The following is a 487166-nucleotide window of genomic DNA, read 5'->3' as shown; positions in this document are numbered from 1 at the left end:
CGACCATCCTTGAGCAAGCTTCAGGGACTGCCCTGTGGACTGGGTGGAAACCCCAGAAACCCGGGGGCAAATCTCCTCCGACGTTCGCCCGACCGCTCGGGGCCTGGGAGCTGCCCGCTGGTGCCCACCTGGTGGGCCGCACTACCCCTCATCTCTGGCCCCAACCTGGCCCGGCTTTTGTAAACAGTCCTTCCAGTAAGTTCTCCTTAAATTACTGGGCCCCCGCATCGCCATGGGCTTCTTGGAGAGGCCCCTCCTGAATCAGAAGTATGTATAAAACATACCGAATCAATAAGAAAAAGACAATCCAGAGCACAGGCAGGAAATTCGCAAAGGACAAAACCTGCTGGCCGATGACAGGAAAAGATGCTTAACCTGGAAGAGTCTCAAAGCTACATGTCCCACCACACAGAGGAGCTGAACAGAGGAGAGCTCAAAACGGCCTGACCTGGGGCCCCAGCTGGCTCAGGTGGAGGAGTGCACGAGTCTTGATCTTGAGGTTGTGAGTTCAAGCCCCACACTGGGTGTAGAGATTACCCAAATAAATAAATAAACTTAAAGGAATTCAAAAAATTTAAAAAAAGACTGGCTGACCTGGAAACTGCAGTCATTTGGGAGCACGATTCAGCAGTACCGTGTCGAGCTGAAGAGGAGCACGCCTTTGTTTGTTTTATATATATATATATATATATATATATATATATATAAATTTATTTTTTATTGGTGCTCAATTTGCCAACATATAGAATAACACCCAGTGCTCATCCCATCAAGTGCCCACCTCAGTGCCTGCCACCCAGTCACCCCCACCCCCCGCCCACCTCCCCTTCCACCACCCCTAGTTCGTTTCCCAGAGTTAGGAGTCTCTCATGTTCTGTCTCCCTTTCTGATATTTCCCACACATTTTCTCTCCTTTCCCTTTATTCCCTTTCACTATTTTTTATATTCCCCAAATGAATGAGACCATATAATGTTTGTCCTTCTCTGATTGACTTACTTCACTCAGCATAATACCCTCCAGTTCCATCCACGTTGAAGCCAATGGTGGGTATTTGTCGTTTCTAATGGCTGAGGAATATTCCATTGTATCCATAGACCACAGCTTCTTTATCCATTCATCTTTCAATGGACACTGAGGCTCCTTCCACAGTTTGGCTATTGTGGACATGGCTGCTAGAAACATCGGGATGCAGGTGTCCCGGCGTTTCACTGCATCTGTATCTTTGGGGTAAATCCCCAACAGTGCAATTGCTGGGTCGTAGGGCAGGTCTATTTTTAACTCTTTGAGGAACCTCCACCCAGTTTTCCAGAGTGGCTGCACCAGTTCCCATTCCCACCAACAGTGCAGGAGGGTTCCCCTTTCTCCACATCCTCTCCAACATTTGTGGTTTCCTGCCTTGTTAATGTTCCCCATTCTCACTGGTGTGAGGTGGGATCTCATTGTTTTTTTTAAAGATTTATTTATTTATGATAGACACACACACAGAGAGAGAGAGAGGCAGAGACACAGGCCGAGGGAGAAGCAGGCTCCATGCAAGGAGCCCGATGTGGGACTCGATCCGGGTCTCCAGGATCGCACCCTGGGCCAAAGGCAGGCACCAAACCGCTGAGCCACCCAGGGATCCCCTCATTGTGGTTTTGATTCGTATTTCCCTGATGGCAAGTGATGCAGAGCATTTTCTCATGTGCATGTTGGCCATGTCTATGTCTTCCTCTGTGAGATTTCTCTTCACGTCCTTTGCCCATTTCATGATTGGATTGTTTGTTTCTTTGGTGTTGAGTTTAATAAGTTCTTTCTAGACCTTGGATACCAGCCCTTTATCTGATACGTCATTTGCAAATATCTTCTCCCATTCTGTAGGTTGTCTTTGAGTTTTGTTGACTGTATCCTTTGCTGTGCAAAAGCTTCTTATGTTGATGAAGTCCCAATAATTCATTTTTGCTTTTGTTTCTCTTGCCTTCATGGATGTATCTTGCAAGAAGTTACTGTGGCCAAGTTCAAAAAGGGGGTTGCCTGTGTTCTCCTCTAGGATTTTGATGGAATCTTGTCTAGGAGCACCCCTTTGAACCGGCCCTTCTTGGAATGCCAAACTCCTCAGTTTGGTTTCTTCGAGCCTTCTAGGCCCCTAGAGGAACACCTGTGCACCTGCCCCATCCCCGAAGCAGCCATCCTCAATTATTAGAAACAACTTAAAGGCTTATCAATAGGGAAACATGTGAATTAATTCTATTTATAAATGGTAATATCTTAGAGCAGTTAAAATGAACTGGGTCTATATTTAGATGAGTAAATTTCAAAATCATGCTAAGTGAATAAAGTAAATGCCCTCATGATTACGTTTTATGTGCAAAATTTTAAAACTCAGAACAGTACTATGTTGTTTATGAAACATAACTTCTGTAATTGAAGCGTAAGATCAAGGACTGGAAAAATAAACACCAACTTCACGTTTGAAGTGACTGTTGGGATGGAAGGATAAAAATTTACCGGGCAGGGGAACCTTCAACTCTACCTGTAAACTTTTCTTTCTTAGCAATATCTGAAGCCGGGGCCCTCGGCTGCTCAGTCTGTGGAGCATGAGACTCTTGATCTCACAGTTGTGAGTTCGAGCTCCATGTTGGACATAGAGATTACTTAAAATGAAATGTTCAAAAATATATCTGGAGCAAAGATAGCAAAAATGAACAAGTCTCAGTTTTGGGCAGTGACTCATTGGGTGACGGTTCTTTTTCCATGTATATTTTGTACATAGGAGATCTTTTTTAATTTAAAGATGGTTAAAACATGGGGATCTCTGGGTGGCTCAGCGGTTTAGCGCCTGCCTTCGGTCCAGGGTGTGATCCTGGAGTCCCAGGATCAATCAAGTCCCACATCAGGCTCCCTGCGTGGAGCCTGCTTCTCCCTCTGCCTGTGTCTCTGCCTCTCTCTCTCTTTCTCTCTCAGTGTCTCTCATGAATAAATAAATGAAATATTAAAAAAATAATAAAGATGGTTAAAACAGCCTAAATGGCCAGTTTAAGTCAGTCAAATAAGGCACAATGTGTCCACAAGCTGGAACACCATGCAACCTTTCACAAGCACCATATCAAAGATTTTCGAGGAATCGGGAGATGCTCAAGAGACATTTGATGTGAAAGGGAGAGATCACAGAACAATTGCATGGGTCGCATTTTATTTAAAAACCGGTATCTATTTGCTTCGATGTGGATGGACCTGGAGGGTATTGTGCTGAGTGAAGTAAGTCAATCGGAGAAGGACAAACATTATATGGTCTCATTCATTTGGGGAATATAAAAATTAATGAAAGGGAATAAAGGGAAAGGAGAGAAAATGAGTGAAAATATCAGTGAGGGTGACAAACCAGGAGAGACCCCTAACCTTGGGAAACGAACTAGGGGTGGTGGAAGGGGAGGTGGGCAGGGGGTGGGGGTGAATTGGTGACTGGCACTGAGGGGGGCACTTGGGGGGGATGAGCACTGGGTGTTATGCTCTATGTTGGCAAATTGAACTCAAATAAATAAATAAATAAATAACCGGTATCACTGGGTGTTATGCTCTATGTTGGCAAATTGAACTTAAACAAACAAACAAACAAACCGGTATCTTCCTCTTTTCATCACACATCTATAAACATGAAGCTAAGTGTCAGATCGTCAAATCGGGCTGTATCTGAGGAGTGTGACTATGGATGACTTGCGTTTTCTCCCAGATATCAGTTTTTACAGTGACTACGTAGTTTTAGCATACAAATAAACAATTAAAAAAACAAATAAACAATTTTATGAACAATTTGTGCAAGTAACACATCGAAATGCACAACTGAGCAATTAACAGCTGCGTTCAACTTCAGACCACCTTGAAAGCACCTTTGCTATTTGGCGTGCCTATGCCGCCCTCTGGTGGAGAAATGGAAGAACGCTTATGAAGGTAGATTAACTGCCAAAAATCCCAAAGCGTTCTTTACGTAGTAATAAACTCTATATGACTTTATTATTAAGCATTGATACACGCTCATTACAGAAAATTTAGAGCACCCAGAAAACTACAAAGAAAGGGAAAACAATCACACAGAATCTCGCTTCACCATTGGCTCAGGATTCTGAATCCCCAGGCAGGGGGCATTCAAAGATCAGGGCGCTCTAAGTCTCTCAGTATAAAGTCTACTTTCCTGCTACTCGGGTGCTCAACCTTGAACTTGATTTTGGTATTTGATTCTTGGTCTGTTTACCTATCATCAGGCCTCTCCGTTTTTACAAATATTTAGTCATTTGACCCCCGTTCAGATACTTTGGTAGCTTCAAGTTCTGTTTTTGTTTTGGGTTTTTTTACTATAATAAATGGTGCCATAAATATCATATATGTGTAATCTTGGTGAGATAACGTAAATATTTCTATAGTGTAAATTCCAAACAGGGTCTTGTTCGATGGCTACATGCATTTATCATTTTCATCGATAATGTCAAATCGTCCTTCAGAAAGATGCATCCCTTTGGGCTTTTCAACAAGGTGTGCGTACTCATTTCCCCAGTCGGCCATCTCCACACCACCTGGTATCACTCAACATCTTCCATTAACTTCTGGCAATTTGCAAGGTAAGAAATTCTATTCCATTATCGTTTTGGTTCGCATGTCTTTTATTACCATGTCTTTTATTATTATGACTGTAGAAGTACAAACGTTTTTTCCCCGTTGCTTGGTGGCTTAGGTTTCTTTGTACCCTTTTGTTTACTTCATCTTTTTTTTTCTATTGGGTTTTTCATCTGCTTTTCTTCATCTTTCTTTCTTTGACTTTTGATTCCAAGCTCTGCATAAAATAGGTAAATCAGCTCTTTGTCATGTACTGCGCAAATCTATTTTTCTCAAATGTCATTTTATAATTCTTTCCTTTCCCTTCCTTCCTTCTGTCCTTCCTTCCTTTCCTGTGCTGGGATTTTATATCATTTCCTAGAAAAATTTATAAATTCTTCCTTTTAGTTTCTGGACAAAGATCATTTAAAATAAGACATTGTAGGGGTGCTTGGCTGGACTAGTCGGTAGAGCATGCAACTCTTGATCTTGGGGTTGTAAGTTCAGCCCCACATAGGGTGTGGAGATTACTTAAAAACAAAATCTTTTTAATTTTTTTAATTTATTTATGATAGTCACACACACACACTGAGAGAGAGAGAGAGAGAGAGAGAGAGAGAGGGAGGCAGAGACACAGGCAGAGGGAGAAGCAGGCTCCATGCACCGGGAGCCCGACGTGGGATTCGATCCCGGGTCTCCAGGATCACGCCCTGGGTCAAAGGCAGGCGCCAAACCGCTGCGCCACCCAGGGATCCCTAAAAACAAAATCTTAAAAAAAAAAGACATTTTAAATAACTGACAAAATAAATAAATTAATTAAATAACTGACAAAAACCATAGGAAGTGAGACACCTGGGTAGCTCAGCGGTTTGGCGCCTGTATTCAGCCCAGGGTGTGACCCCAGGGTCTTGGGATCAAGTCCCACATTGGGCTCCCCGCAGGGAACCTGCTTCTCCCTCTGCCTCTGTCTCTGCCTCTCTCTGTGTGTGTGTCTCTCATGAATAAATAAATTTTTTAAGGATTTTATTTATTCATTCATGAGAGAGAGAGAGAGAGAGAGAGAGAGAGGCAGAGATCCCGGAGATCCCGGATCGAGTCCACATCAGGCTCCCTGCATGGAGCCTGCTTCTCCCTCTGCCTGTCTCTCTGCCTCTGTCTTTCTCTGTGTCTCTATGAATAAATAAATAAAATGTAAAAAAAAAAACAAAACTATTCCATGTATTTAAAAAAAATAAAACTGGACTCAGGGGCAGCCATGGTGGCTCGGTGGTTTGGTGCCTCCTTCAGCCCAGGGTGTGATCCTGGGGACCCAGGATCAAGTCCCGCGTCGGGCTCCCTGCATGGAGCCTGCTTCTCCCTCTGTCTGTGTCTCTGCCTCTCAGTCTCTCTCTCTCTGTATCTGTCATGAATAAATAAATAAAATCTTTTAATAAATAAAACTGGACTCATACTATGTATGCTTTCTGGGTTTTATTATCCTTTACTCTGTATTTCCCCCAACGTTTTATTGTGAACATTTCCAAATATTCAACAAGGTTGAAAAAAGTTTACAGCTGACACGTGAATCCTTACCACCTAGATGCTACCATTGCCATTTTACCAGGTTTCCTTTCTCACATATGTGTCCATCCCTGTATCCACCAATCAATCCATCTTCTTCTTTGACGCGTTTCGCAGTAAATTGCACACCTCTGTGAGCACGTCGCTAAGTATGTCGCCAAGCGTGCCACTAACTAGTGATCCGTATTTGTTAATGGTGGTTTTCTTTGCAATAAACTTGACGCACAGTAAACTGCATCAATCTTCGTATGTGTGGATTTTAGCTATTTTTTTTCTCGTTCACTATTTATCATAAGTATTTTGCTTGGAATCACAGCAAGCCAACAAATTAATCCAGGAAGGCTGAACAACTTTGCGAGATGCGGTCTCCCCCTCCGGGAGCTGGGCACATCTCATGTCTTCTTGTTGGCTCTTGGGAAAGCTAAGGAATTTTCAGACAGGCTCCTGCACTTTTTACATCAAGCTTATTGCTAGATATTTGAGAGTTTGTTGCTTTTGTGAAAGGACTTTGTTTCAATTCTAATTTCCAAAGGACTACTGTAGGTACATAGAAAGGTGGCTGATTTCTGTGTATTTAGTATCCAGCAGTGTAATGGAAGTTTCTGCTGGGTTGGAATAGCTTTTTCGGGTGTTCTTTGGGCTTTTTTAGGTCTAGAAATCAGGCTAGCCAAACAATGATTCACACACCCCTCTAGAATAATTATACCTCATTTCTCTGCCTCTGATTTATGTCACCCTGGCTAGACCTTCCAGAACAATCTTACAGAACAATGGTAACGATGAGTTTTTGGGTCTGGTCCCTCATTATCAGGGAATTTGTCCAGGGCAGCGATTCACAACTGGGGGGACTCCAGGGTCAGTGGAGGGGTGCTTTGCTGGGGCCGAGTTGGGGCATGGGTGGTTTGAAAAGTCTCCACAGGCGATTCTGAAAAGTGCCACCTCTCCGGGGTTAGATAAAACCACAGTCATGTTTCACCAAAGATTTAAGTTTTCATTTAAAATAGCTGTCATCATGGGGCGCCTGGGTGGCACAGCGGTTTGGCGCCTGCCTTTGGCCCAGGGCGCGATCCTGGAGACCTGGGATCGAATCCCACGTCGGGCTCCTGGTGCATGGAGCCTGCTTCTCCCTCTGCCTGTGTCTCTGCCTCTCTCTCTCTCACTGTGTGCCTATCATAAATAAATAAAAATTAAAAAAAAATTTAAAAAAAAATAAAATAAAATAGCTGTCATCATGGGGCGCCTGGGTGGCTTGGTCGGTTAGGCAGCTGCCTTCGGCTGGGGTTATGATCCTGGAGTCCTAGGATCGAGCCCCTCGTCCGGCTCCGTGTTCAGTGGGGAGCCTGCTTCTCCCCCTCCTGCTGCTTGTGCTCTCTCTCGCTTACTCTTTGTCTCAAATAAAATAAAATGGGTATCGTCAAGCGAAGTGTCTTTTGTTTCTTAGTTTATACAGTGTTTATCAGAACTTGATGCTGTAATGGTGTGAATCTGTCAGCTAAAGGGATAGAACCATTTTATGGAGCTATTATCCACATACCATACAGTTCACCCATGTGAAGTGTTCAAGTCAGTGATTTTTAGTATATGCCCGGGGTTAACCATCACCAGAGTGGTTCGAGAATATTTCCACCTCCGCGGAAAGAAGCCCCGGTCCCTGCCAGCAGTCCTTGGGCCTCCTGCTTCCAGTCCCTGGCAGCCACCAGCGTCTCCCTGTCTCCTCGCCGGCTCTCTGGATGTTTCATGCAAACGCACTCAGATCACTTATGGTCTTTTGTATGTGGCTTCTTTCACTTGACATCATGTTTCTTTTTCTTTTTTAAGATTTTATTTATTTACTAGAGACACAGGCGGAGGGAGAAGCAGGCTCCCCACGGCAGCCCAAGACGGGACTCGATCCCAGGACCCCGGGATCACGCCCTGAGCCGAAGGCAGACGCGCAACCACGGAGCCCCCAGGCGCTCCAACATCATGTTTTCCAGGTTCATCCGCGTAGTAGTAGGAGAAAAGTCATTTCCTGATTTCTTTCTATCGAGGTCGCCTGGCTCAGCGCGGGCGGGCACCGCGGAGCTGGAGGGCGTGGCCGCCGCGTCCGGGGGCGGGTCCGGGCCCGAGCGGCCCCAATCACGGCCCGGGCTCAGCGCCTTCGCGGGACCTCTCCCCACACCTTCGCCCGGAATCTGTAAGCCCATCCTGTGCGCTGTGCGGCGGACCCCCGGCCCCGGCCCCCTCTCCCTGGGCCCCGCTGTACCCACCGGTCCCCGCCCTCGGTCCCGCCCCCGGGCCCGGCTGTACTCACCGGCCCCGCCCGCCCCGGCCCCGCCCCGGCCCCGCCCCCGCCTCCGCCGGCCTCCGGCCCCGGCCCCGCCCCGGTCCCGCCCCCGCCTCCGGCCCGGCTGTACTCACCGGCCCCGGCCCCGCCCCCCGCCTCCGGCCCGGCTGTACTCACCGGCCCCGGCCCCGCCCCCGCCTCCGGCCCGGCTGTACTCACCGGCCCCGCCCCCGACCCGGCCCCGCCCCGGCCCCGCCCCCGCCTCCGGCCCGGCTGTACTCACCGGCCCCGGCCCCGCCCCCCGCCTCCGGCCCGGCTGTACTCACCGGCCCCGCCCCCGGCCCCGCCCCGGCCCCGCCCCCGCCTCCGGCCCGGCTGTACTCACCGGCCCCGGCCCCGCCCCCGCCTCCGGCCCGGCTGTACTCACCGGCCCCGCCCCCGACCCGGCCCCGCCCCGGCCCCGCCCCCGCCTCCGGCCCGGCTGTACTCACCGGCCCCGCCCCCGCCCCCGCCTCCGGCCCGGCTGTACTCACCGGCCCCGCCCCGCCCCGGCCCCGCCCCGGTCCCCGCCCCCGCCTCCGGCCCGGCTGTACTCACCGGCCCCGCCCCGACCCCGGCCCCGCCCCGGCCCCGCCCCGCCTCGGCCCGGCTGTACTCACCGGCCCCGCCCCCGACCCCGGCCCGGCTGTACTCACCGGCCCCGCCCCCGACCCCGGCCCCGCCCCGGCCCCGCCCCCGCCTCCGCCCGGCTGTACTCACCGGCCCCGGCCCCGCCCCGCCTCCGGCCCGGCTGTACTCACCGGCCCCGCCCCCGCCTCCGGCCCGGCTGTACTCACCGGCCCCGCCCCCGACCCCGGCCCCGCCCCGGCCCCGCCCCCGCCTCCGGCCCGGCTGTACTCACCGGCCCCGGCCCCGCCCCCGCCTCCGGCCCGGCTGTACTCACCGGCCCCGCCCCCGACCCCGGCCCCGGCCCGGTCCCGCCCCCGCCTCCGGCCCCGCTGTACTCACCGGCCCCCGCCCCCGGCCCCGGCCCCGCCCCGGGCCCGTCCCCGGGCTCGGCTGTACTCACCGGCCCGTCTCCGGTGGGCGGCCTCCGAATGCCTCTGCTGCCCGAGGCCACGCGCGGTGTCACCGCCAGTCCGCACACGCGCCGGGCCTCTGTCGCCCAGCAAGCCCCCGGTCCCCGCGCTGCTGCGTCTCGTCGCTCTGCCCTGCGATCCCGCGGCCCCCCCCCCCCCCCGGCGCGCCTCCTCTCCGGGCTCTGCCGTTCCCGCTGGGCGCCCACTCTGTCTCCCCCTGGTGGCCCCCGTCGGGCTGCACGCCCTGGCTGAGCCGCACAGCCCTCCCGCGCCCACGACCCCGACCCGGAAGCGGGCGCTCGGTGGCTTCTCAGGAAATATTTCTTTAGTCCGGGTCGCTCGACCTTGCGCTGGTGACATGGGGGGCCAGGTGATTCTCCCGGTGGGGACGCAGCGAGGAGTGCTGTCCCTCGTGCCCCCGGCTTCTACCGACCAAAGGCGCGGTAGCACCCTGGGGGCGCGACAAGCCGAAATGGCCCCAGGCATCGCGACTGTCCCCTTAGGGCCAAATCCTTGCCAGGCTGAGATTCCCTGTGAGACATCAGTGACAGAAGGAAGCAGTGCTGGTGAGATGGGCTGTGTGGGGGCACCGACTGCCCCAGGACGCCCCTGTCCTCGACTCCCTCCGGCTGAGTCCGAGCAGAATGAGACCACAAGCAGGGCAGGGGGGGGACAAGCTTTCCTTGTCCCCAGCGCATCCCCTTCCCCGGCTCTCTAAAGCCAAACCCAGCCCATGCCGCCAACTCGGGCGACCTGCTGTCCTGTGCCCCGCCGCTCCCACACACCTGTTCCCTGCCTTGATTATGGCTCTCCTAGGCTGCCTGCACCCGCGCTGTGCTCCCCCAACCTGGGGACCCCCATCCCGTCCCTCCCCGGCTTCTCTGCCACAGGCTCTCCAGCCCGCTCACGTGGGGCCCCGGGCCCAGGCCCATGAGCCCGAGGACAGCAGGTGCCGCAGCCCCCGGGCCGGGCGCGGTGCAGTAGCACACCTACCTGGGGCCATTCTGCCCCAGCCCCCTGGGGGCAGCCGCCCCCGGGAGGCTGAGCAATTTGCCCCAGGTCCCCTCACTCCTAAGTGGCAGGAGCAGAATGCAGACCCAGCCCCTCCGACTCCAGGCCTGGGCCCTTCCAAGGCTCGATGGCCTGCGGCTCTGAGACAGCGGCTCTCACTGGGGCACCTTTGCTCAGGACAGCTTGGAGGTGAGGAAGCTTCTGGCATGTGGGGGGAGTACCGGGCTGTGCTCCCCTGTTCACACCTCCTCACCCCAGGCGGTTGCATCCCTCACCACCAGAAGCTTGTAACAAAAGCCCCTTCTCAACTGCGGCCAGAAGGACCTTCCCGCAATGCTAAGCCCGCCAGGAGCCTCCCTCCCCCGCATCAAGTCCTGAAGTCCGGGAAGGGTCCTTTTCTGTTCCATCCCCGGCTCCCTCTGCCCGCCACCTGCCACCCAGGGCCAAAGCCTTCATGTCTCTATCCTTGCTTCAGTGGTACCCTGGGTCAGTGTCCTCTGACCTCAAATCTTGACCGTATTTGTCTTCTCAGAATCTAGAACAGCACCTGGAACGCCGGAAGTCCTCAACAAATGCTAACAGCTGGAATGTATGAGTGGTTGGAATGCTTCGGTGGGAATTTTTGTTTTGATTTTTAAAGAAGATTCATTTATTTACATGAGGAGGGGCAGAGGGAGAGAAAATCCTGAAGCAGACGCCTCGCCTGCCGCGGGGCTTGATCCCAGAACCCCGAGACCAGGAACCAAGCTGAAATCAAGAGCAGGCCGCTTTACCAACTGAGTAGTGGGGATTTAAATAGTGAACACAATCCTTTAAAATGATTGGGCCTTGGGCAGCCCCGGTGGCGCAGCGGTTTGGCGCCGCCTGCAGCCCAGGGCGTGATCTGGAGACCCTGGATCGAGTCCCACGTCAGGCTCTCTGCATGGAGCCTGCTTCTCCCTCTGCCTGTGTCTCTGCCTCTCTCTCTCTTTCTGCATCTCTATGAATAAATAAATAAAATCTTTAAAAAATAAAAAAATAAAATGATTAGGCCTTATTTAACAGCACTTCTTTCCATTGGCTTCGTGGCTTTCAAAGAGACACAGCTGTGCCTATTGTTACATGCATCTCTCCCTCCTCTTAAAAACAACTAGTGTAATGGAAGGGCAATTGCTTGGAACATTGGGCCAACACAGTTGCAGGTTATGATTCACTCTTACAGTCTCTGCCACCTTTGAAATATGAGAATGGGATGCTTGGGGGGCTCAGTGGTTGAGCATCTGCCTTCCTCTCGGGTCCTGGGATCCAGTCCCACATCGGGCCTCCCGCAGGGAGCTGCTGCTCCCTCTGCCTGTGTTGTGTCTCTGCCTCTCTCTGTGTGTCTCTCATGAATAAATAAAATCTTAGTTTAAAAAAAGAAATATGAGGAACAGAGTTTGAATCCTACCTCCACACTTGTCTTTTTTTAAAAATTCATTTGAGGGGCAGCCCCGGTGGCTCAGTGGTTTAGCGCTGCCTTCAACCCAGGGTGTGATCCTGGGGACCCGGGATCGAGTCCCACGTCAGGCTCCCTGCATGGAGCCTGCTTCTCCCTCTGCCTGTGTCTCTGCCTCTCTCTCTCTCTGTGTCTCTCAAGAATTAATAAATAAATAAATTCATTTGAGAGAGAGAGTGTGTGTGCACACAAATGGAGGAGACTGGCAGAGGCAGAGGGAGAAGCAGACACCCCCGCACCCCCGCTGAGCAGGGAGCTCCATGCCAGGCGATCCACGGACCCTGAGATCATGACCTGAGCTGAAGGCAGATGATTAACCAACTGAGCCACCCAGGCGCCCCTCCACTGGTCCCTGGGTGGCTCAGCCAATTAAGCTTGTCTGCCTTCAACTCGAGTGGTGATCTCAGGGCCCTGAGTCCCAGCTCTGCCTCAGTCTCTGTGCTTGGGGTGGGGGGGAGTCTGCTTCTCCCTCTCCCTCCGCCCCTCCCCCACTCTTGCATGCTCTCTCACTCTCACAAATAGATAAATAAAATCTTAAAAAAATACTTTTGTGTGTCTCTGAATATAAATGCCAACCCTATTCAAAACCTCTTGAGCAATAATTAAGCCGCGTGTGTCCTTCTGGCTTACGTGCAGCAACCTGCGGAGATTGCCGCAAAGGAAGGAGTGGGCCCCAACTTGAGCTTGCCAAACACAGTCTCGGGGAAGAAGAAAGCAGGAAAGCTGGAGAAGAGCCCAAATGTGTGAGGCCTACACACTGGCTGACACCAAAGCCACCTGACAAGAATAACTGCCAAGGTCCTTCGTTCCTGATCAGAGCGTCTCCCATCTCTGAATCTGGATTTGTTTCAGGTTAATACTGGGGCAGAAAGAAAACTGAGCTCCTGCCTACAGGGCTCTGTCTAGGGAGCAGCATTCCTGTCCAGAAATATCCTCGACCCGAAGTAGGTGTGTGAAAAATCTCACCACTCTTATTCAATGTAGCACTAGAAGACAGAGAGCCACAGCAGTCAGACAACAAAAAGAGATAAAAGGCATCCAAGTTGGTAAGGAAGAAGTAAAACTTGCACTACTTACAAGATGACATGATACTATATATAGGAAACTTGAAAGACTTCACCAAAAAACTACTAGAACTCATAAATGAATTCAGTAAGGTTGCAGGGTATGAAATCAATGTACAGAAATCTGTTGCATTTCTATTCACTAATAATGAAGTAGCAGAAAGAGAAATTAAGAAAATAATCCCAATTTACAATTGCACCAAAAATAAGAAAATATCTAGGAATAAACTTAACCAAGGAAGTGAAAGACCTGTACTCTGAAAACTATAAAATATGAAAGAAGTTAAAGATGACATAAACACATGGAAAGATATTCCATGCTCATGGATTAGAAGAACAAATATTGTTAAAACGTCCATACTACCCATTTAAATGTACACATTTAAATGAAATCTCTATGAAAATATCAACAGCATTTTCTACAAAACTAGAACAAACAATCCTACATTTTTTTAAGGATTTTATTTATTCATGAGAGACACACACACAGAGAGAGAGAGGCAGAGACACAGGGAGAGGGAGAAGCAGGCTCCACGCAGGGAGCCCCCAGTGGGACTCGACCCCGGGTCTCCAGGATCATGCCCTGGACTGAAGGCGGCGGTAAACTGCCAAGCCACCCAGGCTGCCCCAATCCTAAAATTTGGTTGGAACCACACAAGACCCCAAATAGCCAAAGCAATCCTGAAAAAGAAAAACAAAACTGGAGATAGCACAATTCCAGACTTGAAGATATACTACAAAGCTATAGTCATCAAAACAGTATGGTAGAGGCACAAAAATAGACCCAAAAATCAATAGAACAGCATAGAAAATCCAGAAATAAAGCCACGATTATATGGTCGATTAATCAGCAACAAAGGAGGAAAGAATATCCGATGGGAAAAAGTCTCTTCCAAAAAATGGTGTTGGGAAAACTGGACAGCCGCATGCAGAAGAATGGAATGGGACTACTTTCTTACACCACACACAAAAATAAACTCAGAATGGATGAAAGATCTAAACGTGAGACCTGGGACGCCCAGGTGGCTCAGCGGTTAGGCGTCTGCCTTCGGCCCAGGACATGATCCTGGAGTCCCGGGATTGAGTCCCACGAGGGGCTCCCCGCATGGAGCCTGCTTCTCCCTCTGCCTGTGTCTCTGCCTCTCTCTGTGTGTCTCTCATGAATAAATAAAATCTTAAAAAAAAAGTTAAACATAGAGCTACCCTATGATGCAGCAATTGCACTCCTAGGGATCTACCCAAAGAATACAGAAACACTAATTCAAAGAGCTACATGTATCCCTAAGTTTACTGCAGCATTATCTACAAGAGCCAAATTACGGAGGCAGCCCAAATGTCCCTTGATAGATGAACAGGTAAAGAAGATGTAGAACACACACACACACACACACCACACACACACACACACATATATATATATATAGGAATATTATTCGGCCATAAAAAAGAATGAAATTTTGCCATTTGCAACAACATGAATGCATCTAGATAGTAAAATGCTAAGTGAAATACATCAGGGAAAGACAAAATACCATATGATTTGACTCATAGGTGGAATTTAAGAAACAAAGAAAAAAGAGATAAACCAAAAAACTGCTGAGGCACCTGGGTGCTCAGTGGTTGAGCATCTGCCTTTGGCTCAGGTCGTGAACCTGGAGTCCCAGGATCGAGTCCCACATTGGGCTCCCTGCATGGAGCCTGCTTCTCCCTCTGCCTGTGTCTCTGCCTCTCTCTCTGTGTGTCTCAAATAAATGAATGAATGAATGAATGAACACACTGCAAGCCACCAGGGGGGAATCAGGTGCTGGCAATGGAGGAACACACTTGTACTTGTCATGATGAGCAGGGGGTGACATATGGCAGGGCTGAATCACTAGACTGTACACCTGAAACTAATGCAATCCTGTATGTTAACTAACTGGAATTAAGATAAAAACTTAGTAAAAAGGAAAACAAAAAAGATTCTAAAAATTAAAGAAAGAGTCCTTTGGGGCGAGAGACATGGGCAGCTGGAGACGTGCAGGTGTTTGCTGCTCTGCCCCAGCAGTGCACGTCCCAGGGGTGGAGGGGAGGCATCGTTGAGCCATCGGCGCTGCAGGCCCATTAGCTCATGGATGCTGTTGTCACCAGTCATGCGGCCATTTGGGCTACACCTGTGTCGATACGGTTTTCTCTAGAAGCTGATTCATTCTCGTTAAGAGGCGAGCACGGGTGTGTTTGAAGTCCTTGCAGCAGCTCTCAAAAGCCAGGGCTCCTTCAGATCTGCCCCGTGTGAGTGAGAGCCAGTGTGAGATGCAGGGCTCCATAAAACCATTGGATACAAATGTCAAAGTAGGGGATTTATTTATTTATTTATTTATTTATTTATTTATTTATTTAAAAGATTTTATTTATTTATTCATGATAGACATAGAGAGAGGGAGAGGCAGAGACACAGGCAGAGGGAGAAGCAGGCTCCATGCAGGGAGCCCGATGCGGGACCTGATCCCAGGACTCCAGGATCACGCCCTGGGCCAAAGGCAGGCACCAAATCACTGAGCCACCCAGGGATCCCCAAAATAGAAGATTTAAATCTGGGAACGCACCCTAACGTAACAGGCTCTGACCCTGTTTGGGGTTCACCAGAATTGGCCTTCATTGGAGTGAAAGATCAGGGCATCCCCACAAGTCACAGATACAAGTGTACCTTGTGCGCCCTTGGCTGTGGGTGACCATCCTCTGGATGGTACCTGGAAGCTAGGAATGGGGACTGGCTGTGGGATCATTGTACCCTCTCTAGGGTGAGATGCTCTTCCTCCTAACAGGTCAAGTTCTCTTCTTCCCTTCCTTTCATTTCTCATAGAAAACTGTGTGTGTGTGTGTGTGTGTGTGTGTGTGTGTGTGTGTGTGTGTGGTATTCCTTCAAGGGCTCATTCTAGAAGTGGGAGAAACAGAGAGATCCTTGATTCCTGGTTAACACTGACTAACAGGGCAGCCCCGGTGGTGCAGTGGTTTGGCACCGCCTGCAGCCTGGAGTGTGATCCTGGAGTCCCGGGATTGAGTGCCACATCGGGCTCCCTGCGTGGAGCCTGCTTCTCCCTCTGCCTGTGTCTCTGCCTCTCTCTCTCTGTGTCTATGAATAAATAAATAAAATGTTAAAAAAAAAACACTAACGGATGAGCTGACTGTGCTTCTACGTTTTCTTAGATTTCTCATAGCCCCGTATCTCAAACTGGGCCAAAGACAGTAGGATTTGGAGGGTGGGTTTGTCTTCCATTTGACAAACATCTGTGACAACAGAAATGAGGGTGGAGCATTCCAAGAGAAAATGGTGTGTACCCAAGCCCCAAAGGAGGAGAATTTGGGAATCCAAGGGGTTTGGCTAGTGCAGATGAACTGCATGGAGAGGCGAGTACAGGGAACTTCCTGAAGAAAGGGGCACTGGGACGGGCTTCATGAAGAAGCCTCCGTGGCAGGCTGAGCGACCCAAGCATTACTTTGGACCCAGCAGAGAGACGGGTGGTTCTCCTTTATCAGTGGTCATGATGCAATTGGGAGATGGGGTGACAGATAAGAGTCTCTCACTCTCTCTTTTTTAATAGGCTTTCTTTTTTCGAGCAGTTTTAGGGTCACAGCAAAATTAAGGGGAAGGTATAGAGATTTCCCTTATACTCCCTGCCCTCACACACCATAGCCTCCCTCGCTGTAAATATCTGGCGCCAGAGCACTATGTTTGTGACAATTGATGAACCTACATTGACACGTTGTTACCACTTTACGTTACGGTTCCCTCTCGACGGCGTACATTCTGTGGGTTTTGGTCAAGTATCCACCATCATAATACCATACAGAGCAGTTTCACTGCCCTAAAAATCCTCTGTGCTCTGCCTTCCTGTCCCTACTCCCAGCAACCACTCACTGATCTCTTTACTGACTCTGTAGCACTGCCTTTTCCAGAATGTGTGTGGTTGGAATCGTAGAGCATGCAGCCTTCTCAGACTGGCTTCTCTCACTAAGTAACATGCATTTAAGGTCCCCCCATGTCTTCTCACGCCTGGATGGCTCCCTTGCTTTCAGCGCTGAGTGATATCCCATGTCTGGAGGGACCACAGTTGACTCATCCGCTTGCCTTCTGAGGGTCATCTTGGTTGCCTCTAAGTTTTGGCCATGATAATAAAACCGCTGCAGGATTTTGTGTGGACATGAGCTTTCAGCTTCTTTGGGCAGATACCAAGGAGCGCCGTTGCTGGTCCATAAGTCTTTCCTAATTCAGGAAGATCCCAATCTCCTGTTTTAATGGAAGGTGTGGGTAATTATTATTATTTTTATTTTTATTTTTAAGGTGTGGGTAATTAGAGGCTTACTGTTTAGGAAGACAGGTTTGGGATTGATGGAACTGGATACCAAACCTTGGAAAAGAGTACGACGGAGACTTTAAGATAGTTAAAAATGATGAAATAGTCCTTAAAAAAAAAAAAAAACTTGATTGGTGGTTCCAATGCTTAATAACTCCAGTCCAAACCATCTGCTTTTTGACAATAAAATGGCTAAAATGAATACTTTGCCACCTGGGAAGAGTTCTCCCAAGTAGGTATACATGTCCCGGCCTGCCCGTGCTTGCCCTCAGCCTGGATTGGCCGCAGCTTTTCTATCGGGTCCATTGTCATGGTAGGTACTCAGCTGCATTTTTTTTAAAAGATTTTATTTATTCATGAGAGACACGGAGAGAGAGGCAGAGACACAGGCAGAGGGAGAAGCAGGCTCCCCGCAGGGAACCCGATGACAGAACTCGATCCCCAAACTGGGATCACACCCTGGGCCGAAGGCAGATGCTCAACTGCTGAGCCACCCAGACGTCCCCCCGCCTTTTTTTTAATTAAAAAAAAGTTTTTCAGCTACATTAATTAGGGGTGAACAACAAAGAGCAGCCCGGTCACGGACGTGCCTGGTGTCAGAAGCCCCTGCCTTCTGATGGGCTCGCGGGCGAGGCAACTCCCGTCGGCAGGCAGGCCTTCGGGGACCCCCATCCGACGAGGTGGCCCTGTTGTCACCAGGGGCACAGTCTCCCCTGCACACCTGGGCCTGGCCAGCAAGAGGACGAGGGGGGTTCTTGGGCTCTGAGGCTGGCCAGCCTGTTCCCTGGCGACCCTCCCCATGCCTCAGAGGCTGCCTCTCTCCTCGGGGTTACTTGAGAGCGAGAGGTCCACGCCGGGCCTGTGGGAAACGTGTGAGACCCGAGACACGGGTGAAATTTTTTGAAATTGAGGTATCAGGAGTTCCCCTTATCTCTCTCCTTCCTCCTTCTCGCTCCCTCCGTCTTTGTTTTCCCGCAGTGGAGTGACTTAGCTGGAACCTGTTGCTGCTCATTATTAAATAGCAGCTGAAAAAGTGTCCCCGGGTGGGCAGATTTAGAGCCCACTTCCCCACTTCAAAGTCATCTCTCTCTCCCCGGGAGCAGTGAGCGCCTGGAAGAGCTCGCATGCTCCCAGCCAGGCGGGCTCGAAACCGGGGCCACCAGCACAGCACCGGGAAAAGGAGGGCACAACGTACAGTAACAGTCATGTCGGATTTGCAGCGGTGGACGCAGACCCCAGCAAAGCAATCACTGAAGAGTTCGGTTTTAAGTATCCCAGTAATTCAGGGCTCAGTCGGTGGAGCGTGCGACTCTTGATGTCGGGGTCGTGAGCTCGAGCCCCACGCTGGGTGTAGAGATTACTTAAAAAATGAAATCTTAAAAAATAAAATTCCTAATAATTCAGCCAGCTGTTCAAATGAGTGAACTTTGGGTGGGAGTAGGAAGGCTCTGGTTGGCAATGTTTCCCGGCAGGGGGTCTAGACCTACGGTGTCAACTTTTGGTGGGACTTGTTAGAAATCCAGAGTCTGGGGATCCCTGGGTGGCTCAGCAGTTTAGCACCTGTCTTCGGCCTGGGGTGTGATCCTGGAGACCTGGGATCAAGTCCCGCGTCGGGCTCCCTGTATGGAGCCTGCTTTTTCCTCTGCCTATGTCTCTGCCTCTGTGTGTGTGTGTGTCTCATGAATACATAAATAAAATCTTAAAAACACACACACACACAAAATTAAAAAAGAAAGAAAGATAGAAAGAAAGAAAGAAAGAAAGAAAGAAAGAAAGAAAGAAAGAAAGAAAAAGAAACGCAAAGTCTGAAGTCCCAAGTCCCGACCTACTGAACCAGAAATGCTGGGGTGGGGGGTTGGGAAAATGTTGTCCGGGCCTTCTAGGGATCTTCTGAGGCACCATCAAGATGGAGCTGGGGGACGGTGTTCAGAGACCTCAGGCCTGGCGGGAAGCAGGAAGACCCCTGGTGTCCAAGGTTGCCTTCAGCGAGGCTACCAGCCAAGGGGTCATTAAATGTGTGGTGAGAAGTGTGCTGGAAACCATTTCTGGCTACATTGGTCCGTTTTAGTCAGGAAGATTCTAGATGTTTCCAACAGGAAGGATTTTTTTTTTAAAGATGTTATTTATTTATTCATGAGAGACACAGAATGAGAGAGAGAGAGAGAGGCAGGGACACAGGCAGAGGGAGACGCAGGCTCCCCGCAGGGGGACCCGATGCGGGACTGGATCCCAGGACCCCGGGGTCACGGCCTGGGCCGAAGGCACGCGCTCCACCGCGGAGCCCCCCGGGGATCCCCAGGAAGGACTGAACCCATGAAATCAGGTATTGGAAGCACGGGGCAGGCGGGGCAGCAAGGTCAAGGAGTATCAGGAGGTCAGGAGGTCAGGTGGCAGAGGGGGGGCGGAAGCGGGGCATTTCCGGGACACCCGGAAATTTGCAGAGAGTCTTCACATCCCTCATATGCCCCAACATCCCGGGAAGACACGATTCTCTTACTCGAGGGACCTCAAAATTGGATGAGCAATGACTTCTACACCTGTAAGATGCCGGCCATATTTAGATGGCTTCCGGTCTGAGAGTGACAGTCATACCAGTTCCTGTCAAGATCCAAAGGGCCATCATTCTCAAGGTAGGACAAGGGCTGCTGCCCTGAAATGGGAATGCGGTCCTGATACGGGAAGACTTACAGTGGCAGCTTCTCTCCGTAGCCAGTAGGGTCTAGAATCAGTCCTGCAGCCATGAATGTCCATTTCCTGGCCTTCATCACACTGCCCTATAGGACTGACAGGGCTTCCTCCCTGGAGCTCCTTTTCTGGGCCAGCTGTAGACCTGGTTTGTAGGGTGAAGAGTGACCTCATGGAACTATGTTGGCCCAACTGAAGCCACCCTTTGTGACCTTACCCATACTTTCCTAGCCCTTGCTCTACCGGGCTGGACTTTCTTCCTTCTCTCATGGGTTTGATCACTCAAGTGCCAGAGTGCCTTGCAGCCCATTCTGTCTGCAAAGCCAATCTGAGTTGCACCTGACATGAGGGAAAGTAGAAATCAGGGCAGCCCCGGTGGCTCAGCGGTTTAGCGCCACCTGCAGCTCAGGGCATGATCCTGGGGACTGGGGATCGAGTCCCACGTCGGGCTCCCTGCATGGAGCCTGCTTCTCCCTCTGCCTGTGTCTCTGCCTCTCTCTCTCTTCTCTGTGTATTCTCATGAATAAATAAATAAGATCTTTAAAAAAAAAAAAAGAAAGTAGAAACCAGATTAGCTAGATTGTTCCTAGATAATTCATGCTGGCCACCCATGATCGCCCTCATTCTAGGAGTTCATAAATTGTGCACCTACTACCATATTGTACTTTTATGGATTATTGAATTCAAGTTTGTCAGTTACCAGATGCCAGGGATTGCTTCTTTATCTTTTGGAAAATCAACTCATACTTCTCTGCCTTCAGTTGGCACTTAGACATTTTCTTAAAAATTACAAAAAGAGGTATTTTGATCCATGCCTTGGGTTGTAACTCAGTTGGACCTGTGGAATAAGTCCTGTGGAGTAGGAAGTCACTTATGAGTCAGCCGAGGTGCGAATAACAAGATGCTTACGTACTATTGTTCATAACAGGGAACAAGTCGAAACGATGGTTCCGAACAAAAAATTCACAACAGCTGTGTTTCAGTTTCGAAAAGGGAAGGCAGCTTTATTATTATTATAGAAACCTCATAGAAACAGAAGAGGAAAGGAACCTACACATAGATGAAGGTAATAGGAGGCAATAAATGAGAATAAGGCAAAGCGACATCATACGGAGACTTAACAACATCCAACATCAGCAGCCGGGGAAGCCAGGTGGAGCCAGCCAGGCTGCTGTCCCCACTGAGAGGCCTCCCCGCGGGAGACACTTCCACCCTCCATCCCCACCAGGGCCGCGTGGCTTTGAAATAACAAATAACAGGCTTTGAAATTAAACGTTTGTTCGCGTGCGTGCAGTCGGAGGAAGCTGCATTTCCACGTTTCCATGTTTCTGTATCTTCAGGGAGCCTGGGCTGGGGTGTCTGCCTCCCCTCCCAGATTCCATTCTGGGGGGCCCGCCCCCCTGGAGCAGGAAGGGATGTGGGACAAGACGCGTAGCTCTTGGCGTCCAGGGCAGAGGGGCCGGTGCTGAGCCGGAGGCCAGATGATAGAGCTCCAGCCGCCAGGCTCCCGAGGTTATTCGCACAGCCCGGGCCTCACGAACCGCATTGCCCAGCCTGCCCGCGAACCTGCAGGTCCAGGTGGTCGGTTACGGGACACATCACAGAAACCTCCACCCATACAGAACAACCAAATACCGATGGGGATTCGCCTGTCAGTTACAGTAACATGGGGCGCCCGGTGGCTCAGCGGTGCCTTCGGCCCAGGGTGTGACCCCGGGGTCCCGGGATCGAGTCCCACTCGGGCTCCCTGCAGGGAGCCTGCTTCTCCCTCTGCCTGTGTCTTTGCCTCTCTCTCTGTGTCTCTCATGAATAAATAAATAAAATCTTTTAAAAAAAAAAAGCTTTAGGCCTAATTATTCTACACACTATCTGTGAACTCCGTAATATTGACATTTAAAAATTATAATCAGTGCTGGTTTAGACATGCTTACCAATTTCTTGATCATTGCTTCTGGATACAAATCCTTCCTTCTGGGCCCAGTTCTTTTCTTCCCAAAGTGCTCCTTTTTGTAAGTTCTTATTTGAAAATGTCTTCATTTAAAAAAAAAAAGTCTTCATATTGTCCTTATTCTTTTTTTTTTTCACTTTGTCCTTATTCTTGTGAGGTAGGTTAGTAGACCTAGAATTACCGTTTTGACTATCACTTTCTTTCAGCACTTTGCAGGTATTATTTTATTGGTTTTCCTCTGGCTGGTGTTTGTTGCTCTAATTGTAGGTCCTTTATCATTTAATCTCTGTGTTCTCTCTGGTCTCCTTTAAGAATTTCTCCTTCTGGGATACCTGGCTGGCTCAGCTGTTGGCCATCAGCCTTCGGCTCAGGGCGTGATCCTGGGGTCCTGGGATTGAGTCCTGCATCAAGCTCTTTGTGGGGAGCCTGCTTCTCCCTCTGCCTGTGTCTCTGGTTCTCTCTGTGTGTCTCTCATAAATAAATAAATAAAATCTTAAAAAAAAAGAATTTCTCCTTGTATCTGAAGTTTCTGCATTTTCCCTGTGATAGGTGTGGATCCTATTTTATTTATCCTACTCAAGACGCAATGTACTTTCTCCATCTGAGGATTCAGATCTTTCACTAATTCTGGAAAAATTTATTTTTTAAAAAAAGTATTTATTTATTTATTTATTTATTTATTTATTTATTCATGAAAAACAGAGACATAGGCAGAGGGAGAAGCAGCCTCCCTGTGGGGAGCCTGATGCGGGACTCAGTCCCGGGACCCTGGGATTATGCTCTGAGCCTAAGGCAGATGTTCAACCACTGAGCCACCCAGGCATCCCTAATGCCGGAAAATTTTCAACCTCATTTCAAATATCGCTTTTTTCACAATCCATTTCTATTCCACTGCAATGCCTGGACACAGACATACATCAGGCCTTCTCACTCTATGTTCCATGCTCTCAAGCGCTCTTTCATGTTTTCAATGTCTTTGTCTTCTAGGTTGTGTTTCAGGCAATCTCTTCAGATTTACACCTCCTCCCCCATATTTCCCAATTCTCTCATCAGCTATACCTATCCAGCTACCTAACCCTACCATAGAGTTTTATACTTCAAAGATTACATTTTGGGGGGCACTAGGGTGGTTCGGCTGGTTGAGAGTCCATCTTTTGATCTTGGCTCAGGTCTTGATCTCACAGTTGTGAGTTTGAGCCCTGTGTTGGGCTCTATGCTGGACAAGGAGCCTGTTTAAAAAATAAAAAAAAAGAAAGAAAATTACATTTTTTAAAGATTTTATTTATTCATGACAGACAGAGAGAGAAAGAGAGAGAGGCAGAGACACAGGCAGAAGAGAAGCAGGCTCCATTCAGGGAGCCTGATGTGGGACTTGATTCTGGGTCTCTAGGATCACACCCCGGGCCGAAGACGGTGTTAAACCGCTGGGCCACTGGGGCTGCCCCAAAATTACATTTGTTATTGATATTGCCAAATGTCCCCTGGAGGAGGGAAGCAAAATCACCCCCACTAGACCCTTGAGTTAAAAGTAACCAAAGACCTAGGCAAATGGATGCTGTGATATATTGAGCCAATGAAGTTTTATTCCGTGGTTTTCCTCAAAATCTTCTCAAGATGCCATAGCGCTCGTTAGCCAAGGGCATTGGCTACCTAGAACCCAGAGGTTCTCAATGAAGAGCAATTTTGCCCCCCAGAGGACATTGGGAAATGTCTGGAGACATTTTTTGGTCTCAATAGGGCAGTGAGAGGGAGTGCCTTTGACATCTAGTGGGCAAAGGCAACAGATGCTGATGAACATCCTACAATGTACAGCAGCCCCCCAGCCCCAATGAACCTAGTCCAAGATGGCAACAGTGCTGAGGTTGAGAAAGCCTGTTCCAACCCAACCAATTATAACATCCTATAGGTCTCTAAGAGCCTGGGTGGCTCAGTCAGTTAAGCATCCAACTCTTGATCTCAGCTCAGGTCTTGATCTCGGGGTCATGAGTTCAAGCTCTATAAAAAATTATTGGGGCTCCTGGCTGGCTCAGGCCCTAGATCTTGGGGTTTTGAGTTTGAGTCCCACGCTGGATGTAGAGATTACTTAAATAAATAAAATTTTTTAAAAAGAGAGATCTCAAAAAAAAGAGAGAGAGAGAGATCTCTAAGCTCTAAACATGATTATTTTCCTGTATGTATATGTGAGCTTATTTATAACCTCTGATTCAGCTTCGAGTTGGTTGTGTGCATTGATGCTTGCACCTGTGTGCTTGTATCACATGAGTATTTTTTTCCTACCTTTGAGTTTTGACAGTGTATGCACGCACTATGTTCGTCTACGGGTTCAGGAAGTAAAAAACCCCAAACAAAGGAAGATGTTTGCAGAATAGAGCAGAATAGGAGAATAAAAACTCCAGACACACCCTGAAAAACCAACATTTTAAAAAATATATTTTATTTATTTATTAGAGACACACATACACACAGAGGCAGAGACACAGGCAGAGGGAGAAGCAGGCTCCCTACAAGGAGCCTGATGCGGGACTTGATCCCAGGACCCCGGGATCATACCGTAAGCTGAAGGCAGACGCTCAACCACTGAGCCATCCAGACACCCCCAAATATGTTTTCTTTTAAATGAGTAGATGATTACAACAATATGATATGTAGGTAGGAGATTTTTTCAAGAAAACCATGGTCAGTCATTCTGAAGAGTAGGCCCTTCGTTCAGACCTTGTGTTTGGGACACTTGCCCACAACCTTGGGTTTCATTGACTCCACTGTTCTACAGAAAATATTTCACAGAAGAACACGGCGGCAGTTATTAGCGAGAGGGTGGCAGCCGTGAGTCCTAGTGGGAACATGTAGAAGCATTTCCTTCTGAGCATTTCTTTCCTAGTGGGAAAACTAAGTGGGAAGTCAGGGGTGGTTTGGCCATAAAAATCCACAGCAAAATTCCAGCTCACTGTAATTGCAGTGTAACTACAGCTGAAGACAAGAAAGAAGGCAGAGACGTTGTAACACAATCAAAGGAAATCTGGGCACGGGGCATGGATCCTGCAGAACAAAAGTGCCACCGAGCCAAAAATCAGGACTACTGACTTGATAAAATTTGCTCGCAATATCAGGTCCTGCCCATACCAGATTTTATGTGAAATGACCCAGTTCCCATTGATCCTGCAACTCAACAATGGAGCCAGAGCTTTCAATTTTTGAAACTGGAGAGCTTCCCAAAGTCCAACGATGTTGCTCTTCAACTCCCACCTGCATTAGGATGGGCTGCCGGCTAGGCTGATGCCAGGAGCCCAGGCCAAATAACTGAAAAAGAGGCTGGTCAGTTTGAGAAAATAGTGCTTCACTTCGGGTTGACTAAAGACAAGGTAGAGTCATCGTGAAGTTAAGCCGGGAACACCAAAGAGAAAAAATAAAATGAGCCAGCCACAATTTAGAAAGTGCTAACTAGGGGCAGCCCCAGTGGCGCAGCGGTTTAGCGCCACCTGCAGTCTGGGGCGTGATCCTGGAGACCCAGGATCGAGTCCCGTGTCGGGCTCCCGGCATGGAGCCTGCTTCTACCTCTGCCTGTACCTCTGCCTCTCTCTCCCTCTCTGTCTCTCTCATGAATAAATAAATAAAATCTTAAAAAAAAAAAAAAGAAAGTGCTAACTATCTATGGCTTGTCCTTGTCTGAAAGTTATATTTAAGTGTCCTATGTATGTATTGGCTTCCATTAGTGTTCTAAATAGTTTATGGAAGGATAAAAGGACCATGGTGACAGTATTAATTTGCAAGGCATTTTTGAAACACAAGGTGACATGTCTCCCAAAGGCAGAACTGTTCATGCCTGTTGTCCATCAAGTCCAATTCCAGGAGTTATATACCGAGGGATTGCTAAGAGTTTGCAAAAATATACAGAGAGAGATGTCAGTTTCAGCACCATTTATCAGAGAGAAAAATCGGAAATACAGTAATAAATAAATGTCTAGTAACAGAGGAATGGTTATGGGCGCCTGGGGGGCTCAGTGTGGAGCATCTGCCTTGGGCTCAGGGCATGATCTCGGGGTCCCGGGCTTGAGTCCTGCATCAGGCTCCTTGTGGGGAGCATGCTTCTCCCTCTGCCTGTGTCTCTGCCTCTGTGTGTGTCTCTCATGAATAAATAAATAAAAATCTTTTTAAAAGAGAGGAATGGTTAACTACATTGTGGTACATCCACAGGGTGTAATGAAATATGACATGGCCATTACCAAGGATGAGTGAATCCACATGAACTGTCTGAAGAAACTTCTGTAGTACACCAAAAAAAAAAAAAAGGAAAATGAATAATTATACATATGGTATGACCATTTGTGTCAAAGAAAACACATATAATTTTCTTTACATATCTACAAATAGATAGATGTATGCATACATTTTTGAAAATTGAGGAGGATGGGGCACCTGGGTGGCTCTGTGTGTTAAGCGTCTGCCTCTGGCTCCCTGCTCAGTGAGGAGTCTGCTTTTCCCTCTGCTCATGCTCTCTCTCACTTTCATAAATAAATAAATAAATAAATAAATAAATAAATAAATAAATAAATAAAATCTTAACAGAAACATCGAGGAGGATGCACACAAAAAGAGTAACCCCGATTAATTGAGGGAGACCTGGGTAGCTCAGCTGTTGAGCATCTGGCTTTGGCTCAGGCCGTGATCCCAGGGTCCCGGGATTGAGTCCTGCATTGATCTCCCTGCATGGAGCCTGCTTCTCCCTCTGCCTGAGTCTTTGCCTCTCTCTGTGTGTCTCTCATGAATAAATAAATAAAATCTTTTTTTAAAAAAAGAGTAACCCTGATTAATTAAGGGGGACAGAGACTCTTATTTTCACGTTTCTATACTTTGTGTGGTTTACATACATACTTTAAGTTAAAAACAGAATAAACATGACCCTGTCGATCTCTAGCGTGCTGCACACAGTCATGCCGACATGCTGATTTACCTTTTCTACCCATCACTGGCTCAAACTGCACCTGTAGAGGTTGGCTTCTCTTGGGAACAAATTAGAAATAGCTTGCTGTCTTTTTTTTTTTTTTAGCTTGCTGTCTTTTGCACAAAACAAGTATCTTCCTTCTATGAAGAAAAATCTAGATCGGAGACCAACTTCCTTGGATCTTTTTCCATTTGGCTCCTTGGGAGCTCGTGGCAGGGGTCATCAGGAAACGAGACTCCTAGGGCTTCCCCCTCGGCTGATTAGAAGGGAACGAGGAGGGTCTGCTCAGAGGGCCTGGCGCATGGGTACCGCACGCCGGAAGGCTCAAGGGCCTTGAGGCCCGTCTCCTCGCTCCCAAGCCTGGGATTCCCGACACTGTAGCCCGCGGTTTCCGGGGCACGTGCTTTCTAATGGCACGAAGGCAGCAGTTTCCGTTACGTTAGCAAAATGAGTTGGGGATGGACTGCCAAGTTGATTACCTCCCTCTCCGGGAATAAGCTTTCCCTACTCATGGAGGTCAGAAGGGAATGGACCACGGGCCCGGTGACCTTTGACAGCATGAAGGAATTAGGGAGAAGATCCCAAATGCAGGAAAACATGCCAGTTCAGGGAAGTTCTGGTGCATCTGTGTCTGAAATCGGTGGGGTGGGAACCTGTTTCTCCTGAAGACCAAATCCAAAAGACTCCCTCTATCTTTATCTATCTTTATCTATCTAAAAATTTCCCCATGGGTCACATGGACTCAGGCATTCGGAAGACTGGAGGATGGCAAATCTTTCTCGTGGTGGTAGGAAGTTTCAAACAGGAAGGGGAAAAGGTGCAGCCAGCATGAAAAGGTCCACGAAGACAGATGAACCACTTATCGTAAAAGAGGTACGGTTAGGTAGACTTGGGGGCTCTGAGCAAAGCCCAATGCATCCTGCCTCTTACCGAATGCTTATTGCACGTATCTTGTGTTCTGTGTAGGCCATGCCCTATTGCAAATAGTTTATGAATATTAACACATTCAATCTTCATGACAGTCCAATGATAGATGTACAGTTGCGATCCCATTTTCTAGATGAGGAGACTGAGCACAGAGAAGCTAAGTAACTTACTCAGGGTCACATAGATATAAATGGCAAAGCCGGGCTCCAGAGCCCTTGCTGTTGACACAGTGCTTCCTCGCCCTTCTCGTAGCGAATGGCATTTATTCACATCGAAAGAGCATCAAAAGTAGACAAACTCTGTGTCGATTATAATAATGGCCATCTGTGACCTTCTCAATGTCCCATAAAGAATAAAACTGAATCTTGAAGGACAGCAACATATGGGAAAATATAAATATCTGCCTCCTTGTCTCCTTTATCTTATTGTAACTAAAGACCCTTTTTTTTTTTTTTTTTTTTAAAGACCCTTTCAAAGTCAACACTTGGGCAGCCCTGGTGGCGCAGCGGTTTAGCACCACCTACAGCTCAGGGCGTGATCCTGGAGACCCAGGATCGAGTCCCACATCAGGCTCCCTGCATGGAGCCCGCCTCTCTCTCTGCCTCTCTCTCTTTCTCTCTCTCTCTCTCTCTGAATGAATAAATAAATAAATCTTTAAAAAAATAAAAATAAAAAAAATAAAAGTCAACACTTATAGGGGTGCCTGGGTGGCTCAGTTGGTTAAGTGTCTGCTTTTGGCTCAGGTCGTGATCCCGGGGTCCTGGATCAAGACCCAAGTTGGGCTCCTTGCTCAGCGTGGAGCCTGCTTCTCCATCTGCCGCTCCTCCTGTTCATGTGTTCTCTCTCTCAGATAAATAAATAAAATCTTTTAAAACAACCCAATATTTTTATTAAAAAATAAAAATTGCAAGTGTTGTCAAGGATGTGGAGAAACTGGGATCATTGTGCATTGCTCACGGGATTGTAAAATGGTACAGCCGCTGTGGAACACACTACAGAGATTCCTCAAAATTTTATTTATTTTTTTCCCTTTTTAAAATTTTTTAATCTTTTTTTAATTTTTTAATTTTTTCCTCAAAAATTTAAACGTAGAATTACCATACGGCACAGGAACTCCACTTCTGGATAAATATATAAGCAGAAGAAGAGAAAGCAGGGACTCAAACAGGTATTTGCACAGTCGAGTTCATGGCAGCATAATTCACAACAGTCCCGAAGTGGAAGCAACCTGAATGCCCATCTGCAGGTGAACAGATAAACAAAATGTGGTCCATCCACACAGCGGAATAATATTCAGCCTGAAAAAGGAAGGGAATCCTGACACCTGCTACCACACGGATGAACCTTGGGACATTATGCTGAGTAAAAGAAGCCAGACACCAAAGGACAAATACTGTGTGGTTCTACTTATATGAGACCTAGAATAGTCAAACTCATAGAGAAAGAAAGTGGAATAGTGGGTGCCAGGGGCTGGGGAGGGAGGATGGGGAGTTAGTGTTCATTGGGTACCAAGGTTCAGCTTTGGAAGGAGAAAAAAAGTTCTGGAGCTGGATGGTTGTGATGATTGCGCAACAATGAGAATGTCTTTAAAGCTGCCGAACTGTATGCTTCAAAATGGTTAAAATGGTCGATTTTTAAAAAAGATTTCATTTATTTATTTGAGAGAGAGTGTGCACGAGCAAGGGGGAGGGGTGGAGGGAGAGGGAGAAGCAGACTCCCCACTGAGCAGGGTGCGGAACTCGATCCCAGGACCCTGGGGTCATGACCTGAGCCGAAGGCAGATGCTTAACTGACTGAGTCACCCAGGGGCCTCTAAAATGGTGTTTTATGTGATATATATTTTGTTACAATAAAAAAGTATCACAAAAAAGCAGATATTTCGTAAAGAGCAAAGGTGTGCATTTTTTGAAGGCATGGCACCCTGTGGTTTGGCCACACCATCACTTCTATTACTTTTTTTCTTTTTTTAATTTAAATTCACTTGGCCAACATATGGTACATCACTAGTTTCAGAGGTAGAGGTCAGTGATTCCTCAGTTGCACGTCACACCCAGGCTCATCACATCATGTGTCCTCCTTCATGCCCATCCCCCAATTACCCCACCCCCCACCTACCTCCCCTCCAGCAATCCTCAGGTTGTTCCCTAGAGTTCAGAGTCTCTCATACTTTGTCTCCCTCTCTGATGACTTCCCATTCAGTTTTCTCTCCTTCCCCTATGATCCTCTGCGCTGCTCCTTATATTCCACATATAAGTCATCGCTTCCATTTCTAAGTCACAAGCCAGCCATTTGCTTCCCCACGCACACTCAGTCATGTCACTGTGGTACGTGAAGAGAGATGTGATGGTGGAGGCGACATTACCCAGTGCTGGGACCTGTACTTCACATTCCAAGTGATGCTCAAATAAACTCAGTTAAAAAAAAGCCAACAGCATAAAGGCTGGTGACCATGCCAGGAATGTGACGATGCGTGTTTCTGTCAAAATGCAGGGGCCCAGGCTTCCCTCCTTCGTAGGACTAGCCAGCGACATTTAACCTCTTCACAGAGAAGATGAAATGATTCAACGAAAGTGATCCTAAGACATCTCAAGGTTCCCCTTAACCAGGGCAAAAAGTAAACCACGGGAGTTTACTTTGACAATAAAAGCAAGACTTTTAAAGTAAATAAAATAAATAAAAAGAAGACTTTCTCAGAACTACAAATAGTAGTAGCCGCCAGGTTGTCAGGAAAATAAGTAAATCAAAACATCCTTAGGGTCCCTGATGGCTCAGTGGGTAGGGCATGTGACTCTCGATCTCGGGGCTGTGAGTTCAAGCCCCACACCGGGCCTAGAGATGACTTGAAAAAAAAATTCCTGCGTTTCCATAACTACCAAGGCTGGTCTGTGAATTCTGAGTAGTGGGTCTATGACAAGAGATGCTAGAAAGCACCAGAGCAAATTGCCTTTGAAGAGCTGAGAAGACTTTCTAGAGTAGAAACTTCTTTTTTGATGCCCTAGAGCAAATAAATAGTCGCTGTCATTCATGAGAGTCCTGAGGAGGAAGACAGTAAGAAGGTCCACAATGGATTGAGAGAAAGATGTGTCATGATTGGAGCCAAGGTCAGGGCCATCGGGATGTACCTTCCCTAAGTTTCCGTGGACAAGGATCCACGCATAGGTATTGACATAGGCCCTCATGTGAAGTCTCTTTGTTCTGTTTCGTTTGCAAAGGTCGATGCCCTTCTTTCCTCTCCGTCTTCCACCTTAACTGCGGTCGTCGCCTATTCTTAGGGTTGTGAATCTATATGATTTTAAGACTTGTTATGCTCAAAATTCTAGACACTCACACACGCTAAGCATGCTGTTAAAGTGAACCAAGGTCAGGACTGTACGGAGAGGAGAGAAGAGGGCAGAAGGGTGATCGCCAGTAGGGAAAGGCGGGAGAAACTTGTGTTTTTATTTGTAGTTTTTACTTCTTTTTGGTTCATGCTTTCGTTGAGGCACCACTTACAAAGACTAAAACATACTCACCTTACATGTGCAGCTCAAGGGATTTTTATACGGGTTCCCCTGGAACCTCCACTCAGATAAAAAGACAGACCATTGTGACCTCTTGCTGGTCAATGGCCACGTAGGCCTGCCCATCACCCACGTGTAACCGCTATTCTGGTGTCCCCCACCATAAAGTATGTTTGCATATTCTCGAACCTCACATATATGGAAACACACAGAACGTAATGTGTCTTTAGTGTCTGCTTTCTTTTGCTCGACAAAATGTTTTAGAGCTTCACCTGCGTTGTTGAAAATGCCATCACCTCGGCCATGTTCATGGTGGAATAGCGTTCACTGTATGGGCGCACCCGGTTTGGGGAGCCATTCTTCCATGGGTGACCATTTGGGTTGTCTCCAGTTTGGAGCTACTATGTGTGTGTGTGGGGGATTTATTGATATTTTAAAAATAAGGCATCTGTTTTCTCATTGATTAGATGCGCACGCTCATGCGGCAGTAGGACAAGTGTGGCCGGTCAGGAGTCTAGGGGGACTTCCGACATCCCACAGGGAACCCCCCACACTATTTGCTGCTCCCCTGATTTCTCTGTTGGAGGAGTCTCTCTCTTAGAGGACGAGACAAGAGAACTCCAGGAAAGACGGATGGAACCTTCTAGGCTCCAGAGGTCGCCCCCGTTCTTCTTAAGGAGAATATGCTGCGGCCCTTGGGTGGCGTGGGAGTGTCCGGTGAGACGCCCCAGTCAGCTGGGCCCGGAGCTTGTGGAGCAGGAAAACAGCCCCCCAGCAGGTGGTTCTGTTGGTTGCTGGGTCTACTACGTCGGGGGACTGTGGTCAAACCGTCGCCCACGCTGCCCCGGGACGCGCCCCTCGTGGCGGGTGGGAGCCAGGGGCCGCACCCGTGCCCTGCCACGGGCCCCGGGGCTGCCAGGGAGGGAGGCGACAGCGACTCAAGAGCCGAGGCCGTCCACTCATTGGGCCTTAGGCCGGCTGCCGCCTCGGGGAGGGGGGCAGGATGACCGAGTGGCCGCCCCCTCGGGCTGGGAGAGCTGTCACCCTTATCCCGTGTCAACAACAAACGTTCTGGCACTTTCAATTGTGTCTCCAGCCCAGATGCCATGTGGCATCTCTCTGCCCTGGTTACCTTGGAAGGACCTCTGTGGGAGAGGAAGTGGGAGAAGCAGCCCAGCCCCACAGCATCCTCTAGAACCCACTGGAAACACACAGGCTCCATTCTCTCTGCTTGTTCCTGTAAAAAAGAATCTTTCCGAAAGGTACTTCAGAAGGTCTCGAAACTCATTTTTGCCCCATTTCTTCCTCCCCCCCCCCCCCAGCAGACCTGGCCCTGGCGATCCCCTCACCTTCCGTGTCTGAAGTCTTTAGGACCCAGGGGCTTGCTCTGTGTTGAGACTGAAGGCCCGAGGGGCACTTCCCTCTGTGGCCAACAGGTGGCAGATGTGGCCCCTCTGCGGGGTCACCGGCCCCCCTCCGGGAGCCACGGCCAGCCACCCTTCCTCGCAAACGCGTCTTCTACAAGCCCCCATTTTCCGAGTAACCCGTGGTCTTGATCCACTTAAACCACGCACACCCGCTTTCAAAGCCCCTGTCCGCAAAGGTGGCCTTAACGAGACCGGTTGCAGGGCAAGAGCTGGGGGTGGGGGTGGGGGTGGGGGGACAGGAGGTTTGCCCAGGGACCCTTCTACGGGCCTTTCTCGCAGCTGCGTGGAGAGAGCACGGGACTCGGTCCAAGGCCAGCCCCGAAGGTCCAATGGGCCTCGGCCTTGCCATCCAGCTCCTTTCAAAGACTTGGGAAGAAAGCCAGGAACTGTAGCTAAAGGCAAAGGGCGTCATTTCCTCCCTCTTCCCAGCGCTCGAGAGCAAGGGCATTATGCAAATAATGGTCGCGGAGAAAGGACATTTCCCCAGGAAAGCTATTAAAGTCCTACAGAACCTCCAGCGGAGAGGAAGGCCCCGCTGCCCACAGGCTCTGCTTAACATTCTAGGGGAGCACCCAGCCCACTTGGGGCCGCAGGCAATGTTTTTGGAACTTGTTTTTAAATAGCGAGAGACTTCTGTCACAGTGGGAAAAAATTTTTCCGACACTGTGCTCCCAAAGACTTAAATATTCTTTAAAAAGGAGGACATTCCGCGCTAGTCCTTCGAATTCTCTCCTGTGAACTCGAGGCGACCCTCAGCCTGTCGCTCTAGGTTACAGTGAGTACGTCTAATTTTTGACCATCAATAGCTTATTTCTTAGGTCATTTATTTGGCTTGATTGGGGCCATTTCCACATCTGAAGAGCTGTGAAAAGTGGGGGCAGTCAAGCAGCACAGAGAGAATGTGCGTGTTTTGTATACACTGGATCCCGAAAGCTCTTGCTTAAACGTTTTGGTGGCATCTCTCACGTGAAAGCCAATGAATGTTTGGTGAAAAGAATTCGTCAGTGAGTGAATGAGCTGAAGTTGTTGTCTCTCCTCGGCTTGTAATCAAATAGGGCGGTAGGAGGCCTTAGGAGTTACCCTGGGGGCTGACTGGGCCACATGCGAAGTTTGAGCCCCACGTTGGGTGTAGAGGTTACTTAAATAAATTAATGATTTTTATTTTATTTTTATTTTAAAAATATTTTATTTATTCACGAGAGACACACACAGAGAGAGGCAGAGACACAGGCAGAGGGAGAAGCCAGGCTCCATGCAGGGACTCGATCCCAAGACCCTGGGGTCATGCCCTGGGCCGAAGGCAGGTGCTAAACCACTGAGCCACCCAGGGATCCCCAAATTAATAATTTAAAAAAATGTTATGCTATATAGGATGCTTCTTCTCCCCCCTCCTTAGAATAGTTGTTTCTGCTTATTTTTCAATATGAATTTCATAATCAACTTGTGTTACTCCAAACTGGAAAAAAAATGTTAGTATTTTTATTAGAATCGTGCTAAGTTTATAAATTAAACTAGGACTTATTTACATATTTATAATATTGAATCTCCTTAGTCAAGAACATGGCATGTCTTTCCCTCTGTTCGAGTCTACTTTTGTTTTTTGAGGAATGTTTCAGGTAGTTTTTTTGCATTGGGTTGTTGCCAGAATGAGGCACTTATGAAAAAAGGTGCTATTCACATTCACATTTGGATTTATGGATGAATACATTTTTATTTCTCTTGGATAGATATCTTGGAGTAGGATTGCTGGGGTGTATGCTTAGACTTTCGACCCATATTTACTTTTTCCATTCAGCACTTCAGTTGTGTGTATGTGCGTGTGTGTGTGTGTGTTATAAGGGTCATAAATATTTCTTCTCTTTTGGGGATATTAATACAACTCTTCAGATTAGGAAAGGTATTATAAGTGAAGGGGTGGAGGGCAAAGGGCATATGTACTTACTATATTAAGATCTCCTAAGCATCAAGCCTATCAACAACTCAGTAGAAGAGTGGGCTAGAAATAGGAGTAGCTTGGTGGGAGGCACCTTGTGACATGGACTCCAGGGAGCCCCACCTTCCTCATATTCATGCCCTTGATCTTATCTTGACTGTGAGCTGAACCCAGCAACTTGCTTCTAAGAATCCCAAATGGCAAAAGTGATGGGATGTGACTTCTGTGATTAGCTTGTAACAGAAACCATGACTTCCACCCTGTTGGCACTCTCTCTCGCTCTCTCCTTTCCCTGCTATGATGAAGCCAGCTGCCATGTTTTGAGAAGCTCTACCAAGAGGCCCATCTGGCAAGCAATGGAAGACCATGGCCAATAGCTTACGAGGAGCCAAGGAAATGAATCCTGCCTTGGGGCGCCGGAGTGGCTTAGTTGGCCCCTGCCTTCGGTTCAGCTCAAGATCCTGGGGGCCTGGAATCGAGCCCCGAGTAGGGCTCTCTGCTCAGTGGGGAGTCTGCATCTCCTTCTCCCTCTGCCACTCCCCCTGCTCGTGTTTTCTCTCTCTCTGTCAAATAAAATCTTTTAAAAAAAATAATGATTAAAAAAAGAAATGAATCCTGCCAACAACAATGTAAGTAAACTCTGAGATGGGTTCCCCACTGCGCCTTCCAATGAGAGAAGGGGGCTGGTTGGCATTTTGCGGCTTTGGGAGAGACCACGAAGCAGAGGACCTAGCTAAGCTGTTCTCAAACTACTGATTCAGAGAAGCTGTAAGATAATGTGTGTTGCTTTAAGCCACTAAGTTTCGGGGTAACTTGCGACACAGCTGTAGATAACTGACATTATCACTGCAGAAATGAAAAATAGCCTTAAAACATTTGAAAAAATGCTCATCCTCACCAGCAAGAGAAATACACACTGGCAATGATATGGAGATACCATTTCTCACCCATCATACTGAAGAAAATGCTCAAGTTTTACAGAGCTTTTCTTTTTCTTTTCTTTTTTTCTGGACAAGGTTATGAGGAAGCAGGTATTCTCATAGATTGCTCAGGGTATCTCTGAGTACTCACCCAGAGTGGTCTGCAGGAATTTATTGTCAGGTGAAAAAGCCTGATATATATATATCTGGTATATATATATATATATCAGATAAAATATATATTATGGTTGCATTTTGAAAAAGATGGAATAAATATGAGTATACAACATCCATAGTTACAAAAGAAAATTGGAAAATAAACCAAAAATTTTAAGTTATCTAAGATGGGAAAGAATAGAATGGGGATAGGAACAGATGTTTCTTGAGACTGTTTAAGTAACTTTGACTTAAAAATAATTTTTTTAAAATAATTTTTTTAAGATTTTATTTATTTATTCATGATGGGGGGGGGCGCAGAGACACAGGCAGAGGGAGAAGCAGGCTCCATTCAGGGAGCCCGACGTAGGACTCGATCCCAGGATCCCGGGATCATGCCCTGGACTGAAGGCAGGAGCTAAATCGCCGAGCCACCCAGGGATCCCCGAAAATAAGTTATTTAAGGGGCACCTGGGTGGCACAGTCAGTTAAGCATCTGACTCTTGGTTTCAGCTCAAGTCCTGCTCTCAGGGTCATGGGATTGAGCCCCATGTCCAACTCTTAAGCTCAGCGTGGAGTCTGCTTGAGATTTTCTCTCCTCCTGCCTCTGCACACTCTAAAATAAATGTCTTTAACAAAATAAGTATTTCACATATTCAAAAACTGAACTATGTCAAAACACAAAACTAAAAATAGAAAACAAGATAAAATGAATAAACTTAATTGCTTACCAACTTGGTAATATAACCATCCTCATGTTAACAAGTTTTACAATGCTGTATTTTGACATATACACCTAATACAATGCATTTTAGAGACAAACAGGGCTTAAAAGAAACCTTATGTTTTTTTCAGTAGTCTTATGGCTAATAGTGATATTAGTAACAATTAAAATATTTTATATATCACAGAATAAATAAGTATGTTAATATTGTTGGGTTGTGCCTGGGTGGCTCACCTGGTTAAGCCTCTGACTCTGGATTTAGGCCCAGGTCGTGATCTCAGGGTAGTGAGATCGAGCCCTGTGTTGGGGGCTCCATGCTCAGCGGGCAGTCAGCTTTCTCTCTCTCTCTTTCCCTCTGCCCCTGCACCCATTCTCGTATGTGCTCTCTCTCTCTCTCTCTCTCAAATAAGTAAATAGGGCAGCCCCGGTGGCGCAGCGGTTTAGTGCCGCCTGCAGCCCGGGGTGTGATCCTGGAGACCCTGGATCGAGTCCCACATTGGGCTCCCTGCATGGAGCCTGCTTCTCCCTCTGCCTGTGTCTCTGCCTCTCTCTCGCTCTCTCTGAATGAATAAATAAATAAATCTTAAAAAAAATAAATAAAATCTTTAAAATAAATAAAGCTGGTGAATTTTAAAAAAATAAAATAAAATAAAATAAGTAAATAAATCTTTAAAAAAATATCGGTGGGTTTTCAACCTGGGAGAAAGAAATATAATATAAAATTGCAGCTAAAGAACAAGGTTGAATTGAAAAAAGTTTTATAATGTTTTTTTTTTCTTCTTAACAATTTATATATCCTAATTCCGTCCACTAAAATACCAAGATATAAAGACAACCAAAGAATAAGCACCACCAGTGCCTAAATACCATCTCCATGTCTCAGGCTCACTGAAGGAACAGCATGCTGGGTCAAGGTCTCGGGCCTGAGATGTACACGATGCACCTGGGACACCCGCTGAGGCTCAAAAAACCCTCAAAGACTAATGGGGAGTGCTAGTGCGGTTTCTTTTTGGACTGATGAAATGGTCCGTAGTCATAGAAGTGGTGCTGTGAATATACTAAAAACCACTCGCTTATACATGTGATTTTATATGGTATGTGAATTATACTTCAGTAAATTGTTATTAAAATGTTATTTAAATAAAATATTTTTAATAACAGTTGGATGGAATCACCATCACTACCACTGTGCAGGCCACAGGAATCATGACTGGCTGTAAGTCGTAGGAAGTATCTCTCACTTGATGGGGATAGTCCGAGAATTCATCAGCTAGTTAAGAGTTTCATTAAATGGTGCAACTCTCAGGCAGCCTGGGTGGCTCAGTGGTTTAGCGCCACCTTCAGCCCAGGGCGTGATCCTGGAGACCTGGGATCGAGTCCCCTGTCGGGCTCCCTGCATGGAGCCTGCTTCTCCCTCTGCCTGTGTCTCTGCCTCTGTCTGTGTCTCTCATGAATAAATAAAATCTTTAAAAAATAAAAGGTGCAACTCTGGATTCTGGAGGAGGGCTATGACTAATACCAACGTGTACTGAGCACACTGTCACAATGGATTTTCAATGGGCAAAACCGTGCTGGTATATAATGTAAATCTTAGAGAATTGGAAAAGTATAATAAAAAAAAAATCACTAAGACCTAAGAATGTAGCATAGTCGAAGAACATGAAAAAAAAATGCTGAAAAAAAAGCAGATCATTCGGGATCCCTGGGTGGCGCAGCGGTTTGGTGCCTGCCTTTGGCCCGGGGCGCGATCCTGGAGACCCGGGATCGAATCCCACGTCGGGCTCCCGGTGCATGGAGCCTGCTTCTCCCTCTGCCTGTGTCTCTGCCTCTCTCTCTCTCTCTGTGACTATCATAAATAAATAAAAATATTTTTTTTAAAAAAAAGCAGATCATTCAAGCAAAACTAGTATGGAAGAAATAGTCAAGAATCCAGTGTTTTTGCAAAAGTATTACAGTATCATCCAAACAGGCATGAGCCATAAAAGAGCTACATACTCTGGGAAAAGAGTTTTTCTTCCAACATACTGAAAAGCATGCTGGAAAAACTGAGATGAAAACAATATTATGTCCATGAACCTCAGCAACCTTCATCAAAATGATGGCAAGCTCTCAGAAATGGAGACAGTTCAAGAAACAGGCATGCACATAGATGGTGGGCATGCACATTATTGACAGGCTAATGTCTCAAAATTCTCGAGACTGTAATCAGGCAGTTGCACGATTACTGCTTTTATAATTTGCTTTTCTCCTGGGACGTCTGGGTGGCTCAGCAGCTGAGCGTCCACCTTCGGCCCAGGGCGTGATCCTAGTGTCCTGGGATCGAGTCCCGCATCGGGCTCCCTGTAGGGAGCCTGCTTCTCCCTCTGCCTCTGTCTCTGGGTCTCTCATGAATAAATAAAATCTTTTAAAAAATGTTTTTCTGGGGCATCTGGGTGGCTCAGTTGGTTGAGCATTGGACTCTTGGTTTTGGGTTAGGTCATGATCTCAGGATGGTGAGATTGAGCCCTGCATCAGGCTCCGGGCTCAGCGGGGACTCTGCTTGAGATTTTCCCCCCTCTCCCTCTGCCTCTCTCCCCTGCTCATGTGCTTTCTCTCTAAAATAAATAAATGTATCTTTTTAAAAAATGCTTTTTTCTCCTGGGGCACCTTGCTGGCTCAGCCACTAGAGCATGCAACTCTTCATCTTCGGGTCATGAGTTCAAGCTTTGTGTTAGGTGCAGAGATTACTTAAAAAAAAAACCTTTTCTTAAACTTTAAACATAGGAATCATCACTGAAAAATATTTAATAAAATTATTTTAAGCAGCGTGTATCTGTACTCATTAATATTGTAGGTAGGTGTTTAGCTGGTAAAGTTAATTTGTTTAAAAAAATAAGCTGAAAACTATGAGAGTTTCTAGCAAGTCCATAAAACAAATCAATTTTTGGAAAACTCACTTATTTTGAAAATGAGATCCATGAATAGGTTTCAAGAGATCTGTGAAATGGTGCAAAATTTTGTGTGTATGGGAATTAGTCTGTGGAGAATTTCCATGAAGTCAAGAACCTCTGGTATTAAAAGTTATTAGACGCAAAGTAAATAAATATACGCAAAGTAAATAAATATACTTTAATTTCAACATCTCTCTAACATTTGATGAATGTAGTTGCTAACTCTATTATTGATATGGCTTTCTCTCTACTATTTTGTTCTTTAGGAAAATCATTTTCATATAGTGAATTTTGTTGATAAAGTAGTTTGAGGTAACAGTAGGTTATGATGGTCTTGAATAAAGTTTTTTTAATCTTAAAATTATACTGATAGAGACACGTCAAAGGACACATGTCCCTGCGGCTCTATAGCCAAAGATGGGACAGTTTGATCATAAAAGGAATACTGAATGCAATTGAGTGAAACACTTTGAATATATAGATACCCACAAGTTACTGTTAAACACATTGATGAGACAATTAGGGAAATCTGAATATTGACTATGTATTTGATTACATTAGGAAATTCGCTTTTCTTGGTGTGATAATGACAATGTGGTTCTGTTAAGAAAAAGGCATCCTTATCTTTTAGAGATATGTATTGAGGTATTCATGAATAAAGTAATATACTGCCAGGGACTTATTACAAAATAATCCAAGGCTGGGGTTGGTGGGAGTGAGGATAGGGATGAAACACTACTGGGCACATAATGAGGATTCCTGAAGCTGAGATAATCGTCTGTCTACCTTTGAATGCATCAGAAAATTTCCATAAGAAGAACATGGAGACAATCTCACGAGTTCATACTCAAGCGTTGAGGTGATACTCAGAAAAAAGACAAAAATGAAAACGGAGAGTGAAAACAATTTAAAAACTACATTGGTCAACACCAAGATAATTAATGCAATCTTCCCCCTTCCTCTAGACATTTAACAATTAAAGGGGGAAAAATGAAGCATTTACCTTGCCTTTTTGGTAAGAGCTGAATTTTGGAGAACCCAACTAGCCATACTTGATGAGGGAAAGGTCTTCATTACAAAAGCATCCCAGCTAATAAATCTGATAGGAATGTTCACATTAGAGGGATGCCTGGGTGGCTCAGCGGTTGGGTGTCTGTCTTTGGCTCAGGGCATGATCCTGCAGGATCGAGTTCCCCATTGGGCTCCCCGCAGGGAGCCTGCTTCTCCCTCTGCCTATGTCTCTGCCTGTCCCTCTCCTTGTGTCTCTCATGAATAAATAAAATCTTAAAAAAAAAAAAAAACGGGAGAAGAAAGGAGATATAAAGCTGATATGACAGTATCTTGATAGGTGTTGAGTCTGATAATGGGTGTGGGGTGATTCCTTATATTATTCTACTGCATATTTTGGAAAATTTTATATGATAGAGTGATGTTATCACCATACCACAGGAAATAAGGTTGGTAGTCTGTAGCAGACATTTAGGAGGGAAATGTGAGAATCACAGAAAATCTCATTTCCATACACTAGGTTTATGCATTGATTATTTATTCAGCAATAGTTAAAATTCAGATCCAAGAAGACCAACTGGCTGGTGAGAAAGATTTTTTTTTTAAATGAAATTTCTCCAATCAATGAACTGGTGCGTCAGTAAAACAAAGACACAGAAGATAAAGGAAGGAAATAGATGGCCACTTCCTGCCTAAAACTACCTTTGCCATGGTCTTGAATCTTTGGAAATATTTAATAGAACATTCTGCTAATACTTCTTTTTTTTTGTTTTGTTTTTTTGCTAATACTTCTCATAAACTCTTGGTCATGTTGGATTCGCAAAGCCAAGGCAAGCAGGAATTCTACATCTCTGAAGTCTCAGGATGTATTTGTCTGGCCGGGGGGCGCTTGTAGGAGAGGAAAAGCAGCCCACTTAACAGCATCATGAAGGCAGCCAGACATGCCACCAGAAGGGCACTGCCAATTTCCTGAGTATCTGGCTTGAAGGGTATATAGAGAGATGGTGGGAAGGTGATACCCTCTTCGTTTATCACGGAGTAAAAATTCCAGACCACAGTGATTGAGATACAGACGCCAGCAACCACGTTCAGAATCCCTGAAACAAAAAATGGGTTGAAGGTGGCGTCCTGATGAATTCCCATGTACACATTCCTAAGTGCAAAAATGATGGCGGCTCTTCCCAAAAGGCCCAGAATGGTGGCGACCAGCAGGAGATTTTGAGAAATACGGATATCAAGAGGCAGGTAAGTATCGTGGTAGGTATAGCGATGACACAACGTGGCTCTGTTGAAGTTGGTGATATATTGGTAAATGCAGACCTTCCACATTCCCACACAGACCAGGCCAGAGGGAAAGAGAGAGTTGTTGTTCATGTACCACACTCGCCACTCCACGAGGCCCATGGACGTGGTGGTGAGGATCCATCCCACAGTGGCTATGGTGAAGCCCGCCATCTGGCGATTGGTGCTGTTGATGAGCAATAGCATGGTGGCTGCATACCCTGGAGGCCTGCAAACAAGCACAGAGCATCGTGAGGGTGGGTAAGCAGTGTGCTGGAGAATGGAGACATTTGACATTCACGCTCTGCTGGTGGGAGCACAGAGCAAGCCAACTTTGGGAAGGGCGCTCTGGCACTATTTTCATCACCACCACCTACTTTCTAACAGGCAGTTCCATGTCTAGTTATTTGTCCAAAGAAATAATTAAGACCGGTCACAAATACTTAGTCATAACGTGGTCGTCGCGGCACTGTTCATAATACTGACAAGTGGGAACCAGGTTCGAGTCCAATGCAGACCTTGGTTAAATAATTTATGCCATATCCATGCAACGGGGCTATGTGCCAACACCAAACACATAAGTGGAATTGAACAAGGTGTAGGATTTTTTTGTTTGGCTCTGTTCACTTGCATAACGTTTTCCAGTTTCCCCCATGTCGTGACATGTTTGAATAGTTGGTTTCTTTGTATTGCTGGGTCCTATTCAATTGTAGGGATAGGCCACAGTTGAAGTTTTTGGACACTGGGATTGGCTGCAAGTTTGGGTTATTATGAACAGTGCGCTCTAAACATTTCTGTGCAATATTTTGTATGGGAAGATGTTTTCATTTCTCTTGCACAGATACCTAGAGTGGGGCTAGTGGAGTGTATGGTAAGTGTACGTTGGATGTTTTAGGAAGTGCTCAACCACTTCCCCAAGTGGCCACACCATTGTACATTCCCACCAGCACTGCATGAAGGTTCCAGTTTCTCCATCTCTTCCAACAGTTGATATGCTTAGTCTTTTTGATCACATCCATTCTAATTGCCATTAAAACAGAATGGAGCCAAAAGGAAGATGCCCAGAAGCTAGCAGGTACGAATAAGAAGTTACAAAAATAGTACATATAATATAATCATGGACAGAAGTAGAACTGGAAGTCTATATGCTAAGTTAGTAAGAGACATTTTTATTTGGGTTAGAGGGATTCTGAGTTCTTAAAGCTGTTTGTATTGTGAAGAATCACACACATATATTTTAAAAAGCACACAAAATCTAAGTGTACAGCTCAATGAATTATCCCAGGGCAAATAACCACATAGACACCACTTGGTTTAAGACGCATAACATTATCACTTCTTTTCTTTATCGTTTTGTGCCTCAGCATGTACCCCCACGCATCTTGATTCAGTCCTGCCTGTTTTTCAAAACAGGGATCATGCGGTAGGCATTCCTCTGTGACTGGCTTCTTTCACTCAACACTGTGTTTATGATCTTGGGCTGTGATTTTTTTAAATGATGTCTGGGCTATTCAATACCTTTTTAGGAACTTCTGTCATGAGCATGATTTTTAAAAAGAAAAACAATAACAAAGACTTCATTAAAGTGAAGCAATGGAGGAAGAATTATGTCTGGCACACAAGTACGCTGTAGGAGGTACTACAGCCATTCATTTGCCGTAAGACATAGCAGACATAAAAATTCATAACGTGGGGGATCCCTGGGTGGCGCAGCGGTTTGGCGCCTGCCTTTGGCCCAGGGCGCGATCCTGGAGACCCTGGATCGAATCCCACGTCGGGCTCCGGGTGCATGGAGCCTGCTTCTCCCTCTGCCTGTGTCTCTGCCTCTCTCTCTCTCTCTGTGACTATCATAAATAAATAAAAAAAATTAAAAAAAATTCATAACGTGGGAAAACACCTGTGGAGGGTTGAATTTAAAACACAGATAATAAAACCACAACTTTGTAGTGTGATCTTATTTTTTGCCCATCATGAAATAAGCTGGAAAAATGCAAAACAAGATGCCTCTGACTATTGGGATCACTAGTGATTTTTTTTTTCATGTTTTACAGCAAAAGTCTATTACGTTTTCTTTTTTCTAAAGATTTTATTTATTCATGAGAGACCCACAGAGAGGGGCAGACACAGGCAGAGGGAGAAGCAGGCTCCCTGTGGGGACCCCGACACGGGACTTGATCCCAGGACCCCGGGATCATTACCTGAGCCAAAGGCAGATGCTCAACCACTGAGCCAGCCAAGCGTCCCTATTACTTTTTCAACTGGGGAAAAATGGGGCACAGTGATACAAGCATAGAAAGGACAAGGCAGGAGCAGGCATGGATAGCATTGAGGGGTCTGGAATTTATTAGGGGGCATCCCAGATGGGAGGGAGGGACAAGGTGAGGGTATTTTCCAAATTCCTACCAGAAATTCCTTCTCCTGGCCAGAACATTACTGGCAGATGTCATATTTATAAAGATTATTTCTTTTTGGCCAGGTAATGCTGAGCATATTATTTCAAAGGAGCAATTTTATTTATCTTTTTTTTTCAGATTTTATTTATTTATTCATGAGAGACCCAGAGAGAGAGGCAGAGGGAGAGGCAGGCTCCCTGCGGGGAGCCCGACGGGACTCGATCCCGGGTCTCCAGGATCAGGTCCTGGACCGAAGGCGGCGCTAAACCACTGAGCCACCGGGGCTGCCCAAGCATCTGCCTTTAGCTAAAGTCCTTGCCCCAGGGTCCTGGGATGGAGCCCCGCTTTGGGCTCCCTGCTCAATGGGGAGTCTCTCTCTCTCTCTCTGCTGCTGCTCCCACTGCTTCTCTCTCTCTCTCAAATAAAATCTTAAAAAAAAAAAATTTTTAAAAAAAGGGAAATGGTTTCATTTCAGTGAAAATTAGGGCAAACATAATACATATTTATATATGTATAAACACAATATATGCAAATATGCAGAACGTGTTTGTATATGAATAGGGAATTTCTGGGTGCAGGAAATGGTTAACAGTTGTCACCTCTGGGCAGCAGGCCTGGGGTAAGAGCCCCGGAGGTACAACTTTCCCTCCATGGTTTTAATGTTTTGCCAGAAATCTGTAATGCTCTTAAAAGTTAACTGATCAGGGATCCCTGGGTGGCGCAGCGGTTTGGCGCCTGCCTTTGGCCCAGGGCGCGATCCTGGAGACCCGGGATCGAATCCCACGTCAGGCTCCCGGTGCATGGAGCCTGCTTCTCCCTCTGCCTGTGTCTCTGCCTCTCTCTCTCTCGCTCTCTGTGTGACTATCATAAATAAATAAAAATTAAAAAAAAAAAAAAAGTTAACTGATCAGTTAATTGAGAAGAGGGAGAGAAGCAGAACAGAGGCAGGTCACAACGCCTCTGAGCGAGGTGAGTGGGGGGGGGGTGGCCTTCGAGGGTAGCAGCCCAGCCTCCCGCAGCACTTCTGAGGCCCTGGCTCTGTGCCAAGACAGCACTTCCTAAGCTTTGCAGTCTCAGGACTGAAAAGGTCTCTGCCCTTTGCGCTTAGAAACTGGAGGTGGCAGTTACTGGGTAGTGGAGTTTCAGTTTGGGAAGCTGAAAAAAGTCCTGGAGGCAAGGTACTGGAGGGAGGTGATGGTTGCCAACTTAATGCCACTGAACTGTACCCTTAAAAATGGTTAAAATGGTCAACAACGTTATGTATACTTGACTGCACTATGAAATAAAAACAAAACATTTGTTGATGACCCCAAATGGTTGCATCCACTGATATTTACCATATTAGGAATTAAAAATGAGAAATTTAATTATTATTATTTCTTGAAATTTAAATTATTAATTCATGTAATAAACATCATATATTAACAAGGATTTTTATGAAAAGTGACTATTATCCAAACAAAATTTAGAGGATACTGTTTTTGCAATCTACAAACAGCTTTAACATCAGGCTTTAATGGGAGGGGGCTGGAGTCATGTGTACTTCTGCTTTCCGGGTTTTTTTAGATCAAATGGCATAGAGCCTCTCAAAAACTCCACTGTATGCTTGTGAGAAAGGAGAATGAAAAAGGCAGCCAACATTTTCATATTGTGAAAATAGTTTTGGCCTTGTGGATGGCACCCCACATCCAGCACCTGAAAGAGTCCCCAGACCACATTTTCAGAACCACCCTGCTATTGGCTTTCTATTTATCAACTCCATTTAATCCATTCAACCACTTAATCCATGAATCCCCCCCAAACAACGCTTGTAGGTGGGCAGTAGTTTGATCTTCATTTTCTAAGCAAGAGGGCTAAGGAGGACAGAGAGGTTGAAAAACTTGCCTGAAGTCTACGCAGGAAGAAGTAAGCAGTGGAGACAGGTTGGCTGCAGATTTCATCCTCTTACCACCCTCATTTGGGGGAAGGTGGTAGCAAGTACATTTAAGTCCAAGGTAGGAGAGTCATCTAGGGAAGGGAGGGGGACCTCTTCCACTGAACGGAGAGGCGAGGACCTTGAACAGATATCCACACAGCCAGGGGCATTAATAGCTTTGTTCATGAAAGCTAAAAGGTGGACCCAGTTTTCCATCCATATGTGACTGGATCAACAATACATCGTATATATGTACAATGAAATAGTATTTGGCCTGAAGATGGAAGGAAATTCTCTCACACACTATAGTATCGATGCACCCTGAAGACTAATCTATGCTGAACGAAATAAGCCAGCCATGAAGGATAGATACCATGTGATTCTACTTACATGAAATTCTTAAATCGTCAAAATGGTGGTTGCCAGGGGCAGGGGCAAGGGAGCAGGGAGTTAGCATCCAATGGGGCGTGTTCGAGTTTGGGAAGGTGACCAAGCTCTTAAGATGGATGGTGGTGATGGTTGTGCAATGAGAATGGGCTTTATGCCCCTGAAATGTGTATTTCAAGTGATGAAAATGGTAAACTTTGTGTTGTGACTCTTTTACCACCATGAAAACAAAAAGATCTCTGGGGTTTGATTTCTTCCTTTCCCCCCGGACCCCCTGGGACTGTCCCTTCCTTCCACACTGCTCACAAGCTCACTCTGGGACTCACATGAGGCCAGAGCTTGATTGGTCTTCAGATATCCATGATGCACCTGGCCCTCCACATGCTCAAGGATATTAGAATGTCTTCTGTGGGACTGTCCAAAGACCAAAGTTTTGGCAGAACCCCCAACCCTCTCGATGACTCCAGTTGGAAATACCACCAAGACCACGACAGCATCGGCAAGCAGAAGTGGACAGAAGGCCTATTCCTCGGAAGATCTGTATGTTCATGGACAAAGAGGGCCTCCAGAAAAGTCATCTCTGCTCATCCCAATCCCTCAGAGTCCAAGTGTGCAACTCCAACTGACGATCTATACCTTGGGTGTGCACTGGGTCTGAGACTAGAAGAAATTCCCTCATAATTCATATTCCTAAACTAATATATCATTTCTAAATGCAAACACTGATAGTATAAACAGAGGCATAAAGCGAGATCGAATTGATGCTAAAAATGCCATTAGTGGGGCACCTGGGTGGCTCAGTTGGTTAAATGTCTGCCTTCAGTTCAGGTCATGACCCCAGGGGCCTGAGATCAAGCCTTGTGTTGGGCTCTCTGTTCAGCGGGTAATCTGCTTCTCCCTTTCTCTCTCTCCCTCTGCCTCTCTCCCAGCTTGTGCTGGTGCATGCACACACACACATACACACACTCTCTCTCTCTCTCTCAAAAAAAATGGATAAAATCTTTTTAAAAAATGCCATTATTGTACACACTTAATGACAGTAGAGTATGGAGTCATTTTTCAAAATAAAAGAATCTCAGCAACCCAAATGTCCATCAGCCAGGTGAATGGATGAAAGGTGGTCTATCCATACAATAGAATATTATTTGGGTCTAAAAAGAAAGTTCTGACACCTGCTGCTACATGGATGAATCTTGAGAATGTTATGCTGAAAGAATCCAGACACAGATAGACAAATATTGTATGATTCCACATATACGAGAGACCTAGAGAGATCCGTAAGAACAGAAAAGGGGATGGTGGTTGCCAGGGGATGGGGAAGAGGGTGAGGAGTCATTTAACGGGGACAGTATTTCAGTTTTGCAAGATGGAGAAGTTCTGGAGGTTGGTTGCACAATGTGAATACTGCATGCTTAACACTGTCAAATTGTACATTTTAAAATGGTAAACATAGTAAATTTTGTTATACTTTTTTTTTTTCTTTTACCTCAATTAAACCTTTTAGGAGCACCTGGGTGGCTCAGTGGTTGAGCGTCTGCCTTCAGCTCAGGTCGTGATCCCTGGGTCCTGGGATCGAGTCCCACATCGGGCCCCCCGCAGGGAGCCTGCTTCTCCCTCTGCCTGTGTCTCTGCCTCTGTCTGTGTCTCTCATGAATAAATAATCTTAAATAAAAACTTTTAAAAATAAGATTTACTTAAATACTTTGGAGTTCTTACCTCATGGACATTGAACTCTCTCCGGAGTATGTAAAAGGAATAGGATATTGCACTATTTTAAAGTTTATGGAGTAGACATGAGGCCAAGTTCTATGCTGCTCTAAGGGTAATGCAGGGGAGGTGTGGTGAGCTATAGTAGAGGTGGGGGAGAGGGGGCGGTGCATACTGCAAGGCTTTCAGGATCCTATTAATGGAATCGAATTTCATTCCCAGTCCAAGAAAGCAATCCAAAGGAGCCAACTACTGCTGCAGGCAACAGCAGAGATGAATTTCAGAGGCATTATACAAAGTGAAAGAATCCAGAGTCAGAAGGTTACATGCTCTATGATTCCATTTATAGGACAATCTGGAAAACCCCAAAAGCAAAACTGTAGGGCCAGGAGACATACAGGATATTGTGTGGTGTAGGGAAAGGATCAGCAAGAAGGAATTTGGGGGGTGATGGAGCTGTTATCTTGATCATACTGGTGGATACACTATGTACCTAGTGCATGTTTGTCTAAACTCTCAAAATTGAACACAGGAAAGACAAATATTTATTGTGTGTAAATTACACATTAAATTCTGAAAATGGAAGGGAAGAGTCAAACTATCAACAGAAGCATGGTTCATGGGATCCCTGGGTGGCGCAGCGGTTTGGCGCCTGCCTTTGGCCCAGGGCACGATCCTGGAGACCCGGGATCGAATTCCATGTCAGGCTCCCGGTGCATGGAGCCTGCTTCTCCCTCTGCCTGTGTCTCTGCCTCTCTCTCTCTCTGTGTGTGACTATCATAAATTAAAAAAAAGAAGCATGGTTCATGATAGAGCTGGAGAAAACCCAAATATCCATCTACAGTAGAACGGACAAAGGAATTATGGGTTTTTTATATGATGGAATACTATACATCTTGCACAAATGGTTATGATAGCATTTGTGGTATTTATTGTAAGTATTTATTGACATACTCCTTCCAGCTGGGCATAAATGGTGTTTCACTTATTCATAATTCACTTAGCATGATGTCAGTACCCAACAGGCACGGGAAGTTTTTTGAATGGGCCAAATGTGTCCCTGGATGCCTGCTTCAAAACTCCTCAAACCTGAATTAATCTGTAGGATGGAGACCCAGCCCAGCGCTGATGGCCTGTTGAGTAGGAAACTCCTAATGGAACTCTAGAGTCTCTGTAATCCATGGCATGAGGTCAAGAGGAACATGACCAAGGAGCATTCTTGCTCTAAAATACATGTTATATATATAAAAAATAAAAATAAAAATAAAATACATGTTATAAGGCTTCATGATCTGATGGGAAAAGCAGAGAAATTTACCTGTCTGTTTTTGGCTCCAAGGGGGATCCACTTTCAGCCACTCCACTGGAGTTCTCCACCTCCGAAACTTGGTAATCCTTTTGTCTTTGGGTAGTTGGCATCTTCTTTCCTATTGGGCCAATGCCAGCCCACTGTCAGATGAGAGCAATGAGACTTTGAAGGATGCTGTTACTATAGTCTGGGTCTCAGCAAAGTGTTCTGGCTCACTGTGTACCACTTACAAACTTATGTACTTATCCCACTTATCCCCCTTTAAAGATAAAAGGCTTTTATCTTTAAAAGCCTTCAAAGAAAATTTTGTAATAATGGGGCCACTGTGACACGGGAGCTGAGCGGCAAGTATGGCCATTGTGACACTGTGATAGCTGAGTGGCAAGTATAGCCATCTTATGGTTTGTGTACTGTTTGCTAAAAGGAAGGACCATCTAGGAGAATCATAAAAGCCATGCTGCACTCCTTAAGAGTTACTCCCGATTCCCCTGTCCCCCTGGTCCTTGGTTCTCTGTGTTTATAGATTTGCCTATTCTGGGTATCTCCTATAAACAGAGTCCTACCACATGTGGCCTTTGGCCCGGCTTCTTCCACTAAGAATGATGTTTTGGGGGTTCATCCATAGATGTGTCAGTACTTTGTCCCTTTTTGTGGCCCACTAATACTCCACTGTATACAACAGTTTACTTAGTGGGTGATGGACACTTGGGTTGTTTTCTCTTTTGGGCTATTGTGAATGATGCTGCCATAGTAATGTGTGAGTCTCTGTATAGATAGATTTTCATTTCTCTTGGGTAGGTACCTAGGAGTGTAATTGCTGGGTCACAAGGTAACTCTATGTCTAACATTTTAAGGGACCACCAAATTGTTTTCTCAAGTGGCCACACTATTTGATAACCCCAAAAGCAACGTATAAGGGCTCTGATTCCTCCACCTCCTGGTAAAACTAGTTATTGCTTGCCTATTTGGGTTTGATGACTGTGTATATGGAGTCACTATGTGTGCTCAGTGTAAAGGACCTTTAGGAAGAAGGGGTACTTTGAGGTTAATTGTAGTTTTCTGGTTATTTTCTGGCTTTGTGAAGTTTGAAACATAAATATTCTTACCAGACTCTGGCTCATCACCTGAATGGAATTTCCATCCTCTGAATTGAACAGAGCTTTGTGAACCCTGAAATGCTTTCTCCAAGATGGGAGACCTTTCAATGGAGTGTTCTAGTAGGTGTTAGCTTTCATTAACACTTGCAATGTACACCTCACACTTTGCCTGTGTTCTGATGGGTCTTTGGTTCAGATGGGAAAGTCTCCATTCCTAAGGATGGAACGATGGCATATGGCTGTCTCTTCCCAGGGTCAGAGTATTATTGTTTTTCCCTAGCCAGGAGACCAAACTTGAGGGCTACACATGTCAGGTAACTGGAGAATGAAGAGGAGAAAAGGGGAAGTAGATGGTGAGGACTCGGGTAGAGAAACAGGCTCAGGAGCGGCGGGCCTTGTGGAGTGTGAAAGATAGACTTGAACAGGGCAATGAAATACCAACAAAATCAACAGCAATAACGTAAAGAGCCCCTAGTGAGGCTGCCTCATGATGGCATTGCTGCAGTGTCACAGTGCAAAGGCCGCAGAACAAAGAGAGAACTGCTGAGGTCCTAAGTGGGATGAGGTGGCCTGAGGTGGTGCCTCTCGAGTCCATATCAGAAGAGACCAGGAATGGGCATCTGAATGTGAAAGCAAGGAACAGCCAATTCAATCATTGAGAGCGAGTGAAATAAATACTCCTGTGGCCAAGGAGTCAGAACACAATGAAGGGGCACAGAAAACACAACAAACGTTCAAAAAATGAAATGTGGCATGACCCCATGATGCAGCAATCCCAGCTCTTGGCATATACGCAACAGAGGAGCAAGCAGCCAGCTCCCCCCCCCCCCCATTCACCGAAGCATCCTTCACAACAGCCCAAGTGCCTATTCACAGATGAATGGATGCATGAAGTGTGGTCTCTACACACAGTGGAGTATTTATCGGCCTTCCTTAAAGAGGAAGGAAACTCTGACACCTGCTCTGCCCTGGATGCACCTTGAGGCATCCCAGTGAAATAAGCCAGTCCCCAAGAGACCAAGAGAGTGATCCCACTTATATGCAGCACTTAGAAGCAGTCAGGGTCAGGGACAGCAAGTATGACAGCTGTTGCCAGGGGCTGGAGGACAAGGGAACGTGGGTTAGGGTTCAGCGAAGACAAGGCTTCTGTTTGGGGAAAAGGAAAACACATGCTGGACATGGACGGTGCTGCTCGTTGGACATTATAAATGTCCACTGAACCACGTGCTTAAAGTATGGCAAAACGAGCGACTGTGTGCTCTCTTTTACCACGGTGACACACACATGACAAAGGCCATACCTTCGCTAATCAGTGATGTAGTCTTCAAGGGAATCACCCCCTGGGGGAGGAGGGCCACTGACAGCGGGGGCCCGCCGCACAGAAGCCCACGCCCCTCTTCTCAGGACACCTCCTTCCTTCTTCAAGTGCTCCTCAGCAGGCCGGACACAAGTCCTCAGCCGCAATGCCAGCCAGCTGCCCTGTCCTCAGCTTTCTGCTGTCCCCACATTCTGTTACCCATTGTCCTCACCTTCTAAGTTCTCGGTTGCTAGGTCCTGGGGGGCGCCCTGTCCGTTAGATGGCTGACTCTTGATTTCAGCTCAGGTCTTGGTCTCAGGGTCTTGAATTCGGGCCCATGTTGGGCTGCACTTAAAAAAAAATAAGATAAAACAAAAACAAAAAGGTAAAACAAACAAACCCCTTGGTTGTTAAGTCCTGAGCGCCAGGACAATATCCATTCTTTCACTGATCAGCGCGTCCCTTTGGTTTCTTTCCTTCATCATGTATCCTCTATCAGGTTTTTTTAGGGGGTGGGTCATGTTTATTCCTGGACCATCCAGAATCCACTTTGAGGATGTGACTGATCACAGAAGTCCTCACTGATTCTGTTGGCCGTCAGAAACGGTCTCTAAGCCACATCATCAGGAAGTAAGCTGTGGCAAGGTGCGCATGCACGTGTTAGCAGAAGTGGCACCCACAAGGGCGAGATTTAGTTGTGAAAGACCACAGGCAACTAACACACTAGGGAAGATACTCTTCATTCATACGAAAGGGCCTCCTTGTAGCTGAGGCTTGGATTCCCGGCTTGTTGACACATAATACACATGGATAAGACAGTACGGTACGTGCAACAACTCCTAACTTGTGAGAAATTGACCTAAGACTGGGAAGAGGGATCCCTGGGTGGTGCAGCGGTTTGGCGTCTGCCTTTGGCCCAGGGCGTGATCCTGGAGACCCGGGGTCGAATCCCACATCGGGCTCCCGGTGCATGGAGCCTGCTTCTCCCTCTGCCTATGTCTCTGCCTCTCTCTCTCTCTGTGACTATCATAAATAAATTTAAAAAAAAAAAAGACTGGGAAGACTTCAAATGTGGCTTTTGTAGACAGGAGACTACTGGAAGGTCACATGATGTCACCTAGCCAGCACTTAGGACTAGATTTTATACAGAAGCCAAAGCTCCATCAAAATTGCTTAGTATTTCCATAATAAGGAATTTATCCCAAGAAAATGAGTGGAGAGATGTACAAAGATGTAAGTGAAACACATACTCAATGACCTTTATAACCGAGGTTACAGCCGGGAAGACAAACAGAAAAAAAGTCCATTTAAAGAATATCTAAAAAAAAAAAAAAAAAAAAAAAAATCTAGTGAACCTTTCTATGCCCTTATAGTGAAATTTTACACACTCAACACTATGTCAACAAATAATTAATGTTCCCAACTTTAAAAAAAAAAAGATTTTACTTATTTGAGAGTAAGCGAGAGAGAGCATGAGTAGTGGGAGGAGTAGAGGGAGAGGGAGAAGCAGGCTCCCCAAGGAGCAGGGAGCCTGATATGGGGTTTGATCCCAGGTGAGCTGAAGGCAGACGCCCAACCTACTGAGCCACCTAAGTACCCCCCACAACGTTATTAAATAAAAAAAATTCAAAAACATAATTAGCATAATCCTGTTTCATAGAAAAAAAACGGGGGAAAGAAAAGGAGAGAGAGAGGAGGGAAGGAGATGTGTGAATATATGGCCTCAGATGGCAATAGGTCTCCGGCAGCTCTGGCAGCTCTATCTGCACAGGAAGGAAGACGACCATTCTAGGCGTGAAAGGGGATCGAGCACGCGGAGGGCCTACCCGACCTGCAGTCTCCTGAGAGTAAAGGAGAGGAAATCTCACGTTGCTCGCCGATGCACGCTGCATGGTCTGTTTCATTTACTCGTTCGCTCAAAGCTTGCGTATATATGAAGCGCTCACTTGTGCCAGGCACCGAGCAGATGAGCACAAATACACAGTTTCCCACCTTGAGCTTTGAGGGCTTAAGATTTGGCGGGCAAGGGCAGCCCGGGTGGCTCAGAGGTTTGGCACCTGCCTGTGGCCCAGGGTGTGATCCTGGAGACCCGGGATCGAGTCCCACGTCGGGCTCCCTGCATGGAGCCTGCTTCTCCCTCTGCCTCTCTCTCTGTGTCTCTCATGAATGAATGGATAAAATATTCAAAAAAAAGAAAAAAAAGATTTGGTGGGCAAGAGTCTCACAGAAACTCACACTGGATGACGTGGGACAGGCGCAGGGGTTAGGAGCACGTGCAAGCATGAGCCGCATTGGGCCGTGCGGCCTCGGGACCCTGGGTCCTGCTCGTGACGACACACGGCAGCTCCACGTGCCAGGAGCCCCTCCCGCCATGGGACTGGAGACTAGACAGTTACAGACCTACGAGCAAGGGGTCTTTGGATGAGCAGAAGGAAAACCTCGGAAACGGAGAAAACACTTTGGAACTTCTCCACTGTGAAATCGTCTCCGACCTCCGAGAGGTGGCCAGCAGCACGGACCCCTGCAGCCTCCACCCCGACCCCCGAACGGAAACAGCTTACGCGACCATGCCGCGGCGACCGGAATCCAGGACTTACCAGCCGCACCGGGCTGCGATCCAGGGCCCCGGTCCAACTTCGCCGGTCACCCGGCGCACGTCCTTTCGCTGCCCCGGGCCGCGTTCTAGGGTCGTGCGGCGCGTTCCCTTGCCAGGTGGCCTTTTTGGAATCGCTGCTCTACCTTGCATCGCCTTGGCCCTTTTAAGAAAACTGGTCGGGCTTGGTTTTGTTTTTAAAGAATTTCCCTCACTTTGGGTCTGATGTATTTTCAGCAAGCACACCTCAGAAAGCAAACTGCGTCCTTAGAGTGCGCTCCGGATGACATCGTGTCCCCTCCTGGTGCCGTCAGCTGCGTGAACACCGCTCGCTGCCGTCTTCCCAGGCTGGTTGATGCTATCCGGCAGGCCTCGCCTTTGAACTTGATAACCAGGTTTACGCTGGCGCAGCCCTGTGCTTTGGTGAAATTTGCCAAAGACACCGTCGTTGCACTCGGTTATGTCCACCCCCTTTCCTCTCCGCCTGCTGGTCTCAGGTGGTGCTGTAAGGGACGCGAGCATTTGGGGGACCTGGTGGACAGGCAGGAGGGTGCGCCTATATAGCTTGGGTTTAGGGGGATGTTTACGTAGCTCGATGATGAGTGAGCAATCTTGTGTGATCTTGACTCAAGATGCCTCACATACAAGAATACACACACCGCGTGTTGCTTTTCTTCTCTTAACGGGAGATGCAAAAAACACGCTTCCAGAATGCCTGCCTTGTAGTGCACAGGCCTGTGGCAGTACAGCAGCTAGGTCTGAAGATGGAACGAATGTCTGGTGTCCCCCTGTCCCAGTGTCTCAGGGTACCCACTGTAGAGCTCCTCTTGAAGAAGTCTGATGGGCCCATACCAAAGATCAAACTGACACCAGTGGGGCTCGCCGGCCTGGCGAGGGCTTGGGGACAAACGCCCCGCACATTGTCATCAGTGGGTCATGGAACACGCCATAAGGACCACAGCCCTAGCACTACAGTGGCCACCTATGACTGCATTTGCATCATTCCCATTTATTCATCTCTTGACTGTTTCAGAACTCAAATGAGACAAGTTGAAGTAGCCTGGTCAGAAGCCAGAAATAAAAGCAAAATGTGTGGTGTCCATCCACTTTTAAAAGTCTAACTTGGGCAGCCTGGGTGGCTCAGTGGTTTAGCATAGCCTTAATCTCAGGGCGTGATCCTGGGGTCCTGGGATCGAGTCCCGCGTCAGGCTCCCTGCATGGAGCCTGCTTCTCCCTCTGCCTGTGCCTCTCTTTCTGTCTGTGTCTCTCATGAATAAATAAAATATTTATTTATTTATTTACTTACTTAAATAAAATCTTAAAAAAAAAGTCTAACTTGTGAATATCTTCCTATTTTCAGTAAATATTCACTCTAGTTTGGAATAACTTATTAAAGAGACTTCCGCGTTGCCCCCCCCGTCTAGCCTTCAGGTCCCACAAACCTACCCTGGAACAGAAACCTTTCTCAAAAAAAGAAAAAGAAACCTTTCTCATCCTCCCAAGCAAAAGAAATCCCCATCTCCCTGGTGGCTCTGGCAGATTCGTTCAGGGAAGGCATTTCCCTCCAGGAGCAGATGGAATGAGGAAACCACAAGAGCGTACACTTATGGAGGACTTTTCTGAACCAGGCATGGCCTCGAAGCACATGAATAGCAGTGAGCTCACTTGAGCTCTGGAGCTCTTCTCCAGTTACAGAGCAAAACCTCACAGGCTCAGGGAGGCCAAGTATGTTGCTCACGGCCGTAAGGCTAGGGGGCGGCAGAGGTGCCCTTGCTCCAGGAGCGTGGCTTTAGTGTCCTTCCGGATTAGGAGACGTGGGTGTGGGAGGACAGAGCCCGTCAGTGGCCCCAATTCTTCGCACCCTGCATTCATTCACACTCTGCCACATGACTCCATGGCTTCTGCCCCCGAAGAGGTAGGACACATCCCACAACCTGAGCTCAGCTGTGGGACTTGCTCTGACAATGGAAGGGGAGCAGTGTGATGTAACCAGGTATGTGGAAGATGCCTTCGTGTCTGGGTTTGCTCTCTCACGCACCTGCCACTGACATGCCCAGGCCAGATTGCTGGTCCCGGGAGGAAGAGGAGAGGCACACGGAGCGGAGACTATCAGGATCTACAAATTCACGAGCTAAAGAAACACTCTATGGCACACTGAAGTTTTATAGTTGCTTGTTAAACAGCATAACTGTGGCAACAGCGAATGGATACACTCTGTGTCCCTGACTCTCTCCTGACTGCAAACTCATCAGCCTTGGCTCGACTGGCATAACGTTATGCGTATACAAGTAATCAGTCCCACAACTCATCAGTAGTTTCAGAATTGGGCATATGGTGAGAACAGTCTAACTATTTAAAAACAAACAAACAAAACAAAAACTAACCTAGGTAAATCAGAGACATGCTCCATTCACTCAGAGACACTATTTATTTTGTTAAAGTCAAGCAGGATGATGTGTTGAGAGGTAAGCGGTGAGTGTCAAGCATGAAATATGTACACATTTTCCACAGTGGACGGCAGGATAAAAGCCACAGGCAATGCCCCTGACTGAAACCTTGCTATATAGAGCATTCCAGAGCTGAGTTATGACAGAGGAGGGGAGTCAGCCACCACCTAAGAATGCCAAGGGCAGAACATTAGCACCAGATCGTTGTCGTATGCAATAATATAGCTATATACAAAGTTATGTACATTGACTCACTGAAATCTTTGGGTCCCCGCTAACCAGACGTTTAAGAGGCAAATGGGATGGGCACAGGACACGTATGATGACATGTGCTTTGCTGAGAGGGTAAATAGAGCACTGTATATTGCTATGTGTAAGAGAAAGTCCTCAATAGCCCTCAAAAGGCTGGATCCAGACACATAAATTCTATTATTCACATTTTACATATTGATCATCAAAATGATTCACAATACTGTATTTGAGGGGAAAGAATCACAGATAAAAGCTTTGTCTAAATTAAAAGCAAACTACACTCAAACTACTGTGGTTGTCCCCCTGAGGGAGAACGATGGAGGTCCGTGGACAGCCAGCTTCACCTTTTCTGAAGTGACCAGTTTTCACAGCAAGGGACTGCACCAGGAGGGAAGGAGGACACTTCATTGGCAGGAAGGGGAATTTTTCAAGTCAGATAGAAATAGCTTAATTTAAGAGGAATGAAAACCTGTGAAAAGGCATTTATCTTTTTGGCATGGCTGGGTTGCCAAAAAGAGTGTTTATTGCCTGCATTACTGAAGCTTGCCAGTTGGGACCCCTCCCCCGGGTGCACAGACATCCATGCTGTGGCTCAGGAGTCCAGCTCACCCTCTCTGGCTCAGGAAGTATAGACATCAGTCAGTTAAGACATTCATGTGCACGTGTGTTTTGGTAAGGCAATGGTCACTGCTGACAAAGGGACATACATCTCCCTACCTGTTGGCAGACTTTTGTGGGAATAGGGGGCAATGAGGATCTAAACGATCCTTCCATCAAACAAATGTCTGGATATCAGCTCAATACGAATTCACCCAAGGGGTTCTCCTGCCATTTACCAGGCATTGAATCAGATGAGCATCTGTGAACGAGCACACATTAGGTCTGCAACGACGTAGATAAAAAATGAGTCATAACCAAGCCACTGGTGGTTGAACATCTTCCCACATGCTTGTTTGCCATGCACATATCCTCTTTGGTGAAGTGCCAAGGTAAGTCTCTTGCCCACGTTTCTAACTGGGCTGTTTGTTCTCTTACTGTTGAGTTCTCAAAGTTCTTTATGTGCTCTGGATCTAGATCCTTTGTCACATACATGATTGGCAAGTCTTTTCTCCCAGTCTGTGACTTGTCCACTGGAAACCGACAGCACGACAGTGTTTTCCTACTGCACAGACTCTCTTTAGAATCTTGCAATTTCAACCAATAAAATGGGCAGAAAAAGATCAACTTTAGGGGTTGTCTAGTTCATAGGACCTCTGAAAAGCCAGAGGAAAGGTTCTTATAAGCAAATACATAGGACCCTTATAGCAAGGTAGCAGATTTAAGGAGGCAAAAAGAGACAAGTAGCCGATTATCGTTAACAACCATATGCAACAAAAGAATTGTTTTGGGGAAAAAGTAATTTCGGAAACACACTATTGGTCTCATGAAACGAATGTCTAGCAAGCACATAACACTACTGGACCTACGATTAACCAAGCAATTTCACTCTGCAGAAAAAAACATCCCTTGGGCCATAACGTCAGTACTAAAGCTATTTGTTCTGTGGGTGTGTTTTAAAGCATGCAGACTGTTTCTTTCAGTGGCGGTTTTAGAATGAGTGAACCCAACATGCAGGTTATTCATTTCACAGCTGGGTTTTTAACTACTCGGAAACTATTCACTTTTCCTAAATGTTAATAAATTACCATCCTATCATCATGATTTTTGCTGGTGGACAATGAATGAGGGACAACAAACACTCCACACCATTGGACGAAGAGGGATAAAACATGGCAGCCCATGCTTTGGACGAATCACAGAGTAAGATGTGCACCAGGGCTTCCCGTCTCACGCACCCCACCCAGCGGGGCCGCTTCCCGAGTGGATGGGAGGAAGGGCAGACCTAGCAGTGACTATAACCACTCGCATGCATGGCGTGAGTGGAGCCCACAGTCTAGACTGTGGAGAGTTGCCGTCCACCGGAGCCTGGTGCCACGTGTGCTAACTTGCAAAGGAGAATGGCTACCAGTGAGACATTCTGCTCAGCATTCAAAAGGAAAACTAAAAAATTAAATAAATCATTGCAAACATACATGGAAGTTATTGCTTTCCTAAGAGCCATTTTGCTACCAGAGGATTTGCCCTACAGGAGATAAATACAGGCTGAGGTTTCTACTTGCATCCTCAGGAACGGAGCTCCGAGGGCCAGTTCCTGTCTGCTGCCAGGGACGGGCCTCCTATTTGCCTCTTTCGGGCTGAAGGCTGTCGAACAAGCACTTCAGCTGCTCTTCACCCAGGTGTATCTTATCTTCCAGCTCCCGCTGCTCGATGATGAGGGCGGACTTCATCTTCACAAAATGCTCATAGTCCGCCAGGCTCTCCTCGCTGAGATAGCTGGCCAGGATGTCGAACACGATGCGCTCCCGGCGGTCCAGGTTCTCCTTCAGTTCCTTGGCATCCTCGTGCTGTTGGATGAGAACCCGTTGCTTCTCGAGCAGCGATTGCTGTGGAGAGAGAGACAAGCCCGTTGAGGACCAGGCCTAGAGCAGGGGCTGCAGCCAACGCCTTGACAATGCCAGCAGTTGTGGGGGCTGGTTCAGTGGAGGCCCTGACACCAAAGGCAGGGACCAGAGACCTGATGACATGTACGTGGGAAGACTTGGGGTGTGGGCAGACTCCAGCCCCAGCACCCCTGTAAGCACTAACGGCTTGGGACACCCTCGCTTCTTCCTAACGCTGTGATGAGAAGACTGGGCCAGGGACAGACAACTAGAGTTCGGAGAGGCTCAAGAGGTGTAAAGGACCTGGGGATCCCAGGCAGGCCAGAGGCCTGTGGCAAGACATGGGGTAAAGTAGGCAAAAGAAATAGAGTCTAAAGAACTTATAGAGCTGGGTCTCTAAACCATTGGGGCAGGAGGAAGAGCCTCTGGGCAGCCTTGCAGAAGGACGCGGGTCAGGGGGCCAGGGCAGGCAGAAGGGATACAGGGCTGGGGGCAGATACCTGGGATCCTTACAAGGGTCCTGCTAGGGGGGACACAGACGACCCCGTCCCCAAAACATGGCACTCATAGTTGCAAAATACACACTTAGCTGTCCCTACCATCCCCAAGTTTAATGAAAACTAAGAAGGAAGAGACGAATGCATTAAATGCCTTCCAATGTCAACTGGGGGAGGCCAGGGGTCATCTCGGTGTGATTTGCACTCGGGCACCAGGACAGCCACTCTGTTATTCTGCTACTTTGCAACCTGGCCACGGACACTGATCCACAGCCACACGGGAGCGGTCTAGGACGCAGCGGCGCTCTGTAAAACAGGCACACTCAGGAAGAGCACTCTCGACGCGAGGCTTCCAGGAAGCACCTGCAAACCCTATCGCCTTGTAGGGCACCCTGCCCGCTCCTGAGGGACACCTCTAGCTTCACGTCAAACACACATACAGTGAATTTTCACGGAAAGAGGGGAGGCAAAGCAAATTAATTCCAACCCAAAGGGAAGCCGATGTTAACGGATTCTAGAAGTCTGCTTCGGGCTATTGAAATCAGTTGGGCTGAGTGGGGACAGGAAGCTGCAGAGATTGTGAGGAGGATCTGATGTGTCTGCATCAACTCACGTGTTCATTTTCTATCTGGAAAGATGAAGGGAGCCTTATAAAACCTCCCTCCATGGCTTTTAACTGGTTACGATGTCTGTCTCTGAAAAGTTTAGCTTCCCTGAGATTTGGCTGCCCAAATGGATTCCCCTCCAATGCCAGCTATGCTGGAGACTGGACCACTGCACTGCATCTGGCCGTGGCCATGAAACACTGCATTCGGAGGGACCCCCAGGGACGGAGTGAGGGCTGCAGAGTCTGGTACCCAGGAGGACCATGCATGTGGTACTTAGTGTTGTGATTCCTTCTATCATCCTGAAATTCTAAATAAAGTCTCTGTTCTTCCACATACACAGAAAGAAAGATGAATCAAAGGTGAGCTGAGTTGCAAAGGCCATACTATTTTTTCACTTATTTTAATGCTTGAGAATATTCCAATTAGGTAAAAATAAATCTCTTTCCTGTTTGTGTTATTTTCCTCTTTTTTTTTTAAATTTATTTTTATTTATTTATTTATTCATGAGAGACACAAAGAGAGAGAGAGAGAGGCAGGGACACAGGCAGAGGGAGAAGCAAGCTCCCTGTAGGGAGCTTGATGCTGGACTCGATCCCAGGACCCCAGCCAGGATCATGCCCTGAGCTGAAGGTGGACGCTCAACCACTGAACCACCCGGGCGCCCCTAACTCTTTTTAGATACACCTGGTAAGGATGGGAAAAACAGCAATATGGAATCTGAAATCACCCAAGGGTCTCAGTTATTTTTTAAATGCTTATATAGTATGTTGAAATGGTAGTAACTAATGACTTAGCTAAGCGCAGAACAACAATGATCTGAAAGCCACGCTTGAGAAGATTTATGTGGACGACACCACTCTCACCTGGAATAAGGGAGAAGGATGCTTCTTCTGCCCGCCCCTTCAGAGAAGTTAAGAAGTCTTATTAATAATTAAGATGATCATTTGACAGCCTACTCAAAGAATCAAACTCAATCTTTTGCTGATATTTGACCTGGAAGAAAAGCCAACGAGGCAGGTATTACTTCCCGTATTTTGTGCGTGAAACACTGAAACTATGAGACATGTTCCAAGCTGCACACCTATAGGAAGGAGAAAAGGCTGGCAAGTCGTTTGCCTCTTTCCAGACTGCTATGTGCACTCCTGTTAAAAGCAGCAACATCACGTTGTATTATCACTGAGTGTTTACAGTTTGTCAGAGTAGGTGAGCTCCACTTACACGTAGTCAAGAAAAGTGAAAAGGACTCTTTCCTAGGAAGAGACAGTTATTAGTAACGATCCATGGGGACAGATGAAAAGATGTCACAAAGCAGCCACGGCTCCTCCCAAGGATCACAGCAGCCCACGGTCCAGTGATGACGGCGCTCCGGCCCCTGTACACCGCGGCAGCACCTGTCTCAGTTACCAGAAAGAGAGGGAGAGCCCGGGATGGGCTGCTAGAGAACTGTGTGTGGCTTCACGGCGTGACCTCATGACACCTTGTGCACAACTGCCCACAGGCCGCGCTGACGTCCAGATCAGACACGAGGTACCTACCCGATCACCAGGAGAAGTACTGTCGTCCAAATTATTGAGGGCATTCTCCACTCGGGCCAGGCGGCCGGACAGCGACAGCAGAAGGTTGACCACTTTCTCCAGGTCCCCAATGAACATGCGGAACTTGTCGAACTCGTTGGGTTTGCAGACATCTTTGGCAATGGCCTCCACCTCGTCCCCAAGGGCGCTGTTGGCTTGGATGTCTTCCAGCAGGCTCTCCCGGGCTTCCCGAAGCACTTGCAGCTTGCGACTGATGCTCTCAATGAGTTCCTGCTGTGGGGACACAGGGTGGCATGCAAACAGCCATGAGGACGGCCCCAAGCTGGCATCTGCAGCCGTGGTCACCGCTCCCATGCTCTGAGATAAGTGACCTGTGTGGAATTCAGCTGAATGGGGTAAAGGTTTACTTTGCATCAAACAACAGAGGACTTATAAGACCAGGGGAAGGATAACAGCTCCGGGTTAAGTCACTGGCATTTAGAAATATATATATATTTCTAAATTAATTAATTATACATATATTATATAATATATATTATGTAATATATAAATATAATTATATAACATATTATATTAACATAAATATATAATTAATATATTAATATATTAACAATACATTCCTATGTGATATATTAATATTCATATATTATATATTTATATTATAATTAACATATTAATACGATATATTAATATGTATTTCTAAATTAAATATATTTTTAAATTAAATACATATATTATTTATATATATTATTTATTTAGAATATATATAACACAATTGATCATTTTACCCATTTTTAAGTGCAACACTCTGTGACATTAAGTATATGTGCTTGTATGACCGTCATCATTACTAGTCTCTGGAACTTTCTCACGATCCCCAACTGAAGCTCTGGCCGTTAAATACGAACTCCCCATTCTCCTTTGCCACTCTTCCTTTAAATGATTATTTTTTTAATTTATTTAATTTAATTTATTTTTTTTAAATGATTATTTTTGAGGTGCTTGGGTGGCTCAGTGGGTTAAGCATCAGTCTTTGGCTCATATCATGATCCTGGGGACCTGGGATCAGGCCCTGTGTTGGGCTACCTGCTCAGCAGGGAGTCTGCTTCTCCCTCTCCCTGCCAGTCCCCCTGCTTGTGCTCTCCCTGTGTGTCAAATAAATAAAATCTTTTAAAAGATTATTTTTTTAAAGGGCAAAAATAAAAAATAAAACCTATAAATTGTCCACCCTCATGAAGTGAAGCAGTGCCATATGATCTGACTTGAGTGGCAAGATTAGCTGCCTCCTTTGTTATATTTGGGAAGAGTTATAGGGATGGCTCTAAAGAAGTACAATGTGTGAACCCCGCCCTGGAAAAAATTACTTTCTTATGATCACGGACATGTTTCTGCTATTAGGTCCACCCATGGCGGCCTGCAGGAAGGACACACTGAACCGCTAGCGCAGCAGTGCACACTTGGCATGAGCTGATCACACGGCAGTTTTGTCTCAGGATGAAGCATTGACAGAGAATCTCCATCCAGCATCTGTGTGTGCATACACATATATAAAAATAACCCCCCAGACCTCAAAGGCACAGGCTTTTATCAGGGCACTGCCTCTTCTTGGCTCAATGTGCCTCAGGCTTATCAGCGCCCCTAGACAGCCGGCAGATTACAATGGGAAGCGGTTTTATTTTTTCAAAAGATTTTATTTATTTATTCATGAGAGATACAGATAGAGAGGCAGAGACACAGGCAGAGGGAGAGGCAAGGAGCCCGACGTGGGACTCGACCCCGGGACCGCGGGATCAGGACCTGAGCCAAAGGCAGGCGCTCAACCACTAAGCCACCCAGGCGTCCCAATGGGAAGCCGTTTTAAAGGACAGCTGTCCTCACTGCTGATCAGTCAGCATGGTTTTTCTCTTAAGACAGAGCACATGGAATTTATAAATTGCTTTAGGCTTTTTTTTTTTTTTATAAAGATTTTATTTTGTTTGAGGTAACGAGAGAGGGAGAGACAGCTGGGGAGTGGGGTGGGGAGAAGCAGACTGCCCACTGAGCAGGGAGCCTGACATGGGGCTTGAACTCAGGGCCCTGAGATCATGATCTGAGCTGAAGGCAGATGCTTTCCCTGACTCAGTGGTTTTTTCGGGTCAGCTCCTAGCTGCTCGGGATGCGAAGACATTTTCTTCCTCAGTCACTTAAAACTGTATGCATCTACATTTCTTTGATGTTTTGTCTCCGAGCGTGGGAATCTGAGTGTGCCTGTGCTTGCCTGTGTGTCTGTGTATCCAACTTATCTGGCGAGATGGTTTAAATCAACTTTGAATGCCACAGCTAAGATGGCTCTTTTACAGATATTCATTACTTATGGAAAAGCACAAAACAGATTATAGGGATGGAGAACTTTCCAAGTTCTTGCCTGAAGCCAACCCTAAGCTGAATGAATACCTCAAGTAATTCAGAGGATTGTGGATGTATGAGGAGCCCTAGCCAGTGTTCCTGGTAATTCTTCAGCGTCATTATTCTTTAGCAATTACCATAACAACCATTTCATGCCAATGCATGAAAATGTGCCTTCAAACCTGTAGTATCAGCTGAGCTAACTTGAAACTGGGTGTTCTGGAAGGAGCCCAAATTCCTTTGATTCCTTTATATGCCTTACATAAGTTTTTATTAGAAACACCCTCCCCTTCTTCCTTAAAGGGCCATTATAAGCAGCACAGATGTGGACTTGCAAAGATCTTGGGACAAGGCCTGACCCAGGAGGCACACGCATCAATCCTTCTCAGCAGCAGCCCGGGTGCAGGAGGCCTAGCCCACCACAGAGGAACCTCAGGCAAGCTCATCTGCGCCTGTTCTGCAGCACGTGGCATTCGGGGAGGCCTGGGTTATAAGGGCGAGTGGTGGCAGAGGCCAGCCCCCGGGTCTCGCCGCAGCTGCACTGTTGCCTCTCACCTCTGTTCTGCTGGTCCCCACATACCTAACTTCTGTCCCACTCCGTGGGGGAAATGAAGTCTTTTCTCTCTGGGCCTTCTTTGCCCACCTCTTGGCTCTAGGGAGAAATCATAACCCTCCCAGATTCCATACTTTGACCAATGAGTGTGTTTGGTCTGGTTCTCCTGAAGAGTCCCACGCCTCAACCAGGGCGCCTTCTGAGCAGTGTGCCTCGGCCGCCCCAGGTATAAAAATACATTCAGCCTTCCCAGTGTGATGCTTTCAACAGACACCAGAATTCCCTCCCTGCTTCCCTGTGCGGGGCCCTTCATTCTCTTGCCTATGTCCTTAGTCTTCCCCTAGGGCATGGGGTCACTCGATTCAGCAACGTGAGCACGCAGCGATAACTGTGATCATGACAGCCCAGGTCAACGTGGAATGTCTGGTACACTTGCTGTTCTAGACCCCAAATCCCACGGTGTCTAAGAAGGTACACCTGGCCCATCAGGTACACCTTCACAGCACTCACTTCCTCTTCTGCCCCTGTGCACACTTTCGCCCAAGCACAGGGCACAGTGTATTTGTGGGTAGTGGGAAGAAGAGTAGCAGTCGCCTTTGTCAAATCAAGCCAAAAACCAGGATTCCTGAGTCACTGACACTGCACAGAACTGTGATTTATAGCATTTGCCATTTATGGTGAAATTGTTCAACAGGTGCATTTTGAACAAAATGTGTCGGTCGGCTTAAGAGCTTAATCATGGAGGGTGGGGCGGGGGCAGGCTGTCAGGCAGTAAATTCAATTCAGAGGGACTCCTCTCAATCCCGAAGCAGCCACAGGAAAGGAGGTGGTGGCCCAGCATCTCGTGCCTCCCAAAAGCAAAACAAGAAAGTGCCACATAACAGCCCGGGTGGCTCAGTGGTTTAGCGCCGCCTTCAGCCCAGGGCCTGACCCTGGAGTCCCAGGATCGAGTCCCCGTCGGGCTCCCTGCATGGAGCCTGCTTCTCCCTCTGCCTGTGTCTCTGCCTTTCTCTGTTTCTCATGAATAAATAAAATCTTAAAAAAAAAAGAAAGAAAGAAAGAAAGTGCCACATAGGGCATGCTGTGCCCCAAATTCATTACAGCAGGAGAAACAAGGGCATGTTGGGAAGAGCACAGTCACCTATATCTAGGGTGAGGATGGAATTAGAAATGTACCAAAATGTACCAATGTACATTTCTTCTACTTTTATGAGAATAAGTAAACATTTTTGATTCTTTATTAAACAAACAAACAAACAAATAAAGAAACAAAAAAATGCAACCCTAAGCCAGACACAAGGCCTCTAGAAGTCCCAGGACCAAAATGCTAATCATTTCCTTCGATTCCTTGAATCAAAAAGCTACTGTTGGGCAGCCCGGGTGGCTCAGCTGTTTAGTGCCACCTGCAGCCCAGGGCCTGACCCTGGAGACTCGGGATCGAGTCCCGCGTCAGGCTCCCTGCATAGAGCCTGCTTCTCCCTCTGCCTGTGTCTCTGCCTCTCTCATGAATAAATAAAATCTAAAAAAAAAAAAAAAAAAAAAAGGTACTGTTTCCCAAAACACTGAAAGTAATTTTCGTTTCAGCACGAGTCACGGTATTTCTTCTATTATATCTGAAATCAACCAGTGGCATTTTTAAACCACTAATGACCAGCATAATTTTTTGCAAAGATTTTTGTTAAAAAAAAAAAAGTATTTTTTAATGAAAGCTCTTTTCCAAAGTACTAAGCATATGAAAACATTCACAAAATGCTGGTTCCCTCTTTTTGTCTTCCTGGTAGCATTTAAACCGGCTCCAGGCCCTGGGAATAAACAGTATGTGGTGTCCTCCGGGACAGACCTTCTTTGGCAATTTCTTCATTCCTTTAATGCTGAGGGTTTCCTATTAAAAAAAAACAGGTGAGCAGCACCTAGCTGGCACAGATCTGGCGTGCTGACACATCATGAAGGTTTCAAGCTAACATAGTAGTGATGACACTGACACAGATAGCGGTAATTCTGTCCCTACTATGACCTCATGACTACTCACTGGTCCCCGACCTCATTCTGACTTCATCTCCAATGCTCCATTCCTCTTCCACACAGCTCCAGCCCCTGGCCCCTGCTGCTTCTTCAACACATTGTGAGGCTCCTACGTCAGGACCTTAGCACGGGCTGGTCCCTGTCCCCACAGCACCCCTAAGCACCCTCAGGGCTTACCCCTCACACAGCACCCCAGGTCACCGTTTGGTAATCAGCTCATTGGGGCCCTTTCTGTAATCACATTCCTTTGTTTCACTCCACTCCTCACTCTGTTTTCATTCTCTTACCATCCAATGTACTATGTTAAGGGCTGGCAAAGTCTTTCCATAAAGGGCCGGACAGTAAAGATTTTTGACTTTACAGGCCACACGGTCAGGTGCAAACACTCACCTCTGCTGCTGTGGTGTGAAAGCCACCAGAGAGCATACAGAAATGGATCTATGTGGCTGTATTTCAATATTTACAAAAGCAGGTGGTGGGCCACATTTGGCTCACAGTCCATAGCGTGCTGACCCTGTATTGTACGGGTGTTTTTATGTTGGCTGAACACACGCTTCCCCTCGGGTCAGGGAGGGCTCTATTCTGTTTTGTCTCCTGTTATGCCCCCAAATGCCTAAGGAGTTCTTTGAGTTAACAAATGATGCTTTTTGGTTGACAAAGCACTTTATAACCACTGTTGGGATTATGATCATCTGGTTACAGGTACTGGAACTTGATATTCAAAGAGAACATGTGACTTGGTGGAGGGCACACAATTAAGTCCCTAGATTTTATTTTTACTTATTTTTTTAAAAGATTTTATTTATTTGAGAGAGAGAGAGAGAGAGAGAAAGAGAAAGCAAGAGGATGAACATGGGGGAGGGGCAGAGGGAGAACCAGGCTCCCCGCTGAGCAGGGAGCCTGTTGCAGGACTCCCATCCCAGAACCCTGAGATCATGACCTGAGCTGAAGGCAGATGTTTCACTGACAGTCACCCAGGCGCCCCAAGTCCCTAGATTTTAAATGGGATACAAGGGAATCCCTGGGTGGCTCAGCGGTTTGGCGCCTGCCTTTGGCCCAGGGCATGATCCTGGGGTCCTGGGATCGAGTCCCGTGTCGGGCTCCAGGCATGGAGCCTGCTTCGCCCTCCTCCTGTGTGTCTCTGCCTCTCTCTCTTTCTATGTCTATCAAGAATGAATGAATGAATGAATGAATAAATAAATAAATCTTAAAAAAATTAAATGGGATACAAGGGTCATATCAAGTTGAAGTTTGAATGAGACTAGTACCCACTTAATATGACCTTGGATCTTATTTATTTAAAAAAAATTTTTTTTTTAAATTTATTTATGATAGTCACAGAGAGAGAGAGAGAGAGAGGCAGAGGGAGAAGCAGGCTCCATGCAGCGGGAGCCCGACGTGGGATTCGATCCCGGGTCTCCAGGATCGCGCCCTGGGGCAAAGGCAGGCACCAAACTGCTGCGCTACCCAGGGATCCCCTGACCTTGGATCTCATTATACAAAGATGGCAAATCAGGAAAAGGCCCAGTTTTGGAATAGTAGGCTTAACTACAAAGGACTTAACGCTATTGCCCCAAACATCATCATCCTGCACAAAGGCTAAATGCACATGCCCCTGGACATGTGGAGCAGGGCCCACGCTGGGAGCAGAGATACGAGCTCGAGCTCCCCCTGCCTACCTATGAACGTGCAGTCATTGACAGTGGGCTTTCCTACCTTCTTCACCGATAAGTCATGGTCCAAGTCGCTCCCCGAATCCTCTTCTGGCTCCTGCTGTTGCTGTAGGTCCTTCATCTTAATCAGCAACTCAGCCTTGGGGGCCGATGTACTGTAATAGGTGGAACTGGTAGCAAGGGACAAGGCCACTGGCACGCTTGGCTCCTCTTTCCTGGGGAAAAACTCAGCACTTCAATCAGCTGAGACGATAGGTACAGAGGCCCCCTTCCAACCCACAGCCTGCCCTGTGACATGCTAACAGTGGTGCTAACCAAAAGACGACAGCCAGGGGCATGAGACAGCCAAAGGGGGCAGGGGAGTAGGTGACAATGTTACAACTAGAAAATATTTGCCAAATGGACACTCCTAAAGTCTACAGAATGCAGCTTTTTAAAAAGGGGAAAAAGTCAAATAAGCAGAGATGTCTAAAAATCTCCCCGCAGGAGGGAAGAGAGCAGAGGGATGGTTTTCGCCAGAAGCCTCACATCTACAAGGACTAGATGTGCACAGTTCTGTGTAAGTGGGGCCATGGGACCCCAAGTGCAATATGCTCCTTTTTACTTGCAGCCATGTCCGCTCCCTTTGTACTTCTGTGCTGCATTTCACCGGCACTCTCACATATTGTCAGGTAAGGGTGCTGATGGACAGGACGTACACAAGCAGGACAGACATAACCACACACACACTGGTGTGGGCAGCTGTGAATGAGACAGTCTGCAAAGGACATGCCTACCAAACCAGCGGCCACGTAATCCACTCACTGCGCTCCATCACCAGGAACAGAAATCCTCCATCATCATCATCATCATCAATCTTTATTATTAACATTTGAGGCTGAGTGCTTCAAATGTGTTGACAGCCTCCCTGGTCTCCTCCCACAGGATGCCAGGACTACCTCCCAGATATGACAACTAAAAACGCATCAGAAAATCGCCAGCTGTCCCCTGGAGGGACACGATGTCCCAGCTAAGAAGCGCTGTCTTCTGAGAAAGGAGCCTGTGGGCATCACTCCGAATCACAGTGGCCTTGAGCCAAGACAGCACTGGAGCTGTGGTGTTTTCACATCTTTGCCAGGCCCCAAAGCTGGCAACCCCAGGAAGGGGCCTTAGTGGCTCCTTTGGGAGGGTCACAAAACAACCAAAATGTGCCAGAAAGCACCGGGCAGGGCTTATGGAAATCTTCCCCGCAAAAGTTATCATGAAAAGAAATCTACAGATAAGCCTCTTGCCCTTTTAAGCCTAAGAGGGCAGAAGCACGCACGGGCAAGCTGCAGAACTGAAGACACGTGTACTTACTTCTCCTCTGTGGTTTTAGGAGAGGGGATTTTGGGGAGCAGCTTCCTCCGCTGCTGGGCTTCCTCCAGGAGGTGCTCGTCTTTGGGGAAGATCCCCTCCATCAGGTCCATGGTGGTTCTGATCTTCACACTGGGGTCCAGGATATCGGCCAGGGACTTATCCTTCCCCACAATCTCCCGGGCCAGCTCTTCTGACTTGAGGTCTTCAGCTGTCCTCTCTTTGGCCTTCACGTAGCTGAGCCCCGAAGGAGAGGCCCCGCTGTCCTTGGTGGGGGGCACTGGGGTGCTGGGCGGCTGCGGCTCGGGCTCAGTGCCCTGGCGGCTGTACACGCAGAAGCGTGAGTAGGACTGCTCCGACGTGCTGAGCGTCTTGATCTGGTCTCTCTCCAGCCCGCTGGGCAGCGCGGGCAGCTCGGCGGTGCGGGCCAGGCCCTGGCGGCTCTCCTTCTCAGGCTGGCTCTCCGAGTGCACAATCTTGATGGGCACCATCTTCACCGTGGTATTGTTATCGATCACCCGCTCAATTCTGGGAAGAGAAGGAAGAGCCATCTGCTGAAAACACACAGTGAGCCCCGCACAGGGTGCTACCAGGGATGGCAATCGGCTGGTCCCTCGCCTCCCTGGACAGCTGGAGAACGTGCTGGAAGGAGCCTCTAGGATCACACGGCCCAGGACAGGGAATGGAGGTGGAAGAGGCCCTGTTTCCGGACCCAGATTCCATTTTCAAAGTCACCCCCACACCCACCTACCTAGAGAAGCCTAAGGGTGTATCCCTGGGCTCACTGAGAGGCAATGGTTTAAAACTCATTTTCTTGCTGATAATAGTGCAAATGCTAACAAGTTACATTTTCTACTTAGTTATGCTTTGTTTGGTTGGGAAGCCTGCAACACTTAAGAGGATTCTTTCACGAACTATCCTCACAGCCTTCTGTAATGCTCAAAGCAGGGCTGGCGCACACCCACGGGGGCCTGCGTGGGTCTGGGCCACGGGAAGATTTCTAGAAAGAGTGGTCGTGTTTTGAGTAGACAATGAGCTCCACCCATCCCCCGGCCCCAATCTGAAGCTTCCTCCTGTGGTGTGTGCCCTGGGTGTCACCCTCCACCTGCCTGCCTCCACTCAGCACTGCCAGCCACGCTTCACACGCCTTTTCACACCAGCCACATATGGATCTGGCGGCAAAGACAGGACACTTTGCTTTCATTAGTATTTAAGTGATTCACTAAGGACACACTTTTCCTGTAAAAAAAAAAGGGGGGTGGTGGTGGTGGTGGCAGCTCATTCAGGTCTTGGTCTCAGGGTTGTGAGATTGAGCCCCACATGGAGCCCTGCACTGGGTGTGGAGTCTGCTTAACATTCCCTCTCTCCCTCTCCCCCTCCTCAATCCTGCTCACACATACTTTGCTTCAAAAGAAAGAAAGAAAGATTAATAAAAAACATTTCCCAGTGAGAGTAGCTGGGGTGCACCCCACAGGAGAGAGAGAACACAGAACTGGTCAGTGTGATGGGGCTTCATCCAGGAACCCTGCACACTGTGGATGCCCTCAGCTATACCTCGTTGGACTGCACCCCAGGGACCTTGTGGACCAGGGCCACTGGGACAAAAATCTGTTTCAAGTATTTAAAATTTTTTTAAAGATTTCATTTAGGGATCCCTGGGTGGCACAGCGGTTTAGCGCCTGCCTTTGGCCCAGGGCGCGATCCTGGAGACCCGGGATCGAATCCCACGTCGGGCTTCCGGTGCATGGAACCTGCTTCTCCCTCTGCCTGTGTCTCTGCCTCTCTCTCTGTGTGACTATCATAAATAAATAAAAATTAAAAAAAAATAAAAAAAAATAAAGATTTCATTTATTTGACACAGATGGAGAGAATAAGTAGGCAGAGAGGCACGCAGAGGTAGGGGCAGAGGGCAGAGGGCGAAGTAGACTCCCCGCTGAACAGGGAGCCTGATGCAAGACTTGATGCCAGGACCCAGGGATTGTGACCTGAGCAGAAGGTAGACACTTCACCGATTGAGCCACGCAGGTGCCCTCCGTTTCAAGTACTTTTAAAGGACCGATTAGATAAAGAGAGCCACCTGCTGGTGCCCAGAAGTGAAGGAAAAAACAAGTGAAACCACAAAGCCAAAACTCCAAACTTGTTTCTAATTTAGTGGGCCTAACATCACTTCTACAGGAGCATCTGCCTTTGGCTCAGGGCATGATCCCGGGGTCCTGGGATCGAGTCCCACGTCGGGCTCCCTGTGTGGAGTCTGCTTCTCCCTCTGCCTGTGTCTTTGCCTCCCTCTCTGTCTCTCATGAATAAATAAGTAAAATCTTAAAAAAAAAAATCACTCTACAGTGTGATGCTAACAGACCAAATTCTGCATAGCACAAGGAACGTTCCAGTGCTCTATATTAAATGCTCCCCCCCCCCACCTCCTGCCCTTTAACTGGTGGCTGGGAACACAGTGTGTTTTTTCCCGTTTACTGCAGTGTACAGGCTAAAATAATTTCATATTGTCTTCTCTCCTCCAGTAGAAATTACTAGGTGTTTTATCTAAGTATTCACGTACAGTCCCCCCCCCCCAATGCCTTCTTTGTGAAGAAATTTTAAAAGGCCAGCTTGGTGGAAAATACCATTTAGATGTGCTAAACTTCAGAAGGAAACTTTTGGCATTTTATTTAAGCAAAGACAGAGAAACAAGAACCCTTCTTCATTCCTTTCATTCCACACTTAGAAACCTGGACCACCTATTACTTATTTCTTTTTTTTTTTAAGATTTTATTTATTGGAGAGAGAGAGAGAGAATGGGGCAGGGGTTGGAGCAGAGGGAGAAAGAGGGAGAAGCAGACTCCCCTCTAAGCAAGGAGTCCAACATGGGGCTCAATCCGAGGACCCCAGGATCATCACCTGAGTGAAAGGCAGACACTTTAGTGACTGAGCCACCCAGGCACCCTGATTTTTTTTTTTTTTTAAGTCAGCTGTACACCCAGTGTGGGGCTTGAACTCATTACCCTGAGATCAAGAATCCCATGATCTGGGACACCTGGGTGGCTCAGAGGTTGAGCGTCTGCCTTCAGCCCAGGGCACGATCCTGGAGTCCCTGGATCGAGTCCCACATCTGGCTCCCTGTGTGGAGCCTGCTTCTCTCTCTGCCTATGTCTTTACCTCTCTGTGTCTTTCATGAATTAAAAAAAAAAAAAAAAAAAAAAAGAATCCCATGATCTCCCAACTGAGCCAGCCAGGCTCTATTACTGACTTCTAAGTCTGCCCGTATTTATTTTCCCGCACTTGTGGAGAAATGATTTCCAGGGCAGGAAGACATGGAAAAAAGAACGCAACGAGAACAAGTCCTTCACACACCAACATATACTTTCCAACAAAGCATCTCTTCCTGGTCCTTTCTAAGCATAAATGCTCTCTCCTCTAGAAAAGTGTCCAGACTTCTACACCGGAAAAGTTGGATGAATGTTTACTTCAAAATCAGGGGCAAAACACAGCAGATGAGACCTTACCACAACTGGATTGTATCAATTCCTAATCCAGGGCCGCCCGGGTGGCCCAGCAGTTTAGCGCTGCCTTCAGCCCAGGGCCTGATCCTGGAGACCCGGGATCGAGTCCCACATCAGGCTCCCTGCATGGGGCCTGCTTCTCCCTCTGCCTGTGGCTCTGCCTCTCTTTCTCTGCGTGTGTGTCATAAATAAAATCTTAAAAAAAAAAAAAAAAAGTAAGCTACCTAGATTTAGGACAGGAGTTGATGCCCCCGCCCCCTTTTTGGGCATGAATGCCTGTTCTGGAATTCCTGAGTGAGGAGGGCAGCAGCATGCACCTCCTTTGCTCTGCATTCCGGCTACAGCTCTCAGCACCTGGCACGCAGGAATTGCTCAAAAGGTGAGCGAAGGCGGGAGTCTGCCCTGCACCCTGGCCCGAGCTCCAGCAGGCAGCCGGCACACGCGCACCATGATCCAGGGGTAACTGGAAGAAGGGGAGACCAGAGAAGGAGAGAAGGGGAGCAGCTCGTACTTGGGAAATTAAAGTCCGCAGAGGGCCAGGCAAGAACAGTATATTGGAGCTGAGCTCAAACGACAGGCAGGGGAGGAAGGCCAGGCCCAGGCACGCTTTCCTTACCGACTGTCGGTGGGGGGAGTGTGGACACACAGCAGGGCCGGGCCCGTGGGGCCCTGGGATTCCACGCTCTCGCACCACGGTGCAGCGGCAGGCAACACCCGGGCGAACGGGGAGTAATTCAGAGCACTACGGGCGATCTCCTGGGGAGGAACTTTTCGAAGGTGGCACAGCCACCATCTGCCTCACCGCACTTCTAGGGCAGAACAGGGAGGGCAAATTTGGCAATGGGTCCAGAATCCGACCAGAATCTAGCTGAGGACTTTTTTTTTTTTTTTTAAGATTTTTAAAAAATTTATTTAATCATGAAAGAAAGAGAGAGAGAGGAGAAGCAGGCCCCATGCAGGCAGTCCAACGTGGGACTCGATCCTAGGTCTCCAGGATCACACCCTAGGCTGAGGGCAGCACTAAACTGCTGAGCCACCTGGGCTGCCCCCCCCCCCTTTTTTTTTAAATTTATTTAATCATGAAAGAGAGAGGGAGAGAGACAGAGGAGAATGAGCACTTCTACCACCAGGGACATGGCCCAAGTGATGTGGTGGGAAAACCAGGTAATACGGGTCCCCAAAGACTCTCTGCCCTCAGTATCTCCAATAAGTATCATCGCTGCTCACTGAAATCTCTCTCGAGCTCAGCAAAGGCACACGGAGAACATCCACACTTGCTTCAGGTGAGAAGAGATGAAACCCACTCCCTAGTTCTAGAGCCATGGCTCACGAGCACGGCGGGAGCACGCAGGTGTGTTCTTGGGGGAGCCCATGCTGCTCACGCTGGCGTCCAGACCTGAGTGGCCTCTGTTGGCTTCCTGGCAAGAGCATCGCACACTTGACCTACCACAACCATGTCAGTGCTTTTCCTTCCTTTCACAACTTACAATGTTACCTCCCACCGGAGGGATGTTTAGCTGATATCCACACTGCAGCTTGAGACTCTAGAATAGGAAGGTCCAACAGAACTTTCTGGGAATGATGGAAGTGAACAGTATCTGTGCCACTAGCCACCTGTGGTACAAGTGAGCCGCAGGATTTATTTTATGTTTCACTAACTTACATTCACATGGCCACGTGTGACTGACAGCACAGGACATCCGGGACCAGAGAATTCCTTGCTGCGGGACTGACCTGGGGACTGCAGGAGGCTGAGCAGCCTCCCTGGCCTCTGCCCACTAGATGCCGGGAGCAACACTCCCTCTTCTGTGACATCTAAAACATCTCCACAAAGCCCGATGTCCCTGGAGGTGAAACTGAAACTGCCTTCCCCCAGGCTGAGAAGCACCGGTCTAGAGAGCAAGAGGAAAATTCTCCACCTCTTCCATTTCTCAGCTCTTCAAAGGCACTCAGGGAGGAGGAAAAAAGTAAACAGTCAGTGCTCTTGACTGGCCAGTCCCTGTTGGATGACACTTATCACTGTCTCAATGGGCACGATAGACAATCCCATGCTTGCACTTCTAACAGCAGCACCATGCAATATAACACATGTTTCATCTGCTCTAACTAAAGGTGTGTACCAGCTTGGCTCTTCACATAAGGTAAAGAACAGCGTGGGGGCGCCTGGGTGGCTCATCGATTGAGCATCTGCCCTCAGCTCCTGGGATCAAGCCCTGCATCAGGCTCCCTGCTCAGCAGAGTCTGCTTCTTCCTCATCCTCTGCTGCTCCCCCTGCTTATGCTCTTGCTCTAATAATTAAATAAAAATCTTTTAATAAAATAAATAAAAATGCAATAAAAAAAACAACAAAACCAGTGTGGAGGGGTGCCTGGGTGGCATAATTGGTTAAATGGCTGACTCTTGGGGTTTCAGCTCAGGTCAAGATCTCAGGGTCCTGGCACTGACCCCCGAGTTGGGCTCTATGCTCATCACGGAGTCTGCTTGAGACTCTCTCTCTTTCTCCCCCTCCCTCTGCCCCTTTCTACCCTATGCTCCCTCTCTCTCATACAAATAAAGAAAATCTTTAAAAAAAAGAAGAAGAAAGAAAAAAATAAACAGAGTGGAAATACTGGACATTATGAAAAACATCAATTTCTCCTGCAGGTCTCATGCTTAGTTTAAAATGGATTCTGGGGATCCCTGGATGGCTCAGTGGGTTAGAGCCTGCCTTAGGCCCAGGGCGTGATCCTGGAGTCCTGGGATTGAGTCCCACATTGGGCTCCCTGCATGGAGCCTGCTTCTGCTCTCTCTCTCTCTCTCTCTCTCTCTCTCTCTCTCTCTCTCTCTCTCGGTGTGTCTCTCATGAATAAATAAATAAAGTCTTTAAAAAGTAAAATAAAATAAAAAAATAAAATAAAATAAAATAAAATAAAATAAAATAAAATGGATTCTGATTACAAACAGGTGCTTGGGGAAAACATAGCCCTTGTGCACAGATGCCTGTGGGTGCTGCGTATCTAAATGCTGGCCCTGGGTGAAAGGGACAGGGGATAGTCACCACCTCCATCACATCCCCCTTGCTCCTGTGAACAGAACAGCCCTCCACCAAGTTCAAAATCCAACTGACCACTAGAACTGTGGATTCTCTCCCCACCCCGGACTTAGTCCCCAGGAGCAAGTGAAAATCCACTGTGTGGAGCTGAAGCAAGGTACCCATCGGATACCACCCAGGAAAGACACACCAAAAACCTCCCGCCGGAGCTCATGAAAGGGGAAGGGCACAGGGCCACCGTCCCAGTGTGGTACCTTGTGGAATTCTCATCCTGGATGAGCAGGGGAGGTTTGTCTGTCAGCTTCTGGGGAGCGAACTGAGGAGAAGGTGAGCGTGAGGTCTCCATGGTGGACATGTGCAGGGGCCGGAATCTGGAGGGGAGCAGGGCTTCACGCTTAGGACAGGCTGTGTGCTCATCTACATGTTGCCTGCTGTGCTCACCAGCGGCCCTCAAACTGTCTTCAGGCTGGGTGCTGCTCAGCTTCTCCACCGAGGCACAGGGGATGTGGGAGAGAGACAAGCGGTCCACACACGCCTCCAGGGCCTCTGGGGACGGTGGTGGAAGGGACTTGCTGGGGGCTCCTAGGTGAGTGGCCACAGGTGTGCCACCAGCCAGGCCCCTGAATGGCCTGGGTTCACGTTTGGGCGGTGGCGGCCTCTGTGGGGCTGGCTTCTTGGTGAGTGGTGTAGTGTTCACAGGCCTTGGGTCCTGCCCTCGAGTGTGGAGGGCTGAGGGGGCACTCTGTACTTGTGGTCCTGGGCGGAGCGTCTCCTCTGGGTATCTGTAATCTCGAGGTAGAGTCCCCGCTCGGCTGCGGGCCTCCTGGGGCACCTTTGGAGCTTCCCAGGCGGGAGATGGCTTAGGGGGCTGGGATGGCTTCTGGAAGTCCTGCTGTGCTGTTGTACTGTCTTCTGGACACTGGGCATCTGCTTGTCTAGAGGAAGAAAGTATAAAAATGAGCAAATGATTCCAAGTAACATCTTTTCTGCAAACAGGACTAGAACCAGATCTTGATAACCTTCTTAAATTAGTTTAAGGAATTAAATCGATATACGTTTTCTGACACCCGTCTCCACTGCAATTTGTAATGCAAGATACCCAATCCAAACAGCCAGTGGACAACATCAGGTTGTATGTTGGCATGTCATATCACAGGACGGGAAGTATTAAAAACACATGCACACATGTAAGATATACACACACATACATGTACATGCAAGTTGCATTCTGGGGCAAAAAAACTTACACAAAGATTTTTAAAAACAATGTTGGTGGGCAGCCCGGGTGGCTCAGCGGTTTAGCACTGCCTTCAGTCCAGGGCCTGATCCTGGAGACCCAGGATCAAGTCCCACATCGGGCTCCCTGCATGGAGCCTGCTTCTCCCTCTGCCTCTCTCTCTCTCCTCTCTGTGTATCTCTCATAAATAAATAAAATCTTTAAAAACAAAACAAAACAAAAACAATGTTGGTGAAAATTCTCATATGGCTATATTCAAAAATACTTATTTTGTGTTGCAACAGTATTTTTATGTGGCTTATGTTGGAAAATTGCCATATGCAAAGAGATAGACCCTTCTAACATGAGCTACAAATCCACTTTTTTCTTTTTTTAAAGATTTCATTTATTCATGAGAGACACAGAGACAGAGAGGCAGAGACACAGGCGGAGGGAGGAGCAGGCTCCATGCAGGCACCCTGATGTGGGACTCCAGGATCACGCCCTGTGCCGAAGGCAGACGCTCAACCGTTGAGCCGCACAGGCGTCCCTACAAATCCACTTATTGATCAAACCTTTAAAATCAGTAGCATATTATTAAAAATGAGAAAAACAAAGACTTTCAGGCACTGCCAGTGGTTCACTGATCTTTCCATACTGTTCTGTTTCTAGTTCTATGTTCACTTTTTATGCACATATGCAAGTATTTAATATGCACAGACACAGACACAGAAAGGTCCCCACAAAACACTCCCACAGGCGTGCTCATGCGTGTGGTTATCTGTGCTATAGCCAACGCTCAGGAGCTAACAAGTACCAAACTTGCAATAAAGCAGCAGGCCATGCCTTTGCCAACCCACGGTTCCACCTGACCTGACAAAGTCCTAAAATGAGCTTCTGATGGAATCTTCTGTTCAGGAAGGGGCAGTTTTGCACTGGGAGACAACTGTGCAGTTGCTAAAGGGAACTCTAAGATGGGCGGCAACCAGAGAACCAGCAGGTGGAGCACCAGCACCCATGAGAGATAAAGCTCCCCCCCCCCCCAACACTAGGGAAGGAGCCTCATTCCAGTATCCTCTTTGAGACCCAGGAGCATGCCTGTGTCCTGGGACATAGTGATGCCAGGCCTGGGTGCTACAGATGTCCCAAGCCCACCCAGGTTGCTGGCCTGCAGGTGCACTGCCCTGTGCATGTCCCTCTGATCATGTCCTCAGAAGAATGGGCCCCTCTGGGTTCAGGGGATGCTGGAGAGCAGAACCCAGACCATACCCAGTTCCCTTCCCTTTCCCCACTGTCAGCCAGCTGGGGCCCAGCCCCCCACCCTGGGCCACACAGAGCTGGACCCTGCCCCACCTAGAAGCTGGAAGCCCTCCGTATCTGGGGGAGGGCAGGGGAGTTCCAGTCCCAGCGGGACCCAGAGAGAAGGCAGCTTTGGTTTCTGCTTCTAAGATGCTGAACACACTGCCTCAGCTTAGGAAACACATGGTGGCAAAATGGCCAAGTATAAGAACTTAAAATATTAACCCCATTCCAGGAAGCTAGGCATTTAAGAAAAAAAAAATATGTATCAGGTGCACACTAAGAGAAACTAGAAGTTTTCAAAATAACCTGAACATAACAATGGATGCTTAGAGAACACAGTCAAGCAGCCATGTGGTTACTGAATGGCTATTAAACACGCTGACAACGCATTCTGAGAAGCAGAACTCAGGGCTCCGGTGTCCCACCTCCACCTCGCAGTAACAGCTTTGTCCTGCTGTGACGGAATGGCCACTGTGCCTTGTAAGACTGTAAAACCTCATTCATGACCATTCACAAGTGCCTCCCCAATACTTCAGTTCAAAGAGCTGAGCCACGCTTGAATGTTTTCTCCTCTCCTACAAAACGCTTGAAATACAGTATCCACAGATCCTCACGAGGGCACCTGGTACCACTTATTTCGAAAATATCCACCACCTCATAGAAACAGATAATTAAATTAGCTATAATTTATTGCTTAACTCTAAGTGCTTTTGGCCATCTGGATGCACATTTAATATGTTAACTAAAAAAGAGCTCTATTTGCAGAGTTTTAGGCAGGATGTGCTGAGATCTGCCCAGAAACAGAAGAGAACTCACATATGTGAAAGGAGGGCTTGGAGCAAAAGACCGGCCGCAGAGTCTGCCCAAGGGGTAGGTCCCGGCTTCTCTCAGGTAGAAGGTCCCACGGGCTCCTTCCTGTCTTCCTGATGGGGCATCTTTGCAGGACCGCAGGGCACTAAGTTCCCTCAGGGAGGTGTGCACACTGCTCAGTCTCTCCTTGTTCTAGAATGGAGTTCACTGTGCTCCACCTTGATGCCGCACTCCAGTTAGATTTACATTAGCACAGCACTTTCTGCGACACGTTTGTTTCCATCCCCTTATTTTTTCTTTCCTTTTCCCAGCCACCAAACTTACAAAGCCAAAGCCATAAAACCACTAATTGGTTTTTATTACCCCAGTGAGGAAATCAGGGTCACAAGGAGGACCACAAGTGGGAATCTGGGGTCCTGCAAGGGTCATGTTCTGATCTGTTTCTAATAGGTTCCAAGTGACGACGCAGTACCTGTGTGTATGTATGTGTGCACCGCGTATGCTGCATGTCTATGCTCTGCATGTCTTTGATGTGTATCTGCTGGTCTCTGTGTATGCATATGCCCCCATTAAAAAAAAAAACTTTTTGGCAGGACAGCCTGGGTGGCTCAGTAGTTTAGCGCTGCCTTCAGCCCGGGGCGTGATCCTGGAGATCCAGGATCAAGTCCCACGCCTGGCTCCCTGCATGGAGCCTGCTTCTCCCTCTGCCCGTGTCTCTGCTTTCCTCTAAATAAATAAAATAAATAAAATCTTTTAAAAAATAAAATAAATAAAACTTTTTCAAGTATAAAGTCAATGGTGAAATAAAGAAAATAAGATGTCTTAAGGATGTGCTAGCAACAGCATCCAAGGATTTGCTCCTAGGTATACACTGGAGCAGCTGAGTCAAGCCATACAAAGGAAAATTGAAAAGGCAGCTGCATTCCAGAGTCCCAGCAATTGATATGCAGCTTAGGCTTCTCATTGTCACGCAGAACATGCTAATCACATGTTACCAAGGAGAACAGAGCAGCTCCAGCGCAGCTCCAGGAGGAGGGAGGCCTGGCTGCAGCTCTGCGGCTCTAGGCTCTATGTAAGCAGCGGCAACACTCCCGGGAGCCCTGCAACCCCTTCTGGGGCTGGAGCCCAGCACCGTGCTGTTCGTTCCTATTGGCCTGGCTGGGGTGGGGGCAATGGGAGGTGAAAGGTCTCCAACAGGGCAGCGAAGCAAAGCAAAACAAATCTGAAGAGGAAAACCCACCCTGGTGAATGCTGCTCAGTGGCCCAAACAGCCTGTGACAGGGCAGAAAGGACCAAAGGGCCAAAAGGAAAAAGATTACACACATACACATACAGACACGGAATGCTCTGGATATCCCACCAACACTGTTCTAAGTCACATCTACATTTTTGATCTGGGTATGGAGCCGGCCAGGCCTGTGTCTAAATCGGTTTCCATATCTGAGAGGTGGCGGTTTTATTTCCAGATTCCATCTGTTCAAGAGGAGTCCTGTGGCAGCACTGGATTTCCCTCTCTGGGTAGCAATTTTCTGCTCCCGATCACACAGGCCCTGGGCTCCTGGAGGTCGCCCCCAGCACAGGCCTCGTGTCGCTCTCCAGTGACTGCGGGTTCGTGGTCTCCGCTCTCCTCACTGGGCTGTGAGCGCCTCCACAGAGGGCAGGGCACCAGGCTCTCTTCTCCGGGGCCTCAGGAGTGAAGCTTACACGTGTCACACCATCACCTGAAAGCCCAGTAAACCTCCAGGTGCATTTGTGGCTTTTGGTCCCTAGGCAGAATGGTAAGGAGCAAAGCTGCAGGCTGTTAGGTTCTCAGTGAAATAACTTTGCACGTGAACGTTCCCAACACAACTAAACATTTTTAGACTACTCTGTAATCAGTAATTCACTGCTGCTTTGCAAACAGGGTTAACGATCATCTTCACCGAGGAAAAGAAAAACATGTCCATCTCGTGGATGACCTAAGTAACACGTATACAGGGTCCTTCTTTCCAAAGTACATCAGGCAACAAACAGTGTGCCAAAAAGCTTCATTTCCTCACCTGTTAAGGTGAATCACAGGCCACACCACGCGAGGGGTGGGGGTGGGGGTTGTCGCCATGTGAGGCAGAGGCAGATGGAAGCCCCCAGGATGGTAGCTCCGTGCGCTGGTCCCTACCAGTCAGATGCTGCACTGGGCACCCAAGAGGAAAGGGCCAGCTGTGGTGGAGCAGATCTGAGCGCAGGTCCCTAGGACACCAACACCACCCAAACTCCCTTCCCATCACACTACACACACCACTGTGCCGCACAGCTGGTGCAGGGCTGCCCTGACCTCCATGTAGGGAAGGGCATCACCGTGGCAGGCTGCTGCAGGGCACTGTGCTACAACCGTACCACCAGAATTCTGCGCCGTGGAACTGACTCAACAACAGAGAGATGAAGAGCAAGCTTCCAGTGGAGGGTGATACTCAGGTGTTTCCTCCTGTCATTTCAATATTATGGCTCCTGGGTGGCTTAAGCGTCTACTTTGGCTCTGGTCATAACCCCGGGGTCCTGGGATCGAGCCCCATACCGGGCTCTCTGGTGAGCTGGGAGCCTGCTTCTCTCTCTCCCTCTGCCTGCCACTCCTCCTGTTTGTGCTCTGTCTTGCTCACTCTCTGAAAATCTTAAAAAAAAAAAAAAATCACAAACAATACTAACTCATGCCATTCACAAAACCAGCCTATGTTGACATTAGCAATGGATAGGGTGGCTGATGTACTGGAGACGGTGTAGAATGGTACTTGTGAGTGGAGGTTGCAAAGCCAGACCCAGAGCCCACTTTTGCACAGAGCAAAACTGCCTCCAAGGACAACTGGGGAGAACGCAGAGGAGTTGCCTTCCAAATGGAGCCAGGTTGCCATGAAGGACTGTGGAGGCCAGTGTTTACAGTTTGAGAGAGCACACATCCATCGCTGATGGGCGTCGACAGCAGTGATGTTGTGAAGTGTAGAATCGTCTGCTAGAAAGCACGGCGGGGCAGCCCGGGGGCGCCCAGCGGTTTAGTGCCTCCTTCAATCCAGGGTGTGATCCTGGAGACCCGAGATCGAGTCCCACATCGAGCTCCCTGCGTGGGGCTTGCTTCTCCCTCTGCCTGTGTCTCTGCCTCTCTCTTCCTCTCTGTGTGTGTCTCATGAATAAATAATTCTTAAAAAAAAAAAAAAAGAAAGCATGGCGTACGCACCAGCACCAGCTGGGCAGTCCAAAGAGCAGCCACGGGAGTAGGCATTCAGACGACCCTGGTGGCCGGGAATGCACGGGACACTCGCACCACAACAAACACGAGTGTCCTGGACAAGTCCCTGGCGTCTCCACTGCTCTTCTCGTCCCCCAGGGAATCCCCAACAGACACACATCACCTTGGCGAGGTACAGGCAGAAAGCTCTTCTATCTACACAGCCTCCCCCACAAAAGCCAAATGAGGTGGGAAAAGGAGATGATGGGCGAGGCATGAGAGCGCAACAGACGTAATCGACCGATCAACTGACCCATTCGCTAATGAGTGGACAGAAACACTCAGGAAACATTTCAAACAGCAGGAACACCAGGAATAATGGCATCGCCCACTCTTTCCCGGGAGGTGCCAGATTACCAAGGGACTTCCTAGACGGTGAACCCCTGTAGGTTAGCAGCTGTCTGGTTGTCCTATCCCAGTTTCTAAGCATGCAAACAACATCGACCGAACAAATAAGCAGACGCACCAGGGATGATGCAGAGAGCTGTTCCACTTTTGTGTCTTGCAGAATCACCTCGGGGAGGGTAGGAGGCCTGAACCATTTTCAATTCAGTCATCTCCTTACTGCAACATCTCCACGGAAGCTTTTCTTTCTGTGCCAAGCCCAAATAGGCTCTCTCTTCTGTGATTATTCTTTTTTTTTTCTTTTAACATTTTACTTATTTATTCATGAGAGACACAGAGAGAGGGGCAGAGACACAGACAGATGCAGAAACAGGCTCCCTGTGGGGAGCCCGATGTGGGACCTGATCCCAGGATCCTGGGATCACACTCTGAGCTGAAGGCAGACACTCAACCATTGAGCCACCCAGGTGTTTCTCTTCTGTGATTCTAATGCCACGTGGGGAAAGCAACTACTTTAGAAAATCAGATGAACGTTATTTCTTCATTGTCTTAACAGATGGATAAAAAGATTTGCTTCCTTTGGGTTTTATTTTTGCTTGTAGGTACTTGGACGGTAACAGCAATGAACTCAAATTAGACAGCCTGATAAGTCATTCTATGTAGAGAACAGATTAATAGGCTCCACTCACAGATGATCCAAAACCAAATATACGAGCACAGACTTCTGAAAGGGCTAGTGTGCAGTCACAGAAAACACCTAGATTCAGAGATTATAATCTGTGAGGGTCCTTAAGTATCCAACTCTGTTGTCAGAACACATGTTTTGAATCTATTCCAGGCTAGAGACCCTCATTCCTGGTTCCAGATGTGATATTTTTAAAAAAAAAATTTTTTTTCTTGAACAAAATCAGCCAAATTCCCTCTGCCAATCAGAGCTCCAAGCCAGTTAGAATCAGAGGCACAGATAAATGGAATATAAATGACATTTGCATGTGATTTATTAGCAGTTTTGTCCCGGCGTTCTTTGTTTTTGGGTTTCCTAAAAACATGTTTTACGCAGTTCAAAGAACAGGCAAGCCTATACCAACTGCAAATTTTTAGAAGTGGCTGAACGATCAAATCAAGATTTTAGGGGCAAGTGGGGGTGGCCATGGATGTTGCTCAGCTCCTGGTCACAAAGTACACTCAGCGTGCTCTGCAAGTCTGACCAGGTGACTCAACGGGGACCCCGCTCGTCTTCTGAAGCTGCAGGACACAAGAGTGCCCTCAGGAATGCCACCAGTCACCCCACAGTGCTGGTGGAGACCTGCTATCTCTTCTGATAGGCATTTGGGTGCCCAAGTTCAGCTAACGTAGAGCCAGCCAGGACCCCGCTGTCAGCATGGGTCAACGAATGTCGGACCAGAGAAGAAGTGAAGCAGGACACAAAATGCAAACCACAAGAGACACATGGAAAAGTTCCCTTGCCTCCTGACCCCCTGACAGCTCCTTTCACAGTGCATGGGAAGCTATTACCAATTGGAAGCCAATCTAAAGAAAACAGGGAAAGTGTAATAATTACTAGAGGTTTTTCGCCCCTCCCAGGCATGAGGTCATCCTTCTATATTTCCTTCTGAGGTTTGTAAAAAGCAGAGTAATGCTGCAGATACACACAGCCTCCTTAGACTCTGTCCTGACCCCAACCCCTCACCTCTCTCCCACCTAGAATAAACCCCTGCCCTGATGGACAAGAGCAGGGCCATGTTTTTGTCTGAAGTTTTGGTTTTAAAGCTTTTATAAGGAAGATGATTTCCAGCAAAATATATGAGGGAATACACAACCTCCAGGTATCCATGCCTTAGAATCAACCACTTTGTATTCCTGGTGCATCTTGTTTTGGAACCTCCCCCTCTAATTCTCAAGAGTATTCTGAAGGAATGTAAGGGATGACTTCAGATGTACAAATCCATGCTCTCTTCAAAACTTACCGCATCAGAAGCCAGGCCTGGGCAGAGGTAGGGGCTGATGAGGACATGCATGCCTGCATGTCTGTATCGGAGCAAAAGCAGAAGTAATGTGGAAGTCAAGCCAGTGCTGAGAATCTCTACCTTATGGGACCCTTCCCTCCCAAATTCCTTATCTCCCATTTTCCTAACCCCTTGATCGGAATATTAAAAACAACTCCTAAAGCTTTTTAATCCTTGGCTTGGCACGTCCCTCCAGAACTAGATTATTATCATCCAAAAAAAATCTCAGTGAGATTAAGTACCCCTTGGTATCACCCTTGGAGGGACCAATCCTTATCCTTAATCCTTCACCCAGAAAGGCTTCTCAGCCCCTGGGCCCAGGGGATTCAGCCCCCGGGCTGTAGTCTGCCCAACCCTGGGCTAGAAGGCAAGGCAGATATTAAGTCTTTAAAAATTCAAGCTCAAAAAAATAATAATAAAAAATAAATAAATAATAAATAAATAAAAACTCAAGCTCATTTTGAAAAGTACTAAGAGGAATGTTTGAGGAGAATGCCAACGGGGTGACGAGGGGAGACTTTACACAGAGGAAGGCCTGCTGAGTTCTTTTAAAGCTATGATTTTTTTTTAAAGATTTTATTTATTTATTCATAGACACAGAGAGAGGCAGAGACACAGACAGAGGGAGAAGCAGGCTCCATGCAGGGAGCCCGATGTGGGACTCGATCCCAGGTCTCCAGGATCACACCCTGGGCTGAAGGCAGCGCCAAACCGCTGTGCCACCAGGGCTGCCCTAAAGCTATGATTTTTATAACTTTTATGGCTGTTTTTTAGCTACTCGTGGGAGCAACAGTCTCTTGTGACCAACCTCATGTGAACCACAAACTGTCACTTGAAATTGTTAGATGCAGCTAGAAGGAAAAATCGGATCAGATAAATATTTTATTATGGCAGACATTTCATTCATCTAAATGATAGTTTCAGGAACATCTAGGCTAAGTAAGCTTTTATTAGGTATGATCTATCATTGATAAAAACTTAAAAGCTAGAAGCATTAGGGCATGGGTTAACAAGTGACAAATGAATTTGGGTTTACCTTCAATCATGCCCTCTACACCTACCTGCTTTTCTTCTGAGCCACTTAAGCTTTTTTTTTTTTTTTTTTTTTTTTTTCCCACTTAAGCTTTTAAAACCACGTGTTTGAATTCCCAGAACTCTAGCTACAGATCTGGGAGGTCTTCACATCACAACACATTTTCACCTCTCATCTTTCCCACACCCCACAATTTTATCAAGGTATTGTTTACACATCATAAAACTCAAGCGACTGGAGGTTTGGGTAAAAGGGCAGAGTTGTATCTTCACTACCACAATCAAGTTAATTGCACAATTGCACTGCCCCAGAAAGTTCCCTCTTGCTCTAGGGCAGTCATTGTAACCCTGCTTGAAACCCCTGTAATTTACTCCTACTCCGTGCTCTTTATCTGCAAGGAGAGCCAACTTTAAGCAGATGTAGAAGATTAAAATTTAATAGAACACAGGGAAACACATTTCAACAAATTTGAGGGTGAATCTGTTCACAACTTTTGCAAGTTAAATTTTCTGAAAGCAGAACCATCTTGCCATAACTTTTCCAGATTGTTAAATGAAGTATTCCGCGTGATGGATCACCTGTGATGGGCATTTCCAATCTTCTCTCCTCCACTTACTGCATTTTACAAACATGTACACATTTTTGTTCCAATTAGCATGAAAAGTAGATATGTTTGATCCTCTCCTCCGGAAACTTCTAGCCTCTCGTCCCACCACCACCAAATTAAGGGCAGACTGCACACTTGGTGTTCCAGGCTCCCTGCGTCATCCTTCCCGAGCCACCTGCCACTCCACAGGGACCTCTGTTCCTGCAATAGGCATTTTAGCCAGAGGCCGTTCCCTGCCATCCATGCCTGGTGGTTTCCCTATCTCCACTCGGATCCACTCTTCAGGATGTGCCCCACAGACACCATTCCTGTTTTCTTTAAGATCCACATGAACTGCAACCTTTTCCACGAAGTGTTTCCTGGACCTGTTGACAAAGATAAGCCTTTCTTCTGCTGAACCTCTGTACGGATGTAATCTCCACCTGCGTATTCACAAATTGTTCTCAATTCACTTGTGTTATTTTCATTTGGTATCGCTTCTCCTGGGTACACTCATAGCACCCATTTCTGTCCCTGGGCCTCACACAGTCCCTGGCACAAAGCAAGGCTTCAGCAAAGACTCAGTGGGGTAAGGGGAAGAAACAGAGGAGGCAGGAAGGCAGGCAGGGAGGGAGAGGAAGGCAAGGCTGGCGGGCTGATTTTCTTGGGCTTTCTGACTACCCTGCAGCACAGCATTTACATTCATTTCTGTGTCCTTCCAAATTCATGTGTAAGATCGTAACCCCCAATGGGAAGGTGTTAGGTGGTGGGACCTATAGGAGGTAATTAGATCATGAGGATTGATCCCCCAGTGGAGGGACAGTGCCCTTAGAAGAGAGACATAAAAGAAAAAAAAAAAAGAAGAAGAAGAGAGACACAAGAGATGCCTGAGTGGCTCAGTGGTTGAGCGCCTGCCTTTGGCTCAGGGTGTGATGATTCTGGGGTCCAGGATTGAGTCCCACATCCGGCTCTCTGCATGGATCCTGCTTCTCCCTCTGCCTGCGTCTCTGCCTCCCTCTCTGTGTCTCTCATGAATAAATAAAATTTTTTAAAAAAGATAAGAAAGACATAAGAGAGCTTGCTGCCCTGCTGTGTGGTCTCCAGTACGTAAGGACACAACAAGAACAAGAACACAGCCATCTGCAAACCAGGAAATGGGTCTCACCAGCAACCAAAATAGTTGACTTCGATCCTGGACTTCCAGCCTCTGGAGCTGGGAGAAATGTCTGTTGTTTAAACACCTAGTCTATGGTAATCTGTTATGTATTATTTTCCCCAATAATAGATGAGAAGATCCCTCAAGGGAGATTCTCTCTGAACCTGAATCAACCTTAAAGGCTTGCTGGCACGTAACCACACAAATACAGGTAACTAGAGACATACCTGTCATTGGAAGACCATTGAGACTGTGGTTCTGCTGATCTAGTGGAAATTAAAACATAGGGGCGCACCTGCACACGCTCACACACACACACACAACTATATGCTGGAGCTGGATGGCCTGGGAGATGATCTCATGTTCTCACCTGGTCATAAATGAGCTGGACACTGTCAGCTCTGGTCCGTAGCAGTCTGCTGACTCTCTCCTTCCATTTTCACATACATTGCTATGGATGCTCTAGAAACAACTCACAGATTCAATGATGTCTACTTGCCCATGAAAGGCTATGTGAAGTAACTCAATTTTTCAACAAAGCAGTGACCATAATTAAAATACTAACTGGTGATCGAGCCCTTTACTCTTTTGAATGTTTACATCTATAGTTATATGGCTTCTACTTATTTTATTTTGACATACTTAAACTGAGTGATCAAACGTTTTGAGGTGGTGTATCAAAGGAAAACACACAAAAGGAACATGAAAATACACACACAAAAAACATCCCAATGAAAGAAAACAACGAGGACAAAGGGACAAGCATGGACAAGTGCTCACATGAGCAGACCCTAGAATATAAGGAAGTCTGACAGTTGTGCCTCAGATGGACCCTGGGAGTCCTGTCAACCAGAGCAGTAAGGGTGGCAGGATGCTAGGGGGATACTGGGAAGCCAAGCACTTCTCAATTCTGCGGCAGAGGCAACTGTATCATTAACCTCCATTTGCAGAGAGCAAGCATGACCGACAAAACGTAGCACTTGCAGGACACTGCAGCCCCAAGAGCCTAAGTAATGTGCCTAATAACCTAAGCTCAGGTGTAATGTTCGTTTCTCCCTGCTGCTTTCTCTTTGCCACACCACATTAAAACATTCTTCTAAAACACCTGGGTTCTGGGTGGCTCAGTAGGTAAAGTGTCTGCATTCGGCTCAGGTCACAATCTCAGGGTTCTGGGATCCACCCTGCTCAGTGAGGAGTCTGCTTCTCCCTCTCATTCTGTGCTCTCTCCCTCTCTCTCTCAATAAATAAATAAAATGTTTAAAAACCAAAACCAAAACACCTGGGTTCTTCTCGTGAAAATACTGGAGAATATTTCAGGTGGCAGGCTACAAATAATAGGAAATTTCACACCCACAGAGCCCCAGGTGGTTATACTTTCTAGGTACTAATGCAAAGGCCAGCACACAATAGTCAGGAGCCAGCAAAATAGGAATGGACTGTGCAAAGCCGCCAGGAAGGGATAATGACATCATTAACACTAGTTAGTACATTAAAAAGGAAAAAACTAACTGGAACCAAACATAAAGGTTTCAAAAGTACACATCAAATGCACTTCAGCCATCTATTTGGAACCTAAGTAACAATGATCAAGAAAGAAAGGCCCCATCCCCAACAGGAAAATGAACATAAAATGTGAGCGGTAACAAACAAAAGAAAAGAAAACCAAATGGCTAGATAAGTCACAAAGTTCAACTTTACTTTGCTAGTTACTGAGAAAAAGTAAGTTACAAATGGAGTTTCTCTGCAACTGTGCCTGGGTGGCTCAGTTGGTTGAGTATCTCTTCATCTTGGCTCAGGTCTTGATCTCAGGGTCATGAGTTCTAGTCCCGTGTTGGACTCCACACCATGCAGCCTACTTGAAAGAAAGAACTTTTTTGCCTATTGAGTCCCAGAATTATTGATATGGACCAAGTTTTGGGAAAAGCAAGACTGTCCTAGGCTGTTGGGGGGGCAGGTAGGACATAAATAGTACACATTTTATGGACGGCACCTTGAGCATACTTCCCAAAAGCCTGCCTTGCAATTCCACATCTAGAATTTCATCCTAAGGAAATTAGCGTGCCACAACATGAATATTTCACTACAAGATGTTTGCTACAGTACTGCTTATAACTATGAAAGACAGGAGATAACACTAAAAGTCCACAGGACCTCTACTGGGCATTCGGATCTTAGAATGCCGTGCATTGCTCACAGAACTTCCTTATTTAGTAAGAATATTTTAATTAGTAAAACAGATTTTAAAATAACATATACACAGCCTAGGAGGCTGTATCCTCAAATTAGTAAAAATCCCGACTCTCAAAAACATATGTCAAGCTTATGAAATAAGGAGCCGTCTTGAATGTGGGTAATTATGCAATAAAAGATTAAAATAGTTAGAATACTATATTCTCCCTATAATTTAAAAGAAAATTTTTTGCTTTCGTTGTCTTCTTCCTACTGCATATGATCCAAAATTCTGAAAATCCCACATTTGAGATGGTCTAATTATTATTACTCAGCTGAACCGTATTTGGAAATGGATTATTTATCTAATAGGCTTTAGATATTTTTATTGTACATAAAAATTTACCTTATATAGTTAATTACTCTATAAAACGTCTACTAGGGATGCCTGGGTGGCTCAGTGGTTGAGCGCCGCCTTCAGTCCAGGGCCTGATCCTGGAGTCCTGGGACCGAGTCCCACGTCAGGCTCCCTGTATGGAGCCTGCTTCTCCCTCTGCCTGTGTCTCTGCCTCTCTCTCTCTCTCTCTCTCTCTCTCATGAATAAGTAAATAAAATCTTTAAAAAAAATAAAATAAAACGTCTATGCGAGTGCGTGTATGCTGTCCATATATACACATGTATGTACACATGCATGCATGTGTATATAAATGTTAAACACCTTCCTAGAATTTCTAGTTATTCTACCTTTAATGGCCTCTGAGTATGTTTAAGGGCCCACTGGCTAGAGTTTATAACAGTCATTCAATAACAAACTTTATGTGAGTGACATCCCAGAGCACTTCATTTGTTAGTCACTGACTTTATGGAGTGATAGCACACAACACCTAAGCAGGTGTAGCTGTCAAGGGCACTGCCACTGCTTCAGCAAAGCCTACCGGCAGAAGACGGACTCTGCTGCAGGAGCTCCTTTTATCTCTAAGTGGATCTCAGAGATATTACACACGTGCCTGTGTGTGTGTGTGTATGTCTCCTATATATTTCTATGTCTTCTTACACATGAATGTTGGTGGCACAGGAGTAAGATAATATGACCTATGAGCCTGGAAGGGTGATCTTAAGGGGAATTCGAGTCCCTGGCTTCTTTCTCTGACAATGAAAAACTATTATGTCTAATAGGGACCTTAGAAATCAGTAACTCTGAACTCCTGTTTTAATGGATAGATGGAAGGTCAGAAAGGTTGAGCAACCTGCAAATTATACCCACACAGGTTTGGGACACGTGTCTCCAGTCTCTCCATCTGGTGAGGGGTTCTCTGTACCACACACTCCCTGGGAGTCTATCCTAGGAGTCCGTCTCACTGTACCATGAGCACACTGGGGATGGGACAGGAAAGTTAGTAAGACACTAGGTTTGGCAATGTGTACCACCATCTCACTCGCCCATACTTACCTGGAGGACTCTCTTAATCACAGAGGTGGGAGGTATGAGTCAGCAAGAACCCACCACATTACAAAGCAGCCATACCGCAGGCAAGGCTTCTCTGTGAACTGGCTGTGTGAATCCAGTCACTTCAGCCCCAGTTTGTTTATTATAGAATGAGCATAGCATGCAATATAATAAGGCCCAACTTACATGCGTGTGCGAGCGTGCATGTGCGTATGTGTGTGTAAGAGAGATAAAAATATGTAATGCTTTGTCAACTTTAAGAATAAACACAAGGGATTCTGAAAAAAAATTTTTTTAAGGCAAAAAACTAAATAACTCTAGCATCTCTTCAGACATCCAGCTATGTCTACAAGCCTCTCAGAAAGGACCTGATTATCTAGAAAAAGCCAGGTAGAAAACACGAGTGTCCACTGATCCAGTGGACACACAACAGCAGCCCTTGTTTCTACTACTTCTCCACTTTAATCTTCTTAAATTTTAATGCACACAAGAGGCAAAGAATTAAAGGCATGAAAAATGAAACAAATGCATTCTAAAAGCCACATGAGATGTTAACTTCCTAATATACCTCTGAAATTCAAAGGTGGACTTTGGGAAAGCAGCCAGTCCATGCAGAATAAGGGGCAGCAAGCATACACTTACCAGGGTCATGTCACTCCAGTTGGGCAAGAGATGCCTAATACAACCTATACTATTCATACCAACATGTATGGTATTCCTAGCACTCTTCTAAAAGAATTGCTTCTGTGTGTATTCTGTTCATGTATCTAGGAGAATACCCTGCAAATTTTTTAAGGGGTGTGTGTGAGTGTGTGTGTGTGTGTGTGTCTGTGAGAGAGAGAGAGACAGAGAATGTTGTTTTCATCATGCATGACAAAAAGCAACTGTAGAGATGCACCTCTTTCTACCATCCGTGGAATACTTTTCTGCAACATAGCCATAAAGAATATTTATAGAATATCCTCTCAAGGACTCTGCTTCCCAAGGAAAATCTTGCAGTCAGCCAGCAAATCTGTACCAAATTTTCAGACATTTTACATAACATGTTTCATTCATTCATTCTGTAAGTCTCCAATATGTAAGGCTATTTAATGATTTAATTATAAACGCTGCCAGGTAGATTTCCAAAAATCTTTCTTCAAACTCCTTTTTCTCTTCTCAATAGCATGACCGCTAAAACATGCATTTAAAAATAACTCCTTCCTATGTGAGTCAGTAAATGCAGACCCAAACAGTAGATGCATGTGCGTGCATGTGTATGCACACACACACATATATGCAGCAATTTCTCTGAAAATGGCATCCTCCCTCCACACACAAAAGCATCCGGTAGTAAAGCAAAGGCATTTCAATCATCTAGAAATAACGCCCACGGATGTTTCTTTTACAATATATAAGGTAAAAAAGGATCCACAGCACACGTACGGTAAAACCTGTAAAGAAATGGCATGCCATGCCTCTTAACTGTCACATCCCACCAGAGAGCAAAATCTAAGAGCTGGAAAATACTCAGAACCGCACTGATTCCATTTTCTCCTTTTAGATGCTGTCGCTGCAATTAGCAAGCAGGCTATGTGTGAATTCACCCACAGAGCATTTTTTCATGACTAAACATGCACACCTGATTTTGCTTTTTTCCCTCCACTTCCATGTGGCTGACTCACCATTTTCTTTCAGTGTCCACATTCAGCGTCTCAGTCATGAAAATGCTAATTTCTTGCTGGTATGGAAAAATGAAAAGGCGAGACAAGGCACACGGGTCTTCGTGCAATGCTGGCCTCCCGCGGGGCAGGCAGGTCTGCAGCTCTCCGGCGGAGCAGGGCTCCCCGCGCGCCAAGGCTACCGGGCACTATGGCTCGCAGCCCGACCCCGGCGCTGGAAGGCACTGCCTCCTAGTTTCAGTGCGCTTTCAGCCAAGCGCAAAAACCAAAGCTGCAAACTCTGCAGGCACCTATGGGCACACATGCAGCACACGCGTAGTGTGCCCACACGCATACGTGCACGCATGCAGAGCTGAGCTGGAATCTGCAGCCCACCTGGCAGGAGTTTTCATTTTCAGGCAGAACAATAAACAAGACAAATGTGTGCAGATCTCCCCAGATCTTACTCACCGCGCCGTGAGCTGACAACCTGCTTTTAAAGACAGGAGAACAAAAGAAACACTCGTAACTGCAGACGCTAAGGACGTCAGGCAAGCAGTCCCGTGCGGGCTGAGCTGCCTGAGGACAAATGCGGGGCGTCTGGGGGCGCAGCGCTCGCCGCCTCCCGCGGGACCAGCCTCAGAGCCCCGCGCCCAGCAGCTGGCCTGTCGGTGCCTGCTGCCTCGTGATGGGCAAGTTCCCGCAGGCTCCGGCGGCTCTAACCTCGGGACTCAGACTACTCCTCCTGACCTCAGGGCCAACGTTCCCCAGGCTCCTAACGCTTAGCCACCACCCCCACCCCGGCCCCCCAACCCTGCCAGAAGACTTGCCCGTTTAAAACCCCAAAACGCTTGGCTGTCTTCCTCCTTATAATCTAAAAGGGGGAGGTACAGGAAAGCCTGCTGAACATATTTTTACTCAGCTTTATCTATTTAACTATGCTAATCACATAGTATGTGCGATACACTATTCAACTCCACAAGCACAGTAATATCAGATGGAACAATGAAAGGAAAAAAATCCCGCTGAATAGCCTAATTTATGTCTCTCTGTATTCTATTTGTACTCTTAGGTTTATTACACACTCATTAGGAACGTGATCCAGCAAACAACTAACAAAGTACTTCCGGAAGTTTTACTGTGTGCAAAGCATTCAGGGGAGAAGACAAAGTCCCAGCCTGACCGCGACTTACCAGTCTGTCATCTCACAATGATCCGCATTGAAAGCCCCTGCCCTCCACCTCCCTCCCGAAGCAGCCCGAGACCTCAGAGTCACCCCCACACGGAAGGCACCCCCCCAACGCTGTCCTGGACAGCCCCTTCCCAGACTGAGCTCCAAGGCCTCTCCAGTCTCATGCTTACCCTTCAGAATGGGTTTTCTCTTTTCAACCTGCTTCCGTCAGCCCTTTCTGAATTCATGGCAATTATTTCTGAGTCTTGCCCATTTGGCCAATGACACATGCTACTCTGCAGCATCTCCCAGATTACTGCTATATTTGTAAGAGTGACTTTTCCCTTTTTTCCACACCTTCTTGATCCTAAGCACCAGTGCTGATGCATGCATGTTATAGCCAGTCAGCATTTAAATAGGTCTGCAAGGAACGTTGCTATGAGACCTCATCATCCGGGAACACGAGGTTATTAACTTAGGTGGCCTGATGCATGCACACTGAAAAGGAGAATGAGAATTTGAACCTGTGTCTTCAACCCCAAAGCTTACATTCTTTCTACAACTTCTCATCACCACCTATTATTTTACCGAGTACATGATCCCGTTCCTAAGAGAGGGTAACATCTGCCCCAGACTATATCCTCAACACTCAGTGCAAGGATGCACAGCCATCCACATAATACATATCTACTAAGAATCTGGTAGCTGATTGGATATTTCACCACACTTACTGCTCAAAAGGTGTGTTCCTAATATTTACAAGCTGAATAATACAAAATACATTATTTTAGAGGCACTTGGCTGGGTCAGTTGCTGAAGGATATAACTTCTGATCTTGGGTTCTCAGCTCGAGCCTCATGTTGGGTATAAAGATTACTTAAAAATAAAATCTCAAGGGACACCTGAGTGGCTCATGGTTGAGTGTCTGCTTCCGGCTCAGGGTGTGATCCTGGGATTGAGTCTTGTATCTGGCTCCCCGCAGGGAGCCTGCTTCTCCCTCTGCCTGTGTCTCTCATGAATAAATAAATTATTTTAAAATAATAAATTAAAAAAATATTTAATAAAATTACTCTTTTAAATAAGCACTTCATTTTAGAATGCTTTTAGATTTACAGAAAAATTATGACAATAAGAGAGTTCCCATATACCCACTGCCTGGTCTACCCAACAGTTAACATCTTACTTAGTATGGTAACGTGTTATAATTAATGTGGTAATCTTGGGATATGAATATTAACTGAAGTCCATCCTTGATTCAGATTTCTTTTTTACTTAACGTCCTTCTTCTGTGCCAGGACCCTGTTCAGGGTACCACATTACATTCAGTTGTCACGTCTCCTCAGCTTCTCCCAAGCAACGGCTTCCCAGAATTTCCTTGTTCTTGATGCCGTTGACAGTTTTAAGGAGTATTGTTCAGGCATTTTGTAGAATGTTTCCCAACTGAAATTTGCCTGATGTTTTGGTCATGGTTATGGTTATGGATTTTAGGGAAGATCACAAAGGTAGCAAGTGCCATTCTCATCACATGACAGCAAGGGTCATGCTGTCAACGCAACTTGTCTCTGTGCATCGCCTGGCAGGGGTTAGCGTATGCCAATTTCTCCATCGTGAGCTCCTTCTCTGCCTCCACCTTTTCATCCTGCCTTCTTTGGAAGGATGTGAGCCATACACAGCCCATATTTAAGGAGCCAGGAGTTGTATTCCACTTGCCTCAGGGCAGAAGATCTACACAGATTACTTGGAATTTTTCTGCTTGGGAAATTTGTCTTTTCTCTCTCCACTTACTTGTTCAATCATTAATGCAAGTCAGTTATGAACTCAGGAATAAACTTTATACACTGGGTTACAGTCTAACACTACTTTGTCTTGTTTAAATTATTCTAGCTATAGGAAGCTATTTCAGTTGGCTCCTGTGTCCCTCTGACACATTATTGGGCTTTCTGGTTTGGTATTTCCTTACTTTTTTTGGCACTACAAGATATTCCAGTCTCATTTTGTTATATTCCCTGCCCTGGTCACTTTGACTACAGAAGGGTAGTGGAAAACAAGATCTGGATGCTGGTTGTACTTGAGGAGTTTTTAAAGAAATGACCTCCATGAATTATTTCCAAAGAGAGAGCACTTTTGTAATATCAAGATTCATAATCTGGGTTCTCATACATCCATGTTTACTAGAGAGAGGCATAATTATCAGGGTGTCTAGGCCACTCACGTCTTTTCAGAGCTTGCGCTATGTTAACACTAATAAGCCTTTACGTTATAAATACTTGTAATAAATTGCATACACACCCTGTCTTTGACCCAGAACATTTGTGCTCTTGAAGAATTCCACAAATAAAAAGGGAACAGAACAAGATAAGCAGCCTAGCACTTACATTCGAGAACTCTTCCCCCCAGCCTCTCGGGCAGTCCTGGTGAACCCTTAAGCCCTTCTGGAGTCACTTCACCTAATGTAGCATGCCAGTCTTTAGGGTCTGACGGTGCCCTCCCCACCCCATGCCATCACTCCAATGCAGAACACATCACAAAGGAGCCCATGGGGGATCCCTGGGTGGCACAGTAGTTTGGCGCCTGTCTTTGGCCCGGGGCGCGATCCTGGAGACCCAGGATCGAATCCCACGTCAGGCTCCTGGTGCATGGAGCCTGCTTCTTCCTCTGCCTGTGTCTCTGCCTCTCTCTCTCTCTGTGACTGTCATAAATAAATAAAAATTAAAAAACAAACAAACAAACAAAGGAGCCCATGGTTAGCACATCCTGCACTCTCCTCTACTCCTGCTCTGTGAAGGCATCACAGCCACCTCTACCTGGGGGGACAGTGTAAACTCCTGAAGTTCAACCACCACCCACGAGACAAGTAAGATGAAGATGACAAAAGAAATGGATTTCGTTCTTGCAAGAGAATCATAAACAAAGTCTCTCTTTAAAGATTTTATTTATTTATTCATGAGATATACACAGAGAGAGAGGCAGAGACATAGGCAGAGGGAGAAGCAGGCTCCATGCAAGGAGCCCGATGTGGGATCCGATCCCGGGTCTCCAGGATCATGCCCTGGGCCAAAGGTGGCGCTAAACCACTGAGCCACCTGGGCTGCTCACAAAGTCTCTTTGAAATATCTAGACAGACTGCCATCTATGTCCCATGTTCCCATTCCTGAAAGTACACTCACAGATGGCCATCCCTTGACCAAACCCAAGGGCTGGCAAACCTTTCAAGTTTTGCTGGAGCACAGCTACACATACTCTTGTATGTACTATTCATGGCTGCTTCTATGCTACAAGAGTTGAGTCATCACAACATGAACAGTTTCTCCCCTGAAGCCAAGAATATTTCCTGTGTGACCCTTTACAAATTCTGTCGACCTCAGAGCGGCAGCCACATTTCTCAGACTTGAGTAATGCACAGACTCATTTTATTTATTTGACAGAGAGAGAAAGAGAGAGAGAAGAGAGAGAGAGAGAGAGAGAGAGAGAGAACAAGCAGGCAGAGCGGGAGACAGAGGGAGAGGAAGAAGCAGGCTCCCCGCTGAACAGGGAGCCCGATGTGGGGCTCAACCCTAGGACCCCAGGGTCATGACCTGAGCTGAAGACAGATGTGCAACTGATAGAGCTACCCAGGCACCTGAGATTTATATTAACTTTTTCCCCTGTGGCATCCCAATGTTGACAGATTTTAAAAAATTAAGATAAAGTCCACATACCATAAAATTTACCCTATGAAAGTATACAATTCAGTAGTTTTTAGTATATTTATGGAGTTGTGCAACCATCATTATTATCTGATTCCAGAACATTTTCATCACCCCCAAAAGAAAATCCACACCTACTACAGCAGTCATTCCCATTCCCCTCAACGTTTAATTCCTGGCAAATGAATCTACTTTCTGTCTACAGGTTGTGCCTACATATGAAACCATGCAGTTTATGGCTTTATTTTTTACTGCATTGTGAAATATGTCTAAACACAAAACATTGTCTTTTCCTTATTTTCATAGCTCTTTGGCTATAAATTACAAAACAAATTTGCAAGTTATAGGAGAGCAAAACTATAAAGCAAATGTTTAATGCAAAGGGTGATGAGGCTTTGCGGAGAATGAGCTGTTTCTCCTGTGGCCCAGCTTTTTCTTTTGGGTTCAGCTACCACAGTTTCCCTGCTGTCACAGAAGGACTCATTTCACTCACTGTTTTTCTTTTGACTGATAGGACACAGAGCTCTGAGGGCCTGGCGCTTTGATGTCTTTTCCCTGATCTAGAGAGAGCTTGGTTTGCATGTGAATGTGACAGATCTTTCCTCTCAGCCAGGAACAGTTACGTTCTTAGGCACTGGCAATGAGACAACTCTCACACACACAAGGTGTGGTCATGCACATCATCCAGAATATCCTGTTATGAATTTAAGGATTAATATGGAAACAAAGACAGAAAATGACACAATGAGAACATGTATATCGCCAAGAATATGCTCCAAATGGTGTCTGAGAAAACTTGAGGAAGATGTACTTTTCTGGCTACCACATTGTCACTATCCATGCTTGTCCACCCTCCTCCTTCACCTTCTCTTTGTCTGAATTCTGGTGGGGGTGGTAAGGATTACTGTGGGAGGTGAGGATTACTGTATTGGGAGTGGGAGGAAGGAGGGCTGCTAGGGATGGGGTTGGGGTCAGACATAAAGCATTATCCTGGCTCTGTGTTGTCTTCTACGAGTTCTTGGGGGATATGTGGATTTAACACATACACTCAGAAATATCTGGATTCATTTTAGATTGCTTAAGAGAAATAGGTGACTTGCAGAACTGTCTTTTTTTAATTTCAAATTTATGAGTTAAACTGGTTAGAGACCAGCTTCAAGAATTTGACAAGCACTTAACACACTGAGTCTGTGGGAAATGAGTTTTGACAGCCAAGTACTCATCTCACGTCCAAATGATGGCAACTGTTTTTGAGTAAGACATACTCTTACTGCACAGAGTGGATCATTTCAATTTATCTTTCAAGTTAAAAAAAAAGTAAACCCAGTTCAGGAGTAACTGCTCAATGACAAAGTGGTTTTCTTTTGGGGTGACAAAACTTCTGGAACTAGATAGTGGTGATGGCTGCGTAACATGAACTAAATGTCACTGAATGGTACACGTTCAAGCAGCATGTTTTAGGTTATGTGGATCTTTCAATTGAATACATCTTTATGACCCCATTAAAAAAAAAAGGGCAAGTGACTGAGAGTAACCTCAGAGACAAAGACCAGTCACTGTGGCTCTATGGAGAGATACCTATGAGCCTATGGGTTCCAAGGGGAAGAAGGTAGACAGAGAACCAGATGGCTGTACAGCTCTCACAGTCATCTTGTAAGGGAGATCTGTATTGATGGGCCTGACGTTCCCCAATGGTCCTTTGCACACGCCATGATTTCAGAGTTCTAATATAAGAATAAATGCTAGCAAAGGAAAAATTTGCTGTAACTAAGCTACCTTACGCTGGCCTCAAACAAAGTGGCTGTCTGCATTTGGTGCCTACTTTCTGAAGTCTCTAATACTGAATGCTACTGGAGGTGGCCTCAGGGGTAGGCGGGTGTAGAAGGAATGCACCTACTGGGTCACCCCCTATGACCTTGCTCCCTAATCTTGCTCATGTCTGTGAAGCAAGTTTCAGTTTACCATTGTTTTAGAATGTCCACTTTTTAAAAACTTATTTTAAAGACTTCTCTTTTTTATTTGATAGAGATAGCAAGAGAGAGCATGAGCAGGTGCAGGGGAGGGGGAAGCAGGCTCCCCGCTGAGCAGGGAGCCTGATGTGGGATTCAATTCCAGGACCTTGAGATCATGACCTGAGCAGAAGGCAGATGCCCAACTGACTGAGCCACCCAGGCACCCCTAGAATGTTGACTTTTGCACGACACTTAGTCACATTAGAACACCAGCATGCCCTCTCACAGGCTGTACTTTCTGCAAGGGAGAAACTAAAAGCCGATGTTCACAGTTCATGGATGAGATATGTATATACTTCTTTTCTATTCTTTTCAAGATTTACTTATGTATTTGAGCAAGAGGAAGAGAGCATTTATAAGTGGGGGTGGGGTGGGCAGCAGGAGAGCGGGAGAGAGAATCTCAAGCAGAGTCCACACTGAGCTGAGCCCAGGAGGGTCTAGATCTCAGGGCCCTAAGGTCACACCCTAAACCGAAATCGAGAATCCGAAACCAATCGTGCCAGTCAAGCACCCAAAGATGTGTGTTCATTGATTCAATCATTCATTCATTTTTTTCTTTTTTTCTCTTTTTCAAGATTTTATTTATTCATGAGAGGCATAGAGAGAGAGAAAGAAACACAGGCAGAGGGAGAAGCAGGATCCATGCAGGGAGCCCGACATGGGACTCGATCCCGGGACCCTAGGATCATGCCCTGGGCCAAAGGCAGGGGCTCAACTGCTGAGCCACCCAGGGATCTCCGGATGTGCATACATTTCTTTTTTTTTTTTATATATATTTTATTTATTAATGAAAGACGCAGAGAGAGAGCAGGCAGGCAGAGGGAGAAACAGGCTCCATGCAGGGAGCCGGATGTGGGACTCGATCCCAAGAGCCCGGGATCACGCCCTGGGCCGAAGGCAGATGCTCAACCACTGAGCCACCCAGGCGCCCTGTGCGTACATTTCTAACATGGATTCATCATTTAGGTTCGATGAGGACATGTGACTTCACCCAGTACTGTTAGGAAAGCCAACTTCATGTGGATTCCGTAGCGTGTCACGCTAGTTCCCATCAGAAGAAACTCGAGCTGGAGGCCCGATACTTCACAGCCTGGTTCTGGAGTCAAGACAGCAAGCGCCTGACCTAGGCAATCAACCAACCGGAAGAGCCTACACATGTCAAGGGCAACTAAGATGATCTCCCAAGGCGGCAGAGCCGGCTTCGCCAGCACCTTTGACAATACGCAACAGCGTTAATGTGCGGAGCAACGAAACCTGTGGGACCGTCTGGATGGGGGCTTCCCGGCCACCTGAGCCCTAAAACACAGGCGACGAGAGAAACACGGCTGGAAAGCCTGAGGGATGGGTCTCGGCGTGTTTACGTGGATTTCTGGAGAAAGGCAAGCACGTCGATGAGAGCCTTTCCGTGCCAGCCAAGCAAGGCCAGCCGACGAGGGTGTGAGCTCTGAAGAGAGCGGTCAGGGGACAGGAGAGACCAGAGGGCTACTGCATCCGGAGAGCTGTGCAGGTGGCGCCGTCCGGGGAGGGGACGCCGCCGCGCGGGCAGGTCGCGGGGCCGAGCAGCCGGCTCGCGCGGCCACCTGGGGCGCAGGCGCAGCTCCCGACCCGGAGGAAGGTCTCCCGGAAGAGCACCGGAAGTCACGTGACCGCCGCGGTTCCGGCCGCCGTCACGCGGCAGCGCCGCCCGCTCCCCCGCGCCCCCCCCCCCCCCCCCCCCCCCCCGTCTCCGCACCCCGCGCACGCAGTGCCGCCGGCCCTCCTTCGGCAGCCGCTCCCTCCCCCCGCCAGCCCCACGCCGCGGCCTCGCCACGCTTCCTCCCAGATAACGTGCAGTCCGCAAGCCAGACCGGCATGGGAGCCACCGTGGGGCCGCAGCCGGCGGCTGAAGCCACGTGGCTGCAAACGTCGGGGAGGACCGGGAGTGACGACCCCCCCCCCCACCCCCCACCGCCGCCTCCAGGATTTTCCCTGCGGCACCCTTTGTGCGCTCCAGGAGGGAGGACAGAAGCGAGCCTGCAAGCGCTCCACGCACAAACACCACCGCCCTGGGACGGAGTTGCGCCCGTGCCGGCTGCGCCCGTCCCCGTGCTGGCTGTCCCCGTGCCGGCTGCGCCCGTGCCCGTGCTGGCTGCGCCCGTCCTCGTGCTGGCTGTCCCCGTGCCGGCTGCGCCCGTCCCCGTGCTGGCTGTCCCCGTGCCGGCTGCGCCCGTGCCCGTGCTGGCTGCGCCCGTGCTGGCTGCGCCCGTCCCCGTGCTGGCTGTCCCCGTGCCGGCTGCGCCCGTGCCCGTGCTGGCTGCGCCCGTCCCCGTGCTGGCTGCGCCCGTGCCGTGCAGGCTGTGCTCGTGCTAGCTGTGCCCGTGCCCATGCTGGCTACGCCCGTCCCCGTGCCGGCTGTGCTCGTGCCCGTGCTGGCTGTGCCCGTGTCCATGCTGGCTGCGTCCGTCCCCGCGCTGGCTGTGCCCGTGCCGTGCAGGCTGTGCTCGTGCTAGCTGTGCCCGTGCCGGCTGTGCTCATGCCTGTGCTGGCTGTGCCCGTGCCCCTGCTGGCTACGCCCGACCCGGTGCTGGCTGTGCTCGTGCCGGCTGTGCTCGTGCCCGTGCTGGCTGTGCCCGTGCCCGTGCTGGCTGTGCTTGTGCTAGCTGTGCCCGTGCCGGCTGTGCTCATGCCCGTGCTGGCTGTGCCCGTGCCTTGCAGGCTGTGCTCATGCCCGTGCTGGCTGTGCCCGTGCCCAAGCTGGCTACGCCCGACCCCGTGCCGGCTGTGCTCGTGCCGGCTGTGCTCGTGCCCGTGCTGGCTGTGCCCGTGCCCGTGCCGGCTGCGCCCGTGCTTGTGCCGGCTCTGCCCGTGCTGGCTCCGCCCTGGAAGGCATCCAAGCTGGAGTGTCGCCTTGTTATCCCAGCACGGGCTTCAGCTTCAGGCTTCGTAATTACCAGGCGGAGCAGTACAGGATGTAAAGCTTCAATTGCCCCTTAGCTAATTGAGGGCCAGGAAAAGCAAATGTCTTCCCTAAAGCAACAAACGAGGCGCAGACTTTGGCTGAGTTCTCTCTCTTACTTTGAAACTGATTTGTAAGAGGCTTGTTTAGTAAATGAAAAAATCAGTCTTTGCATTAACCTCTGTGCACCAAGTCACCTCTCAGGGAAAACGTACAGGAAGGTGATCCCCTGGTGGGTTTACCTTGTTTATGAATTTTATAGTAAAGCACATTTTCCCTAACGAGCTTGATTTCATACGGATTCAATTTTACGGCTGTTGTTGGGAATTCAGAATATAATCTCATTCTCCTCCTCCTCCCTCATCTGTCCCAACAAGATAGCAGCCTGCAGGTCAGTGCCAGCCCACAGGCAGCAGCTCCTAAATGTGGGGGTGGAAATGGCTGGAAGGCAGCTATGAAGACGGAACCCGCCAGCACCCACAGCCACCGTGCTCCACCCCCAGATCTCCTTTTGCCTTTGGTCTCTGGAGCCTCCCTGAACACAGTACTCCTTGAACTCTCAAATTTGAAAGCAATAATTGACCCCAGCACAACTTAGCTTTTATTTTGAGATGTTTATGTCCTGATTCTCAATGTTATGTCAGGATAGAAAGACAAGCCCCATTTCACTTACTATTGTGTAAACTAAAATCTTAAAATTTCAGCACACAGAATGTTTCAATATGGATCATTATTTGCCATAACCAAGGACTGAGTCAAGGGCTGTTAGGCCGGTGCCCATCCATTCATCTACCAATCCACCCTGTTTACCCATCTACCTACCCATCTATTTATCTACCCACCACCCACCCATATCTCCATCCACTGGACAACTGGCCCATCCATTTTCCAGCCACTGGGCTTACATAAAGTCCCCTCCTGAAACTGAGCATGAACTCCCAATTGCCATTTGCCAGGCAGATGTCCTCAGGTGGGCTTGTTGTATTCCAAGAACAGCCTTTTAATAAACATCAAAGCCCTGAGGGAGAAATGAGCTGGCTTATTCAAGGGATAAAAGGTGGCAATGAGTCAATGAGTCTGGAGCTTGGATGAGAAAGAAGAATGAGAAAGGGTGCCCCCCCCCCAAAAGAGAGGGTCATACAGGGCCTTGCAGGGCAAGGTCAGGAGCTTGCATTTTATGCCGAGTGCAACCAAAAGCCATTGAATGGTTTGGGGATGGGGACTATTATAATTTAATTTATATTCCAAGACCAGCAAGGAGACAGCAGCCATGGTCCAGGCTGGAGATGATGAAAGCTGGAACAAAGAAGGGGAGAACTTGATCCCAGAGTTGAAGCAGAGCTCCTCAGAGAGCAATATGCTGTATGGGGGAAGTGGGCTTTGGCTTGTGCAGCAAGGTGACCAAGCTGACTGTGGCTCAGATGGGAGCCCCTGCAAGCAGGGTGCTGGAGTGGCAAAGACAGGCTTTCCATCGCTGCTCTGTTCAGAGGCACTACCAGCCAGTCACAGGGAGACCAGCAGGCAGCATGGGAGTGGCTCCATGAGAACTAGGAAAGAGTGCACAAACACATATCCAGGTCCCCTTCCTCCCCACCCAGCCTCTGTGGAGAATGCCTTTGTGCAGCCATACACTCGGAAGGTCAACTCTTAAAAGTGGAATCACTGAATCAGAACGTGCCTGCAATTGCAAGGCACTGCTGGCAGTGCTAATGCCACTCCCTCTTCCTTTCATTTCATTTTGTTTTTTAAAAGACCTTATCTATTTATTCATGAGAGACACACAGAGAGAGGCAGAGACATAGGCAGAGGGGAGCCCAACATGGCACTTGATCCAGGGACTCCGAGATCACACCCTGAGCTGAAGGCAGATGCTCAACCACTGAGCCACCCAGGGGTCCCTCTTCCTTTCATTTTAAATGCTCCCATATCAGGGGTGGCCTCATTAGCTCAAAGGTGGGATGACACTTCCCAAGAGCACTGATGCAGCCGACAGCACTGGTTAAAATGTATAAGGCAGAAAGGACATTTCTTCCGGTGTTCTGGACTAATTGTATCCGCCCCCCCCCCCCCCCAATTTGGAAGCTGAAGTCCTAAGCCCCAGGACCTCAGAATGTGACTAGAGATGGGGTAATTAAAGAGGTAAGTACAGTAAAATGAGGTCATCCAATCTAAATGGTGTTCTTACAAGAGATGGGGCAGAGACACACAAAGGGAAGAGCACAGGAGGACGCGGTGACCTGCAAGTCATGAGGAGGAGCGCCCCCCCCCCCCCAGAAGCCAAACCTGCTGACACCCTGACCTTGGGGTTCTGGGCGACATCAACAGCAGAAATTTACTCTCTCAGTCTGTGGTGGGGGGTTATGACAGTCCCCAGCAAGCTGCTACATCCAGCTTACAGGTACCCCAGTCAGGAGCCTGGGGGGGGGGGGAGTACTTGCAGAGCCTCTGGGAACAATGGAAGTTGGCCTTAAGTTTAAGCCAGTCGGAGTGGGGAAAGGGGGTGCTGTTCACCACAGGAAGTGCTAGAAGTAAGCAAATGCAATTGGATTTGCTCTCTTGGCTTTGGGTTTCTTTAGGCTCCAACACCTCCGGTCTTCCCCCAGGACTCAGTCAGGATTCACCTCATGCTCCTTCCAAGATCATGAAGGACCACATAACTTTCTACAAAAATTCTAATTATATGCCATCACTTCAGTGTACATACTGGTGTCTCTCCTTCCCTCCTACACTGTGAGGTCCTTTGGGAACAGAACCTTTGTCCTACTTATCTTTACATGGAACAGAATCTTGAACCTCACAAAAATGTTCTCAATGTGGTTTGAATGAACAAGTAACTCTTATCTTGATGTTATTGTGTTGTCTCAACAGAATACAATGAAAAACATTCATTATCCTGTACTGGTTATCAGATCAGTAATTTTTTTTTTTAAGATTTTTAAGTAATCTCTATGCTCTACGTGGGGCTCGAACTCCCAACCTTGAGATCAAGAGTCACACACTGTACTGACTGAGTCAGTCTGGTGCCCCAAGTAATTCATATTTCTTATACAGACATTGTTATAAGTTTACGCAAAACATTAGGTGTCTTGAAATCTCTGCATTATAGGATTTTGTTTTTGGTGAGCAAGACAGTCCTCTACAAGACTTTTCTTTTTTTGTCCCCCAGATTTAATGTTTTAAGTACACTATTTCTTACTGATCCTTTAGAAAATAAACATTCTCTGAAAAAAGCGGGAAATGGCTTTTCAATGTTCCTGTTCTAGATTTTGAATCTCGCCATCCTTTGAGAATGCACAAAGTTCTGAAAATTGCTGGGTCTACAGCTCCAAAGCAGAAGGCTCTGGAACTAATTTCTTCGGAGTGGTTATGCAGTCTGCTGGAAGACATGGCCATGATAAATGACGCATGTGGTCCCTCCTGCCATTCCTCTTGACCCTCTCACTATCGATAGTGCCATTTACAACACACAGACACACAGTGTACACTATAGCCACTCATTAGGACTCCGTTCACAGCAGAGCCCACTCCAACCACCACGTGAACTCTCTGCAGCGCAAGTGCAATGCCTATGGCAGGGGCACAGGAGCAAAGCCAGAGCCTGCAGGTCCACCGTGCACTGAACATCTTCACAACTGCAGCAGAGTCAAGGGGAGGGCTGGGAAAGATTACAGCTGGTGCTGGGCACGTGACGTACTCAGAATCTGTAGTAATAAAGCTATAATTGTGTTTCTCAGAAACTACTGAATTCTGTAGGTGTATTATTCATCAGCCATTCTTTCTTACACAGGGATTCTTGGTTTGAGCCATGCAGACTGTTAATTGCAGGGACTTCCTACACAAAATGCAGCTCTTGTCCTCGCAGAGCCATGTAAAGATTGGTTGCTCTCGTATAAGGCTAACAGCACTCACGTTTAAGGCCAAATGCAATAAAACCCTGTTATAGAAGGCCCTTAAAAAAAAAAAAAAAAAAAAAAAGAAGGCCCTTAAAAGCAAACACTTAAATCAGTTATTTCTGCAACGGTACCTTATGAGGTCGAGTGTTTAAATCTGAGTATCACAAATCACCAGAGATTCTCAAAGCAACAGAAAAATCTGTATTCACTGACCCAATTGTGTAGGTTTATTTCTGTGCTTCTTTCAGCCCTTTTAAAATAAGGTGATACCACAGATCCTACAGCAATCTATGTTTTCCTCTCCCTCCATCCTCGTGCATATTAAGGGCAAGAGGACTCTACCTACTTACCTACCTATGTATTTGATCTAAACTATATCTAAACAGCTACACTGGCCACATTTAAGAATTATGGGATACAAAACGGTAATATGCTACTGCCATGCAGAATTCTTTCAGATGCTCTGATCCTCTTGAGGAGCCAGCAGACTTAATTCTGTTTTCATGCTCAAAATAAGCCCAATTTAGAAAGGCTGGCTCTATTCCTTCCTAATTGACAATCCTGGGCAACTCTGATTTGGAGACCATGCCCCAGCAACCCAGCTGTGTACTCGATCATTAAAGCATCCCTTCAATCGAGCAACTGGATAAAGCATTTCATTCAAGCACATTACACTGGATTTCTCATTCTATCAACATAAAGAACCTTACTGTACAGAGAACACAGCAGCCATTTTAAGAACCAAAAAATGCCACGAAGGCATTAGAGGGTGTCAGCGCCCTGGAGATGCTTCTCCTGGCAGTAGGGCAGGGCTGCAGGCTCCGTTCGAAACGCACCGCGGCATCTCCCCCCAGGCACGCTGGAAACTGCATCCAGTTAGCAGCCACTCTCGGTTTGGCAAAAAATGGATGCCCAATCATGTTCACTTGGGATTCACCCACCGGAAAGAAGGCCACCCCCAAAATGTTTTCTTAGTAACCCCAGATCCAAACTTCACCTACCTCAGACTGGGATGTCCCTCCTCGGCCCAGACTGTGGAGGAAAGTTCTCTGCGCTCACCAGGGTCCCCCACTTGCTGTTGTGGTTCGATGGCAGCTTCCTGCCAAGAGCAGCACAGTAAGACACCAAGTCATCAAGCTGCCTTCTTTAAGACATCTATTATTATGAACCCCGTCATTGTGGGTTTGTCCTGTGAGCCTGTACCACGGAGGCAGTGACGCAGCCTGCTGTCTTGTACTGCCACTTGGCCACGGGGCTGGCAAGCTCAGTTCTCCAAACTTATCAAAACAAATGAACTAGACTGTAAGTCCACTTCTGTTCTAGGGCAGTTAGCAGAAGGCCTGTGTGAGGCCTATAGAACCGTGTGGCACAACTGGTCCAAGCAAAAACAAAAGCACAAATCATCTCACATACAGCTGGTTACAACTGACTACAGCGAAGCCTCCAGCCCTCGGACCTGCCAGAGTCTGGATTCTTCTCTCCTGACAGAACAGCGTGGAATTCTCAGAGGTCACGCTGTGCAGGCCACAGGTTGACACAGCCACGGCAGAAAGCCACACCCATGGCATCTGTAGGCCCACTGGCACCAGGACATCACAAAGAAACAGGCAGCTCTCTACACGCACCTACAGACTATGGTGCACTGAACTCACTACTGGTTATTTTTAAGAGAAGCTGCACCTCTTGCTATAAAAATTTTCTTTGAAATATATGAATGTAGGTTTAAGAGGCAGCAGAGGCCAAGAGAGGGAGAGCCAGCCTGGCAATCAACTTTGAGTATGCCTACGAATACTCTGCTTTTCTAGAAAGCTTAAATTCAACTTCTACCATCAAAGCACTTACCTTATAAAAAGTGCAGTAGTTTAATGCATTGCATATTTCATTACATTTGCCCTGGAGCAATCTCTAAAAATATTTGAAGAAAAAAAAACACAAAAAAACTAAAAGAACAAATACTCAAAATTTTAAAAAACGGCTTCAAGGTTTTAAGACTGGTTATCGCACATTGTCCTGGGTCTTCTTTACATGGGTACCCCTTTCCATTTCAGAGGAGAACCTACCAATTTGTAGAGTCCTCCTCAAATTCTTTGCTTGGGTTGGGGAAGCTAATCATGGGGAAAGACAGCTGAAGCAAGAGGGGAGGAGGAGGAGGCTGGGGACTCGAGATAGGCACTCAAAGATGGCACTTAAACTACCACGAACATACGGATTCTGTCCCCAGGTACCTTTCACACAAGTTGACATGAGAAGAGCTGGCGCATAGACATGCTCAAACAGTTGGACACAGGTCACACGGACCCCGGGCCGTTATATTCTGGGGTGCATCCTGTATGTGCTGTACAACAGCAGTCAGGGGGCAGCTCTGTCCCTAATCAGGTGCCAGGCTTACCTGTTTGTAGAGGTCTGTGGATGGTGATGACCGGGACCTCCCGTGAATGTACTGCGGCCTCTCGTGTTGATCCAGGCCCGCGTCCAAGATGTCATCTGCTGAGTGATACCTCCCGGAACTCCTGGCTTCTAGGGCTCTCCTCTGTTCCCTCCAAGAGGCTTGATATTCAGCAAAGGTTCCAAGTCGCTGAGGCGGTTCCAGTTTTCCCACCTTCCCCGCTCTTCTGGGACCACTGGGGTTTTCTCCAAAGGAGGTAGTACGGGGCCTCTTCTGGAATGAAGGCTCTGCACCCTCGTACCCATGGCCTGCTGTCTGCGGCCTCTCCAGCCTCTCTTTCGGGAAGCCACACAGCGCCTGCCTCTGCCCAGGTCTCTGGTGAATGGGTCGGCTTGTTTCCTCAAAAAACTTCCACCTGTCGGCGAATGTGCCCACCACGGTCTCCTCGGATGCATCAGGGTGCTGGTGAGGGCGATAATCCCCTGAGAGCCCCACCTCGTTCATTTTCTCTGGTTCAGAGTAGGATTTCAGTTTCTGCTCCACTGTGAACCGTTTCCGGCCTCCAATGCGGAGAACGTGCGGCATGCCACCTCCGGATGGGGGCAGCTTGGCCAGGCCCCCCTCCCAGAAGTGGGGGGCGGTGTCTGGATCTGCGCTGTGCTCCTCAGCCCGGTGCTCTGGTGACCCTGCATGATGATCAGCTGGGCTGGGGTCCAAGTCACGGCGCTTAAACGACGTGGCCCTCAGGACCCGGGCCTGGGCCTCCTTCAGGTGGTCTTTATACGTGCCCGTGAAGGAACCTTCTGGGGTGGCACTGGTGGCCCCTCCCCGCTCCGCCCTCCAGCTGCCGGCCTCCTCAGCCGCATCACCGCTTCCAGTCAGCGTCACCGTGCTTTTGCTTTTCTGAAGCTTGGCTCGTCGCATCTGGATCTCGTTCCTCAGAGTGGTGGCGAACCGGTCACTTCTCCGTGTCGGTTTGCCCACCTGGGCATCAAATGGTGGCGGCCTTTCCGTACCACCGTCTTGGCCATTCTCGGGCCGGCACGTCCCCTCCTGGGCCAGCGAGTGCAACATAGGGGTCTTCTGACGAGAGATTTTGCTGCTTTCTCCGTCAGCCCACATGAAGTCATCTGCAGTTTTCTTCAGACAGGCTTTCTCGCTGTGGCTGGCTCTTTGCGGTTCTTCACTTCCAGTGGAGCGGCCCTCTGCTGCTCTGTCCACCGGGTCACCCCTGTCTCTCTCATGGGCGTCCAGGGCCTCCTCGTGCTGAGGCAGGTAACACCGGGCTTTCTGGCCCATCGGGTGTGTGGTAGGGTGTTCAGGGGCACCTGGTGCCACGTCAGGATGCCAGTAATCCTCGTGGAGCTGCGCTGCCTGTGTGCTTCCCTGAAGGCACTGTCTGGTGGTCACACAGTAGTAGCGGCTCTGCCCACCACTGTCCCCCTTCTGGTTGGTGGCACTGGGCCATCTGACCTGAGTGGGGCTGTCATCCTGGAAAGGGTTAGCAGAAGGCTCCTGGCGGCCCCCAGGGATGGCGACACGGGGCTGCTCCCTCAGCAACGTGCCGGCCCTGGGGACCTCGTGACAAAAGGGACTCTCGTCACTGTACTGGCGTGGGTGCTGGCAGCCATAGGACTGCAGGAAACGTACATCTGTGCTGGACAGAGAGGACTGGAGCCGGCCGGGGACCCCTGGGAGGCCGCCTGTCCTGTGGTCAGAGGGCAGCACTCCACAGTCCAGGGGGACATCTGGTGCACAGCCCGAGCTCCCAGCTCTTTTCCCGTTGCTGGGACGCACCAACCTCCACTGCTGATCGGTGGGTTCAGGTCTCCAGTCACTGCGGGGCTGGGCACGGGTCATGCCTGGAAAGTGCTGCACGTTGGTCATCTCTGAGAATGGAGGGCCCTGGGCCTTCTCGTGGCTCTTGGTGGCAGCGAAGCTGTCGCTACGGAGAGGGGGAGGAGGAGGAGGAGGGGATGAAGGTGCTTTTTTCTTATCAGGGATATACCAGACTGGCCCAAAATTTGACCTCCCAGAAGCAGCCAGCTTGGCCTCAGGACTGTCCTCTGGCCTGGGGCTTTTGCTGCTCTCACAGGGCACCCGGGGTGGGAAATACCCAAGCCTCTCCTCCAGGCCCTGAGGATCGCTGGCAGCCTGGCCCTGCCGGCTGCCGGCTGGCTTAGAGGCCTCCCAAAGGCCCACTTTGTAGAGGATGTTCTCTGCAGAGGAGGCATCAGCCTTGGGCAAGGTGTGGTCAGGCGTGCTGGAGCTGGTGGAGAATGAGCCGTAAGCCGAGTCCCGCTTGCTCTGGCTGCCCAGGTGGTCAATGCTGCTGTTGGACTTGGCGGCAGAGAGGCGTCCGGAGGGGTAGGTCTGGGAAGGCTGGTCCAGGCTGTCGACACTCCCAAGGGAGCTAAAATGGTCAGAGGTACGCTGCAGATTCGTGTGCTCCCACGTGCCAGACAGGTCATGAGAGGAAGAGCTAGGAAGGAGGGACCAGAGGGAAGGCTTTGCTTTAGAATGGAGTAACAGCAAGGGGGAAATGAGGACAGCAGCATTGTGAATGCAGCTGGCCCTGCGCAGAAACATCCAGATGCCCAGAACTCTTCCCAAAACATGGCTGCAGGACCTGAGATGTGACATTTTAAAGAGCAACTCTGACAACAGGCCGCAAGGACCTAGCCCGATGCACTTGATGCTCCTTCTCTAAACAGACGCCTTCACGCTCTAGCTCTACATGCCTGCCCTCAGGCTGTGAAGTCCACAGCGCTCAGCGGCACGCAACACCCACGTGAATACCTTCTTCCTGAGTATGGCAGCTGGCGGGCTCTGGCCCACGAGAACGGCTTTTAGACAGTTAAATGGTTGGGGAGACTGGGATCAAAGACCATTTTGTGTCCCATGAAAATGCCAGGACATTCAAATCTCAGTGCTCACAGATAAAGCGTGATTGGGATCCAATCGTGGCCATTGGTGTACACGCCATTTGTGACTGCTTCTCAGCTGGGTACCTGCAGCAGACACGGGCCCATGGAGCCTAAAATATTTCCTACATGGCCCTTTATACGGCAGGTTTGTGGACCATGGGGTCGAGCGTATGAGCAACACATCGTTTGGATGACTAACACAAAAGAAGCAACCGAATGACAATTTTCACATTAAAAGGGAAGTCCTAGGAAAATGTGACTTTTCCACACTTAAATATTAGAGTACCAATAGCTCCTTTCACCTCTCAGTTGATGGCATATGTGAGAGAGAACTCCAGCAACAGGCTTTCTCAGCAAAACCAAACCCTGCTGTGCACAGGGGCTTGACAGAGCTCATTGGAGCTGTACCCGAATGCCAAAAAAAAAAACAGGTCCATAAGTGCGATGGGGTCTAAGAGGAGGAAATACAAAATCAGGTTTAGTGGGTAATATGTTCATTAAGGAATTAATTATTCCACGAGGTCGTAATAGTGTCTATATGAGGCTAATGACTCTCAATGGTAGGACTTTGTCCAGGCATGTTGAAAATGCTTTCATTAAAGTTCAACAAAGCTGGAGCCTTCATGCTTGAAGGTAAAAAAAAAAAAAAGAAAAAGAAAAAGAACAAAACTCACTACCACAACTGTTGCTACTTTAGGTTTAGAGAGAACCAGGAGAAGAAAGAAAATCGTGTCACCAGCAAGGACACAGGACACTGAACTGGGTAAATCACTCCGACAAATGAAAACAGAGGGAAAAGGCTATACCTATAAGCTCTCAAGATCTCATGGCTACTGCAGACTGTGAGATTTTCTTGGGAGGTAGTGGACTGTTTGGGTTTTATACCCTTTCCCGTAGGACAGAGCAGGTGGCCTTCTGAGAAATGGAGCATGTTCTGCTCTATCCTCCCACCCATGCTCTGGAGGTGATTTATCCATGCAGTCTTAAGTCCAAGGAGATATAAATAATGCTACACACTATTTCCACACAGATGTGGGCAGCTTATGTGCGTCTTTCATCAAGAAACCATCAAATGGGCTTAATGGAAAACCTATTACATTAAGTCATTTCAGTAATGAAATAAAAGGCCTACTTTTCACCTAAGTTTTACCACTCAGCTGAGAATCTGTGGTTTCTCAAAAATACCCTGGACTCCAAACACCACCATCTCTTGTCACTTTATTTTTTATTTTTTTTTAGATTTTATGTATTTATTCATGAGAGACACAAACACACACACAGAGAAAGAGAGAGAGAGAGAGAGAGAGAGAGAGAGAGAGAGAGGCAGAGACACAGGCAGAGGGAGAAGCAGGCTCCATGCAGGGAGCCCGACGTGGGACCCGATCCCGAGTTTCCAGGATCACGGCCTGGGCTGAAGGTGGCGCTAAACCGCTGAGCCACCGGGCTGCCCTCTTGTCACTTTAAATAGGTAGTGTATTTGAGATACATTTCCTTCACAGAAGTACTACATAATTTTACAGCAGGTAGTGTTTTACACTACAATTTTGATTTTACAATCAAAAACTGATTTTGAGGGGTGCTTGGGTGGCTCAGTGGGTTAACCATCTGCCTTTGGCTGAGGTCATGATCTCAGGGTCCCAGGATTAAGCCCTGTGTTGGGGGAGCCTGCTCAGCAGGGAGTTTGTTTCTTCCTCTGACCCTCTCCATGCCTGTGCTCTCTCTCTCTCTCTCTCAAATAAATAAAAATCTTTAAAAAAGAGAGAGAGATTTTGAGATGGTTATGTTAGTTACACACACACAGGCACAAACGCACTCTCAGAATAGATACGCATGTCACTCACATACATACCACACATGCATTTAAGTGTATGCACACACACATGCATTCACATATGTACATGCACACACACAAATGTGCACAGATAGACCAGCACATACAAATATATATACTCATACATGTGTTCCCATACACCTAAAGCCACCTACCTGTTGCTACCGTCATCCTTTTAATAGAAGACTTGTGAGGACACTGGCCACTAACCCAAGGTGGTCTATGACAAACCAACCATCCCATAGTGCTACCACATGCTTCCCTAACACACCAGCCCTTCTGACCCTGAAATGTGGATGTGAGGTCGACCAGAACTCCCCCTCCTTCTGCTGACGTACAGTTCCCACCATCTCGATCTGATGGTCAGTGGGAAACCACTACTAGGCCATCAAGGCTGGATGACACCCTAGCATATGGCTGTGAAGCCCTCTCTACGCAGAGAGACCTCTCTATGCCCTCTCCATAGGAGAGGCCTGAGGGGTGGGGGGGAAGCTCCTGATGGTAACAGAACTGTCTGGGAGCCTTTGTGAAATACACCTGCTGAACCCTTAAGGAGCTCCTGCCTTCCAATCTGTGTATCAAAATCTCAAAAGAATGATGGTGGCTGTGGGCACATGGGTAGCATGGTAGCCGTCCCAGTCAGGTCAGACCCCTCAAATCACCTGGCCCAAAGGGATTTGGCCCAAAAAGCTAAGTCCCCAGGCTTCTGATTTATTAAGCAACATAAATGGGAAAGCACACCTGTTCGTCTTCATTCTTGGCATTTCAGTGTTTGTTTTCAAAGGTTGGACACCTACCGGGTCAGTGAAAAAGTCCGAGTTTTACCAGTAATGGTGTGTTAGTGGCTTTTCCTCATCAGAAAAACAAAATCATTCTGCAGTGGAGAAAGGTGCCATCATGGCAGGCCTAGGAAGTTCTGAATGCTGTCAAACACTGTCCATCCTAGTGGGGAACCGGTGCCTACCTTGTGAGCTGTCGGCTGTGCCAAGAAGGGCAGGCGCTGGCAGAGGGGAACGGAGACGCTGACGTTTCTGGGTGGCTATCGGAGAACTTGGTGGCATGCCAGGAGTGAGGCCTCCAGCTCACCTCATTCTTCCTGAAAAAGAACGTAGATGGCTCAGGGACTTTGAACAAAGGGCGACCCCGTGCCAAGACGGGAGTGAAACATGGAAGTAAGTCACAGCAACTTCTGTATGATTTGTAGGCTTCACTGCCAGGTGCTTCCCACGGTCTCTGGACATGAATACAGTTCTTCCATTTTTATTGACGCAAAACTCACCCTAATGCAGAGTGAGAATCACGGGCTCCAAAATGTGAATGAACCCTTATTCTTCAAAATGTATTCAAAGGTAAATAACCTTGTCTTTGTCTTAGCCACCAGTAGGGCCCAGACCAACTCTTGAATCTTTATGGTTTCAGCGTACCTGTGCATACAGCCCTCGGCCTCCTTGGGGAAAAGAGCTGGCACTGGAGAAGAGCCCAGAGCACCCCCAGCTCAGCCAGGTCAACACACACTTTAGGCCACTTCTATTCACTCACTTAACTAAGCAAACACAGATATCTGGACACGAACTAAGACTGGTAGATGTATATCCATTCCTTGGAGCCACGTGGAGGGTTTGTGAAGTCAGCCCAGGGTCCTCATTATGGGAAGATGATGCCCTGGACCAACAGGCTCTGGATGTGGTATGCGGCACCTGCCTGCACTACTACTGCAGGGCCCCCACCATCCCACGGGTGGCTCATTAGTTGTTTGGCTGCACTGCCTGGGTGTGAGATGGGAAGTTTGGTGGGAAATCTATACAGCTGCCATGTAAATGTAACAGAGCCTTCAAGAAAAGGCTGCTACATGAGGAGGAGACCCACTCACACTTGGTTCTCCCACTCTCTACTTCTCCAATTTGGGATAGAGCTCGCTTGCTCTGGATAGCTTCCTGTCCCATCAAGGACACAGAAAGAGCTCAAAATGATCCTCGCTCGTTTGGTACCTGACAGCAAACATTCTTCCAAGTGGGCAAAAACATTAAAGGATATGACACGGTAAAGGATATCAAGGAAATCTGAAAAGCATTTGTAACATAAACCTGACAACTCATAATTCATGAAGAAAAATATCTGGATGGCAAATTGTGGAAAGCGTTGACTTCAGGAGTTTCCCCGTGAACGAAAGCATGAAGCAGACAAATTCATCACACTGCAGAAGTAAAACCCAACCGTACCTCATAGAGTTTCTCAAAATCCTCGTAAGGAAGGTTCTGGCCACGTGAATTTCATTTTCAGATGGCTTTTTCTGTGCTATCATGTCCACAATTTCTTTCATCTTCCTTTATGGTTAATCAGTGAAGGAAAGAAACTAGACTGAGAGCAGAGGCAAAGGCAGACAGATAAAAAAAGGAGGCTAGGAAAGGAAAAGGCCTCCTACTTTGTGGCCACATCTTTCCATTCTGCAGCTGGCAAGACTAGGCCACGGGCTGGCTCACTGGGGCAGGCAGCGGCGCTCCAAGAGTAAAAGCCTTTCCTCCTTGTGAAGATAACACAGATACACGTCTCTTTCAAGAAGACATAGTCAACAATTATAGTACGAATTAGGGGCTTTAAAAAAAAGAAGAAGAAATGGTAACACAGTGGAAAGGTCACCCCTGGAATGAGGACGTAATGACTACTGGGCACACTGATGTTTTCTTTAAAACATACGAGCTCTCGCCAGGTCCTCTGAATTTCCTAGCGCATAATGAACGTATTTGGCAAGGTTCCAGCTACTTGGTCAGCCCCTCTGATTGCCTAAAACGGCTGGATTCGCGTTGATAAGGGAGAGGAGGACGTTCATGGTCACAGTCCTGGGATGCTGGACAGGCGGGCTCTGGGGACGAGCGCTCTGGCGCCACCTAGTGTGCCCACACAGTCACTGTCCCTCTGGAACAGACACAGGAGCAGCTTTCCGGGCCTCACTGTCACTAGATTGGGGGGTTTCTTTTCATACAAGACACACACTCAGGTGGCTTTAAATCATCCAGTTGCTGCAAATGTGGGGGCCACAGGTCACACGGTGTGCCAGCACAGAGGAACACAAGGCCCCAGGGTGAGGGCCCGGGGGGACCCACGCCACGCTCGGTTCTTGGCTGTACCCACCCTGGCCACCTAGCAGAGCCAAGGGCATTACAAGTGCGTAAATGCACGACGGGCGGGTAGCAAACCACTCCCAAATCATTCCTTCCCCCTGGATGTCTGCGACAGTCCAGATGGCCCGGCGGTGGCAAATATCAAACAGGAATGAACCAGGAAGCGCCAATCGCATGTTTCCTCCTTGGGCACAGTCAGATGTAAGCTGACTGGGGAGACCAGTCAGGAAGGCCCTTCGGGGAAGGAAACCCACACAGGGTGATCTCCGGCCTTGGAAATATCCAGGAGGGGCGGATGCGAGCCCAGCTCACTACCGCCGCGAAGGCCTATACAGCGCACCCCAGATGCCCAAGGTCCTGCGTCTCTGCAGGGCGGCATGGGCGGGGATGTCATAGACTAAGACCAACAACGTCCCACACTGTGCATGGAGCCCCAGAATCCCAGGGGCAATGGAAGTCGGTCCACAGTCACACCAAACTACAGTCATCCCAGTGTATAGGAAAGAAATCTTTATTCAAATGGCTATTGATGTTCGGAATCCTTAAAATACATGCTTATTGTAGAAAATATGGAACACGGGACGCCTGCGTGCCTCAGTCAGTTCAGCATCTGCCTTCGGCTCAGGTCATGATCCCGGGGTTCTGGGATCGAGCCCCACATTGGGCTCTCTGCTCTGCTGGGAGTCTGCTTCTCCCTTTCCCTCTGCTCTGCTTATATTCTGGCTCTTGCTCTATGTCAAATAAATAAGTAAAATCTTAAAAAATATGGAACATTTGAAAATTAAGGGCAGCCCCGGTGGCGCAGCGGTTTAGTGCTGCCTGCAGCCTGGGGTATGATCCTGGAGCCTGAAGCCCGGGATTGAGTCCCATGTCGGGCTTCCTGCATGAGCCTGCTTCTCCCTCTGCCTGTGTCTCTGCCTCTCTCTCTCTCTCTCTCTCTCTGAATAAATAAATAAATAAATCTTAAAAAAAAAAAAAGAAAATTAAGAAGCCACCAAGAAGACAAAGGAAAATAAGCCATGACTTAAAGATAATCACAGGTAATCTCTGTGCATGTCCTCCCATCTGTTTCTAGACAAGTCAGAGAATCTGCAGAGTCAGCAGGCTCACTGCTTTCTGCAGCCGGCCGGGTTCTGTGAGCATTCCCTCATGCCCTGGCACTCTTCCGACATGTAATCTCTAATCAGTGCTTAATATTCCTTTCATACAAATACTGAAAAGCCACAGTACTATGAACACTGTCTGGTACTCCAGATAAAATTATTCATCCTAATGACGGTTCCCCTGAAGCCTTTCCCACAAATTACATACCACAATTAATTGATATTTACTTCAATTTTGAAAAAAAAAAAAGTTTTATATGCTAGGTAGTCCTTGTGGGATTTTTGGAAGGACACGGTTTAGATCACAAATATGAAAAATGCTAAGCTATCACTGAAAATTAAGAACAAATCCAGACATCAGAAATCATTTTAAAAAAGGAATTATTAAAATAAATGCTTCAATGCAATAAAATGTTTATCACTCTCATAAAGAACAGAATCCCTTCCTTCCCCCACCCCGCCCCCCAAAAGTCACATGAGTGTTGAGTTATTTTCATGACCTTTTAGAATGAAGCCAGCAGGCAAGCCTCACACAACACACACAGTCTGTGCCTGGTCACCACGAGCTCGGCCTGACGGTACCAGCCCCGCGGGGAGGGGAGAAGGGGCCTTGGCTTTGCGTGCACACTGATGCCGTGTGCATGGTGTGTGGGGGCCTCCAGGCCATACTGGGGGCAGAGAACACTCCTGGAGGGGAATCAATAGTGACGCACTGGGGGCCCCCCAGGGGGAAAAGGCCTGGATTTGGGGTAGCGGGTGAGCTGGACAGTACGGTGATGCTCCTCAGTGAGCCCTTGAGTGAACGGGGCCAGCCCTACACAGGGGACCACAGGATTCAAGGACCGGAGGCCAGCATGGGAGGTGGGGTGGGGACGGGAGTCTGTGCCAGAGGAGGGGCAACCGCAAGCTCTCTTCTTATTCCTTCAAAAGGAGACAAAGAAAATGCACCACTCCACAAACACAAAATGAACCTTGCTCTGACCCTACAACTCCCAGTTCCTGCCAAGCCCAGGGAAGCCTATGTCCTGACAGGCCTCTCCCTCTGCTGGTCTATCTACCTCCTGCCAGATCAATCTCCTTGCAGCTCTGCTCTGGACAGCTCTTGCTCTCACTCCAGAACCTTCAGCTACTCCCAGCTGCCACAGAAGGAAGGCCAAGCTTCCGCGTTCTCAAGGCATAAGCTTGAGAACTTGAGCTAAGCTATTTTGTGGAGTGTTCCCCGGGGCCAGCAGCATGGACATCTGCTGGGGACAGACCTGGCCAGGCTGATGCAATTGCACTGGCCTTCCTGGCCATTCATATGCAAGCTCAGGTCCTGCACTGCCCGCCCCCAGCTACCTAGTCATCCCTCCCCCTGGGCTCCTTTTGGTTGCATCCCCTCTGCCATTCTCTTTGGGAGGCCCTGGTACCACTGATGTAGGACCAGATATGTAGCTCAAATCTGGCTCAACCTTCCAAGGAAAGATCAATGGCCTATCCTTAAGAAAAACTCTGCTGAGATCTGCTTCCATTCCTCTTGACATCTGTTGGCTCACCACTTGTTAGAGCTTTCCCGGCCCATGCCTCTGAGCACACTCAGCAGCCAGCCAGCTCCTGGAAGGCAGGACGTAGCGGTATGATCTTCACCATTTGCCTGCAGTGCTTCTCACACGTTACATGAATGTACAAAAACATAGGTCAGAGCACTCTATAAATGGCAGAGAGTTCTTTTCCTGAGCAGTGATCAGACGACACAATGCAGTGGAAGGGGAGGTCATGCTTGATGGAATCTCTAGTCCTATGGGATAAGAGTCAGACAGTTCCTGCTTTTATACATGAGAATTCAGATAAAAATTCCCTAATGGCCTCAGCAGCTGCAACTGATACAAGACATCAAAGCTGCATTTTCAACAGATGCCAGGCTGAGAAGCAGCATTCACACAGGATGAAAGCACCGGGGTTCCTGTCCATGAGGCCAGGGCACCCCTCATCCTTCCCCTTGCAAGGGTGCTTCAGCAGAGAAAGCTGTGTGGAAATGTCATGTAATGAACACATGCAGAACTGGAACGGACCCAAATGACTTGCTTTTTCTATTTCCTTTTATAATCCACAAACGTCAGAAAAAAGGGAAAAAAAACCTCAGACTGTCCCACCCACCTGTGTTCTCAGTGTATTTCCCCAGCTGACTAACACACCAGTAAGTTCAACCCATGGTTTTAAAAGGGCGACGACCCAACTTCCTTGCTACAGTTCAAGAGAATGGATTTTTTTTTGGCAAAGAAACTCAGGACATTCAAATGTGAAACCATTAATAAAACTAATTATAAATAGCTCTAAGGATTAGCAACAGGGCTGATGAGTCATATACAAAAGAAACGAAGATAAGTAAAACATTCTCTGTGTGTCTTAACATACTGGAAACCATTGATGTCGCCACACTAAGTTTTATAAACATCACTAACGTGCTTTGCAACGAAAACACAATCTTAACTTTTTACCACTCTCTACTTGACTTAGAAAATGAAATGTCTCACATCATTGGAAATTCATCTGATTAAATTGCTCAAGCCATACACTAAGCCTAAATTTGAACAGAAGTAACTTTTCTTTTTTTCTCTTGATTTTATTTAATAAAAACAACAATGGAAAACAGCCTGAAGAAGTCAGGGTGTCTGTCCCTCATAAATCTCTGGGTCTACTCTGTTTAACAATAAGCGTGTAGCAAACAGCCATAATCCCAGAAATGCTTGCAATAGAAACTCTACCCCAGAAGTTGAGCAAATGACTGCAGACCACCCTCCCAAAGCACAAAATCTCACGGAGACCTGCCAACATCCCCACTGAGGCACAGCACGCGCGCACGCGCACACACACACCACACACACACACACACACACACACACACAGTTTCTGTCCTAGGGAGAACTCTTGAGAGGGAAAGGTAAGAGGGACACAACCTGCCGACGTCCTAGCCAGCCCTGCACTCTTGCTGCATCGTTGTATGAAGCTGCTTCCAAGAATCTCTGTGCTCATCGGGGTCAGGGCGGCACGCAGAACCACCTGCTAAGGACAGCTCCAAGGAGCCAGGAGCAGAGGGGAGCACAGCCCAATATGGGCTTGGAGCAAAATTTGTTGCAACTTAGTGACATCTGGAAAATGATGTGTGTGGCAAGAGATTTGCTCCAAGCAAGCATGGCTGTGGCCACTAGATTTGAAACTCCCTTTCTTCAAATATGTAACTATGCCCATAGCCAGGCCAACCCTTACAGCTTCCTGCAAAGAACCTCTATCTGTCCATGGGTGCTAATCTGCTTCTGAATGCAAGCTTAGTGGACGTAATTAGAGTCACAAAGAATTTAAGGCTGCCAGCAAAAGAGGCAGAAAAACACATGAATCAACCCTACTGATAATTTGGCCTTGGCAAAACTGCTTGCAACAGTTTTGTTTGAGTCTCGGTTGAGAGTAAGATGAATGAAGAGGTGGGCAGGTGTACTTCATTGTAAGCAATACTAGTATTACCATGCAAATTTGAAAGAAAAGCCAAAAGAGCAACTGCAAGCTTTCCCAAATAAGGCATGATATTTAAAAGAAATTCCCCATAGGATATTTGAAATTATACATACTTTTAAGGAGCTGAACCTATGATAATTTGCCTCTCAAGTGAGAAGGAAGGAGGACTCTGTCCCAGCACTCCTCACACAGAGCTTTCAGTGCACATTTTACAGAATCAGACACAACAGCCTTAACCCCAGCTCTGAGCAAGATGCTCTCCTTCCCCAACACACCGAGTGCATCAGGCATCAGGCATCAGGCGTCAGATGTTCAGCACCTCTCCAACAGCAAAGGCTCATCTACTCGGCTACTTGGATCAGGAAAACACAAGTGACCCGGTTTTTGGTCTTAACCTTTTCCAAGCACATCTGCTTAAGCCGCTATGGCTGCCCAGCAGAACAGCCTATGGCGCTCTGTGAAAATAGCAGCACAGGATCCGCTGCAGGCCATCAACACTCCTAGGGTGGAGCCTGGACACCGAGGAGAAAGTGCAGAAGACAACCATAGGGACACACAAGGAAAGGTTACCACATCCGCCCTGAACTTTCCCATGAGTAGCACGTCCGTGGCCAAGCAAAGCTGGAACCCCAGAGTACCCAGGAGGAAAGGACAAGGCAAGAACTTTCCGCTCAGCCTCTCCTCATGGTACAACAGTTCCTCTGACTCCTGGGCAGACGCCCCCCACCGCCACCCCTCCCGACTCCCCTCCACGTCTCACTGGCAGCGGATACCACCTGGGCATCGCAGAAGAGAACATATGTGCACCTGGCAGGGATCAAAGTTACAGTTCTTTGTTTCCAACTGATACTGTGCTCTGGGAGAAAGGAAGTGCCTGCTCTCATTTGTCTGGGAAAGAAACTTTGCTGGGGAGAGATAATGATCTGCACATATCTCCTGCTGCGTCACCTTCCCAAGCCCCAGCTTCTAAGCGATGACAAGATATGCGCCACCCATGCCTCATGAAACAAGATGCCATGGCTTTGTCGGATTGGTCCACCGTGATCCTTTCCTGGCTGCTTGATCCCCACACACTCTGAAATAAAACCAGCCTACAAAGAAAAGATAGATAGCAGGGGGGGGTGCCTGGGTGGCGCAGTTGGTTGGGTGTCTGCCTCTTGGTTTTGGCTCAGGTCAGGGTCTTGGGGTTGTGGCATCAAGCCCTATGTCGGGCTCCACACCCAGTGGCAGTCTGTTTGGGACTCCATGCTGGCTCTCCTCTTGCCTCTCCCCATCAAATCAATAAACACATCTTTAAAAAAAAAAAAAAGGTAGCAGCTATCAGTAGCAGGAAGGAGTCAGTGTGTGAACCACTACTTCATTTTATTTATTTTATTTTTTTTTAAGATTTTATTTATTCATTCATGAGAGACACAGAGAGTGAGAGAGGCAGAGACACAGGCAGAGGGAGAAGCAGGCTCCATACAAGGAGCCCAACGTGGGACTCGATCCGGGGACCTCAGGATCACGCCCTGGGCTGAAGGTGGTGCTAAACTGCTGAGCCAACCGGGCTGCCCACTACTTCATTTTATTAATAAAAGTACGAGTAGGGAGAGGCACCTGGGTGGCTCAGTTGGTAATACGCATCTGACTCTTGGTCTCAGCTCAGGTCTTGATCTCAGCGTCCTGAGTTCAAGCCTCATGTCGGGCTCCGTAATGAGTGTAGGGCCTACTTAAAACAAAAACAAAACAAAAAAAAAACAAAAATCCCAAAAACTATGGGTATGGATTTTACAATAAAGTGCATACCCCCTTGTCCCCACAACCTTCCAGAACCACCAAACCTGTACTGGCCACTTGCAGTCTTCATCATAAATGTGACCCTTTTTGGGGTACCTAAAGACGGGGCAGGTATCAGAATCAAGTTAAACAAGAGCTAAACAAGCTAGTTTATCATTGGCTACCCTCCTGGGTAGGGCAACATAGGGTATTTATGTGTCTGTGGCTCTGTCTATGAATAATTTACAGAGTAGAGTGCCTTTTTTAAACTGGCCACTTTTTTTTTTTTTTTTGGACGAGTGCATGATCTATTTTGGAGCTCTACAGAAAATGCTAGAGAATGCTAACTGATGTGTGAGACAGAAGTCTGATTAGTGGTTGCCTGGGGATGGAGAAAGAGAATGGCAGAGTTTAAGCAGAAATTTAAATTTAGATGAAGAATACATGTTACCAGTTTCAGAGAAAATTGTTTTATTTTTGTTAAGATTTTATTTGTTTGAGACAGAGAGAGAAAGTATAAGTGAGGTGAAGGGCAGAGGGAGAAGCAGACCCCCCACTGAGCAGGGAGACTGATGCAGGATTCCATCCCAGGACCCCAGGATCATGACCTGAGCTGAAGGTAGACGCTCACCAACTGAGCCACCCAGGCATCCCTGTCAAATACATTTAAAAAAAATAACATAAAGAAAAGTATGTCTGCAAAAAAAAAAAAAAAAGTGAACAAACTGCATGGGTTTGCTTTTATATCTTGCTTTATATATTCCTTAAAACATTAATTCCCATCTAAACTAGGTAATTATTATGCACACCCCTCATTTAAAGAAAACTGGAGGGCTCCTGGTGGTTCAGTCGGTGAAGCATCTGCGTTCGGCCTAGGTCATGATCCTTGGGTTCAAGTCCTGTATCAGGCTCCCTGCTCAGCATGGAGTCTACTTCTCCCTCTGCCTCTGTGCACTTGCTCTGTTTCTCTCTTGTGCACATTCTCTCTCTCAAGTAAATAAATAAATCTTTGCAAAAAAGGAAAGAGAAAATGGCATATACAAATGCAAAAGCAGGGTTCTACATAGTGGCTCCCATAAATCCTTTGGGGCAAAAGTCTGATCCCTCTCCCCAAGAGTCTTTTACATAACTCCACCAGATGACAGGCCCCAAAGGCCTTCCTGAACTCTCTAGTGACAAGATCTCTGTGGCAGAGATGCTTTGCTTTCAACAGAATTTAGTTTATTTTTTATATCCTTAAAGATGTTCCTCTAGGTCAAAAAAAGTTTCTATACATAAGGAATGATGCCCAACTTCACTCGTAGTGAAAAATGCCCACTTAAACACTGAAGCCATTTTTCACCTGTCACATTCAAAAAGAGAACAGAAACAAACTGAAAACGCTTCTGCTAGAGTGGATCTGAGTCTGAAAAGTGATCTGAGAAACGTGGAGGTAGCTGTAATGGTTCATGCTGCACAAACCCTCTGATTCAAGTACCCCGGGGCTGGAAATGCACTGTAACGCTCTCTACGTAGGACAGGGACGCACAGTGGGGTTCAAGGACACCACATGGCAGCTCTGTGTGTTACATGTACCCACCAGAAGCACCACAGCTGTTCACTGAACAACAGCAGACGATCCAGACTGTGCAGCACCACGGGGTTGTTCAGAGAAATCACGAGTCAGACTTTACTGCACACAACATAGAACAATCTCCGCAGATACATATGTAAATACACAAGCACATATGTAACTCCAAGAAGCTGGGGCACCCAGCTTCTCCCTCTGCCTATGTCTCTGCTTCTCTCTCTGTGGGTTTCTCATGAATAAATAAATAAATAATCTTAAAAAAAAAAAAAAAAAAAGAACTCCAAGAAGCCCAAGAGATCAGTAGTGACAACACTGCTCTCCGGAGAGGCAAAACAGGGGTGCGCGAGTGACCTATTCCACCCCACGTGTTCCTCTGAAAATGGGTACTCTACTAACTATGCCCAGGTATTGCTTTAAAAACTAAGTAAATGAAGAATAAACAGCCTTCGAGTATACTGTAGCCAGCATTCAAACACCCACCCTTCGTACAGTCATTCCTTCTGTCTTCATCACAGAGTAATAAATCAACCTCCTCTGGGGCCCTGCCTTGTACAGAACATGATGCCACAGCTGACGGTTTCCTGGGGATCCCACTTTCTGCTGAGTCCTGTGAATAGAGGCACACAGAATCCCAAAGGCTTCTCCTCTTTAAAAATGCAACAATCTCAAGAGTTCTTATTGTGATAAAACTCATATAGTACTTAGTATATGTGCTGCCGACGTGAGCACCCATATAGAACTTAAATGTATACTTAAATATGGTTAAGATGGTCAATTTTATGCTATGTGTGTTGTACCACAATATTTTTAAAAATTAAAACTAAGAATTAAGAATAGGGGGTGCCTGGGGGACCCAGGTGGTTGGGTGTTCGACTCTTGATTTTGTCTCAGGTCATGGTCTCACAATCCTGGATCGAGCCCCGTCTTGTGCTCCCCGCTCAGCAGGGAGTCTGAGGCTCGTCTCTCTCTCTCTCCCTCTGCTCCCTCGACCCCGTTCATTCTCTCAAAGAAGTAAATAAATCTTAAAGAAACTGTAAGGATGGACATACACAGTTCTCTAACTACCTTTATGTGCTCCACTCAACTGGACTTTGTGGAGCATCTTCTCACGGCAGCAATTGCTAACATCACTTGTAACAGCAGTACTTCATAGTCTGGATGGTCTCTAATTCATTTCAGTAATTTCCCTTTGCTGAGTATCTGGGATCCCAGAAACAAAATCTGTGGGTGCAAGAGACACCTTCTGAAACATGTTGCCAAACTACCCACCACAAAGTCTGTTTACTCTGTTTTCTAACTGGCATTAGAGCAAATACATGCTTATTCCCCCACATTCTCACCAAGAATGGGTCCTGCTACTGGTAATCTCTGTCAAAACCTAGCATCTTGTTTTCAAGTCAACCTGCAGATTCCTATGGGAGACAAAGGAGAGCAGCAGGTCCAATGAGCCTGGAGACTGGTGAGGACACCTGGAGATAGCTTGGTAAAGCCTAGCTCACCTCTGTGCACCAAGTGTCCCTTCCCGTCATCATCACTGCACCAAGTCCCATAGAGTGCTGTGAGAACACACATCCTGCCTTAGAAAGACCATTAATGTGACCACAAAGGAATAGCCATACAGTATAACAGCATCTCTCCCACCTCATCCTCTCCAAAGGGTTCCCAAACTTTGCTGATTTACAAAGAGGATAGTCCGCACCACTTAGGAATGAGGTTGCTAATTCAGTGAGGCAACGAACGAGTTTTTCCTTCGTTGTTTCTGAGGCTCCTCCTTGGATAGGGGGAGTCCATAACAAAAAACAACAAAAAAGACTAAAGTCCTTTGGGAATATACCTTCAGGTCTGTATTAAAAATTGAAGTAAATAGGACACCTGGGTGGCTCAGCAGTTGAACGTCTGCCTTCAGCTCAGGGTGTGATCCCAGGGTTCTGGGATCAAGTCCTACATTGGGTTCCCTGCGTGGAGCATGTTTCTCCCTCTGCCTGTGTCTCTACCTCTCTCTCTCTGTGTGTGTGTGTCTCTCAGGAGTAAATAAATAAAATCGTTATAAATAAATAAGTAAGTAAATGCTTGAGCCCATTTATTTAAAAAAATTTACAACCAAGCTTGGAAGGACTGCACTAATTCTGAAAAAAAAAAAAAAAAAAAGAGGGGGGTCGGGGGGACACGCAAACACTTTACTATAATTACCCATCTACGAAACGCAAGGTGGAACATTTGTTCTATATGAAGATAACCAATCATAAGTAATTTCATGGCAGGGGTCCAGGAGAACTGTTGTAGCTCCTGTGTGTAAAAGCATCACATCCCTAATTCCACTTTCCTAATCGTTTCAAGTCCTCCAGACTTGCACCGGCAATCTGGTTTGTAGGAACAAGCAGCTGAATCCCCCCTGACCCCAGCACAGCACTGCAAACTCCTGGTAGCTGACTTCCCTCTTGGTGCAATTAATTGTCGATTCTGGCATGAAAACCAAAAACGCAGTAGCCTGCCACCTTGTGGAAATAACAGGCAACAACACCTCATGTGGAGGATGAGCATAGTTCTCTTAAGAGAATAATCTAGGTATTGCTGAAGAAAAGAGTATTCAAATTTACTTCATAAATCAATCGGTACTAATAAAAGAAGGCATCTTTTAAGTTTTTGGCACTGGATTCATCCTTTGTCAAGAGACATAATTCTATGTGTGCATACACGCTTCATCCTTGGCCAAGAAATATAATTTTATGTGCACGTACGCATGAACACACTCAAGTCCAAATGGGACATCGCTTGCTGCGATACCATAATCAGCCAACCTGGCTTCACATTTTGCTATTTCACTCACTTCTGTTTGCAAAGATGGCACAAGGCACGGGTCTTACCGTTTCACTACCAGCTTTAGGGTTTTATGAGACCCCTTCACCAGGCAAATCGCTTCCTGTCTAAACCCTGAGAGTCCGATGTCGTTGATGCCGACGATCTCATCCCCAGCCAGTAACTTGTCCACCGCCGCAGCTTTACTTCCTTCTTCAATCTGCAACAAAGAGGCATGTCCCATGAGCTTCCAAACGAGCAAAGCAAGTGCCCAGAACTCAGCCAGAAACAACACGCCTGTGACATGTGTTGCCCACAGGTTCTAGGACCACCTGCAGGATCAGCCAGGACCCTTCCTGGGCTCTGAGGCCGCATGATTCCTATTTGGGAACAAGGGGCCTCACCCGGGGCCACCTCTGCACGAACGAGGGCTACTATTCACCGAGGGAATAGGGAAGAGCATGAGCACTCACAAACAACACAACCCTAAACAGTGGAGCCAAAGGCACAGGTTGGTTTTCTCCATCTCCTTTATCCAAACAGTAATGATACATTTTTTTGTTAAATTACTATTTCTCATACATGAATCCCATAACTAGGTTTTTGCAATTGCTTTATTGAGATAGAATTCAAATACCACAAAACTCATCCATCTAAATATACAAGGGAATGGCTATTTAGTATATTCGCAGAACTGTGCAAGCACGACATCCCATTTCAGGACACTTCCCCGAGCCTAGAAGAAACCCAGTAGCCATGGGTGGTCATTTCCTGATCCCTTCCATCCCGGCACCCACTAACCTACTCCCTTCGCTATGCATTTGCCTCTACTGTACGGCTCATATAAAAAGAATCCTATGATACACAGCATTTGTGACTGGCTTCCTTCAATCAGCATAATGTTTCAAGGCTCAACCGTGTTGCGGCACCTGTCAGTACATTATTCCTTTTTATGGCTGAACGATACTCCGTTGTATGGAATACCACGTTTTATTGATCCACTCCTCCATTGCTAGATACTGGAGTTTTTACTGTCCAGCTATTATGCTGCTATGAACCCTGGTGCTCAAGTTTCTGTGTGACATATGTCTTTATTTCCCGTGGGTATGCACCTAGGAATGACCGTGCTGGGTCATATGGCAACTGCGGTGAACACCTGGAGGAGGCGCTGGGCGGTTTGCTAGCGTCCTGTGTGTGAAGGTTCTAAATCCTCCACATCCCTGCCTAACACTTAGCAATTTCTTTGATTAAAGTCCTACTTAGGGATCCCTGGGTGGCGCAGTGGTTTAGCGCCTGCCTTTGGCCCAGGGCGCGATCCTGGAGACCTGGGATCGAATCCCACATCGGGCTCCCGGTGCATGGAGCCTGCTTCTCCCTCTGCCTGTGTCTCTGCCTCTCTCTCTCTCTCTCACTGTGTGCCTATCATAAATAAATAAAAAAATAAAAATTTAAAAAAAAAAAAAAAAAAAGTCCTACTTAGATTATGCCACACTGTGCCTATTAAGGTATTCACGACTCCGTGCCAAACACAGATGTATGTAAAGCTTGTTTGTATATGACCCATTTGATGATAACTTTAATCCTGGGACATCTTGAACTTTAATCCTAGTTTTTCCTGTATAGTAATAATCAACTCGGCAGCAACTAACCCAGCCTTTCTGTACTAGTGCCTGGCAACCTATGGCCCATGAGCAGCCAGCTGTGCCTTTTTTTTTTTTTTTTTTGGTAAATAAAATTTTACTGGAATATAACCACACCCACTTGTTTACATACATACTGCTACAGGACAGAATTGAGTATTTTGGCCCACAAAACCAAAAATATTTACTACTTGGCTTGTTACAAAAAAAAGTTTGCCAACCCCAGTTTTATACCAGGAAGCTATTATCTTTACTAACTGCTAGGAAAACTAGTGAAAAAAGTTAACAGTTCTGAGCTGTGTACAGTCTGAAAGTTCACAGCTCGACTGTTTGCCATGACTAACTTGAGAATGACTTCTAAAGTCCTCACAAAGCGCTAGAGCAGTACGTTTTTCCTATGTAGCTAAAGAGCTGGGTACTAAGCAATGACCATGGCTCAGTTCTGCAAGTGCCTGGTATTTTCCTAAAACCTCCACCTAGATTCACGGACAGCCAAACTCTTCGGTTGACAAGGCAATTACTCATTGCAAGTCAACACCATAAACAAAATTAAACAACTACTCCTAACGGAATGGACTGCTTCATGGTTTTGTTAATAACTGGTTTCAAAAGTCTAGACAATTTTATCCCAACATAATAACAGAGAGATTGCAAGTAAGTTTCCACCCGCCCAAGATGACAGCCTCAGCCATGTACAGTCAAGGTGCATGTTACATGCACTGGAGAGACATGCCCCATGGGAGAGGCCCAGAGGCTGTGCCAGTGGACGGTGCAAGGAGGGGAGGCTCTCGGGGAAAGGAAAGATCCCCCCATCCCAGCAGGAGGTATTTAAGGACTAAGGGGTGGGGAGATGTCAGGAGGCAGCCAAGACCGAAGACAGACCCATTGGCAGATAACCACAGAGAATACAACCTTGGGTCCCCAGTGATTCAAGCTTTGGTAGAAGAGGGACCAGGTGAAAGGGCAGGAGATAGAAGAGGAAGAGTGAGTATCGCAGAGGCCACCAGCACCAAAGTACACACCGCCAAGGATGGTGGGTGAGACTGGTGGTATGGGGAAGGCTCCCAGGGAAAGCTTATCAGCGCCCCAGCTGGGGTGACTACCTGAGCCAGCAGCATCGTGGTGGCTGGGCTCAAGAGCAGCACTTGCCTCCCCTCCTGCCCCCCCCAACCCCGACCCACGGGCTGCCAACTCTCCAGGCACGTGGCAGTCCTCCAAGGAGTGCCTGGATCTGTTTCATCTCCTCCCAGCCCACCTCTCAAGCACCAGGTATACAATTTTAAGGGCAAAATCTAGAATACAGAAAGACTATATGCAGATAGTACCTTGGGTCTGTACCTCGTAACTCCTGCCTAAATACTAGTCGTTAAATGCTTCGGTGGTGTTGAGTACAAAAAAGCCGCCACGTGGTGAGATTAGAGTTTGTATTTACTCTCTTAATAAGTATCTACTAAATAACTACTATGCACAAAACCTGCTAGATATTGTGAGGGGGGAAGGTGGGTCTTGCAAGATATAGTTCCTGCCTTGAAGACATTTCTAGGCTTGATGAACCAACACTTCTCAAACTGTAATGTGCAGACAAGTCTCCCAGGATTTAAAATGCAGATCTGATTCAGCAGTCCCATAGTTGGGCCCGAGCTTCTGCATTTAAAAAAAAGATTTAATTAATTAATTAATTTTAATTAATTAATGGATTTTCAATTAATTAATTAGAGACAGAGAGCGCATGTGTGCAAGGAGCAGAGGGAGAAGGAGAAGCAAGGCTCCCTGATGAGGAGGGAAGCTCAATCCCAGGACCCTGAGGTCATGACCGGAGCTGAAGACAGACACTTCACCGACTGTGCCACCCAGGCGCCCCTCAGCTTCTGCATTCCTGAGACATCTTTAAAAAGCTCCCAGGAGATCAGACTGTGCTTTGCAATGTAGAGATATGAGGGATGTAGAAATGAAGTACAAGATGAGTAAGAACTATGTTTGCCCTCTTTGGGTATGGATGCTCTAAAAAGATTTTCAGAGCCCGAGGCCTTTGGTATAGCCTTAAAGGAATGCAGGCTCTGGAGACACATCAGAATATATAAGGGACACGTATGGCAAATGAAGCAACAGAATACGAAAGGGCCCCCAAACGGACAGGCACGGGGTACTTGATCCCGAGTGCTGTGTGGGCTAAAGGAGCCCTGGCATGTTTGTGCAGAGGAAGGGCTCATTTCAGGCGGTGCCCTCTGGAGGACAGAGGGCAGGGAAGTGCTGCATCCAACATGCCACCGCTCAGTGCTGCATCGGCAAGTATCCACGCACATGGGTGCACCGCTGCTAGAAAGCGTAACCACCGACGAGGTGGACTTTGCTCATTTCTGATCGCAAACTGCATCGGAGAAGACATCTAGGTAATGTGGGAAAGCCTAGGAGTTCCAAGACATGGAAAATCGGGATGCAGATGAGGAGGCAAGGTACAGATGGAGGCTTTTCACAACTCTGGAGGGCCCAGGGACTCCAGAGCCTTCCAGCTTCCTGACATCTAGGGGCAGGTCTTTTCCTTCCAGACTCCCTGTCTTCAGTAACTTTTCTAGACTCTCAGACATCCCACCTGCTTCAAAGTCCACAGAAGTCTTTTCTATCTGTATGTATTCCACGGCCACAAACCCTTAACAATTCTGTTTCCTTATTTGCTGATATTTACAAGGAAAACAAAACTTAACCCGGAACACACATGCCACTGATTTCAGCCAACAACGTACTTTTTAAGTCTAACGTCACAAACTTCCAAATTCAAAGCTTAGGTGAAGCGTAATAAATCTGTTCTCAACAATTTCTAGCTCAAACTGCCTGCTGTGCACCTTATTCATAATGGAAGATCAGTGCTTTCTCCCTGAAGAGACACTCTCATGACTGAACATAAACATACAACTTATTCACGTTAAAGAGTTGATGAGATGGACCTCTTAAGTACACGTTGATAAAAGAGGTTTCTCCCTTAAGCGTATACGTGCTCCATGTTATCATTTTGAGAAATCTGCTGCAGAATAAAGCAGCAAAGGAAAACCACGCACATGGGTATATACGCTTATCTCATTTAAGACATTTAAATGTCCACCTCTATGAATGTAGCTGATTTTCTGGGATTTTCAGCTCTACCACCAATGGAAACATGGTGGTAAATGGGAGTCCAAGTCCCACGATGACTGAATGAGGAGGAAGACATGGGACAGGACCACAAGCTGATAGGGCGTCTAACTTAGAAATATACTCTGGCCTGCATTTTGAATGGTGTTCAGAAATGCACATTTACAAAGTACGATTCATTCTGTCACTGATTTCTCAGGATAGAATTTTGTTTTTGCCTTTAAACAGTTGCATATTCCAAGTGGAAACAACTCAAATGTCCATCAAGAAGTAACATGGACAATGAAATGTGGTCCACCCACACAATGGAATGTTAGCCTTAAAAAGGAAGGACTTTCTGACACCTGCTACCACATGGATGGATCCTTAGGATGTGATGCGCTGTGAAATACGCCATCACGGGAAGTGGGACTGTAGGATTCTGCTCGCATGGGAGGCAAGTAGAAGAGGCAACTTCATAGACACAGGACATAAAATAAAGGTTAGGAGGGGTTGGGGGTAGGGGAGGAATCATAGTTTCGTGGGTACAGAGTTTAGGTTTGGGAAGATGAAAAGTTCTGGCAACGGTTAAGTGTTGGTAGTCAATACCACCAAGTCACACGCTCTAAAGTGGCTAAAGTGGGAAGTTTCATGTTATGTATGGTTAGCATAATCACACACTCCGGAGCATCTGACAAGAAAAGGATTCTGACCCACTAGAAGAGTGAGGGGGGTGTCTTCCCTACAGTGACTGCCTCTGAATTTGAGTATTACAAGACAGTCTTGAGGCAAAATCTCTATGAGGAACGCCCTGCAGGGTCTTGGGACAGTTGCTGAGGGCAGCAGGTCCCAGAGGGGACCCATGACCAGTGTCTGGCTCAGCTACTACTTGCTGGGTTTTTCAGCCTCATTCCCACAAGCCCTTCAGTGAACAAGTTCTGTGAGGCTCTGGTGAAGCAACATCATCTACTCTGGCTGCACCACGGACATGCACATCGTGTTCCTTCTCATCTGCAAAGACTCCCGAAGTTCGTCATCTCTAAATGAAGACTGCATTGCAGAGCATCCTTTGGCCTTGTCCTAGCCACACTGCACCTACGCTTCCCAGAAACAACAGGTCTGTGTTTGGGAGATAAAGTAGCTGGGGGCAGCCCGGGGGGCTTGGTGGTTTGGCGCTGCCTTCGGCCCAGGGTGTGATCCCGGGGACCCGGGGTCGAGTCCTGCATCGGGCTCCCCACAGGGAGTCTGCTTCTCCCTCTGCCTGTGTCTCTGCCTCTCTCTCTCTCTCTGTCTCTCATGAATAAATAAAATCTTAAAAAAAAAATTGGCTGGGTTTTTAGGCCCCCCACCCCTTGGCTTCCTTGCCAAGAGAAAATTTCTCTCTGATATTCATTGAGCTTATGCGGAGAGTAGCTCTAAAGCCAAAAAGCAGCTCTGAAAACTTCCACTCTACTTGCCACCCCCGACGGCCCCCGACGGCTCCCATGGGGCAGGACTAATCAGGCTTGGAGTGGGCAAAGGAGAAACCCGAAGCCTGCACTGGCGGAGGCAAGCGTGCTGCCCGCCCACATCTCACAGCTTCCAGCACAGGCGACGTGGATGATCACTCCGGCGTGGGCCTTCGCCCTGCTCAGCCACAGTCACAGCTGCCGACGTCTGCAGATCGTGGGGGCCACCAACAGGGCGCGGCTGCCCGACAGCAGGCGGGGAACATTCCCGATGTCACCGCTCACCTCGGAGGAGTCCCTGTGCGAAGTGGCTGGCGGGCAGGGACAAATCCTTCCACGCCCACGGGGCACGCCCTCGTGCCACGCTGTTCACGCGTACAGACCGAGAGCCCCAGGTGCCCAGGCCAGTCCACGGGCCCCGCCTTGTCAACTCAGGCCCTCCACACGGGCTCATGCCTGCAGCCCCAGCGAGAGCCAGATGTCCCGCGCTGCGCAGAACGTCTCACTGTCGTCGTGGAAATGTTTTGGATGGAAACAGCAGGGAGGGGCACAGGTAATGAGTCTTTTTGGAACGAAGGTGTCCTACTTCAGTGAACGACGTTACAGCTGATCAAGAATGAGGGCCCAGGAAGGCAAAAGGATCTTGTCCGGTAGCGGATCGAAAGGGATCTCCTCCAGCCCAGCGGGAACGTGAGCGGCAACGTTCACCTCTGTGTCCAGGGAGGAAATGAGGTCTCCCGATTAGGAAGGGCCCCGAACACAGCTTGAAAGGAGGAGCGTGGATGGGGGAGGACATTCCTGACGTGAAGTCAGGGGCAGAGGCAGGAAGCCCGGGCACGTCAAAGGAATGTCCACCGGGCAGGGTGCAGAGCTCTCACGGGGAGTGTTTGAAGATAAGGGCAGAAAGGGGAAGATGAGGAACTTGACCATGAATCAGAATCTGCACAATATCCTGGAGGCAGTGGGGGCCCAGGGAAGGTAGGCATGGAAGCAGGGAAGTGACATTATTCAAGCAAATACTTCTGTAAGACTCTTCTTGCAGGTAGAGGCAAAATGAATTTCTCCTAAGAACAAAGTGGCAAGGAAGGAGATCCTGAACTCCATCTTGACACTGGACCGAAACGAGGGCTCAAAGCAACACAGGGCAGAGAAAGGACCAAATGCAAGGACTCCAGAGGCTGTGAGGGAAGACTTAACAATGTGGTCAGAGATGAACACGATGCACCAAAAGATAGAGGCTGGTGGTGCCGAGCTGTTGAGCTCCAGTGATTCAGAAAATCACAAAGGCCAGGGATCAAAATGAAAGAGCATTAAGCCCAAGGTCCTATTTCAAAGGCCATGAATCACACCTGCCATTTATCAGTTCTATCTCAAGAAGGCTTCACTGTCCAGACAAGAGGCACTCCGTGACAAAGTGTGCGTGTTGTTAGACAGGAAAATCCCTGAAGTTACCACTTCAGTCGGCTTCATTTGACTGTTTTACTCATTCTCCTCGAGCCCTGTTCCTTCAGAAAGGAAAGCTGACTCAGTCAGGGGAAGTTTCAAGTTGTGAAATAATCTGCGTGTGTATCTTTGGTGACAGAGAAGTCCACTGAAAACTGGAAACTTCCACCTACAGGTGTTGAGACTTTACCAAGGAATAATTCCTGGCCCCCCGTGGCAGGAGGAGCTACACCAGCCAGGCAGCACAGCTTCCAGAAGGCTCTTTCTTTCCAGCATCCCAGCACCGACTGGCACCCTCTCCATTGCCAAGATATGTAACAGAAGGTCAACTCAGGTGGAGGGGCTATGAGGGAGCCCCAGAGGAGAGCCACAAGTGGTTGGCTAAAACCTGCTCCTGCAGAAGTGGAAAGGAAGCAGGAAGTCATCAAACAAAACAGTGCAAACAGAAGGGAAAACACGGTGAAGGGGCTAATGGAGAACCTGAAGATTTACCTGCAGAAAATGGAGAAACTAAAGACTGAGCAGAGTCCAGCCTCTCGAGAAGCAGAGGAGAAGGAAGCCTAGTTCTAAGATCACATGCCGTGTCTTACTGTTGGGCCCTGTCTCCTAGCACAATCCATAGGAAGATTTCATCACTGTTTTGGAAATGTAAGCTTTTCAGTAGCTCCAGAAATATTTTTTTTTAAGGATTTCTTTATTGAGAGAGGAAGAGAGAGATTGAGAGCACAAGCAGGGGGAGCTGCAGGCAGAGGGAGAGGGAGAAGCAGACTCCTCATTGAGCAGGGAGCCCGATGTGAGACTCGATCCCAGGCCCTTGAGATCAGGACTTGATCCAAAAGTAGATGTTTAATCTACTGAGCCACCCAGATGCCCCCTGCCCTTTTTGCAAGAGGTAAAATAATTTGCTGGTTATTTTTTGATACAACCAGAAAAGTGTGGGATATTGAATTCCAGGAGGCTCTGGTTGTCTGGGGGTTAGCTTGACATTCCATGGGTGGGGGGAGCAATTTTTATAGCCAATACAAGGCATGCTACATGGCACTTTGGAGTCATGGCCTTGTCGTTAACGTGCCTTGAATATTGAAAGTTACCTCCGTCCCCACATTTCTTAAAGAAAGCAGTTCCTTGATCCTAGCTCTCATAGTCCCTGAGCATGCTAGTCCCATTTCCCTAAATATTTTTTTAAATTTTATTTATTTATTTATTCATGAAAGACAGAGAGAGAGAGAGACAGAGAGAGAGACAGAGAGGCAGAGACACAGGCAGAGGGAGAAGCAGACTCCATGCAGGGAGCCCAGCGTGGGACTCGATCCAGGGTCTCCAGGATCACGCCCTGGGCTGAAGGCAGGCGCTAAACCGCTGAGCCACCCGGGCTGCCCTCCCTAAATATTTTGTGATAGTGCCTTGAAAACCTGAAAATCTAAACAATGTTTAGATTGTGAATTGTGAATAAGTGGGATCTGTGATTGAACAGATCATCAACACAGAAGACACTGGTACTTATATCCTCTTAAGGAAAATTTGCTCCACGTTTTAAGCTGGAAAGTCACCAGAATAACAGTTTAGAAAAGAATCAGACTCCATCTTTCTAGATTTTTTTTTAAGATTTATTTATTTATTTATTTATGATAAACACACGGGGGGGGGGGGCAGAGACACAGGAGGAGGGAGAAGCAGGCTCCATGCTGAGAGCCCGATGTGGGACTTGGTCCCGGGACTCCAGGATTGTGCCCTGGACCAAAGGCTAAACCACTGAGCCACCCAGGGACCCCCGATTTTTCTAGATCTTTGGTATCTATGTTAAAAACTATACAAAATGAAGTGTCTGTGTACAGATGGAAACCACCAATAAGGGGCACCTGGGTGGCTCAGTTGGTTAAGCATCTGCCTTGAGCTCAGGTCATGATCCAGGGTCCTGAGATCAAGCCCCACACTGGGCTCCCAGCTCAGCAGGGGATCTGCTTCTCCCTCTCCCTCAGCCTGCTGCTTCCCCTGCTTGTTCTCTGTCAAATAAATAAATACATTCTTTAAAAAAAAAAAAAAGGAAACCACCAATAAAATCTCACTGGTAGGGCAGCCTGGGTGGCTCGGCGGTTTGGTGCTGAGTGAAGAGACTAAATGATGCCCCCCCAAAACTAATCAAATAATCCACAATCCTCCTCATAGTTCACCAAACCTCATAGCTTTGGACTCTGGTGAGCAAGTTGGTGTCTAGTCCAAGGCTTTAAGGAACAGGAGAGTCTGCTCTGAAGATTCTCACACACTCCTTTCAGCCTAAGAGGAGTGTTTATCACACGAGGCCCTATAACAAAGAAAGGCAGATGCAGCCTGGAGAAAGAGACCATGGCAGCTTAATGGACAGAACCAGGCCAATGAGATGTATGGAAGGAAGAGACAACTGGGTGACGTGCTCATGTGCAAAAGGGGGCAAATGGCCAACAAAAATGTCAAGGGAGAAGTCAACCAGAAGAGGAAGACAAGATTTGGAGGCTGCGGAGGCTGCAATTGGCAGCTAGAGGTCTAAACAGAAGAAGGGAGGACAGCTCAAGGAGGAACAGGGAAGGGGGGTGTTTGCATCAGGCAGTCGGGAGTGGCAGCTCAGAAGCCAGGCCAGCTGGATGAGGGACCAACGGAGAAGCATTCATTCTGAGTCAAGGCATAGCTGTCTGCCTAGTGCAGGATAAGGCCTGAGGTATGTGCCCCCCTCCAGATGAGGCAAAGGTCTAGGGCGCCAGGGCTGCCAAGCCCTGATCACCATATCATCACTGCACCCCAGGGCACACAGGCCAACCCATGAAAGGGATGGTTTCTGGAAAGCAACATTCAGGGAGCATTTTCTTGGTCTCTTTTCTTACTTACTTACTTACTTACTTACTTATTTATTTATTTATTTATTTATTTATTTATTTAATAAAATATTTTATCCATTCATTCATGAGAGACACAGGGAGGGAGGCAGAGAGAAAAGCAGGCTCCCTGCAGGGAGCCCGAAGCGAGACTCGATCCCAGGACCCTGGGATCACGCCCTAAGCCGAAGGCAGCCGCTCAACCGCTGAGCCCCCCAGGCGCCCTGGGAGCATTTTCTAACCCGCACTGTACATCAGGGAGGTCGCAAGCCAGGAGACACAGGGTTTGTCTACGATGGATCCCAACAGTATGCCAGTGAGCGATGTATGCTACGTGCCCTCCCCGGCCCCATGGGGAGGTACTGTGGTGGGACCCTGAGAACATCCCTCCTTTGCTGCCTGGCACCGCGGCCAAGCCCTGGCAGTGGAGGGAGAGGAGGCAGGGGCGCGAGGACAGGCCTGCTCCCGTGGATGGGGCCGGCAGCGTGGTGGCTTCCTGGCAAGCGCCCCCGGCCCAGGCCAGCGGGCAGCTTCGGGGGATGTTGGCAGCAGCGCCTGCGCCCCTTCCCGGGGGCCCCTGCACCCTGCCAGCTCCCTGGGGCGCGTCCTGCTCCGTAGCTCCCAGTCTTGGGGTGGCCGCTGCCCCAGGTCCTCCTTCCTTAGCTCATCTGCCTCAGTCCTGGGAGCGGGGCCGCTCCTTAGAGCCGCTACCATGCCTGCTTGCTTGCTTTCACAGATTGTATTCGCTTATTTGAGAGAGAGAGAGAGAGAGAGAGAGAGAGAGAGAGAGAGAGAGAGGAAGAATACAAGTAGGGGGTGCAGCAGGCAGAGGCAAGCTCCTATAGAGCAGGGAGCCCGACATGGGACTCGATCCCAGGACCCTGAGATCATGACTTGAGCCCAAGGCAGATGCTTCACCGACTGCGGCCCTCAGGCGCCCCAACTGTGCATTCCTCAGAGTTCTCCTCACCTGTGACAGTTAGGAATAATTATTTGTCAATTTGAGTAATTATCTGTTAATTATGTTTTATGTTGGGGGCCAGCAAACCTTTCTATAAAGAACCATACAATAATAAGTGTTTTGGGCTTTCTGGGCCTTACAGTCTATGGCGAGTGCCCAACCTTACCCAACCGACAAAACATAGAATGCTCTCTTGGTATCTGGCCAGTGTGCTGAACGCTGCTTTATATTGTTTCCTGCTCAAATTACTGTATGGTTTGTCTCCTAACCAGACCTTGACAGACAGAAAATCCAGGGGTCAAGTGCAGTAAGAGACATGCACGGGGTCCTAGCAGCAAATTATATAATGGTGTGGGTGGGGAGTGGGGGAGATGATGAACATTAGGGAAGGCTTCAAACAGGTGAGGGGCACCTTGCTGGCTCACTTGGTGGAGTATGACTTTTGATCTCAGGGTTGTGAGTCTGAGTCCCACACTGCATGTAGAGATTACTTAAAAATTAAATCTTAGGGGCTCCTGGGTGGCTCAGTTGGTTGGGTGTGATCATGAGATCGGGGTCCTGGGATTGAGCCCCACATCAGGCTCCCTGCTCAGAAGGGAGTCAGCTTCTCCCTCTCCCTCTCCTCCTCCTCCCTTCACTGGTGCTCTCTCTCTCTCAACTAAATAAATAAAATCTTTTAAAAAAATAATCTTAAGAATTTTTTTTAAAAGATGAGGTGTGAGATCTAGTACTTAAGACTTGCCTCCACCACTTACTTAACTACTTGATTTAGAGAAGGTCCCTTATTTTTGTCTGTTCTGTCACCTAAAACTTTTTTCAAAATATTTTACAAACTCTAAAGTATTAAGCAAGCATATTCACAAATTATATCAATTTATAATTTGTTGGTGTACAAGGTGGGACTACGGGGCTAGGCTTCCAGACTCAAGTTCAGTGACAAATGATCCCCTTCTGGATTTTAACTGGAGGAAGCAAGGCTGACATGGTGGCTGTGGCTGGGGAGAAAGCTTCATTTACAATGCTCCAAGCTATTTACTTAGGTAGAATGGTTTCTAAATCCTTTTACAAGGCTGTTTAGAAAAAAAAAAAATAATAATGAAGCTCAGTTAACCTAGACGCTATTGTTTAAAGTTTCCTCTTTTCCCGGTTTAGCTACTATAGCATTACAGAAAACTTTTGAAGTAGACAAAGTCACAATATATAAATGGGGTATTTTACAAGAATTTAGCCTAAGTGGATTATGCAGAACCCAGGCCACATCTCCCCCATTTAAAAAAGCCTGATTTAAGTGGTAGTGAAATTCTAAGGGTAAGACACAAACACCTCTCGAAACTACTCATGGTTTAAATACTGGAGATTTGTAATCAAGCAAAGGAGGAAAAAAAGGAACATGAGTTTCCCCAGGTGGCCCTTTGAATGTACGAAGTAAAAATCTGGTGTTTGAAGCTTAGGCATCAGTAGTGGGTCCTCTTGGTTAAAATGTGAACTGTATTTTCTAGAATCTCCATCTTCACTAGAAAGAACCTGCCCAAGACTGGGAGGCAGAAGCAATACAGCACCACTACTCTGTACTAGCAACAAGGGTCTCTAGAAGCTCACACTCAGCAAGGCAGGGACGTTGAGGGGCCCAGCAGGATCCAGCGTGTCTTCACATTCCATCACTGCACATGCCCTCCTTCACACTGTGGCCACGGGACCCACGCCCACAGGGCAATGCCAGGCTCAGGTCCACGGAGGGCTGGCCACACAGAGGGTCCTGCCTCTCTTGGGCTCCCCAGGCTGGATGCGCATGGATGCTCAGGGGCCCTCCGCGTCCCCAACCTGCCCTTGCAGACCTTCTCCCACAATTACAGAAGCTCTACCTCCTTCGGTGTATCTTCTTAGTCTGTGATACTCATGGAGTCTCTGTTCCTGGGTGCACCCTGTTTAGAAAGGAAGGGCCAGTGCTAGTGTGCATCACTGCTCTGAGCAGCCCATGACATGGACGGGAGCACAGCACCGCCCCACCAGCACTTCCTTTCAGTGCCCGAAAGGAAATGGGGGCCACCCGCACCTGTGTCACTGTGCTTACACACTCACAGTCTACCCTCTTAACTATGTTTAAGGTGTACAGTTCAGTAGTGTTAAGCATAACCACATTGTGAATAACAGATCTCTATAACTTCTTTATCCTGCACAACTGACACTATAGCTAAACAACGCCCCATTCCCCTTCTCCTCCAGTCCCTGGCAACCATCATTCTTTCTTTCCTTCCATGAATCTGACTACTCTAGACACCTTGTAGAAGTGGAATCATACAGCATTTGTCCTTTTGTCTGGTCCTAGCACTCAAGCTTCATCTGTGTCATAGCGCATGATTGGCTCAGCAGCCTTCCTTTCTAAGGCGGCATGATCATCCATTGCACATATGTGCCACCTTCTCTTTATTTTTCCATCTGTCACTAGACACGTGGGCTGCTTCCAGTACCCGCAACTCCTATAACCTAGGTGGATGTATAAATCGAGAGCACCACTTGGGAAGCCAGACTGCATAAGCTGTAAGTCAGAAATGTGCCTGTATGTTAACCAAATGACACATACGAGAATGTCCCTATCAGCATCATCTATAGCTCCAGCTCAAACTCTGGAACAACTCAGATGTCCAAAAAAGTAAAACATGGGACAGCCAAACACAGAATCTCATGTCACATTTGTCCACCTCAGCACTGCTGACATTTGGGGCTGGATGATTCTTTGTTACAGGGGGTTGTATTGGGCACAAAATGTTTGTTAGTAGCATTGCTGCTGTCCACCTACTAGATGCCAGTAGCATCCAGCATCCCAAGCTGTAACAACTAATAATGTGTCCAGATATTACTCAATGTCCCCTAAGGGACACATGCCAAAAAAAAAAAAATCATCTTTAGTTGAGAACCACTGGTCCAGAGAAAGTATTATCTGAGAAAAGCATTACAGCTCTCGTGAGCACACCCACACAAAGCAGGACACCTCCAAAATCTCATTTTTTAAAAAAGATTTTATTTATTCATGAAAGACACACACACACACAGAGGCAGAGACCCAGGCAGAGGGAGAAGCAGGCTTCATGCAGGGAGCCCGATGCAGGACTCGATCCCAGGACTCCAGGATCACGCCCTGGGCCGAAGGCAGACGCTTAACCTCTGAGCCATCCAGGCTGCCCCCTAAATCTCATTTTAACCTCCGGCCACGCAAAACACATCCACCAAGTCAAGAAGCAGGCAGCCTCACACAGAGAAGTCTGCGGTTGCTGGCAGCTATGTAGAAGGCCAACAGGGCCAGGTGGAGCCACTGTTTAATATAGCCCAGCATTATCATGCAAAACAGGCCTCGTTGTTCTGGGCACCATGAGGCCTGTCCCAACATCACACACCCCCAACTAAGAAGCCTTTGTTCTTTCTCTCCAGAGAAAATGGTCCTTGTCTGCAGGCTGTGTTGGCTGGGTCCCCTGCATTCACACCCCCAACCCCATCACTGACATGCACACATTGTACCTGGCTCGACACCACACAAGGCCCCTACTTCCTCTACCACAGGACCAGATGTGCTCCTCCTGGCCTCCCCAACATCCTGGGTGCACTGTTGACCACTGCTCTGGACCCTGTTTATGGTTCCCTGCTTGTGCTTCTAGCCCCACGGCAAGATTAGCACATCTTTGAGGACAAAGTCCAGGTGGTACCTTTGCTTAGTCCCTCCTGTACCAATGTCTCTTGCAAGGCAGTAGGTGACATTTCTGGAAAGGGTGAACAAAGAGGAAGAGAATCATCAAAGACCACAAGGTTTTTGTCTAAAGCCCTGCCTTTATCCTAGGACCATGGGAGGAAAACCCCAGCACTGTCTTGGTCTTTCAAGTCCGTCTTAGAAATCACAAGAGTGGTGTGGGACAAAAGCACCCCAAGCAGGCTCCCCATCAAGCCGCTCGGGCTCTGACCCTTCTCTCACAGATTCAGAAAACCAACGGTGGGAGCACTGCTGCACCGGTTACACAGCGATGACTGCAATGACTTAGTTTTGCCATTTTCAAAGTAGAAAAGCAATCTGAAAGAGCTGATAGGCAGTCACGAAACAGGAAAAGGAACTGCTGGACATCAGAACAAAGTGTCCCTGCTTTTCAGAACACACGGCTGTTTATTTTTAATGGACGTCCCCAGCCTACTGCCATTTCAAAGAAACAGTGCTTGTTCCTTGAGATAACGCTGCCGCTGTGCAATACAAGACAGGCGCTGCTCAGAGGGAACTTGGCCAAAGTTACATTCACCTTTCCTTTGAGTAAACTCACGGTTCCCCTCAAGCCTCCGTCTTTTTACACAGTAAAATATGGATGATCTCATCCATCACAAGGAGTGTCTGTCTTTCTGAAAAACTCTTCTCAGTGTCTGTGTCTGTGTCCTCCCCAAATTCATATGTGGAGACGTAATCCCCAGTGGGATATTTCACGGTGGGGCCTTTGGAGAGGATGAGATCATGAGGGCGCAGCTCTCAGGCCTGGGATTAGGGCTCTTCCACAAGAGACCCCATAGTGCTACCTCAGCCCTTTATACACCAGGAAGGGGGATCTCACCACACACAGGAGTTGCCACCACGTGGATCTTAGACTTCTGGCCTCCAGAACTGCGAGACATAACTATTGGCTTATCACCTGCCCAGTCTGGGTATCTTTGGTACAGGAGCCCGGAAAAAAATGACAACAGCGGTCAGAGGTTCAGCCCAGAGCCTCGCTGAGCAAGGTGGGGAGAACATGCAGCTCTGGGTTGCACACCAAGTGCCCATTAGGCTGAGAAGGGGCCGTGCGTACAGAAGATGCAGCTCTTACGATGGTGCCAGTAGGGAAGTGGCAGGTGCTCCCTCCGAAGATGCACCTGCTACCCAGAGTTAACCATGGGCAGCTCTGACAAAATCAGCACTCAATGGGAGCAGATCTGGTTTTTTTCCCCTAAAGCTGACCATCTGGATTTTTATGAGTACTTTCCTTAGGTCTTCAAAGGCTGGCAGTCCTTGGCTTTTAAAAACAATATAAAAAAAAAAAATCATGCCAGAAGGTCACATACACGTAAGCTCCAATGGCAGCTTCCGGTTTGGGTAATTCCTGTCCTACTCTGTCACACACACCTCCTCCTCTGTGTCAGAATCCGTGGCAATCACGCAGGAGCCCTACACACTCAGGCAGTCTTCTGAACATCTCTGCACCAGGGACTGTGCTGGTGTGCCTACCTGTGTGTCCTCTTTCAGCCTCTCTCAAGTCCCAAGTTCTACAGGTGTGATTGCATCTTTTAGGTGATGTTGTCCCATCATTGCTAACCTAAGACAGTCTCTGATGGCCAGTAGCCCTGCTCTCCCCAGAGTTGGAATCTGCCCCAGGAGGGGACAGCCACAGTCCCCGCAGGGAGGACGGTCGTGCAGCAGTTCTGACAGAGGGTATGGAAGCAGGTGTCAGCTGGAGGCTGCAACAGAGGGCAGAAACATCTGGTGCCTCTGAGAATGCACACACGTGCCCACAGATGTTGTGCAAGCACAGAGAAAGACCTAGAGTCTCGGAGCCCAGGAAGTGGACAGCCATGGGCCAGAGCCAGCTATACACCAGAGCTGAGTGTCCAGCACAGCAAACTCAACCATCTAGGTTGTCTGTGCTCCCTTGAAGTGCCTGGGGTGAAGTCCTTAGAAAACCAGGACAATTCACCCAGCAGACATGGATGCTTTCGAATGAGTCACAATTCTTTACAAATCCAGATCATTTTCCTTTGTTGTAACTTGAAAATCAACAAATGGAATAGGTCTAAAGAACAAAACATTTTTTTAAAAATCACAATAGCTAACGGTATTGAGGGGCATAATTTATTATGTCTGAGAAACAGGCTAAGAAAACCTATAATGTCTTGGTTATTGATGTTTGCATTTAAGAGTAAGACATACTGCATCTGCCCTAAAAAAAGAAAAAAAAATCTAGCAGGTATGAGGAGTCATTACAGTTCTCTTCATCTAAAGCTTGTACTCCTTGCTGGCAAAGAATAATGATATAAAGCACTGTAAAAAAATTAATAATCAGCACACACACAGACATATATAAAAACCCTTGGAGCAGAAGAGGGGTTGATATTTATAAAATCTAATTGTTTAAATGCAATGGGACTGCATGAAAACAGGTTTTTATTACACTAAACACATTCCTCATCTCATTAGTAATATTACTTCTCCACAGTGAACTGAAGTTAGAATCAAACCAAAATAGCCAAACTATTATCTAACTTGGAACTCTTCTTGGTCACGAAAAAGAAAAACACTGAAGATTGAAGTTCCTCCAATCATAACGAGACTGCACAAAAATCAGAAAGCCTTTGCTGACTTTTTCCAGCAGCCAATTTGTGCAGGCTAAGTCTTCAATCCCTAATGTTGTTTATTTCTCCTGAGTTCATTCACAGCTTTGGGGGAAAAAAATGGAAATATTCTTAGGTCTTAAGAAAAAAAAATAGAGTCAATGTAAAAAGATGTAATTCTTCTAATCCAGCAGTGCCACAGCCAAGGAAGAGCAAACTCAGAGCGAGTTGGTTGTGGTGGTGGCAGGGGGTAGGAGGGCGTGGGGGCATGCAACCTTTCACCAGATGTCAGAATTTGCTTAGGCTGCCCACCTCTACTTTGTCCCAGGTTAAAGAGTGAATTATTTGCCATTTAATAAAACACACTGAGTTAATTTTATGTGCTTAGTTTATGATACGCAAAAGTGTGCAGAGGCAAGGCACAGAGAGGACAAGAGCCCACCACCCCCCTGGGGGTTGTGCACATGAAGGATGGATGGAGTCACCATTTCTTCTTGGGTCTGGGTGGTTTAACACAACATGGTACAGCTCAGCAAAGTCATGTTTTAAATCTGGCTGCAGCCTGGCTTCATTCTGTCTCTCGTGCTTCACCCAGTCCTTTAAGGATAAAATCTGTTGTAAAATATGTATTTGTTGGGCAGCCCTGGTGGTGCAGTGGTTTAGTGCCGCCTGCAGCCTGGGGTGTGATCCTGGAGACCCGGGATCGAGTTCTGCGTCGGGCTCCCTGCATGGAGCCTGCTTCTCCCTCTGCCTTTGTCTCTGCCTGTGTCTCTATGAATAAATAGATGAAATCTTTAAAAAAATATGTATTTGTCTATTAGGACTGATATAGGACTACTTGGGATTTTTAAATCACTGTTCAGAAAAGCAGGAAGGCAGCTTTCACCCATGACAAACTATAAAAAAGTTCCGCCCAAGGATCTGGAAAATAAAGTTAGCATAAGTAACACCACAGGTTGCAAATACAGTTAAAATATCCAATGGATGGGCAAAGTTCTTCTCACCGTACTTGACATTTAGGACAGAAGACAGAAATGCTGTTTTTTTCTCTTTATGAAAGAGTGACAGATTACAATTATGATTTTAAAATATCAAAATTTAAAACACAAGTAACAAAAAATAAAAAATAAAAAAAAATAAAAAAATAAAACACAAGTAACGGAAACATGGGGTATATTGGTGGCTCAGTCGGTGAAGCACCTGCCTTTGACTCGGGTCATGATCTCAGGGTCCTGGGATCGAGCCCCATGTCGGGCTCCCTGCTCAGGGGGTTCTTTGCTTCTCCCTCTCCCTCTGCCTTGTGCTGTCTTGCTCTCTGTCAAATATACAGATAAAGTCTTAAAAAAAAAAAGAAAAAGAAAAAGAAAAAATGAACAATGGAATGGGTCCTATCTGAAATTTAATAAAAGAATTTTCCCCGGAATCTCTAACCTAAATATGATGATTGCCACTAAGACTGCCATTTGTTTTATACCTATTCTTTACCACAGAGTTCTCAGTACACCACTGGAGACAAAGAGTGAAATGGTTCAGTATGAGGTTTTTCTAAATAAAAACAAACATATAAATATACCTAAGACTGAAGCATCATGTGAACACCTTCCTAACACCTATCATCAGGTTTTTTATTACAATATACAGGGCCTGAAGTGTCAACAACAGACAAGATTCAAAAGCACAAACCAAATTAAAGAGCCTGGGGGAGGAGGGGGAGGAGAGCTGTAGGGAGCCTTCCTAGGGAGACTTTCCTTAAAGCAGAGTCTGTGGGGTTAAAAAAAAAAAAAAGACACCTGTCTCTCTCTCTCTCTCTCTCTTTCTCTTTACATTTATTTATTCATAAGAGACACATAGAGAGAGGCAGAGACACAGGCAGAGGGAGAAGCAGGCTGCTCGCAGGGAGTCCGATGTGGGGCTCGATCCCGGGACTCCAGGACCAGGCCCTGAGCCAAAGGCGGACACTCAACCACTGAGCCACCCAGGTGTCCCGATACCTGTCTCTTCTATTCCTTCATCTGGATTACATGTGTGATTTGCCATGTGAAATTCATCAAAGCCTATGCTTATAATGTGAGCACTTTTCTGTATGTAGGTTGTAACTGAAGTTTTATCACTCTCTTTAGGGCGGAGTTGTGTTCCTCCAAGAGACATGCCAAAGTCCTCTCAGAACCTGTGAATGTCAGTTTATTTGGAAACAGGGACTTTGTAGATGGAATCAAGTTAAGAGAAGATCATACTGGATGAAGGTGGATCCTAATGCAATGGCTGGTGTCCTTGTAAGAGTGAAATTTGGACACAGATATACAGGATAGAAGACCATGTGAAGACAGAGGCCAAGACCGAGTGATGCATCAGTAAAGCCAAGGAACACCAAGGAAGATCTATACCAGCAGAAGTTGGAAGAAAGCAAGGAAGGATCCTCCCCAGAGCCTTCAGGGAAGCATGGCCTTGCTGACACCTTGGTTTCTGGCATCCAGCTTTCAGAACCATGAGACAATAAACCTAAGCAACCTGTTTGCAGTACTTGGTTATGACAGCACTAGGAATTTTAGAACTTTTGTCACAGGAAAAGGCTATGATGCAGATGGACCCAAAGGCATTTCAGCACAGAAAGTTCCAGAATAAGACCAGGCTGTCCCAAGCATGTGCTTTCCGAAGGATCCACAGTAGCCCCCCTACTGGCTACCTGCCTTCTGGAGTACTGGCAGGAAAATCGGTATACCCTGCCCCTCCGTGGGATGATGAGTCTTCCCCTCCCCAACCAAGGAAAGACTGGGGGGCTCCCTCATGAGCTGGTGGTGTCAGGTCGCTGAGCACCCAAGAAATATCCATATTCAAATAGGCTTTCCTTTTCTTGTAAAGGAAATAACCGGCAAAGCTCAAGAGGTATGTTCTCAATGCTTTAAAGATGGCTTCCAGATTGTTTTAAATTGTATGTAGTGGGGGTGGGCGGTGGAGAGCAGGAGGGGTGCAGGGTCAGGCATCATCCACTGTGGAAAACTCACAGGCTGGGTGCCAGGGACTGAAGAAAGAGCTTAAATGTCCAATTTTCCCCAGAAGTACACACACACACACACACACACACACACAGGTCAAATCACTGGTCTCTGGGCCTTTGTTTCTTAACTCATCAAAATCAGCAATTCAATCCTGACTATATTTTCTTTCAGCTTTATGATCTCAAAACTCCAGTTTTATTTTTTGTGTATTTTTTAAAAAAGATTTTATTTATTTAATCATGAAAGACACACACAGAGAGAGAGAGAGAGAGAGACAGAGAGAGAGAGAGACACAGAGAGAGAGACAGAGAGAGGCACAGGCAGAGGAAGAAGCAGGCTCCATGCAGGGAGCCCGATGTGGGACTCGATCCCGGGTCTCCAGGATCACGCCCTGGGCTGAAGGCAGTGCTAAACCACTGAGCCACCCAGGCTGCCCTATTTTTTGTGTATTTTTTTTATTGGAGTTCAAAAACTCCAGTTTTACAATGATTCTTCTTGTGGGTCTAATTCAACAGTCTTGAAAACTGCTGTTGACAAAGATTTGTGCAATGTCTCAGGGGAGACAGGGTATGAGAGAAAGCATGTCTCTGACAGACCCAGCTCCAACAGAAATCAAAGGTGGTGGTCCTAAGAATGAAGCCCCAGACGTTACGAAAAGCCAGCAAGGAGCGAGACAGATTCTTAGCTGAAGAACTCGTGCAGCTGGTTGAGGCATCAGAAGGGAATACGTTTGGGACCACCGGTGCTGCCAAGGCAGAGAGGAGTGTGGGGGAGGGTCCTTCTGAAAAGCAGAGCCTGGAAAAAAGCCCAGTTAAGTGAATATTCCAGTCCATCATCCTCAGTGGAATGTGTCGTCGGGAGGCAATGTTGGTTTTTTGCCGACCACCACATAGCCTTTTTATGGACACGAACCTCCCAAAAGGTCTGAATGGCTCAGCCGGCTGCTAGTCATGCCCGGCATTCCAACAGATCTCTATCTTCACGAGAGACTGCCTTCAACAAGCAGGCTCTTTCTATGGGGCCATAACTCTTTAAAGCAGCACAAGGAGGCAGTGAAGGGCCCCTTCTCAAATGCAGAGAACTCCTGTTAATTCAAAACTAGACACTGAAGGGATGAAACAGGCTCCAGCCACTTGGGGAACATCTCTGGCTCTAATTCCAGGCTAAACAGTCAATCATTCACAGAGCGTTACTACAGAAAGAGATTTTCAACTTTTTATCCTTACAAAGGCAGGACACAGGCAGCCCGGCAGCCCACAGAGCAGAAGCTAAAAGAATGCAGTGTCACCAAAGAGCCAAAGTAGCAGTGTTTTGACAGAGTACACGGAAATTCTGTACCTTCCCACATTTCTACACATGTACCTGAAGGACAGCACTGTCTTCACACAGACCTCGTAAGAAGATTCTGTACCAACAGGCAAGGAACTGAAACATCGGAGTGCCAAGCGTGGGCCAGCCTGCTGGAGGCCAGTTAGCACAAGCGCCACTGATCTGACCCGGTCGTCCCCACACACTCCATCATTTTGGGCTCTGAAGGAAACACCCTCTTTCTCAATAGCAAAGTGGGATCTCTTACAAGGATATAGGTAATCACGGACACCAGAGGACTGGGAACTGCCCCAGAAGGTTCTAGACAGTGAAGAGGAGGAAAGCAGGAAGTCAGCAATGGCCTCAGGGCAGAAACCTACTGGTCAGGATGCAATACATGAATACGTATTATGTAGATGAATGAATATGTATTGTTTGCATTAAGTAGCATGGACTACTATTCAGCAATCCGATGAACTCTTGATCCAGTAGCCTGGGTCAATCTCCAGAGAATGATGCTCAGTGAAAACAGCCAATCCCGAGGTTAGAGACTGTAGGATTGCATAAAGGTAATATTCTTAAAACACAACTTACAGAAACAGTGGCTAGGACTTAAGGGTGGGATGTGGCTGGATTAAAACCAGTGTGGGTCCTCATGGTGATGGAAAGGTGTATCTTGATTATCCACATCAATATCCCACTTGGGATATTGTTACTAGAGTTTTGCAAGGTGTTACCACCAGGGAAACATCTTTTTTTTTTTTTTTTTTAGATTTTATTTATTTATTCATGAGAGACAGAAAGAGAGAGAGAGAGAGAGAGAGAGAGAGAGAGAGAGAGAGAGAGAGAGAGGCAGAGACACAGGCAGAAGGAGAAGCAGGCTCCATGCAGGGAGCCTGATGCGGGACTCGATCCCAGGTCTCCAGGATCATGCCCTGGGTTGAAGGCGGAGCTAAACCGCTGAGCCACCTGGGCTGCCCAACATCTATCTTTTTACATTGGCAATTGAACCTACAGTTATTGCAGAATAAGTGTTTAAATTGGGGAAGGAGGAGGAGAGACTGGCAAAGAGATCATAAGGCTACCAGGGCTCTACCAGGGGCAAGAAGCAGAGATTTGGTTGGCACTTAGAAGGTAATGGTGACAGCAGTGGGTCTTCCTTTTTTTTTTTTTTTAAGATTTTATTTATTTATTCATGAGAGACACACAGAGGCAGAGATACAGGCAGAGGGAAAAGCAGGCTTCATGCAGGGAGCCCAACGTGGGACTGGATCCTGGGACCCCAGGATCACACCCTGGGCCAAAGGCAAGCGCTAAACCGCTGAGCCACCAGGGCGTCCCAGTAGGGGGTCCTTCTGACAAAATCTAACAGTGGGGACATTTTCATAAGGAAATAGGAGCGCTATGAGGAATGGTGAACATGAGCCAGGAAAAACACCACTGACGTCCACTGTATGCTCTGAGGACATGGTGAACTCTCTGTAGTGGAGAAGCAGGTTACTAACTCACTTTAAAAAAGTAGTCCCAAAAAGATTCTACCAAACTTCTATCATGCAGCCTGCCATTTATCGTCACAGACACTCAGGAGGCTGTTAGCAAGTAGGCCACGGGAAAAAAAACTAACTGGAAGTCACAGAGATCAAAAGAACCCCAAAGGGTGATCAATATTGCAAATCGCATGCAGCCCCTCCTGTCATTTTAGGCAAACATAGCATTAAGTTTTACCAGCATTAGGCAATCAGGTTATTTTTAAGATTTTTTTTAAAGATTTATTTATTCATGAGAGAGAGAGAGAGAGAGACGCAGAGACAGTGATATAGGCAGAAGGAGAAGCAGGCTCCCCACAGAAAGCCCGATGCAGGATTCGATCCTGGATCCCGGGATCATGCCCTGAGCCAAAGGCAGACGCTCAACCACTGACCACTCAGGCATTCCAAAGGCACTCGGTTTTTATAATAAACAAGGGTATTTTCCAATTGACAGCTACACACTAGTATCAATAATGTTTCACTAAGGTGAATGTATCTAATTCAATGAAACATAAAACCCTAAGATTTAGATGTGATGTCTCTCTGAGCTTAAAAAGGTCTTTGTAGTAATAGATTTTTTTTCTTTTCCTTTTTTCTTTCTTCTTTTCTTTTCTTTTCTTTTCTTTTCTTTTCTTTTCTTTTCTTTTCTTTTCTTTTCTTTTCTTTTCTTTTCTTTTTTTTTCTTTCTGTGTAAAGTAGGCTCCAATTCAGGGCTTGAACTCAGAACCCAGAGATCAAGACCTGAGCTGAGATCAAGAGTCAGATAGTTGGGATCCCTGGGTGGCGCAGCGGTTTAGCGCCTGCCTTTGGCCCAGGGCGCGATCCTGGAGACCCAGGATCGAATCCCACGTCGGGCTCCCGGTGCATGGAGCCTGCTTCTCGCTCTGCCTGTGTCTCTGCCTCTCTCTCTCTCTCTCTCTCTCTCTCTCTCTCTGTGTGTGTGTGTGACTATCATAAATAAATAAAAAAATTTAAAAAAAAAAAAAAAAGAGTCAGATAGTTAACCAACTGAGCCACGCAGGTGACCCTTTAGTAAGAGATTTTTTAAAGACTGTTTATTTGACAGAGAGAGCAAAAGAGAGACAGCAGAAGGGGGAGCAGCAGGGAAAGGGAGAAGCAGGCTCTCTGTTGAGCAGGGAGCCAGACACAAGGCTCTATCCCAGGGCCCTGGGATCATGACCTAAGCCGAAGTCAGATGCTTCCCTGGCATCTCCATCCAGGCATCCTTAGTATGAGATTTTTAACCACATGCTTATTTAAGTACATAATGGGCAGTTTTTAAATGAACAGTCCTTGAAAGTTGATAAGTTTGTCCTGCCTTATTTGACTGCTAGAAAGACTTGTGAATAGGTGATCTTAAAACTGAGATAATGACATACTGTTGGAGTTTGGGACAATTATGAAAATATTATGTGATAAATCTAAATCAGAAACAACTCCTTTTCCTAGAAGTCTTCATGTAGTATGCTGCCTACTACAGAGCCTGGCTGATGGTAAGCTCTCAGATACTTTCTGGACAAACAAATGCATGAAAATAATCCAAATCTTGTGTAACGAGAGGTCCCTTGTCATTTACCCTCAACTTAATAAAAACCCAATGACTAACACACCTGTAAAGCATTAACAAATGTATTGAAAATCTTTTTTTAAAGATTATTTATTTGAGAAGAGGGGCAGGGGCAGAGGGAGAGTCTCAAGCAGACTCTGCACTGAGCGTGAGCCCCACAAGAGGCTTGATCTCACAACCCTGAGATCCAGACCTGAGCCAAAGTCAAGAGTCGGAGACCTAACTGTGCATGTCATAGAGGGAACAAGATGAAGGAGAGACGGTGAGTGAGTAGTAGCCTCCATCGGGACCACTCCTGCCATGGGCACCTCCAGGCTCTGCTTTGGCACACACGCTTAAGTACAGAGGGCATTCCCTGCTTCCCCGGCCCTCAGATATGCTTGGCTTGCAGCATTCCTGCCCTAGCTGTCAAAGTCACCCTGAGATGGTTTAGAGCTGCAGATGACCATGCTTGGGAGGGGGGCAGGGAGAAAAGGCTACATGGTACTCCCATGCTCTGCATTTAATACACACACACACACACACACACACACACACGGATGGACGAGTCTGGCTGTATTGTTAGCTGAATTATTGGGTAAATGTTTCTGTGCTAAAGACATTCCTGTCTAAGTGGATGCTCATTTGCTCTGGCCCTTTATTTTTATTTTTTAAAAGATTTTATTTATTTATCCATGAGAGACACAGAGAGAGAGGCAGAGACACAGGCAGAGGGAGAAGCAGGCTCCATGCAGGGAGCCCAACGCGGGACTCGATCCCGGGTCTTGATCCCGGGTCTTGATCCCGGGTCTTCACGCCTGGGCTGAAGGCGGCACTAAACTGCTGGGCCACCAGGGCGGCCCTGCTCTGGCCCTTTAGGTGATCATGGCAGATGAATGGAACAGAATCTGTGTGTTCCAGGAATAATAACAAAAGACCCTCAGTGAATGGCTCACTCAGTGACAATGCGCTGGGCTCTTGGCATGCACTGTTAAACCTGCCCGCAGCATGGGAAATGTACCTGAACACCGCTATCTTGGAGATAAACAGATTTATGAGTCTAAGAAGTTGACCAATGGACAGTTTATTCAGCTCAGAGATATGAAGAACTCCTTCAAGGTCATATGTCTAATTAGTGGTGAAAGATAAAACATATCGTATAATCTCCCTCTCCTTATAACCTTGTAGCAAAAGATTTTATCTCCTAGAAGTTACCTTTCAATAGACACCTGACTTAACTTCACTAAGACATCCAACAGCCATGAAGAACACACAAATTTGGGGTCCCTGGTGACCTGGCAATGCACTGGTGAATTCCTGAATGTGGGTTTGTAATCTACACCACAGGTTCCTATTTGAATCCTCACGTGTGCTCCATGGAATAGGTGGTATTAACTCCCCAATAACATGCTTTGCAAATCCATAAGAGAGTCCTTCTTCTGCCCCTCTCCTGTATTAGGAGTAAGAAGAAATGCAGCCACAGATGCAAAGGTTTCAAGAAAAACCATTTTAAAAGTTAACTGCATTGGGACATGATTAAATTAAAGGGAAGAAATCCTTAGAAAGAACCAGCCACCACTGAATGAGACTGGGGAATGCTGTATGGAGAAGCTAGCACAAGCATTTTGGCAGGATGTGAGAACACAGACTCCAAAATCACTGGTGAGGACAATATTGAATAAATCAAATCCCAAGTATCACTCATATTTCCGGACTGGCCAAGGCTTACCCCATAGACTTCTTAGGAACAGCACACTTTATACCACTGGATGTCGGTCATTCATTCTCCCTCCATCTACCTGGTTACTCCACTAGCTACTCTCTTCCACCTTTTATCACACTTCAACTTATCTGGACACCCCCACAATACTGCATCTCTTGTGCTCATCTGTGAATACCTTTGTATGCTGGTATTTTGCAATCATATCTGGATTCATGCAGCTTTTAGGACAAAATATATAAATAAACCCTATTTTCCTTTGATGAACACTGCATTCCAACACACTGTGGTCACTCACTGCAAGAGACTCTGTGAAACAGCATTTCATTCAGAGACCTGGACATGCCCTCAAAGGCCCTAAGATGAACATCATTCCCTGAGCACTTTATCTTATACATGAAAATGAAGCTCCAACCAGTGAAGGGCCTAATTCCTTGCCCTTGGGTTTGATGGGTATCATCCTGGCATGCTAGGCTTATTCCACAAGGAGACTTGCCTGGTTTCATGAATACTGAGCTGAAGCCAAGACAAGCACAGAACAGTAAGAACAGTTAACAGCTTTAAGAAACCAAAAACACAAAACCCAGCAGATCAAAGGCAATATTCTAGCAGTTGGATTACCCTCTTAAAAGTGGGAAGTTGATGTGCCTTGGAGTCCAGATTCCTTATATAAAATTCCATGAAAGGAAATGAAACCCAGAAGCAGCTAGCATGAATCTCAAAGCTCTACGAACTAGTTACAAAGTGTCTGGGACAACAGTGAATTTTCTGGAAGGCAGACCCCAAACACAGAGCAACCAGGGATGGGCTCCGAGGTAACAGATGTCAAATCTGTGTTCAAGATGGCTAATCTCTGGGGAAGGATGAAAAGGGACCACAGGGAGGTCAAAGCCACTACGAATTTTCAAAAGTACCCTTAAACAGACACACACATGCACACACACACACACACACACACACACACACACCCCTGCGGTTCAGCAGAGAAACTGATGAGCTACTAGAGCTACAAGCCATAATATGTGCGCATCTCTTACACAGAAGAGTGAAAGAGCTAGACCCAAATAAATACATTTATTCCATTTATATAAAGGTCAAATAGAGGCTAAACTAACCTGTGGTGTGAAAATGTAAGACACAGTATCTTTAGGGGCAAGGCTCAATGGCAGCTCGGGGACCTAGAACATGTAGACAGGAACGTTCTGTTTCTTGACCTGGATCATGAGCGACACTGCTGTGTTCGCTCCGTGAAAACTTGGCCAGCGGTTCCGGCCATTTTGTCACTTTTCTAGAATGCAAGTTGCACTTCGTTACCAAAATATATATATTAGCAAATAAAAGGTACCCAGCATTTCAAACAAATAAAACAGCAACGGCATTCAGAGAACATGCAGCAGCACCTCCCTGAAAGTTCTAGAGGGAATCAGCTCCTTCTTGGGGTGTGGCGTGGCACCTCCATATACTAGGGTTAGGTGGTTTTACATCACTACCATCACAACACTGGAGTCTCAGAGCTACAGGTGAAGAACTGTATCCAATGGCAGGCCAGCTCCTTCCCTGGTAAGAGGCCTTGGGCCCCTGCAGTCAAGGTTATGTTGATTGATAAAAGGCATCTCAGCAGAAGCATCAGGAAACCAGGATGCCAATCCCCTCGCACTCTGTACCCCCCTCCAGTTTTGGCAGTGGTGGGATCTGAGACATTATGCCCAGGGGAGCTAAAGGAGAGTGCCACAAGAGAATATTCACAGCGAGGGCTGCAGGGAAGCAGAAACGGGACAAAGTGAGACACCCACTATCATTACAATGCCTTCCAGAGGCCTGGAGAAATGGATAGCTACACAGGATAAGGTTCCTGGTGTAAATGCAATTTCCAGCTTACGGTGAGGCATCAAATTCAACTCGCATTACTGTTTCCCTAAAAGTAACCTGAAAACATCACGGAGTCTTTAAGAAATGGACATACATATCATCCACTGCCTTTTACGATGCAAGTCACTAAGTAAAACGTGCTAGGAAATTCTTATACAGTTAAACCCCTGAAGAGCTTCAAGGGCTCAATGATAAGTCCAATTCTTATAAGGTTTTCTAATTTCCTGGATGAACCCTGAAAATGAGAAAGTGAGGCCCCCACTCCTGAACACGGCCAGTAGGAGGCTAGGAGCTCCCTGGTCAGTATGCCCTCCACCAAGGGGTCTGCGAGGATCACCCTTTGTTCTGGGTTTGACCCCACACATGATGGGGCATCTTTTCCCTGAAGCGCCCTCCAGAGCTCTCCACCCACTGTACTGGCCAGAACAGAAACGTGTACCCACTACCAATACATAACAACAGCAACAACAAGCCCACTGGAAAGACAAATGGGGACTTCCCCAGACTAGTGTGGCCCACCCCCAAAGCTGGAGGACACAGCCCCAGGAAGGGTGGGTCTGAAGTGGGTATGTAAGGAGGGAACAGATGCCACACTGGCAGCCAGTGACCCCCATGGATTCACCTGTACATGGAAACAAAGTACTAGGCCATATGAGGTCACAAAACAAGGCTCCAAGTGGAATCACGGGGAGAGGACTTTCTCTATTTGGAAGGAATACTGAAAGCTCTAGGGGGTGCACGTGTTTAAGGGAGTGGGTTGTTAAGACAGAGTGAAGGGTGGGATGCTTGTGTGGCAGGCAATTCTGGGCAGGGGCCACCATGTGAAATAGAGGTGGAAGGTAGTGGCAGATGGCTCATAAAAGGGAAGAATGCAGAGGCTTTCTCAGGGTGCCCAGGCTGGGAGAGCTGGTAGGGGCTTAAGTGGTTTGCCAAGATTCTTCTTAAAAGTCAGTAGTCCTGGGCAGCCCAGGTGGCTCAGTGGTTTAGCGCCGCCTTCGGCCTAGGGTGGGATCCTGGAGGCCCGGGATCGAGTCCCACGTCGGGCTCCCTGCATGGAGCCTGCTTCTCCCTCTGCCTGTGTCTCTGCCTCTCTCTCTCTCTCTCTCTCTGTCTCTCATGAATAAATAAATAATATCTTTAAATAAATACATAAAATACATAGATAGATGGGTAGATAGATAGATAAAAATCAGTAATCCATGAAGAAGCTGTTACAGTATTTAGAGCAGGGAACTTGCATGAACAGAGCTGGGCTCACAAATGTGCTTACAGTGCCTGGAGGAGTGACGAAGAGCAGGGCAGTTAGGAGGGGGAGCCAAGTGGAAAGACACAGAACAGATCTCAGACACACCTGAGATTGTGCTGCAACATGGAATGGGAAGGGAAGGGGCGAGGATAGAAGCAGAAGGTAGGTCTCTGGGAGGGGAAAAAAGTGGAGCCCAGCTCCACATGGCACAGGGACTGCCCAGGCATCCTCTGGCAACTGTGTAAGGCACAAGGTCTAGACAGAAGCCCTGGTCATCCCCCTTCCTAGGCCTGGAATGCAGCCACAGGGATGACATTTAATTCACCAGGAAGTGAGTCTGCAGCAGAGGCAGAGATGGAGGGAGGCTGAGGAGGGGTAGAGACAGGTAGAAAGGAGAGCGACCAGGAGCCAGGAAGGGCTGACATCCACACAAAGTCCAGCCCCTGGTTCTGAGCCCTTTCAACTCTGGAGGCTTATAGCACACCCCCCTGAGCCCCCCACCCCCATCATCCTTCCCTTCCCGACAAATAGAGACAATAAAAGCCTTTGTTTTCAAGAAAAAAAAAAAAAACATCTGGGAGGAGGGAATGCTAGCCTGAAACGACTCCCCTACAGTTCCAAAAGCAGGGTCAGGGGGAGATGCTTTGGAGAACTGTGACCCAGCCTGGTTGCTCAGGCTCGATTTTCAATTAGAATTCATGGGTTACTCTAGGTCTCCAAAAACACTCTGTAGCCATATAGTACTCAGTAAGCAGTTTTGCAAACTAGGTGCCCAGGAAACACTTGCCAGATGAACAAATGAGACTGTTACCCAGGGATGGACTCACCTAGACAAAAAGCAATGAAATGCTTGCAAAAACAAACAAAAGCCACAAGGAAGAGTCACGGTTCTACATACTTTGGCAACAGTGCAAGGGTCGGTAAACAGTAGCACTGAGTAGCTGCCACAGCAACCATGAGGCCCACCAAACCTGAAACGGCACAGTCTGGCCCTTAGAGATCACTTGCCAGCTCCCACACGACAGAAAGAGATTCATTCATCAACTCAACATAATGAGATCTGCCTTGACCACAGACAACTCTGCTGAAGGGGGAAAAAGATGTAGCCAACAGCCTATCAATTCAAGCAATCCCCACACTATTTTTTTTTAAGATTTTATTTATTTATTCATGAGAGACACACAGAGAGAGAGAGAGAGAGAGAGAGAGAGAGGGAGGGAGAGAGGGAGAGAGGCAGAGACACAGGCAGAGGGAGAAGCAGGCTCCACGCAGGGAGCCCGACGTGGGACTCGATCCTGGGATGCCAGGATCATGCCCTGGGCCGAAGGCAGGCGCCAAACCGCGGAGCCACCCAGGGATCCCCTCCACACTATTTTGAAACCTAAACTATTTTTAGTGTACAGAATGGAAAGAATAAATAACATAAATATAAGACATGCTTAGCAGGGTTTCCTGCCCCAAACAATCACCTCTATATACACACAAACAGTGCAGCAACATTGATTGCGGATTCCCCCCATGCCCCCTAATATTAGTCAGCTCAGGCTGCCAGAACAAATTCTACAGATGGGGTGGCTTAAACAATAGAAAAAAAAATTTTTTTTTTTTTGCACAGTTCTGGAGACTGGACATCCAAGATAAAGGGGTCAGCAAGTCTGGTTTCTCTTGAAGCCGCTCTCCTTGGCTTGCAGACAGCCACTTTTCGGCTATGTTCTCACATGGCCTTTCCTCTGTGTGCAGAATCCTTGGTACCTCCTCCTCTTCGTACCAGGATACCAATCAGATTGGAATAGAGCCTAATTTAATTTTGTCATCCCTTTAATAAGAGGCCCTATCTCCAAATATGGCTACATTTTCAGGGGCAAAATTCAGCCCCTGTCACCCTACCTGGATAATTCCACTAGGAAAAGTTTCTTTGCCAAAAGGTCTGAGAAGGAAATTCATTGATTTTCCTTCCCTAAAAGTGTCCAAATTTCCAAAGTACAGAAATTGTGAAAAATCTTACCTTCTAGAATTAAGAAAACGTGGACAATCAAGAAACACCATATGTAATAAGAATGGTGATTTACCTCTGTGGTTTTCCTCCCAAAAAACCAGAACAATGGTCTAACCATGAAAAAACTATCACATAAATCCCGGTAGCAGAGCACTCTACAAACAGCCTATCAGCCCTGCTCAAAACGGTCAGGGTCAGCAAAATGAAGATCTGGAAAATGGTCACTGTCAAGAGAAGCCCAAGGCAACGAGAGGACAAACATAATATGGCACTCTGGAGGAAATCCTGGAACAGAAAAGGACATCAAAGGGGAAACTAAGAATATGTGAGTATAAAGTATGAGCTTATTGGTCATGTATCAATATTAACTCACTGACTGGGAAAAAACACTTGTCATAATGCAAAATGCTACCAACAGGGAAGCAGGGTGTAGGGTATATGGGAATGGTCTGTGCCAGTTCTGAAACTTCTCTGTAAATCAAAAACTCTTCCCCAAATACCAATTTTATTAAAAACAGCAACAATGTACTGTGAACCTCATAAGTGACCAGCACTATTGTCCTGTTTGCAGACCCCAGGAGCTCCTGTGTTCCTGAGACACGGGGACAACAGGCTACTGGTATTCAGGGCACACTGGGTTATGAGACCCCACCAGGCGGATGGATGGTACTCTGCATCTCTGACAGACAGGACAGGATCAAAAAAGGTCATAGAAGCACTGGGGACAGTTTTCAGCTTTCCCTCCCGCCCAAGACAAGCCCCAGTCCACTCCCAGAAAAGGTGAGGGAGGGACAAGAGGATGCCACCAAACTCCACACTCAGCACGACAGGGAATGAAGACAGCATTCCTGAGGCCAGGCAGATTCATTCAACCAGAGGGCCAGACTGAAATGTGTCACCTCCCTCTGCCTTCATTTGGTGGGAGGGGAAGTAGAGGAGATCCCTTAGGAAACTCTGCACCAGGGCAGCCGGGGTGGCTCGCAGTTTAGCGTTGCCTTCAGGCCAGGGCCTGATCCTGGAGACCTGGGATAGAGTCCCACGTCAGGCTCCCTGCATGGAGCCTGCTTCTCCCTCTGCCAGTGTCTCTGCTTCTCTCTGTGTGTGTCTCTCATGAATAAATAAATAAAATAAAAAAAAAAAAAGGAAACTGCACCACAGGCATTTGGCCATCAGATGACACACTCCTTTTAGATTCAAAGAGAGTAGGTGTGGAGGGGACCTTATGATTCACTCTAAAGAACCCACTGTGCAGATGTAGTGAAACCCCGAGACACCTGCACCCCAATGTTCATAGCAACAATGTCCCCAATAGCCAAACTGTGGAAGGAGCCTCGGTGTCCTTCGACAGATGAATGGATAAAGATGTGGTCTATACAGAACATGAAAGACTCCTAACTCCGGGAAACGAACTAGGGGTGGTGGAAGGGGAGGGGGGGCAGGGGGTGGGGGTGACTGGGTGGCAGGCACTGAGGTGGGCACTTGATGGGATGAGCACTGGGTGTTACTCTGTATGTTGACAAATTGAACACCAATAAAAAATAAATTTATTAAAAAAAAAGATGTGGTCTATATACACATTGGAATATGACTCAGCCATCAGAAAGGACGAATGCCCACCATTTGCTTCAACGTGGATGGAGCAGGAGGGATTATGCTGAGTGATCCATCGGAGGAGGACAATCCATCGGAGGAGGACAATCATTATATGGTTTCACTCATATGGGGAATACAAGAAATAGTGAAAGGGATTATAGGGGAACGGAGGGGAACTGGGTAGGAAAAATTAGAGAGGAAGACAAACCATGAGACTCCTAACTCTGGGAAATGAACAAGGGGTAGTGGAAGGGGAGGTGGGCAGGGGGATGGGGTGACTGGGTGATGGGTACTGAGGAGGGCACCTGATGGGACGATGGGATGAGCACTGGGTATTATACTATATGCTGGCAAATTGAACTTCAATAAAAACAAAACTAAACTAAACTAAACAATAAAGAGCCTACTGTGTTTATGATTTGGTTCAAAATCATCCAGCCACCATGTACCAGGTAGAGTGAATTCTCTCACAAGGACCCTAGGAGAGGCCTGTGCCTACCACAGTTCAAAGGAAAAATAAGAATACTTCAGAGAAATCCCTCCAAGTCCCACATGGACCTTCAGAAATTTCTTTCAATAAAAAATGTATCACTAAGTATAATAGGTTAAAAGGGAAACGGTCCAAAATCCCTAAATTTACATAACTTTAAGAGGCACTGAAAGAAAGAAATCTCAGGAAGTCATAAATAAGAGAAACTTACAACACAGAACGCTCACGCTGGCAGATCGCTGACGCACAGACACACGCACCCCACACGGCATCAGAATATTTGAACATAAAGATCCAATTCTGTGGCCCCTTAGAGAAAACTGATCATGTTTGCACATAACTTATTGTGAGTGATTGCTGGAGAGTGCCCAGCAGTGCTGGAAAGAAAGACTCCAACAGCGCAGACTCAACTGGTCTGGCCACCCAGGATAGGGAGCAGGGAATTCGGAGCAGGAGTCCTCAGGGTGAGGAATGATGCAGCCAGCACCTCGGGTCTGGCACACAGCAAACCAAAGAAATAACACACTACTGTTCTTCAACCATCACCTCCAGGACACTCTCTGCTGTCCTCTCCCCTCTTGCTCTTCCTAGGGATTCAAGATGGCCCAAGTCAACAACGCCATCGGTCATCACATAAGCCAGAGGCACAAGGCATGAAACGCACCAGAAGGCATGTATGATAACTTATAAGCTATTCCATGCATCATAAAAACCCTTGCATACATACAATTTTACCATATTGACTGCAATAGATGCTGTAAAGAATTTTTAAAACCAATAAATCTTTCCATCTTCAAAGAACCCTATTGGAAAAGCCAAGTTCTGCAAAGCTGTATACAACATTCATTTGCTTTCTTTATTCAGTACAAGAGTTTTAAGTTACATAAAAGTATAAAGAAGTGTGTGTGGGGGGTGGTGGAAAAACATTCACCCACATTCCCTAACTAAAGAACATTTAACATCTCGATATCCTCAGGGTTTTTTTTTTCTATGTTGTATATGCAACTTTAAATAATAAGCATTTGCCCTCCTATAAACTCTTCAAATAGCAGCTTGAATTGCTGTAGGATATTCAGTTTGAATAATTTCATAGAATTCGGACTTTTCCATTAGCAACTGTGAAAACAGCAGCGACACATTTTAACCATGAAGTTAAACTTTTTGCATTTCACAGTATTTTCTGTATAAGACATACAGCTTTTCTTTTAAAAAAAAAAAGAGCAATATACATTCTTTCAGCTCTTAAAAGATTATCATGGCAAGGGGGTTTAGGAAATGGTATGTGGAAGCAAAGATGTGCAAGGCATCGTGGAGAATGGAGTTCTCTTTCCAAATTGACATCATATCCCATAATCCCGTCACCTTCCTCTGTCCTCCTGCTGGTGATAAAACCAAGGCTTCCAAGGACCTCACATCGGACACACAGTAGGTCTTATTTCAACTGGACGAGTCAAATTGGAGGGTGAAGTTAGAGTCCAGTGGCATTTGATGTGAAAGCAGGACTCAGAAAAGGCACCAGCCTCCTGCTTCCATAAGCCTAGAGAGAGGTATGTTCGCAGACAAGGAAAAGGCTGTTCTCCTGTTGGCTCTCCTCTCACTTATTTCCTGAAAATTAGCTGATGGTAAAAGGAAGAAGAAGAAACCGCCAACATCTAACACATGACCTGCCAATGGAACACTACTCAGTGAAACAGAGGAGTGAACACCAGCGAGCAGCAGAACAGTCATTCTGAGTGGCAGACACCAGCCAGATGCAATCACCCCCCTGCCAAGACTCCATTCCCAGGGGATTCCAGAGCATGCACACAGTCCCAGAGTGACAGCAGGTCAGGGTCAGGGGTGGGGAGGGGGTGGGCAGGCTGAAAGGGGAGATTACAGAGCAGCAGAAGGATACTTCTGGGGTGATGGCTGTTGTTCCTCCTTTGATCATGGTGGGTTCACAATTGTATACATAGGTCAAAACCTCCACTGAACCATTCAACTAAACTCTATTCCTTAATGGCTTAAAAAAAATCCCATCAAAGGACTTTGCAAGGCCTCATAGTTGGGTTCTAAGCAGTTAAGAATCACATAAGGCGGGGTGCCTGGGTGGTGCGGTCAGCTGAGCATACAGACTCTTGGTTTCGGCTCAGGTCTTGATCTCAGGGTCATGGGATCGAGCCCCGCATTGGGCTCCACGCTCAGCAATGTGTTTGTTTGAGATTCTCTCTCCCTCTCCTGTTCATGCTCTCTCTCAAATAAATAAATCTTTTTTAAAAAAAGTCATATAAGGCTGCTACAAAGAGTTTCAGTTGTAGTTTTCAAAAACTCTCAGTCATTTGTTGTTTTCTGGAGGGCTGGGAATGCCAAGAAGCACTTAAACTTTAGAACAAGCCATATTAATAATAAATAAAGTTTCTCCCAGGCTGGGTAAGGATACGTGGGTGACAATCAGAGTATGCCACAGCCAAAGCACAGGTGAGCAGTGGAAACCATCCTCCTTCCTGTTGATATGGAAACCCAATACCTCTTGGCACACATGACACATGGCACACATGGTGCACATGGCACGCACATAGGTTAGTGGGGACCAGGACAGCAGTTAAGAAGGGACAAATAATATTCGACGTAACTGGATACTGCTCAATGATGTCTATCAACATCAAGAGCCCCCTGGTGAAATTTCAGTCAAGAAAAGGATGCCACTGTTTTATCGCATCCAGTGCTGTTGTTTGGTTTCTGACTTCCTTCCATGGAAGGCTAATCATTGCATGTTCCTGGAGGATCGCTCTGGCACCCAAGTGACAAAGCGGAGGCTGCTTCTGGACAAAGTGCCAGCCTGCTTTGATCACTGCATGCCAATGTTTTCCAAATTAAGTTGGGGCATCAACTAAAGGTTATCTCAAAATTCTCATAAGGTTTTTTGTTTGTTTGTTTGTTTCTGGCTTGTTTGACTCTGGAGGGCTTCTGGTTACATTCTAAGTTTGAGATGAAACAAAGGATCAAGGTGATGCACGGCTTGCCATTACAGATGCTTTTGCGCAATTACTTCAACTCCTTCCTCAGTAGTCAAGACTTGATCTATACTGTGGGGTTTATAAATCCCTAGCTCCCCCTGAGATGTGCAGACCGTAGGAAGATCTGCTAGTAGCTGCAAGGTGCTTCTATGGTGCCCGCCATCACAGGGATCTGCAAGAAGCCCAGGGCGCTTACATCCTGCCCTTACCCAACACCCTACTCTCCAAGGTGTGTGGGACTGGTCAACTCTGGCTGTCGCACTGATGCACGGTGATCCCCCCTCACCCAACGGCCTTGTGAAGACCAAATGCTGAGCCCTATGCAAAGTGCCCCCCTGCTCTGGGCCCAGGATGACTTGGGGGTCCTGCCGTACCTGGGCCCCACGAAGGGGGAGCTGGAGCCCCAGGGGTACAGGGTGGCAAGAGTCTGACCACCACATGCCGGCTCCACGCCACAAACAGCTGTGTCTCAGAGTGCAGCCCACTATCACACAGACACTCGAAGCTTGCCTCTACCGAAACAGGGCTTTTCTTGCTAAGTTCATTACACATTCCACACTTCGAGGAGGGCAAGACGAGACATGTGCACACCACACATTTAAAGAAAAAAGTACATAGAGAATATGCCTCCTGAAGCCGCTCTCCATTTAGCTGTCACTTTGACGAAGCTGGGGATTTTTCTCCACACTACAAGAATTTAGAGTTACTTCCTGAGGTCAGAGAGAAACGACATGAGACACATTTTTCAAATATTTGGTTTATTAGATTTTCTAACAATCCTATGATATATTACGAGAAAAACCCCCATCCTTGCTTACGAGTGATAGAATGGCTATTCCAAGGACTTATGTGACCTGTCCCCCCGCCACCCCAGCCGCAGAGCCCGGCCACCTCCCCGGGGTGCCTGGAGATGGGGCAGAGAACCACATGCGTGGAGACGTCAAGGCAGCATGGGGGAGCAAGGAGCGCACCCACCAGCGGGTGAACACACACAGACATCGTCTGTGCACACGACGGAACGTTGCAAGGAGACTGAGACACATGACAGCAGGGATGAACCTTAACAAGGTGTTCTTGAGTGAATGAAGCCAGACACAGAAGGCCAGAGGAGGGTAGGACTTCTGTGCGTGGGAAATGCCCAGAATAGGCAAATCTATTCCAGACAAAAGATTTGATGGTGCTTGAGGCTGAGGTGGAAAGAGAGAGAGAGAGAGAGAGGGAGGGAGAGAGAGAGAACAAAGGATCTTTCAGGGGTGATGGAGATGGTCCAAACAATTGGACTGTGGTGGTAGATGCACAGAGAATGGGTGAAGTTTCTAGCAGGGAAAATTTTTTTTTAAGATTTTATTTATTTAGGGACACCTGGGTGGCTCCCTAATAGTGGTTTAGTACCTGCCTTTGGCCCAGAACAAGATCCTGGGGTCCCGGGATCGAGTCCCGTGTTGGGCTCCCTGCATGGAGTCTGCTTCTCCCTCTGCCTGTGTCTCTGCCTCTCTCTCTCTCTCTCTCTCTATCATGAATAAATAAATCTTTAAAAAAAAAGCTTAAAAAAAAGAAAAGAAAAAAAGATTTATTTATTTATGAGAGACACACAGATAGAGGTAGAGACACAGAGAGAGGGAGAAGCAGGCTCTTTGTAGAGAGCCTGATGCAGGACCCAATCCCAAGAGCCAAAGGCAGATGCTCAACCACTGAGTCACCCAGGTGCCCCTCCAGCAGGGAAATCCTATATGTGATGAAGGTGGTCTAAAGAAACAGCAGAAGGGAGGGCAGGGAGGACAGGGAGGATGAGAGGGAGAAAGGGAGCTCACAGAGGTGAGGAGGAAGGTGAGGGCAGATAGACCTAAAGGAGGAAGGCAAGGGGAGGGCAGGTGGACCCAGAGGAGCATCGATGCTCAGTCATCTCTAGCCCCACTCAGCTGAGCACTGTCCAACTGTCAGGCAGCAGGCACAAGGCCCTCAGATTCCTGAAGCAGTGCTGCAACATACAGCTTTCAACCCCCCTTACAGACAAGGAATCGCAGGCCCACAATGGTTGGATTTTACCTGAACTCACCAGCCAAGAAACAGAAGGGGCGGAAGAACAGGACCCAAGGAGAGGGGGCGGGAGCAGGATGGGGAACGCAGGACTCCCAGAAACCATAGGCCACACACATCGACATGAGCGTGTACACAGCCCACCTCTTGTTCCTAAGGGCTTCTGATCCTGCCCTCCAAGCAACCGCCAAACACAGGTTATAGGTCAAGAAAAAAAAAGTGGCAGTTCAAGTCAAATTTCCTGACTCCCAGTTCTAAAACAAAACTATGAGGTCACCATATTTACAGTAAATATTGCTATTGTGTTTCTCCCCATCAGCAAGCTGATTCCAGGGTTAACAGGATAAAACCTACTTTCTGAGCAGAGACGACCTTGACCGGCCAATGAGGACACAGGAGCACCTCGCCTGCTAATACAGCCACCTGGTTCTTCGTGCTGGCAGGTGCTGTTTAAAGTTTCAGAACAAATCCGGTTTGAAGCTACCTGCCCCGTGAGCTCTGCACCACTGAGGAGGCACAGGTAGTGCTTGCTCCCCGACCTCACCAGGCTGTGGGGCAGGAAACCCAGAGACGGGTTTGCTGCAGTCTGCAGGTGCTTGGGACCCCCACTTGTCTCTAGTGAGAAAGCCTCCAGCCTCCCTGCCCACCTGTGGCCCGGGGCTCTCTTTCCTTCCTGGGTGATGCCCATCCTAACCCCTCCCAAAGAGGCTCCTAAGGCAGTTTGAGGCAAACCACCCACATCACCTGGATATTTGCAGGGCAGGGGAATCAGAGGGAAGGCAAGGCAGAAGTATCCCAGCAGCACACAAGCGCTAGCCCGCGGTCCGTCCTTCGTCTACTTTCACTCTCCTTTGGCTGCTTCTCTAGTCTTCATTACCTGCTCCTCTCCTATGTTTTGCCTTCGTCCCTCGCCACCTCCCCTCCCTTCCCCTCCTCTCTCCAGGGTGTCCACCACCTTCTCTAATCCAGGTTGTTTAAGTAGCAAAGGACCCCCAGCCCTTGCTCTCCCCCCATCCTGACACCTCCTAGGCAGGTGTTTACAGCTACCTCCTGAACATCTTCCAGGAACAAAGAAAAAAAAAAAAACAGGCAATGTAGTATGTATGGATGCAAAGCATTTGACCACAGCTAAGTCCACACCCCCCTCCATGGTACAGTGTGTGGGCAGAAAGCAGAGGGAAATTGCAGAACAGGTGACACTGAGGGGCAGGAGTGCCTGGCAGGTGCCTAGAAACCAGACAGGGCAGGATGCACAGAAGAGAAGGTTCCAAGGGACAGAAGATAAAGGCAGAAAACAAGGGACAAAGGTCAACCAGCGAGGACAAGGGGACAAACCCAGAGAGGAGGAGGAGGTGTCACAGAATGGAGCTGACAGCTGTGCTTCAAGGCGGGGTGATTTTAGTGAACACGCAAAACAATGCACTGGACCAAAAGAACGGGAACAGACTTTGCAAGCTCAGGTAGAAATATATTTGGCTACAACCCCTAATGAATTTTTAGAGTATTTTCTGGAGTGACCCTTGTTCCATCCTGACAGCAACTCTCAAGATGGTTTTGAAAGTGGTCCAGGGGTGCCTGGGCGGCTCAGTCAGTGAAGCATCTGCCCCCTGCTCAGGTCATGATCCCAGGGTCCTGGGATGGAGACCTGCATCGGGCCAGCTGGAATACGCGACTCACTGCAGAATTCCAAGTCTAGGACTTTCTGGAAAAGGCAAAACTATGAAGCCAGTAAAAAGATCAGTGGTTGCCAGGGAAGGTGGGAGACAAAGCACAGACAGAGTGCTCTGTACAGTACCACCAACGATGGATACTGGTCATGATGTGTTGGTCCAAGTGCACAGAATGAACCACACAAGAGTGAACCCTAAGGTAAACTAGGTATCTGGGGTGATGAGGAGGGGTCTCTGTAGGTTCATCCATTCTAACAAACGTCCCACTGCAGGAGGTGCTGGCGATAGCAGGGGACGCTACGCATGTGGGGGTACAGAAAGTATGGGAAATCACTCAACTTTTCTCTCCGTTTCATTAGAAACCTAAAACTGCTCTTAAAAAAGTCTTAAAAGAAAAAAAAAAACTTGCTCCTGTAATTTCACATGGTCAGCCCACCAAATTTCTAATTGGAAAAAAATACGTGATGAGGAGGCAAATCTGCATTTATTTTGCATTCATCTCTGAAAGTCTGGCTGGAATGATTTTAAAAGTATCTACTGACCTTGTTTTTATGACTCTTTTGAAGTCATAATTTTATAATCATTCATATTAGTTGCTTTTAAAGACCCAGCCCAGGGCAGCCCGGGTGGCTCAGCGGTTTAGCGCTGACTTCAGCCTGGGGAGTGATCCTGGAGACCCAGGATTGAGTCCCATGTCGGGCTCCCTGCATGGAGCCGGCTTCTCCCTCTGCCTGTGTCTCTGCCTCTCTCTTCTCTCTCCCCTCTCTGTGTATTCTCATGAATAAATAAATAAAATCTTAAAAAAAAAAAAAAGACCCAGCCCAAAACAGACTTGAAGTCACTGCAGTTCAGTTAGACACTAATCCTGCCCTAAACCAGCAGTGAGACCCTGGGGAATGTCCCCCATCTCTGGATTTGAGCATGTTCTTTGTCGCACGAGGGCGTGTAAGCAGAAGTCCCTGCTTGCTCTGAGGTCATCGGGTCTGCAGAGGACATGAGGACATGTGGGGGGGGGGGGGTGACTGTAAGAAAGGAGACCTAGCAGGTAGGGAAAGAGAATGACTGCCAAGACAGGGACAGAGGAATGGAGAAGGTTCACATAAAGAGAAGGCGGCTGAGAAAGGGGCTTGGAGGAGCGTCCCGGAGCAGAGAGGAGCAACAACAGGACTTCAGGAAGCACTCAGCTCTTCTAAGTTCCAGCAACGCACAGCACTGACCACAGCAAGAAATGGTGGGCGATCCAGCCCTGCCTTAAACCAGATGCCTTGAGGGATCACAAACATGTTAGCAAGCATCGAAGGAACATCTATTGCAACTATTCTGGAGAGAAGACACGAAGTGCCTCCAGGGGCCCACACCTAGTGTCTAATTCCCAGACTCCTAGTCTGCCAGCATTCCTTCCTCCTGAGGAAACCTGCTCTCCCCTACGGGTTTTCCCATCCCTCTCCTGCCTCCTCTGCCTGGCTCCCAAAACCCAGTACCCCCAGACGTGTCCCACTCCCAACACCCAGGGCACACCACTAAACCTGTGCTAAGGACCACAGTCCCTTCAGAAAGTGACAGTTCCAGGACCACAGTACAGTTGTCTACTCAGCACTACTGACATGTTGGGAAGGATCTTTTTCTGTGCTGGGGTGTCCTGTCTGCTGTAGGGTGCTGAGCGGCCTCCCTGGTCTCCACCCACTAGTGCCAGCAGCCACCTTCCCCTCAAGCTACAGCAACCAAAATGCCTGCAGACAGGGATCCCTGGGTGGCTGAGCGGTTTGGCACCTGCCTTTGGCCCAGGGCACGATCCTGCAGTTCCAGGATCGAGTCCCGCGTGGGGCTCCTGGCATGGAGCCTGCTTCTTCCTCCTCCTGTGTGTCTCTGCCTCTCTCTATCATAAATAATAAATATTTTTAAAAAAATATTTGAGAGAGAGAGAGCACATGCACAGAGGCAGAGGGAGAAGCAGGCTCCCAGATGAGCAGGGAGCCCAACTCGGAGCTCCATCCCAGGACCCCGGGATCATGACTGGAGCTGCAGACAGATGCTTCACCCACTGACCCCCCAGGGGCGCCGAGATGTGTCCGTTCTCAGTACACAGAGTCTAGGGATTGCTTGAGGGCTTCTTTCATCGAACGATACCAGAACACATTTGTTAGTAAGTAGAAAGCAAGCAGCCCCCGTGGTACTGGCCACTCCCTCCTCTTCTTCCCTCTGCAAATGCACACCCCATGAAGGCCCTTGCATCTGGCCACCTGCTGCTGCAGGAACTAGGACAAGTAGGTCACCACACTCCCTCTGTCCCATGAGGAGGTGGCTTTCTACTAGGGCCTGGATACAAGAGACATCAAGTATCTGACGTCTGGACCTTTGCGGGGGAACACCCGAGAAATCAGCATGCCAGGGTGAAGTCAGCCATGCCAGGTGACCAGGCTCCCAGTGCTACACGCACGTTAGTGTCTGACAAGCTGCAGAGCCTGATTATTCACGGCCCCTCCACACACCAATCCATACAGTTTATGGCACCACATCTGCTTCACACTCGGGCTCCTGCTGGCTCTTCCAGCTTACTACAGAGGGCCCATTGGCTCGAGCTGCGCCCCCACTTCCGAATACAGGGCTCCCTCACTACTGAACCCACCTCCACCACCAGCTCTAATGGCTTGCACATGCAGTCTCATTAAAGGCAACTGGCGAGTTCTGAAAGACCCCTCGGAGAGATGTAGGCCGGCACAGCATTCCTAATCCTGGGATTGGAGATTCTCTTTCCGTTCATTTTCTGCCAACTGGATCCTGCTCACTTGACAAGGTGCAGAGAGTGGCTACCTTGCCTCTTCCAGATCCAAACCCACAGAAGCACCTGGACATGCCCCTGGGAAAATATTTCATTTTTTTCTGAAGCCATGAACTAGTGATCTTCAAGAACACTGGGTTGGAATGTTCTCCCAACTGAACCTGACACCTGAATCATATTGCATGAAGTCTGGGTCTCTGGGCAACCCAGTGGCTCAGTCGTTTAGCGCTGCCTTCAGCCCAGGGCATGATCCTGGAGACTCGAGATCGACTCCCATGTCGGGCTCCCGGCATGGAGCCTCCTTTTCCCTCTCCCTCTGCCTGTGTCTCTGCCTCTCTATGTATATTTATTTATTCTCATGAGTAAATAAATAAAATCTTTTTTTTTTTTAAGTCTGAGTCTTTGGTTTTCTCATTCTGAAAACATTCACAATAACTAACCTACCCCAATTAGAATGTCGCAATAAGCACATTCAGGTAACTAGGCTGGGACCGGTGTACACTTTTTCCAACCTGAATCATACTTTCTATCTCAGATGCTAAACTCAGAATATACCTTTATGACTCATTTCCGCCAGTGGCAGTTTCTCAAATCTGAGATTTTTGGTCCTGGTTTTCATGTATGAAAAAGGTTTCTTGGGCAGCCCGGGTGGCTCAGTGGTTTAGCGCTGCCTTCAGCCTAGGGAATGATCCTGGAGACCCGGGATCGAGTCCCACGTCAGGCTCCCTGCCTGGAGCCTGCTTCTCCCTTTGCCTGGGTCTCTGCCTCTCTCTCTCTGTCCGTCTCTTATGAATAAATAAATAAAATTTTTAAAAAAGGTTTCTTGTACTAAGACTGGCTCCCAAAGGAGCAGCCCCATGTTCCAGAGCCTACCCCCAGAACTGCAGGGGTAGTTCACAGCTCTGCCATTCACCAACTTTGCAATGCTGAACTTATATTGTTGCACTTCAGTTTCCAACAGCTAAAATATGTGAAAGAATGACTTCCTCAGCTGTTAACATGTAAAAAGTTGTAAGTGCTTCCTTACAGAAGATATAAGTAAGATATAGCACGGAAAGCTGAGGTTCCCCAAAGCCAGCCTACAATCAGGATAGTATGGAGGGCCTTAGAAAACAGCTCGTTTTAAGCCCCTACGCACAGATTTTGATGCTGCCAGTCTGGGGTCAGGGCCTGACAGTCTGCATTGTGACAAGCCCCTGGAGGAGGCTGATGCTACATTCAGAGATCCCACTTAGAGAATCCTTGTAACAAAGCATTTAGCCTAGTGCCTGGCAAGTCCACAACTGGTAGTTGGTACCCCATAAAACACAGCTCATCAACCAAAATCTTTTTCTGTTGTAAAACCCCTCAGCTCCAGCCTCAGCAAAGTCTGCCCCCTTACACGTCTTCTGATCTCTTGGCCACAAGAGCTCAGCCACAGCTTGACCCTGCTTCCCTGCCCTGGCCCAAAGAGAACCAACATGGTTTCCTGTGACTCAGGAAACACACCTGTGCGGGGCAGTCAGCGAGCCCTCTGGCCAGGTGGACTGAATTTTCTTCTTGAGCTTCGCAGAGAACTCTTGGTCTCTGGTTGTAAACCTGCCAATACGAGTTAAGGAAAAAAGGTAAGACTGTGATTCTCCACCTTGACTACACATTTGAATCTCTTGGTGAGCTTTAAAATCACTGATACCTGGGCCCACCCTGTGACCCTGGTCTGGGGTGTACCCGGGGAATCAATAGTTATCAAAGCTCCCTGGGTGATTCAAATACGCAGCTCAGGTTTCAATACATTGTGTTCGAGGAATCATGAAGTCATCCCTCTTCCTCTATCTACCCAAAACCTGCTGTAACATTTCTAAGAATCAGTTTTCACTAGAGTTTTAAGGCCCAAGAGCAGCCTTAAGGCTCAGTAGGCTTCACAACTGAACACCTTTCAAAAAGCATTTGAGCCTCTAGGGAAGTTTCCTCAAATCTTGCTCATCTGGTGCAAGGTGAGAATGTATAGTGATTTTTCTTGTTGTTAATACTGTTTTTAAGTAATCAAAAGCTGAAAATAAAGTTATTCTTACAAACAGGTGTTTTAAAATAATTTTTTTAAAGATTTTATTCATTTATTCATGAGAGACACAGGCAGAGGGAGACGCAGGCTCTATGCAGGGAGCCTGATGTGGGACTCCATCCCGGGTCTCCAGGATCAGGCCCTGGGCTGAAGGTGGCGCTAAACCGCTGAGCCACCAGGGCTGCCCTAAAAATGTTTTTAAAAATGACAGCTATAAAAAAAAAAAAAAAAAAAAAAAAAGACAGCTATCCAAGAAGTTATGTGGAATACCACTTAGAGGTTACAATGAACTTGTCTTATCCCTAAGTCTATTTCCTCTGGGTCACCCAAGTTCAGCACTGATGCCTAAGGCTAGCTTACTCATGAAAGACATGGCTTTGATGACCATGTCGAAAACCCAACCTGCCAAAAGGAAAAGAAAGTACCCCTGAACTTGACAAAGGTTGCTGCATTACACGTTCACTGAGTGCCTACAATCCATCAGTGCTGGGTCATGCAGTAGGATGCTGATCCCAGAGGAACCCAGGCCCACGCTGTCAAGCCCTGGAGTTGCTAGTGGGAAAAGCTTGCACTAAGGAGAAGAGTGCAACTTCAAGGGGCCAAAGGTCAAGGTGGAATCACCTGGGGAGTTTAAAATACAACCAGGGGTTGGGATGGAACTACAGCCTGAGCACTGCCCTCCCCCCAACCCTTCCCCCCCACCATCCCCCCCAAAGGATCATGTTCTTTCTCTTAAATAAATAAATAAAGTCTTAGAAAAGGAATGTTACAGAATGCTTGTTTCCCAAGGGCTATGCAGACTGTCCTTTCACTGCAGTTCCTGAAGAATGAGCTGGGCCAGGTAGCATTTTATCAGTGTGGCCATAAACACAGTAAGAGTTCTGAAAGTTAACAAGCGTAACCTTCTCTAAAATACCAGCTCATTAATGTTCTTATCCCCAGTCCACTTTATGGGAACAGAACACTGAAAGATTCTCATCATTCTGTGACAACCAAAAAACCTTTAAGAGTTAAATTAAAATTTCATGCTGTCATGGGATTATTTGTACAAATACTGTTTTCTCGATGCAAGGATTGATTATACTACAAACATGGTCTCTACGAGGGAGAAAGCGCCATGGGGCAATTACCCTAGCGAACAATGTGGGCTTAAAATACATCCCTAGCAATTCCTTTCCTTTTTAAAATACAAAGAGAATTGTTTCAAAACCTGCAATTTTCTAGAGTCCTTTAAATCTATCCCAAGCACACATTATTCCATAGCCGTTGTATTTTGATATTTAGGGCTTTTCCAAAGTTCCCAATGTAAGAATAGTGACCTTTCCTCCAGGAGAAATCTTTCCTGCCATGACTGCATCCCAGCTGAAAAAGAGCTCCTTCTCTAAAAGTGAAACGCTCCTTCCAGGAAAGCAAGCCTGAGAATTTCGGGGAGGCAGTGGTCCCAGCGAGCGTCTGCCCAAGCTGTGTGCGCCGCACGGGAGACCTCTGGGAACGTTTGGCTTGGAACAGCTCGGCCTACCCTTCCCAGGTTCTGAACGATAACGCAGGCGGCCTAATCGGGGAAACCAGCCACACTGGCTGGGCCAGCCCAGTTAGACCCTGCAACAGTTCAAAAGGGCAGAATTCTTGTGTGCTGGGATCACAGAAGCACAGCAGGGGTATTGATCCACACTCGCTGGCATTCCAATACCCAGAATGTTCCTCCGGCTTTGGCTTTCCATCATTGTTCCCCAGCTTGGGGCTCTGAATTCCCGCAGCTAGCTACAAAAGGGCTCATGCAATTACTTTTGTCCAAGTGCATTATTCCTGGGGGGGTGGGGTAGGGGAATCGGCGGAAGATTTCTGGGCTTATGTATCCCAACTTAGATGCTCCCCTCTTAGTAGAAATCAACAACCCTTTAAGATTTTAAACAGTTGAACTAAAAAGATTAGAGGGAAAACTCACAATGTAACTAGCCTCATTAAAATCTGACATGATGTCAAAAGTAGTAATCATGTAACCAGTACATGGGGGGGGGGGAGGGAAGATGTGGAACCAAATCTTAGTAGGAAATGAGCAGAGTCCAGGAGTCATGGTAGCGGTCCACACCCTTCCCACCTGGCTCATTACAAGTTGTGCTCCCCTTATACCCTCTGCTGTACAGATCCTGCATCTGAAAAAAGTACCTAATGAAATTGTTAGGGCACACTGCATATACCTACACTAACTGAAGTGTTATGGAACACTGTATACATGAACTAAAGCCATAACAAATAGAAAATCTCATTATTATGAGGACAATTCAAATACAATCTTATGATGATCAAGAATAACACTTTTTTAAAAAAAATATTTTATTTGAGAGACAGAACACGAGCAGCAGAGGGGCAGAAGAAGAGGGAGAAGCAGCTTCGGCTCCTCCGTGAGCAAGGAGCCTGACCCCAGGATCATGACTTGAGGAGAAGGCAGATGCTAAACCGACTGAGCCACCCAGGCACTCCAAGAACAACACATTTTTAATATAAAACATTGTCCCCTCCCCCATACTCCTGCTCTGTCTCTGGCTCTCTAATAAACAAATAACATCTTTATATATATATTTAAAAAAAACACATTGAGAAGACTTATTCAATCAATCTATTTTTACTCTAGAGTACAATTAATTTGGCAGTAGTCACATAACCAGAACAGTAATCTGTGCAAAATTAGACAAATGATTTATTTGATGAGCTACAGTTCTGTGGTGATTAATACTACTTATTAATAGCTACAGCTTGGGGCTGAGTAACAAGGGCAGGTCTGGCTTTAAATGCTACTACTGAAATTGGGTCCTCAAAGTTAGACAGCTCAGCCCAGAGCTCTGTTTTTGTGTTTGAAAGAGACAGAGGGAACACATGTGGGGAGGGGCGAGGGTTGTGTTTAAAGCACTCAAGGCTCCATCCATGACCCCGAGATGATGACCTGAGCTAAAATTAAGAGTCAGACACTTTAATTGAATGAGCCACTAAGGTTCCCCCAAAGCTGTTTGATATTCGGTATACCTCCCAATGAGACTTAACTTATAAAATACCTCCTCCTCAGGGCACCCAACAAGAATGGCTCAGTGGGTTAAGTGTCTGCCTTTGGCTCAGGTCATGATCTTCAGAGTCCTGGGGTCAAGCCCCACATCAGGCTCCCTGCTCAGCGGGGAACCTGCTTCTCTCTCCCTCTGCCCTCCTTCTTGGTGCTGTTTCTATTTCTCTCTCTCAAATAGAGAAAACCTTAAAACAAACAAACAAAAAACAACCAACACACCTTCTTCTCTATTCAACACAAAGGACATTTCTACACATGATGGGTAATCCCTTAAAACCGTGAACATACTTCTATATAGAGACATTCTCCACCCATACGTTGTTAGTGATAGGGGCAACTGATCCTTCACTTGTCAAGCTTGTCAATCATAATTATACATTCCATCCCCCAACAGGAAATTGCTATATGCACATTAAAAAAAAAAAAAAAGAAGAAGGGGATCCCTGTGTGGCTCAGTGGTTGAGCACCTGCCTTTGGCCCAGGGCGTGATCCTGGAGTCCTGGGATCAAGTCCCACATCGGGCTCCCTGCATGGAGCCTGCTTCTCCCTCTGCCTGTGTCTCTGCCTCTCTCTCTCTCTCTCTCTCTCCTCTCTCTCTCTGTGTGACTATCATAAATAAATAAAAATTTAAAAAAATATTTATAAAAAAAAAATTTTATTTATTCATGAGAGAGACAGAGAGGCAGAGACACAGGCAGAGGGAGAAGCAGGCTCCATGCAGGGAGCCCGATGTGGGACTTGATCCCAGGACTCCAGGATCACGCCCTGGGCCAAAGGCAGGTGCTCAACCACTGAGCCACACAGGGATCCCAATGACATACTTATTTGGATTCATGTCTCATAAAACAGACAAAATTTGAGTTAAAGTAACTCATATGATTTAGCTAGATGACATTTTAATAATTCTTCTTCTTAAAAGGGAATTTTTTCCCAACCAGTTGCTCGTTTCCTCCAGAAGCAGTTAGAGCAGAGCATGGAAAATGCACTTAGGAGCAAAGCAAGCTAAATGTTAGTCAGAAGTGCTGGGAAGGGACAGAAGCCTGTGGGGGAGGTGCCCGAGTGCACCTGTTCCATGTAGCCTCGAGCCAGCGTGCTGAGACAGTGCCTGCTCCAAAGAGAAGGGCCAGGTCTACCCTGGACTCACCTGTTTGCTCATGGAGCTTTCTGGAAGCCTCCCACTTCTAGAAGCTGGGACTCTCATCCCTGCTCAGCCCTAGCCGCCACTAAATGGGATGGGAAGAGGGGGGATCACCTGTACCCACACTTTTAGCTCAGGTGCTATCTCTAGCATCCTCCCTCCAAGCACTGGCACCACTAGGCAGGCTCCCTTGTGCCTTGGAGGTACCACTCAGATTCCCAGACTTTCCCTATCACCACCAGTAGCTGGAGGATTCTCAGTTCCTCCCCATGTACCTGAACCCACTTGCCCTTCTGCTGCCAGAGTGACCCCTGCCACCACCAGCTGCTCTCATACCTTCCATGGCTCCCAGTGCTCTTGAAGAAAGGCCTGGGCTCCTGTAGCCTCCCCTACTTCCTTTAACCTGCAGAAAGAGGCTCTCTCAACCCAGGGGCCTCCCGACTCTCAGGAGTGATTCTCCCAAAAGAACACACATACTGTCTCTCTCCCCAGGCCACGGGAGGGAGGCGGGAAGAGGTGCCCATGGCCAGACCCAGTACCAACAGAGGAACCCGGAGATGAGCACAATGGGAACTGCCCAGATGATGGGACTTTCCCAGTAAGTCTTTGCAATTCAAGAATGAGCCGGAATGCCTCAACCCATTTCCTTTTATTCAATAACAGCTTTATTGAGCTGTAACTCACATTCCATAAAATCCACCTTTCTAAAGTTTACAATTCAGTGGTTTTTACTACACTCAGTATACTTGTGTGATTATCACCACTCTGTAATTCCAAAACATTTCATCACTCCCCAAAAGAAACCTCGAGCCCGACAGCAACCACCCCCATCCGCTCTGAGTCTATGCACTGGCCTATGCCGGACACTTGTATCAATGGGATCAGACAATATGTTCTCAACTCGCTTTTATTGCAGATATGAAATACCCATGTGTATAAATGTGGTTGGGTGTGCAGCAGTTCTGCACAGAAGGCCTGAATCTCAGTTCCAGAAACTCCTGGCTCAGGGATGCACATGAGGTATCAGAAATAAATGTACTTTCTGTTCCCTGACCTCTCCCTCCCTCATCTTCTCTACTGATCCAGAGAAGCGCTGTTTTAGAAGCATTCTTATTTCAGCGCACAGAGGACAATCTGGGCTCACTGTTAAAATTCAGATTTCTGGGCCCCAGCAAGGCAATTTCAGCAGACAGTAGCTGACTCTAATGCAAACCACAGGTGGGCCACAGCTCCCAAAAGCAGTTCTCAAGCACTAGCCAACACCAACATGGCCTGTAGGATTCCTGACTGCCTCCCCAGTTTGGGGTTTAGTAGGTTCAGAGTGAGGGCCAAGACTGCATTTTTAACAGGTCTCCAGGTGATACTGATACAGCTGGTCTGAGGGCCACACTTTGAAAACCACTGCTTGCTGGGGGGTGGCAATCCCTCCACCAGCATCCCAAATCCTGAGCACTACCTGCTTCTGTAAATAAAGTTGTACTGGCACCCAGCCCTTCCATTTATGTATTGCCTATGGCTGTTTTCATGCTGGAAGTGCAGAGGGCAGCAGTTTGGGCCACAAAACCAAAAATAATGACTCTGGTCCCGTGCAGAAAAAGTCTGCTGATCTCTAATCTATGGAGAAAGATCTAAATATCAGAAATATCACAAACAGGTCTATTGTCAAGGTGAGATTTATAACACTTGATATGGATTTCAGAGAACGTAGGACATGTCATTTTATAAAATCCTGAGGATTCCTACACTTTAAAAATTAACTTCAGGGCACCTGGGTGGCTCAGTCAGTTAAGCGTCCAGGTTTTTTTGTGTTTTTTTTTTTTGTTTTGTTTTTTTAAGATTGTATTTATTTGAGAGACAGCATAAGAACACAGGAGGGGAGGGAAGGGCAGAGGGAGAAGCAGGCTCAAAGCAGGGAGCCCAAGGAGGCGGGGCCCACATCCAGTCCCACTCTGGATTTCAGCTCTGGTCCTGATCTCAGGGTCATGGCTCTGTGCTTGGAGTGTGGTGGTGGTTTCCCTCTCCTTTTCCCTCGGCCTCCTGCCTCCCTTGCCCCACTCATGTGCACATGCACTCTCTCAAATAAAAATAAAAAAGTCTTCAAAAAAGAATTCTCAAGAAAGATTTTTTTAAAAAATTCACACAGAAAGGGGCACTGGGGTGGCTTGACCGGTTAAAGGTCTCTGACTTGGTTTGGGCTCAAGTCATGAGTCTCTCTGAGATTCTTGCCCTCTCCCTCTGCCCCTTCCCCCTGTTGGTGTTTTCTCTAATGAATAAATAAAATCTTTAAAAAAAAAAAGTGAAGTAAAAAATAGAAAACTTTCTAAACCCTACAATGCTGTATGAATATTGTACCAATGTCCCCAACCCTGGAAAGGTGAGGTTTATTGAGAGATTCTCCTATAGTCTGGGTTCAAGACATGGAAGTTTCCGTTTTTCTTTAAAGCTGTGTTACTGGAAAGAAGAGAGGGAGGGAGGCGGGAAGAGGAGCTCATTTCCCACAGGAGTGATGCCTCGCTGATCCATTACTGCCCTTAGGCGCGGAATGACCCTTCTGGGTGTCTGCACTAGAGAACCACCCCGGCAGGAAAGCAAAGAGCATCCTCTAACGATGCCAATAGAAGAACGGAGGTGGACACGGTGCCATGTTCTCCTTCCAAGAAGGTCTGTGTGCATCTGCCAAGCACCTAGCAACACAGGCCAAAGCTTCCCTCTCCTCTGAGGACAGCCCTGCGGGATGCAGCACACCCAGGCAGTGGCTCCCAACACAGCTGCCGGGACAGGGGGTGCAGTCCTTGCTTTAGGCAAACCTCTACCCTCCTCTGCAAAATGGTACATAACAGTGTTTACATTACAGGGTTGTTGAGACTTTCCATGCTCACGCTCACAGAGCAAACAGCAGCAGCCAACAGAAAGGCTTTAGCAACTGTGAGCTGCAATTGTCAGCACGGAGAGGACGCCGGGAACCCAGGCACGTTGTATCCAGGGTGTTTTAAGGGCCCAAGTGAGACCATGTGTGTCAGAGCAGGGGTCCACACTCCATCTCATGTCATTAAGACACAAGTCCATCATGAGTTTCCAAAACTGTTCATCTGAAGTTTTTTCTAAATTTTAAGATTTAGGGGCACCTGGGTGGCTCAGTCGGTTAAGCATCTGACTTCTTTTTTTTTAAGATTTTATTTTTTTTATTCGAGAGAGAGAGAGAGAGGGAGGGAGGAATAGAGGGAGAGAGAGAGAGAAAGAGTCAGAGACACAGGCAGAGGGAGAAGCAGGCTCCATGCAGGGAGCCCAACGTGGGACTTGATCCTGGGACTCCAGGATCAGACTCTGGGCTGAAGGCAGCACTAAACCGCTGAGCCCCCCAGGCTGCCCAAGCATCTGACTCTTAATTTCACCTCAGGTCATGATCTCAGGGTCTTGATCAAGCCCCAAGTCAGGTTCCTTGCTCAGCGTGGAGTCTGCTTCTCTCTCCTCCTCTGCCCATCCTCCCACACTTGCATGCACACACACACTCTCCCTCTAAATAAATCTTTAAACAATAAATGTTATGACTTAAAGACTGTTAGTTTTAATCTTGTTTAAACAACCTCCAAGCCAGAGTGACCAACACTACTCCTTTAATTTATCAGAGGTATGATCCCCCTGTGCCCAGAAAACACAGGTACCACGCTTGTGTGTGTCCACCTCAAAATGCAAGGAAATACCCCAGAACTGAAAACATAGGTCTACACAAATACAACTGTGTGAATGGCACCATTTGCTTCAACGTGGATGGAACTGGAGGGTATTATGCTGAGTGAAGTAAGTCAATCGGAGAAGGACAAACAGTGTATGTTCTCATTCATTTGGGGAATATGAAAAATAGTGAAAGGGAATATAAGGGAAGGGAGAAGAAATGTGTGGGAAATATCAGAAAGGGAGACAGAACATAAAGACTCCTAACGCTGGGAAACGAACTGGGGGTGGTGGAAGGGGAGGAGGGCGGGGGGTGGGGGTGAATGGGTGACGGGCAGTGAGGGGGACACTTGACGGGATGAGCACTGGGTGTTATTCTGTATGTTGGTAAATTGAACACCAATAAAAATTAATTTATTAAAAAAAAAAAAAAAACAACTGTGTGAATGGGTGACTACCCATGGCAGCATTGTCCATGATAGCCAAAAAATAGAAACAACCTGATGTCCATCAACGGATAAACCAAATGTGTTCTGTCCCCATACAACAGAACACTATTCAGTCCTGAAAAGGAACGAACCATGTACACACGCTACAACATAGATGAGTCTTGAAAACATGCTGAGTGGGGCAGCCCCAGGGGTGCAGCGGTTTAGAGCCACCTGCAGCCCGGGGTGTGATCCTGGAGACCTGGGATCAAGTCCCACATCAGGCTTCCTGTATGGAGCCTGCTTCCCCCTCTGTCTATGTCTCTGCCTCTCTCTCTGTGTGTCTCCCATGAATAAATAAAATCTTTAAAAAAAAAAAAACCAAAACATGCTGAGTGCAAGAAGGCAGGCGCAAAAGGCTACATATCACGACACACTTCTCTGAAATACCAGAACAGGCAACCACAGAAACACAAAGTAGGGATTGTTAGGGGTTGGGGGCCAGCAGGAGACAGGGAGTGACTGCTAATGGGTGTGGCACTTCTCTTTGGGGCGATGGAAATGTTCTGGAATCAGAGAGAGTGCTGGCTGTACAACTAAGTGAATATATTAAAATACAGTGAATCGTTCAGTCTAAAAGGGTAAAGTTTATGGTATGTGAGTTACATCTCAGGTTTTAAAAATTTATAAAAACTAAAAAAAAAAAAAAATCTAAAAACTCAAGGGAGAAGAAATGCAGACTGGCCTCCCCCCTCCCCCACCACCCCATAAATGCATCAGGCTTCCTTAAACACTGCACAGCACACCTTTAATCTGACAATGCAGTGTAGTTCTCTAGTTCTCTACCAGATTTACTAGAAGACAGTCTCAAAGATCCAGAGATCAGGATACTCTCAGAGCCACAAGGACTAGAAGGAGGTTAGTCTGTGGCCACCACATGAATCCAATTTTGGTATATGTGCTGCCGAAGCGAGCACGCCCCACATGAATCCACGGGACAACCCTTCCCGTAACGTAAGGCTTGGGCTGGTTCAGGTCAACAGCCAGGGGCCATGGGTGTTCGTGTATGCTGTCACTCACGCTGGTCTCGAGTCAGGCTCGTGTCTCGTCTTCACTTGCTGGGCGACCCCCTCTCCGACCTCCTGGTAACAATGGGAGTCAGAAGCAGTTAAGATAGGGAAATGGAGCCCAGGAGGGCAGGGGAAGGAAACTCAGGGCAGGGCTTCCTTTAAACGCCGTGAGCATGGCTTCCAGGACAAAGCAGCACCCGCCATGTCATAAGCAATCTGGAGGAGAGGAAAGAACAGGTCACTGTCAGCTCAACATTCTAACGCTACCTTTGTCATCTGCCTGCTTTTACTTCTTTTGGTGGCGTGGGGACATCTTTACTGTTGAGACCAGTACCTACAATTGTGTATGCTGGCTTTGTTTCCTCTGTTTTCCATGATCCGGGTTATAGCACTTTGCTAGGAGGCCAAGGAGGCATCATTCTGCAGCGCCCTAGACACACTGAGGCCTCTTCATTACCATCTCCTGCAGACCTGCAGCCTCCTCACAGGCCCTGCAGCCCTGGCTCAGGGAATCAGTGCCCTGTATGACTTGTCTCGTGCTGGGCATACTCTGACCTTCACCCCCAAGACCCACACCAGAAGCAAAGCAGTAGCACAATGCTGGCCCTGCTAGAGGCACCAGTCCTTGACGAGGGCCTTCATACTGCATGTTAGCCACATCCTGGTCACTGGGCCTCACGGACGCTGTCAGGTCCTGACTACAGGGCCCATGGAAGGTACCATGAGCATACTATGCCTGGGTGGGAGGAAGAGCCCTGAGCCACTTTGCCTGGGATGTGCAACAGGAGCAGAGCCTTGCACATAACCACGAATGTCTCAGAGAGAAACCAAGAGAAAGAACCCTGCAAAGCATCACACACCACAGGATGTTGGGAGCCAGGTAATAGCTCTCCAAAGCACTATATGGCAATCCTGAGCATGCTTCTCAATCACCCAAAGACTCTGTTAAAATGCAGATTCTGATTCAGCAGGTCTGGGGTAGGGCATTTCACACAAGCTCCCAGGGGATGCTATTTGGTCCAAGGACCATAGCTTGCCTAACAAGAGTCTAAAGAGCTGTCTATAGAAATATCAGAGCCACATACATAACTTTCGCTTTTGTAGGAGCTGCATTTTAGGAAGCAAAAAAATATATGAAGTTTATTTTAATGATATATTTAACTTATTTAACCAAACGGAGCCAAAATATCATTTTAACAGGTATACAATATAAAGGAATTATTAATAAGCTATAGTATTTTTTTTAAACCAGATCAAGTCGGGATCCCTGGGTGGTGCAGCAGTTTGGCGCCTGCCTTTGGCCCAGGGCGCGATCCTGGAGACCCGGGATCGAATCCCACGTCGGGCTCCCAGTGCACGGAGCCTGCTTCTCCCTCTGCCTGTGTCTCTGCCTCTCTCTCTCTCTCTCTGTGTGTGACTATCATAAATAAATAAATAAATAAATAACCTTTAAACCAGATCAAGTCTAAAATCCAATGTTATTTTAACTTACATGTCAGCTTGACCTAGCCACATTTCAAGTGTTCAACAGCCACATATGACAAGCAGCCACCACCTGGGACAGTGCAGGCTAAAGTGTCAAGGCAGGAGAAGGACAGCAGATGAGGCTGGGAAATAGGCAGCCACCACAAGGTAAAGAATTTTCTATACCTAGCTAAGGTGTAATACAAGGAGTTACTGAGGCCTTTCCAGCAAGAACTTGAGACACCACTTAGCGTGTTGGCACATCCACTGCTGGTGTTCTAGAAGAGTCTGACGCACGCAGAATCCAGAATCTGTCACGATACTGGAAGCAGTGACATTGTGTTTGAAAAACAAACACTAGTCATTTAGGCTCCAAAGGACTTGGTGATCAACTGTCTGTGGAAGGAGGGCAAGACATGAAGGGTGACTCCTAGATGTGGGGATAAAGATGGACAAGACTGGAAATGCAGGAGGGTAAAGGAAGATGAGTGAGCTCCACTTGGATCAAGGAGTCCATCTGGGGCAGCCCGGGTGGCTCAGCGGTTTAGTGCCGCCTTCAGCCCACGGCATGATCCTGGAGACCCGGGATCGAGTCCCATGTCAGGCTCCCTGCATGGAGCTTGCTTCTCCCTCTGCCTTTGTCTCTGCCTCTCTCTTCCTCTGTGTGTGTGTCTCTCTCATGAATAAATAAAATCTTTAAAAAGGAGTCCATCTGGCCGTTGCACAAGTCCACATTCCACCTGCAGATGGCAGAGGCATCTGCACACACAGGCTCTGCCAAGGAAGCACTTGAGAGCACCTAAACACGAGAGGACACGTAAGCAAAGGCAGAACCTTCCAGAGAAACCAACATTGCAGCAGATGGCAAAGGAAACAAGAGCTGTCAAAGCTATCTGTACAATGGTCACAAAGAAAGGCAGACAATGCAGTTTTTTGTAAGACATCTTTTTCAGACAACAACTGCAGCCATGGGTATTTTGAGACCAGAACTCTGGAAAAACAGACCCAGTTTCCAGGACACAAGAAGGAGCATCCTTAGTTACTAGCAGAGAATGGAGAATGTACCTTTGTGGTGTCAGGTTGTCATTCCTTTCTCCTAAACACCTGTCACTGCAGATGGGGAAGGAGGATGGAAATAGTACTCCCTCCCACACCAACCTTATAAACCCTAGAGGATCAGCTGGGAGATCTTGTGGAAGTTAAACTGACACAAAATAAATATGATTGGAGCAGCAGGAGTGGAGCAGCAGGAGGCCTATCTATCCTAGTCCAGATGTTTCCTTCCCAAACTTCATTCAAGGTACAGGGCATCTAGGGGTGCCTGGATGCTCTTGATCTCAGAGCTCAGGTCCTGATCTCAGGATCATGAGTTCAAGCCCCACATCGGGTCCCACGCTGGGTCAGGGTGGAGCCTACTCAAAAAAAAAGCGGGGGGGGGGGGTTTCAGGTACATGTAAACACGAGGGAAAATTAAAAGAAAAGCTAAACATACCAAAAAAAGCACACAGTTGTATTAAAGAGTGACATATTTGACCAATACAGTCAGTTTCCCAGAAGTTAAGGGCTTTTGAAAAAAATATACCTAAAAAAAACTTAATATATTCCACAATAACAAAACATGTCATTTAAAAAAAGAGAGAGATTTTATTTATTTATTCATGCGAGAGAGAGAGAGAGAGAGAGAGACAGACAGACAGAGACAGAGACATAGGGAGAGGGAGAAGCAGGGTCCCTGCAGGAACCCGAGGTGGGACTCGATCCCCAGACCTGGGATCATGCCCTGAGCCAAAAGCAGACGTTCAACCGCCGAGCCACCCATGCGTCCCCAAAACAGGTCATTTAAAAATTTCAGCGGCATACATAAGGCTTAGCTTCCTCTAAGCTTAATCTGATTCCAAAGACTAACAATACAATTCTTAGGAGAATTACCTTCAAGGAATGTATAATTAGATCTATATGGTACAAAGCAAAGAATTCTAGAGATGGGGAAAATGAATCAATATAGCTATACCACAGAAACAAGATTACCATATGTTTTGGGCTACTGATCAATCATTTCCTTTATTTTCAAGGAAAATAATGTTTTAAATGTTTCTGCGCCAAGAATAACCACTACGCTTAAAAATTTATAAAGCATATGTACAATTAGCACTGATAAATATCTCTGTGCTAAAAAAAAAATCTCTGTGCTTACAAATTTACAAACATATGCACGGTCATCATAAACAGATGCAGCTTGAGCATGTGCAAGCCACAGGCAAAGAGCCACCTTCACCTCCCCGTAAAGTCAGGAGGGCTACATGGAGGGCTAGCAGCCGCGAGGCCTACCTTGCCCACCACCGCACCAGGCTTTCCGGCCCGGAAGTAGGAGAGATCCTCCTCCTCTCCCTCAGATCCCTACGGCAGATGCCCCTTCCTCCCGAGAGCACTCGGACTGCGCCCTCATCTCTGCCTCCCTTTCTTCCACGCTCTAACCCAGGAGTCGGAGTCCTGCTCCCCAGAGGGGAAACGTCTGCCATACACGGTTAGAATTCATTACTCTGATAGAGGCAGCCGTGTCCCTGGGCCTGGAATGTGGAACCCTCTAGGCAGCATCTTCTGCACTTTAACCGTGGTGGCGAAGGAAAGGAGGAGTGTCCGTTGGGGACCTCGGGGACCTCGGAGCAGCAGCTGGCCACCCACACCCCTCAGGCCCAGCCCTGCTGACAGCTCAGGACCCAGGCTGCAGGCTCCCCTCCTCCGCCCTACCTCTCCATAGCTTCCAGGCAATCCTCTGCAGCGAGGAGAAGGCAAACCAAGACAGGGTGAAAATTAAATTATTGTCTGAGACAAGAAGCTAAGGTGGAAGGAAGCCAAAACGATGGCACACAGGTCCCATTCTCTATAATCAGAGTGTGGGGAATAAGCTACGTGCTAATTGGACACCCACAGTGATTCCTTCTACAAAGCAAATAATCATTCCCTCCTGGATGCATGTAAGTTAAGTGCCATATATCCGGGATCCCTGGGTGGCGCCGCGGTTTAGCGCCTGCCTTTGGCCCAGGGCGCGATCCTGGAGACCCGGGATCAAGTCCCACGTCGGGCTCCTGGTGCATGGAGCCTGCTTCTCCCTCTGCCTGTGTCTCTGCCTCTCTCTCTCTCTCTCTCTGTGTGTGTGTGACTATCACAAATAAATAAATAAAATCTTTTAAAAAAAAAAGTGCCATATATCCGATCTCTTAAAGCCGGGTATACATGTGTTAAAAGGAGAACTTTGATTTCTCTCTGGATTTCATTTGTTAGAACGGTCTCTTAGAGCAAGTAATCCAAGAAATGTGTAATGAACGGCTCGGACACAGCAGAAGCTTGCTTTCTGCGCCGTACTGGTGTTACTGGAGGGTAATCCTGCTGCGGGCAGCCCCCTCCTCTCTCACGTATTCGGGGATCCATGCTGACAGGGCTCTGCTTCTTTCCAGACAAGCAGAAGAGGAAGGAGGACAGGCTGAAATGGCAGACATCACCCCCCTTGCATCTGTCAGGGCAGAACGGTCACAAGGTCACAGACAGCTGTGGCAAGCTGTGAAATGTAGTCCAGCAGTGCGTCCAGGAGGAGACCTGGACGATTCCAGTGAACTGATAGCACGGCTGATAAGCCTGGCCTCCAGCCCCATGCCCTGAAACACCTGCTACTGCCACAGACTGAAGCAGTCACCAAACAGAACCTCTTGTCACAGGGGTAGTCAGCTTTCATCTCTCCTACTTATTTTCACTTCCCAGGGTCACTCTTCTAAAATCCTATTCTTCTGAATATCACATTGATCTGAAAGAGCTATTGTTACTATTATAAAATCCAGGAACATTATTATTAAAAAAACTGACAGATGGGGTGCCTGGCTGGCTCAGTCACTGGAATGTGTGACTCAATCTCAGGTTTGTGAATCTGTGTCTCTGCCTCTCTCTATATCTCATGAATAAATAAAATCTCTACAAAAATCAAAACAAATCAAATCTGTAGGAGACAATTAAAATGTTGCCATGCAAAATCTAGCTAAAAGTCTTTTCATGGGGATCCCTGGGTGGCGCAGCAGTTTCGCGCCTGCCTTTGGCCCAGGCCGCGATCCTGGAGTCCCGGGATCGAGTCCCACATCAGGCTCCTGGCGTGGAGCCTGCTTCTCCCTCTGCCTGTGTCTCTGCCTCTCTCTCTATCATAAATAAATAAAAATAAATCTTTAAAAAAAAATAAAAAAGTAAAAAAAATAAAAGTCTTTTCATAGTGAGTTGGTGGTTCAACACATTATTTTTTGTAGTTTCCAAAATTTTTAAAGATTTTATTTTCAAGTAATCTCTACACCCAACGTGGGGCTCAAATTCAAAACCCCGAGATCGAGAATTACATGCTTTACTGACTGAGCCAGCCAGGCTCCCCTGTTTTCCAATTCTTTTTTTTTTTTTATAAATTTATTCTTTATTGGTGTTCAATTTGCCAACATATAGAATAACACCCAGTGCTCATCCCATTAAGTGCCCCCCTCAGTGCCTGTCACCCAGTCACCCCCACACCCCTGTTTTCCAATTCTTAATAAAACAGAATTGAATAGTACAAGGGGAAGGGGAGGAGATAAGGAATTTAAATTCCCTACAGCTAGCTTTATTTATCATACCTCATTTAATTCTCATGATATTATAATAGAATAGGAATGACTCTAGTTTGACAGTCAGAGGATGGAAGATTAAAAGGGTTAAGGACAGAGTAAAGATCTAGCCTCAAACATACCACTGCCACTTAACACTGGTAACAATTTTCCCAACAAACTGGAACCACTGTGGCCACACAGGGGGCAGAAGTGACCACTCTTACCTTGCTGATCAAAGCTGGGGTCCCCTAAACTGGTATACCTCACATCACCATTCAAATCTGCCCTATAGGGATCCCTGGGTGGCGCAGCGGTTTAGCGCCTGCCTTTGGCCCAGGGCGCGATACTGGAGACCCTGGATCGAATCCCACATCGGGCTCCCGGTGCATGGAGCCTGCTTCTCCCTCTGCCTGTGTCTCTGCCTCTCTCTCTCTCTCTCTCTGTGTGACTATCATAAATAAACAAAAATTAAAAAAAAAACAAATCTGCCCTATACTGGAAATTTATTTTCAGTAGAGGTAAGAATTACCATTTGACAAGGACAGGATCGACCCAAAAGAACCAACTAAAGCTATGCCCTTAAAGGACTCCCTAGGGAAACAACCTCACAAGATCTCTAAGCCACAAGCACACAGCTTCCAAAGAATATTTTGGTCACCTACTGTTAAGTACCTGCAGACAGCAAGGATCGCTAAACATTGGAAGGGAGCCTTTAATAGGGAAGAGAAAAGCCAAAACAAAAAAGCAACAGAGGTGTGGCCAGGTGGTTCAGTGGTTGAGCGTCTGCCTGTCTGCCTTGGGCTCAGGTCGTGATCCCGGAGTTCTGGGATTGAATCCCACATTGGGCTCCCCACAGGGAGCCTGCTTCTCCCTCTGCCTATGTCTCTGCCTCTCTCATGAATAAATAAATAAAATCTTAAAAATTAAAAAAAAAGAACAAAAATATAATGAAAAACAAGTCAGAAAGAATCAGCACCACTCCAAAGAGCAAGAAACACAAAGGTCTGCTCTCTCTCCAGCAATACTGAGCACCAGTGGAGAATGAACTGCATCTGCAAAGTGCTGAAGGAGAACCATCTCCAATGGAGACCTCTAGACCAAACAATTCTTCGCTGTTGAGATAAAATGACATTTTCAGACAGGGAAGGTCTTCAAAGACTACCCCCTGTGTGTTCGAATATATTAAAAGATTTTTCACAATTAGGGAAGATTTGGAGGCTTAATCAATGAGTGTGCAGGCAATGAAGCAAAGAAACAAAAACTACCATTAACCTTAGTGATTATGAAAACTTGCACAGGAAAAATAATAATAGTTTTCTACCACCAGATTAGCACTGGGGCCATAAAAAAATGCAAACATTGAATATTGCTAACTCAGTCCTTCTCTAAGAGGGTGACTTTGCACCCCCTCCAAGAGACATTTGGCAATGTCTGGAGACATGTTTGGTTGTCACAACTGGGGTGAGGGGTGCTACTGCCATATAATGGGTACAGGCCAGGTATACTTCTCGTCTTACAGTGCATAGGGCAGTCCCCCCACAACAAACTATTACACTCGACCCTTGAACAAGGGGGTTAGGGATACTGATGCCCCACACAGTGGAAAATAAGTACAGAACTTCTGACTTCCCCAAAACATAACTACTAACAGCCTACCTACTACTGACTAGTAGTCTGGCCCATAACGTGATCTTTGTATGTTTCACGTATTCTCTACATTGTATGTATCATATATTGTATTCTTACAACGAATAAAGCTAGGAAAAAGAAAATGTGATTAAGAAAATCGTAAGCAGGGGCACCTGGCTGACTCAGTCAGTAGAGCACATGACTCTTGATCTCGGGGTTGTAAGTTTGAGCCCTGTGCTGTGTTGAGATTACTTAAAAATAAAATCTTAGGGGCACCTGGGTTACTCAGTCAAGATCTGCCTTCAGCTCAGGTCATGATCCCAGGGTTCTGAGATCAAGTCCTACATGGGGGGGCGGCGGGGAGGGGGGGTTGTCTGCTGCTCAGCAGGGAGCCTGCTTCTCCCTCTCCTGCTTTCTCTCTCAAATAAATAAGTAAAATCTTCAAACAGGGATCCCTGGGTGGCGCAGCGGTTTGGCGCCTGCCTTTGGCCCAGGGCGCGATCCTGGAGACTCGGGATCGAATCCCACGTCGGGCTCCCAGTGCATGGAGCCTGCTTCTCCCTCTGCCTATGTCTCTGCCTCTCTCTCTCTCTCTCTCTCTAACTATCATAAATAAAAATAAAAAAAAATCTTCAAACAAATAAAATGAAATATTTAAAAAAATTAAGGACAACACATTTACAGTGCTGTATTGTATTTATTGGGGAAAAAAAAATACAGGGGCAGCCCGGGTGGCTCAGCGGTTTAGCACTGCCTTCAGCCCAGGGCCTGATCCTGGAGACCGGGGATTGAGTCCCGTGTCGGGCTCCCTGCATGGAGCTTGCTTCTCCCTCTGCCTGTGTCTGTCTCTCTCTGTGTGTCTCTCATGAATAAATAAATAAAATCTTTAAAAAAAATAAATACATACATAAGTGGACCCGCATTGTTCAAATCCATGTCATTCAAGGCTAAACTGTATTTGACACAAAATGTCAATAGTGTTTAGCACTATTCAACCTTAGGTTGAAAAACTCTCTTCTTAACCAAATGGTGATGTAATCAAACTAGGAGGGTGGGAAGAAATGTGCTGGGTATACAGTGGGAAGGAGGTGTGTGGAGAAAAGGCTCATTCCAAATTTTCTATATACTAGAAAGTCAACAGTTAGGAACAGAAGTAGCAGCAATGGAGAATGTAAGCAGATGCCAAAAGCAGCTAGAAAGTTTCAATCGTTGACTCTAGGGAAGGGGAAATGGCAGTGGGGAACTGTTGGTATGATAACAGTCCCCAAAGAACTATTTGATTATTTAAACTGTGCCAGAACCACTTTGATATAAATGAAAACAAAACTCAAAAAAGATACACTAACATTTGTCCCTTTCCTTCCATTAATAAGTAAAAATGTTGCCTTTAAAGCACACAGAATCTACCAGGCCTGGAATATTATTTGCTTTTGATCTGAACATCTTAGTCACCTCTGGCCAAAAGAAAGATAATCCCAACCATGCCCAGCAGATCGAGAGCTCAGTTCTTCCTTCTCCCATCCCAACAGGGCTAATGGTCCCTAACAATACCCTGGCCATTTAACAAAACAACCCCGGTTAAAAAATGTTACTTTTGCATTACATTTCAGAAAAATCCTGCCTTGTCAGAACCACCTATTTGTTTGAACCTAAAACAAGGTTAGTATGATTATTTTTTTGATGATAGCCTACTGTCCTCCTACTAAGATACATTCCCCAAAGACAAGCCTTAACATTCACACCAGCAAACGGAAAGGCTCCATCTACTAGAAGGCAACGCAAATATTTGATCCAACAGGGTGACAGAAAAACAATCTGTCCAGAATATCCCAGTGTTAGACACTGCCAATGTTTTAAAAAGACCAGAGGAAAAAATAATAATAAAAAAATAATAAAAAGACCCGAGAGAGTAACATGGAACCCTCAGCTGTTTAAAAATCCTTTATGTGAGTGAAAGTTTGTAGCTTAGAAGAGCCGTGGCTTGCAGAATTTCTCCTCTAAACATCGCCCGACTCCTGACCATGGTGTTTGAAAGTAAAAGTGAGACCTGAATAAAAAGTCTATTCAGCTTTTTAGTCCTTAAATTATCTTGTCGAATGTTTACAGTGTTCCAAGTGTACAAGAAAAGCTCCACAGAGGCCCTAAGAAATCCACAAATCCAGGTTTATTTGCATGCTGACACAAAACTACTTTGGCAAGAGGACAAAACCAAGCTGCTTTCCAAATAGAAAAACCAGCCCTTTCCAAGCACGGAGCCCAGTTTCTGTGGCCATGAAATAGAAAGGTAAGTTAAGAGTTCCCAGCTCACTGGGACAAGGTGCAAATGACCTTTTTTTTTTTTTTTCAAATGACGATTTTTAAGAGCGTTTCAGTATCATGCTATTTTACATTTAGCTCTCTGGGCAAACTAGCTTTCTTTTTTCAAAACACAAACATCAGAACATGTTAAAGAAATACTTAAAACTGCATCAGGAAGTCCAAATGCAACACGGTGCAGAAGTGTGATGCACAGCTTAAGTTTACAGCTCTTTATACCACAGAAGTCTCTTGATTCATACATGTGAGTCAAGCTCAATTAATGGCAAAGGAAGAATCCTCCACCCCTGAACCTCGCAGCCACCAGACCCTGGGATATGATGTTACACTACCTGACTTCCCACTCTGCACCCAACCCACCTCTGGAGGCCTAAGGACAAGATGAAAAGCGGGTCAAATGCGTGAGGCAGAGACTGGGACAGGGTAACACAGACACGTGCGAGTGCCAGCTGCCAAGCAGGTCTACCTGCACACCGAAGAAAACTCACTTTTTTTTTTTTAACCATATCTACTAATGATTCTTAAAATACAAATGAACCTTTAGAATTACACTCATGCTAACAACTCAGAAGTGGGCGGCTGGCCTCAGAAAGCGTCTGGGATCTCCCAACAGAGGAGCTGCTGCAGCCAGCACAGTACCCAGGGCCCAGGGAGCCCAGCCTTCGGCCACCAACCACCCTCAGATGTTCAGGGTCTTGTCAACGCACGTACGGACCTGGGTGTGCTTTCACACAGAGATCGAGCAAGATGCACAAAAAAGTCTACATTTGACAGTTCCTAATCCCCTGCTGAATTCATCAGATTCTTCATTTTCAAGACTTTTACTGATGTCTGACAAAGAACTTGGCTCTTGGGGGCAAATATAAAGACATGTGGACAGCAATGTGTCCTGACCAAGGCTGCCACTAGCTCCAACCTCTCTGGTCACCAATGACAGTGACTCAGCCAGGTTCAAGAAAATAGAGCCCTTTTTCTTCTTCTTTAAAAAAGAAGCTGTCTGAGGGAGAGATAGTTCTCTCATTTATTTGAGAGAGAGAGAGAAAGGGAGCACATGCATGCGCTTGTGCACAGGAGAGAGCAGAGAGCAGAAGGGGGGGAGGGCAGAGGAAGAGGGAAAAGCTGACTGCTGATGAGCAGGGGGTTGACATGAGGCTCTATCCCAGAACCTTGGGATCATGACTAGAGTCAAAGGCAGATGCTTAACCTACTGAGCCACCCAGGTGCCTCAAAATGGAGTCCCTTTCAAACCACTAAAGAACATACCTCAGGTGCTCAGTGTCCCCCACCCCCACCCACCACCCACGGTCTGTTTTTGCCCTGAGTCTTCTGCTACCGGGAGCTCTGGCTAATGGTTTACATAGGACATTTGCCACCTGGCTGTGTGACCTCCATCCAAAATATGTGCCCTGATTCCCTCCCATCCCACCCTCAGTATGTATTCAAACTAGAAAGGACATTGAAGGACTTTGTCTTACATCCAGAGAAACGTTTTAACGGTATGAGATATGAAGCCCCAGAGAGATGAGTCAGGCTGGGGGCATCCCAAGCCACAGCTCTCCCGCCCTGCTCCACCGTGGCAGTGCTCCCCAGAGGCAACCCAAAAGTCAGCGGCTTCCCAAAGGAGCCACCCTTGGGACCACACCAGGACCAAAGTACCGTCTTCTTTGGTGCTCCTTGGCTAGGGCTCTGGGATTCTTCAGGGAGGGACTCAAACAAACGGCGAAAAGGAGGGGCTAGAGCTTCATTCCTTCCCCCTTTAAGAAACATTCCTGAGACTGCAGGGGGCCTCCTGACACCCAGCTGGTGCACAGAATGCTCCCTACAGAATCCTCAACCACCCATTTGAAATTCTAGGCCCTCCAGGGACATTTTAGAAGTCAGCTCCCCCCACCCCCACTGATATTTTACATTTGCTGAATCAATGGAGAAAGGAACACACAAAAACAGGGGACCACCTACATCCATCATATCTGTTTGAACAAGTCCCCAGATAACCCACATCAGGACGTGGCCTTGGAAATACTAACAAATCAAAATCTTTGTGGTTTTTTAGGACACAGACATCACTTCTGATCCCTCTCAGGAGCATGGAAAAACAGCAGGATTGTGAATTTTGTAGCCCTAGTAAAATGTCAAGCTATAAGCCAGCGTAAATGGCCTGAGTGGATACAAATCTGGTGGTCACCTTTCAGCAGAGGTCTGGTGGGACTTTACACATGCACTTCAAATTCCAAGAATGCCACTCCTGGGAAGTTAACTATCCCTCTGACTTCTAACTAGACCCAAAGAAAAGACTGTCCTTACACAGTAGCCCCACTGAAGGCTCATAAAACACAGCACTCAGGAGTTCCAGCTTCACTTCCTTTCTCCAGCTACAAAAATGCAGATGAAGCAAGTATTTGTTTGAGTTTTACTATGTAAATAAAGCCTATTATCAGGGCCAGCACTTGGGAAGAAAACAGCCCCTCCAGTAAACCTTTCAAAAGGCCAATGTCTTCACAAAGAAAAGTTAACTTAAACTTTAAAAGCTGAAATCCTTTTAAAAACAAAAGTAGTGATGCTGTTAATCTAAATAGGGCAATTCTGCCCCCAGGTAACATTTGACAGTGTCTGCAGACTTTTGTTGGTTATCACACCTGGAGTGGGGGTACCAGTGGCATAGAGTGAGTGGGGACCGGGAACGCTTCTGAACATTCTATAGAACAGTCCCCACAACAGAAAATGATGTAGACCAAAATACCAGTAGTGGCAGGGTTGAGAAATCCTCATCTGATGTGACAAAGTTATTTAATATGGCATTGCAAGTGTTTCCAGGCAAGAGCAGATGGAACTGACTAGAGAGGAAGTGGGGACATGTAGGATCAAGAGTTGGTCCTTGGGGGCCTTCTCATGACTTAACAGGTTTGGGACCTCAGGGCATGCCATTTAACTTCCCCTTGCCTTAGCTGGGGCATCTATAAAATGGGCTGATAAAATTTCTCGATCTGAAGATCACGGATTGAACTAGCCTTGTTCTGGGCACTCCTTCCAGTTCTAAGATGTGCACTCCTATGAGGCTTTCAAATCAGACTTCTATTATTATTAAAAGAGTGTGTCATCTCATACTTGCTCAAGCTTCCCCTACATTATATTCTGTTATACAGAAAATGAGTTGTATAGGGGCACCTGGGTGGCTTAGCCAGTGAAGCGTCTACCTTTGGCTCAGGTCATGATACCAGGGTCTTGGGATCGAGCCCCCCTGTCTGGCTCCCTGCTTGGTGGGGAGTCTGCTTCTGTTTCTGCTTCTCCTTCTGTCTCTCTCTGTCTCAAATGAATAAATGAAATCTTAAAAAAATGAATTGTATAATATCCTAGGGATCTTACATGTAAAATATTTAACTATGAGATTTTTTTAAAAGCCAAAAAAAAGGGGGGGGGATGCCTGGGTGGCTCAGTGGTCGAGTGCCTGCCTTCAGCTCAGGGCGTGATCCTGGAGTCCCAGGATAGAGTCCCTACATTGGGCTCCCTGCATGGAGCCTGCTTCTCCCTCTGCCTGTGTCTCTGGCTCTCCCTCTCTGTGTCTCTCATGAATAAATAAATAAAATCTTAAAAAAAAAAGCAAAAATCCTACTAGAACATTATAATTTGGGCCCCAAATAACAATTGTTATAATACGCCCCACAGATTTTTCAGTAGCTACTGAGAGAAAGAGTCAAAACTTGGATTAATCCAAATTCTGCAGGTGGAACCATTTTCCCAAGTCTCTATCACAATAGCTTCCTCTTGCTTTAAGTGATTCTTCTAAATGGACACACTTTCCTTCATCCTTTTCTAATAAAGTGACAGTTAATTACCAGCTGTTGGAGTGTAAGCAAGCATAATTGATGACTTAATCCAAGAGAAAAGACAAGCATGTGAAATAAGCGCCAATACCATGCAACATGTAATTGAAAATATATAATACACGCGTGTGTGAGCATGCACCTCTGCATGTACATACAAGTGTACAGGGAAACTCAGTACGGAAGTCCCAAACTCTCCTGAATCCCAAACTCTAGAGTCCCAAACTCTATCCTAAGCAAAGGAACCACCAATTTTCAGTCACATTGGAGCATCTATAAGAACTAAGTAGCAATTTAAGGGAGGGATGGATGAGCCTCTCAGAGAAGAACCACAAACATTTTTATTCCTGCAAAATTCTGAAACACCACCAGGAAAAGCCCAGCAAGTACACGGTACTAGCCTACCCACAAAAACTTCCAAAAGAAAACAAAAACACCTTAGCAAGTACTGTGAAAGCTAACCAGCAGGCCAAATCGGGAGCAAAGGGCCCCACGTGCCCCCAAAGGTCTTGGTGTGTGTTTATTGGTTTTACTGCCCACCTCCTAGTCTAGAATGGGGCCTCTTGGAGAGAGAACAAGAGGCCACTGAGAATACACCAGGGTTTTTATTTTTCGTACCTGGAGGAGCGTAGAAAGGAAGAGGTGCTCTGGGGATCCCCATCCCCTTCTCCAGCTGCTGGTTAAACAACTGAATTTCTGAGTTTAAAGTGCCTTCCAACTCCCTTAGACTATGTAAGGCCAAAAGGCAAGAGTTCACCTTCACTAATGTGTTACAGCTTATTCCCCCAATTATAATGGTAAGTCTGAAAAAGATACATTGAATTGCCTGTGTACCTCTTTTTTAAAAGAAATACATGAAACAAAAATACAGGTGTCAGTAGTTAACCTGATCTTTTTAACTTTTACCATCAGAAAGGGCCTGTAAAATCTTTATTAAAAAGGCACAGGGGGGATGCCTGGTTGGCTCAGCGGTTGAGGGCGTGGTCCCGGGATCGAGTCCCAAGCCGGCTACCTGCGGGGAGCCTACTTCACCCTCTGCCTGTGTCTCTGCCTCTGTGTGTGTCTCTCATGAATAAATAAATAAAATCTTTAAAGAAAAAAAAAAAGGCACAGGGGAATATGCTTTAACATGCATATATGCAGGAAAGTGCCCTCGCAGGGCAAGCTGTACACACTTTGCTCACCATCTTTTCAAAGAACCCAATTCGTTAATGGGTTACACATTAAATTTATAACAACGGCAGCCTCTTTCCCCAGCTGAACGTAAATTCAGGGCACATCAAACAAGCCTCCCCTCGGAGTCTCTGGTTTTGTAAATACAAAAATGAGAGAAAATACAGAACAGAGAAGTTTGGTGTCCCATTTGCTACCTGAACAACAAAGCTACACCATTTCTGAAAATTCAGCACGGGTGGGGTGGGGGTGACGATACCTTCCTGCTGTGGTGAAGCAGGAAAGTAGGGAAAAAACCCAGCAAGTCACCTTCAAACCCGCGTAGCCAAGAATTTTTTGCATTTTAAAGGGAACTTTGTCCCCAGGAAAGGCCGGACCCAACCCTCCCCAGGGAAACTGACACTTTTAATCAGAGGAAAACGGGGTGATAGGTGGTTGTTTGCGTTTTCACGGGTCTATACAAGTTCAGCCGGTAAATTTCAAGATCGATTTCTGTTTTGAGACAAGAGAATTCAAAGTGCTAGAGCAGCCTCCTCGCCCCACCACACACACACACACACACACACACAGAAAACGGGAAACACATTCCTGATGAGACACATTAGAAACACTGGAGCTCAAATCCCACTTTTAAAAAGGATCCTCAAAGTTTCGGTACGTTTCTGCAGCTCCCAGGGCGCCGTGGGGCTAGGGCTGGAAGCTGAAAGTCAGTAAATATTGATGGGCTGATGGGAATCGAGCTGGGCTGGCGACAGCTGCTAGTCTGGGTTTCCTAGTGACAAGGGGTACAGGTTCACGGGGTGCAGAACCAGAGGCCTTCGGTGACAAGCACAGGTGGGGACGGTTCTGTCCACCCCCGCCCCCGGCACGTGGGACAGTTCACCCCAACCCCTGGGCGGCCCCACGGCTGCAGGCCGCCGCTGGCGACGCCGGGAGTGACAGGGGACCCAGCCGGGCCCCTTCTCGAAGGGGGAGGGGAGGGGAGGGCACCCGGAACAGGAGCCATTTAAACCCTGAGCGGCGCTGGGAGTCAGCGGGGCAGGGCGCCGCCGCCAAGCGGCCGGGACCGCGCACCTTCGCGCGTCCCGGTGCCCGGGTCCCCGCAGGTGACCCAGCGGGCGAGCGCCCCCGGCTGGAGGGCACGGTCGGCCCGCCCCTGCGGCGCCCCCACCCCCGATCACTTTCCCCGCCCCGCGGCCACCCCTGGGCTGTCACCGTGAGGGTCCCGCGGCCGCCTCACCTTGGTGATGACCAGCGGCTCGCCGTGCTCCCGGCCGCCCTTCAGGGTGAAGCCCCACGGGGCGCCGCCGCTCAGCTGCACCTCCACCAAGCGCCCGCCGTCGGGCGCCCGCGCCTCGGCCTCGGCCAGGCGCTCGGGCCGCGCGCGGGGCTCAGCGCCCTCCATGGCGCGGGGCTCGGGGCGCGGAGGCGGCGCGGCCGCTCAGCCCCCGGGGCCCGCCCGGCCCGCGCCCATGCACTCGGGGGAGCCCCGGCCGGCCGAGGGCGAGGGGGGCGGGGGGTCGGGCGCTTCTGCCGCCGCCGCCGCCGCCGGCCACTGGCGAACTTGCGCGGCAACTTGGGAGGAAAGTGCCGGCCGCCGCCGGGGAGGGAGCCGGGCGCGGGCGGCGCGGCGCGCGGGGGAGGGCGGGCCGCGCGGGGGGCGGGGCCGGCGCGCTCCGGGGCCCGGGCCGCTCGGCGGGCAGGGGGCGGGGCGCGCGCTGGGCTGCGGGGGCTGCCCGCGGGCGGGAGGGGCGGGCGGAGGCGCGCGCTCCGGGACCCGCGCCGCCGCGGGGGAGGCAGAGGCCCGGCCGGCGCTCGGGGCCGGGGCGCGCGCGCGGAGCGTGGGAGGGGCCGAGGGCCGGCACGCACCCGGCCGGGGTGCGAGGCGTGCGCGCTCGGGGCTCCCCGGCTAGTGACCGGGAGGGTGGGAGGGGGCGCGGGCCGGCGGGCGCGGAGCCTGTGCCGCCGGCCGGTGCAGGAGCGCGCCCCGCTCCGCGCTGTTGCCCGGAGGGTGGGAGGGGGCGGAGCGCGCGCCCGGGACCTCGCGCTGCACCGCGGGGCCGGGGGCCGCGGGGGGCCCCGACGCGAAGTCGGGCTCTTGCTCGGGGGCGAGCGCCGGGCGGCCCTCGTAGGCTCGGGGCGCGCCAGCCGTCTGCCCCGGAGGCCGAGCGGCGGCAGGTGAGGCGGCGGAAGCGCCCGCGCGGGGCGGGCCGGGGCGGGGCTGGCGGGCGGCGGTCCGAGTCCCCGGCGCCCTCCATCTTGGAGCGCGCGGCCGGCCCGGCGCCCCCGCCTTTGTTCGCGCGGACCGCGGGCTGGCGGCGGCCGCCCAGGTGAGGCGGGGAGACGGGGGGCGCGGCGGGCGGCCAGCCGGTCCCCGCACGGACGCGCTTTGCCCGCAGGCCCGGGCTTGGAGCCGGGGCCCGTCCACGCACGCACACTGCCCCGGCCCTCCTGGGGAGCCCCCGCCGCCCCGCCGCGCTCCGGGCGCGCCCTTGAAGTCGGGGCCGAGGAGAGGGCGCCGGACCTGCTCCCGCGCGGTCCCCGCCGCGGCGCCCGGCCGCACAGGCAGTCCTGTTCCTGTCTCGTCCTAGCTCTTTCTAGCTCTTCCTAGGGTGCAGTCCAGGAAGTCTTTGCCTTCAGATCCTGTTCTCCCTTGGGTAGAGCAGTGCCACGAGGTCTTAATGTCCCACGTCGGGGTTGCCAACAAAGGAGACGAGGTGGTCCGAAATCACTGAAAGGGTGTGCCACCTATTTCTGCTCCCTTTGTAATTTACATAAAAGCTCGGTGTAAATATATATCTGCACTAGATATTTGCGTGCTTTGCCAAAAAAAGAATCTTTTCATCTCGTTTGTAGTCACGTAGCTGACCGCTGGTGGTTCCCTGTTTCTTCAGAGCAGCTCCGTGCAGATTCTTTGAACAGGTGAGGATGGGATAGGTAGCAAGAACCGGCCTGGAGACCACTGGATGGAAAGAGGGAGGGGTTCCAGCAGGGACAAGGAATCTCAGCTCTTGTCTCTGCTTTTTCAGTGGTCACGTGAGGGATTTCCATTCTATGGTCTGCTTTGTGTGGCTGTTCGCTTTGTGTCGCATCCAGCCAATTGAAGTAAGAGTGCAAACTTCACTGGGCGCTTGGCGTGCCTCTGGGGATGAAACTGCCCCCATAAGTAGCTAACAAGCTACAGTGTCCAGAGTGTCTCCAGTTGGAGGAATGATTTTTTTCTTTCTAAGTGGAGGCTTAAGGAGTGTGCCTGTTAGAATCTACCTTGACCATAGTGGTCACACAGATCTGATTAAATTGCACAAATTGATTAAATTGCACAGAACTAAATACAGGAGTGGGTGTAAGATGAGGAAATCAGTAAGCTTGGTAGATTGTGTCACTATTGACGTTTCTGATTGTGGGATGCAGGGTGCAGAGGATGTCCCTAGAGTGTTTTTCTTACAACCACATGTGAATCTATAATTACCTTTGGATAAAAAGTTTAATTTAGAAACTGGTGAGATATGAGAAATGAAAAGATAAAGGACCACATAAGTGCCCCAAGTATTTTTGAGAGTTCTTTGGTCTCCGAACAGCCCACATATCCCATAGTATTAACTGAAATCTCAGCTATTAACTAGGGCTGAAATTCAGAGCTCACTAAAGCAGAAAGATTTCATGATCTCCATAAATGACAGCCAAAGTCATCTTTAACATTTTATGTTGATCGTATAATGAGGTTACCTATCTGCCACTTTTTTTTTTTTTAACATCTTATTTATTCATGAGAGACACCAAGAAGAGAGGCAGAGACACAGGCAGAAGGAGAAGCAGGCTCCATGCAGGGAGCCCGATGTGGGACTCGATCCCAGGACTCCAGGATCACGCCCTGGTCGGAAGGTAGGCACTAAACCGCTGAGCCACCCAGGGATTCCCCCTATCTGCCACTTGACAGGGTTACACTGTCATTCCTTCAACATAGGCGCAGGTTTACAATTATCCTGACTAAATTACCATTTTGTGGAGTTTTTTCTTAATCTTCATGTTAGGCGTCTCTCCCAGCTTAGCATTATTTGAATATTTCTAAGGCAACTGTCTATATAGACATTAATAAATACATGAAAAGGGACTGGACCCAGTCTGTGTGGCCTGCTTTGAGAAAGATACCCTCTTCTCAGACCCTCATAAATCTTTTCATTAACACTCTTGGGATTCTATAGGTGAGCATATCTATCATCCCATCTATATTTCTGTTTTATGTCCATTATATCCTTACTAGCTAGGCACTATCACATATCTTGGAAAATATCTTGTGACTGAGAGTCATTGCCCCAATTTTTTTACCTCTGCACCCCTTTTGGAAGAGTTTAGTAAGACATTGAACCAGTATAATAATGGCTTTCTTTTCTAAGAGCTCGACTCAGCCAGATTTTCCAAGGACAGTGTATGTTTGTCAACGTTTAGCTTTATCTTTTGGAAAGCTGGGGACAAATATCTTCTGTGTAGCTTTTCACTTCTTGGACATAGCTTCGTTGCTCAGAAGATTTGAGGGTGAGCATGACCCTATGACATCCAGGCATTCAGTAGCCTGACTTTGCCAGTTTTTCAGATATGAGGCTTATTTCCTTGATAGGATATACGAGAAATTAAAGGTAGTTCTTTCAGGCACCTGGCTGGCTCAGTCTGTAGAGCATGTGACTCTTAATCTCTGGGTTATAAATTCAAGCCCCACATTGGGTGTGAAATTACTGAAAAATAAAGGTAGTTCTTCCACTTTATCAGCAGTGCATGAATCGATCAATGAATGAAAGGCAAATTGAACCAACTTTCAGATTTAATCAACAGCTATTTTTTATGAAATAGAGTTCAAATTATTTTAGTTTTTTTTTTTTTTTTCTAACAGGATAAGAGGTTTATTTATTTATTTGACAGAGAGAGATTGCATGAGCACAAGCAGGGGGAGTGGTAGGGACCGGGAGAGGGAGAAGTACGCTTCCTGCTGAGCAGAGCACTGGAGGGCTTGGGCTTGATCCCCAGGACTCTAGGATCATTAGCTGAGCCTAAGGCAGATGCTTAACCGACTGAGCCACCCAGGCGCCCCGAGAAAAGAGAATTATAAAATGTAGTGGAGGATGGAGTTCCAAAATTTGCCTTTAAAAGTAGTAGTTCGGTAAGGTCAACCTTTCCAGAACACCTGTAGCAATTTTTTAAAAGGCAGTTTTAGCCATTTTCCACTTAAGCCACTGTGTACTGAGTTAGGGTCCCTATGAATTTAGACGGTGGAGAGTCCGTCTAGATCAGAGAACAGAAGTGTGAGAACAGCTAAAGGAAAACATTCATGCAATGACTTTGCCCTTCATCACCAGTGTTTATCGTCTTATTCTTGATTTCTACAAGCAATCATTAGAAACATTGTAATTTAGCTTAGCTGCAGATCTTGGCCAAGTGACAAGCTGAATGCCCCACAACTGTACCCCCATCACCTCCCCCTCTCACCTCAGAAGGATTTTACCCTGGATCTTGTCAGGGTATTTACAGATCTCTAGGGGAGAGACTTACTCTTTTTGTGCAGAGATGGGAGGGAGACTGTGGGTGTCTGCTTAAGACTCCACATTGGGAGGGATGCCTGGGTGGCTCAGTGGTTGAGCGTCTGCCTTCGGATCAGGGCATGATCCTGGAGTCCCGGGATCAAGTCCCACATCAGGCTCCCTACGTGGAGCCTGCTTCTCCCTCTGCCTGTGTCTCTGCCTCTCTCTCTGTGTCTCTCATGAATAAATAAATAAAATCTTTAAAAAAAAAAAAAGGCTGCACATTGGGAATTTGCATCCTAGCACCCAGTGCCTTTAGTTGAGGAAGCAAGCAGTAGCAACTAAGTAGTAACCACCATTCACAGGGAACCTATGTTGTACCAAGCACATTACATAAATGGACTCCGGTACAAAGCTTCTGACAGCATGCATCACCCCATCTTATAGAGGAAGAAACTGAGCCCCAGAGGGGCTTAATACCCTCCTTGAGGTTGCCGAGCCCAGCACCAAGAAGGACTCCTGCTCTTCCACTTGCAGGGATCAGTGCCAGATTGGGTATGGCAGCAGAGCAGTTTTCACTGAGCTGGTGAGCTGGCTCTGCTCTGTAAGACATTTAGATCCAGAGCCACCTTTTGAGGTTCCCTTGATCTCCATACAAGAAAGAGGCTGAAGCCTCCTATGTGGAAACTTTGCCTATAAAACTGGGTGCTAATTTAGGTTTGGGTTGAGTTCCAATCCCGTTTCCTTGGAGACATGTCCTTTAAAGTGTTATATGTAGGAGTGCTTGGGAAGCCCAATAGGTTGAGTTTCTGACTCTTGATCTTGGTTTAGGTCTTGATTTCAGGTCTTAATCATTAAGAAATATACTATATATTTAAAATAGTACTTAATTTTTCAAGTTGGGAGTAATTAGAAAGCTATTTTAAAAGTATTTATGTTTTCGAATGCAGTTTTAGGAGTGCTTGGGTGACTTAGTTGGTTAAGCATCTGACTCTTTGATTTTGGCTGAGGTCAAAATCCGGGTGGGGCTCTGCTCAGCCTGAGTCTGCTTGAGATGCTGTCTCTCCTCCTCTCACACTGCCTCCTCCCCCCCACCCCTGCATTGTGCTCTCCAATAAATAAGTAAAATTTTTAAAGTGCTGTTTTAGGAAACCATTGGCAATTTTTTAAATAAAGTAGCCAATGATTCTTTTCTTTCCTTTTCTTTTTCTTTTTTCTTTTCTTTTCTTTTCTTTTCTTTTCTTTTCTCTTTTCTTTTCTTTTCTTTTCTTTTCTTTTCTTTTCTTTTCTTTTCTTTTCTTTTCTTTTCTTTTCTTTTCTTTTCTTTTCTTATTTATTCATGAGAGACACACACAGAGAGAGAGGCAGGCTCCATGCAGGGAGCCCGATGTGAGACTTCATCCCGGGTCTCTAGGATCAAGACCTGAGCCAAAGGCAGAAGCTCAACCGCTGAGCCACCCAGGCGCCTGCCAAGGATTATTTCTTGAGCACTTTTAACATGCCCAGTACTGGGGAGTGGTCGCTAAGGAATGTAAAAGATGCAGGAAATATGACGCATTAACTCTAGCTGATGAAGAAAATATAATAGGAAAAAAACCCAGCACAATTATGTGCAAAACAACTTTAACTGCAAAAGTTTCAGCAGCAGGAGAGGAGCCAAAAGTAGAGAAGGAAAAAAAAAAGTGCATACAACTGTAGGTGAAATTTCTAAATTTTTCTCCTTTTATTGTGGAAGCTTCAAATGGACACAAAAATGTGGTTTCATTCCTGCCCACTTTTTTCTCAAGAGAATTACAAAACACATCCAGGATAAAATGGCTAATGGCTAAGCTATCTTGGAGGCTGAGAGGAAGTGGAGCCCAGAGTTCACTGGGTGGGGACCCTGTGAACAGAGGAGTGTTCTTTACAGGGAAGTTGGAAGCATCAGAACTAAAAGGCTGAAATCTTGTTAATGAGTCCTAGAAGTGCCCCCATCCTGCTCCTGAATCTGTGCTGAGCCTCCACTCCCCCATCCCAGGGAGCATGTGCACAGTAGGGGTGGGGAAGTCTGAACAATCATTTCCTGTCTCCCCCCCCCTCCAGCTACCTGGAGATTGTGGCTGGAGAAAACAGCTGGTGGGGAGGCAGTCATAAGTTCCTGTGGACAGACTAAAAAGTGAAGTGCCCCTGGAACACCGTGTGGATTTTCTAAGGTTATTTTAACAAATTAACATAAGCTGCTTAAGACCAAATTTTTCCTTCCTGGAGGCCAGAAGTCTGGAATCAAGGTGTCAGCAGGGCTGTACCCTCTCTGGAGGCTCTAGGGGAGAGCTGATCCCTATCCCTTCCAGGGTCTGTTGGCTGATGGCATTCCTGGGTTTGTGACCATATCAGTCCACCCTTTGCCTCCGTGGTCACCTGGCCTTCTCTTCCACCTGGGTCTGTCACTTTCTTATAAGGTCACTATGGTTGCCTTGTAGGGCGCACCTGAAAATCAAGGATGCTCTCTCCATCTCAGAATCCTTCATCTAATCCTGTGTACAAAGACCCTTTTCCTAAATAAGTTTACATTTGCAGGTTCCAGGGATTAGGACCTGTTATCTTTAGTCATTTTACTACAGCTATCCAAGGGGAAATAGCTGGGGTGTTGCAAGACCATGAATGGAAATTTTCTTCTTACTTTGTAAGCCTTGGGGCCTGAGCCTCACTGATCATGCTGATAGTTCCAAGTTCTTACAGTAGTGAGCTGCAGAGCAGGCCAGTTATCTGCCTACCCCCAGCTGGGGCTTGGGGGTGGGGGGAGGCTTGTCCCACCCTCTAGCTAAGTGAGAACTGCTCACAAAGAATCCCTCATCAAGATTTGGGATATCTACAAGACAGATTGATATCTCCTTCTCGGGTTGCTTTTCTAGAATTGCAGCTGATTGTTGATCAGCCCCTCTCTATGAACATTAGCAGAAGGCATCAGTGGCTCAGCGGTGGGTGGGTGGGCTCCAAGTACACCTGAGAATGTCGCCGCATATCCAATTATCCTCAAATTTACCAGCTTGAAACTGCAAACTCAGGCCTGACCCAGGACTGCTACTCAGGTTAACAGATCCCATCTGCCCAGATCCAGGCAAGGATTTTGAATGCTGGTGACGTCTTTGCAAGGGACCAAACAGTTTCGCTTAAGGAATGGATAGTGAGGGGTATAAATCCTCTTTTTCCTGGTAGTTCTTGAGATGTAATTAAGGTCTCAAGATCTAAGTGGCTTCCTTAGTCATGCAAATGTGTAGGCTGCCAAGTGTAAGATTCCTCCTGTCTCCCTGGGGCCCCAGCATGAGGGGGGCATTTTGCTTTATGTAGAAGCCAGGGGTTTCTGGGAGGGCAGAGACCAACAGTTTAACTTCTGTTTCAAAACTCAAAATTAGGGGGACTTGATAAGAGGAGGAAAAGAAGGGTAAAAAAGTAGCCATGTGGATGGGCCACGTCCGCCATCCTCCTTGTGACCCTCAGTTGAGGTCAAAGGCATAGACTTGGAGGTCACAGATCAGAGCTCAGTGCAAGGCCTGGAGTACCTGAACTCCAGAGGATGGGAGTTTTGCCACCAGCATGGCAACCTTACCACTTATGTGGGGAAGATTTTTTTCAAATCCCAACTTGCTTGTAATTTGCCAACTAAATCACACTATAGAAATACGATACCTGAGTCCCAAATACCATCTAGGTGGTTCTAGTGAAAGTCAACACAAGCAGTTTCCAAGCAGCCAGAAATAATTGTGTATTGTCAGATTTCAGACATCCTTAAACATCCTATTTTTCCCAAACACGAATACGGCATGAATCTTGTTCCTTTGCTATGATACCGTTTGTGTGACTGTGGAGTGCCTTTTTACTTTATCCTTCACATTTTAAGGGAGAAAAACCAAGAGTTACTTATATGAGGCTCTCAGAGAAGGCACAGTGACATTTGTTTGGAGCTTTTTTTTTTTTTTTTAATCCATTTGGGAGAGAAAGCGTGCACAAGTATGCAGAGGGGCAGAGGGCAAAGGAGGATGGTCCCAGAGGCTCCATCCCAGGACGCTGAAATCATGCATGACCTGAGCCCAAGGCAGGTGCATCACCAACTGAGCAACCTGGGCACCCCAGGAGCTTGCATTTGTAGCAAACTCCTACCTAGCTTTGAAGCCACCCCTCCAGGAGCACACTCTGAGAACCATAAAATAAAATAACCTAGCCACGAGAGTTGGCACACTGCAGAGCTCAATATATGTTATTTCATTCCTTCCCTCTCACCTCCCAACATGAGCGCAACCACATAGACGTGGAGAAAGGGGCCGTCTGTACTCCCTTAGAGCTGAAATAACTCAGGTGCCTCGTGGGAAGGAGGGGCCCTGGAAACGGAAGCCACTGCTGCTTTGGTGGAAGCCACTGCTGCTTTGGTGTCCCAGGGACTGTTGATTTGGATGCGGGAAATTCCTTTGTTGGCCACTGGCCAAAATACTTGTTTCAATTGAATCTTTTCACCTGAACTGCAAGGAATGTATTTGACTAGCAGTAGAAATAACAGGAAGTCACAAAGGATGGCTGTCTGGAGGGTGGTCGTATTTTTATTACAATGGACAGATGTCTTCCAGGCAGACGTAGGAAGTTTCTGAAAATTTAGTTGGTGATGATAATTCCTTACTTTTGTGTAATTATACACATGGAAGGGCCACAGGAAATATGGTGTGATTAACTTTTTAAAAAATACATTCTTCTGGGAGCGCCTGGGTGGCTCAGTTGGTTAAGTGTCTGCCTTTGTTTCAGGTCACGATTTCGGGGTGGGATTGAGCCCCACATTGGGCTCCCTGCTCCGGAAGGAATCTGCTTCTCCCTCTTCCTCTGCCTGTCGCTCCCCCTGCTTTTGTGTACACGCACTCTTGGTCTGTCAAATAAATCTTTAAAAAAATAAGAAATTTTTCTGTTGGAACAATTTGAGATTTACAGAAAACTTGCAAAGGTAATATAGGGAGCATGTGCATGCCCTTTATGCAGTACAGTCCTAGTTACTGAAGTCCTATGTGGATTCCCCCACTTGGCACACTACTGTCGTCTTTCTGTCCCCAGGACCCCACTTTGCATTGAGTTGTCACGTTCACTTTGGTCTCCATCTTTCGTTTGTTTTCATGATCCTGAGAGTTTTGAAGAGGACTGGTCAGGTATTTTGTAGAATGTTCCCCAATTTAAGCTTCTCTCATGTTTTCTCATGACCAGACTGGCTTATGGATTTGGGGAAAAAACACATACGTAGATGATGTGGCTTCTCCGCCCACCGCATCAGGGAATACTTGCCTTCTACGTGGCTTGTCACTTGTGACTGTCACCTTATTACATGGATAAGGAGGTGGCTGCCAGATTTCTCACTGTCAAGTTATGGGGAGAATTGTCCCTTTCCTGATTAACTCTTTTAACAACTTGGGTTTTATAATGCAAAGGTGTTCTGTGAGAAATCACTTTGATTCCGTTGTAGCCACCAAGTCCGTAACTGGACAGGCTCTCCTTAAGACCAAATCTGGGGGATCCCTGGGTGGCTTAGCGGTTTAGCGCCTGCCTTTGGCCCAGGGCGTGGTCCTGGAGTCCCGGGATCCAGTCTCACGTCGGGCTCCCTGCATGGAACCTGCTTCTCCATCTGCCTGTGTCTCTGTCTCTCATGAATAAATAAGTAAAATCTTTTAAAAAGACCAAATCAAAATGCTTGAATCACACCATTGATTAAGTCGACTTGAGAGAAATAACTGGGAGAGAGACCTTGTAGCTTGCAAAGGCAAAAATATGTATGATTTGGCCCCTTAAGAATAAATTTCTGACTCCTGTGATAGACTAAAGAAATGTCAGGAGTTTGAGAAACTTGGATTATACACGTGGTTTATTTAGATGTTCAACCAAGTGCAGTGCAATGAGACCCAAAAGATTTGTGGGGCAGTAGGGTGGGGAGCCATTGCACTGAAATTATCAGACTCCCTTCAGAGGACTGATTTAGCCACATTTTCTTTATCAATATCATTCAGTCCTTCTGATACTGAGATATGTGCTCTGGCACATATCAGACAAATGTTTCAGCACTGTGCACAACCGGGTGTGGTAAGTTTGTACCGTCTCCTAACACACTGTGTTTCTAACCACAAGCCAAACCCTTGAGGTTAATGTGGGTTTCCTATTTCTTCCTCATGGCCACTTGAGTGCCAGTGAAGCAGTCATTTCAAAATTAGCCAAAGTCTGAGTGTATTTAGTCCTTTCTGTTAGATAATATGAGATTTGACAGTTTCCTGTAGATGGAAACTGCAGAGGGTATAGTCCTCCCGGAAATAATGGTCACCTCATTTCACTATATTAGTACAGCGTGCTACAAAAGAAACATAAAATTTGAACAAAGTTTGAAATACGTGGTGTGTATATACATATGCATCCTCACCCCCTCACCCCGCCTCCCCACATATCTCCTTGAAAGTACAGTTAGGGTCACACGGCTCCGAAATTGGCCATCTGTGGACCTGCCTCCAACTTCTCCAATGTGGACTCCTTGTTGCTTCAATATGGTGCGGTGGGAAGGTGCATGTTGGTGGCCTCACTAGTTTGTAGACATCCATGGTGACAGGAAATGAATCTCCCATCCCCTCTGGAGGAAGTGCTTGTGGTATAATCTGCCTGAGTTTGATTCTCACCACTTCCATGACCTTGGACAAGTTTTCTCACCTCCTCTGATGGCTCCTGTGTAAAAACTGGAGATAAAAGGACGAGACACAGGGTGGAGATGAGAGTTAAGCAAGACATTGAGTATTTAATGTTGCCAGCTCATGGAAGGCAGTCAGGTAATACTAATGGGGTGACTTTTCTTCTCAGAACACAAACCCCACCCCTCTGTCCCTCCCGTGGCATGGTCTGGTCTCATCTCTTCTCAGGCTGAGCCGATTTAGCTCAAAGACTCATAGTCTGCTTGTTGTGGAACTGAAGATGTACTCTTAGGCACCATTTCTCAATTCGTAAATTTGTGCTTTTGTCAGAGGAAAGGGCAAGCTTCCTTCAAGCCAAGACTCTCATTACTCTCTTAATGCGTCCTGGCCAACCCTGAGCATTTTTGTCTGTTCTACAGGGTCAGACCAAGCAAATTTAATTCTTGATGGAGAGGATCATCATCCTTCCATCCCCTTCACCTATTCCTTGAGCTCTGGCAGGCAACCTTGCACCTCTCTGAAGAAGGATGCCCTCAGGTGGCAGAAGCTCCCTCTGCCAATGCTCTCAGAGACCCTGGGCAACCAGAAGGTCCTGGGATTTGAAGTGCCCACCCCAAAGGCCGCCCTTCCTGGTTGACTAACATGGGTACTCCAGCATTCTTGTGCCATCAGACAACCCTGAGGGGTAGCTGTGCCATATAGAAATTAAGATGACCTCTTCCATGCACCCCACCTGCTGGTGTTCACACTCCTTATTCCTTCCATCCGGTGTGAGCAGGACCCATGACTCATCCTAACCAACATAATGTGGCAAAGGTGAACGGATGTCACTTTTGTGATTATGTTACAGAAGATTGTGGCTTTTGCTTGGTGGACTGTTCTTGTTGGCTTTGATGAATGAGGCTGCCTTATTGGAATCTGCCATGTGCCAAGGAACTGAAGGTGGCCTCTAGCCAATAGCCCATAACGAATGAAAACTTGTCATTAAACATGTAAGCAAATGCCTGGGAGCAAATGTTTCCCCACTCGAGCCTTTAGGTGAGATCGGCTAGTCAACAACATTTAACTGCAGCCATCGAGAGACCCCGAGATGGGAGACCCAGCTAAAGCATGCCTGGACTCTTAAGCCACAGAAACTGTGAGAAAATACATGTGTGTTGCTGATTTGTAGTCTGGCTTGTAAGGAGCTTAGTGGTCAGCACTTCATCCTAATAAGCAAAAAGCTGAACAAGCTGAAAAATCAACTCTTAGATCTGTCAGAAAAGTGAGGTCACAGGACAGACTGCTGCCCTGCAAATTGAAAAGACAGGCAGATGCAGAGAACAACTCAAGCCGAAACCCTTTAGCAGAAACTTCCACAGGAAGCAGCGCCAGGGTAGGAAAATTGGAACCGTAATTGAATTGCAGGAGGCTCCATGTAGAGGAGTCTAAGTTACAGACTGCAGGGGTCCTCATGCTTCTGTGAGTTTTACCTCCCGGAGGTCGACCGGGTTCCCACAGTGAAAATGAGAAAAATTGCTTGCGCTTCCTGCAGAGACAGGGGGGACATGGCTATTTTTAAATATGCTGCATCATTCTGTTCTTCCGAACAATACCCTCAAGAGAAACTTGAACCTGACCGTCCTGGGGCACTATCCAACTCCCACCAGCTCCAGCCATCCTTTCCCACCTAAGGCCCTGGGAGGGTAGGGGGGATGGACACACAATTAAGAGTCATTTAGGAAGTTCACAGGCAAGGGTACAGGCTAAGTACAAGACAGACCCAGTCGTAGAACTGCATCTCCTCCCATCAGTCTCCCCACCACGCCACAAACCACCTATTTATCTTGATTTTTTTCCCCAGCACATTGTGACTCATGTCAAGCTTGTTTTTAAGGGGGAGGGGCAGAGGGAGAGAGAATCTTAAGCAGGCTCCATACCCAAGGCGGCTCCATCTCACAACCCTGAGATCATGACCTGAGGCAAAATCAGGAGTCGGCTGCTTAACCGACTGAGGCACCCCCATGTCCAGCTTTATTTTTTTATTTATTTTTTTAAAGAGAATTTTTTTTTAAGCTTTTATTTATTTATGATAGTCACACAGATAGAGAGAGAGAGACAGAGACATAGGCAGAGGGAGAAGCAGGCTCCATGCACCGGGAGCCCGATGTGGGATTTGATCCCGGGTCTCCAGGATCGTGCCCTGGGCCAAAGGCAGGCGCTAAACTGCTGCACCACCCAGGGATCCCCCATGTCCAGCTTTAAACAAAGAACTACAAGACGTACTAAGGCAGTAAACAGTTTGTAAAGACAGAGTAAGCATCCGCTCTGTACTCCAGGAGGTTGGAATAAACGTGTGTTGCTTTAGGCTGCTAAATTTGGGTAGTTCGTTATGTATTGCAGATTGCTTCAATGGCCTACCCATCTGCAGCTCCTGTGGGATGAAACCCAAGTCCCCCGTCATGGGACTGGACACCGAATCTACGCTCGGCCTCCCTTTCAGGATCACACGGTTCCGCTGCTTCTGCCTTCCCCAGAAACCCATCCAGACAGACCCTTCCACGTGCGTCCTCACCTCAGGTCCTGCGTGAGAGGCCTCCAGCCACTTACAGTCAGGCTGCCTTCTTCGTGTGTGTGGTGTGATTTCAAATCTTTCTTTACATCTTGCATCTTTAGTCATGAAGACTGTGTGTGTAACTTCAGAAAATGCCCCACCTGGTTTCTAACCAGCTAGGCTTTAGACTTTGGCCTTCTTTCCAGTCGTTGTTTTGTTTGATCTTAAGATTTTATTTTTAAGTAATCTCTATACTCTATGTAGAGTTCAAATTTACAACCCCGAGATCAAGAGGAAATACAGTCCTCTGATGGGAGCCAGCCAGGAGTTGCTAACAGCCATCAGCATACCTGTTCCTTTCGATTCCTCAGAGATACAAGCGATTCTCTGTGCTGCCTGTCACCTCTTTTCCCACCAAAAACTTGTGATGGCATCGATGTGTTTTGACATTAGTGGGAGATAAGACATTCAAGAACATCTCTACAGTCAGGACATAACTTCAAATTGGAATGGATTCACCAACTTTTCATTGAATAAATCCTTTTCATCATTTATGATTTTAAAAGCAGCACAGATACAACTTTTTTGGAGTCCAATTTGGCTGTCAATTAAGGATGGGTAATTTTTTTTAAAGATTATTTATTCATGAGAGACACAGAGAGAGCGAGACAGAGGGAGAAGCAGGCTTCCTGTGGGGGTCCTGATGTGGGACTCAATCCCAGGACCCCGGGACCATGACCTGAGCTGAAGGCAGACGCCTAACCACTGAGCCCCCGAGGTGCCCCAAGGGTGAGCAATTAAGAGATAATTTTGTATGTACATTTTGTACATTTTTTTGTGTGTGTGTTTGTGTGTACTTTGAAGCCACTCAGCAGATTTATGTAAAGCCAGCAGATTTATTTATTTTTAAATAAATTTATTTTTTATTGGTGTTCAATTTGCCAACATATAGAATAGCACCCAGTGCTCATCCTATCAAGTGCCCCCCTCAGTGCCCGTCACCCAGTCACCCCCACCCCCCGCCACCTCCCCTTCCACCACCCCTAGTTCGTTTCCCAGAGTTAGGAGTCTCTCATGTTCTGTCTCCCTTTCTGATATTTCCCACTCATTTTTTCTCCTTTCCCCTTTATTCCCTTTCACTATTTTTTATATTCCCCAAATGAATGAGACCATATAATGTTTGTCCTTCTCCGATTAACTTACTTCACTCAGCATAATACCCTCCAGTTCCATCCACGTCTAAGCAAATGGTGGGTATTTGTCATTTCTGATGGCTGAGGAATATTCCATTGTATACATAGACCACATCTTCTTTATCTATTCATCTGTCGATGGACACCGAGGCTCCTTCCACAGTTTGGCTATTGTGGACATTGCTGCTAGAAACATCAGGGTACAGGTGTCCCGGCGTTTCATTGCATCTGTATCTTTGGGGTAAATCCCCAGCAGGCCAGCAGATTTATGTAAAATAATTTGCCTTTAGTGGTCCTTGAGTGTCATTTGACTCGAATACAAACTGAGCATTGGGCCTCAAAATCATTACATTCCTTTTTGGGCATTAGAAATAGTCATTAAAAATAAAACGTTTTTCTCTCTTTGAGCAGAAAGGTCCAAATGTCAGTATACAGAACGAGGTGAATTGAACTGAAAAGCTGGCACTCGTCATTATCAAGACTGCTGTCAGTGTGTCTTGGGACGCCTGGGTGGCTCAGCGGTTGAGCATCTGCCTTTGGCCCAGGGCGTGATCCTGGAATCCCAGGATCGAGTTCCACATTGGGCTTCCTGCATGGAGCCTGCTTCTCCCTCTGCCTGTGTCTCTGCCTCTCTCTGTGTCTCTTATGAAAAAATAAAATATTTTTAAAAATAAAGAATGATAGATGTCTTTAGATATGGAAATGGAAAAATTATTGTTTCTTATCACAAAGGATTGTAGAATTCTGCTTGCACACACATGTCGAAAAAGCACAAAATGCAGATTTAGATGGAAAACATTGCCCTTGACTTAACTCACCACTGAACTATCCTTAATAGTTCATGCCTGCCCATTTATTTGTGGCTGCATTCTCTTAGTTACTAAACATTTATTTTATGTATTTTTTATTTTTTAAAACTTTTATTTATTTATTCATGAGAGACAACGAGAGAGAGACAGACACACAGGCAGAGGGAGAAGCAGGCTCCATGCAAGGAGCCCGATGTGGGACTCGATCCTGGATCCGGGGATCACGCCCTGAGCCAAAGCAGACGCTCAACCGCTGAGCCACCCAGGTGTCCCTAAACATTTTTTAAAATAATAGTATTCGCTATTCATAATCACAAGTCAGCTTTGAATATATTCTTGCTTTCTTTTTCCTTGGTTTTTATTCCATCACTAATGTCCATTGCAACTTTCTCTACTATTACTTTTGGTACGTTTACTGTATCACAGTGCTTTGTTTTACTTTTTAAGATTTTATTTATTTGTGAGAGACACACAGAGAGAGGCAGAGACCTAGGCAGAGAGAGAAGCAGGCTCCCTGCGGGAAGCCTGATGTGGGACTCAATCCCAGGACCCTGGGGTCATGGGATCACGACCTGAGCTGAGCTCAGCTCAACCACTGAGCTACCCAGGTGCCCAGACTGCATCACAGTAACTAACGGTTTTTATTTTGTGGAATGGCTGTGCTCCAGCATATTAGCTGTGAATTGAAAAGTCCAATCTCTGTGAAGCAAATCCTGTTTTGCCTTCTATTTGAGCTCTACTTATTTAACAGCTGGTTAGTTGGCCTTCAGGAAGAAAGCATTTTAAGTGGTATATAAGGAGGTGGGGTCGTTTGGGATTAGATAGGTCCATCTGAGCTCACTGAACCGCTCAGCTGTGCAAAAAGAGCCTCCATAGGAGTCTCTCATAGCATAGCCCGGGTGTCTTTTATCTAGACCAGGGTGAAAGTAGTAAAGTTTCTACCTGAGAACCTCATCAGGCCATTCTCCCTTTCTCAACTCAAAATCACTTTCCTTTGTCACTTTCAGTTCTTATCCTCCTTCCTCTCCTATTGGCCTCTGTCTTCCCCCTGCAGCATCCTGACTTCTGTTCCAGATTAGTGCCAAACATTTCTCCCCCACTGGGGCTTTCAGTACCTGGAGGAAGGATGTTGCTCATCAAGGCTAACCTCCTGCTTCCAGCCCTAACTCATCATTTGCATTTGGAATGGTCTTTGGCTTAGTTGGATGTTGATCAGTTTTTCTGCCATTTAGAAGGAAGCCCTCCCCACCTTTAAATGTGGGCTGGTTGTTCCCTTTTTTTAGGTTGAGATACAAGCTCTAGGATCTTGCTACTCAAAGTAGGAGCCATTGATCGGCAACAACAACATTCCTAGAAGCTTGCTAGAAATGCAGAGTTTCATGAAGTGCAGGGCCTCACTCAAACATCCCAACAAGCAGAATCAGAATCTGCTTTTCTTTTTTTTTTTTTAAAGATTTTATTTATTTATTCATGAGACACACACAGAGCGAGAGACAGGCAGAGACACAGGCAGAGGGAGAAGCAGGCTCCATGCAGGGAGCCCAACGTGGGACTCCATCCAGGGTCTCCAGTATCACACCCTGGGCCAAAGGCGGCGCTAAACCACTGAGCCACCCAGGCTGCCCAGAATCTGCTTTTCAATGAGATCTGCAATGGGATGCACATTACACTTTATGACTTTTATTCTCAAGTCTGATATCATTTCAATGTTTTCTTTAAAGTGCGATTTCAGGGGATCCCTGGGTGGCTCAGCAGTTTAGCGCCTGCCTTTGGTCCAGGGCGTGATCCTGGAGTCTTGGGATCGAGTCCCACGTGGGGCTCCCTGCATGGAGCCGGCTTCTTCCTCTGCCTGTGTCTCTGCCTCTCTCTGTCTTTCATGAATAAATAAATGGACTCTTAAAAAAAATAAAGTACGATTTCACTTTTAAAGTATTTTATTTATTTATTCATGAGAGACAGAGAGAGGCAGAGACACAGGCAGAGAGAGAAGAAGCAGGCTCCCCTTAGGGAGCTTGATGCAGGACTTGATACCAGGACCCCAGGATCACAACCTGAGCCGGAGGCAGATGCTCAGTCACTGAGCCACCCAGGTGCCCTACAATTTGATTTTAAATCATACTCAGTGTCTATCTATTTCTACTTTTCTCCATTTATATCTATGATTAATTAGTTTACTTGGCACTGACAGTGCCTTTGTCCTTTATATATTCTTCTTATTAAGGCCTGGTAACACTCCTGTTTACTGGACACAGCCTGTATCTTCATCTTTTCAATCAATTTATACCTGGTACTCGATAAATTTCTGTTGAAATGAATTGAAAGGCCAAGATAATACTGATACATCTGATGATGGACGCCCATCAGGGCTGTGGCTGCCCCAGCTGAAATCCTTGATCAGGAGGGCAGAGTCTTAGCCTGGGTTCCCTAGAAAGCAGAGCCTATAGCAAATTGTGCACTGAAGCTTTTCCCGGGGAACATCATTGCATCCCTGGACAAAAGGTACGTAGAGGAGGGAATTTCGGAGGAAGAGCAAATTAAAAGTGGTACATTTATATAGAGACCATAAATTCCTAAGAAACACAGCTGGTTGCTCAGGGCTGTATCCAGCCTTTCCTCAAACTTCCAGAGGAAGGGAGGATGTAAGACCAATTTCTGTGCCAGCAGCTTCTTGTTGCCCATCCTTCATTGTCCTGTTTGCCTGCCCCACTACCTGTTAACCTCTGTGCATTTTGGCCTTAGGCACCCAGCCTTTTGGGGCAGCTGCCAGAACCTGCAGGGCCAAAATGTCTAGGTCTCCACCAGTTTTGTAAATAAAGTTTTTCTGGAACATAGCCATGCCTGTTAACTTGCATACTGTCCACCTCAGTTTAAGGATTAGTAAAGCTCACCTGGAAGGTTCATTCTGTGTTTTAAATAAGACAATGAATGTAAAATGCAAAGTGTAGTGCCTGCCCACTGGTGCACCGTGAACACGCTACTGTTTTTGTGAATCGTGCTCTCACTTATGCTGCCAGTACATCTCAACAGACACCCCCCCCCACTACCTCCTTCACTGCATTCTGTGGCATACCTGAGGTTCTCCCCAGGAGCTCGGTCCTTTCCATGAAGACCTCTGGGTGTCAGGGACCTCACTGGGAAAAGAAAGTTGTCTGTAAGAGAAACGCCAGCAGTTAGTGTATCTGATCAAGTGGGATGGTGCAAGTTATGAATTGTGGAGCAAAGGAAAGCCAAGACAACAGAGTGTTTCCTGGACAGCCCAGACTGAAAATGCAAGGTGGGATCCAGGGAGGGAGGAAAGGAGGAAGAGTGGGTGCAAAAATGAGCATCATACACTTCAAGGCCCTGATGATTACAGCACAGATATCTCAGTGTTCGGGTTCAGCTGACTGGCTTGGGCAGTATCAACTTTGCATTTCTCACATCTACATACTTCCAGATGTTTCCACCTGCCGTGTGTGTGCTCGACCTGTCTACTTTTTCATATTATAGTTGCATTCTTGTATGAAAAGTTTTTTTCTTTTATAATTTTTATTTAAAATCAATTATAGTGTATTATTAGTTTCAGAGGTAGAGTTCAGTGATTCATCAGTAGCACATAAAATCCAGCGCTCATTCCATCAAGTGCCCTCCTTAATGCCCATCACCCAGTTACTCCGTCCCCCACCCATCTCCCCTCCAGCAACCCTCAGTTTGTTTCCTAGAGTTAAGAGTTTCTTGTGGTTAGTTTCCCTCTTATTTCCCCCTCCCTCCCCTATGTTCATCTGTTTTTTTTTTTTTCCATGAAATCACATACTTGTTTTTCTTTGACTTATTTCACTTAGCATAACACCCTCTAGTTCCATCCATTTCGTTTTATTTCTTACACTAATTTCAAGTTCTTTCTGACAGTTAAAAAGTTTAATCTCCTATCCATCCTTCCACAGGTTTGCTCTGAGGCCCATCTGTAGCTTAATCATGTGAGCCGATCTGGCCTAGGACTCTTTGTTTGTAATAATTTCCCTCTTTTTACTACTGACCCTCCTGAGAGCCTTATCCTTGAATACTTGGCACCTGAATCTTCAGAGCCCTCAGGTTTGCATGTGGGAAGCAGAGAGGTGGGCTATGTGCAGCTTGGGCACAAAGCAGAGATTGAAATGCGGTAGCACTTTTGCAAGGATTGACCACGCAAATCCTGGGCATTAGGGCAAAGATACAGATGCTCCTTTGTCATTTTTATCTTTTGAAGTCCATTCCGCACACTGACCTCCAGAGGCAATCTCTGCTTTCTGGGAGCAAAGGAAGGAGGAGATCAGTGGTCCAAAATAGCCCGATTCACGCTTTCTAAGGGACTGGGAAATCCACGTGTGGGGAATACTTCTGTGATGTTTTCTGCTATTTTTACAAGCAAGAGTATAATGCCCAAGAGCGGTTGCGGTTTCGACAATGTTGGTCTGTTCCAGAATTCTCTCAAAGCATCTGCCCCTGCTAATAGACGTGTCAGGTCAGATCCTTTTGAAGTGCTGGCATTCACAGCCCTTTGTTAAAGGCTCTGCTTCCCATCTGGCAGTGCAGCCTCCTGTCTGCCTACCATGAATTCCAGCAGGGCAGCCCCGTCCTGCGGTCTTCCAGGAAGAAGGCCTAGGAGCTGAGCCCAAACTTTGCCTTACTTAAAGTTGCAAAGCTGGCGGTGGAAATGCAGATGAACAGCTGGGTGGGAGTGCATGTGTTTGCATTTAGGTGTTTAATAAGTGAGGGGAGGGAGGAACAGTGGGGATGCCTTCTCTTCGGCTGATTTGGAGAAAACCTGGAGAGGGGCCCATTTATTGGGGACAGAGATCAAAGGGTGGCTGCTTGGGCTTTTTTTTTTTAATTACTCTTGAAAGCTAATTGAGAATACCAAAACCTATAAGGAAACAGTGAAAACGGAACACTGAACAATGAAGTGCAAAATGTCAGTGTGGACGTGTCTCCTTAGGCCAAGTGCCTCTGTCTTTGTCTAAGATTTGATTTTCTCCGAAAAGCCTACGTCTGGGGATCCCTGGGTGGCGCAGCGGTTTGGCGCCTGCCTTTGGCCCAGGGCGTGATCCTGGAGACCCGGGATCGAGTCCCGCGTCGGGCTCCCGGTGCATGGAGCCTGCTTCTCCCTCTGCCTGGGTCTCTCTCTCTCTCTCTCTCTCTCTCTCTCTCTCTCTCTCTCTCTCTCTCTCTTTCTCTGTGTGACTATCATAAATAAATTTAAAAAAATTAAAAAAAAAAAAAAGCCTACGTCTGCGGGTGTTTCCGAGGCGGAGTGGGGGCGTGAAAGAGCACCATTTTAACACCCGCCGCCTCGGGGGTTATGAACTTGTTGGGGTGCCTGTAACGCATCAGAATTAGGGACTCCGGGCCCCAGGTAGGACAGAGCTGGCAAACGGGGCGTGCGTTCGTGGTCAGATCGGTGACGGCGACATGGCAGTTTGGGGGCTGGCTCGGCGCGAGTGGGGAAGGCTGACCTGCGCGCCTGGGCGCTTCCCCTCCCCGCACCCCTCCTCCCCCGGACCCAGCCTCACCCTCGTGAGCCCTCGTGGCCTTAGCAGAGGGCGCAGCCCCCCCCCCCCCCGCCCGCCGAGGCAGCGCCTTCTCCGCACGCGCGGGCCCGGGGCGGGGGTGCGGCGACGGCCCGGGCACATGATCTCCCACCCCGCGGGCACCTGACCCAGACGGGCCGCTGGGACCCGGCAGCACGGCCCATGGCCTCCCCGCGCCTCGGGACCTACTGCTGCCCCACGCGGGACGCCGCCACGCAGCTGGTGCTGAGCTTCCAGCCGCGGGCGTTCCACGCGCTGTGCCTGGGCAGCGGCGCCTGCAGTGTGGCGCTCGGCCTGCTGCAGCTGCTGCCCCGCCGCCGGCCCGCGGGCCCCGGGAGCCCCGCCGCCCCGCCCGCCTCGCCGCGCGCCCCGGCCTCCGTGCGCATCCTGCGCGCCGCCGCCGCCTGCGACCTGCTCGGGTGCCTGGGTGAGGCGCGCGGCCGCGGGGTGGGACCTGCTCGGTGCACGGGGAGGGATGGTGGCCCTCGGGATGGGACCTGCTGGGTGCCCGGGGAGGGAGTGTGGCCTGCAGGTTGGGACCTGCTGGGTGCCCGGGGAGGGCGCGCGGCCCGCGGGGGTGGGACCTGCTCGGTGCCCGGGGTGGGAGCGCGGCCCGCGGAGTGGGACCTGCTAGGTGCCCGGGGAGGGAGCGTAGCCCTCGGGATGGGACCTGCTGGGTGCCCTGGGAGGGAGTGTGGCCTCCTGCTTAGGACCTGCCGGGTGCCCGGGGAAGGATGGTGGCCCACAGGTTGGGACCTGCTAGGTACCTGGGGAGGGAGCTTGGCCGGCCGGGTGGGACCTGCTGGGTTGCACCGTGCTCGGTGCACGGGGCCGGAGCACTGCCCCTGGGTTGGGCGGGTTGTCTGCATAGTCCTAGCCTAGAGGATGAAATCAAAGGAGGCTCCCTAGGTACCAGACAGGACGGCCAGGGGACTCCGCATACAAGGTAGGCAGTAAACATATGCGTTGGGGACATTTGTTGGAGGAAAAAAAGTTTGTTATTGCAAGCTTACTAGGAGAAACTTTAGATGGGGAGGTTAGCAAAACACAGATACTACAATGGATCTATAATTCTGCCAGAGACTAACATTATTTTGTGTATATACACACCTAGAGTCATTTCCAAAATGATTTAGCAGAATCAGGAAGAAAACTTGGTGTATGTATCCCTAATATATATAAATTGTCAGGCTTGAGTTTTTTGTTTTTTTTTAGGAATGAATTTATTTATTTATCTATTCATTCATTAATTAATTCATTCATTCATTCATGAGAGAGGCAGAGACACAGGCAGAGGGAGAAGCAGACTTCCTGCAGGAAGCTGGATGTGGGACTCCATCCCAGGACCCCCCAGATCACACCCTGGGCTGAAGGCAGACGCTCAACCACGGAGCCACCCAGGCGTCCTCAGGCTTGGGTTTTGTACCACAGGTGGCCAAACTGTAGCCCCCATGACAAATCCTGCCTGCTTCCTCTTTTCTGTGGCCCTAAAGTCTTTTTTTTTTTTTTAATCAAAAGAAAGATATTTCCTGGCATACAAAATACTCAATAAAATTTAAATGTCTATGTTCTTCAGTACAGTTTTATGGAAACAGGGCCATGTCATACTGTTTTATTTTTTAAAGATTTTATTTATTTATTCATGAGAGACAGAGAGAGAGAGAGACAGAGACACAGGCAGAGGGAGAAGCAGGCCACATGCAGGGAGCCCTATGTGGGACTCAATCCCAGGTGTCTAGGATCATGCCCTGGGCTGAAGTTGGCGCTAAACCTCTGAGCCACCCGGGCTGCCCCATGCCAGACACTTGTGCATTGACTCCTGCCATGTCTGCCCTAGAAGGACAGAGGTGGATGTTGGCAGAGAATTATGGCCTATAAAGCCTAAAATATTTTCTATCCATCCTCTGCAAAAACTTTGCCACCCCCTGCATTAAACTTACATGGCACTTTTTACAGATCTCTTAACTAAATATTGCTGACCATTTGTTTAAGGTTTTATTTTGAAAACTTTCTAACAAAAATCACAAAGACTGTTTAATGAACCCCTGGACCCATGACCTCACTCTGTCTACACCCCATCCTGGTATCACACTCTCCACTGGCTTAATCTGAAGCAAATCCCAGAATGTGTGTACTTTGATCCATACAGATCTCAGTATACAGTTCTGGAAGTTAAGAATTAAATATACAAATATATATGTTTATCACACTAGTATTATCACCTTAAAATAATGAAAATCAGTTCTTTAATGTCACTACTATGTGTTCAGTTGTCTCATAAATGCTATTTTACAGTTGGTTTGAATCGAGATCCAGATACAGTCCACACTTTGCAGTTGGCTGACAGGTGCTAACCATTTTGGAATTGTATTTTTTGGTAATTTTGCTTTTGAAGCAAAGGCTGTTGATAGTACTGGTTCTGAGCCCTGAGGAGATGGCTGCAGCTCCTACCCTGCCTTGGGCAGGTAGCAGTAGAGATGACCATGTGTCTTAAGGCCCCCTTCTCCCGGTCTGTGTTCTTGTGGTTGGAGACCCTCAAGGACCTTGACTTCCAGGAAATGCTGTGGAACCTGTAGTCACTTTCTCAGATTTGAAGAATCAGACAGGAAGCAGTACTTCCTTTCTCTTAGGGATGAAATCATCTTGGTGTGGGTTAATTAAATCAGAAGTTTGTTTTCTTCCTGATTCTGCTAAAACATTTTGGAAAAGCATCTTTTTTTTTTTTTTTTAAGTTTATTAAGTAATCTCTACACTTCATGTGGGGCTTGAACCCATGATTCCTGGATAAGACTGTATGACTCTTATCCAGGCACCCCTGGAAAAGCATCTTTTTAAAAAAAAAACATTTTATTTATTTATGCATGAGAGACATAGAGACAGAGAGAGAGGCAGAGAGAGAGGCAGAGACACAAGCAGGCTCCATGCAGAGAGCCCGACAACGTGGGACTGGATCCTGGGTCTCCAGGATCACGCCCTGGGCTGAAGGCGGCGCTAAACTGCAGAGCCACCGGGGCTGCCCTGGAAAAGCATCTTAATAGCAATTTCGTTTCTGTAGCTTGGATATGTGGAAATAAAGATGCACTCAAATATCTTTTAAGGATCAGTGGAAAAATATTTGTATATGTTCTTGCTTTTGGAAAGGGAGCTGCATGATCTTGACAAGTGAACGGAGGCAGAATTAAAGGGAAAGCTTGATGACTGACCCCTCTCTGAAAAGTGAATACTTAAGATGCCTACCTCATAGGGCAGAAGTTTTTTTTCAGTTTTATTGAGATATAATTGACATACAGTAGAGTAAAAATTTAAGAGCTACAGAATAATGACTTAACATACACATATTGTGAAATGTTTACCAAAGTAAGTTGACATTCATCAACTTATATCAATACAAAAATATGTAGGGCATTTATAGGGCTTAGAGGAGTGCTAGATGCTGAAAATGATAAGGCATTCTATAGAAGAAAAGCATTATTTTTGTGAGCAGTGCTTGATAAGGAGAAGATCTATCTTAAGCTTTTATTGGTGTCCATAGTTTCTCTTCAGTGGTGTGTTATGTAATGTAAATTTAGTATTGTATTACCTAGTGTATATTATGTAGCGTATCACATACTGTATTTTTATTTTTTATTTTTTTAAAGATTTTTTATTTATTCATGAGACACACACACACACACACAGAGAGAGAGAGAGAGAGAGAGAGAGGCAGAGGCACAGGCAGAGGGAGAAGAAGGCTCCATGCAAGGAACCTGACATGGAACTTGATCCTGGGTCTCCAGGACCACGCCCTGGGCCAAAGGCAGGCACTAAACCACTGAGCCACCCAGGGATACCCCACACTGTATTTTTAGAGTGCATTTTTAAAAAAGATTTTATTTGTTTCTTAGAGAGCAAGCACAAGCAAGGGGGGAGGGGGAGAAGCAGACTCCACTGAGCAGGGAGCCCTACGTGGGGCTCAGTCCCAGGACCCTGAGATCATCATGACCTGAGCCGAAGGCTGATGCTTATCCCACTGAGCCCCCAGGTGACCCTATATTTAGAGTATATTACACAGTTTACGTTTGGTGATGTACTGTATAATATATATTTGGTAGTGAAGTATGCAGTGTGAGTTTGATGGTATATGAGTGTCTATTTAGTAAGTATTATGCATTGTATATGTAATAATATATTACACACTAATTAGTGTATTTCAGTGCTTAGTGTATAACTTTGTACTGTTTACAGTTACCGTTTAGTATCATATTACATAGTATATGCTTAAAGGGTGTCACATTACCTACCAAGGAGCCTTAATATATATATATCTTAAGGGCGTATACTGTTTTGAGGAGAATTAGATATTTAGGTCTAGTAACAAAGAAAACTTACAAATAATAAAAGTCAAGAGCAAATCATCGAGAGTTAATTTGTGAAAATATTAAATGCATTTTTTTCTTAAAGCTATCTTTTTGCATTTCGGAATTGTGCTTTTTCAATCATTTATTTCATCTGTGAGGAATAGTTGACACGGACATTGAAAATATAGCCAAGAAATACAGATCTTTTTTTAAAAAAATTATTTTATTTATTTATTCATGAGAGACACAGAGAGAGAAGCAAAGACGCAGGGAGAGGGAGAAGCAGGCTCCATGCAGGAAGCCCAATGTGGAACTCGATCCTGGGATCCCAGGATCACGCCCTGGGCCAAAGGCAGACACTCAACCACTGAGCCATCCAGGCGTCCTGAAATATAGATTGTTATTCAAATAATTGCTTCTTCATATCAAGTAAACAAATAAGGATATTAAGGATATGACTGGGGGTAGTGATGGTTTCGGATGAAATCAAAATGCCTGTGCTGGCTTTGTGACCGAAATCATTACTCCCTGGATCTTCCTTGTTTCTCTGTCTCTCTGCACACACCCTTGTGTGTTTCTTTCCTCCCTCATTTCTTTCTCTGTGCATTCCTATCTACTCATCCATTCATTTACTTATTCTTAGAGAGCAACGAGCTTTCGATCTGAATTAGGAGCGTCACAGTGTGCACTAGTTTACACTTAGCCATAGCCTTGGTTTCATGGTTGTGGGTACCCTGCAGTGCACTGTGGTCTGGGAGCAGGTGCTCCTCAGAAGGTGCTGTCAGAGGGTCTGTGGTAGCCTAACATTACATCACCCTGCCCTGCGTCCTTCACCGGGCTTCATCTCATCACCCAGTCATCGTATCCTCTCACATAGCACGAGAAGAAGGAGGAGTAGAATCCGGTAAGAGAGGTTGAGAGCCACTACATTCATATCACTTCCGGGACCGTATATTGTTATAATTGTTCTATTGGATTATTAGTTGTTAAACTGTTGTACCTAATTTATAAATAGAGTTTTATCACAGGAATGCATGTGACAGAAAAAAACATAGAATATATAGGATTCAGGACAGTCTGCAGTTTCTATATCCACTGGAGGGGGGCTTGGAATGCATCCCCCGCGGGATGATAGTGTCATCTGATTCTCTTTCAGGTATCTTGTTCCGATCTGCGGTGTGGTTAGGATTCCCAGATCTCGTCGAAAACATCTCCAGTGTGAATGGGACAGATGTTTGGCCCGCTGTGTACTGTGTGGGGAGTGCAGTAAGTACACCGCCTTTTGGTCACCCTCTTCTGTACACTGTGCTCCTCTTAGGCTGTGGTCCCCAAAGAGTGGTGTCACCCCATGGGGGTTTGTCCGAAATGCAGATTCTCTGAGCCTGCTGATCAAGAGCCGGGGCTGGGGGCCGTCTACGAGTGACAAACCCTCCAGGGGCTCCTGACTGCCAGCTCAGTTTAGCACATGTATACAGTCCTTACCTTAGGTTGAGCTGCAGTTAAAACCAGCTGGCCAAAAAGAGAGAGAAAGAAGAAAGTTACTGATTTATCGGATGTATTCTACTTAATGAAACCTGTATTTGAATACACGTATCTGTATTGCTGTGCAGAACCGTCCGCCTCTCTCCCCTCTGCCCGCATTACTTCCCAGCTGTGTGCAGTGGAGCATCTGGCTCAGCCCACCCCGGGAGGCACACCAGGCCCCTGTTGCCTGTAGCATATGGAGCCCCTTCCTGCCCCTCTTCTGGGAAGCCCTTTCCCGCCCAAAGTCCATCCTTGTCAGCAGAGAGCTGCCCCTTCCCAGGCGCCCTGAGCCCTGACCCTGGTGCACGGTGCGCACATGAGGCCAGTGAGGCCTTCATCTCCCCCACCTGCAGGTGTCCAGGGAGGCAGGGCCCGCAGGCCAGTCCCACTGAGCACACCAGGACACACACCGCCCTGGGGCACATTCTACCCTTGCTTTCCCAGACTGAGCACCATCTCCTGAGGCCTTTCATGTCCTGCTTCCTGACTCAGGCCAGCTCATTTCACGGGTGGGGCAGTCTGGTGCCTGTTTCCAGGAGCTTTGATGCCAGGCTCTTCCTGATTACAGATGTGGATCGAGCTGCTGTACAGCGCCTGCTTCTGGTGGCTGTTTTGCTATGCAGTGGATGCCTACCTGGTAGTCCGGAGATCAGCAGGACAGAGGTATTCAGAGGAAGCCCGTAGAACCGGGTTGTGTCATATGATGGAGGGCTGGGGGTACCACTGAAGGCTCCTAAATATTCGTCAGTATGGCAGGCACAGGATGTCAGCCAGCCCCTCTCCAAGAAACCTCTCTGGCAGCTTAGTTTTATAAAAGGCTGAAGGCAGATTTAAAATGAGGCTTTTTAAACCATGATAAGTGATCCATAGATTAAATACTTGCATTTTGGACACATACTAAAAAAGAATTGGCATGAATATAGACAGTATTTGACTGTATCTAAAGGTTTGAGGACAAAGTTCTTTCAAGTGTGTATTGACACATTATGCCAAGTATAAAACACTGGAGCTGCAGGTGGCCGCCTGGTGAAGGATGGCCCAGTGGGTATGGCCCCATGCAGTAGTCACCAGCTGTGGAACTGTCGGCAAGCTGCTTAATCTCTCTGGACTTCTGTTTTCCTGGGTGTAAAATAGGACTCCCTCATCAGGTCACAGGACAGTCAACACAATACTACACGTAAATGCTTGAGATTCCTGCTTGGCACGTAGTAGGCTCTCAGGAACTGTGCATTGGGATTGCAGCTGGGATGTGCGTGTGCATTAGGGCAACAGAAATACAGAGAGCCTAAGTGACAAAGGGAAGCTGGATGGCGGGGGGTGGGGAGGTGGGTGAGTGCCTAGCTCCCCTGACTCCTGCTCCAGGAAGCATGTGCCCCCCCATTTTGGATGGAACCCTTGTTTGCTTTTTTTAAAAAAAACAGTTTCATAAAGTTTACCCATTTAACTGTATCCATTGTATTCAGTACATTTACAAAATTGTGCAACCGTCACACCAACTAGTTTTAGGACATTAATCATCACCCCTCCCCCCAATCTCTTTACCATTGATTAATTCCTCTCTACCCTCCCCTATCCTCCAGCCCCTGGCAACTACTAACCTATTTTCTGTCTCTAGGTTTCCCTACTCTGGGCACTGCGTCATGAATTGAATTATTGAATAATTGAATTATTCAATATGTGACTTTTTGTGTCTGGCTTCTTAAACTTAGCATGACATTTTCAAGCTTTCCTCATGTTGCAGCAGCATCAGTACTTGCTTCTCATTCGTTTGTGAATAGTATTCTGTTTTATGGATGTACTACATTTTATTTATTTATTTATTTGTTTGTTTATTTATTTATTTATTTATTTATTTATTTTAGAGAGATAGCATGCATACACACAAGCGGGGCAGTGGAGGGAGAGAGAAAGAGAAAGAATCTCAAGCAGACTCTGCATTCAGCACAGAGCATGATGTAAGGCTCAATCTCATCTAAGATTGTGACCTGAGTTGAAATCAAGACTCAAATAGATGCTTAACCAACTGAGCCACCCAGGCACCCCTGGATGTACTATATTTTAAGTATATTTTAAAAATTTTTATTTTATTTTAAAGATTTATTTGTTAGAAAGCATGCACACACACTCTCTCAAAGAGGGAGCGAATCTCAAGCAAACTCCCCACAGAGCTGGCCTTGAAGCCTGACATGGAGTACGATTCTATGACCCTGAGATCATGACCTGAGTCGAAACCAAGAGTTGGTTGCTTAACCAACTGAGCCACTCAGGTGTCTCTAATGTGCTTTGTTCCAAAAGGTATTTGAAATATCTCACCAAAAAATAGTTGAAGTAGAATAATTTCCGTGATGGATTGTACATAGTTGCTAACAGCAAAGACACTTAGAAATTGCATTATTTCCAGAGTAACCAGGATGAGGAAAATGAGCAAGATGAGGCTTAAAACTCATTTATGTGGAATATTTTGTATGAGTTCTTGAATAAAACTTGGGAACAACAACGACAAAAAAGTTTGAACACTAATTTAGGTCTGTTACCCATTTTAAAGATTTTTTAATTTTCTCTTTTTATTTTTTTAAGAAAAACTGCTCTGCTTTTTTTTTTAGATTTTATTTATTTATTCATGGGGGGCAGGGGCAGAGACACAGGCAGAGGGAGAAGCAGGCTCCATGCAGGGAGCCCGACGACATGGGACTGGATCCCAGGTCTCCAGGATCATGCCCTGGGCTAAAGGCGGAGCTAAACTGCTGAGCCACCCGGGCTGCCTAAGATTTTTCTTTATAACTAATCTTGACAACCAGTGTGGGGCTTGAACTCACAACCCAGAATCAAGAGTCACGTGCTCTACTGACTAAGCCAGCCAGGTGCCCTGGTCTATGATTCATTTTATTTATTAATTTTAATTTTATTTAAAAAAAGACTATGTTTTATTCATGAGAGACACAGAGAGAGAGAGAGAGAGAGAGAGAGAGAGACGGAGAAACAGGCCTCACGCAGGGAGCCCGATGTGGGACCCGATCCTGTGTCTCCAGGATCACGCCCTGGGCCGAAGGCGGCGCTAAACCACCGAGCCACAGGGGCTGCCCTTATTAATTTTTTAAAAAGGTTTTATTTATTTATTTTATTGGGGGGAAGGGGCAGAATTCTCATGAGAGAATTTTTTTTAAATTTTTATTTATTTATGATAGTCACAGAGAGAGAGAGAGAGAGGCAGAGACACAGGCAGAGGGAGAAGCAGGCTCCATGCACCGGGAGCCCGACGTGGGATTCGATCCTGGGTCTCCAGGATCGCGCCCTGGGCCAAAGGCAGGCGCCAAACTTCTGCGCCACCCAGGGACCCCGTCATGAGAGAATTTAAAGCAGAAAAGTATTGAGTGTGGAGCCTGATCCAGGGCTTGATCTCAGGCCCCTGAGATCATGACCTGAGCCCAAACTAAAAGTTAGATGCTTAACTGACTGAGCCACCTAGGCTCCCAGGTCCCCCCTCTGAAGCATTTAAAATTAATTTTTGTGTGTAGGTGAAGAAGAAAAGGTCCATATTTATTCTTTTACATGTGGATGTCTAGTTGTCCCAGTACCATTTGTTGAATAAATTCATTTTTTGTTATTATTTTTAAAAGATTTTATTTTATTTTTTTAAAAGATTTTATTTATTTACTAGAGAATAAGCAGGGGGAATGTCAGATGAAGAGGGAAGCAAACTCCCCACTGAGCAGGGAGCCCAAAGGGGGGCTCCATTCAGGACCCTGGGATTGTGACCTGAGCCAAAGGCAGACGCTTAACCAACTGACCTACCCAGATTTTAAGTAATCTCTACACCCAGTGTGGAGCTTGAACTCACAACCCCGAGATGAAGAGTTGCATGCTCCGCCAACTGAACCAGCCAAGCACCCTTGAGTAAATACACTTTTAAAGCCAATATCAGTAAACAAAGGTCCCATTCAGACTGTAGAATATGCCGGGCAATCCTTGCTCTAAAATCATTGGTATTCCTCATGTGTCCTTATCATTAACCTTGGGCTCTGTGGCCTGAAGTTTAGTGTTTATTTTTTATTTTATTTTATTATTTTTTTAAAGATTTATTTATTTATTTATTCATAGAGACACACACACACACACACACAGAGAGAGAGAGAGAGAGAGAGAGAGGCAGAGACACAGGCAGAGGGAGAAGCAGGCACCATGCGGGGAGCCCAACGTGGGACTCCATCCCAGGACTCCAGGATCATGCCCTGGGCAGCAGGCAACGCTAAACTGCTGTGCCACCGGGTTGCCCAAGTTTAGTGTTTATTTTTGTGCTTCTTCCTTCCATCTTTTTACCTTTGTTCCTAAACTTTTATTTATTTTTTTTTAATTTTTTTTTAATTTTTTTTTTATTTATTTATGATAGTCACACACAGAGAGAGAGAGAGAGCAGAGACACAGGCAGAGGGAGAAGCAGGCTCCATGCACCGGGAGCCTGACGTGGGATTTGATCCGGGGTCTCCAGGATCGCGCCCTGGGCGAAAGGCAGGCGCCAAACCGCTGCGCCACCCAGGGATCCCTGTTCCTAAACTTTTATACATCCATACAGAACCTATATATTTTTGGTTTTGAAAATTCTCTAGGGAAGCCAGTGAAGGTCGAAGGCGGACCAGCAGGTATACCAGTGAGGATTAGGTTTGGCTACATAAAATACATAAAATAATAGTGACTTAAACAAGATAATTTTCCTTTCATGCTAAAAAAGGCCAGAGGTAGGCAATCCAGAGCCCTAATGATGGGCATCAGGGACCTAAGCTCCTATCTTCTTGCTCCATCATCCAGTTGTAGGACTTCCAACTTCAAGGTATAGTGGCCCAATAAAGCTGCTGGAACTCTTGCCATCACATTTGCATTCCAGGGAACAGGAAGGAGTAGAGGGAGCAATGATGCATAAGAGGCCTGTTTTCCCCTGAGCCAGCTCCCTTTAAGCAGCCTCCCTGGGGATCTTACTTACACAATTGCATTTTCATATTATTGACCAGAATTCAGTTTCATGGCCACAGTTCACTGTAAGAGGAGGTTGGAAGTACAGTCTGTTAGCCAAGCATACTGCTACTTGGCATGACATCTAGGTTATGTTACTAAGGACAAAGGAAAATGGCTTTGGGTTGCCAACTAGCAGCAATGAGAGGTCTTCGACCTGGACACCCAGTGCAAGTGTGTGTTCCTGTCTGATACCTTTCTCAGTTTTAGAGGGATTGGAGTTACGACACACTAGAGGTCTCACAGGCAGCCAGTTGTAAAGAGAAGAGGAGCCTCGGGGCACCAAAAGGAAGCTGGAAGAAGAGTGTATCTCTTGCTGTAACAGGAGAGTGCACTGCTTCACCCCCACCCTTTGGATGACTGTGGTCAGATGGGGCCGCCTGAGTGCTTTCTGGATGTAGAAGACAGGCAGAGCCCCAGGACGCCCTCCTCATGCTCAGAGGAGTGTTTGGAACTCACTTGGAGCAGTGATGGAACTCACTTATAGCAGGATGCAGGGGGTGTGCGGAGATTAGGGGATGCTGACAGAGCATAGCTTCTGAGGACCTGCCAGGCATGCAGGAGGCAAACGTCCAAACATGTGAAGCGTCCAGATGCCTTGTAAGGACAAGAGTAAGGGTGGGGGTCCAGCGCTAGGAAGACCATTGAGAGTGAAGCGAGCTCTCCCATCAAAAGGGAGTAGTAGGGTTGGAGCGCCTGGGTGGTACAGTTGGTTAAGCATTGACTCTTGGTTTCAGCTTAGGTCCTGATCTCAGGGTCATGGGGTCAAGCCCCGCACCGGGCTCAACCAGGAGTCTGCTTGGGTTTCTCTCTCCCTTTGCCTCTGCTCGTCCACCCCAATGCTCGCTTTTGCATTTTCTCTCAAATAAATAAATCTTAAAAAAAAAAAAAAAAAAAGAGTAGAGAGCACAGCAGAAAAATAAGGTGTTCTGGAGCCACAGAGATCCAGCCCTTAATCTCCCCTGGCAGAAGGCCTGCTGCCTGGTGTGAGGGCATCTCGGAGCTGGCACAGGGTGTTGGAGCCAGAGCTGGAGATGTGGGTGCAGAAATGCCTGGAGCTCCTCTCTTCAGAGCCAGCTTGCTCCAGAGCCCGGAGCGCAGCTGATTGTGCAGGTGACAGTTGAGATGGGAGCTGCCTGGGATGGGTCCTGAGCAACTCCAGGGCAGGGGCAAGGCGTTGCAGGTAGGGCTGGGTGAAACTCCATGTTCCTTTCTAGATCCTGCTGGTACTAAGCTATTTTCTTTGGCATGGGAGAACCTTTTTTAAAATCTTAATTCTAAGAAAGGTCATTAAGACAGATTTAAAGTTAAAATTTAAACTGCTCCTTCTGTTCCAGATGTGGGATGGTAAAGGTTTTAAATAATAACAGAGGAGAAGGGGCCCCTGGGTGGCTCAGTCGGTTACATGCCTGCCTTCGGCGCAGGTCATGATCCTGGGGTCCTGGGATTGAGCCCCAAGTCGGGCTCCCTGCTCAGCGGGGGCCGGCTTCTCCCTCTGCCCCTTCCCCTTTCTTGTGTGCTGTCTCTCTCTCAAATAAGCAAAATTTGTTTTAAAAAAGGTGCATGAGACTGTGGGAAAAGCCCTTAATCGAAGTCACTACTTGCCCTGTGAGCACGAGTGTGAGAGAAAGGGGGTCTGGGGAGGGCCCCCGAGTGCCCAGACCTGAAAGCTGTCCAGTGGTCAGATAGAGGGAGGAGGCCCTTCAGCCGCCTGCTGCTCCTCGTGGCTGCGTCGTTCTCCCAGGTCCCTTGGCCTGGGCTAGGGTCTGGCCTGCAGACATTCTGCACTATTCAGCCACCCAGACCCTTGCAGAAAGCTGCTCCTGTATTCCTTTGTTTCATGCAAAGCCTCTGGCTTCTGAGCAAGACACACCCCACCAGCTCCCAAACCCCAAGAGATGGGGCAGGGCCTGGGGCAGGGCCGGGCAGGACGGCTTCCAGGACCAGTTCCAATGTGGGAGGGAAAACCTGCTGGAGTCCTTTCCTCGGGGCCTTCCAGAGGGCGGGCTACGAAACGTTTCTTCTTCCTGCACCTCTTTCCTGTGTGCTGTCTCCCTGTCCTCTTGTCTCCTTGTACAGGGCATCCCTTCGCTCAGATCCCTGACCATTCCCTTGTCTACACAGCTGAACTTCAGAGTTAAAATCCCCGTGGGTTGGGGGTTGCACTATTTCCCAGGCGTCTGGTAGGGTCTTGGGTTGTGGCCAGCGCATCCAGTGGAGCCCTGGGCCGTCATCCTGCGGCACAGAAGAGGCGGCTTTGGAAGGGACAGATGGCTGTGCCTCTGCCTTCTGACCCCAGCTGCAGGGCTGGCTGCCTGCATCCTCAGGGGAAAAGGCGGGGTGTGTGGGCCTAGAATGGGAAGGGTAGAGATGGTCCAGGAATGCTAAGTATGCAGGGGATGATGGGAAGCAGGGGGAGGGAGGCAGGGAAGGAAAGCCCCCCACTGTCCTGGAACATCCCCGGAGCACACGTTTATTCCAAGACCTTGGTTTGGGCTGAGCACCAAGACCCTTGGACTTTTAGGTACAGAAGTGCCTTTGGGAAGGTTGGTGGATAGGAGCTCCTTACTTTGTGGGAAAGCCGGGTACCGAGGGGGGACTGATGAGGCGCCCATGCCTTGGTCTGCCCAACCTTGAAAGCCTCATGTTGAGTGAAAGGAGCCAGACTCGGAGGGCCACATACAGTGTGACTCCATTTGCAAGAATTGTGCAGAAGAGGAAAAAGCCATAGAGACACAAGGGAAGCTGGTGGCTGCTGGCAGCTGCTGGTGGCTAGGAGCAGGAGGAAGGGGGAGTGCCGTGCCTTCGGGCTTTCCTTTGGGGTGATGCCTGTGTCAGAACTGGAGAGAGGAGGTGATGGCACAACATTGTGGATTTACTGGACGCTACTGAGTTGCTCACTTGAAAATGGTTACTTTTGCATTATATGAATTTCATCTTAACTTAAAAATAAACAGAGGGATAGGCTTTGCCAAGGGTTTGCTCAGTGTACGTTTTCCTGACTGGGGGCCCAGGAGTGGGTCTGGTACTTTCTGTTGCTGGACGTCTCCATCACTGTTCTCAGGCAAGACACACACACACGCACATACACACCCCTGTCCTGCTTCTCTTCCAGCACCGTCGTCCTTTACCACATCATGGCCTGGGGCCTGGCCACCCTGCTCTGCGTGGAGGGAGTGATCATGCTCTACTACCCTTCTGTGTCCAGGTAAGCCAGGACTCCCAGCTCCCTGACCCATTGTGTTCTCTTGCAGCAAATGCATGGGCACTGGCCCAGAGTGAGCGCCTTGCAGGTCAGGCTATTGTCCACAGACCTGCCCAGCTGATCCCCTGGGAGGGGCTCACTACCTTGTACTCCCGAGTTCATTTCCCTGCCTCTGCTCTTCACATTTGTGCAGGTACCTGTATACACAAGTATGTGTGCAGAGCTTTAGGTGTGTCTCCTCCATGTAAGGATGTGCACACAGCTTTAGGTGCATCCTCCATATTGATGGAGCTTTCTCGGGCACACCTTTTCTTTAATTTTTATTCTTCAAGCCAGCTTCCTCTGGATGAGCAGGGGACTTAACATCCTAAGGATGAATTCAAATGGCCTAGAAGAATCAGAGCATTGCTCCTAGAAGAGCTAGTTCTGGGATCCTTGGGTGGCTCGGCGGTTTCGTGCCTGCCTTTGGCCCAGGGCGCGATTCTGGAGTCCCGGGATCGGGTCCTGCGTCGGGCTCTGGGCATGGAGCCTGCTTCTCTCTCTGCCTGTGTCTCTGCCTCTCTCTCTCTGTGTCTATCATAAATAAATAAAAATAAATCTTTAAAAAAATAAAAAAAAATTAGTTCTGAGCCTCTGCTTGCTATACTTTGTCACTTCTCTTCCATCTTTCAGCTCTCCTGAACACAGATGTAGGGAGATAGACACCTGAAATTGTCTCAGGTTTTTCTTCAATCTTAAAAATCTCATCAATGCAAATCATTTGTAGGTCTCACAGTCCCTCCAAGGATGTATATTCTTTTTTTTTTTTTTTTTTTTTATCCATGAGAGACACACAGAGAGAGGCAGAGACACAGGCAGAGGGAGAGGCAGGCTCCATGCAGGGAGCTCGATGTGGGACTCGATCCTGGGTCTCCAGGATCACACCCTGGGCTGCAGGTGGCGCTAAACCATTGCGCCACCGGGGCTGCCCAAGGATGTATATTCTAACATGCAATGGAAAACTGAAAAATAGGTGTCTCTTTGTGATTTTAGGGCAGTGTAGACAAGCATCAACACAGCACAGCCCTGAGGACGAATCTGGCCCTCTGTTTGGTTTTATAAATAAAGTTTTATTGGAACACAGTCATGCCCATTTGTTTATGCACAGTTTATGGCTGCTTTCACCTGGCAGTGTCAGTTTTGACAGGCTGTATGGTCCATGGAGCATAAAATACTTACTGTAAATGTTCCCTTACAGAAAAAGTTTGCTGACCCATGATTAGACTACTTCTTCCCCCCTTTTTTTGACTTCTTGCAGCTACTCAGACAGCTCCAAATTGGTAAGGTTGCCTAGTTGATGGTGAATACTTCCAAGCTCTGTGTAGATCCATCCATACAGTTGCTCTCCTGAGGAACTTTAAAAGGACAAGTGTGGGGTCCATGGCTGTTGCAATGGAATGCACTTCATTGGGAAGGGAGTTTTTTTTTTTTTATCACTCGCTTTCACCTGTGGGCTCCTGGAAATATTGCATCTGAGCATGAGGGAGCCATGGCTGCAGGGCTTGTGAGGAGCGCCATCGTGGACCTTACAAGGCCACTCCTGGGCCTGCATCAGGCTCCCATCCTCACCCTCTCACCCATTGCTCACTTTTTGTCCTTCTGTGAGATCCTGGCCCTTCTACTTGTTTCTCTCCTCAAGTCTTCCCAGACCACATTTCAGCCTTCACAGCTGCAAATGAAAACTTCTGTTAGAAGGAAGGTAGTATTTATAGGTGATATTGCGTTCCTTGTGATGGCGAGAAAAGGGGGCATTGTGTTTTTCTTTCCTGACTTTTTTTTTTTTGGCATTTTCTATCATTTCCCCCTTCAGGGGGCAGCCCGGGTGGCTCAGCAGTTTAGCGCCTGCCTTCAGCCAGGGATGTGATCCTGGAGTTCCAGGATCGAGTCCCACATCAGGCTCCCTGCATGGAACCTGCTTCTCCCTCTGCCTGTGTCTCTGCCACTCTCTCTCTCTCTCTCTGTGTGTGTCTCATGAATAAATAAATAAAATCTTAAAAAAAAAAAAAACCCAGAAGGTTTTTCTGGTTGACCAGCCCATGCGTATTAAAACGAGAGTGGTTGCATTATTATCTTTCTACCTTCTGCAGCCACAGGGGGTGCTCCCTTGTCTGCTTTTCCACCTGAGTAGTCCTCTCTCCCCTCTGCCTTCGATTCTGTCTTCCTCTTCGCCCTTTTTCTGATACAGGATACATTTCTGAGCTGATAGTCCCTACCTTGGCGAACCCACACCTGTGTGTGGCACTTTTTCACTGCATCACATGATTCCCATGATCCTTCAATAGAATTTCTGGTCCTTGGGGTGCATGGACGGCTCAGTCGGTTATGTGTCTGCCTTTGGTTCAGGTCATGATCCTGGGGTCCTAGGGTCGAGTCCCACATTGGGCTCCCCGCAGGGAGCCTACTTCTCCCTCTGTCTATGTCTCTGGCTCCCCCTCCCCACCTGTCTCTCATGAATAAAAAATCTTTTTTTTTATATTTTTTAAAATTTTTATTTATTTATGATAGTCACACACACACAGAGAGAGAGAGAGAGAGAGAGAGGCAGAGTCACAGGCAGAGGGAGAAGCAGGCTCCATGCACCGGGAGCCCGACATGGGATTCGACCCGGGGTCTCCAGGATCACGCCCTGGGCCAAAGGCAGGCGCTAAACCGCTGCACCACCCAGGGATCCCATGAATAAAAAATCTTAAAAAAAAATTTTTTTTTTAAATAAAACCTTACTACTTCAGTGAGCGCCTCTTTCTCTACTTGAATTGTGTCTTTTTCTCCTTGAAGAGACACAGTGCGAGGACTCCCCCATTCCAGACTGTCTGTTTCTATCTTTTCCTTTCCCCAGCAGGGACCTTTTTAAACCTCCCACAGTGGAATGCCTTCAAGGTCCTCCCAGTTAGAAGACAAATAGAAACATGATTGATCTTCCTTATTCTTCAGTGATTTATTGCCTTTTCACAGACATAAGCTCTGAGTCAGATTTCCTTTGGGTAGACTGAGAAGTGGATTTATGCATTTCCCTTTTCACTCTCCTCCTCTTATCTCAGCTTCCAGATAAGTCTGTGTATTTTAGGCAAAGCCTTGTTTTCAAGAATGACTTGGTTTTCCTCCCCCAGGTGTGAGCGGGATCTGGAACATGCCATTCCCCACTACGTCACCACATACTTGCCGCTGCTGCTGGTCCTTGTGGCCAACCCCGTCCTGTTCCAGAAGACCGTGACTGCAGGTGAGCAACAAACAAGGAAGCACTCTGGGTGCATGGCCATGGGTATGCCTCCATGCCTGGGGCTCAGGTAATGCCCTGTGTGGTCCTTTCTGGAATCCTGGGACAACCGACCTCATTTGTCATCCTCCAGAGACAGAGGTACACAGTATGCTTGGAGAAAGCAAGCAGGTTGAATTAATAAAGTGAGCAAGCCTGTGTAATTACAGGCTACACCAGTTCTTTGCCCAAGGTGAATAGCTCCAGGACTGAGGGACTTTACATTTCCATCTGGGCTCACTGTGGGTCTGCCCTGCGTGTGCCCAACGGGCCCCAGGAGTGCCCTTGGAAAGTCGTGGAGGTCAGAGGAGTGGAAGGAGAGGAATGAGGAGCAGGGTGGGAGGGATGGAGTCTGGCCTGGATTGTGGAGAGCCTGGCTCCTCCTGTGATGTGCTTGGCCTGTCTTTTCTCAGTCGGGCAGGAAACAGGAAGTGGAGCACAGGAAATGAGTCAAAGGCAATGGTAAGAACTGGATAAGGAGGATGTTGTGAGCCAGCAGAAAGCGCTGGAAAGACCGCTAGGCTGAGGACGGGGACTTCCCGGTCCTCACTGCATCCTCAGGGAAACATGATGGGGAGCAAGCCTCCAACCTCAAGCCCCGTGGATCTCTCAAGTGCAGAATGAGAAGATGACAATGAAGAAATGCATCTTTTTTTTTTATCCCTAAGATTCTATTTATTTGACAGAGTGAGCACAAGCAGGGAAAGCAGGAGGGGGAGAGGCAGACTCCCCACGGAGCAGGGAGCCCAATGCAGAGCTTGATCCCAGGACCCTGGGATCATGACCTGAGCTGAAGGCCGACGCTTAACAAACCGAGCCATGCGGGTGCCCCCAGTGTGCATTATATTTATAATAAAAAATATAAACCTTTGAATACAGTTCTTGAACTTGTAAGATCCAAATAAAATCTGGAACTTAATTAATAGTGAAGCGCCATTGCTAATCTCTTTGTGACAAATGTGAGCCTACGTGTGTTAAGAGGTTGACATTGGAAGAATGTGGGTTCAGGTCCATAGAAAGTCTCTGTGCTATCTTTGCAGCTCTTGTGGAAGTCCACAGTGACTTGAAAGTGAAAGTTTGAAAACCTGCATCCTCAGCTTGGAAGCTGGGAAGAAGGAATGGCAACACCTTGCTGTGCCTCATGCCCTGCTGCCTTTGTTTACGGGCTTCTATCCTCATGGACTCCCTTCCCTGTCACTCAGGAAATATAAATAATGAACATTCCATGCACTTCTCCTTTTTTCCCCACAGTGGCCTCTTTACTTAAAGGAAGACAAGGCATTTACACAGAGAACGAGAGACGGATGGGAGCCACAATCAAGATCCGATTTTTCAAAATAATGCTGGTTTTCATTATTTGGTAACCTTCTATTTTATTTTATTTTACTTTACATTACTTTACTATTTATTTATTTATTTATTTATTTATTTATTTATTTATTTTTGAAGATTTTATTTATTCATGAGAGACACAGAGAGGCAGAGACATAGGCAGAGGGAGAAGCAGGCTCCCCATAGGGAGCCCAATGCGGGACTTGATCCTAAGACCCTGGCATCATGCCCTGAGCCGAAGGCACTGAGCCACCCAAGCGTCCCTATTTTATTTTTTGTTAATTGCCACTGGGAAGGGATGTGCAGTCACCTTGGCATTTCGCTTTTCCGATTGTGACCTGAAAGTTGCAAAGAGAAGAGTCTTTGAAAGGAAATCTTTGTAAGGATGCCAGGGGCCCTTTGAGGAAGTACACATGAGACAGGAAGGCAGGTCCACAGTGTATGAAGTCCTGGAAAGATATTTCCATCTACTCAGATTATATACAAAGCCCTTGGCACAAAAAATCTCAGGTTTGCTTTTGTTACATCCCAGATGTGCACCCCGTGTTTAGTCCCACTGCTAAGGTGAACTCCGAAATAAAGCGCTGGACCAAGCTTTTAACATTTACCCATTTCTATCAGTCTTGACCCCAGGATTCCTGTATTTGACAAGACATAAGCGCCAGAGCATGTTTTTTGGTGTGATGACTCAGGGTGTGGTCAAGAAGCAGAGAGAGTCAATTTTTCTCTCCTCACTTTGCCTCACAATTGCCCGGCATTCTGCCCAAAGTTTCAGGTGGATGCTTTCAGATGGATCGGTAACCAATGCAAAACAGATGGGAATCAGAACACCTTTTGCTAGGGTGAATCAATACTTTTCCAAACAAGGTGTGCCTTTGTGGTGTTAATAACTTACCTGATAGGAGGAGGTTTGTTTGGATATCCTCCTAGGAGAGACGGAAATTATTTCCCTCTAAAAATACACTCAGCTCATCATTTTAAATTTCGTTGGTCTACCAACAATAACATCCAAAAATTCAAACCTTAAGATAGCAAGAGTTGTTGGGGTCTCCCTCAAAATGTTACATTACTCTTCAAATGAAAAACGAATTTTGGGTTGTTTGACAGAGTGCTAGACGTACCTTACACCTGATGGGGTGTTGAGTGTCAGTCACCCTTGGACAGATTTGTTGATCTCTGCTTTAGACTTGAGACACAAGGAGTTACATCTCCTAAATTGAATTCTGGGTGCGCTGGTTCTTCCTTGCTGCTGAAGTGGATCTTCCTCGTCCCCCAGGATTTGTTGGTCTTGGAAGACACATTCCTTGACCCCTAGCATTTAAAAATGAATTGTATCCCATCGTCTCTTTACCCTGGGTTGTTTTCTTTCTGACAGTTGGTTGCCGAACATCATCAATGAAAGCCTTTTATTCTATCTTGAATTGCAACCAGATGTCAGTGGAAGCTCTCTGAAACCTGTCCGAAATGCAGCCAAGACCACGTGGTTTATTATGGTAGGTCACTCTTGATCTTTAATTTTTTTCTTGGAAAGTAGAGGTCGAAAGGAAAAGAACTGCTCTGAAGTATGATGTATGAGTTTAATAGGTTCCTTGGTACCTCCATCAGGTTTGGAAATACTAGCTAGCTAGTCCTAATCGTTGTTGGGATCATTATTAAACCGGCATAACTCCCGGTACATCAGTTTGGCACATCGTATCAGACCTTTCAGGCAGACTCAAAATATCAGGGAATTTAACTCGAGGAAATATTTCAGGCACCCTGGAAGGTACAGCACCTGAAGCCGATCTTGGTCTTGCCCCAGACCAGCCAACCAGGTCACTTCCCAGCAAGTCAGCCCAGTGGGCGTCCCAGTGGACTTTGTGCTCTTATTCCCACCATATCGCACTGAGTGACCCATGTCGTTTTGTCCCGCCTCCCAGGGAATACTGAATCCAGCCCAAGGATTTCTCTTGTCCTTGGCCTTCTATGGCTGGACAGGATGTAGCCTGGATTCTCAGTGCCCCAGGAAGGAGATTCAGTGGGAATCAGTGACCACCTCTGCTGCCGAGCAGACCTCCCTGTCCCCAGAGGGCTCCCGCAAATGTCCCCCCTCTGGCAAGGTGGCGCGTGTCGGCGGGCACAATTCCGACGAGGCGCTCAGCATGTTGTCTGAAGGTAAGCCCTGTCTGCCGAGGCAGGTAAATTGCGGAGTCCCAGGGCATGCCGGTAGGCCATTATCGAACCAAGGAGGTGACGTGGTGTGGGACAGGTGTCATCACACCTATGGGAGTTACGGTCGCTGACATGGAGGCTAGTCTGGCATGTTGTCACCCACCTCTCTTTTTAATATTTTCATGGCATCTGCCGGTCAGTTACTGAGCACCGTAGCCTTGTGTGATTGTTAAGCGGTGTCCGCCTTGGCTGAGTGGCTTCATGCATAGGAGATCGGTGGTCACTCCAAACCGGTTCCAGGTACAGTTCCGTTTGCCCAGCTCATGTGGGGCCTTTGCAGGTAAAAAGCCAGTCCGCCGGTGCTGACTCTGCGGATCTGTCCTTTTCATTTAACGACTCCAGTCCTGTGCTTTTCAGACTGCTCTGTGGTCATCAAATTGGGTTCCCGGGAACCCTGATGTGGTCCTTTAGACATCTAGGAAATTATTCAATTCCAAAATTTGCATGAAAATCCGTGGGAGAAATTGTACATAGTGAAATGTGTTGGTAGCCAAATACTAACCCACCCAGGCCCAGCAACCTGTTAACTCGTCCCACCAGTTAGCTGACGTGTGCATGGAGCTTGGAGTAACATTCACCTTTGTTGAAGTGAGGGCTAACCTGAGGTGGGAAGATGAGCTAGCTAAAAACCCTACATTTTCAGCTCCTTAGCCATGTGAAACTGAATTTCCTGGATAAGGTGCTATCAGATCAAAGCACAGGAAAGGTTAGCTGTTCAAGTGGTGGCTATAATTTTATGGTAGTCCATTGGTTGTGGGTTTTTTTTTTTTAAAGATTATTTTAAATTTATTTGTGCGTGAGAGACACAGAGAGTGAGAGAGGCAGAGACACAGGCAGAGGGAGAAGCAGCTCCCTGCAGGGAGCCCGATGCGGTACTCGATGCTGGGACCCCAGGAATCACGCCCTGAGCCAAAGACAGACACTCAACCGCTGAACCACCCAGGCGCCCCTCCATTGGTTGTTTAAAAAGGAGCCGGAGTTAGGTGAAGGGAGAATGTTGAAGAATGTTGACTGAGTATGTTCTGGGACATAGAAGCTTCTCCACGTTTCCTCCTGCTGACATCAGGACTAGCAGCAATGCTCGTCTCCTCTGTCAGCCTCTTGCCCCCTCTACTGTGTGTCTTCTGAGCAGGTCTCTCCTTCTCAGCACTGTTGGCATTTGGGGCTGGGGGATGCCTTGTCCTGAGGGCCGGCCTGGGCCCTGTAGGATATGGGGCAGCCTCTAGTCCCTGCCCACTCGGTGCCCGTAGTACCTTCCTGATTGAGACACCAGCTCTGTTTCTAGACATCAACAAATATCCCCTGGAGGCACAGTGAACCCAGTTTGGAACCAACGTCTCAGGATAATTAGGTGGTCTGAAAGCTTGGATCCAAACATTGGCTTCCCCAGCGTGTTGTTTGAGCTAAATGCACACACACACATACACACCCACACACATGTGTGAAGCCAAAGACAAACACCACACAATCCAGACAACTTTGTACGGAAATAATGCTGGAATTTGAGAGCAGGGAAAATACACAAAGGCTAATTGCAAGTGACTTTAGAGGGGGTTTTTTGGTTTGGTTTTCCATTCCTTCAATTCAGAATACATTAAAGCGGGGTTTGTTTTCAGGTGACCAGCTTGGTCTATTCTTGGGGCCAAAAAATATAGTGATGAATCGATGGATTAAATCCCTGAGATGAGTATTGTCTGGTTGTAATTGGAAGCCTCGAAGAAAAACAGTCGGTGAAAGCTAAAAGACAGGGACTGTGCATTTATCGGCCTTCTATCTGGTCTATCTAGACTTTCTATCTAGCAAATCATTCATCAAGGATGAGAGAACCACCAAGTGGAGTTGCTGTTAGCCTGCTACCACCTGGGGAATGAGCCAAAGAATTTTCCCTTCATCTATTCGGTTTTGCTTGATTCCCAGCCTGGTGTTTCCAAGTGGTTGGGCCCATCTTTGGAAGTCAAGTTAAATGTTAGAAATGACAATAAGAACCATCCCAGTGTGTCCCTGCCCCGGTCGCCACCAATGACCGAGATCAGTGAGTGTCTCTCTGCTTTCGTGCCCTCAGCTCGCTGTCGCGCAGATCTGCCCCCAAGGTAGAAGCCACAGGGCTTCTCAAGAAAGCAAAGGCAGCCTGTAGAAAGCTGGGCCTGGATTCCTCACGGCTGCTCTCTCTCAAACTTTCCTTCTGTTTCCCCTCCCTCGTGCCAGCCCTCAGCAAGGCTGACGTAAGGGAGGAGTTCGTGGCCCTGCTGGGGTGCCCAGGGGCTCAGGCGGTGAAGAGTCTGCCTTCACTCAAGCTCATGATCCCAGAGTCCTGGGATCGAGCCCGCCCCCCCCCCTCAGGCTCCCAGCAGGGAGCCTGCTTCTCCCTCTCCCTCCGCCCCTTCCTCTGCTTCTGCACACTCTCTGTGTCAAATAAATAAAATCTCTTTTTTTTAAATTTTTATTTATTTATGATAGTCACACACACAGAGAGAGAGAGGCAGAGACATAGGCAGAGGGAGAAGCAGGCTCCGTGCACCAGGAGCCCGACGTGGGATTCGATCCCGGGTCTCCAGGATTGCGCCCTGGGCCAAAGGCAGGCGCCAAACCGCTGCACCACCCAGGGATTCCAAATAAATAATATCTTAAAAAAAAAAAATCTACAGCTGTGCTGTCGTGTGACAAAGAGTTTGTCTTTGAAACTTTACTCCATTTGGTTAGTTAATGTATATTCAGGAAAATAGTGCAATAAGGAAATCTTTTAAAAATCCTCTTGTTGGGGCAGCCCGGGTGGCTCAGTGGTTTAGCGCCACCTTCAGCCCAGGGTGTGATCCTGGAGACCTGGGATCGAGTCCCACGTCGGGTTCCCTGCATGGAGCCTGCTTCTCCCTCTGCCTGTGTCTCTGCCTCTCTCTCTCTTTCTCTCTCTCTCTCTCTGTGTCTTTCATGAATAAGTAAATACAATCTTAAAAAAACAAACAAACTTCGCGTTGGGGCAGCTGCACAGGTGCGGATGTTGGCATTCCCTAGTGAGGTGCCTCACACTTGTAGCTGGAGAGAAGATCGGCCCTAGTCACATGTAGGTATTGCCTCCCTCCTATGCTTTTTGTCTGTTTGTTTGTTTTTAATTGAGACATAATTCACATACTATAAAATTTATCCTCCTAAAGTGTACTTTAAACTTCACTGGGTTTTAGTATATTCACAAAGTTGTGCAGCTAATTCCAGAACATTGTCATCACTCTGAAAACATGCCCTGTACCTGTTTTCAATGCCTTCCCATCCCTACCTCCCCTCAATCACTAATCTGCTTTCTTTGTAGATTTGCCTCTTCTAGAGATTTCATCTAAATGGACAAATATTTGTCTGGCTTCTTTCACTTAGCATCGTGTTTCAGGGTTCATCCACGTTGTAGCTTGAATCAGAACTTCCATCTTTTTTTTTTTTTTTTTGACATTTTATTCATGAGAAACACAGAGAGGCAGAGACACAGGCAGAGAGAGAAGCAGGCTCCCTGCGGGAAGCCCAATGTGGGACTCGATCCTAGGACCCCAGGATCACAACCTGAGCTGAAGATAGATGCTCAAAGCTGAGCCACCCAGGTGCCCCCAGAAGTTTGATCTTTTTATGTCTGAATAATAGTGCATTATATGGATAGAGCCATAGTTGGTTCTGGTAATAGTGACCAGTGACCTCTCACAACCCTGCCAAGCCTTGTGCTGGGAGCCGTGTGGAGTGTGGGGACCAGAGCCTGCAAACCTGGGTCTCAAGGGTCTCACAGTCTGTTGGACAAAAGAAAATAGCTAGGAATAGGGGCACCTGGGTGACTCACTCAGTTGAGTGTCTGACTCTTGATCTGGGTTCAGGTCATGATGTCGGGGTTGTGGGTCAAGCCTTGTATATGGCTCTGTGGTAAGCAGGGAGCCTGCTTGGGATTCTCTCTGTCTCCCTGTGTCTCTCCTTGCTCATGTTCACTCTATCACTCTAAAAAAACAAAACAAAACAAAACAAAACAAAACTAGGAATAGAATAAGCTATGGAAATGCCAGTTTGAGAAAAATTTGGAGGAAAAAGAAAGCATATAAGGAACACTTCTGGAGAAAAACAAGGAATACAGTCAGTATTTTTGATTGTGGAAAGAATATCTATAATAATAGGAGCTATTGATTTAGAGCCATAGTGATGTATATCAGGCTTTTTGAGGAATTTTGAAGCTCAGAGTAACTTTGCAAACTTAACCCCTGTCATCTGCAAAAGCATACGGTTGAGGTGCAAGTGAGGTGGCAGTTAGGCTCTTTGGTTTGTATCTGGTCATCCTTGGAATCTTTTAAAATTGGTCCTTAGATCCAGTCTGGGACTTTATATAGTAATCCTGTGCAGGACTTTGCTAAGAAGAACAAAGAGGAACTTCATTCAGAATTAAATCACTTCAATGTATTGCTGCCCAGGACACTTTAGCATGTTTGTGAAGGTCTTCACATCAGACTTTTGGCTGGCTGTCACTACCACTGCCTTCTGGGGACAATTTCAGGATTCTCTCTAAGTCTTAAGTGGTCTGTGTCTCTGGGCCCCCTCCTCCCCACTTGTGTTTTCTTTCTTGCTATCTCAAGTAAATAAAAGCTTTTTTCCCCCTTTCTTTTAAGGAGTTCTCAATCTGGATCCTTCAGTGCATATATTGAAACCCGATGTAGAGTTTACTTTTAACCTTTCACCATGCAGGTGCAAATGAAGCCCTTAGTCTTTTTTTTTTTTTCTTACTTATTACAACTCCAATACAGTTAACATACAGTGTTCTGTGTCAGGTGTACAATATAGGATTCAACAATTCCACTCATTACTCAGTGCTCACCATGATAAGTGTGCTCTTCATCCCCATCACCTATTGCACCCATTCCTCCACCAGCCTCTCCTCTGGTATCACCAGTTTGTTCCCTGTAGTTAAGAGTGTTTTTTGGTTTGTTTCTTGTTTGTTTGCTTGTTTTGTGTCTTAAATTTCACATATGAATGAAATCATAGGGTATTTGTCCTTCTCTCACCGACTCACTTTACTTAGGACACTATACTCTCTAGCTCCATCAGTGTTGTTGCAAATGGCAAGATTTCATTCTTTTTTATGGCTGAGGAATAATTTGGTTGTGTGTGTATGTGGGTGTATACACACCACATCTTTATCCATTCATCTGTCAATGGACACTTGAGCTCCTTCCATAATTTGACTATGATAAATAATGCTGCAGTAAACATAGGGGTGCATATGTCTTTATGAGTTAGTGTTTTCCTAATCTTTGGGTAAATACTCAGTAATGGAATTACTGGATCATATGGTGATTCTGTTTCGATTTTTATTTTTTTATTTTTTTTTATTCATGAGAGACACCGAGAGGCAGAGACATAGACAGAGGGAGAGTTAGGATCTTTGCAGGGAGCCCGATGTGGGACTCAATCCCGGGACCAGCATCACTCCCTGAGCCAAAGGCAAACACTCAACTGCTGAGCCACCCAGGTGTCCCTATTTCGCAGTTTTTGAGGAACTTCCATACTGCTTTCTCGAGTGGCTCCACAGTTTGCATTCCTGCCAAGAGTTTGCATGCGGATTCCTTTTTCTCTATATACTTACAACACTTGTTTCTGTGTTTTTTATTTTAGCCACTCTGACCAGTGTAAGGTGGCATCTCCTTGTGGTTTTGATTTTCATTTCCTTGATGATGAGTGATGTTGAGCATCTTTTCATGTGTCTATTGGCCCTCTGGATGTCTTCTTTGGAAAAATGTCTGTTTATGTCTTCTGTCCATTTGTTTAGTTGGATTATTTGTGGTTTTGGTGATGGTTTATAAGTTTTTTATATATTTTGGATACTCCTTATTGGATATGTCCTGTGCAAATATCTTCTCTCATTCAGTAGGGTTGTTTTTTATTTTATTTTTATTTTTTTAATATTTTATTTATTCATGAGATACACAGAGAAAGGGAGAGAGAGGCAGAGACATAGGCAGAGGGAGAAGCAGGCTCCATGCACCGGGAGCCCGACGTGGGATTCGATCCCGGGTCTCCAGGATCGTGCCCTGGGCCAAAGGCAGGCGCCAAACCGCTGCGCCACCCAGGGATCCCAGTAGGGTTGTTTTTCAGTTTTGTTGATTGTTTCTGTCACTCTGCAGAAAATTTTTTTTAAATTTTTATTTATTTATGACAGTCACACACACACACAGAGAGAGAGAGAGAGAGAGAGAGAGAGAGGCAGAGACACAGGCAGAGGGAGAAGCAGGCTCCATGCACCGGGAGCCCGACGTGGGATTTGATCCCGGGTCTCCAGGATTGCGCCCTGGGCCAAAGGCAGGCACTAAACCGCTGCGCCACCCAGGGATCCCTGCAGAAAATTTTTTTTTAAGATTTTTCATTTATTCATGAGAGACCAGAGAGAGCGAGAGAGAGGCAAAGACACAGGCAGAGGGAGAAGCAGGCTCCATGCAGGGAGCCCAATGTGGGACTCAATCCTGGGTCTCTAGGATCACACCCTGGGCTGAAGGCGGCACTAAACTGCTGAGCCACCTGGGCTGCCCTGCAGAAAGTTTTTATTCTAATGTAGTCCCAATAGTTTATTTTTGCTTTTGTTTCCCTTGCCTCTTGACACATATCCAGAAAAATGGTGCTGGGCACCTTTAGCTTGGATCATGATCCCAGGGTTCTGGGATCGAGTCTTGTATCAGGCTCCTAGCAGGGAGCCTACTTCTCCCTCTGCCTCTGTGTGTCTCTCATGAATAAATAAATACAATCTTTAAAAAAAAAAAAAAGAAAGAAAGAAAAATGGTGCTATGGCCAATGTCAGAGAAATTACTGCCTGTTGCTCTCTTGTTGGATTGTTATGGTTTCAGGTCTCACATTTAGGTCTTTAATCCATTTTGAGTTTATTTTTGTGTTTGGTATAAGAAAGTGGTCCAGTTTCATTCTTCTACATATTGCTGTCCAGTTTTCCCAGCACCATTTGTGGAAGAGACTGTCTCTTGCTCATTGTATATTTTTTCTTCTTTGTCGAAGATTAATTGACCTTATAGTCAATGGGTTTATTTCCGGGCTCTCTATTCAGTTCTGTGGATCTGTGTTTCTGTTTTTGTGCCAGTATCATATTGTTTTGATACTATTAGTATATCTTGACATCTGGGATTGTGATAGCTCCAGTTTTGTTCTTTTTCAAGATTGCTTTGGCTATTCTTGTGTAGTTTCATACTAATTTTAGGATTATTTGTTTTAGTTCTGTGAAAAAAGCTGTTGGTATTTTGATAGGCATTGCTTTAAATGGGGTAGTAAGGACATTTTAGCAATATTTGGTCTTTCAATCCATAAACATGGAGCATCTTTCCATTTGTTTGTGTCATCTTTAATTTCTTTCATCAGTGTTTTATAGTTTTCGAAGTACAAGTCTTTCACCTCTTCGGTTAAGCTTATTTCTAGGTATTTTATTATTCTTGGTGTAATTGTAAATGGGATTGTTTTCTTAATTTCTCTTTCTGCTGCTTCATTATTAGTATATAGAAATGCAATGGATTTCTGTGTATTGATTTTGTAGCCTACAACCTTACTGAATTCATTATCAGTTCTAGTAGTTTTTTGGTGGAGTCTTTTGGGTTTCTACATATAGTATCTGCACATTATGAAAGTTTTACTTCTTCCTTACTAATGTGGATACCTTTTATTTCTTATGTGATTGCTGTGTCCTAGGACTTCTGGTATTATTTTGAGTAACAGTGGTGGGAGTGGACATCCTTGTTTTGCTCCTGATTTTCAGGGAAAAGCTCTCAATTTTTCACCATGGAGTAATAGAGTGTTAGCTCTGGGTTTTTCATATATAGACTTTATTATGTTGAGGTATGTTCCCTCTAAACCTACTTTGGTGAGGACTTTTATCATGAATGTTTGGCTTTGTCAGATGCTTTTTCTGCATCTGTTGAAATGATCATATGGTTTTTATCCTTTTTTGTTGTTGTTTTTGAAGTGATATATCCCATTGATTGATTTGCAAATATTGAACCATCCTCGCATGCCAGCAATAAATCGTATTTGGTCATGGTGAATGATTTTTCTAATATATTGTTGGATTCTGTTTGCTAGTATTTTTTTTAGGATTTTTGTATCTATGTTATTTAGAGATGTTGGCCTGTAGTTCTTTCTTTTTGTGGTGTCTTTATCTGGTTTTCATATCAGGGTAATTCTGGCCTCAGAGAATGAATTTGGAAGCTTTCCTTTCTCTTCTATGTTATTCTTCAGAAGAGTAGCTATTAACTCTTCTTTAAATGTTTGGTAGGTAGATTTTGCCTGTGAAATCTAGTACTAGACTTTTGTTTTTTGGGGAATTGGTTAATGACTCATTTGCATTATTGGTAATTGGTCTGTTAAATTTTCTGTTTCTTTCTGATTCAGTTTCAGGAGGTTATATGTTTCTAAGAATTTGTCCATTGCTGCTAGGTTGTTCAGTTTGTTGGCATACAGTTTTTAATAATAACCTTTAACCTTTATATTTCTGTGGTGTTGGTTGTTACTTCACCTCTTTCATTTCTGATTTTGTTTACTTGAGCCCTCTTTTTTTTTTTTTTTATGAGTCAGGCTAAAAGTTTTTTATCAGTTATTTGTTGATCTTTTCAAAGAACCAGCTCCTGGTTTCATTGACCTGTTCTTTTTGTTTGTTTCTATTTTTGTTTATTTCTGCTCTAAATATTTGTTATTTTCTTCCTTTTGAATTTGGGGTTTGTTTGTTCTTTTTGTAGCTCCTTTAGGTTTATTTTTTATTCTTTTAAAATATTTTTATTTGTTTATTCATAGACACAGAGAGAGAGGCAGAGACACAGGCAGAGGGAGAAGCAGGCTCCATGCGGGGAGCCCGATGTGGGACTCGGTCCCGGGTCCCCAGGATCACACCCCAGGCTGCAGGCGGCACCAAACCGCTGCACCACCAGGGCTGCCCGCTCCTTTAGGTTTAAGTTTAGGTTGTTTATTGGAGATTTTTCTTGCTTCTTGAGGTAGGCCTGTATTATTATAAATTTGCCTTCAGAGTAACTTTTGGTGCATCCAAAAGATTTGGTACCAATGTGTTTTCATTTTTGTCTCCATGTATTTTTGATTTTTTTTCTTTGATTTCTTGGTTGCCCCATTCGTTGTTTAGTAGCATGTTATTTAATCTCCATGTATTTGTGCTCTTTTCAGATTTTCTCTTGTGGTTGATTTCTAGTTTTATAGTGTTGTGGTCGCAAAAGATGCATGATACAATTTGAGTTCTTTTTAAATTTGTTGAGGCTTGGTCTGTGGCCTAAGATATGGTCTCTTCTAGAGAATGTTCCATGTGCATTTGTAAAGAATGTGTATTCCACTGTTTTAGGATGGAATATTCTGAACATATCTCTTAGTTCCACCTGGTCCAGTGTGTCATTCAAAGCCACTGTTTCCTTATTGATTTTCTTTGGATGGTTTATGACTCTTTTCCCTTTGTAAAAGTTGACTTTTAAATCACGGCATTTTGGCTGTTCAGGGCTCTTATGAAGCTTTCTCCCAGTACCCCAACCTGTCTTTATACATTTTTTTTTTTTTAGGATTTTATTCATTTATTCATGAGAGACACAGAAAGAGAGAGGCATAGACATAGGCTGAGGGAGAAGCAGGCTCCATGTAGGGAGCCCAATGTGGGACTCGATCCCAGGACCCCAGGATCACACCCTGGGCCAAAGGCAGATGCACTTAATGGCTGAGCCACCCAGGTGTCCCTATACATTTTCCTTACATTTCTTTTTCTTTTTTTTTTTTTTTTTAAAGATTTTATTTATTTATTCATAGACACAGAGAGAGAGAGGGGCAGAGACACAGACAGAGGGAGAAGCAGGCTCAATGCAGGGAGCCCGATGTGAGACTAGATCCGCAGTCTCCAGGATCACATCCCAGGCTGCAGGCAGTGCCAAACCACTGGCTGTGCCACCGGGGCTGCCCTACATTTCTTTTTTTTAAACTCCTGTTCTTATTTGGGCTTATACCCATTAACCCAACTGATAAGGAAGAAGAAAGTAGTAGTTAAGGCCAAAATAATGTTTATCTAAAGAATGCCACTTAATAAATCTATTACATATGTTTTATCACTACATATTCATGTATATCTATTAATCTGTCACATATGTTTTCCATTAAGTGTATTTTATCATTTGTTCTAATTGTGAATTTACTCTTACCCTAAGCTCATTTATATTTTAATCAGTGTAATGAGAAAGAATAGTAACCAGACCTGTGATCTTTACTTCTAATCTAATCTCAGTTACTGTCCTTGTTATGATAACAATATCACCCTCTCCTACTCACATTCTAACCCCTCAGAAGATGCTTCTTAAGTAAACCTGTTGCTGTTAACATGGAGTAACAAGATAGAACGTTCTTTACAAGCAGAGACGACATGTTCAGAGCACTTTCTTCTTGGGAACAGCAAGTGGATTCCACAAATGCTGTTTGGGGAGGAGGCCACCTCACCTCTCCTGTGTCTCCACTGAGGCCCTGAAGCTCCTCCCACTTCCCACTGTATGACATTGAGATTGTCTGAAAGCACCTTTGACCAGAGTGTGTATACTGCCAGTATTGCTATGCATTCCATTCTCCATCTGGCATTCATACCTGATGTTTGAGCCCTTGCACCTGATAAGTGACCATTGGTCACTTGTAACAATGTTAAATTACAGATTTTTAATGGAAAATTGGTGGCAGCTCATGGCTAACTGAAGGCCTAAACTGAAAAATAAGAGTAATTAGTTATAAGATTTAAAGAATTCTTAGTAATGTAAGAATTGGGAGCTATGTCAGTGATATCTCAGTTAAAGTTGGGAAAAAGAAGAGTTTGGATCATCGGCATTTTTTTGTTTAAGATTGTGTAATGAATTATGCTCCCTGTCTTTGAATCATAGCAGCACTTGTTAAGGTTATCAGAAGCTAGGTGACATATGAGCTAAGTATAAGGAATGGATGAGCCATGTGGAGCTGTCACAGTGACCTCAAGGAAGGTTTAGCGCAGCTGGCCTCAGAACTGTTCAGTTAGCCTCGCCCAAGTGAGCTGACAACAAGGCCTTCTAGCAAATCTCACTTAGTATTTGTCTACCTCTAATAGGGTGCTAATGATGGTCCTTTTTCCTAAGATTGAATAGATCTGTATGCTGTGTACTTAAGTAGTGCTAACATTCAATCAGTGCTAACTCTAGTAATAACACACCATCTTACGTGGTTGTAGTTTGAGGGGAGAATGGGGAAATATTTGTGAGGAGTGGAATTCAGAAGCAAAACATGAGAATGAAAATTTCTAATCTGCATCTAAAATATCAAGGCAGTTTAGTCTGGGCTAAAGGGAAAGAGCCCAGGGCAGAGTGATCCCTTGCAGCAGACTCTGGTTATTTTACCCCAGGCGATGTGCTGCTGCCTCCTCTAATGTGGTAATTTTAGGATTGAGCTCTGCCTTAGTCTTGGGCTGTCTCCTTCCTCCTCCCCCGGCCTCCCAGCTCCTTTGATACTGGTGTTTTTAGGAACCAAGAGCTATGCGTAACGCAGAATATACTGTTGGGGAGAAAAGACCCAGAGATAGAATTCAAAGCAGTCAACAACACAGTTAGCTTCTGTGTTTGTGCTGTTGTGGTGAATTGACTTATTCATCATGTTCTGAAGCATCTATGACTTTAGGATTCACTCCAAGGCCAGTAGGCTCACCTTAAACCTCCATTAGTATCTGATGTGGTGTTGGGCACTTACTAGGAACTTAACTTCTAGAAGTTAACTGAATTTGATCTTCAACAAAGGTTTTTTGGTTTGTTTGTTTTTTTAAGATTTATTTCTTTCTTCATGGGAGACAGAGACAGAGAGAGAGAGAGGCAGAGACACTGGCAGAGGGAGAAGCAGGCTCCATGCAGGGAGCCTGACATGGGACTCATCCCAGGACCCTGGGATCACGCCCTGGGCCAAAGGCAGGTGCTCAACCGCTGAGCCACCCGGGCGTCCCACTAGTTAAGGTTTTTAAGGGAGACTTGGAGTTGCTTAAAGGACTCCTACCCAGTGCATCAGTGTGGGAGAATTGGTTTGTTGATCGTCCTTTGTGGCTCTGGCAAGCTTCCACTGAGGGGATCTGTATGTCATCTCCTAGGACAGTGTTATGTAAGATACCATCTTCATAAGGAATTGGAATTTCCCTCAGAACTAAAAGTCAAGAAAAACTTGGTTTTTATCTTATGAACTCCAGAAAAACTTAAAATACTTTCTCTTAACGTGAGTATTAAATGGTTTTAGTGAAATGGTCAAGTCTCTCTGGGCCTCTTTTAACCAGGACAGGTTTCTCAGAAGGTATGAGTTTCTTTTTTTTTTTTTAAGGGATGAGTTTTTAAGTCTGTTACTACCATGGGCATTGGGGGGGGGGGCAGAAGGCGGTGTGTGTTTTTCAGGAGCTCGCTTCACCAATGCCTCCGAGGTCGGCCTGGATCAGGTGCCCCTGTGCTGTAGGAGAGGGGCCAGGAGTGTTTCTGGTGGGAGGGGCGGGTGCCTGGGCAGAGCAGGAGGGGCGTGGCCAGAGCGGAGCTCAGGGGTGGGGCCCTGGTGGGAGGGGCGGGGCTCTCAGGGGAGGGGCGTGGCCAGAGCGGAGCTCAGGGGTGGGGCCCTGGTGGGAGGGGAGGGGCTCTCAGGGGAGGGGCGTGGCCAGAGTGGAGCTCAGGGGTGGGGCCCTGGTCGGAGGGGCGGGGCGTGGCCAGAGCGGAGCTCAGGGGTGGGGCCCTGGTGGGAGGGGCGGGGCTCTCAGGGAGGGGCGTGGCCAGAGCGGAGCTCAGGGGTGGGGCCCTGGTGGGAGGGGCGGGGCTCTCGTGGGGGGGCGTGGCCAGCGCGGAGCTCAGGGGTGGGGCCCTGGTGGGAAGGGCAGGGCTCTCAGGGGTGGGGCCCTGGTCGGAGGGGCGGGGCTCTCAGGGAGGGGCGTGGCCAGAGCGGAGCTCAGGGGTGGGGCCCTGGTGGGAGGGGCGGGGCTCTCGTGGGGGCGTGGCCAGAGCGGAGCTCAGGGGTGGGGCCCTGGTCGGAGGGGCGGGGCTCTCAGGGAGGGGCGTGGCCAGAGCGGAGCTCAGGGGTGGGGCCCTGGTCGGAGGGGCGGGGCTCTCAGGGAGGGGCGTGGCCAGAGCGGAGCTCAGCGGAGCTCATCTGCCATGCCACTGTACGTCCCACAATCCCATCTTATGGCCGCCATGTCCCCGTGTGTCCCACAATTCAGTGTTTCAGTCAGCCTGGGCAAAGTGTCCCAAAATCCTGGTGGAAGTGTCCTTCCCTGGTGGAAGGGGCGGGGCTCTTATGGGAGGGGCATGGCCAGAATGGAGCTCAGGGGTGGGGCCCTGGTGGGAGGGGCGGGGTCAGAGCGGAGCTCAGGGGTGGGGCTAACAAGGAGGTCAGATATAGGGCCCTGGCAGGAGGGGCGTGGCCAGAATGAAGCTCGTGGGTGTGGCTGGGGCAGGATGGTAGGGGTGTAGCCCAGGTGGGAGGGGCGTGGTCCTGGTGTAGAGGTGGGGCCCAGGCTGGGCAGGAGAGGCGTGGCTAGAACACCCTTCCCACAATACATTGCTTCCCCTACTATTCCCCACCCCTTCCACAATCCACTGCCTCTTCCACAATATTTTGCCTCTCTCACCATCTCACCTTTCCCATAATCCCATTTGGCTTTTGCCATTCCCTGCGGCTCCCATGTCCTTGCTTTTCTCACAGTCCATTATTTCTCTGCCATTACCCATCTCTCCCACAGTGCATTGCTTCTGACACCTTTCCCACAATCCAATCATCTCTTGCCACAATGCGCCATCTTTCCTATAATCCCTTGCTTTTCTCCCAACATGCCCCAATGCTCCCAAAATTCAGTTTTCCGGCAGTCATGTTCCATCTTTCCCACAATCCATTGGTTCTCTCAACATGGTCCTAGGTCACACAATCCATCTCTCACCCACCATACACAACTTTCCCACAATCCATTGCTTCTCCGAGCATGCTTCTCAGCTCCCACAATCCACTCTTTCAGCCGCCATGTGCCATCTTTCCCACGAGCCAATTCTCGGCCATCATGTGCCAGCTTTCCAACAACCCTTTGCTTCTCCAGCAAGCCCCTGTGGTCTCACAGTCCATTTAGTAACCATGCACCATCTTTCCCACAATCCCTTGCTTTGCCCAGCATGCCTTTTAGCTCCCAAAATCCAATTATCCACAGTCATGTTCAATCTTTCCCACAGTCCATTGCTTCTCATAGCATGCCCTTTAGTTTGCATAATACTAGGGCGGCCGTGCTGCATGTTTCTCACAATCCATTGCTTCTCCCAGCATGCCCCGCCGCTCCCACAAACATGGCCACCATGCCACTGTACATCCCACAATCCCATCTTATGGCTGCCATGTCCCCGTGTGTCCCACAATTCAGTGTTTCAGCCAGCCTGGGCAAAGTGTCCTACAATCCTGTGCTTCTCCCAGCATGCCCCACAGCCCCCACAATCCTATAATTCACCGGCCATGTGTCACCTTTTCCACAATCCCTTGCTTCGCTCAGCATGCCCCATAGCTCCCACAAACATGGCCGCCATGCTCCATGTTTCCCACAATCCATTGCTCCCCCCAGCATGCTCCTCTGCCCCCACAATATATCCTTTTGGCCGCCATGCACTTGTACGTCTCACAGTCCTATCTTTCAGCCGACATGCCCCTTTGTGTCCCACAATCCCTTGCTTCGCCCACCATGCCCCATAGCTCCCACAAACATGGCCGCCATGCCTCTGTGCATCCCACAATTCAGTTTTTCAGCCAGCTTGGGCCTTGTATACCACAATGCATTGCATCTCCCCGGTTGCCCCACAGCTCCCACAAACATGGCCACCATGCCACTGTACGTCCCACAATCCCTTCTTATGGCCGCCATGCCCCCGTGTGTCCCACAATTCAGTGTTTCAGCCAGCCTGAGCAAAGTGTCCTACAATCCTGTGCTTCTCCCAGCATGCCCCATAGTTCCCACAATCCTATAATTCATCGGCCAAATGTCATTTTTTCCACAATCCCTTGCTTCACCCAACATGCCCCATAGCTCCCACAAACATGGCCGCCATGCCCCCGTGAGTCCCACAATTCAGTTTTTCAGCCAGCTTGGGCCTTGTTTCCCACAATGCATTGCATTTCCCAGGTTGCTCCACAGTTTCCGCAAATATGGCCGCCATGCCCCCGTGTGTCCCACAATTCAGTCTTTCATCCAGAATGGGCAATGTATCCCACAATGCATTGCTTCTCCCCGCAGGCCCCACATTTCCCACAATCCTGTATTTCAGCGGCTATGCTTCATCTTTCCTACAATTCCTTGCTTCTCCCAACATGCCCCTCAGTTCCCAAAAACATGGCCACCATGCCACTGTACATCACATAATCCCATCTTATGGCCGCCATGCTTCTGTGTGTCCCACAACTCAGTCTTTCAGCCAGCATGGGCAAAGTGTCCCACAATCCCTTGCTTCTCCCAGCATGTCCCACAGCTCCCACAAATATGGCCACCATGCCCCCATGTGTCCCACAATTCAGTCTTTCAGCCAGCATGGGCAATGTATCCCACAATGCATTGCTTCTCCCCGCAGGCCCCACAGTTCCCACAATCCTGTATTTCAGCGGCTATGCCTCATCTTTCCCACAATTCCTTGCTTCTCTTAGCTTGCCCCTCAGCTGCACAGACATGGCCGCCATACCACTGTATGTCTCACCATCCCACTTATGCCGCCATGGCCCCGTGTGTCCCACAATTCAGTGTTTCAGCCAGCTTGGGCAAAGTGTCCCACAATCCTGTGCTTCTCCCAGCATTCCCCATAGCTCCCACAATCCTATAATTCATCGGCCATGTGTCACCTTTTCCACAATCCCTTGCTTCGCCCAGCATGCCCCATAGCTCCCAGAAACGTGGCCCCCATGCTCCATGTTTCCCACAATCCATTGCTTCCCCCAGCATGCTCCTCTGTTCCCACAATACATCCTTTTGGCCGCCATGCACTTGTACGTCTCACAGTCCCATCTTTCAGCTGACATGCCCCTGTGTGTCCCGCAATCCTTTGCTTCTCCGGACATGGCCCTCAGTTCCCACAAACATGTCCGCCATGCTACCATGTGTCCCACAATCCCATCGTTCCGCCACCATGCCTCTATGTGTCCCACAATTCTCTGCTTCCCCAGCATGCTCTTCTCCCACAATCCAATCTTTTGGCTGCCATGCCTCCATGTGTCCCGCAATTCAGTCTTTCTTTTGGCCGCCATGCCCATATGTCCATAATCTAATCCTTTGGCCCTGTGCTCTCATGTGTCCCACAATCCAGTCTTTTGGCTACCATGCCCCCGTGTGTCCCACAATCCAATCTTTTGGTCGCCATGCCTCTGTTTGTCCCACAATCCTCTTTTGGCTGCCATGCCACCATGTGTCCCCCAATCCCATCGTTTGGCCACCATACCCCTATGTGGCCCACAATCCATTGCTTCTTCCAGCGTGCCCCTCAGCTTCACCATCCATTCTTTGGCTGCTGTACCACCATATGTCCCATAATCCCATCATTCGGCCACCATGCCCTTGTGTGTCCCACAGTCCCATCTTTCGACTTCCATGCACCTATGTGTCCCAAAAGCCATTGTTTCTCCCAGCATGCTTTTCTGCTCCCACAGTCCAGTCTCTTGGCCCCCCATGCCGCCGTCTTCCACAATCCAGTCTTTTGGCCGCCATGCCCCCACGTGTCCCACAATCCAGTGCTTCTTCCATCCGGCTCCTCAGCTCCCACAATCCAGTCTTTCCTCCTCCATGCCCTTATGAGCCCCACAATCCATACTTCTGTCCGCTGTGTCCTATGTGTCCCACAGTCCAATCTTTTGGTTGCCATGCCCCTGTATATCCCACAATCCCATCTTTCGGCCTCTATATCCCCATGTTTCCCACAATCCAATGCTTCTCCCAGCATGCCGCATAGGTCCCACAATCCAGTCTTTTGGCCGCCATGCCCCCACGTGTCCCGCAACGCATTGCTTGTAGCGGCGGCCACACGCTTCCAGAATGCATTGCGCCTGTCCCACCACTCCCGCTCCCGTCATTCCCTGCCTGTCTCCCCAAGGCACGGTTTGCTGCAGCATTGCGCATGCGCGCCACCGCGCATCTTTCCGTCAGTGTTCGATCCCCCACGATGCCCTGCTTCTAGCAGCCCCCGGGTTCCCGGGGTCCGTGCGGCAGGCCCCGGCCGCTCCCGCCCCCGCTCCCCGCTCCATCCACGCGTCCCCCAGGTGCCCGCCGCTCCCGCAGGCGCCTCGGCCGCCGGCCGCCCCTTGACCCGGTGCCCCCCTCCGTCGCGAGGCGCTGGCTCTCCCGCACCCCGTTTGTCCCTAGAAAGTCCCTACCTCTTCCAGGGTGCGTTGCTTCTGCAGCTCCCGCGTCCACGGCGCTCGTGATTCTCCCCCGTTCCTTCCGTCCCACAACTTTCCGTGTGTCCTGCGATTGCCCTTCCCTGGTGCCCCGCTGTCCTCACCATTCCTTGCATTAGCTGCCCATTGCGACCCAGGGCTTTGGACGCTTGACTGTTGCGAATCTGCAGGCTCGGCTCGTCCTCGGTGCTCTCCATGCTCTCGCACGGTTCTTCTGTAGCGCACATTCCCCCGTCCCTTTCCGAAAATACTTAGTGGCTCTCAGAATCTCCTATTTACGGGGCGCCCGGGGGCTCGGTGGTTGAGCATGTGCCTTGGGCTCAGGTCGTGACCTGGGGGTCCCGGGATCGAGTCCCACGTCGGGCTCCCTGCAGGGAGCCTGCTTCTCCCCCTGCCTGTGTCTCTACCTCTCTCTCTCTCTCATGAATAAATAAATAACATTTAAAAAAAAGAGAGAGAGAGGGGATGCCTGGGTGGCTCAGCTGATGAGGATCTGCCTTTGTCTCAGGTCATGACCCCAGGATCCCGGGATCGAGTCCCCGCAGGGAGCCCGCTTCTCCCTCTGCCTGTGTCCCTGCCTCTCTGTGTCTCTCATGAATACATAAATAAGTAATCTTTAAAGAATTTGTTTATTCTATGAACTCCTTATTGTTCCCGCAATTCCATGTTTCTCCCAAAATTTCCTTCTCTCCCCCACGGGCCCTTGTTTTTCACCGTTTCCTACCGTTCCCACAGTACTCTTATTCTCAAAACTATGTTCCATCTATGGTTCGTTTTCTTCCACGATTTTGGACTCTTTTTTGCCTGCCGCAACCCCCCACTTTCACCATCCCAATCCCCGTTGTCCCCACAATCCTCTCCCCCACGATTCCCGGTATCCCAAATACAGGGTCTCCCACAATTCCCCTTTCCCTCCTAATTCCCTTGCCCTCTCACAATGGCCCTTTCTCCCATAATCTTGTACTCTCCCCACAATTCTCATTTCTCTCCCATCACCCATTTCCCCACAATTTCATCTCCCAACTGCTGTTTCCCCCACAATTGCCCTTCCCGACCCACGTTTCTCTTTCCCTCTCCTGTTCCCTTGTTGCTCTGGCACTTCCCCGCCTCGCTCCCAATACCACGTTTCCCTACAGCATCTTCCACGAGTCTCATTTTCTCTCCCACAACCCCGTGTCACACCCCACAGTCCCCCATCCCTCCCAGAAAACGTTTTTTCCCACAGTTTATTCTCTCTCCCAGGATTGCCCCCTCCGTCCCACGATGCTGCTTTTCCAGCAACACCCTATTCCTCTCACAGGTCCCTCTTTCCTTTAGTTGCCCCTTGTCTCCCACAATTCTGGCATCTGTCCGTGCTCACAAATCTGCATTTTTCTCAATAGTTTCTGTGTTCTGGGGCGCATTTTATCTTCCCTGTAGTTGTTTCTCCCACATTCTTTGTTCCCCTATTTTTTTTTGTCTCGTACTTGTCTTCATCTCCTGTAGTTCTCTATTCTCCCACTATTTCCATCTGTCCCATGATGCTCCATTTCTCCCGCAGTTCCCTTTCCTAAGTTCTCCTTTATCTCGTACAAACCCTCCTTGTTCCCACAGTTAACACTCTTTCTCCCCAAACCCTGTGTTACTCCCACAACCCCATGTCTTTCCCACAGGACTCCCTCCCAGAATGCATTCTCTCCCTTAATTCCTGCCCTTCACAGCCCCCCTTCATGCCCATGATCTCGTCTTCCCCACAATGCCCTTCCGCAGAATTCCCCTTTCTCTGCCATAAGCCCGTGTCCCCACCATTTCATTTCTTTCCAGATGCTCTCTTTCCAGTAATCCCTGCTCTTCCCACATGCCCTGTCTCTCCCACAGTTCCTCTTCCATCCCACAGCTCTCTTGTTCACTTCCTTGTCATTCCCACACTGCTCGGTCTCCCACAGCTCTCTCTAGTGTCCTGCAACTCCCCTTTCTTGCACAGCGCTTGCTCTCCCATAACCCTTTGGTTTTCCACAACTTATTTGTTCTCTCCTACAGTTTGGTTATTTTGCTGAGTGGTTTCATTATTTTTAAAATTGCAACATAATTAACAGTATTAGTTTAAGGTGTAATTCAGCAACTCTATGCTTTAGTGCTCATAAATGTAGTCTTAATCCCCTTAACCTATTCCACCCATCCCCCCACGCACCTCCCGTCTGGTTACCGCCAGTTCTCCATATTTAACAGTCTGGTGTTTTTGTTGATCTCTTTTGTTGTTGTTGTTCATTTGTTTTGTTTCTTAAATTCCATAGTGAGTGAGATCATATGGTACCTGTCTTTCTCTGACTCCTTTCACTTAGCATTATACTCTCTAGATCCATGTGTGTCAATAAAAATGGCAAAATTTTATTCTTTCGTTTGGCTAAATAATATTTCATTGCATGAATATACCCTATCTTCTTTATCCACTCGTGTATTGATGGGTACTTGGGTTGCTTCCATGATTTAGCTATTATAAATAATGTTTTAATAAACATAGGGGTGCATATTATCTTTAAAAATTAGTATTTTTTAACTTAGTGTCTTTCACTATGGAAGTTCCCCAAAAGCTAAAAATAGAACTAACCGTGATCTGGCAATCACACTATTAGGTATTTACCCAAAGAATACAAAAACACTAATTCAGAGGGATCCTTGTGCCATGATGGTTAGAACAGCATTATCTGCAATAGTCAAACTATGGAAACAGCCCAAGTTCCACTGACTGATGAATGGATAAAGCAGATCCAGTGGAAAACTGCATAATATAAAGAAAGCATGAGATCTTGCCATTTACAACATCACGGGTGGAGCTGGATGTTGAGTGAAATAAATCAGAGAAAGACAAATACCATATGATTTTGCTCACATGTGGAATTTAAGAAACAAAGCAAATGAGCAAAGGTAAAAAGCAAAAGAGAGAGAGAGAGATCCAGACATAGATTCTTCACCATAGAGAACAAACTGCTGGGTGGGGGGGGGGGGTTAACTAAGCGATGGGGATGAAGGCCGACGCTTGTGCTGACGAGCACCAGCTGCTGTGTGGACGCGTTGAATCACTAGGTTGCACACCTGAAACTGCTATTACACTGTGTGTTAACTAACTGGAATTTATTTATTTATTTTTTAATTTTTATTTATTTATGATAGTCACACAGAGAGAGAAAGAGAGAGAGAGGCAGAGACACAGGCAGAGGGAGAAGCAGGCTCCATGCACCGGGAGCCCGATGTGGGATTCGATCCTGGGTCTCCAGGATCGCGCCGTGGGCCAAAGGCAGGCGCCAAACCGCTGCGCCACCCAGGGATCCCAACTAACTGGAATTTAAATAAAAACTTAAAAATAAATGTCAGTAGACAAAAGAAAAAAAATACTGCCTGTCTCTCCCGGAACTCTTCATCCCCGCCCCCCCCAGGTGCTTTCCCACCATTCCCGTCTCTCCGTAATACTACCTCTCTCTCTCTGTTTCTCTTGCTCTCCCTAATACCTCTTTCTCCGTCACGATCTTTCCAGGTTTCCACCATTCCCCCATCTCCTCTACCATCCCTTTGCTCACATAATTGCATTTCTGTCCCACAGTTCTCCCTCCTTTTCCACCATCTCCTGTCTCTTGCGCGATTCCTGCTCTCCCAGTCCTTCGTGTCCCTTTTGTCCTCCTGTGCCTTGTCTCTCCCACAGCTTCCCACCCTGCCTGTAGCCTAGTTCTCTCACACTTGTTCCCCACAACTTCCCACTTCCTCCCACAATTCTGGGTTCCTCACTGCCCCTCACAAATCTGTGTGCTTCTACAATGCAGTATTCGTCCATCTCCTGACTTTCCTAAACTTCTTTCTCCTCCAGTACTCTGTCCTCCCCGTGATGCCTTCTCACAGTTGCCCGTCTGCTACACGTCTCTTCCCCACAATGCTGTTTACCCCCCAGTTCTCTCCATCACCCCCCCAGCTCTCCCCAAGCTGCATTGCTCTCCCACAGCTCCCCATTCTCTCCAGAATTCCCCCCTTTCCCGCAGTTCCGTTCTCTCCTATATCCCCTTGTGTTCCCCACGGCTCTCTCGTCCACGGTCCCCCGTCACTCCCACAGTCCTTATCTCAGCCCCGGGTCCCTGTTGTGTCACTGGCCCCCGAGTGCAGCACTAGGTGGCCACATGGAGGCTAGTCGCCCGGGAAATGTGGAAGAGAACGCACTGCGGGGCTCCAGCTCTGGTTGCACCCCCCTAGGTCAAACTCCACACCTAGAAGGAGACCTGGGCCCGGGTGCCACATGTTCTCCATGGCTCATGATGCCATGAGACAGGGCTCTGTGATCTAGGGCTTCGTGGCTTTCAAGGAATCCAGGAACAGCAGCCGAGGGAGGGAGCAAGAGACATCCAGTGCGCCCTTCTGAATCTCAGATCTGCACGGGGCCAGGAAGTTCCCAAGAACCTGCGTGGGTTTGCGGCCTCCTGGAAGAGAGCCCCTCGAAGGGGGCTGGCCCTTGGGCACCATGAGCTTGCTGGTGTCTGTGTATCGTGCATGGACACTTGTCACGTATTCACACTTGGCTCCAGCAGAGCATTAGTGCAAATTCCCCAATGGCCTCGTTGGATGATCCTCGCAGAGCCTTGCTCAGCAGGCACATTGTCCCTGTGGAGACCCTTGGGACCGGGAGAGCAAAGCCGTGGAAACCCAGGCGTGTTGACAGGCCCTCGGCTGCGAGTGCCCAGTGAGGTCCGCGCGGGCAGGGCTGGGCTCAGGTGGCTTGGCTCCAGCAGCACTGGCATCTGAGAAAGCTGTTGGGGTACACGTGGGTTTTCCCCGCGAGCCCCAGGGGGAGGATGAAAGAACCCGGAGCTCTTACAAAGCCGCAGGATCCAGAGCATGCCCTCGAGTGTGAGGTCACGCGGGAGCGTCTCAAGCCCAGGCCTTGACCGCAGGCCGCCATGTGACGTCCCCCCAGGGTCTTCAGAAGTCACACACACGAGTTCCCATGAGCGCAGGACGTCCTCATCAACAGTGGGTGACCCTGTGGAAAGCAACTCTTTGAAGTGCCAGCAGCTCCTCCAGCGGCACTGTGGTTTCAGAAGTGTCTTCCAGAAGTCCCCGCTGGCGCCTGGTCTCTGGAAGGGCAGCCCCCCCCCCCCCGCCCCAGCCCGGCACGAGGCCTTCTCCGGATTCTCCCGGGATCTGGCTGTGGGGACCGTGACCGTGCCCAGCGCTTGCGCCCCCTCCTGGGTCCCGGCGACCCTGTTGCCGTCGTGGCCACTGTCCTGCGGTCACCGCGGGCCCTGCGAGCTGGTGTCCCGCACGGCGACAGCCTGGGGCCCGCAGCTCACAGGGGCCTCTGCAGAGGACCAGGGGCCAGGGAGCAGGGAGGGAGCCTGGGGATGGCGACACGGGCACAGGCTTGCTGTTTCCCTCCGCAGGTTCCGATGCCAGCACAGTTGAAATCCATGTCACCAGCGAGTCCCGCGACAGAAACGAGGTTGGCCCCGTTCCTGAGCCCCGGGGAGACCTGTGAGGGTCGCGGCGGTCCAGATGCCATGTCGCCCCCGGGGGACACCTGTGGCCGGAGGTCACGTGGCCGCGGGGACAGGAGCGCCTTCCACGCCGCACTCGGCTGCTCCTGCACACGCTCAGCCGCCCGCGGCCCCCGCCCGTCCTGTACACACGGGGCCGCGGCTCCCGCCGCTGGGTGCAGGCGCGGTGCCTGGGGGGCAGTGGGCAGGGGGCCCGGCCGCTCACCGGCCACCGTGTGTCCCCGTGCTGTCGGGCAGGGCTGGTCTCAGGGGTCCTTGGCACCGGACCGAGGCCACTGCTCAGCTTGGAATCCCGCTTCCATGGCATTAGGTCTATATACACGTAGAATTTTTTTATTTATCGGCAAGAACATTAGTGGGCGCCTTGCACGTGCAAGCCCCGCAGGCAGGTGCGCAGAGAAGCAAGACGCTTTTCTCAGGACGCCGCGGAGTCTGCCGCGTGACACCTGCCTGCGCATCGGGGCGTCCCGTGGGCTCGAGAGCCGCCCAGGAAGCTTCCAGGTTTGTACCCTTGGAGAGTCGCTTGCTTGCAGGCCTGGGGCCGGGCATGGGGCCGTCCCCGCGGCTCAGGGCATGGAGGCAGCCCCACATCGTCCCCGTGTCCCCGACACCTGCGGCCGCACCGTCTCCCAGGTCGGGGTTGGAAGCCGGCGTCTAGGGGACCGGCCGCACACGGCCCTGTCTGCCTAGAGGGAAACGAGAGCTCCCGTCAGAAGAAGGGGGCGCCCACCCCCCTGTCCGGCTCCGGGGAACCGAGTACGTGCAGGCCTGGCCCCGTGGCTCCGAGGGATGGAGCCAGACCCGGCCTGTTTGGCCCTGGGGTGCACCCTGCCAAGGGCCTGCGCACCCCAACTGCTCCCACCTGCACCCCCGCGTGAGGCCAGGCTTGCGTGCACAGGAGGCACCGCCCGCACACGGTGCCCAGAAGCTTCCGTGGCCAGCGAGCGCGGTGTTGAGCGACTGGAAGCCTGAACCCCACCGAAGCCGGGCACCCACCCCTTGCAGGCCCCCTGTGCCCCAGGCTGTGCTGTGCTTCCCCCCAACTCCTGAAGTGGGGGATGTGCCCGCCCAGCCCGGTGGGGCCTAAAACACGCAGCTGGAGTCCGCACAGCTGGGGCCCCGGCCCGCCGCCTGCACCAAGGTGCCTGGCACCCTGTGCCCCCAGCGCCCCTGTCCTCCCCACGGGCACACGATGTGCGGGACACACCCACCAAGTGAGCAAAGGCCCCTAAAAGCCCTGCCATGCTGGCACGTGGCCCAGTTCCGTTGGGGCCTCCGGCCACGCGCAGCTCCTCGTGTGCAGGGCACAGGCCCCCCCCCCCCCCCCCCGCCACAGCCCGCCTGAAGTCCTGGAGGAGGAGCGGGTGGAACAGCCTGTAACGTAACCCGGGGGCTGCCCGCGCCCCTGCCCGTTGCAGCGGAGCCATCCCGGGAACGGGCACTCGATGGCCTTCGCTCGCCACGTCCACGAGGGCCCAAGCTCAGCCAAGCGAGACCAAGAAAGCACAGCCACCAAGTTCTCTAATATCAAAATAGAGCGATTTATTCAAGACACTGAGTATGATCTGTTGATTCTCTCTTGAAACAAATGAGCTACGACACACAAGGTGATTCTTTTTCTCAGAGAGCGTGAGGGTGAGTGGGGGTGGAAGAGAACAGAACGGGGGTCGATGTGCACGGAACAGAATCTAGAAAATGCAGACAGAGGACGTCTGGCTGTACGTCTGACACAGACAATAAAAACTGCAGAAGCCAGAATTCAAAACTTCAGTGAGTGGCGGAAGGAACATTTCTGCATTGGACAAGAAACACGATTTAAAAAAAAAAAAAGTGGAACAGAAGGTTAAAAATAACAAGGAACAACGCAGACCCTTACATTTGACAAAGTGCACTTCACTTGGCTCCGTGATCTAGTTTTAGAAAGACAAAACGAACGTCAAGTCCTAGGTGTCGTGTGGGGTCAGAGGGTTGAACCCTGAAACGTCTGGCCTTTCGGTCTCCCAGGGGGCGGCATCCCTTGGCCAAGTGTGTGTGCGGGACATGCTCTTGGTCACTCGAAACCCGATGGAAGATTCCGGGAAGGCTGGTTGTGTTACTCTGCTTTCGGAATCAAGGTGAAGTTTGGTCGCTAAGACTTCGGCATCTACCCACAATCCTGAAGCGCTGTCAACCACGGCGAGCACGGACTTCGCACGTGGGCCATCCCTCGAGGAGAGGGGCGTCTGTCAGCTGGCGGGCAGCAGGGCCAAGGTCGGAGGCGCCACACATCGCTGCCATCGGGCCGAGGATGGGGATGGATCCCCGGGGCGCTGCCCACACGCTCACGGCGGGTCCCTCCTCGCCGATGGCTGTGCAGGGCTCAAGCCCTCAGCCCTCAGCCCCCGTCTGGCCATTCCCAAGTGATTCAGACTTGTCTAGAGGCTAAAGCCTGCGAGACCCTGGCTCCTGACCTGCACGTGAAGATCATCCAGTGAGCCCCCCTTAGAGGATGTCCCGCCACGGCCACCCAACGGTGTTTGGATGGTCAAACATGAGTCATGTCCTGACCATGGCCACCCCTCAACTTCTGCTCTGTAGCGATGACATTTTACTTTGGGGTCAAAGGGATCAAGGCGGGGTCAGTCTTGACCCCCAACAAACTGCATCCCAAACCTACTGATTTCTTGGGGCAGGCAGTGAGTGAATTATCATCTGCTGCCTTCCAAAGATGGGAATGGGGACGCCGTGGAGCTCTGACCTCTGGGCCAAACGTCGAGGCAACAGAGCCTGAACAAAATACCCAAGTCGTACACAGAGCACGTTTTGGTCTTCCCCATATCCGAGCGGGCAGGAATGACTCAAGATATCCAAGTGGAGGCCAACTGGTCTGAGAGGGATGAACGCACTGGTTCTTGTACCTGGTGGCGGCCTAGTCCGGCCCTTGCCCTGCCTGCCAGTTGGGTTTTGGCTGCATGGATAGATGCCACCCTCTCGATCACCTCCGGTCTCGTCGCTGGCACACACACCCGGCTGAAGCCTGCCCACCGCCAGACCCCGCCCCCGGGCCAGGCCAACGTCATCCTCCCGTCCTCGGCCGCTGGAAAACAGAGGAGGCAAGAGGACTTACCTAGCCGTCCTTCCCCACTGCTGATTAACACAACAGGTCAGTGTCGGGTTATGACAACCAGAGTACAAAGGTCACCTGGTCCAATGAAAGGAAACTCCTCTAGCGACACAAAGCCATGTTTAATTTTTTAAAAACAGTAAAAAGATTCATTATTTAAAAAAAAAAAAAAGGCTCTTTCTCCTAGTCTCCTGTGAGAGAAAGAAATTATGAAGACAGCAGAAATTATTAGTGACGTCTACCTAGGAAATTCACCCTCGGGATTGAAAATCTTGCTTCCCCATTCCTTCTTGTCCCTGTCAGACCAGGTGGGATCCTGGAGGCTTTCACGTCAGCTTTGCAAGGACCGGCCACCCTGCTCTGGGTGAGTGACCAGCGGTTATTTATGGCGCCGTGACCGGGATGTCGCAGGGACATCGAGCCCAGAGGGCGGCTGTGATGGCTTCTTCAATACCGTTTGGTCTGGGGAACGCTCCTGGGGGTCAGAGGGCACTGTTCTTCGCTGCTCTCCCGCGGCTACGAGGGTGAACGCAACCCTGACCGACGCGGTGCTCTTCTTCGAACCACAGAGCGCTGGGATTTTACTCTCTGGCTGCGGAACACGCCCGCGACCGAGCCACAGGACCAGCCTTTCCACCCAGAGTTCCAACCATTTTCATGAAGCTGAAGGGAAATGCTACCTCAGACCCTGCCTGTGTCTTCCTAAAATTTGTTTAAAATATGAATCACACAAAGCTCTCTATGTCTGATGGCCATTTTTAGGATTTTAAAATTGTTTTAACATAAAAATATTTTTTTTTTCCAAAAATACTCCGGGCTCTCTCTCTTATAAGTATTTTTTTTTTCTCCTGTAAAAAGTCCCCCTGTCCTGCCTTCTTACATAAAGCACTTATTACGCGCCGAAAGTGCCCTTGAGACCTAAGATCCAAAGCAAGTATGAGAAAGGGAGAGAGAGAGTGAGCGAGGGGCCATGGGGGGGGGGAGCCGGGGGGGGGGGGACGGGGAAGCTGTCCGTCACAGAGTCTGTCATGGTGTCCATGAGGCTGCATCTACTGAGGGTGGACTGCGAACCAAGACCACACGGAGCGGAGGAGGAAGGTGCACGGGGCAGACAACGGGAAGGAAGCAACAAACCAGAAACACTTTCCATCTCAGACTGAAGGCCCCGAGACGACAGGATTCCAGCCAATAGAAAAACCACCGGACAAAGGAGATTCTAGAAAATAGAAAGTGTTGGGATTACAAAGTTGCGCATTTCATCGGTACAAACTGGTCTCTGAACATCCTTTGTGAGAACAACTGTAGTGTCCAAATTGTTAGGGAAAAAACAAACCCGCCACGTGGAGGAGAGTCCCCTCCCCCCTTTTGGTTTATCACAGCATTTTTCTTGTTTTTCCTTTTTTTTTTTTTTTTTTTTTGGCACAGCTTTTTTTTTTTTTTCTTCTTCCTTCCTGTTTTCCTTTTCCTTCTTGTTTTCTCCTCTCTGCCATCAGAGCCTGTTCTGGATGGAAACCAAACCGTGCACCGTTTAGCTGGTGGCTTCGTGCTTCCCAGGCTGAATGTTCTGGGTGGGAACCATTCTTTCCCGCTTTGATAGGACTGTATGTTTCTTAAACTTCTTGATGAAAGTTACGAAAAAATAGAGACTCCTGTGGCCAGGGATGAGTTCGTTTCCAAGTACACTCTAATGCAAGTCAAGTTCGTACAGTTTTGGAGCAGATAGAACTGTGTCTGACGCGCGCTGCAACCCCACACATTCACTGCTGGTCCATTAGAATTCTTTTCTATAATATTTTGTGTTTACTTTCGAAGATCTAAAACACACACCTGGAAGGAAAGAGGAAGTGCCTGTTATCTTCACAGACAGCACCCAGTTGCCTTTAAAGTCTCTGGACCAAATCTGGCCCATCGACCATGCTTTGTCAATAAAGTTTTATTGGCACACAGTCACGAAGGTTCAGAGAAGCTCTAACGAGAGGCTGGCGTCTGAGCATCTGACCGACCCACCAACCACAGGCAGACACCACGGATGAGAAAGAAAGGGCAACGCTAGGAACAGATGGGGTGGACGCTTACGACGGGATAGGAGACCGCCCAAGCCTGAGCACATGGGAACATCCGGGGCCCACGCTGACGCTCGGAAGCCAGTCCACTGCTGCCCCCCGCCCCGCCCTGGAGCTCATGGCAAGCTCAAGGGCAGGAAGGAATCAAAAGGCCAGACATCTCATGGGGCCAGAATGGGACCCGTGGGACCCATGGAATGGAAGGCCATGCCTTTACCACCACAGGGCCCAGGCACGGGGCGCAGCCACAGAGCTACGACAGGAGCAAGTTTCTCAGTTTCGGCACCAGTGACACGCAGGGCCGGGTACTTCCCTGCCGTGGGGGCCCGTCCTGTGCATCGCAGGAGGCTCAGCAGCACCCCTGCCCGCCACGCGCCAGGAGCGCCCCACCCCACCGAAGCAGTGACAGCCGCGAGGGCCTCCAGACGCTGCCCAGCATCCTCACCGGGGCAGAATCATCGAGCTCAAGAAAATGCGGCCAGGATGTCTCGGATGGTGCCAGCCCAACGGGCTCCAGCCGAGACGTCTCCTTCGCCCCCCGGACACGTTTGTCCCATACCTCGGTGAGCGAGGCCCTCGGAGACCAGGGCCGCCACGTGGACTGCGAGTGCTCCTGGCATCAAGCGCCGGGCCCGCCCCCTCTCTGCCCTCGCCCCTCCACAACCCCGCAGGCCAGAGCTGCTGCTTACAGAGCCGTCGGACGCACTGGCGCCCACTTTGTCGCCTCGGGCGTTCCAGCACACCTCGAAGATCCCGCCGGTGCCTCGGTAGCTGTGCACGAGACTTCCACTCTGCAAAGCAAAGCAGCCGTCACTTAGGACGCAAAGGGGCATGTGGCACAGCGGGCACTCGTCATCCAGTACCTAGAGCGGGCACGTGCTCTCGGACATGGTCAGACCCAAATTAAAACAGTTTTCGGAAAACTATCTGGCGGCTGCAGATACGTGCCTCTCAGACTTCCCACCCCGGGAGCCTAAGTGACGGGGGCACCCCACCGCGTGGGCCCGGCCGTGGCGGAGGAGGTCGGGCCTCCCTTGGGTTGCCGCTGATGGCGCTGGGCATGCTAGGGCAGCTGGGCCTGCAGGTGGCACAGGGCGAGGGACAATGCAGTGCTGTTAGGCGTCTTCTAGATTTAGCGAGGGTACTCACGTCCCTGAGGTTTAGAGTGAGCTTTAAGGTGTCTCAAAGAGGGGGCACCTGGCTGGCTCCGCGGTAGAGAATGGGACTCCCGGTCATGGGGTCGTAGGTTCAAGCTGCACGTTGGGTGGAGGGTTTATTCAAAAAATTAATAAGTAGATAGGGGCGCCCGGGTGGCTCAGTGGTTGGGCATCTCCCTTTGGCTCAGGTCATGATCCCGGTGTGGGGATCAAGATTCCTGCCCGGTGGGGAGCCTGCTTCTCCCCCTCTCTCTCCCCTCAGCTCATGCTCTGTCTCTTGCTTTCTCTCAATTAAGGAAATAAAACTTTTTTTTTTAAAAGATTTTATTTATTCATGAGAGACACGAGAGAGAGAGAGAGAGAGAGAGAGAAGAGAGAGAGAGAGAGAGAGCAGGCAGGGACACAAGCAGGGGTAGAAGCAGGCTCCACGCAGGGAGCCTGACTCAGGACTCGATCCTGGGTCTCCAGGATCACGCCCTGCGCTGAAGGCGGTGCGAAACCGCTGAGCCACCCGGGCTACCCAATAAAACCTTTTTTAAAAAAGAAAAAATAAACAGGGGTGCCTGGGTGGCTCAGTCAGTTAAGCATCTGCCTTGGGCTCAGGTCATGATCTCGGGGTCCTGGGATCGGCCCCCCATCAGGGTCCCTGCTCAGCGAGGAGTCTGCTTCTCCCTCTCCCTCTGCCATTCCCCACTAGGAGGCTCTCTCGCTCCTTCTCTCTCTCAAAAACAAAAGAAAACATTGAAAAAAATAAAATCTTTAAAAAAAATTAAAATGTCTCAAGGAGTTTTGTGATTTATACAAAGGGGGGGATGGGATTTGACGACTTTGGCAGTAGACGGCACCTGACGAACGCGCTGTCATTTTACAAATCCATCCATCGTGGCTTCTAGCCAGTGTTTCATGAATAGACCGTGGCATGCTGTTCCTGGGATGTGTTTTCCAGGAGGCCCAGTAGGGCCGGAGGCTCAGCCGGCGTCAGGCTGGCTCCACGCAGGGCCCACCATGGTGTCTCCTTCCGCGAGAGCGTGTGGTTTATGGGAGGCAGCCCCGGGAAGCCCGAGGTCGCGGTGATTCCTGCACCCCTACACCAGCTAACGTGGCTCATCCGCCACCCACCCTGCCACAAGGGGGACATGGACTTGGGCACGCGAACCCACCCGAACATCAACTGGGCTAAAGGGAATGGAGAAGGTAGGTCAGAATAAAAGGGGGGCACGGAAGCCATCGGAGCCATCCTGAGATCAAACAAACGGGTCACTGGCTGTTTTCAAGGACTCCTACCCGCCCTTCCGTTCTACTTTATATTCAGATTTCTGCGGTCCTCAGGTATGGCCAGAGGTCCCCACGGTGGCTACATTTAATCAAATATGGTCTCCTTTTCGTTCTGACCACAGGACAATCCATTACTGACACAGCCTTTGCTACCCAAGCACAATATTTTCACTCCATCGGGGCACGTCATGAGCACAGCAACCCAACGCCCCTTTGCACTCCTTGATTTGCTCCATGGAACTACAGGTGTAGGTGGGGTGCAGAGGAGGCCAGGGCTGGCCGCAGCCCACTCAGCTGGCGCTCCCGGAAAGCTCTGGAGATGCATGTGCCCAGGACAAGGATGAGGCAGGTAGAAGGTTGGATGCCAGGAACTCAGGACAAGTAGAAGATGGGGTGTCCCCTGTGGGGGAGACCCTCAGCCTGTACGGAGCACAGAGCAGGCGGCACGAGCCTGGGGCCTGCCCGGGGAGGCAGGGTTGGCTGCAAGGCTCCGACTGAGGCGACTCCTCCCCGAGCACAGATTCTGCAGCCGCCGCCGCTCCTAGCCTGGCGCACCCTCAACACCGTGGGGGTTACTTTCGCAAAGGATTCGGTCACAGGAATCCGGGGCATTACCTGAGTATTCCAGATATGCACACACTTGTCAAAGGAGCCACTGGCCAAATACTTCCCGTCGGGGCTAAAAGCTACGCTGTAGACAGGTTCCTGGTGTTTGGTGAGCGTGTGGATGCAGACGCCCCGCTCCACATCCCACAGTCGAACCGTAGAATCAAACGAAGCACTAGGAGGGCAGGAGACAGAAGGTCAGCACAGGAAACACGCTGGTTCCTATTTCCCTGAGACGTGCAACACGTATCATGAGGTTTTCTTTCCAAGCTTTTACGTTTCGAGAGACAATAAATGGGCACGCCTTTTCCAAAATGTGACTCAGACACCTTGAAACAAGGCCCCAGCTCTCAAACAAATCCTTTCCTTCCTTCCTTCGGGTGCTGTTAGTAGGGAAACAAGCTGATATCCGCATTAATGTCTCCCTGCGTGTCCTACCGCTGTGAATGATAAACACGTTCATAGGAGATTTACTACATTCTCTAAAGGGCTCCCGCAATTTAAAAGATAACATCTACTGTCAGCAACTAAAACGGTCCCAGGAATTTGGAAAAACAGCAAACTGAGCGATTACGACTCAATCCGACAGGAATTAAAATACGATCACGTCCAGATACGCGATCGCACTGTGGAGAGCTGCAAACGGGAGTTATTTTCAAATTTAAAAGTACAGCTGTCCTCTGTCTCTCAACAGGTACGTTCCCTTCATACCTGCTGCCCGAAAGGATAATTCACGCTCATAACGGGTGCCGTGTAACACAGACACACCGTCCAGGCCATCACAACCAACTGTACTGTGTTCTTTAGCGCAGTAATTTAAGTGGGCTTTAGGACAATTCCTTGAAATAATAGAGAATTTTTGCCTTCGTGTTCTTCTGGTTTTAGCCCCTCAGTCGACGTAGGAATCCCTTCCGGTACTTTCTAAGAGATGGCCCTGGCTCGAGTCCTTACTGCAGGGCGAGGCTGCCCACCCCACTGCAACGATGCACAAACCAAGAGGTTCCTCTCGGTTTACAGAAGGGTGCCTCGTGCCCGTATTTCCGCGCTCTCTCAAGCGGCAAGAAGCAGCGCACGGCTGTTTCTGGTAACGAAACTTCCCTCTCGAGTCTCCTCTTTTCCAGGCAAAGCACACACGCCCGCGTTGCTTCTGCCTGTGGCTTCCAGACCCCCAGTTATCCGGCATTCAGCCTAAGAATCTCCTCAGCTCGTTTTCTGAATGTTCCTTTTAAAGCACGATACCTAGAGAGTAGTAGGACGTCACGTCCTGAATGGGGTCCCTTGAGCACTGGGACACCCTAGTTCTGGCCTGACTGGCCATTCCATTCCTCTCGATGCTGCTGTCACAGGGGGTTCACTACGTAAGTGGCTGGGTCAGGTGTGCCTAGAGCTGGGGGGTCCTCTGGCCTCGCTCAGCATTCTCTCCCACCTGCTGGTCCAAGTTGAACCAAGTAACCACGCCCAGTGTCCAATCCGAACTCCGTTTCCTTTCTCGGTCTTCACAGAAACCTTCACGAAAGCCAAGTGCTCAAAGCCTGGACACAGAACTAGTGCTTCCTACCCACCTCATGGTCAAAACAATTCTTACCTCTACGTAGGCCTCACCCTATAGTCTTGTGTGCGCTTTCAAAGTGAGCTAATCATTGCGTCTAGTTTGGAAGGTTTGCAACACAACCCAGCAGAATGTCCTGTTCTCGTTGGTTGCGAGTAACTCTTGCTGGCCGCCCGGCTAGCGCGGCCACACAGCGAGCAAGGCTGCTCTTAGGAACCGGGCCCGGGCTGTGGGCCGTCTGCCCTTTACCTTGCTAGCATGATGTTGGAATTGGGGTTGCTGGTGGCTGGCCCGGTAGGACTCCACTTTATGGTATATATCTCTTTGCTGTGAGCCTGAAGGTCATGGACACACGTGTCCTGCTTCATACTCCAGATCTGAAGAACATAACAGGAACAATGTGAGCAAATGCTGTTTGTCCAGCCAAGAATGGTTCGCATCACTCATTCGGGAGCTCTTGGGCAGCTTGCCGCCCAGCGGGGAGTGCAGCTGCCCGGTCAGCAGGTCGCCAGCCAGAAAAAGCCCAGACAGAGAGCCGGGCAACATGCTAGGGGCTGCACCTGTGCAGAAGGCCACGGGGAAGGGAGTCTCAGCAGGAGCCTCAACGGACAGATAGGAGTTAACTGCATGCCAGCGACATCTCGTTAGTAACGGGGAAAGGAAAAGCCCAGGCGCAGGCAGAGTGCCAGGAACAAAATCCTCAGCAGAGGAGCAGTGAATGCAAGCTCTGCACGAGGACGGGGCTGGCCAGGACGAGACCGCCCATCCTTTCAGACGGCTTTACCTTTAATGTCATGTCATCAGAGCAGGATGCTAGCAGCATTCCAGAAGGATCCCATTTGATGGCATTGACCTCATTCTGAAAGAGAGCAACGGGTTTAAAAGAGAAAGGTGGGGAGCAGAACCGCAGCCTTCCAGCAGGGGGCAGCCGTGCCCCGCGGGTGCCACGAAGCGCCGGCCTGCCGGCAGCTGATCGGAGCCGCCCGCACTTGCCTCCTGTCTCCCTTTCTCCTACCCTGCCCCCCACGTCTGCGTAAGCGCATGGCCGTACCCTGGCCAAACCCCGTAGGGGACCAGCACCCTCAGCCACGCTTCCCTGAGAAAGAGAAATCCCTACTAGGAAGGGAGTCCAGGGAATTTACGTGGAATTCATTAATAAGGGCAGCGCAAAACCAGAAGACCGTGGTCATTTAAAAACTGCCTTTGAGGGATGCCTGGGAGGCTCAGTGGTTGAGCGTCTGTCTTCCACTCAGGGTGTGATCCCAGTTTAGGGATCGAGTCCCGCATCGGGATCCTTGTGAGGAGCCTGCTTCTCCCTCTGCCTGTGTCTCTGTCTCTGTGTCTCTCATGAATAAATAAATCATTTAAAAATAAAATAAAATAAAAACTGCCTTTGAACGTCGTTCTCCCGCATACTTTTCACACGATGGCTACTTCCTGTCTGAATGCATAGGTAGGAGCGTCCCCTTTCACGTGGGGGGGAGGGGTGGGAGCAGGTGGGGGACAAGGCAAAGATTTAAGACCTCTGATGTGCAAGAGGCCAGGATCAAGAGGCACAAGGACACGTGCACACCAACACCGAAGTGTAAGTGCAACGGTGGGCAACACACCTCGAGGGGGGCGAGGGGCCCGAAATCCAGAGCACGTGGCCGGCCAACCAAATACTGCAGCGCAGGCGCTGGGGGCGCAGACAGGAACGAGGCTGCAAACAGCCCCCACCCCCGCCCCGTTCTGGGGACCGGGTGACCCTGATGCTGGTCCTGGGTGGGGAGGGCCAACGCAGCCCGAGGGACGTCCGTTTGGAAAGGAGCTCACTGCGCCTACGTGTGCAGGTGGCGGATGGGATGCCGGGCTTGGCAAGCGGGGAGGAATGTGGGGGCGAGGCCGTGGCTCTCGTGGCTTTCCAGCAGCTTCGCTACATCCCATTTGTCCCCGAGGGTCCCACGCGTGCCTAATGATGAGCTCCTTCCACACTCACAACTGATTCCCCAATTAATTTCCCACTCCTAAGTGCTCCGGTTTGGATGATGAATTTTACGGTCCTGCTACTGGTTAAGGACATGGAGTTTTGGACACTGTGGAGAAGGTGACAAGGCCACCGCTGTGTTCCACGCAGTATCGACAGAGTGCAGGCTGGAAGAAAGGAGAGGAAGGAGGCCCGGGCAGCCCAGGAGCAGGCTTGGGGCGAGCTACGGGAGGCCCAGGGGTTGGCCTAGAGATGAGGGGGTGCAGGATAGTGGGCCCAGGAGCCCGGAGAACTGGGTGCCCAGGGCCAGGCTGAGCAGCGCGGGCAGCCAGGGGGGCTGAGGGGTCCCAGAGGACGACCCAGGGGCACGCCTCCTAGGGCCCAGGAGCGTGGAGCTGGGGCGGCCCCAGCTGGACCCAAGGGGACTCCCTGAGGGTGCAGCGAACACCTGCCCCACACGGCCCTTTCGCTCCCTGCTTCCGCAACCCGCCCCGATTGCCAGGACGCAGCCAGGGCTGGCTCCCGGGGTCTCAGGACGAACAGAGCCCCACGGCACGCAGCGTGTGTCTTGGGCGGGAGGAGGAGCTGCGCTAAGACCCATTTAAAAAGGTGCTGGTGACGGAGTGGGACAGCGGGAGGCCGCGAAGACTTCTCTTATCAGCTTGGGAGAGTCTAGGGTTCGGGCAGAGGAAGAGGCCAGAAAAGGAGGGGGCTCAGGGGAGATGTTCCCAGGAGAGGTGATGCCCGCACTTTCAGAAGCAGGCACCTGGAGGGGCAGAAGCTGCTAGAAACGGTGAGGACGGTGGGAATCCAGCTGTGCTGAGGACGGGGGCAATTGCCAATCCCGCAGGTCTTCCAGAAGGGGGTGCTGGGGGCTCCAGGGAAGAGCCTCACGTGCCCACTAAGGAATCTGGTAAGAAGCCAGCCGACACCTCAGCTTCTTCAATTGAATGTCGTCATTCCCACCAAATTTAGGAAACCTTGGCCACTGTGGCTTCATATAACTTCTGCTCGCCACTGCCTTCTTCCTCTGTCTCCACTACACGTACGTGCTGGGGGCTCCGGACGGCCCGCAGGCCAGCAGGCCTCTGACGGAGCGGCTCCGGCGCTTGGCCGTCCTTTCCGGGGCTCGTTTCTGTGAGCTCGCCTCAGCTTCCCTAGCCTTCCTGCAGCCCCCACCCGCCCCGCCGCTGAACCCACCCGTTACGGTCGTCACTTCCCACATTAAAGTCCCACTGGGCTGTTTTTCAGGCACACGTTCTCCCTTCTCCGCCCACGCTCCCCACAGGCATCCCTGGCGTTCCCCGTGCGCGCCCCTAAGCTCCTGCCCGCAGAAGCCCACGTGCGACAGCCCTTAGGTCAGTCCCTGCGCCACCGCCTGCCCGCACCCGGCTCACCCACCACCGAGATGCCCCGAGCACCTCATACGTACTGTGTGTCCTTGGAAGGTTTTGACAGGGCGGTCACAGCCGAGTCTGCAGACGTGAATGCACATGTCCGTGCTACAGGAGGCGAAGGTAGTGTTGTTTTGCCAGTCGACATCGAGAGCGGGGGCTGCCGGGCAGGGAAGACGGGGCACAGCGCGGTTACTACGGGCACGGAGCTCGGCTGACTTCAGACGACGACGAGCATCGTCGAGAAGCCTTATCTAGAAACCCGACACAAGTGGTCCCAGGGCGGAGGCAGCCTCATCCTCACTGCCCTTACGACCTCAGCTTCCACGCGGGGAACGAGGGACCCCGCGGGGGCTCGCCTGCCCCCGGCCCGCGGGTCCCCACTCCCCCGACACGGTGAGAGAGGCCGGGTGACAACTCGCGCTGCCTGCCACCTCGTGCACCTTGCTGCTTCCAGAAGTGTCACTGTGGCGGGCTGGTTTGTTTTAGATGGGAAGGACAGAAAAGGAGATGAAAAAGGTCTCATGGCCTGTGTTCAAGACACCTTGTTTAAAAAAAAAAAAAAGAAAAATCTTCCTGCAGCACCTTAACCATCCCGGCAACTGGACGGTACTTATGCCCGTGGGGACAGACTAGGCCCGGGGCTCGGCACGCGTCACGCACACCCTTACTGCCCCCTGGGCCGACCCAGGGCGGGGTGGCCGTGAGAGCTCTGTGGAGGGTTTGGGGCATGGTGACGGGGCTTCCCTGCCCGCAGCGCCGCCTTCCCCCCGACGTCCCGCCACACCACCAGCCTCCCTGCTCGGACACGTCCTCGCTTCCAGGACCAGGAGGTGGGTCCCTGCCAGCCTGTGACCGTGCAGGTTTCATCAACACATCCGTACGGGACCCCGTCTCATGTCTGTCTCCACGGCAAGTCAGGGCTGGACTGGAAGAAGAATCCGGATGGCTCAGGAGGGCTAATGGTCACACCGGCCTTGCCTTCTTCAGCCCTCCCCGTGCGCCTGTCCTCCAAGGCAGGGAGTGCTCGGCGGAGCCCGAGCGGGCGCCGTGGGGGGCGGCGGTGCAGGGCGAGCACTGGCGCTCTCGGAAGCCCCCCGCTTCCCGGCACGCCTCCACGTGCCCGCAGAAGGCAGGCGGCGACCCCACGAGCCAGAGAGCGAAGCCCCCGGCTGCTTGCTGACAACGCCGCACCCGCTGCAGTCAGGCAGGACATGCAGGTCATATGCTTGGAAACGGGACAATCTGGCAGGCCGATCGGGGGACAGGGCCTAGCAACTGTTGTAAAAATTAACCTCTGCCATCTGTACTTGGGCAGCTGGCCCCACCGTGAGTGGCCCCTGCCACCAGGACCCCCAGGGCCCTGCTCCGTGGGATCTCACTATCACACAGTGTAGCTAAGCGACAGGTAACGAGGTGTAGCTATTCTGGGGGCCTGCGTGCACCCCCTGCCCACATGTGGGCCCGTGAGCCTCAATAATTGGTGCCACTCCAGGTGCAGCCGGGCTTTGCTTTTTCTTTTTTTAAGCTTAATTTTGAGAGATTACTGCTCCTCCAGGCTCCCCCAATGGTTGCATTTTGTGGCCCCACATCTAACAGCAGGACCCGAAGGCTGACACTGGTACAGCATTGGGGTGAGGGGCTATGCCATTTATGACACGGGCAGCTCTGTGCCACCACCTGCCCAGTCACGGTCTAGAACCAACCCATCGTCCCAGAGAGTGGCCTCATGTCACTTCATAGTCACACCAAGCCCTCCCGGCACCACCCCTAAACTCCGGTCCACTCGTGGGTTCTCCAATTCTAAACATTCACCATCTCAAGGATGTTATATATAAATGGAATCATACAGCAGGTGACCTTTGGAGACTGGCTCATTTCACTCAGTAGAAATCTATGAAGCTGTTATGTGTCACCTATAATTTATTGATAATGTGTCCTTGTTACTGCTGAGTGGTATCGCATGGTTAGGCTCTGAGCTCGTGCTTCCTGCTGATGGTCACGGACGGTGGCCCTACCAGGGGTTCACGGAGAAGCCTATACTAAGGCAAAGCAAGTTCTCAGATCAGCCCATCAAATGAGGAGTCTCTGAATGCTACGGAAAGGGTCCTCCTTAAAAATTCTATCTTTGGGGCACCTGGGTGGCTCAGGGGTTGAGCATCTGCCTCTGGCTCAGGGCGTGATCCCGGGGTCCTGGGATCCAGTCCCACATCGGGCTCCCTGCAGGGAGCCTGCTTCTCCCTCTGCCTGTGTCTCCTTTCTCTCAGTGTTTCTCATGAATAAAGAAAAATCTAAAATAAATAAATGAAACACTCTTTGTTTTACCCTGAAAAAGAGCACATTTTCTTTTCTTTCATCTTTCCATCCTGAATCGTCTCTAGCACTCTGCTTAACATTAAAGAGAAAAAAAAGAAAAGAAAAGAGGAAATAACACCTGGAACATAGTGAACCAGCAATGGGGTTTGGGTCTACCTTGCAGGCAGCAAAATTACAGGTGAGAAGGTCTCTCAGTACATAAAAAAACACATAAAGGTCTATGGTCTTCTCGGGCCGGTGCGATGGAAAGCCCTTCCATAAAGTGTTAGAAATGCTTTGGGAAATACTACATTCTGCTCAAAAGCTTCATAAATGATTTATTTTTATTTTTTTTGAATGATTTTTTTTAAAAGATTTATTATAATTGGGATACCTGGGTAGCTCAGTGGTTGAGCATCTGCCTTTAGCTCAGGTCATGATCCCAGGGTCCTGAGATCAAGTCCTGCATTAGGCTCCTGCCTGCTTCTCCCTCTGCCTGTGTCTCGGCTTCTCTGTCTCTCATAAATAAATAAATAAAATCTTTTTAAAAAAGATTATAATTATGGAGGGGAGGGGCAGGTGGATAGAGAGAATGCACAAGCCAACTCCACACTGAACGCAGAGCCTGATGCAGGACTCGACCTCACAACCCTGAGATGAAGACCGAGTCAAAACCAAGAGTCAGACACCTAACCGACGGAGCCACCCAGGTGCCGCATAAATCAGTTCTTGAAAGTGTCTGGGGACCCTCACTGATGTTTATCTTGGGCACATTGTTCTCTGAAAAGTAGAACCCAGAGCTGGGTTTCAGAATTCCCTCCAATCACAGAGGTGAGCACGCTTGATGGCCTAGGGCTCTGAACCTGTTACTGTGTCCTCCGTGACAACAAAGGTCGGGACGCTGCTGGCATTTATGCCAACGCACTGGAAAGCCACTAGGAAGGACAGTCCCACTGGCTACTGGCTTCAATACGCAGCCTGGAGCGTGAGTGGCCAGCAGATGGCAACACACGCAGATCCACGGAGGCCGGGGGGGGGGGGGGTGGGGGCGCAGAGGCCGAGGGAAGAAGACCGACCTCTTAACGGAGAAGGGATTTCCCTCTCGGGTGGTGGAAACGTCCTGGAACCGGGCCGTGGCAGTGATGCCCACGACGGGAACGGGTAGTCGCCTGGCTAACGGGAACTCGCGCGTGACGCACACGGCCTCCGCCGCCGCACGCCACACAGGCTGGAACCCCGAGCTGCCCGAGTCCGGAGCCCCACTCCTTCCCGGTGAGAACACACATTCTGGAACACGTTCAGCACCGTCCACGTCATCAGTGGGGTCCGATGAAGGCAACGGTAACTACGAAAGTCACGGGCACCCCACAGGCGTGCCGGTGGGGCGCCCAAGCCAGGAGGACAGCCACGGGAGACACGGGCTCTGGCTCCGAAGCAGCAGGGTAACTGCGACAGCAGGGTCCCCTTGCTCCTTGAGGTACCGTGGAGTGACGGGAGCCTGGGGTCCACACATCTGAGCACAGTCCTGCCTCGTGGACCGTTCGCTCCCCGGAGGCCCAGGTCCCCCGCATGCAGCCCCTCCGTGGGCCCAGAGACGGGCAGCGGCGCGAGGTCCTGGGGCCAGCGTGGGGCTACAGCGCGTCACCACCGCCACCGCCCGCCAGGACTCGCCGACGCCACAGTCGGACACGCGCGTCCTGCTGAGGGAGGGAGGGGCGTCGGCCCCGTGCAGCCAGGAGTCTCCAACAGCCCGGGGGGGAGGGGGGTCACCCGGGCCCACGTTAGGAGGCCCCACGCGGCGCCACGGGCATGAAGCAGCAGGTGCAGCACGGCATCTCCAGACCGCGGGCTGCCCCGCGTGGCGTGGCCTGACCAAGTGACAGAGGCGCAGGCCGAGGGCCAGAGCCGTGGCCGCGCGTCGCGGCAGGAACACGGAGCTCCACGGGCCCGCGGCCCCACTCCCCGGCCGACAGGGCTGGCGTCTGCGCCTGCCGGAGCCCACGGGGCCTGCGCGGACCGTCTGCCTCCCTGGGCCCGGCGCCCACAGTCCCCTGCCAGGGCCCCACGTGTCGCCGGCTCGGGGCCTGGGGGCTCCGCTGCGGCCCGGGTGTTCCGCCGGGGGAGGGCCCTCGGGACCCCGGAGGTCACCCCAGGCCAGCTCTGCGTGGCGTCCCGGGGGCCCCCGGGGGAGCTGGGCAACGGTGTGGCCGCGGGGAAGCCCACGCAGCCTCCCTCTCGGGCAGCAGGAGACGCCAGCGCCGGCTCGGGGTCGCTTCGCCAGGGACCTTCCAGTCCTGCGCGGCCCGCGGCGTCGGTACCTGCGACCGGGAGAGCTCGGCGGCCGCGGGGCGTGCGCCCTTCCCGACAGCTCCCACGTTACTTCAGGGGACGTACCTCCTGGGACTAGGAATTACTGGTTTTGAATTAGAAAAAAAGAAAAATCAGCAACTCACCGGAATGAAACGGAAACTGTTGTTTGGCTTCTCCTGTGTGGGCATCCCAAATTATTGTGGTCTGTGCTCCGCAAACAGAAAGAAAAAGTTAGTGACTCTTCTTCACGGGAAGATTTCTTTTTCTTTTTTTTAATTTTTTATTTATTTATGATAGTCACAGAGAGAGAGAGAGAGAGAGAGAGAGAGGCAGAGACACAGGCAGAGGGAGAAGCAGGCTCCATGCACCGGGAGCCCGACGTGGGATTCGATCCCTGGTCTCCAGGATCGCGCCCTGGGCCAAAGGCAGGCACCAAACCGCTGCGCCACCCAGGGATCCCACGGGAAGATTTTTCTAGAAAAATTTAACGTACAAGAAAAAGACCGTGAACCAGCCCCCTTCCTTCAACACCAACACTGAAGAGACAGAATGTGAGCCACAAAGGTCATTATTAATTTTCTTGTAACTACGTTAAGAAAAATGGGGGGGGGGCACATCTGGGGCTCGGTTGAGCACCTGACTCTTGGTTTCGGCTCAGGTTGTGGTCTCGGGGTCTTAGGATCGAGTCCCACATCGGGCTTCCTGCTCGGCGGGGGGCCTGCTTCTCCCTCTGCCCCTCCCCCTGCTCTTTTTCTCAAATAAATAAAATCTTAAAAAGAAATCGGTAAACTAAATTTTAATAATATATTTTATTTCACTCCACTGTGGCCAAAATAGTGTCAACATGGAATCGATCTGTAAACATTAACGAGATATCTGGCATTGCGTCTTCTCTAGATTTTTGGAACCCAGCATGTTTTATGCTTAACGGTCCGGATGGCTATGTTTGCGGAGCTCAGCAGCTACATGTGCGCCGGTGGCTATTGCCCAGGACACAGCAGCTGCTCCTGATCCTTGGATAACTGCCCCGACTGGGGGGGTCAGGCCTCTCCCTCACCCCCACCATGGAGACCTGCTGAAAAACCTGCAGTGAAACACCCCGACACACCTTTCTGGCACTTTCCCAAATGAAGAGCTATAGAAACTGGCTTTTCTGACACCTCCCCGACCATCACCCCCTGAATCGCGGCCACTGCACACGCAGAGCAGTGTGTTACACTGGGGTCAGGCACCAATTCACGAGTCTACAAATAGGGAGGACAAAATTCTCTCCACCTTGGCGGAGAACTGGCAAAGTAAGTCCTGAATCCTTAGGAACTTACTAATATCAGGAAGACACTCAGGGAAGCAAGCGGAGGCAGCTCGATGAACGCCACGGGAATTAAGTCCTAATCAACTGGAACTTTCACCTTAATTGAGACTTTTCCACCTCCCTGTCCAAAGCACTTAAGATTTTGCTTTAAGAAAACTGCTTATATTTTGCATCAACTGGAGAAGAAATTTTCAGAGCACCAAGTATCTTTAAAACTTGGGTCTCTGAGTTTGGGACCAGCTCAGACAGATGAATTTTGTTTTGTTTTAAGATTTTACTTTTAGGTAATCTCTACACCCAACGTAGGGCTCGAACTCACAACCCCGAGATCAAGAGTTGCATGCTCCACTGACTGAGCCAGCCAGGTGCGTCTAGGCCAACTGTCTTTGTTTGGTGGAGTGTCACTCTTTTCTTTTTTGTTTAAATTAATTAATCTATTATTTACTTACTTACTTATTTATTTATGGGGGGGGGGAAGCGTGCAGAGACACAGGCGGAGGGAGAAGCAGGCTCCATGCAGGGAGCCCGACATGGGACTCTATCCTGGGTCTCCAGGATCACACCCCAGGCTGTAGGCGGCGCTAACACCGCCTGTGTTAGCTGTGCCACCGGGTCACTCTTTTCTTAATGTAGCCACTCAAATAAATGTAGCTCTGCAGAAAATACATAAACTCCCAGTACTTTTCCCTGATAGAGTGTCCCATGCTACATGAGTAATCATATCACTTAGCTAACATCTCAGTTAAATATACAAGAGACAAAACTAAAAATTAATTGCATGAAAGCTTTTAAGGACGTGCTCTATCCTCCTGCCACCACTTTCAGGTTACGCATGCAGGGAAGGCGAACACCAGCATCGCTGTCAATGACCTTTCTCCCCGGTATCACCTTTGAGAACACGACCGTTATTCATGCCACGGTTGATTAACAATGGCAGAGAGCGTAGGACGCCAAGACTAATCGGATTCCAAATGTGCATTTTCACTGGCCGTACAGCTCATCACCTGGTAGAGTCACAACTGAGCGTAAGGTTGAAAATCAGAAATGAAATCTATAAAAGAGCCCCTGGGCAGGAGGCAGGTGAGGTTGCAAAGAACTTTTCAGAAGGGGTGTGGAGGTCAAAGCGCAATCCAGGGCCTGCCCCCTGGACCAGTGTGTCCCTAGGCAAGTAAGAGCTGGGTCTGGGGAGCGGGGCCACCAGCAGCAGTGCCCACCTCCTCTCTTGGGAGCAGTGAACAGGCCAACACGTATAGTAAAGTGCTCGGTAAGGGTTAGCGACCGTCATTTTAATAATCCAGTCAGCAGTATGGATGACCAACATTAGACACTAGGCCGCCGGGTATGAAAGGAAAGCTTACAGGTGAGAGACAGAGAGAGAAAGAGAGAAAGACTGAACTCTTCACTGACCTACAGGGTTACACTCTGGTACGGAGGTCAGCACACATTTTCTGCCACTGGCCAGAAAGTAGGTATTTGAGACCAAGACCGTGACCATGTTTACAGGTCACCGCTATTACTTTACACTCATCTTAGAACTTGGATGGATACAAAGCAGTAACTGAACCAGGTTTGCAAATTATCCTGATGTCAGTGTGAAAATGTAAAGCCCAGAGGTGCCTGGGTGGCTCAGTGGTTGAGCGCCTGCCTTTGGCTCAGGGGGTGATCCTGGGGACCCGGGATCGAGCCCCACATCGGGCTCCCTGCAGGGAGCCTGCTTCTCCCTCTGCGTGTATCTCTGCCTCCCCCCCTCTGTGTCTCTCATGAATAAAGAAAATCTTAAGAAAAAAAAAAGAGAGAAAATGTAAAGAAGCCCTTTGGAAACCAAACAGCACAGTACTCAGACCCAGTCTGTGGTTGTAGAAACACCAACTAGTGGGAGGGCATGCTTTTGTTTCCCTTCTGCTTCATTTCTTGGTAATACTTCTTTTCCAAAGCAAGGACTTCAAATTCTTGCTGAGTCGTAGGAATGACATAACCGTTCACTGCACGTTCTCTGGGGGTCATGCTGCCTGCGCTTGGCAGTTGAGGAAACAAACCCAGAGAGAGTGGCCCGAAGTCAGAGCCAGAATGATGCCTACACCCCCTGACTCCCTGCCCACTCACGGCTTCTAGATGCACTTGCTGCTCCCAGCCACTGGGCCCTGGGCCCCTCACGTCCGCCTGGCGGCCGTGTCCGAGCACAAAGTCTACTCTGAGGGTGCTCTGTGGGCCACCGGGGCCTGCCCCCTTGTGCGCAGGTCCGCTTTGCTCCCACTAAAGGAGAAGCCTATGGCCCACGGTGGCGGCAGCTGACAGTTCATCGAACTGGGGAAACAGAAGCCTGGCTTGTGTTTCCAAACTGCTCCGTGGGCAAAAGGCTTCCGTCCACCGCACCCCACAGCACTTTGCTCCTTCAAGCATCGGACACATGCAATTTGGGGAGTTCCTCTTCCCATCACTGAATGACGTAACTCAAAAAAGGGGGGAGGGGGAAGCTCTGCACAAAGGTCTGCGGAACTGCATGATACATGGAGAGAGTACGTGTCATAAACGAACAGTGAGAGCAAAACCACAAAAACAAAACCTAAAGAAGCTCTTTGGCTGCGCTAAGGAGAAACAGAAAGTCTCAGACTTAAAAACAAAAGCAAAGTGGGATGATATCCAGTGATTAAAAAATAAATTAGCATCTACAGATCAAAGGGACTTTTTTTTTTTTTTTTTTTGTGGGGGGGACCTACTTTAAGCTAATACTCACTTTGTCTACACCGGCGCTCAAAATGTAATTCCCCTTTTTGTTCCACTTCAAGGCGAAGATGGGGCCTTTGTGCTGTCCTAACGTGCTGGCCAGGTTGCCTGTTACGGAGAGAAGCCACAAAGAGGTGTGACACAGAGCCTTCTGCCCCCGACGGCCACATCCCAAGGCCACGCTCGCCCGCCCCACAGTGCCCGGCGAGGCCTTACCGTCTTCCGTCCATATTCTTGCAAAGCCGTCATAGGAACCAGTAGCCAGCAGCGTCCCGTCGCTCTGCGGGGCAGGGAAACACGCACCACAAAGTGCTCAGGGCGGGTGGTGCCGCGGAAGCGCAGGCCTCTCACCTTGTCCCGGGGCCAGAATGTTCTCCTCCCACCAGTGACCGGCTCCCAGGGAGGAGACTCATCGAGCCCACGTGGCTGCTTCAGGCCACACGGCTCTCAGCCGACAACGTGGGGCGTTCTAACGACACACCAGGGACCAGGGAACACCTGCGACCACTCGCCCCGTGACACAAGTAACCACACTGCAACCCGAACAGTTAGAGCGAGACTTTGAGAGGCTTAAGGAAGCTTGTCAACACGTGTCTGTACACACAGAAGAGTCTGTGCTGCAGGGAAAGTGTAAAGACATTGCAGACAAATGCGGGCCCCCCACCTGTCAACGTCTGTAGCGCCCACTGCCCGAACAGCCTGGGGTGTCCCCTGGCCCGGCTGCATGGCACGTGTCGCCCGCAGAACAGCACCCTCAACGCCCCATGAAACCACCAGGCTCATCCGGCTCACTGAGGGAAACCGAGGGCCCCTGAACACCCTGAACGCCTAGCTGAACGTCCAACGCGGCCTTGTCAGAAGCCCACAGAAATGGAGAGCGCCTGTGAGACCGGCCCCGGGCTGGGGGGCTCAGAATCAGGACCACCCGCCACCCTGGGTTTGCTCATCCACCCCCACAGAGCCCCGCCGTGCGCTGGGGGGCCCCTGAGTGCTACAGTGTCTGGGGGGTGGCACATGCTTACATTCCAGTCCAGGGAGGTCACGTCTTTATTACTCGGGACATCATGCCCCCCTTCTCGTATACAGTGCCTCAACACGAGCTGGGTGGAGCCCCCATTGCTGTTTTCATTAAGGTTCCATATCCTTGCCGTCGAGTCTCCGGATCTGTGGAACGAAAATGCACAAGCACTCAGCTTCCGGTTCAAGTGCAAACAGCCCATCAGACTTTCGGGCTGCCTACATGGGGTATCACTGGCCCGTGGCCCTGTGTCTTCCTAATCCCGTTCACTGTGTTTTTCTCTTCACCATTTTTGTTGTTCTTAATAATGTAATTTTATTGGTTTATGTTTTCTACATAGGCTCCACACCCAACCTGGGGCTCGAACTCACAACCTTGAGATCAAGAGTCGTGTGCTCTACGGACTGAGCCAGCCAGGTGCCCCTCAGTGACTTCAGATTGCTTCCCGCCCCAGTGGGAACAGGGTGGAGTGAGGACTTCCTTACAACCTGGGAAGGAGTGCAGACGGACAGCCCAAGGTCTTGGACTGCACACAGGTGAGAGGAGAGCACGTGTTCCATGAGGTGCGATTCCAGAAAGGAGTGAGCATCTCAGGTCCCCCAGACCCTGCGGCACCCCCGGCCTGGCATCCTTACCCTGAAGCTAGGAGATCACTGACAGGGTTCCAGGCACAAATGAACACCTCAGACTCATGGCCCCGAAGGACTGTGGCTTTGTTGGGTGGAATCTCAACGTCCCCATCTATTTCCATTGGTTTCGAATGATTATCTGTTATAGGAAACAGGAAAAGACATGTGGCTGACCAGTATATATATATTAAAAAAAAAATGCATTCTTAGGGAACTTGAATACTAGAGACATCCTCTTTATATATACTAGGCAATATTATTTCTGATGATCATAACTATATCTTAGCTTTTGTGTAATTTAGTAAATACACAATTTATTTTAATAGCATCCAAATTTGATAGAAAAATAAACAGTTAAAAGGTTTTATTTGTCAGAGAGAGAGAAAGAGAGAGACTAGTGCACAGCAGCAGACAGAGGGAGAGGGAGAAGCAGGCTCCGCACCAAGCAGGGAGCTTAATGTGGGCCTTGATCCCAGGACTCCAGGATCATGACCTGAGCCAAAGGTAGTTGCTTAACCGACAGCCACCCAGGTGTCCCAAGAGTTATATATTCTTCATAACTAGGACCAGGCTAAGGTCTCGCAACCACCACAATGAGTTTGGGGAGGGATGATGAGAGTGAGCTGGAGCCCAAAGGTTGCTATTCTCCAGACAGGATGGGACATTTTAGCGTGAAGTTCCCATCAGGAGAGCCATCACTTTTTCAGAGCACCCACCCTGCAACACTGCAAACATCCTTATATTCTTGGGACTCAGGGGCTATGTTGTTGGAGGCACCTTTGCAGCAGACTTCTTAAGCCAAGCAGAACTGCCAGGTTTCTAACAGAATAAGCACTTGATGAATCATGTGATCTGGGTCCTGAATTCCTGAGTAGGCTTGGTGACAGTGGAGACAAGCCACGCTAAATGCCACCCTTAAAAGAACCATCCTGGAAGGTGGCTGCTTTTTTCCCAAGTGGCAGGAGAGAAAAGATTCTTGAAGGTCAGAATGAAATATCACTTCAGATACCATAGTCTGGCCTCAACCCAAATTGCAGCAAGATGATCACAAGCTGTAGATGGCACCAGAAACAAAGTAAAAGGAGAAGCCGCAGGATGATGTGCCAGGGAGGAGGGAGGAGTGAGCCCTCGGGTGTGCTCCCTGCGATGTGACAGGTAACCCACAGGTACCCATGAAATGAAGGCTGTGTGAGTGGCCAGTGTGCTTTAAGGCGTGTAAGTGTCTCTATGCAGCTATGTTGCGTTAGATTTTTTCTTTTTCTTTCTCTCTCTTTTTTTTTTTCTTTTTAAGTAGTCTCTGTGCCCAGCATTGACCCCAACACAGGGCTTGAACTCACAACACTGAAAACAAAACCTGAACTGAGATCAAGAGTCGGACACCAAACTGACTGAGCCACTCAGGTGTCAGTCGCACCCATTAAGATTTTTTCCTCTCCCCCATTAGATTGTCCTAAGATTTAAAAGAAATCCGTTCAATTTAAAAGTCCGCAAAATTTCCATCCCAGCAAACATACAGGTTTCTTGAAGCTCGCCAATTACAAATTCGTTTCTGTGATGGAAGACTAAGAAAACAATGACACTTAGTTTCTTCCTGCTTCATTTTTGAGAACTTGAGGTTTGTATCCCACCTTGGTGGGTGGACAGCCGACAAACCAACTCTGGCACAAGCCACAGATTTTCTTCTGGTTTTCCCGCCCCATCACTTGGGATGTTATCAACAGTGACTATGGAGGCTCCAGGTGAGAAGTCTTTCGTGCATAAGCTAGACTCTCGGCCTGCAAGTCCCCCTCCTCTATGGAATCTGCATCACAGACCATGTGGATTTTCCATTTGCTGTTGGATCTGATCCTCAAGCTGAAGAGAGTTTGTCACCCTGTGCCCGTGGATGACAACCTGCCACAGGGCTTGGCTGCAAGCTGCAGCCTCATCTGAGAATCTGGCCAGCGAGCCGCACGTCAGCAAGCCCTGCGCACGCACGCGCATGCACACCACGCATGATACATGTATACACGAGCATGCTTTGAGCTCAGACCCTGACACCGTCTTTGAGTTTATAAGCCACGGGTCAGAGTGGAGCCAGGTTCTCTGGGTAGAAATTCAGGTTCTCTGATCGGCCTCGTCCTTAAGGACAATCACCTGCCAGAGATGGAGAGCCCAGCATTTTGAGAAGACCGCGTCAGGCCATGCCTGCCGTCTGGGGTCTGGGGCCCGGGGCCGTCACCCTAACCCTGAGCTTGCCGGTTACCCCGGGTGCTGGCCCCACCGGCTCGGCACAGAAGGCCGTGCGAGGGACCAGGGCCTCCGCCAACAAAACCCTCTGCCGTCGGACAAGAATCACACGTACATCTGGCTGTTAGAGGAGTTCTCTGCGTAGCAGGACGTGTCGGCGCGGAAAGGCCGCCCTGCCCAGGGTCTCGATGCAAGGTGCGCGAGGCTCTCCACGCCCACTGTGCCCACCAGCAGAGCCTGGACACGGACGGCGGGCGATGCTCGGGGAGCTCTCCACCCCCCGCAGCCCGGACAGGAGGCGCCGGAAGCTCACCAGCCCCGAGCCCCGCACGTACTTATTGCGTGTGCTCCGTTCTCCTCCCCATTCACCGCGGCCTCCCCGTTCTTTGGTGGGTGCTGCTGGGCAACAGCCGCCGGGGCTGCCGGGGCCGCTGTCGCCGCCGCCGCTGCCGCCGCCGCCGCCGCCGCACTGGCCTGCTGCTGCTGCGCGAGCTTCTCCCGGAAGGCCTGCTGCCGTGTCTGCACCACGTCGGGCATCACAGCGTCGATCAGGGACAGGGACTCTATGGGGCGGCCGTCAAACACCGTGCCATCCTGGGGAGAGAGCCGGGGGCCGCTGTCAGCCCCGGTGGCAGCAGGTGCCACGGGGGGGGGGGACTGGCAGGCCTGGGCGCCCGGAGCGATGCCCGGCGATCCAGCGTGGGCACGGAGTGGAGGGGACGACACATGGCCTGGGGGACCGGGGACGGGGCTCAACACCCCCGGGTACACAGGACGCCCCACCGAACACTCATCTGGCCCCCATGTGCCGAGTGCCAGGGCTGGGGCCCTCCTGCCCTGATGCTACGGTCAGTGTGGGACGTCTGTGAACAGCTTCACTCTCGTGGGGGAGAGGTAGCTCCCGGAAACCTCAAGACCCAGTGAGAGATTCCGGCACCTTCAGGCTTTGGGGCCCCTGCACCTGTCCAGCCCACTTAATAAAACATGCAGCTGCTGCCGTTTTGGCCCAGGGTGCACACTAAATATCATGAGACACTGCCGGCAGCACTGTTTAGTTCCCACGCGTATTTTAGCCAACTTCTTGTGATTCTCTGGCTTCTATCGGCAATGACAAAATTTCCACACACTTAAAAACGAGGGAGGAAGTGCTTTCCTTAGAGACCACTCCAAATAGAAGAGTCACACGAAAAATCAGTGCTTCTGGGTTGAGGCTGCAGGATGTGCAACCATGTGTTTGCACGTTCTGAACTGGAATTACCTCAGAGATTAGGAAAAATCGGATGGCATGAGTCTCAGCGGGACACCATCTACCTGAAACGTGACCCAGCTGACTTGGGGCCACGATACGGTATCGTATTTGAAAACACAGAAACGATAAGAAACCCCCCCAAAATGTGTCAACAAATAGCTGGTCACCTCATCAGCCACCTTCATGCTGCGGTTCTGGCCATGGCTGTTGACCAAGTGGGGTGATACGGGTGTCACCTTCCTTCAGCTGTTCACGCCTCAAACGGACCACTACTCAGCCAGAGGCAGTAACGGCCCAGGGTAGTGAGGACGCCTCCTAGTTTAGACTCTAAAGCATGTCACCCCACTTTTCAATGACTGCAAACGAAGGTCACAAATGAGACGTCCCACTCACCTCGAGACGTGTTGGAATTTGGACCTGAGCACGAGGAGCCATGAGGGCTTCTCGACAGGTTGAAGAGGTGGACACGGGACGGGGAAATGGAAGCGCAGGGTCACACGATGTGGGCGCTGGCGGGGGCCTGAGGGTCACGCGCTCCCATCCCCACGCTGGACTGTTTTGTGGGGAAAAGAGACCCGATGGGGCCTCAAGGGGCTGGGGAACACGGCCTCCGGGCACCCAGTCTAACAGGAGGAAGGAGGCAACGGCCACCATCAGGGAACAATGTGCACAGGGCGGGTGGAAATTCGGGTGTTTGCAAAGATGGGGTAATGGGAACTGCTGGAGGAACACAGGGGACACGCTACAGGATCTGTTACTTTCGAAGTCTGTAGAGGCGAAAGAGAAAGCGGAGCACGACAGGCTTGCCGCAGCAGGAGGAACGGAGCGGGCGTCCGGGGCCGCGGCCTGCGAGCGCTCGGCCCGAGCGCTTCGGGCCCCGCTGTCCTGGCCGGCGGGGACCAGGCCGCCGCCCGCGCCCCGAGCGCACGTACCTCGTTGATGCTGATCTCGGCCTCCACATACTGCAGTCCCTTCTGCAGGATGGAGATGAGGGCCGCCGGCGGCACTAGCGTCCCATTGATGTTGGACTGGCTGATGTGGCTCTCAATACCGAACGTGAACGCCGAGTGGGAAAAACCTGCAGCGGGAGACACGGGGCAAACGGGGTCGTGAGGCCTGAAGAGAAGGGTGGCGGGAGGCGCGGCCACTGAGACCCAAAGGTGGTACAAATGCTCCTAATTAGCCGGGGTGGGGCGGGGCGGGGGTGCAGCCGTGGCTGTGGGACGCCCACCTACAGGTGTGGGGTGAAGCGGAGGGAACGGGCCCGGAGACAGAGGCCACGGCAGGGCGAGACCTGCGCGCAGGGGACGGACGCACGGCTTTAGAGGCGGAGCGGGTTCCCTGTTTTAAACAGCAAAACACAGCACGGTCGGCCCTGCCTCAATGTTTCCTTTTCTTTCTGATACTCAATTTTTTGGATACTTTGATACTTAATTTATCTATTTGATGGGGGGTGGGGGGGAGGCGCACAAGCAAGAGCAGAGGCGGAGGGAGAAGCAGACTCCCCGCGGCGCGGCGCTCGGCCCCAGGACACCAGATCATGCCTTGAGCCATCGCCTGACCCCCCGGGAGCCCCCCGCTAAATGTTTCTGCTGCCCGAGGGGCAGCTCTGGGCTCCCTCCCGCGTGCCCACCACTCCTTTCACCCCGCACCCCGGGCCCCGCTGGGCGCACAAGGGGCCCCTTCCTGTGGCTGGGCTCTGAGCGCTCGCAGCAGGGGGCGCCGAGCCACCACACGATCAAGCATCCGAGGAAAACGAGAACATTCTGGACTGACTGGGTGGCTTGAGTCACTTTATCGAGTAATTGGCACTTCCGCCTTGGCTGTGAGATGCTGGTCACAACCCTCGTCAGGATGGTTACTGCATGTAACCAAGAAAGGGAGGCAGCAGGCAGGGCAGGGTGCGGGGACCCACGTGGGGACCCATCGGGTACCGGGAGTGGCCCTTCCTCCAAGAGTCAGGGGACACGTTGCGGCTGGAATTCCCAGCTGCCGCAGGCCTTCTCTGCAGGGGGGGGGCTCTGTCTGCTGGGGTACCGTCAGCCACCTCGGTCTGGGGCGGCCAGGGGTGTCCGGGAGCTGGGAATCCTTGGGGGGTGCAGGCCTTAGGGATAACAGAGCCCCCTGTGCTCAGCTCCGGGCTGCAGGTGGCGTGGGGCCAGGGGCACTCCCAGCACGTGGCTCTGAACTCCTGCACTGTCTACGCGGTCCGACCGTCAGGCAGACAGAAGGCAAGCACGAGTTGTGGGGGCGAACCCACTAGCTGCCCTGCAGGACACCCCACCCACCACCCACGGCAACAGTGCGTGCGGCTACACGCTGTCGGTCCCACAACACTGGACCCATTTGACTGGTCTCAGGGCTATCCCCTTGCTGTAGTTTGTCCTCAGCTCTGTCCACCCGTTCCCTTGCAAGGGGGGTGGAGGTGTCCCCAGAATCCTGCTCCCAGGGGATCTCCTCCACGAGCACGTCCCATCACCACTGACTCATCCTACATGCTGGTGGGCTGCGCAGGGCTGCGGGGTGTCCCCACTGTCGGCCTGCGAGGCCACCCACACCGCTAGCATACCGCCTTCAGAAGCCAGACTGATGGGCATCGCCCAGGCCCCAGTTTCCATCAGATTCCACATCATCGGCTCCCCGCCTCCCTTGAGCAAAATATGACCAGCCGTTGCAATAAACGCAGTGCCCAGCAGATGGGACTGTTCCTCCAGGAAAGGCCGTTGTGTCGCACTGTCCTCTCCTTTTCTGCCTACTGTCTGCTGCTCCCCAACCCGGCCGCGCGTCCCCCAGTGCCCGATTATGAGGAATATATAAAACGTGTGCTTTACTTATTTCCTCGAGTCCTGTGTCAGCAACCGTTACTGTTACAATCGGCCGCATAGAGGCTTCCAACCTCCTTATGTAACCGCCCTGCCTACGTGAGCCACCCAAGACCAGTCCCCAGAGGCCCCCGAGGCCCCTACTGCCCCCCACCCCCTCCACTCTCCCAAGGCCAGCAGCAAGGGCACTTTACAAGGGCCTCCCCTCTGCCCTTCCCTTGCCTCCCGTCTCCTACCCTTCCCCCACCCCTCGGGCCACCACAGAACCAGCACCCCCAGTTAACCAGTGACCACCCCCTGGGCCTGTGCCATGCCAGACGCCTTATCTCCATGCTTTTACAGGCCAGGTGTAGGGAAGGTGCAGAGGAGGCAAGGCCCAGGTCAGAGGATGGAGCGGGACCACGTAGGTCGGGGCCCGACTCCCCCCTGCCTGGAACCTTCGCCTTGCACTCGGGGCCACAGTGATCTCGGCCTGTGAAGAACCCTGAACTCTTCCTGGCCGTTGGCCCCACTCGCGGGGCCCCCCCCTTCTCCGTCAGTGTCTTGAGCGGCTAACAGGGCCGGACACTGGGTCTCCTGCTCTCTCTAGAAAGCGCGCGGCGGGCCCACCCCACGCAGGGCTGATGCACACCGCAGGCACCTGCCAGCACCCGCTCGGGCCTCCCTGAGCCCTGTGCTTTGCCACCCGGGGTGCGGCACCCCACTCCCAGCCCGCCAGGCTGCGCTGCCCGCAAGGGTCCCGGCAAGGAGGGTCCGGTCCGTGACGCGGGGACGGCGTGCAGGGAGGTCAAGCCTCGGGGCTCAGCGGTAGGTGGGGACGTACAGACAGACAGACACCTCGTCTCGCGGTTCCGGAGGCCCGAGTCCCAGATCTCGGTACACACTGAGGTCCGGTGAGGGCCGGTTTCTGGTTCCCGGACGGCGGTCCTCACCCGGAGCACCCCCAGGCGCCCCCTCCCGATGCCATCACCGGGGCTGGGAGTCCAGCGTAACAACTTGGGGGAGACCAGCACGGCCGATGCCCTCCCTCCCTCACGCTCTCCCGTGGCGTCCGGCCATGCGACGGCGGACCCTGAGCACGCTGCTGCCTCAGGCAGGGGGGCCGGCGCGCAGGCGGGTAGCGGCCAAGGCCACAGGTGGCCCGGGGGTGGCGCACGTGACCGGCACGCTTGCCACTGCAGGCTCCGGGACTGCAGCACCCGCCTTCTCGCCCTGCCCGCGGCGCCCGCAGCACCCGTGGCACCCACGGCGCCCGCAGCACCCACGGCACCCGCCCTAGATCCTTCCGTCCTGGGGTGGCACCGGCGGCCCTGTGGGGGCAGCGCAGCCTGCAGGGGACGAGGGGTAAGCCCACCTCTGACCCAACGCTCCACGATGTCCGGGGGGGTACAGGGGCGCCCTGGTTTGGCCCCCGAGGCCCGAGGAAGCCCCCCGAGCGCGGCCAGGCAGCCACGGGGCACGGGGGCCGAGAGAGGCACCGCAGGCCCGGCCCCACCGAAGCAAAACGAGGACTAGCGAAGAGGTGCACGGAGTGCCAGGACCTTGAGCGTCGGTGGTGACAACTCGTGTCCTCTCCTGGAGGGAACAGAAAACCATGCCCGGAAGGCTGGGCTCTTCAGAAACGCACCTGGCCATGTTCCCTTGCATTGCAGAGACAGTCTCCTATTTGCTTATGAACTTCCGTGAGGCGCGTTTCTCCGGGTGAATCCACGAGTGGCCTCTGAATCAATGGCTTTTTTGTTTTTTAAAGACTTATTTGCTTGTTTATTCATGAGAGACACAGAGAGAGGCAGAGAGAGGGAGAAGCAGGCTCCCGTGGGGAGCCCGATGCGGGACTCGATCCCCAGACCTGGAATCATGCCCTGAGCTGGAGCAGATGCTCAGCCGCTGAGCCACCCAGGCATCCCTCAATGATTTTTTTAAATCCATTTGTTTTGAAGACTTTCCTCGTGGCTTCTGGCCAACCTGATTTCATCGAGGCAAGCAGAAGGGCCAGGTGCAGAGAATGTCAGGAACAATCTGGACCACTGGGTCCGTCCTTGATCCCCCAATGAGTGCCTGGGCCAACTCACTTCATTTGGCTGGGCCCCCGTTTCCTTTTCTACGGTGTGGCGATAAAAAGTACCTCAAGGAGCTAATGGGAGAACCAGATGTGAGAGCAGCAGGCCTGCACACATTTTTGAATGTATAGAAGACCACGGACCAGTGGAGACATTCCTTCTTGACGTATCCTCGTTTGTGCAGTGATGACACCGGACGAAACGGTCACTCGGATATTTTGTAGACCCGACGTGCATTCATCGTGGAACGGGGGGAGGCCCACTGACCACGTATGCAAGGCCTGCTTGAGCCCTTTCTCCTAGGCCCTGGTTCTTGGAGCCCTGCCGTGCGCCAACGTGTTGCATAAGGCGCCATCTGGGGAGACTGACACCTCCAGGCAGGATGCTGCTCCGCCGGGACTGGCCCAGCCTCCACCACCAGCGCCCCACTCCTCCCAACTGGACTCCGAGGCTAATGAGTGCCTCCTCAGCTTTCCTGCAGCTCTTCTTCCTCCCAAGGGGACAGCAGTAGGAATAAAGCTCATTATGTCAACGACAGAGATGGAAACAGTCAGGACTGGCCCAATGGCAGATGGGGAAGTTGTTAAGAGGGAGAAGAGAGAGCTCAGTGGTACCTCAAGGAAAGCTCTGTGTGGGGGCAACGCATTAGCGTCCCTGGTGTCCAACGTTCAGCCAGTCTGGGGTCGTGACCGAAGCCAGCAGGCCTGCCCCCTACTTAGTAAGAGGTATCCCTGCTGAATCTCTCAAGCTGTGGCATGACGGACAGTGAGGCCAGCTCATTCCTTGTTGTGGGGAGCACCATCCTGGGTGTTGTAGGACGCTGACCAGCACCCCTGGCCCCCTGGATGCTGCTGGCAACTCCTCTGGGTCATGACGACGCACAGCGTCTCCAGATACTGCCTAATTGACCGTGCCATGGCCGATCACCGGTAACCTAGAGAAACCGAACCCCCCAGAGGACACTATCTATAGTCGACTCACATTTCCGCTTGATTTATAAACACAACGGGTGGACAGTTGCCAGTGAAGAGCAGGACCAAGACACCGTCCATATGCGCTTGGTCAGAGAATTCACCAAACACACGGTAGCGAGGAACAACCAGATGAGGTGAGAGTGTTTCCAAGGAGGAGAAAAAGGGTGTAACCGTGAGAAACGTGACAAACCGGGAAAGGTTTAAAATAAGCGCTACATTTTCTACAAAGTGTGGCAAGACCTCCAAGGGTAAAGTCCTTTCTGTTTTCCTCACGAGGGAGGAAAAGAGCGTGCACATGCATTTGTCTCACCCAACTAGGCAATAAAAATAGATTTAAAACCAAGTACGTGGTTTCCGTTCCTTGCAATTACCGCACCGCCAGACCGTACCTCTTTCACAAACGGCTTCACAAACCACCTGAGTTAGTCGAACACCGAACCATTCTGTCCAGCTAATGGCGGCCCGATGCACCAGCAAAACCTGCTAAATGGTCACTCTCTGGCCCTTAAAAGGTACTGCTTACCTGGCAGAGAAAAGCAGACGTGTAATACCTACCCGGGCAGCGGTGAGGGTGGTTTTGCATCTTCAGCTGAAACAAATGCCAAGGGCCCCAATTTGAGGCCTCTTCAAGAGCAGGCTCTTCATTAAATATTTAACGAACGTGCATGCTTGGCTGTAGACAGCCACCCAAGGCCAAGGGGCGTGCCGAATCCTAACCGTCTGGATCAGGCGGGGGCAGAGAGAGGGCCCCGGCCAAGTCTGGCCCGCCGCGTGGAGCCGCGAATGAAGTTTCACTGGGACTGAGAACTCAACGCGTCTGCTGCTTCTCTGCCACTCGGCGTGTGCGACTTTGCTACGGCGGCCCAGAGGCACGAGACGCTCCTCCGCGACACCTGGCAACGTGGGGGTGACGGGGCGGGGATGGCGAGGGAGAGCATCCTCTGTGCCGGGCAGCGGCCCACCGATCTACGGACACCACGCGCCCTAACACGAAGCCCTCCCGGCCACGTGGCTGACCCGCCTCGACGGGTCTGGCGTTCTCGAGAGCCTGCAGCCGGGCCAGGCCCCCGCACCCCCGACACCTCCCCAGCTAAGCCTGGCCCGGAAGTCACCCTGACATGGGGGAAACCGCTGCCTCTGTGACCAAAGCTTGAACCCACCTCCTGCGTCCCTGCACAGTGACTCTGCTCATTCTGGGCTCGCTCTAGAACGGCGGTTCATGGTTCCCAAGGGCAGACGACTCCGGCCCCCAGGGACACACGTGGGCAACGGCCACAAACGGTTTTGGCTGCCCCGGGGGAGGGCTGTGTCTGCAGGGAGTGTGAGTGTGTATGCGGGGGGGCTGCTGGGGTGTGTGCGGTGGGGGTGTTGGTGTGGGTATGTGTGGGTGTGTAGGTGTGGGTATGTTTGGTTCCACCAGGGGTGTGTGTGGGGTGTATGTGTAGATGTATGCGGAGTGTGTGTGTTTGTGTGCCTGCCCCAGGGTGTGTGTAGGTATGGCATGTGTTTGGCTGCCCAGGAGTGTGTGTATATGTGTTTGGGGGTGTGTGGGTGTGTCGGGTGTGTGGGTATGTGTTTGTGTGTGCACGTGCACGTGCGTGCATGGAGGGGCGCTACAGCATCTAACGGCTGGAGGCCAGGCCCGTGCCCCACAGCCTGCAGCGCATGGGAGGCTCTGGGTAACAAAGCCAGAACTGGGCCCAGTTCCAGCAGCCAGCTCCTGAACCCCTGTCACCACCACTGACACCTGCTCAGTGGTCATGGGTGTGGCCAGGCCTCTGTGCTCCACAGAAGCCTCGCCTGTCCTGGCAGGAGGGAGGGGCTGCCCTCCTGCTGGTCCAAGGTCACCAGTCAACCAGTTACCCAGTCACTGGGCAGCGGCCTCCATTCGTCTGCACCTCCTGACTTCTGGGAAGGTGGAACCTTCTAGAAGGGAGGAAGCCCTTCCGGATTCCCTTCCTAACAGGCAGAGCAGCCTCCCCGGGGTCGGGGCCACAGCTCCAGATGGACGTGCATCAAGAAAACTCAAGGAAGGCTAAGAGAACCCACTCAGGCTGATGGAAAGGAGGGGCGAGGAGACACTGAACAAAACTGAGTCCTTGTTGCTTTCAGAGTAAGACGGCTGGAGGAGACGGGAATTAAGGGTTAGCACAAGCGTGAGAGAAGGAGAACAGTCTTTAAACACCTCTGCCTGCCATTCAAGCAACGGTTCAGAGAGCCCCGAAGAGGATGTCTGTATGGCCGTGTGTATACCTGGATTTAAAAACGATTATGGGGCAGCCCAGGTGGCACAGCGGTTTAGCGCCGCCTTCAGCCCGCGGTGTGATCCTGGAGACCCGGGATCGAGCCTCACGTCTGGCTCCCTGCCTGAAGCCTGCTTCCCCCTCTGCCTCTCTCTCTCTGCCTCTCTCTCTCTCTCGTGGGTAAATAAATAAAATCTTTATTTAAAAAATAAATAAATAAATAATAATAAATAAATAAATAAGATGATTATAGTATTTGAGAATCATAATAAAGGTAATGCTCTTCAGTGCTTATTATGTGGATTAGCCCTTTTCACGCAGTAGCTCAGAGGTGGCAACAACCTAGGAGTTAGGCTTACGACCTCCATGTTACTGACGGGGAAACTGAGTGACATAGTAGTTCAGTGACTCCCCCAAGGGCACACGGCGAGGAGGTGGCCGTGTGGGTCCCGAGTCTGCTTCCTTAACCACACACCGTGGAACCCTGGAAGCCGCTCAGAAACCTCCACTCTGGGCAGCCCGGGTGGCCTAGGGGTTCAGCGCTGCCTGCAGCCCAGGGTGTGATCCTGGGGACCCGGGATCGAGTCCCACATCGGGCTCCTGCATGGAGCCTGCTTCTCCCCCTGCGCCTGTGTCTCTCTCTCTCTCTCTCTCCCTCTCTCATGAGTAAATAAATAAAATCTTTAAAAAAAGAAAAAAAGAAAAGAAAAAGAAAAAGAAAAAAAGAAACCTCTACTCATTCCGAATGGTGCCTTGTGAGAAAGAGGCAGCGGGCCATCTCGCCATCTCCGCGCCATCCCCGCGCCATCCGCACTACACGTTCAGCCCAGCCGGCGGCCACCGCGCCCACGGCCCCTTCCCGGGCGCGAGGTGGGTCTGTCCACACGGGCCACCCGCCGCCCGCCCAGATGACCGCGGTGTCCCACCAAACCCAGACGACCGGAAGTCTCAGGGGTGCCCGAGTGTCCGCACAGCAGGAGAGGCTCCCGCCCCGGAGAGGGATGGATCCCCCCGACTCCCGGGGCCGGGGCCCTGCCACACGGGACCGGAGCTTGCTAGCAACGGAACGGAAACGACCGCACGCCCATCCGACCTCGCGGGCTCCAGAGCACGGATCTTACAAGTCACCGTGAAACAGGACCGTGCGCTGCCAGCTGACCGTGTCGCACCTCCTTGGTATCTCCGAATCCGGACATGCCTGTAACATCCCCACTCACGGCGGGTCCGCGGGTCCCGGCTCGCAAAGGGGCGCACCAGGAGCGCAGCTGCCTGGCACCCTGCCCGCCGTCCTCTCAGTGCGGGATCGGGGTGACTGAAGGGGGGGCGGGCGCTGATCAAAATACAGATGGGGGGATCCCTGGGTGGCTCAGCGGTTTGGCGCCTGCCTTTGGCCCAGGGCCTGATCCTGGAGACCTGGGATTGAGTCCTGCGTCGGGCTCCCTGCATGGAGCCTGCTTCTCCCTCTGCCCGTGTCTCTGCCTCTCCCTCTCTTTCTATGTCTATCATGAATAAATAAATAAAATCTTAAAAAAAAATACAGATGGGAGGGAGGCCAAGGGTGAGGACGTGGGAGCTGGGGCAGAAAAACCAGACACATGCACATGGAGCTGGAAGCCCTCAACACAAAAGGCGAGAGAGTAAAAATCACATACCCTCATCTCTGGAAGCTCATTTGCTGTCGGTTCACTTCCCCTTTTCGGAAGTGATGGATGAGTCTCACCGGAGCGTTACGTTTTCTGCCCAAGAAGCAATTCTTATACGTAAACTCTCCTATTACCCATGGTGAAAAGCATAAAACTATGTCGAGAATTCCTTCCGATTTTGCAGTCTCAATCGCTGCACGTGTTCATATCAGCTTCACGATGTTTTTTGACTTAAAAAAAAAAATCCTTAAGACCCAGCCCTCACTTTCTCTCCTTTTGCTCTGACATCCTGCCACAGAAAACCGCATGCAGCGAGAATGTCTTTATGGGCTGCAGACCTGTTCTAGATGACCCGCCATAACATGGGCTTTGGTGTAAAATGGAACTGTCTTGGATGGCGCCCAAAAGAAATACCAGAAGGGCCTCGTTAAAATAGGGTTTCACTTATAACATCTGGCCCGGACCCCAAGGGTGGCGGCTGAGTACAGCGCGGGCCTCTGACTTTTGCAGACCGCGCGCCCTGCCAAGATTTTAATATCCTCTCAACATGGGAAACATCCAGGAGGGGAAGGCATTAGTCAGGTTATACACTAACGTCGCTACTTCCTCCCGAGCCAACAACTGGCTCGGGGAGAGGCGGCCTGGAGAAGAAGGCCGCTGTCCCGCCCGGGTTCACAGGGCTCTGTGGTGGGAAGCATCAGAAGCCTCCAGAAGGATGTGCAGAAACGCAAGGCGCAGACGTGCCACCTGCTGGCACCAGAGCCCCCGCCAGTCTGAACCCCGGGGACTCGACATTCAGAAATCTGCAAACCGTAGGAGCTTGGAGGCCAAGCCGGGGAGGTTCACAATGGAGAGTGGCATTAAAAATTTTTAGACCTTAAAAACTAACTTATGACTTTGGGAAAAACAGAGAAAGCGATTTGGAAGATGGAGAAAGTAACTCCCATGGTTCTGGTTCTACACCTGATACGGCTGCTGTCAGCCCCTTTCTCTGTGCAAATTAGTTTTTATGTTAATTCTTGCGATCATACAATTCTGTACCCCGCTTCTTTACCTCACACAACAGAAGGTATGTCCCCCACTTGGTAAGTAGTCTCAATAGCCACCATTTGGGTAGATTGTCCCGTGTTCACTCATCCTTTACTCACACTACCTCTGGGTTTACTTTTAAAAAGGAATCAACATGACTGGAAAAAGAAGATGTGTTATAGACAGACACACAATGGAATATTACTCAGCCATCAAAGAGTAAAATCTTGCCATTTGCAAGATTTCATGACATGGATGGAACCAGATGAAGCAAAATAAGTCAATCAGAGAAAGACAAATACAAAAAGAATATCACTCATATGTAGGATTTAAGAAACAGAACAGATGAACATAGGGGAAGAAAGGGAAAATATAGTAAGACAACATCAGGGAGGGAGAGAAATCCTAAGAGACTCTTAACTCAGGAGACAAACCAAGGTTTGCTGGAGGGGAGGTGGGGGGACGGGGTCACTGGGTGAGGACAGGTGATGTGATGACCACTGGGTGTTACATGCAGCTGATGAATCACTGAACTCTACCTCTGAAACCAATAATACATTATATGTTAATTAACTGAATTTAAATAAAATACAAAATTTTGTTCAGTTAAACCAAACGAAAGGAATCCACGGCTTCCAAATGCACAGGGCTCAAGTGTTTCCACCTGCCACGAACGTGTGGCATGCCCAACCTCCCAGTATTTTCTTGTTGTCCCTCTCACCAAGGTGGCTCCTTCTCCCTGAACCCTCTGCCGAGTCTCAGGGCCTTCCTCGACCCACCTTCTGGATTGGGCTCGCAACGTTCTGTCCCTTGACTTGCTTGAAAAATCCTAGCTCAAAAAAAAAAAAAAAAAAAATCCTAGCTCAAGACCCAGCTCCACGCCACCTCCTCTCCGTGCCCTGTCAGGGGGTCGAGCTCCCTCCACACACACTTGCGATGTTACACTTAGCAGCCTCCGACAGATGGCCCTCCTAGGCGAGGAGGAGGAGGAAGGCTCCCTCTTCTCGTCTGCCCTTCCCACCCTAGCACCTAGCGCGGTGCCACCACGCAAAGGACAACCCTCGGGAGATTCCAGGGCATGAAGACCACGACGGCTGCTCTATCCCAGGACGGGGAGGCCTCCCTGTTGGCACCCACACCCTCTGACAGTACCCCAATCAGTTGAGGTAGCACAAGGGCAAACATCTTAGTATCTAAGTCATTTATTTTCGTGTATATCGTGCAAATCCAACTGCCTGGCACATCTAAGGAACTGTTTCAACTTATGAAAAATACTCATCAATTTTAATCAAATGTGCCCAACATGCTACAGATGGGACACACACAGCTGAGGCTGGGAAACACGCACTGAGACATGGAGGGCCACAGACACTTGCCAAGGGCGAAAGACGTGAAGAACATGCACTGGGCACACACTCTGGGTTACAGGTATGGGGGGAGGGCCCCACATTCCGCTAAGGGGCTTGCACAGGGGCCTGCACACTAAATCCTGTGTAAAGGTTGCTTCTCCTATAAAGACGGCACAAAGAGCTGCGACAGACACAAAAGTATCTAAACTTGAAAGAAAGTTCCTTCCACCCGGATCCAGAGGAGAGATCTGGCCTCGGGAATAGGGCCAAAAGGTCCCCAGGAAAGCAATTCTGGGTCTGTCAACTTGTTTGATGAGGCCAGCAAAGCCTGATATCCACAACTGACAAGGACACTCAAAAAGGAACAGGACACCCCAGTTTCTCCCAGTAAGATAAACGCGAACGTATCAAACACTGTATTAACAGACCACATTCAGCAACGTACAAAAATGACAAAGGGTCCGGGCTGAGTGGGGTCCATTCCAGGAAGGCAGAGTTTCAGGTCAGAAAGTGAATCGATGATCACACTTAACAGAACCAAGAAGAATTGTTTAAAAGAGGAAGATTCAAAACACCTGGGTGGCTCAGTGGTTGAGCATCTGCCTTCGGCTCAGGACGTGATCCCGGGATCCTGGGATCGAGTCCCACATCGGGCTCCCTGCATGGAGTCTGCTTCTCCCTCTGCCTGTGTCTCTCATGAATAAACAAATAAAATCTTTTGAAAAACTAAAATAAAATAAAAGAGGAGGATTCTGGAGCCCGGTGGCCCGCTCTGAATCCTAGCTCTAGGGCTTCCAGCGACGGGACTTGAGCAGGTCGATGTCCACTCCAGGCCTGGGCTTTCCCGTCTGGACACGGAAATGCAGCTGTATCTGCTTCCGATGGGTTAATGGTTTTATTCATCATTGAGCCGTAAGTGCTCAATAAATGTTAGCTCCGTGACTATGGCAAAGCCGTGACAATGGGAACAGCCCTGGCAAGATCTGAGGAGTGCCTGGCTGGTGGACAGTGGGTGAAAAATGAAAACGGAGGCAGGAGGAAAGATACTCTGGAAGGTTACAGAAAAGGTGAAGTTGTTTGTTCGATGGGGGTGGTCAGGGGTCAGTCAGGAAATGGCAATGGTAGGAAGTGGGATTTTTTTTAAGATTATTTATTTATTCATAGAGACACACACACACACACACACACACACAGAGAGAGAGAGAGAGAGAGAGAGAGAGAGAGAGAGGCAGAGACACAGGCAGAGGGAGAAGCAGGCTCCATGCAGGGAGCCCGACGTGGGACTCGATCCGGGGTCTCCAGGATCACGCCCTGGGCTGCAGGCGGCGCTAAACCGCTGAGCCACTGGGGCTGCATAAGTGGGATTTTCCATTAAGGAATGCCTAGGAGCTATGCACCCAAAACAGTCTGGAAGGCACCGGAGGGGCTGGGGTCGGCCCCTGGGCTGGGAGGTCGACGGAGGGGCTGGGGCGGACTCCCGGCCCGGGGGAGAAGGCAGCCAATTGACCTCAGACATGACACTGGGGGGAAAGAAGGACGTCCTCGGGGGCCGTGGCATTTATGGAGCGGGTAGGGAGAGGCACCAGGGAAGAAACACACGGTCACGTGGGAGGGCAGGGACAGGGTCGCGTCCGACAGCCCAGACGACGTGCTCATCCGTCTGGAAGCAGGAACGGGAGAGGCGGGAAGTTGGCACGAAATAATACGCGACCGCTGGCCGCTTTTCAGGCCCGGGGAGCGGGCGGCCCACCTGTAGTCGCGGGGAGACAGGCACCTCGCAAGGGCCTGCGGCATCTTCGCTGCAAAGGGGACCTTGCGCCATCGGGGCCTTGGCGCCGACACCACCCGTGGAAGCAGGAAGCCTCCACGCCAGAGGCATCTTCCCCACAATCGCAAGTTTTCTTGATGTTAATGCCGATGGAATGGTTTGGCCGATCGAGCCAGACCCATCTTTAAACAACTTATAAAGGACGACGCGGTTTTCATTCCGAAGCTTTCCGCCCTCTAACCGATCAGGAAGCGCGAGAATGGCCGGTCGTGAATCTTAGCGTTTACGCACACGCCGGTTAGGACAGTAAACTCAGGAAAGATCGTACAACTGCAATTGCCCGGGAACCGCGGTGGCCGCGGTGGATGGGACCGCCCGGGACACGGGGAAGAGCAGCTTCACGATCCATGCGGTCACTCTAAGCGGAATCACAATCGAACCAGAACAAGAGCTCAGGACAACATTACACCCGTCCTGAATGAAGAGGAGCTCGGGTGCGACGAGCACCATCACGAGAGGGTGTGTAAGGAAGCCGTTCGCGTGCACGGAGCGTAAGCTGAGGATGGGCGCCCCACACCGTGTATTGTGCAAAGGGAACACGGATATGCTTATTCAGTGGAGGAGTGTGAATTATTGATGCCACAAAGCCAGCGAGGGGAATGTTTCATTCTTTTCTAAATGAAAGGCATGGGTATCACATTCTCCAGCTACTTACTCACCCCAACGGTTTTCAGTTTGTTTGTTTGAAGATTTTATTTATTCATGCGGTGGGGGCGGCAAAGGGAGAAACAGGCTCCCTGCTGAAAAGGGAGCCCCAATGTGGGACTCGATCCCAGAACCCCAGGATCATGATCTGAGCTAAAGGCAGACATTTAACCGACTGAGCTATCCAGGCGCCCTGTTGTTGATTTTATAATTGAAGTACAACATACACACAAATGCACAGATGAGAAATAAGCAACCACAACCCAGATTTAAACTTTGGGACTGTGGCAGTGGCAGCCACACAGCTTCTCAAGTTTTCGGTGTCCCTGAGCGGATGCTGCGGGCCTACAGGATGGATGCTCCATGGAAACACTGGATGCCAAAGCTCAGGTGGTTAGGACACTTGCCATGTGTGACAGTCCATGCTGCTGGGGGAAGGAGGTGCCATCGTGTACGTCCATGGGGACGGCACACCTGTCCACGCCGATGTTCATTGCTTCTTTCTCCCCTCAGCTTTATGGAGGCAGGAGTGGCATACGACGACATCGCGTCTGTTTCAGGTGTACGACGTGATGCTCTCATAGCCACATACGTTGTGAAATGATCACCAGGATCCAGTGAGTTATGACTCCATCACCCCACAGAGTTACACGTACCTGGTGCGGCGAGAACACCGACGATTCACTCCCTTAGCAACTTCCGAATATACAACACACACTACTGTGAACCACAAAGTGTGCTGTCCCTTATGATCCACATCTTTTTGCTGTAATTAACTGTGAGTATAACCATTACTAAGTCCTGTGAATTCTCTCAGCAAATCACAGAATCTGAAGATGCTCCCGGGGGGTCCTGACACCCCATCACAAATACGCTGCTTATGTTGGGAGATAGGAAGGCGTGTCTTGTTATTGTTCCACAGGACTTCGAAGGTTCTTTTTACCCGGTAGTAATATGGACACATGATTCAGATCCTCCTTATTTATTATGTGATGAAAGTAATGCTTTCCTTTATTATTTCTAAAGCAAAGACTACCAATATCTCAGAGAAATGCTTGCCTTTACTGTTTCATAAAGCTCTGCTTTTTAAACAGGGACACACATTAGCCAGGAAAAGGGCCAGTTCAGTCAAAATACATTTTTAGAGACTCAGCTGAACAATAAGCCCTGAACTTTTGTTTAAATTAAGATAGCTGAACCTTAAAAAATTAAAAAAATAAAAATTAAAAATTAAAAAAAAAAATTTAATAAAAAATTAAAAAAAAAAAAAATTTAAGGGATCCCTGGGTGGCGCAGCGGTTTGGCGCCTGCCTTTGGCCCAGGGCGTGATCCTGGAGACCCCGGATCGAATCCCACGTCGGGCTCCCGGTGCATGGAGCCTGCTTCTCCCTCTGCCTATGTCACTGCCTCTCTCTCTCTCTCTCTCTGTGACTATCATAAATAAATAAAAAATTAAAAAAAAAAAAAAAAGATAGCTGAACCATTTTAAAATGATTTCCCCAATCTGTGAAAACGCGTCTTGCATAAGAAGGCATGAAGTGGTCTTTGGAAACACGGTGCAACCTACCGGGTGATTTGTCAGGGGCTCCAATGGTGGTGGGCAAAGCTGCTTAATCACCTTTGTCGACAAAATTATTCACAAATATTGAGAGTAGCGCCCTGTCCCTGATTATCTAACCTCCTTGCTAGAAGCCAAGAAAAAAAATCTGTTTTTTTAAAAAAATCAGATGGAAAGTCTGCTACTCCCAATTATTTTATTATCTGCTGGTGAATGCTTTGGCAGACTTCCGCCTTCCTAGAGGGGAAAAATACCCTGGAAAATTTTAATAAAAATGAAGACTGCATTTTGCTCATTGTTAAAGTCTATTTGAGTTCTGCAGCAAAAGGAATCAAAACGTAGCCCAAGAAGATAAAGTGTGAAGAAACAGAATCCCATTAATACTCCATTTACTAATAAAAACCAGTGGAGGAAAAACATCCCGTACTAAAGGATCTGCATCAGTGGTTATCAACTGGGGGTGGTTTCACCCTCCAGGGTACATCTGGCAAAGTCCAGAGACATCTTTGGCTGCGACAACACAGGGGAGGAGGAGTGTTGTTGGCATTTAACGGATGGAGGCCAGGTTGTTGCTCAACATCCTATCATACCAGGCAGCCCCAGAGGACAAAGAACGACCCAGCTCCAAGTGTCCGGAGTGCTTGAGAACCCTGACCGTAATGAATAGGCTGGAAGCCTCTGGATAATGCATTATGTGCAGTCAGCCAGAGTATCTCCATGGAATAAGACCCTCAAACCTGCCCACCGCTCTGAGGCTGACCACATCCATGTTATAGAATCCTTTGAGCTGAATATCGTAAGGGGGCCTTTTTTTCCTTGCCCTTCCCCATTTTACTTTTTTAAAGGATTTTATTTTGAAGTAATCTCTACACCCACTCGAACTTACAACCCCAAGATCAAGAGCCGCACACTCCACTGATGGAGCCAGCCAGGCGCCCCCATAAGGGGGGCTATTTCAAAACCACTTTAAGACTCACTTGAAAAGGAGTGGGGAAGAAGCCACGCATAGACTTTTATCTCCAGTAAAAATGCAGCCTGCCCAGTGTCTACAGCCCCAGTCGAAAGCAGAATTCTTTCCTGTGATAATTCCCCAGGAGGAGCCGGGCAGGTGGGCGCAGTATACGATGTCCACCCGCGTTGGCTGAACTCCCAAGGATGCAAAAATTTGAGTGATAGGAGACCAGTGCTATTCACCTTCAGATGATTTTTCATTATTCTTCTGCTTCCAGAAGGCTCAGAAGGTTTGTATGGCCATCCGTTTTCAAATTAATATGGCCGTTACTCAAATCTATTATACAAAAGAGTATCCCATCAGAGCCCGGGCCCACAGGATGGCTAATGACCTGCAACATTTAATTAAAATGTCTTGACTGTCTTTGTATTATTGACCACTCTCTCTCTCTCTCTCTCTCTCTCACACACACACACATGCAAAACTGCAGATAACAGATGTGCAAAATTACATTTTTTGGTTTATTTTTTATTTTATAATTTGGAAATTATTATGGACTCATAGAAAGCCACAAAAATAGTAGAGTCCTGTGTTTGCTTCATCCAGAGTTTCCTCCGAGGGGCATCTTCTCTTGCTGTACTACAGTATCAAAACCAAGACAATGACTTCTCGTTGACTGGTCGCTAGACTGCAAACCTTCTGACCTGCGTCTGTGTCTGCTCGCACGCGTATGCGGCTAATCTAAGCATGTATAATTTTATTCTGTATGTCCATAGGCATGATCATCGCCACAGTCAAGACAGAGCTTTTCCATCAGCACAAAAGAACTCCCCAAACTACGCCTTTGTAGTTACAGCCACCCCAACCCCTAGCAGCCATGGCTACATTCTTCTCATCTCCAGTTCAAATGGGACCATCCAGTATGTAGTGTTCTGATACTGGCTTGTGCTAGCCAGCACACTTCTCTGGAGACTCATCCACATTGTGGCACATATCTGTAGTTCATTCCTTTTTAATGCTGAGAGGGACCCCAGGGTATGCAACTACAGTCTGCGGAGCCGATCATCCAGTGAAGCACATTTGGGAAGTTTCCAATATACTGTTATTATAAATGAGGCTGCTGTTTTCTGTTTAATTTTTTAAATAACTGGATTTTATCAGACAGCAATCTAGCTTACAAATGACGCTGCGTGTGCCAAGGACTTGTCCCAAGTGCTGTAGAGTTCTATTAAAAAGCCCTTGAATGTAGAGACACCTGGGTGGCTCAGTAGGTTGGGCGTCTTGCCTTTGGCTCAGGTCATGATCTCCGGGTCCTGCGATCAAGCCGAGTTAGGATTCCTGCTCAGTGGGAACTCTGCTTCTTCTCCCTCTGCCTCTCCCCCAACCCTACTCACATGCTCTCTTGCTCTCTCTCTCACACAAATAAATAAAATCTTAAAAAAAGTCCTTTAATATAATAACATCCATGTGGAATTCAGGTGCTTTCTTTTCTTCCTCTGAAATAGTCTACACATGAAACTTCTTACCTCTAACACTGCGAGTTATTGTGGTGAAACACCCGTAACACAGAATGTACCGTTTTAGCCATTTCTAAGTGCACAGGTCAGTGGCATTAAGTAATTCACACTGTTGTGCAAACATCACCACCATGCTCTCATCTTCCAGACAGAAACTCTGCCCCACTCAACACTAGTCCTCATTCCGCCCTCTGAGCCCCGAAACCTCTGTTCTACTTTTGCGTCTCTGTGAACTTGACGACTCCAGGTGCCTCACGTCAGCAGAGCCTTGTGGGTCTGGCTTATGTCATTCAGCATCAGGCCCTCAAAGTTCATCCACGCAGTAGCCTGTGTCTGAATGTCCCTCCTTTTGTAAGGCTGAATGACATTTGCTTGTACGGATGCAGCATATTTTGTTTATCTGTTCATCCACCGTGGACCCTGGGGTTTGTCTCCACTGTGATTTTCTGAAGGCACATTCTACTGTACCCCCCAAGGCAGCAGCTTATCTCTGCAGGAAGGGGAGCACGCCTGTCCATTACGTTCTCCAACACCCCTCCTGCTACAGCTGCTCACAAATCTGCGATGGTGAACAGGGACAGGAGTGACCGTCCATACAAACTGCTCGCTGTCTTTAAGCAGGCAGAGACAGTAAAAAAAAATTAAGCAAGAAGCCAGAGGAAGAGGAAGACAGGAAAAAAAATTAAGCAAAAGCCAGACTTTTGACATAACTGACAGCTCCCAGCTCAGGAGGCAGGGCCTCGGAGAAGTGTCTTCTACTGATGAACTACAATGCCCAAGAACCCTTCTTTCTATTTATTTTTTTAAAACATTTTATTTAATTACTTGAGACACAGTGAGCGAGCAGGAGGAGGGGAGAGGTACAGGGAAGCTGACTTCCCGCTGAGCAGGGAGCCCGATTCAGGGCTCGATCCCAGGACCCGGGATCACCACCTGAGCCAAAGGCAGATGCTTCACCGACTGAGCCCCTCAGGCGCCCCTTCCAAGGAAACCTTCTTGAATCTAGGTGGGCTGGCTTTCAAAAGTGCCCTTTTACAGGCCCCAGGTCACCTGGTGTTGTTTCTGGGGGCCTTCTGTACCCTCTATCTAATGTTTCTGAGCAAACAGTGGGCAAGTTGCTGTGGGCACCCTCCCCAAAGAGGAGACCCACCCCGTCAGCACCCAACAGGGACCTCCCCTAGCTCACCCAGCACAGCCAGGCACACTCTCTTACCCACACGCGCCTCTTTCCCCACCTGCCCCAGGAAGTCGCCGTGCACACATGCGTGATTTTTAAACTGCTCAGTAATCTTTCCAGAAAGTAAAAGCTCTCTGTGTTTAGAACAGAACAATCTTTAGCTTTGTGCCAGAGCTCGCTGTGCAGACAAAATCCCGCCTAAGCCTTACGCACTCTCCTCTCAGGTCCTAACCACGTGGACATCGCATACGGGCATCGCAGGGAACAAAGGGGTGCTTGCCACTTGGCAAGGAAATCTTTCCCATTTGTCTGGCCTAGAAGCTCCCTGAGATGAAGGCGGAATGACATCTAGCTCCTGCTGTGAACCTTGAAAGCCCGAATATGTAATATTTCACTATCCTCCTGGATGACAGATAATCCAGAACCATCCAAGGAGGAGACGTGATCTGGAACTATGTGTTTATTACATAAATCAAAGGAAACAGGCCTAATTCTATGTAGCTAGTCAACGCGTGTGTGGATAAGGCTCTTTAGGAAAACAGAACCTGTCTAAGACGTAGATTTTCATTTTAGGAAACTGCCAATGTTCCTCTCTGAATAATGCATGTTTTGTGATGTTAATAGAGGCAATAAATATGTATAATAAATCGGCCTCTCCACAACAAATCAGAAGTTCTGTGTAGAAAGAGTTGTCCATCATACTTGAAACCGTTCCCAATAAAGAAAGAAGTTCATCATCCTGCTGATTTGTGATATATGATAAATCAATTTTTACCATCTACCATAACGATAAGCGCCTTTAATTACCTGAAATGTCTGGGACGACAGCCCTCGGGGCCGCACAACCTGGTAACATACCCACACCGCACCCGACAAAACAATTTCTCGCCTTTGTTTCTTTTCCGCCAGCGGAACCACCACCGATCGTGGAGCAGTTTTAGGAGCGTCCGTCTGTCCTCTGCGGGCTGTTGGCATGGGTCACAAACCTCAAGGTGGGGAGCCCCCCGAGCACCTGAGGTGCCTGAGCTCGGCCGCAAGCAGAGTCTCGGGGCCCCGCGTGCAGGACTGGTGTTTGTGCCCGGGAGCCCACACAGGGGGACGCGTGTCCAGCCCCGCGCCCAGTCGGGTCTCCTGGCGGGCCGGCCAGGCTGCACGGTGGCCTATTTCCATGCCTGAAGCTGCACTGCCGAGGAGGGAGAAGGCGTACGCTGTGGATGCTCCCTCACTTAGATCCGGGCGATCTGGGCAGCCCAGGTGGCTCAGGGGTTTAGCGCCTGCCTTTGGCTCAGGGCGTGATCCCGGGGACCCGGGATCAAGTCCCATGTCGGGCTCCCTGCATGGAGTCTGCTTCTCCCATTGCCTGTGTCTCTGCCTCTCTCTCTCTCTGTGTGTGTCTCTATGAATAAATATATAAAATCTTAAAAAAAAAAAAAAAGATCTGGGCGATCTGGTCACTCACTGGCGGAAACCATGGCCCCGAACAGGTTCAGGAAGGCTAATTTTAAACCCAAAGAGGAAGTGTAAAACTTCATCGGGATCCTGCAGATGTATCTGCCAGGGCTGACGTCCTTTTACCTACTTTCCAGTAAGCCCTGCGGACAGGCACCAATCCACACTGCTACTCCAATCAAATCTACGGAACCACCGATGTTTATGAGTGCCTCGCTGCCACTGACCCTGAAAAGGATGCGGGGGCTTCCGATGACCTTCAGCCCACACGAGTTACACGAGCCAGTGATCCCACGCCTAGATTCCTACCCAAGAGAAATGAAAGCCTACGATCACACAGATCACACAGACAAAAACACACCGTATGCAGACGTTTCTCAGTAGCTGCAGTTGTCATCATCAAAACCTGGGAACAACTCAAATGCTCCTCAACGGGAGAATGCCCAAGCCAACGGCTACTCATTCTTAAAATGGAATATTAGTTAGCAACAAAGAACCAGCGACCGACGCATCCAACAGCACGAATGGACCTCAGAGGCACGGTGCTGAGCGAAAGCAGCCAGGCTCCGAGGGCTGCACGCTGTCCCAGGCCACGGCCACCACGCTCTGCGAGGGCAGAAGTACGTGGACAGGCAACAGGTCTCTCTCCCCAGCCCGGGGACTCTTTGGGGTGATGGGCTTTTCTCCTGTTTCGATGGCACTGGTGGTTACGGGACTGGATATACATTTGGCAAAAGCTCTAAGCCTGTAGTCTTCCAAGGGTGAGTTTTGCTGCACGGAAATTACCCCTTCACTGAAAAACAGATGCAACACATGACGGGGGAGGGAGAGGTGGAGAACGAATCCCGTCGCACGAGGAAGGGGGAGATGTGCCTTCTCCGGGACTGCCGCCTGGGACCACGGAACCAGTCTGGGCACCACCTAACGATCGTGGGAGATCTGGCTCCAGACACTGAGCGCGCCTCTGCTCTCTGGAGGCAAGCGGGGCGCTGGCCGTCTCCGCTCCTGAGCCACGGAGCTAGCCTTGCGGACAGCACGTGGTAACACAGATTCTCACCTTCGGCACAAACCTGCCAAACCCAGGCATTTCAGCTCTTTCCCCAGGGCCCGGGCCAGCCCAGGCGGCTCCCCCCGGGGTAGGGGGCCCCTCGCTCCAGCAAGGCCAGCGTCCACCAAACCCCTCCCCGGTCGGATCTGGGAGGAAACCGCTCCTTTACAGTCCCGAGTGCGATGAAGCCCCGGAGGAAACGCTTCGGCTGCAGGGACTCAGTGATTTCTCCCACTTTGCATACAGCGTGGGAAGGGGCGTCCGCCTCCAACCACATTCCGCGCCAGCGGAGCAAACAACTCCCGGCTCGGCAGCATCTGCAGGAGCTGCTCGCGGAGGCCCGCGCGGCCTGGAACCCATGCCCGGGGCTTCTCCCGGCTCCTCCCGGCCCTGGGTCGGGGAGCGCCCGCCACCACCTGCTTCTCCACCAACGGCCCGGCAGCGGCGGGGACCGTCGACAAAGCCCTACCCCTCAGGGCCCAAGGCAGCCCGGGCACCCCAGCCTGTTCCCGCTGCGCCCCCAGCGCTGCCCACCGACCGACGGCACCTGCCCAGGGCTCGGACGCCCGGCGCCCGCCTCTCCCAACTAACGACGGCAACGAGAGAATCGCCCCTTCCCGGCAGGTGGCGGGATGCACCTATGGGCGTGGAACCTGCCTCTTTGCTTCCGGTGAAGGCCGGACCCGAACCGCGATGACCTCAATTCTGCAGCCTGCGAGCGGAGGAATGAAGCCGGCCCGTTTCTGAGCTTCTCTCCCAGGTCTGAAGACAGGCGACCTGGATTGTCCCCCCAGCAGCGGGTCATCTTCAACGCACTGCCTCCCCGCTCTCGAGGACAGAAACCCTCCTCTGGGGATGCAGCAACCTCACCGACGCACCGACGCGGGATGACGACAGAAGGTGCTGGGACAGGACGGCTGGGAACGGCACCTGCTGGCTCAGCACGCAGAAGGCAGGCTCGCCTCCAGCTCAGCTGGCCAGGACCAGCAACCCCTGGGTAGGGGTCCAGGAACCTGCTGTCCCTGCACATGGGACAGTGAGCTGGGACCTGGTGGGGCTGGCCCTGGTCAGAGAGGCTTCAAAGAGCGCACGGACCAGAGAACCAGCGTCTCCCTCACGCGAGGCCATCCCCTGCCCACGTCCTCCCTCCCTGCTCCACAGCCCCCTCTTCCACACAGCGCATAAGGATGGGGCCTGCTATACAACACCTGGCAGCAGAGAACCTTCTGGTAGAGAAAGCCAGATTGGGAGGCATTGAGGAATGGGTCACCTGCGGTAACACGGGGCTTCGTTTCGATGACTTGCTCTAAGCAAGCTGGGCAGAGAACAGAGATGCCCGAAGGGGAGGCGTGGTCAAGGGACACATTTTCTCGGTACCTCCCTTCCCCGCAAAACCAGAAGGGAGACACTGACAGACTGAGACGATGCTCTTTGCCCTGGGTGGGTGCTCAATAACTAGGTGCTTAACTGAAACTTCAGGATTTGAGAAAACATAGAAAACGACCCCAAAAGAATGCCTGGCATTTCTTCCCTGCCTGCTTGTGACCACGTCCTCGTGGGGCCCTCCGGTCCAGTCCAGGGCTCACACGGTCCTTAGCTGGAAGCTCAAGCAGAGCTTCCTTGACAAGGTCCGTCTGTCCGCGACAGGTGGGGCCCTATGCAAGGATTCCCACAAACAGGGCAGAAGTTCAGGGATGAAAGATGCTCAGAGGTGAAACTCTGTCCTCCTGTCCCCCGACACCCCTCCTCAGTTGTCTGGTTACAGAAGCTTTAGCAACAAACAGGAGCCAGATGTAAACAAACCCGAGAAAAGGAAGTGCGGCCTTTCCGGGGCAGCGATGCTGGCTGTTTATTCAAAGAGGCCAGCGGTGCTCCAGCCCCATCGCCCGGGCCCCAGGGACCAGCCCACCCGGAGCCCTCTCCCCAGGCCACGCACAAGGTTTTCACATCATTTATTCATCCTGAACCTCAGCCTGTGATTTCTTCAAACATTTTGACTGTATTTTGCCTTCATCCTGTCTCTGTGCAGAGGGATTTTAAAAGAAAGAAGCCTCGAATTCAGGCTGGAAGTCCACAGGGGAGCAAGCAGCTCTGGGTGCCTGTCAGCTGGCTGCAGGGCCGCATCTGTGCTGCAGGTGGGGAGCTCCCCGACTTCCCGGTGAGGGAGGTACCAGAGCCGCGCGACGTACTCCCCAGACTCACGGGCTGAGGTCGGACACATTTCACCACTCTCACACCATGTCTGGCAACGGCCGATCCCAATGATCTACTAGATGTGCAGAAAGACTGTGCACTTCCCATGAAAATCGCTCGCTGGGGCCCCCCAGGGACACATATGCGGGCGGCAGAGGTGTGTGCTTGTAACGTGCCACGAGTCCCGTGTACTCCATTACTCTTGCCCAAGCTAACTTTGTTCTTTTTTTTTGGCAGAGGAGAAGAGGCTCCAGTGGGGCAAATAGCTTGTTCAAAGGTCAGAGCCTGGGATCGAGTCCCGCATCGGGCTCCCCGCAGTGAGCCGGCTTCTCCCTCTGCCTGTGTCTCTGCCTCTCTCACGAATAAATCAATAAAATCTTAAAAACAAAAAGAGAGAGGGAGAGCAGTAGTCTTGTGCATACTGTATGGGTCGGACCGTGTCCTGCCCCAAATACCTAAGTTGAAGCCTAAGTGCCGGTACACCCCAGAGTGACATTATTTGGAGACGGGGTCACTGCAGCTGCCACGGGGATCGGAGTCAACAGGGGGCTGGGTGGGGTCTGCTGAGGCCCGCATCCAGGAGGGCTGGTTCTGCATCCAGGAGGGCTTGTTCCGGAAGGAAAGCGTCCCGGAAAGGAGACCGAGCAAAGGACAAACAGGGACAAGTGTGGACAGAGGGAGAAGCCCGGGGAGGAGGCGTGTGACGGCGGAGGCTGGGCAGCTGGCACAGCCAACGAGCAGCGCGGCGGCCCAGGCCTCGGGCTGGCAGCGGACATGCCGGGCCGCACACCTGTGCTCATGCTGCCTGCCCGGCCCGCTGCTCGGAGGACTTCGTGGGCGCAGGAAGCACACGCACACAAAGCCCGAGCCCAGGAGGGGCCACTGCCACCCCCACGACGGGGCGGACGGCGCCAGAGAGGCCGAGACAGGCGTCCCTCGGGCCCTGGAAGAGCGCGTACATGGCTACAAGGATGTTTTTCATCGATGTCATTTGTACGTCTTAAATGAACTATTTTAAAGCTTTCAAAGCTGAAAGACAATACTCCTTTGGAAATTAATTAAAAAATCTAACAGTGTTAATTAAAAAGGAATTCAGAGTGTTGAGAAGTTAAAAAAGTACCCACAAGCAAGCCTCCGAGCTGTGCTGAGGCTGCCCTGGGTGGGGCGGCGGCGACACTGCCAACGTGGGAATCCAGGCGCAGAGGCGTCTAAGGCCTCCTCAGAGGGCTGCCTTTGTCCTGTGACAAAGCCAGGCCAGACCCCGGGCGCTCGTCAGTCCCCTTCCCACCCCCTGCGGATCCCAGCTGCCACCCACAAGGTCCATTCTGCCGACAGGCAGCACATTTCTGGCCTATTCACTGCTTATCATAAAGTAACTTTTTGGTCATCATCAAAAGTGTTGGAAGAGACCAGAACCATCCCTATGTTTTGGGAAATTGCCAAGGGCCCGTTTTGGGGGGGGGGTGTTTAGGAGCTCAGCACATCAGTGGTCTTAAATCTGAGCGGTTCACACGTACACACCATGAACACACGCCAGCCCTTCGATGCCCATTTCCACATCTATCCCAACTGCTCTTGACCTTGACTCCAATCTGATCTCATCTGGGCAGAAATGTCAAGGGAAGAAAGAACACGCGCCCCAACCCACCCCGGAATTGGGCAACCCCAGCACCTTCCCCTCCCCTTCAGCTTTCTCAGTAAGAACATCATCTGCCCTTCTTCTTCTCCTGCCTGGGCTTTCGATCCTTGGTGGATGGTTCCGCATGTGGCATACTGCAGACGACTTTCCGACTGACAGAAACCCAAGCCTCTTACCTGATTCCTGGAGATAGCGATACACCAGGAAGTTCACCTCGTCACTGGTTATGCTCATCTTAGCCTCACCTCGCGGCGATGAGGTCTGTATGATGCGGGAGCCACCCTCTGTGAGACAACAGGAAAAAGTAGGAAGAGAGTTTTGAAACACTGCCCGTAGGTTTGTCCCTGTATTCTTTTTGAGACGACTGGAAAAATAATACCCATGATGGTATAATTTCATAATAATGTATATATTTTAAAAAATACATCCTGGGGGATCCCTGGGTGGCTCAGTGATTTAGTGCCTGCCTTTGGCCCAAGGCACGATCCTGGAGTCCTGGGATCGAGTCCCGCATCGGGCTCCCGGCATGGAGCCTGCTTCTCCCTCTGCCTGTGTCTCTGCCTCTCTCTCTATGTCTATCATGAATAAATAAATAAAATCTTTTAAAAAATAAATAAAAATAAAAAATACATCCTGGAGAAAGGCTTCAAAAGGTGGGGAAAGCTCGTTGCTGTATTTTCTTTTTTCTTTTTTTATTTTCTTTTATTATTTTTTTTTTCGTTGCTGTATTTTCTAAGGCTGGGATAGGGTCAGGGATAAACCATACTTATGACAAATTCTGGGACAACAGAAAATGAAAACAAAACCCAATTTTTTATTCAATAAAAATCACACGTGCGTGGTAGTCACAACATACTCGGTAACAAGCATGAACGGCGTCGTGAAGTACACTTTGACGGGTTCGGTTGGATAAGACAGTAAGTGCTTGCTTTTCCAGAGACAGAAGACTTGTGAGGAGACCAGAAGTCATGTCAACACCCCTAGGGCAGGTGACCACATAAACCAGATTGCACCTGCTGTTCTAGATAAATGATCAACCATGGTACCTTTCACTCATAAGGCTGAAATGATAAACCCGATGGTCACTCGGTCACTCTACCTATAGGCCGTATGCAGCACTGAGAAGGGAAAAAAAAGATGCCTGAGGAGTGAAGTGTGTATGTCACCTTGACATCATTTCTATGAAGAAGCCGGGTCTCAGGAAGGTGAAGCATGGACATAGACCAAATAAGAAGAATCTGATTTTCTTCTCAATGATCCTGTTAGGCGTATGAGCAAGCTAGTCCAAAGAGAAGAGAGCGGCCAATCAAGCAGCAGAACTCTTAGACACCAACAAACTAGAATGCACACGTCAACAACACTCGCTCCCAAAAGAGCCAAAGCCAAGAAAGGCCATGACCCCTTTCAGAGAGGTCACCAACACCAAACATTTTAGGCTGTTGAGGAACTGTCTTCAGAGGTCCACACCATTCGTGTCCAGGCATTTTTACTGGTGGCTAAACTTTTCCCATTAAAGGAGAATCAACTTTTGTTTACTTAGAAAAAAAGATAAAAGGGCAATGTAGGCCTTCCACTTGGGAGGATTCACACTAAATGCTATTATAAGAGACACACCCAGTGAGCCCCACCCTGGGAAGATCCCATCCCCAACTGTGGATCCCAGGACCCGTGACTCACTTCTACCCCATGGAATGTGTCAAAGGATGAGGATGTCACTCTACTCCTTAGGTTATGTCCTATGGTAAGAGTGACCAGATGTCATAATTATTCTGCTCTAGCACAGTGGACTGGAGGGAGACACTCTCCTGCTGGCCTCGAACATGAAGGCTGTCATCATGTGAACCGCCCACGGAAATGGAGACAGCCTGCAGGAAGCTTTGCACCTCAGCCCTACAACCACAAGGAATCGAAATTCTGCCAACAACATGAGCTTGGAAGACAATCTCCCCTCCGCTCAAGCTCCAAATGCACATGCCGCCCAGCAACCACCTTATCTACAGCCTTGCAAGGAAGCCTTGGGCAGGGAACTCTGCAAAGGCAAGCCTACGCTCAGTGTCCAGACAAACTGCCAGACAAGAAATGTGTGGTTTCCAGCTGCTCTGGAAATTTGTGATGATTATTAGGCCACAATGGATAACCAACACGCTGTGTCTTGGGTCGTTCCAGTTCTCACTTTAGTTACCAGAATTTTCTTCAGGGCTCCTGGATGGCTCAGTCAGTTAAAAGCGTCTGCCTTTGGCTCAGGTCGTGATCTCAGGGTCCTGGGATCAAGCCCTGCGTCAGGGTGCCTGCTCAGCGGGGAGTCTGCTTCTCCCTCTCCTTCTGCCCCTACTCCCCGCTCATGATCTCACACTCGTTCTCTCTCTCTCTCAAACAAATTTGTAAATTCTTTTTAAAAAGGACACCTGGGGGTATCCATGGGTGGCTCAGTGCTTTAGTGCCTGCCTTTGGCCCAGGGCGCGGTCCTGGAGTCACGGGATTGAGTCCCACATCAGGCTCCCGGCATGGAACCTGTTTCTCCCTCCTCCTGTGTCTCTGCCTCTCTCTCTCTATCATAAATAAATAAACCTTAAAAAAAATTAAATAAGGGATCCCTGGGTGGCGCAGCGGTTTGGCGCCTGCCTTTGGCCCAGGGCGCGATCCTGGAGACCCGGGATCGAATCCCACATCGGGCTCCCGGTGCATGGAGCCTGCTTCTCCCTCTGCCTGTGTCTCTGCCTCTCTCTCTCTCTCTGTGACTATCCTAAGTAAATAAAAATTAAAAAAAAAATAAATAAATAAAAAAAAAAAATTAAATAAAAAAAATAAAAAGGACAGCTGGGCGGCTCAGTGGTTGAGGATCTGCCTCCAACAGAGGGCGTGATCCTGGGGTCCTGAGATCAAGTCCCGCACTGGGCTCCCTGCAGGGAGCCTGCTTCTCCCTCTGCCTGAGTCTCTCATGAATAAATAAATAAGCCTTAAAAAAAATGCTTCTCTTCATGAGTTACTTTGGTGATATTCTGTACTTCTGTGCATACCGAAAGAAAAAACCTGACAAAAAAGACAAAAAGAAAAAAAAAAAACTGACAGTCAAAATACAGATCTGTCCTGAGATTTGTTTGCATTCTGAGGAATTCACTCGTAAGACAGCATTAGGAAAATATTAGAGTCTAAATAAAAAGCCATGAAATCAGAGCATAACCCAATGAAAAAAAAAACCTGTTATTTAGGGGACAGAAAGAATAACAAAAACATACGCCACAGAACACCAACGCTGAACCGACTTTTGGCGACGTCGAGGGGCAGTAAGGAGGAGTCGGCTACAATGACGATTTCCCCCTGGTGAATGGCTGGGCCGCTGGCAGGTGATTAGGTCGGGAGCGTGGAGCCCTCACGAATGGGATTAGCGCCCTCTTATAAAAGTCGCCCCCAGAGCTCTCTGTCCTTCTGCCCAGTGAGGACACAATGAGCGGACGCCCATGTAGGAAACAGGAAGTGGATCCTCACCAGATACCAAACCCGCCAGTGCCTTGATCTCAGGCTCCCAGTCTCCAGAGCTTCGAGAAAGAAACGTCTGTTAAGCTGCCCCGGCTGTGGTATGTTGTTGCAGCGGCCTGAAATGACCCACACACCTCCCCCAGCTCCGTTCTCTTTTTGTGGGTCACGTCAGGCACTTAGAAGTAAGTGAAAATCTAACTAACAGGCTCTTCGTGGCAGGACTTCTGACATCTGGGTCCCCATGATTCTCTGTTATGGGGCCGTCCTGCGCACTGTACGGTGCTGAGCAGCCTCCCTGGCCTCTGCCCACTAGATGCCAGGACAACCTCCCCCACCCCCTAGAGTTGTGATGATCAAAACCATCCCCAGACATTGGCACATGTCCCAAATTCCAAAACTGCTGCTCGTTTTCTCTGCAGAAGAAAAACCTGCACTTTGTGTTTGACACCAACTGCATTTACAAAGACGTAGGGCAACGTGCAGCTAGCTCATAGATGCCGCTTAACGACATGGCCAGGCTACTAGAAGCCAACATTTATTTTATTTTTTAAAAGATTTTATTTATTTATTCATGAGAGAGAGACACAGGCGGAGGGAGAAGCAGGCTCCATGCAGGGAGCCTGACGTGGGACTCGATCCTGGGTCTCCAGGATCACGCCCTGGGCCAAAAGCAGCACTAAACCGCTGAGCCACATGGGCTGCCCAGAAGCCAACATTTAAAATGCACCACAGGAGCTGGGCTTTTTCTTTTTTCTTTTTTGTTTGTTTTTGTTTTTGTTTTTTTAGATTTTATTTATTTATTCACGAGAGAGAAGCAGGCTCCATGCAGGGAGCCTGACGCGGGACTCGATCCCAGGACCCCAGGGTCATGACCTGAGCCCAAGGCTCAACCGCTGAGCCACCCAGGTGGCCCAGGAGATGGGCTTTTTTAAATGGCTTATTTAAAATTTTTCTACAGAATTATCGGGATTTTCATTCAAAAAGAAAATATTCTTCTTTCAGCATCCACATCTTTTTTGTTTTCTAAGGGGAAGATGCCCCGGGCACACCTGCACCCCAAGAGCCTCGTTCTCACTGCCCACCCACAAGTGTCTGTAATAAATACAGGCATCTGCACACGTGTGCCCAAAGGACCATGAAGCACAAGGATATAACACCCTCGAGACACCAAGGACGGGGGACAAATTTTGTTAGTCTGTTACTCTTCTTTTTCTTTATGCACAATCTTTTTTTCCAACCAGGAAAAGCTCCGAATAAGCTCTGGCTCTCTGGTTTCTGATCATGGATGGAATTTCTAAATTTGTAAGCTGGGATAAGCTTTTCCCAATACAGTGTTAATTTTCTAAAGGCTTTTTTGATTTGTAAGCAGCAGAGAAAAGAAAACAGAAACCAGTCTCGGCCTGCAAGAGAACCAGGTGAAATGTCATGCCAGGTGAAATGACAAGACATGTCACGTGTCCCCCCTGGGTCCTCTACCTCAACTACATCATTTAATTTTTGAAATCATAGTAACTGGATCAAACCACCTCTGCAACTGAACAACTTCTTCACTAGCTTTTAAGTATTTCTTTTAAAACCTAATTCCAGGGGTCTGGGTGGCTTCATCGGTTGAGCGTCTGACTCTTGATTTCGGCTCAGGCCATGACCTCAGGGTCATGAGATGGAGCCCCATGTCTGGTTCGCGCTCAGCACGGAGTCTGCCGGAGTTTCAATCCCTCCGCCCCTGCCTCCTCCTCACATGCACATGCATGCAAATGCTCTCCCTCTCTAAAATAAATACATCTTTAAAAAAATAAAATAAAACCTAACTCCAGAAGAAGAGAAAGGATTTAACTAGTGAAGTACAATGTACGTATATATTTTTAGACTATTCAATACAGACACGAGAATGTTCTTTGAACAGACTGTAAACCTACCAGCAATGTTCAGTTCACTTCAACTCCTTGGGTTGGTTGGTTTATGATTGATTGACTGATTGATTGATCATTCATTCATTCATTCATTAAAGATCTTATTTATTTATTCAGAGAGGGAGAGAGAGACAGAGAGGCAGATCCCCCGGGATCACGCCCCAGACCAAAGGCATCGCTAAACCGCTGAACCACCCGGGCTGCCCTTATTTATTTATTTTAGGAAGAGAGAGAGAGCACGGGGAGGGGCAGAGAGAGAGGGAGAAGCAGGTCCCCCGCACTGAGCAGGGAGGCCAATGCGGGACTCGATCCCAGGACCCTGAGATCATGACCCGAGCCAAAGGCAGACGCTTGACCCACTGAGCCACCCAGGCGCCCTTCAGGTCACTGGGTTGGATTACACTGAAATCAAGAGAAACCAACAATTAATGGGGGTGTTTAGCTGCAATACCGCTAAGCAACGTGCTCGAAGGTAGTGGTGGTGGTTCTGCGGGGTCCACTTTACTCTTTGGACACCGATGAGTAAAATGACTCATCTTCACTCGGCAAAAGTTACTGTTTAGACTAACCTCACCCACATCCACTCATGAGGGTGGGAAGTAAAGTTCCTGTTTCCTCCGAGAGGAGACCTCAGTTTCCCAGGAGGATGTTAGAATAAAATGACGGATTCCCCCAGGGTTCTGCTGTGTAACAACATGTAAGTAAACGCACTGGCATTCGTGGCACTCACAGCCCTGCTGGTGCAGGCAGCGCAACCAGAGGTGGGGGCATTCCCAGCACAAGGTTTCAGGATGTCAGCGAGGACATTCGCCTCTCCCGCCACCTGCCCGCATGCGTGCCATGTTCTGAGGCCGCGCACAAGCAAAGACGAGGGAAGAGGCCCTCGTCGTCCTCTACGATCACCGGTCGTGAGGAATCGCTTTGACGGTAGGAGTTTCGATTGTAGGGATACTACTTCTCAAGCCCCGCACGCCTGCCTTTGCTTAAAGATGAAACAGCTGTCTCTGATGGAAAAGAAAAGGCAAGGCGAGGCTGTGAATCCCTTAACATGAGCTGGTCTACGTTTGCACGAGTTCCACGGGGACAGGACAGGCAGGGTTGTCTACAGCAGACAAAGGAAAGTCAGACGGACACGAATGGTTCAGCTCTTCTGTCTGCAATGTGGTAACCAGAACGTATAATTTACAATCGTAACCCCTCCAGTGCGCATTTGTCATTAAGTGCATTCACACTGTTGTGCAACTATCCTCAGCATTCATTTCCAGAATGTTCTCATTTTTCCAAACTGAATCTCCAACCCCATTACACACTAACTCATTATTCCCCCGACTCCTTGGGCTCTGGCACCCACTCTTCTGTCTAACTTCTTGTCTCTATGAATTGGGCTCTTCCAGGAAGCTCTGAAGTCTGCTTTTTAATTTATATGCTTTGTGTCAAAAAAATGGGACAATATAAAACTACCACTGGGATGATTTCGGGGGAAAAAAGAGCATACCGAGGCCATAGGACATGTCTCCTGGGTCCTTGTGACCCCATTGTGTCCCCATTGTGTCCCTTGCCCAGAAATATGCATACCCATGGATGCTTTGCAGAGCCACTCAGCAACCACCCCCCTCCAATGAGGTTCTGGGCCTGACCCTCACCCTGGCCCAGGTTTGCCAGTCCCTATCTCACCACTCGAGACCTCAGCCAAAATAACCCCACCACAATGAATCCCCTAACTCACCCTGCTTGCCCCCCATTGGAGCCGCAGCTATTTGAAATGAGAACACAGAGAAGGCACATTTACCACGAGGAGGCTGGCCTATCTGGGTTTAGAGGCGCCGTAAGATCGCCAATCCCACCATGGCTCGAGCTCTTCCTGCGTACTTTATTAAATTATCAGCACCGTGTGTCATTTCCAACAAACTCCTCTGAGGAGAGAAAGCCGTGTGAAGAGAGTGAGAAGCCTTCACTTTGGAAAGCAGGAGGTCTTTCACATCAGATAAGCACACCCGGATCCTAGCCCCGTATTTACTGAAATCCTCCTGCAAATGAAGACATATCCATGCGCTTTGCCCAGCATTTTCTGTGAAGTGCTGAAGGGCAATGAGGTAGGTGGAGATGAGAGAGAAAACAGTGAGGATCTGCTGCAGTCGAGGCACAGTGTCTGGCAGCAGCAGGGACCGATCACATTCATACACAAAGCGGCACACACACCTCTTCCTTTAAGCTGTTAAGGCATCTACGCGGATAATGAGAGGCTCCCCTAGCCAAGCCCCCAAAAGCCCCACAAAGTATGAGAGGGCGGCCGAGTTCAAGGAGAGAAGCTCTGGAAGATGGGGAGGGTACGTTCCTGCTGACCATGACAGCATTTGGGGAGAAAGAGGGGAAGAGGAAGAGAGGAAAGCAGTGCAGGAGCCGCTGGTGGGGGGGGGGGGTGCATCAGAACGAAGTCAACCTTTTATGATGCACCAAATGCTCCCCTGCACCCAGGGCAGGAAGATCGCTGTTTGTGCTACGGTCCGACGTGAAACACCATGAACGCCTATCACGTGGGGTAGAGGCTGGCTCGTGTCCTCTCTTCATTCTGGAAGAACGATCGTTGCGGGCACATGCCTGTGCTGGCTGCATACAGTCAGGGGGAAACTGTGGGATTCAGGGCGCCTGGTGGTTAAGAGCCAGACAGCCTGATTTCTAATCACGTTACCACCCCTTTCTAGCTCCAGATCGGCAGGCAGGTTACGTGCCTCAGTTTCTCATCTCCAAACTCAGGAGAGCAATAGCCCCTATGCTCGGAGAGGCTGTGAGGCTTGAATGCTTTTATAGAAATTCTCAGAGCAGGGCTGCAGGCACAGCAGAGATCCAGGGCAAGCTAGCTATGCCGCCTCGCCAGCCTACTGCGCACATCCCCAAAGAGGGACTTAAACGGGCCTTCTGGAGGGATCGGCTCAGAGCCGGTCCCCTGGGAACAGTGGATCAGCGGGCTCCAAACAGTCAAGCCCATGTAAAACCCGTCAGAGCCAGCAGTGTCCGCAGAGGCCGTGGGGGGGTATTTAGTCCTCTCCTCCCGTGTAGGGGTGCCGGCGCCGTGCACTGCTCAACACCTCGCTGGTTTCCAGAACGGCATCCGTTTCCAGCTCCAGTTCGGACACTCCAGCAGGGGCTTTCCGACCTCTCCAGGTCGAGGATAAAGGAGAGCTCTGCCGGCCCTGGGACGGCCGCCTTGGCCTCCAACAAAAGGGAAGCAAGAAAACCCCCAAGACACCAGACACCTCCTCAGCGCATCTGTGTGCATTTTCTTGCCTGACCCAGTTCTGATCCGAGTCACCTTCAGTTAGGCTGATGAGAGGTCTTCAGCGCAGGGGGGTGCCCAGAGAAAGCCATGACGTCCCCTCCCTCCCAGAGCCACCTGAGGATGACCTGGGGATGCTCAGAGCCCGGCTGAGGGCACGTCCGTGTGTCTGACTGTCCGTCTGTCCACAGCGGCCCCGCCACTGAGACACCTTCCTCCCTGCAGCCTCGGGAACTTGGGGCTGAAGCGGTGCAGAAACCCCACGCGGACGTATTTATGGTACTTCTTGCCAGTTCATCTCAAGGTGGCGGAAACTCCCACTGGTCGAGATTCTGAGCCAGTTAGTTCAACATTCAGTCGCAGGACAGACGGTGTGTAAGGCCTTCCTTTCACTCAGCAGGTCCTCGCAGGTTTTACGTGCCAGCAATCTCTGGGAAGGCAGAGGGGCGCCCCCAGCAGCAGGATCCCAGGGCCGGAGTCGCTACTTAAGCATCTTAAGCGTAATGACCAAGGCAGGCCCACCTGGGAGCTGGCGCTCAAGTTCAAGGCGGAGCGGAGGGGGCCCTGTCCCCAAATCGTGAGCACAGCTTAAGGGGAAACAGCGCTCATCTGGTATCATCAGAGGGGAACACTGCTCCCATGACAATCCACCCCATTACGAAACATCCTCCTAAAATCTTTTAAAGTATTTCTTTTCCTCCAGGGAGGGAAGAAAGTTTGTCTCATTTCTTGTCCCTCTTAGCCTGCTGGCGTCGATGCCGAAGAATCCATCACTTAAAGTAACCTTCTGGAAAAGGCTCAGCTCTCTGGGCCTGGTCTCCACGCAGCCTGAGGCAGAGCGGCTGGGAAGTCCACTCCAAGTGACCTCATCCTACCACAGGCGCTTTCTCTGCCTTTCTCCGTGGACACTCCGACCTCCCTCATGACATGTTTCTCTCTTTACACAGCCCAGGGTTGATTCTGATTACACAACCCAGCGGTCAAGTTAGGAGGAAATGTTTCATGCATGTAATAGCAGTTACATATAATCCTTTCCTAAAACCTGCTTGGGGACCAGCTTATTTTGGAGGGGAAACAGGCTGGCTTTGTTGTCACTTCGCATTATCTCTTTCTCCTACGTAACTGTGATTAAGATAACATGTAGCTGATCCAACATTTTGTTGCTCAATCACAATACGATTCAATAAATTATGGCATTTACACTTGGACCCCAACTACAGGAAAACATCCACATGGAAAATATTGGGGGGGGGAAGATCATAACAAAAAAAATCTACGGTAGTTACATGCTGGTTGCTTTCTTTCTTTCATGGACTTATCGTCATATTGACCAATGAGTATATGTCTATTATTTTACAGTAAGAAAAGATACCACCCAAAGATAAGATTTTTCACTAATCTTAGTTATTTATTGACTTGAAGTCAGATGGCCCGTAATTATAAATATAACGAAACAACTATTATTTTATTATTAGAGTCTATTATTTTATTACCAGAGTCCTAGCAACAGTACTACAATTTAAAATATGGGAATAAACCAGTACAATAGGATAAAGTCCTTAAGAGAGTATTTCAGCATCAGGCAAAATGTCCATGATACAGTGTTACGTTGGAAAAAAGTAGGTTTCAAGATGGAATGTGCATGATAAATTTTGTTTTGCATGGACACGCGTGCCCACACACACACACACACACACACACACACACACAAATGGTAGATAACCTTCCAAAAAAGTCTCACATCCACTTCTGGGGGTGGAATTTCGCTAGATTTATCTGTGTGCTTTTCGTATTTTCCAAATTCTCTCCTATGAACATGAACTGTTTTCACATTCATTAAAATGTAATTAAAACCTGGCAACGTCTCCAGAAATAATCTGCATGAGAACGACTCAGTGCTTCTAAGTAGGAAATGAGGCTACAGGGCTCGGAGAGCAAAGGAGGGGCTCTTGTGTTAGAAAAATAATGCCGCTCTTCACAGAATAAAAAACATCCCAGGGGGAGGCCTTCAGAAAGGGTCCTTTCTGCACTTGGCCGCCCTTCTGGGTTAATTAATGGCTGGCTGGGGCCTTCATCCAAGACCCGTGTGCACATCAATAGCCGATGCTGACGTGACAGGAAAGGCGTCCGGTCCCTGGGGTTACCTCCAAAACCATCTGCGCGCCTCCCAAGTGGCCACAGAGTCCCCTCTCAAACTCTGTAAACTCTCCACCCTACTTATCCATCTCTGTCTGTCCAGGAGGAAATCCCAGAAGGAAGCCTTCCTAAAAGTGCTCAACCTAGTAACAGCAAACCGCTGCTCAGACAGCCTGCGTCATAGAGCCAGACGATGTACGCATGATGCCCTTTCCTAGTCCCCTGCTCTCTATAACTACCATGTGAGCTCATGCACCCAGATGTCAGCAGACTACCTTGGAGACACTGCCAGTTATTGCTTCTACGTAAGAGTACTGCTTTTCTCAAGACTTTGGTTTAAGCGAACACTTTCGATTAATCCCTAAATCAACTTACAGACTTAATTGCCTTTAACACTGAAAAATCGGAAACGGCTTCTCCACAACGTACACGAGGCCCTCCAGTGAATTTTAGAAAGACCCACAGGCTGGCTAGGAAGCTTCTAAGACACTGATTCTCACCCACATATGGAGGATTTATTTGGGTCTTGACAGTTCCCTTTCCGGTATCACAGAGTCATGAGTGAGGTCATTTACTCATAGAACGTGGCCTTTGGAGTTTTGAAAAAATAAACCCTGTGGCTTTCTCTAGAAGATGTAAAAGCAGGCGATGCCTCACCCATCAAGTGCTGTGGAACTCTTACGTCTTCATAGAATAGCACCTCTTGATGCTTCAAGTTAAATGAGTAACAAAAACATTAAAAAACAAAAACACAAAGGGGTAGATGGGTGGCTCAGTTGGTTAAGCATCTACCTTTGGCTTGGCGCGTGATCCTGCAGTCCTGGGACTGAACCCTGCGCATCCTCAGAAATCCTGCTCAGCAGGGAGTCTGCTTCTTCCTCTCCCTCTGCCCCTCACCCTGCTCATGCTCAGTCTCTCAGTCTCTCTCAAATAAATAAAATCTTTCAAAAAAATTTTTAAAATATTATTAACCTAGGGGCACCTTGGTGGCTCAGGGCTTGAGCATCTGCTTTTGGTTCATGTCGTGATTCCAGGGTCCCAGGATCGAGTCCTACATCAGGCTCCCTGTGGTGAGCCTGTTTCTCCCTCTGCCTATGTCTCTGCCTCTCTGTATGTGTGTCTTGTGAATAAACATATAAAATCTTAAAAAAATATTATGAACCTACATATTAGATAAGACTTCAAGGATCTGCCTATGTATGTCAGCAAATGCAAGAAACAAGTTTTATCATCAAATGCTCAGCAACTTACATCTTCACAGCCACAAGACTGGTTAAAGATGTAAAATACAAAATAAAGTAGTGATAGTAGTAGTAGGTAGGCTTTGCCCTATAGACATTTGGGACCACCTGAATCCGTGGTGGGGCCGTTCCTGTGCATGGTAGGATGCTAAGCAGCAGCCCTGGCGTCTGCCCACCAGATGCCAGTAGCACCAGGTCTTCCAACACGGCCAGATGTCCCCTGGGAAGGGGTGAGGGATCGCCTCTGACAGAATCCTTAGGGTGGGGACAAAGGTCCGGGGCCACTCCTCAGGTCATGGCAAGGCAGCCCTCACATTCCTAAAAGCCTTAGCTCCCTGAACATTGGCAATGCGTCTGCTAAGGGACCATGACTTGGATTCTGTCTTAATCACATCAAGGACCTCACAGAGCTGTTCCTCCAAATGTCCGCCAATTCAAGAAGCAGAAGTTAGGAGAGGGAGAAATAAAACAGGTGTGTTCCTTTAGGTAAGAGCCAGCAAACCGTGGCCTGCAGGCCATGAATAGTTTTTACATTTTTGAGTGCTTGAGAAGAAAATCAAGAGAACCATATTTTGTGACTTGTGAGATTGATAGGACATTCAAATTCCAGTGTCCACAAATAAAGTTTTATTGGCACTCACCCACGGCCACTCGTTTATGTATGATCAACAGCTGTTTTTACACAACAGCAGAGCTGAGTGGCTGTCACAGAGCCCGGCTGGCTCGTGACAGAAAATGCTCTGGTTTTCCCAGCTCTACTGAAGAGTTTCCAGTTTCTTTCCCTTTTTACTTTATTTTTAAAGATTTTATTTATTTATTCATGACAGAGAGAGAGAGAGAGAGAGAGAGAGACAGAGAGAGGCAGAAACACAGGCAGAAGGAGAAGCAGGATCCGTGCAGGGAGCCCGACGCAGGACTCAATCCCAGGTCTCCAGGGTCACGCCCTGGGCCAAAGGCAGACGCTCACTGCTGAACCACTCAGGCGTCCAGAGTTTCTGGTTTCTACATTAGACAACAACTGCCTTCCTCCTTGTCTATTCCCAGCTTGAAAAGCTGCCTGTCTGCTAACTAGCAGGCGATGCCCCCAAATGTGAATGCTCCTCAGGAACAATCCTATCGCTTTAAAGTGAGAGCAAGAAACACCACTGCCAGGGTCGGCCACGAGTGTCTTTCAAAGGAGGCACGTGTAGAAACGAGGTAAGTCTAAGGGAGCATATTATCAGTCCTCACTTTCTGATGCATGGCAGCCGACAGAGAGAGACAGGGCATGTGGTTTACAGAAGACTCCCGATCTTACTGATGCACCTGCAACGCGGGTACTGCAGTAGGTACACAACAGTGTCATGTCCTCGCACAATCCCCAATGACCATCTGCATCTGTAAACTATACAATGAGTCACCAAAGGCTACCAAGAAAAAAAAATCCATAGTCATCTATAAAGTTCAACACCAGTCCCTCGCACACAGTGGGAATTCAATGTGCACTCAATTCGATTGAAACCTGTGTTCCCTAAGCACTGAGTTAATTCTCAATCAACACACTGATGACAAACAGACCTCTCCCATCTTCCCTCTAATATTTAGAAGATGGTTCAACATTTCAAAACATAATGATGAATGGAAGAGTCTAGAAGTTCATCAAAATGCAAAACATAGTTACCATGCAACCTATCACTTCTATTCCCTGACATGTACTCAAGAGATGCCTGCACAAAAACGTGTACACAAATGTTCCTAACAGCAAAAATATGAATAACAATTCATAGTAACTGGAAGATCAATGCAACTCAAATGTCCATCGGCTGATGAACACAGTGTGGTATGACCGTACAATGGAATATTACTCAGCCATAAAAAAAAAAGGTTCATGCTACAAGATGGATGAATCCTGAAAATATTATGTTAGGTTAAAGCCAGGCACAGGGATCCCTGGGTGGCGCAGCGGTTTGACGCCTGCCTTTGGCCCAGGGCGTGATCCTGGAGACCCGGGATCGAATCCCACGTAGGGCTCCTGGTGCATGGAGCCTGCTTCTCCCTCTGCCTGTGTCTCTGCCTCTCTCTCTCTCTCTCTCTGTGACTATCATAAATAAATAAAAATTAAAAAAAAAAAAAAAAGCCAGGCACAAACTCAACTTAGTTAACATTGTCAAATTTTAGTTTTTATCAGCACACTACAGTTTTGAAATATTTAAGTAAAATATCAAGATTCTTATACATTTACTTTTTCAAACAATTTTTACATACTTGGGCTGGGCGGGGGGGGGGGGGGGCTGGGGCAGAGAGAGAATCCTAAGTTAGGCTCCACACTAGCACAGAGACCATTGCAGGGCTCGATCTCACAATCCTGAGAGATCATGACCTGAGCAAAAATCAAGAATCAGATGCTTAACTGACTTAGCCACCCAGGTGTCCCTTTACATACTCTAGTTAAATTAAGGACCATCACCTCAGTTCTGATTGATTTTTTTAAAGCAATAAGCAAAATTCATCACCAAATTTCCATCTTTATGTTTTTAAAAATCTGAAAGATGTTTTATTTTTTCTTAAAAAAAAAATTAAAGACGGGGCAGCCCGGGTGGCTCAGTGGTTTAGCACCACCTTCAGCCCAGGGCCTGATCCTGAAGACCTGGGATCAAGTCCCACGTCAGGCTCCCTGCATGGAGCCTGCTTCTCCCTCTGCTTGTGTCTCTCTCCCTCTCTCTCTCTCTGTGTCTCTCATGAATAAATAAATAAAATATTTAAAAAAATTTAAAGACAAAAATACAAATATAAAAATTAAATAATACAGCAGATACAAAAAGCAAACAATAAGGTTGCCTGGGTGGCTCAGTTAGTTAAGCATCTGCTTCAGCTCAGGTCACATCGGGCTCCCTGCTCAGCGGGGAGAGTTTGCTTCTCCCTCTCCCCCTACTTGCACTCACTCTCTCTCATTCACTCTCTCTCTCAAATAAGTAAGTAAAATCTTTTTTTTTAAAAAAAAAAAAGGTAAATAATAAAATCAAGCCCTAAAATTCCATCTACCCCCAAAAAAATTAAAAAAATTAAAAAAAAAAAACAAACAAAAAATAAAATAAAACTCAATCTACCCAAAGATACCAACTTTTACAGAACTGCCCATCTGTTTTAGTTTGGCATATGGGCTTCAACTCTCGGCACCTGTTTGATTTGGTCTTCTGCAAAATTTATCATCTCCTTGACCTATAAATAATAATCTACATGCTGTTCTAATAAGTTTCAAGGCTAACTAGCAAATCAGTTTGCAGATACACAGAAACTGCATTAAAAAACCAATAAAGCACAAGGGCACCTGGCTGGCTCAGTCAGTAGCACATGCAACTCTTTTTTTATGATTTTATTTACTCATGAGAGACACAGAAAAAGGGGTAGAGACACAGGCAGAAGAAGAAGCAGGCTCCCTGTGGGAAGCCCAATCTGGGACTCAATCCCAGGACCCGGGATCACGCCCTGAGCCAAAGGCAGATGCTCAACCACGGAGCCACTCAGATGCCCTGAGAGCACGCAACTCTTGATCTCGGGGTTGTAAGTTTAAGCCCCATGCTGGGTGTAGAGATAACTTAAACAGTTTTTTTTTTTTTCAAATCTTTAAAAAAGATTAGTTTCTCTAATCTAATTTTGTAATCTTACAGAATTAAAATACAGGAGACAATGTCTATACTCATGTGCCTGATAAAATTAAACCAAAAAATTAATTATAAAGTCACATTGTTGACAAGGAAGTTTGGTTTTAGTTTTAGAAGGTGTCATCCTCTCCTGGTAAGACCTAGAAAAGTTTATGATAACTGGTACAGTGTCCAAAATTTCTAAAAGGCAGTAAAATGCGAATTCATCATTTAGAATTACTATATACCCATAAGGATCTCACGGTGCTCTACTACCTTCAAATTCAACAAGGAGAAAGACCCGTGACTTGAAAAAAATAATTTTAAAACAGAAGTTGCTCAGTTTGGGCAAAATGCACTTCCACTTCTCTAAGGGATTTCAGCTAAAGGAAAAGATCCAACAGCAAGTGGGTTGCTTACCTTTATGGTGACTTCATGTGTAGACCTTTGAACCAGTGAGCTCCCCAGCATCCGATCGTACTAACTGCAAAGTGTCTGCCAGGACCTGCCTGGTGAGAAACGAGATATGAAGAAGAAACTTAAAATTCCTTGGGAAGTATTCATCTCCGGCCTCTCCCACTTCATTGTTTTCTTTTTCACATCGGTGGCATTGTTTCCCTTTTTCACTTCACCTCAAACTTAACACATTTGATTATGTCACAATCTGTCTTACACTTTAACGCAGACAATGCAGTTATACTTGCAGAGTGAAAGATGAGAAATGAGAGTAGCCAGTCGGTATCAACTGTATGTGTAGAAATCCCAAAAGAGTCTCAAAGTAAATAAAATTAATTTTAGTTCAGATTCTGCTACTGGTATCCTTTAACGATATAATTAATGCCTATTTGAAATACTTCTGTCTTAGGGACTGTCTCACATGCAACCAAGAAACTATATACACCTCTGAGAGAAGAAAACATCACTTTGGAGTGAAGCAGGGAACTTTATAGACATCATTTGGGCTAATGTTTATAAGTCTTGCATGCATGTCCATGTGTGTACATATATACCCTTGTACGTTCTGTGCTTAAAAACACAAAGAAACAACATTAGAATCTTTTTTTCAAAAAAAAAATATTTTTTCCCCTTTCGACTTCCCTATCATAAAGCAAAAGAAAGGCACTGGCTCAGTATGGTTCAACTTATCCATTACTGTTGTCATACAGTTCAATTTCACAAGGGTTCCACCATTTGCACTTCTGAAGAAGCCAGGTTTGTAAGCTCCTAAGATAACCTTCATATCAAAAACGTGTTTCTACTTTTCAGTCAATATAAACACTAAGCGATCAACCAGCACTGCCGTAATAGTATTTACCTTCTTCCTCATAAAATGTGCTCAGTTGTGAATGAATCCAGCCTCCGACATTTAAATTAGCTACTACTGTCTATAAGCTCAAAATCTAAGGAAATTAACTGTCATCTTCTCTAAATCCTTATTCAGTTATCTTAAGTGATAAAAAGGTGCAAGGTTAATAGAATTCAAATCCACAAGTGAAGCAATGAGTAAAGGTGTTTCTTTTTTTTTTTTTAATTTTTATTTATTTATGATAGTCACACGGGGGGGGGGGGGGCAGAGACACAGGCAGAGGGAGAAGTAGGCTCCATGCACCGGGAGCCCGACGTGGGACTCGATCCCGGGTCTTCAGGATCGCGCCCTGGGCCAAAGGCAGGCGCCAAACTGCTGCGCCACCCAGGGATCCCAGTAAAGGTGTTTCTTATTAGTGAATACAGAACCTCATGAAATGTTTTAAGGAAATTCAAGAAAGTTATTCCCGTTGAGTCATGTTTATAGCTATACTCCTCAGAGAAAGGAGATTAAAAGGATTTAACAGGTAGGTTCATAGGTCCTTAATTTCCATTACAGTACATTTTTTTTTATTTATTTATGATAGTCACAGCGAGGAGAGGAGAGGCAGAGACACAGGCAGAGGGAGAAGCAGGCTTCTCACAGAGAGCCAGATGCGGGACTCGATCCCAGATCCCAGGATCATAACCTGAGCTTAGAAGGCAGCTGCCGAACCGCTGAGCCACCCAGGCATCCCTATGGTACATTTTTTAAAAAAACATCATAAGGATATGTAGGATAAAAGTAATAACCAGGGCAATTTTTAAAACTCTACCAGTGAAGAAAAATAATGAGATTTAAACAAAATTTCCCTACAACTCTTTGAGTAGAAATTATTCACTGGAGTGAAGCAGGGATAAAGGAATATTGATTTTGCTCATAAAATAAAAATATATTTCACAATGAAGACAATTTCTGTAGAGCCAAAATAGGACAATACTCCTTACAGTACCTGAAACAGAAAGCAAATTAATATTTTTAGAATTGAGCTGTAAATTGCCATGGGGGGGGGAATGGCCTTATGATGAAATCGCTAAATACCATAAAGTATCAAAATATGAGCAGATGTCACCACAATAAGCCCCAAATTGCGTGAAAATTAAAATACTAAAATCCATAATAATTCAATAAGTAATTAATATATAAACAGCTCTTATTACAAGCTGTTCAAAAAAAACCTTTAGAATCAAATTCTTATTCTTTGGTCCAAACCAGATGGTAACTCACAAATGAGAGTGTTGGAATTGAAGATTATCTTTTATATATGTTGTTAAACTCAGTAAGTGTAATTAACATCATCTGTGTGTTATAAACACACAAAAATGGGAAAATTTGACTGGTTCGTAACATTCTTCTGCTTATGCAACGTGTCAAAATTAATTAGTGTATTGATAGAAACAATAGATTAAAATGATAAGTCCGATCCTCCAATACCTAATCCTAACTGACTGTCCCATGACATCAGTACCCGAACAGAACCACCGTCAGTGGCACTGCCACCTCCTGGCAGTGCTGGCCAAGAGGCTGGTGCACTGCAGAGGACTGGTGTGAAATGCCAGATTTTATTTATTTATTAGAGAGAGAGAGAGAGACAGGCAGAGACACAGGCAGAGGGAGAAGCAGGCTCCATGCAGGGAGCCCGACGTGGGACTCAATCCCGGGTCCCCTGGATCACGCCCTGGGCCGAAGGCAGCGCTAACCCGCTGGGCCCCCCGGGCTGCCCCATGCCAATGATTTTAGCAAATGCAATACACTCTTTATTGTCAAAGGTAAATGAAAGGACTGCACAATTTGCCGGCAGGGCATGGTGCAGACCCCACCACGGGCCCCCGCGCGTGGTGCCCTGGGGACAGTCCCAGTGTGGCGCTGACATCACCCTGGCAAGTCCCAGAGTTGCCATCGCTCCAGCCGTGACCTGTCAAGGACGTGCCCCGCGATCCCGCTCCGCCCTGGGCTCTCCGGACTCGCCAGTCCGACCACCTCGCGCCAACGGAAGACGTGGCACCCTCTGCGCCCGGTCTGTCACTTAGCGGGACAGGACCTGTGGCCCAGCCTGAGAGCTCTGCCTGCCCCGGGCCTGGCCTAGTCGCTGGGGCCTCAGGGTCCTTGGCTGAAGCCTTACCCTCCCAGGGCTCCGGGCCGGACAGAGGCCCCGCCCCACCTGGAGCGAGCAAGTGACTCCGCTCAGCGGCTTCTCCGAGGGGGTCGGGCACCGGAGAAACTGGGATTTCTTTTGCTTGGCTCTCGCCGCCCCCACCTCCCCAGCTTTAGCACCCGGTCAGGGGTGCTCACATTCCCTCAGACCCACCAGGGCCACCTGAGTTTGCCAATGGGTGTCCACCAACCTTCTCAAGTTTAATACTGAAATTCAATATTGATCCCGAGAAGAGCATGGAAATTCTCATAGTGTGTTTCAACCAGGGGCGACTGCGCCTTGCACCCCGGGATATATTAGGCGCAGTGTGGAGACAGATTTTGGCTGTCACACGGGGGGAGCGGGTCCAATGCCATCTAATGCTGGGAGGCCAGGGATGCTGCTGCACGTCCTACAACTCGTGGTCTCCTCAGAAGAAACTGATCCACCCCGAAATGTCAATAATGCTGAAGTTGAGAATTCTATTTATTTATTTATTTATTTATTTATTTATTTATTTATTTATTTGAGAAATCTTTTTAATGGAACAGATTTTAGACGAAGTTCTTCTCTTCGTGGCTTCTAATTTTTACTGTGAAATATCAGAAGGTGAAATAATACCTTCCCACAGGTCTTAGATTAAGAAGGAAGTGTCCACGGGAGGCGTCCCTAGATTTGTCATAATGCTTCCTTCCTGGTTGCCAAAGTTTTAAAATTAAAATTAAAACAAATAGCCCACATGGATCACTAAGTCAAGACAAACACACATTTTCACTGATCATAAATTAAATGCTTATCTGTGTAAATATCAATTCTATTTCTTGGTAGAACAGAATCTAATTTGCACAATACAGTTTTTTTTTTAATTGCCTACATAGAATCTCACGTGGATCAGGACCAAGGCCTCTACCGACAGCCAGTGCCATTTGCCAGCCATGTGACAAAGCCACCAAGGAAGCAGCTCATCCAGCCCCAAACAGTCAGATGACCGCAGCCCCAGCTGACCTCTTCACTGCAATTTCAGAGCAGCCCCAACAGAACCACCCACTGAATCACGCCAGCATTCCTGCCCCTCAGAATCGAATACTTTATGAAGGGCAGGCGGGAAAAATGCATGGGGCAGGGCCCCCTCTGCACGTGCCTCTGCATCATTATCCACAGGCTGAGGAGCATGATGTGTGGCGCTGCTGCCAGAGAAATCTAGCACTAAATGAACTGGAAGCCAAGCAGCCAGAGGTTTAAAGTAAGTAGGGGAGAGTTTGCCAAAAAGTGTGTTCCTCAGAAGGAGGTTTTCCAGGTGGTTTGCTCTGCATCATCTGAATACTGCTTCCACAATCCAAGAGGATTGGAAACACGGGTTTTTTTGTACAGTTATTAAAAATCAACAATAGTACAAAGCAAAAAAAAAAAAAAAACAATAATGGTTAACACCAAGCTATGCCTATCGTGTGCCCAGCTCTGTTCCAGGTACTTTTTTTTTTTTAATTTTTTTAATTAAAAAAAAATTTTTTTGTTCCAAGTACTTAAAAGTCATTCATGTAACCCTTTATTAAATAATGAAAGAAGCCTACCTACCAGAACCTCATGCCACACTTTCATGGCTGTACCCCAGGCCCCACCACCAACCATACCACACCAGGTGATCACATACAATAAATCATCATCCTGCTGTCAGGATCCCCTCACGGCTCAGAGCCAGAGGCAGCGGGAAAGCTGTGAACCACCCTCTTCATGGAGCTTCACTTCTAATGGGCCCTTCCACATATGGAGGCGTCCCATGGGTGATGGCACCCCACGGTCAATACACTGTGGTCTGCCCAACACTCTCAAAGTCCTCTCCTAAACAGCTTTCCAACAAATGTTGAAATTCAAAAGACAATTTTCTGATGGACTCTGAACACATCAGTCAATAGACATTCCCATAAATGGAGGTTGTGCCATCGGAAGACTGCACACTCTCCAAGAGAAATATAAAAAACACACTTTTTAGACTTTGGAAGCTTCAAATCTAAAGATGACAGTACTTGACTAAAACGAACACAACTGTGCCAAGATGGTAATGACTTATAAAAATAAATGTTACTTTTAATATTATAATAGTATCAAGAAATAGGGCAGTTCTAGATAAGCCTTTGTCCATTGGGAATTAATCAGGCCATCATCCTCATTTCTCTTTTTACTCATTGAACTAGGAAAATGGGTACTGCGGAGTGAAAAGTCACAACATATGAATTATTTCCTCCTCTCTTATCGCATCTGTTTTTAAAAAAGTCACTTTTGGAATACATTTAGTTTAGGTGGATTAATTCTTGCCACCGTAGTAAACTGTGCCTTTTTCTGTTTATACAGAAGATCAAAGAGACCACACTGAAGGGCCCCCTTCCCTCTTAGAGTTATGCTTAAGACCTAGAAATGTTTTTGTACTGTTAGTGATAAAAGACACTAATTTTGTACACAAATTCTAAGGTCTAACCTCTGATGTTCTTTAAAAATAAGCTTATACGTCAAACACATAAATTACAAACAGGGACACGTTTAAACATTCTTTTTAGAAGTCTGCATGGTCGAGGCACCTGGGTGGCTCAGTTAGTCAACTATCTGTCTTTGGCTCAGGTCATGATCTCAGGGTCCTAGGAACGAGTCCCACATAGGGCTCCCTGCTCAGTGGGGAGTCTGCTTCTCCCTTTCCCCCTCTCCGCCACTGGTTCTTCTCTCTAATGAATTAAAAAAAAATTTTTTTTAAGTTTCCATGGTCACATGACAATATTTGTTGTCCAGCGTCTACAGAAAACATTTAGTAGGAATGTTTCCAGAATTAACACTTTAATATTATTATCTGTAGGTGGTAATCCTGGGTGTGCCATCAATTCTCTTCTAGTGCACAGTAAATTCAATGGATCATTACTCTGCCAATGAGAAAGTTTGGTAAAATTCTTGATCCATATTTGAGAAGGAAAAATGGCTCCTAGTAAAGTGTGTCCATAAAGCTGGCCATCATAGCCAGTTACGGCTGACATCCGTTTCCCAAGTCATCCCGTTAGCACTCTGCACACGACCCGGGACATGTATAGGAGCTTTCTTTAGCACCCCATTCTCTGTGGTCCAAGTAGACAGTGTGGACTGACAAACCATGCACAACTATAAGCATGATTTTCATGTTGCCCAAACTTGGGGCAAGGTTCATTTTAGTGTTGGTTCATAAAATACCAGTTCTTAGATACACTAACATGTGTTACTTAATGCAAAGCTTCCAAGATCGAGTAAGTCTGGGAAATTCTAAGTTAAAAAAGGTAAAACAGATCCGTAAAGCTCAACAAACCCCAAGCCGGATAAACACCAGAGAAAACCCTAACAAGACACAACCAATTTCCTGAAAAATCAGCAGTAAAAAGAAACTCTTAAGAACAGAGGGAAAAAACACAAATTACACCCACAGGGAAATATAATAAAACTTACAAACTTCTTGTCAGAAACGATGCAAGCCAGAAGACAATGGAATGAAATCTTTAGAGAGCTCAAAGAATGTGTCAACTTAAAATTCCATTCTCAGAACAGCTTTCAAAAGTGAAGACAACATAAAGACTCTTTAAGACAAACAAATGCAGAGAGAATTCAATGCCAATATGCCTGTCCTACAAGAAAAATTAATTTAAGTTCTTTAAGGGGAAGAATAATGAGCTCAGATGGACATCTGGATTTATGCAAAGGAACAATGAGCGGCAGAAATGGTAAAACACGAGGGTAAACAGAAGAACATTTTATTCTCATCTGAAATTTCCTTTTACGTATAATTGACTGCTTAATGCAAAATTAGTTAACTGTACTGTGATTTCCTAAACACATGAAAGTAAAATGCATGACAATAGTAGTACCAAGAAGGAGGGATGGAAGAAGAGAAGCACACTGCTGTTAGATCCTCACACACGATGGGGCAAGAGATGCCACTGCAAGACTGTGACAAGTTAAAGACAGCTATCGCAAGCATTAGAAAAACACTAAAAATTGGGGCGCCTGGGTGGCTTAGTCGGCTGAGCATCTATCTGCCTTGGGCTCAGGTCAGGATCCCAGAGCCCTGGGATGGAGCCCCGCATTGGGCTCCCTGCTCAGCGGGGAGTCTGCTTCTCCCTCTCCCACCCCTTCGTGCTCTCTCTCAATAAATAAAATCTTAAAAGAAAAACACTAAAAAATAAAATTAAAAAAAGGTACAGCTAATAGCAGTAAAGTAGAATCACAAAAACATTTTTAACTTATGCAAAGAACTGCAGGAAGAAATAGAATGGTACAAATAGAAAACAAATAGCCCGTGGTAAATGGTATAGCCATTCTGATTAAAACGCTGATTGTGGGACTGGATCAAAAAGCAAGATTGAATAGATAGATAGATAGATAGATAGATAGATAGATAGATAGATAGATAAAATAAATGCAAGATCAAACTACATTGTCCATGACAAAGCCACTCTGGATTAGAATATACTCGGTCCACGAACAGAGCTATGCACGTATGTATACCGAGGACACACACTGGCCATATATCATGGACACATAGTTTCTTTGGATATATGAATTCTTCTCAATTTAGCGCTCTCCTTTGTGATTTCTTTCACTTTTTACCTTTCTTCTTGAATCTGGGGAAGACACGTTTGGGGTGAAGAAAACCTAAAGAACATGTACCACGAGTGTTTCCGGGCACAACATCCATGTGCCTGTGTAAGGGATTCCTGAGTGAAGGTAACACGATGCAGTGGCCCTGGTGCGTCGGAGGCCGACTGTACAAAGCCTAGACCACTAGGCTCCCTAAGAAGTCTGAGCACAAGCACGCGGAGGTTGCGTCCAGCTGTCCACCAAGGACACACACCTCTAGAGGATTAAGAAATGTCACAAATGTGAGAAGTCACAACGTCCGCTCTTGGAAACCCGCTTTGATCGGGGTGGCAGCCATGGGAGGAATGGAGCAGAAGTGGCTTTCCAGAAGGCACGGCAGCACCACCCTGCGCGAGCCCCGCTCCCCACCCTCTAAGAGGTGCTGGTCTGTAACCCCGGCGACCCTCCCGTGCAAGTCTACCCGAGTCAGCTGCCTGGGCCACGGCCCTGGGCCACTGGCCACCGCCGCCGCCGCAGCCGGTACAGGACTCCCGGAGAGCTGGCCTGGCCCATCAAGAGCCTCTACCATGAAGGCTACTACACTTCATTTTAAAATCAGAGAGAATGATGTTTTGTATCTTTGATGAAGATGCGTGCAAGCCAGGCACTTTAGTGAGTATACACGGGTACACGTTTTGTGAATCTTACATGTGGAGAGACACACAGGAACTTCCCAAAGTACTTAATGATGAAATGTTCTCTGTGTGCTCTATTATTTGTCCAGTTAAGGCTCCTCTATTTACTACCCTCCCCTCTTCTAAAATTGAGCTTTGAAGTTAGGAGACTGGGCACCTGGCTGGCTCGGTCAGTGAAGCGTCTGCCTTCAGCTCGGGTCACGATCCCGGGATCCTGGGGTCGACCCCGCATCGGGCTCCCTGCTTCTCCCTCTGCCCCCTGCTCATGCTCTCTATTTCTCAAATAAATAAATAAAAATTTTAAACAAGCAAAAAAGGTTGGGACCTCTCTGGACATGGCAACAGAGGGCAAGTTCCAGGGCCACAGCGCAGCGGTGAGCACGCTTTTTCTGTAAAGGGCCGAACAGTAAGTGTCTTTCTTGGATTCTGCAGCCAGTAGGCCAGACCGTTACAACTACTCACCTCCCCCGGAAGCTCAGTGCAGGAATGACAATATGCAAAGAGATGCGTGAGGGGCTGTTTCAGTAAAACTTTATCCACAAAAATAGGCCGTGGGCTGGGTTGGCCTCTGGGCAGTAGCTTGCCCACACCTGCCTGGGGGCACTACCGTGTTAGATTTATTGAGCTGTGCACTCCTGACTCATTACTAAATTTGACCAGACAACCTACTAATTTCAAGGGGGACTTTAGACACCCAACGTGCAAAGAAAGAGAAGTGCTTTATTCCAGAAGTAAAGCAGGTCTGTGCTTTGTTACGGAGAATGACCACAGTGAAGGAGAACCAGCAGGAGCGTGCCGGGCTCTTGAGCACCGGTCTCTGGGCCCTGGGCATTCACACGGCTGCCACCAGGAGTCCTTTGGCCAGTCGTGCAAATGTCACATCATGTTAACGTGGTGCTTTCAGGACCCAAGTGCAGAAAGTTTCATTAAACTTCCCAGTTCCTTCATGGGTCACAGAAGTGTGAAATTAAACAGAATGACCTCATCAGTTTGGAAACGACATCTTTCATTTATTTTGCCTTTAAAACTTATGATAGGTAAGTAGACTTCAGTTTTTAGAGAGGTCTTAGGTTCACAGCAAAACTGAGCAGGGGTACAGAGAATTCCACACGCCCCTGCGCACACTCCCGCCCAGCCGGCCCCCTCTCCGCACCCCCACCGGACGGGGCCTGCGCGCGTCCTGAACCTCCACTAACGTGGCACTCCCAGCCGAAGTCTGTGGTCTCCCTTAGGGCTCACTCTTGGTACCGTGCGCTCTGTGGACCGAACAAATGTCCGGTCACATGTATCCACCCCTACAGTAGCCCCCAGAGAGCCTCTGTACTCCGCCGCTTCCTCTCTTCCTTCCCCAACGCCTGGCGATCGTTGACCTTTTTTACTGTTTGTGTAAAACTTTCTCTTTCCAGAACATCCCAGTGTTGGAATCCCATAATACAAAGCCTTTTCAGACGAACTTCTTTTCACTTGGTCATGTGCATTTCAGGATCCTCCAGACCTTTTCATGGCCTGATAGCTCATTTCTTTTGAGCGCTGAATACTAGTCCAGGGTCTGGATGGACCACAGCTTATTTACCCGCTCACCTACTGAAAGACATGTCATCTAGGTTGCTTCCAGGTTTTGCCAGGGATGAATCAGGCTGCTGTAAACACCGGTGTGCAGGCTTCTGCATGGACAGAAGTTTTCAACTCCATTGGGTGAATTTTAGGTTTTTAAATGCCATTAAAATTATGTAACTACTAGGTGTTCACGGGAGAGATTTTAAGTGGGTCTCAATTATAGGCAGTTTTGACCTCTGAGGGTCCATCTGCCCCAAGGGCAATGTCTGGAGAATTTCTGGTTGTTGCAAGGTGGGAGAGAGGTTCTACAAGCATCTAACGGGTAGAGGCCATGGACACTGCTCAACACCTCACAGCACAGGTCGCAAATGTCAACAGAGCCCAGGTTGAGCAATCCGCACACGTAGGTAAAATGTGCAAAGTCTTGTAAGTCGCTACCTTGCTGGCTCTCAGTGTGTAGGGAGAAGCTCTGTAGCAGGCTGCGCTGCGTGTTCTGATTTTTAACACAAATTTTACAAAGTATAATCTTTTAATTCGGTCACGAGAGGCACAGCTCAGCTGTTTCCATCATTAAAATTCTTGAACGGCAAGGCTCACTACGCTCTCACCAATATAAAACCGCTCCCTGCCCCGCCCCCACGTGCAGAGGAAGTGTTATCGTCTATAAATCCCCTTATGTCCAGTATGTGACAGCGGCCCTCTTCATCATTCCCATTTGGGAGGTAAAAAGGCTGAGCTCTAGAGAGTTTAAGTGAACCGTCTAGACTAGTTTCAAAGCTTCTAAGTGGTAGAATTTGAACCCCAGAGTTCTGGCTTTGATTTGAGTGCTCATATCCTTCCATATCACACCAGTTCATAATGTACAATAATCTGGATGGAAGGCAGGTCAGAATGTTGTACAACAGAAATAAACAGGAGTTTGCAGCTGATAATACCACTTATTGAAGAGAAGTCTTCCAAACACTCTGGATAATGGATTTGCACCCATTACATGTCATTCATTCGGCTCCTCTTTCAGAGCCTGAGTGGGTCTGAAATGGATTTAGCCATTTACACCGTACTTACAAGCAACTGGGTTCAATTTGTTTTTGGATTTTCTGTGAGATGTGATCTTTTCTGATGGACTCACATCAAGCTCTCCCAGCCAGTCTCTGTCAGGTGTCCAGACCACGGCGGCAGGAGCAAGAGCGAGCCATCGTGGGGTCTGCATTCTGTTCATTCTTATTACGCAAAATCCAGGCAGACTGGAGTCTTGGACCAACACTGCATATCTTATTTATGGAGACCATTCATTCACAGACGAAAAGGTCATTCCCCTCACCAAGAAAGCAGCAGAGTGTGCAGCCAGTTGAGTAAGTACAACTGTGGAAAACAAATTTCCTTCCTGACCCACAGAATTCCAGTCTTGGGCAGTAAATGCCGTGCCATGTCTACAGACCCTAATTCCTGTGAAAACGGTTACACTGCTGCTCGATCTGTCTACGATGCAGTGCTTCCCCCCAGTCCATCCCTGGTACTGGATACTTGGCAAGGCCACGAGCAGCAGGAATTATGAGAGCAGATGGTTATAAAATCAAGGGAAGTACGTACACCGCACCGGAGAAGTGTGTATTCTTACATTAGGCCTTATTTTATGCATCTGTAGCTACAACCTGAAGTATCACCCCGTTCCTAAGATGAATGTCACTCTCTCTGTGAGAAGCGCCAACCTCTCAATGTACTTCCAGACCTTTCCTTTCTTGCTATCTGCCACTGCCCCCTCGAATCCACCGCAGGTGTGGATGCCACTCAGCCCTTGGAGAGTGAGACCCCCTCTGCTTTCTTGGACACGAGGACCCAGTAGTTACATTTTCTTCCTCAATGTCATGTGGCTGAACGGCAGGTGACACCGGTTTACTCCTGTGTGTGACGGCTGCAAATGGAGTCTGTGGCAGTCAATCGCTTGGGGAAACAGATACTTCAGGAGCTTTGTTTGAAGCCATGACCAAGAATCCTAGCATCTCATGAAAACGCGCTCGGACGTCAATCGTGGGAGGCAGGTAGCTGTCGCTGACCTCTGCACAGGAACGAGAGAGGACACTGCGAGAGCACAGACTCCGGCTAGAGGAGGGCCGAGCACTCCATCTGTCAGCAAGACTCATGTTTTCTGGGGCGCCCGGCTGGCTGGCTCAGCTGGTAGAGCATGCAACTCTTGATCTCGGGGTCGTGAGTTTGCGGCCCACAATGGGCACAGAGATTACTTAAAAAAACAAACACACAAAATGTTGACTCGTATTTCCCTACAATTTAAAAGGATGACGGAGGGGCGCCTGGCTGGGTCAGCTGATGGAGCACGCAACCCTTGATGTCGGGGTCATGGGTTTAAGCCTCATGCTGAGGGCAGAGATAATGTAAAAAATAAAACTTTAAAAAAATAATAAAAATAAATTAGAGAAAATAAAAGGGCGACTGAATCTTGTGACAGAAAAACACATGGTTTAAAAACTTGTAAACTTTCTGTAAGTCAAAAGAGCTCAGCTGACGGGTCAAAATCCCCAGGTTCCTGGGGGCTTGTGACAATCCCACTGGCTTCCGAGTCTGAGCTGGGGTGCTGAGCCCACAGAAAGCAGAGGCAGCTCGTCCTGCCCAATCAGGAGCACATAGGCCAAAACGCCCGTGTGCGGTGCAAAGAGAAGCACAGCACTGTGTGACGCTCAATGGTAGCGGGAATGCGGTGTTCCACGTGGCTCTGTCCCCCACACGGTCACCCCCCACCCCAGCATCTCAGGGGCTCTGCAAGTGCACTGCCAGGAAGGTGTGAACCTGGGAGCAGTCCCAGGCCATCTGGGCCTCAACCCTCCACCCTCCTCCCCTGCCCCACAGTGTTGTCTCCAGGGTGCACTTTTAAGGGACTCTTAAAAATAAGCGCCAGGAAACCCAGTCGTTGCAACGGTCAGCATTTCCCTTGAAGGTCAAAGTCTGGCCTCTATCTTGCTTGGCCCTCTCAGCCACGCTCTACTTATACCCGGTCTCAGCTGGCTTCCTCCTCCCTGGATTCCAACGTTCTTGTTTCCCAGAAATTACACTCAGTTTTGGGAAAGGGGAATGTCTCCTTTACAAAGCAATTTGGCAGACTGTCGGAGAAGCATCGTGGTCCTGGAGTGAGGCCGGCCGTGGCTAAATCCCAGCATCCCCCACGGAGGGCTGTGTGTCTCCTGGTGAATAACTTCATCTCTGTGCCACGCAACACACACAGCGCTCTATAGTGACACCGCACAGATTCATATAGTCAAATATATGTGACACTGGACACGTAGGCTTGTATCAAATGAAATTATGAGAATACTCATGGAACAGCAACAGCTGTCAACCCTGGCCGCTGGAATGGTGCTATGTTCCTTTTGTTCTACTAATCATTCTCTCAGGTTTTTACAGGGAAGAGAAAAACTGTGAACCTAAAAAGACAAAACAAGATGAATCTTATTTGTATTTTATCACAATTAAAAAAGAATCTTTTTTTAAGATTTTATGTATTTATTCATGAGAGACACAGAGAGAGAGGCAGAGACACAGGCAGAGGGAGAAGCCAGGCTCCCCACTGAGCAGGGAGCCAGGTGCAGGGCTCGATCCCAGGACCCTAAGATCATGACCTGAGCCGAGGGCAGATGCTGAACCAGCGGAGCCTCCCAGGCGCCCCTCACAATTCAAAATTGTTTCAATAAATAAAAAATAAAAAGCCAAGACGAACCCAAAAACGTTTACACCACTCACTACTCTAAAGGCCTAGGTTTTACGAAGTCTCTCCCAAGAGACGCAGACGGTCACACGAGTGTGAGGGAATCAAGTTCTCATTTCGACTGGGACATAATCCTGTTTATCGGTGGTTTTCTTAAACGGAGGCATATTACTTGGTTCTCGAACAAGTGCATTTTTAACTGAGCAAGCGTGTTTGGGAAGGGAAGTAAGCACAGTCTGAGGGGAAAACAAATCGGATCAGACGAACTGTGGACACGAGGATTCTCGAAGAGCGGGTTGGGAAGCGCTTCAGCTCTGCTTGCCCGACGCCTCAGCAGCCGACCTCCTCCCGACACATCTCACGGCTCCGTTGTCCATGCAAGTGCAATTTCAAACACAATTTCAAAAAGGGGGAAAAGTGCCAGCGCTCCGTTTCCTCTAAAAATCAAATCCAGGGATCCCTGGGTGACACAGCGGTTTGGCGCCTGCCTTTGGCCCAGGGCGCGATCCTGGCGACCCGGGATCGAATCCCACGTCGGGCTCCCGGTGCATGGAGCCTGCTTCTCCCTCTGCCTGTGTCTCTGCCTCTCTCTCTCTCTAGCTGTGACTATCATAAATAAATAAATAAATAAATAAATGAATAAATAAATAAATAAATAAATAAATAAAATGAATAAAATAAATAAAATAAATAAATAAAATAAAATAAAATAAATAAAATAAATAAATAAATAAATAAAATAGATAGATAGATAGATAGATAGATAGATAGATAGATAGATAAATAAATATCAAATCCAGGGAGGGTAGGGTTTCGGTGTGGTCTCCGATTTAAGCGCAGCCTGGTTTCTGTGGAGCCTGTTCAAATTTCTGCTAGGAGCTAAGATCACGGTCCCGAGGTACAGAAAATCCTAGGTGGATGGAACCCCGGGGCGGTATGCCAAGCGAGGTCCGAGAAGGACAAGTGCCGTCTGATTTCACGGATCCAGTAGCAGAGAACAAACCCAGGCTGCCAGCATGGAGGTGGCGGAGGCGACCGCCCACGGCCGGAGCAGGGCCTCCGTACAGCGCTCCGCGCCCACCGGGAAGCTCTCGCCACAAATTACTCTCTGAACGCAGGGCTGCCCCGAAACGAGATTCTGAACATTCTGCTCAGATGAAGGGAGATGCTGAACGGAGGAAACCGATGCTATTTCAGATGCCCGGTTGTGCGAATAGAACTTTGCACAACGCACACGCAGCCCTCGCAGCGGAGAAAAAGAAAAGTTCTTTACAAAAAACGTTGAAAACACCCTACGGTTCCAAGTGTGACATTTACATGGTTTTATTGAAATATCACAGATTAAAAATAGAAGACTGCCTTTTAGTAGGGTACAGACCTTGTCCAAAAAAGCGTAGGAAAAAAAGCGAATTTTGAGAAACAAACCACAAATTTCGTTTCCTCCATTAGTCAGAGCTTTCTCTCTTATTCACTGGAAGAGAGAATTTCTTAAAACACAGGACAGAGAGGCAAATTTTGGTACTGGAAATGGAAAAGGAAATGTGTCTGAAATGGGCAAGCCTCGAACTTGGTTGGGGTGAGGGCGCCTGGCTGACTCAGGAGGTGGCGTGTGCAACTTCTGCTCTCGGGTGGTGAGGCTGAGCCTCGCACTGGGTGTAAGAGATTAAAAATAAAATCTTAAAACAAGACAAAAAACTTGACTCTGCGGCTTCAGCAATGAGCACCGGATGCTTACATGTGAAAATGGGGCGGAAACGAGGTTTGGAACAGCGTGATTAAGGAGGTGGGTAGTGTGATGGATCTATGGAGAACCTTGGAAAAGCCCAGGTTTCGTAGGCGCAGGGGTCCACAGATGTAAATATGCTTGTCTGACCTCTTACAATTCCAACCTGTTAGACCAGAGGTTGGCAGGCTCGTTCCCGAAGGGTCTGAGAGTAATTATTTTTGGTGTCGTGGGCCATATGGCCTCCTCTGCTACAATCACTCCACTCTACCTCTGTAGGGAGAAACAGTCATGCACAACACACACGCCAATGGGTGGAGCTGCGTTCCAACAAAACTTTAATTATGTACAATAAAATCTGAATTTCAGAGAATGTTCACGTATCATGACATTCTTCTTCTTCTGATATTTAAAAATGTAAAAGCCATCCTTAGCTTGTTGACGGTACGAAAGTAGGCACCGGGGCTAATTTTGGCCTGTGGGCGTTCGCTAGCTCTTATGTTAGATAACATGAGTCATGGTTGGATGCCATTTCTATCACATCTCACAAAGATTACTTCAAAATGAACCCTCAGGAAAACAGTATGATGGTCCCCCCAAAAAACTAAATATAGAAGAACTACCATACGATCCAGCAATTCCACTTCTAGGTATAGAACCCAAAGAAGTTAGAGGAGGAAGGTGAACAGATACTTGGACTGTGGTTTTTGTGTAGCGGCAACATTTTTCACAACAGCCAAAGATGAAAACCACCCACGTGTCCACTGGGGGACAAATGAATAAAACAAAGCTTATATGTATTATACACATACATATAGACACGATGGAGTAGTAGTCAGCCTTTGAAAAGAATAAAATTCCGACCCATGCTCCACTGTGGGTGAGCCTTGAGGATATTACGTGAGGGGAAATAAGCAGACACCTAAAGGCGAAGAGTGTAGATCCTACTCATGAGAAGTACCTAGCGTGGCTAAAATTAGACCCAGAGAGCGGAATGGGGTTGCCGGACCGGAGGGTGGGCTGAACAGAAAGGAGTTGTTGCCGTTAACAGGTACAGAGTCTTAATTTGGGAAGATGAAAAAGTTCTGGGGATGGACAGTGCATCTACTTAATGCAACTATAGTTAAAGTTTGCCACTTTGTGTTTATTTTTTTAAAGATGATTTATTTGGGAAAGAGAGTGTGTACGTGAGCTGAGATTGGGGGGAGGGGTGGAGAGAGAGAGAGAGAGAGAGAGAGAGAGAGAAATCCCCAGCAGACTCCGCCATGAGCAGGGAGCGCAATGCAGGGCTCGATCCCAGGACCCCAAGATCACAACCTGAGCTAAAATCAGGAGTTGGATGCTCAACCGAGCCACCCAGCCATCCCCAAATGGTAAGTTTTATGTTATGCATCATTTATACCACAACAAAAGAAAAGTTCAAAGAAAACGAGTCTTCAATACAAATGCTTTTCTTTCAAAGATCCTGCTCACTGGCTAAAAAGAAAAAAAAAATATATCAAAATGGTGTGAGAGTTAAACTGGACACCAGCCAACTTATTTGGAGCTAGCGTCAAGAATAACCACTTTTTTTTTCCTGAGCCAGTTTCAAACTCTTACCTACAAAATGCAAAATGGGACTCAGTGCTCTCTTCAAATCCATAGGTGACACTGTGAGATACCTCCTGGTGGAAGAGTCATTCTCTGGAAACAATCTCAGAATCTTGGCACTCTCTGAAATGTCTGCATGTGAGTCAAACCCAGAAATTCTTAAGCCAGTTTCTGGCCCTGGAGAATTTTAGCTACATGGTAGCAGAATGACACATACAGTTTAATTAAATTCATATTAATCTCTGTGGCTGGGAAATGGGATGGAAGTTCTTGCTCAAACAAGATCTTATAAAAGCCATTCAAAACAAAATTAACACATTATGCCATTAAATGACGTTCAGGACCGTACTCCTGGTTGTTGGCAAAAACTCTAGAAGCCTAAGAAAAGTTAACAGGTATTCAGATTTAATTAATCTCTGCCAAATCATCTCTTCCTACCTCCGATGAAAGCTTCACGGTAAAAAAAAAAAAAAAAAAAAAAAAAAGGAAATTCAGGCATAATTCTTAGTGGAGGCTGTTCCCTTTACTTTATAACAAAAAAGGAGGTAATAAGATGATGACATTAACAGATTTCTCTCAAAAAGTTTCCAGATGGTGGTTCACCAAATTCTGATCTTCTACAAGCTTGCCTAAGTCTTTAGGAAAATATAAGGGGCTAGCAAATAACTATGGCACCCTGAGCTCTGGGCCCCTCCCAGTGACGGCAGAGTGTGTGCTTAGGGGCAGGCCTGTGCTGCCAGTCACCTCCCCAGGGAACGCATCCCCTCCCCGCCTCGAGACCCCAAATGCACTTCTGGTCCTGGCTCTCCCAGCTCCACACTCATCCCACTTGATGTGTCCACTTGGAAGTGCAACCAGGATCCCAAACGTGGTCTGTCTACGATGGAGCCCTGCGCACACCGTCCCTCACCTCCCTCCCACTCAGCGAACATCACCAGACCCACCCTCCTCCAGCCAGGACAGCTTTCACCTCTCACGTTCCCAAGCTCGGCCCCATGTCTCCTTATTACCTCTGACACAGAACCCCCTCCACCCAAGTCACCCGGTCACAGTCCTGTTCCTGTCCTTCACGGCGCATGTTGTTACCAACACATCTGTTTCTCTGCCTACTGCCTATCTAGCTCCAGTAGGGCAGGGGTCTCTGCATCCACAACACTGAGCTCAGAGGGTGCGGAACTCAAAGCTGAGCTTTGTGCCTCCTATAAGAACGAAGCTTAATACACAGGACAATTTTTTTTTTTTTAAAACCCCACTTACTTCAGAATACAGTAAGATGTACTTAATGCCAAAACTCCACTGAACACTGCAATTTCCTTCTCGATGACTCATGCACCATTTTCGGGTCTTGCAGGGCTTTATAATACGCGCTAATGATAATCATAAAGTAGGGGGAGAAGTAGAAGCTGTGCAATCTCACAGCCCTCTAGATGTACACAGTCACGAGCAGATGGCGACGCATCCCCACGTTACCTACACATAAGAGCTTAATATCATTAGCACATAAACTTTACAACCAAGTCAGTCCAACACATACGGAATTACTAGACTTCGCTCTTCCCTCTAAGATAAACAGCACCCAGTGTTTGTAAAGGATTCTGCTACTCCCAGTGGCCGGGTGCCACTCCCAAGCCTTGTCACTGCCCCCCAGGCCCTGGCTTATTTCCACCACACGACTCAGAGTCAGGAAGCCCAGATATAACCGACATGCATCCAGTCTTTTCACTTCCTCTGCAGAAGAAACGTTAAGGACCGATGCCCAAGGCACAGAGATGCGTGCTCCCAGCTGGACAGTGGACAGTGGCACGCAGACCTGTCCCTGCCCGTCCTCCCTCCCCCGCCAAGTTTCCATATGCGGTGTCCCCAGACTGGTCCAGGCTTGCCCCCGCCCTCCTGTGCTCTGCTGTCCCTGCTCCTGTAACTATAGACTATCGGGACGTCACCCAAACTGACGAAGTATGAGTGCGCACAGAGCCTGCCACTAGCTTCTCACGGAAACGAAGCTGAAAGCTCTACAGACTGGATTAGGTCGGAGTCCTTTACACAAACGCCCTGGGATTCGGCGCAAGACAACCAAGACTGGGGGATCGGGAGACACAGACGAGAGATTTCTGTGCACGTTTCATGTGAGAAAACTAGAAGCTAGAGATCCAGCAAAATGCGCTATGCCCTGTGGCTGGAGTCTCCCGGGGAGAAGCTCTGCGTGGGAATGCTCCTCCGTCCTCCAAATACTGGCCCATGACTGGGTATTCGCATGCTTTAGGCTACAACAACACAACACATAAGATGTGTGCGCCTGTTTTATGATGCCCAGCTTTTACTGACTTTTTAAATTAACATGACCATGCCCCGGCCACATTTTGGGGGAGGTGGTAACAGATAACTTCTGTGGTTTTCTTTCCACACAAAACTGTGTATGTTATCTCTGAGTGATAAATGTGCATTTATAATGTGTGTGAATCAAGAAGTCATCTGTGATTATGCCATGAAATTCTTTTAAGATTTTATTTATTCATGAGCAACAGAGAGGCAGAGACACAACACAGGCAGAGGGAGAAGCAGGCTCCCAGGGGGGAGAGTGATACGGGACTCGATCCTGGGACCTCGGGGTCAGGACCTGAGCCAAAGGCAGATGCTCAACCACTGAGCCACCCAGGCGTCCCTACACCATGAAATTCTAAACAGCTAATAGTGACTGCTCACACATTTGGGAGTCCTGAGAAGGCCTAAGGTGACACGGCTAAAGCTTCAATATGAAATTATGCAGTAAAATCACTATAATATTCCAGACACCACGCCCTCCACAAATCCTCTGAAGTCCCTTTACAAAATGAAATGTCTGAGTGCCTAATACATACCATAGATAAATTAAAATTATTTTCACTAAAACTGGTTTCTTAGTTTTAGAAAAGAATATTAATTTGAAATTGAAGTAAGTTAATTTTCCACTTTGTTGAATGTTAGCTCATAAAAATTCTTTTTTATAAGAATTTTTTCCTAAAAATTTTTGGATTGTTTTGGAAGTTTTTTTCCCCCTAAATGCAGCTATCACCGAAGGGAAATACAAACCTGTGAAATATGATAAATTTTAAAAAGAAAATAAAATGCTGATCTTTGATCTAATCACTTAACTTCACTTCCACCTTCCAAAGAGGGACTTGAAACTCCTTTCCTCCAAAAGATGGTGATGTATGGCCTTCTTGATCCCAAAAGGAATGGCCTGCTCATTGCCTCCTCGGGGTCCCAAGATATTCTGTACAAGGTGCGTGAAAGAACCAACTTCCGTGCGCCAGGAAGGGCTCTCTTCTACATTTCTCATGCCTCCTCCAAATGCGAGACCTAAGACCCTTATACATGTTTGCATCTACCTATCTACTCCAGTGGTTTGCCAGCAGGGGTGATGGGGACACTGGGTTACCCCAAATGTCAATAATGCCCAGGCTCAGAAACCCAATCTGTCCCCTTATGGGAATTTTCCTTTGTCCTACAGCCAGTTGTCATGTTCTATACAAGTTTAGCTTTTTTCCTTGCTCCTCCTATGTTGTCTGCAAGACATCTCTGTCTTTCGGTAGGAACTCAAACTTCCTTATTTTTCCAGCACTGAGAGACAATCTGCAGAGTTTTAATGTTTCTATCTTCTAAAGCCACAGTCCTTAAAATACAACATTCAATATAAATTGTTTGGAACAAATATATTCTGCTAAATTTAAAATAATAAAACACTTACCACATGCCACTCAGTTTTAAAAATTAGGTCATATAACACCATTAATGGACAGTAATTATCCCAGAATATTTTTATTTACAGTATCTTCTTCGATCAAGATGAGAAAACACACACACACACACGCACGCACGCACATGGAAAAAAATACAAACCCAAGGATGATCTGAGTCAAAGAGATCTCAATGACCTCAATTTCTATTCTATGTAGAAGACACTTTGAAATCTTTATTTAGTTATTTAAATAATCTCTACCCACAAAGTGGGGCTCAAACTCACCACCCCGGCGCCCCTAGAAGGGGCAGCAGCACTCAACTACTAGAAAACGGTGTCTACCATGAGAGGAGGCTTAGTGGACAGATGGAGGAGGAGGAGAAAAGAAGAACAACAGGATCAGATACACACCAACAGGCTCAGGATTTACAGGACATCTACTTAAAATGCAGAAGATGAATCGTTATTATCACTAGTTCATCATAACCCCTGTCACAAAAAGCAGTACCTGCCAGACACCAAAAAAACAACCAATTTAGCCAAAAACGATTGTCAAATTAAAATCAAATTAAAAACCCCGTCGCTGTTCCTCCCATCTCCCCGTTACACCATCCCTACTGGATTTTAATGGCTCGATTACTCAAAACAGTGTCATATGGATGAAGTCCACATTTAAGTGCTTGTCGCCACTCGTTCTACTGGCACATGGATATCAGGAGTGTAAAAGTCACCATAAATGTAAGGAAGTAATCCATCACCCACGGGAGCTGGGTCGAACTGCATTCATCTCTTCTTAATGTCTCCGTGGCCGAAACCTCCATTTAACGATACGATTCTCCCCGAATGGAAACTCAGCATGCCAGGTCAGGAGGGGCACGTAGAACCAATATACTGAGGAAACATGATGATGGACGAAGCTCCTCCGAAAGCAAAATGCTACAAAAGGCTAGGTGAGAAAAGAGGTGGTCCCCATGTGCATAAATTTTAGCGGCACTGCCACCGTAAGAAAACATAGCCCGAATTTTCCTTACTGGGTCAGATCATGTTATTAAAAGAAAATCGGGGGCTTCTTACAAATCAGTTCACCTCATTCAACCTGCCATGATTATAAGCCTTTTGGTAGTTTAAACGAGATCGTGCTCAGGGAAAAGCATTATGTTTGCTAATTTCTACACAAATCCCAGGAGAAATCAATTTCACTTTACAATTTTTTGAATTGGCAAAGGTACATTAAAAAGTGTGGATTTTTTTTTTCAACCAAGTACGATTATACAATGGAAAATGGTGTCTTACATATTTCTCGAAAACAAGCAAGAATTTAAAAGAACTTTAGCTTCTAATTACATGGCTGGAAAAAAAATCATAAAAAATTATTCAAATATACTATAATAACATTTAAAATAATATTTCAATATTCTTATGGTATTCTTTGGTGGCGGTGGTGGAGGTACATAGGATTGTTAGTATCTGCTCTTTGATAATTATTGCTCATCTCCACAAAACTATAAAATGCAAGGTAAATGATATCAAAGTGATTTCACGGGCTCTCATTTTTAGCTCCACATCAAACGTGTCTCACATAGCATATACTTTTGACCCACGGGAATGTGAGATTTTTGTCTGCTGTGTTCACTACTCTATCTTCCGCATCTAAAATAGTTCCTGACATACACAGTAGGTGCTCAATAAATACATGCTGGTTAGCCCAATGTTTTACACTGAGAGATGAAGCGAATGCAAATGACTGAAGAACAGAAGTGGTCCTCAAGAGCTTAATGTATGCAAATATTATGCAACATTCCATGTGGTGGGTATTGGGGGAGGGGGAGAGGATCACAAAGATAGAAGATAAGGTCCTTTCCTGCGCAAGAAGCTCACAATATATACAACATGCACTTATATAAAAGGTAACTCCCTGACACTGCATTAGATTATTTCTGATGCAGGACAGGAAAGACAACAAAAACTCTCCCTTTCTTTTCTTTTTTTTTTTTTTTTGAAGATTTTATTTATTTATTCATGAGAGACACAGAGAGAAAGAGAGAGAGGCAGAGACACAGGCAGAGGGAGAAGCAGGCTCCACGCAGGGAGCTCGACATGGGACTCGATCCTGGGGGCTCCAGGATCAGGCCCTGGGCCTAAGGCGGCGCTAACCCGCTGAGCCACCAGGCTGCCCGAAACTCTCCCTTTCATCTCGGGTACTCCTTGTAGCCCTTAAAACACAGCGGAGATCATATTCTGCTTTGTGGACAAAGAAAGAGGTCTCTGGTCACCTGGCAGAAACTCAGGAGGAAGCAGTGGGCAGGAGATGGAAAGTACTCACCTGGCTTTAGAAGATGGGACAGAGAGGGGATCCCTAGGTGGCGCAGCGGTTTGGCGCCTGCCTTTGGCCCAGGGCGCGATCCTGGAGACCCGGGATCGAATCCCACATCGGGCTCCTGGTGCATGGAGCCTGCTTCTCCCTCTGCCTGTGTCTCTGCCTCTCTCTCTTTCTCTCTCTGTGACTATCATAAATAAATAAAAATTTAAAAAAAAAAAAAAGAAGATGGGACAGAGATATACTTCGTAGAAGCTCCTGCTGCACCACACATGGCTCTGCTGTCCCATAGTCTAGAATTCTCCATCTAACATGTGGTTGTTTCAGAAACGCCACCTTCCCGGGAGTGAGGGCAGGGACCGGGGCCGAGTCGGCTAGTCTATCGTCACCCTTTCGCCACCTTCATCCTTTGAGAACACGGCACCTAGACCTTATGTGGGCACCTGGCTGCACCTTCCTCAAAGGAGGTTATCCATGGGACCCAATTTTGGCCAATGGCTATGAGAAGTCAAATGCACGACTGTGTCCTTATAATCACAGGGCCTCCATAAACACCAAATGCTGCTCCATCTGATCATTTATTTTGGAGGGGATTTGGCACCAAATTTTAATTCTGTAGAGTACTGGGGTGGGGCATCACCTAAGCAAAGATTGAAAAAAGCATCCTCCTCCTCAGAAGAGTCCTTGGGCTTAATCCCCGACTCAACTGCTCCAGTTTCCACAGTCACACTCAATTACTCAACCCGGTAGATGCCCTTTACCCTAAGTGTACAATGGGAATCACCAGTTTTACCTCACAGGGAGGCCGTGGGGATAAGGAAAACAGTGGGACAGGGGACCTGGCTCTCTTTCAAGAGAGACAAGCCTTGCCTTCTCATGGCCAACCTCGATTGGGGAGCTTGGCAGACATAAGGTGATGTGGCCATGCTTCAAAATGGCCCAACGCTGAGCCGAGCAAATCAGGTGGACTCACTTGGGAGTGTACAGAATGCTTTTCAGAGTAGAGTGAAAGCACAGTCTGGGGTTTGATCATTAACCGAGAGCCTGTAATTTCAACACTACGCTTCCTTTGTTGGTTATAGAACTCTGGTCGAGACCTGCACCATCCAACAGAAATAGAAGGGCAGCTTATATAGAACTTTAAATCTTAAAAATGTTGTAAATTTTCATAATACATTTAAATTTCACCTAATATACATCCAAAATAGCATCATTTCAACAGGTACTCCCCATATCGAAAATTATTGAGATCTTCTGTTCCTTTTTCCAACTAACTCTCCAAAATCCTCAACGTCTATGTATTTTCTACTTACAGATCATCTCAATTAGGAAGCTAAATTTTCACTGGAACCACACGACTGCTCTTACAGTTCAGAAAATGCAGAGGTGAAAAGAGATCACATTATGTATGTGATTCCCAACATACTTAGAAGTTTTCCAATAACTAAATCAACTACTGACCTTTAAACTTAAATCAATTAAAAGGAAGTAAAATTTTAAAGTCTGTTCCTCGACAGCAGTCACATTTTGGGTACTCCATAGTTCCATGTGGCTAGTGGCCACGTTACTGGACAGAGCAGATCAGCATGGCTACTACGAAAAATCCTGATTCTGGTCTCCAGGATGGAGGGATATGGGGACTTTCTAGGCGCTATGATTCCTCTATAATTGGTCCACAGCTAGATTTTTTTTTTCACAGCTAGATTTTTAAATTATATGCCCACCTCATGTTTTCTCTTCTCTACCAATTCCACATATTAATAAATTATCGAAGTTTCAAACTATCAGCTCCTAAAAATAGTGTACACTTCTTCTGGAAAATCACATTTCATATTACAAATATTCAGAATTTTAGATAATATTGGAGATCAGATCCAACTGACCTGTGCGATGAGTCCACATTTACAGCATGTACTGTAAATCTAGATTACATACTGAATTTCACAGACAAAATGGTACAAAAGACAAAATATCTCATGGATAATTTTTTATACGGATCACTTGTTGAAATGGATATAGACTCAAATAGAACATATTGTTCCATTATTATATATTAAATTATGTATTGTAATATAAACCTGATATATATTGAGATATGTTGTAATATTAATTTAACTGGTTTCTTTTTACTTTGTATTGTGGCTACCATAAAGTTACATTTGCAGCTCCCATTCTATTTCTACTGCATAGCACCCATGTAGATGGCCTCTATGGTGCCCTCAGGCTCTAACATGTTGGCAGTAGTCAACAAGACGGAAATATAGTCTTTTTAGGCCACGTGATTCTTGTTTTAATTGTGACCACTGCCAATTTTCAATTATATGCCGTAACATCTTTTTTATTCCTTGACCAATGGAGACACATTAATAATCACGCATCTTTCTAGTTGAAGACTAGCTTTCTCTTGGAAAAAAATAATTTTCTGTTTGAAGTTACTTTGAATACAGTGAATTATAGGTTCCATCAGACACCTGAGCAAAGTGTAGGTAGAAAGCCTGTAAGTCTCAAAATGCCAAGGTCATCAGTAGGTCACCCGTGTGGTGAGCAAACAGCCCAATACTCACCTCTGTGCACTTTATACATACTGATTTTGGAGCTACCTGGCCCAGCAGGCTGTGAACTTCCAAGTCTCATCTCCAGGTAAGGACCCAGGTCGGCTGAAGCTCCCTCATCTATAAAATGGGGGTGACATCACGATACCTGTGTCCCACTTCCTAGCATGTAGCAGGAACATAAAGGCAAGGATGCCAGGCACAGGCTTTGTGCAACAGCCAATGGCACGGCTCAAATCCCAGCGGGCCACCAATTAGGCCTGGGTGACTGAACAAAACATCCTGCCCAAGACTACTGCTAGTGACTCTGGTTATTATTGTTATAGTCAGTCTCCTTTTAGGTAGGACACTCTGTCCCTTCACTCTCAGGGATCACTTCGAGATTGAATGAAGCCTTGCCCATAACCAGCCCTGGAATCAACACCTCCTGTACCTGGGCAACTGAGGGCCTCTCCTCCATGACGGCAAACAGCACACTTGACTGTCTTTGTTTCTGTAAGAAGTCCATCGCTGCCTCCCTAAGTTCTATGCTGAACTAATGAAACAGTCCCCGGCAGCAAGTACAGGGAATTCATCTTGAAGGATGCAGATGACGTGGTATTAGAAGAGAGCTTTGTCCTTTTATTATTATTTGGGTGGAGAGACTATGGATTCTGTTTGTACAAAGTGGACACTGGCATTGGGTGTGTGAACACCTATGCCCTGTGAAACTGAGCTCAAATCCAAAGTCACTGACCTAGCAGCACCTAGGTGGCTCAGTAGGTTAAGCATCTGCCTTCGGCTCAGGTCATGATCTCAGGGTCCTAGAATGGAGTCCCACGTAAGGGGGGGGGGGCTGCTCAGCAAGGAGCCTACTTCTCCCTCTGCCTCTTCCCCTGCTTGTGCAAGCACTCTCTCTCTCCAGTAAATAAGATCTTAAAAAAAAAAAAAAAGTCATCGACCTTGAGCCACACCTCAGAGAGGAATGTGACAGAGTCTGCTGCTCATATGCAACTGTGCGTACCTGCGCACTGTAGAACAAAGACAACCCCTAGTCTGGGGTAGGAAAACACAGAGCAAATGGAATGTTGAATCCCGAAGAAATGTCCAATATTAGAGAAATATGGCCATTTCTCCATGGACTAGCTTGTCTACTGAAACCCGGCAGGAAATGACTGGCTGGCCTCTTAGTCAATGTACTTTTGAGCAGAACTACACAAACAACCAAAGAAGCTAGATCTGTTATGTTTAAAAGGACGGGTATCCCGCCCCAATATTACCACAGCATTTCTTTGCATAATGACCTCCGAGCGATGTAGAAAACAATTCTTCCCTTGCCCTGAGTGTATTATAAAATGGCTCAGTGCTTCAAACGCAGCACAGAGCTTGTCACAAAATACTCGATTAATTCATTTGCATAATAAGACATATGTCACACATATACACACATTCACGCATATACACACATCCTTTGGAAACACTGAACTTTGGCTAATGATGAGCAGAAACAAATTGGCAAGTTTGCTGATTTACAATTATATTTTAAAAATCTTTTATTGGCTAACATAAGAATCTGTGCATTTCCTACAGCTGTCATTCTATAAAAATACTGTCTTTTGATAAGCATACTAGGAAATATGAGATGAGCTGAATCCACATGCCTTTGTGACATTCGAACACATCAGCTCACATTAACCAGTGGTCAGAACTCTGGTACATGTGGACACCTTTAAGGAAAGGGGTCCAACCAACGACATTAGAAGTACATGATAGGTATAATATTAATAAACTCATCTGCTAACTTCCTTCTTACTTTCTGGACATAGATCCTGTTTAACATGCAGCCCTAATATGTAAATTCACAGTATGGCTCAAGTCAGGAGACTAACCGTACCAGCAAACACCAGAAATGACCCATTTAGCTGAAACTCTGACTTTGCAAATCTTTAACACAATCGGCATTCAAGTGAAACCCAGTGACTGTAATGTTTAAAGAACCTGAGGTATGCCTTTTAAAAGGGCTTTGGTCCAATTTACAGAGGAAAAAAAAATGCTCATGGCTGACACAACAAGATAAAATACCTCACCTTATTAGTAATTAAAGAAATGGAAATATCTATATAAAAACACGCCATGCATTCCCAGCTCTGCTGACCACCATCATGTGAGCTGCTTGAGAAGGCTGTCCCCCTACCCCTGCTCCCAATACTATACAACTGAAACAACCTTTCAGGAAAGCAATTTGGTAATCGGTCTCAAGAGCCCGACAATTCTATTTCAAGCAAACTATCCTAAAGCAAAAATTGGAAGCAATCTAAATCTCCAACTACACGTGTTAAATAAATTACAGTACATGAACTTGACAGGGGAGTTGCATAAAAATATTTTCATTAAATGTTGGTGGATGACCAAATGCTTACTCTGTAAGGTTAAGTGGAAGATAAGCCTTACAAAGCTGAGCATACAGTGTGTTACACATGCACATTTATAAACATTTGGAAAAAAATAAGCCAACACACTGATGGGGAACACCTATGGGTGGGTTTAGAGCTGTCTGGTTTCAGATTCTTTCCATGGGCTCTTTGCCCCACCCCCCACCCTGAATCGCTCGCAGCACCATATTTTGAAAATCAGAAAAGTGTGATGAAAACCTTGGCAAGCAAAGAATAATTACTAGTTCCACATCTGGTGAGTATTAATAAGATCGATAAGATGGCTATTTACCTACTTATTTCTTTTCTAAGTACATCAATGACTCTTTTCCTTCTGGGTGTGATGTGCTGGGGAAGTTCTTTCCTTTTCCAGTTATTCGCGCACCCACCTCCTCTGAGTCACCGTTTTGAAGTTTTAGGATATGCTAAAGTCTATAAACACAACATTAAATATTTATGATTGATATTTGCTGCTTCTAAAAATACGCAGAGAAGGTCTCCCTACAAGGCCTCCAACGTGACTCCCGGACTGTGTCCTCCGCGGCCTGAGCGGCCACCTGCGCCTCGCCCGGGGCCCATGCCGGCTGGACCTGCCAACGGCACGTGTGAAAGGGAATTAAAAATCGTATCCGTCGATGAACGAGGAGTGCAACACTATTTTCTCCCAAAAACTACTTTGGATGCACCGCCGAACAAAAACGTGTCATCGAAGCGGCTGCAGGCCAGGCAGGGGTGACCAGACGCGGGAAGGGGCGACAGAGCCGCGGGCGGACTGCGTGCTGCGAGGCTGCCCAGCTCCCCAGGCCCCGCCGCACGGAAACGGCAGGGGCACGTCCTGGGCTCAGGTCGTGACAACACTTGACACGGAGCCGCAGTCCCAAGAAAAGGCTCTGTTCCCTTCCAGCAGGAGGTTGGAATAACGTGCACGGGCGTGCTTTAGCTTAAAACGAGAACAACCCCAGGAGGTGCGCGACGCTTAGCATGCCTGCCCTGGCCCCGAGTGTGGGCCCGAATGAGGCCCACGGACAGGGAGAAACAGTACCTGGAGGGTGGGGACAGCCGGCTGCACCACCCCCAGGGACCAGGGGTCCCGCGGCAGAGCTGTGGCACGTGGACAGCACATACCCCTTCCACGACGTGGTCGGAGGGCACCTGACCTCCGTGCTCTCTGTCTCCAAAACTCGTAACTCCAATCTGATCATGTGAAAAATGTCAGCCAGACCCAAATTGAAGAACATTCTACAAAACGCACGACCAGCACTCCTTGAAACGATCAGGATCGTGTAGAACAGGAAAAGTCTGAGAAACTGTCCCAGCCCAGAGAAAATAAAGGAGACAGGACAACTTGTAAGTTCAATGTGGTGTCCTGGGTGGGATCCAGGCACAGAAAAAAGGATATTGATGAGAAAAATGGGTAAATCTGAAAAAAATAATGTAGGAGTGTCATTCCTTGTGATTCCTCGGCTTACCCGATGCTCTAGGACACTGACCAGTCCCGGGTCTCCCTCCTGCAGGGAACATGGCTCACCCGTGCCAGAGGAACCATCGCAGAAGCAGCGCACGGGGAGCCATGGCGTGCTTACTCCCCTGGGGAGAGAGCCTGTACACGTACATGAGGCAACCAACCCGATCTGGGTCACAGCTGTTACTGAAGGTTGCCACCAGTAACTCGGATAGTGACGAGTCGGCCTCGCCGCAAATCTTCAACACATCAAAGATGCTTAGCTCTGGCAAACCCCCGAGGAGACACCTACCCAGCCTACAACTTTCATACAGGTCTCCCATGTGCACCATTCCAAATGCCATTCTCTTTATTATTCCGCGTTTATTTTCAGCTTCCTCCATCCTGGCCTTACCGCTTTAGATTATTCCCCTTATCCAGACTTGAACAGCAGGGATGAAAATCCTTCAAGGAGAAACTTAAAGTCAAAAGGGAAATGCCCTTCAAATGCTGGGCCTCAGGGTCAGGGCCACGGAGGCGAAAGTCTGGCACCCCCAAGCTTCTGGCCAAAGTGACTGGCCACATCTAGGACAAGATAAAGGCTTCCAATCTGACACCAGAATTTCTAACCTTCCAGATGCTGACAGAGACCACCTGACATGGCTCCTGCTCACGATGGCCTTGGCGGGGGGTGGGGGGGGTCAACCCACTGCATCCTTGGCTCTCCATTCAGGAAAGGCACTCCCCTCTCTGCACTGCAGCTACCTTGCCCAGAAAACTCAAGAACTAGAAGAGAATCTTAAAGAGCAGCCTGGGTGGCTCAGCGGTTTAGCACCGCATTCAGCCCAGAGCCTGATCCTGGACACCCGGGATCGAGCCCCACATTGGGCTCCCTGCATGGAGCCTGCTTCTCCCTCTGCCTGTGTTTCTGCCTCTCTCTCTCTCTCTCTCTCTCTCTCATGAATAAATAAATAAAATCTTAAAAAAAAAAGAGAGAGAGAGAATCTTAAAGATTCCTTCTCAACTCGAAAATCTTCGATTTGAGATCCTATGAAATGTTCATTAAGTCAGCCTGAGTGACCTGAATTCATAAAACGGAATTCCTACTCACCAGGTTTATTTCTTTATGTCTGATATGCTTTCAATTACTCTTAAAAAATGTTCGCCTTTATTATTCTATTCCATCTTTATAGCCTCATCTCTAGGACGTCACCCAACACCTGGTGCACAAAAGTTTTCAATAAGTACCTGCTGAAGGAATGAAGGAATGATTTTAGTGCTGTGTGAGCAAAGAGCAATGAAGATGCTATCATCTTTGAACTCGTAAGAGATAAAATTTTGTACATTATGGTACTGGTCCAAAAATAGACACAAAGATCAATGGAACAGAATGGAAAGCCCAGAAGAAAGCCCACACCTACATGGTCAAACCATCTATAACAAAGGAGGCAAGAATCTGCAGTGGGAAAAAGTCTCTTCAATAAATGGTCTTGGGAAAACTAGACAGCTACATGCAAAAGAATGAAACTGGACCACTTTCTTACACCATACACACAAAAAAATTCCAAGTGGATTAAAGAGCTAAACATGACACCTGAAATCATAAAACTCTTAAAAGCAGTAATCTCTTAGACACTGGCCTTAGAAATATTTTTCTGAGTATGTATCCCCAGGTAAGGGAGACAAAAGCAAAAATTAACAATTGAGACTACATCAAACTAATAAATTTTTATAAAGAAAACAAAAAGGGAAAACAAAACCTATTGAAAGAGAGAATATTTGCAAGTGATATACCCAAAAAGTAGTTAATCCAAAATACATAAAAAACTCACACAACTCAACACCAAAACCAATCCAATTAAAAATGGGCAGAAGACATGAACAGACATTTCTCCAAAAAAGACATCCAGATGGCCAACAGACACATGGAAAGATGCTCAACATCACTCGTCATCAAGGAAATACAAATCAAAACCTACAATGACATACTGTCTCCTACAAGCTGGAATGGCTAGTATCAAAAAGACAAGAAATAACAAGTGTTGGTGAGGATGTGGAGAAAAGGGAACCCTTGTGCACGGTGGGTGGGAATGCAAATTGGGGCAGCCACTGCTGAAAAGAGTATGGAGGTTCCTCAAAAAACTAAAAATAGAAGTACCACATGATCCAGTCATTCTACTCTGGGTATTTACCTAAAGAAAACAAAAACACTAATTTGAAAAGACATATGCACCCTTATGTGTAATGCAGCACTATTTACAAGAGCCAAGATATGGAAGCAACCCAAGTGTCCAGCAACAGATAAAGAAGATGGTGGTGTATACACACAACGGAATACGTAGCCATAAAAAAGAGTGAACTCTTGCCATTCATGACTACACGGATGGACCTAGAGGGTATGAGGCTAAGTGAAGTAAGCCAGTCAGAGAAGATACCATACAATTTCGCTTACACATGGAATCTAAAAAACAAAATGAACAAATAAATGCAATAAAAAAACGAGGGGGCAAAAAAAAAAATTAAAAAAAAAAAACAAAAACAAAAAATGAAGGGGCAGACTCACAAATACAGAGAATAAAGTAGTCATGGCCAGAGGGCAGGGAGTTGGGAGAGGGACAAAATGGGTAAAAGGGATGAAGCAGTACAAACTTCCAAATTATAAAATAAATAAGTCACCAGGATGAACAGTACAGCACAGGGAATATGGTCAATAATTTTACAATAAGTCTGTACAGGGCCAGATGGTCACTACACTGATCACAGTGAGCATTTCGTAATGTGTGGAATTGTTGGATCACTGTGGTGTGCACCTGAAACTAATAGATGTCCGCTACATTTGAATTACAAATTAAAAATTTTCAAGAGATAAAATCCTGTAAACTGTGGGAACATTTGGGGGAAAAAATTTCATGAACGTTGCTTTCGTTACTCTGCATATGAGATGGTAAAGAAAGTAATTCAATTTCATTGTTTTGAAAGGGAAAGGTCAACATTTCCTAACTGTCTTGGGGCAGCAGAAGTGTGTGGAGGGGCAGTAGCAATCCTGACACTAACTGGAAGACTAACTGGATACACAGTGGAGATGGGCACTGACAAGTCTCATCCATTAGGGACTCGACAAGATTTTCCATTTGATTGGACGGAAAACGATTTTTCTGTCCAAGAATACAGTTAGGAGCACAAAATAAGGGGTGCCCCCATGCTCTCTTCCTCTCTCTCAAATAAATAAAATCTAAAAAAAAAAAAAAGCAAAAAAGAAGTACATAAAAATTGTGATTCAATAAACTGCTATGAAGTAAAGGGAGAGTTTTCACAGGTAGGTTCTAACGGCTCCAAAGGTCATGCCATGGGTATGGCTAAATAAGCAAAGAATTCCTCCAACATTTTTTGAGAATTGGTAATGTACTCCAAGGGGTAATTCTCTAACCAAGATGCAAATTTATAGGCATAAAAGAGTGCTGTGGTGGGCAGCGCCACAGATGGCACTCAATGAGCCCACCTCCTGGTACTCAAACCCTAGCACAGCCCCAACCCCACATTTACCAGGATTGGTCTGTGTGACCAATAGAATATGGCATAATTGATGGAGTGTCTCTTCAGCATTTGGGTTATGAAAGCACTATGGTTTCCAGAACGTACTTTCTCTATACCCCTGCCACCAATGTCCATGTCTCTCATATGGATCACTGACCCATACAGGCAAGGAACGAAGCTTCCTGCCAACTCCCACACACACGAACAAGCCTGGAATGGATCCTCCAGTTGGGACAATTCTCAAAGATGGCAGCCTGGGCCACCAATCATGAGACACCCTGGAGCAGACCATCCAGCTCATGCGTACTTGGATTTCTGACTCTCAGAACCACTGAGAGATATAAATGTTTGTAATTTTCAGCTGTTGAGTGTTGGGAGAATTTGTTACACAGCAACTGATAATTAACTTATACAAGGGCTGACACTGGCGTGTACTAGGGGAAATGAAGGAACCTAGCTAGAAATTAACCCCATCCATTTGCTCCCTGTCCACCCTCTCGGAGCTAATAATTACTATTCAAGCAAGCATGCAAACATTCTAAATGGATCTGTCTTGCCACCAAAGAGGTTTTGTTTTTGTTTTTGTGAAAGAGAGAGAGAACTGGGGAAGAGGGGACAGTTGGACAGAGGATCTCTAGCCAACTTCCCACCCAGCACAGAGCCGGATGTGGGGCTCAATCTCATGACCCTTAGATCATGACCTGAGCCAAATCAAGAGTTGGGACGCTTAACCGACAGAGCCACTTAAGCACCCTTCAAATACTTGAGAGTAAAATCTGGTTCTACTGGGTAAGTCATTTACTTCCCACATTCAGGCAGCCTTAGAGAGCAGACTTGTCCCCCCACCCCAAGTCCCCAGCAAACACCTTGCTCCTGCTCCCCTCAGCTAAGCATTTCCATGTCCAAATGCTAGAAGCAGTATTTTTCATCAGATTAGAAGAAAAGTTCCTGCTTCAATTTCTTGGTTTCCTGTGAGGTAAATCCTAACCTGTCTGATTTATCTTAGCAAATTCCCAACAGAAAAACTCAAGAAGCTGTGCTGTGTTTTGCATCACCACAGAACAGCAGATTTACCTGAAAGAGTCCCTTTGTGGCTTTAAGCCTCTTATATTATCTTATGTAACAGAATTTTGATTTTTTTTTTTTTACCTCCAAAGCAAAATTCTGGTTTGTCTGGTTGCCCTTTTTCATGAGCAGGACATGAACGCCCGGCACGCACAGAACTGACGGATGCGTACACGCTCTACCTGGGTCTCTGGTACGAGGCTGGATCCTGTTCGCGGCGTGTCCTTATGATGCGAAACCCCCTTCCCTGTTGTCAAAGCTGCTACTGGACGCTGATCCTCCAGGCCCTGACTCCGTCTCCAGGGGGTGAACTCCGTGATGGAACACACTCGGTTCCCTCCTGGTCACTACCTGAAGCCACCCCCCCCCCCCCCGCAGACAGACGGAAGGCCAAGGTCAAGGTCGCACCTCCCCACTCCGAGACTTGCAAACGCAGCATTTTTGAGCACGTGTTGCTCAAAAGAGCCAGAGAGCCGGGACCCACGTCTAACCCCACACCCCAGGCTCACGCTCCGCCTTCTGAGAAAACCGCACGGGATGCCACGGGCGAGCCTTCGGATTCCAGGCACCCGTGCAGAGGCCTTCGAGTCCTGGCTGTGTGGCTGGATCCCCGAGTACGCCGAGGGACCAGGCGCGGGCCCACAGAGGACCTTGTCGCCGCCCCGGGCGCATGCCTCCTGCTCAGTCGTGTGCAGAAGCCCCGGCCGGCAGCGTGACAGGGAGCGGCCCAGGCCGAAACTTCAGAGCACAGGGCCACGAGGGGCACATGCCACAGACGCCGCCACAGACGCCACCCCGCACGCCCAGGAGCGGCGGCATCACATCACCCGAGGGACCGGGTGCCGCAGGTGTAGGCCCCTGGCTCAAAACCGTGACCCGGGAAGGGCACCTCGTCGAGGCTGGCACCGCCGGCCTTCGGACCTCGCGCCGAGTGTGCCCTGGCGCCTCGCACGGGCTGCTGCGCTCGTGGCACCGCTCACTTAAGGCTAATCTGCTGAAAGACAAAATCTTCAACTGGACTTCTTTCCCCGCCCTGTAAAAATGTCTAAGGGCCACGGGCAGGGACGTGCAGGGCCGGGTGGCCACCTGGGAGGAGCCAGGGAGGCCCAGGAGGTGAGGGGGTGAGCATGTGTGCCAGCGGAGCTGAGTCTCCCCAAAACCACAGGCCGCGGCCCTGACCCCTGACCCCTGCACTGCGGAATGATGAGATCCTACTTGGAAACAAGGTCACCACACAAGGAATGCAGCATGGCAACGTCACGCCGGAGGAGGCTGTGCCCCTTATCTGTACCACCAGTGTGAAAATAGACACCTGAGGAAGGCAGAGAATGGAGTGGGGTCTCCCCCCGGTCAGGGGTGCCCAGGTCCCCGGCAGCCACTGAAAGGCAGGACAAGGAAAGGAAGGATCTTTTCCCCCAGGGCCTGTAGACGGTGGTGGCCCTGGAGACACCTGGACTTCAGACTTCGGGTCCCCAGACCTGACACCGAATACATTCCCGCTGTTTCAAGTCCCCCAGTCCATGGTACACTCCGTCACGGTGGTCCTAGGAAACGAACACAACCACTCACCGTGGGCTTCAATCCTACTCTCAGCTAATCCGCTGGGAGGAGAAGGCATCGCCGACTGGCCCTGGTCCCAGCCTTGATCTGACCTCAGCGGCCCCCCCACCGCTCACGGGTGCCCCAGCACAACAGCGCTTGTGCCTGCCTCTACCTCCCTCTCCGTGTCTGGGGAGACACCTGGGGTGCAGGTGGGGCTGGAGAGAGGACGGAGCTGATCTCCAACCACATATTTGATATTTTAGGGATTACAAAATGCCGTCCACACATGTACACATAGAAGCGTATTGTTGAAAAACATAATTAAAGAATTAAAAAAAAAAGGCGCGTTGTTTTTACCAGTCCACACACGGACATCCATGTATGTGTCCATACATATGCATGCTTAGCTTTTTTAAAGCAGTGCAATTTTTATTGTATTTATAAAATCACTAGATAATTATTCTAAAAACAAAGGTGATACAGTGGGTTTGAGCTCAGTAAGAGACACCCTGGAACTACAGCTCAGCCTGGCCTCTAGGGTCTGTGACATCAAACCACACAACGGATGAGAAACCATTACTATAATGAGCTCTTTCTCCCGTCCCAGTAATGAGTCCGCTTGAAGAATTAATTAGCAATTGCGAAATGGCCTCCCTTAAAGGAGAAAGATTGGTTTGTGTGCAAGAACAGGAAGTAGCACAAATCTGTATGCACACTATTCACCTGCTTTTATTCTCACCCGTTAGGACATCTGAAAGCAAAGGAATGTTCGTTTACTCTGGGATCTCTCCAGCGTATCATTCAACAATTTATGCGGCGGGGCTCCTCGTTCACGGCGACTGGCAGGCATGCCACTGCCACGTGGATAATGACAAACGTCCCAGTATTGAATGAAGAAGTAAGTTTGTCTTTAGAACCTCTGGCCCTACGGTTCCACCTCCAGCCAATCAGGACCAGTGATTCGAAAATTTAAGAAACTAGGGGCGCCTGGCTGGCTCAGTAGGTGGACCATGTGACTCTTGATCTTGCGGTTGTGAGTTTGAGCCCCATGTTGGGTATAGACATTACTTAAAAATATTTAAAAAAAAAAAAGAAAAAGAAAATGTAAGAGATTTAAATTACTTAAAAGCCTCACATTTATAAAAGGAAAAAATATGGTCTCTTACCATTAAATAGTATATACCTTATAAGACTCGAAATTCAATGAGTCTGCATATGAGAAAAGAGAAATTGTAGTCAACTCTCCCCAATACTCGGCATCCGTCCAGTGTGAAGGAAATCACCTTTGGACCATCTAGTTCATCGACTACCATTTAAAAATACGTTGACATTCAGCCTCCAAACAAAACACTCAAAGGAGGTGAGCCCTGCATCCGGGGCCAGCCACTGCTCTTGGTTCGATTTCACAACAAAGCTTTCTGAGGCAGCAATTCTCAGGATGAAGAAGGGCTTGTGAGAGAGACAATGCGTTGCTGAAAATCACCCAGCTTGGCTGAACACTAGTGGCAAGACCAGGGGACATTCAAACGCCCCGACCTACAATAAAAGAAGAGGACCTTGAGGATGCATCCAGAATTTATACTTCATGGTTATAAATGTTATGCTTCACAGCCCTGAAGTCACCTTACTGAGCTTCAGCTCTATCATCAGACATTCTAGAGAGTTCTGTAAATGGGAACCACACACACTGCCGTGCTTATTACCACCTCCCTCAAAAACAGAGCGTGTGTGAAATAATAAAAGAAAAAGTAAGGAAATCCTATGGTAGCTATGCCTCTGACCTCCCATAAACATAGTCAGTATTTCTATCTAACGCAAGCACACGCTTGTAGGCCGGGGCCTTGTTCACGGGGCTTTCTTTCTGCCCAGTGGACACCCGGCCCCTCCTCACCTGCTGTGGTCAGAGGGGCCAAAGCAACGCAAAAGGGGAAGAGCGCCCCAGCCACGTGAGACACCATTCTGCCTTACGTCCCCGGAAGACTTTCATCCCCGAGCTACACTCCTGCGGGTAGTAGATGGGTCTGCCTTTACCACTTGCCTCCAGAAAGAGGCTGCCTAAAGCTGGAGAGCTATCATCCATGGAATGAAAGGGAAAAAAAGCAAACCAAACCTCTCCTGTGTACCCACCCCGGGGAGGATGTTCCTGTCGACCCCCCACCACCCTTCACAGCTCCAGAGAGACCACACGTGGCCATGGATCCCAGCCCTATGTGGCCCAGGTGTCCACACTGTCCAACCGTGAGGATAGAGATTAGCTGAATGCATATGGTGGATGCATGGGTATCGCCCCCCCTCCCCGGGCTTGAACCCCTCCCCTGCAGTTCTGCTAACATGCTCACCCCAGAGCCTCGGGTTCCACCGTCGCCGGAAGTAATGCCCCGAAACACTGATGTGGGACACCATCCTCTAAGGAACAAAATCTCCAAGTGACCCCCGCACACACAAACGTGTAATTAAAGTCCACATGTCCTGACTGGTGTGTTCCCTCTACCAAGAGGAAGCTCTGCTTTCTCCTCTGGCTAAAATTCCACTCTGGAAGGGTCCAGATGAAACATCGGTGCTGTCCTTAAGCCTCTGTCACCTTCTGGGGCAGAATCAGACCCTTCGCTCTGCTCCCCCAACAGTAAGGGGTCTGACCGTGTTCTGCCCATCCAACCCAGTCAGTCCCATAAAAAATTAAGTTTCAGGAATCCCTGGGTGGCTCAGTGGTTTGGCGCCTGCCTTTGGCCCAGGGCGCGATCCTGGAGACCCGGGATCGAGTCTCGCATCGGGCTCCCTGCAGGGAGCCTGTTTCTCCCTCTGCCTGTGTCTCTGCCTCTCTCTCTATCATGAATAAATAAATATATAAAATCTTTAAACAACAACAAAAAAAAAATTAAGTTTCATTTATCAGTACAACCTCCCGAACATGATACACAGGAGATACTCAGCAAGTGTTGGCTGCAGTGAATCAAAATCAGATGTGATATTATATTAACACCATCGGAAAAGGCAAAAAGCATGGCTTTCCACCGATCTAAGCACAACACAGTCAGGCTCGTGGGCCTCTTAGGAGTCAATAAGAATTAATTTATCAACAAGTACTTCCAACCGGGGTCAGAAATGCTCATCAGAATTACCGAGGCGGAAAAAAAAAATTACCTAGGTGGAGAGCCGAGTATCTTTCTGTTATAAAGGAAGGATACCATTCTCTGTGGTATTTTTTCCAAGCTGTACTGTCCCGCAGTACAGGTACTTAAAAAGCAAATGAGGTCCTAGTGAGCTTTACAGGTCCAAGTGAAGGAGACAGAGCAAGGGCCAGACAATGGTTTCCCGTCGTAGGTGTGGGTTTAGCACACCACTGGCAACAGAGACTCACAGACTGAACAGGGCTATCTGGCTCTCCCCTGCACGTCTGTGGGGTCCATATATGATCAACAGCCCCAGACAGAGGAGCTCCTCTTCATTTTACAGACTTTAGGGATGTTTCAATAATACCCCCCAGAAGGTCAATGCTCATGATCTCTACTTAAAAGGAGACAGTTCTCTGTAGCTACCTGCACACCCCAGTTCCAAGCGGCACTGGCCATCCTGCAGGGTGCTCCCAGGTGATACAGGAGCGCTGGGCCTCACCTGCTAGTTCATCCGCGTTCACACAAAGCTGTGTCTTAGCAACTAGAGGATGGAAGGAAAGCACACGCTTCATTTTTTTATTAACAAGTACCACTTCCCTGTGAACCCATGGGGGCTGATGCCTCCCTCGCCCACCAGGTAGCCGCCCGATGGGAAGAAAAAAAGAGGAAAAAGCTCAGTGCCACGTCTCATTCGCGTTTTCTACAGGAACACTGCCTGGCAGTAAAGTGCACTCCTCCTGGAGACTCCCAGCCAGCTCTGGTCCGATATAACCCCAGGTTAGTCGTCCACAGCCTCCACATCTCTTCCACCTCTAACGTCTGGGAGCGCACACACACACCCCAGCTTGGGATGGAGACAGCTCTGGTCTCTCCCAGCATGACCTACTCTACACCACCACTGCCATGTCTCGGTTCATCCTGGATCTGCTCCGAAAGCCTGGCCATCCACGACCAGCTGGGTGTCATTGCTACGCCTCAAAGGATGAAGATTAATTGGAAAACAAAAAACAAAAAAAAAAAACCCCTCATTTCCTCATGTTCTAATTTATGACGTGTTTTATTTTCTCATCAAGATTCTGTTTGTCAATCACATGTTCTGTTTTCAAAAAAACATTTCAGTTATTTTTTGAAGGGTGGGGAGAAGGAGAGAAGCTCAAGCAGACTTGGCACTACGCATAGAGCCTGGCACAGGGCTCGATCTCACAACTCTGGGATCTCGACCTGAGCCAAAACCAGAATCAGACGCTCAATCAACTGAGCCACCCAGATGCCCCTTGATCACATATTTTTATCTGTGGGCAAAATGTGTAACATACTCAGGGGCAGCCTTTTTTTCTCTTTATCTTTTTCTTTTCTAAGTTTTAGGAAGAGTTACAACCAAATATAAATTCTGAATTATAAACAAGTCACTGCATCAGGTGTACTGGGAGTGTAATATGGCCAGAGCCACACAAGGAAATGGAGAAAAGGAAAAGGACAGGAGCAGAGACTTCTGAAAGAACGCTTCTGAAAATCCATAAAAGCTCAAAGATTCAAGGCTCATGATAAGCTGTGACAAGGGAATACATCTGCTCTTGTGCCTCTGTGACCCTCTCCTGTTCACTGCAGTGACCCTACCGCACCCAGAGAGACCCTGGCCACCAATTCCAGCCAGGCAGTCCTGCCGTCCCTGGCCGGGCTGCGCACAATAACAAAACACAACCATCTAATGTGTGGTCTTATGGGTTGAATTATGTCCCCCCAAAACAATATGATGAAACCTAACCCCTAGGATTTGATGATGTAACTCTACTAGAAATAGGGGCTCTGCAGGGGGAAATCAAGGTAAGCGAATAGCAATATTCCTTTTCCTCTCCGTTGCCATAAACTGAGGAGCTACCACGCAAATCCTGGATGCCCTTCCCGGACTAAAATACACAAAAAGGCTAGAGCCAGTGCCGCAGTTTCACAGGGCGACCGTGACAAAGGGACACAAGCTGGGACACATAATAGACACGTTGCCCCTCTCATTCTGGAGTTTGTAAGTCGGAGATGGGCTGTGGACAGGGCTGGTGAGGGAGGGCCGCCCTTCTTTGCTCATGGACGGTGATCCCCACGCTCACATACAGCTGTGTCCAAATTTCCTCTTTTGAAAAGGACCAGTGATTGGATCAGGACCCACCCCAACGACCTAACTTGACGGCTTCCATCAGACCCTATCTCCAAATAAGTGGACATTCTGAGGTGCTGGCGGTTGGGACCCCACCTATATTTTGGGGGGGGGGGCATGGGGGGGGGGGAAACACAGTTCAATCCATTCCAAACAGTGACACCGACTGTTTGATGTACGAAGCCCTATCAGTGGCGACAACTAACCACACCTGCACAGAGGAGGAACCCGGCTTAGAGACAGGAGGACGGTGGCCTCGGGATCCCTTCCCTGGGCTTGCTCTCCAGTAAAAACCCCTGAGCCTGCACCCCGGGAGCCGGGCTACGCCAAGGGCCATCCCACCGCACGACTCCCGAAGGACACGTTTGACTTCAGGACTGCTGGATGCAAACATTTTCCATAAATTTTGGGCATATCACGCATTTCTGTCTTAAAAAAAAATGCATTCTGACAGTGTCTGCGGCTTTTGGCATTTCGAACACATTCTGGCCGGTGGGAAGCCGAAAATGCGTGTGGGCTGCAGGAGCAGGGGAGCGTGGGCCCTCGCCGTTGTTCTCAATTAACATCTCTGGGAGGAAAGATGCTCTCGGAATTTCATAAAGATAATGAAAGGCAAAGAATTCTATAGGGTCATTAAGGACTTCAGTGGAAGAGGCACTTGGTCCTCTGCAACGACAAACTCACATTCGAAAAATAACGCTTCGGGTCCAAGTTTGGAAAGGCGTTGGAATCTGCGTTTCTGCCTCGCTTTCCGTGAACGTCCTCGCTGCTCGGGGCTCCGCTCTGCTTCGTAACAATTAGTCTCATGTGACTTTTTCCTTATGAATATTTGAGGACCAATGTCAAAAATTTATAGCCTCCGCCCAATTATTTATAACTAGGTACTGTAGGCCCGATTACTGTCACAGGAAACCAGGGGCTGCACGCAGACACGCGATCGCGCCAGCAGCTCTCTACCTGGGCAGACGTGGGTACCCCACGCTGCTTTAAGCCAGAGCAATCATGGGTGACTACAGGGCAACCCGGGGCACGGCCCGCATTATTCCACAGGCGCCGGAGGTAACCGCCTGGACCCGGATTCACGTCGGGGAAATTCTGTGCTGGCAAAAGCTCACTGATGAGCTTTCTTTCTCCTACACGTCTCGTGTCAACGTGTGCATGTCCAGAGACCACGACCGAAGTCACCTGGGCCTCTGTCGGCAGGTGGTGCTCTAGGTGAGCGAGGACGGAGAGAGGCGGGGGCCTACTTCTGCCCCTGGCCCTGCCCGCTTCGAGGAGCCACCTAAACCCCCCTGAACTCAAGAGACCTTAAAGAGAGGGAAGGGCATTCAGTGGGTGACCTCAGAGCCCAGGGCGGTGGCTCCCAACCAGGGCAATTCTGCAGACATCACGGGTTGTCACAAGTAGAGGGGAAATGGTGCTCCTGGCGTACACTGGGTGAATCATTATTTGTGCACAGTCCTGTGCACTGTAGACTGTTCGGCAGCATCTGTGGTCTCCACCTGCTAGATGCCAGAACCATCTCCCTTGTCCACTTGTGACAACCAAAAATGCCTCCAGTGACTGCCACATGTCCCCCAGGGGAGCTAAATCCACCCTGGCTGAGAACTCTGTCAAGGCAAATGACTGATTTCCTTGACTCCTCGTTTGTTTTTAAAGATTTATTTGAGAGAGAGAGAGAGAGAGAGAGAAAGGGGGAAGGGGAGAGAGAGGGAGGGAGGGAGGGAGGGAAGAAGGGAGGGAGGGAGATGGAGAATCTTCAACAGACTCCTCACTCAGCATGGAGCAGGACATGAGCTCGAGCTCATGACCCTAAGATCACGACCTGAGCCACAATCAAGAGCTGGACACTCAAGTGACAGTCATCCAGGCACCTCTTGAACCCTTGTTTTCTATGGATACTCAGATTTAGACAGTTGGCTTATGTAATTAATTATAAAAATTTCCTGTCTTCCCTACTAATAAACAACTTGAGAGAAGCAGCCACATCGAGAGCATCTTTTTAAAGTATTTGGGGGCAGGGGGAGACTTCACATCTATTGCAATAGACTTCATCTATTGTGATGAAGCCACACATTTGCCTGCAATATTTTTCCCACATTAGCTAATGCAACAGGGGTGCCTGGGTGGCTCCATTGGTTTGGGCGTCTCTGCCTTCAGCTCAGGTCATGATCCCAGGGTCCTGAGATCGAGCCCCACGTCGGGACTCCTTGTTCAACAGTCTGCTCTCCCTCTCCCTGCTGCTCATGCTCTCTCTATCTCTGTCTCTCTCTCAATAAGTAAAATCTTAAAAAAATAACACAACAGCCTGTTTCCCTCCATAGGCTACAGCCTTCTTGTGATTTTTTTTTGTTTATTAAACAATTCACTTCGTTTAAGCCCAGGTGAACACCAAATCTGAACAGGAAAAAAAAAAATCCCACAGGTGCAGGCTTTTTGCATATTTGATTTTTGGCTCTCCTTACGTTGAAGAGAATGGCTTTTTGTTAACAATTTAAGGTTCAAAACAAAATTACCTATACCTTCAAGGACCACATGTCCAACACATACTGCATGAGTTCTCGGCATATTCTTTCAAATGTGGCAAAGCATGTCCTCAGTTGCGTGCCGACCACTGGCGCGCATGGGACGCTGTTGCCAAATCTCCGCTGTGACAATCTGCCACCGCTGGAGACGCGAGCTGGCGACCAACCCGCTGGGGGACTGGCGCACGTAGGAGGAGAAATAACCTCAATTTATACGCTGTGCTCGTTTGCACCGAGGGCTTTCAATTCTTAAAATGCCCTAGGGATGCAAGTCATGATTAAGAATTCTCTTTCATCTCCAACTCCCTTTTCCTAAAAGCCAGCAAGACGGCGAACAGAAGGACACCTAACTCGTCGTCACCAGGAGCGATGCAATCAGCGACTCTATTAAGGGGAATTATTTATTATATGAACCCTCTAAATTGAAAAACTGAAACAAGATTAACATTTGGGCAAAAAGGTATTTACATTTCAAACACGAAATAATGAGTTCCCTCTTATCAGCAGGCTGCTTCCGCCCCCGCGCTGCCACCAAATGGAACCAGCAGGTAATACACCGACTCCACCTTATTAGCCCGAACAACCCATTGGAGCCACTGGATCGCCTCCCAGCCCCCCAGGGCCTGGGGCGGCCGCGCCCCAGGGTCCAGGATGGAGGATCGAGCGAGCGCTCAGCACACCCTGCCCCCACCAGCGCGAAGCCCCGTGGGGCTCCCGAACTTTCTTGGCCCTGCCCCACTGGCGAGCTCTACAGCGGCCTGCGTGGGGAGCGCAGCGCTGCAAATAGAGGCGAGAAGGGAGGCAACGCGCCAGGAGCCCTCCTGCAGGTCTGGCCGCACGTCCACCCCACAGCCGCCACGCTGATTGCATTTGATGCTCACTTTGCTTTGGAAACCGATGAAGCCAGGGCCCTTCCGTGCTGGGAGCTCATCCTGTGGTCAGGAAAAAAGTGTGATTTTTTTTTTTTAAGCTTTTCTCTCAATTAAATGAGAGAGAGAGAGAGAGAGAGAGAGAGAGAGAAGCTGCACAAGCAGGGGGAGGGGCAGAAGGAGAAGCAGCAGCAGCCCCCCCACCCTGCAGAGCAGGGAGCCCAAAGCGGGGCTCGATCCCAGGACCCTGGGATCATGACGTGAGCCGAAGGGAGCCACTTAACCGACAGAACCACCCAGGGTGCCCCCAAAAAGTGCAAGTTTTGAAACCTCTTGGATTACTAGTTAAAGGGTTAGCTCTCAGACAGATTAAATGCAAATTAGGGCATTTGGAGGGATGGAGGAAAGCCTGGAAGGATGCTGGTATATGCTAATAATTCGACAGCAGGAAAATAAAATCACCCCAGCAAGCACAACTTAGTGATTCTGAGGGAAGATCTTTCCAGTTCTAAATTAGGATGAGAGCTGATGAAAATGCTTAAAACAACAATTCAATATACCAGCATCCTACCTTCCTTAAAGTACTTGGCTACAAAACAATCCATTCTGCTGGAAGCTCTGTGCTCACAAAAGACCAAAGCAAGGATCCCTTGAGGCAAAGATCTTTTTACTCATGGATTCTTAAGACATTAGTTTTCAAAACGATCTCCCCCCACCTTCACACCCACCACAGAGCCGGCTAAGGATAAATTCCTATAAATCCCAGAAAGAGTAAATTTAGCATGGGCAGGGCAGCATCAACGGGGCATATTTTCATAGAGAAATTTCCCTAAGACCAAGTACTATTAGTACAACACTATGAAATCACTGCCTTTTTATCCTCCTAGGAATCCTGAAAACTAAAATGTACCATTCTCTGCCTAAAAATGTGTCCACACATGACTATGTTCCTTTTAAAATAAAGATACCTAGAACTAGTTATTACAATCTCGGGCACAGATATAAAAAAATTGTTGGAAAGTGTTTCGTTGGAATCTCAAACAAGTTCCTGCTGGGAGAGCGCCCTGTTTCACAAACATAATTTAATTCACTCTGCTGCCTGCATGCCCCTTATCTGGGAAGCACAGTAAGAGCACCATTTGGGAAGCCATCCTCTAAGAAATACACTCCCTTGAATAACTGTATACCAACGGCCCCTTGCATCCTATTTTGGGGTTTTGTGGGGATTTTTGTTATCTTTTTTTTTTTTTCCTGGAGAGAGAGAACATGCACACAGGCGAGTGGGAGAGGAGCGGGGGCAGAGGGAGAAGGAGAGAGAATTCTAGACAGACTCCACGCTCGGCAGGGAGCCTGACATGGGGCTCAATACAGGGCCACCCATGCACGCCCGCCCCACCCCACCGCCCCCCTTCCCCATCCTGTTTTCAAACCACTTCCCTGCTGATCCAGCCCAGCAACATCCCAACTTGGGAGCAGTTTCTGCTCCATGGGGCATGGCCGGTCCAGGGGCTGGTGGGAAATTCCTGGGAGGAAGCCAAGGTGATGGAAGGGCTCCACGCCACCACCCTGTGTCGTCCCCGGGGTGTGAGAGGGCAGTGTGTATGGGGCTGGGGGTGGTGCTCCAGATATGAGCTCCAGGTGGGGTGTGGACACAGGACGATGGGAAGCAATGGTGGGAGGGGGTGGCTGGAGAGGAGGGAGGGGAAAGACATGGGGGCAAGGGCAGAAGATGAGCCTGGGTAGAGAGCGGGCTGGCTGCGGGAAGGCGGGGTATGTGTGAGGCGGAGATCCAGGAAGGCAGGGAGGGGAGTGTGGGGCCAGCAGGGAAGGACAGGTGAGGGGAGAAAATGAGACAAGCCTCCACCCCCAGATACCCAGGACTCAGTCCTAGACCAGATGAGGGCAAGCCTTCCCTGTGGCACCCCCCCACCCCCTCCCCGGGTCCCAGACCTCAGCCCACTAGGCCTCAAGATCTCAATGGCAGGTCAAGGTGGGGACCACCTGGGGTAACCTGAACTCCACCTGGTATCTTTGAGTTCCAGAAGCTGAGCCTTAGGAGCCAGCACCCCTGGTGTCCATTCGTCCGATGCTCCGGACGTTTTACAAACAGAGCACATGCGAATGCACCGCTTGGTGCTGGAGAGTGTTCCATGCACTTCGGGGAGGCAACTGTGCTCAGCCCAGTGTACACTCTGCTCCCCAAGGAGATCCATGGGCCTCACAGAGCTCTGGGGCTCACGTGTCGGTGAGTAAGCAGGAGCCAGGACTGTGCCGAGAAAGGAAGAGGGACTAGCTCTCCTTGGGTCAGGAGTGAGCCTTCTCCTCTCATTGTGCTTCCTATTCCTTCACCACTTAAAAAGTGTGAAATGTGCCCAATTTCTCTACAACACAGAGCACAGAAAAATCCCTGCCTACTCTTTCATCACCTTCATGCCTACATGCCTGAATTTTCTAGTGATACCTAAATACCACGATGGGGTGGCTACAGACCCCCTACACCAAAGAGACGCCCATCCACATCTCCCCACAGACACATGCATTTATTTTCCCCTCCAGGACAGGAGGTTTGTGATTGCATGACAAGTGCCAGAGAACCAGCAAAGTCCTACTTGAAAATCAGTTACAAATGGTGGCAATGAATCACTCTTAAATTCCACTTTTTTCATGGCGGGGGACTGTTGTCATGCAAAACAGAAACACGGGTTTAAAAGGCACCGGTTAAGACAGAGACAGCGTGAAACCCTTTTACTTGAAATCAAAATGTACGAATTCCTTGAGAAGAAAAGACAACGACAGATCCAGGGAAGAGGAGGTCGTTGAGCTACGAGCTACGTACACCCGAAGCTAACCAAGCCACGTCAGGAGACCGTCCGGGTACAGCTGGCCGGCTGGGCAACAGCCAGGGCCCACCGCGATGTCTGGCTTGTGTGCGAGGTCAGTGAATGGTGGCTGGGTGAATGAATGAATGAATAAATGAATGCATGCCTTCACTTGGTCTGACTCAGCCACACAGGCGCACTTCCAGTACCAGAACTTCATACACTTATTTTATTTTTTTAGATTTGAGAGAGACCGTGTGCGTGCGCGGGGGCAGGGGGAGGGCAGGGAGAGAGTCTCCAGCAGACTCGCACTGAGCGCAGAGCCCGAGGGCGCGGGGCTCCACCCCAGGACCCGAGATCGAGACCCAAGCCGCAATCCAGAGTCAGGCATCAGCCCAGTGAGCCACCCCGCCGTGCCCGCGTCACCACGTCCCAAAGCGGCGGCGCACCACACCCCCACATCGGCCTGTCCAGACTCCGGCGTGAAGACAGGCTGCAGGGAAACGGAGACAGGAACCATCTCGCCCGCGAAGCACACGAGATGACGTGTGACAGGGACAGAGCTGTGTGCGCTGCGGCCCTCAGGTGACCCCAGGTGGGCAGCGTACCTACTGCTCCCCCAGATGCTAAGCGGCCATCCGGTCGGTGGCATCTCAGCCGCATCGAGGACCTCGGGTGTGCAACCCGGAGACGGGAGGAGAGGGGACGCTGGAAGCAAGCTGCTGCCTAACGGGGACAGTTTTCTAGGGAGGGTGATAGCTCGGTTGTAGGTATAGACGGTCGGCTGCACGACAAAACGAATGGACTTTAACACCAACGAACTACCGTTTATGGACGATGAAAACGATGGGTACGTGTTACTGCATATAGAATGTGACCGAACGTGGGCGTTCTTATAATTACTTAGTGGCCCCGCGATCTGCTACAGGTTCACGGCCCACGGGTTCAGATCTCTCTCTCGGCGACCAGGGAGAAACACGGCATCAACAGATAGAACTTCACGGGACTTAAGGGCATCAACAGCTAAAAAACACACGTGCCCCACAGACAATGTATTTTATATTGCTACTCAAAGTAGTTTAGAGTTCCTTTTTTTTTCAATTTTTATTTATTTATGATAGTCACACAGAGAGAGAGAGAGAGAGGTAGAGACACAGGCAGAGGGAGAAGCAGGCTCCATGCACCGGGAGCCCGACGTGGGACTCGATCCGGGTCTCCAGGATCGCGCCCCGGGCCAAAGGCAGGCGCTAAACCGCTGCGCCACCCAGGGATCCCAGTTTAGAGTTCCAAAATAAACCCCAAGCTGTTCTGGGGAGCAAGTGGCTTCTACTCACTGACAAATGAACTCCAGATCCCGCCCCGCCCCCCGCCCCCCCCCCCAGCACCTTCCCGTGTCCCGCCTGCCCCAAAGGACCACTTCCCAGGCACGCCGAGGAGGCCACGCTGCCCTCGCGGTCAGAAAGCCCTTCCCCGGGGTTCCGGAAACCTCCTCCCGGGCACTCACTTGTGGACCCACGCGGCTGGCCCCTCTCCGACCTCCAGCAGGCAGGTGAAGCCCCACAGCCCCTCACCACCAGCCGAGGATGCGCAATCAGCGGCCCGCCCTCCCTCCAGGGCAGAGGCTGCGGCCCAGGGCCTTGCTCCCCAGTGGGCACGGAGGCTCAGCGGCCTCTGCCCACTGCCCAGCGCCCAGCCCCAGCACCGCTCCTTGCAACAATAACCAGTACAGAGCAAGCAGAGAGTAAATCACCCTCGAATGAATACATACTTTTCTGAATAACGAGATTTATTTTTAAAAATATTTAAATATGTCAACACTAAGAGACAGCTTAAATCGACTGGGACAAAGGAAAGCAGTAAATTGGGACACAGAGCACTGCATCTGAGGAAAGGGAAGCGGACAGCAGAGCGAGCAATTCAAGGATGTCTTCCGCATCACAGAATGGGGACGGAAGAAACCACCACCAGACCGGCCTAGTGCTCGCAGCACCAGGGGCAGGCAGCGCGCGGGGTGCTTTCCACGAGGAACTGCATGTAATGCTGGTATCAGGGGCAAGGTACTTTTTTTCTTTCTTTTTTTTTTTTTTTTAATATTTTATTTATTTGAGAGACAGAGAAAGAGAGCATGAACAAGGTGAGGGGCAGAGGAGAAGCGGACTCCCCACTGAGCAGGGAGTCTGATGTGGGGCTCCCTCCCAGCACCCCAAGATCATGACCTGAGCTGAAGGCAGATGCTCAACCGACTGAGCCACCTTGGTGCCTGGAGAAAGATATTACTCTTTGACAGAGCACAAAAATGAGGCTTAGAACTGGACGGGGGATCCCTGGTGGCTCGGCGGTTTGGCGCCTGCCTTCAGCCCAGGGCATGATCCTGGAGACCCGGGATCGAGTCCCACATTGGGCTGCCTGCATGGAGCCTGCTTCTCCCTCTCTCTCTGTGTCTCTCAAGAATAAATAAATAAAATCTTAAAAAAAAAAAAAAGAACCTGGACGGAGCACCTGCTCGAGGGACACGGAGTGAGCAGGAGTCCCCAGTAACAGAGTCCCAGCCAGGAGGGCAGACGCCAGGCTGCACCTGCTGCAGCCTCTGCCACCTGTCCCGGGTCTCCCATGCTGGGTCCACTGCTGGGTCACTGCTGCTCCGGCTCCCCTTTTCTATCACTACTGTCCTCACAACCCCCCAACACACACGCTCCCTCACGACTCGGGGGGGGGGGAGCCGCAGAGTCGCTGAGGGAGGCACAGCCCCGCGGAGCATCCTCTGCCCTGTGGGATGAGCCAACCAACATTCAAACAGCAACTTTTCCCCACTGGTTTCTTTTACATTTCTAAGAATGGGAAAGAGGGGCCCGTCCATGAGGCTGAAGACAAGACTACAGATCACACAGAATGATGCACAGCAGTGATGTAAATCTGAGATTCAGAATACCCCCTAACAGCACTACTCATAAAAAAACAAAGCAAAAAAAAAAAAATCTTTTAAAATTCAAGTGTGTTTAAAAGAGGCTATGTTTTCAACATGAGTGGCCTTTCATCTATAGAGAGACACTATACAACGAATTCCTTAAAAAACCAGTAAATGCTCAGAATTCCAAGAGGAAACTAGTCCTACCTCCTTGGCATCTTGTTTAAACTCAGTAACGTCTCAGCTGATACTGTCACATGAAGATAAGGTTTTGATGTACATTCTTTAGCAAAAAAACAGAACTGTAGAAAGTTAAGGCGATGCCAACCAAAGCATGAGTCATATAAAGACCTATCAAAAATGATTCTTTAAAACAAAAAACTATTTTGAAATCAGTTTAAATTTACACAAAGCTGCAGAAATGGTACAGTGTTTCATATACCCTTCCCCCCCCCCCGCCTTCCCCTTGTGTTAATAAACAAAGCAATGATCAAAACAGATGGAGCAAACTAGAGTCCCCTGCACAACCCATCCGGGATCCCATCCAGGACCCCACGTTCCACTAGAGTCCCTAGTCCGCTCTGCTCTGTTGCTTTTGCCTTCCTTGTCAGTCAGATCCAGACACTCTGGATAAGTGCAAGAAGTTATCTGGTGGAATGCACCTCAGTTTGGGGTTGTCTAATACTTCTCTTGATTAGATGCATTTGGGGCAGGAATAGCACAGAAGTGATACTGCGCCCTCTTCAGGGCAACATGGGGTCACTGTGCCTTGTTCCTGGCAAGGTTAACCCTCATAACTTGGCTCAAGTGTTGGATCCGCTGGGTTTTGTCCCCACTGGTCACTACTGTTGTCCCTTTAGTAACTGCTAAGTATCTTAGGAGAGATACTTTAAGCCCATAGCAAGGTTACCTCATGATTCTTAAACATTATGGATACCAAAATTAACATCTGGCTCATAGTGTAGAGTTCAAATGGCCAGCTCATTTGTATCCTTTTTTGAAGGATAGACTCCCAAGAGGAAATATTTTAAAATGCAATTTTAAAAACAAAGTCTAGAGTTTAATCATGGATGAGCAGTTAGACAAGAACACAGAGGATACTTCAAATGTCAAGGGTTGAGGTGCCTACATGGCTCTATAGTTTAATATCTGCTTTCGGCTCAAGGTCACAATCTCAGGTCCTGGGATCGAGTCCCGAATCGGGCTTCCTGCTCGGCAAGGAGTCTGCTTCTCCTTCTCCCTCTGAGCCTCCTCCCTGGCTTGTGCTCTCTTTCTGTCTCAAGTAAATAAAATCTTTAGGGACGCCTGGGTGGCTCAGCGGCTGAGTGCCTGCCTTCGGCCCAGGGTGTGATCCTGGAGTCCTGGGATGGAGTCCCACATCAGGCTCCCTGCTTGGAGCCTGCTCTCTGCCTATGTCTACCTCTCTCTCTCTGTGTGTCTCTCATGAATAAATAATATCTTTTAAAAAAATAAATAAAATAAAATAAAATCTTAAAAAAAATAAATGTCAAGGGATGTGTGTGTGAACAAGAGTCCAGGCAGCTCATCAGGGAGAAAGGCAACCCTAAAAAAAACACATCCTGAGTGGAAGAATTTAGTCCACTTACCAATAATCCAAAGAATATGCCTAATCATGGCTTGATTTTGTGTACTTTTTATTCTGACTGTAACAAACGTTCTATTTCAAAATGATACTAAAAAATTACTAAGTTGATGGCTAAGTTCATTGACAATAAAACATCCATTAACAAAATGATTTCTGTAAACCTAAAACTCCTTTAAAAAAATTAAAAGTATTAGTCTAAAAAAAGTTATAATGAAAAATAAAGAAAAAAAAAGTCCACACGACCTGAAGTTATGAACACATTCTAGTTTATCATCAAGACCTAGGAGCGCTAACTCAACAGACTGATTTATCTGCAAGCATCAGTTTGCAATCACGATGGAAGAAAAATAAGTGTCAAGCCACAGAAACCCTCCATCAGACGTTCTTGGTGGGCGGTGTATAACTGAAAAGAATGGCTGAGTCTAGCATATTTAAACAAAGAAATACACTAAAGACGTACCAAAAGTCTTAAAAATACATGTAAAACCCTCATTTACAAATGGTAGAGTAGTCCCCCCACCCATCCTCGAGGAATACGTCCAAAGACCCCCCAGTGGGTGCCTGAAACTGCAAATAGTGCCAAACCCTGTACCTACAACATGTTTGGTCTTAGACATGTAAATCAGCCACAGTAAGAGATTAACCAGAACTAAAGAAGAGCAATTATAAGAATATATAGCATTCAAACGTATGGGAACGTGCTCTCGGCCCTCTCCCTCTCTCAAAATACTTTATTGTATTACACTCGTCCTTCCTGTGGGGATGTGAGGTGACTAAATGCCCATGGTGACAGGAGGCGAGGTGGATGACACCGCATCAGTCTAGGACTGACCTTCTGACCTACCGTCAGACCATCTGCTTCCAGACCAGAGTCAACTGTGGGTAACCGAAACTGTGGAAAGCAGAATCACAAATTAAGGTGGGGGGGGGGGGGGCGGGGAGAGGGCTACTGTATTTTTTTAAGCAGCAACAACTTTCTTACGCGATCATAAAGGAGTGGATGTACAGCCTTACCTAAGAAACATAGGATCACGTAATATATAGTTGATGTTCCGTCAACTTAAGCGGACATCTCTCACGAACCTGCATTGCAAACCATGAGCAGCCTCCTTGGATTTGGAGCCAACCCAGCCCTGTTGCCCACAAGACGTATGACCCTGAGAAAACCACTCACCTCCTATGACCCTGAGAAAACCACTCACCTCCCTCACAGGCACAGCACGGTGGATAAGAGCACCTCTCAGAGGCAACCATTCATACGACGAACCTGCCATGCCCCAGCAAAGACTTCTGGGAGCTGATGTCAACAGAGAGCAACTCAGTGCAGGTGGACCAGGGGAATAAACACACAATCACTGTAGTGGGATGAGCTGTGTACCCTGAAAACTTATAGTGAGGCTTTAACCCACAGTACTTGGGAATGGGACCTTCAATAGAAATTGGGTCTTCTACAGATGGAACCAAATTAAGTTGAAGTCATCCTGGCTCCGGGTGGGCCCTGAATGCAATGACTGCCATCTTTCAAGAGAGAGGAGAGACTTGGAGACAGACACATGGAAGGCAGCTACATGAGGCCAGAAGCAGAAACTGGATGATGCGGCCACATGCCAAGATCACCTGAAGCCACCAGAAGTGGGGAGAGATGCATGGGCCAGAGTCCTCCTCAGAGCATCCAGAAGGAAGCAACCTTTCAAACACCGTGATTTTGGATTTCTGACCTGTGAGAGAATAAATTCCATTGTTCTGAGCCATCCAGTGGTGGCCAGAGATAACAACAGTATCACGGGGTGTGTATGTAAGTACATAAAATCCTATGTCAGAGGTGTATCCTGATATACTGATGGGTGAAATGATGTGGTGTCTGAGATTTGCTTTAAGTTGCCCTACAAAAAATCACAAAATAGTGAGGGGCAGATATTTGACAGCGACTGAAACTCAGTGCGGGGTACATGGAAATATATGAAATACTCTGTATGCTTCGAGGATCTCAGACGATTTCCACCTTGACGAGCTAAGAGTGTATACGTCGAGGACTAGCAGGCAAGCACAGAAACGACAGGTGCAACGCACGTCCCAATCTTTAGCCAACGCAATCCACTTTCATATCCAATTTTAGTCACTACCCTCTTTGAAAGAGAAACAACAAACTCACTGGAACCCCACTCACTGAGGCTGGTGCTGCAAGCTGCCCCATGGCGGGCAACCACACAACCGAGTTTCTTGAAATGGATCTTACGTTCAGGAAGCTCACCTCCCTCTGTGCCTGTTCACATGAAGACCATCACCAGGGTAAAGGACACACACACGCATCTGTATGAAAATAAGGGACTCTTCCTTACATGCAGTCACCAGCACCACTGGAACAGAAAGAATGGAAGCCTCATGCTCAAAATACCACCCTTTGCCAAGGTTACCACCTCAGGAGTGAGGCTCCCAATGGGATGCTTTGGCACACTGCCTGCAAAGCAGCGATGGCCTACAGGCCTAATTAACGTAATGGACGCCAAGGCCAACGACAGGACCTTGGGAGGATCCCACTTAGAGCCACTACGAACACATTCTTTAAACACAGACTTGTAGCTGTGAAGCAGTAATGAAGGCCGTGTGTGCACGGGCGAGGAGCCTTTGCAACACTTCATCTGTACAAGGGAAGCTGTGGCCATTTGCCGCACGGCCTCCAACCCCGACGATGCTGTGGGAAATGGTTAGCCACATTCTTGTAAAGATGTTGAAGTTTCCTGATACATTTATTTAGCAAAGGCCGGGCCTGATTCTCATAATCCCTCCTCAGGGAACATTCTGCTCCAGCTTCACCTAAATTGCACTGGAAAGAAATGAAATCAGAGGGGCAGGCTCGAGTCCACAGCCTTCAGGAAAAAGCTCAGCAGAATCTAAATGAAAAACGGAATGAGAAACAGGACTCAGCTGGGCTGGAAGTCCGCCGCCACCAGCTCTCCAGGCTCTCTGATTTGCTCTGCATGCAGTAGTCTCCTTGGATCTGACCCTCACATTTCCAATTTCCTTTCAGAATTCGGACACCTGCACATCTGGACAGGACTGGGCCTCGGCCCTCTCCCACGAGACAATCTTTTGGCGGAGAACCCTTCCGGCAGTGCTGGGCAAATGACAAGTACCGCGAAGCACGGCTTCTCAGCCTGGCACCACTGACACGGGGGGTTGGATCACTCTCTGGGGTGGGCCGTCCTGGGCACTGTAGGGTGTTGAGCAGCACCCCTAGTCTTCACCCACCAGATGCCAGCAGCACATCCCCACTTAAGACAACCAAGAATATCTTGAGACACTGCCAAGTGTTATCTGGGGGCGGTGGTGAGGGGGTTCCCCCTTCAGTGAAAACCAGAGTCCTAGAAAGCTCCTCACTGGAGAACCCAATCCCTGGAATGTTCTGGGACAAAGTACAAATGCTGCCTCCTTTTAATTTAACCTGGTGGCCAAGAAATGGTAGAACCAATCATCATCACCAAAGAGACCAAGGGAAACAAACATGTGGACATGCAAGCATCCAAGTTTAATCAGACTCACTCAGATGGCCTTTTGGGAAGGTTTAAAAAAAGAAGAATTATTTTGAATAATTACAAAGTCAGGCCTCACAGGAAAGAGGTCTTTAAGATTTCTAACTTAACTGTGTTGCAATTTCTAGGCACCTCCAGATGGATGGTGCAATTATTTTTCCAACAGCAAGGAGGACCATACAGCCACTAATAAGGACGGTGGTTTGCGGATCTGATTTTAACTTACATCAAAGCCCGTTCCCGGCCTGGCTCCCTGGACTCTCAGGACCCCAGTTCAAGGGTCCCTCAGCCATCTCTGCTCCTGACTCTGGCTCCACAGCCCGCATGAGACCAAGGGCTGTGCGCTCCTCGTCCGCTCTCCTCTGGGGGAAGAACACAGCAGGGGTAACGTGCTGAGATCAACAGGCGGAGGTGTGGGGAGAGGGCACAGGTGCAGGGCAGCATCGCTCCCCAAGGCACCCACTTCTCTTCCACGCCAGTGTGCACCTGTGTCTCCCATAGGGCTCGGTGGGAACCAAGAATCTTCCCCCCGAGAGGCCACACGGGGATCCCGACATCTAAGCCACCAGATCCAGAATCCCCAGACGCAGAAGCCATCGAGGGCTGTGCGAAGGGAAGGACAACCGAAGCTCAGCGCCTCGCTTCCCCGGCACTTCCTCCCTCGGCCTTGCGGGAGGGCACGTTTCCAATCTGCCGTCCTCGGCTCACGGGTGTGGTCAGAGCCCATCTCATCATTCTCGTTCCAACCGCCCATTCTCTCGGTAAGTGTTCGTGCAAGGACCGTGAAGGCCAGTCCGTTAAAGAGGCCCAGTGAATGGGCAGCCCCGGTGGCTCAGCGGCTTAGCGCCGCCTTCAGCCCAGGGTGGGATCCTGGAGACCCGGGATCGAGTCCCACGTCGGGCGCCCTGCATGGGGCCTGCTTCTCCCTCTGCTTGTGTCTCTGCCTCTCTGTCTCTCATGAATAAATAAATAAAATCTTAAAAAAAAAAAAAAAAAGAGGCCCAGTGAAAATCCCCGAAGCAATGCATCTGCTACCCGGCAGTCAGGGGCGACACGCTCCCATCGGAGCCAAGTTCCAGGCCCGCGCTGCGGTGACGGCTTTGAGCGGGTTTCCCAACGCGCTGCTGGTGGACATGGAGGCGGCTCGTTTCAGATCTGTTACAGCTTCTTGCATCACGTTGTTGTGGAGATAGAGTCTGTTGTAACGAGATGCTTCAATTCTCTGCTGAAAAGGAATTTAGCTGACACCTCCCTCCCCCTGCCTGCGGTTTTACTTCCCATGGTAAGCACACAGAGTAATTCACACATTCACAAATATTTAAGGGGGGAAAAACACAAAAAAACCGCCTGGAACCACAACATAATGCCTGCTAGTCTTTGCTTCAAGGAATTTTACATTAAATAACATCCAAAATCCCCTTGGGGCTTCGGGTTTGCCAGAGAGCTGATTTTTCTGAATGATTTCCATTTAACTCCTTGGATAACTGTCTTATTAAGTTGCTGACACATGTGCCCTACTTACATCTCTGGTTTTTGCAGATAGGATAAAAATCATTTTCATGGAATCGAAGTATCATGAATTCCTTTTTTTTTTTTTTTTTTTAAACCATCAATATTATCTGTTTGGCAAGCCATCCGAGCTTCCCCGGGATGATAGATGCTGCAACCATGTGCAGGATCCTGAAAAGAAACGGCCAATTCAAGTCCATTATGCCGGGCACGGCCTCCCTGCCAGAGCCGCCCCTGCATCCCGTCACAGGCGACCCGTTTGTACTCGGGCACAGGACGGCACTTGTTTGACTGCCGCCTCGCAAGGCCAACAGAGCCCCGTTTCAGCCGTCCATCGCTGGGGCTTCCCTTCTGCTGCTCCAGCTCGGCGCAGTCCAATTTTCACTTTGAACACTTAGACGTGTGTGTGTTACTAATTATGACGCTGACAATTCGTGTTTCTCAGCATTGGGGCCACCTCTAAGCATGGCACTTTGGTTTGGGTGGGGGGTCTTGGGGACCCGGGAAGTGGGTGACCACCTCCAACCGGTGTGTGTGCTGGGGGGCAGGCTGACGGGTTAACACCCTTACGAATTTCATCAGGGCACTTCACAGGAAGTCACAGTTCCCTTGCAATCCTCCAATGAATTGTTTCTGCTTCTGCCAAATATTGCAAGACTGGTTTGCAAAAGAGGACCTTTCCAAATGCTTTCAAAGTATGTTGGAGAGGTGAGGAAGCAAACCTGGAAGTGATGAGGATGTGTTTGGGCACTGCAGGCACCTTTCATGATGCTGGTGAACCGCGGTGGGCAGAGTCAAGGGTCAGGTTTCCCTAAACTGGATTTGAGAGAACACAGGGCAGAAGCAGGGAGTTTTGCTCCACCTCTCACTTAGCAACACACACCAGGACATTAAAGCACACAGGACGGCTGCTGTGTCACCGCTCTGCCTCCTAACAAACATTAACTGTCTACTCCTGCACTGGATGTCCAAGCCATGCAGAGGCAGATGCCTGGCTTCCTGCCCTTGCTTTGGCATCACCAGGCTGCATGTCTGCTGAGCCCTGGCACCATGAGCAAGCTCCAGCTCTCCCTTCGTGAGACGGGTCTGCAGCTGCTAAATCATAACCAAGGACCAGGCCAGCCTTGTGAATCTAAAAGCAGGCTTTGTCCACCATGGCACTGTTAATACTCGGGTCCAAATCATCCCTGGTTAACTGTCCTGTGCACTGTAAGGTGCTGAGCAGCATCCCTGGTGTTGCCCCCCTAGATGCCAGGAGCACCCTCCTCTGAGTTATGACCATCCAAAATGCCTCCAGAAACTGCTAGATGTTCAGGGGAGGTGAGGTGAATGCAAATTACCCACGTAGAGAATCCCTGTTCTCAAGGGGTTAGTTAGGTTCCACACCGGTGTCCAGCTACCCACCACAATAAAGACGTAGCTTGTCAGGCTCTTCCACAAACGTGTCCTGTCTCCTACCACCGTCACCAGGCTCACTGCACTCAGACATCAAATAAGGCTCTTGAACCATCTTCTCTGTTTCAAGCAGGGCAGCCACTGGTCATATGTGGCTACCTCTATGCTTAAATGAACTAAAATTAAATAAAACCTGTAATTCAGTTCCTCTGGCACAGCAGGCTCATTTCAAGTGATCAAGAGCCATGTGTGGCTGGTGGCTACTCCACTGGCAACACGGATACGAACAGCTCGATCTCGACACAGAAAGTTCTGCTGGAAGCGACTCCAGGTTATCTAAGAAGTTCTTTACTGTTCTAACACCCAGGTATGCTTCTTGAAGACCTCAGGGCAAGAATGACTAACTAGTGCACATACTCAAACTAACACCAGGTACACTGGAGGTTCTATGCTTGGGAAAGTAAGGAAAATTCCCTTTAAGAAAAGTCATGCTAGTCAAAGAGTTAAAAAAACCCCAAAAAACAAAAGCCCTGGCCATTCTACAAACTGACCACTTGACCTTAAAGTCATAATTTTAAGAACTTTTTTTTTAACTGAAATATATTTAACATAGGACATTATTAACAGTTTTAGGTGTAGAACATATTCATGCGAGAAGACATTTACTCTAAATGTACATGCAATAAGTGAGAAAGTATGAACCTAGAAAACACCTGATGGGCCTAAAATTGCAAATTTGGGCAAAAGGAACATGGTTGACTACAGTTACTCATCCAAGCGAGATGTGTGGACCTGTCTAAATGACCTGCCTCATCTCATCATGTACGCCTGGTATCTGCTCAAATATGGAGACACACACACCTGACATGTACTTCTGTATCTGCTGAAATATGGAGATACAGACCCAGCCTGACTCCTGAACAGAGCACATTCAGGCATGAGTATGTGAACAGATACCCACTGAGGAGAGTTGGCGGGGCAAGAACATCACAACACATTTTAAAGTACACTTACCTCACATAGAACCTAAAACAATAAAAAATAATGTGGGGTTTTTTTTTTTGAGATTTATTTATTTTCAAGAAGAGAGTCAAGGAGGAGAGGAAAGAGAGACTCCTAAGCAGACTGTGCACTGAGCGTGGAGCCTGATGCAGAACCCAATCCCATGATCCTGAGATCATGACCAGAGCAGAAACCAGGAGTCGGCTGTGTCACCCAAGCACCCCAATAAAAATAATGTTTAAAATGTATATTTGCATCTTTAAAACTTTCCTGTATTATTTTGATAGCCAATAGTTCATTGGGTCCTCTCGATCCTAGGTGGCAGGCATCCCTGTAAAAACCAGTACTAGAACGTTCACAGGAGCATCATTCCCACGGTCAAACAGTGGAAACAACCCAAGTGTCTGTCAAGTGATGAATGGATAGAGAAAATGGGGTCATTCCATACAATGGAGGGACATTACCTGGCTATGAAAAGTTCAAAATGAAGCACTGACACACTACAACATGGCAAAGCCTTGAAATCATGATGCCCAGTAAAGCAGCAAGTCACAGAAGGCCATGCATTCTAGGATTCTGTTTAATGAAATGTCCCAAACTGGTAAATCCATAGGGATAGAAAGCAGACTAGCATTTGCCAGGGGCTGGAGAGGAAGAAATGAGGAGTCCCTGTTATGGAGAATCGTGGGTTTTTTGCGCATACTGAAAATACTCTAAAATTAAGATTCTTGGGGCACCTGGGCGGCTCAGTGGCTGAGCGTCTGCTTTGGCTCAGGTTGTGATCCTGGGTCCTGGGATCAAGTTCCACCTCAGGCTCCCTGCAGGAAGCCTGCTTCTCCCTCTGCCTCTTTCATGAATAAATAAAATCTTAAAAAAAATAAAAAATTAAATAAAATTTAGGTTCTTTGCAAAACTGATTCTGCACTTTCTAGACAGGACACTCACTTCTTTCTTGCTGGTGACTATCACACACACACGGGGCAGCGAGGTGCTCCCAGTTCACCCGAGGCCCATCATCCTACATCAAGGGCGTCCCAGCCCAGGTGTGAGAGGCAAATCACCAAGCACACCTTCTTGTAAGCATCAGGCACCTTCTGTGCTGCACTCTGGCCATCAGCTCAAGTCCAAAAGAATGATCCTCAGACACAGTCATCTCACTGGCATCGCTGAAATCCCCACAAGGGCCAGTGCACCCTACTATGACCTGCATGTGCTTTCGTCCTCTTGATGAAGTCGTACTAGATGTGACAGGCTGCGTGTTCTAAGATGCCAGCCGGGACAGGTCCTCTCTACACTGGGCCTCTCCTGCACCTGCCTGTGGCTGCCTGACACAGGGCCTGGGGTGCACACTCTCCTCAGCCTCTGCAGATATAACAGACCCGGGAACCTGTTTTGCTACTGGGACCCCCAAAGCCTCCTGGGGCTGTGGGGTAACTCTGCCTGCAGCCCAGGAAACTCCCGCGAAGCCCACACCTTAGCATTCCTCCTTCGCTCAGAGGAAGCCCAGAATGCAATAGGAGAGTGTCAACACCAAACCAGGGCAGAGGGGGCTCAAGACCACTCTCCCCGGCAGGGTGATGCATTCTGTGCCAGTCGGGTCACGCCAGCCCTTGCTAGCCACACTCCAGAATTTCTTTATTCGTAGGTTAACGACTCACCACAGCTGTAGAGTTTAGAGGTTTCAAGAGCCATAAATCCATCTGCTTGCTCCCTGCTTATCTGAATTTCATACAAGATTAATATTCCACCTACATCCTCTGACAAAGACAAATAGCTTCAGAGTACAAAATGACAATATTCTACGGCACTAAACACTGGGAGAAGAACTCAGCGGCAAACGTGGTATTTGCAACGAAAATTTGGGAGTTTAGAGGAATCTGGATTTTGAAAACCAAACGCTGTGTGCTCACACAGAAAAAAATGTCTTTAAAGGAGACGTAAAAAAAAAATATTAAAGGTCAAACACCCTGCCCCCCCTACTGCTGTCAAATGCGGTGCCTTCCAAGGAAGGTTTTTTTTTTTTTTAATGAAATCATGAAAGCACCCAATAATGTAATTTTAAAAAGAAACCATAAATTTAAATTTAAGTCCTACTTAAAATTAATCAGCAATATAAAACAGAGATTAAATGCAACCCACTAAGCCAGAAAAATCCTCCAGCAGTGAAGACCTGCCTTACAGAGGAAGTTTTCCTTTAGATTCACAAAACAAGTGGTTGACAGTGTCTCATTTCATTAGCTTGAAATAAAAAAGTAGACGTGCATTTTGAATAACTTAAAATGCCACTAGAGCACTTTGTTAAGTAAGGTAAATTGCTACAGATACGAGCACCGAGGTGGCTCAGGCCATTAAGCGTCTGCCTTTGGCTCAGGTTGTGATCTCAGGGCCCTGGGATCGAGCCCCAAGTCCAGGCTCCCTGCTCAAAGGGGAGTCTGCTTCTCCCTCTCTCTCTACCTGCCACTCCCCCTGCTTGTGCTCTCCCCTCCTCCTTTCTCTCAAATAAATAAAATATTTAAAAAAAATTGCTACAGATTCTGTAACTGAGGCTTTAAACTACCTCAATGAGCTCCACACTTGCTCCTGACATTTTCATCATCCACAACAAAAAATCAAATCAAGTCCCTGCGGCGGTGGCTGCCCTCACAAACAACATCCCAATCCCGCTCCATCCCTAGTACCCAGCACTCCGGAAGAACTCATTACCTGCTGAACAAATAAACAGATAAATCAATAGCAGTTCTGCTGTCCTACTTTGCACCAAAATGTCAAAGAAATCCATTCTGATTGCTGTGTGTGATTAAAGTCAGAAACTCATTGCAACTGAATAGATACTCGGGTAAAGAAACAGCAGCTGCGGGACGCCTGGGTGGCTCAGTGTCTGCCTTCAGCTCAGGGGGTGATCCCAGGGTCCTGGGATCGAGTCCCACATCCAGCTCCTTGCATCTAGGTCTCTTGTCTCTTTCTGTCTCTCATGAATAAGTACATGAAATCTTAACAAACAAACAAACAAAAAAAAAAACACAGCAGTTGCTTGAGGATGAAGTACGGGGATAACAGGCCAGGACAAAGTCAGACCCCGATACCGAGCAGTGTGCAATTACAGGCACCTCATTTCAGAGTAAGTGAAAAATCTTTCCATGTAAAGATCTCAACGTGCTGAACGCAAAATGTCTCAAAGGTTTATGCACACAGAGCCAAAGTTTATTCTATGGCAGAGAAGTGAGGTCCCAGGAGGCGGGGGGGGGGGAAAGAAAGCCCATTCAGGTACAGGTGGGGACGGTTACATATCATAGAGAGGGTGGCCAGAGGCAAACGAGGCGAGGGAGGCAGGAAAGAGATCTCATTTCAAGAGTGCATGGCAGGAAGTGGGAGGGTATGAGTGCCTTTCTGGATGCTCTGTTACTGCTTAAAATAAATACTTCTACTGCTCACTCCATTGGAAGCTAAGGGAATAAAGAGGCAGGGGGGACAAATGTATAAAAGCTCATCTCAGAAGAGTACAGTTGACCGTTGAGCAATTCAGGAGATGGGGACATCCACCCCTGACACAGCTCAAAGTCTGCATAAAAGCTCTGACTCCCCCCAAATGAACAGCCTACTGTTGACCAATTGGCTTAACAATAACATAAACACTCCATTTACACGTTTAGTACGTGATATGTATTACGCACTGTATTCTGACGATAAAGTAAGCTGGAGAAAAGAAAATGTCATTAAGAAAATCATATGGGGGGCAGCCTGGGGGGCTCAGCGGTTTAGCACCGCCTTCAGCCAGGGCCTGATCCTGGAGACCTGGGATCAAGTCCCATATCGGGCTCCCTGCATGGAGCCTGCTTCTCCCTCTGCCTGTGTCTCTGCCTCTCTCTCTCTCTCTCTCTCTCTCTCTCTCTCTCATGAATAAATAAGTAAAGTCTTTAAAAAAAAAAAGAAAAAGAAAATCATATAGGGGCACCTGGGTGCCTCAGTGGTTGAGCATTTGTCTTTGGCTCCGGTTGTGATCCCAGGAGTCCTGGGATGGAGTCCCACATCAGGCTCCCCAGGGGGAGCCTGCTTCTCCCTCTGCCTGTGTCTCTGCCTCTCTCTCTGTGTCTCTAATGAACAAATAAATAAAATCTTTAAAGAAGAAAGAAAGAGAAAGAGAGAAGAGAAAAAAAGCAAGCAAGCAAGAATCATACGGAAGGGCACCTGGATGGCTCAGTCGGTTAGGCATGCAACTCTTGATCTCAGCTTGGGTTGCAATCCAGGGTTGTGAGATCAAGCCCTGCATTGGGCTCTGCGCTCAGTGGGGTATCTGCTTGAGATTCTCTCCCTCTGCCCCTCACTCTGCTCACACTCGCTTATGTGTACCCTCTCATTCGCTCTAAAATAATTTTTTTAAAAAAGAAAATCAGGGGCAGCCCAGGTGGCTCAGCAGTTTAGCGCTGCCTTCAGCCCAGGGCGTGGTCCTGGAGACCTGGGATCGAGTCCCACATCAGGCTACCTGCATGGAGCCTGCTTCTCCCTCTGCCTGTGTCTCTGCCCCCCCTCCGCCCCTCTCTCTGTCTCTCATGAATAAATAAATAAAACCTTTAAAAAAAATAGAAAAGAAAATCAGGGCAGCCCCGTGGCGCAGCAGTTTAGCGCTGCCTGCAGCCAGGGCTGTGATCCTGGAGACCCTGGATCAAGTCCCATGTCGGGCTCCCAGCGTGGAGCCAGCTTCTCCCTCTGCCTGTGTCTCTGCCTCTGTGTGTGTGTGTGTCTCAATAAATAAAAATAAAATCTTAAAAAAATAAGAAAGAAAATCATATAGAAAACAGATTTACAGAACTGTACAGTACAGTATTTACTAAAAAAAAAAAAAAAAAAAAAAAAAAAACCTGCATCTAAGTGGACCTGCGCAGTTCAAACCCATGTTATTCAAGGGTCAACTGCAGTTCGTAAAATAGTAGAATATTGTGTTAACAGCACTTGAGGATGTGCATGAGGAAAGCTGTGCCAGTCTCTGTGTGGGTACAACACGATTTCACCACCAGAACCCAGAACCGCTTGCTAGCTATGTCTACACAGCAGTGATGAGCCAGACACAATGGATCCAGCTTTAAAATATTTGTTGTAAACCACTCAACCACCCAACAATGGATGAACAGATAAACCAAATGTGGTCTCTACAGAGAATGAATTTTATTCAGCCTAAAGAAGGAAGGAGACACACGCTACCACATGGATGGTCTTCAGAGATATGATACCGAATGAAATAAACCAGACACAAGAATTGTGTGATTCCACCTATATAAGTACCTAGAAAGGCAAATTCGCAGAGACAGAAAATGAAATGGTGGGAGCGAGGGGCTGCGGGACAGGAATCAGGAGTCAGTGTTTAATGTGGCAGAGGTTCAGTTTGGGATGAAAGATGAAAGAGCTGTCCAAAAATGTGAACATAATGACACTGAGGTGAAACTCAAGAATGGTTAAGACAGTAAATTATACGTGATGTGTATTTTATCACGATAAAAAAGAATTCTTTGTAAAATCTGACTTTGATAGGTATTAAGTAAAGGCGTGATCTTTCCGCAGGGGACTATTTTCATGTCAAAATTCTCTATTTTGTCCTACTCTTCATACCGGCTCAGGTCATGATCTCAGGGTCATGAGACGGAGCTCTGTGTCAGACTCCGTACAGGGTGGGGCGTGGAGTCTGCCCCATCCCTCTTCCTCTGCCCCTCCCCCCACTCAGGTTCTTGCTCACTCTAAAATAAATCTTTTTTAAAAATTTGCTAATTTTGCATACAGATTTGAAGAATTACATAAGAATTCTAAGTAATAAATTCAGAATCGCTACTGACTCTAAAGACACCACAAATTATGTAAATTATTTTCCTTAATGGATTATACAAATTAAATGAAATTAACCCGATTTGATGCCTGTGAAATATACATATGATCATGTTGTCAAAACTGTATTTCTTAACACACACAAAAAAAACATTATTCAGGAATAGAAAATCCAGGCCTATAGCCTGATTCTTTTCCGAATTTATAGTTACAGTGAGCATTGGAGTCACTGTCGGAGGCCCAACGTGTCTAGCTCCTTGCTACAGTGCTTCACACCCAAGCTACTATGAAACCAGACACAGGGCCGTATTTTACATATGCAAACTTGTGGGCCAAGTCCCAAACCAGCCAACCTCAACACTATTGACATTTGGGCCAGATACCTCTGGTGTGGGAGGCGTCCTGTGCCCTAGAGGATGTTTAGCAGCATCCCTGGGGCCCACCTTCTAGATTTAAGTATCCACCCCCGCAACACACACACTCAACGTCCTGAAAAATATGTCTCCAGACTTTACCAAGTTTTTCCCTGGGGGAAAAACACCCCAGTTGACAACCACGGTCCTAACCTGAGAGACACTTTGGGAACCGCCCATGTTTACAAAGCAAACATTAGGAAAAACAACATACTTTGATTAATTATAAGAGGCAGAAGTAGTGAAAAATGAAAGAAATGCCAAGAATTCTTTCACCATCTTGAGGCCCCTTCCTAGCCATGTTACAACCAGAATCTAAAACCCATTTCCAGAGTTTGTTCTTGAGTTCAATTCATCAAGAACTTAATTAATGCCCATGTGATCAAGCTCCACCCTGAAGGAACCCACTAGACTTTCAACGTGTTAGCTGGGAGGAGGGTGGGCCCTCCCGGTCAGCTTGGGCTCAAGAGAAAAGAAGACCCAGCTTCTCCCAAGAAAGCCGTTTTCCCGATAACCCGGAGGCGGCAGCATCTGCGTGCTCCCGGCATCTGCAAAAACGGGTGAAGACAAATGTCGCTCGAAAGAAAAGAACACTCAATAAATCAGCACGGCAAACCGAAAGGGAGAACAAAAAGCTGAATCGTGTTGTCAGATAGCACCCATCAGGGACTCTTCATCCGGGAGACCACAGAAAGCAACTGCTCTATCGGATTATCCATGTGGGACTGACGCCTTTAAATCAAAAAGCTATGGCCACAAGGGCACCTGTGAAGCTTCACTGCTTTTGAGAAGGTGAGCACCACCCACCCTCCCTGGCCTGCTCGGAGACCCCTCGGGGGCGCCACCTTCACCCAGTTAGTATGAAAACACCTGCAGGGCAGTTGTTCTGCAACCCGCGCACCAGCCAGCTGACACGGGCCGGAGTCCCGGTCTTGTCCCTGCCACGACGTCCGGCTCCAATCGACTCTAACACGAACCGATCCTTCAGGCTCCGACGTGACACTCTGCGGGCCACGGCGCCCTTTGATCACAACTACCTGGACGGACCATTTGTGCCCTTCCTGGACCGTAAGAATAAAAACGGAACTGGCGAGGATCGGTCACCCATCCTGTAACGTAGACCCCAAAGGGACGGCAATCAGAGATAAATGAGAAAGTAGACAGCAGGTGTTTAGAATGACACACACACGCGCGCGCGCGCTGGGCAAACAGGATACAGCCCGAGAGCAAACGCTGGGTGTCCGAGGGTTCCCAGTCACTTGCAGGTGGGCGGGCATGAGCCCAGGAGAGCCCCGGGGGGTCTGCCTCCAACCCCGCCAGCTAACGGCACCCCCAGGACTCCCCGCGCCGGGCCGCAGCCCCGCTGAGGGAATTGGAAGCTGCCTCCCCGAGCCGCCTAGGCCCCGTACACGACGATCCCCCAACGGGGAAGCAGCTCGACATGTCGCTGGGCTCAGCTCCTCCGGCGGCAGGTCTGTGTCATCCACGAAGGCAATCGTCCCGGGTGGCACGACTCAGCGCCCCATGGGCACCCGCTGGCATGGCCAGCAGCCCTCAGTCTGCATGTCGGGTCTCGGGTCTGTATCCACACTCACGGGCCCAAAGGCAGAAGGCCCAGCAGCAGGGCTGCACCCCCCAGGGGGCTGCAGTTCGTGGGCTTCGGGGGTGCTGCCCCGGGGGGGACCCGAGAGGCCCAGGGCCTACCTGTGTGCCATCCCTTCCCTGTCCGGTCGGTGGACACCTGCAATGGCACCCATCTCACAGGACCACACGAGGAACAAAAGTGGGGACTTAGAACACCAAAGCCATGCACGGATGTTCACGTCAGCTCGACTTGTCCTGTCCCCGCACCCCAAAGAGCCCAAACGCCCTGTACCAAGCGAACGGACAAAGAGGCTCTGGATGCCCCTGCAGTGGGACACTGCTCAGCACCGAAAAGGCACGAGTTGCTGACACCACGACGTGGATGGATCGCAACGGCTTTAGGCAGAGTGAATCAAGGTGGTCTCCAAAGGCCAGATGCCATATGATTCCATTTATGGAACATTCTCAAAATGACCAGTTCTAGAGATGGAGAACCCGGGGGCTGCCAGGAGCTGGAGACGGTGCCATAAAGGAGTGGCAAAGGGAGCTCTGCTGGTGAGGCCACAGTTTCAGGGGAGATGATGGCAGTGGCTGCATGCACATGTACATGCGACACACGTGTACACGTGCATGCAAATACACACACGTGCACAGGCAAACTGGTGAGATCCAGAGAAGGTCTGCACTTGAGGCCAGCGTCTACCTCACCCTCAGACAGCAGTGTCGCAGGATGGGGAGGCAAGATGCCTTCAGGACGGGCAGGAGGGGCCGGTACTCTGGACCTCAGGGGCTCTTTCTGCAAACTCTCAGGAGCCTCAGGTTAATTCAGAAAAGCAGCTTCCCTGCGAACCGTCTGATGAACGGATAAACAAAACGTGGCCTATTCAAACAACGGAACAGCATCTGGTGAGAAGGAAGGATGCACACGCCCCCCACACGCGGGGACCGCGACAGCGTCATGTAGGGGGTCGCCAAGCCGGCCACCATCGCGACCCATGTGACCCTGTTTACACGGACCGCCCGAGCCCAGGCAAACCCACGGACATGCGCGTGCGGGCGACCCGGGAACCACCCACAGCAGCCGCGCCTCGGCTGGGCCCGCAGCACGCTCCGGAGGGACGGGCTCCACAGGGTCGTCCGGGGACGGAAGAGCTGTCACCCGAGTGCTCTGGACGCGGGGCCCGGCTCTGCAGCTGTGGCCACCGTGACGGCTCCAGATCCCCGAAGGCCCCGTTCCACGCGACCCGGGCCGGGCCCAGAGGAGGTCGTTCTGGAAAATTCTGGCCGGGGTGGCCTGTCATGTCCCAAACACATACTGGGAAGAACAGACAAGCCTGAGGGAGCCTGTGTACAAACAGCAGCCTTCTAGGGACAAACAAATACCTCAACTGTATATGGGAAAGAACAACAGAAGTGCTGCTCCTCCTCTCCAAAGCACACACATTTTAATGATCATCTCCATTTCTCTTCTCGAAAATTTCCGGCTCCCGGAAGCGAAACAGGAAAGAAGTTGTGCCACGCAGACGCACAGCATTTTCTTGCTAGCACAATTACCTGTTACAAGAAATCTTAAGAAATCACCATTTCCAGGACTTACAGCCAGTACAGTGACATTTAATTTTTTTTTTGACATTTAATTTTTAAGCGCGGAAAATTTGAAGAGGTTGACAGGATACTTATGACATAGTAAGAAATCCATGGTACAACTTCACTTACTCAGAGCCAAATGCAGGCAAATCCCTCCTTCCTTCGAGGCTTTATTCTTGGGCTTGTTTTCGGTCTTCAGTTACCTGGTAATGAAAAACACCCAGAGTAAGGCCAACGTGTCCATGCAAACGTCCTCAAGTGTACCGACGACCGTTCCGCGGGCCAGCAGAGGATATGAACCAGAGATGGGACAAAAGGGAAACGTCTGCTACGTCAGCCGGTACACGAGCACCATCGGTGAACGTCAGGCTTCGCTCTCGACTTGGAGCGCACGATGAAACTGCTCACACAAATCTGCTCGAAAGTTTATCTCACAACCAATTACGGTCCTAACACCCCCGCCCCCCAAAAGCACGCCAAGTGAAAATACAGGTACTTCTACACTCAGCCCGACTCGGCAAGTTTTTATTGACAACCACGACTCGCTCTGTCTTGCGGGAAACACAAACGGTGCTGGGTGTTGCTCTGGTATTAGGGACACATAGTGTCTGGTCTTGCAGAACGTACCCATCCTGGCAGTGAAAACGGGGGTAGAGCCTGGTGACGGAAGAGCAGGGACGATTAACTAGAAAGCAAACGCACAGCAAGGCCCACTTCAGATGACAGAACTACGGAAACTCCAGTTGGTGGTGGAAGAGGAAGGGACCGGGGCAAGGAGTTTACAGCGGGGCCTGGGGCAGCACTCTTGGAGGAGAGAGCATCTGAATGGGGGACAGGGAGGCCAGACTGCAGACGCCAGCAAGTGCAGACGTCCTGTGGTGAGAATGACCTTGGCAAGAGGGAGGAGGCCTAGTGGGCTGGTGAGTAATAGCAGGTCCCAGGTCCCAGAGGACTTGAGAGCCCATGGAAAGGAAAGTGATCCTACACAGGCCCAAAGATGCCTTATTCTTCACCCAGCATCAGTTAATGAGAAAAGAAAATCTGATCATTCAGCTATTAAAAGGAAAAAAAAAAAAAACCCTTCAGGGGTTCCTATCATGCTCAGGACGAAATCCAGAGAAGCTCTTGCTCGGTAGAGACCCACTGTTGGGTCGCAGTGCCAGCAGGAAAGAGGAGCATGAAACATGGATGACAAGGACAGCAGATGGCAAGAAACCACACGGTCTCCTCTGCCCCTGCTCACCACCTGGAAGAAACCTAGAGAGGCTTCCTGGAGGCAGCAGCATTTCTACGGGCCCATGGAGTCAGGCGAGGAGGAAGAGAAGGGAACTGCAGCCTGAGTGGTGCTGGAGGCCACAAACGTAGGCCAGAGAGCAACGAGGTTGCTAAAAACGTCAGGTGATGCTCCCGGGGTGCTCGGGGAGAGGGCGTGTGGGCAGCAGAGTGCCGGGACGCCGGGCAGCGGGGAGAACGGGTGCCCCGTCCAGCAGAGGGGAGAGGAGGCCACCTGCGCAAGATGCCCCTGCAGACGGCGCGCTGCCAGCAGGGGCGACCCCGAAATAGCAGCCAACCCACAGGTCCACCCAGGCAGGAGCCAGGGCCCCCCACTGAGCCAGCCAGTTCTCTTTTTCATTTTCTCTGAGCTAACAAGGACTCATGCCCCTGGCAGCCGACGCTCAGAGCCCTGCACTGTGTGAAATGCTGACACAAGGTGCCAGATGGCCGGTCCACTGCCCTACCCTGCTCTGTCTTCATTCCACAGCAGCAGTCTCACTTTTAATACTGTTGTACTAAAAAATAAAAATAAATAAAAAATTAAAAAAGGAAAGGGGAAAAGAAGGGCAGGTTTACAGGCCTCACTTTGCTCCTAATTAATTATAAGAAACTCTCTCTGGACCAGAGAGTCCTCGGCTGTGAAATGAGGGTATTAAATTATTTATGAGGTTTCATCCACACATGAAAAAATCTGAGGAACCATTTTCCTGTTGACTTCCCTTGTAAATTCGAAGGGAAAACACTTGCAAAGAAGTGAACCAGAAACGTGCACAAGAATGCTGGGCGGGGGGGATGGATCTGTCTGTCCTGCAGCCCACTGACCACAGAACTATATCCTAAGGCTGCTATATTTTCCCAAAGTGGCCATAATGATTAACATTTGCACCCCAGAGAAATTCAAGTTGTACCATCACGAAAACAACGCAAAAAATCCAAAATATGTTTTCAGAAGCCACTGAGCATAACAGAGAAGCTGCAATTTCCTTCTGAGTCCTTTCTTTTTTTAGGGAGCCCTGAATTAACCGGGCCGAGAGCCAGGGGCTAAGCCGGGTACTGGCCTGAGGAGCCAGAGAATTCTGAACACTTCATTTGCTATGAGGTTCGAGTTCTATGTAATGAAGCTGTTGTTTCCTCCATGACCAATACTGAATAGCATTTTTATGTTATGGTGATGATTCATTCAATAACAGATTTTAAATCCTTTAAATCAGTGGTTCTCCAATGGGGCTGTCTCTCAGGGGACACTGGGCAATGTCTGGAGACATTTTTAGTTGTCAGGACTGGAGGAAGAATGCTCTGGGCCTCCAGAAAAGCCAGGGATGCAGCACACAGCATAACCCTTCTTAGCAAAAAAAATTATCTGGCCCAAATATCAATACTGCCAAGGTCAACCACACTGAAGTTTCTCTAATTTTACAGGAGATACATCCTGTATACTTTCATGTTCCAAACCACTTTTATTCCTTTCAAAGTAATGCATGTACATTGTTTTAAGAAGTAGGGGATCCCTGGGTGGCTCAGCGGTTTAGCACCTGCCTTTGGCCCAGGGCACGATTCTGGAGTCCCGGGATCAAGTCCTATGTTGGGCTCCCGGCATGGAGCCTGCTTCTCCCTCCTCCTGTGTCTCTGCCTCTCTCTCTCTCTATGTCTATAATTAATTAATTAATTAATTAATTAATCTTAGGGGAAAAAAAAAGTAAAATACAGGTGCACCTGGGTGCCTCAGTGGTTGAACATCTGCCTTCAGCTCAGGGCATGATCCCAGCGTCCTGGGATCAAGTCCTGCATTGGCCTCCTCACAAGGAGCCTGATTCTCCCTCGGCCTGTGTCTCTGCCTCTCTCTGTATGTCCCTCATAAATAAATAAAATCTTCAAAACAAATAATAAAAGTAAATTACAGGTGAGGCAAAAAGACTCCTCTTTTTACTTACAAGCTTTTTATAGCACCATCTATCCGCGATTCTACTTCCCAAAGCAACCATTTTCAAATCTCAGAACTGTTTGTATTATTGGCAGTGACCCTCAGGATGACTTCAATGTTTCTAAATAATCTGCTTGTAATATTCCCTATCAGCTTTAGATATTACTTGATTTTTTCACACATAAATGAGGATTCTGGTTATTTAAATTCCATCCTCAGTCCTTGCTCACCCTACCATTTTCCTAATAGTCTAATAGTTTTTGGTTAAATCTGTATTTGAGGAACGCCAGGGTGGCTCAGTGGTGGAGCATCTGCCTTTGGCTCAGGGCGCGATCCTGAAGTCCCAGGATGGGGTCTCACATCGGGCTTCCTGTGACGAGCCTGCTTCTCTCTCTGCCTGTGTCTCTGCCTGTCTCTCTCATGAATAAATAAATAAATCTTTTTTTTTTTTTAAATCTGTATCTGACAGATACTATTTTGGCAGTGGAACGGGCACTGCTGAGGAGCAAGCAATATAGTATGATTATGATTCATTTCTTATGCAACCCTTTTGTTTTCCTGGGGTTACTAATTGCATCTGTTTCTTATTTCCTTAGGTTTTTGAGGTTTTTTTTTTTTTCTTTCTATCCTTTGGGAACTCATGCAGCATTGTCCACAATCTTCTGATTCAATTTTTCACATGATCAAAATTCTCAGATAATCTGTTAGCTCTATGGGTTTCCCCCTCAATCACTCCTACATCACCCAAATATTCACTCATTAGACCTTCTGAAATTTCATCTCTGTTCAGTCTGCACCTGTCTGTATTAGGCCTGCTACAGAGTTCATGCCACCTCAAAACCACAACATCTTGAAAATATATTGTCTCTTTTGGTTTCTAAGATCCCAAATCTCTCCCTTTCTTGGTTTACTCTATTTGGTTGGACACATTCTCTGGTAGATTTCTGAGGAGTGATGTGTAAAGGCTGAATTTCATTGATATCCTGAATATGTACAAATATCTTTATTCTACCCTAATTAACAACTAGTAGAGGAATGACTTTAGAATCTGAGTGAAAATTATTTGCATAGAATTCTATACTCAGTCTCTTTTCCAACTTCCAATGCTGCTACCAGGAAACCTAATATCATTCTGATTCCAGATCCTTCATATGACATTTAAATCCAGGATAATGCTTAGATACTGACTTTATCTCTAATATTCCAAAATGACAAATACGAGCTTTCATGTTAACAATTTCTGGGGGGGATATGCTTTTCATTCTCTGTTCTAGTCACTGGTATGAAATTTCTCTCTTCTTCAGATTTGAGATTTTTTACACCCTCTCTTCCTTGGAATAGCTATTAGACAAAACTCTGAATAATCATTTCTCATCTATGTGTTAAAACTTTCTGCACTAAGTCTTCACTGACCAATAAAGTATGTGGCTACTAAGTGCTTGAAATGTTTGGCTAGTGCAATTGAGGAACTGGCTTTTAAATTTTATTTAATTTGGGATCCCTGGGTGGCGCAGTGGTTTGGCGCCTGCCTTTGGCCCAGGGCGCGATCCTGGAGACCCGGGATCGAATCCCACATCGGGCTCCCGGTGCATGGAGCCTGCTTCTCCCTCTGCCTATGTCTCTGCCTCTCTCTCTCTCTCTCTGTGACTATCATAAATAAATAAAATTTAATAAATAAATAAATAAATAAATAAATTTTATTTAATTTCAATTAATTTAAGTGTAAATAGTCACATGTGGCCAGGGGTTACTGTATTAATACAAATCTAAAGACTATGACAAATGGGGGAAAAAACCAACACAGGAGAAGCAGTGTCTGTAGCACCAACTCTAAGATGATAGTAAACATCAGAAAAGGGGATTCCTGGGTGGCTCAGCGGTTTAGTGCCTGCCTTCGGCCCAGGGCACGATCCTGGAATCCCGGGGTCGAGTCCCACGTCGGGCTCCCGGCATGGAGCCTGCTTCTCTCTCTGCCTCTCTCTCTCTCTCTATTATGAATAAACTTTTTAAAATCTTAAAAATAATAATAAAAATAAAAAAATAAACATCAGAAGATGTTAAGATGTTCAGAAAAAGAAACTGAATGTAATTTATTTATTTTTTTTATTTTTTATTTATCCATGATGGAGAGAGAGAGGCAGAGACGCAGGCAGAGGGAGAAGCAGGCCCCATGCAGGGAGCCCCACATGGGACTCAATCCTGGGACTCCAGGATCACGCCCTGGGCTGAAGGCGGCGCTAAACCGCTGAGCCACCAGGGCTGCCCTGAATGTAATTTCTAAATCCACACCACAACTATTTTCAATATGAGGTTCTAAGACTTCATTCCTTATGGCCTCCTTCCTCTTAAGAACTTGAAGACCCCCTACTACTTCTATATAGTGGGTGCTCTAGGGGATGGAGACTGAAAAGGCATACCAGGGCAATCTCTGGGCATTCATTTACTCACTCAACAAGTATCACCAACATAATAAATTGTTATCCAGACATTGTATTAACAATGACCATGACACAAAACAGAACTTCAAAAATTGAAAAACTGAAACCTCAAAAATTGAAACAAAAACAAGACTCCCAAAGTTCTGGGCACCCAAGCCAAAGCCAATGAGCCTACTGTTTCATCTCAATCATTGCGAACCAACTTCTTTAAAGCTAGTGCCCACCATACAGAGGCAGGTACCAGGTGTGCGCTGAAAACAAATTAAGAGCAAGCTCAATACCCAAAGAAAGTCATTATTTTTTTCAGCTTTGAAAAAAAGAAACAAACAAACTAACTAAAAAACAAACTTACTAGCACTATGGGAATAGGGAAATAAATGTTCAGGGGGAATCATTCATTTTTTAAGGATCAATGGGGAAACACATTTTCTTCATCTAGTCTTCAGATAAGCCATTTAATATCTATTCATTCCTGCAAAATGTGACATTTTATTATATTTGTCAGTTTTACAAGTTTAGCATAAGCTATTCAAAAAGGAGAAAAACCGGACAACGAACAAGATGCTTATATAAACTTGATTTCTTTTTTAATCTATTATGATGCTAATAAGATTTTTGAATTTGTATAACCAGCAAAATCAATGCTTCTAAACCCATACTGATGCATCTGAATGCATATGGTTAGACACTTATATCATTTACCCACCACCCCACACCAGTAGAGTCAACCATATGCCACTCACAACAAATAAAAAGTGGGTTCCTGGCTCAAAACTATGATATACCAAACAGATTCCATACAGAAAGACCAAGACATGATTTGTCATATCAAAATCTGATATGAGATAAGGAAATGGCATGACCCAATTGGGCTTATAATCATATATAATCTCTCTAGAGCCAACACCACCGGAGAGAAAACAAACCCACAGCAGATTTTAATAAGCTATCAGTCGTACACTATTTGTTTCTAAGCATTTATTATTATTTAAATTAGAATGATAAATTACATTTTACTTAATGGCATGAAACTAATCTTCAGTGAGAAAAATAACCACATTTAAAGAAGACCTATTAAAGTATTAAGATAACATCTTTTTTATTCAGCAAATTGTCAATCAACAGTGATTTGAATCTCTCCCCTCAGATACAATAGCAAAGTGTATGCAGATAATCCTCACGTGACTCTAATCAGTTTTTTGTTTATAGATGACATAGTGCATCATGAGGTAGAAATGAATCCCAATTAATCTCTTCCTCATCTCCCCAAGCACCGTCTCCACATTTTGCAGTGAGCATTAAGCATAATTTTAGATGTAATTGTCAAGCACATTATCTATTCACTGAAATTATGATAAAAGTTTCTGAACACCATATGGTCCTAGTGTTCACATTTCAGTTTCTATCATTTGCCAAACACATGCTACCCCCACTCACCTGGAAAGGTCAATTTATACTGCCTTCGATTTCACTGAACAATGCGGCAAGCAAATCCCTTTTGTGAAACAATTAAATTCAATTATTTGCTTACATAAATACCTGAAACTTTGGGACACCAATATCAACAATCAGCTAATTGAAGAACTAAGTATTAAAATACACACGTGCACACACACGCACACACCTCTTCCTATTCACGAAGCACAGTGCTTCCAGTGTCATCTCCACATTCAGGATATCAGGAAGATGTCCCAACTAAAAATTCAGGGGCGCCTGGGTGGCTGGGTCAGGAAAGCATCTCCATCGCTCAGGAGCTGCTCAGGTCATGATCGCAGAGTCCCAGGATGGAGCCCCAGGTCGGGCTCCCTGCTCAGCACAGTCTCCCTCTCCCTCTCACCCTGCTCTCGCTCTCTTGCTCTCTCTCTCAAATAAATATATAAAATCTGTAAAAAAAAAAAAAAAAAAAAAAAACCCAAATGAAAAACTAAGACTAGGAACACCCAACACTCTTACACAAAGACACTGTAGCTTCACTGTATCAAAAGAAATTGAAGAACTCTTATAAAAGCAAACCCCCAACCATCCAACTTTCTAATGCATACCCCTTTGGAGATAGATGCCTTCAAAATAACTTTTAAACCCCAGGCTTTCCCAAAACTGGAATTTTTGAGAAGCGTTTACTTATTTTTTTTTAAGATTTTATTTATTTATTCATGAGAGAGAAAGAGAGAGAGAGGCAGAGACACACACAGAGGGAGAAGCAGGCTCCCTGCAGAGACGTGGGACTCGATCCCGGTACCCCAGGATCAGGACCTAGGCCGAAGGCGGCGCCAAACCGCTGAGCCACCGGGCTGCCCGCATTTACTTATTTAAGTAATGTCCACGCCCAACGTGAGGCTTGAAGTCACAACCCTGAGGTCAAGATCACAACCTGTGCTCACCCAAATGAGCCAGCCAAGCACCCCTGGAATTTCTTAAGCGTCAAATTCAACAGCTGGGAGAAAGGGGCCGTTGGGAACTGTGATGCAGTTTACACGGAGGGTGACTGCTGCTCCAAGGTTTAGACGGGCGGTTCTCCACTGGGGTGACCGCGCGCCCCCCCCCCAAGAGCCCAGGGCAAGGGCTAGGGGCACCGGAGGCCACCACCCGGGTGGGGCGCTGACACACCCTCGGGGCAGGCCAGCCCGGCGGTCACACTCCCCAGCCCTGCACCCTTGGAAGGACCGCGCCGGCCGGGCCAGGAACTGCATCACCGTCCCCACCCCTGCCCACTGCCTGCCAGCCGAGGAGCCCACGGCGGGGCTCGATCTCAGCACCCCGAGATCGCGACCTGAGCGGAAACCAGGAGTCGGACGCTTAACCCGCGGAGCCACCCAGGCGCCCCTCTGCACTCATTCTTTATACTTGTTATTGGGAGACATTTAAGAACTTTTGCTTCTGTAACCTCATTTTCCCTTCCTGTTTCTCACCAAAGTTATGGAGCACACTCAGAGCTCTGAAGTCCCACTTCCCATGGAGCATGCAGGAAACGGCCCCACCGCGCTGGCGGAGACCGAGAAAGAATTTCTGCTCCATTCCATGGACCTTCAAGCTGAAGAATTTATTTTTCCTAAATGGTGCGAGCTTTTTCCCCAGGAAAATGAAATGACTCCGAGTGTTGCTAATTGTTATGAATTTTTCTTTCCTAAATTGCTTTTATAGAACTTGAATTTTCAGACTTGAAAGGCCTAGAAAGCTCTACCTGGGGTCTGCTCACCAGCTGCTTTTGCCCACATCTCCATCATACTAAATTTAGAAATATACTCTGTCCCGACGTACACCAGCAGGAAGCAGCCAGATTAAAATAAGATGCTGCTAACACAGGAGAATTCAAAAGCTATTGTGAGCCAACAACCTCCAAGAATCCACACTGCACTCATTCACTAAATACGCAGTCTGTCTCCACCAGGAAAAAGAATAAAGGACTTGAAGTGGATTCCCAAACACACACACACACACACACACACACCACACACCGAGGAACAGTAAAATAATTAGCTGGGGAATCAGAGCAAAGAGAAGGTAAAGGCAGTAAGAAAGAGCTAGAGCTGGGAGATGAAGAGCAGATGCAAAGCCTACGAGAAGACACAACTTTACCTCAGTTGCAAGGGAACTAAAATCGGATTCTGAGTTTCCTAGCCATCTATTCAAAGAAACAAGTATGAGTAGACGTTTGTATCCAGAAAATGAAAAAGATAATTAAAAACACAACTTCTACACTGGATACACGTGCACAATTTCTCCCAGGGGCCCCAGGGAGGGAAAGTGTGGGCTCCGTCCAACCCTGTTCTCAGTAAATGGGGCCCAGGACACGTTTCATTGGGTTGCTGCTTCTAATAATTCTTCATGTGAGGTAACTACAGAACACCGAAGTGTAGGTAAATAAGCCAAGTCTGAGCGGATAAACAACACGGTAGCGGTGTGCACATCTCCCCACAGCTGGTATGGCCCCAAGGATACATTTTAGAAGTGCTCAGAGTCCCAACTGGGCTGCGGGTCTCCCGGGGTCACAGCAACACGCTGCGGTATATTGTCAACACATTTCAATGCCAATAAATATACCATTTGTATAACATCATTTTTAACAGTTGCCTAGGAACCCACTGTATGGGCTAAATAAACTTTTTTCACCATTGCATTCAACTCCTTGCTATTTTAAGCAATGGCTCGATAAATAAGGAGAACCATTTTTTAAGTGTCAAAAAATTGTGTGGGCCACCTACATAAAAAATGAAAGCTGTGCTCTTATTACCTAATGTTTAAGGAAGAAATACCTAATGGCAAGACTACATAATGGCAGTAAGTTCAATGATGCCTTTACGATTATTTGTGCTTCCATCAATCACAGTTGGGCCTCTGTGCGTCTGCAGGACAGCAGCACGCATGAGACAACTGGCCACAGTCCATAAACAATGCCCACAGTGAGTGCGTACGAACACACTTCCAGGTTTCCCGGGAAATAATCACAAAATATCTGACATTTAAAACTTTTCACTAATTTGAGAATTTCAAGAAAAATGTAAAGAGTCCAATAAGACTTATTTCAGGACAGCAACATATTCACTCGTCTTGGTGTTTGAGACGATTCTGGTGGATCCCTTTCTTTCAAGGTAATGAGGAACAGTGTTGTCTTTCATGCTCAAAAGTGTCCCAATGTGGACAATAAATTAGGGGACGACTCTAGATGCTAGAGACAAGTCAGGAACGAAGATGGCCCAGGCTCCAGAATGACAAACTAGGAACGCCAAAGTTCCAGGCAAGGGTTCTGTATAAAATAACGGAGATTTATTAAACCTGGAAATCCTCATATGGCAAAGTGGGCGGGAAGGGCCCTTGTTTGGAACCACGTGAATCATCAAAGGAAGCTTCCTCCATCTGCTATCTTGAAATAGTAACGTCAACAAACTCATCAAACGTCAACAAACTCATCAAACGTAATGACCGCACTTCATCCTTCCCACTCCTCAGGAACATCTGGCATTCCTCCTCCACTGGCTAATGCAATGGCCACACATCCAGGTAAGTGGGCCCAGAGCATTCGAGCTGGATCATAAACTCTATGAGGGCAGAAACTGCATCTGTTTTTAGTTCTTTAGTAGCTGGCAAGTAGTAGTCACCCAATAAATATGTGTTGAATGACTCAACCTCTTTCTGTTTCATAATTACTCTTTCTCAGATTGTTTCTCTGGCTCTTCTTCATCATCTCATCCATTAAATGTAAGCACATCCCCCAACGCTCTGTTCTTGAATCTTTTCCCTCTAGCTTTGCTTCCCTGCAATTATCATCTAAGACGGTGGTCCTCTTTGCAGGGAGAATTCTCAAGCTCTATTTCAAGGCAGTATTTCTTCCACCTGCCTTCCACCTGGGCCACTGTCCAGCACCCGAAATTTCAAAGGCGATCTTCACTTTCTCCCCAGCCTCACATTAGTATGTCTTCTGACCCATCCTTTGTTACCCTTTACTCCCACACCCCAAACTCTGCTGTTCCCACCATCGACTCACACCTTTCTCTCTGCCATCCCCCTAACATTCCCTCAAATAGATGCCAAGTCCTACGACTGCGATCCCATGGAATCTCTCTCTCTCCATGTTCATTTAGCGCTCTGTACTAGAAACAGCTGACTGTATCCCTTGTAATCACTCCAAGACATAGTTCTAGGGGCACTTAGATGGCTCAGTCAGTTAAGTGTCTGACTTCAGCTCAAGTCATGACCTCAGGTCCTAGATTTGTGCCACATGTTGGGCTCCCAGCTCACCAGGGAAACTGCTTTTCCCTCCCCTCTACCCTTCCATTCACTTGTGCTCTCTCACTAACTCTCTGGAATAAATGAATAAGATCTTTAAAGAAAAAAAAGAGAGTTCCTGGTCTCTCAACATTTACATTACAATCAAGCGTGGTCTCTATAGCACCTCCCAACAGGAGACTGACAAACCAATGGTGGTGTTGCTGTCCTCCTTGCATTAGAGCTTGTTTGAAAAACCTGCCTTCACTCCTGGAGCTTCAAACTTCAACCTGTCCCCCAAAAATTCAAGAGTCTTCCAGTAAGGTCTTCAGAAGTACAGAATGATGGTTAACGACCTAGAAAAGAGCTTCACTCTCAGTCTGGGAACTTCTCTCCCGGGACAAATGGCACAGAACCCACACTCAATGGTCCACACTCATATTCTGAGCCTAAGCCCTGGCTTCATGGGCCCTTGGGCAGGTACTGCCCCACAATTTCTTTCTCTGTTGGGAATCATTCATTAATTCCTTTACTGTCTCATCCACTGAGACCAACCTTTAGGGGAGGCTGGCTACAAGGCACGGATGCAGACGACCTGCCCAGTTCCTTTCCTTAAGGAGCTTGTAATCTCTGAAGCAGGTAATGAAAATCCCTCATTTCCTAATTACTCAACAGGGGACGCTGTAGGCGTTTTAATAGAGGCTCAAAATTTTCTTTGAGGTATGATAACAAGTGTTGGTGAGGATATGGAGAAACTGGAATGCTCATACATCCAAGGGAGGAAGGCACTATGTAGCAGCCATTCTGGAAAACACTCTAGCAGTTCCCCAAAAAGTTAAACACAGTATATTCATATGGCCAAGCAATTTCACTCTTACACCCAAGAATAATGGAAACAGGTTTATCCAAAAACCTGGAAGCAAACAAACATGCATGGCAGCTCAGCTTATTCATAAGAGCCAAAGAGTGGAAATAGCCACATGTCCATCAAATGATGAATGGATAAGCAAAATATGGTCTGTTTATAACGAGAGCATCATTCAACAGTTTAAAAAAATGAAATACTGACTCATACTACAACATGGATTTGACAGCATTATATTAAATGAAAGAGTTCAGACACAACAGACACATATTGTATGATTCCACTTATTTGTATTATCCAGACACACAAAAGATTACTGGTTGCTAGGGCTTGGCAAGGAGGGGAAGACTGTCGTCAGTGGGCACAGGATGTCTTTTGGGGCTGATAAATGTTCTAAAATTGTACTGTGATAGTATCTGCACAATTTGATGAATTTACTAAAAAAAAAAAATCACTGAATTGCACAACAGGTGAATTTTGTGGTTAGAGCATTTCCTATAATGTCAAAAGCATAATTACCTAATTTAACTTGGTAAGAGGCATATAGAAGGGCTTTCTAATTCAAATTGCACCTGAACAGTAAATTTTATTGAATCAAGTCACATTTAGACAGAATACGATTTTCAGCTGCTTTGCAATGGAAAACCAAACTACGTAGTTAGACGTCACAACAGGATCCAGAAGACGAAACTCACTAGGATAGCTGCTTATTAGGAGTCAAGAATACAAATATGTGAAGCCCCCGTTTAAGTGGTTTTTAAATTCAATATAAGTAGATTAAGAAATTCAATTTTCTGTTGTGACACATGACAAAAGCTTCAAGAATGACAGTAAAATGTATTTTCCAAACTGCCCAGTAGCTAATGAGGCTGTTGCAGGGCTTTTTTCCAGACAAGCAGGAGGTTCAGGGGTGCTAAACAGAGGTCTACAACTCATTCTCTTTAATTCCAGCTTATTTCTGTGAATACACTCTTCTATTTCAGGCTGGACCACCACTCTAAAATCAGAATTTTGTAGAGCCATTACTGTTTTCCCAGGTTCTTCAAAGGGACATATTCAAATCTGGTCAGTCTTGGCAGCATACAGCACACGGGTAGGGTCGGTGGAAAGGACAATCTGCAGCAGACCCAACTCCCTGCCAGGCTGTGTTTCTCACTCGAAGAGGAAGAGGCGGCCGTCGAGGAGTCAGCAGAAGTCCTGGACCCTGATCTGCTGCCACTTCTTGGCTGGGCCCCCTGGTCCCGGCCTATTGGCTTATCCATGGTATTGGTTTCCTATGGCTGCTGCTAGCAAACGGGCACACACTTAGTGGCTTTAAGGAACAGAGATTTGTTCTCTGGGTTCTAGAGGTATGATGTCTAAACCGGGTCAGAGGGACATGTTCCTTCAGGAGGCTCCAGGGCAGAATCCAGGTCTCACCATGTCCAACTTCTAGAGGCCGCCAGCATCCCGTAGGCCACGGGCCCCCGTCCCTCTGACCTCTGCTTCAGTGGACACCCTTCCTCTCGGATGCTGGCCCTCCTCTGCTCTCCTCCGCGTAGAAACACCTCTGTGATGACTGTGGCCTAATCGGAGGTCTTTCCATCTCAAGATCCTGGAGACCTGCTCCCAGGTTCCAGGACTGGGACTGGAACACCAGTCGAGGACCACTGCCCTGCCTGCCACAACTATCAAGGACCATCTTAAGAAATGGGAGGAGCACCTGGAGTGTATGAAACATAATTCAGTGTGCAGTGATGGCAACAGAAACAGTGGTTGGACACTGGAATGATATCCTTAGGACTTTGACCAGTAGCATAGCTGTTCCTTGGTAGACAACTGTGGTCAAGGGGGTGGGCACGTGTGGGCTGCCTTGCACACTTACTAGTTTAGGTTGGCCTGATATCAAGAACCAGAGGTGGGGGCAAGGCTGGCCGTCTCCACCTCAAAGGAGCTTGACCTCAGAAGGCACACAAACGCTGACACCTTACTCATTCAAGCCCCACATGTACTATTACCCCCAAATCATGGATTAATGGACTGAGGCCAGATGATTTTCCCAAGACCACAGAGCTGCACAACACAAAGGTCGGCATCTGAATTCCAGACCACTCCCTCTTCCCCTGCCCATAAACGCCATCTTCCCCATCTTCGTCATTGCCTACAAGGTCAGCCCAGTCCCCAAACACTTCTACCCCCTTTTCCCTAAAACACCTAACCAGAAATATATTACCTCGAAGCCAGAAGAAATGCGACCATGAGATTTACAGGCCCAGATGGAGGCTCACTCGAGGACTCAGGGCAAGTGGGGCCAAGCTATGCCCAACGTGGCCTCGTCTCTTCCTGGACACCACACGCCTCGCCTCCTCCCTCAGCTAAGGCCTGCAATCCACATGTCCAGCAGATCTTTACAGGGAGCCCAGAAACAACCACATGACCCTCGCAGCTCCTTCCTCTGCAGTGGGGGCCACCAGTACTCGCCTGCCCCTCTGACCAGATCTGAGGTTCTCATGGAGCAAAACTATGCTCTGCAACTCCAGCACCTGCTGAGCACCTGGCATAGTGTCCTCATGAAGCGTCTGCATCATGAATCTATTACTCTCTTTTTCTTGAGCTCCCTTTCCAAAACTAAACATGGAGAGATACCCTCCCCACAAACAGTCTGGAACACAAGCATTCCCCAAAACTATCATGTACCAATACAATTCCTCCCCCATGATTATAGGGGGCTGCATGTCTGCATAAGAGTCCCTATTTATTTACCCATCACTACTTTTATAGCAGGAAGCTGTAAAGGGAAACCTTAGAACATAACCCATTTGCAAGTGCAAAAGAAAGTTCTGTTGAGGGGCACCTGGATGGCTCAGTGGCTAAGTGTCTGCCTTTGGCTCAGGTTGTGATCCTGGGGTCCTGGGATCAAACGTTGCATCTGGCTCCCCTTGGGGAGCCTACTTTTCCTTTTCTTTTTTTTTCCTACTTTTCCTTCGGTCTCTGCCTCTCTCTGTGTGTCTCTCATGAATAAATAAATAAAATCTAAAAAAAAAAAAGATTTGCCATTTAAAAAAAATTTTTTTTGTTGAAATACACCACGCTAAAAATTAGAACGTCGTAAACTACATTTTGAAAAATAGAGATCAACTCTACTTCAGACCCCTGAGCAGAACAGAAGAAGCCCTCTGGTCTTAATATCACTGTCACCAACCTCATCAACATAGTATATCCAACAGTGCCCCAAAATTACAATACCCTGGGCAACTGTGCGGTATTCACCTTAAAGCTGGAGACCATGGCACACATCCCATGGCATACAACATGTGTGCAGAGTGAGCACGGTTCCGTGTGTACACGCACATGTGTGTATACATGCATGTTTGACATTTAAAAACTTATGAGATGGGGACGCCTGGGTGGCTCAGTGGTTGAGTGTCTGCCTTCAGCTCAGGTGGTGATGCTGGGGTCCTGGGATCGAGTCCTACATGGGGCCCCCCGCAGAGAGCCTGCTTCTCCCTCTGCCTGTATCTCTGCCTCTCTTTCTCTCATGAATAAATAAGTAAATAAAATCTTAAAAAAAAAGTTATGAGATGAAGCTCTAAGACGTTCTTCAGAGCGTTAAGCTTTGGCCCTATTTACATCTGGGGCCAGGTTGCCGTGGCGGGGGGGGGCCTGTCACGTGTCCTCTAGGACGTCTAGCAACATCCCTGGCCTCTCCCCAGGCGATGTCAGGTCTATTCTCTCCACTCTCCAGTTGTGACAACCACAACTATCTCCAGACACCTTCGGATGCTCCCTGGGGAACACAACTGCCCTTAGTTGAGAATCGCTGCTCTAAGCTACCGACGAGTCCGCAGTGTGGCCTGACACTATTTAAGGCATTCACAGTCCTTGAAATGAGAACAATCTGCTTTCCCAGATTATTATGAATTACAACCAGAATTATCTTCTTTGAGAGGTCTTAAAAATGCAATAAATTCTGCATTACACTTTTCTGACCTACATTCCATTAAAACGACTAAACTATACACTCTTACGAAAAAATCTGCATTTTTCCATGCATAAAAAGTCCGTATTTCACCAAGATGATTCTGAAGAGTCTAACAAAACCCGAAATTGCTTCCTTTCATTAGCTTTACGCTGAAGCCCGCAATCAGGGAGAGAGCCCGGGAGGTGGTCTTGCATTAACCCAGATTCCATCTTCCCTGATGACCGACATTTTTCTAGCTTACATAAATACTGCCTCCAAATTACTGTTTATTTTCATTCGGCTTGTGGACAAAGAATCAAATGGATTGCTGGAAACAGAGTCTACATCAAAGATCTCATCTTCTCCTTCTCACGACGACTCCAGAAAGGACTGTCACGCTTTGCTCTAGCTCCGCCGCCTCCTCCCATGAGGGCCCGAACCTGGGGAGCAGAATCCCAGAGCACTACTTGGGGGGCCCCGGCCCCGCAGCGCCCCTTGCAAGCGACCCCGATCAGAAGTGAGGGGGACTCCCGGGGTGCGCCAGGCCAGGCGGGGCTCGGAGAGGGCCCAGGCCACACGCGTCCCCGCTGCCCTGCGCCCTCGGAGCTCCAGGGCGCCCTGCCCCGCGTGGCAGCGCCAAGCCAATGAAAGCGTCCTTCACGCCGCTTTTAGGACCCGAGCAGAGGGGAGCCAGCTCAGTACTTACTCGGTTTCTCCAAAATTCCAAAGCAAACTTCACTGTTGGACATGACTGAATCCAGAGCCAGAGGGGTCCGGACGGCAAGATTTCTGTACGGTGAGCCCCACGTACAGGGAAACCCTATGCTCAGGGGGCGGCGAGCGATTCCCCTTACTTTTACTCACCAAACATAAGAATCCGAGTGGCTCTTATGCCAGCTCGGGACGCAGGACCTCTGACACTTGTCTAGAAGGTCTAATTCTATGGAGCTGGGGTCGGCAGACAGTTTCTGGAAAAGGCTAGGTAGGAAACCCAGTTGGCTTCGATAGCCAACATCGTACCTGCTCCGCGACGACAAGAAAAAAATTTCCCCCAGATCTGCACTGACAACATTCGAAATCTTATGAACACTATTTCATATTTTCCCCGTGTCACCAAACAGACCTCTCTTTTGATGTTTTTCTCCCGACCATTGAAAAATGTCCAAACCACTGTCAGCATGAAGGGCGTACAACAAGAGGTGGGGCCTGTGGGGGTGGCTGGGGCTGCCATTGGAGACCCCCGCCGTGCAGGGGTGTAGGAGCAGAGCCGCCGGCTCGGGGCCTGGAGAGAAGACAGGATGCTGCCCCACAGCCACGCCACAAGGCCCCAGAGGAAGGGAGGGAAACCCACACTTGGACATCCGGGAGGAAAAGCTTTCTGAGCCCAGAATGGGCTTTTTGTATTGTTTCTGCTAAGAATGTTAGGCCAGGGGACAACTGATGTCTTCAAGCATGAGAAAAGTGTGGGATTTTTTATACAAATGACACTGCTTACCCATAAGCTTTGTGCCTTATTTTTCAGTAGTTAGTCTGTATGAGTACAAATGGAGGTTGGTGTTGCTCCTTGTACTGCACGCCCATCAATGTGGACATCAACTGATCACACGTGGTCTGCTGCAGGTCTTTTCATCACGTCTTCGGAGATACGCTTACAATTCTCCAAAGCAGCACCAAAAATCCTACACAGCGAGCTTAATACAGAGTACAATATTTAATACTAAGACAGCACAGACAGGATGCTTTGATAAGGATCAGTTACAAAACCTACTTAAGGAGATAAGATTTTCTTTGTAGAAGAATTATCGACAGATCTTCAAGGGGCAGGGCTTTAAACACAGTACACAAGTGCGGGGAGGAACACAGAAATGCAGCAGAAAGTAGTGAATATGGATTAGGAGGGGCGGCACCCGGGGAGCTCAGTCAGCTGGGCGTCGGACTCTTGGTTTCCGCTCAGGTCATGTTTCCGCTCAGGCCATGATCTCAGGGTCCTGAGATCCAGCCCCGTCCTGCTGAGCTCCCCGGATCAGCGGGGAGTCTGCTTCTCCCTCTCCCTCTGCCCCTCCCCCAGCTCTCTCTCCCTCTCTCAAATAAATAAATAAATCCTAAAAAAATAAATAAATCAATTAGGAGATGAGTGAGCATGGGACTCTGGAGAACACCTATTAATAGAGTTTGGACTTGTAGACCATGCAAATGTTTTTATATTACAAATAGTCTTACTCTCCCAAGGTTGGGGGCGGGGGAGGGGAGGGCAGAGAGAGAAAAAAAGAAGGGAAAGGAAAAAAATCACCACACAATAAAGACACAGCCAATTTGGCAGAATGCTAACAACAGACGAAAAGTATTTATGAATTTTTCTCTAGGCTCAAATTTTTTTTGAATATCAAGTCGGGAGTAAAAAAAAATGCATCAGCTTTGGCTGTACCCAAGTTATTCTGCTCTCTGACACCAGCTCCACTTGGCCGTTGTTTGTTTTCAGCAAAAACACCTAGTTAAATCAGTCTTCATACTGAAATAGTTCAAAATGCCCTTATTAAAAAAAAAAAAAGTGAGTGCACTTGCGTGGGGCTTGGCATGGATAGCCCACTGCACACTTCCACAAGCGTGTGTGGACCCTGCCAGCCAGGGTCCGGGACAGATGTGACCAAACCCTGTCCCCTGCAGACTCAGGAAGGCCGGACACTGTACAGTCGACCTAAGAATCAAAATAAAAACTGCGCCAGAATTTCCACGGACAGCACATCCCCACAGGCTGTCCAACGAGGCCCCCTCCCCAGAAAGCTTCCCAGACCCCATGGGACAGTTCTACTAACCATACTCTCAGGTGAACAAGTACCCGATGATCTAATATTGGAATTCTGCAGTAATTCACGATAACCTTTACGTGCATTTGTCATGCTACGTGGTGGTACCTGCGTGAGGCATACGGTGAATAGGCTTCTCAGTCCTTGCCACCATCTAGGCCGGGGACCTGGTGGTTTGGATTTTTACTTTTTTTTGTTTGAAGATTTTATTTATTGATGAGAGACACAGAGAGAGAGGGAGAGAGAGAGAGAGAGGCAGAGACAGAGGTGGAAGGAGAAGCAGGCTCCACGCAGGGAGCCCGATGCAGGGATCTATCCCAGGACCCCTGGGTCACGGCCTAAGCAGAAGGCAGACGCTCAACCATTGAGCCACCCGGGCGCCCCTGGATTTTTACTGTTTTTAAGGACACAACAGATTGCTCCTTTAAACATACGAGTTTAAAGCCTAGTGACGTCTGCACAGAACCTTCTGTCTCCAGGCAGCCTGGGTCAAGGTCAATGACCTCCCTACGGAAGCCGCCACCACGTGGAAGAGTACCTGCAACTCCCTCCTCCTGAGCTAAAGCACTCCCTCGAGGGAAACCCCAGTTGACAAGTCACAGCTGAGCCAGACCCACGGCCCCAACGTGAGAGGAGACTGGCGTGAGGAGTGCACGCTGAGGAGCAGAGCCTGCCGCACCCCACGCGCACAGGGCTGGAGCACCCCGCAAGCCTCTGGGTTCCTGATGAGGCCCCGTAAGCTGCCTCCTGAACGGCGCAGCCGGGGAGAGCTTCCTGGGGGGCACGCAGAGCGCCCCCCGCCGGCCGTGCGCCGCCGGACCCTCGTGCTGTGGATGCCACCCCCCTCCCCGGTGCCTCCCTCACCATCGACCTTCCCCGCGCTGGGTTAAATCAGCATCCATGTCGCCAGGTCCACGTTCCCTGCTGCCACCAAGAACGACAGCGTGTGGCCGTCGATCCCAGCCTGGAACCCCAGGTCGGCGCGGGACTGGCCAGCTCCCCACCGGGCGCAGTGCGCCGGCCCCTGGAGCACCCCGGGGACAGTCCGGGCCGGGGAAGGGGGGGGCCGCAGCCCCCTGCGCCTCAGCTCGCCTGTGGTCAACGCTTGGCCCGGCCTGGACGCCCACCGGGGAGGGCGCCCACGGGGGGGCACCAGGACGCCTGGGAGGCCGCGGGGGACAAAGGCACACGGCACCTGCTCACCAGCAGGCAAGCGCACGCGGTCAGCCCCCCGGCAAGCCTGCTGCGCGACAAGGGAGACCCTGGCCGGCTTGCAGGTGGCCCGGACTGATCGGATGGCCAATGCGCCTGGGTCCCTTCAGCCCACGGACTTCCTGCCCCCGCCGGCCCCCGCCACGGTCCCCCCACACCAGGAACACACACTGACACAAGCACCGCGGAGCGTCGGCCCATCAGGTCCAGGCACGCAGGGAGGCTGAGCAGCAGGCACCCTGAACCAGAACCCTACGGCCCAGAGGGGTCCCCGTGTCAGTGGGGACTGCAGCGTCACGTCCCTAGTCCCCAGAGAACGGGGCAGCAGAGCAGACCGGCGACCGCAGGCACCTGCAGGCCGCGAGCACAGACGACCACGGAGGGGAGACCAAGGCCTGGGTGGACGGCCCAGGGCTGGCACTGCATTCCTCCTGGGGCTCAACGGCGCCGTTTCCGGGGAGACCCCGCCTAGGAGTCCTTGCGCCCCGGGACTCTGCTGAACACCACGGATAGAGAGCGGCGTGGAACCCCATTCCGACCGCGCGTGTCTGGCGGGGCCTGGTGCAGCGGACACGGAGGAGGCTGTAACCGCCCCTTGTCTATCCCGCTTCCTGACAGCACCCCCATTTCTTCGGGGAAGTGTCACAAGCACCCCTGAGAACAGGAGAACGGATCGTGGTGCCAATGAACCCCCAGTGCCTCTTGCTCTGGCCTCTTCCAAGGTTTTAGGAACAAAGCAAAGCGTTCAGTGATAAAAATTTGCAAGAGCAACACAGACTGGCTTCAGGCCACGGCTAAGTCCCCTTGTCCTTCCACTGTCTACCCCACAGAAGGTGACAACTGGGAGGGAGAGCTACGGTGACGCGCCGCGTTGTGGCTCGGCGGGCTTGAGCTACGAGGCTCCCGAGTACTCCCATATGGCTGTGTCGCTGCGAGCTGTGCGGGGCCTAGGGATGCCTTCTAGGAAGGCTCTATTTTAGGATAAACCACCCAACGTCAGGACCCCATGGGCAGTGCCAGACAGCACATCAGGTTGTGAAACTGCGTGAGGACAAAATGAGAAACGATTAAGTGTGAGGGAAATCCTTCCACAGACATTTTATCAGGTATTACATCATTTATCAATTTTTATCATTTGTCAAATAAATACTAGAGGTTTTCCAAAATTTAACAAGCCGAAAGTCCACATGCCATTACCCGTAAGAGGTGGTAAAGCATCGTAACAGCAGCAACAAGCGGTCACCAGGCTACAGGAAACCCTGGCCCATCCGTTTGCCCCATAGAAAATGATCTCACAAAACCAGGGCCATTCCTAAGAATACGCAGCTTAAGAAAAAAAGGGGAAAAAACATGGACACACACCAGTCAATTCTTTCAGTCACAAATGTTCTTTTCCCAGAGCATGATATTTGGTATCTACTACCTTTATTTTTTTTAATTAATTGATTTCAGTGAGAGAGAGAGAGAGAGACACTGCGTGCACACAAGCAAGGAGGAGGGCAGAGAGAGAGAGGGAGAGAGTCCCCAAGCAGACTCCCTGCGAGCACGGACCCTGATCCCACAACCCATGAAATCACAACCTGAGCCAGAACCAAGAGTCGGACACTCAACCGACGGAGCCGCCCCGGTGCCTGGTTACCTGCTAACTTTAAAACGGTTTATGAGTAGTCGCCCCTCAAAACCCGTAAAGAACCATCCAGTCGCCAAACGCACACTCGGTAAGGGCAATTTTAGGTCTCTGGGGAGACCGCCACACCACGGTGACCGGACTCTGGCTCTACTTGGCCTCTGCTCTGGCCTACAGGTGCACACGTGACTTCGGTTCAACCAACTGGCTACGTGCTCCTGCCCCGCGCACGCACGTATACACACACAGAGGTACTGACACAAGAACAGACGTGTATTTGGACTTGGCTTTAGAGTCTTGGTTACACTGATGTACTGATGTGACCGTATCCAGGCCGAGCTGTTCCTGCCGCAGGGAACGCCGCTGTGATACCTGCTTCCCCCTTCGCAGTCCCGCGGGGCCTCCCTGATCCCTGCTGCTCCCCACACTCCATCAATTCCAATAAACCCTCCCAGCTGGAGTTAGCCAGAAACGGTTTCTGTTGTTGAAAACCAAGAACCCTAACGGACACACTCACCTGATACACGGGGAGGGAAGTAGGTCTACTGGTATACACCAACACGTCCAAGATGTCTGTGTGTGCGTGCTACTGTATTTACAGCTTGGTTTCTGTTTTAGGACCTCGCTGTAAACAACTGTGTACGTACACACATGCTTTTCCTTGCACAGAAAACATCCAGAAAACATGAACAAGCTATCAACAGTGGTTACTCTGCAAGCGGGGTTAAGAGGGAGAAAGAGGTTTTTACTTCTTACTCATACCCTTCCGTACTCTTGTTAAAAAAATTTACGATTTTACTATTAAAATTTTTATGATTTTATTGTCTTTTTAAAAGATTTTATTTATTCGTGAGAAACGCGCTCTCTCTCATTCTTGCTCGCTCTCTCTCAAATAAGTTTTTTTCTTTAAATCTTCAAAAAATAAAATAAGGGACACCTGGCTGGCTCGGTGTGGTTGAGCATCTGCCTTCAGCTCAGGGCATGATCCTGCAGTCCAGGATCGAGTCCGCACTGGGCTCCCTGCATGGAGCCTGCTTCTCCCTCTGCCTGTGTCTCTGCCTCTCTGCCTCTCATGACTAAATAAATAAATAAAACATTTTTTAAAAAAATAAAAATAAATGCATAGAAACTTAAAAGGAGGGTCAGACTCAGCAAATAAAATCTCATCCATGAGAAATGCTTAACCTTCCTTCTGATTTTGTTTCCCTTCCTTCTAAGGCAATGCCCTCGGACAATATTCACCCTGAGGCCCATCTCCATCTGTGGGCTAAATGCAATCCAATCTTCAATGAGCAAAAAAGGCAGAAATCTGGTTCCATCACCAGAGAAGAACAGAATTGCCAAATCTAGCCCTGATAGCTCAGGCCCAATACACTGACTTTCTCACATTAGGTGCTTCATATTTCGTGAAAAAAAATTCATGAATCAATATGTTACACACCACAAGGGCCTTGTGATCATTTGTTTCCACAATACTGAATTAGTACACTTAATTACAGCTGAATTCCACCAAACACATTTTTGGTTTTTTTGTTTGGTTTTGTTTTTGTTCTTAGGTTTCCTGATTCCCAAGCTCCTTCTTTATGCTGGTGAGTGAAATGCCCTTTGTTTGCTGTGTCCGCCTATAGCAAAAAGTACTTTCTGCTTTATTTCAGACTAGAAAGAAAAAGCAAAGTTAGACACTGGGAGAGAACTAATGCCCCACTCATAAGTAATTAATCTGATATAAAAAGTATGTTTACGTCCTTTAAACAGCAATAAGAGAGGGAGACACAAACAATATAGAATAATAGACTAATAGCAACATTCCCTGGGGCTTGTCACTGCCACATAGGATTTTCCAAAGAACACCCCAAGCATCAGCGAACGCACCACCATCTCCATCCCAACTTCATCCTCAGTTAAAAAAAAAAAAAAAAAAAAAAAAAAAAAAAAAAAATTACAGGAAAAAAACACCACCGCCTAATCCACTGAACTGAGACTTGTGATTCACTCGGGCCTTTGTCGATATAATATAAACCCTTGGCTGCTTCTAAGTTGGCACGTACTGGAAGGGCACATACCCGGCCTTTGGTGTCCTTTCCGTCAGGGGCCGCAACCTTCTGGGACACACATTCCACGGCACGAGAGGAGGTTAAGTGTGGCGAGGAAGACACACTAGAAGACGTCCACCCCCACGGAGAGGCCAGGCCGGAGCCTGCACCCGCCACCGCTGACGGGTCCCCCGCACAGCCCGCGGGCACTGGGAAGCGCCGCCAGGCCCGGGCCCCAGCACACCTGGACTGCTGGCAGGACTCAGGTGACACCTAGGGCGTACGTTCTTGGGACGTGCACTCCGTGCCTGGTTGTCTCGGTCGCCCACCTAGGACACCCGGCCCTGCACACCCCAGGCTCTGCCCGGCCCCTAGAAAGTGCCCCGGCGTGTCTGCTCGGACGCAGTGGAGACGATGGGGAGCTCTGCGACAGGGGGGACCCGGGTCCTCACGTTCAATGCCGCGCTTCTCGTGCCCAATTCTTTCCCGCCAACTACCAGCTGTTGCGCATGTACCAGCCCTGTGGGTGCTGTGCTCTGCTGCCAACGGCGGCTGTCGTCTAAGACCCCACGCAGGGCCAGAGTGTCCCCTGGCACCTTCCTGAGCCCACTGGGTGGTCCGGGCATCTCTGCCCGCCGTCCCCGGGATTATCTGCAACTGACCGGGCACGCTTTAAAGGCTCAGCAGAGGGACGCCAAGTGCCAAAGCGATGCAACGGAGGAGCTTCCTCCCTCCCTGACCCCGATCACCCTCAGACCAACCCAATTCCCATTATACCAACGAGTCCCATGGCAACACCGTGTTGGCGGGAAGGTCACAAGGAGGCCTCCACGCATGAAACAAGCACACACGTGTCCAGATGTTCCTTCCACACCCAAACACAACCGACCCCTGTCTTCCTGGCAGCCACTGGAAGACCGACCCCAGGAGAGAAGTCAAGATGGTCATGTGGTTATCCGAGTCTCTTGTCCCCTGGACCCTCACCTTATAGCCACTCCTGGGGCTTTGCTGTCTGAGCACCGTCCTCCCCACAGCTTCTGTGCAGGTGCCCCGGCCCTGCCTCCCCCCAACAGGGGCACCCAGCGACCTTTCCCCCACCACCTTTACCTACTACACACCCATCACACAGACCTCAAGTTTACGGGGGAAAAATAAACACACTCTGGGCTCTGGACATGCGACACCCTCCAAACAACAAAAAGCACAAGAACAAATACCATCCTGGAAACTGATACACGAGACAGAACTGGAACCACCCATCAACCCTTTGCTACAAGAAAAGTCACATAAGCCAGGCTGAAATGATCACAGCTAGGAGGGCAGCATGAATGCCAACTGACCTTTGAGAGAGGGAAAAACAATAAGCACCGGACAGATTAAATCTCATCTCCGTCTCCACAAATCATTATGCTTCAACCATTAACTGAACCTCCAGACATCAAACACAGCACCAACAGCCCAAGCGGTTAACACTTAACGAATTCCTTGAGTCAGCGGCCTGTCCCCTGCATGGCCCTCAACGCCTATGACCCTGAACGCCGATGCACTCTGTCCACCTCAAAAGGGCAGCTTTGGGGCCTGCTCGCAGGCACGGAGAATCACTTTCCTTCCAAAGCCTCCAAGGCTCAAGTCCCATCGTGCCACCCATCTCTCTTAGGAGTGGCTCACAAACCCCCACACGTCTATGCAAGCTTCTATCAGTGACAAGTATGCACACCCATATTCACACAGCATTATCCACGGCGGCCCAAAGGTGCAAAGAGTCCAAATGCTGGGGCGCCTGGGTGGCTCCGTGGTTGAGCACCTGCCTTCGGCTCAGGGCGTGATCCCGGGGTCCGAGATTGAGTCCCTCATCGGGCTCCCCACAGGGAGCCTGCTTCTCCCTCTATGTCTCCACCTCTCTCTGTGTGTGCCTCTCATGAATAAATAAGTAAAATCTTAAAAAAAAATGGAATCCAAATGTCTATGGATGATAGACAAATAGCATATACACTCAACAGAGGATCACTTATCCTTAAGAGGTTCTGGGGATGGCTGGTGGTGATGCTTAAGTATATGCACAACAGCATGGATATACCTGAAGCCACAGAACTCTACATTTTAAAATGGTTAAAATGGTAAATTTTAGGTTATATGTATTTTACTGCAATAAATAAAGGTAAATAAAACCTAAAATTCAGTTCTTCCATCCCACAAGCCACACCCATTTCAAGTGCTTACTGGGCCACTGGCACGGCCACCACACTGGACAGCACAGAAGACTTCTATCCCCACAGCAAGTTCCATCGGACAGCGTTGGTCGGGGGACTGTGAACGAGCTAACAACCGGGCCAATGTGCACAACCAAAAGGCACATTCTCTGTATGTAACTGGCCTGTCGTGCTACCAAGTACTCATTCATTCATTCACCAAGTATCATTAAACACCACTCATCTTTGTGCTTCCCACGTGCTTCAAGTGTTGCTCAAGAGACATTAGCAAGACATTCTTAGTAGCGAATGCTCCACTGGATGACGGAGGAGCCCACGGCTTAAAAGATAAATCACAACATAACACATGATATTTCACCGATAGAATCCAAAGGCTAAGTGTCTTTGGATTTTGCTCTTCACAGCACCCGTTCCAGAATGTTCTACTCTGCTCAAGGGTTGACCCCCAAACCCAGTGCTGATCTCTTCTAAAAAATCTCTACCTACCTCTCCTCCACCCATGAGCTAATTTTCTACACCCATTTTCCTTCCCATCGTCTCAAACCAAGAATTAGCCTTTTCACCTTTCCAAAGTTAATCTCACCAATGTTTTTTCTTGATTCCACCCTCCCTCCTGCCTGTTCTGCCCAGCTTCACCCACCCCATCCTCATCTCATCTCATCTTTCCATATCTATAATTCCAAAAGAGTCCGCATTCTGCAAACAAGCTCAACTTCCTCCTACTGTAGGGGGGGAAATGGGTTTTTTGGGTTGTCTTCTCCTTCCCAATCCACCAGGGCTTGGCAAACTACTTCAATAAAGGGTCAGACAATAGAGACTGTAAGCTCTGCAAATCACACCGGTCTGTGTCCTGTGTTACTCTTTATCTTTTACAACTCTTTGAAAATGCAAAAAACACTCTTAGCTTGGGGTGGGGGTGTCGTATAAAAACGGGCCACAGGCTCAATCTGAGTGATTCCCCTCTTTTTACGGAATACATTCAATCCTCCAAGGGCACCTGTTCAAGACCTCAACTCCCGCCCTGAGCATCTCAGCTCCCTGTTCACCTTCAAACGTTTCCGAGCACCACCCACCCTCATAGCCTACTCTATGCCTCTGTCAGGCCACATTCATGCCAACGAAATCTCTGGGAAAGCTCTTCACCCTCACACCACAGCTCCAAGCACACACACAACCTCCCTCACCGACCACCACCTTTCCAAAGGTCTTTGTCTCCAGTTCAAGCCTTCCAATGCTCCCCCATACCCAAGCTTCCCCCCGTATTACGTGACCTTCCCAGGATTCCTAGGACTCATTATTCCTACATCACAGGTAGTCAACAAAGGCTTTCTCAGAGCAGTGGCCTGTCTTTTCAAGGTGGCATCAGAAGCAACATTTAAGAGGTATTCTCACCTCGATCACCACTGCCCACCACCAAACCAGGTTTGCAGAAACCCACGCGGGACCTGTGACCGTCAAAACCAGTTTCATTTATCGCGTGTACTCGGGCGGTCTCTCAGAAACCAGCATGCCTGACGGTCGTCAAACTCCTGTTTTCCTGCGTAATCACTGCTCCAGACTGAATGCTTGTGTCCCCCTAAAATGTTTATGTTGAAACCTAATGCCCAATGTAATGGCATTTGGGGGAGGGGGGCCTTTGGGAAGTGATTAATAAGGATGGAGCCCTCACCACGGGATCAGTGCCTTTACAAAGGACACCCCAGGGGCACCTGGATGGCTAAGGTGGTTGAGCATCTGCCTTCAGCTCCCGTCCTGATCCCGGGGTCCTAGGATCTAGCCCCACATTGGGCTCCCTACTCAGCGGGGAGCCTGCTCCTCCCTCTGCCCCTCCCCCGGTTCTCTCTCTCTCTCTCTCTCTCTCTCAAATAAATATCTTCAGGGGGAAAAAAAAAAAAGTACACCGGAGAGAGCTCCCTCAGCCCTGCCACCACACGAGAGCACAATGAGACGGTGGCCTATGAAGCAGGCTCAGCAGACCTACCCCAAATCTGCCTCCACCACGACACTGGGCTTCTGGCCTCCAGAAATGTGAGAGATTAACTTCTGTTCTTCCTCAGCCTCCCAGTTTACGGTAATCTGTCCCAGCAGCCCGCACAGACTATGACAACCACCCCAGAAAAGCTTCAAAACTCTTAGGTATTTGGGTACTCATCAATGTCGTGAGCAGCGTCCGCTGACAAAGTATCAGGATCAGTGATCCTCACAGAGCCGAAGCCCCTCATGACATAAAACAGGATCACGGTCACGTCAATGTACCCTTCCACAGGCGCCCCAATGTTACCCTTATGAAGCACCTACTACATGCCAACGCAGTGCTAGAGAGTGAGGAGCCGTGAGAACCAAAACCACGTGGAACCCCAGATTCTCCAGGATGCCCCAACAAGGATGCCAACGCCCTGTGGCTGCTAACATACAAAGGTCAGTCAAGACCCTAGATGTCTCCAGCGTAAGGACCAAGATCCCTCAGGTTCCCCACTACCTGTCCCCACATCTGTGCTTTGCTCAAAATAAGAACTCGATAAATACTAGCTACTTGGACTCAAGTTCCAGATGATTACATGAAAGGTCTCTGGTAACTCTGGAAGGAATTAGGGGATTGACCTTTCAGTAATTGCTTCAAGACCGAAAAAGAAAGAACAGTAACTTATGGCCCCAAAGTCATTCTAGAAATATTTAAAATAACACAAAGTCTTTAGTGAAAAGACTCTGCACTTCAGTTTCCTTTCAAGGGAGATAAATGGCTCTTGTCCCACCACCGGAAGAGAAATTAAAGTCACTGCTTCAACCCAATGGCTGGAACATGCCGTCTTTATCATCAAAACTCAATTTGGAGTCTTTGACCTCCGCGTCATTTTACTCTGCTAGCTCCGTTCCCCCTCTGGTGAGGTTAAATGCACCACAGTGGTGGGGAGGCGCCCCATTTGGAAGATGCGCCCTCGCCTTATTAGGATTAGCTGTGCCTGGATTTTATACCTAAGCTAAGGAGGCTGCAGGGTCAACACTTAGACTCGCATTCCGTGGAAAATATTTTGTAATTACTGCCTGCGTATAACAAATAGGACGTATTTCACTTTACAGGGCATGGCCACTAAGACGTTTACACCACCTGAGAAGAGTGCTCAGTTCTGACACCCGAGCAAACAAGAACCGCCGATAGGTTACAGTGTGATGGCCTACGTCATGGCCACATCATCGCTGTTGTAATACATGCTTCTGAGATACTTTAAAAACGTAAAAGCGATGTACTTAAGTCCTCCCAGGACAGAAGCACGCCACGGCTTGTGTGTTCAGATCCTCCGTTACCATAAGCAAGGTGCAACCGTGTACCTTCGCGGGAGGACACCAAACTAACAAAGCCCGCGCTGGCCGATCGGGGCTGACCAAGTTCAAGCCACTCCAAGGCAAGGAGCCAATCGCTCAGCAGCGCTCGGGGAACACTCACGCATCCTCCTCCTTTGCCCACTCTCTGTCCCCAACACTCTCCTGCCAGTGTGTTCAACGGGACTCGAACCACATCCCTGGGATCCTCGTAAGCCCAAGACACCTCTCTCTACGTAATCTCACAGTAGTACCGCAGAGGCACTCCTAAAATACCAAATTTTAGAGACAAGTCACTTACAGCCGAACACATAGACCATAAAGCACACTGTTCTTTAATACTACGGGTTTGGCACTAAACAGGAAAGATGGGCATACTTGTATCTGAACAAGTTACACACAAAGAACACTGTCCTTTATTATTAATTTTGACAAGAACTCAGAGTCAAGTCCCATCACTGGGGCATAATTAAAGAGTTCATGGTTATTTTCACAAAACCGGAAATATTTCTCAGAACTCCTCATCGTGTCTTCCCCGGCCTGTGTGACTCCCGTGTGAGGGGTCTGCTGACTTAAATACCCAAAGACCTTGCTGCAATCAGAGATGCAGGGCAGCCCTCAGGCAGCGTGCTCACAAGGGGAATTCAGATTTACTTCCAGTTTAAAATCTGGAGGCAGGGCAGCCCAGGTGGCTCATGGGTTTAGCACCGCCTTCAGCCCAGGGCTGGATCCTAAAGACCCGGGATCGAGTCCCATGTCAGGCTCCCCGCATGGAGCCTGCTTCTCCCTCTGCTTGTGTCTCTGCCTCTGTCTCTCATGAGTAAATAAAATATTTAAAATAAAATAAAATATTTAAAATAAAATCTGGAGGCAAACTTGCACATGTCCGAGCACATTCCCAAGAGTGCAAATCTTGTACATCCTTCACCCTGTTTCCTTCGTTCTAGGAACAGAAGAGAGCTACACCTGTGCGGGATAAATTTGTTTCTTCACAGACAACTAGAAGGTTCCTCCATCTCCTGAACATTTAACAAAAAGAGCATGGCTCACACATGCAGAGCACACAGAGCAAAGCCCTTTCGCGAGTGGTGGCCCCAAATCGCCAGAGACAATGAGGGTTCTGCAGCTTCTGCAGCAGGAAGAAGGGGTAGGAATCCAAGTGATGCTTTCTGGAGGCAAGTCTGTGTAAATTCCAAGCTGTGGAAAGACAGAAACTCCTATGTCCCGCCCCTTAAAAAGGGAGTAACAGAAACAGGTATCAATGACTGAATGCTAACCCAGCACCAGGCCCTCACCCGAGCACTCTACACGAAGCTGCTTCACAATGTTCCAAGCAGCCCTATCGAGGGAGTTGCCGATGACCTCCCATCAGTGATGGCAGCAGGAGTCAAACAGGACACTGACTACAGTTACCCCAATGCCACATCTCTCTTAGCAACAAAGGAGAAGAGGGAAATACTCAACACTGTGTTGTTAAAAAAAAAAAAAATTAAAAACCACTGAGTCATACACTTGAAATGAATGAACTGCAGGGTATGCGACTTACATCTCAACAAAGCTGTTTCTTTAAAAGTCAAGAAGAGCCAAGAATGAGTTGCATCCTGTTGTAAAGTAAATCACAGAACAATGTCATCTGGATTGAAAGAAATATTATTTTGTACAGAGAAAGCAAGTAAAGAGAACTATGTGATGATAACACGTGACTAGTGAGTAACAACTGTGTGTTGATTCAAAAAAAAGGTAAATGCTTTAAATTAGGGGAGCATTGCCAAATGAAATGATATAAATCCTTATAATGACAAGGATTTAACTGACTTTGGTTCTGCTGTGAAAAAGTCACTGTAAGCGCAGGGAAAGAGAACAAAAATTTGTCACCCACCATTTCCGCCTCAGCATCTCTCAGGCTAGTCTTTAGTGCAATGGGAGCGCTGAGCAGAAAAGACAGTTTGACAAAACACCGTCTCAGGCCAGCAGGCTCCTGCGCACTTCCTTCTGCTCACCTCCCTATGATTCATGCCATCGCCCACAGCAGACCATTGGTTCCATCAACACATTCCCTCCGCGTCACCAGCATCCGGCACCATCAGCACTCAAGCAGTGATTTGAAGTGAACTCAACCGTGGCCAGAGACAGTCTGCTGGATGATTCTTCTTTCAAAGCAGCCCGAGTAGGACAACCCGAAGCAGAGCTCGTGTCCCGATCTGAATTTCTGGTACCTTGACCATTCCAACCTGGTAATGCAGCATCCCGGACTTTCATGGTTCCAAACTATAGCATAAATACCACATTGTCACTTGTCTTTGCTCTGGCTCTTCTGTATGCAAAACTGTCCACTTTTGCATTAAAAATTGCCCTGACCTTAAGCTTCCCCCCCAAGTAAGCAGCCTGAACGTCCTCAGAGGATTCCAGAGCAATCTGAGGATTCTCTTTGTGGTTAGAACTTGAACACATTTTCTCAACATCTGCAAAAGGGGAAGTGTATCTTTTCATTGAAGATTTTTCACTCAAAAGGAAACTAAAGAGTTCCCAAAAACTGTCCTCCTAATGTATCTCCCTCATAATAAAAACATTTCTGAACTGTAGCATTTATGGTTACAGAATTTTATTTATACAAGCTTAAGGACCAGAGAAAAAGTTTTCTGAAACGTTGGAGAGGAGAAGGAGATGTATGATTATAAAATCAGAAACAAGACAAAACCATCCCAAAGTCTGCAGAATGGAAACAGCACTCACAGATTCAACACGAGCGTTAATAAGAACTTATGCTGTTGGGGGCTGCCCGTGTCCCCTCTAATGTATACGTGGAAGCCCTAAGCCCCGGGAGCTCAGAATGTGATTGTATTTGGAAACAGAATCTATAAAGGGTAATTAAGTTAAGAAGGAGGTCATTAGGGTAGGTCCTAATCCAGCATGGCTGGTGTCTTTATTAAGAGGAGACTAGGACACAGACATACGGAGGGAAAACACACAGTGAAGCAGAGAGACCTCAGCAGAAACCACCACCACCACCACCGACACCGACACCTGGGTCTCAGACTTCCAGCCTCCAGGGCTGCAAGAAATATAGGTCTGTTGCCGCCACCCAGCCTGTGGCACTCTGTCCCGGTGCCCCAAATGTGCTATTCCACATGCTCCACCATGCTCCATGCCAAGCCCAGGGAGGGGCATGGGAATGCTGAGCAAAATTACTCTCTCCCCCAATCCTGAATAGGAAACACAGAGCGGGGAGGCTCACGATTTATCTTGCTGCTTTCCCCTCCCCTGGGACCCTCTGTCTCGTATTTTTAGGAAAAAACAAAAAAACAGATGTGCTTGTATGTAACACCTCTTTTCTCTGCAGCTCTTTTCCACCTGTGCCATGGCATGCTGCAACATGAAGGTGGTCACTTAGGATTCCCTGCGTGAGTGAACAAGCAGTACCCAACAAAACCCCTCCTACGCTACAAGCATTCAATACACATTGTTTTTAAAACTGGGGGGGGGGGCAACAAGTGCCAGGCCCCAGACCAATTAAACCTGCCTCTGTGGAAGTAGGAATTAGGCACCAGAAAATCCGTAGAGCTCCTAAGAAATTCCAGCATTTGGAATTCTCTGGTTGAGAAGGGAGACGGAGGGAGTAGCAAGCTCTCTGAAGTGGAGACAGAGAAGGGAGGGTAGGAGGCGGTCAGGAGCCTTCGCTTAACTACTAGTAGGCGACAGGTGGGCATTTTGTTGGAGAAACAACAAAGATGGAACTAAAAGATCAAGATCAGGAACCACACTGAGGCCCAGAGGCTTCTACCTTGAACCTCCTGACACACCCTTGTGAAACTCATGCCATTATGCCCAAATCAGTAACAGGCCACAGGCCCGGCCATTCTAGCGGGAGACAGGTGCGGAGGGCACAGACCTCATCCTTTACACGCACTGGGCCTACAGGACGCCCAGAGCAGGTGTTTGGGGACAGCAGGTGACACGCTCCCACGCTCAGCAGGGAGACCAGGGTTCTGAGAAGCGGACACATCGCATGCAGGGCAGGGTGCCAGCTCAGACCTGGGACTCCACAGAGCAGGTGTCCGCAAGTACAGGGAGACCAGGCAAAAGGGACACCTGGCCACCTCCTCAGGATCTCCATCACCACCGCCCACCCCCCATCACACCGGGTCAAGTTCCTGCATAAAAACACCCATCCCGGCTCCAGAAGGCTCCAGGATTATCTGCTGATGACCTGGTATCGCCTTACAAACAGCCCAGAGGAAAGGCTTTCGGGTCGCCTGCGCGGGCTGCTCCACCCTGCACAGGGGAGCGACTTCCAAGTGAGCGCATCTAAAAATGTAATGAAGGAGCAGGAATTAAAGCCAAGGCTAAAATGTGCCATTCAAAAATATATGTACTCTGAGACAAAAAAGACAAAAAAAAAAAAAAATCCAGAAATGTCTTCCTCTTATTACGTCTTAAGATTTCATACGTTAAAGTCAAGCCAGATAAATGACAATTTGAAATGGAAAGACAAGTATAATTCCTTAAAGCTGACAGGCCAAAGGGATTTTCTCACCTTATTTTCAAAGAGAAATGTAAATATTTCTGAAGAGGCAGGGAAAAAAAATTTAATTTAAAAAGAAACAAGCAGTGCTTTTTTAAAAAGAGCCCTGTTTTTACAGCGTTCAAGCTGTGGATAATTTAAGAACATAAAAATGTGTGATGTGGTCTGTTCATTAAAGTGTAGGATTTAGTATAAATTAAATTTTAAACTCTAATTTACCCAGACAATAATTTCAAATGTAATAACTGAATTTGCTTTAATTGCTTTTAAATTGTGCTGGCAAAAATGTAAGGAAACTCCTCGCTCCTGCCAACATAGGAGAAGCAGGCAAACTTGAACGCAGAAGAGTCGTGATAGACGCAGGTTTTCCCGCCGTGGCGCCCTCGGGAGGTCAGGCCCAGGCCGCGGCCACCAGCTTGGCCCCAGGGAAGGAGGCGCCCCCACAGGGGCCTGCGCCCACCGGGGCAGCGACGGGGCCCCCTGGCCGTGGCCGGCTCCCCTCCCGCGGGGTCCGCAGATGGGCGGGGCGCACCCCACGCCTCGCACCCCGGGCCTCGGGGCCCCTTCCTGGGGCTGCCAACCCCCCCGGGCCTGGGGCTCCGGCCCACGGCCACCCCGCGGGACCCCGGGACCCTCCCGCCCACCAGTGGCCCCACGGGCAGCAGAAGGGGGACGGGGTCCCCCTCCCGGGCCCTGCGGGCCACACAGCCGCCACTGCCCCCGGGTGCCCGGAGCTCCGACCGGGGTCAGGGGAGCCCCTTGCCCAGACTCGGGCACGATGATCAACCCTGCTTCGGGCGCGTCCCTGGGATCGAAGTTCGACAAGCCGTACACGGTGTTTAATACTTTTCCCAGATAAACAGATGGAACAGTCGGAAAACCTCGGACTTGACTCTTCCACGCCAGTTTCCCGGGAACAGTCAGCAACACGCCTCAGCGGGGACGGACGCCGCATGGGCCGCCCCGACCCCACGGCCCACTGCTGGGCGTCGTGCTCCCCGAGGTCTGGCCCCAGTGCGGGGAGCGGAGACGCCCCTGACTCAGGACAGCTCAGCTGGGCCGCCCCCCCCCCCCCCCCCCGTTCCCTGAGCGCAGCCCGGCTTCTCCTGCTCACGGCGCCCTGCCCGGGCCAGCAGGGGCTCACCCCCACAGCCCGTCTCCCTCTCCCTCTCCCTCTCCCGGGGGCCTGGTGGGTGCTGATCCTCCTCCCAGGAGTCTGCTCTGAGGGACCTGCTACAAGCAGGGGTGGCTTCCAGGGGCCGGCAGGCAGCGCTGGGCGGGTGACCGGTGAATCCTGGAGAGGCGGGCTCCGAGCTCGCAAGCTTCCCTCTCCTTGCACTGACACACCCCCTCGCTCATCCAGGACGCCAGTCCCCTACCATTTGTGTTTCACGGTCACACGAGTTCCAGGGCCTCGGGAGAAGTCTCCGCTCTTCAGAAAGGGAAATCCCGTGCGTTCCTAAGACTTCCTTCGACTAGGCAAACTCTTGGCAAACTATGCTGAGCTAAACAGGACTCCAAGTAATCAAAGAAAATTGACTCTCAAAATACTTCTTCAGAGGTCTATACATCCAGCGGAGCAGGATTCAGCTGTAAGACAGGAAGGAAATCCTGACACCTGCTACCACAGGGACGAACCTTGATGACAATGAGGCTGAGTGAAAGAGGCCAGTCACCGAGGAGACACACTGTATGGGTCTATCTCCACTCTCCCGAGACTCCTCCAAGTTACACAGACAAAAAGCAGAATGGTGGCTGCCAGGGGCTGCGGGGGGACGGATGGGGAGCAAGTCGTCAAATGCATACACAGCCTCACTTTGCCAGACGAGGAGTGGGTGACTGGCTGCACGACCGCGTGAAGGTACTTACCTATGATCGGTGGCTGCTCTGGCCACACACTGTCCACGTCCCATATGGTCCAAAAAAACCAAAATAGGGACCACCTGGCCCTTTATGCAAAAGTCTGCTGACCTTCACACAAGTGAACCAAAATGTCCCCCCAAAATGTTTTTAATGCACAATTAGGGTCAGTGACTAATATAGGCTATTGTGTCTCTGGTCCTTTTCTGTAAATAATCCCTCTCATACCTTCAAAATCAACTATGGTATCTGAGGAAATGGACCACTTTCCTCAGAGGTGGAGGCGAACTGGTCATTCTTCAAAAACCTGACCTTCAGCAAACCTGACTCCACCTGAACTGTGGGGAGAGGCCAGGGGTGGAGGGTGCGTGGGCCCCATCTCTTTCTCAATCAGGGTTTCTGGCCTGGGACAGAGTACCCGCTCCTGGCTCATGACAAGCCACCTACAACCTCCAGGTCTCGGCTTTCTCTGGTTCCATCCCCTGGGAGGGCCCTTCAAACCTTCAGAGAAGGGCAGCAACCCCATTAGCAGGGAACCATCCTTCTGGTACCCCACTGGGTTTGCAAAAGCCCTTCAGTACTCACACCCTCCCCCCCAACTAGTCTATGGACTGCAGGAGGACAGGAGCCCTCACCCTCGTTTGCCTCATCTTACCACCACCACGCTGGGGCCTGCACACAACAAACAACGAGGCACTGAAGAAACCAATCAAATGCCAATGGATTAACCGTACACAGAACTCCACAGAAATGAAACAATCTGCTCCCAGAACATGAGTAAAAACAAATCCATCATCTCAGGACAAGGTCAGGGAATCCCATGCATGTCTAGGAAATTCAGAGAGAGGGGCTGTGAGAAGGAAGCACGAGCCATGTGAACAGTTATGAACACAGATCCACGCAGTCAACACGACGTGGACCAGAGGGCAGCACACTATGGCCCTCGGGCCACATCCAGCCCACGGCCTGTTCCATGCAGCCCACAGGCTACGGGTGGTTTTCTAGATTTTTTTTTTTTTAATGGTTGTTGCAGGGTATGCCTGGGTGGCTCAGTCAGTGAAGCTCAGACCTTCAGCGCAGGTCATGACCTCAGGGTCCTGGGATGGAGCCCCACATCAGGCTCTCTGCTGAGCGAGGAGTCGGCTTCTCCTTCTTCCTCTGCCTGCTGCTCCCCCTGCTTGTGCGCTCGCTCTCTCTCAAATAAATAAATAAAATCTTTAAAAAAAAAAAAAAAGGCGGTGGGGGAAAAATTTAAAAAAAAATAATCTTTCAGATGTGAAAATTATAGGAAATTCCAATTCCAGGGGCCATCAGTGGAATCTTCCTGGGACCCTGGCACACACTCACGTGTGGCCAGAGTGTCCAGGGCTGCTTCAGCGCAGGACCCGGTTCCATGGGGGCCCTGCAACACCGCCCTGCCAGCACAACTAGGTGCACTATCCCACCTTCCACCCAGTGTAGACGAGCGCACCCAGGGTTTGAACCTCCAGTGCCCCCAGCACATCTCCGCCCAGTCTCCCCATCAGTGGAAGGAAAAGATCTGCCCCCCTGGGTCAGGTACCTCCCCCAACTTAACCCTTGGATTCCTTCTGCTGGAGGCAGCCGCCTCCAGCTTCGGTGGGATTCCAAACCAGAAAGAAAGATGCAGACTCCATCTCCAGAAGACACGGCTAGTCTCCAGCTAGGTGTGTTTGCTTATTTTGAACTCTCCTCGGCCTCCTGCCCCAAAAATGAGAGGAGGGAAGTTCACCCGAGTTCAGGGAGCCAGACTGCGGGGGGGGTCAGGGGGGGTCACTGAGGTTTGACAAAGAGACTGTGTTCTCTCTCTCACTCACACACACACACACGCCCCTTGGTGTTGAACTGTGGCTGCCCGCTGCACTCATTAGTCTCGTTCCTGCATAGGAAACGGGACCAGAAGGGAAAACAAGGCAGGAATGTTCCCGTGTGCACGAACATCACTAAATGCTTCAGCCTTCAATCCTCTCCGCCAAAGCGAGGAAAAATAAGCCCGAGACACAGCGTACTTCATTCTGCATTAGGGCTTGTCTAAACCCAAAACCTCTCTGGGAAAGATGATTTTCTCTATGCAAAAACAAACAGGCAAAGAGAGCAACGCACACATCTAAAGATGTGATTTGGGGCGCCAGGCGGCTCAGCTGGTTGAGCGTCGGACTCTTGAATTCAGCTCAGGATCTCAGGGTCGGGAGATCGGGCCCCCGCACGGGGCTCCATGCTCAAGGGGAGTCTGCAGGGGAGTCTCTCCCTCTGCCGCTCCCCAACGTGCGCGCTCCCTCTCTAAAATAAATGCATAAATCTAAAAAAAAAAAAAAAAGACTTGATTTACATAACAATTTAAATGCTGGCCAAGCTGGTATTGTTTTATGTGTCACATATACTTTAAATACCAAACATACATTTTTATTACAGACAAAGTGGGTTATTTTCCCTGGCTCACAATCAGCTCTTAAACAGGACAGAACCAAAAGGCACAACAACACTCAGGAGACTATACAATTTTTCCATTAAAACCCAGATAATTTCTTTTTTAAGAGCAAAACTCTAGAATGTAAATCACAGCAAAACCATCTCCTGATGAAACGCCGAACGAGGTACTATGTGGGTCCTCTGGGGAAGGCTCAGTAGGGAACACGTGGTGGAGAGGGTCCCCTACACTATCTGCTTTTCTAACGTATAGTCCCATGTCCACTTAGTGGGAAATTCGCTCAAACACCCAAGAACGCAGAATACAAAAGCAAAACGCACACGTGCAGCTCAACGATTAGGGATCGTGTTTTAAACATTCGAAGCAAACAAATCCGGTTTGTGACCTCCATCTCCTAGAGAGTCGGCAAGCATATGGAAGTGACTACACTTAAGGCGGGAATACAAACGTGTTAGAATGAAACACAGCGTTAGGGGTTTCAAGGGAAGGAGAGAGGACGGAAGGGAAGTCTCTCGAAACTGACGAATCAAAAAACCCAATAAATGGAGCACCTGATGGCTCAGAGGTTGAGCATCTGCCTTGGGTTCAGGGCGTGATCCCGGGGTCTGGGTTCGAGTCCCACATTGGGCTCCCCGCAGGGAGCCTGCTTCTCCCTCTGCCTGTGTCTCTGCCTCTCTGTCTCTCATGAATAAATAAATAATCTAAAAAAAAATGCCCAAGTCTTATCTGTAATTAATGCCCTCCTGTACCTGGTCCGAGTAACTATCCCTCTAGAATACTCCAGTAGGCTGACAGTGTACCCACTTTCATCACTGAGTGTCTCCCAGTGTCCAGAGAGCAGCCCCATCTCAACGGGATCTGGTCATTCCTCTCCATCGGTACCGCCCCACAGAAGAGCGCTGACAGCGCACACCTGATGGCAGAGGGGCCCTGCCCACCTCCCCTCTGCCGGCTACCCCTCTGGAGCCCTGCACATGCTCTGCACATCTTTGGCCAGGCATTCCCCTCCTCCTCAGCCCTCAGGTGCCACCGTAAATGTCCCCTCCTGTGACTAGATGTGCCCCTACACACCCTCACAGCTGCTGTGCTTCCCCATGACGCACCAGTGCTGCAACCCAATAACTTTGTGTGCACACCTGGACTCCTCTCCCGGCCCTGGCCGGACACGCACGCCACGGCAACACAAACCTCGTGTGTTTGGTCCACTGCTGGGTGGCCGGTACCGGGGGCACCTATTAGACAGCACTGACCCAGTCTCTGTTGAACAAGGAGTGAGTGAGTGGATGCGGGGCAAGATACTATTGGCCAAGCAAGTGTTTTTGGTAGGTGGGATTTTTTTTTAAGGTTTTATTTATTTATGTGATAGAGAGAGAGAAAGAGAGGGGACACACAGGTAGGGAGAGAGGGACAAGCAGACTCCCTGCTGAGCAGGGAGCCCGCCGCAGGGCTCAATCCCAAGACCCTGGGATCATGACCTGGGCCGAAGGCAGACGCTTAACACTTCCCGGACTGAGCCCCCCAGGCGCCCCAGTGGGTGGGATTTTAGTTGGACACCCCTGTGACAGAGGCAGAAGGTCCCACGCATATTCTGGGAAAGTCAGCCTCCCTTGGCTGGAGCGTTCGTACCCACAGGGCAAAGTTTAGGAGCATCGGTGCACCCGCACGGCAGACGCAGGCCCATGGCTTTCTTTTCACGAACCTTTACTGAATTCCATTAGAAACGCAGGTAACAAGCCGGTGTGGAATCAACAGACTCCTGAGATTTTCACCCACAAAAACTGTAGATGTGTTTTTTTTATCGTGTCACAGATGTCTTCAAATACTGCTTTGCTACTTCGAAAGGACGGTCATAATCAAAGCCACCGCTACATGGGTGTTATTTAAAATATTTGAAAAGACCATATTGAAGAACTGAAAGCAGATCGCGAAGAGATGTTGGTACCCCACGCTCCCAGCAGCCTGACTCACAGTCACGAAAGGTGTAAGCAACTGAAACGTCTACCGACAGATGAATGGATGAACAAAATGTGGTCTACTCACACGAGGAATATTACTCAGCTTCAAAGAGGACGGACATGCTGACACCTGACGGACATGCTGACACCTGCTACGGCAACACCAGTGAACCTGGATAGCATGATGCTCAGCGAAAGCCGGTCCTGGAGAGACCAATACCGTGTGCTCTCACTGACAGGAGACCTAGCGGGCCAATCCACAGGCACAGAAAGGGGGGGGGGGGCTGGGGCAGCAGAGAGGAGGAGGAGGAAGCTCCTGGGGACCCTTTCAGCTGGGGAAGGTGACATTCTGGACATGCACCATAGGGATGGCTGCACAACAACGTGAAAGACTCGATGCTGCTAGGCTGCACACTTTTTTAAAAATTTTATTTATTTACTCATGAGAGACAGAGACAGAGAGAGAGAGAGAGGCAGAGACACAAGCAGAGGGAGAAGCAGGCTCCCCACGGGAAGCCCGATGCAGAACTCGATCCCAGGACCCCGGGGTCACACCTTGAGCCAAAGACAGATGCTCAACCGCTGAGCCACCCAGGCGTCCCGAGCTAGACACTTCAAAATGGTCAAGAGGAGGGATCCCTAGGTGGTGCAGCAGTTTGGCGCCTGCCTTTGGCCCAGGGCGTGATCCTGGAGACCTGGGATCGAATCCCGCATCGGGCTCCCGGTGCATGGAGCCTGCTTCTCCCTCTGCCTGTGTCTCTGCCTCTCTCTCTCTCTCTCTCTCTCTCTCTCTCTCTCTCTGTGACTATCATAAATAAATAAAAGTTTAAAAAAAATGGTCAAGAGGGTAAATTTTACTTTATTTATATTTGACCACAGTAAAAAAAAAAAAGGGGGGGCGGCACATAGTCACATATTCCTACTCTGCAACGAACAAATTTTGTTTTTAATAGAGTGAGGACCCTACTTTCAACCACCTCCTTTGCAGGCCTATCTATATTTTGAGACGCATCTGAAAAGGTTATTCTGGAAAAAAAAAAAAAGTTATTCTGATAAGCCTCGGAGGCCTCGATGGACAGCCAGAGCGGGTCCGAGCACGCAGAAAGATGGCTCAGAGCGGATCCACGAGAACGGGGCAAATAAGGAAGCCGGATGGTTCAGAGCGTGGCGTACGAGGACTCCGAACTTGGCATCGCCACGTGGGAACTCTGAAGCGCTTGCCCCATGCAGGCTGCTCAGCCCCTGGAGCTGGGGCCGGGGGTCCCGCAGCAGCCAGACGAGGGAGGGAGGGGGCAGTGGGAGAGGCCCGGCGTGCCAGGGAGGGGCAGAGGGGCCGCGAGCGCTGGGGGTTCCGGCGCCAAGTTCCCGGGCAGCCCCGGAGGGCTGCTTCCTCCGAGTGCGGGCAGGCCAGACTGCAAGGGGTCACGGCGTGGGGGGCGAGGGCATGGAGGCAGAGTGGGCCTGACTTTTCCTTGAGGATGGGGAATGGGAGGAACACAGAGAAAGGGCAGTAAGCTGAGGGACCTAGCAGAGGGCCTGGCGCATTCCTCCCGTCATGCTGGTGGTGCTGGAGGCAAGGACGGCGTCTGCAGGACACCGACGTGGGAGAGGAGGCCCCTCCTCACGGAACCTACAGGTTTTAATCAATCCCAAACCACACGGATTCCTGCTGAGCTCACACAATTAAACCCACGTTTCCAACATGTTCAGAAAACCCTGCTCACAGATGGAAACTCCGAGATGATCTTTTCCTTTCCAAGGCTAAACGTCAACAGAGATGACGGAGGGCTTGACAGGGTCCCTATTCATGCCGGCGGGGAGGGGTTTCGGCGGAGCTCCCCGGCCCTCCCCAAGCCCAGGGGTGGGCCTCGCCTGCGCACCGCGGTCCCCAGAGGCAGCCTCCGAGCGGGCCCCTGGACGGCGCGGGCGCGCAGCACCCTTGTCCCCGCTCAGCACAGGGAGCCGCAGCCCTGCGCCGCAGCACACCCAACAAGTATAAGAAGTAGAAGCGGGTGAAATGCGGGGAGCCCAGCTTTGATTCGTGGGGGCCACGAGCACCTGGACCTTTTCTCCCCACCCCCGTTCTCTGTGCTCCCCTGGTTGTGGTCACGTTCACCCTCCCCACAGTCATGGCGTCCGGAGGCGATGCTGAAAGACGATCCTCCTCAGACACCGTATAAGCCCTCTTCTCCCCTGGTCGTCTAAAGCCCAAACAATCCACAGCCACGCATGGCTCGTAGCTCCCATGTGAGACTGTCCATTAGGGTGGAGGCTAACCTCTAGGTATGGAGACCATCCACCAGTGCGGAGACCATCCACTGGGTGCAGAGGCCAACCATTAAATGTGGAGACCATCACCAGCGCAGAGGCTTTCCACTAGATATGGTGACCATCATAGTAGGCCACCAACCACTAGGTGTGGAGAGCATCCACCAGTGTGGAGGCCATCCCCTAGGTGTGGAAACCATCCAGTGTGAAGACCATCCCCTAGGTGTGGAGACCATCCCCTAGGTGTGGAGACCATCCCCTATGTGTGGAGACCAACCCCTAGGTGTGGAAACCATCCAGTGTGAAGACCATCCCCTAGGTGTGGAAACCATCCCCTAGGTGTGGAGGCCATCCCCTAGTTGTGGAGACCATCCACCAGTGTGGAGACCAACCCCTAGGTGTGGAAACCATCCAGTGTGAAGACCATCCCCTAGGTGTGGAAACCATCCCCTAGGTGTGGAGGCCATCCCCTAGTTGTGGAGACCATCCACCAGTGTGGAGACCATCCCCTAGGTGTGGAGACCATCTACTAGGTGTGGAGACCATCCCCTAGGTGTGGAGACCATCCCCTACGTGTGGAGAACATCCCCTAGGTGTGGAAACCATCCCCTACGTGTGGAGAACATCCACCAGTGTGGAGACCATCCCCTAGGTGTGGAGACCATCCCCTACGTGTGGAGAACATCCACCAGTGTGGAGACCATCCCCTAGGTGTGGAGACCATCCCCTACGTGTGGAGAACATCCACCAGTGTGGAGGCCATCCCCTAGGTGTGGAGACCATCCCCTAGGTGTGGAGGCCATCCCCTATGTGTGGAGACCATCCCCTACGTGTGGAGACCATCCACCAGTGTGGAGACCATCCCCTAGGTGTGGAGACCATCTACTAGGTGTGGAGACCATCCACTAGGTGTGGAGACCATCCCCTAGGTGTGGAGACCATCCCCTACGTGTGGAGACCATCCACCAGTGTGGAGACCATCCCCTAGGTGTGGAGACCATCTACTAGGTGTGGAGACCATCCACTAGGTGTGGAGACCATCCCCTAGGTGTGGAGGCCATCCCCTAGGTGTGGAGGCCATCCCCTAGGTGTGGAGGCCATCCCCTAGGTGTGGAGACCATCCCCTACGTGTGGAGAACATCCACCAGTGTGGAGACCATCCCCTAGGTGTGGAGACCATCCCCTACGTGTGGAGAACATCCACCAGTGTGGAGGCCATCCCCTAGGTGTGGAGACCATCCCCTAGGTGTGGAGGCCATCCCCTATGTGTGGAGACCATCCCCTACGTGTGGAGACCATCCACCAGTGTGGAGACCATCCCCTAGGTGTGGAGACCATCCCCTACGTGTGGAGAACATCCACCAGTGTGGAGCCATCCCCTAGGTGTGGAGACCATCCCCTAGGTGTGGAGGCCATCCCCTAGGTGTGGAGACCATCCCCTACGTGTGGAGAACATCCACCAGTGTGGAGACCATCCCCTAGGTGTGGAGACCATCCCCTAGGTGTGGAGGCCATCCCCTAGGTGTGGAGACCATCCCCTACGTGTGGAGAACATCCACCAGTGTGGAGACCATCCCCTAGGTGTGGAGACCATCCCCTACGTGTGGAGAACATCCACCAGTGTGGAGGCCATCCCCTAGGTGTGGAGACCATCCCCTAGGTGTGGAGGCCATCCCCTATGTGTGGAGACCATCCCCTACGTGTGGAGACCATCCACCAGTGTGGAGACCATCCCCTAGGTGTGGAGACCATCCCCTACGTGTGGAGAACATCCACCAGTGTGGAGGCCATCCCCTAGGTGTGGAGACCATCCCCTAGGTGTGGAGGCCATCCCCTAGGTGTGGAGACCATCCCCTACGTGTGGAGAACATCCACCAGTGTGGAGACCATCCCCTAGGTGTGGAGACCATCCCCTACGTGTGGAGAACATCCACCAGTGTGGAGGCCATCCCCTAGGTGTGGAGACCATCCCCTAGGTGTGGAGGCCATCCCCTATGTGTGGAGACCATCCCCTACGTGTGGAGACCATCCACCAGTGTGGAGACCATCCCCTAGGTGTGGAGACCATCTACTAGGTGTGGAGACCATCCACTAGGTGTGGAGACCATCCCCTAGGTGTGGAGGCCATCCCCTAGGTGTGGAGGCCATCCCCTAGGTGTGGAAACCATCCCCTAGGTGTGGAGACCATCCACCAGTGTGGAGGCCATCCCCTAGGTGTGGAGACCATCCACCAGTGTGGAGACCATCCACCAGTGTGGAGACCATCCCCTAGGTGTGGAGACCATCCACCAGTGTGGAGACCATCCCCTAGGTGTGGAGACCATCCACCAGTGTGGAGGCCATCCCCTAGGTGTGGAGACCATCCACCAGTGTGGAGACCATCACCAGGGTAGAGGCTATCCACTAGGTGTGGAGGCCATCCACTAGGTGTGGAAACCAACCACCAGTAAGAGGCCACCCACTCGGTATGGAGCTATCTACTAGATATGGAGGCTAACCACTAGTGCAGAGATGGAACCTGTCCATCATGGAAGAAAGTTCTACTGGCCAGCTGCTGAGGGTTAGCCCATCCTCATGCAGTCCTGCTCTGCCTTGGTGTGTGCCCCAGTCCACTGGTTTTTAAGAATCAAAGTATAGTTCAAATCGCCTTAGCCTCATCTAAAGTGGATTAAACGTGGGCTACTCAGATTCTAAGCAACGGTGGTGGTCAAGGAGGGTGTAAAGCAGGAGAAAGAGAACTGGCCACTGGCCACCATGTCCCCGGGCACAAACTCTGTTCCCGAGTACAGCCAGATAGCCCAGTTGGTGTCGTGCATCGGCTTCCTTCGAGTCAGGACTCCCTGCTCTCTTAGAAAACCTAGGCCTTCATGTTAGGTCATCTCTTGGTACAACTTTTCAGAGGAATCATTTCCTTCTCTGCTTTTAAACATTCTACACCTTCTCATCTGTCCTAAATGTCCCTACTACCCCTCTCCAACTCTAAATAAAGCTTGCACAATTTTCTTCCTGAAAGAAATACGGTCCCTCCTCCATGCTTTTTCTTCTCTTGAACATCCCCTTCCTGTCCACTTCCACTCAACCACCAAGTCTGTCCTCTAAGCATTCTCGCCTGTGCTAGCTTCCCTGCCAAAGGCTATTCCACTTCTACCCTCACCTTCGGGGCTGAACCTCTCCAAGGAGACACGTGTCCGCTGCCCCCACGTATCCCATGCCCCACTCGCTGCAGACCCACCACTCCTATCCTGAAAACCAGACTCAAGATTCCCCAAGGTCACCCACAGCTGTCCCACCTCCGCACGGGCGAGGAAGCCTGGCTCTCTGGGACCTCTTACCTTCCCCTTGAGGACACGCTCCTTTACAACTATCCTCCCAGGAGGACACCTCCTCTCAGCCTCATCTCCTACCCCAGGCCCCCTGGTCGGCTCTCGGCCAGTGCTCTCAAACTCCCGTCTGCAGAGCACCCAGGCACCTGCAACACCTCCACTATAAATGTCATCGCATCTTGCCGTCGTGCTGTCCACCTAAACCGCAGACCCTCTGGGGATCAGAGACGTGTTCTAGTTATTCCGGAATAGGAGGCCCTCAATAAATAGCTCCCAAATCCAGTCCAGCGGTGCTTGGCAAAGTGTGATTCATCTTGCTTGGGTCTTCCATATACATATTCCACTTCACAGCTGCACGAATGAAAGGTGTGGAGAGAGAGGATTTCGAGAAGCTTAAGAAATGGAAACCAGTGACAGGTCAAGTAGCTTGATGGCGGAGGACAATTCCAGTAATTGGCGCCATCCATCAACTCCAACTACCCAAAAGCTCTCTGAGGAACACCAAGTCTCTTCAAGCCTCTGCTCCGACCAAGAAGTCTCCCAGGCGGACGAGATCAAAGGGCCACATGCCCATCTCCTCACTGACTTATTTTTAGACCTCGCCAGAGCAGGACAGGAGAAACCAGAGATTTTCCATTCTACGAATGGTTCTGGCAGCACTTAAAGTAGGTTAGCATGAAAAATTATCTGGGCTGTCAGTGCTGCTTTTAAATTCTAGCTAATTTTTGATCCCTTCTCTCCCCAGCCCCCTCTCCACGCCAGTCCCCAGCCAGAAGAGGTAGATGTCTCTAGAATACTTGAGCAATGCTTTGAGAAGTGAAGCAAGAAAACGCAAGATAATGCAAAGCGAGCAAGCCACTCACGGAAGGTACCACAGCGAACATAATACTTTGCCTCGCTACCATGTGCATCACAAACAAGTTTAAAGAAGGAAGCTTGAAATTAAAGCAGCCTCCGAATTACAAATGGGATGGAGTCCAAATCTTCATTGGTTTCTCACTCAGAAATGTTTTTCTCCCAGAAACAATGCTATAAAAATATGGTCAAGTTCCCAGCTAGTCTAGAATGGCCTCGTAAAGCCTGCAAACGTAACGGAGAAGTAAATCGGCCACGAGAAACAGGCAAGTAGGACAGCGTGATGGGGCACCCGGACCCCGTGGCAGCGTTGGCGCACCTTGCGTGGATGTGCTGATGTTTCCGGGGCAATGTGTCTCTCCCAAGGCTGGGAGACGAGGTACCTTGGGCAAGACACGCCTCGTGACATGTCCCTCACTAGTTCTCGGCCTTGCCGAGGCCTTAGAAGAAGCAACCATCAAAAACCATGGATAAAAAGGCAAGAAATAGGTTCTCGCCCTTGTAGGTGAAGCCAGCACAGCACAGAAGGTGCCAGAACGTAGTATAGCATGGGGACTGGAAGGCTGCTGTCCAAGTGAAATCCTGACTGTACCCCTTCCTAGCTGCAGGCCCTGCCTTACAACTCCACGTGGACCCGTCACGTCACACACCTGTCACCCTGTTCTTCGGGGGAGGGAAGACACACGGGCAGGTGAGGTGGCTCTCGAAGTGGGCCCTTCCCACGGGGGGCTTAGCTGTGCACTTGGCCTATCAACACTCCCAGCGCCTGAGCGACCGCGGGAAAATGCAGAAAAGCAGGCAGCAAACAAAGGTCACTCCTAATGACCCAACTTCCCCTCTTGGCCACACGCAGGGGCACCCCAGAGCCCTCCTCTTCTGTACGAGCCCTGCTCTGTTGCAACAAGGCCAGCACCAGCCCTTCCCAGTCCCAAGCATGCAAATGTTAAGGCGGAGGAGCTCGTCACCTCTCCCAGGACCACGGGCACTTGAACCGGGACATGGGGACATGAGGACATGTTTCACGCCCAACAAGCAGCTCTCCAGCTGTGGTGCAGCGTGCAAATGAAGAGATCAGGGGATCCCTGGGTGGCGCAGCAGTTTGGCGCCTGCCTTTGGCCCAGGGCGCGATCCTGGAGACCCGGGATCGAATCCCACATCGGGCTCCCGGTGCATGGAGCCTGCTTCTCCCTCTGCCTGTGTCTCTGCCTCTCTCTCTCTTTCTCTCTCTCTCTCTCTCTCTACCATAAATAAATAAATTTAAAAAAAATTGAATTGAAGAGATCAGGAGAGGGGGGAGAAGCAAGTCGCAGCAGGGGGTGGGACACGCCTTGAGGCAGGCAAGGGACTGAATGCACACTTGTTCTGCAAAGGGCCAGAGAGGAAAGGCTTCAGGCTTCCCGGGGCCACGGCAGCTCCGCTGCGACACGGTTTGTAGAGATGACAGCCGCCGAGGACACACAAATGAATGGGCGTGGCCGTGTTCCAATTAAACTTTGCAGACTGACATTTGAATTGTATATCCTAGTCACGTGTCACAAAATATTATTCTTTTTTTGGCCATTTAAAAATATAAAGCCATTCTTAGCTCACAGGCTGTGCAAAAACAGGTGGTAGGCCAAATGCAGCCCCTGCCTTAGAGCAAGGCTGGCTCAAGCTTCGGCTCAGAGACGCTTCTGGAACCAGGCACTGTCATGTTCAGGGTTCCCATGCACACGGCCGCAGCCTCTTAGCCATCACACTGGCCCGCGCAGGCTTGGGGCGGCCTGCAGATCCCAAGACTGGGCAGTGTCACGAACGGGAGGGAAACCTGCCTGGCGCGTGGGAGTGCGGGCTGGCCCGAGAGAGAACAGGCTCTGATGTCACAACGGCCCGCCTGCCAGCCTACGGCCCGGGCGCCACGGTCCAGAGCTGCACACCTGCACACCAGGCCCCGCACCACCCTGGCCTCAGCTTCCCCACTTGTAAAACAGGAAGGGTGTTTGCAATGACCTGGATTCCCCGTGCAGGTACCGGTGCACCGAGGCCACCTCCCCGTGACGGCGCACGTCCTGGCCACGGTGCTCAGCGCGGGGCCGCATCTCCCCAGGAGGCTCGGGTACATGCCCACCGTCGCCCCAAAGTCCAGGTTCAGATGCCAAGGCAGGGATGTGCCCCTGGCCCCGATGAGACAGGACACGTGGACAGAGCCGCAGCTCTGACAGCAGAGGTGAGAGGCGGGACAGGCCACCGGGGCCCAGCGCAGAGGCCACTGAGAAGCCCCGCCCGCAAATCCAACTCTCGGACACGCCAAGGGGCCGGGCCTCTTCCTCGAGCGGCTCGCGCTCTGGCTCCCGGGTCCCGGCTCCCAGCAGGGGGGCGGCTGAGGCCACCTCTCCCCGCGAGACTAAGCCCCCGAAAGCTGGTCGCGCCCGACGGGCACTGCGGTCCCTCCCTCCTCGGCCCGAGCAATGAGCCCCCGCTCCTAGCTCGGCGGCAAAATCGCAGACCGATAGGAAATAGGAAGTGACCGCCTGGGTATCATAAGGCGTTTTCCAGATTTTCCCCCCCAGAAGTGTGCTTTTTACATAACTGAGCGTACGAGCGGAGAAACAGTTCATGGTGCTTAGGATTACGGGCTTCTGGTCGTTTCCCAGCAAGACTCACTGGAGACCAATCGTCAACGTGCCAGCCCGACGCCGCGATCTCCTCTGCATGCTCCCTAAACCCCTGGATGGCTGCACCGGAGGCAGTAGAGGGACTCGGGGTACAGGGGTTTCGGATGATTTCCCACGTCCAGCCAGTCACACGGAGCCTTCAGCGAGTGTGCTCCGCGCGCTGCCACCTGCCTGTGGCTGTTGACAAAGGGAGGCCGGCTGCACGCGGCCTCATCTTCCTGGTCTTAAAGAGCTCACCTGTTTGAGACAGAGAGCGACAGGGGGAGCACAGGTGGGGGGGGGGGGCAGCGGCGTGACCCAGGCCGAGGGGGCGAGGGCCGAGGCCGCCCCCGACCGAGCCCCGCAGGGGCCCCCCACCGTCCCTCCTGCTGGAGCCTGAGCAATTCTGGTCACACCAGGGTCCCGATCGCTCGGGGTGTGTCGCTCGCCACCTGGCCGCCTGTGGGACCGGCCAGGGCAGAGCAGGCGGCAGGGAAGGCGGGAGTACAAGAGACCCGGGGCGGCCCACGCACTCCGCTAGTGGCCACACTTCCGTCACCTGCACACGTGAGACCGGGGACCGGTTTCGGGAACTGGTCACAGAAAAGCCGGCTCTGTCCACAGCGAAAGCCCAGGGCGCCGGTGCACAAGGAGGGGCTCCGAGCACAGGAGCGCGCAGCGGGGATTTTAGGAGCACTCTTAAAAGTGAAAGCACGAAAGCAAAGTACAAAACCTCTTCTGCACAGTTTTGCTGAGCTAGGAGTCACACGCCACACACGTCCCCCCCTGGAAGGGCATGATTCCAGTGCTTTTAGTGTATTCACAGCATCGTGCCACCCCGTCGGCTAGCTGTCTTAGCACACTTCGCCGTCCCCAGAAGCCCAGCACCCCCTGTAACAGCGGCTAACCCAGGCCCCGTCCCCAAGCCCCCAGCCCTAGGGAACCACTAATCTTTGTTTCAATAGATGGGTCTATTGGTTTTTAATAAAGATTTAGGGCAGCCCCAGTGGCCCAGTGGTTTAGCGCCACCCGCAACCCAGGGCATGATCCTGGAGACCTGGGATCGAGTCCTACTTCCCACATCAGGCTCCCTGCAAGGAGCCTGCTTCTCCCTCTGCCTGTGTCTCTGCCTCTCTCTGTGTGTGTCTCTCATGAATAAATAAAATCTTTAAAAAAAATGATTTATTTGAGGGGTGTCTGGGTGGCTCAGTTGGTTGTGTGTCTGCCTTGCGCTGGGGTCATGATCTCAGGGTCCTGGGATGGAGTCCCAATGGAGTCCCAATCCCTGCTCAGCAGGGAGTCTGCTTCTCCCTCTCCCTCTGCCGCCCCCCAGCTTGTTTGCTCTCTCTCAGATAAACACAATCTTTAAAGAAGCTTGGAGGGAGAGAGCATGCAGCTGCAGGGAGAAAGAGAGGAGAGGAGTCCTACACAGACTCCACACCAAGCATCATGGAGCCTGACGCGGGGCTCAAGCTCACAACCCTGAGATCACGACTGAGAGTCAGATGCTTAACTGACTGAGCCAACGAGGCACCCCCACAGATGGGTCTTTTAAAGCTTTTCTGGTTCATTTCCAAGTCTCCACAAGTGCCTGACTGGCTCCCTGGCATCGATGACATTCACAAATGAATGTCCTCATCTTAACGGTACCTCAGTGGTGCAAGCCAGGAAGGCAGCCTGGCTCAGGTTGCACAAGTCACAAAGGCTCCTGCAGGTTCACTCCACGCCTCACTCATGAGAGCTCCTCAATCCTCACACCAGAAGCTACTGCACTAAATTCTTGACCGGTTTGTGTCCAGAGCCCTGGATGGGTAGACCAGCCATTAGGTGGCTCTTGGAGACAAAGTACACCTGCTCCCCCCCCCCCCACCGCCGCCCATGGAGAGTTACTCACTTGGGGCCGCTTCCCCGCCACCAGTGACCTCTTCCAATCACATTACCTTCACAGCCAAGACAGGCAAGAAAGAAGAACCATCCTGCCACATCTCATGTGATGGGACATTGGTGTCCACTGCAGTATCAGTTGACATCTCCACCTTCCCAGCAAGCCGAGTGGCAAACCATCCAAGCAGAGGAAAACAAAGGATTCCAAAGTGAGGTCCCAACGGAGGAGACAGTACTCAACACGGTATTACTGTCACTGAGGTGGGGGAAAGAGGCTGTTTCATCCATTCACAAAATAAGAAATATGTGAAGTGAAGAAGTGAATCCAAGGCCAAGGATTTCAGACTGTGATGTGTTGGGTTTTTTCTTTCCCTATTATTATAACCTTTCCCTGTAACTAGCAAGAAAAAGGGTCTTCTACTGCATTAAAGTGTAATATTCTACATCAGTCTGCCTGGACCTTAAAGGGGAAATCGTTTATTACAGCACCAAAAACAAAAAGGAGTGTGCCCCATACACGGTATGGGCGGCACACACATCTGGTTTTTAACCACCAGAAGAATCTCCGGCCATCCCAGGGTCCTGTCACCTGTCCCATCCACATCGACCGCCAAGAAAGTCAAGGTCATCCTTATGGGGTACCCTCTTTATAACCTCAACTCATTATTCCATCACCTTCTGCTATTACTTGCACCTACCCTGAAACTGTAACTCTCAGGAGGCTCCATCGGTTAAGCAGCTGCTTTCGGCTGGGGTCATGATCTCAGGGTCCTGGGATCGAGCCCCTCACTGGGCTTCCTGCTCAGCGGGCAGTCTGCTGCTCCCTCTCCCGCTGCCCCTCCCTCCCCCCTGCTTGTGCACATCTGCTCTTTCAAATAAACGAAAAGTCTTTTAAAAAAAAATAAAATATAATTCTCCAACAAGTACGTGCAAAACCTAGTGAACTCCCAGAGAAGGACTGAGAACTAGTTAGGCATATTGCACGATGCTGATTTCCTGGTTTTGATAGTGTCCTAAGGTTATGTAAGACGCCACCGTTGGAGGAAGCTGGGTGATGGTGCACAGAACCTCTATTTTTGCAACTTCTGTGAGTCTATAATTAACCAAAATAAATCACTTAAAATAAAAAATAAATTTTTGAAAACCTATCATATTACTGTGGCACCCTCTTGGTACTTTGGAGAACTAAAAATAATAAACCCAAGGGACATAAATGAACCATGTGAAGGCCTTCCCAGTCGATAAAAATTAATTGCAATGAATGAAGTCAGTGAACGAGAAAAAAAAAACTCTTCTTTAACTAACGAGCAGAAGGGTCTTCTACTGTATTCAAATATAATATTCTGCAAATACTAGAAATTAACCACCTAAAAATGAAATTAATAGCACTCACGAGAGCACCAAAAAAGAATACAATCTACCGCTCTAAAATCTGAACCACACAGAAGTGCCATCGTTACAGCTCACCTCCACCCATGAGATTCCTATAATCCTGAACCATGGTCCACCTCTCTCATCAACTCGACAGGGTTCTTCTGTAGAAATAAGTTGGTTTTCCTTCCGCATCAAGACTTACAGATGATGGCAGAACCACGCCCGGTGGCTACAATGCAGGACTTTAGAAATGAGTAACCACTAAGAAGTCCTTTCAGGACAATTCTTTTATTGGGATGTTTCTGATGTTTAAGCACACACCCATTCATTCAATCACCCATCCAATCTGCCAATCACATCTATATACACTGAAAGAGAAAAGCAGCTAGGCCGTGGCATTGTCCGGCTGGACCAGGAGTGATTTCAGAGACAACCAACATCAGACAAGGATCTGATTCCTTAAGTCCCGCCCCAAATCACTGCACACAAGACCAACTCTTTTAAACTCTTCGCCCTTTACTGAGATGTCCATGGTCCCCTCAACTGCAGCCAGTCAACAAGCCAGACCGGGTCCACCAACCTCATGTATGTGTGTTCCTGCTGGTTACAGCCAAGGACACTGACTGTACCTAAACACACGTAAGGCCAAATCTCTTTCAAACAATGAGGCTCACAATTCCCATCACCTGAAACAGAATCAATCCACTGCTTACAGAACTTATCCATATGAACTGCAGATAAGAACAAAGTACTTTCCTTCCAATTTTTTTTTAAGATTTTATTTACTTATTCATGAAAGACACAGACTGAGAGAGAGAGAGGCAGAGACACAGGCAGAGGGAGAAGCAGGCTCCATGCAGGGAGTCCGATGCGGGACTCAATCCCGGGACTCCAGGATCACGCCCTGGGCTGAAGGCAGGCGCCAAACCACTGAGCCACCCAGAGATCCCCTCTTCCAATTTCTTAAAATAGACTTTATCACCATTAGACACCACCCATCCTTTATCAGCTGTATATTTTTGATGAAATGAACCATATTTCCATGGTTTTAAGTCCAACTTGAGAAGCTTTTTACTTTCTACCCTGGTAGTTACATGTTCAATCAAATGATATTTAATATTTCCATCCTTTCTGAAGGGAATCATAAGTATGGAATTTATCCTCAGAACATTTGCTCAGTAGTTTAATACAGCACTTGAACGTTCAACACCCACAAAAGAAAGAGGAAGGATGTGCCCAGAAAAAAGCTCATTTTCCCAGATGGAGACTACCTTAAATATATATACATCAACACCTACTCATAAACTCAATTTTTTTTCAATACCTTAGTTCCCTTCCAATAAAACCAATCAACCAAGAATCATCGAAAGGTCCTGAGGCCACTGAGTGGCTCCCACTGTGAATCAAATTATGTTTCAAATGAGGTACAGTGGAGTTTCCCAACAGGACAGTAAGACATCAGTGTTATCCTTATTTCAAATGGCATCATTACACCTTAAAAAGGTTCCACTGGGTTAACCCATTAGACCTGCTAGTACTTGACTTTTTTAAATATTTTATTTATTTGAGAGAGAAAAAGAGGGAGAGCACGTGTCCACACAACTGAGGGGGGCAGAGGGAGAAGGACAAGCAGACCCCACGCTGAGCACAGAAGCAGGGCTCGCTCTCACAACCCTGGGATCATGACCTGACCCGAAATCAAGGGTTGGAGGCTTTACCAACTGAACCACCAAGGTGTCCCAGGACTTGACAACTTCTGATTAAAAATACCAACACTGGGATGCCTGAGTGGCTCAGTGGTTGAGCATCTACCTCCAGCTCAGGTATTGATCCCAGGGTCTTGGGATCAAGTCCAGCATCAGGCTCCCCACAGGAGCCTACTTCTCCCTCTGCCAATGTCTCTCTCTCTGGCTCTCTCTCTCTCTCTCATGAATAAACAAATAAAAATATTTAAAAAAATAAAACCAGCAACATTGTTCAGTTCAACCTAATATGGGTGCAAAATAATTTTTTACATGTAATAATGTTATCAAAAGTTTGGCTTACAACTATGGGAACAACTGTGTTAATGCAATTACTGAAACTATGGAAATGTAAATCTTCTATCTCCTTTCAAAGAATTTTCCAACCCACCCAGGCTTTGCTCTTCCTGAGCAGCTCCATGACTGAGGGAGGCCAATTCTAACTAATGTGCAATCTCTGCTCTGGAGCTACTTGGCTGGTCCAGATTCTATCAGATAGGCTTCGAGCTTGAGGCTTTCCTACTCTATCCCGCCCCCGCCCCGTGTACCTTTTATGTGCCTTCTCAAAACTCCATTACAACACTTGCAGCTCCAAGTCCATCTCCAAGGGGCCCAACAGACACAACAGTTAGAATGCAGATTGCTTTCCAGTTGTTAAAATCTCTCTCAAAATATAAATATGTTTATGCAGGTCTCTAACTCACAGGATTATATACCATGCACTATCTCTGAATGCCCATCTGCTTAAATGTATTTGTAACCCCAAAACTAATACCCACAGTATTTTATGGCCATACAAGGACACTCAGGAGCAGGAGAGAAGTTGTCACCAGGGAGGACACGTGTTTCCAGGTGAGGCTGAACAAGGCAATACTCTGCCTTCTTGTTTCCACTGCCAGACTGTACACAAGTGTCCTTCATGTGGTCTATTCAGTGCCAAAGTTTCTCACATCTCTTGTGTTTTTTGTTAATGATGTCTGTTTAGAATGGTCCGGAGCACGGTGCTGACAGGCTATCTGTTTAGTATGGTGCCCTATGGGCAAGAAGGCGGGGGTGTACCTTACGGAGAAAGCCCATGTGTTGGATGAGCCTCCTCAGGCAGGAGTCTGGCGTGAATGGATCAACAATACATATTCAATAAGGTGTCTTTAAACAGAAGCTCACATAAAACAGTTATGTACAGGGATCCCTGGGTGGCTCAGCCATTTAGCACCTGCCTTCAGCCTGGGGTGTGATCCTGGAGTCCAGTCCTGGGATCGAATCCCGAATCGGGCTCCCTGCATGGAGCCTACTTCTCCCTCTGTCTGTGTCTCTGCCTCTCTCTCTCTCTCATGAAAAAATAAAATCTTAAAAAAAAAAAAAAAACACTTATGTACTAAACAGAGGCTCACGGGAACCTATCCCTATTTTTCCCCTAGGAGCAAAGCTTCTATCAAGTTTCAGCAACTTTATAGAACAAAATGACAGAGCACGGGGCACAGAGATGAATCCTGTCCCTCTGCTGACCGATGTCTCCCGAGCCCATCTGTCACAGCAGGTGCCACCACTGAACACCCTCCTTTCCTGGAGAACCATCCTGATCTAAATTCCGAAAGGACCAAGCATATCGAGCAGGAAAGAATCCTCCCAAAAAGCATCAAAGCCTATGTAAATTTGCAAAAGATTACCAATTTTCAATACAGACTCTCAAGTTAAATATTTTAATACAAGAAAATTAACTAGGTTTTTTGTTTGTTTGCGTTTTCTTTCTCTTAAAGTTGAATAATCCCGGATATGACTCTCCAAGGACTTTTCAGGGACAAAAGACAAAAGTCCCTCCGTATGTGATGCCTGCCACCACGGACACGCTTCTAGGTCTTCCAAAGAGAAGATAATGTGATAAAGGTAACCGTATTCCTTAGTTCTACTTAGACTAAGTGTCTGAATTTGATTTTCTCAGTAGAGTCCAAATTAGCCTTTAATTCTATCACATCCACTTGGCTAGTTGATCAAGAAGTACGCTCAGACCTCAATATAAGACAACTCTACCAAGATGGAACTTGCTGGAAGGTAGGCCTTTCCTGGTTCCTGTTCAAGGCAGTTCAGTCACTAGAACTGTTCACTGTTGCAGTGAGCATCGTTATTATGGAAAACTCCTTACCAGGTGACCAGAAGATCCTAGAGACTTCCAAGCACTGGACTGCACCATATGTAATTTGTACCACCATGAACGGTAGAGCAATTGCCTGTAATTTCACTAATTCAAACGAGGTGCTGTGAACAGTCTTGAAAATCCATCATGTGGTGGTGCCGGAGTGATCGCAGAGAGCATCTGTCCCTAGCCCTCGGCTGGCAGGAGAAATGCGACAATTCCTTTATCCTCTTGGGGACAGTGTCACAGGGATGCTTAATGACCACATTAGGACTAGAATTCAATAATTCTGTTCTCACTTGAGGGCTCCTTCTAGGGAAACATCACTGCACACTGGACGGGAGAACCCATAACCTACAACTACATGGTTCTTCTTGGGTTTAATGCTGTAAAAATCACGAAGTCAGGAACTGATTTACACTGGCTCCCATGACCCCAGTGTCCACACAGGAGCCTCAACCCCCCTCCGAAGCCTTCGTTTCCCATCGTACGCGGCCTGCAGGTGGGCCGTGAGGACCCATACGTCACGCGAAGTCACGTTCACCTGAAAATCACGGGCCTCCCACCCCGGGTAAAGGACAGAATCACCAAAGGGGCCTGGAGATCGCTTGCCGCATCGGATCGGTTCTGGGGTCCCTAAAACAGAGAAGCAAGCGGGACGATGTCCTCTCTGGGGAGCACTGTGCAGGCCGCACGCTCCAGCACACGGCCCAAGCCACAGGGCAGCAGCCCAGACGACAGCAAAATTTCATCGTTGGTCCTCGAAAGCCTGTCTTCCAGCATATTCCCCGCAGTCCAAACGGCTTCGTCCTTCGGTTCCCTTCTCTCCATCATACACATGCACCCTCGCAGCGCACACACCCAGGCTGCACACCCGACTCCAATCTGGCCGCACCCACCGCTCCATGTGCAATACATGGGGCCTCTTGTGCCCCTGCGTGCCAGGAATGACTACTCCTAACATCCGGCTTCGGGCACGGAGAATGGAAAGGGAAGTTCCATTTCCTCCTACGTGGCTTCCAGCTAAACTCCTTCAGCACAAGTGAGGTTCTGGTGCCCCTAAGAGGGTGACCCGCCGCAGTGGGGCTCCTTTCCCAAAAACTCACATTGCTTTTCTAACTGCTACATTGTGGCTTTCAAGAGGTCAGCTCATCTTAATGGAAATGTTATTTTAGACAAAAAGCCCAGGTGGAAATCACCAAGACCAGAAGCACAACATCTGAAATTGCTAGACGTCCCTCAGAACGTGGCAGTTACGGGTCTTTCTCACATTATAATGAAGCCAAGCGCCCCTCCTAAGGTAGTTCACGTATTTCTGTTTTCCTCTCCTCTTACTACACGCGAATTCCTAGGTCAGCTGCTTGTCAGACACACCAACTAGGTGTCCTCACCGTCAAGCCGATGAGAGGCAAGGCGACGCCTCAAAAAAAATGAAGCATCAGGCACACAGAAGATAGATGGGGGTAAGGGGAGCAAAATGGGTAGAGGGTGTCAGAAGGTGCAAACTCCCAGCCATACGATATGGGAGTCCTGGGGACATAACTTACGCAGTAATATCATGGTATGCATCTGAATGTTTCTAACACTATCTTAAGGGATCCCTGGGTGGCTCAGCGGTTGAGCGCCTGCCTTTGGCCCAGGGCGCGATCCTGAAGTCCCGGGATCGAGTCCCACGTCGGGCTCCCAGCATGGAGCCTGCTTCTCCCTCTGCCTGTGTCTCTTCCTCTCTCTCTCGTGAATAAATAAATAAATATTTTTAAAAAAGAGCTCTCAACATGAGAAAAAAGAAATATGTAACTGTGTGATGATGCATGCTAACTACATTATGGTGATCATTTCACAATATATAAATAAATCATTATACTGTACACCTGAAACTAACACAATATTGTGTCAATTATAATATTTCAATTTTTAAAAGATTTTTAAAATTTATTAATTAATGAGAGACAGAGCGAGCGAGAGCAGCAGAGACACAGGCAGAGGGAGAAGCAGGCTCCATGCGGGGAGCCTGACGCAGGACTCGATCCCAGGTCTCCAGGATCAGGCCCTGGGCCAAAGGCGGTGCTAAACCACTGAGCCACCCAGGCTGCCCTGATATTTCAATTTTTAAAAATAAGAAGCACTGGGGTTGCACAGCAGGTTGAGTCAAACTCTTGGTTTTGGCTCACATCGTGATCTCAGGGTCATGAGATCAAACCCCAAATTGAGCTCCACATTCAGCAGGAAGTCAGCTTGAGATTCTCTCTCTCTCTCATGCTCTAAAATAAATCTTTAAAAAATAAATAAAATTTAGGGCAACCCGGGTGGCTCAGGGATTTAGCACTGCCTTCAGCCCAAGGAATGATCCTGGAGACCCGGGATCGAGTCCCACGTCAGGCTCCCTGCATGGAGCCTGCTTCTCCCTCTGCCTGTGTCTCTGCCTCTCTCTCTGCCTCTGTGTGTCTCTCATGAATAATAAAATCTTTTTAAAAATAAGTAAATAAATAAAATGTAAATAATAAAAAGGGGTGCCTAGGTGGTTCAGTCGGTTAAGCATCTGCCTTTGGCTCAGGCCACCATCCCAGGATCCTGGGATTGAGCCCTATGCTGGGCTCCTTACTCAGCGGGGAGTCAGCTTCTCCTTCTGCCCCTCCCCACCACCACCATCCCCCTTGTGCACACTGAAGCTCTCGCAGATAAATAAGTAATATCCTTGAAATTAATTAATAACAAAGATAAAAAAAAAAAAAGAACTAAAGGATGGAACAGCCTTAGTGGGCCCTCATCTTCCCTCTGCATCCCACAAGTCAGTAAAGGTCTTTTCCCACACAGGCATTCTGGAAGAACCAAAGCCCCACTTTCACCACTACCGCACCACTGATCCGTACAGAGAGAACCATTTCAATTACTTCTGTAACTGGCTGGTAGCTCCAAGAGGTGATACGTGATTGACCCAATCAAAGTCAACTCTAGGGGATACGGCATCCTCTACAGCAAATGCTTCCCCAAACAGCTTTTTAAAAGAAAAAAAATCTACTTGCTTACTATGCACAATGGAGGTGAGGACCAGAGAAGCTTTACCTCACTGCGTTATACTTTGGTCATCCTGCCAGCAAGAAGTTGGTTTTTTTTTGTTTTTTTTGTTTTTTTTTTTTTGTACCTCAAACATCTCAATCACCAAAAGAAAACAACGTGAGTGTAGCAGGAAGAATGAGGTGGTCAGCCTCTCAGTAACATGCCGCTGACCTTTAATGAGGTCAAAGCTTGCTTTCTGCCACACAGCAAGCACGCGCCAACATGCTAACCGTCGGCCCCTAAAGACTGGAGACAGGATTTACAGCAAGGTATAAAAGGCAAGTCTGTGGACACTTGATAAATGACCCTTAACTCAGAGTGCAACTTGCATTACAATGGACACCACTGGCAACTGACCAGTAACGATCGTACGCTCACTACTGTGCAGAACAAAGAAGGTTAAGGCATCATCTTTGCTATCAAGAACTTGGCAGTCTCGCTGGTGAGGAAAAAGAAAATACATAACAGAAATAGTTGACAAAGGGCCACCTGGAGGAAAAAAAAAATGCTAAGCTCACAATGGAAATCTAATAAAAAACAGATTTTTCAACACCAAATAAATGGTCCATTTATTAGCTGAGCAATAATAAAGAATTAATACAACTTAAAGGTTTAATACAGTACAAAGCAAACGATATAAAGTCACCGGTATCATAGAGACCCAGTCAAGACCCATGAGCTTTAAGTTGCTTCTACACTACTACACAGTGAGATTTGTTTAAACAACACACTTCCCCTCCTCAGCAGGCCTTTAGGTCTTTACATGGAAAGGATCGCCAATTCCCCTTCCTTGTTGGGACAGTCCTGGCAAGACAAGGTTCTCAAACTTCAAAGTACACTGAGATCACCTGGAAAATACCTGCTTGTGCAGGACTTCTCAGCTATTGGATATCTGAGCCCCGGCCACACAATTCCTGGTAGAGGCCTGTGTTGTGAGTCCTCAGATGGTTAGCAGCGCCGTTGGCCTCTACCCACTAGATGCCAGGAGCACCCCCTCCCCTAGTTAGTTAGGACAGCCAAAAATGCCTCCAGGCCTTGCCAAATGTTTGCTGGGGACATAAGTGGTGCCTCCCCCACCCCCGTCCACATGGCCCCAACATGGAAAGGAGCTGCATGTTTAACGAGTCCTGGTGCCTCCAACATCTGCCTACAGAGCTCATTTTCCTGGATCCAACCGGGTGTGCATGCAGTCTCCTCCACTGCGGCCATCTGCCCTCCCACACACAGATCCCACTTCTTCCCTCCCTCCCCGTAACACAAGTACATGTTTGCTCCCCTTGCCCTGTGACTCGACAGGACCTGCAGACTAGAGCCGCCTTCCCCGCTCCATGGGTGTGGATCTGGCCGTGTCACCTATTGTGGTCAGTGGGGTGTTAGTGGGTGTTTTCAATGTGCCCACGTGATTTAGCTTGGCTGCTTCTCATATTGGATGGAAGAAGCAAAACAACACGCCCTCGGGGTCCACTGGCCAATGTACAAGTGTGTCCCCAAGCAGCACCAACAATCCCGGTTCTTTCCAACACGGAAAACAACTCCTGGCTGTGCTTGGAGGGAGATCAAGACTCAGCGAGTGGGCTGTATCACCAGCGAAAGGCAGCCGCACAAGCAAAAGGTTTCAGGGCACCCTGGTTTCTAAATTACTCAAGAAACGCACAGAAAATGTTCAATAAATATGTGGACCTTCCTGGCTTCAGAGGAAAAAAATAAGACAGAAATAAAGAATGTCAATGGAGAGGGGGGAATGATGATCCCTGGATGTGCCCATCCCCTAATGCTGGGGCCTCTGAGACATTTTACATGGAAGAGACTTGCAGAAGGGGTGAAATTCAGGCTCCCGCGACAGGGAGACGACCCTGGATTACCCCGGCGGGCCCAATGTCATCACATGGGGACCGTCTCTCAACGCTGTGGTCAGGGGACGACGTAAGTATGGAAGAACAGAGAAATGCCACACTGCCTGGTGGCTCTGAAGACGGAGGCAGGGCCCACAAGCCAAGGAACACAGGTGGCATCTCGAAGCTGGAAAGGCAAGGGAACGGACTCTCTTCAGGGCCTCTGGAAAAGCATGCAGCCCTGCTGGCACCTTGACTTCACACAAGGAGCCTCACTTCAGACCTCTCCTCCCTCTAGAACTGTACGATGGCACGTCTGTGTCATGCAAGCCAGGTGGCCTGCGCTCACTGGTCACAGCAGCAGTTAAGAGACCAATTCAGTCGGTTAAAAAGAGACGAAGGAGGGGGGATCCCTGGGTGGCTCAGCGGCATGGCGCCTGCCTTTGGCCCAGGGCGCGATCCTGGAGTCCGGGATCGAGTCCCACGTCAGGCTCCTGGCATGGAGCCTGCTTCTCCCTCCTCCTGTGTCTCTGCCTCTCTCTATGTCTATCATAAATAAATAAATCTTTAAAAAAAAGAGAGAGAGACAAAGGAGGAAAAGAGGCGTGGCCATACTCGCTGGAGAACGGGCAACCGCGCAGGCCGGGCCCAGGGACGGCTGGAGAATCCCCCCCACCCCACCCCCCCAGAACAGTCAGTTTGGTCCTACACAAGGGGTTGTAAATTCAGAAACGTCAACAAGTCAACAAGCCTACGATCCTGTTACGGTGGAAGTCAGGGCTGTGGCTTCGGGGAGGGCCTAGAAAGATGCCACAGCCTCACTGGACCCGCTCCTGTGACCTCAGAGCTGGCAGGGACCCGGCGCCGCACCCCTGGAAAGTCCAGCTTCCTGGGAGGGCTCTCTCCTGAGGAAGGACTTTCTACCCCCCCTTACCCGCGGATGCAGCGCCACAGGGTGCGGCTGCCGCTGACCCCAAGGGTCTTCTGGGGGGTCAGAGGAGCAGAGAGGGGAGAACGGAAGCAGGGAGGGAAGGCGGCGGAATGGAGGCCGGAGCGCAGCAGAGACAGGAACCGCCTTTCCCACATGCGGACCCAAGCGGGGGGGGGGGGGGGGGGGGGGGGGGGGGGGGGGCACCGGCCCTCCTCCCGGGCCCTCTTCCCCCGCGCGCTCCTCCCCGGCCCTCCTCCCCCGCGCTCTCCTCCCGGGCCCTCCTCCCCCACGCTCTCCTCCCAGGCGCTCCTCCCCCGCGCTCTCCTCCCCGGCCCTCCTCCCCGGCGCTCCTCCACTCCTCCCCGGCCCTCCTCCCCCGCGCTCTCCTCCCGGCCCTCCTCCCCGCGCTCTCCTCCCGGCGCTCCCCGGCCCTCCTCCCCGGCCCTCCTCCCCACGCTCCTCCCCGGCCCTCCTCCCCCGCGCTCTCCTCCCGGGCCCTCCTCCCCCGCGCTCTCCTCCCAGGCGCTCCTCCCGGCCCTCCTCCCCGGCCCTCTCCCCACGCTCCTCCCGGCCCCTCCCCCGCGCTCTCCTCCGGCCTCCTCCCAGCGCTCCTCCCCCGCGCTCTCCTCCCCCGCCCTCCTCCCCCCCCGCCCTCCTCCCCGCCCCTCCTCCCCCCGCCCCTCCCCCCCCTCCCCCCCCCTCCCTCCCCCCTCCCCCCGCCCTCCTCCCCCCCCCTCCTCCCCCGCCCTCCTCCCCGCCCTCCCTCCCCCCGCCCTCCTCCCCCCCTCCTCCCCCCCGCCTCCCCCCCCTCCCCCCCGCCCTCCTCCCCCCCTCCTCCCCCCCTCCCTCCCCCGCCCTCCTCCCCCCCCTCCCTCCCCCCCGCCCCTCCCCCCTCCCCCCCGCCCTCCTCCCCCCCCTCCTCCCCCCCCCTCCCCCCCGCCCTCCCCCCCTCCCCCCCGCCCTCCTCCCCCGCCCTCCTCCCCCGCCCTCCCCCCCTCCCCCCCCGCCCTCCTCCCCCCGCCCTCCCCCCCCCTCCCCCCCTCCCCTCCCCGCCCTCCTCCCCCCCGCCCTCCTCCCCGGCCCCTCCCCCCCTCCCCCGCCTCCCCCTCCTCCCCCCGCCCTCCTCCCCCCCCCCTCCCCCCCTCCCCGCCCTCCTCCCCCGCCCTCCCCCCCTCCCCGCCCTCCTCCCCGCCCCTCCCTCCCCCCCCTCCCTCCCCCCCCCCTCCTCCCCCGCCCTCCTCCCCCGCCCCTCCCCCCCCCCCTCCTCCCCCGCCCTCCTCCCCCGCCCTCCTCCCCCGCCCCCTCCCCCCCCCTCCCCCGGCCCTCCTCCCCCGCCCTCCTCCCGCCCTCCTCCCCCGCGCTCTCCTCCCCGCCCTCCTCCCCCCGCCTCCTCCCCGCCCCTCCTCCCCCGCCCTCCTCCCCCCTCCTCCCCCGCCCTCCTCCCCCCCCCCCCCTCCTCCCCCCCCCTCCTCCCCCCCCTCCCCCGCCCTCCTCCCCCGCGCCCCTCCCCCTCCCCCCCCCCTCCTCCCCGGCCCTCCTCCCCCGCGCTCTCCTCCCGGGCCCTCCTCCCCCGCGCTCCTCCCGGCCCTCCTCCCCCACGCTCCTCCCGGCCCTCCTCCCCCGCGCTCTCCTCCCCGGCCCTCCTCCCCCACGCTCCTCCCGGCCCTCCTCCCCGCGCTCTCCTCCCGGGCCCTCCTCCCCCGCGCTCTCCTCCCGGCCCTCCTCCCCGCGCTCTCCTCCCGGCCCTCCTCCCCGCGCTCTCCTCCCAGGCCCTCCTCCCCGCGCTCTCCTCCCGGCCCTCCTCCCCCGCGCTCTCCTCCCAGGCCCTCCTCCCCGGCGCTCCTCCCCGGCCCTCCTCCCAGGCCTCCTCCCGCTTGCTCCTCCCCGGCGCTCCTCCCGGCGCTCCTCCCCGTGCCCCCGGCCTTTCCACAGAGTCCCAAGCCACCGGCCCAACAGGCGCTACAGCTCAGAGGGACCTCAGAGACAGGACGCCAAAGGCCGCTGGGCGCAGGACTCCACCTGTAGGAAACGTCCAGAATAGGTCAGGCCGAGGCCGGGGCCGGGGCCGGGGAGCCGGCCAGGAGGGCTACGGGCACGCGGCTTCTGTCGGGCGCCGGCAGCAACGGGCCGGCGGGGCTGGCACCCAGGAGCTCCAGCGGCCCCCACAGCAGCGCTGAGGACGGGCCGGGGCTGCGAGCAGGTGCGGGAAGGGGCTTCTACAGGGGAGACAAAACAAAACAAGAGTTTGCGATCTTTAAAGCTGCTCCCCAAAGCCAAAGTCGTATCCCCTCCCCCCACACACACACACCAGCACCAAACCGAACTTTTCACCATTACGCACGCGCCGGTTTGGTAGTAAACATCTACCGGTATCACCTGCTGCTCCGAGCGGGTGGATCTGGACGAGAGTCCTCAACAGGAAACTAAAGATCAAGCACATACTGAAAATAAGAGGGTTACTGGTTTGGGGCTGGTTGTTTCAGGTGACGGGGTGGATCTGGTCTCCTCGTGAGAGAAAAGGCAGGCGAGCAGCCGCGCCCCCCCCCCCCCCCCAGGCCAGGGGACAGAGCGGCACCAGGGGCCCCGGGCCCACGGCCTGAGTCCACAGCAGGCTCACACGGCTGGGGGCTGACCCCAACCCCGGCTCAGGAGGTAAGAAGGCAGGTCCCCAAAAGTCCAACGAGGGCAGACCCCTGTGGACGGGGGCGTCACGGCTGGCGTCTGGGTGACAGTAGCACCCCGACCCGGCAACCCGGAGATCTTCTTCCTATTCGTCCCTTGGACATAAGGAAGTAAAACCCAGAAGCCAAGAGGAAAACACTGATACCAACAACCACACGAAAAGGGGAAGCCTGACGATTAAAACCACAAGCGACATTACAAGACCTTAGGAGACAAGGAACAGTCCAGAGAGAAATATTTGGAACAAGAAACAATGCACTAACGAGCAAAGTGTATGAAGGCGGCCTCCATGGCAGTGGCTGTCAACGTGTGCGCGGTCCAGGACCGGCAGCTGCGACCTCGTCGCAAACCCAGTCCTGGGCCTTAGCCTAGACTCACTAAATCAGACATTGTGCGGGTGGGGCCTGGCAATCTGTGTTTTAACAAGCTGTCCACGGGGCTCTGGTACACGGTGAAGGTTGAGAACCTCTGGGACGGCTACAAAAATATTTATAGCAGCAGTATTCTTAAGAGCCAAGAAAATGTTAACAATCCAAAAGCCCAGCAACTGGCAACAGATAAACATAACTGTGGCGCATCCCAATCCCAAAAAATCCCACCTGCCAATAAAAAGGAATGAGTTTGTGAGACGGGCCACAACACGGATGAAACCCCAAATCATTATGCTGAGTGAAAAAAGGGTAAAATCAGGAGTACAGACTGTGTGATCTCATTGATACAAAACTCTAGAAAATGCAAACTGATCTAGTAACAGAAAGCCAATCAACGCTCGGCCTCCAGGCAAGGATGGGGGAGCGGGGAGATCACAGAAAGACACAAGGAAGTGTGAAAGCGTGGGAAATATTTATTTTGACACAAAAATAGATAGACGGGTAGATTACCTACGTGTTTGTGAAACCCACACCACAATCAAGATAACGAGAAACCTGATTAGAGGCACAATTTATAAACGCCCGCTTTACTGTGCTTCAATCATACTTTAATACAGTCGTAAAAAGCAAGCAGGCCGATGGAGAAGTAGGATTGCACTTGGATAGAAGCACCGGACTGCACATTTGCACACGGACAGCCGAGCACGCTCGAGGCAGATCTATACGGCCACACTCATAGACTGAATATTGATTATTCCTGGGGAAGAGGACGAGAGGGTACAAGCCCACGGAGCTTGACTTCGTGGACATCAGCGTACCATCATGTATCACCTCGGGGAAAAGCCTGAGCTTAGAACACGCAAGAGCAACACAAAGGGGATGTCAGGAGATCTCGCACCTTGGAAGGCGCCAAGGAAGGCTGGGGGGGGGCGGGGGGGCAGAGGGGAGGAAGAGGCCCCGCGGGGCAGAAACCAGAGCTGGAGGGAAGGCGAAGCTGTGGCAGTGACGAGACACAGACGCAGGTGTGCAGGTCGGAGTCCCAGGCAGGGGGCCCCACTTCTCAGGGGGCTCCAGCACACGGGCCCAAAGACACTAAAAGCAGACAGAGGGAGGGCCCTGGCACAGCGGGCGACCACCAGTGCACGTTTCAGGGGAGCGACTGCCTGTCCTGGAGAAACCCCGGGGCTCATAAGCAGAGGCACAGAGGCCACCCCCCAGCCAGTCCAGAAACACGCTGCGTGACAATGTGCTGTTGGACGCAGCCCCTTCCGTTCAGACAGTCCTAATTTTCAGAGTCTCTCTGGAAGGTCTGGATCTTTCTCCCTCTCCTCTCACCTCTTAGGGAAACAGATAAAGATGAAATGTGAGTCCTGGATCAAAGCCAAGAGGTGGCCCCTATTTCTCTGCCTCTGATGCAACTTCATTGTTTGCAAGTGAATATTTCTAAAGGAATTAAACGTAATCTTCCCCCTCTAAGTTAACTCCAAAAATTGTGTTTATCCTGTGCTTTAAAAAATAAGAAATCCCCATTTCCCTGGAACGCACGAAGACTGAAAGAGCTTCCGCAGGCCGATGGTCCACCTTTACTCCTTCCGCGTCACAAAGTCTTCGTGGAAGACCCAAGTACCTCATTTAAATCTCCCCCAGACGCAAGGCTCCAATGGCAGGGTTTCTTGGCCTCCACACACCGACCTCTAGGGCTGGGGAACTGTTACTGGTAAAGGGGACCGTCCCCGGGCATCGCAGACGTGTGACAGCACCTCTGGCCCCGACCCACCAGACGCCAGGGGAACCTCTTCCCCATTTGTAGACACCAGAAAATGTCCCCAGACACTGTCCAGTGCCCCCGGAGGCAGGAAGGCCCCCGGTGGAGGAAGAGTGAGCTGAGGAATAAATATCCCAGGCCAAGAGCAAACTTCCCTCCAAGCCTCCGATTCAACGCCGTGGAACAAACACGGGGGGACCGCAGGGACAAGGACGAGGGCCCAGTGGCCTGCGGCTCCGCGCGGGAGGAGCCCATCACTGGAGAGCTCGGCCCCGGCCCACACTCCTCACCTGTCCCAGGGGCCCTTTATGCAGGATCCCCAGATTCTTAATATGACCCCATAAGACAAGCTCCTCCAGATTCTGGGCCAATCACTTCCCACACGGTCCCCCATTGAGAGCCTGCAAGAACTTCACGACCACCCTGATTTTGCAGATTTTGCAGAAGAGGGAACGGACTCCTGCCGCCTATTATCCTGGTTTCCTTCCCCTTCTCCCCACTAATCCCTCTCCCGGGAAAGGGCAGGAAGTCCATGAAATTGGGCCTCACCCTCCACCACTGGGAAGGCACAGAAGTACTTGTTCTGAGGCAAGGGAGATCTGCAGACAGAAAGGAGATGAATGGCCTCCCGTGGCTGGGAGGTAGGAGCCACGATTGATGGCAAATGGACACGAATGACCGTATTGAGGAATGAAAATCGATTATGACGATGGCTGCACAACTCCGTAAATTTACTAAAACTCATTGAGTTGTACGCTTAAAATGGGTGATTTTTATGGTATGTAATTTATACCACAATAAAGTGGTTTCAGAAAATCAACCTGATATAAGTCAGATTTAGAGTTCCATATTAAATTAAACACACCGCAAGCGGGCATCCACAGCAATCCAAAGGCAAAGCAAACATCTAGGGCAAACCCAAACAAAAACAAAGTAACACACAGCTTGCAGGAAGGGAATGACAATCCAACCTGAATCTACAGCGCGTACAACTCAATCCTGTGAACTAAACAAGGCTTCTACCAACTGCCCAACCCAGTGGTATGGACAGAGAAATTCCACTCTGCCAAACATCTGGGCCGGCAGAAACCCACACCAAAAAATACACTTGTCCAAATATAGAACATTCAATGGAAAAGCAAACACGACAGGAAACAAGGAGGCTGGTCATTTACTCTGAGATGGCCAACTGCACCCAATCTTCCCTGAAGGTAAATGTCATGCTAAAAACTGGGACCCCCAGCTTAGCCCTGTATCGTGCCAGGCACCGAACACAGAGGCCACCAAGAAAATCAAAATTCCCAAGGGACAGCTTATTCTGGGTGCCATTTTATATTTAAACATGAATCGGGAAATAAAAACATACAGCATCGTTTTAAGTAACTTTTCAGAAAACATGTCCAGGATAAAAAAAATAAATAAAACAAAATGAAACTAGAAACTATTACATGAATGCGCACTGTACCGCCTGAGATAAAAATGAACTATTTCCATGAGCTAATCCTACTCTATATTTAGGTTGAGTATACGAATGTAATTAACCAAGGTTATATAATTTTGCTGACATCAAATTTCCAATTACAAAGCTTCACATACAATTATTTGAACTACAATTGATTTTTTTTTTCCTCTGGAAAAATGAAGATAGCTAATTTTAATAACCCAATCTTCCTAAGGAAGAGGAACTGCCTTCTCTGATACAAATTATGTAAACGGTACTTCAACAAAGCTATAAACTAATTTGTTTTTATATTCTCTTTCGAAGGTTAGCGTACACACAAATTTAATGTTCTGATGGATTTTTACCATTTGCCCTGTTTCCCGGCACCCCTGCTTCATGCGCCTAGGCCACATATTCTCCGAAATCATACACACATATTTGCACTTCACCAGTATCTGAGGTTTGCATTGAGGAAATAGAATCAACTTTTGTCCGGGCCCCTAGGAAGACTCTCCTTTTAGGGCCATTTTCTTTTTTTTCTTTTTTTTTTTTTTTATGATAGAGAGAGAGAGAGAGAGAGAGGCAGAGACATGGGCAGAGGGAGAAGCAGGCTCCATGCACCGGGAGCCCGACGTGGGATTCGATCCCGGGTCTCCAGGATTGCGCCCTGGGCCAAAGGCAGGGGCTAAACCCCTGCGCCACCCAGGGATCCCCTAGGGCCATTTTCTGAGCTACATCTCTGAAATACTACACAGGGTAATTTGGGAGGCAAACAATCAAATGAATAATTCTTGGTGTTTTACCCAAAAAGAAAGAAGAGGATTCCGGCTCAGAGCTGAAGTGATTCACTGGTGTCTGGTTGACCTACTTGCAATATGAAGTCAAGACCTGGACATAGCTCAAGGAGTCTGGCTAAAAGCAAAATACTTGGTGTAACTTCTCTTTCTTCTTAAAGCGGCAGGCTGCGGGGGCAGGTAAAGTACATTCCCAAGACGCTAATCGTAAGTGATCTACTACTGGAACTTCCACGTATTGATCTCTAGAGCAGAGAGACAAAGGCTCATGACACAACGGTAAAAAAAAAAAAAAAAAAAAAAAAATCTTTCCTGTACAGTAGGTGCCTTCAATTGCTATAAAGTAAATTTTTTTTTTTAAGTAGGAGATAAAGATTTCACTTTACCAAAAGACAAATGAACGTCTACGTAGGTCCTGAGAAGCGTTAGTGACACGTGGCCCTCGGCAGCCTGTGGACATGTAGAAGTGAACCAGAATTGTGAACCTGCAGGCTCTGGAATTCACTTGCAAGTCTTCCGGGCTTTGTTCTACATACAAAGTTACATTGCAAATGCAGTACTCACAAAGGGAAAAATGGATGCGAACACCAAAAATTACACAGAAAAACCAAAGCTAACCTATCAATCATTTCAAGTTAGACAGACAGACTGATGTGGAAATGCTGGAGCTACCTGCGGAGGACACTTAGTCTCAGGAAACCCAAACTTTCGACCATTCTCAGCAAATGAGCTCAGACAACAGACCTTACGTTTGTGGAGTTAAGTCTTGATTCTTACCCACAGCCCACAGTGTGGTCTGAATCACGAATTTAATGTTCATATTTATTTGCTCTCTGTGACATCAGTAATACACCATCGACTGAGGTTGTTTTTTTTTTTTTTGAGTTTTCTCTTTATTATTATTTTTTTTAGGTAGACTCCCCATCCAGCGTGGAGCCCCACGTGGGGCTTGAACTCAAAACCCTGAGATCAAGACCTGAGCTGAGATCAAGAGTCAAAGGCTTAATCAACTAAGCCACCCAGGTGCCCCCTATGTTTTCTCTTAAAAGAGGAAGAAGGGAAAAAAAAAAAAACCTCTCTACTGTGAAATATTTTTTAAAATGTATTTAATAACAACCATGACCGATGAAACAGAGGTCTTTGGAAAAAGACCCAACCACTAAACAGCCAAACTGAAGAAAGCCAAAGATGTTCCTGACAATCCCATCCGTCCCTGCACCCTCTTCTCACGTGGGTTGTCCTCCAAAGTCTGAGTCTCTTCAACAAGCCTGGTTCTCAGGAGCCCTGAGGGCAACCATCAATGAAAGCAGCTGATTTATAAACAGAATTAAGTGATTATGAAAACACTGCCGAGTCACGAAATGCATGAAAAGGACAGCCCTATCCCCAGGCTTCCTCATGCACCTGCAACCGAGGTACGGTCACCAGGTGCTAAGACACAAATCTGGTTCCAGCTTCTCCAGCACGCGACACCCAGAGACCCAGGCACACACACACTCTGGCGGCTGCAGCCACGGGGAACAGGGAGTACGTGTTGGTTTAAAGGAAATGTACTCAGAAGCCCATGAAATTTTTCAGCGAGTCCCATGAAATTTATAAGGCAACTCTAATTTCCACAGGCCCCTCGCCTTGTTCTCATCTGGTCTACAATAATTTCTGTCATGCACTGGACACGTGACATCATTAATTCTTATTTTCATCAACTTCTGAGCTGGGTACACCTCGAATGTTGTTTCTCCTGGCGAGGCTTTTTAAAGCATTCCACTACAAATCCCTGGAAATGGTTGAAATTGGCGTAGAATCACCCGCGCATCTTAGAAATACCAATCTGATGTGGTATTTTTTCATGACCAAGTTAAAAGTTAAACCAAACCGTGTCTCCCAGACCGATCTGCGACTGTCAGGAACTGGCAATCACTGTTTTGGAGCTGATAATTCTGAATACTTGAGTCTTTACCAACACTGACTTGGCATTAAAGTTGCGTGGGACTCAAGTGCCTGATAAGGATTCTGCTGGAAAAAGAACCTAAGGCAGGGACCCAAGTTTAATCCGTTCCCCAAATGAACCAAATGGTAGAGACATCAATTCTCAGCTCAGCTGCTTTTACCAAATACAACCTACAATTCTGCAACCACCTGGAACTTCTTTATTTTTTTTGCAACCACCCAGAAGCTGGGAATTAGGTTTGCATGCTGGTGCAACAGATTTCTGCATGACATGACTTCGGTGACAGACTTCTACTCCTCTTTCTCATCTCTCATCTTCAAATGGATGTCAGGATTACAAGGATAACTGGAGGAGCAGAGCTGACCTGGTTAAAGCCTAAGTACTCCCTGCACAAGAAACAGAAATCGCTGCTCAGCTGTGAATTTTTCTCCCAATTCTTACAATGATTTACACAGTCTTACAGTATTAAAGCATTTGTTATTTCTGATTTAAGAAATGGCATCACGTATAGTAAGCTTCTTTTTGTCCTCCTTTCCACCTATTGGGATATCCAAACAAGCAGAAGCGTTTGCAGAACTGAACAATACCAGATGTACTCAGGGGCCTATAAAGCCTGAGGACAATGGGGGAGCAAGTCGACCGAAGGAAGGAACCAAGCGCTCTGGAAGGGAACAGTGTCCTAAGCTCACTCCAATATGGGCGACGTCTGGGGACCTAGCTCTCAGGAGACTTTAGGAAAGTTTTCAATTTCTTAGAAAGTGGGAAGGTAATCAGGCTTGGGAGGGTGGAAGCCCTCCTACCTCCTCCTACCTCTCTCTGCATTCTCTCTGGGGGTTGCTGGCAAGTGTTCCAGAAATGGAAGTACTCTGTGCTGGCTACTTAGGGTCATATTCTAGACTCCAGGTTCCAGGGAAGCAAGTGAAGAAAACTCTCATTTTCTTTTCAGCCTTCAGGCTACATCCACCAAGGTAGTGGGGGGAGGGGAGGCGATCACAGGAATTCAAAGGATGCCCTTTGCGCGAATAAACACTGTGAAATGTACCGTGGCATTGTTTGTGCTTAATTTACAGAGTCTGGTGAGACTGGGAACCTACAACAGTCGGAAAAATTATTCAGATGCACCCAACAGGGCAAAGTGTCTTCTGATTTGCCATTTTGTGTGTGTGTTTGTGTGCGCATGTTTTAAGTAAAATATGTAACTACCGTACCAACGTTAAGTTAAACAGTGCCTATTTTAAGAGTGGGTAAAGTAATAGCCAAAGCATGGGCGTAAAGAATCATCAGTTTCTCTAAACTTTTCACTAACATAAGCCATAACCGTTCCTAAAAACAAACAAAACCAACCCAACAATCAAATAGCATCCCTTTTCCAAATTAAAGCCCTCACACAAGAGATAGAAAAACCCAAGATCAGCTCACCTACCCTCCGACTCTACACGTGAGGACACACACAGGTTTTAAAGGACCTCACACAAGCAGGCGGACCACCCAGGGCAGGACGAAAGTAGCCAAATGCCAAAAGACCAAGTCAGTTCCTCTAGAAAACATGCCAGTTCTTATTAGATCACAAAAAGTAAAATTATGGCCCAAAGTAAATTGCAGGTCAACAACTACATAAAAGCACAGACACAGAAATTCATTTTTTCCCTACAACAAAGTAATGCAAATACAACTCTACGTTTTTAGCTTGTTTTATTACCCCATTGGCAAAACTGCACACCTCAACGCGTGGGTCCTGTTTTTGAAACCCAAGACGGGACTTTATAACCTACGGATACGTTTCACATATTAAATGTCTTCCGGGAGTACAATGGGAAGATGCGGGAAACATTTCTCTGAAAGGGCATCAGAAAACATCCCATTTCGACTAATTTGGCAGCAAGAATTAACTGGCATAAGAAAAGAGCAAATCTTTGGCAGCCCCAACAAGACACCTGATATTCTTTCTCCATGGCTTACAGATACCATTAAGGACCAGTAAGGCTTTCTTCGCCTTGCTTTTGATGAAACCCACAGCGCAAACCCTGCTGTTCTGAGTCAAACGCACAGGCTCAAGGGTGCAAAAGTGTGAAGTTCACGTGTCATCAGAGAGAAACAACGAAGGAGGGTCCTGGGAGAGTGGGGGCACCGATCCGGACTTGAAATGCACCTACCAGGACCTGGGGGCGCAGCTGCCCAGCCAGCTCCTCAGTTAGTGCTGGGGGGGGGGGTGACTCCAGGGCGCCAGAGGGACGGCACTGTAGACACTTTGGGGGCCACGGACTTGTTCTGTATCCCCATTTTGGTGCTGGTTAGACAAACCTATGCATGTACTGACGTTCATAGAACTCTATGTTGAAAGAGCCGATAGCGTCATCATACGGTGATTCAGAAAACTACACATACACACGTGTATATAAACCAGCCCTAACTTAAGGACGGCGCACCCCGAGAACACAGACCTTGACCGCCCGCCACAGAGTCCGTCCCACACACGATTGTGAACTGACGGACTCACGGCTGGTTTCCCCACCTGGATACCCCTGGCACGTGGGTCCAGATCATTCTTTGTGCTGGGGACCGCCCTGTGCAATGCATATTTGGCAGCATCCACAGAGCCCCTAGACGCCAGGAGCACCCCCATCCGCCTCCCCTGAGCTGTGACAACTGCGAATGTGTCGATGCTACCGCGAGGACTACGTAGCGGGCAAAACAGGCCTCTCAGCAGATTCTAGGGCTCGGGGCTCAAGTCCAGCTGCCGTAACCACCATCTGCCCGGCCCTCATCTCTGAAGTCCCTGGAACCTGCGTGCCATCCCGTCTCCACCTCTGTTCCCACCCGCCGTGGCACCCGGTTTCCTCCGCGAGACTGAAAAACCTCTTCTCCCGTGCATGCACTTCAAATTTGCCCCATTCCGGTTTTTTGGTGGCTTCCTTCCGTCTTGGATCACCCAGCGGATCAACAAACATTTCATAGCAGCGATGCCCCAGCGAACCTGCCCGCACAGCGAACACAACCCTTTGGTCAGGTTCCCCGCACCCCGGTCAAGAAGCCCCCGGGGAGCCAATTTTTCCCTTGAGGCCTGAAGCTCATTTTCTCAGACCAGGCTCTCTGCCCTACATAAACATGTTGACTTTCCTAGTCCCTTCCCACATCCAGCTCTTATTTTGGCTTTGTTGGGTCTCATCTTGCCAATGTGGCCAAGCGCAGGCCGCTTGGGCCAGCCCCGCAGTGAGGACAGAGAGGAGGCAAGGGCCGAGGAGGGCAAGACCCAAGGGGAAACACATCCAGCCTCCGCTCAGGACACAGTTACTTCCTTCCTACTAAAAATAGCTGGGGGTGGGGGGAGTTTATTGGTCCAAGTTTAAAAAAAAAAAGCCATTTACAAAACGACTCTAGTCTTGCTTCCTGATTGAAACTATTTTTTAGGGACCCCTGGGTGGCTCAGTGGCTTGGCGCCTGCCTTCAGCCCAGAGTGTGATCCTGGAGACCTGGGATCGAGTCCCACGCTGGGCTCCCTACGTGGAGCCTGCTTCTCCCTCTGCCTGTGTCTCTGCCTCTCTCTGTGTCTCTCATGAATAAATAAAATCTTAAAAAAAAAAAAAGGAGCTATTTTTTAAATGTCTTTAGAGGTGAATGGTTACCAGCTTATTGGATGTTGCATATTATTTTCTTTTAAAGGGTGGGAAAGAGGGGACAAAGGCAAGGTATCAGGAAACCACAGTTGAGACGTCACCATCTCACACCCAGAGCAATTGTGACCGTCACCTAGGCCAGGCATTCGGCGTGGCATGTCGCATGTCACCGCCAGGGATGCCCCAGCAGGAAGCAGCTAGGGCAGCCCTGGCTACGGCTGACCCAACAGGTCACGGGGACCCTGAAGTCCTGGCGCCGAGGACCTCCACGAGCGGCACCCCCACTCCCACCTCTAGAAGACCATCAGGGACATCCCAGGTATTTAATAAGTACCTTCAGCCAAAAGCCAACAGGTCCCACCAGAGTGCTGGGGAAGTAGCAGCGACTGAGGACAAATGGCAGAGGGTGATCTGAGAAGTCACCTGACAGTTACGATTTTGGGTTTTCCCCTCCCCCATCCTCATCTACAAACAAAATCTCAAACCCCTTACTATAAAAAATACAAAGAACTGTGAATAGGACATTATCAACAAAGTAATAAAAATAACATCCTAACTCAGGGACCCGGTGTACAGGAAACACCTAGCACTGAGCCATTTTTTAAAAAACATACTTTGAAATCTCACTTTGTTGGAAAGATTCCCTATCAGCCTTTTTAATACAGAAGATTCTGACCTCGAGAGACTGAACCTCAAAACAAGACTTAAACTACAAAGGGGTAGAGGGTGCCGAAAGCCCGTGGTATCCACAAGCCAGGGCTAAACGCACCCCACACGGTCACACCCGCAATCACTCACATAGGGCCGCGCTGATGGGGACACCCTGGGCTCCCAAGCATCCCAGGCCATGCTCACCAAGATCTGCCTAGTTGGGCCACCTCGGGGACTCGCTAAGGGCTCTCTGCCTTTTCTGATGGGGAAACTGATGCAGAGATGCCACCTGCCTCAGTCAACGTTAAACGCTCAGGGAGGCGCTTTGGCTTGGAGTTCCGCTTTTCTATTTCAAAACTGATCCAAAGCACCTCAATCCAAAACCATAGCTCTTAATTTCAGGTTAAGAATCCACTCACTGGGGGCGAGCTGGCTCAGGCAGTAGAGCATGTGACTCTTGATCTCAGGGTGGTCAGCTCAAGCTCCGCACTGGGCAGGGAGCCTACTTTTAAAAAAAGAAAGAAAAAGAAAAAAGGGGGGGGGGGAGTGCCTGGGTGGCTCAGTGGTTGAGTGTCTGCCTCAGGCTGTGATCCCCAGTGCAGGGATCTCAAGTCCCACCCTGAGCTCCCCACAGGGAGCCTGCTTCTCCCTCTGCCCGTGTCCCTGCCTCTCTGTCTCTCATGAATAAATAAGTCTTAAGTAAAAAAAAAATCCATTTGCTGAAATCACTTTCCTGGGTCAATCACTGGCTGAAATGGGTCTTTTTTTTTTTTTTAAAGGTTTACCTGTTAATTATTTTCAAACTTTTATACCTTCTCCCCTTCCTCCACAAAGGAGTACACAAACTCCGTTTTATTAATATCTCACTGCATTAACTATAAAGTAGCACCTTGAAACAGAACTTTCTCCGCAGAACTGTACTAATATGGTGGCCACTAGACACAGGCATCTATTGTGTATGTGAATTCTGGCTACAGGGACTGAAAAAACAGAATTGGTAATTTTATTGAGTGTAAATTAATTTGAATCTCAATGTTCACATGTGGCTACTGGCTACCATAGTGGACAATGAAGCTATAAAAGCCATCCCTCCACTCCGGTCAATGTCTCATGATCCCAGGGAGCTGGGGCTGTATCCGTACACACACCTCAATATAGATTCTCTTCATGGGCGTGTGTATGTAATTTAAAGAGCTTTAATGTCCAAATGTGAGCAGTCATGCTAGGTAGGCATGAAAACAGGAACACCAAGCCAAGGACCCGGGCTTCAGGAATCAGATAACCCTCCCTCCACTGTATGTTTGCAAGTCAGTTCTCTGCAGCAGAATGGAAATGATCATTGCTGGCACAGGGCATGAAGTGCCTGTAAAATCCTCAGTGCATGGCATCCAAATAACGTGAAGACAATTATTCGACGTGCACAACAGCAACTCTAAAATGTATAAGCAGCTTTATAGTTTTCAGAAAACTTACACACCTGTTCTTTCACGTTTCCTCACAATACACACTGAGTACCACGATTTCGAATTTCCTTTTCTTCTTTTTACACATATAGAAATGACGCTCAGAAAAGCTGCAGCAGTGGAGCGCAAGAGGGTGGGCCCTTTCACTAGTTCAGGCCAAATAGGGACAAAGGCTGGGTTTGTAGCCAAGCATTATGTGTCCAGACGGAGTTGGATTCCAGGGCTCTGTCCACCTCTCTGCAAGCCCTAGAACCACTGAGGCCCTCCTGACAGGCCGTTCAGGGAAATTCCAGATGCCATCGCACAGATGAGGAGCCCAAAGCTCCCACAAGTGAAGATGAGATCAAGACCAGCCGCCACATGACTCCGGCACCATCCCTACCCAGCCCAGGAAAACCTTCAAACATTCAGGAGGAGTGAGGTTTGGGAAATGTAAACGGGGGTGTTGTTGATAATTACTGGACTGATTAAGCTCTCTATAAAAGCAAAAAGAGAAGCCAACCCCACAGGATCCAGGGATCCTTGCCCTGCAGCGCACACCAGCAACTCAAACACCTAAAATCCTAATTTTTGTCCCACAGGTGTGTGTTAAGGGCTGGAATCCCCTTAAGGGCCATTTTAATGTGGGTCAAGTGACGAAGTTCAACTTTTATCCCTGGAGTAGTTATCCAGCTGTGCGTTTTTGCAGGAGAATCTGCAGCACACCTGAGACACTGCCATCCTCTAAAATGAAAGTGTCATCCTAACGTCTTCATTGGGCCATAATCCACATTCTGGTCCCCCATCCCCCACCGCCTCTTTTCTAGAAATGAGTAGTTGTAAACTTTTTGTAAAACGGTGAAGAGCCATTTGCTACCCGGAAGCCCCCACTTGGGACCTTAGCAGGGCTCTCCCTAGCCCCCGCCCCCATTCTCCTCCCGCTTAGAGTCCCGCCACTCCCCTTCCAGGTTAAAGCAGGGGCTCCGGCGACTCATCAGAAGAGAAAAACATCCAGAAAAGTCGGGTCAAGCCCCATGTGACAATACAGAGCACAAACAGTTGCAGATGCAATGGGAGGGTGGGAGGGGGAGGTGTTTGTTTGTGGGTTCTGCTGCACAGCAGCACCGACTGGCGGGGGGGGGGGGTGCGGGGTGCGGGGGGGGGCACCGCTAACTTTGTGGAATTCGCAACGCAGTGGGCTCGGGGAATGCCAGGCCGCGCGGGGAGTGGGGAGTGGGGAGTGGGAGCCGAGGCCTGAGCGACCGCGCGCTCGGGCGACGCACGTGAAGCGCAGGCCCTGCTCGCGCGGGCGGGCCTCCAGCGACCCCGGGTCGCCGCCGCCAGCCGCGCCCCGCCCCCTCCCGGTGGGGAAGCGCCCCCCCCCCCCCAGGCGCCGAGCAACAGGTCTGCACCCCCGGCAGGCCGCGCTCTGCAGACCCCGCCTCGCCGGGGCGCCCCCCAACACACACACACACGTCGCCCTGGGCCGGGCCCCGCGCTCGGGCCGGCAGCTCCCGACTTCCTTGACAGTTTCTGCGTCTGCGAACTGAGCAGCCGCCGGGCCCGCGCCGCCGCCGCCGCCGCCGCCGCCGCCGCCACTGCCGCCGCGCTCCCCGGTCCCGGGCCGGCTGGCCGGCGCCCGCCGATGAATGGGGCGCCCCTCCCCCACGGGGATCCCGCGGCCCCGGGAGCGCCAGACAAAGGGACCCCGGGCGCCGGCCGAGCGCTTCCCCAAACTTAGCGGACCCCGGCCCCGCGCGCCCGCACTTCGGGGAGCGGCCGCCCCGGGCATTGTTCCGCCTGCAGGGAGCGCGCCGCACCCCGGCCCGAGCCGCGGGGACACTTGGGGACCCGGCCCCGCGGAGCCCGGCGGAGCCCCACGGAGCCCCGCGGAGCCCCGCGGCCGGGCGGGGCGTGCAGGCGCCCCCCGCCGCAGCCCACCCCCCGCCGCCGAAGTTTGCGCCCCCCGCCCCCGCCCGCGCCCCCGCCCGCGCCCCGCGCCCGCGCCCGCGCCCGCGCCCGCGCACTCACCTCGCCGCCCGCCGCGCAACTTGTGGCGGCGCCGCCGCGCTCCCGGCCTCGCTGCCGCCGGCCGCCGCCGAGCCCCGGCCGTGCCGCGGCCGAGGAGGGCCCGGCGCCCCGGAGCAGCCTCGCGCCGCCCCCGGGCCGCCCCCGCCCCGCCGCCGCGAGTCCCCGAGACGCGCGGGCGCTGGAAAGTTTCGGGTGCCGAATGGCGGCCGAGGGCGCTGCGGCGGCGGCGGCGGCGGCGGCGGGGCGGGGGCGCTGGCGGCTCCTCGCTCCCGAGAGCCGAGTGGGGGGGGCTGGGGCGGGAGCGGCGGCGGCGGCGGCGGCGGCGGCGGCGGCGGGAGAGGGCGGGACGGCGGGAGGGACCGGCACGGGCAGTGACCTCCGGGCGGGGCGGGGGGGCGGCCGGCGGCGCGCCGACCCCGGCCGGGAGGGCTGCCAGGGGGGCCGCCTGGCACGGAGGGCGGGACGGCGCCCCCACCCCCAGCCCGGCCCCTCCCCCACGGCCGGGGGGAGGGGAACCCGCGTCCGCGCCGCCCCGCCCCGGCGCCCTGGGGGGGCCGCGTCCCCGCCTGCCCCTCCCCCACGGCGCAGGGAGGGGGCGCAGTCCGCACGGTCTAGGGGGGGCCCCGCGTGCTAATCCAGCCCCCGTCCTACTGCTGGGGGGCGGGGGCCTGCGACCCTGCACGGCCCTGCACCCCAGGCTCGGTCCTCGGCACCCCACCCCCACCCCTAGTGTGGGTGAGGGGAGCCCGGGCCTCTCCCTCCCCCACCCCGTGGCCTGCAGGGGGAGGAAGGGGACCCGGCCTACCCGCCCCCCCCCCGCAGTCCTAGTCCCAAACCCAACCTTTCCCCCCACTGCCTGGAGGGGACAGGAACCCGGGCCACCACCCCCGCGGTTTCCGGGGGGGGAGGGGGAAGGGAAACCCGAACCACTGCTAGAGTCCTGCCCTCCCCCACCTCCAAGAGCAGCTGCCCCGCGGCCCTAACCACCCCCTGCGAGCGGCCCCAGGGTGCACCTCCCTCAAAATGCGCGGCTCGGAGGGCCCCCCAAGGCCTCGTCCCCCCTCCCAAGAGGCTGGGGGCTCAGGCGGAGCCTCGACCTTCGCAAAACACCTCCCGGAAAGAGCCAGAAATGCTTGGGGAGAAAGAAACTCGGAGAAAAGACACACAGAGGGGGAAGCCAGGAGCTCCGGGGCAGGGCGGGGGCGCTGGAGCTGGGGGCCCGGGGCTCTCGGGCCTCCTCACTCCCGCCCCCCACCCCACCGCACCCCACCCCCTGGCTCCGCGAAGGGTTTTCTGTTGCAATGGCCTACTCGGCCCAGCCCAGCGCACCCAAGGCCCCAGAGCTCCCTCCACCCGCGGCTTGGAGACCCCTGCCCGCCGCTCGCGGCCTTAATTCAATTACACCCGCACCGCGCCCACCACCCCACACTGGGGCGTCTGCTTTGTTGAATATTTGAAGATAACCTTGCCCCTCCCTTCGGTGTCTAATGAGCTTTGCGCTCAGAGCCCAGTACACTCAGCATTTTAAACTGTAACCTCACTTGCTCCTTCTGGGACACTGGACCATTTGTTGTTCAGGTTGTTGGGGGGAGGAGGGGCCCGAGGTGAGTTTTTAAGGGGCTGGTCCTCCATCAAAAAGGCGGACCTAGACCTCAGCCGGCCAAATACTGCTGTAAAACGTCAATGATGTAAAACGACTGTTGCTACACCACTATTAGAGCACATCAATAAAAAATACACACTTACACAGTCTCCATAATTGTGAATCAGCAGAATAGATTGTGTCTTATTATGTATCAGTTGCCATTCAAGGGCCCCCCAAAAGGACGTGGTGGGGCCTTCCCTGGAGCCTGCCCTTCGATGCTCCCCGGCTCCCTGGGCTTGTGCGGACTGAGGCTGAGGTATTACATGCAATCGAAAAACCAAGGGTGCAATAGAAAGCCCGAGCAAGCTCATGATGCAACCCTGCCCGAGTTACACGTGCTTCCCTTCCCCCACCGCCTGCTGGTGGGAGCGCTGCGTTTTTTCCGCCTGTAGGGTCACATTGTGGTTGATTGATTCTCCTTTCGCCTTGCTCAGTCATTCAGATTTGGAAAGTAAATAACAAGTTGACATCATTACAGCTCTCGGCTTTACGGGGACGCGGCCCTCGGCTACCGCACACTCTCGAGTAGCCGCGCAGCCCAAACTGGCCCTCGGGCTGGCCAGCCCTGCCGGTCGTTAGCCGCTTGGAAATTCGGAGCTCAGCTCGGTGACAAGCCTCTTTGGACCTTTTGATTACTCGGCAGGTGCCAATCATTGAAAGGATAGGAAAGGGGTGGGAATCCTCGCTCCCAACTGTGACCACCGCCGTGTGGCCCATTCTGACAGCTGGCCTTTGGTGTAGCAGTGAGAGCCAGCGAGCTCAGAATCCATCCTGTCTCTTGGGTCATGTCCCAACAATCCCAAAGGTCTTCCATTAGTAGGGAGCCTAGCTTATCCTAGGCCCCCTCTTCCTGTCTGTAAGACCCCAGACAGGAAAACACACCGCCTACCTTTATCATGATGTCACTGAAATTTCCTCTTTCTGAAATGCTAGATGAGTGGTAGGTAGGTGGTAAATTAGACTCTTTTATCTCATGTGTTTTGCAGATCTCTCAAAAGTGTGTGTCTTATGAAGTGGGAGAAAACAAGGGAAACAGGAAATAGAGCAGAGCAGGAAAGGAGCTATTATATTGTGAAAAAAACTAAAGGTTAATAGGGAGAGTGTGAGCAGCGATGATTTCCACCGGCATCCGCGGCTCAGGATCTATCTATATGCCAAACAATTATTTTTGGTTTTCCTGGCTGGAGGGAGCTGACAAGAGCCTGCTTGCAACAAATGCTATCAGTATTTCCCCCTAAACAGTAGCCAAAATTTTAATTAAAAGGCAGGAGGAGCCCACGCAAATATACTCAACTAATTTGACGAAATTAAATGCAAAGGCATTTTAATGGAGAAAGAATATCCTTTTTAATGAATGGTTCTCTAGAACAATTGGACCTCCATATGCAAAAAAAAAAAAAAAAAAAAAAAAAAAAAACACCATAATCTAGCTATAGACCTTATGCTTTTCGCAAAAACTGACTCGAAATGAGTAAGTCTAAATGTAAAAAGGCAACACTATAAATCTTCCAGAAGGTAACATAGGAGAAAATCGAGATGACCTTGGGTTTAGCAGTGAGTTTTTACATACAGCCCCCAAAGCATGATCCATTAAAGAAAAAACTATTAGGTTGAACATCAAAATTAAAAACATCTACTCTGCAAAAGACCCCATTGAGAGAATGAAAAGACAAGCCACAGCCTGGGAGACAATATTTGCAAAATCCATATCTGATTAAGGGTTGTATCCAAAATTTACAGAGAATTTTTAAAGCTCAATAAGAAAGCAACCTAATTTTAAAAATGGGCAAAAGATCTGGAAATACTTCATGGAAGAGATACTCAAGTGGCAAATAAGCATATGAAAAGATGTTGAACATCATGTATCACTAGGAAACTGCACATTAAAACAAAATACTGGGGCACCTGGCTGGCTAGTAGGAGGAGCCGAGGAGCCTGTGATTCTTGATCTCAAGGTTGTGAGTTTGAGCCCCACACCAGGTGTGGAGGTTACTTAAACTTTAAAAATAAGTAAATAAAACAAAATACCATCTCACATCTATTAAAACAGCCGCCCTCCCTCCCCAGTGACAACACCAAATGCTAACAGGATGCAGACCAACATACATTGCCCATGGAATACAAGATGGTGTGACCACTTCAAAAGACAGTTTAGCATTTTCCAAATGCTAGACACAGTCTTACCGTATAATCCAGCAATTGTGCTCCCACATATTTACTCAACTAAGTTGAAGACTTGTGTCTACACAAACCCCGCAGGGGGGTGTTTATCATGACTTTACTCATAATGGCTGTACATGGAAAGCAGCCTTAGATGCCCCTCAGGAGGTGAATGGAGAAAGTGGGGCACATCCCTACAACGGAATACTATTCAGCAATAAACAGGAATGAGCTATCAAGCCATGAAAAGACATGGAGGAACTTTAAATGCACGTCACTAAGGGAAAGACACTCATCTGAAAAGGCTCTATGCTAAATGCTTCCAACTCTGTGAAGCTCTGAAGAAAGCAAAACTAAAAAGGTCAGCAAATGCCAGGGGTTCTGGGGATGGAAGAGGAGTGATGGACAGCTGGAGCACAGGCCATTTTCAGAGCAATAAAACTATTCCAAATGATACTGTAACAGCAGATACACGACATTGTACATTTGTCCAAACACTTAGAACTGCACAACAGGAAGAGTGAACTCTAATGTAAATTATGGATTTTATCCATATTGATTCATTAATTGTAACAAATGCCCCACACTGAGGAAAGATGTTAGCACTGGAAACTGTAAGTGAGAGGCAGACACTATGGGAATTCTGCACTCACCCTAAATTGTTTTGTAGATCTAAAACTGTTCTTTAAAACAAAAATTCTGGGGCACCTTGGGTGGCTCAGTCGGTTGAGCATCTGCCTTTGGCTCTGGTCATGATCCCGAGTTTCATGATCAAGCCCTCTGATGGGCTCCTTGCTCCTCAGGAAGTCTGCTTTTCCCCCTCTCCCTCTGCCACTCCCCCTACTTGTGCTCTCCCTCTCTCCCTCTCTCAAATAAATAAAACCTTAAAAAAAAAAAAAAGTAGGACGAGGTATCAAACTCTTTACGAGACTTAATGTCCAGTTTTTATTGACTCCAGTACCTAATATCCCCTAGGCTCATCTGACTTTCAAAGATTCCTAACACATAGGCCAAGATCTGTTTCCATGAGTGGCCCCTTCAGAAAGCCCTGAGATTCCGAGACTGACACGCTGGATGTCACAATGAGCCTTCCTTGACGTTCACAGAGCATGCCTTAACTTTGAGTAAGTGCCCACCACGATCTTTGCTTATGAAAAAGGGAGGGGGGCGGGGGTTTTTGGGTATGTGTGCTTTCCAACTTTATGTACCGACCTCGGACCTTTCTTTGCTCTGGGGTTTGCTTCCAATTTTCCTTAGAGAGACTGAAAACAAACTATAAAAGGAGGAGCTGGTGGTGGCAGGTGGTCGCACATGAGTTGTTACTAGAAGTGAACAGGAGAGAGGACAAAGAGGTCCCTCACCTGCCGTGGATGTGATGACAGACTCCTCTGTTCCCCTTGATCTGGATAGGCAGCAGTCTTTTTTTTAATATGATGGTATGGGGTGAATTTTGCGTCCTCCTCCCAGCCAAAAAAAAAAAAATCCTATGTGGAAGCACTAGACCCCACTCCCTTAGAATATGACGAACTAGGAGATACAGCCTCTAAAGTGGTAAATAAGTTGAATGCAGTCATTAGGGGACAGCCCTTATGCAATGTGACTGGTGTCCTTGTAAGAAAACTTGATTAGGACACAGGCACACAGGCAAGACCATGTGAGGACACTAAGAGAAGACAGCCTCTACATGCCAAGGGAAGAGGCCCCAGGAGAAACCAATCCGACAGACACCTTGCTATTGAGCTCCCAGCATCCAGGATTGTGAGAAAATAAATTTCTTTTTCAACCACCGAGGCTGCGGTGCTTTGTTATGCCAGCTCTAGGAGACTAATGCATGGGAGTTGTTGTTGTTGTTGTTGTTGTTGTTTCCATTTGGGATGTCACATTCAGTTCACATCATTTGAATACTGAGAACACCTTGCATTTGGTAGGGGATGTTCATGCAGGATATCGGATCTGATTCTCCTAGTAACGCTGGAGGGCAGGGCGTTTTTATCTCCAAAATTCAGAGGAGAAGACCCAACCTAAGAGGTTAAAGGATCAAGGGAAGGGGGTTTGTAACCATTTCTATGCCTTATACCTTCTTTTTTTTTTTAAGATTTATTTATTTATTTATGATAGACATAGAGAGAGAGAGAGAGGCAGAGACACAGGAGGAGGGAGAAGCAGGCTCCATGCCGGGAGCCCGACGTGGGACTCGATCCCGGGACTCCAGAATCGAGCCCCGGGCCAAAGGCAGGCGCCAAACCGCCAAGCCACCCAGGGATCCCCCCTTATACCTTCTTTAGTCATTCAGTGAATATTGTTTCTAAATGCATAAAATACATAAAATAATGCATAGGATTACAAAGAGGCCCAATTCTGTTAAAATACAGTCATCAAATATTTTTTAGAGTTCTAATACAGTCATGCACGTGCTGCTTCTTTTCCAATACTTCCAACAGTAAGCTCTAGAAGTGGCTCTAATAACTTCTGTCATTTCAAAATAGTGATGAGTATAAACCAAATCTGCTTCAACTGTAACCTGCTCTAAAAATACATCAGACTTCTCTTGGTGACAAATTGGTAACAAATTAAAGATACTGCTAATGCTGCTGTCATTCATCTGAGAGCAATATAGTCAC

General features: G+C 48.8%; 4 protein-coding genes across 15 annotated transcripts; 1 reads left to right on the top strand and 3 right to left on the bottom strand.

Moving 5' to 3' along the window:
* Positions 1–40587: 40587 nt before the first annotated feature.
* Positions 40588–56701, bottom strand: CLDN34 (claudin 34). Of its 4 annotated transcripts, none has more exons than XM_055337515.1 (4): positions 54436–56701; positions 51842–52183; positions 49454–49584; positions 40588–41962 (listed from the first exon to the last, which is right to left on the bottom strand). In XM_055337515.1, exons 3-4 carry the CDS (start codon positions 49552–49554, stop codon positions 41296–41298), a joined length of 768 nt encoding a protein of 255 aa, XP_055193490.1. In that variant the 5' UTR covers positions 49555–49584; positions 51842–52183; positions 54436–56701; the 3' UTR covers positions 40588–41295. The 4 variants fall into 4 exon arrangements, with proteins under 4 accessions (XP_055193490.1, XP_055193487.1, XP_055193489.1 ...); XM_055337512.1 differs by having other exon boundaries at positions 52071–52183; XM_055337514.1 differs by lacking the exon at positions 54436–56701 and adding an exon at positions 53665–53890 and having other exon boundaries at positions 52071–52188.
* Positions 56702–56840: 139 nt separating this feature from the next.
* SHROOM2 (shroom family member 2) lies at positions 56841–199902 on the bottom strand. Of its 4 annotated transcripts, none has more exons than XM_055337509.1 (10): positions 199591–199902; positions 128451–128602; positions 115512–115643; positions 109793–112271; positions 108405–108502; positions 76998–77678; positions 70222–70746; positions 68927–69098; positions 62251–62520; positions 56841–59613 (listed from the first exon to the last, which is right to left on the bottom strand). In XM_055337509.1, the coding sequence occupies exons 1-10, from the start codon at positions 199753–199755 to the stop codon at positions 59347–59349; spliced, it is 4941 nt and encodes a 1646-aa protein (XP_055193484.1). In that variant the 5' UTR covers positions 199756–199902; the 3' UTR covers positions 56841–59346. The 4 variants fall into 4 exon arrangements, with proteins under 4 accessions (XP_055193484.1, XP_055193483.1, XP_055193485.1 ...); XM_055337508.1 differs by having other exon boundaries at positions 62251–62523; positions 199591–199900; XM_055337510.1 differs by lacking the exons at positions 128451–128602; positions 199591–199902 and adding an exon at positions 116767–116830 and having other exon boundaries at positions 62251–62523.
* A 666-nt stretch (positions 199903–200568) lies between these two features.
* GPR143 (G protein-coupled receptor 143) lies at positions 200569–274432 on the top strand. 5 transcript variants are annotated; one of them, XM_055337506.1, is made up of 11 exons: positions 200569–201089; positions 201207–201272; positions 202122–202232; positions 226109–226218; positions 227045–227139; positions 234596–234688; positions 237832–237941; positions 239229–239337; positions 240685–240802; positions 241229–241463; positions 262080–262313. In XM_055337506.1, exons 3-11 carry the CDS (start codon positions 202172–202174, stop codon positions 262253–262255), a joined length of 1107 nt encoding a protein of 368 aa, XP_055193481.1. In that variant the 5' UTR covers positions 200569–201089; positions 201207–201272; positions 202122–202171; the 3' UTR covers positions 262256–262313. The 5 variants fall into 5 exon arrangements, with proteins under 5 accessions (XP_055193481.1, XP_055193482.1, XP_055193478.1 ...); XM_055337507.1 differs by having other exon boundaries at positions 200579–200680; XM_055337503.1 differs by lacking the exons at positions 200569–201089; positions 201207–201272; positions 202122–202232; positions 262080–262313 and adding exons at positions 220744–221042; positions 273341–274432.
* On the bottom strand, positions 265960–482598 carry TBL1X (transducin beta like 1 X-linked). 2 transcript variants are annotated; one of them, XM_055337501.1, is made up of 17 exons: positions 482487–482598; positions 401972–402045; positions 333526–333614; positions 317624–317731; positions 292254–292399; positions 290408–290666; positions 287850–287982; positions 287219–287360; positions 286413–286476; positions 286207–286304; positions 282304–282364; positions 277594–277715; positions 274980–275054; positions 274445–274572; positions 272656–272821; positions 270298–270399; positions 265960–269372 (listed from the first exon to the last, which is right to left on the bottom strand). In XM_055337501.1, exons 4-17 carry the CDS (start codon positions 317679–317681, stop codon positions 269346–269348), a joined length of 1581 nt encoding a protein of 526 aa, XP_055193476.1. In that variant the 5' UTR covers positions 317682–317731; positions 333526–333614; positions 401972–402045; positions 482487–482598; the 3' UTR covers positions 265960–269345. The 2 variants fall into 2 exon arrangements, with proteins under 2 accessions (XP_055193476.1, XP_055193475.1); XM_055337500.1 differs by lacking the exon at positions 482487–482598 and adding an exon at positions 480741–480862.
* Positions 482599–487166: the final 4568 nt, after the last annotated feature.

This window comes from Nyctereutes procyonoides, unplaced genomic scaffold, assembly GCF_905146905.1.
Source record: "Nyctereutes procyonoides isolate TBG_1078 unplaced genomic scaffold, NYPRO_anot_genome, whole genome shotgun sequence".
NCBI lineage: Eukaryota > Metazoa > Chordata > Mammalia > Carnivora > Canidae > Nyctereutes > Nyctereutes procyonoides.
The sequence above is the reverse complement of the archived record's forward strand: the minus strand, read 5'-3'. Positions and strand labels throughout refer to the sequence as shown.

What these genes read in the sequence shown, in the direction of transcription:
- TBL1X (XM_055337501.1), bottom strand. Translation starts at nt 317,681, where the DNA reads ATGAGCATAACCAGTGACGAGGTGAACTTCCTGGTGTATCGCTATCTC. An exon ending in AAACCTTCCAAGGACACACA is followed by an intron (nt 275,055 to 277,593) that starts GTACGTATGAGG and finishes GCTCTCTTTCAG; the next exon opens with AATGAGGTCAATGCCATCAA. An exon ending in TCCAACATCATGCTAGCAAG is followed by an intron (nt 272,822 to 274,444) that starts GTAAAGGGCAGA and finishes CTGCCCTCCTAG; the next exon opens with TGCTTCGTTTGATTCTACGG.
- SHROOM2 (XM_055337508.1), bottom strand. Translation starts at nt 199,755, where the DNA reads ATGGAGGGCGCTGAGCCCCGCGCGCGGCCCGAGCGCCTGGCCGAGGCC. An exon ending in CTAAAGCTGGTAGTGAAACG is followed by an intron (nt 115,644 to 128,450) that starts GTAAGACCCGTG and finishes GTTCTTTTTCAG; the next exon opens with GAAGAATGAGGTGAGCTGGA. An exon ending in ATGACTTATCGGTGAAGAAG is followed by an intron (nt 62,524 to 68,926) that starts GTAGGAAAGCCC and finishes GTGTCCCCACAG; the next exon opens with CAGGAACTCATTGAGAGCAT.
- GPR143 (XM_055337502.1), top strand. Translation starts at nt 220,778, where the DNA reads ATGGCCTCCCCGCGCCTCGGGACCTACTGCTGCCCCACGCGGGACGCC. An exon ending in TGTACTGTGTGGGGAGTGCA is followed by an intron (nt 226,219 to 227,044) that starts GTAAGTACACCG and finishes TCCTGATTACAG; the next exon opens with ATGTGGATCGAGCTGCTGTA. An exon ending in GCTCAGCATGTTGTCTGAAG is followed by an intron (nt 241,464 to 262,079) that starts GTAAGCCCTGTC and finishes TATTTATGATAG; the next exon opens with TCACACAGAGAGAGAAAGAG.
- CLDN34 (XM_055337515.1), bottom strand. Translation starts at nt 49,554, where the DNA reads ATGCCAACTACCCAAAGACAAAAGGATTACCAAGTTTCGGAGGTGGAG. An exon ending in TTGGAGCCAAAAACAGACAG is followed by an intron (nt 41,963 to 49,453) that starts GTAAATTTCTCT and finishes GCTTGTTTGCAG; the next exon opens with GCCTCCAGGGTATGCAGCCA.